Source organism: Dendropsophus ebraccatus, chromosome 4 (genome assembly GCF_027789765.1).
Source record: "Dendropsophus ebraccatus isolate aDenEbr1 chromosome 4, aDenEbr1.pat, whole genome shotgun sequence".
Lineage (NCBI taxonomy): Eukaryota > Metazoa > Chordata > Amphibia > Anura > Hylidae > Dendropsophus > Dendropsophus ebraccatus.
The window spans coordinates 131,935,071-132,431,679 of NC_091457.1; the positions used below are offsets into that span (position 1 = coordinate 131,935,071).

The window sequence follows — 496,609 nt, forward strand, 5'->3', positions numbered from 1 at the left end:
CAAACAGTCTTCTCTACCAGAGAATATACAGGATAGTGTACAGAACCGGAGCGCGTGTGGTCAGCCGGGGAAAGGTCACCAGGATTACAGTACTATATGATACTAGCCACACAAAGACAAATTGGTTTGCAATGAATAAATAGTCATTTTGCAATTGTAATTTTTTTTCTCCAAAGAACAGAATGATGGCTCTCCTGGAGATTATGTCTGCTACTGGGACCCCCAGCCATCTTTGGTGTCAATGGGAGCAGTGCATTGTCCCTGTGGTGGTTAATACTGGGTCATGTGCTATCACATATTGCTTAGTCACATATGGACCGACCGGGTCTTATAGGTTGGAAGATCATTTTAAGCATTTATTCCCTTCTATGAGATCCAAATGCTAAACCTTACTTTGACACCCAGGGGGACATGCCTGCCGTATCCCCTGCTTGTCTGATGTGTGGGCAAGTAAGTTGCGGCAAGGTGGGAAGGAGGCATGGTCTCCTCCTGCGACTGATGTAACATGAATTACGCCCGCTTTCAGGCAGAAATAATGGCAGAAATCTACACCTGCTTGCGCTTGGGGGGGGGGGGGTAATTTGAGACCAGTGTATGAGAACACCGGTCTTCATAATTGTGTCCCCCCCCGATATACACATATGAGTCTATGGGGGAGATTTATCAAACATGGTGTAAAGTAAAACTGGCTCAGTTACCCCTAGCAACCAATCAGATTCCACTTTTTATTTTCCAAAGAGTCTGTGAGGAATGAGAGGTGGAATCTGATTGGTTGCTAGGGGCAACTGAGCCAGTTTTACTTTACACCATGTTTGATAAATCTCCCCCTATATTTTTAGACCGATTGATAAAGGGTCCTATAGAAAAAAAATTCTGGAATATTTATGGAACTGTGGCCGCATCACATATTTCCATTGTTCAGCTCTTCTTCTGTCTTCTGTCTTAGGAGCAGAACAATTGGGGATAACAGCAATGCTGGATTCACTGACACAGAGGGCACCTGATGAACCCTATTGACTATAATGGAATACATTGGGTTTCCAGTATTATGCCTGGCTTTTTGCATGCCACGCAGTCCAGGATGGATGGAATCTGTGGCAGAGGTTCCCAGGGAAATGTCCAATGCAGATGAGAGTGCAGCCTAAGGCTATGTTCACACTACGTAAAAGTACGGCCGTTGTTGCCGATGGCAACAACGGCTGTACTTTTACCGCGGGGGAAAAATGCCTGTTGTTCTATGGGATCCCGGCCGGAGCGTACACACATCGTGTGCGCTCCGGCCGGGATTCCATACGCCGCTGCAAACAACTGACATGTCAGTTTTCTGCGGCCGGGGTCACGGAACGGCCTGTCTAATACGTAGTGTGAACATAGCCTAAAGCTGTGACGACTGCCACGCGATAGACACCAGTGACACTCGTTTTACCCCATTGATCTATAATGAGGATTTTTGTGTGTCGTATTATTACAACTTGACTCCATTCACTTTAATGGACCTGAGTTGCAATTCTACTCTGGAAGTGTGAACAACTGCGGTGATGTTTCTGAAGGAAAATAGCCTTGTTTTCTAATTCTGGACAACCCTTTTATTCTACGACAAAGGTTAAAAATAAAAACACAGCCTTAAATTAACAGCTATCACATGGATGATTATACATGAGCTTACATAACACTTCATTCTATTGAACCATTACTTATACAACTTATAGTCTAATGTATATCGGTGGGTGCAGGGGACAGATGCTTTCCCAAAGACGCATTATTACATTTTTTTAAAATTCTTTTTTATAACTTTTTTTTTTTTCATTTTGCAGTGTGTGAACCTGGCCTTAAGGTAAAATCATACTATCAGGTTGCCTTGCTTTTTCCAATACTGCTATTAAATTCTTCCATTACTATTACTATTGGAAACTGACTTGATGCAATTTTAGACCGCAACTAAACTCAATCATGTATTTACACCCATACCGTGTCTGCATATACCATCGCAAGCTACACTATGTAAATATTAAGTAATATAACATAACGCTGCATATAGTGCATGAATACTGCTACTATACAGTATAGAAATAATACTATGGCTGAAGCGATAAAGAGGAGTTTAGAGTGGGGCAGGGTGGGTAGTATAGCCCCTTTGGACAAATATAGCAGCATAGGGTAAAAATAGAAGTACAGTGGTACTTTGGTTTAAGAGTAACTTGGTTTAAGAGCGTTTTGGTTTAAGAGCTCACAGTTTTTCAAAATTGTGACTTGGTTTAAGAGCCCCCTGTACTGGGTGGGAGCCCAAGTGGGGGAGGGGCATGGTCTGTATACCGGGTCTACAGCCCTGTACTCTGACCCAGGAAATCTCCCTCACCTTACAAATCATGGCAGATCCACTTCAGGCTGGGGCTCACATCAGGGGACAGGACTGTGGAGGTAATCTCTCCATAGCTGTAACCCCTCTCACCCCAGACAGAGAGCGCTGTTATACTGTGCCCACATCTGCCTTGCTCATTCCTTCCTGCTCCCTGCAGTCTCTGTCAGCCCTTGTGTTTCCCATCCTCTCCATTACTGTACAGTAACTTATAATATCACATATTCTGCTGCCTCTGAATGTTTGTTTCATTTGTTTTACATTTTTGGGGTGTGGAACCAATTGTCTGCATTTCTATGATTTCTTATGGGAAAATTTGCTTTGGTTAAAGAGTGGATTTGGATTACAAGCACAGCCCCGGAACGAATTATGCTCGTAATCCAAGGCACCACTGTATATACTATTATCCTGCAGTATTACTTGGACCAGCGTCCCCAACCTGCGCCCCCAGCCATTGCAAGATGGAAACTGTAGTTTGGCAAAAGTTGTAGAGTCTCAGGTTAGGGAATATTCAATAAGGATTTTCAGACATTTCTCGATAACTGACCCATCGCCTCCTTCGTCCACTCCATGATGCTACAATAAGAAGCGTACTATGGGTATATCTCCCTGGCATCCATCCAGCAGGGCTCAGTTGCAAAATGCCTTATTTTTCATAAGTGCATGAAACTCAGAGCAGCTTGTCTCTCCTGCCTATCATCATTTAACCTGTAAGGGCAGACTGGCTGGTGATAAACTGAATGCTTATTACCAACCAAGCAAAAACTGAAGCTGCACCTGACAGCTCAACCTTTTATTGCTCAGGCTGCCTGCTGCCTATAGAGTTTGATAAATGATGCCCTTTCCTCATGTGTAATGAGAGAGGAAGAAGTGGCATCTCCATCTGTAAACTCACAATCTTCTTCCTCAGATGAGGAATGTTTGATTTCCACTCTGAGTCCCTGAGGAGAGGTGCAGTTGGCCGGAGCGGCCTGCAGAGGGCGCCCGCGAGCACCATCCTCCTACAGCACATATAATACAGTGCACACTCAGTGCTGGCTTATACAGACGCACAGACTTAAGCAAATATTTCACTCCTCAACTGTTTCTGTCCATTTCAGATTAGAGATTAATGAGATAGCAAGACGTGATCTGGGCCAGCCTGTCCCTGCAGTCATTATGTGTGCAGCAAGATTGATGCCACACTAAACCTCTTAAAGGGATTCTCCAGGATTCTTACCTGCTACAGAGGTTTCCATCCTATCTGCTCCAGCTATTGAATGAGGAGAGAGCAGAAAGCATGCAGTCAGCCACAGCCTCAGTACTGGATCTCTCAAGGACTGTCCTGATCACAGAGGAGAGGAATAACTTGTATAACAGCACAGGTAAGGACCTGCTAAGGCTCATGTGTCTCTCTACTCCATATATACTCTACACATGCATATGTTATAGGGTATATAGTGGAATCATATACAGTTGGCAGTGATGAATCAACTTGAAGTAACATTTTTCAAGCAATGACAAGCCCTAGTATCATTTATTGTATCTGGATTCCTTGCAGTTGTTCTGAATGTATCTAAATGAATCATCAATGTATCTAAATGTAGCAACAATGTATCTAAATGTAGCAACAGTGTTTTCAAAATATTGATGTTTTTTATTCAAAGGTTAACTCATTCCTGTATGAACCCATTATGTCCCCATTGTTGTTCCTTTTTTTTAATTGAGAATTCATTAAAAAATAAAAAAAAATGTATAATATAAATAATTTATAATTTATTGTATTATTGATCAGACCTCTCTAAGTTACTTTGAAATGAGCCACATGCAATGTAGAATTCATCTAGGTCCTACTGTGATCTGCTTGACACCCCCTTTAAACGTATTCATGGTCTATCATGATGTATATAGTGATGCTAATAGTTCATGTCCACTGATGGATCTGAATAGACGTCCTAGAATAATAAGCTTTTTTTATATTATGTGATCTGCTTGAGTGGTGATTTGTAAGTTGAGTTGGGGTGATCCAGAATGGACACCCCCTTTAAGTGTATTCATGATTTAGCATGATGTATTTGAAGATCTAATAATTCCTGCTTAGGGTCCTTGAACCAAATTAGGGGCAGGAAATTAAATTCCATTCCTGGGAAATGTCATACATGTCCATCAAGAACATCCGTTACCTCTCATCCATGTCCATCACATTGACTTTACATGTATACCCTTACATAATAAAATAGATTCAGTAATGGAAAGAAATGATGGTTGCCTCCATATTCTCTGCTATTGTCCAGGAATCCACTTTGCATTTTGACTCTGTTTCTACTAGATCTCCATTGGTTCGGAGCTTGCATTAGATCAGTGTTCCCCGGCGTGTGGCTTTTCAGCTGTCGCCAAACTACAACTCCCAGCATGTTGGGAAATGCAGTTATGTGACAGCAAGAGAGAAAAAAATTGGGGAACACCAGTCTAATAATTGAGTTATTGTGTCAGTAGTTTCCGGTGAACTTTTGCTTTGTGTCGTGTTTTTGACACTTTGTACAGCAGGGATAGGGAACTTTGGCATTCCAGCTGTTGCAAAACTACAACTCCCATCATGCCTGGACAGCCAAAGCTGAAGCTTTGGCTGTCCAGGCATGATGGGAGTTGTAGTTTTGCAACAGCTGGAGAGCCAAGGTTCCCTACCCCTGTTGTACAGTATCTGTATAGGTGGCTTCACATTGTAGTGTAATCCCTTATTAGCAGCATACAGTTGTTAATAATGTAATTAGCCCATAAGCTGTTAATGCCACGCCAGTCTCACCAAGAACGCATTTACTCGGTGGGTTAAAGTCTAAAACAGTTCAGGAATTCCAATTCTTCTGAGTAATTAAATCCTTTTTTTCTGTAGAAAATAGCAGAGCGGTCCCAGAAGTCTGCACTCCAGAAGCCTTGTTAGAGAAGAGTTTGACTCTGAAATGGGGAAAGTGATCTATTTCCCCTGAGGGCTCGATATGATCTATTTCATGGGCCGTTCTGACAGCTCACTTGCAGTCTTTTAAATATCAATACAATGAGGACAAGTAACAGATACACTCCTGTAGTGATGGAACCGTGCTTCTCAGAGCCCAGGTTCGTCTGCTGCTGTTGGATTTGTAATGAACTATTTGGGCAGGTCACCTAATCCAGATGAAATGTCTCTGACATGAAGCGAGGTGTTGCTAAATGGCCAAAAGAGTTGTTTTTAACCGGTTCATTCATAATCATGCCAATATAAGAGATATAAAGTTCAAGTCACTGTACCTCGATAAGCATGGTTCAGAAATATACAAGGAGCTTAAAGTGACTCTGTACTCACAATCTACCCCCCCCCCAAACCACTTGTATGGCAGGTGATGCAGTTATTGTCCTAAAATAAATAATTTTAAACTTGCAGTCTTGTGTCAAACTGGCGTGGCCTAGAATGTCTGTGCCCTAGACCAGCAATGCCTCTCTGTCCCTCCTCCCCGCCATCTTCATCATTAGGAACGCCCCTGGGCAGGATTTCTCCTAATCACCACGTGTCTAAACACTATAAAGATGCCTTTACAATCCAGCTCATGTGCAGTGTTCAGACAAGTGATGATTAGGAGAAATCCTGGGCAGGGGCATTCATAATGATGAAGAGGGCAGGGAGGAGGGACGGAGGGGCATGGCAGGCCTAGGGCACAAACACTCTAGGCCATGCCAAGTTGACACAGGGCTGCAAGTTTTAAAGTAGTTTTTTAGCACAATAACTTCATTCCCTGCTGAACGGACTCCAGGACAGATCTGGGATTAAAAGCAGCTATCTGACTGTACAAGTGGTTTGGGGGGCAGATTGTGCGTACAGAGTTGCTCTACCCATAAACAGTAAAACCATAAAGGTAAAAAACGACGAAGCTGAACATACTCAAAGTTCGCTCATCTCTAGTGATCAGTCTAATGCTGCATTTACACGAAGCGATAATTTGATCGTTTAACAATTTTGAAGCAACGATTTGGTTTTTATAACGATCAGCATTTAGACGAATAAATCGTTAGAAAAATTGTTAGAAAATTCGTAAGAAAAATCGTTATTGCGATCGTTTTTAAGATAGCTTAAGCCCATTTTTTACATAGGGTGAATCTTTGAAAGACTGTTTACACTAAGCGATCTGCGAATTTTTAGCGAACGACGATCAACGATTTGAGAACATGTTGAAAGATCAAAATGAACGATTTTTCGCTCGCCGCTTGATCGTTCGCTGTGCTTACACGAAACAATTATCGCTCAAATGCGATCGTTATTGCGAAAATTCGAACGATAATCGTTCAGTGTAAACGCAGCATAAATCTGGCTGATGTGAAGCCCCAGGATGTATAGTATGGCTGGAGGAAGGTACAGGTGATTGCACATTACATGGCTACCATTCCAAAACTGGGTTCATACCTAATATTTTAGGCCTTTTTCTTTTTTTAGCGAAAAACAGAAGTAGGTCTAATACACAGGAAAAGGGTTTTCTCTATGTCCGTTCTGCTCTTAGTTGTGGCTACAAATACTGATCAAAATCCTGTGTGTGAACCCAGCCAAACACTTACATGGTTACACTAAGGCTACCAATATGGTGGCTTCTCAGCTGATGTATGGGATCCTAAGCAGGTGGCTAAATAAGTTGGATACAGCCCTAGGGAATCTAAGAAAACATGAATACAGCCTATGGTCTATGGTTGTATCCATGTTTCCAGAAGGCCTTAGGGCTGCATCCAACTTCTTTAGCCTCTGGTAATCAAATACTAAACGATCGAACTCAAGCATGCTTGAGTTGCCCATTACCTCTAGCTGTTACAGATCTACTATGGGAGGTTCATGGACCAGCACTTGAATCTTTAAGCTAGTGTGTGAATTGTTGACCTTTGGGTTGTGTAATTATGAAAGGCTTTATGTTTCTAATTGTGCGTTACTGGAGTTAACCCATCCGTATCATCCCTTCTAGCTTATTGTAACTCATTGTCATAGCTACCTTTGTACATTTACTTTACTACTGTGGTGAAATTACCATAGGGCAGTATTTAGCTGTGTAATACACCTAGAGATCACCCTGCCAAAGAGTAGCAGGGAGAGCAGGACGCGTGAAACAGGTATTGGGGTTCTCCAAGTCCACTGCAGAAAGAATATGGGTATGTCATAAATAACTTTATTGTCCCATGCTTTATATTCCTCTCTGTACAATAGTATCTTGACTATGTAGCAGTGTATCTATGAGAGTATATATACTTAGCATCTGGGTTATGAGCAATATGATATAACTATTTGGAACTTTGAGCGTTGTACTATACATGTAAAATATATTGTTTGACGGAAATATCTCATACACTGGGTACAGTTTATACGACTTTGTGGCAATTCCAATTAATTTGTGGATGTTTTACATGGCATTTTACATATACAGTGTTAGGGTTTACAGAACTTCAGGGCATGTATTAATCCTATTTCATTGGCTGTACTAAGGAGTGCTGTTATATATGTTGTCTGACAGAATCAGGGTACGGCCCGATACACTGGGTAAGCAAGCATCAATCTGCTGGATCAGCGATTGCTTACTGAGCCTATTATATGTCTCAATTATCATGCTTTATGGCTATGTTCACACTGCGTATGTTTCGGGCCGTAGTGCGAACCGCGAATATACGCACGTAGTTTTGAGGTTGATGCGTTCGCTTAAAAGTATAAGATATATGCCCGCACAATGAACACTACGTATGAGCTTATGGCCGGATCGTATACCGCGATTTTCGATCCAAAAGGTTCTGTGTGGTTTACGGGGCTGGGCGAAGATTTTGACCTGCCTCAGATCGCTTTGAAACAAGCTAGGGAAGCATAACTCTACTACGGGCGTATGTTCGCGGTTCGTACGCATCCGGCCGCATGTCGATAGTTTCAGCCGCACATGTACTGCGGCGTATGAAATGCGGCCGGACTCATACGCAGTGTGAACATAGCCTATAGGTGTAAAATAATTAAGATGTACTTACCTGTCCATGGTGTCCTCCAGTCTTTTCTATGGGACTCCTCGGTCACCACAGATGCAGCTCATACTTCTGGTTCTGTCTCTGAAGTGACAGCCCATCACTGGCCTGTCACTTTAGAAATAGGTTCGGAAGTGAGGCGGCTGTGGGGAGTAGGAAATCACATAAACAGAGAAGTGGGGGAGTCTGGACAGGTAAGTATAATCCTTATTATTTTCTTTACCCTTGCATCAGTCGCCAGCTGTATATCACTACTACATTTAGCGCTGCACCACCAGCAACCAAGGATTTGTTAAAATGTTCAAAGACAACAATCAGTTCCTCGGCTAATTGTCATTATTACACAGAGCAATATCTGAAATTGATGGAAATTGTAGTTCTGCACCAGCTGGAGGGCTGTGAGTTTGCCACCTATGCTCTATATGTTGCATGGTGTTTACCTAGCTTGGAAGTGTACTTTAAAACTATTTTTATCAATATGAAATCAAATTGCAGCTATATGACATAGAATACATATTATTTAAGGAAAAAAGTTATTGTTTTATAGCCAGTGTTTATTGCCCAATTGCTTAAAAAATAGAATAAAAAAGTGAGGCCATTTTGCAACTTGTTAAGAATACTTAGGGTACTATTACATGGGCCGATGGGGGCCCGATAATACCTGTAAAGATCGGCGCTCGTTTACTGGGCCTATTACACGGCCCGATAATCGTTTAACAAGGGCTGCAAGGAAATTGTTACCGATGTCCTTGCAGCCCTTGCTTTAACTATATACTTTACCTATCCACGCTCTAGGGCTGCTGCTGCGCTCTGCTTCTTCCCAGGTCCCGCGTGCTCTAGCTTTAGAGCAGCCTGTCAGCTAACAGGCCGCTCAGCCAATCACATTCCACGGCGGTCCCGGCCTGTGATTGGCTAACAGCTGACAGGCCGCTCTGAAGCTAGAGCGCGCCGCACCTGGGGAGAAGCGAACCGCAGGAGCAGCCCCGGAGCGTGGATAGGTAATGTATATTGTCAGTCGCCAGCTGCGCACCGCTATTAAACGTAGCGATGCGCAGTCGGCGCCCGACAATTATAGGTTCTAACCTATATCAACGATCATCGGCTGATCGTTGTCTTTATTACACGGAGCAATAATCGTCCGAATCGGGCTGACTCGGCCAATTATCGTTCCGTGTAATAGTACCCTTAGTCCACAGTCCAGTCTAGACTTTAGGCTTTGTTCCCACAACGTCTTTTTTTGGCCATTTTATGGCCGTCATTTTAGACAGCCGTCATTTTAATGCGAAAATACTGCCATATTATGCACATTATAATTCTAATTTGCATAACATTCATCAGAATTACAAAAGACGTCATGGGAGCATAGCCTCATGGTGCGTTTACACAGGCAGATTTATCTGACCAATTTTGGAAGCCAAAGTCAGGAATGGACTTGAAAAGACTCAAAAAATCTCAGCCTTTCCTTTATGACCTGAACCCTGTTTATAGTCTGTTCATGGCTTTGGCTTCAGAAATCTGTCAGATAAATCTCTCTATGTAAACGCACCATCAGATGTCACAGTGCAGGCCATGCAGTCTGATTCTACAGTAACACTCCTTTCCATCTGTTCTCCGCTTATTGCTAACATTTATTCAGTCCTGTAAACTTACACAACTGCTTTTCATGGCTTATAAAGCTAGGCAGAGGTAAATGAGGGAGGTGGAGCAGCTAATAGGAGAGGATTATCTGGAGAATCGCCTGCATCCCTTCAGTGGTGTCCATTGATTTTATTGAGGACTATGTTATGAGTGAGTGAGCTCTATAATCTTGCTTGAGTACGTGTACAGCTCCTTCAGCTATATATCAGCTGATCCCTGGGATTCCAGCAGTGTCGCTCACCACGATCAGCATGTGGTAGTCCAACCTAAACAACCCATTCAAGTGTGTATGTGACCTGCATTTATTTCAGTAGTAAGAATTCTACTGTGCCATGTCCTGTGATGCTGATTCATGTCATTGCATTCATCATAAAACAGTGTCATTTCCCTTCCCGTATAGGAAAACTGCAACAACAGTTTACCCCCAGCTGTTTTCTAGGTTTTGTGGGATTACTTACAATAAATTAAGAAGGCACATAGGTCCAACCTGTACTAGAGTTCTGTGTGTGTCGGCTGATCATTGTCTTCTATAACACGAAGCTTAGCAACGGCCATTGTTATACTGGCCAAACACAGGGCGGTGTTTGAATCTTCCTGCAGCCCATTCGGAGTGGGTCTGGAAATCAATTAAGCATTGATTTCAATACATACCACGGATGAAAAGACTGCTTCTGTGTGTGCATGGAAGATTAATAACAGCCGCTGTTCGTGGAATAGCGGCTGTTATTAGTTGGCACGTTCATTTTTTTGCGGCGTGTGCATGGATTGGGCGGCATTGCATTAATTTCAATGCAATGCCGCCCAGGCTGAAACAAAGGGTGGTGTTTTTATTGAAAACAGCGTCCGTTCTTTTAAAAAACAATAGTACAGTGCGTGAACATAGCCTAAAGCTACATCACAGTGGTGCACTATGCATTTAGACAATTTTAAGTGCATGATGCTCAGTTTATTAACTTTAAATTAGTTTGTGTACTCAGGGTTGCAAAAATTAAAAATAAATACAATAAGTAAACCTTTAAATTGTATGAATCCCAAATCAGTGTATTATGGCGGCTATAGTGGTTAGTAAAGGAAGACACAGCCTGCAGGGGGCCGCTGTGTAAAGAATGTGCCAGGGTCTCCCATACCCTAACCACATCTCCACTCTTCTCCCCATAAAAGTGACTGCAATGGATTTACACCCAATGATTCACTGGGGTTATCTTCTCTGAGCAAATCCCAGGTAACGCTTTCTCTAGTTTTATTCACTTTTATCCTTCTCTATCCGGCCCAGGTCATCATGGAGAATTCCCCAAGCCATAAATTTTCTTCACAAAATCTGCTAGCAAAACATTTTAGTCTCTCACTCCAGCACTCTCCTCGCTTCTAGACAAACTTACTGTCTGCATTGTTCCACAGAGCAATAGTGACCTTCCCCCCTCCATGCCTTCATATACTGTTATGCAAAAGAACACTGCAGAGACACCATCACATGTCTCGACCTCAGAGAACTAGCCAGACCTTTCCTCCGGGAAGGAACAACCAAGCCAAAGGCGTTCTCCAGTCAAGGAAAACACCTCAGCAAGGTATCCATCCACAGACAGCTGTTTCGGGGTTTTTGCCCCTCATCAGTGTGGAGTAGGTTTCTGGCTAGTGGGAGCAATGACTAGTAAGTGCATGCAAAAGGACGCTGGTTGACCTCAGGGAGATCAACCAAAACACCGCAGAGACACCATCACGTGTCTCAACGTCAGTGTATTCTAGAACATTGCCCACTGGGAAATCAAATATGCAAAAGAACACTGCAGAGACACCATCACATGTCTCGACCTCAGAGAACTAGCCAGACCTTTCCTCCGGGAAGGAACAACCAAGCCAAAGGCGTTCTCCAGTCAAGGAAAACACCTCAGCAAGGTATCCATCCACAGACAGCTGTTTCGGGGTTTTTGCCCCTCATCAGTGTGGAGTAGGTTTCTGGCTAGTGGGAGCAATGACTAGTAAGTGCATGCAAAAGGACGCTGGTTGACCTCAGGGAGATCAACCAAAACACCGCAGAGACACCATCACGTGTCTCAACGTCAGTGTATTCTAGAACATTGCCCCCTGGGAAATCAAATATGCAAAAGAACACTGCAGAGACACCATCACCTGTCTCGACGTCAGTGAACTAGCCAGACCTTCCCTCCAAGCCTTTGGCTTGGTTGTTCCTTCCCGGAGGTCAACCAGCGTCCTTTTTCATATACTGTTAGGCCCCTTCTGTGCCCCCATATTGTGTTAGATAAGTTTTGTTTTCTCTCCATATGATCCTATCACATCTTTCCCCCTAGCTCCCCTCTTGCTGCTCTTTTCTGCCCACCTCTAAGCTTTGGGTGCAGGCAATGACAGAGACGCTGTCTGCTCCAAAAGTCCCTCGCAGCCTGTCAGCATTGCTCTTTTAACTTTTGAACTGTGTATTCATCTTTAAGGCACACACACAGTTGAAAGCTACACCCAGGACATGTTTTCAGTATTCCTGAGAGGACCCTGTAGCACAACATAGACGTCAGGGCCCTCTGGTGGATCCTCTAGTAGGCCCAATGTCTATGTTGTGCTGACCTTCTTTCGAATCAGTTGTACCAGCGGTATGTCCGCCACTGGGAACCCAAGACCCTTCAGTCCAGACGTGCCTAGGAATATTTTTTTAAATGCCTATAAAATAAAAAAAAGCAAAGCTGGTTTTATGATTTTTTCACAAATAGGGGGTACAGAGATAGCAGTTGCACCCAAGCCTTGATGTCTGAGGGGCTGAATAGCTTTTCTGCCACATAAAAATACACCAATATAGCGAGTCCTGTTAGAATTTGGTTTGGGGCCCAGGACATTCAGCTTACAACTAAAGTTATGTTATTGACATGTTTTGTGTTGAGTACATGCAGTAAAGCTACAAGGTGGATTCAGGATTTTACCTTTGGCAAAACCCGCCTCGGCCATCACTTATTTCTCGTTTCTGTGTTGTCATTTTCCTGCCAATTTCTACTTTAGTTTTGTGTAGATCGATCGTTGCTGGCACCAGACCAGAGGAAATAGTGTGAAACGAGTTAAGCCTGACAATAAACTGAGCGCATAAAATAGCTGCGGCGCCGGGTGGCCTTATGATGCCTGTTAAATTTTTCACCAGCAGAAGATGCTTTTGTCACTCTCTTGCTTGAGGTTTTAATCTAATATTCATTAAGCGCTGCTGTCTTATCATATCAGGCTATTTATGACGATATTATGTTATCTCAGAAATATTCATTGTCAGAGTTAGGTCAGCGAGGGAATGAGCTGGTGAGACATTACTTTGATAATTTTATTATGCTAAAATTGACCTTTTTAGGTGGCGTGCAGGAACGGTTTTATTCCAATTTATTGCATCAGTTATGGCTTGTTCTTGGGATCAAACTAAGGGATGCAAGAATAAAATCCGCTGTAAAGTCCTCCGTCAGCATTTAAAGGGTTAGCCGAGTCACTTGGCGTTGAATTGCCGTTAATCGGTCGTGAAATTGTTTTGTGATTCCTGTCTCCTCTTCGACTACCTATCTGCTTGTAGCTTTTCCTCTGGTTATTTCCTTTTCACATGTTCCTCATGCCCCAGTGCTATTATTCTAGAAATGGAGAAGGAACCCTCATATAGTTTTTAACTAAACTTTGACTCTATGGTTGACCCAAGATTTTTAAGAATGTATACTCATCCTCTGTTGTAAAAGTTAAAGAAGTTATCCAGCGCTACAAAAACATGGCCACTTTCCACCCTCTCTTGTCTCCAGATTGGGTGTAGGTTTTGAAACTCGGCTTCACTGAAGTAAATGGAGCTTAATTGCAAACTGCACCTGAACTGGAGACAACAGTAGGGGGAAAAGTGGCCATGTTTTTGTAGGGCTGGATAACCCCTTTAAACCTACTTCTCCTTTATCTTATACTGTAATAAATAGTGATAAAATAGTGAAAAGCAACTGGTGGTGGGGTATGACAATAACAAAAAAACTCATCATACCCTGGAGGAAGGGGTACCGCGGTCACAAAAGACCCTGGGAACACATAGGGATATGAGTTTGAATACCAGTAGCTGAGTTAAACCTCTATTTCATGGGGCGATCAGCGGGAGCAAGTGAGCGCCGACCTCCTTCTTTCCTGCTAACTTACATACACCGACAGCAAGCGGGTAAGTGTGTGGGGGGTTGCGTGAGCTGTGGGGCCCCTGGACAATTTTTAGATCGTCTGGGGTGCCCATAGGGGATAGCGGAGGTTTTCTGCCCCCGCTCCATTGACACTGAGCATCAGCAGCAGATCTTTGTTATCCTTGTTGTTAGTCTTTCAACACGTTTAAAGACGTTGACACCTACATTGTGCATGTTGGCTGATCGTTGGCTTTTATTATGGTGCGTTTACACATAACGATTATCGTGCGAATTTGCGCGATAGCTATCGAATTTGAACGATAATCGTACGTGTAAACGCAGCGAACGATCAAACGATGAACAAGACATCGTTCATTTTGATCTTTCAACAAGTTCTCAAATCGTCGTTCGTCGTTCACAAAAAATTCGCAGATCGTTCCGTGTAAACAGTCGTTCGCCGATTTAGCCAATGTGTGAGATAGGCTTAAGCGATCGCAAAACGATTGCAAAATGATTTTCCGTACGATATAATGTACCGTCTAAACGCTGATCGTTATGAAAAAAAATCGTTACTCCGACATCGTTAATCGTACGATCGGGCCAATTATGGTTTCGTGTAAACGCACCTTAACACGAAGCGATTATCGGCTTTAATGGCCAATAATCGACCAAATACGGCTGATAATTGCTTCGTCTAATGGGCCTTAAGTTGGCTGCAGCCCTAGGGAGTCCTGGAAAACATGGTTGGTCCCTGTTTTCCAGGTCTTCCTAGGACTGCATCCAACATTGTCAGCCACCAGTATTCCAACTCAGAGTAATCCAACTTGAGTATGCTCGAGACACGCCCATCTCTAAAAGTAGTGTCCACACTTTGGCAGTGGCATCCTACAGTTTACTTCACATAATACGTAGACCCTGCATAATGGCATGGTCAGACGGCCAATAACTATATGGTTTCTGATGTGGAACCCATATAGATTTCTCCAAAAACCACTTCCCATTGATGTGGAGATAGTGAACTGTGCAAAAAAAAGAAGTGACATGTTTGATTCCGCTCTGAAGCTCCCCCTGAAATCAAAATGAGCTTCAGGACAGACCTCCCCAAAGAACACTCCGTCCTATCAAATATGCCTTCCCAACTGGGCCTTATAAATAAATGGGGGGCTCTCATCATTGAGGCCCACCTCCTGTTGGGAAACAGGATACTACCATGTTGTTCTGAAATGGGTCACAAAAGACCCTGACTATACATAGAGAAATGAGTTTTCGGCTATGTTCAAACAATGTAAAAATAAGTGTAAATAACGTTCGTTAGTGCAAAACAAAGGCCGTTATTAATGTTCAATATTACATTACATTGTGTGAACATAGCCTCAGATGTACAAAATTGGTGCAACCAATACAAAAGTTTGTGTGCGCAACCATTGTCAATAATGTAGGGTTTACACTTTGTGGCAGTGGGAAGCTGTCCGTTGTAGTTTACCGCACACAGCCATAAATTAGCCGTTTTTGACAAGGTACCGGCAAAGATTTCCATTGAAAAAACCACACAGTTTTTACTTTGAAAAACCAATGGGAGATGGTGAACGAAACAAAGAAGTGACATGTCATTTCTCGTCATGCCGTTCCGCTCTGAAGTTTTCCATTGAAATTGCTGTTCTGTTCCTTCTATCAAAAATGATGGGCCCTGCAAAGGATAATATCAACAGAGCCTGCAATGCAGATGTAACCACAATCTAATTTAACGCCAAGATTTTTAGACTTAAAGGGGTTATCCAGCTAAAATCTTTTAATTTCAAATCAACTGGTTTCAAAAAGTTGTATAGATTTGTAATTCACTTCAATTTAAAAATCTCAAGTCTTCCCATACTTATCAGCTGCTGTATGTCCTGCAGAAAGTGTTGTTTTCTTTCCAGTCTGACACACTGCTCTCTGCTGCCTCCTCTGTCTGAGACAGGAACTGCCCAGAGCAGCGGCAAATCCCCATAGGAAACCTTTCCTGCTCTGAACAGTTCCTGTCTCGGATTTTCAAATTAAAGGAAATTACAAATCTATATAACTTTCTGAAACCAGTTGATTTGAGATAAAACTATTTTAGCTGGACAACCCCTTTAAGAGCCAAATGTGGCCAAGTGATTTTTTAATATATTTTTTTCTGTAGCCAGGAGCACAGGAGATAATTATACACATTGGGGATTGTCCCGTGTCTCTTTTGGATCTAATTGCTGGCTGTTGCTCATTACATTAGGTGGACGTTCTCAGAGGAAATCCAAAGAACACCAAGGGGCAATAATCCTTTTAATCATGGACAACCTTTTCTTTTAAGCAGGGATGGGGAACCTTCCCCCCCCCCCCCAGCTGTTGCAAAACTACAATTCCCATCATACCTTGAGAGCATGATGGGAATTGTAGTTTTGCAACAGTTGGAGGGCAATAGGTTCCTTCTCCCTGCTTTAAAGGAAAACTCTTAACTATAAAACTGATATTCTCTGTCAGTGTTTCCAACCTGTTGGTACATCAACGTTTTTAGTATATTGTTTTCGGCGGATCAGTTTTGCCGTTTTTGCCCTTTAGATATGGAGGAGTAATGGTGTAAATAGTAGTGTGTTATTTATGAGAAGATAATGTAGTTAGTGATTAACGGGAAACTGAAAGGCCGGCAGAGAGAAGATGAAAAAGAGTCCGAGAGGTAACCTCAGCTCCGCTCATTGAAAAAAATCATCCAGAAAACGTGTTTATGCAGCGGGAGAAGACACCATAGTATCTATGATTAGTTAAAAGCCTTAAATAATTTATATTTGTCAGGCCCTGGTAGAACAAAATCACAAGTCTGCTCAGAGAACACTTCTGTAGGACGGATAATTGTTACATTTATCAGTTCCCAACAGTGCTTTCATTTGCTTAGTCATGTCTTGTTTTGGATGTTGGTGATGTATCTTGTATGACAGGCACTCTTGCTTTTAACTCCTACATCAACAGGAAGAGTGAGAATAGATCATACTACATAGTAGGGAGGAGAACAAAATGTATCCACCCTGCCTCCCAAAACTAGGCTAGTCATCCACCATCCAAGATGTGCTTGAGTCCGATCGTTTGGCATTTGAATACCAGTGGCTGAAGAAGTTGAATGCCGCCCTAGGTATCCAGTCAAAGGCCATATTCACACATTGTTCTGTGACCCAGCCAGATGATCTTCATTTGTGCTGATTTGGGATGTTGGCGCATCCGTGCACGCCGGCATCCCAATTTACCATTGCACACAATGGAAAGTGCGGCAGGGGCTGCACTCTCCATTGTGTGACCTGTCAGGCTTGTGTGGCCGCTATCTAGTGAATAGCGGCCACACAAAACTGATATGTCTGTTTTTAGTACGCTGCCTGCGATCGCGGCCGGAGTAAATACTATGGGGGAGATTTATCAAAGGGTGTAAAATTTAGACTGGTGCAAACTACCCACAGCAACTAATCACAGCTCAGCTTTAGGCAGTGCTGAAAGGAAAGCTGAGCTGTGATTGGTTGCTGTGGGCAGTTTGCACCAGTCTAAATTTTACACCCCTTGATAAATCTCCCCCTATGTGTATACGCTCCGGCCGGGATTCCCTCTAACTGCAGTGCACGTAAGTTGTGTATTAATCACGGCTGTTGCACATCGGCAACAACGGCCATGATTAATACACAACTTACATTGTGTGAACATAGCCATACATACATAGTCTGTATTCATGTTTTCCCAAACTCCCATGGGCAGCATCCAATTTCATTAAACACCAGTAGTCAAATGCTGCCAGACCCACAGATCGTGCAATGGAATTGACCACATAGATAGCCAATTCAGAAAATTGCATCTATTTCAACCCTGTGACCAAAGCAGTTATAGATGGACATCCAGGTGACTATTTGCTGTCTATTATTCTGATCATAGGGACCACAGTTTACTATGATTCCATATTTCAACCTGAGGAGTTAGGGCGAGTATATTGTTCTGATTCTGGTAGCAATACAGAAGAATATATTATGTCTCCCCAGACAGATCATGTAAGGGTTGGTTCAGACTACGGAATCTGTGCGGATAAATTATGGCGGATTCCGTCGCTAGTACACGCACACACATAGACACCATTCTATGCACGGGCAGATTCGGCATTTCGCCGAAAGAATTGACATAAGACAATGTCAGGTTGCATTGCTGTTTGTGCCTATGTCCACACACTTAAAAATAACGGCTTCCATTTGATTTAGAAATAACAGCTGTTGTTTTGATTCTTCAATGATTAACATTGAAGTCTATGGAAACAGCGGCCGTTGGCAGAACAGTCTTTCGCATTGGGTAGGGAAGGCGGCTGCCTGGGGGCCCATGACTCATGGAGAGCCCATCTGCGCTCTGCACTGACTTTAAAACGTTGACTCTGACAGACAAAGGAGTGATGAGCAATTCGCTCCTCTGTCTGTCAGTGTCATTATCCTTTGTAAGAACGGGGCTGCAGACCAAACCGCAGGGAGCTGTACCCCCCCCCCCCCTTCCTTGCCCGCTGCACTTACTAGAGGCTGCACCTCACAAATCCCTGCAACAAGAGGCTGACAGACCCACACATCATCATAATCTTTGTTTTTGCGTGGCTAGGGGTGGTCCAGGCTAAGGAGTAGGGTGGCTTCAGTTGGTAGTTTTGATCACCTGGGGGGCCCCAGTTTACAGCCCTGCCCAGGGGCCCATGATGCTGTTATGGCAGCCCCCGCCGTTGTTTCACACCATGAATGCAGAGGCCGTAAAATGAATGTTTGTGTCATTAATTTGTGGCCTTTATTGCACGAACAGCGGCCGTTAAGTTGTTCACACATAGTACTTTATTTTCCCCGCCTTTCTCCATCTTTTGATTAAAATCAATGGACCTTGTAATTAAAGACACCCCCAAAAGGGCCATCCTTGACTTCCAACGGAACATGCAAGACAACGGCCGTTGTTTTGAGTATCAAATAATAGCTTTAACAAATTGTTGCATGAACATAGCCCATAACTGCATCACATTGGCTCCCAGTGAAAGAATTTCATTGCATTATTAAAAATCTTCAACCCATTCTGATGGTTAGCTTCCACCCTAAATGATTATTATTGCAGTTTTTTATAGTCATCTGTATGGGGCCAGCATTGGATGTTTCCATGGGTATGACCCAATGAAGAGTTAACGACATATGCTGAATACATAATGTAGACTCATGGCCATAGAGTATTGTTACCAGGGAAGCAGCATGGATAATTATTAGATAAGACAGAGGAAACATATGTGGGAAGGATAGTGTACACCATATGTACTGGTGCATTCTGGACACAGTTTTTCCGCATTCTCTACATTTTTGTTGTGCGGTTCCTATTTAGACAAGTCACTTTCTTGCCATCTTGTGTGTGGCCTCTAATTGTCCTGTAACCAGTTGCAACAAAACAGGGAGCAGATGTCACCTCGGTAAGTGTGTACATCTATGGATCGTCAGCTGCCGCAGACTTGTTGGGTTTCATTATTGACACAGTCAGCTCCAGCAGACAGAGGAATCGCTCTGGGCAATAAAGTCATTAGTCAAATCCCTTTCCGATTTCACAGAGTTTGTGGGTTTCCAAGGAGTAATTGCAAGAATTAGTAGGAATCATTTCAATTCTACCAAACTTGCCAAGCATGGCTACAAAAGCTCTGATGAGATGCAATTACTCGCGGCTGGAAGGGACATTATGTCATTGTATCACTAACTTACTAGAACCTAAAAGCAGTCCTGTGCTGTACTCTAATAGGAAAGCTGAACATGAGATTACATTCAATGGGAGAGAGATTCGAAAAGCCTTCCTACGGTTTATATTGCTACATAGGAAGCAGTGACTATAATTATAGATATTGTAAGATATAGATACTGTATATACAAATGTAAGAGATTTAAGCTTGTAAAGGCAGAAATGGGGACAACTACATAATACCACTATGTTATAGTAAGCTGTAAAGTAGAGATGAGTGAATTTACATTAGAGACTAAGCAGAGCGCTTTGTTTGCAGTCAACTTGAATGCCAGCTGCCTTTCATCTCCGTCTCCATGCCATTCCATCCTGGGTGCCTGGAAAAGCTGAACCTAGTCCTAGGAAACATCTGGCAGTTTCCCAGGACTGGATCAAGCTTTTCCAGGCACCCAGAAAGGGTGGATTCATACTGAGGAATTCTCGCGGATAATGTCCGCGGAATTCCACTGTCTGTCCGCCTTTCCGCCGGCTCCATAAACACCATTCTATGTGCCGGCGTATTCCGCTATCCGACGAAAGAAGTGACATGTCGAGCAAACAAAGCAATTCGAATCAATTAAATTTTAAAAATAAATAAATAATAAATAAACTTCCCCAACACCATGCTCACCATGAAACTGGAATTTAAAAAATGTACAAAAAGTCATTAATAGGTGGCCCTGTGGCATCAGTTTATTTGCATAGTTTAAAGGGGTTATCCAGTGAAAAAAAATTTTTTCCAAATCAGCTGGTGTCAGAAAGTTATATAGATTTAAAAATCTCAAGTCTGTATGTCCTGCAGAAAGTGTTGTTTTCTTTCCAGTCTGTCACAGTGCTCTCTGCTGCCACCTTTGTTCGAGACAGGAACTCTCTAGAGCTGCAGCAAATCCCAACAGAAAACCTTTCCTCCTCTGGACAGTTCCTGTCTGGGACAGAGATGGCAGCAGAGAGCGCCGTGTCAGACTGGAAAGAAAACAACACTTCCTACATACAGCAGCTGATAAGTATGTCAAGACATGAGATTTTTAAATAGAAGTAAACTACAAATGTAAATAACTTTCTGACACCAGTTGATTTAAAAGAAAAAGATTTTCGCTGGAGTACCCCTTTAAGGCTTTAACCATGCCCAGGTGATCAGCTGTTATTTACCCACAGCTCAGCCTCCTCTTTCACCCTGTGTGACTTCTTGTTACGGGGTTCCTTTAAGGACCAGGTCTACCATGACAGAGCTGCATTAGTGTCAGATCTGAAGGATTTATCAGCATGTTATAGCTACTCGCTTTGTTGAAAACCAAGGAGGGCCTGTTAAACATGTGTAGTGTGATTTGCATAGCTACAGCGCCACCTATCTGCATCTTTTCGTAGTAAACCTTTTTACTTTAATAAATGATGAGCTCATCACCTGAACAACCGTTATCTCATTTGGAGCAGCAAAACGCCCTCCAGTGCCCTATGAGTACCCCTGTATACCCATAAATGAATGACGTGTGTCATGTTGTGAAGTGAAGAAGCCAACTAATACTATGTAGCATCTGTTATGGGACCCTTTAGGAGTGGCAGGGTGTTTATTTTATGGAGTGCCCCCCCTTGGGGATCTGACGGGTCTTTTAGGTGGTAACTCAGTTTACCTTGAAATGGAATGCAAGTGAATGAGCACATCAGCTGTTTCCTGTGCTCCATAGCCAGCGTGAGAAGGAGCCATTTGTCACACATTACTGCGGCTCAGTTTATTTTCAGAGCTTATGTTTTCTGACTGCTCCATACAGAAAACCATAAAGTAAAGCTAACCTTCTTTTAAACTCATTGACTATCTATTATTTATATGGTGCTGCCATATTCTCAGTGGTGTACAAAGACTTCAGTCCAACTGTAATGCCAGAAGGTTCTGCTGCAGTATTAGAGCATAGAGGTTGGATGTTATCACCTCCGTCCAGCAGAGGGAGTCAGTTCCCAGCTAGGAGTAACAGAGGTAACTGGGGAAGGAAAAGCCAGAGACTCAGGAAGTGTGACCCACCCAGTTCCTGTAGAGAGAGAAGATTCCAGTGCTGGAGGTCAAGGGCAGTGACCTGTACCAGAGCTAAAGAGAGGTGTGACAAGGTGATCCACAGAAAGCAGGACAGCTCAGCCAGGTCCATAAGAGCTACAGCAGACAGAGCAGTGTGCAGCAGTGAAGGAAGAGAGCAACACAGCCCAGTGCTAGCAAGTGGAGTGCAGAGCACCTGGGACAAAGGGACACTGACACAGGAGTGTCCAGCCAGCCTCATCACTGCAGCAAGGAGGAAGGTACTGCTCAGGGGAGACAGAGCTGGTGCTGCAGGGGAGCCCATTGTTACCAGCAGAATCAGGAAGTGGGGCCCCCTGAGAGACTGTATATAGTTGTGCTACACCACATAGACTGAAGTGATATCCTCCCTGCTACTTATCTAGCTTCATAAAGAGACAGTGTCCCTGCTATATAGGAATCTACCTGTTATACAAGTTAAAGAGTTGTGGTTGTACTGCTGAATTATCTACAGTAAAGTTATCCCAACATTACTCAGCTGTCAGAGTGAGTTTGTCGCCATCCACCTGCACCCCTTACACGTGGCATAGTCGGCAGGATGGAAATGGATATGGCGACAGAAGGCGCAACATCATCTGTTAGCGGCATGCAGCCCATGATTCCAGTGGGGGCGCTACTGAGTCATCTGCCTAAGTTTAATGGATCCAGTGTGTTACTAGAGGACTGGAGAGAGAGGCTGGAGGGAGGCGCACGCCTGTGTAATATTGCCCCACATCTGAGAGCAGAGCTAGCCTTGAACACATTAGAAGGGGAAGCCAGAAAAACAGTATTGCTACAGCCAGCAAGGCTGAGACAGACGTTTGAACAGATCTCAAGCATCCTTGAAGATGTGTATGGGGATACAACATCTGAAGCTATGCTGAGGAAGAAATTCTTCACCAGATATCAGGGGGAAGATGAGTCATTGCCCCAGTATGCAAATGGCTTGCAAGAGCTTATGGCCACATTACAAAGAAAAGAAGGACGGGGAGCCACCTCCTTTACTAATGCGGAAGTAGTGTTGCGTGATCAGTTTCTTCTCGGCCTGAGGAGCCAGCCTTTAAGGAGAACCCTACGTGAGAGATTCAAGCTAGAGCCACACTCAACCTTACATGAGGTGCTTAAGGAAGCTATTACTCTGGAAAAGGAGGAACAAGGTACTATTGTCACAATAGCCCAGCAAGCAGAGGTGCTGCCAGTCAAAGAGAAAAGTATGGAGGCACGTGTCTCATCATTGGAAGAAGTGATTAGAGAACTCAAGGAGGCACTGACTATAACAGTGGAGAGGGCTGCACCTCAGACTCATTACCGAGGGGAGTCCTGTCCTGCATCCAGACAGTCCTACAGAGAAGCTCAACCTGCAAGAAGATGCTGGACATGTAATCAGGAGGGGCACCTAGCCAGAAACTGCCCCAACCGTGGCTTTGTCAGCAACAGGAGAGATTTAAACTAGTTCCACCTGCGATTGAGGGGCGAATCGCAGGAGGAAGTACAGATTTGTGCCCCCTTCTGGAAGCTATGGACTTAGTAGGAGAAAGTCCAGTCGTTAGAGCCAAGTTTAATGGAATAGAACTGTCCTGTCTACTAGACACGGGGTCACAAGTGACGACAATGGCCAGGAAAGTCTTTGAGACTTACTTTCCCTCCTCCTTGCACCAGGGAAGTACAGAATGGGTAAATCTTAAAGCTGCCAATAGTCTGCCTATTCCAATAGTTGGAGTCATGCAAGTTGACATTGAGCTTTGGGGCCGATTTATGAAGAAGAAAGGAGTGGTGGTGGTACAGAGTGCAATGGACCCAGAAGTCCCTGTGATATTGGGAATGAATGTGTTAAAAGAATTAGATGGTCTGATGGCTCAAGAGCTGGGTCCCAAGTATTGGAAGAATGTCCCAAACCTGAAACCTCCACAAGTGGCCCTCCAGAGATCGCTGAAACAGTGCCGGATGCAGGCAACCCTGTACTGCCTTGTAGGAAAAGTGGGATGTGTGAGAGTACCCTGTTCAACTTCTTTGGAAGTGCCAGCAGGCCATGAAGTAGTAGTACCCCTACCAGTGGGCACCAGCCACCAATTGCTAGGAGCTACAGTGATGGTAGAGCCTGTGCTACAGAAAGAAGGGGTAGCAGTGGGACGAACCTTGTGCACAGTCCAGAGTGGCCAAGTCCTGATGAGAATAATGAACATTAACAGCCACAGTGTGGTACTGGCACCTAGAGAACTGGTGGCAGATGTGTTTCCTATTGAGGAGGTTGAAGCCATACAGGAGCCTAGCTGGCACATCAAGTCAACTGATATGGCCACCACCACCCTGACATTGTGCCAAGTAAGAACTGAAGCTGCCAGGACTACAGGAGGGCAGCTCTTGAACGAAGTACATTTGGAAGGTGCAGAGATGACTCCCGAGGAGAGGGAGCAGTTAGTCAGGGTCCTGGGATCTCACCCAAATGCTTTTTCCCGGCACGAAGCAGACTTTGGGAAGACACAGACACTTGAACATGAAATTCCAACTGGAGATGCTCGACCAGTACGGGAACGGTACCGACAAATACCCCCAGCACTGTATCAGGAGGTCAAGGCCCTGCTGAAACATATGCAGGAAAGTCACATCATTCAGCCTAGCAGGAGCCCCTGGGCCTCACCAATTGTGCTGGTAAAGAAAAAGGATGGGACCCTGCGATTCTGTGTTGACTACAGGCGCCTCAATGCATGTACAGTCCGGGATGCCTACCCATTACCTCGAATTGAGGAATCTTTGGCAGCGCTAGGCCGTGCCAAATTCTTCTCTACCCTTGACCTGGCAAGTGGGTACTGGCAAGTGCCAATGGCAGAAAAGGACAGAGAGAAGACTGCCTTTGTTACACCTATGGGACTGTATGAGTTCCTCCGCATGCCTTTTGGACTGAACAATGCACCAGCTACATTCCAGAGGCTAATGGAACTGTGCTTGGGTGATCTGAATTTTGAATGCCTGCTGATCTACCTAGATGACATAATCATCTTTTCATCAAGTTTTGCAGAACATTTGGAGCGGTTAGACGTGGTCCTCGGCCGCCTAGAGGAGCATGGGCTGAAGTTAAAACCCACTAAGTGCCACTTGTTCCAGAAGAGCATTGAGTATCTAGGTCATGTGGTAACAAGGCAAGGAGTCCAGCCCATAGACTCAAAGATTCAGGCCGTTAAACAGTGGCCCACACCCAGCAACAGCAGTGAGCTTCGGGCCTTCCTGGGGCTGGTTGGATATTACCGGCGATTCATCAAGGAGTTTGCCCAGGTAGCAGCGCCTCTGTATGCACTCCTCCAGGGGTGCTTGCCTGGAGATACAAAAGGAAAGCCATTCGTCTGGGCTGAGGAGGCCGAACTGGCCTTTAGGGAGCTGAAGAAATTGTTGACCAGTGCCCCTATCCTGGCCTATGCTGATTTCACAAAGCCATTTGTGCTGCAAACTAATGGAAGCCTGAGGGGACTTGGAGCTGTACTGACCCAAGAGCAAGATGGTCAAGAACGAGTAATAGCATATGCCAGCAGAACTCTGCGGGAGAGTGAGAAGAACCCCGACAACTACAGCTCCTTCAAACTTGAGCTCCTGGCAGTGGTGTGGGCGGTGACAGAAAAGTTTGCGGACATCTTGACAGGAGTCGAGTTTGTGTTGATGACTGACAATAACCCACTGGTTCACCTGAATAATGCTAAGCTGGGTGCCTTGGAGCAGCGGTGGGCAGCTCGACTTAGTAAATTTAACTTCAAGACACAATACAGGCCGGGGCGGAGTAATGCTAATGCAGATGCCTTGTCTCGTAACCCATTGGAGAATCCCAGTGGCCCCACAGACGAAGAGCGGGAAGAGGTCGAGACCCCCAATTTCATGAAAGTGCCTAAACCACTGAAGAGTGCTCCGGTTCAGGGGGTGGAGCAGGCTGTCGAGATCACTGCGGGAAGGTCCATGGAGGAGTGGCAGGACTGCCAACAGCAAGACCCACAAATTGCCAGAGTAAGAGAATGGCTCCTTACTGATCACCAGCCAGCGTACAGGGAGTGTGAGACCTTGACATCATTTGGAAAGAAGTTGTGGCTGCAGAGGGGCCGTCTGACCTTCCGCGAGGGAGTCCTATGCAGAAGAGTACAACTCCCCACAGAGATTGGTCCCACCTGGCAAGTAGTAATACCAGATAGTGAGGTAAGGAACGTAGCTGAGTGGATGCATGAAAGGAAAGGGCATTTTGGACCTGCCAAGACTTGGGCATGGCTACAGAGATTCTTCTATCATCCTAACTCACAAAAGGTGGCCCAGGACATTTGCAGAAGCTGCCGAAACTGCAACCTAGCAAGAGCTGGGGATCAGCAGGCCCCAATTGGTGTTATACAGACAAGCTACCCACTACAACTTGTGATGATGGACTATCTTACAGTAGGAGAGTCCCCGAGAGGATACAAGTATTTGCTGGTCATGGTGGACCACTTTACGAAGTTTGCTGTAGCGGTCCCCACCCGGGACCAAACTGCTGAATCAGCAGCACAGTGCCTGTGGAAAAATTTCATTCTGCCTTATGGCTGTCCTACACAACTGCACTCTGACCAAGGGGCTTGCTTTGAAGGAAGAGTGATAGAGGAGCTCTGTCGGTTGTACCAGATTCGGAAGACACGCACAACACCTTACCATCCACAGGGAAATGGCGCATGTGAGCGCCTGAACAGAACCCTTCTACAGCTCTTGAGGACACTGGAGGAACAGAAAAAGGAGAGATGGCCAGACTACATTGCAGAGTTAGTGTGGGTGTACAACAACACTTTACACTCAGCCACGGGTTATTCACCCTTCTTGTTGATGTTTGGGAGAAATGGGAGATGCCCTCTGACCATGATGATGCCTGACAGTGGAGAAGGTGAAGGGTGGACCCCTGAGACTTGGATGGGAGACCATCGGAAGAAGGTACAAGAAATGTACGACCTGGTCGCCCAGCGCCTTGGCCCCCGCACATTACCAGCAAACAAGAAATTGAAGGAGTTGCCGTTACAGGTGGGAGATCGGGTAATGGTACGCAATCGCACAGCCAGAAGGGCTGGAAAGCTGCAGTGGCGGTGGGAAGTCACGCCATATGAGGTGATCCAGCAAACCAACCCAACCATACCAGTGTATGAGGTAAGACCGGAGGGTGCAACTGGACCGATGCGCATAGTGCATCGAAATATGCTTAGACCATGCACTTTTCTGAGAAGAGTTCCTGAACCCCAGCCAGAGAGTATCAACATGCCCACGGTACCCTCTGGGGAAGAGGAATGGTGGGTACCACCCCAACCAGATCCAACCCCCTTGGAAAGAAGGGAAGATATGCAGCAAGAGGAGAACAACGCTCTCTCTGTGGAGCCTTCAGTTGAGCTAAGACATTCTGGACGTGCTAACTTTGGAAGGATGCCTGCACGTTATGAAGACTATGTCTTGGGTATGCAGGTTGCCGGGACGGCTACCCTCAAACGAGGGGGGGAAGGTGTAATGCCAGAAGGTTCTGCTGCAGTATTAGAGCATAGAGGTTGGATGTTATCACCTCCGTCCAGCAGAGGGAGTCAGTTCCCAGCTAGGAGTAACAGAGGTAACTGGGGAAGGAAAAGCCAGAGACTCAGGAAGTGTGACCCACCCAGTTCCTGTAGAGAGAGAAGATTCCAGTGCTGGAGGTCAAGGGCAGTGACCTGTACCAGAGCTAAAGAGAGGTGTGACAAGGTGATCCACAGAAAGCAGGACAGCTCAGCCAGGTCCATAAGAGCTACAGCAGACAGAGCAGTGTGCAGCAGTGAAGGAAGAGAGCAACACAGCCCAGTGCTAGCAAGTGGAGTGCAGAGCACCTGGGACAAAGGGACACTGACACAGGAGTGTCCAGCCAGCCTCATCACTGCAGCAAGGAGGAAGGTACTGCTCAGGGGAGACAGAGCTGGTGCTGCAGGGGAGCCCATTGTTACCAGCAGAATCAGGAAGTGGGGCCCCCTGAGAGACTGTATATAGTTGTGCTACACCACATAGACTGAAGTGATATCCTCCCTGCTACTTATCTAGCTTCATAAAGAGACAGTGTCCCTGCTATATAGGAATCTACCTGTTATACAAGTTAAAGAGTTGTGGTTGTACTGCTGAATTATCTACAGTAAAGTTATCCCAACATTACTCAGCTGTCAGAGTGAGTTTGTCGCCATCCACCTGCACCCCTTACACAACCCAGCAGGGGACTAACAGCCCATCCATATAGGAAGATGATTAGGCAATATTAAACACTAGGGCACAGAAAAACATACAGCGCAGTGCACACTAGACTATCACTATGAACATGAGATTGTTGGTGGAGCCCACCCATAAGGCTGTATTCACATACATTGCAGTTTTACTGCAGTGTTGTGGTGGCACAACAACATTTTCACAGAAATTATGCAGTATTGCAAGGAAACTGTAATGTGTGAACAAAGCCTAAGAGTCTTATGTCTATGGCCAATATTAAAGTGAAAATCTTTTTTTTTTTTAAATCAACTGGTTTCAGAAAGTTATAAAGATTTGTAATTTACTTCTATTTAAAAATCTCCAGTCTTCCCATACTTATCCGCTGCTGTATGTCCTGCAGGAAATATTGTTTTCTTTCCAGTCTGACACACTGCTCTCTGCTGACATCTGTCTGTGACAGGAACTGAAAAAAGGCACAAGCAATGGGTGACGTGTTTCAGGCGATGCCACTGCCTTCATCAGATCCAGTAATGAAACCTGGTTCTGATGAAAGCGGCTACATCTCTCGAAATGCGTCATCCTTTTTATTACTTTATCAAATACTTAACAAATGCTAAACAAATGATTCTTCTGAATACATGGAGATTACTGGCAGGGTCACTACCCAGGGTCGCATGTATTTATGTGTAGTTAGTGTATTGACTGGTATTGTGTGCAGAGGTGTAGCAACACTTTTCTTTGTTCGGCTGCTCGAACCCAATATCTAGATACTACAGTCATAGCACATAGATATGTATAACTTAAAGGGAAACTGTAAGGCCGGACCACCCCTTCTAATGAATAATTAGCCGGCACTCTGCAGTGATGACTGCTGGGGTGACATCACTGTAAAGCACCGAATAAATGGGTCCAGCCAGGGTGGACTGGTGCACCATCAGTAGCCCCGCACCCAGTGCACCAAACCGCCTCATTTACATACTTATTAAACAACAAAGTTCCTGAAAATGGTGCTAAGGATCAAGGTAAAAAAAATTCTTCATCCTCAGCACCCTGTGTGCCATAGGGACATAACTACAGGTTAGATGCTTCTAACCTGCTGATAGTTTACCTTTAAAACCTTATGGTTTGTTTAGACAGAGAGATTTTTGAAGCCAAAGCCAAGAACAAACTATAAACAGAGAACAGGTCATAAAGGAAAGACTGAGATTTCTCCTCTTCTCAAATCCACTCCTGGCTCTTGCTTCAAAAATCTGTCAAATAAATCTCTGTCTAAACACACCATTAGTCCCCAGTACAAAATCTATAATAGGGGCCCACCTACAAATCCTTTAAAGGGGTACGCCAAGAAAAGAATTCTATTCAACTGGTGTCCGAAATTTGTAATTTACCTCTAAAAAAATCTCAAGTCTTCCAGTACTTATCAGCTGCTGTATGTCCAGCAGGAAGTGGTGTATTCTTTTCAGTCTGGAGAAGAGGAGAGGGTTTTCTATGGAGATTTGCTACTACTCTGGACAGTTCTTGTCATGGACAAAGGTGGCAGCAGAGAGAACTGTGTCAGACTGGAAAGAATACACCACTTTCTGCAGGACATACAGAAGCTGATAAGTAGTGGAAAACTGAAGTAAATTGAAATTCTGTGGCACTTTTTCCGCTGTAGTACCCCTTTAAGAATCATGGCACCATCCTATGTGGTACAGAGGCCTTTTGGGCCTGCATGGGCTCCAGGGCTCAGATGCAACTGGTATCTCTGCAACCCCCATAGCTTCCCCTCCGCCTGCCTCAATGTTATTCCAGCACACACAGTATCTCCTCAATTTCATTCTACAAAAAAAAAAGACGAGGGTATTGTAGTTATTTTTCTCCCTGAAACCATCCAGCTTCAGCTCTCTCAATTGAAAGCTGTCATCGTCACAAATCATCTGTTTTTTTTCCCTGTATCTTATTTTTATTTCATTTATGCTTCACTTGTCGCGTTGAGTGCTTCTGATTAGTTTGCGGAGCATTCTATTTACTTAAAAATGCTGTTCTTTCATATTCAGCGCCGCCGGTATATTCGCTGTGATTATTTTCAGAAAAGCATAACATATTTCATCCTGCTTTACATTTCATCCACACAGAGCAGAAGGTGCCATAGCTCAGGGAGTTGGGGGAGAGAAAATACTATTGTTCTTGATGCTCTTTACGCCTTTTTTCATAGTATTATGAAGGACGCTATGTTCTCTTGGTCAGTGTTTCTGCTATTGTTTTAGACGTGTAATGAATCAACTGACAATAATATGTCACCTCATTCTACCTGCGAGAGTTCACTGATTGTTACCATAGGAACCACAGACGGGCTTCATATAGCCTAAAGTGACTTTACTGTAGTTAGCACTGACAGAAGCGTACTTAACTTCTTGGAATATCTCATACAACTATTCTAGAGATCTACAGCCATTAAGAGCCATGGCATCATCTCACTTTTTAGCCACTTTAAAAAGCACTCCGTTGTTGTTGTTTTTTTTTGCTTATATAGTGCACAACATAGACTATTATTAAATAATAATGTATTCTTTGTGTTTACCTGTTTTATCTGATGTGGCAGCCATGTTGATGTCTGTTTCCCCACTGAAATGATTTTCCATGAATCTTCCGGTACTGTAGAGAGGGGGTGGGAATCTCAGTGCTGCAGATCCCCTAATAAAATCAGCTGGTGATCTATACACCTGACTAGAATCCAGCAGTCTATACCGCTAAAGGCCCTATTACACTAAGTGAATATCGTCCGTATTCGACCGATTATTATTAGCCATTACGGCCAATAATCGTTTGGTGCAATAGCTAGTGTTAAAAGGCAATAATTAGCTGACTGTGATCCTTGTCTTTCAACACGTTGAAAAAACTTAAAAAGATAACGACGGTCTGCTGGCCGTCGCTTCGTAAAATAGGACCGGCGGCAGCAGACCGCCGCTATCTCCTATGGATCTAACAGAGAGCACCCCCCCCCCTTGCTCTTACCCACAGCGCGTGTAATAGCACTACCGTGTTTCCCCGAAAGTAGGACCCCCCCGAAAGTAAGGCAGGGTGAGGGTTTCGGGGGGGTCCGCCAATGTAGGGCACCCCCCGATTGTAGAGCAGGGTAGCTGGGAGGGGGGAATGTAAGGCCGCATATGGGTGGGGTCCCTGGGGAAAGTACAGGAACTGCTACGGTACCTCGCTCCATCCAGGAGCCGCCCGTATTCCGCCTTCAGTAAATGGCCTGCGGCGCATCCTGCTGCTCGAGCTGCGATTGGCCAGTCAGCTCGAGCTGCGATTGGCCAGTCAGCCGGCTCGCAGCTGATTGGCCGAACGTCACCTCGTCAGCCCGGTACCGCAGAGGAATCGCGTTGAGACAGAAGAAAGGTAAGGTGTGTATGTGTGTCTGTGGAATGAGAAGGAACAGGGGAAATGGAGGGGAATGAATAAGAAGAAGGATAGGAAAGGAATAAGGAGGAGTGGGAGGAAGCATGAGAAATCCAAAGGATCAAAGAGGAATAAGGGGGAAATGAATGGGGATGTATACAGGAGAGGAATATGGAGGAGCGAGAGGAAGCATGAGAAGTACAGGGGGAATGAGGAGGAATGACAGAAAAAAGGAAGGGGAATGACTAGGAGGAAAAACAGTAGAGGAATTTCCCAATGTAAGGCCTCCCCCGAAAGTAAGGCAGGGTGGGACTTTTGGGAGTAAAATTAATGTAAGACAGGGTCTTACTTTCGGGGAAACACGGTAGCAGCAAGCGAGGAACAAGGAGCAAGCGAGGGCTTATCTGACAGGTTGGCGCTCGCTTGCTCCTCCAGATCGACCCGTGTAATACAGTAATGGGTTGGGGCCAATTCCCATTATGTGCAGTTTTGATGCATTTTCTTATTCCTTAGCATGTTAATTCCCACTCATCCAGTCAGCAGCCAAGGAAGGACCCCACGCCCCAGGTCCCCATTCAGACCCGTTAATAGTAATACACCTATCTGTTCAGCATTTCTGTCACTAGTTTATGCCGCCCCCATTTAAGGCAGCATAAACCTAGTGACAGATTCCCTTTAAAGGGAACCAATCACGCCGAAATTGCCCCCATTGATAAGGAAGCGTGCTGGTACATCAGCCAGCACGCTTCCCAAACATCCCCCTGTCCCCTCTGTCCCCTCTTTTGTTAGCCCGTAATCTTACTTTTGCGATGTCCCGCGCCGTATGCTAATCAGCCCTAAGTAGTCCGGGTGGGCTGAACTAGTCAAGGTGGGCTGTACTAGTCACGGGCCTGGGCGCTGTAATCACGCCCAGAGGGGCGTGATTCAAAGACCTTCGCTCCACCGACGTCATCTCTGGCCCGCGTTCACGTCGGCGGCGCGCCGCGTCTTTCGCATGCCGCGCATGCGCAGTACGGCGGGAGAAGACGCTGACGTACTGCGCGTGCGCGGCGTGCGGAAGACGTTAGCGGCGCTTGCGTTCCAACGCCGACGTCTTCCGCACGCCGCGCACGCACAGTACGTCAGCGTCTTCTCCCGCCGTACTGCGCATGCGCGGCATGCGAAAGACGCGGCGCGCCGCCGACGTGAACGCGGGCCAGAGATGACGTCGGTGGAGCGAAGGTCTTTGAATCACGCCCCTCTGGGCGTGATTACAGCGCCCAGGCCCGTGACTAGTACAGCCCACCTTGACTAGTTCAGCCCACCCGGACTACTTAGGGCTGATTAGCATACGGCGCGGGACATCGCAAAAGTAAGATTACGGGCTAACAAAAGAGGGGACAGAGGGGACAGGGGGATGTTTGGGAAGCGTGCTGGCTGATGTACCAGCACGCTTCCTTATCAATGGGGGCAATTTCGGCGTGATTGGTTCCCTTTAAGTTGATATATTAATGTCGGTTGAACCCACTGAAAGTAAGCTACTACCAGAGGTATATGTCAGTGGCTTAGAGCCCCATTACAGGGAGTGATTATGGGCCAAATAGGTGGATAATTGCTCTGTTTAACAGACCAGTGATCAGCCAATGAACGAGCAGTCATTTGTCAGGTTTGACATTTTTAAATATCCTTGTTCATTGGCCGCACATCTCCCCGTGTAATAAGAGACAGGCGGCTGATGAATGATAGAGGTTTCAGGCTGCATGAACGATCCAGTGAGTGAGATAATATAGTATTCTCCTGAGCTTACAACCACGGCCGGTTTCATTACTGAACTTATATTATATGTATATAAAATCTGAGAAAAAGTTCAGTAATGAGAATTCTCCATAACATAATGGAAAGACATATATCAAACTGGTGGCGAGTAGAATTGTCTTAGTTGCCCCTAACAACCAATCAGATTCCACCTTTCATTTTTTAAAGAATCTGTGAGGAATGAAAAGTGGAATCTGATTGGTTGCTTGGGGCAACTAAGACAATTCTACTTTACACCAGTTTGATAAATCTCCCCCATTGTTCCTATATAGAATTATGTGACCACTCCAGAGAACCATGACGTGTGGCACTTTATCTATACACCCTACTGCACTAGTAGAAAGTATGAAGGCCCCATTGAGATAAATTGTAGTAGTTTCTTTGGGTGACTTCCTTCTTGCCAGTAGTAGTCGATCTCTCATACTATAATGTATTATACCGTAACAGCTGATTGCAGCTCCGGGTATACTCAGCGCTCTACAAGCACAAATCATTCAGTGATTAATCTTTCAACAGGTTGCTAGGAGCAACAAATGTTATTATTTCGACAATGCCGGTTACCATAGCAACCTGCCATTTTATTGCAGTCAAATAATTGAAACGCAGGTCGGGGTAGAATAAAATCTGCCACACATGTAAAGTAAAATCAAGGAAATTCAGACCGTGATGAATCAACACATTGAGGATCAGCAGAGAGTGGGTAATAGTGACTCACCTGTGGTTATTCATCAGAGTTGTGAATGCGCCTTTTTCCCCGCAGGTTCATGAATTATACATAGACATTCAGCCAGGTTGTACTGTATGCCCTGGTACTCGCCTGACTACAAGGCTGTTGTACAAAATTATAAAGTCCGGTTATCATTTAAGTGGATTACTAGGGGGAAATGATTAGAATTCTTTACGCTCAAGCAAACATCTGCTGCATGAAGACATTTTAGGGAGTGTGGGAGGCAGGTGAGAGAAGAGCACCAGGTGTTCATCTGCTTCTCAAAGAGACTCTGAAACAAGACGACAGATTTATAAAGGCCAATAGACTTCATATACCATATCGGAGGTGAGGTGGAGATTGTAGTCACACTGCTTGGACCACTTCTGTGTGTATGAAGTCAGGTTCAGAAGGATCTGGACAGTAAGAATTTCCATAATTTCTCCTCTGTACACCGCCACAATGGATCTGAACAAAGACATCAATGCAGGATTGAAGTCTTGACTTTCTGATGGTGAGTTGCAATGCATCCAAGGTACTTAGGAGATGGGGAACAGCTTGTTGAACAGCTTGGGGAACAGCTTATCAGGCTTTAGAGCTTATCAGCCTTTTAAAGTCTGGGCCACTTCACCCCGATTGCCTGGAAAAGCTGGATCCAGTCCTGGAAAACTTTTTTCCCAGTTTTCCAGTACTGTATCCAGCTTTTTCCGGCACCCAGGGAGGAGCGGCACAGACTTCAAAGCCAGCAGCCTGACAAGCCTGACATGAATGGAACAGCGTCAGTGTGGGGAAGCTGGTGCGGCGGTCCTTTTTTTGAACCACGGCCTGGTTCCCGCGTACGACGCCGGTCTGTTACTGAGCACCGACCTGGGCTGAAGTACTGAAGGCAAGCCGCCCCTCCCATTGTGGTGAACCCAACACCCCCCCCAGTGATGTGGGCTCTATTAGAATCAATGGAGCCATGTCCCCACTGGGGACAGGAGTTCGGTAATAGACTGGCTTCAGCCCGGGCCAGTGCTTGGTAATAGACCGGCGCTGTGCATGGGAACTGGGCCGCCGTTCTATTCATGTGCATACTGATGGTACATTCGCTTTAAAGTGTCCTTAATTCCAGAGCGCTATACAAGCAATGTGGGGTGAGGGGGCACAAGACATTACATGAACAAGGTAAATGGCAGCCTAGTACATAGGGATAGAGGAGCCTGTCTGCAAGGGCTTACAATCTATAAGATGTGAATTTCGGTGATAGACAGGAGTCCCTGTTGCCATACATACATTCTATGGTGCACTAGGATGATGGCGTGCTGCTAGTCATGTCGATGGCAGCCACATCTGTACTGTCTGTATGAATACTGCTCATTATGGAGAAATAAGTGGCACCAAATTCCTGCAGGAGTCTGTCACATATATTCATGAAAATTCTTTCTTTTGAATCAACCCGTGATTGATTAATATGTGCCCATTCAACTATTTATTCCAGTTTTACCCCGACTGTTTAACACAATTTCCTACATTTTTGCACTCAGTAAATTATAAATGTGTGCACACCTAACTTATCATTATTGTGGCTTTCCGCCAAACTAACATAAATTTCAAGTACTGCCATGCTTACCTATGAATTTAATACATCAAATATGCCCTTTATTTGCAGCATAACTAATGTGGTAATATGGACACTCCAACTGATCAGCTGTTGGAGTCTAATAATTGGGAGTAAATTGACACTACAAATAAAAACACCCAACAGAGATCCATGACATGTTTCGCCTGGATGTGGCAATAGCTGGGGTAACAGCGTACCCCTGAAGATGCCAAGTACTGGCAAAACATGTATTCAAATCACATGCCACTATGTAAGATCTTGTGTTGCTCTTGTAAACTGCATGTTAAACTCCAAGGGAGACATTTATGAATGTTGCTTTCCCAGCATCCACCAAGTAGAAGGCTCTTCCCTTTCCATGGCCTACACCCCTACTTCCCTGATGGGTATGTGGCAGGAGGCAGGGCAAGCGGGGAGGCAACGTGGCCTCCTCCTGCGTCTGATTTATGATAGTTTACGCCTTTAAATTACAACAGTCATAAACCTTTCAAAATCTACACCTGCGACAGGACAGCTTTACTTAGAGGCATGCTCCAGTTATTAAAACTTTTGTCACGGCCGCGGCGGCTTCCCGCGTTCCGGGTCGCCGCCGCGACCGCCTCCTGTCCCATGCAGCCGCCGGGATCCTTGTGTAGGGACCCGGCGCTGCTGCTAGTTCGGCCCCTGGGGCGCCTCACCTCTCCTCCGTTCCTGTCTCAGTCTGTGCCGGCCGACGCGCGCGTCCCCGCCTCCTAGGGCGCGCGCGCGCCGGCTGTCTCAGATTTAAAGGGCCAGTCCGCCCTTAATTGGTTAGTTGCACCAATCACTCCCTATAAATCCCAGCATGCCCTGTCCCTTGTGTTGGAGCCTCTACATGCTTCCCATAGCGTTTGGCCCAGCCCCCTGTTGTTCCTGATTCCTATCCGCTACCTGGTCCCAAGTCCTTGTTCCTGATACCTATCCGCTACCTGGTCCCTACTCCTTGTTCCTGGTTCCTGCTTCCCCGTTACACTTTAGTTCCTGTGTTCAGCCTGTCACCTGCGGTCACGCCTACAGACCTCTGCCAGTACCATCTCCTGCCTACTGCTCCTGCCACGCCTCGTCTGCCGTCACCAGCAACCAAGCCAGGGGTAGCGACCTGGGGGTCGCCTGCTGCAGCAAGTCCATCCCGCCTTGCGGCGGGCTCTGGTGAAAACCAGCGGCCCCTTAGACTCCGCTCCCTGGTGAGGTTAGTGCCATCGCTGGTGACGGTCCAGTGGATCCACTACTTCAGGCGTTACAGTAGGCTCCAACCATGGATCCCGGCGAGGTGCCGGATCTCCGTGACGTCGCCAGAGTGGTCGCTCAACAGGCTCAACAGATCCAGCAACAGTCGCAGCAAATCCAGCAATTGACTGCCGCCCTACAGCAGCATACTACAGCCCAGCGCCTATCACCACCTGCAGCTACCTCGAGACTTCTACTGGCTCTCCCAAGCAAATACTCTGGTGACTCCAAGTTGTGCAGAGGATTCCTGACTCAATGCACTATGTATATCGAACTTCTAAGCAATCAGTTTCCCACTGAGCGCTCTAAAGTGGCTTTCATCATCAGCCTATTAGAGGGTAGAGCTCTGGCCTGGGCCACGCCGCTGTGGGACCGAGATGACCCTGCTGCTGCCAATCTCCGAACCTTCTTATTCGAGTTTCGCTCCGTCTTTGAGGAACCTGCCCGTGCTTCTTCAGCTGAAACTGCTCTCCTCAACCTCTCTCAAGGGAGCTCCTCTGTTGGCGATTACGCCATCCAGTTCCGTACCCTGGCGGCTGAATTGGACTGGAATGAAGCCGCTCTAATAGCCACCTTCAAGAAGGGCCTGTCTAGTCGGGTGAGAGACGTGCTTTCCGCCCGAGACCTACCCACCTCCCTGAACGAACTCATCCTACTGGCCACCAGAGTTGATACTCGTTTTTCGGAGAGGGAGGAGGAGGTTCGGTATGAACATCTACTAGGCTTGCCCCGTTGCCAGCACCAGCTGGCGCCGGTTTTCCAGAATCCTGACTTTCCGGTGCCCCAGCCCTCTCCTGAGATTCCCATGCAGGTGGAGCGGGCTCACCTGACGCCTGATGAAAGAATTCGTCGTCTGGAGCTGAATCTCTGCCTCTACTGCGGTGGTTCGGATCACTTTCGGCTGAGATGTCCCCTACGTCCCCAAACGTCCGGGAGATGCTCGCACCTAGGTCCGGTGGGACAGGTGTCCCTAGGTGTGAACGCTACCTTTCCAAGTTTGTCTATGCCGGTTTCCATCCAGACACCCTCAGGACAAAATCACCAGACTACTGCCTTTCTCGATTCTGGGTCAGCAGGCAGTTTTATTGCGGCAACATTGGTCCAAAGATGGCGGCTACCCGTGATCCAACTAGCCAGGCCCTTGACTATCTCCTCGGTCACGGGTGAGATTCTTACCGACCAGATATATTTCCAGACCGCACCTCTAGTCCTCCAGGTGGGTCCTTTACATCAGGAAAAGATATCCTTCTACGTCCTGCCCCATTCATCCCCAGCCATCCTCCTGGGACTCCCTTGGCTGCAATTACATGCTCCTGGACTGGAGAACCGGGGAGATTATCAGTTGGGGTCAGGACTGTTCCAACCAGTGTCTCAAGTCACCTCAGACCAAGTACTCGGTGTCGTCACCTGACCCCGCCAAGCCTCTATCCGGCCTACCGGCAGAAGACCAAGACTTGGCGGATGCCTTCTCTGCCGAGAAGGATCTCATCCACAAACCCACATCCCCTCGCCACAGTAGACCTCCTGATCGCCTAGTACCAGTCGTCACCTCTACTCTTCAGAGAATACCCCCCGGAAAGACCCATATTCACCCTGCGCTTCGAAGAGGGATTTTGAAGTGGGGACATTCCTCATTGGAGGCCGGGCACCCTGGAGTCCGAAAGACCGGGCAACGGATCTCCCGCCACTACTGGTGGCCCAGTTTGTTCCAAGATGTCAAAGACTTTGTGGCCAAAGGGGGGGGGTACTGTCACGGCCGCGGCGGCTTCCCGCGTTCCGGGTCGCCGCCGCGACCGCCTCCTGTCCCATGCAGCCGCCGGGATCCTTGTGTAGGGACCCGGCGCTGCTGCTAGTTCGGCCCCTGGGGCGCCTCACCTCTCCTCCGTTCCTTTCTCGGTCTGTGCCGGCCGGCGCGCGCATCCCCGCCTCCTAGGGCGCGCGCGCGCCGGCTGTCTCAGATTTAAAGGGCCAGTCCGCCCTTAATTGGTTAGTTGCACCAATCACTCCCTATAAATCCCAGCATGCCCTGTCCCTTGTGTTGGAGCCTCTACATGCTTCCCATAGCGTTTGGCCCAGCCCCCTGTTGTTCCTGATTCCTATCCGCTACCTGGTCCCAAGTCCTTGTTCCTGATACCTATCCGCTACCTGGTCCCTACTCCTTGTTCCTGGTTTCTGCTTCCCCGTTACACTTTAGTTCCTGTGTTCAGCCTGTCACCTGCGGTCACGCCTACAGACCTCTGCCAGTACCATCTCCTGCCTACTGCTCCTGCCACGCCTCGTCTGCCGTCACCAGCAACCAAGCCAGGGGTAGCGACCTGGGGGTCGCCTGCCGCAGCAAGTCCATCCCGCCTTGCGGCGGGCTCTGGTGAAAACCAGCGGCCCCTTAGACTCCGCTCCCTGGTGAGGTTAGTGCCATCGCTGGTGACGGTCCAGTGGATCCACTACTCCAGGCGTTACAACTTTCTGGGGAAATGGGGGAGGGGGGTTTATTTAAGACTGGCATATGAGTACACCAGTCTTGATAAATTGTCCTCCTCAGGCTGCATTTACATGTTCTGTGAAGTTGTCCATGCGCACGGACAAATTTATAGCCCATTGGTTTGCATTGGGCTATTTACATGTTCAGTGTTTTCACGGATCTCCAATCTGTTCTGTTTATGAACAGGACATTTCATAACTCAGAAGGGAAGCACAGAACGGATTGTCCATAGAAATCAATGAGATCTGTATTTTTAACTGATGTGATGTAATCAATGTAATTTAAAATGCTATAAACGGATCCGTGAAAAACACAGACACAGATGCAAAACAAAAGCAAAACGGATGACAATATGGACCGTTTTGCATGGATGACAGAGGTACCTAGCAGACCACAATGACGGGCCAGGAAAAACACTGAACATGGTAATGCAGCCTTAGGCTATGTTCACACAACATAAGTTCCGTGGGAATCATGGCCGTTGTAACAACAGCTGTGATTCCCACGGCACTTACATAGTGCTGCATTCTGAGGGAATCCTGGCCGGAGTGTATACACCTAGTATACACTCAGGCTGGGAACCCTAGAGGCGCCGTAGAAAACTGACATGTCAGTTTTCTGCGGCCGCTATTCATTGAATAGCGGCCGCAGAAAACCCTTTCAGTGCACACTGTGGACTCCGGCTCCGGCCGCTTGCTTCATAGTGTGCAGTGGGGAGTTCTGATGCGGGCGCGTAAGGATGCACCCGCATCAGAACTTAGCGGCGCTAAAGATCATCCGACCGGTACTACAGAACTTGATCTTTTCAGAGACCGGCCGTTCCGGCCTTAGTGATATATGTATAACATTTACAAAGTGCAGAAAATATAGGTGATTTTTTTTTTTTTACCTCTAGGGGAGATTGGAATAATACTTTGCCCTTCTATGCTGCAGATAAATATTATCACGCTGTATACCCCCAAAATACGTTCTATATCATCTAATAGACGGTGGCCAAGAAGCAATGCCACATACCTCATACGGAGGTTCATGCTGCAGTTTAGGGGAGTATTGTCGGAAATAATCCAGCCCCTATTATAGGGAATACTTTGCATCACCTAGGAGTCGTATAATCTCTATAACTGTACTTGACTTGGAGCCTCATTACATTTAGTAATTGCATATTTCTCATGCTCACATTTCCTAAGACACTTAAGTACCTCTTATAGGATGTATACACCGATCAGCCATCACATTAAACCACCTGCCTGATATTGCATTGGGCCTCCGCATACTGCCAGAACAGCTTTACTGTATAAAGGCATCAACTCCACAAGACCTCTGAAGGGATCCTGCGGTATCTGGCACCAAGACTGTACTGCTGATATATTTAAATGGAGGTGTAATATTTCCCACTGAGTAAATCCATCCAGAGATGGAGCATAAGGTGAGACGTTATCTCAGAGACATCTGTGCTTTGAGCTCTCCTCTCCCATCACATTCTTGAAATATCTAAAAGAAAGTTTATTTAACTTTTACAAGAAATGTTTACTAGAAAAATGTAAAGGATATAAGTGGTGGATATATTACCGTTATATGGTTATTTATGTATAAGTGTTGCTATAATATGGTGATTTATTTATAAGTGGTGCTGTAATATGGTGATTTATGTATATTATAAGTGGTACTGTAATATGGTGATATCTATATAAGTAGGACTTATATGGTGATTTATGTATAAGTGGTGCTGTTATATGGTGATATATGTATATTATAAGCTGTTATATGGTAATATCATAAGCAGGGCCGTATAATAAGCAGGGACGTATTACCAGCTGCTGCTGCCCTAGGCATTAAACCTGAAGACGCCCCATCCTCACTCACCAATTAGCATCATGATTTTGTAATTTCTAAATAGCTCCAGGCGTCACATTTAACTCCGCCACACTAGACCTAAACAATACCACCATACTGTGACTGGATAACACCACCACACCAGACCTGACCAATACCACCATACTGTGACTGAATAACACCGCCACACCAGACCTGACCAATACCACCATACTGTGACTGGATAACACCACCACACCAGACCTGACGAATACCGACACACTGTAACTGGACAAGACCACCACAGCAGAACTAACCAATACCATCATACTGTGACTGGACAACACCACCACAGCAGAACTAACGAATACCGCCATACTGTGACTGGATAACACCACCACACCAGAACTAACCAATACCGCCATACTGTGACTGGATAACACCACCACAGTAGAACTAACCAATACCGCCATACTGTGACTGGATAACACCACCACAGCAGAACTAACCAATACCATCATACTGTGACTGGACAACACCACCACACCAGAACTATCCAATACCGCCATACTGTGACTGGATAACACCACCACACCAGAACTAACCAATACCGCCATACTGTGACTGGATAACACCACCACACCAGACCTGACCAATACCACCATACTGTGACTGGATAACACCACTATACCAGACCTGACCAATACCGCCATACTGTGACTGGATAACACCACCACACCAGAACTAACCAATACCGCTATAATGTGACTAGATAACACCACCATACCCCCCCCCCCCTTCAAAAAGATTTGCTGGCAAGTCTAAACAGGAGGCGGGAGACTAAAAAAAAAGTGGTCTCCTTCCCCCTGCTCCCTGGTGCTGCCTAGTAGTAAATATGGCCCTGATTATAAATGGTACTGTTATATGGGGATATCTATATACAGTTGTCCCTCAAGTCACATTACTAATTGGTTCCAGGACGACCATTGTATCTTGAGACCAAAACTCTATGGAAAACTGGTAATTGGTTCTGAAGCTCCCAAAATATCCTCAAAAATGAGAAAAAAATGAAGATTTAAAAAAAAGCATATAGCTAATATAGATAAAGCAATTTCTTACATACAACAGTAAGAAGGAGCGCCTGGAGACTGTAAATTACTTTCTATGTAGAGTACCGGGGCTGGAGCATTTTCAGGGTCCTGTGCAGATCACACAGGATCTCAGAACAGTACATGTAGTATAAGGCTATGTTCACACAGCGTAAAAGTACGTCCGTTGTTGCATACGGCAACAATGGCCGTACATTGTACGAAAAGACACGCTGCATGTTCTTCTATGGGATCCCGGCCGGAGCGTATACACATAGTATGCGCTCCAGCCGGGATCCCAAGCAGCGCCGCAAACAACTGACATGTCAGTTTTCTGCGGCCGCTATTCATTGAATAGCGGCCGTAGAAAATCGTGTCATTGCACACTTTGAAGCGAGCTGCTCCGCCCACTTGCTTCATAATGTGCTATGGGGAGTTCTGATGCGGGCGCGTGCTGATGCGCCCGCATCAGAGCTCTATGGCCATTAAGATCATCCGGCCAGTACTGCAGTACTAGCCAGGATGATCTTTGCAGAGACCGGCCGCTCTGTGACCCGACCGGGTCACGGAATGGCCGATGCAATACGCCGTGTGAACATGGCCTAACAATGTACTGTCTAGAGGAGATGCTGATCACTGTATGCAGTTTACTAATACTGGGGTTTACCAGTACAATGGCCTCTTTTATTGGTGGATCATATAGCTATTCACATGTGCCGCAGATCCTGACTGTCTGTAGCGTTGTATGTTGAGTCTGGAATCAAGTTACAATGTTTCAGCTCCGTTTAAAATGACATCAGTTATTTTGAGTCTAAAATAACAGACGTTATTTAGCAGTCTGGCCTCCCCTTAGAGCAATGACTGGTGTTTGCACATTATTTAAGTTTGGGGTTACTAATGGCCGTTTGAGTGTTGCTTAATTAAAAAGTCCATTGAATTTAATAGAATGGAGAAAGAACAGTGGAAAAAGAAAAACTGTGTGTGAACAACTAATAAAAAACATCCACTATTTGCAAAAGACGTCCGAAAATAATGATCATGTTCATTATTTTGACGCCCGTGGGGAAAACGTCCGTTATTCAATTCATTGTGTGCATTGGACGTCCGTCTTCCCATTAACTTCAATGCATTAGACAATTTAGACAAAAACTTTTTTTAAATAATGAAAATCGTCCGCCTTTCCTCTATTTTTGACGTTGTGTGAATATAGCCTATATTATAAGTGGTGCTGTTATATGGGGATATCTATATAAGTGGTACTGTTATAAGTTGATATCTATATAAGTGGTACTGTTATATGTTGATATCTATATAAGTGGTACTGTTATATGGTGATATCTATATAAGTGGTACTGTTATATGGTGATATATATATATATATATATATATATATATAAATATATATAAGTGGTACTGTTATATGGTGATATCTATATAAGTGGTACTGTTATATGTTGATATCTATATAAGTGGTACTGTTATATGGTGATATCTATATAAGTGGTACTGTTATATGGTGATATCTATATAAGTGGTACTGTTATATGTTGATATCTATATAAGTGGTACTGTTATATGGTGATATCTATATAAGTGGTACTGTTATATGGTGATATATATATAAGTGGTACTGTTATATGGTGATATCTATATAAGTGGTACTGTTATATGGTGATATCTATATAAGTGGTACTGTTATATGGTGATATCTATATAAGTGGTACTGTTATATGGTGATAGATATATATATATATATATATATATATATATATATATATATATATAAATATATATAAGTGGTACTGTTATATGGTGATATCTATATAAGTGGTACTGTTATATGTTGATATCTATATAAGTGGTACTGTTATATGGTGATATCTATATAAGTGGTACTGTTATATGGTGATATCTATATAAGTGGTACTGTTATATGGTGATTTATGTATATTATGGAGACATAGGTTTCTTATACTGACCCACCTGGTGCATATTTTAAAAACTTACAAGAAAATGAAATTATTTGAAATACTGATAAATCTGTCAAGGTTGTAAATTCCTACATTATTAATATTTCAATACTTTCAAACATTTATGATTTTCCTGAATATGTATGTGTTGGATAGGGTTAGTTGAATATGATTAGGTGTATACATTGAGCCTCATAGCTAAATGTACTATCTCCACCAAGCCTCTGTTCACACTGAATGTGTGGAGTACTTTGGTGTCCTGATGTATACTTCTCTTACCTACTGTATATATGCCACTGTATAGGCATATCACGGCATACATCAGCAATACACTATACAGTAAGCTTTTTTCTGGCTCTCTCTGTAAAGAATAGCAATTAGCTACTATATTCTACACACATTAAACAGTCCATCATGGATATCAACAGCATACTGGTTTGTCATCTGTCAGGTGAGTCTATGGATGTGGTTGGTGTATATGCCAGGAGCTTTCCCAGAGCGTATCCCTGGTGCTTACAGCAAGCGCAGCATAAATAGCCCCATAGGGCAGCATATTCAGCTGACAAATCTGCTTTAAGTGCAAATGATTGTTGCGGTTGGGCTTCTGTTTGTGTATTCTTTTCATGTATTATAGCTGGATCAGTGTCATCTTTCATCCGTAGCCTAGTTTTCCTTTCCCCCCCTCATTCTTATAAAAGGAAGAGGACATCACACAATGTTTTTCCCATGAGCCTCCACACACCTTGATCGTCCCCGGACAAATCTATCTCCGTCTATTAGTGTTTCTCCTTTTTCCCCTGCCAATTACAACCACATACAGTGCAATGGCTGGTGCCCACTAAAGGAGAAGCAATGCTGCCCCTCGGCCAGCTGATCAGCCATAGTACCTGGACTAGTTGGACTGATCTCATATTGATGGATAAGACATCAGCATCAAAGCCCTTTAATTGCTCTAAATGGAAGCGATCGGTCCTGATGACGGATCCTCTTCAAGGAGAAGCAGCGAAAGCTAGCAACATTGTTTAGCTTCCATCCAAATCATCTCCTAAACCTCCTTGTGGGGTGACACGTTGACTTAATGATTGATGGTGTTATATTCAGCTCTCAGTTTATCCCACTTGACATAAGTAGACTTCATTGATTCTTCGGCTTGACTCAATTAATGAAGCAAAAAGTAATCTTATAGGTAATTACCTCCAGCATATGTGATGCAGAAGAGGATCCTTGAGTCATTTTATGATGTCAAGCACATGAGATTTTCTCCGGAAAGGACTTCAGTATATCTGCACTGAATGTATTATAATATACATGAGTCTATTGTGTATTCTAACAATGCATTAGTGTAGAATATCCAAAGGCAAATGATGCACAGGTTTTTCTTAGCCCTCATATCTAGCACTGCCTTCAGTTGTTAAATGTTATTTATAGTATACCCTATGGAATAATACTTTTAGAGGCTCTTATACTTTACATTGTGCCTGTTCTCTGTTATTCCTACTTAAAAAGTATGACTACTTGTACCTTCGGATAGCTGCTTTTAATCCATGATCTGTCCTGGGGTCCGTTCGGCAGGTGATGCAGCTATTGTCCTAAAAAACAACTTTTAAACTGGGAGCCCTGTGCCCAACGGCCGGGGCTTAGACTATCTGTGCCCTAACTTTGCCACTGGAACATTTTCTGCTGTCTGAACATTGCACAGGTGCCTTAACGATCCAGCCCATGTTCAGTATTCACACAGGTGATGAATAGAGACAATCTGCCTGGAGCATTCCTAATGATGAGGAGGGCGGGGAGGAGGGACAGAGAGGTTGTGCCAGCCTAATGCATAGATATTCTAAGCCCCAGCCGTTGGGCACAGGGCTGCCAGTTTAAAGTTGTTTTTTTAAGACAATAACTGCATCACCTGCCTAACGGACCCCAGGAAAGATTTTGGATTAAAAGCAGCTATCTGAAGGTACAAGCGGTTTGGGGGGATCGGATTGTGGGTACAGAGTCCCTTTAAAGGTTAGGCTAGGTTCACACTGCGTTTTCAGCATACGTTTAACGTATCCGTTTTTTGCAAAAAACGCATGAAAAACGGATTGCAAAAAACGGATTCATTTGTGTGCATCCGTTTTTCCATTGACTTCCATTATAAAAAAAAACGGATCCGTTTTTTTTGGCGGACCAAAACGGACCAAAAAACGTTGCTGACCCTATTTTTCTGGACGTTAAAAAAAACGGATCCGTTAAACGGATGCTGAAAACGCAGTGTGAACCTAGCCTAATCTGTCAGCTACTATTCAGGTTTCAAACTGCTGACACTGTTAGATAGCTGTTAGGGCAAGAAGTCTCATTTCATATATCGGTCTGTGCTTCCATACCATAAAATGCTTGGTTTTTTTTGGCGGGGGAGCAAGGGGTGTTATATAGAGATGAGTGAACCTCAAGCATTTTTCAGACACTGGTATTTGAATAATGATGGATGAAGAAGTTAGAGATGCAGTCCTAGAGAGTATTGAAAAACATGGATACAACCCATGGCCTATGGCTGTATCTGTGTTTTTCGGGAAGCCTTGGGGCTGTATCCAACTTTTTCAGCCACCAGTAATAAATTGCTGCATGTTCGGGTTCAGACAAACTCGAGCATGCTGGAGGTTCGCTCATCTCTAGTGTTATATTCGTTACTAAAAAGAGCCATGTGTTTTCAATTGTGCTTTTTTCTGTTGAACTTAAAGGGAACCTGTTACCAAGACAATGCTATATAAGCTATATACATCATGATGATACTGTATGTCATCCTGAGCAGGAAGAGCGGAGCAGATTGATATATATCTTTGTGGAAAAAATATTCTGTATAACTTGTTGATTGAAATACCGGATAATTCTGTGATAAGGAGTCCAGTGGGCGGTGTCACTCAATGGACCGGACTCTTTAGTATTAAAAAATCAATAAAAAACAAGTTATATTGAATGTTTCCCATAAAGATATATATCAATCCACTCAGCTCCTTCTGCTCTATAACATGATGCCGATAGCTTAGGTAGCATTTCCTTGGTAATGGGTTCCCTTTAATGGCAAAACAGCTGATAATTCACATTCTATAAAATTACAGTCCTAAAATAAAGTAAAAGCCTTTATTATTGCCCAAAAAGCATCCGTTTTTTATTTCATGTTTCATTCCAAAAATGGCTGGTTTGCAAGTTTCATAATAGCAATTGTTGTAGGGGGGGTGACAATATATAATTTAAAAATGCATTTAAAAAACTGAACAAAAGGCACTAACAAAAAACAAACAAAAATCCTTGTTTATTGCATGAAGGTGATGATTTTTTTGAGGCTGAACGTATGGATCAAGAAATTGTGTGTGTATAGGAGAGATTGTCGAACCTCGGGATTTTGCAGGTAATATGCTGTATACTGGAATTCCAGGCGGTACCCGGGCTGTCTTCTCCTTCCCCAAGGAACTGGAAGGCATCGTGAATCAAATGCTGCAGGTTCAAGAGTGTTCGAGTTCGATCGAACCTGCAAAATCCCGAGGTTTGATCATCTCTGGTGTATAGCTTGATGCTGACTCAATGACAAAAGAAAAATTGTGGGAGTGCTACTTTAACATCCCTACTAGTATTGTATCATACCAGCAGGGGTCATACCCCCCAAGATTTATCAGCCATCCCATATGTCTGAAATACCTCTTAAATGCATTCAAAGGAACCAAATCGAGGGCATAAAACGTAGCCCCGGTATTTAGCCAAAACTAATTTGCTCAAGATTCCTCTCCCGAGTCCTATAAACCTTGTATTTTTTAAAACCTTCCGTTTGCAGCTAGGAGAAAGCACAGTAACAGTGTGATAAAGATACAAACATGCAGGTCACAATGTGCAGCGTTTTTCTCCATCAAGAGAGAGAGAGAGACAGGAACATTTCAGATGGCTTTATAGAAACTTTCCGCTTAGTGTAGCATGAAACTACAGTACTTAGAGTTGACCTCGTATTTATGGGCTACATGCTCAGCCTCCTGTTTATTGATTATCTGGAATCCTAGCAATCATTGCAGCTTTTCTCTCTGCTTGTTTGTAGGTCAGTGTAAAAAGATTGTGCCGCCGGAGTCTGGCTCCTTCCACATTGTGCATGGAAATGGCTCTTCGGTCGGGACAGTTATTATGTTCCAGTGCTCCTCTTCATATCAGTTGGTTGGAGAAGGATTAACAACCTGTATCTGGAAAGGAAACAGCACCTTGTGGACAGCTGGGGCTCCATCATGTAAACGTAAGGGATTGTTTTTTTTTGTTTTTTTATACAGTCAAAGTCATTTTATGGTTAATTCTACCGTAACAAACCTGACGCTGCTGTTTTTTTCACAGGGTGACTCTGACCTTTATATTTTCAATACAAGACTATGCACACCTGTTCAAGCAACTTTCTTGGCTCAGATGCATCTACATTTTTCCAAAAGCGGAGCGGTACCCTACTGTTCTATGTAAACAGCTTCCCCAGTAGACTAGCATACTTCAGGCTGCAAAAGCACTGTATGTTTGTAGTCTGGTCAGGTTAGCGCTCCCGCACTCATGGCTAGATATCTCAGCTGATTTTTCTCCTACAGATTACAGCTTGCCCAGCCATGTCAAAGTGAGAGAGGAGAGGACAGATTTACAGGCCTAGTATTGAGAAAAGGAGGGATAACATCCATCGCAGGGAAGGCCCAGTGAGTTCTGAACATGCAGCTTCACAAAAACACACAGGGAACACCCACTGAGCTCTGAACCTGCAGCTCCACAAAAAGACTTAAGGAATACCCACTGAGCTCTGAACCTGCCGCTCCACAAAAAGACACAGGGAACACCCACTGAGCTCTGAACCTGCCGCTCCACAAAAAGACACAGGGAACACCCACTGAGCTCTGGACCTGCCACTCTACAAGAAGACACAGAGAACACCCACTGAGCTCTAACCTGCAGCTCCACAAAAACAAACAGGGAACACCAACTGAGCTCTGAACCTGCAGCTTCTCAAAAACACACAGGGAACACCCACTGAGCTCTGAACCTGCAGCTCCACAAAAACACACAAAACAGTATACAGCATAATATAAAGAAGGGGGGCAGATCACAATATGATATGTAACGCACAGCTTAGGGGGGTAAAAACAGCTTTGTCCAGAGGCCACATGGTTGACTGCTGACAGTGATGGGCCAACCACATGCCCTCTTATAAAAGCCAAACACAATCATAAGTAAACCAAGTTCCTCCATGGTTGAACTTGATGGACATGTTTCTATCTTTCTTTCTTAACATCGCTGCTATTTTATTCTATAAATTGGCAGGGAGGAGACACCACTGTCAGACCCCATCTGTTTGGATTTAAATAGTATAATCGAGCAATATGTAACTAATTCCCCAAAACAAACTGGCATGCATACACTGTATATATACAGCAGCATATATCGCACTATACCGTACATGGATACCAAGCATAATTATCGGCATAGAAAGATAAAGGCAACAGATGCCATACGCCACCAACAGCCAGGATAGGCACAAATGCCAGCCTGTCAGTTCCAAAAGTAAATAGTCAGGGAGGCGGTGCTTAGCTACAGCAGCATGACTCCTCCCTCCCACCCCACCCTGCAAGACAGATATACAAGGCTCGCCTTCCAGCAAGAAACCCTATATGTCATTCAGTAAAAGCAGGATAGGGATGGGGAGGGAGGAGACATGCTGCTGCAGCTCAGTATCCCATCTCTGATTGTTGACCTGTAGGGAGCTGGCAGATTGCCTTTAATATTGATTGTCAATTTATAAGCCATCCAAGGTCAGAACAACTGAAGTTTCTTTATTAATTAAGATGAACGGAGTGAAAAAAAATTGTACTTTGGCATTTTGCCATAATAAACAAAAATATATATGTATGATTTACCTGTCAGTAAAGGGAGGGGAAAGCCACAGCCAAACTGCTCTGGTGGTGACTTATCTCTCAGAGAACAAAGGGGTCAGGCAGTGCCCCACCCCTTTCTCCACTGACATCATCTGTTGGTGGAGTCCAAGGAGAGCCCCATACACTTCATATTGACGGGAGTAGCGGGTTCAGACAATAAAAGTATAAAGTGTATGGGGGACCTTTATTCAATCCCACTGAAATCAGCAGGTTTAGACAACATAAGTGTGTATTGCTGCAGTCTTGAAAGGGTTACAGTCAGCCCTGAGAAATCCTCTTTAAATAAACATGTTGTTGATTGTGAAGCATTTTATTAAAACATAAGGTTGATACGGGGAAGATGTTTATTCTGTATCGCTGACTCATCGGTTCTTTCCCCATCTGTCACTGCTGACTGTAGTACACGACGCAGGAAGGGTAAATGCAGATCGGTGAAAAATGTAAAAATACATAGTAATAACATGACCATTCAATCATATACTGAGAAAATCTGAAAAAAAAAATCTATAAGAAGCTCGACACATTGGTGCATATAAATTCTGCATATAAATCCTCGGCAGATAGTCAGACGGACAATGTAACATTGACACCAATTATATATGTAGTTATAGGCTGTGGGGTTCTAGGTATAGGCAAAGTGTCAAGGTATTGAATAACTCAATTCCATAAAAGTTCAATCTCAATCCAATAATAATATGTTGAATACTGGATTAGCAGGCAATCTGTGATTGACAACCATGGTCGGGCCCAAAGGAGGAGGCGAGAAGAACCTTGGTCACAACAACCTTTAATCATACAGAGAAGCATAAGCAAGGCAATGAACCAACTCCAATAGGATGGCCATATCTTGTGTTTTCACCCAATTTTCTATGTGTATTCTAAATGGACTATAGCGATTCTTCTCTTTTTCTTAAAATCTCAGGCAGCACGGTCTTAGTGCGAATGTGATCTTTGCCCCCCCCATATACATATCCTTGCAAATAATCCTAGTGAACCTTTAAATCAATACATTGTTGTCATACTACCTATATGCAATGTACAGTAATTCCCCCCCCCCCCCCCCGAGCCACGTACATACATAAATATGGTATTTATCACAAGGGTCTACTTAGTGTAGTGTTACCAGTCAATATAAATCGGTGTTACCAATCAATATCTGTCACCAGATAATATCAAACATTAGTCATAAAAAATAAGATCACGCTTCAGATCTACCCTTAAAGGACATTATGTAGATTGAACGACATCCAGAATTTACCATGCAAAGACCGATCAACAACATAGCCATAGAGAGGTCTTAGCCATAAAGAGGTCTTTGGAACAATGGCTTACGTATAAATGGCTCTTACATTTGCTGTAATGATCCGTCATTTATCTCACTTTACAGCCTTATCGAAATATGAGACGTTTGGATTTAAAGTGGCCGTCATTGCCTCCATTGTGAGCTGCGCCATCATCCTCCTTATGTCAATGGCTTTTTTGGTGTGCTGCCTCGTTAACTGTGTGAAGAAAAGTGAGAGGAGGCGATCGGAAAGGTGAGAGGGAAGGATGTTATCTATTTTTATCATTGCGTGCTCAATTTTTTACATACCAAAGGAATAAGACCTATCAAGTACATGCCTCAATAACATGCACAATTTTCCATAAGGCTATGTTCACACAGGTTTTTTTGCTCAGTATTTTGGTCTGTTTTGCTGGCTTCACACAAGGCCTTTTTTGGAAAACTTCCGATGCAGTTTTTGTGCCAAAACCAGAAGTGGATCCAACAGGAAAGAGAAGTACAAGTCAACCCTATATATTTTCCATCCCATTTTATTCTTCTTTTGGTTTTGGTACAAAAGCTGCAGTGGAGGTTTTAAAAAAAAAAAAAAAAACTGCTATGTGTGAAACCACCCTACCTGTCTTTTACCCCCTTGTTAGCTCTTCTTCCATGACCACATTGAGAAGGGAAGTTGGATGCAGCCCTAGGGAGTCCAGAAAAACATGAATACATGAACTCGAGTTGTGCTCATCTCTAATAAAAGTCCCTTTCCTGGCACCATTACCAATGTTATAATTTGGGTGGGCCCTGTGCATTTTACTGCTCCAGTTTTCTGTGATTGTATAATAAATAGAGATGAGCGAACCTGGAGCATGCTCGAGTCGATCCGAACCCGAACTTTCGGCATTTGATTAGCGGTGGCTGCTGAAGTTGGATGAAGCCCTAAGGCTATGTGGAAATCATGGATATAGTCATTGGCTGTATCCATGTTTTCCAGACAACCTTAGAGCTTTATCCAAGTTCAGCAGCCACCGCTAATCAAATGCCGAACGTTCGGGTTCGGATCGACTCGAACCCGAACCCGGTTCGCTCATCTCTAATAATAAAATAACCGCAAGGATAAGTTCACACTATGTATGTCCAACGACCATTTTCATAACATTTTCATTGTGCAAATAACATCTGTTATTTCAAAAATAACTGCCGTTATTTGCGCAGTGATGGCAGAACTTGTATCAATTTTACATAGCATGAACCTAGCCCTTGACTGTGATGTGTGAACACTACCCTAACATGGAAAATAACCTGAGCACCTGGTGCGGTTTGGAGGTTATATTTGGCAGCTTAAGAGCAGTGACCACTTCCTCTTGCTCCTCTTCCTCCTCTTCACTAGTTTTGATGGATCTCTCCCATTATGTTTTATTTCAGGCTCATTTCTGAGATTTCTGGCCATCTGTTTGTATCATTAAGCAAATGTTTGGTTGCCTGATGTAACACTGCTCTCCTGTATATATATATCCACACAGCAGCTTTGTGCTATATCCCAGGAGAGTAGAAACAATCATGGGTAATAAAGCAAGAATGAATCTATAAAGAGAAATTAATGTCTTTAATAAAATGTAGCAGGGGGCACATAGAGACGGAATATCACCGGATTGGAGGAGGCCATGCCTTCTCTGCTGGATATAAGTTGTAGTGAACGTGCGGTAGTATTTATGTGAATTCCCGTCATGTAATAAAGAAATGTAACTGATTATTTGGAGCTTATACAGTTTATATAGGGGGCGTCTGCTTTGGATTCATTTTTGTGCTGACTCAGTAGTTTCCATTATTTCCCTGGTTACCGCTGGAATCGGTTCTCTCATTATAAAACCTGACACCATAAATTAACTATTGCTGTCGGTACTTGGGAGCGTCATTGACTATTGTGCTGTGAATCCTTATGCATTTTACATTTCCTGGATGTCAGCATAATTGATAGCATGTTGTAGATCAGTGTTTCTGAGTGGTCCAAAGCCAAGCCCTCCGTACTCAAAGAAATTACATCAAAGCACCCTCAAGGCTATCGTCATACACTTTGCTGTGCATAGGAAACACGGTATATAGACTAGAGGCAGACGTAGTGGGAGCTTGGGGGATTTAGAGAAATAATTCAGCCATATATGATCCCTATATTACCATTATCACTATACACAGACCAATATCACTGCATACAGTGGTAGGACCTAGCTCTACCCAGTCTCTGAAGACAATATATGTGATTACAGGGCATCCAGTGGTGGTCATTTTACCTTTTTCGCATGCTCCTCCAGTGCAGACCCCTAGGATGATTTATACCAGCCGATTTCTTTCATCTCTGCAGAAGAGGTTACACAAACATCTTAGGGCCCTATTCCACCGGACAATTATCTTTCAGATTATCGTTAAAACGTTCGAATCTAAACGATAATCGTTCGGTTGAAATGCAGTTAACGATTAACGACAGAACGAGAAATTGTTGATCGCTTTATAAGACCTGGACCTATTTTTATCGTTGCTCGTTCGCAAAACGTTCGCAAATCGTTCGCATTGAATAAGACAAGAAGACTGTTGAACAAGAAGACTTCAACAGGGTGAGTGCCATGTCTTTACTTCTTTCGTGAAATATTGCACCCTTGGACTGTGTCACATAGAGCACCACTCTAGAAGTCTATATACATATTTTTTGCCTATAAATATCTAGTGCATTCAGTCCTCTATTGGATTCAGCGGTAGTGCCGTCCTCACATTCATCTCACGTTGTGCTGACCAACAAGAAATGGTTGATCGTTTGATAGAATCTGGACATATTTTCATCGTTGATCGTTCACAGATCGTTAGAACATTGTCGCTCGGTCGTCGTTTGGTCGTTCCCTGGTCTATCAGCCAGGAAGGGACGAGCGCAAGTACGACTGTAAGTAACAATCATGGTCCTGTATAATAAGGTGAACGATTGTCATAGCGGTTATTTGAGATTGTTTATCGTTAATCGCTGGAAAATTGTCCCATATAATACCATGTGAGTGGGCTTGGGGAGGGGGGGTTAATTCTCTTTAACTTGTAGGAAGACAGGTCACTCCCCCCCCCACTTCCCATAATGCAGTTTACCCAGTATATACAGTAGTTGACCCAGTAGGTAGTTTCCATTTGTAGATATGCCCCAGTGGTCCATTTTCTCTTGTAGATAACACACAGTTTGTAGTATTCCCAGTACATAGCACCCCAGTAGGCAGCTTACCCTGTGCAGTAGCCAGTGTCCCTCCTTGTAGATAGGCCCAGAAGGAAGTGTCCCCCCTGTAGATAGGCCCAATATGCAGTGTCCCCCCTGTAGACAGGCTCAGTAGGCATTGTTTTCTGTAAACAGACCCCTAGTAGGCATTATCCCCCTGTAGATGCCCCCCGTAGATAATGGTCCCCAGCAGTCCCCCCCCCTTCCCCCCGTAGATAGCCCCAAGTAGGTGGTGTCTCCGGTAGTTTTCCAGGAAGGGGTCTCTTTTAAGATAGGCCTAGGGAGGGATGCATGAGAGTAAGAAATTACACTTACCTCCCTGGCTCCCATATCATGACCAGTACCATTCCGTTTTCTGGGGCAGTTGCAGGTCAGCCCACCCAGAATATCAGAGACTAAGTTGGGACACTGCTGCGGCCTGACTGGCTGGACTCATGGCCCCAGAACTCAAAAGTGGCCTCACAGCAGCAACAAAGCGGTAAGATATTGGCAGCAGCGTGGGAGCCAGGAAGGTAAGTTTACTATTATTTTTAAGCATGTCTGAAAAAAGACCCCTGCCCGGACAACAGACAGTAAAACCCCATCCTTCCCTCCTCTGACATAAACTGTAGGGGAGTTTGAAGGCCTCCATAAACATTAGACAGTTAGCTGAAGCTTTGGCTGCCAACACATGATGGCGATTGTAGTCTTGCGACATCCGGAGGGCCAAAGGTTCCCCCTCCCTGGATTAGTAGAATGTAAAATGTATTAAACAAATATATGAATAATAATATCGACAAGACCCCCTCCCCCGCCCCCAGCCAATTAATTTCCTTCTGACACCTGGAAAAAAAGACGTAGATTAGGCTTCACTTTCATCGGTCCGGGGAACGTTCTGTTTTTGCTAAGCTTAAATTTAAATTGTGTTAAAGTTAATTAAGTGGAAAGTAAAACTAAAAATAAATGAAGAGGAGGAAAGCAGAAGAGAAAAACCGACACAGGGAATTATCATCAAAATACTCCTCTTATGTGTTGGTTAAATTAATTTTCCTTATCATTTGTGTTATAAGAAAAACCTTTCACGTCTTTAATGGACGTTTTGTTCGTAAGATATAGCCTATAAATGACGTTCAGATAGTCTCTTGTTTTATGAGACAAATTCAGTGCGTATGTAGAATTGAAACAGAGAAGCTGTGCTTAGTCAGCGACTGTAGATTTACCAGCCGCAGAAAATCATCCTGTGATGAGTAGTCTCACAGTGACTCTGCTGGGGAGTAGAAGCAGATACCATTTGTGAAGATTCTAAAAGGGGTTCTCCTCACCAGACAACTCATTTTTGTAGGACCTATTATGATGAGCTCATTTGCCCCTTTCTTCTCCCAGTTAACCTCACTTTATTGTGTACATTATTATGGGGGCAGTTATACTGCCAGAGCGGAGAGATGATGGCCTTTATTTCCTAACATGTTTCCATCATCAAATTGATGGTTTTTTAACTAGTTTTTCCTATGCTATATTCCAACAATGGTGGTTACATGTATGTGACATTATGCAGGGCCGACTACTGATGGGCTGATATTGTTTTGTGATATGCAGGGCCGTAATGGCGCAGATCCCGGCTCGGCACTCGATTGCTTCAGCCAAAAGCAATACAGTGCCAAACTCATTGATCTATGCAGTATAACTATACTGCATAGATCTCAATAAGAGACCAGCGTGCATATACTAGAATCCCCCCAGGGGGAATAACCTTAACCTTAGGGGGACTTCTAGTATAAATGTAAAAAAAAAAAAAGTGTTATAATTAATAAAAAGCCCCCTCCCCTAATAAAAGTTTGAATCACCCCCCTTTTCCCATGTTATAAATAAATAAATAAAACATGTTTGTAATCGCCCGAACTATTAATTAATCACATTCCTGATCTCGCACGGTAAACGGCGTAAGCATAAAAAGAATCCTAAAGCATTTTTGGTCGCATCAAATCCAGAAAAATTTGTAATAAAAAATGATCAAAAAGTCGCCAATCAAGGTGCCGATAGATAGAACATATCATGACGCAATAAATGATACCTGACACAGCCCCATAGACCAAAGGATAAAAGCGCTATAAGCATGGGAATAGAGCGATTTTAAGGAACGTATATTTGTTAACAATGGTTTGAATTTTTTACAAGTCATCAGATACAATAAAAATGATACATATTATATATCGTTGTAATCGTAACGACTTGAGGAACATATATAACAAGTCAGTTTTACCCCAGGGTGAACGGCTCAAAAACAAAAACACTCCAAATAAAAAAAATTCGTTTTTTTTTTTAAATTTCACTAAACCTATCATTTTTTTTCTGGTTTCGCAGTGTAATTTATGCATAATTTCAGCCTGTCCTTGCAAAGTACAATTAGTGGCGCAAAAAATAAGGGCTCATGTGGGTTTCTAGTTGAAAAAATGCAACTGCTATGGCCTTTTAAGCACAAGGAGGAAAAAACGAAAACGCAAAAGTTGAAATTGGCCCAGTCCTCTAAGGGTTAAAGCAAATGTATCTGATGGTACATTTGCTTTAGGCAGACAACCTTTTTAAAATTAACTTGTTTAGGGTCAAGAGAGGTAAATCTTGCTTAGGGTTTAATTTTCATATAAAGTAAGTTCCTAAACTTGATTAACACTCCTCCTCCTTTATATACGTATTCTCCATAAATAAAGACATGACCGAGTCAGTGCTATACGGCATATTGGCCTCATCCCATTACCATCCAAATATTGAGTCTGCCCTACAAAAATTGTCATTGCCTATCTACATCAGTATATGATTTACTCTAAAAAAAAATCAGCTAAAATATCATTCCTTTTCTGCCATTCGGGAGGTTGGTTTGATTTTAATGTCGTGAACATACTACAGTCATCAACCCCGGGGTATAGACCGGGCACTGCCACTCTATATTCTCCTTGGCAAGTGTCTGCCTGCATCAGTGTCAGTAAACAAACCTCTCAACGTTTGTACGCGCATCGAGCCAAGCCTTGATGAATTCGCTCCGAACCGTGTGAACTCACAGAAGGTGGCAGATTAAACTAATTACATGGTAAAAATAAACTCCGAGTCAAGGTCCTTGTCACCAACCTGCCAGTGCCCAATCATTAACACATGATGGAGATCCCATTGAAGTGGATGTTTGGAAACAAATATTGTTAACAAATTGGAGGCTCTGCAGAGTATAGTATCTGACTGAAGGAAAAATAAGCTGTTTGTAGAAACTCTACGGCCTTTTCAGAAAGACAGAAAATCCTTGGAGAAGAAGGAATTATGAGAAGTAAAGTGCACGGTTTGCTGTTTACATGGCATATGACACAGTAAAAGGTTCTTGCTAAAGCTCGATAAGCAAGGGTTTCATAGCACTCGGTAGAACTATGTGAGAAGAAGCTACCCCCGCAGTCTGGTTATCACTATGGATCTGGCTCTATAACCCTTTGTGCTTAGCCAATATCTCTTGGGGAAGCTGCATCCTGAAACACATATATCCATTGCAACTAACTGCAGGGGTATGATATGACATGATGCCAAGGCAGGGGCCATTCATTGTTAGTGATTCTCTGCACTAAGTAATAATCAGAGTCTTAATTGGGTGACACCATCTTTCTTACCCCATATTATGCTCTTGTCAGGCACATGGGCAGGGACTGTCTCCTCTACACAACCCACTGCATATATGAAACATTTTTAGAATATTTAAAGTTAAAGGGGTAGTTCAGCCCCAAAAAAAAAAATCTTTCAAATCAACTGGTGCCAGAAAGTGCCAGATATTTGTAATTTACTTCTATTAAAAATCTCAAGCCTTCCAGTACTGAATGTCCTACAGGAAGTAGTGTATTCTTTCCAGTCTGACACAGTGCTCTCTGCTGCCACCTCTGTCCATGTCAGGAACTGTCCAGAGCAGTAGTAAATCCCTACAGAAATCCTCTCCTCTCCAGGCTGGAAAGAATACACCACTTCCTGCAGGTCATACAGCAGCTCATAAGTACTGAAAGACTTAAGATTTTTTTTAAGAAGTAAATTACAAATCTCTGGCACTTTCTGGCACCAGTTGATTTGCTGAACTTCCCCTTTAACGTCATTAGTGATGGAAATGTTGAAACATTTCAGAATAAAAAAAAATTATATTTTTTCAGTAGGCAGAGGCAGAGAGGAACATAACAAACAAGCCCATGCACATAAATAGAAGATAGCACAGCTTGGCTCTCCACGTTTTGGATACCGGACACGAAGCACATGCCAGTCACTAAGTGGTGCTCAGTCTTTAGAAGCCACAAGAATATACAGTAAAGAGAAAATGCAGGCGGCACTCACCAGGTGTGAACAGACAATCCAGATTTATTCAGACAATAGAAGTAGCAAGGGAGAGGAGATGGGTGACCGCAGATTCATGACTAGTGCCGCTTTGACAAACTCTCCTCCACAAACTTGTTGACGGAGGGTTCGTCAAAGTAGCACTAGCCACGAAACTGCGCTCTCCTCTCCCCCGCTACCTTTATCGTTTGCCAGATTCACATCTGTTCACATCTGGTGAGTGCCGTCTGCATTTTCTCTTTACATAACATAATGAACAAGCTCTACTTACCTTTTCCTGCTGTGCCACAGAAAATAAAAAAATAAATATCTAGTGTAGTCAGTCAAATATCTCGGCACTATGAATGGCTGTATTGCACAACTTACATATACTGTAGGTGATGCTCATGCAACAAATAAGAAGCCCAATTATTACTATAGCCATTTCCACAAAGCTGTCAGACCTTCACCAGCTGCAAGTACAATGGTGTCATTGCGCTAATATTGTTGCCCCGTCTGAAGGGAGCTGACTGCTTTGTGCTCACCGCTGTATGCAATGCTAATAGTGTCCTGAGGTTACCCTTGTATGAGAGTAAGATGACACTGTGTAGGGTGGAAGTGCTTGTGGTATGTATGGATCCCAATAGACTGTAAAGGAGTATCCCGGCACTCACTGAATTCTTAAATCAGCTGATGAAGACCATAGGTCGAAATGCGTCCTCCTTCTGTGCCTGCTTTATGTGAAACTTAATAAACAAGTATTTAAGAATTTGGTGAGTGCCGGGATACTCCTTTATAGTCTGAGGTTACCATTGGCATTGAAAATGACTTCTTACAATTTATTGTAGGCAATTTTAATTCTCAAAACTGAAACAGAAGCCAACTTACTACACCATTTTCAGTGTGGTACATAAGAGGCACCACTTTGTTGCACTACAATTTGGCTGGCCTGTCTTGGGATTGTGTTGAATAGTTAGAATCTGACAGGTAGACTTAAGTGAACTTTGAACATACTTGGGTTCGTCTATGGCCTATGGCTGTATCCATATTTTCCAGGACTCCCTAAGGCTAAATCCTACTTAAGCAGCCACCGCTAGCGTTCTCAAAGTGCACTCAACTCTACTGAGAGACTGCTGGGCTCACTGAAGAATATTCTACTTTCTGGCTTATTGGGATTGCAAATCTAACACGGTGTAAATCTCAACACATTTCTAGCAAACAGGTTTTGTTTATCCCCCCCCCCCCCCAAGTAATTCTTCTTATGATTTTCTACTGCAGACAATCAACATTATATTCGCCGCATGTGAACATACCCATATATTCCAAAACTGCACTCACAAATCTGTTTGGCACAGGAAACCGTCAACAAGCTTGTGGACAAACAATCACTAACAGCTTAGGCCCCTTCACAACATGGAAAAACACAAAAGATGCAACAGCTCAACGGCAAGATACCGACCCAATACGGATATGAAGTTTGCTAAAAGTAGCCCCCAAACTGCTAAAAAATCAGCATAAAAATATTGAGGCTCTTGCACTCCACCCATCCCACCCAGGTGGTTATTATATTTGCCAGTATTTGATGGATCCAGCATGCCCAGAGCATAGGCTTATTACACGCCATGGAGAGGCTAAAGTACAGGGCCTACGCGGCATGAGGCCACCTTATCGTGGTGGGATGGTTTACCCTACTTGCAAATGGTAAACAAAAGCCTTATTATTTTAATGGAGCTTTTCTTAGCAGTTGGGGGCTGGTTTTAGCTATTTTCATATATGTATTGGGTCTGTGTCTTGCCATTGCGGTGAGCTGTGGCACTTTTTGTGTTTGTGTCTAGTGTGAATGGTGTTTTAGGAGAGCTGATCAAATTTGTCTTTTTTGCCATTGTATTTCATTCACAACATGGTTCTTGCCCAAGTCGTAGGCATACATCAGCAAGCTGTGATTTACAGATGTACACTGTGATATGTTGCCAGTAGGCCCATTCACCAGATGTTCGATCCATTTCACAAACATAGTCAATGTGGCGGGAAAGTCAGTGCACTATAAAACAGTAAACAACAAGCCAAATGTAAGGCGCTGACATTTTATAAATCTGGGCCACCGTTTCTGTGCAAAACTTTTTAAAAAAACTAAAAAAACAAAAAACAAAAAAGTGACGTGATTGCAGCCCAATATACAGTGATGGGAGAGTGGGAAATAAAAAGTTTTCCCAGTCAGAGCTGTGATTGAGCCATCAGTCTTTTTCTCATTTGTAGAGAAGGGGCCGACTATTCTCACTTATAGTAGACGCACACAATCTGCCTCTGCTGTTTTTCCATAAAATGCATAGCAGGATAAGCAGCTTCCCAAACAATGAATCCGAGAAGCTGAAAGCAGAAAAAGGTTGTGCGTGATCAAAATGGATTTGTGTTAATATTCTCAACTGTGAATTGAAGACAAACAGAATGTAACATTCAGCGAAAAGTATCAAATTGTGACATGAGACTGGAATCTCTGCTGTTAGATGTGGCTCTGAACACCGACAGTATGTATATGGCGATGATTTGTCTCCTGCATTCATCTAATCTTTTGTCATCTCTCATTGCGCAGAGACAAGGTCATGTGGCATCAATTAGAATGCGAGGATCTGGAGAACATGCAAGCTGCCTACTTCGCAATGAAAGGAGGAAATAACAATAACAACAAGCCAGGGAGCCGGCCGAGAATCGACGACTGGATAAATATAGCCTATGAGAACCAGGGATTTTGCAGGCAAGTTGTAAATCTGCATTAATTTAGTATTTACTCAACTGATTAGAATTATTACCACTATTGTGATCAGTCCATGTCCGCAGATAGGGCTGAACTGTGACCCATACACTTAGGCAAGTTTGAAAGGGAGCCACTTAAAGGGATGACCATGGATAATATAGCACTATAAAAATAAAAAATAAGCAATACTCACCTGCCTCAATCCCTCACAGCTGCTGTTTTGACAGTCCTTGCAAATCACCACTTTTCTGTTGTTCCAGTTACGTGCAGTGTTGGCTGGGTTCACACTACGTATATTTCAGTCAGTATTTTGGTCCTCATATTGCAACCAAAACCAGGAGTGGATTGAAAACACAGAAAGGCTCTGTTCACACAATGTTGAAATTGAGTGGATGGCCGCCATTTAATGGCAAATATTTGCAGTTATTTTAAAACAACGGCTGTTATATTGAAATAATGGCAGTTATTTACTGTTATATGGCGGCCATCCACTCAATTTCAACATTGTGTGAACAGAGCCTTTCTGTGTTTTTAATCCACTCCTGGTTTTGGTTGCAATATGAGGACCACAATACTGACTGAAATATACGTAGTGTGAACCCAGCTCAAGCTGATCTGTCAAAATGTTCGGGTTTGGCAAATGGAACGCCTGGCATTTGATTACTGGTGGCTGCAGAAATCGGATGCTGCCCTAGGGCTGCCAGAAAACATGCATACAACCTAGGGTCATGTCAATATTTTTCTGGCAGCCCTAGGGCGGCATCCAATTTCTGCAGCCACCAGTAATCAACATTTTGACAGATCAGCTCAACACTAGTTACATATCCTCCCTACAAGAACTGCCCTTCTCAGCCAGTCACTGACTTATACCAGACACAACTATGGTACTAAATTTCTTAAAGGGGTTATTCAGGCTTAGAAAAACATGGCTGCTTTCTTCCAGAAACAGCACCACTCTTATCCTCAGTTTGCATGTAATTTAATTCAGTTAAAGTGAATGGAGCTCCATGTAATAGAGACAACAATCAGCCGATAACAGCGATCATCGGCTGATCGTTGGTTTAGGTTTGGACCTAAAATCGTTGGGTGCTATCACATGTAGTGATTTGCGACCAACGGCTCTGACGATTTCCCTTAGTGTGTCTTACCTCAATACAGAAATACCGGGATATACTCTGTGGGGGACATCTATTAAGTCTGGCATTTTCTGCGCCAGGCTTAAAAATGTCCCCGCACTGCCTCTGCATAAATCCCGTGCACACCAGTGTGTGCGGCGAGGAAACCTACACCAGCTTAGAGCTATAGATTAAAATAGATTAAGCAGACCCAGAGTCCGTGCCCCCGTTCCGCCCCTTTCACACCCCACGCCCCCCTGGCGAAGCTGGCGTAAAATGGCCAGATGCAAATAAATGTCCCCTATATGTCTAGCAACAATGGTAAAGAATTTTTACCCCTAATGTTGTGTTCAGAGTGACTGGCATCGCTATTGTCTCAGTGTGTTGCCACTTCCTTCTCAGGTTATCACTTTTATTGAACTATGGAAAGCAGGAACGCTGATCATTTATCATTTTTCACAGGGCCGGATTAAGGTTGGTGGAGGCCCTGGGCAACAATTTTGTTGGGGCCCCCCCATTTCCTTCCCCCACAAATAAACCATACAGCAATCTATACAGGTGGCTGATTATTGTAGGGGACTTACAGTAAGACAGGATGGGGGAGGGGTGAGCATCGTGGAGTTCTCTCACTTAATTCAATGCGAGAACACATCACTTTAGCACTTTCTGTGCTCTCTTGCCCACTGTGTTAGCCACCACAGCTAGCATATGGAGTTGTGAATCGCAGGCAGAACCTGGATTTGCAAGTCTAGGTCCAATCTTCAGTTCCCCACCATATACACTACCTGAAGCAGTAAAGAGCACCCAGAAAAAACTTAAAGGCTGTGTATAACCTATAGCGGCATATATAGCTGCACACAGGCTACATGTCATATGCTACACACAGGCTATATATACACATATGCTGAAAACAGGCTACATGTCATATGCTGCACACTGGCTATATATCATAGGCTGCACACAGACTGTATATTATAGGCTGCACACAGGCTATATACCATACACTGCACATAGGCTATATACCATACACTGCACACAGGCAGTGGCTTTGGCTTCAAAAATCTGTAAGAAAACTCTGTGTAAAGGCACCCTTAGGGTATATTCACACGGGCGGGCTCGCAGCGAGATTCTCGCTGCGAGCCCGGCAGGTCCTGGCAGTTCCCATACACTACATACTTGCTGCGGTCTAAACGACCGCAGCGAGTATGTAATTATACCGCCCTTAACCCCTTCTGCTCCCGCCCGGCTCCCCCGCTGTAAGCAGCATACATTACCTGTCCTTGCTGCACGGGTCCGGCGTCCTGCTCTCCTGTCCGGCCAATTAGTGTGTTGCCTAGCCGCAGCCACTGATTGGCCGTACGGGAGAGCAGGACGCCGGACCCGTGCAGCGAGGACAGGTAAAGTATGCTTACAGCGGGGGAGCCGGGCGGGAGCAGAAGGGGTTAAGGGCGGCATAATTACATACTCGCTGCGGTCGTTTAGACCGCAGCAAGTATGTAGTGTATGGGAACTGCCAGGACCTGCCGGGCTCGCAGTGAGAATCTCGCTGCGAGCCCGTTTGTGTGAATATACCCTTAAGCACAGTGATGTAGCAGAGACGAAATTCAACACACAAATACAGTAGCAGAGCTGAATTTCAGTACAGAAGTAGCAGAAGTGAATATGATGTTTTTCACTGTAATATCCCTGCAATGTCCCCTAACATCAAGTCCCTTCTGTAAAGTAGCTTTTACTTGTGCAGTCCCATGCAAAATATAGGGGGGGTAGGCCTGTCCACTCTTTTGGTTCATCCTGCCTGAAGGAGTTGGACCGGAGCCAGAGCACACTGGAGAACTAAACATGTCTTGTCTCCTTGTCTGGCGTCCTGTGACTGGCGGCTGGAGTGTCCGTGTGGTGCAGCTGACCTGAGGAACCTGGTGGGAGAGGAATGGGATTGGTGAATGTGGTGGTGAGAATGGAAACGGCGCAATTCATGGTTGATAGGAGCAGGGGTTGGGAGCGGGGCCACAGTGTTACACTGGGGTACCTTGGGCCCACCAGGGAAAGTGACTCTAGGGTTCCACCCTACATAAACAGATTACACCAGCAGCACCAAACCATTCACATTAGCACAGCGACTTTGCATATAGCCATGTATGTGACCAGTGATGCCAGCACACGGCCAGTCACTTGTACACTTGTTTCTGTAGCACCATATGTACACAGCACATGCCTGCCACATACATTTTTGGTTCCTGGTCCAGTTAGGAAAACATTAAGGGTGCCTTCACACCTACAGTATCGCAGTAGAAAATCCGCTGCGGATCCGCAGCGGAGTTAACTAAATGAATAAACACAGCATTAAATCCGCACTTACAAATCTGCTGCGGATCTGCTGCGGATCCGCAGCGGATTTTCTACTGCGATACGGTAGGTGTGAAGGCACCCTAAAGGGGTATTCTCACCTGCTAAGTGAAGGGGGGACTCCTATCAACCTGACAGGAATTCCTTTTTCTTGTAGTAAACTACTGGGTGTAGAGAATTCTCCTAGTACTTATGCTGTATTCACAAATAGAATTATTTTCTCATGCAGTTTTGCCACAATTTCCGCTGATACAGTAAAGCTCTGCAATGAAAAAGCAGCGTGTGTATTATAGCAAAGAGCAACGTTTCCCTTTTCACTTCAGGGCACCCTACCAAATAGTTTTCTACAAAAAAAATTTTTAATTCAGAGATTCACAGGTCACTTTCCTTTTTCTCTCCATCTGGCCCGGACCATAATGATGATTTCTTGCAGCTACAATTCTTCATTCTTCAGAACCTACAAGACAGACATCTCAGGCTCCGCAGCAACTTCCTTCCCTTTCTCCCTCCTATAGGCTCCCAAACTGTAGTAATTCTGCTGCTTGGTTTCATGTGCAGTAAAGTGAGTAGGAATGTGGGTTACCCCCTGTATGTAGGATCCTCTGCTATGTCCTCCATATAGTAATATAGTATATACCCCTGCTCTGATATATGCCCCAATAGTATATACCCCTGCTCTGATATATGCCCCTATAGTATATACCCCTGCTCTTATATATGCCCCTATAGTATATACCCCTGCTCTGATATATGCCCCCATAGTATATACCCCTGCTCTGATATATGCCCCTATAGTATATACCCCTGCTCTGATATATGCCCATATAGTATATACCCCTGCTCAGATATATGCCCCTATAGTACATACCCCTGCTCTGATGTGCCAATACAAAACAAAACCCTCATACTCCCCTGATCTGGGCAGATAACAGCTCTTCTCTCTTCTGGCTCTTCTCTGTTCCTTCATCCTGTCAGCCGCTGTGACAGATCCTTCAGCAGGCTCCATGATGTCACATCCCTGCTGGAGAAGTCAGGTTTCCTTGCCGAGGTCCCGCACTGTCCTCTCCTCAGTGAGGGGGAGGGGCGAGTGAGGACCTCAGCAGTAGACAGGCACCCAGAAGCTTGACAGGAAGAATCCATTCAAAGACCCACCAGGGGGAATCTGAGCCTGCCGGGAGGGAGATGCTTACACAGGATTAACCCTACACCTCCCTCCATGAACAGCATGCAGTGTGGTCAGTGCTGTGTCCAGGCAGGGTTTCCACATGCTTTTTGCACGTGGGACTGGCTCCCAGACACCACTTCCGTGTTTGGGCTGTGGAGGCCCCCTAGTGGTGGAGGCCGCTAGGCAAGTGCCCCTGGTGCCCTCCCTTTAATCCGGCCCTGATTTTTCACAACCCACAGAGGATGCAAAATGTTAGCAGAGCAGTGTGTAGGAGACAGAAAGGGGTCATGTGGCCATGAAAAATCCTCTCACTCCATTTTATATAGTACACCGGGGCCTGTTTCTACTTCTTCTATTGACCAAGTTCTCAGCAATATCCTGGTCAAAAGTTCTAGTGTTTCTTTGTAAAGAGAATATGTACACACGATCAGATCTAACATTACCGCCACTGACGGGTGACGTAAATAGCATATATTATCACCTGACAATGGTCATAATATATGAGGTGGCAAGTTAAGTGTCAGCTTTTGACGTTGTTGTGTCATAGGATGTGAACCGCTTAGACAAGGGTAAAATTGTGATGACTATGTGACTGGAGTCCTAGGAGGGAGAGCTAGTCTATCGGTAGAAGTGTTGTTGTTCCCCAAGTCTCAATGATGTGTATGTGGAGTGAAGACTAACCCATCTGAAGAGCTATGGAAACAAAAATTGCTAACAAACTTAAAAGAGAAGTCCGGCAAAAAATTTTGTTAAAGTATTGTATTGCCCCCCAAAAGTTATACAAATTACCAATATACACTTATTACAGGAAATGCATATAAAGTGCCTTTTTCCCTGCACTTACTACTGCATCAAGGCTTCACTTCGTGGATAAAAATGGTGATGTCACTTCCTGTATAAAATGGTGATGTCACGACCCGACTCCCAGAGCTGTGCGGCTATGGTTGCTGGAGAGGATGATGACAGGGGGACACTGAGGGACACAGGGCACTGGAGGGACACTGAGCATCCCCCTGCCATCATCCTCTCCAGCAGCCACAGCCCGCACAGCTCTGGGAGTTGGGTCTTGACATCACCATGTTATCCAGGAAGTGAAGCCTTGATGCAGTAATTAGTGCAGGGAAAAAAAATCACTTTATAAGCATTTCCCATAATAAGTGTATAATGGTGATTTGTATAACTTTTGGCGAGCAATACAATACTTTAATAAAAATTTTTCTCCTTTATTAAAAAAAATTCTCCTTTAATGGTGGGTACAAAGAAAGGTGTCAGGACAGATTCTAGCCACAGTCAGAGCACCCATGATGTCCTTGTCCATCACCTACAAGGTGATGGTGTAATGGAAGAAGGTGGCCTTATATAATGAATCATGTTTTCTTGTGGATGGCACCAGGATTTGCTATAGGGGGCCGAGGCCATGGTTATCGATGTATACCGTCATATCAGACTGCTTCACATTTTACAAATATCTGATGTATACAAAGGAAATTTCTACTGAGAAACACAAGAGAGTAGCATTACAATTTATTACGAATGTTGTATGTTTACCCAGTAATGTTGTGTAATGTAGTCCAGAGCTGCATTCATAATTCTGCCAAGGTGCAAATCATGACTATCCTTTTTCCTTGCAGATGCCAAGATCTTTGCAGTCACGATCGCAGGGCACATAAATGTAGAGGAAGCCATTGTCGGTATTGTCACAGTAAGGAACGATCGATCAGACCGCATATCCCCGGCTCCAGTGTTACAATACAAACTATTAGCGGAATGCACGTTGTTGAAATTTATGGACATGAAAAAGACATTCAGAGGAGACTTGAACCTCATGTTCCTGAGTAGGAAGGTGGACCGAGATTACTAACGTCTTAGGACTACAATGTGTTCTATCTATGTGCCTTAGAAATGAATCGACTTTTGACATTAAAACATTAGTGCAAATTTCCTGGAGGACTTGCCTGATTTCACATTCACCAAGATGTAGAGGATTCCGTCACTTCAGACATGAGAAGATCCCTAGGATATTGTCCTCAACTACCATACCAGGTGCATTATACAGTGATCTACTGTACATACGTGTAATGATACATGGAATAATGTAATATACAACCTTTTCAATACAGCAATTTTTTTTCTAGATTTATACAGTGTCATTGGACTTTAATCAATGCTGCATCAATGCTGTGCATTACTCGGATATCACTCACTTCTATTTTATATCATGTGACATTCATGGAAGTACAACTGATGTTCTGACTCATTGTTCTTGGGGCATGTTCACATTTGCCAACATATACCACGGATTATCCATACAACGGATCTATTGCTTTTAGGAGTGACTACAGTCAGTGTATACTGAGACTCACAAGAGTGGTGTCCTGCAAAAGCCCATATACGCTAACAAGTGGACTAACTTGTATGATTTACATTGTTCTGTGCAGCTGATTCAGAGATATCCTGCTGATTAACATAGACAATAAGTAGTCCTCTCCATAATGTGCATGAGCCCAGTAGTCCTCAATATTCATAAGAAGCAGAAAACTCCGCCCACCAGCTGCTGATTGGCAGTTATCTATTCATGCTGTGTATAGGCAGTCAACTGTCAAACAGCAGCTGGTGGGAGGAGTGTGGCAACAATCCTATTTTCCTGCACATTAGGAGAACAGCTGAATAGAATAATACACCAATATGTTCAGCATTTCTGTCACTAGTTTAGACTGCCTTAATTTAAGACAGCATAAACCTAGTGACAGATACCCTTTAAACTGTGTGTGATCCATTGAAAGGAATGTATCTGGCAGGAGTATACTATGGTTGGAATATCATTCTTGTGTGAGCACAGCCTTAGTCCAAACCTTCTCGTCCAACCCTGAGAATCCAAGCTGTATACCCCTTTCTTGTACATACTCTGCTGCTTCCATGTTGTTTTATATTCACACAAATCTACATAAAAAATTTTGAAGAAAAATTATGTAATTAAACATTTTTAAAACAAAAATACGGTAAAAAAAGAATGATATGGTGACCCCCCAACTTACAGCATCAGTTTACTCCAAGACAACCATTGCAACCTGAAAACATTGAGACCATAGCTGCTCTATAGAAAAAAACAACAACAAAAACAACATGGCGAAAATCACAGACTCAATTTTTATATTTCACAGGAAATAGACACATAGTGGGGCACTAAACAGTGTTGTGAATATTCTGTCTTTATGAAAAATCACTAAAATTATTGATTTCAGTTGAAATCATAAAGTTTTTCCAGCTCAAGAGAAAAAAAAAATGATGGAATCATTCAATGTTGGAGGGAGAAAAATGGAATCAGAAAAATCATTATGAACAATATTCTACATAAGGTGGTTTCATTTAAAAGCGCATTCCGACTCCAGTGATGTCTGTGTAGTCAGTAGCAGTGCCCACCCCAAACAGAGCACATAGAGGGCAGTAGGCTACATGTAGGAAAGGTAGAAGTTAGTACAGTACATGCAGTGCAGGCAGAGAGCAGTGCAAAATACATGCAGTACAGGTAAAGATCAGTACATGCAGTACAATACATTGTAGTACAGGTAAAGATCAGTACATGTCGTACAATACATTGTAGTACAGGTAAAGATCAGTACATGCTGTACAGGTAGGGATCAGTACAATACATTACAGTACAGGTAAAGATCTGTACATGCAGTGCAATACAGTACAGTACAGTACATGCAGTACAGGTACAGATCAGTACAGTACATGCAGTACAACTAGAGAGCGGTACATTTAGTACAAATAGACAGCAGTATATTACATGCAGTATAGGTAGAGGTCAGTACAGTGCATGTTGTACAGGTAGAGGTCAATATAATGCATTGTAGTACAGAAAAGGAACAGAACAGTGTATGTAGTAAAAAATAAACAGCAGTATATTACATGCAGTACAGGTAGAGGTCAGTACAATACATGATACATGTTGTACAGGTAGAGGTCAGTACAATACATGATGAAAAGGTAGAGGGCAGTACAATGCATGCAGTGCAGGTAGAGGTCAGTACAATACATGCAGTGCAGGTAGAGGTCAGTACAATACATGCAGTGCAGGTAGAGGTCAGTACAATACATGCAGTGCAGGTAGAGGGCAATACAATGCATGCAGTACAGGTAGAGGGCAGTACAATACTTGCAGTACAGGTAGAGGTCAGTATATTACATGCAGTACAGGTAGAGGTCAGTACAGTGCATGTAGTACAGTTAGAGGTCAGTACAGTGCATGTAGTACAGGTAGAGGTCAGTACAATGCATGCAGTACATGGAGAGGTCAGTACAAAACATGCTGTACAGGTAGAGGGCAATACAATGCATGCAGTACATGTAGTACAGGTAGAGGGCCGTATACTACATGCAGTACAGGTAGAGGTCAGTACTATACATGTAGAACATGGAGAGGTCAGTACAATACATGCAGTACAGGTAGAGGGCCGTATATTACATGCAGTACAGGTAGAGGTCAGTACAGTGCATGTAGTACAGGTAGAGGTCAGTACAATGCATGCAGTACATGAAGAGGTCAGTACAATACATGCTGTCCCACCATAGACATGAAAATAATTAAAAGCAGCTCCCCCCAACTGCCCAAAAAATTCCCACAAAAATAATGAGTCTCTTGGTTACTATTTGCAAACAGCGTAAACTGCCTCACCACTATAAGGTGGACTAATATCGAGGCAGACCCTACACTGTATGTACACTATGGCCTCTCCATGGCGTATAATACGCCTATGCTCTGGGCATGCAAGATCCGTCTAATACCTGCAATTTGCAATTTCAGCCATGGCAACGTGCTCCTGCCTAGTGTGAACAGTGTTCTAGGAGAGCTGACCAATTTTTTCCTTTTTTTCTGTGTTCCAGTTGGGGGAACCCAGGCGATGCAATTATTTTTGCAGGTATTAGACGGATCTTGCATGCCCAGAGCATAGGCGTATTATACGCCATGGAGAGGCCATAGTGTACATACAGTGTAGGGTCTGCCTCGATATGAGTCCACCTTATCGTGGTGAGGCAGTTTACGCTGTTTGCAAATAGTAACCAAGAGACTCATTATTTTTGTGGGAATTTTTTGGGCATTTGGGGGGGCTGCTTTTAATTATTTTCATGTCTATGGTGGATCTGTATCTTGCTGTTGCGGTGAGCTGTTGCATTTTTCTGTGTTTTTGTGTGTTTGCAATTTCAGCCATGGCAACGTGCTCCTGCCTAATGTGAACAGTGTTCTAGGAGAGCTGACCAATTTTTTCCTTTTTTTTCTGTGTTACAATACATGCTGTACAGGTAGAGGTCAGTACAATACATGCAGTACATGGAGAGGTCAGTACAATGCATGCAGTACATGGAGAGGTCAGTACAATACATGCAGTACAGGTAGAGGTCAGTACAATGCATGCAGTACATGGAGAGGTCAGTACAATATATGCAGTACAGGTAGAGGTTAGTACAATACATGCAGTGCAGGTAGAGGTCAGTACAATACTTGCAGTACAGGTAGAGGTCAGTACAGTGCATGTAGTACAGGTAGAGGTCAGTACAATACATGCTGTACAGGTAGAGGTCAGTACAATGCATGCAGTACATGGAGAGGGCCGTATATTAGATGCAGTACAGGTAGAGGTCAGTACAATGCATGCAGTACATGGAGAGGTCAGTACAATACCTGTAGTACAGGTAGAGGTCAGTACAATACATGCAGTACAGGTAGAGGTCATTACAATGCATGCAGTACATGGAGAGGTCAGTACAATACATGCAGTACAGGTAGAGGGCCGTATATTACATGCAGTACAGGTAGAGGTCAGTACAGTGCATGTAGTACAGGTAGAGGTCATTACAATTCATGTAGTACATGGTGAGGTCAGTACAATACATGCAGTACAGGTAGAGGTCAGTACAGTGCATGTAGTACAGGTAGAGGTCAGTACAATGCATGCAGTACAGGTAGAGGTCAGTACAATACATGCTGTACAGGTAGAGGTCAGTACAATGCATGCAGTACATGGAGAGGTCAGTACAATACATGTAGTACAGGTAGAGGTCAGTACAATACATGCAGTACAGGTAGAGGGCCGTATATTACATGCAGTACAGGTAGAGGTCAGTACAGTGCATGTAGTACAGGTAGAGGTCAGTACAATTCATGTAGTACATGGAGAGGTCAGTACAATACATGCAGTACAGGTAGAGGGCCGTATATTACATGCAGTACAGGTAGAGGTCAGTACAGTGCATGTAGTACAGGTAGAGGTCAGTACAATGCATGCTGTACAGGTAGAGGTCAGTACAATGCATGCAGTACATGGAGAGGTCAGTACAATACATGCAGTACAGGTAGAGGGCCGTATATTACATGCAGTACAGGTAGAGGTCAGTACAGTGCATGTAGTACAGGTAGAGGTCAGTACAATGCATGCAGTACAGGTAGAGGTCAGTACAATGCATGCTTTACAGGTAGAGGTCAGTACAATGCATGCAGTACATGGAGAGGTCAGTACAATACATGCAGTACAGGTAGAGGTCAGTACAATACATGCAGTACAGGTAGAGGGCCGTATATTACATGCAGTACAGGTAGAGGTCAGTACAGTGCATGTAGTACAGGTAGAGGTCAGTACAATACATGCAGTACAGGTAGAGGTCAGTACAATGCATGCAGTACATGGAGAGGTCAGTACAATACATGCAGTACAGGTAGAGGGCCGTATATTACATGCAGTACAGGTAGAGGTCAGTACAGTGCATGTAGTACAGGTAGAGGTCAGTACAATTCATGTAGTACATGGAGAGGTCAGTACAATACATGCAGTACAGGTAGAGGTCAGTACAATACATGTAGTACAGGTAGAGGTCAGTACAATACATGCAGTACAGGTAGAGGTCAGTACAGTGCATGTAGTACAGGTAGAGGTCAGTACAATTCATGTAGTACATGGAGAGGTCAGTACAATACATGCAGTACAGGTAGAGGTCAGTACAATACATGTAGTACAGGTAGAGGTCAGTACAATACATGCAGTACAGGTAGAGGTCATTACAATGCATGCAGTACATGGAGAGGTCAGTACAATACATGCAGTACAGGTAGAGGGCCGTATATTACATGCAGTACAGGTAGAGGTCAGTACAGTGCATGTAGTACAGGTAGAGGTCAGTACAATTCATGTAGTACATGGAGAGGTCAGTACAATACATGCAGTCAGGTAGAGGGCCGTATATTACATGCAGTACAGGTAGAGGTCAGTACAGTGCATGTAGTACAGGTAGAGGTCAGTACAATGCATGCAGTACATGGAGAGGTCAGTACAATACATGCAGTACAGGTAGAGGGCCGTATATTACATGCAGTACAGGTAGAGGTCAGTACAGTGCATGTAGTACAGGTAGAGGTCAGTACAATGCATGCAGTACAGGTAGAGGTCAGTACAATGCATGCAGTACATGGAGAGGTCAGTACAATACATGCAGTAGAGGTAGAGGTCAGTACAATACATGCAGTACAGGTAGAGGGTCGTATATTACATGCAGTACAGGTAGAGGTCAGTACAGTGCATGTAGTACAGGTAGAGGTCAGTACAATTCATGTAGTACATGGAGAGGTCAGTACAATACATGCAGTACAGGTAGAGGGCTGTATATTACATGCAGTACAGGTAGAGGTCAGTACAGTGCATGTAGTACAGGTAGAGGTCAGTACAATGCATGCAGTACAGGTAGAGGTCAGTACAATACATGCTGTACAGGTAGAGGTCAGTACAATGCATGCAGTACATGGAGAGGTCAGTACAATACATGCAGTACAGGTAGAGGGCCGTATATTACATGCAGTACAGGTAGAGGTCAGTACAGTGCATGTAATACAGGTAGAGGTCAGTACAATTCATTGTATTACTGAAAAGGAACAGAACAGTATATGTTGTAAAAATAGAGAGCAGTATAATCCATGCAGTATGAGTAGGGAATAGTATAGTAAGAACAGTATAGTACTCTATGTACAGATAGAAAGCAGCACAGTACACACAGTTTCGGAATAGCGTAATACAGTATAAGTATATACTGAGAGTAGTGCAGTACATGTAATACTGGCAGAGTACATGTTATACATGTAGCTGACAGTGCAGCATGTTTAGTACAGGTAGAGAATATACGGTACTTTCAGCACTAAACACTACTAGATCCAAAATCCACGTACGTGTCAATATAGTGCCTGTTCAATGGTTCTACATGCCCTGGTCCATGGATCTGTTGTTCATCATGGCTAACCACAGGTACTTTTCTAAGCATATCTCCAACCAGACACATGCACCACTGATCGGCATTACTCGTGTAACTGTGAGCTGAACGTGACTTCACTTTGTAGGTCCCATTGGGATCTGAGGGGGCCATCTATTAGTGATAGTGAACATTTAGCAAAAGTCCAGTTTATGGAAAGTGTATAAATGTTATGGGCAACCCTAATATGCTTACAGTTCACTGCACCTTAGTAAGTCAAATGCACCAAGAGGGATGACGTGGCACCCTGCCAGATACTACAATAACTTTCTGGTTCCATTGAGTCTGGAAGGAGGAGAACTGCTAACATGTCCATTACTATTCCCTGACCCGGAGGCTCACTAAGCACTCAGATGCTTGGTAGGTGGGGGCAGATCGGTGGGAGCGGACCCATTTCTTCAGTGTTATAAGTGCTTTCGCAGGAATCCTCTCATTTAAAGAGCCCTCTCCTGATAACTGGTCACCTTCAACCAAATGTAATTGTCATATTATTCATTTCTGCTGCATTTCAAGGCGTCACACTTGATCTAATGCACTTTTAGCGCCATTGACAGGTAACATTTGTCACCACTATCCATTAGCACTTTTTTTTCTTCAATCAGATTTGCATTTCCTTCAATTACATTATGTGACAATGTTCTCCCGAGGAGTACGATAAATCCTCTAGTGATTATAGTCTCCAAAAGTTTACAATGTGGTGGGCACAGAGAATAAACTGCTGGCAAAAGCAGGGAGGTAGCAGATGTATAACTGTGTAGTCGGAATTAAGGCGGTATTACACTGCACCATTTTCTAAAGCAAGTGCAGACCAATCACGCTTTCCTCTTGTTTCACGCTTGCTGCCTATCCTATTACAAGCACAGACAGAGAGCAGGGGCAGGGGGAGGAGCCACCTAAACAATCCATAGATCGTTTGGGCTGCCCTTTAAAGTCAGCACGGCCATCGCTGACATAGTTGTGATTTTTTTTTAGCATGTTGAAAGACCAAGATCAGACATTGGCTGATGTCGGCTCATCATTGCCTGTCAACATGTGCTATTTCAGTAAAAGATTGTTGGCCTGAAAGGTCGGTGATCGGCCAAGTAAGGACGATAATTGAAAAAGTGCCTTTACTCAAAAACTTATGGTGATCTCTGAGTGAGTCTGATTATTATTACAGCAGGTCATCAGCTTATGAGCTGCTAGTTCTAAAGTGACAAACAATATGGCAGCACTTCCTATTGTCACCTTTACAAAAATGGCAGCTATAAGTGAATAGAGAATATGCTTTGTCCATATTTATTGCTAGTACTTATGCTATTGTTTCAGTTTCTTGTCATTAGGTGATAAGGTTCCATGCCATTGTGCTAAGAATTCTAGCTACACCCCATGTCCTACGTTAGGTTGTGGAGTTTTGCAGTCCCCCACCACCACCAATGGTTTTTCATCACCGAGGACCAGTTCAGCGTCTTGTTTGTTTCTGCAGAGACAGCAGAGCTGTACAAGTTCTTTCCTCCTAGTAGCAGAGGAAAATAGCATAGGCTTCCCCTATAGAGCACATCTCATGGACATATCCTTGCAATATGCTGCCACTTACTACAACTGGGATAGCTCTCTATGCTTTTTTTTATCTTTTCTTTTCATTCTTTAAATGTACCCTGCCTTTGTTATATCCCATTTGATGTAGACAGGGCCACACAATGGTCTTTAGCTAATCAGATAAGTGAAACACACACAACGGCAAACGCTGATCCTGTAAGGGGAACAGTGCTCTCACCATTACTATAATTATTTAGGCTTCATAGGACTGGGACAATGTCAATATCTCCTCAGAAGGAACATATAGAGAAGTAGGAAAAAATACATGCAATTCCATTTGTGTAGCACAGCATTGACAGTACCTTGACCTTTGGTTATTATTTACCTTCAAAGGTATCTAAGTGTTAAACAAAAAACTTTTGACATGTCTTGGTCAGTCAGGGTGTATGTTCAGCCCCCAACAGACCACTAGTGGTGAGAAGCACCTGGCTGAGCGCTGCTTTGCAGCACTCTCTGATCACGTGACCCAAGAACATCCCCTAGACTTGCATTATAAGACTGGGAGAGCTTAGCGCTAACATCTCCCATCTTGGTTAAGTCTGAGCACCAAGAACCTGATCAATACAAACCTTTGACAAGTCACTAGGACTCCATTCACATTGTGCAGGAGCACATTGCTATGGCTGAAATTGCAGACACAAAAAAAAACCCCTCAAAAACTGCAACAACTCATCGCAATGGCAAGATACAGACCCAGTACAGATATTAAGATCGCTAAAAGCAGCCCCCCAACTGCTAAAAAAAAATAAGGGTTTTGGCATAGCATTTGCAAACAGTGTAAACCATTCCACCATGATAAGGTGGCCTCATGCTGGGATGGACCCTACACTGTACTATGGCATATAATAAGCCTATGATCGGGCATGCAGGATCCAACTAATACTGGTAAAAATAATACCCACCTGGGTGGGATAGGTGGAGTGCACGACCAAGTAGGGGCAGCCACTCCCCCATCTGGAACACAGAAAAAAAGACATATTTGGTCAGCTCTCCTAGAACACCCTTCACACAAGGCAGGAGCACATTGCTATAGCTAAAATCGCAGTCACCAGGACATGTCAAAGTTTTTGATATCTCCTTTTGAACTATGAGAAAGTTTTGGGTTGTATAGGCGGGACATCATCATTAACATATACATATAATAAAAATAAATAAATTAATAAATAAAAAAACAAAAACAAGAAATACCTTTAACCCCTTAGTGACCACCATGCTGCCTTTTCACGGCGGCCACTAATGGGCTTTATTCCGATGCGTCCGCCGAATAAATTACCGCCCGGCGGCGGCTGCAGGACGGGTGATCAGCGGTCAGTGTGACCGCTGACACCCTCCTGTAACTGCCCGGAGCGGAGGATTCTCCACTCCGGTCAGTTTAACCCGTTAAATGCCGCTGTCAAACCATGACAGCGGCATCTAACGGGTCCCGGTGGATCCCGGACGGCGCCGTGGGTCACTTACGCGATCGCGATGTCCCGCTGCGCCGTCCGGGGTCCCGATGTCTCCATGGTGATCCCGGGGTCCTAATGAAGGCCCCCGGGGTCACCATGGAGATGCCTCATGCTGACAGGGGTGGCCGCGGCTATTGCCTGTCAGCATGAGGCATGATACAATACATTGCAGTACATCAGGTACTGCAATGTATTGTATCAGTGATCAAAGTATTTTACACTAGTGTACAGTAATGTACACTAGTGTAAAAGTAAAAAAAGTGGAAAAAAGTGTGCACCAAACACCACACAGCCCCCCCAGGCCCCCCCCCCAATAATAAAGATGCATTACATTCCCTATACCCAATAAAACATGACATAAAAGTGATCAAAAACACAAATCCTACACATATTTAGTATCGACACGTCCGTAACGACCCAATCTATAAAACTATATCAATAATTATATCGCACGACACACGATTAATTAAAAAAACACACAAATTAAAAAAACAGTACCAGAATAGCTGTATTTTATCAATCCACTTTAGAAAATACGTCATAAAAGAGATCAAAAAGTCATATACATATAAAACTTGGTATCAATAGAAACTACAGATCTTCCCGCAAAAAAATTAAGCCCCAAACCAGGTATGTTGCGCAAAAGATGAGAACGCTATGGATCTTGCAATGCGGCGACAGTTTTTGTGGGTTTTTGCTAGGAAGATAGTTTCTATTGCGCCAAATAGCTATAAAAACCTATACAAATGTGGTATCACTGTAACCGTAGTGACCCAGAGAATACATGCATTATGTTATTAGTGACCGCCGATACGGATTTTTACGGCGATCACTTATGGGCTCTATTCTGCTGCCATCAGCGCTTTATGGCGATGGTGCAGAATAGTGCAGCGGCGCCGGTAATGCCCGCAACCCCCTCCTCTCAGCTACCGGAGGTCGCTGAGGGGTTGGGGCAGGGTGTGGGGTCAGTCCCGGCAAGTCCCCTCACCGCTGATCTGGTAATAACGGCGGCCACCGGTAACAGACATTGCCAGCGCAGCTGAACGCTTTCATCTCTTCTCACCGTGAATCCACAGTGAGAGGAGATGAGAACATGTCCCCCCCCCCCCCTGTCCCAAGAATTAACCCTAGTGACCTGGTCACTGACCCTCCCCTCCCAGGCTCTGTTCACAGTGATGGATTCCTAAAAATGATCAAAGCTTCATTCTCTCCACCACCGGAGGTGGCAGAGAGCATGGAGCAATGATCGGTGACCACCCGGTGTGGTCCCAGTGCAAGTGATCAGCGGTATATACTATATACCACTGATAGCTTGTTTTTACTTTTTTACGCCTGTCACCAAAGTAAAGTGCCCTGGATTACCCGTAACCACCCTGGATTACTTGTAACCATCCCAGATTACCTGTAACCACCCCAGATTACCTGTAACCACCCCAGATTGCCCGTCACCACCTCAGATTGCCCGTAACCACCCCAGATTGCCTGTAACCACCCTAGATTGCCTGTAATCTCCCCAGATTGTCCGTAATCTCCCCAGATTGCCCGTATCCACCCCAGATAGCCCATAACCATCCCAGACAGCCCATAACCATCCCAGACAGCCCATAACCACCCCAGATTGCCTGTCACCACCCCAGATTGCCCGTCACACCCCAGATTGCCCGACACTACCCCAGATTGCCCAACACTACCCCAGATTGCCCGTAATCTCCCAAGATTGCCCGTAATCTCCCCAGATTGCCCGTAATCTCCCCAGATTGCCCGTATCCCCCCCAGATAGCCCATAACCATTCCAGACAGCCCGTAACCACCACAGATTGCCCGTAACCACCCCAGATTGCCACAGACTGCCTGTAACTACCCCAAATTGCCTGTAACCACCCCAGATTGCTCGCAACCACCCCAGATTGCTCGCAACCAGCCCAGATTGCCCGTCACCACCCCAGATTTCCGGTCACCACCCCAGATTGCCCGTTGCAACCCCAGATAGTCAGTGAACACCACCAGATTGCCCGTCACCACCCCAGATTGCCCGACACCACCCCAGATTGTCTGTCACTACCTCAGATTGCCTGTCACTACCCCAGATTGCCCGTAATCTCCCCAGATTGCCCGTAATCTCCCCAGATTGCCCGTAATCTCCCCCCAGATAGCCCATAACCATTCCAGACAGCCCGTAACCACCACAGATTGCCTGTAACCACCCCAGATTGCTCGCAACCAGCCCAGATTGCCCGTCACCACCCCAGATTTCCCGTCACCACCCCAGATTGCCCATTGCAACCCCAGATAGTCAGTGAACACCACCAGATTGCCCGTCACCACCCCAGATACCCAGTGAACACCCCCAGATTGCCCATCACCACCCCAGATAGCCAGTAACCACCCCTAGATAGCCAGTAAACACCCCAAGATTGCCCATAACCACCCCATATAGCCAGTAAACACCCCATAACCACCCCATACAGCCAGTAAACACCCCCAGATTGCTCGTAACCACCTCAGATTGCCCGAGACCACCCCAGATTGACCGTAACCACCCCGGATTGCCCATAACCCCACCAGATTGCCTGTTGCCACCTCAGATAGCCAGTAAACACCCCGAGATTATCCATTACCACCCCAGATAACCAGTAAACACCCACATATTGCCTGTAACTAAAATGACACTCCTTCTCTTCTGAGCCCTGCTGTGTGCCCATACAGTGGTTTATGCCCACATATGGGGTACCATTGTACTCAGGAGAACCGTTACAAATTTTGGGGTGCTTTTTCTCCCCTGTTCCTAGTGAAATTGAGAAATTTCAAACCAAACAAACATGTTATTGGAAAAATTCTATTTTTTTTTTTATTTTTACGGTCTAGTTTTGAATACTTTCCTCCAATACCTGTGGGGTCAAAATGCTCACCACACCCCAAGATGAATTCCTTGAGGGGTGTACTTTCCAAAATGGGGTGACTTTTGGGGGGGTTCTATTCTGTAGACATTACAGGGGTACTGCAAACGCATCTGGCTCTCAGAAACTTCTTCAGAAAAATCATGCACTGAAAATGCTAATTGGTGCTCCCTTCCTTCTGAGGCCCGCTGTGTGCCCATGCAGTGGTTTATACCCATGTATGGGGTACCGTTCTACTCAGGAGGACCTGCGTTACATATATTGGGGTAAATTTTCTCCCCTGTTCCTCGTGAAATTGAGAAATTTCAAACTAAACAAACATGTTATTGGAAAAATTAAATTTTTTCATTTTTACTGTATTTTTTTGAATACTTTCCTCTAATACCTGTGGGGTCAAAATGGTCACCAAACCCCAAGATGAATTCTTTGAGGGGTGCACTTTCCAAAATGGGGTGACTTTTGGGGGGGTTCTATTCTGCTGACACTACAGGGGCTCTGCAAACGCACCTGGCGCTCAGAAACTTCAGCAAAATCTGAACTGGAAATGCTAATAGGCGCTCCTTCCCTTCTGAGCCCCGCTGTGTGCCCATACAGTGGTTTACGCCCACATATGGGGTACCATTGTACTCAGGAGAACCTGCGTTACAAAATTTGGGGTGCATTTTCTCTCATGTTTATTATGAAAATGAGATACTTTAATCTTAACAAATATATTATTGGAAAATTTCTATTTTCCATTTTTTTCGGCCTAATTGTGAATACTTTCCTCCAGCCCCTGTAGGGTTAAAATTCTCATTATACCCCTAAATTTATTTTTTAAGGTGTCTAGTTTCCAAAATGGGGTCACATATGGGGGTTTCCAGTATACAAGCCTCCTAAATAAACTTAAAAAAAGAACTGGTCCCTAAAAAAATCAGTTTTGGAAATTTCATGAAAATTTGATAATTTGCTGATACATTTCTAAGCCCCGTAACACCCTAAAAAAGTGAAATATGTTTACGAAATGAAGCCAGAATAAAGAGGACATATTGATAATGTGACTTACTAATTTTTGTCATGTGCCTTTTTTTTTTTAGAAGCAAAGAATTTCAAAGTTCGTAAAGTGCAAAATTTTCAAATTTTTCATTATATTTTGATGTTTCTCACAAAAAACACACAAGACAGTGACCAAATTTTGCCACTAACATAAAGTACCATATGTTACGAAAAAACAATCTCAGAATCGCTAGCATACGTTAAAGCATCACTGAGCTATAAGCGCATAAAGTGAGACAGGTCAGATTTTGAAAAATGAGCCTGGTCATTAAGGCCCAAACAGGCTTGGTCCCTAAGGGGTTAAATCCGCCTAAAGCTGTGTTATGTTTACTTATAAACCCCATGAGTTATGAGGAAACTAGGCAGCTTTATGATGAGAGATAATACAAGAGACATGCAACCCATATAAACAACCCAAAGTTAGGAATTGGTGCTAGGAGTGACCAATGCACCAGCTGTCTTCAAGCAATATATGATGTTATTGCGTGTATGCAGCAAACGTTCCATACAAGCCAGGGTTTAGAAGGGCTATGTGATGTGAAAAGTTCCTTCATTGTCTGTAGAGGGAAGAGCCCTGCATAGGTTCCTATCAGTCAGGACAAAGAAGGATAGAGAGCATCAGATGGAACCTCCTTTCTAATGTAGCCTCTGTAATATTACATAATCCACTGAATACTAGCAGTAATACAACTTTAAAGGGGGTTTTACTGATGGTAAAGGGACAGAGGTGCTGGATCAGTTCTGCAGCTCATTCATTGTATCCCTACACATTGATTCTCCTGATCTTTTTGTTCTCGAGATCTTCGGGGAACCCAGAGAACTGGCGGAATACATTAACATGCTGGGTTGGAAATAACCCACAGTACAATAAAATCCTGCAGGTCAGGGATTTTCACATTACTTGCTCCAGTAGTGCATAGTACCTAACCTATATTCTGCTCTTCAATCGGAGGCATCCCTGCAGTTTGCAGCTACATCAACAGAGAGAGATGTGCAAAATTATACCTAGGGCAGGGCCTGAGAAGAACGTGTCATGTACCACCCCTCATGTTACACAAATTACTAATAGGTAACAAAGAATACTCTATATTCCCATTCACCCAAGGTGTATTAGAATAATTTACCTTTATTAGCAAATTTTCCTTGATAATGGCAACCCCTTCCAAGTGGCTTGGAAATATATATTCATTGTTGTCTATGTCACTGTGCCATCCAGCATTGAAAGGGATATAGGTAAGTCGATTTTGCGACTGTTCTGGGCCCCTCAGAATTAAGAGACACAAAAAAGTCCCCAAACGTGTTTCACTACAGAAACAATGGCATCCTCAGGGAACATGGCCATTGCCATAACTTTTAACACTGCTGTGAGAAAGGGATTTTTGATAAGTTATTTTAAGGAATTACTATTAATGCCAGTTCTATATGTATTCTTTAACTTGGTTTCCTGGATGGAGTTTTATGTAAGAACATAACAGATTTCTAGCATTGGATTCCTGGCCTCCTACATACTGCAGAGCCCAGCAAAACCTCTCGATAAGTCCCCAATGTCTTAATTAGACTAGTAAATTCAAGACATGGGCACCAATATTTGACTAATATTATATTATTATATCTAGATATAAGGTATCTATAACCCATGAGAACTTGTATATATCATTTCATATTGTTGGGGTTTATGGGAATCCTAATGTATATATAAGGATTTACATCTCATGTGTTCATCGCTTGTGCATTAGCCTTATTTAATACATATATGTACAGTATGAGACTATTACCCTTCTACTCCACACTTTTTCTACATTGATAAAAGCATATTTTTTCAGACATTGAATGGGAAATCACAATAAAACTTTTTTTTACAATATCTGGTGTCTTCACTGGTTGAATTGTGTGTACCATTCATTAACAACAGAGAAAAGAAAAAGAATGGAAGGCGCCTTCTGGTGCAATATCACTACAGCAGGGTAGGAATTCTAATGTAAAAACTATAGGCATTTAGGTGCAAATGCACTCACCTTATTGTGTTGTGCTAGTTATAGACACAACACTATTGAGCACTTAATATGTACATCGCAGCCGGTATCCGCGGGAGTCTCCCAGCCAACTTATAGTCCAGCAGGTTGGTCCAAGTAGAAAATGTGGAGTTTGTCGTAGGACCGACAAAAACTCTAATGTACTCCCTTGTATGGAAATGGCGCAGGTGTACAGCAAGTCATCCGATATACAGTACGACATCCACTGATGTATTGGTAAACAGCAACGGTTTAGTCAGGCAACGCGTTTCGGACTGTATAACAACGGACAAGACTTTCTCAAGCCAACTTGAGCCTTGAGAAAGCCAACTTGGCTTGAGAAAGGCTTGTCCGTTGTTATACAGTCCGAAACGCGTTGCCTGAATAAACCGTTGCTGTTTACCAATACATCAGTGGATGTCGTATATCGGATAACTAGCTGTACACCTGCGCCATTTGCATACAAGGGAGTACATTAGAGTTTTTGTCGGTCCTACGACAAACTCCACATATTCATTAACAACGTATTAGATCAGAGTTCCCCAACCTGCAGCTTTCTAGCTGTGACAAAACTACAAGTCCCATAATGCCCTGACAGCCAAAGGTGCTGGAGAGCCAGGGGTTGGGGAACGCTGTATTATATACAATATCGGATAACAATAGTTCAAACACATTCATATTTTTTTCCTGCTTTGTCACACTGAATGCAGCTCAGATGCCTCCATCCTATAAAGGTTACTGTGAATAAATTACCTGCCTGGATATAGGTTAGGTGCCATTCACCCTATGGATATCTGGGAGGATGTCAGTGCAGGATCTGTGCTTTTTTATATCAAATTTTCTCTGTATCTTTAAATGGATTTTTCCAAAGCAGATTTGACAATCTCTCTAAAAAAAAAGAAATGAGAAGATACAAGAAATAAGTGGCATATTACAACGTATTGCTGCATTTCTGTGCTGAAACTGCATGGAGTAGCCAAGGCATGGATTAGTCTCATTGCATGGGAATGCCAATTTACTCCCGTAACCACAATATGCACGGTCAAAATTTGTTATCTGTAAATCAGTTATCCAAGAGTATGCACTCGGATTTCTGACGTGGGTAAGAAACAGATTCATTTTTATGTAAAATCCATTGTCTAAATTTTCTATGATGAGTATCTTCTTTATGTGATGCTGTTTTTGCTTCACAACTAGGTATACACCCCAGCTGCAAGCACATAAGATTGTCACTTAACATGTAAAAAAGTTGATGTAAAAATTAGGAGTCACTACTGGATCTTCACCACTAGGTGTCAGTGTGCTGCTTGGTGAAGCATCTGCAGTATAGACCAGAACACCCACTGCACCTAATGAACACTGCTCCCTCTGCTGGATTGTCTGGTAAATGATGGGATTATTTTATATAAAGTATTTTATGTTGATTTTATTTATTTATTTTACAACTAACAAATGACATCTATGCTAAAAGTCACCCCTCCACCACACCTCCGGTGCCAGCCATTCTTGCCCTAGTCAGTACAATACCTTTCTTTCAGCTTGGCAAGCATTGTAATAGCTCATGATAGTAATAATATGTCATTGATGTCTAGAAAAGCTTAATTCCTTTCAGTGAAATCTCTTTTCTATTCTAATTTACATGATAAATATAATCATGAAGATGGGGGTTTCTGTGGGTGATGGAAAATTCTGTTTTTCTAACCTACAGTGTGGGCAGTTTCCATGTTGAATCATACCTGCATCACGTCCTAAGTGCGAGACAAAACAGGACTTTAATTTGAGTATTTTCCTCTTATTACTGCACCTATCTACACCTATACATAGGAACACAGAGGCTCACAGATAGATTTTACCAGCTTAAAGGAGAAATCTGGGCAAAAAATATTTTTAATTATATAATTGCCCAACAAAAATTAAACACATTTTCAATATACACTTATTATGGCAAATGCACACATGGTGGACATTTACAAAGGGTCCGGTCGGGGCGTACGCCAGGGAGAAGGCGCAGATATCCGGGGGGTGCTCGAGGGGGCGCGGCAAGGTGGGGAGGGGGCGCGGCCTCCTCCCGTGCCTCATTTTTCATGTTTTACGCCTGCTAGTATTAGAAGACTTCATGCAATAGTAAAAGAAGGAATAAAGCTTTATGCGTGCACTTGCCATATTAAGTGTATATTAAAAATGTGTTTAATTTTTGTCGGGCTATAACATATTTAAAAATATGTTTTGCCCGGAATTCTCCTTTAATTCTGAAATATGTAATGTACTGTAGGTTTGTGGCCAGAGATAGGGCCCCCCTGGTCTCCTCTGTTCTCTTTTGGGGGCTGAATATAACATACTAGAGCACAGGTGTCAAACTCGCGGCCCCCCAGCTGTTGCAAAACTACAATTCCCATCTGCTTCATCCATTGCATTATCCCTTTTTTTAAGATCTCCAATCACTGTATATCAGGAAGTCCAATTTGTTTCTAATTATGGGTAAAAGTCATTTTCGGAAAGACCAGAACTGACAGACGATCCAAATGCTAGGAGCGTCCAGCCCTTCATCTTTGGCAGGGAACGTATATCACTGACTCACATTCTCTTCCTTCTATCTCCATCATTTCTGGAAAATGATCAAATTTTGCTGAACATAAACAGATTAGTGTTAATCCTACTGTATCCTTTGAGTACAAACCAACTCTAGTTATAGCGGCTTGTATTAAAAAAAATAAAAGCACTGGCACAAGGTTAAACCTTAATGCAAAAAGCAGCCAGTCTCACCCACTATATCCACAATGCCCACAACCGCCCGCTCTGTCAGGATTCAATATCATCTTATTTTAATAACGTACCGGCATAATGAATGGACAAGGCCCCATGGCCCAATGCAGCTAACCGAAATAGGAAGTCCAGATGCCCCCATCATTTTAATCCACAAATACTGTACATCTATTTCCCACTTTTTACGACTGCAGCACCCAAGGAAACCAGGTCCCTGTGTAGGTCCTCACCACACACTAACAAGATAAACGGCCCCAGGGGTGCGATGGCTCAGGCTAACTCAACTCTTGTGACTTTGCTTTGGTATTGCTGTATCTAAGGTGTCTCTACTATTATGAAAAAGTTTTGATCAGTCACGGTTCAGACAGTCACCAATCTGTAGATGTAGCCAGGAGAAGCGCACAGATGAACGCTTCTCTCCCCTGCTTCCTGCTATCTCTGTCTTGTTGCACAAGACAAGCTTCAAGTGTATTTTTTTTTTTTTGCCGAAATCAGTAGTACAAGCGATTTTAAGAAACTCTGTAATAGGTTTTATTAAGCAAAGTGACATTTAAATGACAGTTACAATTTCATTATAAATTTATGGAGCTGGTCTCGTATTACACGTAGCGATTATCATTTAAAGATTTGCTATAAGGATAGATCACAAGTGAAAACTGGCGATTTTGTAGTGAACGATTCTGAGGTTATTACATTCACCGATTCCTGTTATGAACGATCATTTTTACGACGTTATATGGTCGCAAATCGTTCCTTAGGACGACCCACACAACATGTTTTATCTGCAAATGACTTATTACACAAACAGATATACAAACGATCAACAAACTACCAACAATATTTTTTTAACATGTTGAAAGACAAAAATGAATGATTTTTTGTTCGTCATTTGATCATTGGAAGTTATAACACAGACAGATAATCGCTCATTTTTTATCCTTAAGTGATAATCGCTTTAGACCCTGATCTATCAAACCTTTTGACATGTCAAAATTTTTTCAAAATGACAGAGACACTTAGGGGGACATTTATGAAGTCCGGCATTTTTTACGCCGGGCTTACAAATGTCCCCGTAGCTCCGGAGCTCAGGGGATTTATGTAGAGTCGCACTGCCTCTACATAAATCCCTATTGCACGGAGCCCGTCCGTGCGAAAATTTTAAAACCTACGCCAGCTCAGGGCAGATGCGAAAAAAATATTCACAAAAATTCGCCCCGTCTGTGCCTAAAAAAGGGATTTACGCCTTTTCATACATGTCCCCCTTAAAGTGCCTCCCTACTACCTAGGACCCACAACTGCTGCCCTACTGCCTGGGTCCAACAACTACTGCCCTACTACCTTGGACCCACAACTGCCGCCCTACTACCTAGGACCCACAACTGCCGCCCTACTACCTAGGACCCACAACTGCTGCCCTACTGCCTGGGTCCAACAACTACTGCCCTACTACCTTGGACCCACAACTGCCGCCCTACTACCTTGGACCCACAACTGCCGCCCTACTACCTAGGACCCACAACTGCTGCCTTACTACCTAGGACCCACAACTGCTGCCCTACTGCCTGGGTCCAACAACTACTGCCCTACTACCTATGACCCACAACTGCCGCCCTACTACCTTGGACCCACAACTGCCGCCTACTACCTAGGACCCACAACTGCTGCCCTACTGCCTAGGACCAACAACTGCCGCCCTACTACCTAGGACCCACAACTTCTGTCATACTACCTAGGACCCACAACTGCTGCTACACTACCTATGACCCACAACTGCCGTCCTACTACCTTGGACCCACAACTGCTGCCCTACTACCTAGGACCCACAACTGCCGTCCTACTACCTAGGACCCACAACTGCCGTCCTACTACCTAGGACCCACAACTGCTGCTACACTACCTAGGACCCACAACTGCTGCTACACTACCTTGGACCCACAACTGCCGTCCTACTACCTAGGACCCACAACTGCTGCCCTACTACCTAGGACCCACAACTGCTGCCCTACTACCTAGGACCCACAACTGCTGCTACACTACCTAGGACCCACAACTGCCGTCCTACTACCTTGGACCCACAACTGCTGCCCTACTACCTAGGACCCACAACTGCCGTCCTACTACCTAGGACCCACAACTGCCGCTACACTACCTAGGACCCACAACTGCTGCTACACTACCTTGGACCCACAACTGCCGTCCTACTACCTAGGACCCACAACTGCTGCCCTACTACCTAGGACCCACAACTGCTGCCCTACTACCTAGGACCCACAACTGCTGCTACACTACCTAGGACCCACAACTGCCGTCCTACTACCTTGGACCCACAACTGCTGCCCTACTACCTAGGACCCACAACTGCCGTCCTACTACCTAGGACCCACAACTGCCGTTACACTACCTAGGACCCACAACTGCTGCTACACTACCTTGGACCCACAACTGCCGTCCTACTACCTAGGACCCACAACTGCTGCCCTACTACCTAGGACCCACAACTGCTGCTACACTACCTAGGACCCACAACTGCTGCTACACTACCTAGGACCCACAACTGCTGCCCTACTACCTAGGACCCACAACTGCTGCTACACTACCTAGGACCCACCACTGCTGCTACACTACCTAGGACCCACAACTGCTGCTACACTACCTAGGACCCACAACTGCCGTCCTACTACCTAGGACCAAAAACTGCTCCCTACTACCTAGACACTACCAAGGACCCACAACTGCACAATTGTTGTATTTTTGGGAAGTAGCCAGGAATTATTAGACAACAGCTGTGTACTGTAATATATGAAGTAATAATTACAGACATGAAAATCTGTTTATTTTGAACCAATTTGGCTCTGAATTTCCTTAAAAAAAAATCAGACTTTTCCATATCTGATTTTTTTAAACACATTTTGAGCAAATTGCAATGGACAAGAGCAGGGGCTCCTAGGAAAGGTGAAAAAGTGATCAATGCACAGACGCTTACACTAACAAAATTTGCTCTGCCCCATGCCCATTGAATGCAATTGTCAGGGGTCCCTGATCCAAATCAAATGGCTGAATTAAAGTTGGTGCCGCAGTCCTTTTTTTTTTTTTTTTTTTTTTTTACTGCTGCCGCACCCGCCTATAGTGCTTCATGCCCGGCTGTGCTCAGGAATAGACCGGCACCATGCGCGGGAACCAGACAGCTGTTCAAAAAAGGACCCCAGCACTGGCATCTCCACATTGGTGCCAGTCTGTTCATGTAAAAAAAAAAAAAAAAAAAAGATGTACCGGTGGTATATTCGCTTTAAGTGACTCCTCTGCAGATTTCAAGATGTTTACTCATCGCCTTAAAACCCCCCAAAGAATAGGAGGATTAAAAAGTTTAATATTTCTAAGATGTCTACATGTTTCAATATATTTCTAAATGTGACTAGTATTATTGAAACCGCTCCAATAAATTTCACATCAATTTCTCTATATATGATATACATAGAATAAAAGCATAAAAAAGGGATAATACAATAATAAATCACAATAATCAACAGAATTGTTATGCAAGAGTCACTTTTCTGTCACCTAATAGGAAACTTACTTTAATTTTCGGACTATTAATAGGCTTCAGCGCGGTTTTATTTAATATTTGATGTGACATGTGCGACACACCAAGCCCCATATTTTCATGTAAATAACCTTTCCGATGTTGATAAATGTTCTTATTAATGTGAGATAAGGACAGAATAGATCTTTACTGTAGAAGCCAAGAGACCTTTATAGAGACAGATGGGGACATAACAATTTATTTGTCTTATGGTAAAGCTTTATTAAACACTAGAGAACAGAGTAAAGGCAAATAGAAACTTATAATGAGTTTCCAGTCTGTTGGTCACAATGCTAATCTCAAGCAAGTCCTTAGTTCTAGGAAAATTCAACATACCTTACACCAGTACTCTGTTTCCAGGGCTATAAACCACATTAGGCTTCATATAGCAGATCAAGGAAAAGAGGGTTGGGGGGGGGGGGGTAGGTGGCCTCCTAGGGCATTACTGAGAGGGGGTGCAATTTATTAAGTGACTGTAAAAAAAAGTCACAATAACAATAATATATCTTAGCAGAAAAAAAATGCTTATTTCGCCACTTATTCCTACTATTAAGTCAGTAAAATTCACTGAAGTCAGTCCTAAGACCCATTAGTTAGTTGAAGTATCAAGTTAATTAAGTCCATATAAATCGATGAAGGGGGAAGGAGGGAAGCAGAGAAGAGAAGGACTGTCTGGAGTGAGACAGAGGCAGACAGAGACAAACAGAGGCAGGTATATAGCTTTCAATGAGTAGAACTGTTTAGTGCTGGGTTCTCAGCTTAAACTGCTCCATACTGCTCTATGATGTCCTCTATACTGCTGCTTCTGGTGGTGTGTTATTGAAATTTATGAGAACAGGGTCTCCTTTATGTTTGTTTTTCAATCTCCATCCACTAGCAGAATCCCCCCATTTCTGTGTGTATGTAGTGTGTGAAAGCCATCACAGAAGATAGTCATCAATCACTCTAAGTCTTCAACTCTAAGAGTTCAGGAAAAGCTGACACTTCAAAGCTTCTTTGATGATAAAATGGTGCTTGTCTTTAAAAAGAGTACACTTTTAGGCAACTTTCACACTTTGCAAGACAGCGGTTGTTCTATGACACGGCCGTGTAGCACGGCCACTGTCCGTGTAGTTCACCCCAGCCGGTAGTGCAGTACCAGCGGGATGAGCATCACTTCTTTTGAATTGGAATAGGGGCACATTCGAGTGTGCCTGTCTTCTAAATAGCCATTGCAGACAATGTAAGTCCATCCGGAGCCGCACTTTACATTGTCTGCTCTGTCAGTCTTGTGCGGCCGCTATTCAATGAATAGCGGCCGCACAAAATTGACATGTCAGTTTTTTGTGCGGCCAAACGGAGTGTGTATACACTTCGTCCGGAATTCCTTAGTAATTAAAGCAGTCGGCCGCTGTCATTAGTTTGCTGAAGAAAGAGATCATGTCAGATGACATGGAGAGACCGGAGAGAATTCTGATTATAGAATACCATTAAGGGAGTCTGTTCCTGCAGGTACATTGACTCACATCACATGACCCAACTGTTCTGCACTCGCTTCTACTGCACTCGCTTCTACTCTCTTCTCTTTCATTATATCAGTGATGTGTGAAAGGAGATGATGAAGAAGAGTAGTAAAGCACAGAGATGGGAGTTCTTAGCCCGCCATTCAGAAAAAAACAGCAGCAGTTTGTACATACAGGATTGAGCGGCAGATCCCCACAATGCAGTACAACATAGTACAACAGGCTAGAATAGAGAAGCAGGGCTGCTGTCAGAGGTCTGTGTGGTCACATGACAGCAATGGGGAAGGGGGTGTTCAGCATGGACCAATCAGGAAGTGGGAATCACAGAGCTATGCAGGACGACAGTGACAGAGCAGTGGGTATAGCTGAGTATAGCTAAGTGCAGGCACATTATAGCAACAGTATGCATAGCTGAGTGTAAGTACAGGCACATTATAGCAGGAATGGAGAGGATGGGAAACACAAGTGCTGACAGAGACTGCAGGGAGCATGAAGGAATGAGCAGGGCAGATGTGGGCACATACATGCAGCACTCTCTGTCTGGGGAGAGAGGGGTTACAGCTATAAAGAGATGACCTCCACAGTACTGTCCCCTGATGCAAGCCCCAGCCTGAATTGGATCTGCCATGATTTGGAAGGAGAGGGAGACTTCCTGGATCAGACTACAGTGCTGTAGACCCTGCTATGCAGACCATGCCCCTCCACCACCCCCTCCCACCAAGTACAGGGAGCTCTTAAACCAAAGCAATGCTCTTAATCAAAGTTACAATTTAGAAAAACTGTGAGCTCTTCTTAAGGCCAAGTTACTCTTAAACCAAGGTACCACTGTATATATAGTTACTGCTGGAGAAGTGAAAATAATATCCAAGCCTGATGGCTATTAACATCTATCCTATTGTCAGTTTTTCCACATATCCCCTGCTACCTTCACCTCTGTATCACTGTGCAGATTAGAAATGACCACAGAACAAAATTGTTCCCATACATATTGTGATGAATATGGACAGCCCTATCCCTATTCATGAGTGTGTAGTTATATTATATGTGGTTATGAAAGTGAAACACTATAGACTGTTATGTGCATTCCACTCACTATACTTTAGCTTGTCCAAACATCATAAACTCTGAGCAGTTTATTGAGGGTCTCTGGTCAGGAAACACCAGGCCTGGTTTATTGAGGGTCTCAGGAAACCTGGAGTTCTTATCTACTTCAAAGAATGGATAGACCCACTGAAGCACAACACCCCCCAACCATAGGACAATGGTTCAATTAAAGGACATATGCAATGAGGTGTCCCTGGTCCTTCCCCATTATCACCTAATCAGCCAATTAGGGACAACTCATTATCCTAATCACCTGTTGGGTGGCTCGGAAATCTGAGCTGAGTTTTGACTGTATAAAATATGGTGCCAACAGCAAAACTTGGTGGCAGTGGAGGGGGTCAGTCTGACTGAGCTGCGATCCATGATTTCCCCTACCCCCTGGGAAGGCAACAATTATTGTAAGTGTTAGATAGTTTCTGCTTATTTCTCCCTTTTATTTTATACTGTTATTGCATGTATGTGTGTCATCTTATTTACCTTATTTTTGTAAGCACTGTACCTTTTTGTCTATTAACCCCTTAAGGTCAAAGCCAATTTTCGTTTTTGCGCTTTTGCTTATTCCATTTTAAGTTTAAAAGTCCATAGCGCTTGCATTTTTTCACCTAGAGACGTATATGATCGCTTATTTTTTGCGAAACCAATAGTACTTTGCAATGACAGGCATTATTTTTCCATAACATATGCTGCGAAACCGGAAAAAAATCATTTGCGCTGTCAAATTGAAAAAAAAACTAATTTGTTTTGATTTCGGGGAGTTTTGCATTTACGCCGTTCGTCCCATGGTAAAACTGACTTGTTATGCATGTTCCTCAAGTCGTTACGATTATAATATATAACATGTATAACTTTTATTGTATCTGATGGCCTGTAAAAAATTCAAACCGTTGTTAACAAATATACGTTCCTTAAAATCGCTCCATTCCCAGGCTTATAGCGCTTTTATCCTTTGGTCTATGGGGCTGTGTGAGGTGTCAGTTTTTGCGCCATGATGTGTTCTTTCTATCGGTACCTTGATTGCGCATATACGACTTTTTGATCACTTTTTATTACATTTTTTCTGGATTTGATGCGACCAAAAATGCGCAATTTTGCACTTTGGAATTTTTTTGCGCTGACGCCGTTTACCGTGCGAGATCAGGAATGTGATTAATTAATAGTTCGGGCGATTACGTGTGCGGCGATACTAAATATGTTTATTTATTTGTTTATTTATTAATTTATATTTATAAAATGGGAAAAGGGGGGTGATTTGGACTTTTATTAGGGGAGGGGATTTTTTATTAATAAAAACACTTTTTTTACTTTTTTTTTTACATGGACTAGAAGCCCCCCTGGGGGGCTTGTATATACATAGCACTGATCTCCCATAGAGATCAATGCTGTGTATATACACAGCAAAGATCCATGAGATCGGTCATAGATTACTATGGCCTGCTGCAGGCCATAGCAATCTATTGCCGAGCCGGGATCAGCGTCATTCCGACGCTGAGGCCCGGGCCGGCCAGAAGAACGGATCTCCTCCCCGCGATCACATCACGGGAGGGAGATCCGACCCACTAGACACCAGGGATAGTGTGCATAAAGCACTTCAATGCAGCTGTCAGGTTTGACAGCTGCATTGAAGTGCTTAATTAGCCGGCGCGGCAACGGGACCAGCGCCGGCTAACAGAGGCACTGCCCGGCTTCACGTGTCAGCCGGGATCAGCGCCGTTCAGAGCGGGGTCCCGGCGGGACCCCGCTCTGAACACCCCCCGCGGCACCATGACGTATCAGATACGTCATGGGTCGCTAAGGGGTTAAAGCTTAAAACTTTAATAAGTTTGGTCCTTGTATGCTCTAAGAATCCATAGCCTTTGGATGTTGTGTTTTAACCCTGTGAGAGTCAGTGAGTGGTGTTGTGGGTTGACAGTGTCCTTTCACACTTAATTTGAAAGGTGGTGGCAGCGTGTGTGTTGGGGTGCTGGGACTGTGTTGGGGTGTGATTTATGCTCAATTTGCCACCTGAGTGGAAGGTGAGTGCAAGATTGAGTGAGAAATAGATTAACCCCTTGCAGTGGCATCCCCGTCACGTGCTATTAAGTGTGTACGTGACACATATATATATATATACTAGAGGATACTGCTGTCTTCTCTCTGCTGTGCTCCTCATCTACATATCACAAGTGATAGAGGGTCAGCTCTTCCTCGCCCAGTCAAACTTTTCCTGTTCACATAAGACGAGACTTCTGACATTACGGACCTTTGTGAGCTATCATCTCTTTTAGAATATTCTTCCAGGTCCTAATCTATTTCTAAGGTCATGGCTTAAAATAAAAGTAAAGTTTTAATGCTGCTTTTATTTCGGCACTTTCCAGCACAGGTCACGTATATATGATCACCAGGCCTTACCCTCTGTATCTCTTCCCCTCTGGGTTTGTTAATGATCCCAGAAAGGGTCAGTTCATTCCTGACAGTACCAAACTTTTTCTTGAACTCAATGCTATCAAAGTAATGGTAACAGAATGAGGTGGAGCCCAAGGCGCTAAAAAAATAAAAAATAAATCACCAGTTTAAATGTCAGTTTACGGCTATATTGGCTTCTTAACTGAACAGAATCTGAAATGATAAAATATTCACAACTTCAAAGCTTTTGAATGTGTCAGCATGGGGCCTGGACCTTAAACAGATCAGTCAAGAGATTGAAGGTCAGAAAACCCACCGCGCCTCTGTAACGCTCAGTAACACGCTCTATTCAGCCGACGTGTTTGTAATTGTCTCAGCAGAGAGATTCTAAGGCTGAAACTTTCAGGAACGATAATGCCATCTATCATTGTTTGTGTCCCCATGGCCACTGCGAATGCATCGCCAATTCTATTATAATAATGACACGGTAATAAACCCGCTACTGTAGAGGTATCTGGAATGTACAGCATTGAAGGATCCCATTGAGAATGAATTACAGAAGAACGCATGTTATATAGAAGGCAATTCAATTTGTGTCCTGCGCAACGGAAATGTTATTTTTGACACATCAAATAATATTACTGTAGACACACAGGTATATTAATGCAGCTTGGTTTGGAATCTTTACTTCATGTCCTTAAATGGTCATACAAATAAAAAAAATAAAAAAACACCGACGTGTTTTGAGATAACAGTCTCTTAGTGATGACTAAGAGACTGTTGTCTCAAAACACGTCGGCATTTTTTCTTTTTTTTTGTATGATCCTTTTGAGGATATTAAAAAAAAGATTTCAAACCTTTTTATTGTATGAAGCCGTGGACATCCTCCTTTTTTCTACTCATATTTATTGGGAATGCCCAGATATATCCACCTGCTCTATGATTACTGGGGGCCACCTATTACAACTAAAGAGCACACAGTGAGTTGGACTTTTTGTATATATTTCTATATTAATGCAGATATCCGACAATTTACTATTACATCACTCAAAACTTGACTTTTTTAATTAAAAGGTCCATGTATTATATGTTCACCTTATGTGTCCATTTCAGGTGGTCACACATGCTCAGTAGCACCTGAATCATTTTATTCTGGCATTGTGCAGGCAGCAAACAAAAATGGGCCCTGAAGAAGATATTTCTCACCTACATTAGGCACGTTAGATAGACATTCTGAGAGGGAAACCAAAAAACTCTAGAAACTGCTAAGTATATATCAGCAATATCTATACATACTGAAATACTGATTTACGGTTTAGGAATCGTAGTGTAATCTAATGGAATTCTGAAACGACCCCTGTCGTGTTACTTTAGAGGAATTTGGTGGTACAGTAGGTACAGCAGCACCAATGGACCCAAGAGTGCCTGGTAGGTACAGTAGTATGCACGCTGGTGAACTTACAATCCCTCAGTGAGTATATGCAATATTGTTTGGAAATTGTTTGGTGTTCTTCAATGCTTTATTGAACAAGTCAGCTTACATAAATACAATGTTTTGACCTCATCTAGGGTCTTTGTCATGTATCCTCTCGTGTCACTGTCTCCAAACAATGCCACTTTGAAGCTCCTAATGAATCAATGGAAGATTTGTATAATGGTTTAAGAGTGGTGGGTTTTTATACATATTTATTATCTGTTAAAACCACCAAAGCAAGTACCATGTCATAAAAAAGGTGCACATCCCATATGTACCAATGAAGACTACCTTCATTAGATATACAGAGAAAAAAAAACGGACCACCATACTATAAGAATCCATATAAAGACCACAACAAGTATGTGTTCAACATAAGAAAAACATACCATCCACGCTCTGCGCACGTGGACATCATTCACCGGTCAGGACTCATAAAGCAGTCAGGGTAATGAGATGTAAAAGACATGTGAATAATGCGCATAATAAATATATCATTTCCACCCTGAGGGCCAAAAGGTCCAGTGAGGTGCAGGGGCTCCGCATGTCCTGCTGTCTATCACAGCTTCCTCAGGAGTGACCCGAAAACAATACAAAACCTGTTTTATAGACATATAAATCATACCAATTACCTGATGACGTTGAGGATTGAAGCCCGGCAGAGGCAGCCTTCCACTCTCAGCCATGACCCTACCTGCTATTGTTTCATAATTATCATGTGGTGTTTAACATTTAAAGGAGAAGTCCGTTGTGGAACTAAAAAATCATTAAGGATAGGGGGAAATTAAAAAAAAAATCAGTTATATTCACCCATTCTGGCCCCCACGCTAAACCGCAACCCGCCCCTGGACCACGCCGGCTGTCTTCTAAGCTCCCAGTTGGCTACATCACGACCCGGTTAATAGATGCCCCGCTCAGCCAGTTAGAGATTAGGGCGGGATACCGCTACAGTCACTGATTGGCTGAGCGGGCTCAATCCCACCAGTTTGTGATGTGGATCCCAGTTCGTGGCATACCCGAAACTGCAGAGAAAATGACAGCCAGCCGGGTCTAGGAGCTCCATTGGGCAGCGTGGCGTGGGCCCGGGGAGCGGTAAGATTTTTTTTTTCAATTTCCCCTTATCTCCTGCCCGTAGTGATTTTTTAACCCCCACTGGAGTTCCTCTATTAGATCAGTTTGCAAAAATAAAAAAAATATATTTATCGCCCCAAGTCTATGGGGGAGTTTTATGAAAGGGTGTAAATATACATATATATATATATATATATATATATATATATATATATATATTTACACCCTTTCATAAATCTCCCCCTATGTGTTGATCTTAGTTCTAAAATACATTTTGCACCTATAACATTACTTTGGATACAGTCGACATTAAGCCACGGGGAGCGGACCTGAAGACAGGTGGAACCCAGGTTTATGATATGTAAATCTGGTGTACTTCATTACCTGGGTGACAGCTGGTTTGAATGTGGAGAAGCATAACATGCAATTAGAGCAGGATTTTACAATCAGAATGCAGAAATGACAAGCGTCGTAAATTCAGAGGAGATAACCGGCTTTTGTTTTGCGCCTCTTTACAAATTAATCATTTGCATTTCAATAACATCGCTCTCCGTTAATCACAGATCGCCCTGTGGAAAACGCACGCATTCTATCTGATTGAATCAAAACAGTCTGCGCTTCCAATTATAATGTGACTGGTAGGAATGACACACTATCAAACCCATTTCAAAGAACTATAGCAAGGCCGATTTAATTGTTTCCTAAATTGCCGAAAAATGTAATTATTCGCCAAAGTATTTTCCTGCTGTGAAAAAAAAATGCTAAAATAAATGTCGATCCAAAGCCCCCTAAATCAATGGGAAGATTGGCTCATTGCACAGCATTACCTGATGCCTTCACTGGAGCTCATGATGTATTGTCTTCTAGCTGGGATCATAGTTGTTAAATAACATTGTAATGTGGATATTATAACAATGTAACAATGATCAAAGTATCTCTACTGTAATAAAAAAGGAGTAAAAACCATTGCCTTAAAATTCATATAAAACCAATTCTTTCTCTAAGGCAGCTGCCGGAGACAGCAGGGTACAGTAATCGGCTGTCTCCATGGTTCCCATAGAACACGAACGGAGGGAGCAGTGGTGGGCATGCCCAACTCCCTATACTAGAGACTGTGGGGGCTCCTACACTCAGATAATTACTTTTCAAGACGGGAAAACCCCTTTAAATAGGAATTCTAACTGTAACAATGTATCAAACACAAACATATGGTCCATGCACTGCCTATTGGACATGGGTGCCAAAATATAAGTAACCGCCCCCCCCCCCCTCCCCCACAAGTAATAATCAGTGCAAATACTTTATTGGGTACAGCTCATAAATAATGTAAAATTATTTAAAGAGAAACTCTGAGGGTAATAGCCCCACCCCCAGTGCTCCCAACAACTTTATCGGAGACCCAATTACATTAAAGTGTCACTGTCGTTTAAATTTTTTTTTTTCAGAAATAAGTAGTACAGACAATTTTAAGAAACTTTGTAACTGAGTTTATTAGCTGAAAAATGCATTTTTATCACGAAAAAGCAGTTTGAAGCTCTCCCCCCTGTCTTCATGGATTTCTAAGGAGAGGGGAGGGGTGGAGGGAGATGAAGCACCCAAACAGGACAACAAAGAGTTAATTTACAGCTACATCACCAAGCTATCTCCCCTGAAGTCAGCACTGACCTCTCTGACCTCTGAATATCGGCTTTCACACAGCTCTCACTGTGTAATCCTTTGTTCTCTGCTGGCGACTAATCTCCCTCCTCCCTCCTCCCCTCTCCATAGGTTACACAGGGCTCGACTGATGTAAAAGAGTCGAGATTTCTTGATAATGAGCAGTGAATGAGAGAGAGAGGGGTGGGGGGACCTGAGGAAAGTGTATTTCAATGCAGATCATGGCATATTTGCCTAATAAACCCAATTACAAAGTTTCTTAAAATTGCCTGTACTATTGATTCCTGCATGACAGTGAAATGACAGTGACACTTTAACAACTGCATAGGAACTGCAGAGGATAAAGGTAAGAGGCATACCATCTGATGATGACTATTTAGAAAGTTACTTACTTTTCTATTCAGGAAACAAATGAATAATAAAAGTGCAAAAACATCCGTAGCCTTTAAAAAGTACCATGCACTGCTCAACATCCACTTGTAGCCGGAGGGTGCACCACAAATACTGCCGTCTGCACTGGGTTTACCTGCTTATTCTTTATTCTCCAGCCATACATCACACTGTGAAGAGTTCTCTGAATACGGCAGACTGTGGGTGAATTATTACTCTTAGTAAGTCCATAAAGAAGATAATAAGACATGAATATCTATATTAATTATATGAGGCTTGTGAAAAGGTCTAATTAGCAAGAACTTATTACTGAGACATCACACTAATAAAATATGAGTTATAAAGACTGGGGATTAATAACCAAATGTGATAATAGGTTAGACCGAGAATAGTAAATTGGGCATTGTTTTACAGAATCTTACAAAATATACATAATATTATGGATAAACCCGAAAAGCTGAGGACAAGTAGTGAAATACTTCTAAGGAAATAGAATAAAGCAATTTATAAAGTCATTAAGATGATCAAGTGGTAAATGAACGGAATTAACTGTATCCAATTACCATATTACTGTGTTATTAGACTGCAGATACAATTCTCAGAAGCCTTTAAGTTTTTGTATATTAACTTGCAACTCATGCACTATTACTATGTCTACTATCTCACCTTGGTCACATGATCAAGATCTAACCAAAAAGGTACAACCCATACTTTAAGGTGTACTTGTACTTCAAAATCTAAATCAGCAGTATATGTGATATAAAGAAAGTTTGCAATTTACATTCATCATTTTTTTTAGGAATGATGCTGTAAAACAAAGCTATACTTACTTGTATTCAGGTCCAGTCTCCTGCAGGCAGATTTTTTGATTTTTGCTGAATAAAAAAAAGAGACTAAATACAGGAATTCTGGCCAGCACAGAAAGTCACGGCTCAATGTGTCCATCAATCACATGACTGCCTTCTCTGTGAGAGTGCAGATGACCTGGGAAACACGGGACTTCCTGTATTTAGACTCTTTGGGGAAAAAAAGTCTAAACACAGGAAGTCCAGTGTTCCCCAGGTAATCTGCACTGTCACAGAGAAGGCAGTCATGTGTCAAATCCTTGGAGCTTACCAAAGAAGGAAAGGAACCAGTAATGGCGAAGTACGGCATAAATCAGTAGTGTGGATGTAACATTAACAGCAATTTATTTGTCTCAGAAACAACACGTTTAAGGGTATATGCCCATTTCTCAAGTTAAAAGAGACACTCTCTTTTAACTTGAGAAAGGGGTGTATACCCTGAAACGCGTAATTTCTGAGACAAATTGCTGTTTTGTTACATCCATGCCGATTTATGCTATACTTCGCCATTACTGGTTCCTTTTCTTCTTCGGTAAGCTCAGATGATTTGACACACACTTGCTATAATATTTGAAAAGTTACTGTCCTTGCATAAAATTTGCATAAATCAATAGTATAAGTGAATAGAAGAAACTTTGCAATATATGTTATTAAATAAAATGCCTTGTTCCTCATTTATCAGTTTCCTTTCCTCCTCCTCTCTTTTCCTCTCTCCTAAACTCATTTACTCTGAAAACTGAAAAAAGTTGCTCTTGAAAGAGAGAATGAACGATAGGTTTACTGGGTGATCGGCTTGCATGCTGCCTATAGAGGTCTATGGACAGGGAGGTGGATGTAGCAGTAGAGTGAGACAGAGGAAGAGAAAGACATACTGCTACTGCTTTATAATATCCTCCATGCTGCTGCCAACATCTGTTGGTAGTGTAATAGAGCCCTCAGCTCTCTGCAATGTCCCTTACCCAGGAGACAGGCCTCGTTAGCAGAGGACAAAGCGATATACTGGCAATACAGCAGGAGGAGAAGGACAAGTGAGCAGTAACAGAAGGTAATACAGTGTATCTGTAAAATGTTGGGGGCACAGCAGTATGTTCATAAAATGTTGGGGGTACAACAGTATATCTATAAAATTTGGCGGCACAGTGTATATGTTTGGACGGAGCACAGTATCCATGTAAAATATGTAAAATTGGGGCACAGTATCTATCTACAATGTGGAGGCACAGTGCATTGGCAAATTAATTTGGGTCATGGTGCTTCTTATAATTAATACAGTATAAGGGTATACCGTGTGGATTGCAATTAATTTCAGGGGACAATGTGTATATTATAATTACATAAAGTATGCCAGTATCATAAATACTGCGTGTGGCAGTATTATATTCAGAGGTGCAGTGTGTGTCAGTATTATGTTTAGAGGTGCAGCGTGTGGCAGTATTATATTCAAAGGTGCAATGTGTGTCAGTATTATATTTAGAGGTGCAGCATGTGGCAGTACTAAGTTTAGGGCTATGTTCACACTACGTAAAACTACGGCCGTAGTTCTCGCCGCAGAACTACCCCCGTAGTTTTGAGGGGTGGAACATAGCCTTATTTTCAATGGGATCCCGTCCGGAGCGTACACACATCGTATGCGCTCCGGCCGGGATCCCATGCGGCGCCGGAAAAAACTGACATGTCAGTTTTCTGCAGCCGGAATTCTGTGAATTCCGGCCGCAGAAAGACCTATCAGTTCACACAGTGAAGCAAGTGGCTCCGGCCGCTTGCTTCACTGTGTGCTATGGGAAGCTCTAATGAGGGCGCACACTGATGCGCCCGCATCAGAGCTCCGCAGCTGGAAGGATCATTCTTAAGTACCGGCCGGGATGATCCGGGCTGAGACCGGCCGTTCCGTGAACCGGCCGGGGTCACGGAACGGCCAGGTGTTCACGTTGTGTGAACATAGCCTAGAGGTGCAGTGTGTGTCAGTATTATAGTTAGAGGTGCAGCGTTTGGCAGTATTATACTTAGAGGTGCAGTATGTGGCAGTATAATATGTGTCAGTATTATGTTTAGAGGTGCAGCGTGTGGCAGTATTTTTTTAGAGGTGCAGTGTGTGTCAGTATTATATTTAGAGGTGCAGCTTTTGGCAGTATTATATTTAAAGGGGCAGTATGTGGCAGTATAATCTGTGTCAGTATTATGTTTAGAGGTGCAGTGTGTGGCAGTATAATATGTGTCAATATTATGTTTAGAGGTGCAGTGTGTGGCAGTATTATATTTAGAGGTGCGGCGTGTGGCAGTATTATATTTAGAGGTGCGGCGTGTGGCAGTATTATATTTAGAGGTGCAGTGTGTGGCAATATTATATTCAGAGGTGTATTATGTGGCAGTGTGAGACAGATTTGTTAGCACAGAGGATGAGAAGCTGCTGTAAAACTGAGGAGCCAAAGGTGTCTGGGCAGCAAACCCTGCAGAGGGGAGACATAGCTGAAAGAAGTCACAGCAGTTGAGATCATCTGGAGTTGTAAAGGACTAAGGGTACTATTACATGGAACGATAATCGGCTGAATTGGCCCGATTTGGCCGATTATCGCTCCGTGTAATAAATGCAACGATCAGCCGATGACAACGATCATCGGCTGATCGTTGATATAGGTTAGACCCTATTTTTGTCGGGTGCCGACCACGCGGTGCGTGGCCGGCGACTAACGATATACATTACCCATCCACGTTCCAGGGCTGCTCCTGCCGTCCGCTTCTCCTGGGGTCCCGCGCGCGCTCTAGCTTCACAGCGGCCTGTCAGCTGATAGGCCGCTCAGCCAATCACAGGCCGCGGCGGTCCCGGCCTGTGATTGGCTGAGCGGCCTACCAGCTGACAGGCCGCTGTGAAGCTAGAGCGCGTACGGGACCCCGGGAGAAGCGGACAGCAGGAGCAGCCCTGGAACGTGGATGGGTAATGTATGCCAGTTTAGCAAGGGCTGCAAGGACATCGGTAACGATGTCCTTGCAGCTCTTGTCAAACGATTATCGGGCTATGTAATAGGCCCAGTAAATGAGCAACGATCTAGCAGATCGGCGCTCGTTTACAGGTATTATCGGGCCCTGCTCGGCCCGTGTAATACCACCCTAACTATAGGGGAGATGTCACCTGAGTCAATGATGTGATTGGGTATTCTGCCTTTGTCTCATCAGTACTATGTTTACCAATAAGGTCTGCAGTGATGATGGGTGAAACCACAATTACCAGCATACCCTTAAGGCCCTATTCCATGGAACGATTATCGTTGATAAGCTCGCTCCAACGACCGCTCGTTAATCGTTAATGATAATCGCTTAGTGGAATTGGTGTAAACGAGCATACGACAAAGGCGAAATCGTTATATTGATGTTTAAAATTGTTTTTCAGTATATCGAAAAAAAACTTTGGTCTTTGAAAGATAATTTGCTAATCGGTTCCTAAAATTGGAAATCTTTCAGTCGTTCGTAAAAATGTTTAAAAAAAAGTAGGTGTTTCTTATGGTCATGATAACCCCAGCGAACGTTTTAAACAAGACCGCAAAATAATTGTTACACTACAGTTATCGTTCACGTTATGTGTTATCGTTCGCTAAAAAAAAACCTTTAGTGATTTAACGAGCGGTCGTTGGAGCGAATTTATGAACGATAATCGTTCCGTGACATAGGGCCTTTACCTTTGCTTAAATAACACTGTAGGGCTGTAGGGGACATGTCACTAATGTACACTTTCCAGTCCCACTACCCTGCCACTGTTGGTTCCCGGACCACCCTCTGCGCCACTGTCAGCATGTGTGATAGGGCCAGTGGTCAGTCGAAGAACCAGCAAACATTTGCTTTGCCTTGCACACAAATCATTGTCCATCGGCCACACATTTCCCTGTGTAATAGGGGACGTGTGGCCAACAATTTATGGCAAAACAGGGCTGTGCAAACAATGCAACGATTGTTCATGCAGCCCTTACGGCATGGTGTTTGAGCCTTACATTTGTTTACCAATGCATCAGAGCTGTATGCTAACACTGCATGCCGAGTTGTTGCTGTGTTACCCTGTCCGACCTGCAGATAGATAAATCACCTGTCACTAACACCTGGCCTTTCCAAGTGATGACATTCTGCTAGCCTAATGCCTCCAACTCCCATAGTAAAAGCTATTCTAATGTAATGCCTGCGAGGAGACATGTCATCATAGATCATGATGCCACGCTTTCTAATATTAATCTGTATATAATGAGCTATGTCTGGTGTGATTACACAATTATTCAGTTAGCAGGCTGTGTCACTGCTCCTCTGTATGGCCCTGTAATAGGGACGCTGTGCTCTGTGCTGCGGGGGAGGGTGGACTCCTCAGCCATAGGGGTCCAGATGTGATTGCAACCTCTGCACCTCCCTTCTGCTACAGGGATAACAACGCTAACACATTATAATAGGAAATGTTTATACAGCTAGACACGTTCGCCCATATAATAGGCAAGTGCATAGTGATACCTCAGCGCTACCCTGCAGATTTATTTATTACTGGATTATGAGACTTGTGCTGCCTCAGCGCTCCACTGGATATTTATTTAACACTCGGTTATTATAAGACGTGGCTGTCTCTGTGCTCCACTGCATGTTTATTTATTGCTAGGCTATGATGAGACTTGTAGTTACTCAGGGCTCTAATGCAAATGTATAACAAGGTCATGCAGAGATTGCTAATGACTCAGTACTCCATTGCATATTGAGTACTTGGTTATGCTTAGACTTGTAATTACTCAGTCTTCCACTGTGTTTTCACTTATTGGAATATTCTAGGACTTTTAGTGGCACAGAGCTCCATTGTGTATCTACAGTATTACTAGGTTATGTCGGAACTTATAGTGCTTAAATCTAAAACTCAAAGGGGGGATTTATCAAGACCGGCACATACCTCTCAGTGAATCCGGCCAGCTGGGTGCCTGAACCTGCACTCGGAGTACCAAATCTACACCTGCTGCCACCTGCGTGTCAGAGAGGTTTGATGTGTGCGGGACCGCTGCAGTGAGAGCGGCCCCGCACACATCAGTGTCCGGAGATCCCAGCATAATGACGGGCAGCTGCCATTAACCCCTTAAACGCTGCAATCTATAGCGATTGCAGCGTTGAAGGTAGTCAGTGACAGGACAAGCCCCTGTCACTGAGTGATCAGGACCCCCGCAGCCATTCTGCGGGGGCCCGATCGCTTGTACCGACGGGTGGGGGTAATCCACTTACCTCCGTCTTGTTGGATCGGCCATCTATGGCTAGAGTCTGCTCTCAGGCAGGCTCTATGCAGAGATCGCTGATAACACTGATTTATGCTATGCTATGGCATAGCACAGATCAATATATGCAATCTAAAGATTGCATGTTTTACTGTGAAATATGTGTTTTAAAAAAAACCTTATAAACCCCCCCACCCCCCTCAATAAAAGTTTAATATACCTTTACGGTGTAAAAGGAAAAAAAAAACACCAAGATTGCTGATTATTTAAAATCAGAAAAAAAAATAATAAAAAGCGATCAAAATTTTTCGGTTACACCAATATGATATTAACCCCTTAAGGTCAAAGCCAATTTTCGTTTTTGCTTTTTCCACTTTATGTTTAAAAGGCCATAGCACTTGCATTTTTTCACCTAGAGACCCAAATGAGCCCTTATTTTTTGCAACACCAATTGTACTTTGCAATGACAGACTTTATTTTCTCATAAAATATGCTGTGAAACCGGAAAAAAATCATTTGCGCTGTCAAATTGAAAAAAGAAAAAAAAGGAATTTGTTTTAATTTCAGGGAGTTTCGTGTTTACACCGTTCGCCCTATGGTAAAACTGACTTGTTGTGCATGTTCCTCAAGTCGTTACGATTACAACGATATGTAACATGTATAACTTTTATTTTATCTGATGGCTTTTAAAAAATTCAAACCATTGTTAACAAATATATGTTCCTTAAAATCGCTCCATTCCCAGGCTTATAGCGCTTTTATCCTTTGGTCTATGGGGCTGTGTGAGGTGTCATTTTTTGCGCCATGATGTGTTCTTTCTATTGGTACCTTGATTGCGCATATGCAACTTTTTAAACGCTTTTATTACATTTTTTCTGGATTTGCACTTTGGGATTTTTGTTTGCTACTATTCTGGACAGTTCCTGACATGGACAGAAGTGGCAGCAGAGAGCACTGTGTCAGTCTGGTAAGAATGAACCACTTTCTGCAGGACATACAGCAGTTGATAAGTTGATTTTTGTTTAATAGAAGTAAATTACAAATCTCTGGCACTTTTTGACAAAATATTTTTAAGTACTACTACGCATTACCCGAGGACTCCATCTTTTGGGAGAAAGCATTCATGTTTTTTAAATCCTCTATAATAAAGTTTACAGGTTATATTGGGAATTGTAGTGCCTCAGTGCCCCACTGTATACTTTTATGTTTTAGCTTGTATGCTGGGACTTTTATGGCTCCACTAGATTATGCTGGGACCTGTAGTTCCTCTGTTCTCCACCACACATTTAGTTACTATGAAGTCATGCCGGCACTTGTGCTGCCTCAGTGTTCCAGTTTGTGATTATTCTTTTCGGGAATCGTGGTAAAAAACTGAACATATGATGGTGAAAGACCTGACCAGCTGTGCTAGATTAATCAAACATGGTGTAAAGTGAAACTGGCTCAGTTGCCCCTAGCAACCAATCAGATTCCACTTTTCATTCCTTTTTTCCTCTTTGGAAAATAAAAGGTGGAATCTGATTGGTTGCTAGGGGCAACTGAGCCAGTTTCACTTTACACCATGTTTGATAAATCTCCCTCACTGTGCTGATGTTACCCCAGTGCAAAGTGGTTCTCTCAAGACTACCACTACCAGCATGCATGATGCCACTGTGGGGAAGCAGTGGTCTGAGACCTACGACAGCATTAGTTGCTATGTCTACCATTAGAATATACTGTATAGAGTCCTGAATATCGCTATTTATCAGTGACATGGTATGGGATTCATTTGTCTGTAGAAAAGACAGAAGCTCAGTGCTTTATTGTACAGCAATCCTCACCCAGTGTCTATGAGAAAGATGTGCAGTATACTGCTAACCTAGGCAGCTTGTGTTTAGCGCAGACACGACTTACGGTGAAGACAAATACAATAAATCAGCCGCAGCCCTTCAGACCAAAAGGTGAGGGAATATACTGTAGCATCCAAAGGCAGAACAATTGGAAGAATGGAGCTGCTGAACTCCAAGATCAATAGATTCAGAAGACTTTATTAGTAGGTCTTATTCAAGGGCAACGCATGTCAACAGGCCAGTAACATGGTACATGGTATATAACATTAATGGTGCGTTCACACCTACAGGATCTGCAGCTGATTTTCTGCAGCAGATTTCATTTAAATAACTGAACACAGCATCAAATCTGCTGCAGATCTGCTGCAGATCCTGTAGGTGTGAACGCACCCTAAAGGGGTATTCCACTCAAACATAACTTTTCATATGGCTGCACGATGGTACATGGGGCAGTGTGGCCTGATCAATTCATACACAAAATTCTGATGTGTTTTTTATTTAGCCTAGGGGCACTAGTATCAGCCATAGGTGTGAGGTGCAGCACTCTTTTTCTTCCCTGAACCGCATTTTGTTTATTTCTTTTCTCCGTGTTTTGCACTCCTCCTGGTGAGACCCACATGACCGCAATTAGCAGGAGACACCTGAGTGCATATGGTTTTAATCCCTCCTGTCTTTTCCCATTCTGTCTGCAGCAGCTATGGTGAGCGCAATACCTCATCCAGACTTGTGCTGTTTGGGGACGACCTTCTCCGGTGGTGCTGGCCGGGTGCTGGTGTGGTGTTTTTGGGTCTGGTCCTGTGGCATGGGGGTCGCAGGGCCGCCCCATGGCCCCCGTTCCCTGACTGTGCACGCCTGCGGGGTTGGTGGCCACTGACTGGCACGGTGTGGACTTAGTGTAGGGACCCATGTGTATCAGATACCTGCACAATGGTACATGGGGCAGTATGGCTTGATCAATTCATACACAAAATTCTGATGTGTTTTTTATTTAGCCTAGGGGCACTAGTATCAGCCATAGGTGTGAGGTGCAGCGCTCTTTTTCTTCCCTGAACCGCATAACTTTTCATATGTTGCTGCCCATGGTAAGACTAACAATTCCTTCCATACTTGTTATTATCTATTCGGTCTCCTTCTTCCAGTTCTGAGCTGCTGCTTTCTGCTCAAGACACAAAAAACTGTGTGAGCTTTTGTCTCTGTCTCCCCCTCCTTCCCCCTCCCTTCCAAGACTGCTGATGTAAACAATCCTTGGCAGGCTTTATCTGCAACTTTGTAGCTTATTTGTAATGTTGGAAGGGGTTAGAGGTCAAGTTGCTGATGAACTCATTCTGGTAAACGTCCCCGGCATTACAAAGTTGCAGGTAGGGATTGGTTTACATCAGCTATCTTAGAAGGGAGGAGGCAGGAGGAGAGAAAAGCTCACACCGTTTTTTGTATCTTCAGCAGAAAGCAGCAGCTGAAAACTGGGAGAAGGAAACTGGATAGATAATGACAAGTACGGTGGGAATTGATAGTCTCAACATGAGCAGCATATGAAAAGTTATGTTTGAGCGGAATACCCCTTTAAATACATTCAGAAGTGAAGTGTGACATAATGAAAGGCTGCTATATGTGACTATTGATTATATTACATCATTTTTAGATTGAGGTTGACATTATGTTAGTGGTTTCTTTACATCAAGCAATCGCTGCTGTTTAGAAGTTACCCAGGTCTTGTTCCCACATATTATTTGCTGATTTTGGACCCTAATCTTTGTATATTTGCCCACTGTTCCATCACTGATGCTGCTTTGCAGATTGTTGGGATGTTCTGCCAGTTTATGGTCACCTAAAGCAACCCGTCATTCCATTATGATTCCCTTATTTTTTATGTATTTATTGCTGTTATAAATTATATTATTGTCCTGATGAAAATGCCAATTGCCACTGAAATGCATTCCTCTTGTAATAAAATCTGCATTTGCTGATCCCCTGGATGTCACTGGAGCCATTCTTCTCATTTTCCTCCCCTGCATTACTGATTATATACGACTAAATGCTCGTCTTTGCAAACAATCAATAATTTCCAGAAATAAGCAATAACTTATAGTCCATGTGAAGCCCCCTCCTAAACCACCTTTTTTTTTTTTTAACCCTGGTACATATATTTTGATGGGGAACGTTTGCAGTGGTTCCCAAATTTAACCCCTTTTTTTTCGTTTACGCTGTTTAACATGCGGGAACAATAATGTTATATTTTAATAGATCGGACAATTCCGCACGCTACGATATGTAATATGTTTGTTTATTTAGGGGTTTTATAAGTTCTTTTTTTTTTACACTTTTTTATTACTGTAAAACATGCAATCAATAGATTTCATGTACTGATCTATGCTATGCCATAGCATAGCATAGATCCGTGTTATCGGCGATCTATGTAAAGCGCCTGCCTGAGACAGGAAGGCGGTAAGGGAGTTACCCCCGCCTGTCGGCACAAGCGATCGGGACCCCCGCAGCATGGCTGCAGGGGTCCCGATCACTCAGTGACAGATACTTGTTCTGCCACTGAGTTCCTTAAACTCCACAATCGCTATAGATCGCAGCGTTTAAGGGGTTAATGAGACGCAGGTGCGGGATCGCAGCTGCTTCTCATTACCTCCGGCCCCGGACACACTGATGTGTGCGGGGCCGCTCTCACTGCAGTGGTCCTGCACACATCAGAAGCCCCATCAGTGCAGGAACATACACTCACTGGCCACTTTATTAGGTACACCTGTCCAAATGCACATTACCACTTAATTTCTAATCAGCCAATCACATGGCGGCAACTCAGTGCATTTAGGCACTGCATGTAGACATGGTCAAGACAATCTCCTGCAGTTCAAACCGAGCATCAGTATGGGGAAGAAAGGTGATTTGAGTGCCTTTGAACGTGGCATGGTTGTTGGTGCCAGAAGGGCTGGTCTGAGTATTTCAGAAACTGCTGATCTACTGGGATTTTCACGCACAACCATCTCTTTCCATTCTGACGCAGTGCTCTCTGCTGCCACCTCTGTTCGACACAGGAACTGTCCAGAGCAGGGGAGGGTTTTCTATAGGGATTTTCTACTGCTCTGGACAGTTCCTGTATCCGGCAGAGATGTCAGCAGGGTGCACTGTGTCAGGGTGGTTTCACACTACGGAATCCAGGCAGATAACCTGCTGCGGATTCCGTTGCTCGCCCCCATCTTGACATATCAATTCTTTAGGTGGACAGCGGAATTCACCCGACAAAAGATTTGAGAATTTTAAATAGAAGTAAATTACAATTGTAAATAACTTTCTGAAATCAGTTGGTTTGAAAGAAAAAGATTTTGGTTGGAGTATCCCTTTTAAAAAAAAGACAGCGTGTGAACATGGCCTAAGGGTTTAGTTATGTATTTTCTAGTTATAAAAATGTCATTAAATTCCCTTTATTTCCGCTTAATGGAAAACCTGTAGTTTGAACAGCTGCATCCATCCCTCATAAATGGACCTGATTTGGTTTTATGGGGAGATTATTACTCTTCGCTTCTGAAAGTCCTCCACGTTAGCTGTTATTATAGTCAATGGCTTTATTTTATTCCTCTTACTATCACATGTAACAATGACACTATTGTCCCCGTGGTGTTGTGAGCTATTCCGGAATATATATACCACCACCCAAACATCTCATTTGGTTTCCAGGCAGCGGCTCCTGAGTTTTATGTACATAATACCAAGTTCTCTGCCGAACCGAATGGTGACAAATACCCAATTATTTCTTTTCACTTGGGGTGTTCACAGACTATCCTGTTTATAATAAGACTCATTAACATAATTATTAAGGTAATTATCTATGTTAATACAGGACAGCACCTGTTATTCTTCCATATGATAGAATGAGCAGAATTTGGCAGATGTGTGACCAGCTTGTAAATGGAATTTTACAGTATATGTGTATAAATAGCCTCATCATTCCATAATTAAATCTACGTGGTCATACCTTTTCAGTTTAGCAATTTACAGGACTTGGGCGCCATCTGGTGCTTAAAAATCTTACAGGTTTAAACAAAAAAATTACTAAAAAATAAAAATACATAACAAAAGGACCCCAGTACTATGCGGGTATGTTGACATATAGCGTATACACTGTGGTTGTTGCTTTCATCCACTCCCTCCCCGGCTATAGTGAAAAAAGGCCTGCCGTCAGGAGTATCCCTTTAAGATTTTGCCTTATTCTGACAATATACATTGGAAGTTTGTAAAAAAAAAGTTGTGATCATATACTAGTGAGTTTAATAGAGTGACACATCTGACTAGTCAGTGGTCTTTACTAGGCCTCCGTAGCTGCCATAGTAGATCTGCTAATAAAGCCAACAAAGTCTATGGAGAGAGATTAAAATGTGCATGAATCTATATTTGCATCTAAATTTCATCATTGGAAAATGAAAGGTGGAATCTGATGGAAGACTTCTACTTCTTCTCCCCCATAGTGTACTTAATGACATTTTTTGAAATTACTGTTCATGACAATTATTCGCAGACATTATTTTTAGGTATTCACATACATTTGTTTTTCACTGCCATTACTACTAAATTCAATGGACCTTCAAAAAAAAACCCACACCCAAGAGGACCTGATCTAGAATAATGGACCAACAGTTGTCATTGTAATGATGGGTGCCCAAAACACGAAATGACGGACGGATGTCACTTTTTTGAAAAAATAAAAACGGACAGAAAACAATGTCATTTGAACATAGCCCTAGGCTGTATATCTGGGGGGAGTGAGCAGCAGTGTGCTCCCCTGCCAACAGAACATCAGACTTATTCGCACCATAGACTACAATGAAGCTAATAAGTCACAGAGATGCGTGCTGGCGTGTTTTATCACAGTCTTATGCTGCGTTTACACAGAACGATTCTATATATTTTTTTCTTAAAGGAGAAGTCCGGTGGATTATAAAAGCCGACAGAAGCGGGAGAAAATTGATTACAAGTACTAACTTACCACTCCCCATGCCCACAGTGAGCAACGGGAGCGCCCTCGGGACCCTCGCCAGAAGGAATATTCCCCCGAGTTGTGACGACGTCACAAAAGGCCTGTCCCAGCTGATGGACCAGCCAATCAGTGACTGGAGCGGGGTCCCACCTGAGTCACTGACTGGAGTGGCGTCCCACCTGAGTCACTGCCTGGAGCGGGGTCCCACCTGAGTCACTGCCTGGAGCGGGGTCCCACCCGAGTCGCTGCCTGGAGTGGCGTCCCACCTGAGTCACTGACTGGAGTGGCGTCCCACCTGAGTCACTGCCTGGAGTGGCGTCCCACCCGAGTCACTGCCTGGAGCGGGGTCCCACCTGAGTCACTGACTGGAGTGGCGTCCCACCTGAGTCACTGACTGGAGTGGCGTCCCACCCGAGTCACTGACTGGCTGAGTGGTTAGTCCATCAGCCAGGAAAGGCCTTTTGTGACATCGTCACAACTCTAGGGAATGTTCCTTCTGACGAGGGTCCCGACGCTCACAACAGGCCCAGGGAGAGGTAAGTTAGCACTTGTTATCAATTTCAATTGGTTATCAATTTTATAATCTGCAGGACTTCTCCTTTAATCTAGTGTGTATTAGTATTGGCTTTTTTTGCCGTTTTATCCCCTGTGCTCTTTACATGGCAAGTCCTGTGACTCTTTCATCATGTGACTCCAGGATTTCTATTGAAATGAGGAGGAAAATGACAAAATATTGTGTTTTCCTGGTGTTGTTTTCCCCCCTAAAAAAGTCTAGGGAAGGTAGACCACCATTTCTTAATGAAACCGCCATAATAGCCAGGCCGAGCATGCCGCCAGTATGATAAATCACCACTAAGCCGAAATACGCCACATGTGGGCAGAGCGGTCCATATCCCACCACTGACTGTAACCTATCATCTGACCGCTGCGGGTTATAACCATGTGAGGATTAAAGCATATTCTATAGTGTGAATTTAGCCTAAATTTAGCCTAAATGTTGTATTTTGCACAGTTTTGTAAGAGCTGGCGGTGATATCCTGTGCCCTCTCCCATAGGGTACTGCCATACACACATAGCACATACAAAAATCACTGTGTAAACTATTACCATAGCTTGGCTCAAAAAATAAAATACAAAAAATAGGTTAATGGCTCTCCAGCTGTTGAAAAACTACAACTCCCATCATGCCCGGACTACCTTTGTATATGAGGGCATGCTGGGAGTTGTAGTTTTACCACAGCTGGAGGCTGAGCGATCGTTGCAGACTGGTAGACAATTCTCCATGAAGCTAACACAGCTGGAGAGCCACAGGCTGGCAAACACCGGCTGTCTGGGCATGATGGGAGTTGTAGTCCTAGTAGTACAGCACAGCGTACACGGCCGGCGGCATTCCTCACGTGCCAGGAGCGCTCCCTCCTAAGCGACCCCTGGTGGACGCCGCGTGTATTACAGCGCTGCTGACGTGATGACCCGGGAGGACACAGTTTCACTTTGTTCGGCAGGAAAGGACTTTGACCCCTAAAATTCGGGCGATGAGCGGAAACCCCGGGACTGACGATGATTCCCCGGTACCGATGTGAGTAGAGAAACGGCAGACGTGTTCGGGGAGAGACACGGTGTCACACGATCAGATGCCATGTCACATGACAGCGCCCGGGGGCCCGGCTGGCATCAGTGATAGAGAACAGGGCTGATGGAAACATAAGGCAGGTAGTAGAGGGAACCAGTTGTTGCCCATGGCAACCAATCAAATGAAGCCGTTTGAAACTGAAAGCTGTCAGCTGATTGGTTGCTAGGGGTTACAACGCAACACGTGATATGTTTCCTCAGCACTGGGGGGTGAGGTCACCAATGCTCTGAACCACAAGTTAACCCCTTCCTGTGCAGAAGCTTTTCTATGGTTTCTCTTACCACAAGTGTCCAACTCAAGCCCTCCAGCTGTCACAAAACTACAATTCCCATCATTCCTGGCAGTCAGATATAAAGCTATAGCTGTCCAGGCATGATGGGAAATGTAGTTTTACGACAGCTGGATCATCTATGCCAGGCATGGGAACCTTCTATTGCAGAACTACAATTCCCATCATCCCTCCTGCACATTTGCTGGTCAGGAGGCTGGAAAGCTGCATGGCGGTGTGGTGTATATTAGTTATCACCCAGAAGCAGCTATAACATATGATGGACTTGTTACTACAGATGCACCAAATTGAAAGCAATTGACATATTTGTCGCAGATTTGCCACTGCGGCTGTAGGGGCGGAATATTGCTGTAAATCTGTTGGTTTTGCAGCAAAATTTAGAGCAGAAAGAAATGGGCTGAAGATCCAGGATTAGAAAAACCACAGCTGCTTTCTTCCAGAAACAGCACCACCCCTGTCGTCAGGTTGTGTCTGCTATTACAGTTCAGCTTCATTCACTTCAGTGGAACGGAGCTGCAAACCTCACCCAAACAGGGGTGGTGCTGTTTCTAGAAGAAGGTCTGGATAACCCCTTTAGGGGTGGTTCACGCCTAAACAATTATTTTAAATCAACTGGTGCCAGGAAGTGCCAGAGATTTGTAATTTACTTCTGTTAAGAAAAACTCAAGTCTTTCAGTACTTATTAGCTGCTGTATGTCCTGCAGGGAGTTGTGGTTTTTTTTCCAGTCTGGAGAGCAGGAGAGGTTTCCTATGGGGATTTGTTACTGCTCTGGACAGTGGACAGAGGTGGCAGCAGAGAGCACTGTGTCAGTCTGGAAAGAATACACCACTTCCTGCAGAAAATACAGCAGCTGATAAGTACTGGAAGACTTGAGATTTTTTTAATAGAGTAAATTACAAATCTCTGGCACTTTCTGGGACCAGCTGATCTGAAAGCATTGCTTTTTTTTTTTTTGTGTGTGAACTACCCCTTTAGGGGACGTTTACACTTACCGGATCCACAGCGTATTTTCTGCTGTGGATCCGCAGCAGATTTCATTTAAATAACTGAACACAGCATCAAATCTGCACCATCAAATATGCTGCGGATCTGCTGCAGATCCTGTAGGTGTGAACTCACCCTTAAGGTGTGCACCCTGGTCGTCTGCAGATTTATTGCAGCGTGAGGGTATGTGCACACTGAGTAATTCTGACGGAAACTCAGTTGCGGAAATCTCAGCTGGAGCCCGCTCGCGGACTGTGGCGGGCGCGCCTGTCTCCGCCCGTGTCATAGACTCCATTCTATGCACGGGCGGGTTCAGCCTACAGGATTCTCGCGGATAAATTCTGCGGAATTCCATCGCCTGTACGCGCTCACAGACGCGCGCTTTTCCGCCGGCTCCATAGACACCATTCTATGGGCCGGCTGATTCCGCATTGTGCCGAAAGAATTGACGTGACAATTGTTTCAGCAGAATGCGGAATCAGCCGGCCCATAGAATGGTATCTATGGAGCTGGCAGCAAGGTGCGTGGCTTTGAGCGCGTACAGGCAACGGAATTCCGCATAATTTATCGTATTTTCCGTTTCATAATTTCCGTAATCTGAACCCGCCCAAAGAAGATCATTCTTTGGACGGATGGAAGAATTCCGTGACAGAGTTTCTGTCAGAATTACTCAGTGTGCACATACCCTTAGAAGAGATTTCTTACAATCTCATTTACTTTGCCGGTGTAGCATATATTCCGCAGATTCTTGACCCATTCCGGAAAACCTGCAGTGGATCTGCCCCGTGTGAATGTCGCCTTACTAGAGAAGCTGGTTGGGTTAAGAGCGTTCAAGGTGAGAATAAGCAGTGGCTGCCGGCTGATCTCTCCAGTCAGTCCTCAGATAAGTGGTGACGTGGGCGGCTAGACACACCAAGTGCAGTCACGTGGATATAACTTCTGCTGTATACTTCATTGTGAAGCCACAGCTCTGCACACAAGGGGTTAACACTTCCCAAACATTGCCTCTTGGCAGAGACAGGACTGTAGCAAGGAGCCCAGAAGGGAAACCACAGCTGAAATCCAGTTCCACTTTAACCGGAGGGGAGGAGGGTTCTCTGGGTGTAACCCAAGCCAGAAGTCTGCTGCTGTCACTGACAGGCATCCCAGGCATGGAGGGGAGGGACAGACTGACAGCCAAACAAGGAAGTTCTCTCCCTCAGCATTGTATTACCAGCCAGAGGAGGCTGCAGCATTGTATTACCAGCCAGAGGAGGCTGCAGCATTGTATTACCAGCCAGAGGAGGCTGCAGCATTGTATTACCAGCCAGAGGAGGCTGCAGCACTTCCTAATCTCACCATGGCAGGTCAGTGATCCCAGACCACCTATAGCCGAGCTGTGTGACACCCACTTATCCTGTGCCGAGCTGTGAGACCACCACTTATCCTCTGCCGGCAGGAGGGGACAGGCACATTCTACAACTCTGTAACCAGTGATTTATGTCTGATAACATTGTGTCCATACTGTTATTATAGGTGAATAGGTGTGAAAAATGAAAGTGGCTCAGTCATCGGTCAGGGGTGATGTGAGGACGAGCTGCTGACACAACAGACTGGACTGCGCAGTGCTATATACACATAGATATATAATCTATAATATTAATATATAATATGGGCTGCGATCACATACAGACCCCATGCCAGGCCCTTAGGTCACATACAATAACTTCTCAGCTGCCAGCAGTCCCTGATGGATATAGATTATAGCTACCTATACTATACTATGTATCTATTCTGTACTATAATGGATCTCAGAACTCTCAGTACTTACATGTTTGTATCTAGAAATGAGCGAACCGGGTTCGGGTTCTAGTCCATTCGAACCTGAACGTTCGGTATTTGATTAGTGGTGGCTGCTGAACTTGGATAAAGCTCTAAGGTTGTCTGGAAAACATGGATACAGCTAATGACTATATCCATGATTTCCACATAGCCTTAGGGCTTTATCCAAGTTCAGCAGCCACCGCTAATCAAATGCCGAAAATTCGGGTTTGGATGGACTCGAGCATGCTCCAGGTTCGCTCATCTCTATTTGTATCCCTCACTATTAGACGTGACTGCAGTAGTGATCTCTGAGCTGTGGCTTCCAAGTGCTGCCAAACTACAACCACCATCTGCCAGAACTCGCTGGGTGTTGTAGTCTTGCAGCAGCAGGAGAGCTACAGGCTGGTGACCTCTAAGCCAGGCGATGACTTTGGATACTGTTTCTGGATTTGCTATAGATTTCTATGGAGTGCATCTAACTCATCTGCAGCCTTGGTTACTTACCACTCCTTCCAGTCTGATTATAAAGAAAGGGGGACACGGGCACCCCATCCTTGTGATTACTGGGCGGTCAGAAGAATCTTTACAGACACCTCATAGACTTTATTTGCTAAAGCCACTAGTGGCACTTAGCATAGGGTTAAAGCGTCACCATTTATACATGGACGACTAATCATTTGTATGGCCATATTTTTCTTTGCATTGAATGTATTTAGACTCGTGCAAGAAAAGAAGCGCAGACACAGGTAGATGAGTTCCCCGCAGCAGCCAGTCACAATACTCCTATTATTATGTAGCCTGTGCTAGAAAAATGACGACTAAAAGCAGATGGGTTGCATTGGGTGACACTATTACTGTTCTCACTAACATTAGGTCTCTGTACTGTTCGGGGGCGCGGGGGGGGGGGGCTGCCCGGGTGATCGCTAGATCGTCCGGGCAGCCCATAGAGGATAGTGGCGGTCTGCTGCCGCCGCTTCCTATTCGATGGCTATCACAGTCGTTTGATTTTCAACGTGCATGAAAGACAAACGACTGCAACAATCAGCCGACATGAACGATGTCGGCTGATCGAGGCCTTCTATTCCACAGGATGAATATCGGCCGAATACGGACGATAATCGTTCTGTGGAATAGGGCCTTTAGAGGTAGAACCTGCATCTATTATGAGGATATGCCATAATGTCAGGATAGGAGGACCTCTAGCTATATGTTTCCTGCTGTTACCAGTGAGAAGAATGCCGTCCCTCCGCTTACTGCTAGTATAGAGGCTTTTGGTATGAGGAGCCACAAACTCCCCTCAGTCTTTTGCAGTCACACTTCTTCCTATGAACTGTTTCTAGGGACTACAGGTGTGTCACGTTTCTGTTCTGCTGAAGGTTGTTTCGTTGTCTTCTAACGTTTTCTGTGGTATTTGTAGGTAACCGTACACATTGGATTAATGTCGGACAAACCTGCCGACCAGCTAATGTCTATGAGGGCCTCTTGATTCTCAATGACACATAGTGAAGGAAGAGAAGGATCATGCAGTTGCATTTATTTACTTAATGGAGATATGCCACTGCCAGACTCCTATTTCGCATTCAGTACATATACATGATAGGTTGAGACAAGCATACGTATGTATGGAGGGGTAAGGAGAGACAGCATATAGTTAAAGGGCCAGCGTCAGCACCACTTGTCCGGGTTCTGGTGCCAGCCTATGTCGCCATGTAATGCACCTGAAAGGCTGGACAGATTCTAAATCTGAAGCTTTCCAGAATTCTGGATGCCCCCATAGGGTTCCATGGGGCATCCGTGCCTGGATTCTTTACAAATATAGTACATATTTTCCAGAGCTATTTTCCAGCATGGACACCTTTCAGGTAAAACCCTGAAGGGTACCAGTGCTCAATAGAGCCCTATGAGTCTAGAAATTTAACCAAATTTCCTGAAAATAAATTTCAAGGATGCATAAGGCTATGTTCACACTACGTAACAGTACGGCCGACCGTACTTTTGGCGCGGTGGAACAATGCCTTACTTTCAATGCGATCCCGGCCGGAGCGTATACACATCGTATACGCTCCGGCCGGAATCCCATGTGGGGCTGCAAATAACTGACATGTCAGTTTTCTGTGGCCGGAATTCAGTGAATTCAGAGCTCTGCGGCTGGAAAGATCATCCGGCCAGTACTTAAGTACCGGCCGAGATGATCCGGCCAGAGACCGGCCATTCCGTGACCCGGCCGGGGTCACGGAACAGCCAGTCTCATACGACGTGTGAACATAGCCTAAGGGTACAAACCCACTTGACGTATTTGCTGCGTGAATCAGTCTTAAAAATAAGCAGGCAAAACGCAGGTTGGCTTTATACAATTGTTCCGTGTTAAAATATGCAATTGCGTATTTTTGAAGCGTGAAGCTTGTTGTTAGCAAAGCATCAGTTGTTGACAACCTGTGCGAAAAACGCATGTAGCTTCACGCTTCAAAAATACGCAATTGCGTATTTTAACGCAGAACAATTGTATAAAGCCAACCTGCGTTTTGCCTGCTTATTTTTAAGACTGATTCACGCAGCAAATACGTCAAGTGGGTTTGTACCCTAAAGGGGGCCTTAGGTAGCAAAGGCTGACCATATAAAGTATATGCGGACCTCATGAGAACAGGTGTTGCGGTTGGGCGGGCGACGGTCTGGGCAGGTGATGGGGCCAAGTGAGGGTGCCTTGCTGTTGGCGTCCCAAGCTGTTGCCAGGCCCTAAAAACGGCCCTGGCTAGCTGTAGACTTTAGCCTTGCTTGTCTAATGTAGCTCCTATATATTCCCCGCAGGATTTGTCTATTCACACAGGGTTTGTTCTATTCACACATTGTCATCCTTATCTGTTATTTGCAGGCAGAACCAGACGCTTTGGAAGGTCCTGCATTTTTAAAGGGTCTTTTTGAGCTTGTCAGCAGTGTTGTGCCCGAGGTTTACAAGACGCTGTGACTTTGATTTTATTGGAGCAGCATGTCCAGAATATGAAGTGTACATAAGACGGCAGAAAGAGGACAAATCCGACTCCAGATCTCATTAACCTTGGCTCTGTAGTTGGCACAATAAAAACCTCACAACTTTGTCATATAAATTATCTGTTATATATATATATATATATATATATATAACAGAATATAGGAAAAGGCGGCACTCCAATTACAGTGAATAAAAGTGGTTTAGTTTATTCACCCAGTATGCAATGTTTCAATCTTCCCAATGAGATCTTTGTCAAGCAATTGCTTGACAAAGATCTCATTGGGAAGATTGAAACATTGCATACTGGGTGAATAAACTAAACCACTTTTATTCACTGTAATTGGAGTGCCGCCTTTTCCTATATTCTGTTAGATTACCTTCGGGACCTGGGTCTGGGACCGTGAGGCTGTGCACCCTACCTGAGCCTTGAGCCGCACAGTGCCGTTCTGCAAACAGTTATTTGATATATATAAATCTCCAGTCTTCCAGTACTTATCAGCTGCTGTATGTCCTTCAGGAAGTGGTGTTTTCTTTCAAGTCTGACATAGTACTCCCTGCTGCCACCTCTGTCAGTGTTATAAGTTATACTTTGTCATTACAGATCCGCGGAGATTCAAACATTTTCCCCGCTGCCAGCATGTTGATACAGCATGCCGGGCAGGGAAACAATCCAGGGCAGGCATTCACCATCTGTAGGTCCCAAAATTTATAGACGTGTGAATGTAGCATAAGATGTAATCTAAAGAAAAAAACGTGTTCATGTGTAAAAAAACAGTGTGAAGTTAAGGTAATGAACATGTAATAGAAAGCTGCTACATTCTATTCTTACTATCACAGTAACCTGTAACATGCACATAATGTCCTGAGGCTGTCCTGAGTGCCCAGTGTACTACCCCCGGGATGAAATAATGGATTATGAAAAGATAAATGATATCAGCCAGGGTCACAGGATGAAGGCTGGGTGCAAGACCATAAGATCTGAGACTGGTGGTGACTGAGGGGAGGACTGGGGCAGCTAGGGGCAACTGGTGGTGAATGAGGGGGGACTGGGGCAGCTGGGGGAGACTGGAGCAACTGGTGGTGAATGAGGGGGGACTGGGGCAACTGGTGGTGACTGAGGGGGACTGGGGCAGCTGGGGGCGACTGAGGGACGACTGGGGCAGCTGGGCACACACCCCTCCTCCTCTGCCTCCTCTCACCCCCGGCACATGCACTTTCCTCCCTCCTCCTCTGGAGGAGGCAGCAAGGACTGCAGAATAGGGTGATTGCGTTGCTGCGCGTCCTGGAGCTGTACAGCAGGATCTGCAGTGCACCCTCGATCCTCCTGAACAGCTCCAGGACCAGCAGTAATGCGATCACCCTATTCTGCAGTCCTTGCGGCCTCCTCCAGAGACCGGGGACCTCTGTGTGCGGCAGGAACGCTACGTGTAAGGGGCGGTCAGTGGCAGTTCAGCTAGGATAAGCAGCTGGAGCACCGCATCGCCGCTCACCTCACCGCCCCTCTCCGGACTGCCCGCTGCTGCCGCTCACCTCACCGCCCCTCTCCATACTGCCCGCTGCTGCCGCTCACCTCACCGCCCCTCTCCATACTGCCCGCTGCTGCCGCTCACCTCACCCACCCTCTCCGGACTGCCCGCTGCTGCCGCTCACCTCACCGCCCCTCTCCATACTACCCGCTGCTGCCGCTCACCTCACCCACCCTCTCCGGACCGCCCGCCCGCAGCCCTACTGTCAGCTGTAATTCACCTTATAAACTTCTGGCAGTGTAAGTCAGCTGTTAGGTCAAGGAGACGCGTGTTACCTTTCATATAGCCGTCTGTGCTTCTAGAATGTAGATTTTTTTTTCTTCTATGCAAAGTGTAAAGAGGCCTTCCCAAGCCCCTCAATTGCTGCCTGGTGGAATGCCTCCACGCTCCCTCTCCCATTCCTGACCCTAATTAAACGGGTAGTTCAGCAAAAAAAAAAAAAAAATTCTCATCAACTGATGACAGAGATTTGTATTCCTTCCAGTCTGGGGAGTAAAAGTTCTCTATGGGGATTTGCGCCTGCTCTGGACAGTTCTTGTCACAAGCAGAGGTGGCAGCAGAGAGCACTGTGTCAAACTGGAAAGAAAACACCACTTCCTGCAGGACATGCAGCAGCTGATAAGTACTGGACGACAAGATTTTTTAATAGAAGTAAATTACAAATCTCTGGCACTTTCTGGCTGCAATTCAGGAGCTTGGGAAAGTCTCTTTACACTTTGCAAGTAGGTGTTAGCACTTTTAAGAAATGGGTCAAGCATAGAGGTCTGTTAGGCTTTATTCACACGTTCAGTCATTTTTCAGGATCCTATATCAGGTGCGCAATCCGCAAATAAATTGCGTTGGTACTTTTTGTGGATCCGCAAAAAATAGGAAGGTGATAGTTACACTAAGGTGATCCATATTATTTACAGATGTTACATCCGTAATGTCTGCAAAAAATGTGGATCCCATAGACTTTTGTGGCTAATCTGTATCGCACTTACGGTCCGAACTAGGACATGTCCTGTTTCTTTCTGTAACAGATTATTGATCCATGCAGCTACGGATAGTATAACTAGCCCAATAGAAATCAGTGGCTCCTAGATATGTCCATAACTGTGGATCCGCAATTACAGACAAATTAACAGGACGTGTGAATAAGGCCTTAGGCCGGGCTTGTATTGGAGTTTTGACTGCAACAGGAGTATCACTGTATCACAATGCAGGAATCAGACTGTGACGCAGGGTAATGTAACTAGATAGGGTCACATTACAACCCACAAGCGGCTGCGACCGTGACCCAGCAGTTCCAAGAAATGTATCCAAGATATCAAAGTCAGTGGAGCCACCATGGGTACCTGTGGTATATGTTAGCATGGCCATCTTGGAGTTTTGGTATCCCAAGGTATCCCAGCAATGTACAGTTGGTGTGAAGAACTATTAGCACAATCCTGTCCAGGGCAAACTGTACTATAGCCTTAATACATCAATAAATGTATATCTGTAGGAGTCGCCCTGGTTCATACAGCAAGTGCTGAGTCTCATTGTTAATAAAATGATAGGATTTGACAGTAAGGGCCCTATTCCACCGGACGATTATCGTTAGCATAATTGTTAACGATTAACGATCTCAAACGACCGCTATTGCGAAAGACCTGAAAACGTTCACTCATTTCCATGGAACGATAATCGTTACTTATGATCGTAATTGCGATCGTTTCTTCTTCCGTATTTATTCGCTATTGCGTTCGTATCTATTGCGAACGACCGAACGATGTCTTATTTAATGCGAACGATTTGCGAACAAGCAACGATAAAAATAGGTCCAGGTCTTATAAAGCGATCAACGATTTCTCGTTCGGTCGTTAATCGTCAACTGCATTTCAACCGAACGATTATCGTTTAGATTCGAACGATTTAACGATAATCTGAACGATAATCGTCCGGTGGAATAGGGCCCTAAAACATTCCCTCATAGTTTATTGGTCTGTCTTCAGAAGGTGAAGCACATAAAATGTATGTTATATAGGTTATAAACAATACCATAAAGTACTATAAGGTCATTAACATTTATTACATACAAATATAATAAAAGACCTAAAACAGATGCCAGAAATTCCATGTATGATTTTAACTATAGATGAGCAAAGCAGAGTTATTTTGCTTTGTATGTAGCAAAACTGACCGGCATTTGTATCCCACAGGCTGGCAGCTCTCTGAGGGGGTGGGTACAGCCCAAAGACCGCCTGGAAAATGGCTGGAAAATAAGGATACAGTCAGCCCTGCAGCTGTTGCAGAACTACAATTGCCATCATGCCTGGACAGCCAAAGCTTTAGCTTCCCCATCTATGTTGTATAACAGGGATGGGGAACCTTCGGCCCTCCAGCTGTTGCAAAACTACAATTGTCGTCATGCCTGGACAGCTAAAGCTTTAGCTTCCCCATCTATGCTATATAGGATAAACCACTGGCCATTCCTATCTCCACCTAGAGAACACATGCACATGTGTATAAAGTGGGAAGAAATAGCTGTCAGATGAACGGCCAATGGTTAGAAACAAAGAATTTCCAACCTTGATCTTTTGCTGATCTCCAAGTTCTAAGAAGGGGTAGGGGGCTTGACAATTTTTTACTCCTAGATCTAGGACAGCAAGGAGCAGAGGGCCTGATCTCCAGGGACACAAGAAGATTAGTATTTTATATTTTTTAAATAAGATGTACAGGAAAGGAGGAGATTACGAGCACAATTAAACCCACCGTTTCACTCACATTGTGAGTTTCGCAGTGAAATCTGCTACAATACAGATTTTTATTAACCCCTTCCCGTCAGCAATACGTAGATATAAGTTCCTGATGCACATACCAAGTGCAGAAGGAACATAGATGCATGTTCCTGACACTGAAGGGGTTTGATGTGTGCGGGACCGCTGCAGTGAGAGCCGCCCCACACACATCAGTGTCCCGGGAGCTGAGGATAGTAAGAGGGAGCTGCATCTCATTAACCCCTTAAAAGACACAATCTATAGTGATAGCGGCGTTTAACCCTTATGCGACCCTGGACGCCTTCATGTGTTCAGAGCGGGGCCGCGCAGTGGCCGCTCTCTGAACTGCCACGGTCCCGGGTGCCGCTCGTAGCCCGAGACCGCGGCTATTAGCGTGCCCGCTAATAAAGTAATCGGATGCAGCTGTCAAAGTTGACAGCTGCATCCGATTACGTGATGCAGCCGTTCTCTGGTGTCTATAGCGTGGATCGACAACTTCCCAAGGAAGGGATCCACACATCTTACTCCTTCCGGCTCCGCACTTGATTGCTTCCGGCTGCAGCTTTCTATCTCATCGATCTATGCTGCCTATCTATGCAGCATAGATCTCAATGAGAGATCATAGTGCTTATGGCCCTATTCCACGAGTCGTTTGGAGGAGCAAGCGAGCGCTATTAGCGCTCGTTTGCTCCTCGTTCCCCGCTCGCTGCCGCCGCTATTCAACGCGGCGGCAGCGAGCGGGGGAGGGCGGGAGGGGCGGCGGGGAGCTGCTGGGGGGGCTGCCCGGGTGATCGCCGATCGTCCGGGCAGCCCATAGGATATAGCAGCATCTGCTGCCGATGCTCCTATTCAACGGAGCGACGGCAGCAGATCGCTGCTATATCAGTTGCTTGTTTTTCAACATGTTGAAAAACAAGCGACTGCAACGATCAGCCGACATAAACGATGTCGGCTGATCGTTGCACTCTATTCCACGGGACGAATATCGAACGATATTGCTCCTCTAAACGACCCGTGGAATAGGGCCATTATACTAGAAGTCCCCCAGGGGGACTTCTAGTATAAGTGTAAAAGAAAAAAATAAAAGTGTTATCAATAAAAAGCCCCCTCCCCTAATAAAAGTCCGAATCACCCCCCTTTTCCCATGTTATAAATAAAAATAAATAAATAAACTATATATATATATATATATACACTAAATAAATAAACTATTAATTAATCACATTCCTGATCTTGCACGGAAAATGGCGTAAGCGCAAAAAAATCCCAAAGTGCAAAATTGCGCATTTTTGGTCATATCAAACCCAGAAAAATTGCAATAAAAAGTGATCAAAAAGTCGCATATGCGCAATCAAGGTACCAATAGAAAGAACACATCATGGTGCAAAAAATGACACCTCACACAACCCCATAGACCAAAGGATAAAAGCGCTATAAGACTGGGAATGGAGCGGTTTTAAAGAACATATATTTGTTAACATTGGTTTTAATTTTTTACAGGCCATCAGATACAATGAAAGTTATGCATGTTACATATCGTTGTAATCATAATGACTTGAGAAACATATATAACAAGTCAGTTTTACCCCAGGGCGAACGGCGTAAAAATGAAAAAAAAAACAAATAAAAGAAATGCCTTTTTTTTTTCAATTTCACCACACATTGAATTTTTTTCTGGTTTTGCAGTGTACTTTATGAAAAAAATCAGCCTGTCATTGCAAAGTTAAATTAGTGGCGCAAAAAATAAGGGCTCATATGGGTTTCTAGGTGAAAAAATACAAGTGCTATGGCCTTTTAAGCACAAGGAGGAAAAAACGAAAATGCAAAAATTGAAATTGGCCCCGTCCTTAAAGGGTTAAGGTACTTAGTGACAGAACAAGCATCTGTCGCTGAGTGATCGGGCCATGCTGCCGGGGTCCCAATCGCACGTACCGACGGGCGGGGGAAGCCTCTTACCTCTGTCCTGTCGGTTTGGCGTTCTATGCATATAGTCTGCTCTCAGGCAGGCTCTATGCGTAGATCGCCGATAACACTGATCTATGCTATGCTACGGCATAGCATAGATCAGTACATGCAATCTAATGATTGCATATTTTACTGTGAAAAGAAGTGTAAAAAAAAGTTTTAAAAGTATTAAAAAAAAACATTATACCCCCAATAAAAGTTTAATATACCCCCTTGCCCAATATCCAGTGACGGCCCGCTCAGCTAGTCACTGGCTGCGGCAGGACAGTGATTTTAGCGCGGTCCTATCCATATTATTCACATTTCCTATTGTGACAGATGTTTATTATATATGCAAGGAGAATATTCTGCACGGGATACTGGTTATTATACTGTAAATATTATGAGTCAGCCAAGTGATCAGTAGAAGGATTAGTATGCACTGTGTCAGTACTGCCGGGGAAAAAGAAATAAAAACTTTTCTCCAGTTCTTCTCTACTGATGTAATTCATATTATTATTGATATTAAAATACTCAGAAACTGGCTGTAAAAAGTCTGATTCTGCTAAGGTGCTTAAAGCTTCAGGTCTCCTTTGATGAAACTGCCCCTGTAAAGTTGGAAATTTCCTACATTGCAATGCGAGGGTCGGGAGTGTAGAAATAATCATGGAGCCCAAACTCTACAGCAGCCTCTATAGCAGAGAATCCCAATCCACAATGTTACCTATATAGCATCAGCATAGTCCATATATCAGATATTGTCATCTCTCCTCAGAAGCTCATTTCTCTATCTTTTATATACACACCAGGGACAAAAAGGCCATATTACATGGAGTGGTTATCTGCCAAATGTCGGCTGATCACCAAAATGATCGGCCGGCGGCTGCACATCTCCGTGTGATAGGTAATACACGACTGACAGCTGAGAGCTGCATGATTCACAAGGTCAGCAGCACAGAAGTAACAAGTAACAACAAAGGGCTAACTAGAAATGGCTGCCCCCCGACCACTAAGCCGTCAAGTGTAGTCGTAACTGCAAGCGCTTGAACTTTAATGGCAAGCCCTCTGAGCTAAGGTTCGCAGCAGAGAACGGCTAGGCTCTGTATTGTTTAGTCCATCTTCAAATCCCATATTCTATGTAATCTATTAATGAGAGTGCCTCGCCTATTCATCGCAGTTATCGCAGTCTCCATTAGCGCAGTGTCAGACACTAGCTGATAAGGTGCTGTGCATATACACATAAGACCATATCGTGTCTCCTCCGCACATGGTAACTGCTCATACTGCCTATGTACACTAAAGGTGTGAATACACATAGACTGAAGCTGATGAAAATGTATGATATTTCTACATTTACCCAGCTGCTGGCAGACGTTATCTTCTGGAAACTAAGTGGTCATGCGTGACAAAAAGAACAACTGAATCAGGCATCTTGACGTCTATGCAGGCTGCAATATGGAAGGGATACGAACAAATCAAATGGACATCTATCACTCTAACGCAGAGATGGGGAACCTCCAGCCCTCCAGATGTTGCAAAACTACAATTACCATCATGCCTGGACAGCCAAAACATTAGCATTAACATTAGCATTGGTTGTCCAGGCATGATGGGAATTGTAGTTTTGGAACAGCTGGAGGGCTGATAGTGCCCCATCCCTACTGTAAAGGTATCAATATAAATACAATAGCTGTCAGACAGAGTGTATAGTATCTACTGTCCTTCGGTATTTCAGCAGTGCCTGCAGCCATTGGGTCTCATAAGGAATCGGTAATTGCCTTATTTAAGTCAGCTTTGTAGCACAATGGCTGTCAGATGTCATGTTCCTGCCTGAGTGCATTTAGCATCGGATAATTGATTCCGGAGAGTCTCCTGGGTGATGTAAAAGGGTTTTGATTGTTTGTGAAAATATAGGAAAATGTGGCTTTTCTTTTGGGAATATTGATAGCTGAAAGAATGATTAAGAATGAATGAAACCAACTAAAAAAGCCATAGCCATGAGCCTTACACCCTGGCACCCAGTCAGTATGGCTGCACACTATGGGTAGTACATTCTGGCCATGCTCGGGATAATTGTATTCATAGCACTTCATAGGTAATTCATAGCACTTATTATTCTGCTTTTTACCTATTCTTTTCAGACCACTCTTATTGTGACCGGCTTCTCCAGGACACGCCGTTCCTGAAGAGTAATAGGAACTTAACCGAAAGGATTGTGGACAAAATCATTTTGCAGCTGAACCGTGTCTATCCTCAGGTTCTTTCCAACAGGGAAGCTGAAAAGGTAACAAGCTGAATTGCAGCTGTAAAGATAACAAGGTTAATGTTATCAATATGTTAACCCTTTAGAGGGGTTATCCAGCGCTACAAAAACATGGCCCCTTTTCCCCCTACTGTTGTCTCCAGTTCAGGTGTGGTTTGCAATTAAGCTCCATTTACTTCAATGGAACTGAGTTTAGAAACCCCACCCAAACTGGAGACAAGAGAGGGGGAAAAGCGGCCATGTTTTTGTAGCACTGCATAACCCCTTTAATTGTCTGTTGTGGTGGCAGGTAGAATTATTTTAGTCCTGACTAGTGTTTAGCAAACCGATCAAAATCGGCAGGGTCGGCAGCATTAACCGAACCCAAACTTTCTGGGTTTCTTTCCCCGTGACGGCAGATAATGGATGCCGCCATAGGGCTGCCAGGAAAACATGGAATACAGTGTGTGGCTGTTTCCATGTTTTCCAGGACTCCAATACAATACTGAATTATGTAAATAAACCTTTGTTGATTATAAAATGGATGCTGCAAGACTCCACCATAGTGTATGTCTAACGCTCACACCTGGGATTATGGGCCTTCCAGCATGCATCTCCTTTCTACATCGGCCGTCTTGGATCAAGTCCCTGGTGCTGTTGGGCTCTTCTCTGTTAGGTTCCTGTGACATGTCAAAGGTTTTCATTCATGAGAGTGGCCATTTAAGCCCCCATACACATTAGGAAAAAGTCGGCCAAACCTGCTATTTCAGCAGGAATGGCCAATCTTCTCCCAACAGATGGAGAGAGGGATCTGACATGTTAAATTATTTGAGGAGGCAATTTAGAGCCAGAAGAATCTGGCAACATCTCACCTGGACTTTTCCCATTCAGAACACATGAACACTCAGCCGAGCTAGGTGTTCTCATGTGCAGGATGGATGATCAGGAGAGATAGCTGCCCGGCTGATGGATACAGGAGGTTTATGCTTTGGTCACATATGTGGCATCTTATTAACATAAGATTTCTAAAGTCATAGTTTATAAATACATTTTTGCTTTTTTTCCTTGTAAAATTTACCTTGTAAAGGATACAGTTCTCTATGCTTCTTAAAAATAATCATTTACAGTTTAGGAGTCTGCAAATATCTCTCCGCACTCGGCTGGCCGATCTGCTGAAGCATATACAGGGAACGGGGGAACGAGAATGTCAGGAGTTCTACAGGGCCCTACAGAACAATGCAGACCGGGTGTACGCCACCCTGCCCAGCCGGAGCAACCTGAGTAAGTGATGGAGGGCAGCAGTGCAGCATCAAAACCGGGACCATTCATCCTCCAGCCCAGTCAGCCATTGGGGGATGAAGTCATTGATGTGATGTTTTTTTTAATCAGATAATTTTTTATTGATTTTTTTTTTTTTTTTTTTTTTTTTTGTGACAAAGACAAAAGGAAAGAACATTTCCCATAATAATTGAACTCCACACACAGAGCAGATTGTGAACATTGTAAAAGGTTACAAAAAGACATTTCGTGCGAAGTCGTAATTAGCAAAACAAAAATAACATTCACCATAAAACCATAGAACAAATCTCTTGTGGTGACATTTGTCACAAAACCACTTCAAGTTTCCAGTTGGGCAACAAACTTGCTAGACCACTGCCCAATGCCACCCCAAGTAGGGTCCGATGAAATAGCTGTTTTTACAGGCTCAGTAAGGATGCATGGACCTTTCCCTACGATTACAACATGTCTGAGATCGCATTACAACCTTACATCAAACTGTTCAAAAACATTTGTGTAGGGTTCCTCCAGATCTGTAGTAGAATGGCAGACGGTAAGCCTGGTGAGGCAAACCACGGCCCCCATATTTGATTTGATGTTTTAATAAAACCGGACTTCTCCTTTAGGGTGCATTTACACCTACAGGATCTGCAGCGGATTTGAGGCTGTGTTCAGTTATTTAAATGAAATCTGCTGCGGATCCTGTAGGTGTGAACGCACCATCAAGGGGTATTTTGATATTTAAAGTTTCTCACCTACCTACTGGATAAGAGTCCGATACTAGATTGGTGGCCACTGGGAATCCCAGCAGAAGTAGACAGAAGTAGAATCCCTTGTGCTTGGTTTGCATGGAGCAATCCTCTGTATACTCCACCATCTCCATCAGTCCCATTGCCTCTGAATGGATCAGCAGCTCCCATGCCCTCTGAACTCCATTCCAGGAAGGGATAAATGAACCCTATGATACTAGCATTGCCTGTAAGACTGAGGCTTCACATAGACTCGGCAGCTCCATAGTCACACATTGTCTCTGTATAATCCAGAACCTTTTCATCATGTTTAGATGTTTCTTTATCACAGATACGTCAGATCCCTTAGAAATCAGTCCAGACCAGGAGAGAATCATCCTCAATGACCATGGTGAGTAGGTCCTTTTACAGGTACAAATAAATCACGTATGCGCTTGTTTAGAGTGTGACAGGCAATGATTTTTTTCTTTTAAACGATTTAGACAGAGATAAATCGCTAGGAAAAGTTGTTAATATGATCATAATTGTGTTGGTATATATACTGAGATTGATTACAATTGTGTTCTTATACGATAAGTGTTTATTTGAAAGACATAAGAACAATTGACAATGACTTTGAAGTCCACTCAGAAGATGCGATTAACATGCAAACAAATTTTCGTTTGCCATTTTATCATTGCTGCATTTACACTAGAAGATTATCACTTAAATTCGAATGTTTTAGCAATATTTTGCACACTTTGTGTAAAAGGCCCTTAACTTGGTGACTACAGGGTAAGCATACAAGTATGAATGTAGTTCAGGAGAGCTACCAGGATTAGAAAAACATAGCTACTTTCTTCTATGAACAGTTTGGGTGTGGGATTGCAGCTCAGTTACATTGACGTGAACGGAGCCGAGTTGTAATAGCACACACAACCTGATAACAAGAATGGCGCTGTTTTTAGAAGAAAGACATTGGGGGACATTTACAATGGAGTCTAATGTGTGCAACTATTCTAATAAGGATTGGTGTGTATTTAGTTCCAATAGCTTGTGACTGATTATCTGCCAAAGATTTGAAGCCAAAGCCCGGGGCTATAAACAGAGATCAGGTCATAAAGTAAAGCCTGACATTTCTCCTCTTTTCAAATCCATTTCTGGCTTTGACTTCAAATCTTTGGCAGATAATCTGTTAGATAATTTTTCTGTGTAAATGGACCCTAAGTAAAAAGTTGCGAAAATTACGCAATAATATTCACTTTGTATTGACCAGACGTAGGCCTGCACCTGTTTGTGCGATTTTTTAAAAAAGTCGGAAATGATAAATTGGGCGCTAATCCCGGATTATGGGAATTTTTGGGTGAATACTCAACACAGGCAGATTAAAAAAAAGTTTCATCTTAAAAATATTCGACAGTCGAATACTGGTTCATAAATAGAACCATGGGTGAAATAGAAAAATGGGTGAAAAATGTAATTATTCACCAAAAAATAGGCGCAAAGCCCCCATTATGTTTTTCTAATCCTGAACAACCTCTTTAAATTGTCCATACACATTAGATTAAAGCCAGGTTGAACCTGAATTAGATAGATAGATAGATAGACTTGTGGGAGATAAGTGTTATAAATGTTGAATTACAACATGCTTGATCCTTTTTTTTTTTTTTGGCCAGGAGATGGCTGAACTGGGTGTTCATGTGTATGTGGAGATTGGCAGAGGTAGCTCTCAGCCGACCACTCCTTCGGATGACAAACATCTGAAATGTTATGGCCAGCTCTAGATTGTCACCCTGTGGTGCTTGTACTTATACTGCCCCTATGCTGTCCAGCAGTGTATGATCATAGCTTTATACTCATCTATTTGAGTAGCGATACATGGCTTAGGCCACTTTTACACAAGTCAGTTATCGTCAAGGATCGTTACTTGAAACGCACATTCGGCTGATCATTGGGCCTTGTTAAATGGTCAGCGATCAGCCGTGGAACAGGAAAATGCTCACTCTTAAGCTGATCACATCTTTTGACCAGGCCTACATATAAATAATTGTTTATTGGCCGCACATCTCTCTGTGTAAACAGGGAATGTGTGGCGATTAGCAATGTATTTTAATGGCTGCACAAACGATACAGGGATTGTGTGTGTGGCCTAGCCACTCGATTAGTTTTGCAGTGCAAACAAGCGCTTGTTGGTGGCTGTGAAGGGCCAAAGATTGCTTGATGTAAAAAGACCCTTAGAAATAATTACAATTGCTTATCTAGATGCATTGTGAACAACGGTGGCGCCATATTTTTTTATTACTAGTTTGATGTTTCAGATGATGGACCCAAAGCTATTATGTGCCTATGATCTGTCTCACTTTCTATATTCTGATGTATGTTTTCCATTTATAGGGCCTGTCTTCTTCCTGGCATGCTTTAGTGTTGCAGCAGGACTGGCATTTTTAATGTATTACAATAACCCAGGTAAGTGTTACCTGGGGAGCACGGTAATATCTGATATGTAGTGATCCTGACAATTTGTTCCGAGTTTGTTCCATGCCCCCTCAGCATTATCTTTCCGACAGTGATCTTTATACACAGACACAAGCCCATTCTGCTGAGGGAATCCTTGTGATGTCATCAATGACATCACCGGGGTTTCCCTCCAACCACCCAGAGGTGTTCTTTCTCCCACCATAAACTGTTCATATTTGAGTATTTCTTTTCCTTTGTAGAGGTGAAGTCCCCCAGCTCAGCCAGGAAAGTATTTGGATTTACTGCCATTGGATTTGGACGACACATCAGAAACATATTAATATCATTTCTGGAGGACGCAGCATTGAGTCTTTGAGAACCTCAACTTCCTAGTGACAATGTACTTGAAGCAATCTGCTATGCACTACTCTCATATATATACCTTTACCAAAGATTAAATATGTTATTTATCCATAGTGTTCCAAAGATGTAAAGGGAAGGAAGTTGTATTTTATGTGGGATTTTCCAAAAATATTTCCGTCCAAAGTTTTCTCAGCATTTAATGTGGACCAAAGGCCAATGCTGACTATTACATGAACTGTGGTAAATGTGTTATACCGTCTGTCTATACATGAAACGTTACAGAACAAAACGCAGAAGTGCTTAAATGGGTCAAGATCAGGTATTTTAATAGTTTTTTTGTTGTTGTTTTTTTACTATTTGGAAGCTTGAAAGTCTTTTCAATTTTTTCCTAGGTGTAGAAAATTGTTTTACTGTTAGTTTTTAAGAAACCACTCGACTTCCAGAATATTCAGAATTATTGGTGTCTGATGCTTTATATCGGAGACTGGGTTTTATGTTATAAATATTTTAAACTATATTTTCTTTTTTTCTTATTTGGGATTAAAGTTTATTTTGTTATTTTTAAACAGCCCCCATACACCTTCAACAACTGACGACCCATCCTCCCCTACACAGGAACGTTTGAGACAGCCAAGTGTTCCTGTGTTCTCTATAGGGAGGGGTGCGCTGAAGCTAGACAGTTCTCATAGCCACTTATCTCTCCCAGAGCAAATTGGTTGGGCGGTGATTTTCTATCGTGCCCGATCCCTATCTCCACCGACATCCGGAGAGCGTCATTCACAGTATATTAATGGCAAAAGTATAAGGTGTATGGGGAACTTCAGGGCAATATCAGATGAGCAGTTTATCTGCTTGTTGTCCAACATGGATACAATGGGACATTGCACTTAGTGCCGGCTCTTGGAAAGCTGGTAGATCAAATGGACAAACAGGCAGCATGATGTAACCATCAGATAAAGGCTGGGGTACAATAAGAATAATAAGGGTCATATTTGGCAGGTTTCCTGCAAAAATGTTCCTTCTTTATAGGTTTTCTATTTGTATGGAGATAACTTTGCATGCATTATGGGTGGCTTTTACCTTTAGACAGGGACTTACCCTACCAGTGCTCGGAACCACTTTTTGAGAGAACTATCCAGCAGTGCCTTTATAGAGTAAAGTAAGGAAGAAGAACTCTCCCCAATTTAGTTTTGTACCCCATCAGTAGATCACTCCATGCATCTGTAAGCTTGTAACTCTTCAGGAACTATACAGCATCACTCCATGAATGTAAATCTGATACAGCATTCCTAGTACACCCTCATTGATCCAAATAGCTAGTTGATCAGGAGAATTTCATAGTTTTCCAGTTAATGATAAGGGAATATCCAGGTTTAGAAAAACATGGCCACTTTCTTCCAGAAACAGCATCACTCTTGTCCTCAGTTTAAAGTGTACCTGTTGTTATACAAAACTTTTGACTTGTCATAGAGACATGTCCGGGTCTGAGCACTCCCCATCGGGAGATAAAGCGGGGAGGGGACCACAGCTACAGCCAGCCCTCTCCCCGCTCTAAGTTAAAAAAAAAAAAAAGTATTTTTTTTTTTTTTTTTTCAAATTGAGAGCGGAGATTGGATCTGCTGCAGCGCATCTTCTCCCCGCTCTATCTTCCAATTGGTACTTAGACCCACACCGATCAAAACTTTTGACATGTCTCTATGACAAGTCAAAAGTTATGTATAACGACAGGTACACTTTTAAGTGGTTTTAAAGTGGTAGACAGCATTGTAATAAACTTCAATGTCTAGAAGAGAATCGTAAACTTGACAGAGTTTTAAAAAGGTATCCTGCAGTGAGAGCAGAAAGCTAAAACCTATTAGGGCTCACAGCCTGGATTATAAATACACCTTGCAGTATGTTTTGGAGCATGGGAGGAAACCTACACAGGACAGGAAGAACATATAAGCACCATGCAGATTTGAACCCAGGATCCATTTATCAAATATCTATGGCATATACTGTCTGAGATGGTAATACTCCTGTAATACAGTCACTGGCATCGCCTCTATCCAGTTGTACAGGACTGTTTAATAACATGATATCCCAGACCCTTCTGTCTGATGTCTCAGGTGACCCTCGTGTGCTTAGTTGATGAACGGTTCAGGACGGTTATTTTGACAGTATTCATCTCCCATCTGACAAGCTTTATACTCAGGAGAATTGTATGATATAATTTGTATGATGATCGCAGCTACAGATCAAGCTCTATAGGAAAGTACTTTGAGGCTTTATGATTCTGTTTTTTTTTTTGTTTTTTTTACAGTATCCAGTCCTATTTTTGACTGTGTGAATTATATATATTATATACACATACAATGTTATTTCATTTTTTTTTTCTTCATTAACATAGGAGCTTATGGGTGACGGAAGCCATTCTATGCTTTCTCAATGGCATCCATTGGAGGTTTGTATAGAAGAGCTCTGCAATATATGTTATTATAATAGCTACTAGCAAACATATACAGAAAATGTAATCAATTGTACAGGATTAAAAAAAAAAAAAAATCCCAGAAACAGTGCCACACCTGACCAAAGGCTGTTTTTGATATTGCAGCTCAGTCTCATTGAAGCATGTGCGTAGCCGAGACAGTGTATTTTGTTCTTATAGTGTGATAGTGTGGGACTCATTAAAAAGTGACTTTCCAGGATGTATCAATTAGGTTTTTTTCTGTGCCTAAAGGGGTATTAAACTGTAAAATACATACTGAACCATCCCACCTCCTGGAAACTAACAATATCTTGCTTACATGTCATAAGCTTATTAGTCTCCTTTCCCCAGTTCTGCTTGCTGCTTTGTGCTGAAGACACAGAAAACTCCAGCTGTTCTCTAAAACGGCTCATGTAAACAGTGGTCCTGGCTGGGTTGTTATGCAATTTGTAATGCACAGGAGAGTTAGTCTAAGGTGAAGCTACTTTATTTATTCCATAGGATTCCTCTAGCAGAATCCACCCAAAGAATTGACATGTGAATTCTCCAGGCGGAAATTCTCCTGTGTGAACAACAGTGAGGAAATCCTACGAAAAATCAATGGGACAATGCTAAGTTCATATTTTACAGCCGGAATTTGAAGCGGAATTTGCTATGGATTCCATGCATATTCCTCAGTGTGAACATACCTTATACAGGTTTCTGTGTCTTTAGCACAAAGCCGCAGGCTCAGAACTGGGTGAAGGAGACAGAAAAGGTCATACCTATTAAAGGAATTGTAAGTCTTGGGGGGGGGGGGTGATTCAGCCTGTGGAATACCTCTTTAACACATCAATACCACAGTTCTTGTTGGTTAAAAGTAAAACTGCATGAAAATCAGATTTTTATTTAAAGGGGTTATCTAGCTAAAATCTTTTTCTTTAAAAATCAACTGGATTTAGAAAGTTACATAGAATTGTAATTTACTTCTATTTAAAAATCTCAGGTCTTCCCATACTTATCAGTTGCTGTATGTCCTGCAGGAAGTGGTGTTTTCTTTTCTATCTGACACAGTGCTCTCTGCTGCCACCTCTGTCCATGTCAGGAACTGTCCAGAGCAGTAGTAAATCCCTATGGAAAACCTCTCCTGCTCTGGACAGTTCCTGTCTCGTACAGAGATGTCAGCAGAGAGCACTGAAAAGAAAACTAGTTCCTGCAGGACATACAGCAGCTGATAAGTATGTGAAGACTTGACATTTTTAAATAGAAGCGAAAATTATTATGTTAATTTGTTTTCCCTGAGTACCATTGGCATCACAACGATAGGTGTATTTTCGCCCCTGCGAGCCCCTGGGACGAAGGAATTTTAATGAAAACAATAGCAAAGCTTTTATTAATCCCTCCTACTGGAAGTATAAATAGGCCCCTCCCCATAGATACATCAGTAATTTACAAGAAAACATAAACAGGGAGGGAGACTTGTGATGCCAATGGTACTCAGGGAAAACAAATTAACATAATAATTTTCGCTTCCCTTACGTCCCATTGACTTCACAACGATAGGGGAACTAGCAAGTAATATCCCCAAAGGGTGGGTTTTCTGACACCGCTGCATTAAGAACTGACCTAGCAAAGGCCAATCTAGCAGAAAGGTTAGAATCTATTCTGTAGTGTTTAACAAATGTAGATAAGGATGACCAAGACGCAGCTTGACATATATTCTCCAGGGACACCGAGGACCGTTCCGCCCAACTAGAAGCAACCGCTCTAGTGGAATGTGCCCTGGTAAATAAAGGAGGTGATTTTCCAGCCGAAGAATAACATAATTCAATGGCTTTACATATCCACCTTGATATGGAAGGCTTAGAAGCTTTTTTGCCTTTGTTCTTCCCTGAAAATAGGATCAACAAATTTTCTTCCTTCCTCAGAGAACTTGTTCTATTTAGGTAAATAAGTTCTAGGTACATCTAGAAGGGAAAGATCAACATCCTGATGGGATGGATTTGAAGGAGAAAACACTGGAAGAACAATGGGTTCATTAATGTTCACGAATGAAGCAACCTTGGGTATAAATCCCGGCAAAAATCTTAGAATCACTTTATCCTCAAAAAAGGTGATGTACGGGGCAGTCGATCCCAGAGCCTGAAGCTCCCCGACTCGCTTGGCAGAAGTAAGAGCCAAGAGTGTACATTTTAAAGTTAGAAATTTTAATTCTACCTCCTCTAAAGGTTCTAATGGTTGTAGACATAAACACCAGAGTACAAAGGAAAGGTCCCAGGAGTCGACATGCCTGTCTACCCTGGGTCTCAATCTCGTAATAGCTTTTACGAAATTTTTTACCTCAATAATCTGAAAAAGTCTATAGTTCAGATGTGCTGAAAGGGCTGCTATTTGAACCTTAATGGATCCAGGAGTAAGACCTTTGTCAAACCCCTCTTGCAAAAACTCCAAAAGTTGAGGAGTAGAGGGCTTAGTAGGGCTCAACCGTTTATCGGTACACCAGGCTTGAAATATTCTCCAAACACGAGCATATGAAGCATTCGTGGAGTCACTACGTGCATGAGACAAAGTTCGGAGGACATTTTCAGAGAAGGTCTCAGGACCTAATAAGGTCCTCTCAGCCTCCAGGCTGTGAGATTGAGGCTGGTTAGATCCTGGCACAGATGTTGTCCTTGAGATATCAGATCGGGCTGTAACAGCAGTTTCCAGAACTCGCCCCTGCTCATGTTCATGAGCAGGGTGAACCAAGACCTCTTCGGCCAAAATGGCATAATTATGATCACTGATGCCTGATCCAATCTGATCTTCACCAGAACTCTGGGGATCATCGAGATGGGCGGAAATATGTAAGCCATCTGAAAATTCCATGGAATTGACATAGCATCCACAGTCGTTGTATTGTCGGCTGAATACAGGGAACAAAACCTCCTCAGTTTGGCATTGCTTGCTGATGCCATAAGATCTATCTGAGGATTTCCCCATCTTTTGGTTAACTGTAGGAACACTTTCCTTGAAAGCGACCATTCCCCGGCTCAAACGATCCGCCAGAGTGTTGTGAATACCTCTGATATGAAGAGCAGATAGTCTGGCTATCCGGGGTTCCGCCCACTTGAAGATGTGTTCTACTTCCCTGAGAAGTAGAGGCGACCTGGTACCTCCCTGCTTGTTGATATAGGCGACACAAGCAGTGTTGTCTGTCCTGATTCTTACAGCCTTCTGTAACAACCTCGGAGCGAAGTGTTGAAGGGCTAGGTAGATAGCCCTGAGTTCCCGTACATTTGATGGAAGGGATGATTCTTGACTGTTCCATGTCTCTGACGCAATACTCTCTTCTAGATGCGCACCCCATCCCGAACCTGAAGCATCTGTGGTGATCGTAATCCACTGGGGTTTGGTTATGGAGGCTCCATGCTTCACTTGTCTCCACCAGGTTAGGGTCTGTCGGGTTTCTGTCGACAAGACATGTAATACTTCCAAATCTTCCAGACTCCGGTTCCAAGTCGTCAGGACTTCTCTCTGGAGGTACCTCATATGCCATAGTGCCAATGGAACTGCCTCTGCGGCTGATGAAAGGAGTCCCAGGAAACTCATTAGGGTCCGAAGAGACACTTGACGAGGAGGAATGAGAAACTGGGCTCCCCTCTGTATACGTAACAGCCTGGGTGTTGAGAGGAACAGTTTTATCTGTGTGGAATCTATGATGAAACCCAAGAAATTCTTTATTCTGGATGGCACCAATTCCGACTTCTCGTGGTTGATCAGCCACCCTAACTGCTGAAGAATGTCCAAGACATAATTCAGCTGAGTGCTCAGAAGAGTCTGAGCCATAATCAACCAGTCGTCTAGATAGGGAATGATCTTTATTCCCTGAAGTCTGAAGATAACCATCATGGCCGACACCACCTTTGTGAACACAAAGGGGGCTGATGTTATGCCGAAGGGAAGAACCTTGAACTGAAGATGTCTTACCTTCCCGTGCAGCTGAATGGCGATCCGCAGATACTTTGTGCGCTGGCAGAATGGGAACGTGCAGGTATGCGTCCTGGAGGTCTATTGATACCATAAAGTCACCCTCCTGGAGGACTGTTTTTAGGGATCTGATATTTTCCATGCGAAATTTCTTTTTTACCATGAATCTGTTCAAGTAACGCAGATCGATAATAAGCCTCCACTTTCCAGACGGCTTCGGTACGAGAAAAATCGGAGAGTATACTCCCAGACCGACGTCTGACAGAGGAACCTCTTCTAGAGCTTCTATGTCCAACAGGTGAAAGATTTCTTTTTCTATAATAGGATGTTTTACAGGACCTAGATAATGCGACACCAGAAACCTTGGGGGGGGGGGGGGGGGGGGGGAGGAGAAACAAAGGAAGCACATAACCACTTTGAATAATGCTTATCACCCATACATCTTTTATTAGTTTTTCCCAAGCAGGAAGAAACAGAGTAAGACAACCCCCCACAGGTATGCCTCTGGCGTCAGAAATCCGGCTTCTTGGTAGAATCTTTTTGCTGCTTGCCGGTACCTCTTCTGTTGTAATATTTTCCTCTACCTCGGGACTGGTAACAGCTCTTTCCACGTTGAGGAGATCTGCCTCTACGAAAGGATCCGCGAGGTTTTTTGTATGAACCACTAATATAAGAAAGGGGTAAGGACTTACCCTTTTTGTCCGACATCTCCTCCATGATTTTATCTAACTCCGAGCCGAACAGTCGTCCCGGTTGATACTCCAAATTGCATAGCTGAAACTTAGAGTTAGAATCACCAGCCCATGGTCTTAACCATAGGGCACGGCGACCAGCAGTTGAGAGGGCCATTGTCTTAGCTGCTAAGCGAGTCTCTTGTGAAGCTGCATCACACAAAAAGTCAACTCCCATATTGACTTTTTTGAAGGAACGGAGGACCTTGTCCCGGTTCACTCCAGACTCGAGATCCTCCTAAACTTTAGCCAGCCATCTTCTAAGACTTCTGGATACCTCAAATGCAGATATAGCAACTGCCCCTTGGGCAGCTGCTGCCGTGTATGATCATTTAAAAGCTACTTCAATTCTCCTATTCATTGGGTCTTTGAGATTAGAACCATCCTCAGCGGGCAAGACAGTATTCTTGGATAGTTTGGCTATAGCAGTATCTACTTTGGGAGGATCAGCCCAATCCTTGCATTGCTCCTCCTTGAGGACATACAAGGTTTTGAATTTCTTACTTAAAACCAGAGCTTTTTCTGGTTTCTTCCACTCAGTATACAGCATCGACATGGATGTTTCTCCAATTGAAAAAGCCCTAGGCTTTTTCGAAGCGGAGGCTCCATCCTCGATTTCTTCAGGGTGAATTTCAGCCTGAACAGCTCTGCGAAGTTTATAGATGCTGTCCATAGGGAAATAACCCTTGAAAATCTCTTTTTCATCCTCAGATGGTGAAGATGAATCAGACGAGGAGGAAGAACCGACCTCATCTATCACCTTAAATTCTGACCCCTAGGGTAGAAAAAAAACATAACCTTAGCTAGGGTAATCATATCCCTGCTATGTACCCAAATAATCCATACTCACAGGATGGGAGGCAGAAGGAGAAATACTACGCTTAGATTTCTTCTTATAGCGACAGTCTCTATTGGCAAGGGATTTCTCAACATTTCCTTCACCCATATGACAACATCCTGAGTATCTGGCTCTCCGGAATTTTTTGGGCGGCATGAAGTACAACGTACTGTAATATACATATATAATAATCAGACATCATGAATATCAGAAATTGGAACCTTATAGTTGATAGGTGGTGCGTACGATATTCATATCCATCCGGCAAAGGATTCTCGCAATCCACACAAGCTAGATGTTTACGCTTGGAAGTTCTTTTCCCCGATGGGCTAGTTTCCATGGCAGACATCTAATAATAAAGTTTTTTATATCACAAAACAAGTTTCTAATATATGTACAGGCCTAGCCTGAACTCTATATACCATGTCATACTGCAGTAAGACCACTAGATGGCAGCAAAGTTCTACTTACATTGACACAATCTGCAGAGGCTGAAAGAGATAATATCGGCGATAGCGGCACAGGAAAAACTCTCTATAAGCCTTAGGTAGGACTCAGGAAGTCAGACCTAGTCCTACCTGGAGAAAGGAGCTCCTTTAAATGAACAGGAGCCTGTCAGCGAAGCCGACGCCGCCGGCGAACAAGCCGCGCACACTTCCGGCCTCCCGTGATGACGTCAGGAACCTGCGCTTGAAAATGGCGGCTGTGGAACGCATGCGCCTGCGCAGAAGCCCGTCGCCGCAGAAGGATGACTCGACCAAGATGGTGTCCGTATTGCCGAAAAAGAGGTCCGGTTTACCTGTACCACAACAGGGCCAAACATCGGATCATGGATAACACATGCAGGGACAAGGAATCCCGGTCCTGCACCTAAGGTAGAATAATATAGTAACACAGATAGTAATACCCACAATGAAATAAGGAGGGAGCAAGGTCCCTTGGGGCTAGTCACTAGGACGAAGAAAAAAGACTGATGTATCTATGGGGAGGGGCCTATTTATACTTCCTGTAGGAGGGATTAATAAAAGCTTTGCTATTGTTTTCATTAAAATACCTTCGTCCCTGGGGCGAAAATACCCCTATCGTTGTGATGCCAATGGGACGTAAGGGAAACTACAAATCTATATAACTATCTGAAACCAGTTTATTTGAAAGAAAGATTTTCGCTGGATCACCCCTTTAATTAGCAGCAATCTATACAGATCTTAGCACAGTATCACCACCGCAATTGTACCTGCCGTTATAACTTTCAAAATCTAAATTAACAGTAGATGTGATATAAAGCAAGTTTGCAATTTACATTATTTTTTAGTTACCATGGAAAACGAGGCACTTCCTTTTGTGTATCCCAGGCCATCTGAGCGCTCACAGAGAAGGCAGTCATGTGACTGATGGACACATTGAGCCGCGACTCTCTGTACTGGCCGAGACCTCATGTGTTTACTGTCTTTTGCAACCAGCATGAAACAAAGAATCTTCAGGAGACCTGGATTTCTGGTAAGTATAGCTTTGTTTTACAACATGATAACAGGTGTACCTGTCCTATGGTTAGAATGTAAAACCTGCAGGTTATCTGCAGGTGAGAAGAAATCAAATTTCAGGAAGCATCCGCGGTGGTGGGGTGATTTCTTCTGATGTTTTATGCAAATCACAATTTGAAATTGAAAATGAAGCCAAAAACAGAACCATGCACTTATTACTAGTGGAATAGTTATGGCTGTAAAGTAGTGTGGTTACCTACTGAATTCAATAGTCGATGCAATCCAGTGTAGGGTGGATTTTATCTTGAGGTGTATAATGTCGATGTGTAAACAAAGCATAGAATAGACAGTAAGACATCCTCTGTGGGGCTCTAATGATGCCTATGTTAGTTAGGTATAGGGAATTAGAAAAAAAACAACTTTCCAATATTCATTATTTTCCATTGCTTCTAAAAATAAAATAAAAAACACCTATGTTTTCTTCTATGTTGCCTATGTCTAAATTGCCAAATGTTCTATGTTCCCAGAAAACCTGTGAAAACAATGCAGCCAAAACAGTGCTGTCCCTCTACCACTAGATGGCGCATAAAGATTACACATTTGTATTTAAACATGACTAGGCTGCAGGCAATGTCGGCCATTTTACTGGTTAGAAAATGACAGCGAGACATCAAGAAAAACACTACAAGGGTCTTAAAAATAACTTTAATAAAACAAAGCATATAAAAATGCACATAAGGTACAAGTGGTTTTATATAAATTTGATCTTCGGAAGAACAACATCTTGCATATGTGTACATTATATCCAATCTATGTTTCAGTGTACATGTGGAAGTTAACATTTTAAAAGGGTGACAGATAAACACACATACCATGTATAATATATACAGTGTATACAGTAAAATTCCTCTAGTCCAGTAGGTGTCAGCTTACAAGCATTCTGCACCATGAAACTAAGAAACATGCAGCGACATGAGATAATCCAGACCCAAGCACAAGGATATTGCAGAGAATATGGAGAATATGTTGTTTTATCAGGCAGTGCGGGAATACTGGATGCTGAATTGAAGGAATTTTACTTTATATTCTTCAGTGTAGGGCTGTGTTCCCACTGCAGGAATACAGCGAGGAAAGGCGGCCGTAATATTGACGGCCGCTAATAAAGATCATGAGCTATATATCATGAGATATTAACAGTCGCCAATAATATGGGACGGCCGCCTTTCCCCCGAAGTGAGAACACAGCCTAATAATGATTTAGACAGCTCTGGTTTCTATACAGTTAATGTTTTATGTAACAATAAGGCCACGACCACACAACATCCTCAATTCACAAATTGAGACCACATCTAAAGGCTAGGTTCACACACCATCTTTTTTTGGCCTCAAAATGACGAAGTCAAACGGCCAAAAAAAAAAAAAAGACGGTGTGCAAACCTAGCCAAACAGCAATTATCACGAGCAAAACTTTATAATCCTAATCTCAGGGATCCGATCTAGTTCTAAAAAAAATGTTAAAGGGGTTATCAGGTGCTACAAAAACACGGCCACTTTCTTTCAGAGACAACACGACTCTTGTCTCCAGTTCAGGTGCAGTTTGCAATTAAGCTCCATTCACTTCAATAGAACTGTGCAGCAAACCCCGCCCAAGCTGGAGACAAGAGTGGGGCTGACTCTGGAAGAAAGTGGCCATGTTTTTGTAGCGCTGGAGAACCCCTTTTAGGGGCTATATGAGACACAATGGTCGTGTGCTACCGGATAGAGACTGATAATAGCTTATTGAGTAAGAAACAATCACATCACAGTAATCCAGCAAATGAACAAGGTGTGATACAGAAGAGTTAAAGGGCTTTTCCATGATTTTACATTGAGGATTCATACCAGGAGGAGGACTATTGGGAAAGGAAATGGTAGCACCAGTGTGTGATATGTCAGGCCATGGCCATATTGCATTTCAGTGTTTTATGGATTCTAAACAGCACTTTAAGGCCATTTCACACAAGTACAATAGGAGCGTACATATTACATATATATCACAGCCACAAGTGCCAGCCTGGCCGCTGGTCACAGGGTCCAAGCTGGTGTCACCAATAATAATTGCATTGCAATAAAACATGCAGTAACAGATCATGCAACATATTACTGGTGTGTGGGAACCCAACATCTGGGTGAATTTACAGAAAAGCTGTGGAATTTCCTGCAGGATTACAGTAGCCGAAGAGAAACAATGCTATATATTTTATTAATGGCACAGATGTGCCAAGGATTTTCAGATCCACAGCTCAACAATGGTGCAGATTTGCTCTATTTTTAACAAAAAAAATAAAAAATCTGCAGGCTACAAATTTTTCAACCAATGTGAATTCAGCCTTGTGGGTTCATACTATACACGTGGCTCAGATATTACATAGTCCTCCAGTCATTAAAGGGGTTATCCAGCGCTACAGAAACATGGCCACTTTTCCCCCTCTTGTCTCCAGTTTGGGTGGGGTTTTGCTGCTCAGTTCCATTGAAGTGAATGAAGCTTAATTGCAAACCACACCTGAACTGGAGACAAGAGAGGGGGGAAAGAGGCCATGTTTTTGTAGCGCTGGATAACCCCTTTAATCAAAGACTCCTTTACTAGCTCTCTAGCATTAGCAAAATAAAAAAGGGTCTTTCCATCTGGGACATCTATGGAACATACAAAGGACATAAGAGATGTAGGTCCAACCTCTCGAATGATCATTTGTATAATCTAGGCACCAGGCATGATGGGAATTGTAGTCTTTGCAACAGCTGGAGGCTCCTCATCCCTGCTCTAGTATATAGAGTATAGGAACGATCATAACAACGAGCGAATAATGTGTACATACCCTGAAAGATTTGTGAACGATTAACAATGATTTTATGGTCAGATCAACAACAAACAAATTTTTCATTAGTCGTTTGATCGTTACCTGCATACACATGACAAAATTATCCCTTAAATTCTAACATTAAGCCCTTAAAGGGTTTCCCCTTAAAGATAGAATAGGTCTAAACAGATACATACTGTAAATATTTCAAATGTATACATGTATGGTTTGATAACCTGTTGCCCCTGGTTACAACCACCTTATGGCATCAACTAAGATGGTCACACATGCTCAGTTCAAATAAAGTCTCAGTCCTGTAAGTACTGGCAGTTAGTCTCCACTGTGCATACAAACTAGAAGCTATGGAGCCCTAATTCCCAAATAGGAATACTTCTTTAATCAATAAGGAGAACAGGGTGCTACTATGCTATATCAAGCACTTTGATAATAGAGATGTCATTTCTCATGGGGGTCAGTGAGTATTTATTTCATTGGCTTCTAATCTTCACAGACCAATTCTACAGTATGTCCTTGCCTCTATAAGAACAGTCTGTAATTTTATTTCAGAGACCCAGTGGACTGAAATGTCCTATAAAAGGAGAGTCCAAGCTTCAACCTGTGTCAGTCCTTAAAGGGGTTATCCAGCAAAAATCTCTTTCAAATCAACTGGTTTCAGCAAGTTATATAGATCTGTAATCAAAGGGGAACTCCGGATAAGAAAAACGTATTAAATTCTATTAAAAGTACATTAGAAGTTATATAGAAGTGTTTATATAATGAATTACCGTATCTGTGCGGTTCTGCTACACTGGTAGCCGATAGAAATCCAGGAAGTGAAGAAAAAAAAGGCCCCTGTGCCAATTCACATTGTCTCCTGCTCCCTCTGCTCTCCCACCTTAGGAGACAAATATTCTATGCCTCTGTCTCACATTGTGTGTGTTTGCTGAGCACAGGCTGATGATGCAGACAGGGGACAGGGCGTGATGTCACAGGAGGCTAGGCTGGATCCCCCAATCCCCTGAGTGATTCACCATCTCTGACCGGCCAGAAGCAGCTGCTGCACTAATTTTACTGATTGTGATGGGTGGGGGACTGTGATGATCAGCGGAGGGAAAGCATTGCATTCTGGGAACTGCTTAACGAGGAAAGACAAACATAATACAGAACATTCCCCTCCCCCCCCCCCCCCCATATGCTTCTGCAGAAGTTTCATTTTTTTTTAACCTCTGCCTGGAGTTCCCCTTTAAGTCCTATTTAAAAATCTGAAGTCTTCCCATACTTATCAGCTGCTGGATGTCCTGCAGGAAATGTTGTTTTCTTTTCGGTCTGACACAGTGCTCTCTGCTGCCACCTCTGTATGAGACAGGAACTGCTCTGGACAGTTCCTATCTCGGACAGAGATGTCAGCAGAGAGCACTGTGTCAGACTGGAAAGAATATACCACTTCCTGCAGGACATACAGCAGCTGATAAGTATGGGAAGGCTCGAGATTTTTAAATAGAAGTAAATTACAATCTATATAACTTTCTAAAACCAGTTAAAAGAAAAACTTTTTTCGCTGGATAACCCCTTTAAGTAATGAATCAAGACATTTTTCTTTCTATGCTGGGACACCAGAGACTATGAAGTCTTGGCATAGACACATACACAGCTGCAGCAAGGACCATGCTAGCAAGCCAGGGAGAGCATCCAAGAGGATGCTGGGGATTTGGTCTTCTATAGACTGTTCTACACAAGTTCACAGGGCAGAGACAGACATTGTGGCAGTGCTTAACTTCCCTTTTATTTGTAATCAAGAAAAAGTAAAGAAAAGAGCCTCAATAGACAAATACATGATGGCTACTCTATTATATAATGATTGGGCAAAATGATTCATATGATTTATGGTTATGTGATGAGGAGTGATGAGGACTTCTGACAAGATGCCGTTACACACAGACACACTAGGGTGAAGGCACTTTTCCCTGGGTAACAATGATCTGATCTACTTGTCAAGTAAAAGATACCATTTACAGTATAGCATAGCCATAGGTCAGCTACAAATATTGAACTGGTGCTTTGTAACGCCACACCCTGTAACACCCCTTATAAAAAAAAATAAATAAATAACAGATCATTGGAAGAACATACATAACCAATGCACAGGTTATTGCTACCCAATAATAGAGGGCACAGCCTATCTAATTTGGCATTACGGTGCCCAAAGTGAGCGGATTTCTGTAACGAGAGGGTAATCGGGGTCTGTTATACCTTAATAGCCTAAGGCCCACATTAGCCTAGAACAAGCCCCGCCAATAGCCCGTTCATCTACTCTAGACTAGTCAAGCCGTAAACCAATCTAAATTCCGTCAGAATTATAAGATATGCACCAACCATCAAACATGAGAATTCCTGTCTACACCATGTAACCAAATAGCTGTATACGTTTTGCATACATTTCCCTACATTATTACCTAAACACAGCTACTCCATGTTGTCCAGATTTGCTCAATGTAACAAAATTCTTTTGTTCCTTAAAATAAAAAAAAAATATCTTGTTAAAAAAAAAAAACTAAAACTGATGTATTTACATCATGCTAGTAAATGGCTACAGAACAGTGGACAAGACCACCAGGGAATCATGTGACGTTGTAGTATTCCAGCTTAGACGGCCCATCCATCATCGCCCCCATTGAGTTAGATATAAAGTCATGCAGCGTGATTCATAACCCTTCTCCAGATGATATAACCTTCTGAATGACCATTATTGTGGTGGAGAAGAGTTGTTGGACTAGGCACACATGTTCAGGTCTGGTCCAAGGTGACGTCATCTGAATCTCTCTGTTTTTCTGCCAGCTGTATCCTCCGAGGGACGCACAACGTCAGAAGTGATAGTACAATCTGAATAACTTCCATGTGTTTTGTCTAAAGATTTATCCGGAATGAGGATAGAAAAATCCCAGCACTTAATCCACATGTTGACTACAGGGGAAGTAGGCAAGTGGGAAAGCTTGAAATGTCTCGGTCACCAGTATCTTCATTACAAATACATCGACAGTATAGGATATCTGTGCCATAAATAAATCTTCTCTATTCAGTTCTTTAATATCTGTGAAAAGACAGATAAAGAACTCAACGTGTATATATGAGACTATATGAGAATTTATATATGAGAAGTTGTTCTATTACATATACAGCATATAAACAAAGAGCCAATCATCATCCAGAACCTGGTATATGGTATAGATACAGCAATTCATTATCCAGAACCTGGTGCATAGTATAGATACAGCCATTTATTATCCAGAGCCTGGTGCATAGTATAGATACAGCAATTCATTATCCAGAGCCTGGTACATAGTATAGATACAGCCATTCATTATCCAGAACCTGGTGCATAGTATAGATACAGCAATTCATTATCCAGAACCTGGTGCATAGTATAGATACAGCCATTTATTATCCAGAGCCTGGTGCATAGTATAGATACAGCAATTTATTATCCAGAGCCTGGTTCATAGTATAGATACAGCCATTCATTATCCAGAGCCTGGTGCATAGTATAGATACAGCCATTCCATATCCAGAACCTGGTGCATAGTATAGATACAGCCATTCTTATCCAGAGCCTGGTGCATAGTATAGATACAGCCATTCATTATCCAGAACCTGGTGCATAGTATAGATACAGCCATTTATTATCCAGAACCTGGTGCATAGTATAGATACAGCCATTTATTATCCAGAACCTGGTGCATAGTATAGATACAGCCATTCATTATCCAGAACCTGGTGCACAGTATAGATACAGCCATTTATTATCCAGAACCTGGTGCATAGTATAGATACAGCCATTCTTATCCAGAGCCTGGTGCATAGTATAGATACAGCCATTCATTATCCAGAGCCTGGTGCACAGTATAGATACAGCATATAAATATGTATGGTGCACATACAGCCTGTACTGTACTAAGCTGTTCATTCCAACATTAATCCATCGTGTTAGGTTACGTATGGAAACCCTGGCTTCTGTGGTCTTGGGCTTGTGGAATAGATCATTTGAGGTAAATATGTGAGGTTAGGGCGAATAGGATATAAAAACCATATAAAGTGGACCTGTGGCCTCCCATGACCTGTCCAATTTAGTAAATACTTGTATTCCCCATGAAATAACTATTCAGGAACATATTTTCCAAGAATTCATTGAAATCTATAAATAAACTGAAAAAGTGAGCATTCAGCCCTTTTTGCAGGGGCAGATTATGGGTATGGTAGTATTCCTAGAAACTCTCATTTACCCGACATTTGGCGTTAAGAGGCCAGTGATAAGCTAAGGATTTGGCTGACTGAATCTTTTGTGTGGCCATATAAATAGTTACCTGCCGCACATCTCCTTGTCTAGGCAGGGGATGAGCGGCCGATAACAATGCATATAAACTGACTGCACAGACAATCCTGCAATCATTCAATCCATGTAAAGGCTCTGCAGACGATCGCTGATCTGAATGATTGGTGCTCAGTTGCTGCCTTGATTTGGGCCTTGTGTACCTCCTTGCTGCCAGCAGCTCCTCTTTAAACAATTACCAGGTTCTTTATATCTAAGGGCTCTATTACACTGATACATTACATGGAATAAAGACAGCAATCAGCCGAAAAGCTGATTCAGTGTGTGTAAAAATCATCGGCCGCCGGCTACACATCTCTACATGCAATTGTGATGCGTGGTCGATGGCTGAAGACAGTGTAAAAAAAATAATAAAGTTTATACTTGCCTCTCCAGGCTCCCTGGTGTCCTGCTGCCTTTTCCCAGCTTACTGCAGACACTGCTAACATTTCTCTTAAAATTTCTCCCTTTTTGCCTTCTGACATCTCTACACAGGTGTGAAGGGTAAATTTAGCGGTTTTCATACCTTATTTTATATCATACGTCATAGTGCTGGTTCAAGTAAAAAGTCATCTTTTATCAACTGCAGATTCTGTTAAGTGGATGGGGCCTTGCGGCATTAGCGCCACTTAGCCCCGCCCACAACAACCCGTTGGCCCCGCCCCCTCGCCGGCCATTGGAACAGGCTGGCCTAAGGGTCTAGGCCCCACCCCCTCTAGGTCGGCCCACCAATGGGCATCAAGGGGGCGGGGCCAACTGTGGCGTTGTGGGCAGGGCTAAGTGGCGCTAATACCACGAGGCCCCACCCATTCAACACAATCTGCAGTTGATAAAAGATTACTATTTACTTGAACAAGCACCATGACGTATGATATAAAATAAGGTAGGAAAACCGCTAAATTTACCCTTTACACCTGTGTATAGATGTCAGAATGCACAAAGAGGGTGACAGTGTCACCTTTACTGACAGGCTTCTCAGCCAATCACTGGCCGCGGGACTGTCCTGTCACAGCCAGTGGTTGACTGAGCAGTCTGTCACCAAAGACACGGTGCCAGAGGTGTCAGCTGCAGCGAGCAGAGAACACAAGGAAAGGTTGCAGTGCACCAGGGGACCATGGGCAAGTATAAACTAAATTATTTTCCATGTAAAAAGCAAGGGCTGCACAGACATCATTAATGATTTCTGTGCAGCCCTCATGCACAATCATTGAGGCTCGGTAGCTGCTCTAGTAGATCTGTGCTTGCTTACAGTGTAACGTCAGGCCATGTAATACATCCCTTAGAAATGTAACAAAGCAGTGTTTGTCAATGGGTGTTGTGCTCCATGTTGTGCTGTGTTGTGCACATGATGATAACTTATCTGTGGTGTCACATAGGCCTGTAGGTAAGCCTTCTAAGCTTTGCAGAAGTATTCACTCCCTTGTTTCATTGTATTATAATCTGGAAATAAAATGGACTTTTGGATTTTGTACCATTTGATCTCCACAACATGGCAAACACTATGCAACATAAAACACCAGGACTTCAAATCATAACAGGGGTTGCTGTCCTGCCGGAAGGTGAATTTCACCCCAATCTTAAATTTCTGAAACAGTACAGTATGTTTGTGCTAGCTCAGGCCCGCCAGCTGTCGCAAAACTACAATTCCCATTATGGCTGGACAGCCAGAGATTTAGCTTTGGCTGTCCAGGCATGATGGGAATTGTAGCTTTGTAACAGCTGGAGAGCCTGAGTTTGACACCTGTGGTCTAGAACTAGATGATTGTCCCTGTAATACGCTGATATAAGCCCTGGATTTGTCATCATACTGACTTACTGTGTATTGTGCATTAACCTATACTTGAGTTTACCTGTAGTTTTATACTCTTGTAGATCCATCCGCTGGTTTCTGCACCCCAAATGCTGTAATAAACACGTTGACCACAACGATGATGAACACGAGACCAGTGGCAGCGTTCTCTAGGTTGTCCAGTTTGGTGTGCTTGGCCGGATTATTGAGGTCATATTTTACTGGAAGAGAGACCACATTGTTAGCGCCTAGAAGGATCAGCAGTCATAAACTAGCGACTACTCCTCTTACACCGTAACAAACACTGACAGATTATACACATCTGCAGCCTAATAGGAAACAAAACCAAATGGCTACATAACAAAGGAGCATGCATGAAAGAATGTCTGCCACTAAACCCAGACATGATTCGGCGGGAGCTGTAAATCCATGGTTAATACTGACATCACATGATGAGGTCTAATCTAGTCCCTGGCTCTAAATAAATGGCTCATCTAGTCATAGTAGAAATGTGTGAAGCCAGGCCTAAAAGGGGTTACCCAGGGTTAAAAAAAAAAAAAAAAGAAGATCGTCACCCCAGGTTGTGTGTGGTATTACAGTTCACTTCCATTCACTTCAATGGAATGGAGCTGCAGAACCCACACCCAAAAAGTGGAAGAAAGTGGACATGTTTTTCTAAGCCTGGATAATCCCTTTAAACTTAAAGTTAATATAACTTGTGTATTCTTTAGGTTGCATGTTCTGCATTGGAGGTCTATACTATGCATCTGCATGGACAGAACTATTAGCTACCATACAAGTATACAGCTTTCTATTGACTGACCAATATCAAAACCTGAAGGAATCCAAGGGTAAGCCATGAAAGAATGTGAAACATAAAAATGCCATAAATCATAAGATTATACAAACCAATGAAGATGAGGAGCACCCCGACCACAACCTGGAAGATGAGGGATATTGTGATCAGAGTGATGAGTGGGACATAGAATGAGAAGCTGGGTCCTTGCTCAATGACGGCTTTCAGCTGGGAAGCATTGGCCATCAGCAGGGCGATATCCAGCATGCTCTCTGCTGCGCTCTTCTTATTAGCATAATGATTCATATTCAGGTTCCTCCTGGTTGGTCTAGCAACAATCTGTAATAAGAGAGCGATTCTGCATAAGGATGGTTGAAATGTATATCATAATCCAATGGTTTTGCATTGCCTTGAAGGCGTACAATTATTTGCTTATATAACTTCTGCTCCATGTTTTCAGAATGTAACAGCATTGTGTGGCTTACTTAGTGTCACTGTCGTGTGTTGTTTTTTCTTTGCAGAAATCAATAGTACAGGCGATTTTAAGAAACTTTGCCATTATCTGCATTCAAAAAGACTTTCCCCAGGTCCCCCCTCCCTCCTCTCTCTCATTCACTGCTCATTATCAGGAAATCTCGACTCTTTTACATCAGTCGAGCCCTGTGTAACCTATGGAGGGGGAGGAGGGAGATTAGCCGCCCTTATTTAGAGGTCAGAGAGGTCAGTGCTGACTTCAGAGGAGATAGCCCGGTGATGTAGCTGTAAATTAACTCTTTGTTGTCCTGTTTGGGTCCCTCATCTCCCTCCACTCCTCCCCTCTCCATAGAAAACCATAGAAGACAGGGGGGAGAGCTTCAAACTGCTTTTTCATGATAAAAATGCATTTTTCGGCTAATAAACCCAATTACAATTTTTTTTTTTAAATCGCCTGTCTGCAAAAAAAATGTAAACAACAGTGACACTTTAATGAAATTTAGGCCATGAATAGAGTATTTATTGGAGAGAGACATACACAGTGATAAATATTCACAGTATCTTTGTATCATGCTAATGTAACTTCATGGTATACCAACCAATCGCAGGAAAGACAATGTCGCCTGCCTAAATATCAAGTAACATATTAGATTCCCTTTGTTTATTCCTTATGACTTTTTAGTTTATTTGTAAACATTCCACTCCTTTGCAACTTGAAATCCAATAGTCATGTGACCTGACAACGTCGACAGGTGTAACTGTAACCTGATCTCCCACAATGCTCTATGCTCATCTGAAATAGGAAATAAATAAACCTTTTGAGCCTAGATTTGATGGTGAGTAGAAAAACATATTTACAATTACATTTAGATACAATTGCTTTAGATACTCTGAACTGATGTAAACTGTAGCGTCAAGTGTGAAGTTTACCCTTCACAAAGAGAAAAGCACAATGTCACGTCTGGCTGGCCCTGAGAAGAGAGGCTGGAAAGCAGAAACCGGACCAATTGTAGTTGTTCAGTAAAGCTTGAAATAGATGAGGTCAGTCCACACCACAGACTACACACAGAAACTTCACTATGTAATAGAAGTATCTATACCAGACCTAAGACATCACCTTTTTGAATGTACATTTTACATATATGTGAAATGTATACCTAAAAAGTGTCAAACACCTGCACGTTATGCACTTGTTTCTATAGAGGTTAAACATTAAGGTATATGTTTCTATAGGTGCTTCTCCCAAGAAGAGTCTATAGGTATGTTGAACAACATGTTTCAGATTTCCTGAAATGCATACGCCTATAAGAACAAAGATGAGGCCTAAAGATTAGTATTAATGTATCCACAATGTATACATATAATGGCTAATAAATAATTAGCCATATATGCTGATCACTGTACCAAACCTTTTTTTTTTTTTTTTATGAATATAAAATAATTGACTGGGCGGTATTTTTCAGGTTTGGACTGGTTCCCTTTTCTCTGGAAGACGCCTTTCAGTTCTTCTCTCCTTCACAGTTAATTCCTAATTGTGCAAATGCCTCTGTTATTACGTAACAGCCTGGGGAACACAGAACGACATTGAAACTGCCCATTTATTAACCAAAGTTCAAGGGGCCATATTGCATGAACATTCACAGCTAATACTAAGGCAGGGTTAGCAGCTGGAATTCTGGTAATACAGTGCATTGTCAACATATGCTCCTGTTTTTTTTTTTGCATTGCAACACATTCAACTCATAGAACGAATGTAGTGCAGTCTAGTTGTGTATAATGAAGTGTCACATGATGGCAGTAAAATATACCTGTTCCGAAAAGGCCTTGGAGTCTGTAACACCACTAGGCAAATAACATGAAGGCTAGAGATGAGCAAACAACGAGCATGCTCGAGTCCATCCGTACCCGAACTTTCGGCATTTGATTAGCGGTTGCTGCTGAAGTTGGATAAAGCCCTAAGGCTATGTGGAAAACATGGATATAGTCACTGGCTGTATCCATGTTTTCCAGACAACCTTAGAGCTTTATCCAAGTTCAGCAGCCCCCGCTAATCAAATGCCGAATGTTCGGGTTCCGATGGACTCGAACCCGAACCCGGTTCACTCATCTCTAATGAAGACCAAAGAGCTCTGTAGAAAGGTCAACACTATAAAGATGAAAAAAGTCCAAGCTATGACTATTCCATGAAGCACCCATTAAATCTAATATATAATGGGGGGGCTTGTGCAAAAAACGCACTGAAGGACGAAAGAAGAAATGGTGCACCAGTCTTTGAATGGTTTAATAAAAAATGTTCTTTTTGGTTCTAGTGGCTGAAGACAGTATGTCAGATGACCCACGAGCATGGAATTCAAGTGACCGTACAATGTAAGGACATTAAAGCACAGTGGGACAAAGATCCCAATATGAGGGGGTTTCCCATACCATGGTGACTGGCCTACTTACTGTATATGAGGTTCATCATTTGAGGATATCATGTTATCATGGTGCCCTGTGCGGGAGAAGACGTGCCCTCAAAATGGATGTTTCAACACAAGAATGAGCAAACACACATCTATAAACACATACGGATGGGTGTACAAATTTGTCAGCATTGTCAGTATTTGTCAGCATTTTTAGCGGATGTGCAAAAGTTAGTTCAGTAATTCAAAGTAAAGGGAAACCTGAAGCATTTTTTTTTCAGATTATATATATTTTTTAATAACTTTAAAGGAAAAAATGCTGGCATTGCTCTTTTTTCAACAGCCGTATGTTCCTTCCGTTTACTTTCTGTAAAGGATTATCACAGACTGAGTGTTCCAGTTTTGATTTTGTGCTTTATTTGCTATTTCACACTCCCTGCTATACAGGAATGCAGAGTGGCTCTCAGCATCGTGGAGGGTTATAACGAACGTCTAGATGATTCTACTTCTATATATTCTCTGCAATATTTTGCAGAATAATTTATCTAAGATTATAATAAAAGGTTATTAACAACTTCATGTCAATCTACAAGTCCAAACACAAAAACGTGTAAAACTAACTTAACACTACTGTATATGTAAAATAGTTGGCTAGGTAATGAATCGGAGGTACATGTACCACAAGCAGCCAAGACTAAATTTTATTGTTAGCAGCCATTTAGGCGGCAACGTGGATGATCACAGCCTTGGACATTCTCTGATGTAATGTGTTTGAGCAGGGAGCACTTAGGAACATTGGGAAACAATGGCAAAGATGCCGTCCCTGGAAAGGGAAATTCCTTACAGAAGTGAAAGTCCTGTTTTGTGGGGAATTTTCATCTTTAAGTAATGGGATCCTCATGGTGTTGCAAACAATGGAAATTTTCCGATCAGCTTGTCTATGCTGACCACAGGTCCTGTAAACCACCCCACATCCCCTTATCACATGCCCTCGGTCTTTGCGTCACTCCTGTCTATTTTTGCATCTCTGTATTCCCTGTCTCACACACTTTTCAATAAGTATTCTCTAATTTCATTGTTAGGCAGCTGTTTTCCCTCCTCTCCTGCTCTTCTCCTCCCTTTCTTATTTTTCTCTTCTTTCCCTATTGTTCCCCCTCTGGTTTCTATAGTTTTTTTTTTTTTTCCCTTCTCTCGCTCCCTCCCTCCCATTATTTCTACACATTACCTCCCAAATTAAACTGCCTTCTCGCTACAATCAACTATTCAATTTCCAACAGGAAAGCTAAAAAAGTATTCTACTTCTACAACTCTGTACATGCTAATGATGATGAAGTGTCCCAGTACCCGGGCCCCAGCTGTTGTAGTGTACAGTTGTGGTGTGGCTGAGGAATCTCTCAAAAGGTCTGAATCTCGTAAGGCTAACGTGTAGAATATGTCGTATTGTGTTACACTGTAGGATGTACCTAAATATTTCTCTTTGGTGCAACCTATGGTGAATCACATGAAAAGGATGCATGGAACTTGTCACACAACTTTCCCTCAGACCAGCTTCTACTAGAAGCTACCAGAATGTTCTGAGGAAGGAGTCTCGAAAGTCCAACCCCCTATCTCCAGAGAGCTGGTAAGAGCGGGACCTGTTCAATGGGTGTGTGACCTAGTCTATTTTAAGGCCCTACTACACAAAGCGATTATTGGCCATTACGGCTGATAATTGCTTTGTGTAATAGAAGGCAACGAACAGCCAACATCAACAATGTAGGCTCATCATTGTCTTTCAACATGTTGAAAGACAAACAACTAAGATAGGAACGATCTGTTACCGTTGGTCCGTGTAATAGGAGTGGCGGCAGAAGACCACCGATATCTCCTATGGGCTGCCTGGACGATTATGGATCTTTAAATCCTAGAGTCTCCCCGCGCACTTACCCACTCACTGTCGGAGCATGTAATACTGCTAGCAGCAAGCCGGGAATGAGAAGCAAGCAAGAGCTGACCTGCAGGATGGCGCTCACTTGATCCTGGAGATCACCTTGTGTAATAAGGGCTTTAGGCTATTGATGAGACAGGTTTGTCGGTCTTCTGGCTAGGCCATGTGAGGAGAAGGTTTAGGGCTAGACCATTGTGTATCTCCATCAACAAAGCCAGCTGTTTACCTGTTGCATATATTCTTACTCCTCTCCATCAACTGGTCAGGTCACTGGCCCACTATGGCATCATGTAAAGCTACTCTCTACCCCCCCCCCCCCATTACCCCTATTTAATTGACAAGGTCTAATCTACTCAAGAAAGTGATTTCCAAAGTTAGGGATGTCAAAAGACACACATTTCAAAACTTACTTTAGATCCTGTACCTTCCCCTATAATTCTGTGGGAGCTCTATGAATTGAATCTAATCATCAACCACTAAGAAGTTGTTGAGTATGAACCACATTTGTTTGCTTGAACAGTTTTATGACATTCAGCCAATGTATCTCAGGATCCGGGACCCAAATTAGTCTGATAACAACCTCTCATTTAAATATGTGGTTAAACCCAACTTCTTTACTTACAAACAATATAGACCACGCTTTCTTGTATCTCCCCCCTCCTTCTTATTCTTTCTTTTATTGCTTAATCATGACTTAATCTTTGTGCAATGTGAAATTGATCCCATTGTTCTACCAGACGTATTATGTTTACCTAGGGTTGTGCACCTTTCTATCTGTATGCTGAGGATAATGGTTTAAGCTGGGTACTTGCTTTTTAAGCCTCGTGTTTACTTTCAAAAATGTAAAAATGTACGATCAATAGCAATACTAGAAAGTGACTGATAATACGGCTACATTTATGTTTACACTATGGTTCCGTGTGGCCCCATTTAATTTTATAGGAAAGTACCTGTCAGTATTCCCACCATATGTGAGAGCACCTCTCAGTTTTCCAGTCCTTTAAAATTGATATGCAAAGCCCATGGAGCCTCATTTAAAAGTCTTGAAACACAGGACAAGCCAGGCATCCCTCCGGGAAGGATCCAGCCAAGGGGTGGCTCCAGGTGGGAAACCATCAAAACCACCAATATTAAGTGTCCCTAGAAGTCAATAGAGTAACAAGGGAAAAACCAAGGCCAGGTATCCATCCACATACAACTGTTTAGGGGTGTTGCCCCTCATCAGTGTGGAGCAGGATTCTGGCTAGGTGGGATCAATGCCTAATAGAGCCATAACAGAAACAGATTGCTGATCTCAGGGAGACCAGCCAAACGATAACAGTGCTGGCTGCCAGTTGAAGAGCGGTGAAATCCTAGGTGCATTGAACCATGGGAAACATGAACATGCAAAAAAAGAGCCCATGGAGCCTCATTTAAGAGTCTCAAAACACAGGACTTGCCAGATATCCCTCCGGGAAGGACCCAGCCAAGGGGTGGCTCCTGAAGGTAAACCACCATATTAAGTGGCCCTATAAGTCAATGTAATGACAAGGGAAATGCAGAGGCAACCAGCGACACTCAGTTCTTACAGTCTATCCACTATATCTACTATGTGGTGCTAGACACTACAAGATGGAGACAAGTTGGGGATCATCCTAGCCCCGCTGAGAACCACTCTACAAAGTGCAGGCCAGTATCCTACTACACAAGAGGAACTAGCATGGATACAACAAAGCTACCAGAAGGTCTATCTCGCAGTGCAAGTAACCACAGGAAGTCTCGGACACTTAGCTTCACCAAAAGGTAACCACGGCTGGGGCTTGCATCACCCTATTAGGACGAGTACGATGACACTTTAGGGCAGAAGGTGGTCAGACATTAGTCTAAACACAAGTACAAGTATCTCTCAGTACAAAGTATTGTCAGAGCACAAGTACTACATTGGGTTAGGACTCCTTTGACAAACTCCTTTCTTCTACGTTGCTCTACTCTACACTCTCCAAGCACTGCTGCAACTACTACTACTATATACTATTTCTGAAAGTATCTCCACAGCACAAACCATGTTAAGCACTTAAGTCTGCATAAGGATTATCTATTTACTGCCAAAGTGTTTATTACTATACAGAGACTTCACAGTAAAGCTATTCTGTTTTTGTCACTGGGACTCAGTCATACTTTCCTGCGCACCAGCACCTATATGCATTAACCATACACCTTGGGTTAACCTTCCCCTTTCTGTGGGTGGCGGTACTTATAGTCCAGGTGGGTCAATTGCCACTCTGGACTACCGTGAAAAGAGCCCAAGGGACCCATCACAGCTCAGCAGGTCACACAACCATTTTAGGGGGTACAGCCAGCTACAACACAAAGCAGGTACAAACATCACACCTGTGTTCTGGACTAGCACTGGCGTCACAACACTTACACCTCTGGCTGAGCTGTACAACAGAACCGACCAACCGCTACAGAAGTGGCGTCACCAGTAACATCACAGCGCGTCACCGGTCGAGTACCACAGTACCACAGTAGTATTACATTACATTAGATGTGTTACACCTTTATCCTATGCAAGTAAATGCATAAAAACTAGCGCTGTACCACTTCTCTATTCAAAAGGGCCTTATGATTGGAGGGGGTCCCAGCAGTCAGACCTCCCACCAGACATCCATTACCTATTCTGCAAATATTGCTCAGGGTATATGGGGAAAATCCATTAAAATTTTCACCAGATGCCACAGACTGGGAGTCTATATAGTGAACAATAGAAATCAGACAGGAAAAATACAAGTCAGAAGTCTAAACGGAAGAGCTGCTTAGAGAGGGAAAATAAACATTTATTCACCGGATGTATAAAACAGTGTGAAAATAACTGGAATCAGAATTTTTAAACATCCTGTGGACAAAAAGACTAAAGATTACCCATATAAACCAATATATATTAATTATATACACACACACACAGTATATGTGCACATCATGTAACTGTACACATCAGTGAAATATTAGAATGGTGACTGGATCTCGTGTGCACATGCGAGTATTTATAGAAGTTCCAGCCCCCGGTCTTTGCTCTCATATTATCAGCCGTCACACTCGCACATTGTTCAGACACACAAGGCCACTTGCTGCTGACTGCCTGAAAAGACAAGGCAAATGCAACAGTAAGGCGGGGGCTCTACTTTCATACATTTTCTATAGCCCTCCTATTAGTGTAATCGCTCCATACTAGATGTAGATGCAACCTATAATTCAAATGTCTGACATTACTAAGGAACGAGTTAAACAATGACTTCCATTCTGAACAATAGACTGGCATTAAGTGAGTAGAAGAGGAAATATGAAGTCACTTATCTGCTTAACATATGAATAGCAGGAATAGCAATTGAACCCATGGGCACCCTCTAGTTTGTTATTACCACCTGCAGAAACTATGAACAGGTGCACCTGGGAGCATTTACAGAGACTGACACAGTCCGGGGGTAAGGGTACTAGTACACGAAGCGATTTTTTTGACGATCAACAATTAACGATAAACAAACTCGAACGGCCGCTATGGAGAACGACCTGAAATTGTTTACCCAATTATACTGAACGATGATAGTTACTTATGATCGTTATTACGTTCGTCCTGTCATCGCTACTGAGTTCGCCGCTACTGCAAACGACCGAACGACGTCTTATTACATGCGACTGATCAACGATAAAAGGCTGGGTTCACACTGCGTTATTACAATCTGTTTTTGCAAAAAACGGATGCATTTGTGTGCATCCATTTTGATCCGTTTTTCCATTGACTTCCATTATAAAAAGGATCAAGATGCATCAGTTATTTTTAACGTACACAGAAACGTAGTGTATGTTAAAAAACGGTTGCATTTTGATCTATTTTTTTTTCTATTGTAATGGAAGTCAATGGAAAAAAATAACAGATGCACACAAATGCATCTGTTTTTCCATCCATTTTTCCAAAAACGGATGAAAAAAACAGATTGAAAAAAAGCAGTGTGAACCCAGCCTTACATGCTGCCATGTTTTAGTAAGTCTGTAAAGATCCTTCTAGTCTTCTGACAGGGTCAAGTCTTCGTTTTCGATAACCAGATTTTGCCATCTATATTATAGTCGCTTATAGCATCATAGGGATTTATGGGGTTCTACGTTTATTTTAGTCGAATGACAGGGAGTCTGGATTTGATACATGATAGTAATACTACTCTTTACAAAAGTAATACTATATCTCCACTAGAGATGAGCGAACCTCGAGCATGCTTGAGTCCATCCAAACCCGAACGTTCGGCATTTGATTAGCGGTGGCTGCTGAACTTGGATAAAGCTCTAAGGTTGTCTGGAAAACATAGATACAGCCAATGACTATATCAATGTTTTCCAGATAATTCCTACAAAACTGATAGCTCACACCAAAGTATAATGCACAATGCACACTTTATTTGAAAATTCATATAACATTCATAAAAACACATATTTTAAAATTCCAAGATATTGACAGATTTGCACAGATGACATAGGTGGGCCACATAGATCACTAGGACATGATTGAGCAGTGAGGGGAAGCGTAATACGATTATTCAGGCGCCCAAACAAAGGAAAAAAGTCAGTAAAGTGCACAGTGCTGCAGGATCTAGTGTCCAACAAAAATATAGCAGCAAAGGTAGTATATGCTAAAGTGCACAGTGCTGTAAAAAGGCTATGAACAAAATCTCTGATATATGGATATATGGGCGGCTGAGGTAATTACAAATATACACAGTAATGGCGACAGTGCCTAACCAGCTTCCAAATTAGTAACATGCAAAGGTGCAGGGTATACCTCAAGTCCGGTGACTGCGTGGTCCTCCTCCTCCCCAACGCACGTTTCGCATTAGCTTGATGACGGGGCGTGGCCAAACACTCCACCCTCCCAATTTATATACCTATGGGCTCGTCCCTTCCATCTATGGGCGCTTCCGTCATGCGTCCCGCGTCATCACGTCACTGACGCGGCGCCGCTCCGTCCGTCCGCCCACCCCCAGTGACGTGGTCTCCGGGGCGGGACAGACCGACATCAAAGCAACGCGTTGCCATGGTGCGACGCACGCTGGGCGCATTGCAAAGGTACAGAGATCCAGTGTGGTCCAGGTAGTCACAAGCTACATCTCCGCAGACAACCTTAGGGTGGTATTACACGAGCCGATGGGGGCCAGATAATACCTGTAAACGAGCAGCGATCTGCTAGATCGTCGCTCGTTTACTGGACCTATTACACGGCCCGATAATCGTTGAACAAGGGCTGCAGGGACATAGTTACCGATGTCCTTGCAGCCCTTGTTAACTATATACATTACCTATCCACGTTTCCAGGGCTGCTGCTGCGGTCTTCTTCTCCACGGGTCCCGCGCGCTCTAACTTCAAAGTGGCCTGTCAGCTGACAGGCCGCTCAGCCAATCACAGGCCGGGACCGCCGCGGCCTGTGATTGCCCGGGCGGCCTTTTAGCTGACAGGCCACTCTGAAGCTAGAGCGTGCAGGACTCGGGGAGAAGACCACCACAGCAGCAGCCCTGGAACGTGGACAGGTAATGTATATAGTCAGTCGCCGGCCGCGCACCGCTATTACATGTAGCGGTGCGCGGTCGGCGCCCGACGAAAATAGGTCCAAACCTATATCAATGATCAGCCGATGATCGTTGTCATCGACTGATCATTGTATTTATTACATGGAGCGATAATCGGTCGAATCGAGCCGATTCGTCCAATTATCGTTCCGTGTAATAGTACCCTTACACATTACATGATGCCTTAGTATAGTCTCTCTTAAAATTATCTTCTCCAATTCTTTGTGTATCTATCGGCGGGCACCTGCACAGCAGAGATGAAGTCTCCTCACATGAGGACTAGAGTAAATAGATGACTTAAAGCCCTGCCTGGGAAATGTGAACGTCCCGTGTCAGCCCACTATCCGGGGATTAGAGGCGTCTGGCAGCGTAAGCCGGGGGATGGGTGTGACGACTTACTTCACCTGGCATCTCTGTTCAGGAGTCTCCTACATCCAGACAGCTGAGGAAACCACAGCTCTTATACCCACCCAAATGTACATGAAGTATAACTTCATATAAGTATAGCTGTGTTCTTCCATCCCGCCATGCAGCACATCACTAGTACAGGCTTCCAGGGATTGTATATGGAGCCGGGCATACGTTCCTTGTACATGGGCACTCTCTTTTTATCATTCTTGCATATATATGTATTTGCCCCATATGAGCTACCACAATATGTGATGCATTACAGTGATGGATTCAGTAAGCAACACCTATAATAACCTGTGTAAAGCAAACATGGAGCCATTATCTATAACAGTTAAAGGGGTATTCCCAAAAAAAATTTACTTTTCCCCTATTCACAGGAAAAGTAGGAGGAGCTCTTGACCCCTCAACCCCCCCGGCGATCTTCCTATTGGACCCCGCCGGCTCTATTACGAATAGAGCCCCGGGTCGGCACGTGACCCGCGGCTCTATTCATTCCTATGGAGCGACAGAGAGCAGAGCACGCTGGAAGATCTGCTTTACTGGGCCTAATACACAGCTTGATTATAGTTTAGCAAGGGCTGCACGGACATCATTAGTGATGTCTGTGCAGCCCTTGCCCTAAATTGTTCATACATTATACATTACTTATCCACATTCCCAGTCTTCTGCTTCCTTCTGCTCTCTTCCCTGCACCAAGCGCTGCAGCTTCTCTAAGTTGACAGGCCGCTTAGCCAATCAGTGATTGGCTGAGCGGCCTGTCAGCTCAGAGAGGTGGTGCCAGGAAGAGAGCAGAAGGCAGGAGAAGATCGTGAGTCTGGACATGTAACGTATGAATGTTTATTTAATCGTTTGCTACGTGTAATAGTGAAACGCGTCCAACAGCTATGTGTGGTTGGCAGCCGATAATTTTAGGTCTGGACCAACAGAACGATCAGCCGATGATCATTGTCTCTGTTACATGGAACGATAATTGGCCTGATGCGGGAGATTCTTGCTCGGTGTAATAGGGCATCTGTCAGAGATGTGTTGGGCATTTTGCTCTCACTATTCACTGCAATAAATGGGCAGCAATGCTCAGTAATCACAACTCTAATCTGCAGATATCCCCTCTGTAACACTGCTATAGAGCCACATGCTCATTTCTGATAGGAAGCAGAGTTTCCCATGACTCTGCAGTACAGCTTTTAGAACTGGTGGCAGATTTCCTAAAAATTCCCTATCTGAACTTTTAACCTTTTTACAGAATCATAAAAACAGCAGAAATCTAGGGAGTACATGTTACTGTATGAATCATGAAGGCAGCATGTGAATATTACAGGATACATTTATAAAACATGACTAAGGGCAAGTCTACTACACGGGGCAATTATCGGCCAAATTAGTCAGTGTGATCACACGCATCATTTCGTTGCAGTAATTGATCATTTTATTGCTCATCCGCGGACTACCAGGACAGTTCAGGACTACAAGTGATTCATCAGCAGGACCAACTATTTGTTTTGTACAGTATATGACTTTAATGATTAGTTCAGCAAATTGAATCTGGCAGAATATCTCCAGAATCATTCATCAATCCCTGTCTATCTAATGTACCTTAAGGCTATGTTCACACTACGTAAAACTACGGCCGTAGTTCAGGCCGCAGAACTACGGCCGTAGTTTTGAGGGGTGGAACATAGGCTTATTTTCAATGGGATCGCGGCCGGAGCGTACACACATCGTATACGCTTCGGCCGGGATCCCATGCGGCGCCGGAAAAAACTGACAGTTTTCTGCGGGCGGAATTCAGTGAATTGCAACCGCAGAAAGACCTGTCAGTTCACACAGTGAAGCAAGCGGCTCCGGCCGCTTGCTTCACTGTGGCCTATGGGAAGCTCTGAGGTGGGCGCGCGCTGATGCGCCCGCATCAGAGCTCCGCGCCCGGAAAGATCACCCGGCCGGTACTTAAGTACCGTAGAAGAAAGTCCCGGCACTTCACCAATTCAATTGTTGCTTATTTTATTATGTGCAAAACATCACACAGTACAGGCCGAGATGATCCGGCTAGAGACCGGCCGTTCCGTGACCTGGCCGGGGTCACGGAACGGCCAGTCTCTTACGTTGTGTGAACATAGCCTTAGGGTGGGTTCACATTACGGAATCTATGCGGATAATTTCCCGGCCAGATTCCATCGCTCGTACATGTTCACAGCGGCGCGCCTCTCCGCCGGCTCCATAGACACCATTCTATGCACGGCCAATTCCGCTGTCCACCAGAAGGAATGACACATCCGCCCGTGCATAGAATGGTGTCTATGGCACAGGCAGAAATGTTCGGTACGAGCGACGGGATCCACTGGAACTTATCCGCCCAGATTCCGTAGTGTGAACCCACCCTATGGTTTCAAACCCAACACCCCACACACACACACTCATACTTTAAAAGAAAGAAAAAAAGGGTTCCAGTCTATGAGAGCGATGGGAGAGAAACTTAGGGGGAGATTTATCAAACTGGTGTAAAAGTAGAATTGTCTTAGTTGCCCCTAGCAACCAGTCAGATTCCACCTTTCATTTTCCAAAAGGACCTGTAAAGAATGAAAAGTGGAATCTGATTGGTTGCTAGGGGCAACTAAGACAATTTTACTTTACACCAGTTTGATAAATATCCCCCATAGTGTATAGACATGGGAGCAGTGCAATAATTTGTTTGTGCACTAATTGTAATTCATGTGCAATATGCAAACCACTGTGTCCATATCTGGCTATAGCATGGCATAAAGTTTTGCATACATACTACCAATGGTGGATGAATACGTACATATTGTGATATAGATCAGATTTGGCAGTTTTAGCTCTAGGATGAACTGCTTATATCCCTAATGGTATTTTTGGGTTCTTTCAAGTTCGGCGTTTGCCTCTTGTTTTTATTTAAAGAAGTCCGAGCTCTGACTATTTTTTTTTATTTTTTAAGAGAGCCAGGGAGGAGTTGGCTGAAGATAACATGCACCTACCTTCCTTGCTCCAGTGCTGGGGTCCCCCTCAGCCACTGACTGACTTCCGGGGGACCAGGAACCGGAAAGGAGGAGGGGGGGGGGGGGGGGAAGCCATCAGTTCTCCTTTAATTGTAATTGAAGTGCCAAATAAAAATTACTTCCTTTATACGGCTATATATCCCATTTGTTTTGTGGTTATGCCCATCTAGACTTAATGCTGAGAAATTACACCATTGTATCTATCATTGTACGCTATCCCGCATTTGTCATGCCCAATCACTATAAAGCATTTTACAGATATCCAGTGGGGTGTCTTGGTTTAACAAGTTTACAAATTATGGTCAGTTTACTATTTCTTTACATGATTTTGTGCAAACGACATAACAATGGTGGCAGCAGAGGTCGGTGCTGTCCCTTACTGCTGACACATAGCAAATAATATTATTATTATTATTATTATTATTATTATTAATATACAATTAACAAACTATACATTTATTTTAATATATTACAAAATGAATAACTTTCCTCTCCTGCATACCCCTTTAAAATCACAAAAGCCAGTCATTGTACCCAAATGGAATCCTACAGGAATGACTCCATCTTGGAACAGTTGACCAAGTGTTACAGGACGATAACTAAAAATAAATACATCTTATGGGTGTAGCTGGATGAGTAATACTTAGAATTTACTCGCTTCCAACGCCCCTTCTGTTAGCCTAGGATTTCTTTAAAAGTATTCATCTGAGGAAAGAGACTACTGACGGATCAGCAGTTTAAATAACACAAACTTATAACCATAGAGAGATACCAGACGTAACAAGTATGGAAACTCATATTATTGGACACTACATTTATTCTTTCTTCTGATACATAATGTGGCAGGAAGTTATATTCTATATTTCAATCTTTTCTTATTCTGAGCCTGGGAATCCAGTGGGCGGTTCTAATCAGTGACTGACAGGTACCTCTATTTGCATGCTCACATAGTGAAAGCTGTCCATTACTGAGCAAGACCGCCCACTGGAGCCCAATACTGTCAAGAACTCTGATACTGCTGGAAAGTTCATACTGGTGTGCGGACACAACCGCGCGGCTGTGTCAGTACACAAGTTCCAACTTTCAAACAGTATCAGAGTTCCCAATATCATAATACTAGGAACTCCAAAAGGTCCAGTCCAGAGAACATCGCCCGTGTACAGACAGAATCATACGGCCGTGTGCATTAGCCCTTAGGCAATCCCTTCTCCTTCACAGCTGACCATACAGCTGTCACCTTCTAGTCCAATAGTCACTTCCTGTGTGTAGAGAATCCATTTGACCGGCACCACTTCTCATTACATTGGGCGTCTTTTTTCCTGCTCTGTTCCTCATAAAGTTATCCATCTATGGCAAATCCTCCATAGAGTCCTCACACAACTTCAATTGAGTATGTGGGCAGCCATAGTTATTAGTTTGTATATGTCATCACCAGTAACTGGTGATGAGCAAATTTGCTGATAGTTCAGGTTCTGCAACGTTCGTCGGGTTCCGCCACCTGAATGCTCAGCATTTGACTCCTGACGTCTGGAGATTAAATAGTGTAGAAACATGACGAAGTATATTTGCCAAACCAGAAATCCCCCATTCTGTAGACAGCTTTTTTTGGGTACTTTTTACTTGTCAGCACAAAGCAGGGTACTCCACAAATTTCTATTATAAACGGCCTCAGTGCCGTCTATGGTCTCCAAAACTTTAATATCTCAAATAATTGCAACAACAAGTTTGCTGAATATTCCACTTTAGAAATGCAGCTAGAGTCGTGTGCCCATGACTCAGCTTATATCTTTGGTGGGGGGCTTCCTAAAAAATTTCTGTTCATTGTTTTGCCAGTTCTAGAAACAATAGGCTATTAGTTCTGATATCTAATGAGGTCACTCCATTTATACATACTGAGGAGTCCACTGTAAGTAGATTCTTTGTGCAGCGCCTCCAGTTTTTGTATGCTTCAGTCTTATTACTGAGATCTCATATGTCCAAGATGACAATATATCATTTAATGACAAGTTACAAACTCAGGATTGGTTTAGAATATAACATATATAGTAAAATTAGAAAAAAAAATGTTAAAAAAAAAAAAAAAAAAACACAGGAAAAAATGGTTTGCAACAATAGGTCTGCAGATTTTCCGATGACACATTGCCTTTAAAGTGTTCACTTCCTGCATACAGTCAAACTGCATTTTCTGTCTCACTTTTGTGTAAATCCTGGCAAAAAAAAAAAAAAAGTCATTTGATTGCCATAGGTGATCCCACCTAAAGGCGGATGGGAAGAGAATAGTAACTATCTAAAACTTGTTGTTACTTCAGTAAAAAAAAAAAAAAAAAAAAAAAAAAATATTACAAAAAAAAAAAAGTGTCCCCATACTTTGAGATTTAAAAAGGCCATAAAACAGATGTTTACAGCTAGCAGGAGAAAGCAGTACCCCCCCCCCCATACGCCAAGAATGGCCACACAATGTCAAAACCCACATTAAAGACACCTACCCAGCCGACCAGCACCCTACTGTATACGGATGAGAAAAAATCCCACAGCCCCAGTCTACAGATGGGTGACTCTTCCGGAGACTAAGGGAGGTTTAAAATCTATAGTTATGTTTCAAGGGTCTTTCATAGGCCAGAAAACGTCTGACTGACTCAGGAAGATACTCCAATAGGTGGCACTAGAGACAGTTTTTTTTTTTTTTTAACATCAAATAGTCTCCTATAGAGAGTTACCCGACCCACAATGTCTACAGTAATCCGTCCATCTGCCATAAACCTCTTGTCTCCTGGGCTTTGTCACACCTTTTCAATAGACAAGAAGCAACCTCCCCGCCACCAAATCAGAAGAAGATTACACTAACAGACTATATGAGGAAATAAGATCAGGTCTATTACCTTGTTATGTAGATAAAAAATACTGCCGTCTGAACTATTTTTAACCTCAGCTTTAATCCACATATTGATGTCTAAGAAATCTGAAGGAAATCATATCATACATTACAGAACTACTTATACACAGCAGAAACGGCGCTTAGACCGATGGTGTGGAGTGATGCAGTGGATCCTCTGTTTACACTGTTATGTTTCCACTCGTGCACACCACGTTCTGCAATTTGTACAGAGGGATTAAATTAATCCAATATAAATGTGATTTTCTTAAGCGTGGAAGACGGCAACCAGGCAGAAGTGGTAACAGGTTTTCATTTATGGAGCAACAGGAAAAAGTTGAATTTTTTTGTTTCTAAATTTAAGTGCTATCACAATAGGAAGTCAATATTGTGACAATAAAAGCTGTGAGAGTGCCACAAACAGGAACTATTCTAATATCATCCCTTATTCTTATACCATCCCTTATTCTAATACCACTCTGTATTCTAATACCATCACGTATTCTAATACCACTATGTAGTCGAATACCATCCCATATTCTAATACCATCCCGTATTCTAATTTCACTTCATCTTGGCAGGGCTGTAGAGTTGGAGTCATGGAGTCGGGGGAAAAAAATTACCGACTCCAGCTTTAAAAAAAAAAAAAATCTTTAAAAAAAAATAAATAAATGTAGAATTGAATTTTGATATGAATTTTACAAATTTTGCTCATGAATATATATTATGAGCAACATTCTGATAGGACACTGGCCCTATTACATAAGGGGGGTCATGGCAAAGTTGTTGGTGGCAGTTTGTTTCTGAGCTGGAAGAGTCCATTGTGTGGGGGAAGATCTGTGCAGTGTAATATGAAGATATCCTGTGTAATATAGAGAAGGAGGAGGAGGAGAAGACATAAGTAGTGTAGCAGTAACCTCTCTCCTCAATGTGGTGTTATCACTATGTGTGACCCCCTCTCTATATCACCATGTATGACCCCCTCTCTATATCACCATGTGTGACCCCTCTCTATATCACTATGTGTGACCCCCTCTCTATATCACCATGTGTGACCCCCTCTCTATATCACCATGTGTGGACCCCTCTCTATATCACCATGTGTGACCCCTCTCTATACCACTATGGCTGACCTCTATATCACAGGTAGCTGACCTCTATATTACAGGTATCTGGCATTGTCAGCAGTGTTTCTGTGTGAATGGTGAATATTTAGTTAGAAACATAGAAGACTTTCAGCAGGAAAAGACCACCTGCTCCATCTAGTCTAGTTGTGAGTTGTTCAGGACATGGAGGCTGGAGACTGGCTGCATCCACTGCACACACAGGAGAAGCTGCTTTATATCTTTCCTTATTCCCTCAGAAGTCGCCCCAGGGTCATGTAGGACATTAGGGAGAAGCTGCTGTGCCAGTGTGATAAATAACTACCCTGGTATATGACTGGCCATTTATGAAGGAGCAGGAGTCGGAGTCGGGGTCAGTCCTGATAAAATTCAGGAGTCGGAGCTGCGGCTTATCGACTTCACAGCCCTGCATCTTGGCCTACAGCTCTACCTGCTTTCTAGAACAGTGCTTCTCAAACTGTGAGGCGCCCCCTAGTTGCTGGTGAGGCACAGATTGGAAGGCAGTTCTCAAAAGAGTGACTAGGCTGCACAGTCCTTTTCCTAGCTGCTCAGTCCTTTTTCTGGTTTAGCAACATTGACTCATTTTAAGGTTACACGGAGAGAAGGAGACAAATGAAGGGTAGGCTGAGCAATAGTTTATTTTTTTGCATGGACTTCCACTACAGATGGTCCGGCCCTGGCATCTTCTTGGTCAGTCTTTTGAGGTCGGCATCACTTTGTTTTGTTGGGTGAGGCTCCATTGGGCATATCTGGGTTCACTAATTTTACACCGCTATGGAGAAACCCGCAGCTGCCAGAATTGTTTCGGCTAGAGGGTTTCTCCCCATGGAAAAATGCGGGAATTTACTTTGTACCACAAGTATGGAGGGACGGCTCCATTATCTCCTTTGATCTTCTCAAAGAAACCTTTCTATTTACCAATGTAATGTTCCATAAATACTTACAGATCCGTCATGCCCTACAGGCCCAACATGCCCTAACACCTCTAACATTCTCATCTCATCACCTTTTAGATGCGGTAGGGGAAAAGGGGACATTGCGAGGGGCTATATCCTCTGCGTATACCTCACTGTTTCAGTCCAAACTTAATGCAGCTCCTCTAACAATCAGGGACAAATGGGTTCAGGATATAGGGCCTATCGATGATTCTCAATGGAGGGAGGTGTTGGAAACGGTTCCATTACTGTCCCTTTGTGAGGCTCAGCGGATGCCACAGCTCTTTTTGTTGCATAGAGTTTACAAAACCCCGTATATCATGCACAAGATAGGGTATCGACCAACGTCTAAATGTCCCAGGTGTGATGCAGAGGACGCACACATAATCCACATGTTTTGGGACTGCCGGGTATTGGACTCTTATTGGAGGGGGGTGAAAGATATTATCCACCAGGTCTTTGGTATTTCTATAACATTGGCGCCGCAATATTTTATTCTGGGAATGCTGAGTACCATGCAGTTGGATGATTACACGGTGTTGGGGATTCAGAGGATACTATTTCAGGCGCGCAAGTGTGTGGCTTCTAAATGGATCCAAAAAGAACCGCCTACCATACCTGAGCTCTTATCTAGAATGAATACCATCGTCCGACTGGAGAGAGGGGTATATGTTAAGAGAAAATGTCTACGTAAGTTTGAACAAATATGGGGGAGGTGGCTGGACGCACCAGGTGTCCCGACCAGGATATTACTGCAAACATGTAGAAATCCATTTCAACAGTTTATTGCTGCGATGGCTAGGTAACGGAGTGGTATAGGTGAACAGTAGGCATGATTGTACATCTCCCTTAAATACCCGGTACGCTATGGGATGGAACGGGGATGTCTATCATTCATCTGTATACGTGTGTGTAGTGCCTGTGGGGGGAGAAACTGGATGTTCATAGTGAGGGCGGCAGAAGTCCTGTGGCAGGTTCCTCAACTAAATTTTCCAAGGGGGGGGGGGGTTCCTAATGGTCTATGGTTAAACTGACACAGGGTGTTGTGTGACACGACAGAAATAATGAGGTGTGCACATGTGCAAGTTACTTTGTTTGTTTTTGTTAGTTGGGAGGAAAATGTAGAAAATGGTGGATTCATTGCAGCCACTGCTAACATCTCCTTGTGGGTATAGGGCATACCTTGTATTGGATATCAACTGTACCTCTACTGTTTGTATTTGTTAATGTACCATGCATTGAAGTATATGTTCAATGTGTCTTTCATGCCTGTCTATACTGCAATGAAAATGTCAATAAAAAATTATCTGATTTAAAAAAAAAAAGAAAAGACTTGAGAAGCGCTGTTCTAGTTTATTTCACATCCCTGAGGAGGTTGTTGGACGGCAGAACGCGTGGGATGTTCTCTGCTCCCACCTGACCTCTCCTATATTCCAGTCCACGCATGGTGATATATTTTTTTCTGATTATGTATCTGCTTATAATTTTTTCTATTCTTTTTTGCCTGTACACTGTACTATTATTACTTTGGATTGGTTATACAGCTAATTGACACCTTTTGTCCACATTTTGTGGCCCAGAGTCAGGTTGGGTATGGGTCTCAGCCAGGACGCTTTTGAGACCTATGTTGACACTTTAATGTTTTTAATGTAGAGTGATATCAATGGCGTGTCTCCCTATTTTTATTGCTCCTTTTTTTGTGTGATATTTTTGTATATTTTGTTACTTATAAAGTGAACTCTTTTTTGATGTGCCACCTTTTGTGCATATGCTTTCTTCTTCTTTTAGAGATAGTCATGACTCCAGTCCCGGCAGTGGCCCCTCGCTATGTAAAACTTCTGCGTTTAGCTGATACATGTTGTTTGTGTCACAGCTTATGGCGTAACTTGTGAAACTACAATCTCATCCCGCCTATAAATACGCTGAGTCAACAACTGTCTCCAAAAACACTCATTGTCATTCTAATGTTTTCAGCTTTATTTTATTTTAAGTCTGCAAGGAAGGATAACGCAGTTGTAGACAAGGAATCGTGCTTCATGTCAGGACGTCTTCCCATTATGGTTGGTTACAAGAATCCTCTCTGCACATGTCCATAACCAGAGCATATCAAGATGTGAGCTGTGTGACCCATTTATTATCAACCATACAATTCTGCGTCTACATCCTCTTACGAATGCCAGAACGCCGCCATCAATGACACTTGGATGCCCGTATGAGTCAAGCAGAACAAAGCCAGCATTGTCATCTCAGGTCATAGCTGAAGCGTTTGCAGTCACTTACAGTGAAGAGACTCATCACAGAATGAGGTCAGGTTCCTTCTGCAGCCTGCTATTAGTGAACAGCACACGGCTAAAGCAGCTATTTCCATAAGGATGTATTTATGGAATGGTTACTTTAAGGGATTGTATGAGACTAGAATAACATGGCTGCTTTTTACTAGAAATACCACCACATAGGTTCATGGTCTGTGCACGATTTTGCATTGAAGACCCATCCAAAACAGGCTGTGGGGGCAGTGTTGTTTTTCTAGCGTTATACAACACGTATAAAAAGCCTCTTCTTGGTACATCTCCTATTGTTTCTAAGGACAGCTCATTGCATAGTGATGTTATACTGTGTGATACAATGTTTGCCATCTATTCCTCTACATTCCACCTATCCGCATTACAGTGAGGACATACATGCAGACACATTCTAGCTAATACTTAAAACTACAACTTAGGCCTCATACCCATATGCCAGTGGGAAACGGATACCGGCACAGATTCCATTGTAATCGGGTTGTTCCCGACATCCGGCTTTTCAGCTGCAATGCTGGGCCGGTCTGGGAGCTGGGTAGGAGAACATGTATAAAAAAAAATAATAATCCTGATGAATTGCCTATGTGAACCCAGCCTATGCGACTGGATCAAGCAAACCCTTTTTAGATCAGTGTGCACTTTCCAGCTATAGAAAATGCCGACATATTGCTAGAAGGTTCTGCCACCATGAATTACCAAAACAAAGGGGTCCAGGCACTTAAAGGGGTACGGGAATTTTATTTTATTTTTTTGTTATACATGGCTTCAATGACATTTTATTACTTTGTTATATAGCTTCATTCAAATGAATGTATATATTTGTATTTACATATATACTTCCGTTAACTGGCAGCAGTAGGAGTGACAGTCCTCTCTGCTGCCACCAACGTTTGTGTCAGGAACTGAAGGACCATCTAAGCCCTGGAGTTCCTTATCCCCTGCTCTGATCTCACCCCGCACTATATAGAATAGGGTCTTGTTCCCATGGGGAGGCTGCTCATCACTAGAGATGATCGAACAGGGCCGAAGTTCAGGTTCGTACGAACCTGATCCATCGGCATTGGACTCCCGCTGCCTTCCCGTTCCGTGGGGAAGGTGGAGACAGCCTGAGTACCGCCAGGAAAACAGGGACACAGCCTTGGTAATAGGCTGTATCCCTGTTTTCCTGGTGGTATTCGGGCTGTGTCCACCTTCCCCACAGAACGGGAAGGCAGCGGGAGTCCAATGCCGATGGATCAGGTTCGTACGAACCTGAACTTCGGCCCTGTTCAATCACCTCTACTCATCACTATAGCACGACTACTATAATCCACTTTGGCAGAATACAACAAGGAAAACATCTGGTATAGTGTGTCTGCTGCACAGGTGATTCACTATTGTCATGTTATTATTGGAGTCTCTCCTGCCATCTAAAATACTGCAGAGTCTCAGGGAATTTTCTAATTTCCCTACAATTTCCTCAGATTTGGCATACACATTGTTCTACTACAATATCTCATTTCAGGAATGGAAACAGGTGTAAAAATAAGACGAGTCTACAGTTTGCTAACAGATGCCTCAAGGAACACTCCAAGAAAAATGTACAAACTTAATTATGTCTAGTGCAGGGCCTGAAAGTCATGCAAGTACGTAAGCCATGGTCTGTCTCCTAAATGGACATGAAAGGACAGGGGTGCTGTTTTTTTTTTGCAAGAAACAGCAGTTTTTTTTTCTAACCCTAGATAACGCCTTTAGCTTTTAGCTAACCCCAATCTTCCCACTTCTTTCTTGGATTACCCCCCATGTTACCATGATAGCGCCCAGAGCCCAGGTATATGTACTCTTACAGTGTCACTATAGAGATTACTTTTCTTGCCCCAGAAGCAAAGACTTCTCGAAATTCTCTTTATACATTGGCAACTATGTGCAAATCCACAGAAAAATGAACAATCCAAGCCAATGGGTTAGGTCAGGTCGAGTGGAAGGAAACGTCAGCAGCAATAACTTCAAGTCCTTGCCCAGAGATTTCTTAAATACAAGACGCCATTATTTATTTACAAAGGAAAAAGAAAGAAAAATTACTCTTTACAGATGAAATTTGTTTAAAAACCCCGTAAGCCCTAGCAGCCGCCCAGAGATTTACATAAGTATTTATCACAGGCGGCTCGGCATATGCCAGGACACAGCGGCTGAAAGGGTTTCTTTGTACAGTCACATCACAGTGTTAGTAACCCGGCCAAGTTCAAAGGTAGGAAGAGGCTATCAAGCTAGGCTCACAGCTATATACTCACAGCTATATACCCGTGGTTAGACGCTCAGTATAAACATAAAGGCCTGTGAAGTGGTTTTACAATGGTTTATTTAAGGGGAGTTGTATTGAGATTAGGGTAGATACTTTTTTGCCCAGTAGTACCTATGTCTCTAAATGACACTATATATGTGAATTGGGCTGTGCTGTAACTCCAGACATGAAGTGGCACTATTACCACTATGCTTATGGCTACACTACCATATAGCAATGAGATAAGTTATTTGTAAAGTTTCTGCCTCAAAGTCACTTCAAAAAACTAGGACTTTTATTTTTTTTTTTTTTTTTTATATATGGTTGAACTCTGGATACAGCCTGGAGAAGTGTCTGGCTAAGTGCTTCACTCACTGCCTTGCTGCAGAACACAGTCTTCATAGATCTGCTAGATCGGCGCTCGTTTACTGGGCCTATTCCTCGGCCCGATGATCATCTAGTGAGGGCTGCAGGGACATAGTTACCCATGTCCTTGCAGCATTTGTTATGGTCCTTTTAGACGGAGCAATTATTCGCACGATTAACGATTTTGAATGAAAAATGTGTTTTTTATAACGATCAGCGTTTGGACGGAACGCTACATGGTACGGAAAAATCTTTCTGCGATCGTTTTGCGATCACTTAAGCCTATCTCACACATAGGTGAAATCGTTGAAAGACTGTTTACACTGAACGATCTGCAAATTTTTTGCGAACGATCAATGACGTTGAAAGATCAAAATGAACGATTTCTCGCTCGTCGCCCCTTAGAGTCCTATTACATGGCCCAAAGACAGCCCGATCAATAATGGAAGCGAGCGCTGATCTGCTAGATCGACACTCATTTACTGGGCCTATTACACAGCTCAATAATCGTTTCATTGTTAGCAATGTGCAGTCCTTGCCCTAATCTGTTATACATTACCTGTCCACGCTCCCGGTCTCCTCCTGCCCTCTGCTTGCTTCCCAGCACCATGCGCTCCTGCTTGAGAGCGGCCTGTCTGAGCTGACAGATCACTGAACCAATCACTAGTCGGGATCGCTGCGGCAAGTCATTGGCTGAGCGGCCTCTCAGCTCAGACAGACTGCTCTAAAGCTGCAACTCAGAGAAGCAAGCAGAGAGCAGAAAGAGACCAGGAGCAGCGTGGAAAGGTAATGTATAACAGTTTATTCAATCATTAGCCTGCGGCCGCTCACCCAGGGCTTGGCAAAAGTTTTTTTTTTTTTTTAAAGTGCCAGTGTCTAATATATGGGGTCTTCCTATTGAGGGATCCTATGTATTAGACAAAGGAGGCTACTGTAAAAAGTGACAATGGCTTTGGAGGTTGTAGCACAACTTTACATTAGAGGGATAGCCCAATCATTCAATAGGACAAAGGTTAAATGTCTAACTGGTGAAGCTGCTGAGAAACTGAACAATCGTCGGCCAGCTTTCCCACAAATTCCAGCAGATCTCAGTGTGTCCCAGCAGTGGGGAATACTGCTAATAATGAGCTTATAGTCCGGGAAGCAGTCTAATAAAACAGAATGTAATAGGTGGACAGTCCCTTCTGACCCTCTGTGGTAAAGTTACTTAAAGTTCACATTTCTTTTAAATATGTCTGCATTTGTTACACGGATCAGTCACTGTATATCCTCACTGTGTAGGTTACGCTAAATCTATTCACATGTTCTTAAAGCGCTGGAATCTACACTATGGAATTCAGGGAATCTTATCAATATACAAAAACTAAAAGGATAACATTTTCACATAGAGAACAGCTTCAAGGATTCATCAGAACTGAAGCAAGAAGAAAGAAATATAATGAAAATATTACAGCCAGCAGGTCTGTGCAAGATATGTCTAATAGGAAAACAAAAGGGCGGCACTTTAATTCACGAGTAAAGGGGGTCAATGGGCCAGACACCACTGAATACTAGAGACATTGCCTATTGCTGTTTGTTCTATGGTTGGGATGGACAGATGACTGCATCATGTAACTTACTACACAACCAAGAAAATGACTTCAGTTAGCAAAGTATTGCTGCCGAAAATGTTCATCACTTTATTGCAAACCGCTTCCACCACCTTGGATACCGTCAGTAGGACACTGCAGCACATCACATGCATTGGGCTAGGTTCAGTTTGGGTTCAGAAATCGGAGCCAGATGGTTTGTTGCACAACGGATACCAATGTGTTCTGAGAGATCCCACTCTAATAGGGCCTTAAGTGTGTGCAGAATCTATTAACAATGTGGGGAAAGTCCAGTAACTGCTCATCTCTTATGACCGGAAACCCCCACGTGCTCATACTACAGTCAAAACCCACCAAGAATCACTATTGGCTTTTACAAACCAATATAAATAATATAAACATAACTATGTCCCTAGAAAGTCTGAATCAACACCTGAACTCGGTCAGTTTCTCTCAACCACGTTTTAGTTCCTGTATTACAAGACATTGCAATAGTCCCCATCCTTACCACAGTTCTACTGAATTGAACCTTGGTCAACATAGAGGTCTATAGTGAAGTGAGCCAAGTTCATTTGAAAAAAAGGAGAGGTCCCCATGTCTTATTCAGACAGCAGCATTACAACATCAGGGGGACTTAGTCGACCAATGACTCTCTTCTCAAAGACATGTCAATTCTTCGAGCAGAGAGCCACAGAGGCGCACAAGCCCTCCCATAGGGTCCTATTCCACGGGCCGACCAGGGCCCGATCAATAATGTAAACGAGCGCCGATCTGCTAGATCGTCACTCGTTTACTGGGCCTATTCCACGGCCCGATAATCGTTTAGCGAGGGCTGCAGCCCTTGTTTAAACATCATGCATTACCTAACCATGTTGCAGGGCTTCTCCCTGCAGCAGCAGCTTCGGTGCGGCCTGTCTAAGCTGACGGACTGCTCAGCCAATCACTGGCCGCGGCGGTCCTGGCCAGTGATTGGCTGAGCGGTCTGTCAGCTTAGACAGGCCGCACCGAAGCTACTGCTACACGCGGGACCAAGTGGAAGAGTAGCGCAGGAGAAGACCTGCAGCATGGTTAGGTAATGTATGGTGCTTATGGAATCGTCGGTCGCCCACTGCGCACCGCTATTCCACGCAGCAATACGCGGGTGGCAACCAATGATTTTAGGTTTGAACCTAAATGAACGATCAGCCGATGACACGATTATCGGCTGATCGTTCTCTCTATTCCCCAGAGCGATAATCGGCCGAATAGGCCCCATAGACAAATTGTGTCACACTGAAGTAGGCGGGATTCCACAGCAGAGAGTTCCGCTGCTTTTGCTCTGTGTTAACTGAACCTAATAGGGCCCCGATTTTCACCTTCTTTCTCACAATCAGTGGTGTTCTAGTGGTCATTAGGTATCACCATATTCTATCAATTTGCTATCACATCAAACTCTGTATTACAGGGAACCATATTGGGGAAGAAGCGAACATTGATCTGTCAGGTCAGTGCTCGCTTCACACTCATTCCCTGCTTGCTGCCTGTGCAGTAGGAGGAGCTGCCCAGAGAATCCTTAGATTAGGGATGGGGAACCTTCGGCCCTCCAGCTGTTGCAAAACTACAATTCCCATCATGCCTCAACAGCCGAAGCTAGCAACAGCTGGAAGGCCGAAGGTTCCCCATCCCTGCCTTAGATTGTCTGGGCTGCCCATTGAAGTCAATGGCAGTCTGAAGCTGCCGCTCCTATTACCCAGAGTGACAAGCAGCGGACCGTCGCTGCACTTATTGGGTCGTTTCAACACATTGAAAGACCAAGATCAGCTGACAATCGCGGTCTTTCAACATGTGTTGTTACACGATTATCGGTCAAAACGGCCGATAATCAGCCAAGTACAAACAATAATTGTTTTGGTGTAATAGGAGGAATAACTCTTAAAAAAAACATAATCCCCAGAAGGCAGGAGGTTAATGACAATGACTAATCTATTGTATTGTACTGATGAGAGTGTGAAGGAATTTTTTTTTTGCAGATATCGGGGGACTTTGCTCCAATGTTCTGAAAATCAGTGACTCCATTAGAACGGTGTCAGAGAAGTAAATGCAAAAGCATTCAACATGTATCAAATAAAAGTACTAAAAAATACCAAAATAGTTGTTTCTCTAATGCTGCGTTTACACGGAACGATAATTCGCCCGATTGTACGATTTAACAATTTCGATTTTTTTTTTTTATAACGATCAGCGTTTAGACGGAACGATATATGGTACGGAAAATTCGTTTTGCGATCGCTTAAGCCTATCTCGCACATAGGGGGAAAAAAAACAAAAACGGTGAATGCCTGTTTATTCGGAACGATCTGCAAATTTTTTGCGAACGACTTTAGAACATGTTCGTCGTTCGCTGCGTTTACACGTACGTTTATCTTTCAAATTCGATCGTTATTGTGCAAATTTGCACGATAATCGTTCCATCTAAACGCAGCATAACAGAGAACACCAAAAGCACAGGTAATTTCCATCACCCAGCCCCCTCCAGCTGTAACCAGCACAGAAAACTAAGTAAGTGCAAAATCTATTAACAATGTGGGGAAAGTTTACACAGTATAAACATTACACAGAGTCCAGTAACCGGACGTTACTGCCCCGACCGGAAACCCCCACATGCTCATCCTACACAGCAAACCCTCCAAGAATCACTAATATTTGGCTTCTACAAACAAATACACATAATAAACAATAATAATAATAACTCTGCCCCTAGAACTTATATTCATAATAAAAGATAAAATATTATACATTGTATCAGGTTACAAAGACCAACAAGTCTGAATCAACAACAGAACTCGGTCAGTTTCCCTTAACCAAAAGTTAGTTCCTCTGTTACAAGACGTTACAATAGACCTCATCCTTACCACAGTTCTAGGTCAATATAGACGTCCATAGGGGGGCAAAGTTCAGTAGAACAAGGGGGGGGGGGGGACATGTCTTACAGCTGTAATAGGGTTACTAAAGACAACAGTGTTACAGTATCAGGGGACACAGACAACCAATGACTTCTATGGGAAGAGAACTGCAAAACTTACTCCATGCCAAAGTCTGATTAAAAAAATAAAAAAAACACACTTAAAGGGGATTTCCAGGTATCAGATACTAATATGTAATTGAATCTCCCAATGGCTGCTGCATCACATTATGTCACAGTGACTAAATCATCACTACAGTTATCATGTCAGTCATGAAAATAAGGGTCACAAGAAGAGTAGTTATGGTATGAGCCCTTGTACCACTTGTTTTGCAAACCGGTCGCAAAACTACAACTCCCATCATGCACTGACAGCCGGCTGTCAGTGCATGATGGGAGTTGTAGTTTTGCAACAGCTGGAAACCATAACCTGCCCCTTTATATTTACAGCCTGTTGGTGGCGCTGCAGAGCAGAAGCACTGATTTATCACTGTGATACAGTTATCACTTCTGATACAAAGTTACACTCCAGCACCTTGTATCACCATGACCACATATTGTGCAACTCAATGAGTCCCTATAGGCAGGAGGATGATGAGGAGGAGGAGGATGAAGATTATATGCAGCATCTATAGTCAGAGAATCAGTCACCCCAGAGGTATAGCAGATAATATAGTAATAGCACATAACAGAGTAATAGCAGTCACTATGGGGGTGCAGACAAGTTGGGGAGATATAATACAGTGGCAGCACTGGTTATTAGGCATTACTTATACCCCTGTGTGTGGAAGACTTAGAAAAGGGTCAGATAGAAGAGAAGATGAGAGACTGACCCCCACTATCAGGGTTACCAGCCCCCTCTGTTACTCACAGCGCCCCGATCCTCCGCCCCTCCTCCTACCTCGTCTTCCTGCTCTCCTTCCTCCCTCAGTCGGCCGTTCAGCTCTATGGCCTCTGAGCGGGTCCCCATGGTCCTGCACCGGCTGTGTACGGGCTGAGGAGCCGCTGGCCGGGTGCTCGGCGCTGGATCTGCCTCCTGGAAGTGAGAGCGGGGGAAGAGCGGCCGCGGCTGCCAATAAGGAGAAGAAGACCCCGCCCCCTGGAGGCCGAAACTGGAAGTGAGAGAGGATGCCGGGGGCCTGCACTGACTGCGCGGCATCTCCTGTCAGCACTGCTGCCACCCCCAACCTGCTGCACAACTACAACTCCCAGCATGCACTGCTGCCACCACAACCTGCTGCACAACTACAACTCCCAGCATGCACTGCTGCCACCCCCAACCTACTGCACAACTACAACTCCCAGCATGCACTGCTGCCACCCCCAACCTGCTGCACAACTACAACTCCCAGCATGCACTGCTGCCACCCCCAACCTGCTGCACAACTACAACTCCCAGCATGCACTGCTGCCACCCCCAACCTACTGCACAACTACAACTCCCAGCATGCACTGCTGCCACCCCCAACCTGCTGCACAACTACAACTCCCAGCATGCACTGCTGCCACCCCCAACCTGCTGCACAACTACAACTCCCAGCATGCACTGCTGCCACCCCCAACCTGCTGCACAACTACAACTCCCAGCATGCACTGCTGCCACCCCCAACCTGCTGCACAACTACAACTCCCAGCATGCACTGCTGCCACCCCCAACCTGCTGCACAACTACAACTCCCAGCATGCACTGCTGCCACCCCCAACCTGCTGCACAACTACAACTCCCAGCATGCACTGCTGCCACCCCCAACCTGCTGCACAACTACAACTCCCAGCAAGCACTGCTACCATCCCCAACCTGCTGCACAACTACAACTCCCAGCATGCACTGCTGCCACCCCCAACCTGCTGCACAACTACAACTCCCAGCAAGCACTGCTACCATCCCCAACCTGCTGCACAACTACAACTCCCAGCATGCACTGCTGCCACCCCCAACCTGCTGCACAACTACAACTCAGCAAGCACTGCTGTCAGGACATGCTGGGAGTTGTAGTTCTGCAATAGCTGGAGAGCCACAGGTTATAGAGTACCTTGTAATGAAATCTCTCTATATATTATGGCCACATAGTAAGGGGACCAGATCTCTGAATGACATTTCAAAAAGTTGTTTGCTTTTTTAAACACTGACACAAATAATTAATCTGGATGGTAAAGTCTAATTTTCCTCATACTGCCAATCAAAAGGTGCCCACCTGTACCCCTAGACTCCTCCAGCAGTTCAGTCTCTTCCGTGCCCCCTCTCCAGGCAATGGACTCCTCTGAAAGTTATTGATCGCTTCATTTGCCTCTAGCTTCTAACCAAGGGTGCCCATTGCCCAACTCCTCTCTGTTAAAGTATTACTGTCAGTTTATATAGTGTATGGAAGGGCTGTGGAGTTGGAGTCGGAGCTAGCTTTGGCTGGAGTGGGAGTTGAAAAAAAAAAATTAACTGACTCAGACTCCAGCTTTAAAAAAAAATCTTAAAAAAAAAAAATGTAGAATTGAATTTTGATATGAATTTGAAATTTGATATGAAAAAGTTTTGCTCATGAATATATATTATGAGCAACATGGAAAAGTTGTCGGTCACTATTTGGCAGTTTATTTCTGAGCTGGAAGAGTCCATTGTGTGGGGGGAGATCTGTGCTGTTCTCTTCCTGGATGCTGGATGACTGTATATGAGCATCAGTGCAATATGGAGATATCCTGTGTAATATAGAGGAGGAGGAGGAGAAGACATAAGTAGTGTAGCAGTAACCTCTCTGGGAGAAGATTGTGTGTTTTTCTTCAGTGTTCTATGGCTGCAGGTGTGTGTGTGTGTGTGTGTGTGTGTGTGTGTGTGTGTGCGAGCTATGGCTGCAGTAGGCTGTGTGTGTGCTATGACTACAGCAGGCTGTGTGTGTGTGTGTGTGTGTTCTATGGCTGCAGAAAGATGTGTGTGTGTGTGTGTGTGTGTGTGCACACTATGGCTGCAGCTGTGTGTATGTGTGCTATGGCCGCAGCAGGCTGTGTGTGTGTGTGTGTGTGGTGTGCGCTATGGCTGCAGCAAGCTGTGTGTATGTGTGCTATGGCTGCAGCAGGCTGTGTGTGTGTGCTATAGCTGCAGCAGGCTGTGTGTGTGTGTGTGTGTGTGTATGCTATGGTTGCAGCAGCTGTGTGTGTATGCTATGGCTGCAGCAAGCTGTGTGTATGTGTGCTATGGCTGCAGAAAGATGTGTGTGTGTGTGCGTGCTATTGCGTTCCCCCACAGTGACCTTCTATATCACTGTGTGGCTTCTTTATCACTATGTGTGACCCCTCTCTATATTACTATGTGTGACCCCTCTCTATATCACTATGTGTGACCCCCTGTATATCACTATGGCTGACATCTATATTACAGGTATCTGGCATTGTCAGCAGTGTTTGTGTGAATGGTGAATATTTAGTTAGAAACATAGAAGACTGTCAGCAGGAAAAGACCACCTGCTCCATCTAGTCTAGTTGTGAGTTGTTCAGGACATGGAGGCTGGAGACTGGCTGCATCCACTGCACACACAGGAGAAGCTGCTTTATATCTTTCCTTATTCCCTCAGAAGTCGCCCCAGGATCATGTAGGACATTAGGGAGAAGCTGCTGTGCCAGTGTGATAAATAACTCCCCTGGTATATGACCGGCCATTTATGAAGGAGCAGGAGTCGGAGTCGGTCCTGATAAAATTCAGGAGTCGGAGTCGGAGCTGTGGCTTACCGACTCCACAGCCCTGGTGTATGGGGACCTTTGTTGAATATGGCCACCTTAAAGGGAACCAATCAGCCCAATTGGTTCCCAGGAGCGTTGTATAAAGCTCCTGCAGCGGCTGCGGCATGTACTGGCCGCGGCTGCTGCAGATGCTTTATACCGGAGAAAACGAGTTTCATTCCCTGGGCGCGTGACAGGCAAAGGTGGGGAGGTAGTCATCCAGGCAGCTCAATTCGTCACTAGTCACCACTCTTTGCCTGTCAGCGCACTCGGAGGGATGATTGAAAGGCATAGGGGGAGATTTATCAAAGGGTGTAAAATTTAGACTGGTGCAAACTACCCACAGCAACCAATCACAGCTCAGCTTTAGGCAGTGCTGAAAGGAAAGCTGAGCTGTGATTGGTTGCTGTGGGCAGTTTGCACCAGTCTAAATTTTACACCCTTTGATAAATCTTCCCATAGACTTCAGTAACTGACCTCTCTGCCTGTCGATTACCCCCTCCGAGCGTGCTGACAGGCAGAGAGTGGTGACTAGACACAGGTGGTGAGCTGCCCAGAAGACTACCTCCCCGACTCTGCCTGCCACATGCCCGAGGGAATAAAACTTGTTTTTCTCTGGTATAAAGCTTCTCCAGTAGCCACGGCTGGTACGGCCATGGTGAGACTAACAATTAATTCCATACTTGTTATTATCTATTCAGTCTCCTTCCCCCAGTTTTGAGCTGCTGCTTTCTGCTGAAAACACAAAAACTGTGTGTGAGCTGTTCCCTCTATTTCCCCCTCCCTTTTGAGACACTGATGTAAACACAAAGCAGCAGATCAGAACTGGGGGAAGGAGACTGAATAGAGAATAAGTATAGAATGGTTAGTCTCACCAGGGGCAGCAACATATGAAATGTTATGTTTGAGCAGAATACCCCTTTAACTCTTGACACCGAAACTAATCAGCTTTTTCAAGGAGCCACAGTGCATTAGTGAGCACCTAGTCCCCGTGATTGTTTACCAGGCTGAGTTTGTTGCGGCTGTACTACAATTACAGCTCAGTCTTATTCGAGAAAATGGGGGCCACTGTCTGTACCCCCATACAAAGCAAGTGACTCAGCTGAAGCAACTGGGTATCAGTGACTGTTTGGCGCTACTGTGCTTCAATGGACCACAAAGCAGGCTTGTCGCTGACATCCGCGTCTGTCAAAGCTTTGTTCACACTATGTCCGTATTGATGTCCGTCTTTTGGCAATAAAAAAAGATTAAAGGCTACAGCGGTGAGTGCGGAATCTTTCATCTTTCTCTTGCACTGCTTAGAATAAATTTTAGGCTTGTTTTTCCAACACTGAAGACACTGCTTAAATATCCTAGGGTGCAGACTCCATTTATGAAGGTGTCACTGTCATTATAACTTTCACAACCTAAATCAACAGTAGATTTAGATTTTGTTATAACAGTGACCGTTCATATTACAGCTCAACACAGACTCCCATGGGTGTACTCCATCTCCAGAGAACCCTATGATGCTGCTGCTACCGATAATGATGATGATGACCCTGGCGGTCTTTGGCACCAAGCACCCCAAGCAATCGTTTGGGGCCCCCAACATCCAGGGGGGCCCCCACACCCCGCTCTTGTGCTCAAGACCGCTGGACAGGGCCGCTGCCCCGCTCGCTGCTGCCATCTGAACTGTAACTATTAGCACTCGTAATGAGCGCTCATAGTTACATGCAGCAGCACTGACAGGGCGGGAGACATCGGCTCCCTTCCTGTCAGTCACTCTTGTGGCCTCAGGAAAGGGTTTTCCCTGCGGTCACAAGTGGCAGCTTTGTCCTTGTGGTGCCGGCGCTCCAGTGACATCACTGGAGCATCGGCGCCAGGACAAGGGGAGCGCTGCCTCTTGTGATCGCAGGGAAAACCCTTCCTGCGGCCACAAGAGTGAAGAGAAGAGGAGACGCCCGGACCCAGGTGAGTATAAGTGTTTGTTTTGTTGTGTTATATACTATATGGGAGGGGGAGGACACAGGGGTCTGTTTAACTGGGGGAGCGCACATTGGGGGTCTATATCAATGGGGGGAGCACACAGGGGGGGCTATATAACAGGGGGAGCACACAGGGGGGCTATAGACTACTGGGGCTTCACAGAGGGGTCTATATACTACTGGGGGCAGCACACAGGGGGTCTATATACTACTTGGGGCAGCAGAATGGGGTCTATATACAACTTGGAGAGCACACAGGAGGTCTATATCCAAGTGGGGGAGCACACAGGGGGGCTATATACTACTGGGGGAGCACACAGGGGTCTATATACTACTGGTGGGGCACACAGGGGGTCTATATACTACTGGGGGAACATACAGGGGGTCTATATACTACTTGTGAGGCACACAGGTGGTCTATATATAACTGGAGGAGCGAACAGGAGTCTGTATACTACTGGGGCAGCACACAAGGGGTCTATATAATACTGGTGGGGCACACAGGGGTCTATATACTACTGGGGGAATCACACAGGAGGTTTATATACTACTGGAGGAGCACACAGGGGTCTATATCCAAGTGGGGGAGCACACAGGAGGTCTATATCCAAGTAAGGGAACACACAGGGGGGCTAAATACCCCTGAGGGAGCACACAGGGGGCCTATATTCTAGTGGGGGAGCACACAGGGGGAATATACAACTGGGGGCAGCACACAGGAGGTCTATATACAACTGGGGCAGCACACAGGAGGTCTATATACTTCTGGGGGAGCACACGGGGGGATATATATAACTGGGGGAACACACAGGGGTCTATATACTACTGGGGGAAGCAAACAAGGGGTATATACTATTGGGGGCAGCACACAAAGAGTATATATTACTGGCGGAAGCGCACAAGGGGTATATACTACTGGGGGCAACACACAGCGGTCTATTGTTTTGGAACGCGTGTCGAGGGGGGGCCCCAGACATAACTCCGCTTGGGGCCCCAGAAATGCCAAGACCGCCCCTGGATGATGATGATGATAAGCATCATACAGTGATCCCTCAACTTACAATGTTCCTTTTTGGACCATTGTAACTTAAAGGGGTTATCCAGCATGGGGGCACTTTCTGGGGGGGAGGTGGCTGAAATATAAGACGTCCACTCACCCCCCGGTTCCAGCGGCGGGTCACTCATCGCGGCGCTCAGGTCTCCGGTTCCCGGCCGCTTCCCGGTGTCTGACGCCGCCCAAGACGCTGCGTCTCAGGGCCGCTCAGCCACTCAGTGAAGGAGGCGGGATCCGTTTGAAGTCCGCTCGGATCCAGCCTCCTTCACTGAGTGGCTGAGCGGCCCTGAGACGTAGCGTCTCGGGCGGCGTCAGACACCAGGAGGCGGCCGGGAACCGGGGACCGGAGCGCCGCGATGAGTGACCCGACGCTGGAACCGTGGAGGTGAGTGGACGTTTTTTATTTCAGCCACCTCCTCCCCGGTCCCCCCCAGAAAGTGCCCCCATGCTGGAGCACCCCTTTAAGACTAGACTCAACATACAATGCTATGGACGGTCAGGATCTGCGGAACATGTAAATCACTAAATGATAAACCAATGAAACTAAGCTTTTTACTGATAAAACCCCAGTATTAGTGAAATACATACACCGGCTGGGTAGCTTCACACGTACTGTATTGCTGCGTATTTAACGCTGCGTTTTTATCGCTGCGTTTTTTACATTCACATGAAAATCAAAACTCGCATGTAAAAATCGCACCAAACACACAGCGATAAAAACGCAGCGATACGGTACGTGTGAAGGCACCCATTGGCTGTCTAGTAGTGATTCTCTGGGTATATTGTGATACTACATGTCCTGTGCTGCTCTTTACCTGGGCCAGTTTTCCAAAGAATTTTGGTCTCAACATACAATGGTGGTCAGTGAAACTGGTCTGAATCAGACAGAAGTAACTACAAGTGAAGGCAATGCATCAAGAAGGTATCCACATGCTAGACACCAACATGGAACAAACATCTCCCTAGACCTAGCTGTATAGGAGGGCTGCAGCCTGCACTCTGTGACTGGCAGGAGAGCTCAGGAAGCAGCTGTCAGATGAAAAGGACTTCTTCCTCATCAGGAAACAGACATTACCAGAGGACATCTCCTCCTTGTAGGGAGTAAAGGAAGCTTTATGTGATATCAATGCCAAACATATCCCATCCAAATTATCATAATCCTTAGTAATAGATTTAAGAAAAATGACAGCTAAAATGTACAGGAGTGAAAAACAATGCACCGTCTTCAGGAAAGAACCAAGAACCACATGAACAATGTGGAGTTTAGTATCAGATTCGATCATCTGTCAGTGGTACATTCCCTATTACACAGGGAGATGGGCAGCTGACAGCCAATCATTTTTAAGCAAGACAAAATGAACCAATCAGCTGTCAAATGTGCACAGGCTAATACAAAATGCACAGGCTAAGAAAATTCTAATGCGAAAAAGAAAAACTTTTGTCTCCAGCTCTTCAGTAAAAATCCAAAGTTTTATTTTAAGGCATCATAAAAGGTACAAGCAATTTTAAAAACACGCCGACGCGTTGCGAGGAGTACACCTCTTAATCATGGCATGATTAAGAGGTGTACTCCTCGCAACGCGTCGGCGTGTTTTTAAAATTGCTTGTACCTTTTATGATGCCTTAAAATAAAACTTTGGATTTTTACTGAAGAGCTGGAGACAAAAGTTTTTCTTTTTCGCATTGGACTGAACGGGATACGGCCCGCAATAAAAGTCTCTCGTGCTCGGAAAACAGGAGAGCCATATACACCATCAAAACAAGGTCTGGTGAGCTGATTTACATTATTTGATTAAGAAAATTCTACTTTATCAACCTGGACGACGACTCCTGCGCCAGTGGACTTTGTGACTCACAACGTACAACACACTGTATCATTGTGCTAACAACTCTACTGAGTGCGTTTACATAGAGAGATTTATCTGACAGATTTTTTAAGCCAAAGCCAGGAACAGACTATAAACAGGGTGCAGGTCATAAAGGAAAGACTCAGATATTACGAAGAGCCCGGCACTCACCAAGTAAATTATGCTTCTTTATTGTAGTGTAGCAAACATATGTTTGCTACACTACAATAAAGAAGCATAATTTACTTGGTGAGTGCTGGGCTCTTCCTAATATCTGAACATTTTTCTCACCTCGAGCACCACCGCCACGGAAGTGCCGTCTTCTACATATTTCTACATAAAGGAAAGACTGAGATTCCCTGTCTTTTCAAGTCCATTCCTGACTTTGGCTTCCAAAATTGGTCAGATAAATCTGCCTGTGTAAACGCACCATTAGAATATAAAGGAAATCATATTTAGGGTGCGTTCACACCTACAGGATCCGCAGCAGATCTGCAGCAGATTTTATGGTGTAGATTAGAGGCTGTGTTCAGTTATTTAAATGAAATTTGCTGCGGTTTTGCTGCGGATCCGCAGCAGAAAATCAGCTGCGGATCTGGTAAGTGTGAACGTACCCTTAGTGAGACTTTCCTGCAGGCCAGCAGGCTAAGAGCTGGTTTACAAGTATTGTAATACCACAGACAACCTGGGGACAGGGGTGGTGCTGTTTTTTACTTTGGCTGCCCAGGAATGATGGAACTCTAGTTTCGCAATAGCTGGAGGGCCACAGATTTGACTCTACTGGTCTAGACTGGGTAGAATCACATCTATCTACAATCACTTGCAGACTGTAATCAATCCAGCACTACAAAAACATGGCCACTTTCCCCCTACTGATGTCTTCAGTTCGGGTGTGGTTTTGAAACTCAGTTCCATTGAAGTAAATGGAGCTTAATTGCAAACCACACTTGAACTGGAGACAACAGTAGGGGGAAAAGTGACCATGTTTGTGTAGTGCTGGATAACCCCTTTAAGTAGTCCCTTCTAGTTAGAGAGGTGAAGGAAATTCTCTGATCATTGAGGGTCACCTAGCCTCAATAAAATTGCATCAAACATTTTATTGTTTTTTTGCAGAAATCAATAGTCCAGGCGATTTTAAGAAACTTTGTAATTGGGTTTATTAGCCAAATCTGCCATTATCTGCATGTAAAAAGCCTTTTCCCGGGTCCCCCCCTCCTTCCTCTTTTTCATCCACTCTGAAAAATCTGAAAATTGTGACTTGTTGCAGGAGACGTACCCTGTCTGCTCTAGGGAGAGGGGAGGGGGGAGGAGGAAGGAGGGAGTTAGCCGGCAGCAGAAAGCAGATAACAGAGGATTACAGGCAAGGAGCTGGGTGACAGCTGTAATGATGACTGTAATGATGACACTGGTGACTGTCACAGGAGATATCCCGTGAGGGATTTGTAGATTAACTCTTTGTTGTCCTGTTTTGGTCTTTTCTTTAGCTCTCTCCATAGGAGAACAATGAAGACAGGGGGGAGAGCTTCAAACTGCTTTTTCATGATAAAAATGCATTTTTCGGATAATAAACCCAATTACAAAGTTTCTTAAAATCGCCTGGACTACTGATTTCTGCAAAAAAAAATTTCACGACAGTGACACTTTAAGTGTATGGACACCAACAGGAATTATTCCATTCACTGACTGCAAACAAACAAATGTATTCATGGAAGTTGTACAATAGAAATAATGATGTAATGCCAAAATAAATTATACATGGTTTATGATAGGTCATTTTATAGTGTTGGTACATAAACTATATTTCAGGAAGGAAGAAGGCAATCCCTATATTTAACCCTGTGGTTTTCCAGATGCTTGTGGGTTACGGCTCACTGTCCGTCCACTGTAAACAACGCTGTAAACTCCACATACTAAACTCCTGCTTCCATGTTTTCAACTAAGTGAAATGGGTAAAAAGCACTTAAAGTAGGTTTAGCCCAAATTAGTTCTGTTTTTTAAAGGGGAACTGTTAGCAGGTTAGATGAATCTAACCGGCTGATAGCCCCCTAGTGGGCATGGGGCCCTGAGGAGAAAGGAATGTCGGTGCCGCTCCTGTGTGGTTAGCTGCAGAATCTTCCGCTGGGTAAAGCTGGGTTCACACTACCGTTTTTACAAGCCTTTTTTTTTTATACGTTTTTGCAAAAAAAACGTATGGAAAATGGATGGGAAAACAGATGCATTTGTGTGTATCTGTTTTGATCTGTCTTTCCACGGAATACCCCCCAAAAAAAAAAAAGGATCAAAATGCATCTTTAACGGACACAAAAATGTGGTCAAATATGTTTTCGTGTATGTTGAAAAAAGAAAAAAAAAAACCATGCATTTTGATCCTTTTTTTTAATAATGGAAGTCAATAGAAAAACATAAAAACAGATGCACACAAATGCATCAGTTTTTGCAAAAACGTATGAAAAAAATGGGTTGCAAAAATGTAATGTGAACCTAGCCGGGTTCACATCACGATTTTGCAATCTGTCTTAATGTATCTGTTTTGGAAAATGTACAGAAAAATGTGGCCAACCACGTTTTTGTGTATGTTACAAAATGTAAAAAAAAAAAAAAAAGTTTTTTTTTTATAACAGAAAACAGATCAAATCCTATGGTATACAAATACTTACGTTTTTACGTCTTTTTTTCATAGAACAGCTACATTAAACGTTTAGCAACTTTTAATCCATTAGGAGCACTGGGGCTATCATCCCTGAGCACCAATGGAGGGGGCAGGGAGGATTAGTGCTCCTAGCAGCTTACCAGGCTGAAGATTTCACAGCCAACAGCACAGGAAGGGCACCAAGGATGAAGGTAACAGACATGCATTCATCCTCAGCGCCCGATGCCCACTAAGGAGCTATCATCGGCTTAGAGCCGTCTAACCTGCTGATAGAACCCCTTTACCAAGCACAAATAAAAAAATTAAAAAAACCTCACTATTACACATTTTGATAATCATGCGGCCAGGGTTGCGCAATTGCCAGTGAGGTCTGTGCAGCCCTTTGCATTAGGAGAGATGTGTAGCAGACATCGGATACATTTTCTGACAGGGTGAAAGACAGCGATCAGTTGATGAGCGAGCGTTTGCTTGCTCGTCTGCTGATCACTGGTTCTATTACATGGAAATATATCTGTCTGATCTGGCAGATAATATCTCCATGTAGTAGGACCTTTATGCTATATAAAAAATCCAGAGCTCTGGCTCCTGCGCCGGATTTAGTTGCAGTACAAGATACTGCAGGGCAGGGGCGTAACTACCACTATAGCAGCCGTAGCGGCTGCTATGCGGCCCACCACATCAGGGGGCCCCATGGCCTGCTCCTGCAATACACTGGGCCCCCTGAGCCGTCATCATTTGCAGCACCGGGTTGCCCTGCTGGTCTCCTGGGTTTTGCAAATGTCCCTTTAACTGCAAGCACTCCTGACCAGAGCTAGCAGTTATGTAGTTATGTCTTCACTTGACCGTTTAGTGGTCAGTCGGGGGGGGGGGGGGGGGGGGGGGACAATCAAAAGTTTGCTATGGGGCCCAGCCATTTCTAGTTACGACCCTGCTGCAGGGGTATCCCATTTACTTGAATAGACCATTGCACTACTGATATTCACAGGCTGGTGACTGCAGGATGCACAGCAGTAAACACTGAAGAGGCTGCAGCACTTGCACAGGTGCAACGTCTGTTTCTCACAGAGCACATTGGTATTGGTGCGCAGTGTCAAACCCCTACCGATCTGATATTCATGTCCTGTCTGGAGGGTATGTTATTGATTTTAAAAGTTCGTAAAACCCATGTAATATATCATGATAAATTGAGAACATTTCCATTTAATATGAGCTGGGAGTGTAGTTGGTAAGCATCTAAGATAACTGCATTGCAGCAGTGTCTGAATTATTCTTGTAGCTGCAGATCTAGTTTCCACCAGCAGATGGCGCTCAGTGACCTCAGCTCAGTAACACTGCAGCCTAGGCTTACTTGTTCTTGCAGTGATGAGTCATGAGTACATCTAACTCTGTACTATACACTGTTAGGGAATAAAGTTTTCAGGTGAGTATTACTCCAGTGGTATAATACCCTGATGTCACAAGACGATACAGATGCATCGCATAGTCATCAGGAAAAGCGTAGTGCACACAGTGATGTGCAGGATGACGCACACAAATATCACAGTATATGGATCATAACACTGCAGGTATAGCAAAGCTTACATAACACATTGATGCCACAGAATGGGAATATTGTGCACATTGATGTCATACACAAGGAATACTAAATACAGTGACAGATGCATGCAGTGATGTATTATGTAGTAAACACTATACTCTCCTATGCGGCATATATCCCCCCCACTCCCCAGGACCAGGTGTGACTACAGCTTCTGTGCCCCCTATAGTTATGCCCTGGGCACTGGTCCATAATACATTTGGCAGCATTCTTCTTAGCGGTTATGCTGGGTCTATTTGATGCATCTCTTTTCCAGTCTGTCATACATGGTTTGAGAAATGAATCCTACTATATGTTATGGTGATACTGAGGGAGGACTATGTGGAAGCACAATATGGTGTCACACCAGGCAGCGGTCACATCCTCTTCTTTTTTTCAGTCGATTATCTGCTGGTGTAATTTATCACGTGTTGGGATCGCTCTCTGGTATGACCCTGTTTGGCAGCCTGCTTACACCCAACAGAAATGGGGGTCCCATACTATGGGGTCCTGAGGTGGCTCTACTGTCCCCGATGTGATATTAGGGCAGGTGGTGTACCTCTACAGCTCTTGTCACAGGGCCTGGTGGGGTGTGCTCTCCCTGGGTCCCAGACACACACCCATTAAAAGGGGTGTTCCACTCAAACAAATCTTTTTAAATGTTGCTGCCCATGGTGAGACTAAGGGTGGTATTACACGGAACGATTATCGTTTGTAAAATCGTTAAATCGTTCGGATTTGAACGATAATCATTTTGTGTAATAGCAGGCAACAATGAAACGAACAGCAAGAAATCGTTGATCGTTTAATAGGATCTGGACCTATTTTTATCGTTTGATCGTTCGCACATCGTTCGGTGGAATAAGAATTCACAGCTGAAACGTACGCAATAGCGAAGACTAAACGACCGCAAGAACGATCATAAATAACGGTCATCGTTTCGTGTACTTGGGTGAACGATTTCGGGTCGTTTAAGATCGTTTATCGTCGGAAAATTGCTTGGTGTAATAGTACCCTAAGGGTGCAGTTACACAGAGAGATTTATCTGACAGATTTGAAAAGAGGAGGAATCTCAGTCTTTCCTTTATGACCTGTTCTCTGTTTATAGTCTGTTCCTGGCTTTGGCTTCAAAAATCTGTCAGAGTAAAAAGCACCCTTAAAATTCATTTCATACTTATTCATTATCTATTCAGTCTTCTTCCCCCAGGTTCTGAGCTACTGCAGACACAAAAATCTGTGTGTGAGCTGTTCTCTCCCATCTCCCTTCTCAGATGGCTTATGTGAACAAGTCCCTATCTGCAACTTTGTAGCTTCTTTGTAATGCTGGGAGGGTTAATCACAGTGATTAATTAGCAAATTCACCTCAGAATACCCCTTCCAGGATTAGAAAGTTGAAGATAAAGCCTGCCAGGGATTTGTTTACATCAGCTCACACACAGATTTTTGTGTCTTCAGCAGAAAGTAGCAGCTCAGAACTGGGAGAAGGAGACTGAATAGATAATAACAAGTTTGAAACAGTTTGAATCTCCGCGGCACTGTAATGACACAGCCAAGGACAGGAGTTCACCGTCTGTGTCGACTCTGTTTTACTGACATTTGAACGACTGGTTTCAGAAAGTTATATGAATTTGTAATTTACTTCTATTTAAAGATCTCAAGTCTTCCCATATGTATCAGCTGCTGTATGTCCTGCAGGAAATGTTTTCTTTTCAGTCTGACATCAGCTCTCTGCTGCCACCTCTGTCCGAGACAGAAACTGTCTAGAGCAGCAAAGGTTTTCTATAGGAATTTGCTGCTGCTCTGGACAGTTCCTGACACAGACAGAAGTGGCAGCAGAGGGCACTGTGTCGGACTGGAAAGAATACACCACTTCCTGCAGGACATACAGCAGCTGATAAATATGGAAAGGCTTGAGATTTTTTAATAGAAGTAAATTACAAATTTATATAACTTTCTGAAACCACATGATTAAAAAGAAAAAGATTTTCGCTGGCGTACCCCTTTGATAAAATGTCAAAATCAATTTTTTTCATGTGTTTTATTGAAATGTTCAATGCGTTGGTATAACCGCGCTGGGGGACATAAGTCGTACCGGCTATAGGCTTGGACAATCAAAAAATGCTTCATCAACTATTTGCCGAACACCATGCACAAAGAGACTAAAGAGAACCTAGCGCGTGGAATAGCACCGCTCCCGCTGCGGGGATTATTTAACCAAATACGTATCGGGGGAAAAGAAGAAGGAAAGTGCCTATAGGTGACAGGTTCCCGCTTTGTTCCTTTCCCTATAATGGATTTTGTCTTTAGGGTGTTTATTAGTTGTAAAGTATTGCTGAATGCCAGCCTATTGTAATCTATTCAATGGAAAGCAAACTGCAGAGCGTACATTGGAAAGGTTTAGAAGTCTTGAGCGTGACACGTCTGCCTGACATCAGGTATAAATGGCCGTGATTGACACCTAACAGCTTAAAACCTACATCACTTCTATTTAATATGGATGAGGCAATTCTCTCTGCGGAGCTGTCATCAGGCGAAACCTTCTGCATTCAAACATGTAACAATGAGGAGAAGTCTAGTGCGTCACAGGGCCGCGCTCCGACCTTACTGTACAATACAGCATATACAGGCCTGAGAGCGCCCCCTAAGGGATCAGCTGTGCTGTTTGAAGGATGTCTCTGACCAAGGCCGATCACAAGGGCTTATACCTAATTGTAGAGATGAGCGCAACTCAAGCGTGCCGCAGTCTGATTGTTCAGCATTTTAATACCGGAGTCTGAAGAAGTTGGATGCAGCCCAGGGGAGTCCTGGAAAACATGGATATAGCTATAGTCTGCACAGGCGCTGATCTCTACCTAATTGGAATCTTAAAGGAGAAGTCCAGCCAAAAGTATTTTTTGATATGTTATTACTTATGGAAAGTTAGACAAATTTCTAATGTACATTAATATGGGAAATGCACATTTACTGCTATTTCCCTTAATTTAGTAGATCATGGAGACTTCAAATTCTCAAAGATTCGATGAGGTCCCGAATCAGGGTGTAATTACAATGGAGTGTCCAGCAGGGGACGCACTACATATAGAAGTCAATGAGATATATATATATATATATATATATATATATATATATATATATAATTTATATATATATAGAGTGCGCCCCCTGCTGGACACTCCATTGGAATTACATGGATGTGTATGTATGTAAAAATGTAATGTACAGTATGTTTTTGATTGAATACATTTATGGAATACTTTGGGGAGCAAGTGTCCTTGCTTTCCAGAGTAATCCATAAATGTATTCAAACAGCACTTTTGGAGGGCACCGAGCAGGGAGGGAGAGAAGTGCCTGTGCATCTACCTCCCCCCTCCCTCCCTGCTCGGTGCTGGACACCTATACACAGTACTACTCCTCTCATCCCCTGCTCACCTATCCCCAGTACCCCCTGCCGCCGCTCCTCACACAAGGGCTTTAACATGCCCCCTCCTCCACTCCCCATCCTAGCTTGAAACTAACTATTCCGCCGCTCCCCACCGCCGCCGGCCGCCGCCGCTCACGAGAGGGCTTCAGAATGCCTCCTCCTCCTCCTCCCGGCTTTAAACTCACTATCCCGCCGCTCACTCCCCTCCGGGGACACCGGGGAGCATCGGGAGCTCCGTGTTCCCTGCAGGGTGGGGAAGGGCTGACGCACCCGATGCTTCCCGGTGTCTCCGGCCGGCATGCATGTAAGCAGAGAGCAGCAGCCAGCGGAGGGGAGTGATCAGCAGGATAGTAAGTTTGAAGCCGGGAGGAGGAGGGGGAGCGGAGGAGGGGGCACGCTGAAGCCCTTGTGTGAGCAGCGGCGGGGAGCGGTGGAATAGTTAGTTTCAATCTGGGGGTATGTGCACACTGAGGAAAAGGCGAGGAATTGAAGAGGAATTTCAGCTTGAATATGTACAGAGTAAAGTCCCATTGTGTTCAATGGGTTTTCTGCTCTGTTGTTCACACTGCAGATTTTCCGAGCAGAATTTTCTGCTGTAAATCTGCTAGAGGAATCCTATAGAAGTCAATGGCGGGGCTTAAATTCTGCTTGAATTCTGCCTGAAAACTTTCTGCTTCAATTCCCCGAGAATTGCTCAGTGTGCACATACCCTAAGGCTATGTGCACACTGAGGAAAAGGCGAGGAATTCAGCTTGAAATTCAGCTCGAAATTCAGCTTGAAATTCCTCCCGTAAAAAATGTGCAGAGCAAAGTCCCATTGTGTTCAATGGGTTTTCTGCTCTGTTGTTCACACTGCAGAATTTCCGAGCAGAATTTTCTGCTGTAGATCTGCTAGAGGAATCCTATAGTAGTCAATGGGGGGCTTAAATTTTGCTTGAATTCTGCCTGAAAACTTTCAGCTACAATTCCTCGAGAATTGCTCAGTGTGCACATAGCCTAAGAGGGGAAGTGGAGGAGGGGGCATGCTGAAGCCCTTGTGTGAGGAGCGGCAGAAGGGGGTACTGGGGATAGCACAGGTACTACTCCCCCGTCCTCCGCTTAAAGGTGAGCAGGGGATGAGAGGAGTAGTACTGTGTATAGGTGTCCAGCACCGAGCAGGGAGGGAGGGGGGAGGTAGATGGACAGGCACTTCTCTCCCTCCCTGCTCGGTGCCCTCCAAAAGTACTGTTTAAATACATTTATGGATTACTCTGGAAAGCAAGGACACTTGCTCCCCAAAGTATTCCATAAATGTATTCAATCAAAAACATACTGTACATTACATTACATTATTACATACATACACATCCATGTAATTCCAATGGAGTGCCCAGCAGGGGCGCACTATATATCTATATATATAGAAGTCAACGGTACTCATTGACTTCTATATGTAGTGCGCCCCCTGCTGGACACGCCATTGTAATTACACCCTGATTCGGGACCTCATCGAATCTTTGAGAATTTGAAGCCTCCCTGATCTACTAAATAAAGGGAAATAGCAGTAAATGTGCATTTCCCATAATTAATGTACATTAGAAATTTGTCTAACTTTCCATTAGTAATAATATATCAAAAAATACTTTTGGCCGGACTTCTCCTTTAAGTCCTTAAGTTTATACAGCTTTTAGGCACCACATTGGGCACATATGTTCGTATATACTGTATTCATTGGACAAATGATAACTAGAGATGAGCGAACTTGCAGCATTTCTGGTTCGTATGAACCAGAAATCTCGGCGTCTGATTCCCGCTGTCTGCTCGCTCCGGCAGCAGGTGGATACAGCATAAGGAACGCCTGGAAAACTGGGATACAGCCATTGGCATTGGCTGTATCCCAGTTTTCTAGGCGTTCCTTACGCTGTATCCACCCACTGCACGGAGCGAGCAAACAGCGGGAATCAGACGCCGAGATTTCTGGTTCATACGAACCAGAAATACGGCAAGTTCGCTCATCTCTAATGATAACTTAAAGGGTTACTCCGGTCCGGGGGTATTTTTTACCAATGGCCGGGGAGGGGGTGGTTATAAACGGCGCAGGTGACTTACCTCCCTGGTTCCAGCGTCGGGTCCCGGCGCCCTGTACCCCCGTCCGCTTCCTGGTGTGAGCTGCCGCATGAGACGTGACGTCTCAAGGCAGCTCAGCCATTCTGCGGCCATAGCAGAGTCCCGTCTCGGACCCTGAATGGCAGAGCTGCCTTAAGATGTCATGTCTCATGCGGCAGCTCACACCAGGAAGCGGACGGGGGTATGGGGCGCCACGATCCGGGACCCGGCGCTGGAACCAGGGAGGTAAGTCACCAGTGCCGTTTATAGCCACCCCCTGCCCGGCCATTGATAAAAAATACCCCTTTAATATATGGCAACTGTTAACTGCCCTTTTCAATAAAAATGTTACACCATGTGGCAGTATTTTTTATGATTATAGTAACCTGTACAGATATAGGCACACAGTAATATTTTTATTTATTTATTTTTGCAGTGGCCAAATACTAAGAGTGGTGTTTTTCTCAATTATGTTTTTTTATCCCTTTTTTTCACAGTTTTTTAAAATCACAGCCGGTAATGGAAAAAGTGGCATTTTTCTTCTAATAAACTTCTATGATATTCAAAGGAAGTGATTTTTATTCAAAGAAGTGTTAATATCAGATAAAAATAAGAGTTAAAGATTGCATAGGGTCTCACTTCCAAGACCGGCCACAATTCTGAGATATAGTCGAGTGAAGCTCACAGCAGCACGCTTCTGTCCCTAGATATCAATTAAATCTAAGTTATGGTGCAATTACACATAAAGATTATTTGATTATTTGTGTGTGTAATAGGGCCCTTAGGGTCCATTTACACAGAAAGATTATCTGACAGATTATCTGCTAAAGATTTGAAGCCAAAGCCAGAAACAGACTTTAAACACAAATCCATTCCTGGCTTTGGCTACAAATCTTTGGCAGATAATCTGTCAGATAATCTTTCTGTGTAAATGGACCCTTATTCATTCTATTATAGCCTGTAATGCTGGGTTTACACGGAACGATTATCGTGTGAATTTGCACGATAACGATCGAATTCGAACGATAATCGTAGTTGTAAACACAGCGAACGATCGAACGACGAGCGATAAATCGTTCATTTTGATCTTTTAACTTGTTCTTAAATCATTGTTCGTCGTTCGCAAAACATTTGCTGATCGTTCCGTGTAAACAGATAAACTTTCTGTGTAAATGGACCCTTAGTTGGATCTTTGACCCGGCTGGATAGCTGAGCATGCCGCCATGTACTTCACCCGTGACCCGGCTATAGTACAGGAGGTCCCAATACAAACTTTAGTTTTTGACGTGTCTGATGACATGTTTAAAGTTCATTTAACCAACACTAACACTTTAATCCTTTTGTATCCACTTCTGGATTAAGATAAAAAAAAAAAGCTGAACTTTACACAAAACCACATATGTGATTCCGGCCTCATCCCAGCAAACAGAAAGCTGGACTGTCGGGAAATTGTGGCCATGTTGTTTGGGGCACTCCGCCGGCATTACAGAGACATGTTAGTCATAGTGGATTGCGGTTTATGTCGGCACATAGATACCAGTTATGTTTGCAGTCAGATAAGTGGTAATCCACATATTTACTAATAAGCTGAGAGGGTCTTATTTACTTGCCCACTTGCTCCATTCTTATCAGCCACAACTACATTAGTACTTAAAGGGACAAGAAGGTTCTTAGTGTGAAGGTCGCCCAACTCTTATCCATCCAAACAATTAAAAATTACAATCCAGCTTCATACAGAGCAGACATGTTGCAGAGATTGCTATCCATGGTGCAGTATAAATGATAATCACAAAGTTTTTTTTAAAGTCTCTTTCAGTTCAGTAGCATAAATCTGCATCATGTGAATTAGCATTTAAAGGGGTACTTCAGAGAAAATATTTTACTTTCAAATCAACTAGTTTCAGAAAGTCAGGGTATAAACACACACACCGTATACGCAGCGTATTTACTGCTGCGATACGCAGCAAATACGCAGCAAATACTCAACAAATACGCAGCAGATTAGATCTAAATAACTGAACACAGCCTCAAATCTGCTGCAGATCTGCTGCGTATTTGCTGCGTATCTGCTGCGTATACGGTGTGTGTGTTTGTACCCTTATAGAGATTTAAAATTTACTTCTGCTTAAAAATCTCAAGTCTCCCAGTACTTATCAACTGCTGTTTGTCCTGCAGGAAGTGGCGTTTTCTTTTCAGTCTGACACAGTGCTCTCTGCTGCCACCTCTGTGAATGTCAGGAACTGTACAGAGCAAATTCCCATAGAAAATCTTTCCTGCTCTGGAGAGTTCCTGTCTCGGACAGGGGTGGCAGCAGAGAGCACTGTGTCAGACTGGAAAGAATACGCCACTTACTGCAGGACATACAGCAGCTGATAAGTACTGGAAGACTTGGGATTTTTAAATAGAAGTAAATTACAAATCTATATAATTTTCTGAAACCAGTTGATTTGAAAGAAATATTTTTTCTAGACAGCCTCTTTAATGAATGAGGCTTGGATTGCTGGAGCGCACTGAACTATGTAATTCACCTCTTCACAGAGCCCCCTTTACCTGATGAAGTCCAAAAGTGAATCATGGGAGATTTATCAAACATGGTGTAAAGTGAAACTGGCTCAGTTGCCCCTAGCAACCAATCAGATTACCCCTTTCTTTTTCCAAAGCGTCTGTGAGGAATGAAAGTTGGAATCTGATTGGTTGCTAGGGGCAACTGAGCCAGTTTCACTTTACACCATGTTTGATAAATCTCCCCCAGTGTGTATAAAGCTCCCTACCCTGGCATAAATAAGAGGACATACAGAAAGGTGCTGTCAGTATAAGGCTGGGGCTACCTGGTGACTGGCCAGAGATTACTATTAGTGTTAAAGGGGTTATCCAGCACTACAAAAACATGGCAACTTTCCTCCTACTGTTGTCTCCAGTTTGGGTGGGGTTTTGCCACTCTGTTCCATTGAAGTAAATGGAGCTTAATTGCCAACCACACCTGAACTGGAGACAACAGTAGGGGGAAAAGTGGCCATGTTTTTGTAGCGCTGGATAACCCCTTTAAGCAGATCTGTCAATATGTCCATGAACATTCTCCGAACCTGAGCGCTTCTGGAAAACATGGCTACAACCATAGGCTGTATCCATGTTTTCCTGGCAGACCTAGGGCGGCATCCAACATCTGTAACCCCAGGGAATCAAATGCTGAGCGTTCAGGTTCTGAGAACGTTCCGGAACATATTGACAGATCCATGTATTTCTTTCTAATGTAAGCACATAGGATTAGCTTGCAACCAGTTAGTGGCCACTTCCAGAAATCAATCTACAAAGATGGATTCTCACCCAATGTCACATCGTGGACACTTGAAGGCCGCAACAAAACTCCATTCACTTATGTTACCTGCAATGCAGCACAATGTAGGAGATGCAACATGGTGACATTTAGCTGCATTATCCATAGAATGGGTCACCATGTAGCTCTATGATTACTATGTAGCCTGTAATTACTATGCCTTGGTCCCCATTCCCTCGAAGGTAATTCGGCTAACTATATGTTCTGGCAACAACCTACCTTTCCCTGTCAGTCAGGATTGTGGTGGTCACAAATCCTAATGAGTAACTTCAGAGCAGAGGTTCTTATTTTTTTCTTGGAGTTTCCCTTTAAAGGGGTTATCCAGCGCTACAAAAACATTGCCACTTTCCCCCTACTGTTGTGTCCAGTTTGGGTGGGGTTTTGAAACTCAGTTCCATTGAAGTAAATGGAGCTTAATTGCAAACCGCACATGAACTGGAGACAACAGTAAGTGGCCATGTTTTAGTAGTGCTGGATAACTCCTTTAAAGCAGCTCTGTCATGTGACTTATCTGCCTGACCACCTGACCAGCACAGGCGTTATCAGGAGCCCAGCTCACCTGTGTATAATAAGGAGGGTGCACAATGTATAGCCTGCTGGGAAGTGGTGTGATTCATTCATGATATTACTGCCCCAGGAGCTGTAATCTGTACATCCTGGAGTTATAGAAGTAAGTTCAATACATTGATATACAATATCCTATATTCCTAGTATAACACCTGGGATGATGCAGAAACTATAGGAGAGCAGAGCTGTCATTATATGTGGATAGTGGGACTAACAGGTGTGCATGGTGGGGGTAGTAGTATTACTTTAAAGGGATTATCCAGTATTCAGTAAACATAGCTACTTTCTTTCAGAAACTGTGTAACACTAGTCCTCAGTTTGGGTGCGTGCACACTACGGAAAACCCGAGTATGAGCCGCGGCGGACTTTGTTGCTCGTACTCGCACGCGGCAGCACGCATCTCCGCCCGTGCCATAGACACTATTCTATGCATGGGAGGATCCCGCATTCTGCCGAAAGAATTGACATGTCACTTTTTTTAGCGGAATTTTGGAATCTGACCGTGCATAGAAAAGTTTCTATGACACGGGTGGAGATGCGCGCTGCCGTGTGTGGGTACGAGCAACAGAATCCGCCGTGGTCCATACGCAGGAATTCCGTAGTGTGCACGCACCCTTTGTGTGTGGCACTGCAGCTCATGATGTGTAATACCACACACAACCTGAGGACAGGGGTGGAGCTGTGTTTGGAAGAAAGCAGCAATGTTTTTTTCAGTCCTGGATACTAAAGGGGTTTATTAGCTCTCAGGACATGCTCACATGGTTCCCTATGTATGGCTTCTGTGCATGCAAACACTGGCACCCTGGTAATGAATGTATTGCTGGAATGCTCCTTTAAGCAAACGTCATTGCAGAGTTTTACATGTTTAAAGTGACTGTACCACCAGGCCCAGGCTGAAGCACTGGAGGTGGGCCGACCCACCCTTAGTGGGAGGAAACCCCAGCCCCTCTATGATAGGGTTCCATTGATTCTAATGGAGTCATGTCACAAAGGGGCTTGAGTGTCTTCCCACTAAGGGTGGGTCGGCCCGCCTCCAGTGCTTCAGCCGGGGCCTGGTGGTACAGTCAATTTAAGAATTCCTCCCCATCCCATACTACAGACTGTGCATTACCTGTCACACTGGTATTGGCCATATAATATGATATGGAACCTATAGAAGTCCATAGGCGCATACTGTACCACTGATCTGAAAATTGTCTTGTTTGTCTCATTACGGCTGTATCCTCTTCTAGAACCATTGCATATAGGACATAATGTCTCAGCATCATGTTATAGAGCAGGAGGAGCTGGGCAAATTTATATACAGCTATTGATGTAAATCTCTGCTCATTCTAGGCTAAATTGGCAAGTGGGTGGTCCTACTGACCGCTTTCACATAAGACCGCTCACTTGACGTGAGTTACATGACTACATGACATGCTATGCTGGATTTTTTTCCATAAAGCTTTATATCAACCTGTTCAGCCCCTCCTGTTTTATAACCAAGCATTGCCTGTCCAGGCATGATGGGAACTGTACTATTACAACAGCTGGAGGGCCACAGTTTGACACCCCTGCTGTAGGCAAAGAAGCCTGGACACATCCATTGCATAGTACACAGTGCCCAGGTCTGGATTTAAAGGGGAACTCTGGCACAAAATGTTTTTTTTTTCTCCTTCAAATCAACTGTTAATAGAAAGGTATATAGGTTTGTAAGTTACTTCTACTTGAAAATCTCCAGTCTTTCAGTACTTATCAGCTGCTATATGTCCTGTGGGAAGTGGGGTATTCTTTCCAGTCTGACACAGTGCTCTCTTCTGCCACTTATGTCCATGACAGGAACTGTCCAAGTGCAAAAAAGGTTTTCTACAGGGATTTGCTACCTGCTCTGGACAGTTCCTGTCGCAGACAGAGGTGGCGGCAGAGAGCACTGTGTCAGACTGGAAAGAATACACCACTTAACGCAGGACATACAGCAGCTGATAAGTACTGGAAGGCTTGCGATTTTTAAAAGTAAGTAATTTACGAATCTGTACAACTTTCTGATACCAGTGTATTTGAAAAAATGAGACGGGTGTCCTCATGGTTACATACTGTAACAGGTCAGACTCTCTTCCCATGCCCTGGTAGTATGCAGCTGATTTTGGCATGTGGGGCCACAGCTGACCAGACATTTGGGTTATGTTCACATAATAGGGGAAATTACTAATATTATCTACTTTTTAGAGAGCACAAATGTAGATGGACAATCTAAAATCGCAGAATGATCTTTAAATCTGGATACTATGTTAAGGCCAGGGGTGGTGAACCTCCCGCCCTCCAGCTGTTACAAAACTACAATTCCCATCATGCCTGGACAGCGTTGACCCAAATTGTGATGCATTTGCACCAGTAAATCTAGTCCATTGTATATATCTTGCTTTGGAGTACACATGCTAACCACACGAAGCACACCAAGGGTAAGCCTCAGATTTCTGCTACATATTGCTCTGTAGCGTTGGGGTCCTTTTACACGTACAGCTAAATCGTGATCGCAGTTGCGTTTATATCTATATACTGTGAATGATGAGTGTTTACACTGAAAGGGCTGTATTACACGGCACAAGAGGAAGTGGGCGCCAACCTGTCAGGTCAGCGCACGCTTCCACCTCGTTCCCCGTTCGCTGTCTGTGCTGTTACACACATAGGAGGCAAGCAGGGAGCTGCAGGACGGGCTGCCCAGATGATTCCTAGGGTCCTATTACACAGAGAGATTTTTACCGATTAACGATTGCTAACAAGATTACGGTTATGGTTAACCTGAAATCGTTCACCACATTACACAGAACGATGGTCGTTAGTTACGATCGTTACTAGGATTGTTATTGCGACTGTTACTATGATCGTTTACTCCATTTGATCCCAGAAAAACTATGAACAATGTGCAATTACACTGAACAATTAGTGAAAAAATGCAGAACTTGAGCGAACGAATGTGGAATTACAGGGAACGATTAACGATAATTTTAGGTTCAGATCTAAAGGCCGTATTCCATGGCCCGACTCTGAAGAGCAAAGGAGCGGTGTCTGCCCGGGGTGATCACTGATCGTCCGGGCAGCCCATAGGATATAGCGGCGGTCTGCTGCTGCCGTTCCTGTTACACGTAGTGGCAGCAGCAAATCGCTGCTATAAAAGTCGTTTGTCTTTCAACATGTTAAAAGACAAACGACTTAAACGATCAGCCGACATGAACAATGTCAGCTAATCGTTGCCTCCTATTTCGTGGGACGATTACCGGCCAATATTGGTCCATAATTGTTCCGTGGAATAGGGTAATAAAACGATCAACGACATACGAACGATTTTTCGATTACACAGAACGATTATTGTTTAAATTCGAACGATATAACGATTTTTTGCACGATAATCGTCCTGTGTAGTAGAACCCTTAGATCGTCCGGGCTGCCCATTAAAGAAAGTGGCGTTCTGCAGCCACCACTCCTATTACTTGGAGCGACAGGCAGGAGACGATTGCGATTGTTTTGAGCCATCATGTTGGAAGACCACAATCAGCTGACACTGCGAATGTCGGCTATCTGTGACTTTTTAACATGACCTATTACACCAACTATTATCAGCTGGAACGGCCGGTGATCGTACGTAGTAAGTACGGCCAATAATTGTTTGGTGTAATAGGGCCCAAAGACTTGAACGATTCAAAAGCTGCGATCAATGTCATATGAGCAAAGATTATCGATTTAAATTTGAACGATTTTTTTTTGCACGTGCATCTGCATGTGTAAAAGGTCCTTCACCTGGCAGCTATTCAGACGGTTGTAATTCATAGATGTTTCTACACCTCTCTCCTATGGCTCCTATGGCTCCAGGTTAAGTTTAACCCCTCTTTTCCATCATTTCTACATGCCCCCCATTTTTTTTAAAGATTATATTTCACAATCATTCCCATCAATGTAAATGTCTACCAGTGCAGACCCTTTAAAAATGTATCTATAAAATATATTAGGTGGATCAGCCAGGTGGTCTATGGTCCCCCACTTCTGTTGTTCTGAGCATGCACCCCCGGCTATTGGTCGCATCGGGCAGCAGATCGCACGTTCCATTCGGTCGGTCACAGATCTGCCGATCAGTGAGGTCCGTGCACACAGCGGATTCTCCCACTGGCCGGGAGTGTGATGCTGCCCTAGACCGTAGCGCAGTCCCCGGTGAGCTCCCGGCTGTCACCATCCATCAGGGAGGGGCGAGCTCCCAGCTGCCGGCTCCTTCTTGGTCCAGGGCCGGCGGATCCTCCTCCTCCTCCTCCCCAGCCTCTTCTCCTCCTCCTCCTGCTCTTCCTCCTCCCTGCATTGCCCACCTAGGCATCCCCTTGTCCAGCAGCTGAATGGAGATGTCACTACAAAGCGGAGGCCGAGCACAGGGGGACGTGGGGGGCGCAGCCGGCGCCCACTGAGCTGCCATGTATTGGGGGCGCTGTCCTGTCACCAGGGTGGGTATGCAGGGGGAGCAGGGCATGCTGGGGTGGGGTCAGCAGCAGGAGACATGTGGGCTCATTGTGTAGAGGTGAGAAGTTCTATCTGTATACTCTCTCTATATACATGTTATGCACAGGTACCCCTGGGATCTATGGGAGCACTGTCTGCCCCTGCCCATCCCCAGCCTGCATGTGCTCCCTCTTAGTGCTCTTTTGTATCTTCCTTTCTGGAGTCAGCCAGCAGTGCAGGGGTTAAGCAGGCATGCATGTTGCTGCAGGGCCACACAGGATTCCCCCCCCCCCCCCAGGCTGCACTTTGTCGCATTCAGAATATCATGACTGTTTTAATGCTGTAGGTTGGCAGTGGAGAGGATGGCAGGCCTGGCACCTATTCTGTATAGTAAACATGCCAGGCCTGATACCAGTGTCTATCGGTGGGTGTTCTTTATAAATGTCTGCCAGGCCTGGGACCTATATCGTCACCTAGTCTTCGTTTAATTCTGGGTGCCAGGGCCTTGTTGTACCCCTCTTTGATTTCTGATCAGGATCCCACTTTATAGGGGTATGTCAGTGCACAGAGAACCATGTATGAGGGTTTTATTATCTCCCCCCCCCCCCCCCCCCCCCCCCCCCTTCATCTGACCCTGTGTCCGCAGCTCCATCTGACCTGTGCTCACTACATCACGCCCCGCACGTCATCATCTCCTTGGGATGTGGAGAGCTCTAGCCCACTTTCCCCACGTGTCTTTGCTGACCCCAGTGGATGGGAGGTGGTGCTGGACAGCTCCTGGGTGCAGATGGGGAGTGGGTCCATGCTGCTTGTGTCTATCTAATGATTTGTCTCCTTCTTGCAGGTTCCTGTGGTTTTCTGACAGGATCCGGGCTCGCAGCACTGACAGCGGATCTGCAGTGATCTGGGGGGGCAGACTTTTCTAACCTTTACATGGGAGCTTTAGGAAGGGCTGCTGCAACTGCATCTGTCTGCGTCACAGCCTCCTGCAGGGAAATCTGAGTTTTTTTTTTTTTTTCTTCTTCTTAAACTGCTATGTACCATGATTCCACCAGACTGGGGAGACACAGCTCTCAGCCTACAGCCACTAATCTAATGGAAAGTGGGGTTCATCGCAGAAAGGATTTGGGGGGTCCAGCAGAATCCAATGACTCTAGGGGGAGACTTATAAATTTTCATGGGATGAACACTAGTGTGGATATCCTAGACACTGCAATGCTCAACTCGGGGAAAGATACCCAGCTTGTGCCAGCTGCTAAAGACTTAAAAACGGTCAAGCTGAGGTTCTTAAGAAGAACTGTAATAGAGTCGGATCAAGAAGAACCTCCGGTTCTAGATTTAAGTGAATCTCAACATCGCAACAAGGTCATCCCTATCTCTAGAGCCAGGAGAGCCATTGCCAAGAGAGTTCATGGGGCCAGTGACCAGGCTTTGACCAAAGAGGTCCCTGAACCCAAATCTGAGACCCCTAAGGAAAACAAAGTAGAAGGACCACCGGACCAAGTGGAACAAGAGAAAAAAGATGAACCTGAAACTTCTAAAGAGGCACCAAAGTCCAAAAAAGAAGAGGAGGAAGATGATGAGGAGGACTCGGACATTAAAGCTGTTTCTACCTCCCCCGATGGCAGGTTTTTAAAGTTTGACATTGAAATTGGAAGAGGCTCCTTTAAGACTGTTTATAAGGGTCTGGATACAGAGACATGGGTGGAGGTAGCATGGTGTGAACTTCAGGTAAGATCATGGTGTGTTTCTATCAGTGTATGTGATTGTATGTGTTAGAGGTCATGGAGAATCCCCAGAGACCTATAGGCTTTGCTTGTATGGTGGTCCAGTGTTTGTGCAATGCGTATGATTATAGATTTGGAGATCCCACGCATTGTGTGGGATGGATCACCTATAGGCTATCTAATTGCTAATTCTGCAGAAGTGTGTTTGCACCATTCTGGCCTGGTAAATGATGGCTTCTGTATTGATCAGTTTCCAGCTTGTGCTGACGAATATTTTGCTTTGGTCATCTGATAAATTTCATCATCTTTATGCAATAGGCAGGAAATGAACTTATCTAGTTGTATAATCACAGGCATGACATAAGGTCCTAGAGGTCTTCATGGTTATGTAATAATTATCTGCACTGCTAGTCCTGTGACTGTGCAGCTCGCTCCTCACATACGTCACCTACTCCCCAAACCACACTGTCCAGGATCTGCAAAAACTGCAAGTTCAGTCTGTGTATAACTCTGTGCAGGCTGTGCAATCTGCAGGATGGGGGCAGCAAGTAGGTAAAATGTTTTCAAAATACAGGGGACAAATATTCTAAAAAATGTAAATATTACTCATCCTGTAAATATTATCAGATGTGTTTGTGTATACATATGGTAAGGATCTGTTCACATTGCTGATCTGGTCAGATTTTTGCTGCGTTTCATCAGTCAGAACAACGCAGGCTCAGAAAAAAAAAAAAAGTCAGGGCTCACATGATAGCAGAAGCCATGATTCTATAGTGATCCGATATGTTAGATAGGGAATTATCCTGTGGAGGGAACAGTCTATGCAGCCATGTTTCCAGTGAGTGGTTTGTAATTCATAGGATGAGATGTACAAACGTTTCATCATGCTGAGGTTTCCAGAGAATAACTATATATGAAGGCAAATCGGGATGGGTTAACTTTTGAGCACGTCTATAGATGAAACCATGTTGGAAGCTTAAGACTTTCCTGTGAAATTTGAAATATATTGGATGTTTACTACCTTTTGCGGTCAGTATTGATCAGATCACAATTGTACCCTATGTACAATTACAATAACGGTTGTCCCTACAGTATTAGCTATGTGGGATCTGATGACGCCCTACTTGACTTCTATCCTAGAGGTCAGGAAAATCTAAGGACCCGTATAAGTGAATACTTTAATTTTCTGGAATGATGTTCCAGAGGCATTCCCAAGCCCCTGAAGAGCAGCAAGCTGAAGTGTCTGCTCACTCCCCCTCCCATCCCTGTCTCTGGGTTGCAGCTGAGCACCAAGCAGGGCAGATATACAGGGGGACGGGAGTGAGGTGGTGCTACAACCTTCAGCACTTTAGATGTTGGGATTGGCCCCTTGCAGAAAAATAAAGGCCGTTTTCTGAAGTATGGAAACACATACTGATGTATGAAAGGTACCATGTGTTTTGTTTCTCTGAATAAGGGTGGGTTAACATTGTGGAATTCTCGCGGATAAACTCCGTGGAATTCCGCTGGCTGTATGCGCTCACGGACGCGGGCCTTTCCGCCGGCTCCATAGACACCATTCTATAGGCTGGCTGATTTTCGCATTCCGCCAAAAGAATTGACATGTCAGTTCTTTCGCCAGAATGCGGAATCAGCCGGCCCATAGAATGGTTTTTATGGAGCCGGCAGAAAGGCGCACGTACAGCTGGCGGAATTTCGCAGAGTTTATCCGCGAGAATTCCGTAGTGTGAACCCACCCTTATGTGGTGGGGACAGCAGTTTTTTCCTTGAGAACAAAGAGATTAGGGTAGGTTCACACTACAGAACCCGAGCAGAGAATTTCTGACTGATTCCGTAGCTTGTACCCGTTCACGGCTGCGCGCCTTTTTGCTGGCTCCGTAGACACCATTCTATGAGCGTCCCGATTCTGCTATCCACCAAAATAATTGACAATTGTCAATTCTTTCGGCGGAATGTGGAATCCGCCCATTCATAGAATGATGTCTATGGCACAGGCAGTGAGGCGCGTGGCTGTGAACGGGTACTAGCTACGGAATCCGTCAGAAATTCTCTGCTCGGGTTCTGTAGTGTGAACCTACCCTTAGTCTGGTGAAATCCAACATGCCTGATCTTCTCTTTGACATTAACGTGTCTGGAAGCCTTAAAGGGGAACTATCAGCTAATATGTCCTTTTTGCGCACAGGATGCTGAGGATGAAGGTATGTCTCTAACCTTCATCCTCGGAACAGTTTCTGTGCAGTTGTTAATGTAACTGTGTCTCCGATAAAGCAGTTTGCGGCACTGCCCCACAGCCGGCCTGCCTTTTCTAAGAATTATCAACTCCTAACAGCCTTACTGGAGTCATGATTACATTTAACAACTGCACAGGAATGTCACAGAGGATGAAGGTAAGAGATACGCCTTCATCCTCAGCACCTCATGTGCAATAAGGAGATATCAGCAGGATAAATTGGTCTAACCTGCTGAAAAATCCTCTTTAAGAATTTCATGGGCCTGTGCTCATATATCTAGGCTACAGGTGTGAGATACAGACACAGACCACTAGGAACCCTGTGCAGCCATAAAGGTGTGTCCACATGGCTGTATTGCCTCAGGGTGCGTTCACACGTACAGGATTTGCTGCAGATTTGCAGTACGTGCGAACGCACCCTTAGGCTATGTTCACACTACGTAAAAGTACGGCCGTTGTTGCCATCAGCACATGTATGCACATTGCCTCTCTTTCTATGGGATCCCGGCTGGAGCGTATACACTCCGGCCAGGATCCCATGCGGCGCTGTGAAGAACTGACATGTCAGTTTTCTGTGGCCGCAATTCGGTGAAAGACCTGTTAGTTCACACAATGAAGCGAGCGGCTCCAGCCGCTTGCTTCATTTTGTGCTGTTAGAGTTCTGATGCGGGCGCTCGCTGATGCGCCCGCATCAGAACACTGCGACCAGAAAAATCATCCGGCTAGTACTGCAGTACCGGCCAGGATGATATTTGCAGAGACCGGTCGTTCCATGACCTGGCCAGGTCACAGAACAGCTGGTCTCTTACAGCGTGTGAACATAGCCTAAAAGTAAATCTTTCATCAGGCCATACTGCCGTCCCAGTAAGCATTGTGCATATGCTGGAGAAATTCGGGATGCTACAAGTTGGCCGCTACACAATTAAAATCATCTCCTTGGGGCCCTTTTTAACGTAAATGTTAGGATGTGGATAAAGCTGAACAGTGGAGCTGGGTTCCCTGCCTTACCGTTCAGTCTAATAGTCTAAGAGCACTTTAAGCCCGGGACCTATGAGACACAACACAATCCAGGACGTTGCAGTGATGGTATAACACAGTGCTGCTAAAAAAAAAAAAGGCTGTAGATGTGCTGCTTTATTTACAGTGCGAATGGGGTGAAGGAGAATTCTTTGTTTAGGGCTCCCTTTTTTTTTTTTTTTTTTTGTGTGGGGTCACTGAGAGGGCACTATCACTATAAAGGGGAGCACTACTTCTGTGAAGGTGGTACTGTAACTGTATGTGGCGAGGCCATCATGTTTGCAATCCTACCAATTAAATATTGAGCATATGGTATTCCATAATGCCTGTGTTATTTATAAACTCTGGAAGAAAAGCAGCAACATCCACTGTTTAGTTGATTCTCTACTGTACAAACCCCAAAGCCAGATTCTGGGTTCAGCCACATCTGTCACATTGTCCACAGCCTGACTATTGCCCTGCCTGACCTAAAGCTGCAGGATTATATTTGCTGACTACGACTACAGTTAGAAAGTGCTCTCTCCTAGCACACTGTACAGTACAGTAGACTTAGCTGGGCTGAAAAAGTTGCTGTCGATGTTCAGGGGGGTGTAGGAGGCTAGGAACTTTTTATACCCCTAATAATGGTCGCGGCTTCATACTAAAGAGTTGTATGACCTTGCTACGTGGACTCTGTAAAAATGTTGTTATATACTTGATTGTACAGCTGAAGAACAGAGGTCAGAGGTTGTCAGTGCAGTGAAGCAGAGATCTGTCTTCTGCTTGTTAACCCTTTTTTGTGTTGCAGCATGTAAGTAAGCATTGGGTCACTTACACACTGCAGTACATAAGGGGTTATCCAGCGCTACAAAAACATGGCCACTTTCTTCTAGAGACAGCCTGACTCTTGTCTCCAGCTTGGGCGGGGTTTTGCTGCTCATTTCCATTAAAGTGAATAGAGCTTAATTGCAAACCTGAACTGGAGACAAGAGTTGTGTTGTCTCTGCAAGAAAGTGGCCATGTTTTTGTAGCACTGGATAACCACACACTCTTACCTTCTCCCCCTGGCCCCCCCTCCTGCACGGGCCCCATAGCAACTACCTACCCTGCCTCTATGGTAGCTACACCACTGGTTTACAGACTATGGATGGCATCCACTACTTTAGTGGCTGTGTCATAATATTGTTCTGCTACATATATAATACTGCATCACACAATTTTATGTAGCGTTACAGGTTATTTTTCTTCTATAGTAAACTGCATATTTAGGTCTCGGCTAGTGTGATCAATGCTGATAATAGTGATGTCCGTATCCAGCGTTAAGGAGAAGAAAGTGCTGAGTGTACAGTATGCCGCTAACTGGAAAATTATTTGCTGTGTCCTGCTACAAATCTGAGCCTATCACTGTGGTTATACAACATGGCACAAAACTGGCCTAGTTTGGAAGCGCTTGGATATCTATATCTAATGTACAACTGTGTAGCATCTCTAGTAGATCAGGGGTGTGTTATTACATTTACATACATACATTACATTGTATTTACAGTCACCAATGCTTCCTTATGCATGAGAGCACAGGTTAGGCCACTCACTGTCATTGAACAGATGCCATCTTCTTATAGTCTATGTAAGTGCACAATCACCACTCTTCAGCAGGGTATCAACCGAGCAAAGTCTCTGGAGCAAGGGAGAAGACCTATATGACTGATTCAACAACAGGATAAAAATGCATCAAGCTTTATTTTCATTCATTATTCATGGATCTATACGTTTGTGTATTTTAGCTGCATAGAATTTAATGCTGATTGCCTGCAAGCCATAGAGCAGGCCTGGATACCAAGATGGCAGCTGCATTACATTGCTGAATGCGTTGGGTGCGCTGTACTATATATAGATTTTCATTATATAATTTATTTCCTCCCTAGCTGTAGCTTTGTACACTGCCTTTAAAATGAGACGCTGACATAGAGAAACTAGGATCGTATAGGACGAAGAACGTTTGATGAACTAGAGGTGGTTGGAACATGTTCTGATTTTAAGGGGCTAACCAGGACTAGAAAAGCACCTCTACTTTCTTGTAAAAACTGCACCACCCCTGTCTTGGCTGTGTTTTTGTGTTACAATTCAGCTTCATTCACTTCAATGAAATAGAACAGCAAAACTGCACCCAAACTGAGGACAAGGTGCTGTTTTTCTAAGTAAAGGGGGTAACTTTAGCAGCTTTTACCATAGGGAACAGATAAAGGAGATGGGGAGAACAAAGAAAAGCTCTAAGGCCCCTTGCACAGCTGGAATGCAGACCCATTCTAGTCTATGGGCCAGAGCATATGTCCAGCACCCAAACCACAAAACCATGACCAGTCATTATACGGAATGCACTTGTTGTCACGGCTGAGTCTATTTGCCTCATGTCTGTGATTGCAATGGGGTCAATGTTGGCAATTCATCCCCATTCATTGCTGTACTCTGCAATACTCGCACACAATTTTAGCCCAATGAAATACTCGCACACAATTTTAGCCCAAATCAGAACTGAGTCTGAAAAACTGAAAGAGGTGCAAATCTTTTTTTTTTTTTTTTTTTTTTTATAAATTCTTTATTTATCAGATTTTAACATAAAGAAATAGACGGGTGGTTACATACTGTCAGAATGCAAAAAATTTGGTGACTGGCAGTTCACATGGGTACAGTAACCACCAACAATAAATGAACGACAACATTTGAATAGTAAAAGCCACTAAACAGAAGGAGGTGCAAATCTTATGTGGATCCCACTTCTGGTTTTGGCTACAAATGGTGAACATAGTCTAGTGGTCTAGTAAACTAACATAGTCTCTGGACTCTTGATCTATGAGGATTCACTCTGTTTGGCTGATCTTAGCAAAATATATATGACTCCTCGCTATACCCTTTCATTAGTGAAGTATATAGGGTCTTGGTCTTTGGATTGGCACAGGCAATTTGCAGAGTCATCATGGACAGTGTATGAGTAACCACAGTTTACAGTGGCGTCATTGATATTATCTTAAATGTACTCGCATATACCCGTGAGTGACATCAGCTTCATCCAACATCCTGTCTAGAAGACATCAGTCATAGGTGGTGGGTCGCCACTGATAAGGATACCTGCAGTGTCTCTAGAGGGTCCCCCAGCCGCAACAACCGCAACATGGTGTATGAGCAGAGCTGTCAGGGATCTTTGACTGTCAATATTAGAATAGAAACTACTTGGCTCAGAAATTTGGCGCAAAATCCAGTGTTCTGTGCTGAGTGATTTAAAGATGAATGTTCTAGAAAGTAGAAGTGACTATAAATATGTGACGTAAAAAACGATTAACTGGCGGAATGTTGAGTTCTTCTCTTAAACAATTAAGAATCTGTTGGTTCCTCTGTTCCATGTAATAAAAATGCGTCTGAGGATGTCAGTTTATGATGGTCCTCCTCCCCCCTCATCCGTTTCCGGGTGTATTTGCTGATGAATATAGGAGTTGTTTGTAGACTTTTTGCCCAGTGAAGTGTTTTCTGGTTTATATTATGTATGCACGCTTCATGAATTCTTAGCTCAGGCGCCACTACTATTCATTGAATCATTTTATTGCTTTAGGCATCTGCTCAGTGCGCTATATAATTGGCCTTCCTGTATTTTGTTGTCGGAGGCGCACAATATATTTATACACACGTTGCATAATTAATCCATAACCTTAGCTAAATACGTGGATCCTTGTGTGTTCTGGTGATTGGGATTTCTGTGTGGGCATGCCTGTGGATGGAGATTAAATATTGTACGAGTCCACTGCTAGCTATGAATACTCAATAGCTCCGTGTCAGGATATACCAGCCTGAGATGGTGATTGCCCAGGGCAGGGGATAAGGATTTTGTTGCACTGCATTGCCCAGCTGACTGATTCACTAGCAGTGTTAAACACCCAGAGCGGCACTTGGCGTAGCTGTTTAGTCGGCACAATTGGTTCACGCAGCTTTGACTACGTTTTTAATAAGCCATTAGAGGTTGTTTCATCAAGACAAAACCATTGAAGATCAAGGCAGGAGTGCAGATCAGCCTTTTCTGCACAAAACTGGTGTCCACAGGATAGTCACCAATTTGGCCCAACTTTTGAGACAATCCTCTTGTCTGAGCTGCTTAAGGGCCCCGTTACACTACACTATTATCAGCCTTACTTGCATTCAGGCTAATAGTTTAGTGTAATAGCGCATGATGAAAGGCAACAATCTGTTGACAAGCACTATGTCAGCTGATCGTGGTCTTTCAACCTGCTCGCTTTTCTTGGAAATTCGTAATACGCCTTAACAGCATTGAGAGAGGCTTTACAGTAGGCCATGGATATGGGGCAGCTGTACACTAGAGGGGATGTGTTGAATTCTGGTCAGTTTTTTAGGCATGCTCTGTGACCATTGTAGAGGTCTAACAATTACTTATTATGAATGGTCCTTCATAATCTGGTGTTGTCTTTCACTGTAATCCTGTGTGTCATAAGGAATGGCCTGCTGAAAGGTGATCTGTACAGAACAGGAAGTGTCAGTATAGTATTAGGCTCAGTGCCCAGAATAGAAAACTGCAGAACTGCAAGACTTCAGGGTTATTTGATGATTTTGCTAGTAAAATGGAAAATTTGAAAAAACATAACCGAATAGTCTTTAAAAAGTATGTTTAAAGAGGTTATCCTCTATGGAGTTGTCCAGAGGTCTGTGCTGTTCCAGCAAACAAAAAAACATCTGAATGGAGGCCAGAATGAGACTTTGGGTGATTGGGGTCTGTGGGTATGTTTGCTATGTGCTTTATACTGCTCTTAAAGGGAATGTGTAATCAGAAAATGTTTATATGTTAGAATACATTCACACGTACTAAGTTCACAGCGAAATCCGCTGCACCCCTCTACTGACTTCATTTCACTGGGAGCCACGGCCTCCTTAACAGGTAAAGTATTATCTTGTTTAAGGTCCAGCAGCCAATGTTAAGTAGGCCGTGGCTAAATTCTCGCAGCAAAATGAAAATCCACTGTGTGAATGTTGAGCCATAAGCCATAACAATACATAGAATGGCAGCGGATTTTGCGCAGTGTGATATCTGCAATGATACAGTATGTGTGAATGTACCCTTAAACATATCATTTTTTTATTTTTCGTGATCCATTTTAAAATCCTGACATTTTGTAGTTTTCATTCTTGTCACTATATCTAAAACTTAACAGACGTCCTGTTTCTTCTGTAATAAGTAGGGGGCTGGTATAAAGTAATCTACATTACAATGAAAGGGGACCCCCAGTAAAAAGCCCTATTACACGGAGCAATTATCTGCCGAATCGGGCAGATAGCTCTTCGGGTAATAGACAAAACGGCTGACCATTAAAGCGACTCTGTACCCACAATCTGACCCCTCCAAACCACTTGTACCTTCAGATAGCTGCTTTTAATCCAAGATCTGTCCTGGGGTCCGTTTGGCAGGTGATACAGTTATTTGTCCTAAAAAAACAACTTTTAAACTGGCAGCCCCGTGCCCTACGGGAGTGGCCTAGATTGTGTATGCATAAGGCTGGCACAACCTCTCTGTCCCCCCTCCCCGCCCTCCTCATCATTAGGAATGCTTCAGGCAGATTGTCTCCTATTCCTCAGCTGTGAGAGGACGGCACATGGGCTGGACCGTTAATACGTCTGTGCAAATGTTCAGCATGGAGAAAATGTTCCAGTGGCATTCCTAATGATGAAGAGGGTGGGGAGGAGGGACGGAGGGGTAGTGCAAAGTTAGGGCACAGATATTCTAAGCCACGCCCGTAGGGCACGGGGCTGTAAGTTTAAAAGTTGTTTTTTAGGACAATAACTGCATCACCTGCCGAACGGACCCCAGGACAGATCTTGGATTAAAAGCAGCTATCCAAAGGTACAAGTGGTTTTCAGGGGGGGGAGAGATTGTGGGTACAGAGTTGCTTTAAAGGGGTAGTGCGGCGCTAAGAAATTATTCACAAAATAACACACATTACAAAGTTATACAACTTTGTAATGTATGTTATGTATGTGAATGGCCCTCTTCCCTGTGTGCCGCGTTTGTACAACTTTGTAATGTGTGTTATTTTGTGAATAATTTCTTAACGCCGCACTACCCCTTTAAGCAAATACTCTCTCATCAGCTGATCGTTGTCATTCAATATGTCAAAAAAATTAATTGCCCACACATCTCCCTGTGTAATTGGTGATGCAAGGGCTGCACGGACATTTGCAAAATATACCCGTGGGATTATCAAGGCGTGTTAAAGGGGTTATCCACTGCTACAAATACATGGCCACTTTTGCACCACTCTTGTCTCCAGATTGGGTGGGGTTTGAAACTCGGTTCCAATAAAGTAAATGGAGCTTAATTGCAAACCACACCTGACCTGGAGACAAGAGTTGGGCAAAAGTGGCCATGTTTTTGTAGCGCTGGATAACCCCTTTAAAGTCTCAGTAAGCAAGCACCAATCTAGCAGGTCAGTGCTCACTTAGGGTCCTAGTAGACAAATCGATTTTAATAATAAACAATCACAAACCAGATCATTTATCGTTAACTTGAAATTGTTCACCATGCTGCACAGAACGATAGTTGTTAGTTACCAACTCGTACTCTTCTGATCCCGGCAAATGAAGAAACAATGTGGAATTACACTGAATAAGTAGTGAACAAATGTGGAATTACAGTGAATGAATGGGGGATTACAGCAAATTATTAACAATGATTTTGGTGTCTAATGAACGATTTCTTGTTGGTCATTTGGTTGTTGCCTGCATTTACACAAACGATTATCGGTTAAATTCTAACACTATAACAGTGTTTTGCACATTAAGCCTTAAAACAATAGCATCCCCCTGTGTAGAAAACCCCTTCAAAGTTCAGATTATGCTCAACATTGTTTCAAAATCAATAGACAGGTCCTTTCTGTTGTATATGCTGTAAAGCATATCACTAAATGCTGTTCAAAACCATTCAGGCAAGATGGCAGCCCCCATACCAATATATGAAAAAACATAATAAAATTAAGAAAATGGAAACTGATTAGAGCCAGATACTTAAGAGTACGTTCACACTTACCGGATCCGCAGCTGATTTTCTGCTGCGTATCCGCAGCAGATTTCATTTAAATAACCGAACACCGCATCAAATCTGCTGCGGATCCTGTAGGTGTGAACGCACCCTAAATGTGTTTTTTTTTCGAATCAGAAATATGTAGGCAATACATGACCTTATAATTCTCGGCAGTGGAGGGGATTGTCTGTTTTTTGCCTATAACAACCAATCGTCTTTCCATATAAATGAGAAATTCAGTGAATAATTATGCCAGTATTGCTTGTTTTTGGTCACACCACATGGGATCAATAAGATTATGTTGATGTTGTATAGACAATGTTTTGTTAGGCAGGGCTCTGTAGGGATAGAAGTAGATGGTTCAGTGGCCGCCACAGACCTTGTTCTACCTTTGTCTAGATTAATAGATTCCTTTTACTGCCATTGTGCTCAGGTTGTTTCCAGCAGGGTGCTACTGTGGATGAGGCTTGTAGTCGGTGAAAATAAATTGGGAAAATAAATCAATTGAGATGGGTTTTAAATTGGAACATCGCATTTCACACTTTAGACGTATATCTTTTTATTACAATGAATTTGTCATAGGTCATAGTCGGAGCTGGATGTCGCACATCAGACATTGCACAGATCACTTTGGTTTATAGAGATGTCTCTGTTTTAAGGGACCAGGGGATTTTGCAAACAAATAAACCTGAGATTGACCTATATGTATTCTCCGCTGTATCATTTCCTTCTGCAGCACATCCTAGTATGGCTGACATGGACCGAGGTGTCTTGGATACAAATGTCACCATATAACAAAGTTACACTGTCAGTTGTCTGAAAAACCAACATGTAGACTATATAATTTGTTTTGTTTTTGTGCATTATGGAGTAAAAGTGCATTATGGAGTAAAAGTAAGGCAGCTCACTGTACCTCCGCTGGGAAACCTGTGCATTATGTTGTGTATATGGGTAGAATACCTCTAACGATAAACAATTGTCAAAAGTAAAGCAGTCTATATGTTAAAAAAAGGGCAGTGGCGTAGCAACCATGGAGGCAGACCACGCAGCTGCTATGGGGCCTGTGCAGCAGGGGAGCCTAGGCCCCCTGGCAGACCGTGGCTTGCCTTCATGGTACGGCCAACCCTCGTGCCCATGGATGGTGCAGCTCTGCTCTTTAGAGCGGCTCTCATGGACCCCCCATGGGGGCAGTATGCTGTGATCACCGCTCTGAAGAGGTATGCCATCCCGGGGGAGGGGGGGTTGATGCTGCTGTGAGAGCCACGTAGTTGGGGGAGGGGGCATACACCTCCCCCTTGACACTAGGATTTATGGGGCCCGTACTTTATTTAGCTATGCCTAAATATTTAAGAACGCAACAGAAGAAAAAACATAGTAGTTTTCCAATTTTTTTTTTCCCCCTTCTCTTCTGTGCTGTGTTCTTTTATAACATCTTTACTCCTGGCCAGCTAACTTACAAGCTAGTCATTCTGCCTCTGTTTTTTTACTGCATGATGGAAACTAAACTTCTTACAAGCCCCTTTGCCGTTGGCACTGGTGTATTCTGCTGCACTTGCTTGACCGTGGCTGTCACATAGGTGTGCGGCTGATTTTACAGGTAAAGCAAGCAGGGCTATTCCTGCCCTATGCCGTGGGGATGGCAAAACACAGCGTGTGTCATCTACTGCCGGAGTAAGCAGAGGACCCGCTGTAGAATGAAGACTGGATCTAAACTGCACAAATAAAAGCTGGATGTCTTTTTTTTTTTTTTTTTTTTTTTTTTTTAATTACAAGCTGTGAAGCCATCCTTATGGTTTCTTTGTGTTCTACACAAATGTTTGTGTATGAGAGTGCAGGAATGGCAAAAAAAAGTTGTTGTTTTTTTGTTAAGACTTTTCCCCTCCATTTTGCACATTGGGAACATTGGAAATCCTCAGACAGCTTTTCACTTAAATGCTAATTTACCTATACGTTTCCATAACCCTGTCTGATCCCAGGACCTGCTGGCTTTGTGGTGTGGGTCCTCTCTGGAATAAAGGGACCTTTTTAAAAGGCAAATGCGAAATTCTTGTGTATTCAAATGAAATCAAGGCTTATGTAACCGTTGTGCATGTGATGGATCCCACTTACGTCTTAGGTACTAATCTTATTCTGTGTCTGAGAGGGTGCGGCTGATCTGTTACATGCGGAGTAGGACTGCATCAGCTTAGATTTCCCATATCTCCTTTCTTTGTGGGTCTACTCCCCCCCCCCCCCCCCATTGACATTAGAAAACAGGTAGGTGACTCCATCCATCTATAGAGGACAAAAATTATGGCAAAGTAAAAAACAAAACTGTCTAATATAATCCATTTTGTCTTTGATTCTTACACCTATCTTCTGTGTGATAGCAAATGTTTCCTAAGCTACAGTATTTTACAGTATCTGGTCTTCCTATTTCCTATTTACCACCATTTTGCGTTCATCATTGCCGACAGCTGTCAACAAGACGTCCGATATTTGCTAATGACGGCCATCTATAATGATCACGATCAGTACAGACAGCTGTTCCCAACAAATATCGGACATCTTTTTGATGGCCGTCTGCAATGACAGACGCAAAATCCCGTAGTGTGCACTTAGCTACTATAGTAAATTTACTTATAAGACTATGTAAAGTCTCTATCGGTAGATTCAGTACAGTGCTGACAAACTATCCTTGCATGTAAAATGTTAAAATTATTGTAAATTATTTCCTTCACAACCCCCCCCCCCCCAAATTAGACAAATTGCTTCTGACAAACACATTTGGTTGTGAACTATCTGCCCCCTCTTCCTCCCGCTGTCACTTAAATTAATTTTCTCTTGTGCTCCGCAAAGTGTAACCATATAGAGGTTGAGAAGTCACCGTCACCCGCTGCATCATTGTTCATGTTTCGGTCATTTCCATTGTAATAGAAATATTTTGTGCAGCTAATGGGCAACCGCTCTAAGTTCACATGCTGTGGATTTGCAGCATATGCACGTACCCTAAAGCCATAAATTCTACTGGGGGGGTCCCACTTTCAACCACACACAAAAATTACCTGCAGCTGATTTGCCGCCAGCTCACAACCAACAACCAGTAAATGGCTGTGTGCTTTACTAACCCTCGCCTCCCTGCTAGGGGTTAGTTATTCTCCTCCGCCAGTCCCCAAAATTCCGCTAACACTAATTCACCATAACCACTTATGCAGTAGTCCAGAACTACTACGTTCCCTTCCTGCCACTCCAAAACCAATGAACAGCAACTGACTCCGAGAATCACAGCTGCCTCGACAGTGACCACTCCCATCCCCAGATTTCCCGTTACGACGAAGAAAGGGAGCAACAATAGGGAGAGAGGGTGGTAGATCTCGCCAGTAAGCACAAGCTCAAAAGGTACCCCCCCCCCACCCTCTGCACGCTCCCTATATACCTGGCCCCCACCACTCCTGTCACACCCTCCATCTCACCAATCATTTCACCCCCAAATTCAAAACACTGGTCCCCTTTTCCCCACCTCTTAAATTATTAACCCCTGCATCCCTAGTAACCCTTGTATCACCCCTAGCAGCCAAGACCCAGTCATGCCGGCCTCCCCTCATGTGGTTTTCAACCCCCCCAGTACGGCCTAACTTTATTCCTAAATGTCGTGCCTACCTATACTAATGTATTTAGAGACCTGAGCCCAGGCCTGGAAAACATGGATACAGCCTAAGGCCCAAATGCTGAACGATCGTCCACAGGGAATCCTATACTTGTTCTTCACTCTTCAATGTGTGGTGTCCATAGCATGTCAGGGCTGCTACCCGGCTAGTTACATCCATAATAAAGTGCCTGGCTATGTGCCCCTTAATCTGCTGCGTCAGTATCTCTGCATAACCTGGCTGATTTACTGCGCAGGGCACATAATAGGCTCATTTTTCTTAATATATTAATATATTCTGCAGAAGCTCTGGTAGTATCCGTACCTCATCCTGGATGCATGGGATGATGGTAAATCCATCAGTCCTCTACAATCTGCTCTGGGGGAATATTATTGGTACCAAAGTTATATTAGTTAGTTACTGTATATATTGTAAAATAGGGGCCCATTATGTGTTCGGGTCACATAACTTTATTATCTTAAGAACTCTATAAGCAGTTCAGTGGTTTCATATAAAGTGGATGCAGCTGAGTACACCATGTACTCCATGTGCTTTTAGGTGTCTTATGTATTCTGCTCTAAAATTACATGTGGTCTCTAAGTGCTTGGTTGTCTAAAGAGGCATAGAAGGTAGGGGGTTTGTATAGTAATGGTGTACAATGTAAGCTGTTAGAAAACTACCGTTCCCATTATTACCAAATTATAGTTTTGCAAAAGTTGGAGGGCCAAGGTAGCCCATCCCTGACATAGATGAACACTATTTAGCCCGCTGCTATTATTAATCTGTCTTCTTGCAGAACCAAAAATCTTTAAAGGGGCTGTCCAGCATTTTTTTTTTTTCAAATCAACTGGGGTCAGAAAGTTTATATAGATTTGTAATTTACTTCTATTAAAAAAATCTCAAGTCTTCCCATACTTATCAGCTGCTGTATGTCATGCAAGAAATGTTTTATTTTCAGTCTGACACACTGCTCTCTGTTCTCTGCTGACATCTTTGGCCGAGACAGGAACTGTCCAGAGCAGGAGAGGTTTTCTATGGGGATTCAAAGAAAACCGAGACAAAGTTCCTGTTTCGGCCAGAGATGTCAGCAGAGAGCACTGTGTCAGACTGAAAATAAAACATATCCTGCCTGACATACAGCAGCTAATAAGTATAGGAAGACTTAAGATTTTTTTAATAGAAGTAAATTTCATATCTATATAACTTTCTGACACCAGTTGATTTGAAAGAAAAAGATTGTCGCTGGATAACCCTTTTAAGGGGTACTCCGGCAATTTATTTTTTTTTCTTAAATAAACTGGTGTCATACAAATTTGCTAATTAATTCTAATTTTCTATTTCAAAATTTCAGTCTTTCAGTACTTATCAGCTGCTGTATGTCCTGCAAGAACTGGTGTATTCTTTCCAGTCTGACACAGTGCTCTCTGTTGCCACCTTTGGCCATGACAGAAAACTTCTACTGCTCTAGAAAGCTCCTATGGGGATTTGCTCCTGCTCTGGGCAGTTCCTGACATGGACAGAGGTGGCAGCAGAGAGCACCATGTCAGACTGGAAAGAATACACCATTCCTGAAGGACATACAGAAGCTGATAAGTACTGGAAGACTGGAGATTTTGAAATGGTAATTTCTGCTCTAGAGCTGCCAGGAAAACATGGAAAAAGTCTTTGGCTGTATCCATGGTTTTCAGGACTGCTTCGGGCGGTGGCCACAAGGATCAAACGCAGTGTGTTCAGGTTCGGCTGTGCTAAACACAAAACATTGACAGGTTTGCCTAATGCTGCGTTTACATGGAACGATTATCGTTCGAATTTACACGATAACGATCGAATTCGAACGATAATCGTACGTGTAAACGCAGCGAACGATCGAACGACGAGCGAGAAATCGTTCATTTTGATCTTACAACATGTCCTTAAATCGACGCTTGCTAAAAAATCGCAGATCGTTACGTGTAAAGTCGTTCACTGATACACGTCGTTCACTGATTTATACTATGTGCGAGATAGGCTTAAGCGATCGCACAACGATTTTTCCGTACGATATATCGTTCCGTTCAAATGCTGATAATTATAAAAAAAAAAAGTTACTTCAAAATCGTTAATCGTACGATCGGGCACATTATCGCTCAGTGTAAACGCAAATTCGTTTCATATTTGCATTGGAGGCTTTCTCCAATTCCATCATATGATTTGATAGAACCCTCACAGACCACTTTGGAATAGGCTGTGAATAGAGATGAGCGAACCTAGAGCATGCTGGAGTCCATCCGAACCCGACTTTCGGCATTTGATTAGCGGTGGCTGCTGAAGTTGGATAAAGCCCTCAGGCTATGTGGAAATCATGGATGTAGTCATTGGCTGTATCCATGTTTTCCAGACAACCTTATGAGCCTATTCCACGGGCCGTCTAGAGGAGCAAACGAGCGCTCTCAGCTCACTCTCGTTCCCCGCTCGCTGCCACCGCTATTCAACGCGGGTGAGTCCGGTGAGGGGCGGCGGGGGGCCGCCCATAGGATACAGCAGCATCTGCTGCCGATGCTCCTATTCAACGGAGCGATGGCAGCAGATCGCTGCTATATCAGTCGCTTGTAGTTCAACATGTTGAAAAACAAGCGACTGCAACGATCAGCCGACATGAACGATGTCTGCTGATCGTTGCACTCAATTCCACGGGACGATTATCGTCCGTAGCGGCCGCATACGGACGATAATCGTTCCGTGGAATAGGGCCTTTAGGGCTGCAACTTCAGCAGACAACGCTAATCAAATGCCGATTTGGGTTCGGATGGACTCTAACCCAAACCTGGTTCGCTCATCTCTAGCTGTGAGACCTGATCCAACACATAATCGATGGTGCAAATGGAATATGCCTTGGTTCACTTACCTAAGAAGGTGTTATAACTGACGGGATGAAATACGGTTTGTTTAGTTGCTATGGTAAATTTGAAAAATAAACAAAAACATAAAATATTAGGAAATTTGATTGTTCTATTAGTGTCCTGTAAGGGTCGAGTTACCTTTTATCTTATAAAAACAGGCATGTGCACATTTTTGCCTTGGACTTTTTATCACCTGTTTATCGCACTTCTTTTTACTTGCAGCGCACTGTAAGAAGGTGTTTACTTCTAAACCAGAAAATTACAGCTGATTTTTGCAATTAGGCTGTACAGACAGACCTGTGCACCTGCAAAGCCTGCATGATGTCACCTCTGTTAGCTGGCCTTGCTGTGTGGAGGGTTAATCTGCTACAGTAATATAAACCCTGCTTATTAGAAATGTCAGTAAAGGAATTAACCAGATCATTGATGTCGAAGCACAATGGTCATTATGGAATTACTGAAAATATGAATTTACCATATAATTTCTTTAGCTAAAATGACCTTGTATTACTTCCCCCTTGCTGTCAGAAAAACCTTTTCCAGTATGTCTCTGTAATGTACTGCCTACTGAAAATAATAGGGGCTATTAGAAGGCATTGTGCTTTTAATATGAAAGGAAACTCCAAGGAGATAGTAAGAAATCTATTCTTCCTTGTAGTACACAGCTGATAGAGGCTGGAGAGCTAGGCCTGATGTATAGTATGCAGATGCCAGGGGCGTAGCTAGGATTCATGGGGCCCCATAGCAAAAACTGGGGCCCCATAAATCCTGTTCGCACATATACACACATTGACGCACATATATACACACACAGAGGCACCATTAACGTATATACAGATACGCCACTGACATACACACATATATACGCTGTAATGTGATTACACTAGTGCTGATGTATACTCCATGAATAGACTGTTCACAGGGAAATCATCTGATTGTAATAAGAAAATGCTGCAGATATTAATGGTGGGTTCTTCTATTAGAGCCCAGCATTAATAGAAGCTGCTGCAGACCAGTGCTACAGACATTGCTGACACACACACACACACACACACACACACACACACACACACACACACACACACACACACACACACACACACACAGCCACAGATACATACACATACTGACATATAAATATATATACACAGATACATATATACACACACTGACATATACATATATACACTCACTGACACAAATACACAGCACTTACAGCTCCCAGGCTTCCCCCCCCCCCTCCTCCTCCTGTAGTCCGTGCTGATCTTCACATAGGTATTGAGGACCTTTGGGTCATGTGACCCAAAGGTCCTTCATCCCTCTCCTGTGCCGTCTGGCAGGTCCTGCTCCTCTGTTCAGCCTGCTCACCTCGCACTACAGTGAGGGGGCTGAACAGTGCAGTGGGGGTCCCTCTTCCTCTCTGGACCCCTGGGGGAGCGGGGTACCTACCATGAAGGCAGGGCAGGCTTCCTCGGGCCCCCTTCATGCAGGTGCCCCATAGCAGTCGCCTTCCCTGCCTTCACAGTAGCTACGCCAGTGGCAGATGCCATGTGTCGCAGAGGTGCAGGTAACATCTCTCTCCTACTCTACTATACCCACTGTATGGCTTCTGGGTAACCAGGGCATATTGGCCACCATGCAGTTATTGGCAAACAACTGTGTCTAGTGATGCATACACTGATAGACACTTACTACTCTTTTAGGCCCTACTATAGTGTTTGTTTTTTGTTTTGTAGGTTAGTATCTCATGAATCAGCAGCTTTGTTCTCCTGGTCCGAATCTGTATGATTCCTAGGCATTCATGCCAATGTTGTCTGTGCATACAGTCATAAGAGAGAGAGTACAGTTTCTGTGAGTTCAATGATTTTGTGTATCATAAAAATTGGCCCTTAGACTTGTCCTTCCAAGAGTAGATTGTGAAACGGTATGTACACCTTTTATGGTCTTTTTTTTTTATAAAGGATGATTATCAGCTGGAGCGCCTATAGACAACAATCGCATGGGTAAAAGTGACAGCTATCAGCTGAAGACCAGGCATAATTTGTATTAATGACCGCATCTTTTTAGGCTTCTCAAAAATGTATCTTTATTGTCCGCACACCTTCCTGTGTAAACCGGGGTTTGTGTGGCTGCAAAATATAAAGCGAAACTGATACTGACACTGTGTGTGTGTGTGTGTGTGTGTGTGTGTGTGTGTGTATATATAATATAATATAATAATTATCCGTGCTCTCCATCTCCAGATCACAAGTAGTGCATACTTACCAGCCTCGCTGCTTGTGATGCAGCAACTGGTTCTCCCGTCGTCCTGCCGTTGTTGTGACTTCAGGCCCAGCCACCTCCTGAATGAGTGACAGCTGGAGGAGGCTGAGCCTGAAGATACAGATGGCGCATGGACCAGAGAGCCAGATACAAAATCACAATCGCCGTGGCTGGTAAGTATGCACTGCTTGTGATCTGGAAACTGAGAGCATGGTTATAAAAATATCTGTGCTGTCCATTTTCAGTTCTGCTTGAGCGATACAAGGATTGTCCATGCAGCCCATCTGTTCGACTTCTTGTGACATGTAAAGGCACCACAAACGAGTCGGCAATCTCGCTGATTGGTGCTAGTTTGCATCCCCCACAACCGAAAAATCTTTGTGTAAGGAGTCATTCACACGTCTGTACACAGATGGTGTTCTGCTTACTGGACCTGGGTGCTCCCAGCACTATGATTAATTATGATGTTGGGAGCTCCTAAACAGTTTAAAAGTTTGCGCAGTGCATACTTACCAACCAAGCTGCTTATGATCCAGGCAGTGATCATGAAGAAGCCATTTTTACTGCCGATCAATCTGGGTGGGGGTTATATGGCTTTTTTCAAACAACTTTAGGCGTATCATTCTACAGTGAGGGAGAGAGTATTCATAAGTGGAAAGCATCCAAGATGGATGATGCCTACATGGAGTGGACATCCCAGCAAATTCATCTCAAGATCAGACTGTGCAATGCTTAGAGAAAATACAAAAAACTAAAAGTTCAGATCTTTCCCCACTTGAAATACTTAGGTAAAACCTAAAAGGGCATTTCTAGATTTTTTTTTTTCTTCTTCCTGATTAGAGAGAGAGATTGAAACACATTAATTTTTTCCCCCTAATCTCCTATTTTCTGATTCTAAACTTGATTTTATTTTTTTGAACCTTTATGATGGGGTAGGCTATATTGCCTGCGCTGTTTTAAAGTGACTCTGTACCCAAAATCTGTCCCACCCAAACCACTTGTACCTTTGGATAGCTGCTTTTAATCCAAGCTGTGTCCTGGGGTCCGTTTGACAGGTGATGCAGTTATTGTCCTAAAAACAACTTTAAAACTTGCAGCCCTGAGTCAAACTGGCGTGGCCTAAAGTACCCATGCCTTTGTATTGTGACACTCCTCCGTCCCTCCTCCCCACCCTCTTCATCATTAGGAATGCCCCTAGAACATTTTCTCCTGTCTGAACATTACACTTGTGCCTTAACGATCCAGCCCATGTGCTGTGCTGACACAGGTGATGAATAGGAGACAATCTGCCTGGAGCATTCCTAATGATGAGGAGGGCGGGGAGGAGGGACAGAGAGGGTGTGCCAGTCTAATGCATACACAATCTAGGCCACGGCAGTTTGACACAGGGCTGCAAGTTTAAAAGTTGTTTTTTAGGACAATAACTGCATCACCTGGCGAACGGACCCCAGGGCAGATCTTGGATTAAAAGCAGCATCCGAAGGTACAAGTGGTTTGGGGGGGTCAGATTGTAGGTACAGAGTCGCTTTAATAGCACTTAGAGATCTCCATTACAGCGAGCCCCATAGACGTAGATTCGAATAAACAGGACCTAGCTTATTCAGATGAATATGAAGTATTACCAAGCATAGTCTGACCTTTTCAAAAGGTCATTACACAGGGAGGGGGAGGCTGAGCTGTGAGTTTCGGCTATTGAAAACTCATTATACTAGTTCAGCGTTCACTGTAATGCTAAACAGATCACTTTACAGCAGCCTACTGCTAATCACTACGGACAGAACAGGAAGACTTTTAGGATTGGTGGTGAGAATGAAAACTACAAGACATTCGAATTTTATAGTATAGATAGATAAAAAATTTAAGTCACTAAATCGTCATTAAAAATCTGTTTAAATTAAAATGTATTCTAAACAATTCCCTAGAAAAGTGCTGCTCCCATAAACTTATTTATTAGTTACGCTCATCTCTAGTAAATAAGAGTGGGCAGAAATTCCAGGATGATGGGAGAGCCTGATGCTTAGGCTTGGTTCACACTGCATTTTTGCGTGATTGACCCTATTTTTGTGTATGTTAAAAAAGATGTGTTTTCCATCCATAAAAAAAAAAAATTGAAGTCGGTAGAAAAATGGATCAAAGTGGATGCACGCAAATGCATCTGCCTTTTCATCTTTTTTTTTTTTTTTTTTTTTCATAAAACAGATTGGGGGAAAAACAGATTGGAAAAACGCAGTGTGATCCCAGCCTTAGTCACACAGAAAACAGTAAAAATAAAGGGTGACTGACCTCACTAATATATGCCACTATCTGGGCCATCACTGCTAGTCTTGTCTTCCAAATCCCATCTTGATCTTAATTCTACAAATCTTCAAATTGACTTTAATCCTAATGCAAATTGATCACATTTTCCCACCATGCACTATAATTACTACAAGACATGCTGTACATCCCCAGGCTTCTGTATATCCTATATGTAGTATTATATGTAAAGACTCATTCACCTGTTGTGCGGCAACACCTGTTCTTTTTGGAAGACTGCCTGCAGCATTACGTTGTGGACATTGGAGATCGCACACAGGTGTCTTATTTCTTTTTTCACTGTAAGCCATTTCATAAGCATATTAAAAGGATAATCCTATAGTCTCCTATCTGTGACTATGCAGTTGGATTTAAAGGGGTTATCCTTAGAGTTTTATGGAAAAGAGGCCTTTGTTTTGGACTTCCCTACATCTTATGCTAAAGTCACCTGAACCTACCGACTCAGAATTTTTGTCAGACAGTTACTTTAAATACATGAATATGCAAAAGAAAAGCCCGTGACGCCTCATTGAAGAGTCTCAAAACACAGGACTAGCCAGATATCCCTCCGGGAAGGACCCAGCCAAGGGGTGGCTCCTGTAAGGAAACCACCATATTAAGTTGCCCTATAAGTCAATGTAATGACAAAGGAAAAACCAAAGCTAGGTATCCATCCACAGACGGTTGTTTCAGGGTGTTGTCCCTCATCAGTGTGGAGCAGGATTCTGGCTAGGCGGGAGCAATGCCTAGTAGAGCCATAAGAAAAACAGATCACTGATCTCAGGGAGACCAGCCAAATGATAACACTGCCGGCTGCTAGTGAAAGTGCTCAATGCAGTGAAATCCTAGGTGCATTGCCCCCTGGGAAACTTGAATATGTAAAAGAAGAGCCCGTGGAGCCTCATCGAAGAGTCTCGAAACACAGGATTAGCCAGATATCCCTCCAGGAAGGCCCCAGCCAAGGGGTGGCTCCTATAAGGAAAGGAGGAAAATAAAATGAACAACCACTAAACAAACTTTTCATAGACCTGCACATATTAGACCATATTAGCTACTAAAGTTGTTTTAAAGCAACTGTACCATCATTTACATCACTTTGGGATTTTTACGATGCCGGCACGCAGGTGGTGTGGTCATTTTTTATCTTTATTTTTTGTGAACCGCCATCTGCCGGTGTATTTCCGGGCACCAGCCTGGCACAGAGCACTGGAGGCTATCCCCCAATGTGATGAAACCCCTCCCCTCTTTGACGCGGCTCCATTGATTCTAATAGAGGGGAGGGGAGATCGGCACACTGCTGGTCTGCAGGCCTGTCCCCAGTGCTCTGTGCCAGGCCGGTGCTTGGAAAAGGACCAGCGCCCTTTATTTTGCGTTAATGATTCATTTTTGCCACAATTGTAACACTGTTTTGCTTTGGATTGCACAATTCGCAGAAAAATGGCATCAAAATTGCAGCAAAACGCATAATTAAGGGCAAAATAAATGCCTAAAATGGTAAATCCAGTGCAGGAAACACATGGCATTTACATCCTTCCCCCTGTATCCTTGGCTTTCTATGCACCTTTGGATTTAAATCTACAATCGCTAAGATCTGCAGTAGATTTTCAGTATAATATATAAAAACCATAGTACAGTATAGTAAATCCACTATGCGCTTGAGCCTGTCACCCTCTGCGAACCCCCTCCAAAAACTGAGTAGCAAGAAAGTCAGACTTTTTCCCTCCTAGCATACGAGCCTCAATAAGTTTGTTGATCAGTGAATTTCATGCAAGGGATGCTCTGAATATAGGACAACTGGCAGGACGTCCAGGAAAATGTCCGCCCACATAATCCTTACTCCTTATAATGTACTTTTGGTTTCGCGTAGTTCCTGTGACATGTACATGCGTATCTAGTGTTATACCAACAGCTCCTTTTGTGAATCATTATTCTTTCAGAAACCTCTTTAGTGCCCCTTTAAATGGCTGCAAGATTTAGCAGTGGGAATGTTCTAGAACTTCCTCATACACAGAACTACTATAGTGCCCATCTACTGAGGATTGGAAATGAGTTACTTTGGTTTTGTTATATTGGGAATTGTATTTCTTTGGCATCTGAACATGTTTGCAGAGCACTGGAGTTATCTGGGGTTATTGTGTGGAGGGATTGTGCAGAGCATCATGTGCGGAGCTGATAAATGAGACTTCTTTGTCAGGCGGAAATGACTCACACTCCTGAAGGTTTCACAGCACCTCTGGGTATTGAAGATTTTATTGTATCAGGCATCTACTATCTTACAGGCAGGATGGTCGCCTAGTCCTGTTGTGTGCTGCTGCCAGTGTAGCACCCATCATGTCCTGCATGGGCAGATGATCCAAGTAAGGCAGTCTTTGGTGGGTACGTGGAAGATGACTATAGGCCCCTGTTACCCCAGTAGAGGCAAAGGGTGTCAGGGTGGTATATGCAGATATATATATAATTTTATTTTATTCTTTTTTTTTGGATGGGCAAGCCTTTCAATATACCTCTATATAGTATTAAAGGGGTTATCCAGCGCTTAAAAAAACATGGCCACTTTCTTTCAGAGACAGCATCACTCTTGTCTCCAGTTCAGGTGCGGTTTGCAGTTAAGCTCCATTCACTTCAGTTTCGGTGGGGTTTTGCAACTTAGTTCTATTGGAGACAAGAGTGGTGCTGTCTCTGGAAGACAGTGGCCATGTTTTTGTAGCACTGGATAACTCATTTTACACAATGTGAACGTAATAACCTTGCTTAAGTATCCAATAGGAGCATAACTAGGATTCATAGGGCCCCGTTACCAGGTATAAGGCATATATAACAGTTCCTTAAAGGAGTAGTGCGGCGTTTAACATTTATTCACTAAATAACACACATTACAAAGTTATACAATTTTGTAATGTGTGTTGTTTAAGTGAATGGCCCCTTTCCCCGTGTTTCCCTCCACCCCGGAAGTGTAGTGCATTATACTTGGGTATTCGCTGTCGACGCGAGCCGCCATCTTGGGTCAACGACATCATCTTCTGAGGATGTACAGTACACTGGAATTCTGAGTTTGGCTCCATGTTTTCAGCATAGCAATAGAAGAACCTACAATATGTGGATGAGCATGCTGTATTTTCATATTTCTAGCATTGACTGTAAGCTGACCTTCGTGGTGATTGACCTACGCAGTCTCGTGGGAGAAATCGGTCACTTCTGCTGAAAGTGTAAGGGAGTCAATACCTGTCAATATTAAAGTGGTTATCTCAAGGTTAATGTGGTGTCCTAGTAAAAGTCCTGGTTCCATTAAAGGGTTAAACTGTTGGATGGTTGCAGTGATGTTGTAAAAATATCTGTTCTGTGAATTGTTCCTATTCACACATTCCGTAAATCTGTCTGCAACTGCGGACAAATTTAGGGCCAGTTGATTTTCTATTTGGTCTATTTACGCTATCCGTAGTTTTACATATCGGCAATAAAATAGGACATGTCTTAGTACGGGCCGTAATGGCGGAACAGATTAGCTAATACAAGTCTATGCCTCTTTTTGCGGACATTACGTACCGTATGTAACTTCCGCAAAGAATACGGATCACTTTAATTTTAAAACTATCACCTTTTTCCATTTTTGTGGATTTGCAAAAAATACTGATTGCAAATACATTACGGATACATTTTCTCTGCAGTGCACACATAATAAACGGTCTTGAAAAATTACTGAATGTGTGAATAAGGCCTAATGCTTCATAATTAGAGATTAGCAAACCGGGTTTGGGTTCGAGTTGGCATTTGATTAGCGGTGGCTGCTGAACTTGGATAAAGCTCTAAGGTTGTCTGGAAAACATGGATACAGCCAATGACTATATCCATGTTTTCCACATAGCCTTAGGGCTTTATCCAAGTTCAGCAGCCACCGCTAATCAAATGCCGAACGTTCAGGTTCGGATGGACTTGAGCATGCTCCAGGTTCGCTCATCTCTATTCATAATCCATTTCACTGTCAGTACATTGCTATGTGTTCATCTTCTCTGCTGCCACCTAGTGTTAAATCTGTGCAATGCTAGTGAATGCACAGCAATGGCAGAAGTTGCTAGAACCTGTGGGTATAGTCTCCCTCTCCCAGCCATCCTCCTAGCTTGATTTTTTTTGTTAGTCTTCTAAGCCATGTGCTGCCACAGTGAGGCACCTACCTCCAAGCTGTTCCCATGGGGGGAGATTTATAAAACATTGTGTAAAGTGAAACTGGCTCAGTTGCCCCTAGCAACCAATCAGATTCCACCTTTTATTTTCCAAAGAGTCTGTGAGGAATGAGAGGTGGAATCTGATTGGTAGCTAGGGGCAACTGAGCCAGTTTAACTTTACACCATGTTTGATAAATCTCACCCACAGTACCAATATTCTTTGCGCAAAGAATACACATATTACCGTTTATTGAGCTGTCTGTGACTGCAATGTGCTATATAAGGTTTTATGTTGTATTGAAATGCCAAAGAGGCATAGTCCAGGCACTTAACCACTAGATGACCCTAGACTTACCCGTATGTGTTGGGTCGCCTAAGGGACCCGCTCTGAACCACCGCGGTCCTGGGTGCCGCTTGTAGCTTGAGACCGCATGGTCCGATCTCCGTGCCTGCTAATTAGGTATTCAGAAGCAGCTGTCAAAGTTGACAGCTGCATCTGAATACTTCTTGCAGCCATTCCCTAGTGGTATAGTGGGGGATCGCTGATCCTGGCTTAGCACTCGATTGCTTTCGGCTGCAGCAGCCAAAAGCAATCGAGTGCCGATCTCAATGACCTATGCAGTATAACTATACTGCATAGATCTCAATGAGAGATCACTGCACTTATATTAGAAGTCCCTTAGGGAGAATAACCCTAACCCCAGGGGGGCTTTTAGTATAAGTGTAAAAAAAGGTGTTGTTGTTAAAAAAAAAAAAAAAAAAACTCCCCTAATAAAAGTTTTAATCACCTCCCTTTCCCATGGTATAAATAAATAAATAAACAAACATGTTTTGTATTGCCACATGTGTAATTTATTTATCATATTCCTAATCTCGCACGGTAAACGGCGTAAGCGCAAAATATCCCAAAGTGCATAATTGACCATTTTTCTTCGCATCAAATTCAGAAAAATTTTAATAAAAAGCGATCAAAAAGTCGCATATGCGCAATCAAGATACCGATTAAAAGAACACATCATGGCGCAAAAAAGACTCCTTACACTGCTCCATAGACCAAAGAATAAAAGCGCTATAAGTCTGGGAATGGAGCGATTTTTAGGAACATATATTTGTTAACAATGGTTTGAATTTTTTACAGGCCATCAGATACAATAAAAGTTATAAATGTTACATATCGTTGTAATCGTAACAACTTGAGGAACATGTATAACAAGTAAAAACAAAAACCCTCCAAATTAAAGTTGTTGTTTTTTGTTTTTTTTTCCATTTCACCACACATTGATTTTTTTTTTTCAGTTTTTACAATGTACTTTATGAAAAAATTCAGCCAGTCATTGCAAAGTACAATTAGTGGCGTAAAAAATAAGGGCTCATGTGGGTTTCTAGGTAAACAAATGCAAGTGCTATGGCCTTTTAAGCACGGAGCAAGGAGGAAAAAACAAAAACGCAAAAATTGAAATTGGCCCAGTCCTCTAATGGTTAAGAGAGCTATAAATAGACCACGCCTCTTTGGCACTTCACTACAACATTTGTTTTTAGCATATTGCAGGCACAGAAAGCAAAATGTGAGGTAATATTTTATGTATATTCTTTTCCCCAGAACTATATAACACTATCAGATATCTGGTACACCTGTTCAGGTGACAGATTCAATTTTTGCTAAGGACCTGTGAAGTATCCTACTACCCTCAGGAAGGTGTGACCTATGTTTCCCGCCTCTGAGGAGGAGTGATTTAGGCAGCGGAAAACCTGTCAAACTGTGAAACTGCTTATTGTCATCACATTTGCTGCAGTAAAAAAATGTTCCTGTTTTCATGATAGAAGTGGTGTCTGGCTGCCTATCACATTGGGCGTTCTATAGTGCTCTATAAGCCATAGTGCTCTGGGGGTTGGAGATCTATACCTTGCATGTAATTCACTCAATTAACAAAAATGTGTGGGCACCAGGAACATGCTCCAAGGCCAAAAAGCTACTCCATCTGCCATGACATAAGGCTGCCATTGTGGGTATTTGTAGCTGCCCACCACATTGAGTTATACTACTATGTCCACAGCATACAACATAATTAGCTGATTAGTGGGAGCCCCAGCAGTCAGATTTCCAACAATCCCTGTAATGGAGGCCAGATGGCCCCATGTGAATAGAGGTCACCTTTCCATTCATTGCCACTGGGACTTCGAACATTGGTGACTAAAGTGCTCAGTGATGTTTGGATGTCCCATAGAGAGTGAATAACGCAGTGGCCAAATAGGTATTCCACCCAAACATAACTTTTCATATATTGCTGCCCATGGTGAGACTAACAATTCCTTTCATACTTGTTATGATCTATTCAGTCTCGTTCCCCCAGTTCTCAGCTGCTGCTTTATTCTGAAAACGCAAAGCGCCGGAAAAAAAACAAACATCAGGAGGATTTAATCTGAGGTCAAGTTGCTGATGAACTCAGAAGCTACAAAGTTTCATGTAAACAAGTCCCTGGCAAGCTTTATATCAGTCATCTTTGCAACATCAGTACCCAGCCAACCCAGGCAAGTGCTAGGGCCCACAGCGCCTGTAATCAGTCCACTCAAGGTAGTGCAGAGTGAGTGGGCTGAACATCAGAAGACAAAGGAGAAGGAGCAAGATCTGTCAGTGTCCTGCACAGAGAAAGGGATTAGTGAAGGACCTGATCACATGACCTGCAGGTCCTCAACCTTAGTGTTGAGATCAGCCCAACAGAGAGGAAGAGGGAGTAGACTGAGCTTTAAGTGCTGTGTATCTGTGTCAGTAAGTCAGTCAGTAGTTTGTGTATGTTAGTGGTGTCTCAAGTGACTGTGCATAGTGTGTGGATGATGGATGGATAGTGGAAGGATGAGCGGCCCGCTTAGGCTCGGTCGTTCAAGGGCCTGCAAAAACCTGAAGTCGGCCCTGAAAGCGGCAGCTCAGATTTGGGGAAGGAGACTGAATAGATAATAAGAGTATGGAAGGAATTGATAGTCTCACCATGAGCAGCAACATATGAAAAGTTATGTTCAAGTGAAATATCCCTTTAAGCTTGTGTGCTGACACTCACTTGGGGGACATGTGATCACAGGTCTCATGATCAGTGGGGGTCCAAGTCATCTGACCCACCACTTGCCAATCAGCTGTCTATCCCTTTCCACCTTAAAGGAGAAGTCCGGTAAAATTTTAAGTATTGTATTGCCCCTAAAAAGTTTTATACGTATCGGCAATATACACTTATTACAGTTATACACTTATTTCCCTGCAATTACTACTGCATCAAGGCTTCACTTCCTGGATAACATGGTGATGTCACTTCCTGGATAAAATGGTGATGTCACGATCCGACTTCCAGAGCTGTGCGGGCTGTGGCTGCTGGAGAGGATGATGGCAGAGGGATGCTCAGTGTCCCTCCAGTGCCCTGTGTCCCTCAGTGTCCCCCTGCCATCATCCTCTCCAGCAGCCACAGCCCGCACAGCTCTGGGAGTCGGGTCGTGACATCACCATGTTATCCAGGAAGTGACATCACCATTTTTATCCCGGAAGTGACATCACCATGTTATCCAGGAAGTGAAGCCTTGATGCAGTAGTAAGTGCAGGGAAAAAGCACTTTATGTGCATTTTCCGTAATAAGTTTTTATTGGTGATTTGTATAACTTTTTAGGGGCAATACAATACTTTAATGAAAATTTTTGCCGGACTTTTCCCTTAAATCAGGTGTCAGCTGATCTCTGGTGTGCCACCATAGATCAGCTAATGGCTATAGCAGTATTGTTGAGATATTATGCATTGTAATCATGCAACTGTTATGTGGTCCCTATGTGTTGCTGTTACAGTGTATGTGCATTGTGTACTGAGATTTACTTTGTGTGGCACTATATAGTTTATAATATTTTCTAAATTTAGTGGCAGGCACCCTCCATAGCATTATTTATGACAGTATTTTTATGCTCATAGTTGTACTGTGGTAATTTGTAGGCTCTCCATGAAATGGCAGCGTAAATGTATTCTATAGCCCGGCGTTCTATGGGGGTGTATAATTGCTAGGATGCACTAAGCTAATTTGTCATCTGTGATGTTCGTAGGTTTTATTATTTGAGTCATCAGTTTATTATGCAAATAATACGCTTACGTTTTTTTATTCTTTGGTTAAAGTTTCATGTAGTCGTGGACAGGAAGTTAGAACCATAGTTGGGCCCCTTCCTTCTCTCCATACTTCCCCCTTTCCTGTTATTTTGTATGCATGCTCTGTGTAGTTTTAGGCTTTTTTCACATATGAATCACAAATTCTGGACATAACATTGCATGCTGCACCATTTTGTCCAATGAGGTGCAAGGAAACTAGGCAGACCCATGACTGACCTCCATTAACGTTAACGGGTTCCATTCTGCATCTAGCATGTTTTATGGAGCAGAACAGTGGTATGAACCCATTCCCATAGTCAAAACTTTTTATAATAAAAATGTCCCTTGTCCACAACAACAAGGATTTTTTTTCTTTCTAGAGATGTGTGAAACCTCGATGGCGAATAGCTGAACTATTATGACTGACATATTACTGGCCATTGTATGCAGATGGCGTTGTCTCCATAGTTGGACATTACTGCTATGTGATATAGTATTTAAAGGGGAATTCAATGTTAATCAGTGACTGCAGTGGCATCCAGCCCCAATCACTGGTTGAGAATCAGCCAGGTCATGACGTCGCTGGACCAGGAGATCCCGGAGCTTGGCTGTGAGTCTGGGAGCAGTAAGACAAGGGCTGTGCGGGCATGGGGACAGGTAAGTAGAGGTATTATATTATGTCATTCTCTCCCCCCAGCCCCTTACAAGTCCACAATTGGATGCATCTAGGAGGCCAGGAGTTTTATTGTTATGGCTCCTCAGTGTAGGTAGAGAGGGAGAAATAAAGGTGATTGCCTAGGATATCCAGGTGGCACTGTTGAAAGATCGTTTTGTCAAATCTGTATGCCGTATTTCTTTGGAAGGAAACACAGGTCATTGCAGTCCACGTCCTTAATCCGCCTCCAAAGAGACGGGAGTTGCCAGAATTTTAGATTATCATCTAGGGACATTTTGTTGCTGAGCTGGTGCAGCGGACTGGCATATGGACAACTCTGTCATTCGTCCGGAATTTCAATAGGGTTTCTGACTCCATATTGATTATAAAAATGACATTTACCTTGCAGATTAATGGGAATATCATGGGGTTGTGTGGAGATGTACAGTCACTCTCCTCAGGGGAAGATCTAAGGGTGGTATTACACGGAACGATAATCGGACGAATTGGCCCGATTCGGCCGATTATCGCTCCGTGTAATAAATGCAACGATCAGCCGATGACAACGATCATCGGCTGATGGTTTATATAGGTTAGAACCTATTTTCGTCGGGCGCCGACCGCGCACCGCTGCGTGTAATAGCGGTGCGTGGCCGGCGACTAACGATATATATTACCCATCCACGTTCCAGGGCTGCTCCTGCCGTCCGCTTCTCCCTGCGTCCCGCGCGCGCTCTAGCGTCACAGAGGCCTGTCAGCTGATAGGCCGCTCAGCCAATCACAGGCCGTGGCGGTCCCGGCCTGTGATTGGCTGAGCGGCCTACCAGCTGACAGGCTGCTGTGACGCTAGAGAGCGCGCGGGACCCCCGGGAGAAGCTGACGCAGGAGCAGCCCTGGAACGTGGATGGGTAATGTATGTCAGTTTAGCAAGGGCTGCAAGGACATCGGTAACGATGTCCTTGCAGCTCTTGTCAAACGATTATCTGGCCGTGTAATAGGTCCAGTAAACGAGCAACGATCTAGCAGATCGCTGCTCGTTTACAGGTATTATCGGGCCCTGCTCGGCCCGTGTAATACCACCCTCAGTCTCAGCTCTGTCCCTGAAAACTGGGATTAGCTGGAGAAATGGGACTATGCTGACACCACCCCCGTGAGGTACTACTATTAGATCTCCAGTTAGGCAGTGCCTGTGTTACTTAAGGTGTTGAGCTAAGAATAACTGGAAAGCCATCTGCTTTCTGCATCCTGGGAGTCTGTACAGGCAGCATACATTTTCATGTGCCTAAACCAGACTCCGAGACGTCAAGGTGGATTTGTTACCAAGTCTAACAGCTATGACTATCGTATTGGGAAGATAACATTGTCCTGAAGTGGAAGAATTGAGTCACTGATATCATAGTGTTCCCAACCTGCTTTTTTTTTTTTTTTTTTTTTTTTTTTTTTTTTTTAGCCATTTGCCTGAATTTATATACAGATAGATGCATATATGCTATGCATCCCCACTTAACTCTGTGGGAGACAGGCTATAACTCCAAGTTCAGATACCTAAACTGGACAAAAAAGTTTGGCCGAACCCATTAAACCGAAACTTTCATTGGTCCACTTATCCCTAGACATCACCTTTTTTTAATGCGTCTGTTCATTAGACATGGTAGGGTGAACCAGGGGCTGCTCACAGGTGTGTATACTACAATAAAGACTATATAATTTGTGTGTATATAGCCTATATATTGCTCAGTTTATAAGGACATGGCTTAAAGTGGCTCTGTACCCACAATCTGAACCCCCCCCCCCCTCCAAAACACCATCGGATAGCTGCTTTTATTTCAAGATCTGCCCCTGGGTCCATCCGGCAGTTATTGCCCTAAAAAGAAAACATTTAAACTTTTAGCCCTGTGTCAAATTAGCATGGCTTAGAGTGCCTGTGCCCTAGACCTGCGACGCCTCTCCGTCTCTCCTTCCCTCCATCTTCACCATTAGGAATGTCCCTAGGCAGGATTTCTCCTAATCACCACTTGTCTGAACACTGAACATGGGCCTTAACGATCCAGCTCATGTGCAGTGTTCAGACAAGTGATGACTAGGCAAATTCCTGCCTGGGGGTGTTCCTAATAATGAAGCGGGCAGAGAGGAGGAACAGAGAGGCGTCGCAGGTCTAGGGCACAGAAACTCAAGGCCATGCCAATTTGACACAGGGCTGCAAGTTTAAAAGTTCTTTTTAGGACAATAACTGCATCAACTGCCAAATGGACCCCAGGACAGATCTTGGATTAAAAGCAGCTATCTGATGGTACAAGGGGTTTGGAGGGGTCAGACTATGTGTACAGAGTCACTTTAAGCTGGCCATGCATGCCAACATTGATCTCTCCTGATCCCCACATACACATTAACATTTGGGTCAGCCTGAAAGCATGTATTCTGAATAGGGAGAATGCTGCTGACTGGCACACTAGTGGTAGCTTATTTCCTTGATAAGAACATATTTACATGTATTCTATCCAGCCTTCCCCCACCCCCCCAATACACATCTGTGATCAGGAGAGTATGGCCGCCTGTAGTCTGCATCCTACTAATTTTAAACTTGTGTCTAAGGACCTATTCCTGTGTTCCGTATTTTACAGATGCTATGGATGGGGAAGTCCTATGTCACTACGGTGCCACGGAGATTCAAACAGTTTCCCTGTTTCCGGCACAATATTAATACATCATGCCGGGAGGGGTGAGGATTCTCCACTACAAGGCTTCCCCGTCTGTAGCATCGGTAAAATACGGGATGTGGGAATACGCATTTAGGTTGTCTTCCCACGTTTTGCAATTTTCTGTTTTTGTTTTGTTTTTTTCTTTAGACAAACACCTGTGATGAAGCCTGGTAATTCTAAACACATGGTAAAGCCTAAAGGCTCTAATTATGTAAACAAACACAACCAAACTTCAAATGCGGGAACCCAACCTAAGCTCTTTATCCAAATCACATTTTATTTTCCAACATTTTAAGAAAAGTCACTAGGAAAATTTCCGTTTTCCAAGTGAGGGTGCTCTTACACAGTGCAGTTCTGAATCCAAAATGAGGTGTAGATGATAATGAATTCGATAAAATACAGAACAGATGTGACCAGATGCTCTCCTGCAGGATAAGAAGGAGCCGCATCACCTGTTCTTTATCCTAATTAATTTATCATGATCCTCACCTTTGTTTTGGCTTCAATACTTCACGATGAAAACCCTTTCTTCTAATTGGCAAGTATTTAATGTTGTTTTTCCCTACATTAGTTAATACGACCTTTCAATGACTGCGTGGGAAGACTTTCATACAAATTGAATGCTAATGTGTTATACATAACCAAGATTAGAGTGATCATGGATATCTACACACAGACAAGTCACATTATTATGACCACTTCAACATTTGGCATTGGCAGCACACAGTTCATGAAGGAAGTCCCAAGTGGTGAGCCGGCTTGGTGGGTATAGAAGATGTGCAGAAGGTTGACTGCCCACATTTTTTGGTTGATGTCATGGGTAAACGGGTCATTTTTATCAAAGATGCAAAGGATGATTATTGGTTTTCAGGCCAAGGATGGCAGGATTTCTAAACTTGAGCAGATTTTGAATTCTCCATGGGCAACTGTGTTGAAAGTGCATTGTGAGTATCACATGGCACCATTGGATATAAAGAACATGGAGACTGCAGAACAACACATGCCGCTGATGTAAGAGATAAACGTTGGCGAACAAGGGTGAATCTACATGCTGAAATGAAGTAGTTCATCACCAAAAGGAACCCAGGGCTACCAGATGTTTCTAAAATAGTTCACCAAACTCTACTGTATATGGAGCTCTGAAGCGGATGGATGGTCACTGTACCTCTAGCAGAATAGGCTTCAAGGACAACTCCAGTGAAAAGCTTTTTTCCCAGTAATTGGAACACATTACAAAGTTTTATATAACTTTGTAAAATGCTTTAATCACCTATCTGCCCCCCTTCCCTATCTTTCCCCCCTCACCAGGAAGTAAAGTAAACTCATTCTTACCTAATGACTGTTGACCCCAGGGTTTTCTGTGGCAGCCATTTTGTGACAATGACATAATTGAGAAAGGTGGGTCTAAACCCTGTTAGGCCAGCCTCCCTTTGTCAGATGACTCGGGTTGCTCAGCTCTGATTGGCTGAGCAAGCTGTAAGCCATCTAATAGTTCTACAGAGTCAGTTAGACATCACAGGAGACACAGTGCATCATGGGAAAGCCCAAACAGGAAGTGAAGAAAAAATGAAGACACCAACTGGAGCTTCAGTTCAGTGTTTGTTGTTTTTTTTTATCAGTGCCGGAGTTGTCCTTTCTGTATTCATGGCAGTATCGTAACTGGACCTCTTCTGATTGGCAAAGGATTACCTTCTCCGATAAGTCACAGGCATGTCAGATGAGAAATATCAGAGAACCACTAGGCTGCATTCACACGTTCAGTGATTTTCAAGGTCCGTGGATGAAATCTTCTATCTACCTCTGTGATCCAAAAAAAACATCCCTTATTGCAGGGGTCTCAAACTCGCGGCCCTCCAGCTGTTGCAAAACTACAATTCCCATCATGCCTGGGACAGCCAAAGCAAGCTTTGGCTGTCCCAGGCATGATGGGAATTGTAGTTTTGCAACAGCTGGAGGGCCGCGAGTTTGAGACCCATGCCTTATTGCATCCGTTTTGCCTCTGTGTTTTTTCCAGGCTCTGTTTAAAGCTTTTTAAATTACACTGATTACATCACATCCGTGTTTTTTACTGACTGCACGAATGTCAGATCTCATAGACTTCTATGGGGGAATCTGTGCCATGATCTCATCCGAGTTATGACATGTCCTATTTATCACGGAATGGATTGCGGATCCGTGAAAAAACAAACAAAAATGTAATGTGTGAATAGCTCAAAAGAAAGCAATGTGCTATTGTATTGTCAACTTAACGGAACATGTGAATGTAGCCTTACCCTGCAACCATTGCTGGAATAACACAAGCTTGGGGTGGCAGTGTTACGGTCTGGGAAATGTCTTCATGGCCTTCTGTGTCTACTCATCCCCCATCTGATTTACATATGAATGTGACATGTCTGTATCTGACACTAGTTGGAAAAGCACGACCAAGACTTCCAAATACTACCCTTGACCCCAATCCCCTAGAATTGAACCAGTCTGTGGAATCGCCATAATAGATGTGCTTGAATCCTCCGCCACGCACCCTCAAGAAGCTGTGGTTGGCATGGCTCAGAATACCTGCGACAACCTGCTAGGACCTTATTTATTTATTCACTCTTAGCCAGTCTAGCCACTGCACACACTGCCTACCCAGGATATTGCCTGGCTGTCATAATAAAGTGAATTGACTATTTGATCAGCACATGAAACAAATTAGTAATTGAAGTTTTCATACGAACTGATAGAATATGGAAATTGTGCAAACCATATGTGAGACATAAGACATGACAAAGCCTATACAAGTCTCTATGGCTTTGTAATATGGAACCGCGGGTACCCTGCTGTATTATGGTTATTCTCCATACTGTTGTAGTTGATGGCACAATGGCTTTATGGAAAGTTGAGAGGTTTCCTCATTGTGGTTGCACATCTTCCCCATCCTCCCCAAAACCTCATATATTTCAGCTTAATATTTATTTGTATAGCGCCAACAGATTCCACCGCTTATAAATCTGACTTCTCCCACACTTTGGGCCCTATTCCACGGGACGCTTATTGTTCGCATAATCGTTAACAATAAACCATCTCAAACGACCGCTATTGCGAAAGACCTGAAATTGTTCACCCATTTACATGGAACGATAATCGTTACTTATGATCGTTCTTGCGGTCAACTTGTCGTCGCTATTGCATTAGTCAGGACTGAACGATGTCTTATTCAATGCGAATGAGCAACGATAAAAATGGGTCCAGGTCTAATCAAGCGATCAACGATTTCTCGTTCAGTTGTTAATCGTTAACTGAATGATTATCGCTTAGATAACGATTTAACGATAACCTAAACAATAATCGTCCCGTGGAATAGGGCCCTTTTGTTTAATTTTATAATGGTCATTCTTTGCCTTTGGTAGAACAAGTTGTGCAAGTTCTTCCAAATGTAATATACTAAATTATAAATGCCTAATTTAGTAATATTGGGTCTTTTAGCAAAAGCCGCCCGGAGGAGGAAATATATTTTTTAGTTACAAATAAGTTTCTTTGATCAGTGAAGTGTTCCAGTATGCGATGTTCCAGTATGCGATATGGCCACAGAAGAGATGGATAGGTTTTTATTACTTCTGCCGAGCGCTTTCTATTTGCTAAGGCGAGGAAGATCTAGCCTGTTTAATTGGGCGATCTGCTGGGAGACATTGTAGAACCATTGATCATGATTAGGTTACTGACCCCCCCCCCCCCCCCCCCCCCCCCCACACACACACACACACACTCTGCTCTAAAAGCAGTGGTATAGCTATATTGGCCCAAGGGGTAATATCAGAAAAAGAGGCAAGTTTGCTAAATGAAATTTTTTTTTTTACCTGACTTGACAAGCCCTATAAGTTAAATTATGGTAACTGAGATGGGAATATCCCTTTTTGTACTAGCCCTGCATCTAAATCTGATTGAGGCAGAGAGGCTTGTTGCATCATGGAGTACATGCTCACCTATCCTCCACAGTCTCTAGCTTCAGCCCCATCTGCGTAGATTTCCATGGATTTCATTCACTACCACACTTTCTACCCATGTTGGTGCTATGGGTCGCCAAAGGGTCAACCAAGGAGCCACCTGTGCTAGCATAGAAACCTCTCTACTGTAACATCTTGGCCGTGGCTGGCAGGAGCTGTGACTGGTGTATTGGAGTTTCTGCAGGGTTTCATTTGCCTTACAGCAAGACAGAAGCAGAAAATCAAGAAAAGTATACGGCATTAGAAGTGCACTGTGCACTCCCGCCATGGATAGCTGCTAGCTGAGCAGTCTGTTCATTGATTTGTTAGTCATCTTAACTTTTACAAGAACTTTCTGTTTTAGAGGATTATCTGGCCCTTTAGAAAAGGCCATCAATATTAGTGCAGTAGGGGTCCGACTCTAATGCACCTCCACCATGTAGCTTTTTGAATGGTTGGCAGTGTGCTGGCAAGTGCTGCGTCTTCATTAGTTTACACTGTAAATTTTAGGTTTGTTCTGTTAATGTTTGTGCTTTTATTTCTCCCCATTTTAAAGAGTCTTTTTATTAGGTTTATGCTGACATATATAAGGGTGGCATAAACTAGGGACAGAGAAGCTAAACAGAATGATGTATCACCTACATTGACCAATGCTGCTCATTCTGAGATTCCTCCTGAATAACATAAATAATAATTTTTTTTTCCTCTCCATTATGTGCATGAGCTCGGTAGTCCTGGATAATCATGAGCTCCAGCAAACTCCTCCCACCAGCTATTATTTAGCAGTTATTTATCCATGCTGTGTATAGGCAGTCAGCTGTTAATCAGCAGCTGGAAGGTGTGGTGCATCTATTTCCTGCATATTAGGAGAACTGAATACAACAATCTGTTCAGAATTTCTGTTAATAGTTTATCCTGCCCTCATTTAAGGCAGCATAAACCTAGTGACAGATTCCCTTTAAGATCTCCACTTGTGAAAAGAGAAACAATTTATTATATTTGCCCAGGTTTAGGCCTTGTCCACTCATCCATTTTTTTTTCTATCAGTGAATCAGGATGCTGATTCACAGACAAAGGACCCATTGATTTCAATGTGGTCATCCATACATCTGTTTTTGACCACTAATCTTTTCTGCAAAAAAGTAGGATCTGCACTTATACGGTCCATTTTTGTGGAATGGAAGCTCCAATAGAAGTCAATGGGTCTATTATATTTATTTTGCACCATCAGTTTTTCACTTAAGCATGGAGCCTTGCAAACTCTAGGCTCCATCCTGTGGCCTTTTATTAGCCCCCTATCCTTTTATTGGGGATCCGCAAAAACTGAAGCATAAATGATGACACACTGATGGTTTCTCCAAGACATCACTGAACTGATGGGTACATGAGGCCTTACTATTGCAGTCTACTCTCTTTGCTTGAACCTGCCTTCCGTTTGGTGGTGAATTCACTGTAGTGTCATATAAGATATGTAACTTTAGTGCAACTGTGCATGTATAATCTTGGTGTTTCCTCAGATCTTGTTCTTTAACACTTTTAGGCTATGTTCACACAATGTTTTGACGTGTTTTCATAATTATGGCCACAAATAACGATTATGATTATTATTTGCGTCCATAATTATCAAAAAACACTTATGACGTATAGTAAATATTCCAGCCACATGGCTTGCCCTCATCACGCATTTAGAAAGAAATCGGACCGTGTCAGCATTTTCTTTCCCTTAGTTGTCTGGCCAATCACAGCACCTACTTCTTACTACTATGCCGTGACATAATGCTGGTGAAAGTGCACTGGTAAGAAATTGCTTGCACTGTGCCGAGAATTGATGTACAGTACTGTAGATGGCATTTTGAGAAAGACAGGGTTACTGATGCCTGACTTTTCGTGAGGTTAAGTTAAGTAACAGCTGCCCAAAACATTAGGGTGTTCAAAGATGAAAGAGAAGCCTTGATTTACCTTTCAGTGACAGGGTGGCTCCTCTGGAGGAGGGAGACTGGCCACTGTAATTTCAAAGTTGTTTGAAATTATAGTGACCACTGAAGAAGTAAAGGAGTGAAAGCCACACCAAAGTAGTATTAAAGATTATTTGCTTGCGTATTAAATGTGTTGACATGGATTTGGTTGGATACGCGCACTATTGTGTATTTCCTGTGCCAGGTGAGTATACATCACATCCAACCCTCAAAGTACAGTAGTAGCTTTTTTATGAATGTAAAACATAATCGGTAGTCTAGTCCTAATCAAATGACTCTAGCAAAGCTTTTCCTGAATGCAGTGCCCGTCACCACCTCACAGGCTCTGAAGTTGCGCCTTTCAGAAGAAGACGTTGCTACTACATTAGTTTAGCTGCTGAGGATTGGCACCTCCGCCTCTGTCACCAGCAGCAGAATGCTTCATCTGGAGATGACTCAGAAAACTTGCTTTATGAATCATCTGTGTGTGACTCAGGTCCCCGTGTTACCTGCTCATCAGCAGATCATAAACTGTCTTACAAATATGTGTTCAGTGCGGATGGGGGAGAGCAATATGTTCAGATTGTCTTTTTAGTTTACTTTTCCCATATGTTGAGGGAAGCTGTACAACAATTAGCAGGAACATTAACCCCCGAAGGACTGGCTTTTTTTTTTTTTTTTTTCAATTGCATTCCAAGAGCCATAAGTTTATTTTTATATTCGTGTAGCTGTAGAAGGTGTGTGTGTGTGTGTTTAACAGTTTTTTTTTTTTTTTTTTTTGTTTTTTTTTTAAAGGGAACAGTTTTGCGTCCATCATGTAATATCAACAAGAATTGCCCAAAACTTTAATATTGTCAATGATAGAACAGTGAGAAAAGAGAGTACATCACTGCTTTCTGTACATTGGACTTCAGACTGGCCTATGCTGAGTCCTGGGCATGTGGGCATCAGAACTGGAGTAGAGCAATGGAAGCAGGTGGCCTGGTTTGAGATCTGTTCTTCTTTTATATCTTATCGGTTACCAGGGTACGTGCACATTGATTACATAAGGTAGAGATTGCACTGGGAAAAGAAGGCAAGCTAATGGAGGCATTATGATGCTTTGCTTTGGAAACAAATGGGGGAGATTTATCAAACATGGTGTACAGTGAAACTGGCTCAGTTGCGCCTAGCAACCAATCAGCTTCTACCTTTCATTCCTCACAGACTCTTTGGAAAATAAAAAGTGGAATCTGATTGGTTGCTAGGGGCAACTGAGCCAGTTTCACTTTACACCATGTTTGATAAATCTCCCCCATTGAGTTCTGCCATTTATGTTGACCTTCTTACTTAAACTTTTGTTTTCAACAAAGTCATTTTGTCTTCGGTCAGTGGCCTCTTTTAGCAGGATATTGCACTCTTTTTTTACGTTGCAGACTATTGTTCAGTAAACAACTTGAATGTTTTATCACTTGTTGACTACAGGAAGGAATTTCTGGATGCCAGTTAGGAATGCCTGACTATTAAGGCTGTCCGCAATAGGGGGTCTCGGCAGTACATTTCTTGTACAACATAAAGTTGCGACTATGTGACTTCTCTTTGGGTTTTCTAGAGGCCTGGGACCTTGCGTGGTTGCTTTTTCTCAGCCTCATTTGTTTTTTTTTTTGTTTTTTTTTTAAATAGTCAGAGCATCTAGATGGAGTAGTCATGCGAGACCGGATTTCGATACGGGTTCCACGTTGTGCTTTATGAAATGCTTTTTGCCATGATTTTTCACTGGTTGTATCAACATAAAATGGCCATGATGTGTTAATAAACCTTAACAAGTACAAAAAAGGTACTGTGGTAGTATGGAAGTCTGTATTCTAAATTGGACTGCTGGTCTTCTAACATAGGGCCCTATTCCACCGGACGATTATCGTTCGGATTATTGTTAAATCATTTGAGTCTAAATGATAATCGTTTGGTTGAAATGCAGTATTAATGACCGAAAGAGAAATCGTTGATCGCTTCATAAGACCTGGACCTAGTTTTATCGTTGCTCGTTCGCATTGAATAAGACATCGTTCGGTCGTTCGCAATAGATACGAACGCAATAGCAAAGAAATAGTGAAGAAAAAACTATCGCAATTACGATCATAAGTAACGATTATCGTTCCATGGAAATGAGTAAACGTTTTCAGGTCTTTCGCAATAGCGGTCCTTTGAGATCGTTAACGATTATGCAAACTATAATCGTACGGTGGAATAGGGCCCATAGACTATAAAACAAACACTGAAGTATTTTCCAGAACAGTCTGTCTGTAATGTGCGTCAGTTTTCTCTCCGTCCTTTTGTAAAGGACAGTGGTAGAAAACGTACAAGGACCAGCCGCAGCTAACTTCCTGGAGTTTAATGTAGGAGACTGACGTAGATGTCTGTGTCTCTCATGATTCACGTTCCTGAGGTTTTTGGCTCCAATTGTCCTTTATGGAGGACACAAGACCTAATGATGCACATTAGATTTAGTTATGTCGATCAATAGCTCTAAATTGACTGTTTAGTGTTTCAACACTAATGTGAACAGAGTTCAAATGGCTTACCACTGTGGCCTTCAGTCTGAATTATTGTGTAGCCATCTTATGGGGAAAAATACTGGACCCATGTGCCAGGTTATAGGAAATTTTGATCTGTGTGTGTGTGTGTGTGTGTGTGTGTGTGTGTGTAAAAAAAAATTAAATTTTATAGATATATCACACATAATTCGTGTTACATTTTTATTATATTTAAATAATAAATATAAACTATTTATTTATATATACAGTGGTGCCTTGGATTACGAGCATAATTTGTTCCAGGACCGTGCTTGTAATCCAAAGCAAATTTTCCCATAAAAATCATAGAAATGCAGACAATTAGTTCCACACCCCAAAAATAATGGTTTAATATTCTGAATAACATGTAAAACAAATGAAACAAACATTCAGAAACAGCTGAATATGTGATATTATAAGTTACTGTACAGTAATGGAGAGGATGGGAAACACAAGGACTGACAGATACAGCAGGGAGCATGAAGGAATGAGCAGGGCAGATGTGGGCACATACATGCAGCACTCTGTCTGCGGAGAGAGGGGTTACAGCTATGGAGAGATTACCTCCACAGTCCTGTCCCCTGAGGCAAGCCCCAACCTGAAGTTGGTGTGCTATGATTTGGAAGGTGAGGGAGACTTCCTGGTCAGAGAACAGGGCTATAGACCCCGCTGTGCAGGCCATGCCCCTCCCCCACTCCCCCTCCCACCCAGTACAGGGAGCTCCTAAACCAAAGCAATGCTCTTAAACCAAGTCATAATTTTGAAAAACTGTGAGCTCTTAAACCAAAGCGCTCTTAAACCAAAGCGCTCTTAAACCAAGTTACTCTTAAACCAAGGTACCACTGTGTGTGTATGTATGTGTGTATATATATCCAAAGAGAAGATGGAGACCGCACTTCCAAAAAAGAGTTCACACTTTATTCACACCAGATGCAACGTTTCGGCTCAATGTGTAGCCTTTCTCAAGCCTTTCTCAAAGGCTACACATTGAGCCGAAACGTTGCATCTGGTGTGAATAAAGTGTGAACTCTTTTTTGGAAGTGCGGTCTCCATCTTCTCTTTGGATATTCTATACGAACCTGGGTCCGGTTTGGTGAGACGTGCACCCGCACATATATGTTTTTCTAGTGCTGCTGAACATTTTCTCAATTTATTGTGTGTGTGTATATATATGTGTATATGTGTATATGTATTATAAAATTATTTTTTTTTTTTTGTTTTTTGGCTGGTTCTAAACCAAGCCTGTTCATGTTTCAGCGGAGGGGGTTGGTTGTACGCTATATTAATGGGAAAATCTGAGCTGTATCCCTGCAATATGTTAACCGCCTATCGTCTGAAATAATCTAACAATGATATCAGTAGCTCTTTTCAGGCAACGGCTGGGGCATAAATCAAATATGGATAGAACATATGGGAGTGGTGGTGGTGTGAATGATTGCGCAGATATAGCGGCGCTAATGGTTTGCCACATGCCATGTAAAGCATCTCTTATGTATACTGATGCAGCTGGTTCATTGACAAACTTAGCTATGCTGCATCTGTCTAGTGGAAAGAATGAAATGTAATGCTTATACCTATTTTATACCGTTCTTTTATATGTCTTGTAGCCCACCTTCTTTGTTGTTATACATGCATTTAGCAGGATCTATTTACCCATTGAACGCTGCATGTTAGTTCTATAGATCGGCTCATTTGCTGCGGCCTGGCTTCTCTTAACCCTTGTTGCCTTTGCAGTCTAGTGTGACGGACCCCTGCTGTTTTAAGCTGGTGTAGAACATGGTTCATAAATAGAGAATATGTCATCCTCACCTCTGGTGGAGTGGGAGTTGAAAATAGCCTTTTCTATCAGAATTTCCAAACTGCACCTTGTATTTTAAGTGCTGGATTTATGTTTGGCTATCCTTGCGGATAAGAGGAGAAATATCTGCAGTCTCACATCTTGCAGCTGCTGGCACCGTTCCCAGCCTGAGAGGTTCCATGAGCTTCTAAATATTTGATGAGTTTATCTAGATAGCAGCCAAACATTTTATTACTTGGAGGGAGTGGGGGGGAGAGCATTGTGTGTATGGATGCAGGGTGACCTGTATGGCGGTCCAGATCATTCTAATCCACCAAGCCTACTCTCTATGCTGTGCTGCTCCCATTTGGGTACATACGGTAATGAGGACCTTTGTGTAAAATAAGAATATTGTAAACTCTATTATGTGGCTACTTTTATAGTTCTGAAGGCTATGACATAAAACCTACAAGCCAAGTGACTGTAATTGGAAAATGCAGGGATTTTGCAAAGGCCGTGACTTGTTTTTCTGCTCAAATCCACTGGTGGGAGGAGTATGATTGAGACGTTACCTGGCCCACAGACCCTGTTTTAAGAAACCCTTTCCTCCAAAAATAAAAGAAAAAATTGCCATAAATATTTTAACTTTGAATATTCTTGATGTAACACCTGGACCACCTACGGTTCTATATCTTATAGCATCTTAGGCCAGGTCCACACGTCCGCAATTGCGTACAGACTACATACCCATTCATTTGTATAGCCCCATTCACATACCCGTAGCGGTTATGGGTCCATGTTTTGGCCATGATCCGTGTGGCAAAAAATGTGGGCTGCCCTAATCCGGATATGAATTGTAGCTCTGATCACTATTCACCTATGAATGGGTCATTGCAATTGCAGGTCCATGGTTATGGATGTGTTAATGAAGCCTTAAGGCTGTATTACACAGCACAATATTGAGGAAGAAGCGAGCGCCGACCTGTAAGGTTAACTCATGCTGCCTGTGCTATTACACGCACATACAGCGAGCAGGGAGTGCGGCGGGAAGGGCTCCCGGGACGAGTCCTAGATTGGCCAGGCTGCCCATAGAAGTCAGTCTGCTCCCGTCGCTCCTATAGCACAGAGTGATACGTAGCAGACCGTTGCTATTGTGATATTTCAACACGTTGAAAGACTGTGATGCACATTATGCATATCAGCTGATTGTGGCCTTTTAACATGCGCTATTGCACCAAATGATTTTCGGCCAGAACACCTGGTAATCGGCCAAGGGCGCCTGATAATCATTTAGTGTAATAGGGCCTGTTATGTTCACTCAACTGTCCACTGGAAGTTCCATCAGATTTGTCTGTTTGATTAGCATGGTAAACAGCACTATTCTCCAAGCTAAAACAACATATTTCACAATGGAACCTGACCCCCAAAGTTATAAGTTTGGTGTTTTTTTTAATTCGTTTTTTTCCTGGTAAAATTGTAAACACCTTGGCAAAACCTAGCAAAGACCCTTAGGCTGCATTCATACGTCCGTAGATTATATGGACCTACGGATGCATTCACCACCGTAAGGTCTGCAAAATCTACAGACGTGTGAATGCAGTCAATAGCCACAGAACACAGTAGTGAACCAGTTCCACTGAATGTGGTGTCCTGCATCTATGGTAGGCAGGGGTGATATCAGCATTGTTTTCCCCCCCATTGTGTTCTAACAGAAAACAGTCACTGCAAGCTACTGCCAGGTGTCAGCGGTGCATGTCTATGATGGAGTCAGGATGAATACCTGTAGGCCAATGGTTGTCCGAAGTGTGCAGCCAACATAAAGTTTTTTTTTGTGAGTGGATATAAATGTCAGCCTTCCAAAAAACAGTGGTACTCCTGTCCCAGATTATGTACATTTATTGTAGGCAGGTATACAGTAAAAAAAACATGAGGCAGCACTCACCCAAATTAACTGCTGGCTGTTTTTTGCAAAAATCACCGGAAACAAATGCAAAGGATACACAGGAGCAACGAGCGGGGGCGATCCACTAGGCTACAGCCGTTTCACACTGGCCTATTGAACTCGTTGCTCCTGTGTATCCATTGCATTTGTTACCGGTGATTCTTTGCAATAAACAGCCAGCAGCTGAATTCGGTGAGTGCCACCTCATGTTATTTTGCTGCATACCTGCACCCGATATTCTTAGAAGGGACTGAGCACCACTATTATTACCGATAACCGGCCATGTCCCTCCGCTACATACCATGCTCCGATATTTTGATGTACTACTGATGTCGGTGAGAGAGCAGTGCCAGGATTCCCTCCCTGGATTTCAGATATACATTTATTGTAGCTCCGCTCCATTAACATAAATGGCACTGAAATGCAATACCATACACTGCCTGTGGATACAAGTGGAGATATTTTCAGAAGGCGGCTGACATTTTTATCCAGTCTTTTGCACCCTTGCTGTGGACACCTGGTTTTGGAATCCTACAAGTTTTAAAACCGTAAATTCACAAACCCATATTAATTTCTTTAGCTTAAGAATAAATGAATGCTAACAGGGCTATCAATCCCCCATGTGCCGCAGGCACAGTCACATAGCGGCATGTTATATGGCTGGGCCTAAAATGTATTATTGTCCATTTTGTTTATAGTATACTCTTTACAGGAAGGACACATTACAAAGCTGGCATTTAGATGGCTCTTTCTTACAAAGTTATAAAATTGATTTGCGGCTTACTCCAGGCGATGTGACCTTTTTATGTCTGGCCCAAGCTTTGCTCCCATTTCCAATTTTAAATGCATCTTCTAGATTTGCCTTTCATAAAGAGCGAAAATTTACCCTTGGAAAAGTATTTATTGCTCTTTTTGGCCGATGCTGGATTTAGTTCTAGCTTTGACTTTTTTTCTGCTTCATTTCCTTGTGTAATTGGTTTATTGTTTATGGTATAGATTTCATAGCAGAATGTCGGCTTCTCTCTAGAACACTGCATAGTCTAAGTATAACTCTGAATAGAGCTATACAGCCTATAAAATTGGGGACCAAGTCTGCAGAAGGAATAATGGTTTACTGCATAGGCTAGGAGAGTGGCCCATTGCCTCAAGTGCCCACTGGGCGAGGTTTATTCCCTAGTGTACCTGGCATTTTAATCCCCTAGCTCAGATTGTCTCCCTTCTCCCTCATTTGGTTTACAACCGGTTTGCTGTAGGAGATAGAAATGCTGGGCACTTGACACAATAAGCCCTGCCCTGCTGGCCCTTTCTTCTCATTTGCATATATGGATAAAGATATAGGGGGACATGTATCAAGCGGCGTATCTTATTTTTTTCGGAGGAAAGTGCCGATGGGTTCCACTGGGTATGCCAGGGGGCGGGGAGGAGGTGGAACGGGGGGGCGCGATTCGTCTTTAGTTTCGCCAAAAAATACGCAGGAAACCTACTCTAGCTCTCAGCTGGCGTAGGTTTCCTGCCGTGCGCACCGGCGCGCACAGGATTTATGTAAAGACAGCCCGCCTCTACATAAATCTCTGTAGTGCCGGAGCTGCGGGAACATTTTTAAGTCCGGCGCAGAAAACGTCGGACTTAATAAATGTCCCCCATAGAGTATATGTATTATACCTTTGCGACTGACTAGATCCCTTTTAGTGCTCAAATAGCAGCACATTACAGTGACTGAATAGTACTGCTCTACATTGACAACATAATTGCAACCTATAATGACCAGCTAAATTAAATACAGTACTTCCCTTAACAAAGACATACACATAGAAGGGATCCTGTTCGCTTATATCTCTGTGGTACCTTGAGAAGCAGCAGCATGGATGACATCATATAACAGTATTAATAGTGTAAGCTGTGGACCAAGCACTAGGGTAAGATTTTTAGTAATAGACAGTTTGTAAATTACTTCTCTCTTCAGTCACTCCTCCCTTTCCATAGACTTGTATAGACAGCATGTAACTGGATCCTTCAGTGAGATGCTAGTATATCCTATAATATACTTTTTTTTCAGATTGAAATGAGTAGCTTAGAATTGGCAGCAGGAAGGGAATATGATAGGAGTCATTTAGTGTTGTGTTTTTTTTTTTCTTTTCATTACAGAGTTTCTTACATTCGCTTAAACAATTGATTTTATAAAGTTTGTTGTAACCACAGTGACCATTTAAGTCTTATTTGATGGACCTAAACCATGTTCTGACTAGTGAACTCCTACTCCCTACTCCTGTCGGGATTCTCTTCATCAAAGAAGCACAGCAGAGGAAATACTGCTTTTCTTTTTGTCTACCAGGTTATGTATAAGTTTTATTGGGTTTTTATTGACAACTTTAAGCATTTTACTTGTCTTTATAAAGAAATGAAAAGATCAATTTAAACAAATGGCAGTAAAGATCCTTTTCTAAATAGAAGACGTCTCTGCCTTGTAACCAATTATACCTAGAGCAGTTACACTAATAAAATACTGGAAGTTTTCAGGGATTATTATTCTTACATCCTAACTTTTTTTTTTTTTGGGGGGGGGGAGGCCACAGCAACAGTAGGCTCCCGGCTAATCCCATTTATTATGTGTCCATGTGGGTAAATTGGAGCTCAAACAGTTAAGCTATGAAATCAGTACAACTCTAAAATGTGGCAATTTTTATTTAAGTGGTGTAAGTATTAGAAGAAATAAAGTGAATATCCATCTTTTATCATATCGTTTTTAGGTCCAAATTTCACTTAATAAAATACATCTTTAGAGCGGTCGGAGCTTTTGTTTTTCTGGTACAGAGCTACGAATCCCTTACATAGAGTTCAAAGGAACGTCTCATGTATTTAATTCTAGTTTCATTAATTACATTTCTGTCTTGAGGAAAGAAATAATTGGGCCGATGACTAAAAACTAATTCATAGTGTAAACGTAGACTGTGTAAAGATGAACCAGGTTTTTGAACAGGATATACTGCACTTTGATAGACCACACATGCTTTAGATTTAAAGGGAAACTATCAGCAGGTTAGACGAATCTAACCTGCTGACGGCTCCCTATAGTGCCTGGGGCACTGAGGAGGAAGATATGTCTCTTACCTTCATCCTTGGCACTGTTCCCGTGCGGTTTGTTGTGAAATCCACGGTCCGGTAGGAGCACTGGGGCCCGGAGCACTGAAATGGGCGCCGATTTGGGCCACCCGGCTCCAATGATAATAATAAGGGGCATATCCACACGCTCCCAGTGCTCCTGAAAGACTTTATCGGGCAGCGGATTTCACAACAAATGGCACAGGAACAGTGCCAAAGATAAAGGTAAGAGACATAGCTACCGCCGAGGAGGAAAGTATGTCTCTTACCTTTATCTTTGGCACTGTTCCTGTGCCATTTGTTGTGAAATCCGCTGCCCGATAAAGTCTTTCAGGAGCACTGGGAGCGTGTGGATATGCCCCTTATTATTATCATTGGAGCCGGGTGGCCCAAATCGGCGCCCATTTCAGTGCTCCGGGCCCCAGTGCTCCTACCGGACCGTGGATTTCACAACAAACCGCACGGGAACAGTGCCAAGGATGAAGGTAAGAGACATATCTTCCTCCTCGGCGGTAGCTATCAGCAGGTTATATTTGTCTAACCTGCTGATAGTTCCTCTTTAAGTTCCCTGTTACACAGGGCAATTTGTCAGCTGGATAGGCCAGCCCTGTGTAATAATATACATGTTTTTCTGGGATCCAACTTCAGCCACCGGTATGTGTTGCACTCATCTCTACCAAAGATCTCTGCAGCTGATAAAAATGAAAGGGGTTGCATGACCCAATATTTGCCAGAAATCCACCTTCTCTTGATGTCAGTCACTTTGAGGAGTTGTGACACTGCCCTGTACTTCCACCCCATGATCTTTGTTACTGTTTAAGGGTTCATGCACACTTAGCAATAGACAAGAAATTGAAGGGGAAAGATTTCTGCTTGAAAACTCCTCTTCTATTCTCCTCTGGCAGAAGAGGAGCTAAATTCAAGCAAAATGCTAGCGAAATTTAAGCAGAATTTTAAGCTGAATTCAAGTCCCATTGACTTCCATAGGATTTCTATGCAGGAATTAAAAGCAGATTCCTCTTCAATTCCTGGTCTATTGCTCAGTGTGCATGAGCCCTAAAGTTGTGTTGCCGTAGCCCCAAAATCAGTGTCTGCACATCAGCATAAGTAAGCTGGAACAGCCAAATCCAGGTTCAGTCCAGTGGGCCATGTTCAGTATGTTGGTGTATCCATACTGACTTTGGCTCTCGTGCGTTGACACATTTAACATCTGTGCTTCAAGGAGAAATTTTTCTCTTAATGGGGGCTTAGAAAATATGGCCACTTTCTTCCAGGAAGAGAACCTCTCCTGTCCTTAGTTTGGTTGTGGGGTTTTGCAGCTCAGTTGATATTCCCATTAAAGGGAATCTGTCAGCAACTTTTCCGATTCTGAGGTGCTGACATTGTGAGGAAGGTCTGTGTTACCTTTATTTTTCCGGTAGCTGCTGTATTTTGTCCACAACATGATCCGTAACTTGCGGCACATGTGCCAAAGAGGAGTCATGGTGCCGCGTTCGTGCCGCACTTTGTCCCGCCTCCCAACTACTTCCTCCTCCCAGCTTCACCTGAATATTCATTGCGGGCTGGCTCTGGCCTTCCTGGTGACGTCATCTGTCACTGCGCATGCTCCGTTGACTGCAAAGGCCGTGGCTCTGTGCGGCGCGCTCGCTCCCGATGAACAATTCCAGCTGGAGCCTATGCCCCCAGCTGATGCGCACAGTGCGCCTGCATCGCTCTGTGACACTCTACGGCGCGTTTGTCAGGAGCGTGCGCGCCGCACAGAGCCAGGGCGCATGCACGAACTAACAAGTGCGCGTGGGGCCTTATCTGTCGCTGCGCATGCGCAGTTGACGGCAGACGTCGCCAGGAAGGCCGGAGCCATCCTGCAATGAATGGGGAAAAGTCCGGCACGAACGCGGCACCGTGACTCCTCTTTGGCACTTGTGCCGCAAATTACACACACCTTCCTCTTAATGTTAGCACCTCAGAAGCAGAAAAGGTGCTGACAGATTCTCTTTAACTACTTATCAGCCCACAAATTAAAGGGGTGTGAATAAGAAGTCTATATGCCAGTTTTCTGCAATACAAAAGTTGCAGATTTTTGCATAAACCTTTTTGCTTTTCTGTGGCCCCGTGATGCTTTTAGGAAAGGTAGGGTGCTTCTGGGGAAACAGCAGGGCCTGCCATAGTCCAGCAGATTTACACACTGCACCAAATTTATTATTTTAAGGGGTCATCCACACTTGGGAAAACATGTCTGCTTTCTTCCAGAAACAGCACCCCTACTGTCCTCAGTTCGGATTTGGGGTTTTGCAGTGCACTTCCATTTAAGTGAATAGAGCTGAATTGCAGTACCGCAGAAGCCCCCAAATCCGCCCTCTAATTGCATTTAAAGTGCGTATTTGACTATTAAAAAAAAAAAAAAGGACTTGTACCATATAAATGTATGTAGCCAGTTTCTCCTTACAGCAGGGTGTGTTTTTTGGCATCTACAATGAATGAGTTAGTTGACAGAGAAATGAGAATACAATACAGTCCCCAGGAAGAGATGGTGTTCCACCCCCCGACTAGGGAGTCACCGGGGAGCTGCATACGGAACGTTTTCTGTGTGTATAATTGTGCTCCTCAGTCTTATTTAGGCTTCCAGCAGTAATAGAGAGGTGTCATTAATTCGCCCACCCTCTATTGAGCGTGAGCTCATCCTGTCCCAGTTTGCAGAAAGAAACTCTCGAGTGAGCTCCAGGAAATATCAGCTTATTGTGTATGCTGTAGTGCTCGGTGAGAAAGCTGGAACCTATTCAGCACTGCAGCTTCTTCAGTCTCCCCTCACAGCAGTACCCCTACCACCCGCTGTGTCGGGGACCTGCTGCACCGCTCCATTCCCGTAAATGGTGCTTGTTCACTTACCTGCATAGCAGGTGGCCAGGAGCACTGCTGAGCCCGGTGTATTATTGATGGGGAGCAGCGTAAAATCAGTTCTATGGCTCCTCAGTGGGGGTCCCAAAGGTCCCTCCACCACCAATCATAAAGCGGTGGCATAAACTAGCTATAGGCCTTCCATTTATAAGATGGGAATACTTATTTTATTTTTTTTTTCCTTTTTAACCTCATTTGTAGGTATCCTGCCGCTCTACTACTTCTACTTTTTTTATTTTTTTATTTTACAGGTTCAGGTTGTTATGCCTTTGGTTTTAAATAGTCTTATAAAAAATTTACCTCCAATAGCTTTAGCTGGCGGTATTACATGCTGAATGCAATTAGAAGCCTTAAGAAATGCCCCAGTTCTATAATCTTGAACATCTGTTCGGCACATCTGGACTTCTCTCTGACATCACTTCACTTCTTTATCGACAACGCGCCATTTTCTACAGAATAAAATCAGAGCAATCTGCTTGTATCAGGACTGTCCGCTTTTATCATACACCGCCAGGGTATATCAATGCAATAACATGTGCCAAGCGATCACCATTAAAGATGACTTATGAGGAATCGCATGGTCAATCATGGGCAAGCTTAAAACAATAGTGCAGTTAAAGTACTATGGAAAATACCTTTTGAGTATTTGTTGGTTCTTAGGGCACTTCGGTTTTGAAATAACATTTCCAAGAGGTGTTCCACCACTTTTTATTATATTATATAACTTTGTAATATATCCTTTATTAAAGAATCAGGCTACTTCACCAAGTCTGATGTCTATTCTCATGGTTAAATGCATTAGAATAGACTTTAGGGGACCGGGGCTTGAGCAGCCCTGTAGTTCCTGTCACAGCAGATGGGCTGTGTCATTCCTTACTGCTGCCACTCAATTCAATGTAAAAAATGCAGTTGCCCACTGATCCTTCATAATAAACATTTATTGAAAAAGGAGTCCTTCACTTGGATGAGTTTCAGGATGTGTAAACCTAATTTGATGGGTTATATAATGATCAGTAGATTAGTACACGGTGACTGGAGACAATCAGGTCCGTCCGCAGAGACTTTTGCCAGCTGTTGACCATCTGGAAGTCCTGGGAATTTTTGTGTGGTCTCTATAATATGGCAAATGAACCTTTTTGAGGCCACCCGCAGCACCAGGCTATTTCCCGTTTTTGTTGTACACCATGTCCTCACCCACAGCATAGTGCATATCTTTAGGAATCAATCTTCAGATAAATTAAAATATTGGTATAATGTAGTGTTCTTTATCCTAAGGGAAGGAGTTCACCTCTTGCCAGATTTAAAAAGCTGATCAATACTACCGATGTTTGTGGAGGCTTTTTGTACATCTCCTTGTCAGCACCGGAGATCTCATTACGGAGCAGATCCTTATTTAGGTGATCAGCACGTCTGCTGCTTTTTGGACGAAGATCAAGATTTGTATTAATGTTCAGAAATTGATAACGTTTCAAAGGCAAAGTGACTGCTTTGGGCCATCAATGCCCTGAACGCATCATGCCCACAAGTGCCATGTTGGCAAGTGTTAAATATGATTCAATCCATTTCTAGAATATGACTGCCAGCCTCCAAATTATCCTTTTATCCTGGTGACTTCAAATAACAGATTTTAAGACTCAATCGGTACATTAAACAGTCCAATGTTATTGAGGGGACTTTCCCTTGTGCCAAGTTCTAAGAGTTTCTCTATTAATGAGGGTGCCATTTTTTTGCTTGGTGGAGGATATCTTGTTCAAGAGAACCCTTATTTCAGAAAATTGGTAGTGATCTACGGCTCTGTAGTACAGGGTTGTCACAGGGTCTTAGAGGCATTAGAAATATGGTTTAATGGCTTTAAATTTATTCCCACCTTTTTTTTTTTTTCTTTTTTTTCATGGCTAGGAATACTGTAAAAACAAAAAGGTGATTCTTACTTCCCCAGATTCAACAATGTCCCACCTCAGTCAGTGATTGGCTGAGCAGGGCATTTTCTGTGTGGTTGATTGGCCACAAAACCAGGAAGAGGCAGAGACTAAGATCCATGCAAACGCCAGCTGTGGGATATCTGGGTAGGTGAGTATCATTACTTTTTTTTGTTTTGTTTGTTTTTTTATGCTTTATAGCTTTCTTAACCATATATAATTTTTTTTTTTTCTTTTTTTGTGGACAACCCTTCCAAGGTATGTATCCTCCGGTGTAGGCCACAAAGATTTGTAAGTCCACTATATGGTATTAGGGGGTCACCAGCCCTTTATTAGCACAGTTGTTGACGCAGTAGATTTCTGTACAGACAGCAACAGGCACCACAGGCGAAGTCATGGCTTGAGCATTCGGGATGTTGCTTAGGAAACCTAGGCAAGAAGTCTGAAGGAGTTTTCAATTAATGACACATTACTGTGATTAAAAAGTTGCCTCCCTGATCCTGGTACAAAAGTATTCTTCTTACATTGACTATATAGAGATTAAAGGTTGCCCTATACTCATCTTTTTGCAATTTATACAGAGTGAAGGATTAGGTGCCAGATGTCTTGAGTCAACTCCTCTTTGATTTTGATCATAGGTTGCACTCTTATTTATTTATTTATATATATATATATATATATATATATATATATATATATATATATATATATATATGGATATACTGTAGATTGGACATGGGATCACCCAGTAAATTAAATTGTTTATGACCAGTTGTACAGTGGACTCTTCTAACGGTCTAAATTAGCTATAAATCTTTCCAGCAATATTTTGGACTGATTTACTGGATTGTAGAAGTAATAAACCTGCTACAGGATAATGAAGATTGTTTTCTAGAGAGTCATAAACTCCCTGGTGAGAGAGAGAGATTTTTTTTTTCCGGCTGAAAACGTCCTCTGAGATTTGATTTGAGTTGACGTGCTGGATGTAATATTCTTCTTTTGTAAGAGCAATTAAACTAGCGGTTTATGTTTGTACACGGGCACTGTATGTAGGGTAGCGAGGAAAATTGAAGATTAATCCCCTGGTCTAAGATTGTGTCTTTCAGAAGAGTTTTAGTTTATAAAGCTACCGAGATCTCAATTTACAAGACTGACAAGTCTTAGGTGAGAATTGATTGTGGGTGGCTTCCTGTAATGCAGCCCTGGGCATGGTGTAATAATAGTGGGTACAGATGAGCCAATTTACAGTAAAAACTAAGTGAATCGCTTTGTTAGCTCGGTAATCGGTTTATCGGGCAACTGCCTTTGAAGTCCTTGCCGCTCTGCTCTGGGTGCCAGGAAAAGCTGGGTCAAATCTGGGAGACTTCAAAGGCAAATGGCTGCTTCGTGCTGGCGCCGTTCTTTCCATGGGCAAAACTTAAAGCGAATATACCATCAAGTACATACGCTTTAAGGGTAGCTTCACACTTACAGAATTTGAAAATCCGCTGTGAATCCTGGTAGTGTGAAGTTTTATGGGGTATGTAAACTGGCCCCTTTAACTGCCCGCAGCCCCCGGCCTGGAGCATACATCACCTGCTCAGCACTGCGGCTGTGTGTGTGGCTGATGGGGACTGATGGGAGCCCCACACATAGCTGCAGTGCCGAGCAGGTAATGCATGCTCCGGGATAGGGGCTGCGGGTGGGGGGGTTAAAGGGGCTGGGTTACATATCCGCAGAAGAGTGAAAATTAAAAAGCTACCCTAAAGGGGTTACCCAGGATTACAAAAACATTGCTGCTTTCTTTCAAAAACCGCACCATGCCCATCCTCAGGTTTGTGTGGTATTGCAGTTTTATTTACTTAAGTGAATAAGAGCTGCAATGCCACACCAACTTGGATGGGATGGTGCTGTTTTTGGAAGAAAGCAGCAATGTTTTTTTTTTTTTTTTTTTTTTTTTTTTGCAGGATCCAAGAAATACAGTGGGCGGACTTGCAGAATGATAGACCGTTACTTCTGTTTGCATGTTCTATCGAATGAAGGCTGTTTCATGGATTAGGACCACTCACTGGACTCCTATACCCAGAATAAGCAGAGTGAATTTGTCAGATTCAATTTATGTTCCAGACTGCTGACACTGTTCTAGTCCCCATACACTTTATACTTTTGTGGGCTACCCTTTAGACAGTCATTAGGTCAAGGAGACACACGGTACCTATCGTATATAGTCATTTGCGCTCCCAGTACATAGTAAAATGCTTTTATTCTCCAGTGAGGAGGGTCAGAGAGGCTTTCCTAAGCTCCTGATCTTCTGAGGACTGTAACACCTCCACCCCTCCCTGTCACTCAAACAGGTTCAGGTATAAGAGGGGGCAGAGGATGTGTTTCAGCATACAGCATATCAGGAGCTTGGAAAAGCATCTGCCAGTTTTCACTGGAGAATTAATCATTTTTCTATGTTTTGGAAGCACAGGCAGATACATGAATGTGCCTCCTTGTCCGAACAGCTATCTAACAGTGTCAGCAGTTTGGAACGTGAATTACATCTGACAGCAGGTTCTATCAGCAGGTTCACTTGCGTAGTAACTGCAATCCAGCGCTGTACATGGGCTGTTATGGCGCTTGTGCGAGATCTGGTGAGAGCAGAGAAACGGGACTACTTATGCATATATTACAGGAAAAGATGTATCTAACCTGCTGATCTGTCCCTATAGCACGAAGGTACAGTTCTTACCTTAATCCTTGGCCCCGTTTTTACAATTTCTGTAGTTGAATTCATATGCTAATGAGGTGATTTGGTGTGCTGGCCTCGGCCAGAGTGGCATTGCTGCAGAGCACCACCCCAATATTCACTAGAAGAAGCGGGCCTGCCGGGGGCACTGAGGAAGATAGTCCTGCCCCCAGTGCACCAAACCAGCTCATTAGCATTCAAATTAAACTGCAAAATTCCCCAAAACAGGATCAAGGTAAGAAACTTTCTTTCATACTCAGCACCTTGTGCGCTATAGGGACATAACGGCAGGTTAAATACTTCTTCCATCCTGCTGATAGGTTCCCTTTAATGTACATAAGTAGGAGACGTTGTACGATGTGGCATGTGGGGGTGGTGCACTAAAAGGCTGAGGAATGCCCCCCAAAAAAGCAAGTCATCCTGGCCCAGGTAAAGAGCAGTACAGGACATTGGTATCGACTCCCTACAGTATAGTGTGATACCACGACAGCCAGTCACTGCATCCACTTCAGTAATACTGGGATTTTACCAGTAAAATGGCCACTTTTATTGGTCATCTAGGGTTTTTTTTTTTGTTTTTTTTACATGTGCCGCAGATCCTGAATTTCTGTAGCATTGTATGTTTAGTCTGGTCTCAAGTTACAATGGTCCAAAAAGGAACATTGTATGTTGAAAATATTGAATCTTGAGGCCATTGTAAGTTGAGGGATCAGTGTACTGGAAATCTGCACCAAGGAGGAAAATAAGAAGCATCAGCATCTCTGCAGCTACTGCTACTTGAAAGCACTCTGCTCCGCTCATCCTGCACTATAGTATGCTTCTGCAGATAAGTCTGCCTTCTCCGCATGCCGGGTTCCTTTTTAAATTGGCTGAACAGGATTAGCAAAACATGGCCGCTTTCTTCTTCTAAAAACAGAACTATACCTGTACGCAGGTTGTGCCACAGTGGAGCCTTATTTACTTCATCTATGAACAGGTGGTGTGGTCCTGTTTATAGAAGAAAGCAAACCTATGTTGCTAATACTGTGTGATCCCTTTAAAAGTCAAGTAGTCTTAATGTACCGGCCACGTATCTGAGGTTTTCACATTACGTGTAATGGACTCTGTTACATCAGCCTTTAATATGCCCGACTTGTTTGTTTGATTTTTTTATTTTTAATTACGCCGCTCTGCAATCTGAGGCCTTTGTAGATGGGATATGTTTGTAGATGGGATATATAGTATGTCCATAGAGAGCTGTTCAGGCTTTTAGATAGACTTTAATGACGCAATGTAGCCACCAAAATGGATGAGAGGCATGTAAAGTGAGCTCTCTGGGACTAGATTTTAGGTCATCGTTACATTTTGTTGAATTGACGTTAAGCCCAAGAGACCTTCTTAAATTTACAAGGATGATGGCAAAGAAGGACCAAATGTATGATTGAAAGCTTCTTATACAAGACCATACATGGGATCGACACCATATTCCTGCAAGTAACCTCACAGCAGCTTTCCCTGTTTTCTTATACCAGTTAATACTAGCACTGTGTGTGTGTTCATTCATCATCCTCTTATCTGTTATAGATATTGTACAGCCTACTTCTCCAGCGTTCTAATTCCAGATCCAGCCTTGTAACTGCATAGTACTTGTATGTGATTTGTTCAATGAGCCAGCTTCTATAAATATGTCGCAGGTATTGTGTAACCAACTAGCCCTGACATCACACATTGTGTGTATTTTGTAGGTCATTGCTATGTGCTAAAGGCAATTGTTACACTGATGGTTGGCTCATGTAGCTGCATCCGCTTAGGTCAACTACATAGTGCGGGGGCAGATTCCTATAAAGCATTGTATTAACGTCAATTGATATTTTTGTCAATAGCGATGGTGCATAGAAGTGTTTATATGTATTGATATGGATTGTACAGGTCTATTTTTCTCAGGGCCATCTAGCGGAAGGAATAACAAAGAGGCAGAGACTAGATTGGCACAAAGAGCATTTCTTGGTGGTTTTGGATGGGGCATAAAACCCAAATATTAGAAGGTTGATGGAAGTATAGGACATACAGTATAGTATTACTATAACTGAAAGCAGTAACATGCAAAGCTATCCATTCATGTACCAGCAAATTTGACAAATTTGGTTAAAGTTGATTTAAAAAAAATCTGAAGTACAATATGGTGCACTTTATAGCACTGTCCACTCTATGTTTGGGGCTGCGTATCAGTGTAGAGCTACTACCTGCAGGTAGCTGGTAATGGTAACAATATAAAACAAGGTATCTGATCGCGCTCCTCTTAATTGCTAAGTCCTCAGGGCGTTGGCTTGAAGTAGTGCCTATTTATTCTCAGGCTGTGTGCACACTATGGTTAAACCCTCTCACTACAATGGAGTGTGGAAGATACAGCAACAAAAGGATAGTAGAAACATGGCACTCACAGCTCATAGTCTTCTCAATTTCTTTATTTATTTATTTATATAAAGAAAGTGCATAGACAGGTATACGGGAGGACGCCCTAGCGTTAGCAGCGACAGCTGTTTCTTGCCTTCCGGCACTTCGTCACGGCTGCGTAATGACGTCTTGCATGTATCTACGTATTTAAATAGTATTCCTACTCGTAAACATAGATAAACAATATAGTGCAGTTAAAAAACGTTTTTAAAAACAACTATATGAAGGCATTGAATTAATTTCTATCATTTAACCCCGCGGGTCCAGTTGCATCAAAATGTGCTATCAGGTAAGCTTCTCGTCTTAGTAGAAGGACATGCCTATCCCCCCCTCCTTCTGGTGTGTGAATATGTTCCAGTCCCGCAAATTTAAGCACTTTTTTTCTCACCATTATGTGCTGAACATACATGTTCTATAAATCTTGTAGATCCTTTTTTTGTAGTGAGGGAATAAAAATGTTCTTTTATTCTAGAATATAATTTTCTCTTTGTTTTCCCTATACAATACCGTTGGCATGGGCAAACGATATAACATATACTACATAAGTAGTATGACATGTAGTATGCCCTGATTTTGTTGTGTTGAGCTTTCTTGCAAAACTACCAGAACATGAGCAAACCTCGAGCACACTTGGGAACTCAAGCATGCAGCATTTGATTACTGGGGGCTGAAGAAGTTGAATGCAGCCCTAACGCTGCCTGGAAAACATGGATATAGCCATAGGCTGTAGGTTCTGACAACCCACGCGTGCTCGATGTTCGCTCATCTCTAGTCACAACTAACACATTTTTACAAAGAGGTTATCATCTTTGGCCAACTCCTCACTAGTGTATTCTACGTTCACAATGAGGAATAGGTGAGGAATTGAAGAGGGAAGTTTTCTGCTTGAAATTTACTCGTCTTCAGCTCTGGCAGAATTCAAGTGGGAAGCAGAAATTCAAAGCCGCATTGACTTCTATGGGATTTCTCTTTTGGCAGGAAGTAGATCTCTGGTGGAACATTCCGTTCGTAAATTCCGCTGTGTGAACAACAAAGTGGAAATCCCATTTAACGCAATAGGACACTGCTCTGTAAATATTTTCCAGGCAGAATTTCAAGCGGAATACACGTAAAATTAAGTTCACTTGAAATTCCTCATCTATTCCTATTCCTAAGTGTGAACATACCCTTAGAATTGTCCAACATTGTCCACTATTTCTCTGCAGCAACCACATGCAAAATGGCTTCAGGTGCGCAAGTTACACCTCACCCCAAACCGATGTCCCCAAGAACATGTGACATATGGTAACCTGGCTCTCTGGATATGCAGTACATTTAGGCTCCATGTTCTACTCCATTATACCAAAGGGGCAATGCTTCTCATTGAGGAGGTTGCCAAAAAGACACGTGAAGGCTTATAGACCAGTGGCCCAGCTGTTTAAAAACTACAATTCCCATCATGCCTGGGAAGCCAAAGTGAAATGAACGCACCTCCCATACAGTATGTCCCTTTTAGATATAGTTGTAATTCTATCTTTTTGGTGCCTTGTTTTGATGTCCTAGAATTTTCCAACACCAAGCAAGTCTTTCACGGTCCTTTAAGTTTTTTTTTCTTTGTGATTCCGATCAGTCATCAATGTAGACGTGATTTTGTTAGAGCTTTTAAGAGCACTGCTGGCTACAGACCACTTTGTAGCTTTCGGAGAGACCTTTCACCTGTTTTCCACTTGGATGTTCCCAGGAGGAAACTGTGTCTCTTTAATTTGCTGGAGAAATCTACACACATCTGTCCATTGGGGCCTCTGAGCTTGAACAGCCTGAATTAAATGAATAAATCACTTTGTAACCTCTGATTTAGCAGATACCGTGGTCCTAGGAAAGTGTACATCTTCTAACACCACCGTTATTCTGCACACTACAGGCAGGACGCAGCTTCTTGTTTTATTACAGCGTGTTATTAGAGGCCGGCTATATGACTGTGTTTAACCCTAGTTGTCTGCATTTGGGATAAATGCAAGTGCATTGAGTGGAACCAGCTTGATCGCCAGAGTCCTGAAACCATAATGTGTTTGCTAAATGAAAATGAATGGTATTGTCCTATACTGGAGCTAATAATATATAATGTAAGGAATAATGCATTGCAATAAAGTGAACAAAGAGGTCATGCACTGTATGAGCTAAGGCTGTCCTTCCAGTCTATACTGTATCTTTAGGGTATTTGCCATCTTTTCAATACTAAATTTAATCTTTTATATGTTACACAAATATCCATAATATAATCACAACTAGAGATGAGTGAATCTACAGTATTGGCAAAGCACTTTGCTGCGCTCGGCCTTCGGCTTGTCAGCCAGCTGTCTTTGCTCCTAATGCCGAGAAAATCTGGATGCAGTCCTGGGAGAAGTTTCCCAGGACTGCATCAGTTTTTCCAGGTACCCAAAGCAAAGTTCAGAGTTCAAAGACAGCTGATTGACAAGCCAACGGTGTAGCGAAGCATTTCTTTAATACATGTCAATTCTTTGGGCAATGGCGGATTGAGCCTGGGAATAGCAATTGGACAGACGGATTTTCAAGCGGAGTCCGCCGCAAATTTCCATGCATATTCCATAGTGGGAACATACCCATACTGTGGATTCGCTCATCTCTAATCCTGTTGATGGACAATTTTTGACGGAGGTCCGCGTTCCCATGGCCGCTTCCTGGTCTAAACGGGGACCCAGGTTGTGGCATGTCGGCCCGACCAAGGCCGGACCCCCTTACAGCCGCTGACTTGGTGAACGGGGCTGACACGTCATCACCTGAGTCCGCTCTCAGACCAGTAAGCGGCCTGGGACAGCGGAACACTGTGCTGGAACCGGGGAGGTAGTTGCATGTTCAGCCAGGGCTCTCAACAGCGGTAAATAAAGACTGCAAACTGCAATAGCGGCCGTTGTTTGTTGTAAAAATACATAGTGTGAATGTAGCCTTATACTCCTAATGACGCATTCAGCAGACTCTAGTGCTTCATGCGCTGTCTAAAATTTACACTGTGGGCCAGAGTTTGACACCCCTGGTTTATGACAATGGAAGACTGGTGCGAAATGTGTGATTTGCAGTCTTCTGTACATAAAGCACAATCTAAGGCTGTGTTCACACGCTGTAAAACAGCAGCAGCCATTGTTTGCATTGACAGCTGTGTTCATTGCTAAATGAAAACTACAGCTGTAGTTGTAGTGTTTTTTGTTTTTTTTTCTTTTTTTTTTTTTCTTCCCACGCTATGTTAATGTAGCCTTAAAAAGTGCAAACTGTTTTCTTGTCTTGTGTTTTTTTTTTTTGGTTTTTTTTTTGTACATTGCCCTTTTCATGTTCTCAAACACAAATGTGAAAACGCAGTCAGGAGAACAAAGGGGACAGCTGCATGCATGGACTAAGTGCTGCGCCTGGTTCAGCAAAGAAGATACTGCAATGATTCATAGCCATAGTATCACATAAAAACTCCTGAATGACAGTATGTAGCTATACCTGGCAGATAAAGAAACAAATGGTAATAATGGAAGAATTCACTAGAATCAGTGGGTTTTTTTTGTGTTTTTTTTAAATTTCTCAAATTCTGTTGAAATAACCTGTAAATGATCATGAGCATATGGCCTACCTTTCCCAGTGCATGGTGCCCGCAGGACTGGATAAGCATCTGTGGACAGCCCTAGGCAGAATTCTGTGTGCCCCCTCCCTCCCTCAATGCATTCTCTTGTTTCACCATAGCACAATTACAGCAATAGGTCCTCCCAAAAACTATATACCATGTCAAAAAAAAAAAAAAATAATGCAGTGTAGTACACAATGTTAGGGCTTATTCTGCCGTTCTGTGAAACATGGAACCAACCGACAGGGAAGCCCTGTAGTGGACTTTCTGTAGTAGGACCACCCAGTTGACTATTTTAGCCTAGAATCAGCCAATACCAGGATAGATCATCGGTATCAAACCCCGCCCCGTGGCCAATCAGCAGTTTTCTCAGAGCTGTGGAGACTACATACACAGTTCAGCAAAGCAGGAAGCAGAAGGCTCCATGCATCCTGTAGTGGCCAAACAGAGTTACTGCAGATTAGCTTCTATTGACGTAAACGAGAGCTGATCTGCAGTAACTACACTGGCTACTATGCAATGTATGGAGCTTTCTGCTTGCATTTCTATGTATGGTGGTGTCAGAGCACAGCTGATTGGCGATCTAACGGTCTAATCTTGATTACCCGTCACAAAGATAGATTATTGATACTTTGTCCAAAAAAAAACCCTTTAAGGCATTGGGACTTTTGCCTATTTAGTAGTTGTTTCACAAGCCTTCCACATGTAGTTGATATTTCAGGGGAAAACCGCAGCCAACCAGATACTTACCCTGGTTGTTGGTGGTGGTGGTGGGGGGTCTAATTACAGGGAGAATATGGTATTACGTGGTGGTCATACAGATGTATTATGTGGATGGGAATTAAAGGACTGCTAGATCCATTCTTACTATGTAGATGGGCTCCCAACAATGACATATGGGTCCTAATAGGGCAGATGCTGTCTTCATAAAAAGAAATCCCTTTAAAGGGAACTAATCACTTGAAAAAAAAAAAAAACACTCCTGCAGCTATAAATACACTTTTATATGGCCCCAGGCATGGTTTCCAGTCATAAGTTTTCATACGTTTCCGTGCCATATAAATAAGTCATACCTATGTAGGCATGGGGTCCTCTGCTGCTAACTAGTCACCACTGGCAGGAAACCTCTGGCGCTCAGGGACAACTCCTCCGCAGCCACCGCTAATCAAATGCCGAACGATCTGGTTCGGATGGACTGGAGCATGCTCGAGGTTCACTCATCTCTAGTAATGTTTATAGCAATGTTTTATATGGCTGGAAACAGAGCTCAGAGCCATGTACTGTAGCAATGTATTTCTAGCTGCAGGGGCGATTTTTCTAGCCATTGATTCCCTTTGAGCCTCCCTGTCTCCTTTACTGGTTTGCATTGGGCAGCACAATAGCTAGAAGTTTACTTATCCAGTTCAAAAATTTCCGTGCACTTTGCAGATGACGGAGGTGTGAGTGTTTGTGCACACAGTACAGAAGGGATTGATGTGTGCTAATAAGTATTCTGTTTAATTCCCTGACCAGTAATTACTTCAGGAGTAGTGAGCATTAGCCGGGCTGCCTCGTAAATGCTTACTTTATTATACCGCACAGAAGGCAGAGGTCATATCGGTGAGGTCACTGCTACTGTAGAAGCTTTCATAGCTCTTGTACTTGTCACTGTGGCTATTAAACCAGTTCTACAATGTAGTCCGTTCCTGTAGTGAAGACTGTCTACAACTAGATTATGGCGTATCTCTGTCAGGCTGCTTGCGGTAATGGTTCATATGTAAAAATATCGATCCAGAACTTAATTTTACAAATTGCAGTTTGTTCTGATTTACAATAGTATGTCCCCATTTCTTCTGTGTGTGTTGTATTTCTTAGTGCCAAGCATGGTTGTACTTGGAGGACTTTGAACCAGGTCAGGACAGTCAGGAGCTTCAGGAATTTGAGGGATTAGCACATGAGGTTTTTTTCTTATATTCAGGGTCTTGTTCCTTTTGATGTTTTTGATCCTTTTTAATGTCTAGTTTTGTCAAGGTATTGTTGTCTAAGCATTACACATTCTAACTAAAGCTTTGGCTGTTCAGGCATCACGAGAATTGAAGTTTTGTAACAGCTCAAGGGCCAAAGGTTCCCCATTACTGGTTTAGGGCCTCTGTCGAAGATTCAGTTTTCAGGCTGGATGGTCCGTAAAACACAAGACACAAAAAGAATCCCATTGAGTGAAAGATGGAGCTCCTTGAGTGAATGTAGTATTAAGAATAATCAGTATGTGGGGGCAAGACAAATCCCAGAAAAGCATACATACCATAGACCATGGGTCTCCAAGCTGTGGCCCTCCAGCTGTTGCAATACTACATTTCCCATCATGCCTGGACAGCCAAATCCAAAGCTTTAGCTGTCCAGGCATGATGGGAATTGTGGTTTTGCAACAACTGGAGAGCCGCAGTTTGGAGACCCATGCCATAGACCATAAAGTTGGCATGGGTCCCTGGGAGACAGGTGGTCCAGCCCAGGTCGGTACCACATTGGTAGCAAACAAGACTTTTCTGCCCAGGGAACGGTACTGTTGGCAAATAAAGGGATGGGGGTATTGACATAATGTTTATGGAAACAAATGGAAAATAAACAACACACCTGTCTGATGCTTTAATAGGAAAACTGTCAGTTTTTAAAGAGGCCAAACTTCCTTTGAATTTTTAGAGTTATAAAACTACTTCCAAAAATCTACAACTTTTTTTTTTTACTTTTTGTAAAAACGAAAACAAAACTTAATGTATACATGGATTTAAAATCATAAGGTCAGTGTGACTTGATGGCTCCTTGAGAGGAGTATTAAGCGGGATGTAAAGGGGTTTTTAGCTTTGCAGTACCACCAATGAAAGATAACTTTTGTTAAGGTTGCCTTCACATGTAGTGAAATCCGCTGCAACTCTAAGTGCACTTTTTTCTTACAGCAGAGTGAAAATCTGCTAAGAGAATGTAGTGACATAGCTTTGTTAAACCAAAGATGCTGTGTTGCTAGGTAAACATATCTGTGCTCCTCCGATGCCCATCGATGATGGCTCCAGATCAATGATTTTCCCACTGAGAGGGACCTGGAGCCGGCATTGGTGGAACGCGGCCAGGTAGGCATGTCTGCTTCATTGTTTTTTACTATAGCAACAGCACTACATTTTGGGTTTTACAAGGCTTTATCACTACATTCTTGCAGCAGAATGAAAATCTTCCGCCAGAATAAAGTGCCATAGACTTTAATGGTACTCCGTATCACAGTTAATTTTACTGCGAAATTTGCTGCATGAAATCCCACTGAGCTACACTATTTGTGAAGGCACCCTAAATGATTAGAGCTGAGTCAGAATAATATAGAATGGGTTAGACAAGTAGGCCTGTGTTTGCACATCGCAGTTTTTCATCATGGTGCTGTCTTGGTACCTTAGTGTTTTTACCGCAGTATCGTGACATTTCCGCAGTGCAACTTCATCATTTGAAAAAAAGATAACGAAGCGGAAGGAAAGTAAAGGTAACTATACACAGTGGTTGAGGATTTGCTAAACTTGCATACTTTCGTGGGATCAGCCAACGTTCTAATATGTCTGCTTTTTAGGACAGGCCCCACCCCCGACATCAGGGCTAGGGATCGGGCTTGTTGAAATCTGTTCATAATCAATTCATCTTTGCTTACTGTAAGAGACGATATGCAAAGAGTCTGACGGCATCTTTTTTCCTCTTTCCCCAATGAGAACACATGCATGCTTAGCCAAGGAAATGAATAAAAAAAACTGAGGAAATTGGGGCAGAGGCATAGCTTTAAGCTCTGCAAATTCTCAACATCCCACAGCAACTCCACTGGTGCTAGAAACAATATCTTTCCCCATTGAATATCTGAAATGTTTCACTATCTCCTTCAGGTTTTGTGAGGCTATTTGTATCTTGGCAACTTACATATGTGTTATGAAGACGAGATTAGCTCTATGAATATTCATGGTAGAGCAGCTCTAAGACAAACATTTGTGTAATTCCGATGTACATGGCTTCCTTTCAATGTACAATATATGACATTTATATCTGTTTTGCCTTCAGGATCGTAAACTAACAAAGCTTGAGAGACAGCGGTTTAAAGAAGAGGCCGAGATGCTGAAAGGTTTACAACACCCGAACATTGTCAGGTTTTACGACTTCTGGGAGTCCTGTCTGAAGGGGAAGAAGTGTATAGTTCTGGTTACCGAACTTATGACATCAGGGACACTGAAGACGTGAGTAAACTTACTGACTCAAGATGCTGAAGTATAACAATGCCTTTATGGGCCAAAATGAATGGACATTGTTACACATGTGCAATGGCAACGTTCCAACCACAATTCATGGTAGAGCATACCAGCCCTTGCTCTATATGCATTTTACATTATGGTCTACCAATGCTACTTGGCCCAACATAGTTGGCCGCCACCTGCTGTGCATGGTTCCTCTGAATGTCCTTTTGATGGCAACAAAGATGGACAACACTTCTTTAAACATCCTTTGTGAATATATCATGACTAGAAATAAGCGCAACAAATAAATTTGCCCTTTTTACTTTGAAATTTCCTCAATTTTATTATTTATTGAATTCATATTATGGATCTGTTTTGGTTATTTACAGGGTTCAGGGTCAGGCACCAATGTTTTTCTTACCAAAATGGCAAAGTTAAAGCCAGCACCGGATATTATAACATTAACATATTGGTAGGGCTGGTCTTTGCCAAATAAGAACAAGATTGTTATCCCAAAGTTTAATATGATATATGGATTTGACAATTCTGTTAGACGTACTAACTAACTTACTCTTGTATAACTTTCTTTTCTTACTACAGATACTTGAAGAGATTCAAGGTGATGAAACCAAAGGTTTTACGCAGCTGGTGTCGGCAGATCCTGAAAGGCTTGCACTTTCTTCACACGCGGGCGCCACCCATCATTCATCGGGACTTAAAATGTGACAACATCTTCATTACAGGGCCAACTGGCTCTGTGAAAATTGGCGATCTCGGGCTGGCTACTCTCAAACGAGCTTCTTTCGCTAAAAGTGTAATAGGTAATGCTTGTTATGTCCTGAAAACGTTCCTTGAGATTGGGAGATGTGAGGAAAAGAGTTTTCAATTGAATAAAATTGCTCTCGAAATGTAACTGTAAACCTCAGTTCTCACTATGGTCAGAGGCTTTCATCAAATATTATTGTAAGTCGGGCACTGTTGGTACTATTTTATTTTTATTTATTTTTTTTTTTTTAATTTTGCTTTAGATTTAGTTAAATTAAATTTAATGTTTGCTTTTTAATCTTGTGCATTGACCTCAGTTAAAGTCAAAAGTTTTGATCAAAGCAACAGGTAAACAGCAAACTGCGGTAGAGTTAACTTATAAATCTTAAGAGTCTGCAACGAGCCATAATAAATAATAGAGGGGGGCAGATAATGATAGATCTAAATCCATCCATTATGATAGGTCATAATTACAGATGAGCAAACCTTGTGCACACCTGGGCTCAACCAAACCCAAAACCTTCAGCTGGTGGCTGAAGAAGTTGCATGCAGGCCTACAGAGTCATTGAAAACATAGATACAGCCTATGGCCTATGGCTGTATCCATGCTTTCCAGGCAGCCTTAGGGCTGCATCCACCTTCAGCCACCAGTAATCAAATTCTTAAAGGCTCAGAGGTAAGCAAATGCTGAAAAATAAACTTAAGAATCAGTGAGGTATTTGGCCTGCCTAGAAAAAGCTTTAGGTGCATTCATATGTACAGGATCTGTAGCAGATTTAATGGCCCAGATTTTATTTGCTTTGAATCTGCAACTTCAAATCTGCGCCATCAAATCTGCTGCAGATCCTGTACGTGTGAACGCACCCTTAAAGTTCTCGAATTCTCTGGAAAAGTCATACCAGACTTTTCCAGGGAATAAGAGGACTAGATCGATCTAATTCTATACAGAACTAATTCACCACTAATACTTTAGTTTGGCATTTCATATTGTAGCTCATCTCTGCAAAGGATGCATCATGAGGCAGTTTTCAAGTAATGTGACCAACTGGGTAAATCTAAAAAAAAACATTGACATGATGGTGGTGGTGATAACGGTCAGACTTGTTGAATGTTTACTGCCAAACCCTTTCCTCAGAGGGATAAGCAATTGTCGGAGCAGTCTGGCGGCTGCTTAGGGTGCGTTTACACAAAGATTTATCTGACAGATTTTGGAAGCCAAAGTCTTTCCTTTATGACCTGATCTGTTTTTATTCTGTTCTTGGTTTTGGCTTCAAAGATCTGTCAGATAAATCTGTCTGTGTAAACGCACCATTACCCGTCTTAATTGGGAACACATGAATGTTTAGCTGTGCTAAACATGTGTGGAGGAAGGCCGAGAGACCGTTATTGAAGGGGTATAGGCACTTTAAAGAGTATCATTAAATAAGACTGATATGTCAAAATGTATTGATTGCAGAGGGTCTCACTGCTGAGACACGACATGATCAGGAGATATAGCAGAGAAGAGAGTGCGGCAGCAGTGCAATTCACTCCCCAGCCGACCGCTAATTCCTACAATGTATTCTCATTGACTTACTGTACATTGTAGAAATTAACCGATCAAGACATACAGCCAGTAAGTGGATTACGCTGCTGCTGTTGTGCTCTCTCCACGGCCATATGTACTGATCACAGTGGATCTCAGCAGTGAGACCCACTGTGATCAATAACTTTTGAAATGCCTGACATCAAAAGTTTATTTTATGGGAGGTGAGAAGTAACTCACTGTAGAATGAAAGCATTGTGCTGCATTCTGGAATCACAGACAGATGTGAGAGTTGTCTCCCTGATCTAACAGCTATGTAACAGTATCAGGGGGCTGGAACGTGAATTTCAGCTCATGGATTTCCTTTAATGACAGTGACTCTTTAAGAGATGGCTTCACCATGAAGTGAACTCTGATAAAATAAAATAAAACAACCATCTTAATTGTATGCTTTAATAACATAACATTTAAAGTGTCACTGTCGTATTTTATTTTATTTTTTGCAGAAATCAATAGTCCAGGCGATTTTAAGAAACATTGTAATTGGATTTATTAGGCAAATATGCCATTATCTGCATTCAAAAAGACTTTCCCCAGGTCCCCCCTCCATACTCTTTTCCATTCACTGCTCATTATCAGGAAATCCATGTCTTGTTGCATCAGATATTCCCCTGTCTGTTCTATGGAGAGGGGAGGGGGGGGGAGGAGGGAGATTAGTCAGCAACAGAGCAGAGAAGAAAGGATTATACAGCGGGAGGTCAGAGAGGTCAGTGCTGACTTCAGAGGAGATAGCCCAGTGATGTACCTGTAAATTAACTCTTTGTTGTCCTGTTTTGTTGCCTCATCTCCCTACAACCCTCCCCTCTCCATAGAGAACAATTTAGAAAGGGGGGAAAGCTTCAAATTGCTTTTTCATGATAAAAATGCATTTTTTCGGCTAATAAACCCAAGTACAACGTTCCTTAAAATTGGCTGGACTTGATTTCTGCCAAAAAAATTAAATGACAGGTACACTTTAAATATTATGTGAATGTATGAAAAAATGAACTGGTAGTCTTTTAATGGAGAAATATAAAGAAAACTTCTTTTTTTTTTTCTTCTTTTTTTGCCTGCAGGGACTCCTGAATTCATGGCGCCTGAAATGTATGAAGAACACTATGATGAGTCTGTGGATGTTTACGCCTTTGGAATGTGCATGTTAGAAATGGCTACCTCAGAATATCCATACTCCGAATGCCAGAACGCTGCTCAGATCTACCGCAAAGTGACCAGTGTAAGTAACTCTCCTTCACTGTATACAGTCATAATTGACCTTTTTTCAAGTCTAAACTTATGGTTTCTCTTAGGGCTGGGTTTACACTGTCTTATTTTTTGAGTATTTGATGTTCATTTGGGTGAATATGTGTTTAGGCTGATGTTAAAATGAATAAAAAACACACATACTCTCCTGCCCTGATCCAAATCTGCATCCATCCCATGGTGCTTGAACAGCACTCTCTGCTTTTACTTGGAACTTTTACGTAGTGTCCGCTTAGCCAGGACTCCACTTTGTGTTTTCCTAGGCAACCCCTTTAAGTATTATCTACTTTTTGTTTGTTCCCGTTGAGTAGCTGATGGCACTGCACTGTTCTGTCAAGCTTTATAGTTAGTTTTTGAGTAACAAATGTTATTGTAGTATAGACCATCTCAGGCGCTCTCGTTGGGTCGCAGATGTTTCAGAAATCTTTCTCTTTGCATGAGGGATTGGGATGGATTCTGTTTCCCTTTTGATGATCTCTAGGGTCACTGGTAATGGATTTGGCCATATGCCGCCTGCCTTTATTCCCATTTTGATAGATGGTAATGGTTCCCTTGATATTTATCCCCAGGGAAGTAAATGGGTTCCAGCAGTTACGTATTCCTTTTTTTTTTATCCCCTCCTTTTGTACCATGTGGCTCCTCCTCTTTTTCTTGCTTTGCTGCTGCATGGTCCTGTGACATGATGATATCATGTAGATGGAGATATTCCAGTCATTTTGATAACTCCTCACATTAATCACTGGATACGTGTGGCATGTGTTCCATCTGACTCCAGCTAATGATTACATTCGACTGTTGAACAAATAGAGATCAATCTGCAAATGATCAGTCGCACTGGTGTCTCCGAGCCGCGGTGCTGATCAAGGTCAATTTGCAGGTTGTTGAAGCATGAAGAGTTTCCGTTGCTGATGTACGAGACTTTCCATTGAGTCACTGACAATTGCCGCTAGAGTCAATAGGGAATTCTGGATAGAGCTGAAATAATATGATTTATTTATTGCACTTTGTTTTAATCGGCCACTTTGGCATTTCTCTTGTGATTGGACTTTTACTGTATCTTTTAAGAGATATTTGGTATAAAAGCCAAAAAAGTTGTGCAAGATTGTCTGTCTGCTAAGGCCAGGGCTATATTGTGATATTCTGTAGTGCCGCAAGACAATTTTTGTTTTCTTTGTGCCTCTTGCACAGCTGCTGGCTCTGCATTTTTCTATCAAGCTTCACAGCTTTTGAATGAAAAATACTATTATAGTATAGAACTTCTCAGGCACTCTTGGAGAGTTTTTCTATTAAGTGACACCTGGAGTCCAAGTTTACATACAACTCATGTCTTCAGACATGTCAAAAGTTACTGATCACTCCAGGTCTTACTCCTGAGATCACTACCCCTTGGAGACTACATGCAGGGTGTAGTGTGTGGCTGTGCACTCCATTCCTCTGCCAACGGAACATCTGACTTGTTCGCTCCCTAGACTATAATAAAAAAAAACAAGTTAAAATTGATTGACAGCTGGGGGAGCTACCATGCACTCCCCCTAGCTATATCTCCTAATCTCAGCTGGACTAAGGTAAGAGACCCAGTGTGATCAGTAACTTCTGACATACAGTATCAAAAGTTAATGCAACACTTTAAAGGGTTTTTCGGGGCAAAACTGACGTATGGGTTTACCTTTTTCTTACCTTTGCCTATTTGAGAGGGTCTGCATAAAGGTTCTCAATTTAAAAAAAAAACAAACCCCTATTAAAGGGGTAGTGCGGTGTTATACATTTTTTCCACCAAATAACACACATTACAAAGTTATACAACATTGTAATGGGTGTTATTTAGTGAAAAAATTGCTAACACCGCACTACCCCTTTAAAAATTACAAATGACATTACTTATTTATTTTTTTAACTTTTATACCCGTGCAACTGTTAACTTAAGTGGTTTGCCCAAGATCAGAAGTTAGCTTCTATTCTGTAAACCTTTTTCCAGACGTCCATCTAGTAATGGATGATGTCTTGTATGTACAATTTATCTGCAATTTATCGAAGCTTAACTGGAATCCTGTAATGAATGAGCAGAAAGTAATCTGGAAAATTGTATTGAGCATATGTCATACATGTCTTTAGACACTTAGCTGAACATAACGTAGAGGATGCCCTCCTGTGCAGAAGGTTATTGTATTGCTCCACTAAAGAGGTTTTTTTACAGCTCCCAAATGCCTTACAATAATGTCTACCTACAGGCAGTATTTCACATATAGAATATATATACTGTTAAAGTTGTGTATATATACATGTATATACATACATCCCTCTATACACATTAAAGTTCTTCTTGGCCAAGTGTTCATATGTTCTGTGCAAAGAGTGGAGGGGCAAGCCACCACCAGACAGCTCTGGCAACAGCTTAGCTCTTCTCCTACTCCTAAAACCAGCAGGTTTGGATGATTTTTTTTTTTTTTTTTTAAGTATATGAGGGCCTTTTAGTCTCTAAGAGAACATCTGCTGCCCTTTTTGAAGTGAGCAATGATGGCCTGGGACTAGAGACTATTGGGTAGCGGCATAGAAGATATAGGTATTGACAGAGAAGATTTATTTGGCCAGTGTATGGCATTGTATGGCACTTATTATTGGCTTCTGTGGTTCGGTTATTCGTAAAGTGTAACATGTAACACATATGGGGAGGAGAGCGAGACAAATACAGGTATGCACAATGCATCATGCATCATAAGGCTGGCATTGCCATACTTACTATAGCATTGCATGGAGAAAAGAAGAAAACAAAGGAAAGGCCACCTGGAACATCTTGAGCAAGAATGGGGAACCTTTGGCCCTCCAGCTGTTGCAAAACTACAATTCCCATCATGCCTGGACAGCTAAAGCTTACGCTTTGGCTGTCCAGGCATGATGGGAACTGTAGTTTTTCAACAGCTGGAGGGCCAAAGGTTCCCCATCCCTGATCGTGAGGATACTTGTTCTTTTCTATTTCACCCTGTGGACTGCAGGATCCATTATAGAAGACGGTGAGATCATTGTGGTTTTCATGCGGTTTTGATTCTAGCATACCTATCAATGATTCTTTCAAGTGTGATAACTTCATTCACATTCTGGTGAACGTACATCAATAAAACATTTCTCCCATTGGGCAAATATGTGTAATCTTGTAACAGCCTTCTGGAAAGTATAATGTATATGGGGATCTGTAGGGAAACCAATGTGCCGGGCTTCATTTATTCCAATAACCTAACTCTGTTTGACGCCAATGTCAAAATGTTAGTTTCTTTGCAGTAATGTTTCTGAGATCTATGAAATGTATCCAATAAATGCAGATGGCAGGTTCTGCTTATCTTCCTTATTTTCATAGGAATTTGATTAGGGTTTTTTTTTTAATTTTAATAGCACAGAGTTTAAAGGGGTACTCTGACCAAAATGTTTGTTCTTTCAAATCAACTGGTGTCAACAAGTTTATATAGATTTGTTAATTTCTTCCATTTAAAGATCTCAAGTCTTCCAGTACTTATCAGTTGTTGCATGTCCTGCAGGAAGTGATGTTTTGTTTCCAGTCTGACACATTGCTCTCTGCTGCCACCTCTGTCCATGTCAGGAACTGTCCAGAGCAGGAAAGGTTTTCTATGGGGATTTTCAACCGCTCTGGGCAGTTCCTGACATGGGCAGAGGTGGCAGCAGAGAGCAGCACTGCCAGACTGGAAAGAATACACCTGTTCCTGCAGGACATACAGTAGCTAATAAGTAATAGAAGAGTTGAGATTTTAAGTAAATTACAAATCTATATAAATTTCTGACACCAGTCGATTTAAAAGATATATATTTTTTTCTTTTTTTGTTGGAATACCCCATTAAATTCCAAATAATGAAATTCTGCAACCTCTAGGGGGGTCGTAAACACTTCTGTTTATACCAGGGATGGGGAATCTTTGTCCCTCCAGCTGTTGTGACACTACAACTCCCATCATGCCTGGACAGCCTTTGGTTGTCCTGGCATAATGGGAATAGTAGTTTCGCAACAACTGGTGGGACGAAGGTTCCCCGTCCCTATTTTATAACACAGTACACAGGAAAACCCTGTAGACATCACATTTGTCCTCTTTGTTTAACATTATATGTTTGGCCACATTGAGTCTGATTGAGGCCAGGACCCCAGTGGTGGGGAATCGGGCAAGCCATTTTTCTTTTTTTTCATGCTGTTGTTAGACAACCCCTTTTAATCTTAAAAGCAACATGGTGTTAAATGGTGGAGATTTACTTTCAATTTTGAGTTTGAAGTAGAGTTTCATGGTGACAGCAGCTTAAAACACAAATGCATTGAATACATTGAAATTTTAGCTCCTGTCTTCTTCCAGGGTGTAAAACCAGCAAGCTTTGAGAAAGTGTCAGACCCTGAAATCAAAGAGATAATCGGGGAGTGCATCTGCAAGAACAAGGAGGAGAGGTGAGGGGATTATATTTGCAGTATGTGTGCAATGTAAATGTCATTCTGATCATTACAATTCACGTTTGCTGTCAGAATATTTGCCCATGAAGAGTGGGCAGAGCAATAGCCCCCAGGATCTCGATAGAGAGATTCTCCTATCGACCAGTCACCGCATTACCATGGCTCAGGTCCTGACCATTTGTTTTCTGAGAGTCAGCTAAACCGTGGACAGCCCTGGTAAATAGAGTACTGTTGGTTAAGGTGCTTCTTTATATCTAAAACAAATAACCTTTCAAGAAAAGAAAATGCTGAACCTTGGAAATGTTTTCTATTTTAGAAGCCTCACTAAAGCTGTTCCCGTACAGACACTATGCTATTAAGACTGATGTAGCAAAAGAGGGGAATACAAAAATAGCCGGACTCCAAGAGAATACACGTGCATCTCAATACGTTAGAATAGCAGCAAAAGTAAATTATTCTTTTATTAAATTCAAGTGAAACACCTATATTATATTGAGACATTATAAAAAGAGTCAACTTTTTCTAGTGTTTTTCTGTTTAAAGGGGTTATCCGGTTAACAAAAACAATATTCTAAATGATCCCCCTTCCCTATACCACCCCTTTCCCAATGTACAACCTATCTTGCACCCTTTGCCTGTTTTTTTTTTTTTTTTCTCATCCACTCTGGATGTCTAAAATTCTCTACTCTGGGTCCACTCAGACCACAATCTCCTCCCTCTTCCCCCCTCCCTTTGTAGTCACAGGACATGTGATTTCTTCTCTGGAGGCTAGGTTACCTGTCTATTGACTTCATAACCCGACCCCCAGGAGACATTATCTGTATCATCACCTGTCCTGCTTCTATAGACTTACATGTGTCCCTGAACCTAGGTTTCTATAATATGAACAGTTATAGTTCTAACTGTGCTTGCTGTCAGTGAATGCATATGTACCTGCCTTTGTGACTTAGCTCTGCATATTGTAAGTCTTATAGATGTTTTTAGAGTCTGGATGGAACTAGAATGTTTTCATTTACAGTCAGCGAGCAGAGATCTAAACCTACACTACACCCCCCCCCACACACACGCCTGTTATGCAGCACTTAGCTACTTCATGCGCGTGTCAGCTCTGCTACATGATCAGCTAGTATGGAATACATACTGATAAAATGAGTAAAAAAAAAAAACAGTCCTGTGTTAACTGTACAATAGTAACAGTACAATAGTAATAGTGACAGCAGTGGCAGGAAAGAAAGCTAAGGGGCGAGTACACAAATGGACCATTTAGGGATATGCATGATGGAAAATGTAGTTTCCCATCTTGGATATAGATCTTCTTTTACAAAAACTTGTAAGTCAGGAATGGTAGCAACTAGAAAGACAAGAGACTGCTCAAAATACTTGCTGAGTAAGACCAGCTAGCATAATTTTTTTCGCTCTTGTGGATAACCCCTTTAATGTTGAGGATTATAGCTTACAGCTAAAGAAAACCCATCATCTCAGAAAATTATATTCTATAAAACCAACTGTAAAAAAAATAAAAAAAAATAAAAATAAAACAGAAATGTTGGCAAAATGAAAAGTATTGTTGGGTCTGGTGTCTCTCATCTTCCTCTATAGATTCTCTATGGGGTTAAAGTCAGGTGAGTTTGTTGACCAATCAAGCACAGTGATACTGTGGTTAGTAAACAGGTAATGGTACTTTTGGCTGTGTGGGCGGGTGTCAAGTCCTGCTGGAAAATAAAAATTCCATCTCCAAAAAGCTTGTTACCTCCAACAAGCCACTTATGACCAATATACAATGCCAGAAGCGTCTTACCTGGGCCAAGTAGAAAATGAACTGGGCTGCTGCTCAGTGGCAAAGTTGCTTTCAGATGAAAGTACATTTTGCATTTAATTTGGAAATCTCGGTCCCAGAGTCTGGAGGAAGAGTGGAGAGGCTGTACACAACCCAAGCTGCTTGAGGTCTAGTGTGAAGTTTCCACAATCAGTGATGGTTGGGGGAGCCATGTCATCTGCTGGGGTTGGTCCACTGTGTTTTATCAAAGTCTACGAGGAAATATTAGAGCACTTCATGCTTTCCTTTGCCGACAAGCTTTCCAGCAGGACTTGTCACCTGTCCACACAACCAAAAGTACCAATACCTGGTTTAATAACCACAGTATCACTGTGCTTTATTAGACAGCAAATTCTCCTCAAGTGTTATTGTCAAGAGGAAGATGAGAAGAGACACCGAACCAAACAAGGCAGACAAGCTGGAGGCTTCTATCAAAGCAGCCTGGGCTTCCATAACACCTCTGCTGTGCCACAGGCTGATCACTTTCATGCCATGCCACATTGATGAAGTCATTCATGGGCCCTGATCAAGTATTGAGTGCATTTAATGTACTTACTTTTGATTGGGTTGATTTGATTCAGTGTTATTTTTTATTTATTTTTTTTACAGTTCTAATAATCTAATTTTCTGAGATAATGAATTTTAGGTTGTAAGCCACAATTATCAACATTAACAGAAGTAAACACAAGAAAAAGTTCACACTCTAATGACTAATATAGGTGTTTCACTTTTCTGAATTGAATTACTAAAAGAGAAAAAAAACTTTTTTGATGATCTAATCTGAGATGCACTTGTATAAACTAGGTAGACCGTGCAGATGCTATGGAGCCCTCAAAGATGGGAAGAGAGGGGCCCCAGCCATAAATGGTCTAGTCTCTTGTGCATCTGATCAGCTTGCTGCTTGGCCTGAGTTTCCCGAGGTGTTTCAGAAGCTCGAGCAGTAGCATGGTGCATTTGATCAGCTTGCTGTCTGGCCTGAGTTTCCCGAGGTGTTTCAGAAGCTCGAGCAGTAGCATGGTGCATTTGATCAGCCTGCTGTCTGGCTGAGTTTGCTGAGGAGTCTCTGCAGCTGGTGATAAAGTTTTCCTCATGGCCATGTGAGATTTCCTGCCTTATAAGCGACTTTTCTTTAGAGGCATTTTGCCAAATTGAAGTTAATGTTAGACCCTGAAGATGTAGCAGTGTCGTAAAAGCCAAGTAAAATACACTTTATGGCTGTGTTTCCACGTTTTACTCAGTATTTTGGTCAGTATTTTTCAACCAAAACCAGGAGTGGATTGAAAACACCAAAAAGCTATGTTCACACACTGTTGAAATTGAGTGGATGGTCGCCATTGGCAAATAATTGCCGTTTTTTAAAAACTGTTTTGAAAGAATGGTTGCTATTTGCCGTTAAGTGACTGGTTGGTATTAAGACCACTAGAGATGAGGAAAAAGAGTGCGTTCATCCCCCGCTCTGTTACATTACCTAGACTGACTGGTAATGCAAGTCTATGGGGCCATGTAGATCTTTGACAGAGCGGGAGAGGAGGGTTTGGCGGCTTGGTCGTCTGCTTGCTCATTCTACTGATCTGTCAGGGTCAGAACATTCAGACATATATCAAAGGTTTTTATCAGTCAGGGTTTGACATATCATCATAATTTTTGTTATTGACAGGCACTATTTTAATACTAACGTTACTCATTTTATCTGCTCGCACGTGGTGACGTACAAAATAAAAGTTCATCCAATACAGACGTTTTCAATGTAATGCATTTAAGGGACTGCTTATCTAACCTTGTGCAAAGGAACGGTGGTGCAGTTGCCCATAGCAACCAATTAAATTGCTTTTTTCAGTTTAAAAAAAGGGCTTGTAAAATGGTAGGCTGGAGTCTGGTCGCTAAGAGCAACTGCTCAACAGTTCCTTTGTGCTTGATTTAACTCTCCTATACTGTATATACATAAAAAACACAGACACATTATATACTGTAGGTGTATATACACTATACACACCCTGTACAAGCTTACATATACTGTGATGGTTAGATGTCACCATCACAGCAGAGAGTTTAGCACTGGAGGACAAATTTCCCACAAGCTTTTCTGAGTAGCTTTCATCTGGATTTTTTTTTATTAATCCATAGAAAAATGCCTGAAAATGCCACCATAAAGCATGCTGAAAAAGAAAACCTGGACCCCAAAAATACGCCAAAAGTTTAAAAACGAGCCACCAAATAAAGCTCCTTTTTTGCTATAGGCCTATATGGCGCAATGTAAAGTTTTTCTGAAAACCCTGTAAGGAGAAAAAAACAAACAAAACATGCCTTGGGTTATTTTTATTTCTCCTGACATAAACACTAAGGCTGGGTTCACACTATGTATATTTGAGGCTGTATTTGGTCCTCATGTCAGGTCCTCATAGCAACCAAAACCAGGAGTGGATTGAAAACACAGAAAGGATCTGTCCACACAATTTTGAAATTGAGTGGATGGCCGCCATATAACGGTAAATAACTTCCATTATTTCAATACAACAGCCGTTGTTTTAAAATAACAGCACAAATTTGCCATTAAATGACGGCCATCCACTCAATTACAACATTATGTGAACAGAGCCTTTCTGTGTTTTTCAATCCACTCCTTGTTTTGGTTGCTATACAGCCTCAAACATACAGCCTCAAATATACGTAGTGTGAACATAGCCTAAACATGTATCTCTGATTTGGTACCTGTACGCCATACAGTTGCATATGGTCCTCACTGACCCCTAATAATAATCTACTCCAAATATGAATTTGGGTGGGATTCTCCTCTATCAAAAGACCATGTAAGCTACCAGGGGTGTAGCTAGGATTCATGGGGCCCCATAGCAAAAAAGCTGTATGGGCCCCCCTCCTATATATATCCTATATCCTATCCAATATAATATAATATAATATATATATATTACACATTACACACTGATGTGGCCAAAAAAAAATTCTCTTGCGGCCAGAGGCAGAATCCTATGGTTATATACATAGGTGCAGGAGCAGACTACCTTTTCCTTAACCCTTTATTTACTGCAGTGTGTAAGTGACCCAGTGTTCTCTTACATGCTGCAACACAAAAAAGGGTTAATACAGAAGACAATTAGCTCTCTCCTTCTCATGCACTGATAAGCCCTGACCTCTGCAGGAACACAGAGGTCAGAGGTTAATTGTCTTCTGTATTAACCCTTTTTTTGTTTTGCAGCATGTTGGAGAACACTGGGTCACTTATGCACTGCAGTAAATAAGGGGTTAAGCAAAAGGACACAGGAGGCTCTTATCTTCCCTGGGCCCCCTCCCTCCATTGGCCCCATAGCAACTGCCTTCCCTGCCTCTATGGTAGCTACGCCACTGTAAGCTACACTCTTGTAACCAGTGCATATCACCTAAATAATAGGTGCTTAGAGGGCACTTTTGTGTGTTTTTTTTTTTTTGGGGGGGGGGGGGGGGGGGTTTGCATACATCAGACCGCTCCTGTAGACTTGTTTTGGTGTCACCAGTGGCCTGTACCTGGTCTTCAGTTACATTGGAATTTCACAGCATTGCTACTCAAGATTTTGTTTTATGCAATTTGTATCCCTGCAGAATTCAATGACTATGTCCTCTGTGCCTTTGTGTGTTTAGTAGTCACCTTTTCTTGACCACTTACTGGATGGATGTTACCATGGAAATTTATCAAATTTGCAGTAACCTAATCCTTGGCATTAGATTAGCTGTAAACATAGTGCTGAACTCATCGGAATCCGAACAAGGAGAGTTCATGGCTTTGTCATTGTCTGTTGACGTGCTGCTATGACCGACTGCATTTATTACACATCTATGGCTTTGCGTGGTAGCATTTGTTTAGGTTCACTGCCTGAAACCTTGTGGAACATATCGGTCTTTTACAACTTGTAAATTCTATGTTTTAGGTATGAAATTAAAGACTTATTAAGCCATGCTTTTTTTGCTGAAGACACTGGGGTGAGGGTGGAACTTGCAGAAGAAGACCACGGCAGGAAGTCCACAATTGCCTTAAGACTGTGGGTAGAGGACCCTAAGAAGTTGAAAGGAAAACCCAAAGATAATGGAGCCATTGAGTTTACTTTTGACTTGGAGAAGGAAACGCCTGAAGATGTTGCACAAGAAATGGTAAAAGCTCTGATTTATTTAGGTTCCTTGATATAGCAACAACATATTCTTTACACAGTTAATCCACTCAAGTCAATTCCTGTCCCCATTGGGACTTACAATCTAAACTCCCCGATCAGTATGTTCAGGAGTTTTAAAGGGAATCTGCCAGATTAGAAATGTGATCTTTATTCTTTTTAACCTTGCCATATTCTGGTTTTAGGAGTCCAGTGGGCAGTCCTACACTGTGACTAATGGCTACCTTTTTATGCATCATACATGAATAGCTGTCAATCATTTAATCACTTGAATCTTAAGTGGGTAATCTGGGTAACAAAAATAATCATCTAAATAATCCCCCTTCCCAATACCACCCTATGTCTAATACATGTATAACCTATCTTGCACCCTTTTCCTGTCCCCCCCCCCCCCCCCCATTCTTATCGGCTCTTGTTGTCTAAAATCCTCTAGTTTGGGTCCACTCTGACCACGCTCAGTTCCCTCTTTCCACCTGTTATTAATGTTCAAGTTAATTAAGAACTGGCATTTTTTTTCAACTGCGTTTTGCACTCCTTTTTACATTGTGAATATAGTCTAACACTGTATATATGAAAGTGTGTGTATGTATGTGTGTGTGTGTATATATGCACTCTCACATACTGTATGGCACATAGAGCATTCATTCAGCCATGTTGCGGGACACCTAATGGGGTTTCCCACGAGATTTATAACCTATTGAATTGTGCTTCCCTTCCCCCTCCATCAGCTACTTTTTATACATTTATTTTTGTGGTTTAACATCTTACATTTGAATAGTTCATATACATGCATAGGGAATGTTTATGCTGGATTTATGGCTTTTTTCACGTTATGAAACCATTGTTTACAGTATTTACAAGATCAAGTATTAGATGCCTAGGAAATAGTTTAACAACAAGGAAAGAAAATAGCTTTTTCTAATTGGATCAATACGATGTTTGTATTCTAAGAAGGAGACATCAATACTTAGATCTATCATCCTTCTGATCACAGAGAGGATGACGTTCTTCTGAGAGAGAATGCAGGCGCAGCACAATTGGGCAGCAATGCTTGAATAGTCCTCCTCTTAGTCATGAGGCTCACGTTGTCCCTGCATCAGGGAATCGATGATCATGCAGAATGAGCAGGGGGTGAGCCATGTGTTGGAGCAGATTTGCTGATATAAGAATTACAGTGCAGTATAAAGTACTCTGCAATTTTTTTAATTTTTTTGCTGTAAACAAACACGCTCCATAGCCTTTCCTCTTTCACTAGCCTGATTTAGCAGTAATGCGTTTTTTTTGGCTGCAGTACCATACACAGCCTATGAACAAGAGCGGCGCTGTCGAGGGAACAAAATCTGACCATATATAAAACAAAGCCCTACCTAAGTCCAGGCATCCTCTCTAACTCCTCCATACCATCTTAAATTTACAGAACAGAGTATGTATATGTAAGCCTCTTGCACCATCCATAAGTTTTTGATAGAATTATTCTAAGCTCAAAGTTCAAATAAAAATATAGCAAAAAAAAAACAAAAAAACTAAACCTCAAACCGCAATCTCAGTGGAACTATAAAATATATGGTTCTTGGAATGTAAGTAAAAAATAGACCCTGTCCTTAAAGGGAGCCTGTCACCTTGAGAATGCAATCTAATCTGATGGCACCATCATATGGAACAGCTAAGCAGATGGATATATTGTTTCCCAGAAAACATCTAGTATATGTTTTATTCCTTTAGGCATCTGACATAACTTCAACAGGGTGATCCCTAGTAGCGTCTCTATGAACCACCAACCTTGTCTGATAGAGAGCTCCCTGTTTGGGTATAAGGAGAGAGCTATCTATCATACTTGACGGAATGGGTAGAAGCCATCGAGATTCTACCTGGATGTCTCCTGGTTCAGGACGCATCAAAGTGATGACCTGTTCCCTTTTAAATTTTTGCTTATTCAGTCTTTAGGAGTCCAGTCCTTATCAGTGATTGACAGCTGTGATAGAATGCATGGTCATATAAGGAATGCTGTCTCCATTAGGTGAGACCGCCCACTGGACTACTAAACCCAGAATGAGTAGGGATTTTAATTGAGCACAGTCCATATCTCCTATGATAAGTCGCTGGTCAGAATTGAGCAAACCTCGAGCTCGCTCTGTTTCATAAGAATCCAAGCGTACGGCATTTGATTAGCAGTGGCTATTGAAGTTTGATGCAGTCCTCGGGAGTCCTGGAAAACATGGATGCAGCCTGTATTGGATGAGCCCGAGTGGGCTTGAAGTTTGCGCAACTCTAAGAAAATTGACACTTTCCCTATACAAAGGACAGAGGAAAAGTAGGAAATTGTGGGGTTTCCGACCTCTGTACCCTCCACCAAACTCCGTATTGTGCCACCGGCCTTTGTATTATGAATAGAGCTGCACCCCCGCGATCTCCTACTTTTCCCCTATCCACAGGATAGGTTGATTTTCTTGCAATGCCCCTCTTTTAAGTCCCAAATTACTGTAGAACAAATTTTCCTATAGAGGGTTAGGGAAAGTTGGGCAATAAGAGCCTGTAATGGCATTAACCTCATCATATTGGGTATAATGTATGTTATAAAGGAAAATCTGTAGACCAGAAGCAGAATTTGGATATATATAGTTGCACCAGTTAGGTGAATAGAATGTATTGATTTGTCTTGTGCGTCAATAGTATAAATCGAAGTCTGTTTGTTGAATTGCTACTTAGTCATTGTCTCTTTTAAGGTTGAATCAGGATTTTTCCATGATAGCGACGTCAAAATTGTGGGAAAGTCAATACGAGATCGAGTGGCGTTAATCCAATGGAGACGGGCTAGGATTCGGGAAGAGAATGGTGATCCTGAGGGTCTGGAACACATGAATGTGCCGCAGACTCCGCTTGCTCCATTGGCCCATTCTTCCCATATAGGTCAACAGATATTAAATGATGCAGATGAACTTGAGACCGACCAGCATTCGTTTTTGCCCAAACTACGCGCCAGCATAACGTCCGTAGCATGTAAGTATTTGTACCTGATATGTAAAAGATCATCTTCAAGTCTCTTTAAAAACACAGAGGATATCTACACTTTTGTCTTCTATAGTTCTAGATCGGTACCTACTACTTCCATGTATTACACTGCAGCCCAAGTAAAGCGACTAGACTTCAGCTGCCTTTACCACTGCTCTGTATCCCCTGTGCTAAGTTGATTATGTATGTATAGTATGTGTACATTATCGCTGACATGTCTTATATTAATAAGGCAGAACATGTCTATTACTTGAGCAGTAAACGGAAGATGTTCTGGAGGGAGAGAATACTCACTATACTCATTAACCTTGGATGTATTTCAAGGATGCTTACCCTGATAGGAAGACAAGCATGTCTCTTTAACAACCTCATCAAAGCAAGAATGAAGAATTGGCTTTAGAATTTACTTAAGAATTAACGTGACAGGTGTCCCTATGATGGTAAATGTAATTTAACCATTTCAGGGAACAATAATCAGGCCTTTGAGAAATAAAAACTTAATTTAAATTAGAATAATAAAATATATATTACATATGGCCATATTCATACATTTTCTGAAAGGAGACACCTGGTACATAGTGAAGTTGCCACACAGCAGTTTACACTAGGCACCAACATGCAATTTTGTGGCTAAAGGATGCTACGTGTATATACCTTTACAAAGCCATCAAAATGACTGCTGCTCTCTGAATGTTGCATCTAGGGATATTATCATATTTGTGGCAATTATTATTTTAATGATGTATTATATTAGGTAATTGACAGTGAGAGAGCTAAAGGGTTTGTCTGGGATTGGGAAGAGAAGCAGTGCTTCTCCTGTCCATAGACAATATTATAATGTAATTTGTTGACGCCGTACATTGCCAGCACTGTTCATTATTGCAGCTGGGTCATGTGACCCTCATGCTGACCACAAGTAAAAACACGCTATTCTGTGTACAGAAGAGATCAGTTTACCCTGCGAGGTTGACTTACTGGAAACCACTGGATAATACCAACCCCTATCCAATGCCTCATGACTGCTCTCAGACCCCTCCCTCCACCATGACCTATGCTCTGCCCTCGATCTGTATGTCCCTCCATGCAAAGAACGCTGCTTAAAGCATACCCATCATTTAGAGTTTTAACATTCCCTAGGGACATCTGAATGTTCAGACCTCAACCGACCGGTGGAATAAGAAGGGGCAGAATCGCACTACGATGCAATCCTCTGTTTCTATAAGACCTGGACAGCCCTATAAATATGCATTGGAAGTCCATCAAGGTCACATGACAGAGTCGGGAAAGTGTGCTAAGCATGCGCGTCTCTCAGCTCGTTATCCTGACCGATTAAAAAAAAAAATAATAAAAATTATATATATAATATATATATATATATATATATTTATTTATTTATTTTTTTTTTTTAAATTACTTATACACATTAACATACAATTTTTGCTTTATCCAAGAGAACAGAGAGCAGTGACTTAGTAGGTAAATCCATACAATGATTAGGTCACATTGCCCATGTTTTCATCATGGGACCTGTAGGCTGCTTTGAGAGAGCCATATCGGAGGGAATGAAGTCAAGATGGCAGACAATCCATAACTGGCATATTAGGCCTACATATTATTCTAGAATAGCCCATGCTATGTCTCTAAATTCTGCACAACTTTAACACAAGTCCTCCTTTTGGCTTAAGACCCAATATCTATGTGGAGATAACTAAGAGGATTATTACTAGACAACATGGTTGCTAGATGACCACCACCATTCCCTTTATGACTGTGTAATCTCCTTTTCCAACTGTGTGCAGGGGACCTTGAAGTGATCCAGCCGCCTGGCACAAGATCATTTTACAGGATTATTCTTTTGTTTCTCATGCTTCTTGGTTTTATAGGGTAGACAATGGCGAGCATTAGGTGTTTTGTTTAGAGGATCTACAGTATGTGTGTCCTTCACTGGACATGATGTGTGTTTAGTCTTGTATCCTCAGATTTATTTAGTGTATCCTTATGTTATCCATATTAGTCATATACTGACATCTCGGATTGCTTTTGATCTCATTACAGCGCCAAGAATTGTCTTGATTTTTGTATCTTGATATTTTATCTTCAAGCTGGAGGAAATATCTGCCAGCAGGGAAGCCATTAACCTCTTAGATTCCTCAAGACATTGTAATCTATTAGTCTTGAAATAGAATCACTTAAGAAAAATAAAAGTTACTGGAGTAGGCCATATACGAGGATTTACACAATTCGCATTTTTTTTTCATCAGTGGTCTCTGTCTTTTAAATATTTAGCCAATGGTCCCTGCCTAAGGCTCACCTACCCAACACCCCCCCCCCCCCCCCCCCCCCCCCCGTGCCCCCGGCTTACATTTTTACCACAAGTGGCCTAGACTACAGTGCCGCCTTCTTCCGGCAGCGTAGTCCAGGCCATTTCCAGTAAGCTGTGTTAGCCGGTTAGAATTGAGTGCATGGCCCTCATTTAATGGCAAATAACGGCCATTATTTCAAAAGAACGGCTGTTTTAAAATAACTGCAATCATTTGACATTAAATGGCGGCCATCCACTCAATTACAACAGGGTGTGAACAGAGCCTTTCTGTGTTTTTTCAATCCACTCCTGGTTTTGGTTGCAAAATACTGGCCCTAAAACTGAGCAAAAATACTGTGTGGGAACAGTAAAGAAAATAGCATTGAGGTCTAGGTGTATCTGTTTCTTGTGTTACAGGATTATTCACATGATACATGCCTCGGTCTTTTAATCATTTTCTTCATTGCAATGTTCGGCCTAAAACTCACTCTGTAAATATCAGCCTGTCATCTAAGTGAAAGGATTTGTTTGTGCCTTGTGCCCTGTCCGTTGTGACGCTAAAGATTGATCACCCTGGGTGGCCAGAAACTGTGCTGTGTTGAAAAATCATTGCATTTGGCATAGCCTGAAATTGAGAGAACATTTTATTTTCAATTTCATTCTTTCCTTATTTTATTTTTTTTTGCCTCGGACAAGGTTGGAAGCTGTTATTATACAAGATCAAAGCTTGATTCTAGTTGAAACCCAAAGTAATTGGTGGATAAGTAGTGGCTTCCATGTATCTATTTTATAATATGGCATATAGAGCATTTTTTTATTGGTTTCCACATGTAGCTTATACTGCTATATGTGCAGCAGAAGTATTATGTGTAAGCCCACAATGGGTAGTAAATATTGCCTGATTATGGTCGATAGCTTTGATTTAAGATTTGATAGACCTTTTTTGTTTGGTAGTTTTATGTCCAATAATGGTAGTACCTACTGCACTATTAATACAGTTGTTGTGTGTGAAAACTACAACTCTTACAGGAGTGAGTGTCATGAGTAAAGGAAGGAAAATGACTATTAATAGGCTACCAAAAAATTCCATGCAAGCACCTATTCACACATCTGTTGTCCTGTCTATGTGCGGGCCCACAACTACTGACAAGATTTGAATGTGTATCTGTCCATGTCCACATTTGTTTGAACCCATTGATTGGAATGAGTGGATCTGTGCCATAAATATAGCCTGTATTAGGTCTTGCCAAATATGTTTTGTGGCACAGATCACAGCCATTTTTATGGATCTGTAGCAACTACGGATGTGTAAAAGGGTCCATAGAAATCAGTGGGTGCTATACTGTCTGCAGTTATAGGTCCAAGGTAAAACCAAATAGATGCAGTTAAAATATTGCAGCTAAGGACTTTTACTCCACTACCCAAACTCCCTGGTAATAGGCTAACAGCTTTCATGTATAGAAGACCTAAATTTATTCTTACATGCAAGTGTCTTACATATATTTAAGTGGTTTAAAAAAAATTTTTGTATTGTGATGGTATTTATGCACATGTAGCCCCCCACTCTGGATTTTGAAGTTTTAATGTCGATGATGCCCATCACCAGGGCAGTTGAAGTGAAACGTTTTATTAATTGCTCTGATTTTTATTAATTTGAATTTTTTTTATTTTTTTTTGTTTTTTGTTTTGCTTTTTTATAGCATGTAATTTCTTTTGCTTTTTATCTGGCTTTGATTTGACAGCTGACAGCACATTTGACAGTGGTCAGGGATCTACAGTGTATTCGGATTCACAAAGCAGTCAGCAAAGTGTAATTTACTCCTCTCTGCCAGACACTCTACCCCCTGCGGTCCAGCGAGTTTACAGCCCACCCATCATCGAGGGCCAGGCTCTGTCGCAGAGTCCCCAGCATCAGCTGGGGCAATACCAGCAAGCTGCAGCAGTAAGTGTGACTTTTATATTACTTTTGATAAATTGGTGAGGATCTTAATAACTGGATCCCTACCAATACCTAAAAAGAGGGTACTGCAGTTCTCCTAAGGCCACACAACCACATAGCTGCTATTGTGCAGCCCGGGGTTAACGTGACTTCCCATTCTAGTATATGTGGTAAATGCTTTTATCTGAAATGTCTATTTAAAATTTCTATTTTTGATGTTTTGATTTTATTTAATTTTGTGTTTTATTTTTGAAATTTAGCAAAATATTGTCCCATTCTTTTGTTAAGGAACTTTTTGGTTCACAAGTTTCTTTGTGGTGCCCCCAAGACATCTTATTAAAAGAGTGGTTTAGTAAGTCCGACATGGGTGACCATGACCGTCAAAGAAGATGTAGTAGTTCAGTTGTCGAAAGCTCAGACACTTTCAGCTGCTATATGCCGTGCCTTAAATGCCCTAATGTTGGATGTCCAAAGCAACTTATAGATAGTGTTCTCTGTGGCACTAGCAGTCCACTTCCTTGTAAGCTCTACAGCTTCTCGAACATTGACATTTCTTCAGGTTTCCTTTGCTCTGGCGAATGTCATGTCGTTGACCAAAACCTTCTTCATGTGACTCCTCATTCATGTTCCCCACATCGTAGACACAGTGATTCTACTGTAATCTCTAGAACAACAACAGATTTGATGGATTTAATCGCTGCTGAATATCCAGCAAACACAAATGTCCAACGATCAAGCTATACAAAGACTACAATGGAGAACTGTGACTTGACCGCAGCATCTTTTTCCGATGCTAGGCCTCCACAAAAGTCCTCGTTCTTTCTCTCTTTACAGTCCTCAGGTACAAATTTCTGTGATCTTAAAAAGCGCCCTATATCCGTGCCCCGTCACAGAGGACGTGGGCAGAGTTTAGATATCTCTTGTCTCCATGAGTTACTAAAGGTTATTATGAACCAGAAGACTAGGGCAACCTCTTTGAAAGTGCCGTTGTCCCCAGTATTAAGTGAACACGAATTGTACAATCTTGGAAAACCTAACAATTATTGTACACCACTTACTGGACGCGTCAAAGAAAAGCACAGCTCAAGCTGGAAATGTAACTCTCCCACAGAATACTGTGGAAGTAATGGCTGTGATGTGGTAGGTCAAATGACTTTTTTTTTTTTTTTCTTTCATTGTCTTACTAAGGAATAATCCCTCACTTCACCATATACGTTTTTCCTAATCTGTAATGACCCCTTGTTGTGAATGCAGAGACTGATGCCACCCCTTCTAGTTTTCCATCCCTTGTTGTCATGCTTACAACTCGAATTAACTTGTGTGTCTTAAAAATCCTGCTATGCATAGGAGTGGAAAACTGTATAGGCACAAAATGATCATTCCTTACTATAGCCGTATCTGATTACACATGCAATGCTGCAAAACCATCCTGTCTCTCTCATTTCCGCTCTGCGTGAAGCAATAACCTAGGCGGTTTGATTGAGAGCAGTAATTAAAAAACTTGCACGTTCAGCAAAAACAGGCAACCCATAAATTAGGCGTCAAAATGTGGTCTATCAGACAGAAACCACTCTCCTGGACCTCTTTATCAGCCAATAATTTCTTCCCGTGATTGCAGCCTGCTAGGCATTTCCTGCCTAGAGAGTGGAAGGAACACATATCATACGCATTACACTGCCGAAGGTTGCTCACTGCTCGTTTTGAGTTGTTTAATTGGCTCATTTACTGAGCAGATCTTTTAATCACATTTGGCCATGTGCAGTCATCTCCTGTCTCCAGATGTCTGTCCAAAAAGATATTCAATTATTCAAATCATATGCCACTGAATATTCAGTAGCCATCAGATAGGATTGCCCTGTCTGCTCATGCATGTGTCTGTCCCGCAATCTATTTTTAAGCTGTTGATACAGAACATTCTCCAAGAGGCGGAAATTAACCTCAGCTCCTGCCGTTTCTCCAGCTGAAGGCTGCCGTGCCAAGACATCAAGCCTCCACGATCTGCCAGTTCGATTTGAAAATGTTTAAAGAGACAAAGACAGAAGAAAGCTCATGTACAGTTATCTAGTCACAAGGAATTGGACAGCGAAGTTGTGTTGTGGCTTCTGTTGTGTCAGAATAGGCGTTAGTTATGTTGGAGAAATGTAGAGTCTTAGGTATGACATTTTATTATTATTTATTTTAACAAAAAAAATCTGTGTTTTTTTACGTTTGGCCAAAGAACATGAACCTTATCTTGCTTAAAGAACCTCAAAAAGGAACTACTCAATTTCTCTATCAATAACATTTTTATTAATTTGAATACCAGAAGAATCTCTGGTGGGTCCAGGTTCTCGCACAATAGTACACTGTAAAGGTCCAGATGAAGACAACCCCATTTGACACAGGATTTTGAACCGATCACTTGCTGCAAAGGACAATTTTTTAAAAGTATTCTAGGTTATCAACCAATCAGGATTTATACGTTATATCACTGTAGAATTTAGCGTAGAAGTAGGTGTGGACACGTCACGTATACATTCAGGATTGGCCCTTAGAATTGTTCCTTTCCCAAGGCATGCAAGTCTGACACTAAAATGTGTAGGTTTGTTCAGTGGGGTCCTAGAGTGACTGGAAAGTTCTTTGTTAAAAAAAAAAAAAAAAAAAGTTCAGTGTGTTCTGCCCTACATTATAGAAAGTTATCACATTCTTTACCTTTTTTGTTTTCCCTTTCTGCAATGTTGGTTAGTACCAGTTTTGTTTGCACCTGTCTGGAGTCCTTAAAGGAAAGATAAGAATTGATTCAAAATAATTTCTAATTATTCTGTTTGTTTTCTAGCATGGGGTTTCTAGCGCCCCTACATTGCATTCTGGGCTACCACAGCATCATTACCAAGATCCAAGCACATCTTACCAGGTTGTACAGCCAACTACTGTTGGGTCTCTCCAGTTTGGGCTTGCAACACCTGTATTATCCAGCCAGGTCAGAAAGTTATCTTTGTTGTTGTTGGTTCTGTGTAAGCTTAATTGAATAAAATTTCAACTATATGGTTATGTGGTAAGAGAATGTCTGTCCGCCTTAGACAATCTACTTTTAAAGGGACTCTGTCACCTCCAAAACACCCGCTAAACTTAAATTATCAGTTGATTATAAATCAGAGTATACAACGCTGATTCTATATCTGCAATTTTTATCTTTCTATGTTCTTTGCTATAAGCCACAAATGAAGAAGTCTAAGTAGTCCGCTCTATTATATTCTTGAGCTAAGTAGTCCTCTCTGTGCATTCAAATTTATAAAGAGGGGTACTTGTTTCTGGACTTTCACTTGTAGTACTAGCCGCAGAGCATAGGGCAAAAATGTTTTTAAATCAACTGGTGCCAGGTGTTCATACTATCTAAGTTTCATATTAATCACGGCCATTGTTGCCGATTTGCTCTATTGTGTGCAGTATTCAGCAGAAGTGAAGATCATCCGGCCGATACTGCAGTACCGGCCGAAATGATCTTTAGTAACACCCGTCGTTCTGTGACCCGGCCGGATAACAGAACGACGAGTGTTATACATGGTGTGAACCTGGCCAAATATTGTATAATATTTGTATAATATAATTCTTTTGTTATAACCTGCATCACAATTAGAAATGTGGCACAAGAGCTGTATGTTTCTTTTCCTTTCTTCTCTTTTTACCTTCTGTTTTAAGGGTCCTTTTTTTGGCCATGCGTTTGAGTTTGTATATGCCATACTCTGAATATTTATCATTTAAAAAAAAAATCTTTGGATAACCCCTTTAAGCAGATCCCTAGCCACCAACTGTAAATGTCTTACGCAAAACAGTTTTTTTCATTCATTTATTTATTTTCTCTATGGATTTAAGCAAGTCCTAAATTACTTATGTTTGTTTTTTGTCCAACAAAACAGCAGCCAGTTCAACACCAAGCTGTTATACAGCAAATTCCAGCCGGGCAGAATGTCTGTCCAGTGCAGCCTACCTCCCATACATACCCACAGTACCAGCCACCGCTCACTCCAGCACCACTAAAACCTCTACAGATCCCCACTATACCGTTGCAGCAGCACCAGGTACCTGCATCACAGGTAAAGCCATCGGAGCGTATTTTCATTTTATTTCATTTTGTAGTAATGTATTGTCTGCTACCTATAAACTTCGCTCATTAAAGGGAACCACTTGGCACAATTGTGTGGATATGGTTCCCAGCAGCACAGTATAGAGCTACTGTGCAGCTAGCAGAGCATACAGCCGTGGCTGCAGCAATAGGTTTATAAAGGTGAAAAAAAAGCTTTATTACGCTGGAAGATGGGCGGCAACTAGTCATCTGGGCTGGGAGATCTATACTGTGCTGCTGGGAACCATATGGGCACAATCGTGCTGATAAGTTCCTTTTAATGCACAAACACTGTGCTCTTCATAAGTGCCTCCATTGAAGAAATTATCCATGCACAAAAATGTAATTTGAGCGGCCTTTTTTTCCCATGACTTTAGAATATCCAGTGAGTGTGCGTGCCCCCCATATTTGTTACTGATGAGATTACTCTGTACTTGGATATCAGTAATGTGATCAGTAAAAAGAAAAGCCGATGGGCGCACAACTAACTTGGCACTGTAACTACTGCATGCTAGCCTCACAGTAGGAGATGGGTTCCATTTAGAGCCCAAACTAGGCAACATGTCTAAGGGGTTTAAAGATAGTACAGTAGCTCCTAAGTCAAGCTACTGATGTCTATGCACCTGAATTCCATAATAAGACATTAAGCAACTCCTACGCTGCCTCTAGTCAGAGCGGCAGGCAAGCCAGAAGAGCCTTGCTGGTAGCCATTTGTGTACTGTAAGTAAACCTCCTGTCTCTGGAATCCCACATATTTATGAAGCTGATTCACAAGCAATATTCCTGCAGTGTGATCTGCTTCATCTCAGCTCAGCTGCATCCGTGCATTTTATTATTTCAGTTGGGTCATGTGGCCAAAACATTGACCCAGGTTTATGAAAGGGTGTAATGCAGATGCTGATTTAAAATGCCCATAGCAACCAATCACAGCTTGGCTTTAAGCTCTGGTAAAATGAAAGTTGAGATGTGATTGGCTGCTGTGGGCAGTTTACGCTAGCTTCTATTTTACACCATCTGATAAATCTGGGCCATTAACTTGCTGTCAAATCTCTACTGGTAGTTATCAAGCCAGTCCCAACTAAGCTCTGACCTCTTTGTTGGTCTGTATGTCCCTTCATGTATATAGTGCTGCCGAACACATCATTTCTAGCATATATAAAGAGACCAGGAGAGCAATGATATAGTAGGTGGGTTGCTATATATGCAGATTCGCTAGTGTGTCCTATGAGCTTGACACAAAACTAATCTCACAATGACTCGCAGGAATCTGAAGACTTCACCCTCTGTCTCTGCAAACTAAAAGGCAACATGGGAAATGTAGGCTGCATTGGGAGAACAATATCGGAGGGGAAATGGGGAACCAAGATGGTATGGACAACCCATAAATGACACCTCAGCTGAAATGGGTTTGCATGTACAAGAACCTCATAGGTATACATATATAACAGCCTCCACATTCTTTAACAATGGCCTTTTATTTAATATATAGACAACCAAAAAAATCCAAAGTACTCCTTAAGGGAACCTTGAAGGTTTTGTTCAAACATGGGAGCCTAAATAACTGTTAGTTTCTTTGCTCATTAACTTCAGCAGGAAAAACGTTTTAACTGCTGTTTTTATATGCTGCTCCATAATGCAATTTCCATTAAATGTATAAATGTATGTTTTTATCTAAAATCCAACTTTCATTGATTGGCAACAGGATCGGCGGGGCTGCCCAACGCAATTGCTGTGTGCAGCAGCCTCTGCAAAGGAACGGGGGGTGCTATCCTCGTTCATTGGGCTAGAACCCCTAAGCAGCAGTTAAAGAGTTAATGGCAGCAGAGGGGCCCCTTGTCACTTCTTTCTGCTGTTACTCGAAGTTGAGTTGGAGATTAAAAAAAAAACTATACATTTATTTTAATGAAGTCATGTAATGTACTGTAACTTTATTAAAGCAATGAATAAGCAATATATAATATATATGATGTGTGGACCCCTTGAATGGGTACAATGGGTAAATTTCAATGAAACTACTTTCATTTTAGTTACTAGTACATTATATTTCTGTTTTTATGCTTTTGTTGTTTTGAAAATTTTGTCTGAATTGAGTCAATTTTACATTTCCAAATGCCATATATCAGCTGCCCCTGCCTTGGCTCTTATTGAAGCGCACAGTTATCATTACAATTGTGTTCTGATGGAATATGTGCAGTAATTGTTTTTTTGTTTTGTGCATTGTTTTTCAGCTTCCTCCGTATCCTCTCATTCCAGCAGTTACTCCTCTAACAGGACTCGAGAGCCTCCCTGCCAATCTCTCTGACTTACCTGCTGTCTGTATCACTCCCCTGCCTGCTCCCTGTCAGTATTTCCCTCCAGGTGTGGTTATGACCAACCTTCCTGTGACTCCTGCAGGGCCCCCACCAGGGCAGATAGTCAACCCGCAGTTGGTGCCACCCTATGAGACAAATCTTATGCCAAACATACAAGTGGCTCCTGTACCTTTATTAACTGTGGCTCCCCCTGGTGGGCCCGGATTACCAACCCCACAGCCGCTGCCACTGCATTCCCAAACACAGGCGTACCAGGCCTCCTTTCAACAGATCATTCAGAGTGATGTCCCTTCAGTTCATCACTCACCAGGGGTTCCGCCAGTGTCACAGCAACCCCATCCACTTCCTCCTCAGTCACATCATCCGAGCATAACCCATCCTCCCGATCAGACTACATCTGGGGCTGGGAACCAGGTAATACATTGTAAAATCCCTATAATTACTGTTTAGTGTCTACTAAAAGAGCAATATGAGGCCCAACTCTTTTCGAATACAGGGGCATGGGCAAGGACACAATCGGTAGGTCCGAGAGATCACAGTATAACAGAGGAAAATGTCATACACATAAGATGTCCTTTTTTCCACAAAGGGCATGCTGGCATGTTCTGTCTGGTAAAACATGTCGGTTATGTGTTTTACATGCTTACATTACATGGGGATGTGGATGCAAACAGCAATGTAAAGTAGTGGAAATTTTGTCTCCAATTTCTATAATGTGTTTTTTGTTTTCCCTTTAAGATTTTAATTCTTTTGTACTTTTGTAGCAATTGGGCTCTTTTTCACACAACGTTTTTGCGATATCTGGCTGAGGTAGCTATCCGGGTACTCTACAGTGTACAAAAGTAGGTGTGTAGAAAAGCTTAGTTGCTGAAGCACAGTAAAGTTTAGTCAGCTGGAATATTTCAGTGACTGGCTTGTCTTATACGAGCATTGGAAAACTTATTAGTTTATGGAATTGTTTAAAGTAGTTCATCAGGTCAGAGCAGCGTATAGGTAGCTTACCCCTCCCATAGGGAACACATGAACATTCAGCTGTGCCGAACATTCATGTCTATTGAGAGGCTTAGGGTATGTTCACACTGAGTAAATCAGGCGGAATTCGAATCCCGCCTGTCTCAATGTTCCATAGCCTGTCTATGGGGAGAGCGCACACTCCTCTGCTGCCTCGGCTGTCCGCTCAGGGAAGTGACATGTTACTACTTTAAATACTATGGTTCTTATTACTTTGCACACTGCTTTTCTATAGAAGAACAATGAAGTGGATGCCAAAGTCTTTAATCCCTCATATACAATTATAAAAAAATTGTTCAAACCCCAGCAGAGGAGAAGAGGGAAAAGGGGCATGTTGTTTTCCAACTTCATTATCATTTTTGTTCTTGACGATCAGGTACATTGAAATTCAACTTTACCTGATTCTTTTCACCTCTGACATATCTCAAACAAATGTCAAGCGGTCCTCTCGTACATATTAGGTGGTCAACCTAATTTACCAGGTGTGACTAGCCAAAGTTGTGTAGAAGTCACTCTTCATCTGAATACACATAAATCCCAAGATAGTTTTTCCTGATTTCCCACAACTTGGCAAAACATCCGGTTATTTCTGTGAAGAGAGAGACACATACCATGGACTAGGGGTGGATAACAGATGCCTATTTTAACCCTTTCTGCTGACGCGAAATGACCTATTTAACAGTGAACCTATCAGTGAGGCAAAATTTACCACTACTTTACATATATGGCAGACACTTTACCAAAAGGTGCATGTCAAAAATATGGCTCAAGGTTGAACATCCCCTTTTTACTATAAAAAAGATACCTATGCTATGATGACTAGCATGTGTGATCTTTTTGTCCTATTTATTTTCGGATCCTTCTTATCTCCATTATACATCGTCATTTTAAGATCTGTTAACTTACCAAACTGCTGCATCTAGTTTTGGGATTGGTATAATGGTCAGTAAGGTATGGAAGTAATGTCATTCCTTAGAAAAAAAAAAAATTGTATTTTAATGCTACTTTTCTTTTTTTCTTATACCTGCTAATTATAATGGTTTAGCAGGCCATGTTTTTTGGCTTTAACGTGAGTACGTACATTTGCCTTTTATATTTATACAGGTCATTGGTCTTCCTCAATATTCAGTGGAACTGGGCACTCCTATAGCAATGGTGCCTGTTGCATCGGTGATGTCGCCACCTGTGCATCTCTCATCTGATACTCCTCCCCCACTCTATCAAGGGCAAGATCCACTTGCACAAGTATCGTACCCACATGCCACAACGGAGGCGGTTTATTCCGAAAATATGCATATAGGGTCAGGCCTACCGCAGCTTACTGATCCTCATAACTTGGCCCAGTGCTCAAGTATCCGGCCATACACCGAATCCAGTCAAGAGGTGCCGTCATTTCTGTAATCCGAACTTAGATTGACTTGTCTGACTATACATTGACTCATAAAGTGATGTTTTCCTTTTTGTTCTTGTAGGAAACCTTGTTACAAGAGAATCTGCCGACCTCAAGTCAAAGCTATGACAAGTGAGTGCTATATGTATCAGGCGCCTGTAAATTCTGTTTCTTTACAGTATTAGCTATGATAGGACAGGGGTTGTCAGATTCCCAATTGACCATGCACCTAGAGCTTTGCTACTAGTTCTTACCATTTCGGGTTGATAAGGGTGTTTAGCACTTTTTAGAAAAAAAAAACAAACATTGTGCCGTTTGATAAACCAAAGCCATAAGCGGATCCAGCTGGAAGAAATAGAAGTTCTTTTTGTAGCTACTGCAAATAAAAAAAAAAAAAAAAACAGCAAGGTTTTTGTAAAGCACCTACTCCTCTCTGCTATGCCATGACATAGTGTTGGAAAATGTGCCCTGGACTAAACAGGTTGGCACTTTGCTGATGAAATACACTATAGTACTATAGATGACACCTGGAGGGAGAAAGGGTTACTGCACTGGCTTTGCAAGTTGCAATGTGAGCAGAAAGGAAAATGGCAAAAACATCACAGCCAAAACCAGTCCTGGCCTAAGTGGTGAATTGTGGTTGCTTTTGATTAATGCGGTTTTATGATTAGCTACCCAAAGGACAGCTGCTCAGAACTTTATGGTTGGTCAGGGAGAAGTAAAAAAAAAAAACTTATTTGCCTTTCAGGCAAAGCATGGACCATCTGGAGGAGGCAGATGGAATTCACACAATCCAGGCTCTCCCCAGCAAATAGCACAAGCTAATCCCTCCGCCCACTTCCTGTTTTCTGTCTTTGTTTCTCTGCTAGACTGAACTTTTCTAACAGGCAGTGGAAAGCAGCTTCCAGGAAAGTGAGAGCCCTGGTGGCCGGTGCTTCATCAGTCATCGGCATTTGTGATTAGCCCATAGGCTATTGCATCGAGTAGTCATATCCCAGCTTAGATTTAAGATTATAAAAAACACCTTGTTGGTAGTCCAAAGAGAATTCAATATACATGTAACGTTTATATTAGGGTTGATAAGTGAGAACCCTCCATTATGTCTCCTCTCTACAGTTATGTAGGTTCTGATGCAGCATCTGGTAAAGAAATGAGTGACTATGAGGGAGTACATGGTGGCGGTAAACAAGATGGAAAACCAGCAAGGAAACATCACCGGCGGTCGTCTCGTACTCGATCTCGACAGGAAAAGTCCAATAAACCTAAACTGACTATTCTCAATGTAAGACCATGCTCAGTACAATGAACTGTAAGATGGTCATATAATGTAAATGGGAGTTTTACATGGGAGACCTCTTATTCTTATATTAAGAATGATAAACGTATAAAATTTCTTGCTGGTTTTATACACAGTTGCCCAGTAGTGGGACCTAACAATTTATAGGTTGATGTGTCTTCTGACATTTTGGCTTTTTGTATTTTCCGGGATATTTCACATAGGTGAGTAACACTGGAGACAAAATGGTGGAGTGCCAACTGGAAACGCACAACCATAAAATGGTGACCTTTAAATTTGACTTGGATGGAGACGCACCAGAGGAGATCGCCACATACATGGTAATTCATCTGATATGTGATTTTATTAAGACCAAGAGTAAACCTAGAAAGGCTATTATATAATCGTGTTACCATTTGTGATGTGCCTGTAGTGTGGTCATCCATCCTAATACATTTCTGAAGGAAACCTGTTAGCTTTATGTCATGATGAAAGCTGCAGACATGAGCGGATAGCTGATGGGGGGGATCAAAACAAATCTTAGAGATTGTAAGCCCTCGCGGGCAGGGTCCTCTTCCCCATGTATCAGTCTGCCATCTGCCTTCATGTAATGTGTTTTGATCTTGTAATGTTCTTGTTTGTTACCCCTGTCGCCTGTATAGCGCTCTGAAATTAAGTGTGCTTTATAAATAATAATACCATTTGTTAGAAGTTTTTCCTTCTGAGCTCAAGTGTCATAGAAGCCATGCTAAGCTGCAGCATGCCGTCCTTCTCCCTCTTCCTTACCTGCTCTGCATGATTGATGGACAGGGCTCAGAAACCCAATCCCTATACATTAATTCGGCAGTGAGGGAAGAGGAGTGCATGCTGCTGCTTGACACTGTCCCCCAACATCAGTTGTTGAGAGAAAGAAGGATTGGACATGTTTTATGTCAGAGGTGCCGGACTTCCCCTCTCCCTTTTTCAGAATTAAAAATAAATGTTGTTTTTTTTTTTAATAAAAAAAAAAGTGGGGGGAGAACATAATAATCAAGGCATACTTATCTGTCCTGGTGTCCCTGCAGCTCTGTTCCTGTGACATCACAGCCCCACAGGAACTGCTGTGTCAGCGGTGACTGCAGATGCGGGGGCACCAGGATGGGTTAGTATAGCTTGTTTTTTTTTTTATGTCTCCTGCCCGCACTGTGTGTTTTTTTTTTTTTTTTTTGCCTGGACTACCTCTTTAAAGGGGTTATCCACTGCTACAAAAACATGGCCCCTTTTGCCCCACTCTTGTCTCCAGATTGGGTGGGTTTGAAACTCTATTCCATTGAAGTAAATTGAGCTTAATTGCAAACCAAACTTTAACTGGAGACAAGAGTGGGGCAAAAGTGGCCATGTTTTTGTAGCACTGGATAACCCCTTTAAGCAGAGGGGAATAAGCTGCTGCTGGACGTCTCTGATAGTGGCTTATGTCCCTTGAGAACAAAGGATTGGGCATGTTGAACTACAGCTTGCCCGATCCTTATCTCCCCCCACCCCCCTCCCCCTTTAGGATTTACTTTTTTTTTTATCTACCAGGAGACCAGGCACAGGCAGATGTCAAGCACAAAGGGCAAAAGCATTATATTTTTAGTTTGCTTCCTTTAGATATCACTGTGTGTGTCTGTGTGTACGTGTGTGTGTGTGTGTATGTATGTATATGTGTGTGTATGTATATATAATATATGCACTTCTCTACAGCCGTTCCTTTTTCATGACTGACATTGCTTTCTCCAAGGGTAAAGAATAATGTTGTGGTGTTTTCCGATGATACCATGCCGGGGTAGGACATACACATCTCCTACTAAGGCTGTGTATGCTAATGGAAAAAAAGTCTGGCCTTTTTCTTTCCCTTTATGACAGCGAGCGTTCCTGCTGGGGCTTATAGATCATAGATATTGTAGCACATAATACCACTATAAAATTTTGTAAGATTGTAGCATTTGGTGTTATCTCTTTTCTTCAGGATTCTAAGCCTTGTAATTGCGGCAGTCTATTGTAACAGCGCTGCCTTCTGCATTAACATATTCGTCTGCTTCCAGGTGGAAAATGAATTCATACTGCAGGCTGAGAAAGAGATTTTCATTGAGCAGATGAAGGATGTTATCGACAAGGCAGAGGACATGCTGAGTGAGGATACAGAAGGGGAGAGAAGCTCCGATCAAGGGGCAAGTCCTCAGCAAACCGACTCCTTCAGGGTGGAAATGAGGGAGGTACAGTGCATATCTTCTTATGGGGGATCCTGGGTGCTGTCAGCCATGGATTATTTGTGACATGTCATTGACTTGACAGCCATCCCTATGAAGAAAGTGACTGTTGTCCACCCCCCACTGTCAGTACCTGCCTATCTTAGCCGCATAAATTACAGATTTATTGCAAAGTAATTTATTGGAAGCCTGACCACAAAGAAGCAGGGATGTGCTCTGAATAATGCTGATGGGCTTCCTTGTCCACTGCAGATTTTATTTTTTTTTATTATTAGACATTTAGTCTCTTTACTAAAATGCATGCAGCATCGCTGACATTTGTTGTGTTGTAAACCTGCCAAGCCTAAAGTGTCTATAAAATCAGAGTGAAAGTTTAACCCATTGATGATTGTCAACCCATAGTCATCGTGAATAGTGATTTAAAAAATAAGTAAGTTTTAAGTATTTGGCTAAGTTTTCACATTGAAGCAGTTTTTTATATTATTTTTTTTTTACTCCTCAGAGTTGACCCTTTAATCTAGTCATGAATCAGATCAGAAGCTAGTTCAGGAAGAGAGATAGAAGTGCTCGAGACTGAGTAGTAAGGCAACTTAACTGTGAAAGGGACTCAACAGCCTGCCCTATAGATAACTTGTGAGCTGCAAAAGAAACTGAGCAAAATATTTAATGAAGACCTATGCAGATATTTTTTACACCATAATAAGTGCAGTGCAATAGTTGTATAAAATACCCCTTTAAAGTTGACCATACTGTTGGAGTTGGCCATGCCTGTGCGAGATTTCCACTCAAACATAATTTTTCATAAACTGCTGCCCATGATGAGACTAACAATTCCTTCCATATTATTTATTCAGTCTCCTTCTCCCAGTTCTGAGCTGCTGCTTTCTGTTGAAGACACACAAATCTGTGCATGAGCTTTTCTCTGTCTCCCTCTCCCCCTCCCTTCTGAGACGGGTGATGTAAACAAGTTCTTATTTGCAACTTTGTAGCAACTCTGTAATGCCGGAGGATAAATCACAGTGATCTCATCTGCAACTTAACTTTAGAATAATCCTCCCAGGGGTACAAAAGTTGCAGATAAAGCTTGCCTGGGACTTTACATCATCCATCCCAGAAGGGAGGGGGAGACAGAGAGAAGCTCACACACAGTTTTTTGTGTCTTCAGCAGAAAGCAGCAGCTCAGAGCGGTGCGAATTTCCACTGAATAGATCATAGCTAGTATGATATGGGTCTTACCATGGGCAGCAACATATGAAAAGTTGTTTGAGTGAATTACCACTTTAAGATGCCCAACATTTGTTTTTGCTAGAGATAAGCTGCTGCCAGGGGTATCTGGTAGAAGCTTATTTACTTGTCCCCCATCCTCTCTACTGAATGTAAAGAGTCTTTGCTCTTTTTGACCATGATGGATGTTTTTACATTCAGCCATCGGCCTTCTTATGTTTAGGACCAGCTTAAAGTTTTACAATCATCTGATTGTTGGGGCCTGGTTGCTGAGACCCCCACCGATCACTGGCAGCGGGAAACCCTTGGCTAAGCGCTTCTCTTTCCCTGTCTCCTTCCTTGCTGCAGGAGACTAAATTTATAGAAAATCTGTGGAACCCATCTCCTGCAGTGGTGGGAAGGAAACTTTTCAGCTGACCGCTCCTCCCTGCTTGTTTTAGTGATCCTTTGTTGTCTCTGCAACCAGATCAAGACCGATGAATAACTTTGATAGGTCTCTGAACAACTTAGAAATTTTGCTGCAACCAAGAAGATGCCACATGTATAGGGCAGTTTATTTGGTTGAGAAATCTAGTGCACAATTTGTTTTAATTTATTTTTCTTTCTTTTTTTTCTGAAGGAAAATCCACTAAACCCTGTAAAAACCCCAGTGTATCAGCAGAATGGTATGACATTACACCAGTTTGGTTTTTCTTATACATTTCAGAAATTGTAGTTGTGCCTTGAAACAACGTTTGTCTCTTGTGTAGTTTTGCATACAGGAAAGAGATGGTTTATTATCTGTCCGGTGAGGGAATGCCCAAGTTCTCTAGAAGTTTCATCCCATAATGGTAACCAAGACCTTCAGAGCAATCGCACAGGTAATCATTTATTTACTGCTGTTGGTTATGTAAAGCTGCCACCACAGTGGGAAAAAAAGGCAAAAATTTCAAAAATTCCAAGAACATGTTTAGTGGATCAGTTCCTGATGGCTTAATTTGTGTGTCTTACCTAAAAGGGGTTAGCCATGTATACATTGCCAGTTTTCTAACCAATGCATGTGGAAAGTTTCCCTGCAGTACAGTTGCTGATGCGGAGGCATCCCCCACCTGTTGCCCAGCAGATATCATGCATAGGACTGGTATAGTACACCGTTGGGCATCAGACAGGTGCCTTGGCAGTTATTCACCCAGTGTGCAGCTGCCTATCTCTGTGCCCATTGTCAGACCTGACAGGATCACATCCCTAAACCACTCTCTTTCGGTTAAGGAATGAACAGTTGGCTTTCACATACTGGTCCATGTCGAATTGTGAGTAACAGTGGGATGACCTTTTTAAAGATTGCATTGACACAACGGAGATGCCCTTGAAATGGCTTTTTCGGGACATTAATATTGACTGTTTATCTGTCTATCTATACTATGTCAAACTGAAATACACAGTGGGCCAAAATTAAAAAAATTGGACAAAGTCGCGGGCCAACCTTGATAATTATTAAAGAGCGCATGCGGTGTTCCTGGGACTGTCAGTGGTGTGTGTCTCCCAGCATTGTGCACTATGATAAATGAGATGATAAATTGCCCCAACTAAAATTGCCCCACATAGTAGCCAGCCCTCTCAAAAGTGCCCAAATAGTAGCTAACCCTCCCCAATAGTCTCATATAGTAGCTAGCCCTCCCCAATAGTCTCATATAGTAGCCAGCCCTCCCCCATAGTCTCTTACAGAGTACCCAGCCCCTAGAACAGTTTTTAAAGGGAACCTATCACCCTTGGACAGCCCCCCATACTCGCCCCATCCTGACGGTCACGCTCCTGATGCCGGTCCTGCTCCTGATGCCGGTCCTGCCGCAGAGATACAGCCGCCCACTTGTCTTCTCATGTAAGTATGGGGGGCCGTATCCAGGGGTAGGGTGGGTTCAGGGGGACGTATCCAGGGAGACAGGTTGTCCCATTAGCTTGGACTCTCCCTTTTTCTGCAGCTTTACATAACTGGTAAAGATAATCATTATTCTATCATCTCACCTCCCCTCAAGCTGTGGCTGCTGGAGCTCTGGGAGTCGGGTCGTGACATCACCATGTTATCCAGGAAGTGAAGCCTTGATGCAGTAGGAAGTGCAGGGAAAAAGCACTTTATAAGCATTTCCGGTAATAAGTGTATATTGTTGATTTGTATATCTTTTGGGGGGCAAAATAATACTTAGATTAAAATTTTTGCCAGACATCTCCTTTGAGCCCCCTTCCATCCTCTGCTACCCCTCCATCTTTATACTCCTCGCTCATCTATTGCGTCTCTTGGTTACATAATTGTTTATTTGCTCTTATAGACCTCACTTAAATCATTGTCTGACCTGTTATTTAATTAATCACAAATTTCCCCATGTTGGAGGTTGCATTCTAATAATCCTTTAATATGAAAACTTAAATATGAAGAATCTATAAAAATGAATAAAATATCACGTATTTACCTGAACATGAGCCCTTTAAAAATGTACAAGGCCTCAAATAGCTATGTAACCTTAACCCCCCCCCTCATTTTATGCCCCTTCTGAGAAATTGCCTTGAAAAGGGTGACCCCACATTAAAACCTGTACCCACAGCTCTGTATTGCACCCTACCTGCCAACATGTGTGCATCAGCTACATTGCTGAGTTCCCAAGGGGACACATGGTACAGATAAATTGTTGTAGACAAATAAGAATAGTGAGCCATGTAAAACTTTATCAGAACACAAGTAAATCACTTAAAAGAATAGAACAACGGTAGTAAGAGGGGGAATCCACGATAGGGAAAACATATCTGCTTTCTCCCAAAAAACAAACAAAAAGAAAACAGTGCCACACCTTTCCTCAGGTTGTATATGGTATTACAACTCTGCTCCTTTTACTGATGTGGTGCTGTTTCTAGAAGAAAGTTTATCGTAATCCTAGGAATTTTTGGCCCTTGATTTTTCTTTCCTTTTGGCAGAGATGGTTACTGCCTCTTACGCAGGGGCGTAGCTAATGTCTCCTGGGCCCTGGTGCAAGAAGTCAACTTGGGGCCCCCCTCTTCCTCGACCAAGCGATGCTATTGCTGTGTATATATATTTACTAAGACTGATATTACCAATAATACCAGTACATAGGAAGGAAATATTATCACCATACATAATACCGCCATACTGTTACAGACCAAATCCAGTATACGAACACCATCGCTGCTACTGAAAAACCCACTGTGCACAGATCACTAGCATGCCCCCCGTGTAATCCACCTTATAGATGCCCCCTTTGTAGTCCCCCCTTATAGATGCTCCCTGTGTAGTCCAGTCTCCCCTTATAGAAGCCCCCTGTGTAGTCGCCCCTTATAGAAGCCCCCAGTGCAAAGCAGACTAGAAAAAAAAACCAAAAAACCTACTCACCTAACACACTCCCCCGTCGCCTGTCTTCTCCTCTTCTTCCCCGGCTGGTGAGCGGCTTCCCGGGCAGTGCACACACCGGGGAGCTCTGTGTGCGCTGGGGCTAGTACTTCCGGCACAGGCAGCGTCTCCTGACCCGGAAGTGCTCCCACCCCCCGGCACACACACAGAGCTCCCTGGTATGTGCACTGCCCGGGAATCCCGGGGACACCCCCAGGGAGCCGCTCACCAGCCAGGGGCAGTTGAAAACTGCATCTTGTGACCACAAGCAAAACACTGCTTGCGGTCGCAAGATTGGGCGATATGACTGGATGGGGGGCGGTGGCGTAGCCAGAGGGGGGGCCCCCGCGGGTCCCCCCAGCTGGCGGGCCGGGTCGCTACGCCACTGCTCTTACGTCTTTTTCTGCCCAGAGTAGATTTTTTTTCTTTTTACTCTCTTCCTCTTTGTTAATGGTCACTGCCATCACTGTCATCTTTTGATGCTTCTTTCGTGGTCACTGCCTTTTCTTTGGGGCTGTTTATCTCTCCACTCTGGGGTTTGTCCTTCACTTTTGCAATGGCTTATAGGATATCTGCAATGTAAAAGGGAAACCATATGTTATTGTATTGTATGTATTGTATGTTTTGGTTTTTAAAGGGGTATACCCATCAGGAACATTGATGGCAAATCCATAGGGTATGCCATAAATGTCTCTTAGATGCAGGTCCCACCTCTGGGATTCACACCTATTTTAGATCAAAGGCTTCCCAATGGGACTCAATAGGAGTTACAGAACTTGCTGGGATCTGTTTCCCTACCAACTCAGACAGCCACAAATAAGTCAGAGGGTGCCAGGGAGTCCCTAATCTAAATACAGATGGCAGTCCCAGGGGTGGGACCTACATCTAGGAGACACTTATGGCATATCGAGTACTCTTACTAACAGATTTTAAGGGTAAACTCGTGAAGTGCATTGTCCTCTATGAGAAGAACAATTCTAATAAGAACAGTATATGAGGAAATGGTGTATACATGTTATAATCTGTATAATACAAGTGTATGGTCACCATTTAGAACTCATATGTGAAGACAAATCCTATTCATTTAAGATATGCAGTAGTAATTATTACCTGGCTTATGGACGACAACTTCTTCTAAATCAACCACATTAGGTAGGCGACTTATGTGACTGTACCAATATAAAGCGCCGTGAAACAAAGTAAGGTCTTGTAGACAAACTGATGTAGATGTCAAAATACAAGAGTAGGAACTTACCATAATATGATGACTATTCCAACCAATGGTATGACCAAGCGTTCTGTCAGGCCTACAGATTTTTATATAAAACATCGGGGGTAATCTTTAGACCCTCCTGATGCCACAATTAATAAAGTATATATGCCATTTTCATCTCGGGCTGGAGGTAGTAGAACCAGTTTGGGAACTATGGCGACTGATGTTTGTATATCAACATCATTGTAGCTTTTTAGGACTGATCTCCCATCGACACCCTGCATTGGTGTCTGTACTCCATAGAGAAGAGCTTTTGGGCAGAATTAAGAGAGGATGAAAATAACTACTTACCGGTATGGCTGCCTTCTTCCTGTCGGAAGGGATTCTCAACTACCAAATCTAAGAAGGAAAATACAGATATTAAATTTTCCTAGCTGCATAAACCCCCACCCAAATATCTGGGTTCCCTATAATCCTGGGTGAATATACAATAATAATTTATCTAGTCAATACAATTAAGCCATTCCCTGATGTTGACTCTTGAGACCTTCTCTCCTCCATAGCACAAGCAAAAATCATATATACCCTATCCTCGCATGTAACAAAAACAGCCTAGGCTATTTTACACCCCCAGGTATAGCGTTTTTTCCCCGGGGTATATTCTGACCTGGAGGGGTATAGTTTGGCCTAGGTTATTTTACACCCCCGGTGTATAGTTTGGCCTAGAACAGTTAAGCCCCTGGGCTATACTCAGGCCTGGTCTAAACTATACTCAGGTTCAATTTGGGAGGGGGTTAATTTGAACTACTACTTTCTGCTGTTTTGTAACTATAGTTCAGGTACTGTTCAAGCTGAGCTGCCTTTAAAATGGACAGAGACAAACTCTGTAGCCATGTTTTCCTGGCAGCCCTAGGGTGGCATCCAATTTCTCCAGACACCAGGGGTTGAATGCCGAGTGTTTTGTGTTCAGCCATGCAGCCACACACAGACGTTCTTTTGATGTTTTCTCATCACTAGTGCAGGGCTAAGCAGCTGGTCGGTGCAGCGGCCAGGTGTCGGCACCCCGCCCATCAATGACTAGTGAGTAGAGATGAGCGAATCGGGTTTGAGTCTATCCGAACCCGAACATTCAGCATTAGATTAGCTGGGGCTGCTGAATTTTGATAAAGCTCTAAGGTTGTCTGGAAAACATGGATACAGCCAATGACTATATCCATGATTTCCACATAGCCTTAGGGCTTTATCCAAGTTCAGCAACCACCGCTAATCAAATGCGAAAGTTCGGGTTCGGATCGACTCGAGCATGCTCGAGGTTCGCTCATCTCTACTAGTGAGGTATCCTATTGATGGCTCCGCAGTTTTTTTTTTTTTTGTTTTTTTTTTCCCAGCAAAACGCACTATAACCTAGGCTTTAACGGCTATTTTTTAGCAGTAAGTTTTTCCTACGTGATAACATTTCAGAGGTGCATAAATGAATATATTTTAATACACATTGCAAAAATCTCCATATTCTCCTTCAGAGATGAATGAGAAGGAAATGAAGTCTCAGAACCTGCAGGGCAGCTAGCCGATGTTCCAGAATAGTTTCCTGGGCAATACGTTTTACTTTCTGAAAACTAATCTGAAGAAAGATGCAAAACAAGAGTCCGTGGAGCCTCAGTTACGAGTCTCAGAACACGGGATAGCCAGATATCTCTAGCCTGTTGCCAACGGGGTGCCTCCATGATGGGGAGAGCACCACACCACCCTGATAAATAACCCCTTAAGTCCCACTCGGTTGCGAGTATTGGAACATAGACAGGGAAACAACAGGGTGGCCCCTTTTGTCAATGTCTAACTCAAGGTGCGAGTATTGCGATCATGACAAGGGCTTGCAAAGGCAGGCTTCCACCCACAGACAGCCGTTTCGGGGTTTTTGCCCCTCGTCAGTGTGGGGTAGGATTCTGGCTAGTTGGGGCAATGAAAAATCAACCAACAAAACACAGTAATCACTGAACTCCAACATTGCCCCAACTAGCCAGAATCCTACCCCACACTGACGAGGGGCAAAAACCCCGAAACGGCTGTCTGTGGGTGGAAGCCTGCCTTTGCAAGCCCTTGTCATGATTGCAATACTCGCACCTTGAGTTAGACATTGACAAAAGGGGCCACCCTGTTGTTTCCCTGTCTATGTTCCAATACTCGCAACCGAGTGGGACTTAAGGGGTTATTTATCAGGGTGGTGTGGTGCTCTCCCCATCATGGAGGCACCCCGTTGGCAACAGGCTAGAGATATCTGGCTATCCCGTGTTCTGAGACTCGTAACTGAGGCTCCACGGACTCTTGTTTTGCATATTTAAATTTTTGGGGGCATCAGTGGAGACTCTTGATTGAGTACTTCATTGGAATTTTTTCGCTGTTCTCCTTGAGTTCAGTGATTACTGTGTTTTGTTGGTTAATCTGAAGAAAGATAAACATTTTTACCATGGACGCCTTTTCTATAAAGTTCTCATTCCTATTATGTAGATTTAGAGAATGACCAGTAATTTGGTGAAAAACAAAACAAAAACAAAACTGTCCTAACACAGGATGCTTCCATTTATCTAACCCCTTTAATGTGTGCTGATTTAATTCTGTTTTACATGTTCAGGCTATGTTCACACACAGTATTTTTGGTCAGTATTTTGCAACCAAAATTGGGAGTGTATTGAAAATATAGAAAGGCTATGTTCACCCTGTTGAAATTGAGTGTACAGCCGCCATTTAACGGTAAGTAATGTCTGGTTCTTCAAAACAGACGTTGTCTTAAAATAACGTCAACCTTTCTGTGTTTTCAATCCATTCCTGGTTTCGGTTGCAAAATACTGAGCATAAATACTGTGTGTGAACATAGCCTTACGATTGGTTTCACATGTGCATAATATAGATTAATAGCCCAAACACTAAGTATGAAAGCATCTTCGATTTCTATGATGCTATCCCTTTGGTTCAGTAGACTTGCATCATGGTTGCAAGTCCTGATCCAACAGTGCAAAAATGTGTCCGTATTGGGACCCTGTTCCACGGAGCAATGATCAGCCAAATCAGGCCGATCCGGCAGACCATTGTCCCGTGTAATAAAGACAACGATCATTGGTAGAGATGAGCGAACCGGGTTCGAGTCCATCTGAACCCCTAACGATCGGCATTTGATTAGCTGGGGCTGCTGAACTTGGATAAAGCTCTAAGGTTGTCTGGAAAACATGGATACAGCCAATGACTTTATCCATGTTTTCCACATAGCCTTAGGGCTTTATCCAACTTCAGCAGCCACCGCTAATCAAATGCCGAAAGTTCGGGTTCGGATAGACTCGAGCATGCTCAAGGTTCGCTCATCTCTAATCATTGGCTGATCATGTCTTTAGGTCCTGACCTAAAATCGTCGGCTGCCGGGCGTGCATCGCTACATGTAATAGTAGTGCGTGGAGAGGTAATGTACATACTTTATTATTTTTATAGAATTTTCGTAAAGAACAGAAAAAGTAAAACTGGGTGTCTCACTAGACACAGAAACAGTGAAACATGTAATACAAAGAATACATACATCAGATAAGGGGGATGTTGCTAACTGATACACAGTTGCACATGAAACTAAAATGCTGTAAACCAGAATAGAATTTGAAGGAACAAATATACCATTGAAATGCTACTATGAAGCATCCAAAATGTAATCTAAAGCAGTCATGGTAACTGTAAAACTCCCAAGGTCCCTTTAAGTGATTCCGTACAATACCATTTTGTGAATCGAAATGGTTTAACAATGTTGTGAATTGCCGGTAAATCATAGTGTTTTAAAATAAAGGACCTCCATTTCTTAAAAAAAATTTTTGTACCGGAGTCTTTATGCCTCTCCGTGTCTGCTCTATCCACTCCCATAAACAATTTTAACTGTGCTATCACCATACTAATGTCATTATTACATTTTTAAAGCAAGGGCCGCACGGACATTGCTAACAATCTCTGTGCAGCCCTTGCTGCACGATAATCAAGCTGTGTAATAGGCTCAGTAAATGAATGCTGATCTAGCAGATTGGTGCTCATTTACTATATTGATTGGGCTGTCCAATAAGGCCCTTACACTCATGTAAACCGTAGTGGGGGGATGCAGGGTAATGGATGTTATAGTCATCTAAAATCAGCCAAGAGGGCAATCGTTGACTACCTCAGCATGATTTCTGTTTGCCACCTTCCGGAAAAATACTGCGTAGAGAGTACAATGGTAAATGGACAGCCATTTTTCTACCATGGGCTTCCTTCTTCTGGTCGAGCTGTGTCTTAATTCTGTACAGCAGGGGTGCCAAACAGCAGCCCTCCAGCTATTGCAAAACTACAGTTCTCATCATTCGAAGTTATAGCTTTTGCTGTCCAGGCTTGGTGGGAAGTGTAGTTTTGCAACAGCTGGAGAGCTGAAGGTTCCCCTTATCTGCTCTACAGGAACACATGTTCTCCCTATAGTTGGTAGCTGTAGGCTCTACATGTGTTTCCATACAATGCCCTCATGCTGCACCATGTTATATCATGCTACTGGAATCCTTACCTCCATATGTGTTTCATATCTAAGACCTACAAAGGTACAGTATGACCCCATACACTTCTGTTGGTGTGGTATTATGCATTGTTACTCTGTTCTTGCTGCATTTACAATCCAGCCGTGTGAATGAGGACTTTTTTTTTTACACAGTACTTTGTCTGGAATAAGTGGATTTTTATTTATAAATTGTAGAAATTCCTAATTCACGGGCAGATTAGAGACCTAGTGGTCTGCTCATTTACAGTGCCAGGATCTGTGGGGGCTCAGTTTGCATAATGTTAGTTAAAACAGTCCCTTATATTAATTATATAGGCTAAATGTCTGACAACATCCAGCTAGCAAAGGGACATGTAGTTCTGATGTGTGGGTGGCATGTTAGCTCAGTGGTATCACTGCGGCGTTGCAGTTCACATCCAGCTGGGTATCCTCCCACACTCCTAATTCTACTGAGGCTTTCTAATATAATTGACCTTTGTGCATGTATATGTGAAGACAGACTGAGGGGCTTCTTGTATACAGGTCTTCCCATCTTCTTGTAAGCTCTTGTGTCATTAGGAACCTTACAACTTGAGTACCTTTTTAGTCGGGTAAGCTCTCTTGTTCCCCGAGTAATACAGGAGTTTGCCAATATAAAACAGTATATGTTGCCTTTTTTATGTAGTCTGCTCCATTACACTGAAATCTATTGCCTTCATTTGTCAGATGAAGAATGCCTTTGGAGGTGTTTGCCATCATAGTCTATACTTGGCACAAGTTACCTTTAGTTACTGCTTAATTACACTGATAGTCCAAGTATCAAATATAGGGGGAAAAGCTCAATTACAGGCATTTCAGAGGTAATTTGATTTACAGAGTTATGCTGCGTTTACACGGAACGATAATTTGTCCGATCGTACGATTAACGATTTTAATTTTTTTTTATGACGATCAGCATATAGACTGAACGATATATCGTACAGAAAAATCTTTTTGCGATTGCTTAAGCCTATCTCACACATAGGTAAAATCGGTGAAAGCCTGTTTACACGGAACGATCTGTGAATTGTTTGAGAACGATGAACGACTATTTAAGAACATGTTCAAAGATCAAAATGAACGATTTGTCGCTCGTCGTCTGATCGTTTGCTGCGTTTACACGTACGATTATTGTTTGAACTTGATCATTATCATGCAAATTCGAACGATAATCGTTCCGTGTAAACGCAGCACTAGGGTATGCTCACACTGAGGGATAGCCAAGAAATTTTAAGCTGAATCAGTGCTTAAAGGGGAAGTCTTAGTAGCTATAGTATAGTAGCTATAATATAGTTATAGATGCACTGCCCACACCCATAGCACTGATCTGGCCTTGGCCCGCCCTCCCCTTTGTAATGATAATGAATGGAGCGTGCAGGCTGGATTAGCGCTGTGGGGACGGCAGGGCTCTGAATGGTCTCACTGGACCGTGGAACACAGGACTAAGGGCCCTATTCCACCGGACGATTATCGTTCAGATTATCATTAAATCGTTCGCATCTAAACCATAATCGTTCGGTTGAAATGCGATTAACGACTGATCGAGAAATCGTTGATCGCTTTATAAGACCTGGACCTATTTTTATCGTTGCTCGTTCGCAAAACGCTTGCAAATCGTTCGCATTGAATAAGACATCGTTCGGTCGTTCACAGTAGATACAAACGCAATAGCGAATAAATAGCGAAGAAAAAACAATTGCAAATACTATCATAAGTAACGATTATGGTTCCATGGAAATGAGTGAACGTTTTCAGGTCTTTCGCAATCGTTTGAGATCGTTAATCGTTAACGATTATGCAAACGATAATCGTCCGGTGGAATAGGGCCCTAACTGCAATGAAAGACATTCCTTCCTCCTTGGAATCTCCTGTGCAGTAGGGACATGTTCCCCTTTAAGGGTTTGTATCATGAAAGAACCCCTGTACATGCGCCCTAGTAGAAGGGGTACTCCCCTTTGCTCCCCACTATGACATCCGTTGGCCAGAACTAAGATTGAGGAGGGGCTGCCATGCTGGCAGACCCAAGACTTCCATGCTTTACATGATCCGTTATTCCTGAATAACAATCCTTATTATAGCACTGGATGCAGCAGTAATAACCGCTAAACCTGAATCTTCAACAAAACAAGGTTGGCTGTGGTTAATCAGTTGAAGTACTATAGATAGAACTAGATCCCAACCGATGACGCACTGGTGGCCTTTTTCATGAGTTCTTATTTCTGTAATCTTTACATTTCTTACAGATGAAAGGATTTCTGGAGACAACCAACTAGAGTGTCCTACATGTGAGGAGAAGACCAATTCAACTTTGGTTCAGTCAATTTTACCTGATGCATGTGACCAGTCTACGGCAATTCCTGCTTCCATGACGCAATCCTCCTCAACAATCTCGTCCTCTGAGCTGCAGACTCTTCCAGAATCTCTTTCCTTCCTTCAAGGAGATAATGTAACTCTTGGTGCATCCAGTATTTTACAGCCAGTGACTGAAGCACAGCCTGACTCTGTAGGCTTGGATGGAGTTCTGCTAAAAGAGGCGCAGGTGGCCCCTCATCCAGAGCACAAGTCGACTGTATTACCACCTGATCAGATCAGATCGATGACCACACATGAAACCGTTCAGTCAGAACATGTAAAAGGTGACAATGGTCATTTGCAGAAAGTTCCTCAGGAAAAAGTCCTCGATCTGAAGCCAGAACGGCCGGTATTATACGATTCAGATAGTGGTTCTCCTGTTGTAGTCCAGGTAAAGTCGGAAACTGGTTTGACTATTCAGGGTATACCAAGAACTGACCAATTACATGTCATTCCTGAACTTTCTCCAGCATTGCAACCAGTCTTACAGGCCCAGGGCCAAGGCTTAGCTGTGCCAGTGATGAACTCAAATCTCCAGCAGTCGGGCATAGAATCTGATGGAGAAGGTCCGCCAAGAGTGGAGTTCACTGATGACACAATCAAAACTTTGGATGAGAAACTCCGTACATTACTTTACCAGGAATATGCTCCAGCTATGTCTGCTGGAACACCAGAGAATTGTGTCACTTTAGAGAACGCACCAGAAGTCATCAACTCCCAGCCACTAAACCAGGACATCAACGGAGAGCCTGTACATCTATATGAGACTTGCTCCACTCTACAGGTAGAAAATGGTGGTGATATTGTTCGTGACCTACCAAGTCAGAGGGTAAGTTTGAGATGGAATCTTGTATTTAAAATTTTTAGAATTCTATAAGCTGTGCCTGGTATTGCAGTTCAGCTCCATTTACGTAAAGGGGTACTCTGAAGGGGGGAAAAAAAACTTTTTCAAACTAACTGGATTTGGAAATGACTTTTGTTTAAAAAATGTAGTCTTTCAGTACTTATTAGCTGCTGTATGTCCTGCAGTAATTGGTGTATTCTTTCCAATCTGACACAGTGCTCTCTACTGCCACCTCTGTCCATGTCAGGAACTGTCCAGAGTAGTAGCAAATCCGCATAGCAGTCCTCTTGCTCTGGACAGTTCCTGTCACAGACAGAGGTGGCAGCACTGAAAAGAATAAGTACTAGAAGACTGAAGATTATTGAATAGAAGTAATTTACAAATCTGTCTGACTTTGTCATGACAGTTGATTTTAAAAATAATTTCCCTGTTGAGTTCCCCTTAATAGGGGTTTTTCAACTGTGGCCTATCATCAAAATAGGCCATTAATATTGGACAGGCAGAATATTAGATCTTGCAAGTGCTGCAGCGTGTTCAGTGTTTACTCCTGCGCGTCTTTGCATCACTGTATTATAATCAGGAGAACAAGGTACAGCAGAGTTGCCCTGGTCATTTAAATGTGACAATACTACAGTATTTTGAGCTGCTTCCACTAATAGTATTGTAATTGCAAGCATGACCAATTTTTTTTTTCTTTTTGAAGCAGATACTGAAGAAGAGGTGTACACATCTTTTCCAGTATGAAAAAAAATAATTTTTTGTTACTTTTATCACAAAGTAGAAAAGATGTAGCGCAATTAAACACCATATGGTGAAAGAAAGCAATGGCACTAATAGTACATATGTGAATGCTTAAATGACATAGAACTGTATCCACTTGTCTTGTATGTGATGAGAAGAAGTGCAGAGGAGTCTGTATGGGTGAGGATGAAGTATGGTACATATGGCATGTTTCAAGAGAAGCAGGAACCATAAAAGAGGGAAAAGAAGAACATAAGTGGGTGGGACGAAAACACTATCCAAACAAGCTTGAAAAGGTGCGTCATCTTTTTGGGCATTTTCTGTAGCGTGTTCTCTAATAATTGGGGACCTATTACTCGGAGCGATAGTTGTCTAATGGTGCGTTTACACAGACTAAAACAGACTATAAACAGAGATCAGGTCATAAAGGAAAGCCTGAGATTTCTCCTCTTTTCAACTCCATTCCTGGCTTTGGCTTCAAATCTTTGGTAGATAATCTGTCAGATAATCTTTCTGTGTAAATGGACCCTAAGGGCCAAAAAATCGTTTGAATTTAAACGATAATCGTTCTGTGTAATTGCAGGCAACGATCGAAAAACCATTCGTATATCGTTGGTTTAGATCTGGACCTAAAATTATCGCTAATCGTTTGCTGTAATTCCACGTTCGTTCGCTCAAGTCCGTTCAGTGTAATAGATAAGAAGGAATAAACGATCAAAGTAACGATCGCAATAACTATCGTATCTAACAACTATTGTTCTGTGTAATATGGTGAATGATTTCAGGTTAATGTTTGATAAACAATCTCATTTGCGATCGTTTATCGTTAGTCGTTGAAAATCGCTCCGTGTAATAGGACCCTAAATCTGCCCAATTCAGCCAATTGTCGCGCTGTGTAATAGAGACAACGATCAGCCAATAAAACAATCAGCTGATCTCTTTTTTTATTTTTTTTTTAGGACCAGGCCTAAAATTATTGGCGATGAATACAAAAAACAACCATGGGCATAGATTCTGAATCACTACAAAGTTTATTTATCACAATTATAATGATGACATGATAAAAAATAATATAAAAATATCACTAAAAAGTATTTAAAAACAACCAGGTACAATACATATAAAATAGACAACAACATAGGTTAAATGGGTGGTCAATGTAAAAAATATGTCCCAATGGTATGTTCTCCCTCAAAGTAAACCTGCTATCCCAGCAATTTTATGGCTCAAGACACACCGGAGGTAAACATAAACCGTATCAACACTCACCCATTACTCCTATGAGGGTCACAGCTGTTTACTTTGAGGGAGGACATACCATTGGGACATATTTTTTACATTGACCACCCATTTAACCTATGTTGTTGTCTATTTTATATGTATTGTACCTGGTTGTTTTTAAATACTTTTTAGTGATATTTTTATATTATTTTTTATCATGTCATCATTATAATTGTGATAAATAAACTTTGTAGTGATTCAGAATCTATGCCCATGGTTGTTTTTTGTATTCATCTTTATGGTGGGTTTTTCTGATAATTGAGTTGAGTGACACCCATAGCTATAACTAACTAGTAAGCTGTACTGTGATTAAGGGTGATTAAGTCCCTCTACCGTGAACCTTTCTGTATATAACTAAAATTATTGGCCCCTGACCGCACATCGTTATGTGTCTCGGCACCACGCGCTGCAGTTTCAGAGCGGCCTTGGCTCACAGGCCGCCCAGCCAGTCACTGACTGGGAACATCATGGCCGCTCTGAAGCTGCACTGTGTGGTGCTGAGACACATACAGAGCGCAGGAAAAATCCGGGAGCGTGGACAGGTAAAGTATTATTTGGGCAAGGGCTGCACGACATCGCTAACTATGTCCGTGCAGCCCTTGCTAAACAATTTAGGCTATGGGCCCTATTCCACAGGAACGATAATTGGCCAAATCAGCCGATTATCGCTCGGTGGAATAGAGAGAACGATCAGCCCATGACCGTGTCACCGTGCATCGCTACAGTGGAATAGCAGGGCGCGGCGGGCGACCGATGATTTGAGAAGCACAGCATACATTACCTGCAGGGCTTCTCCTCCGCTCTGTCTTCCTCCCCTAGTCCCGTGCGCTCTAGCTTCAGAATGGCCTGTCAGCTGACGGAGCGCTCAGCCAATCACAGGCCAGGACCGCCGTGGCCTGTGATTGGCTGAGTGACCTGTCAGCCGACAGAAGCCCTGCGGGTAATGTATGCTGCAAGGACATCGGTAACAATGTCCCTGCAGCGCTCGCTCAACGATTTACATCGTTGATCGGGCCCTGCTCGGCCCATGGAATAGGACCCTAAGTAATAACTCCAGTAAACAAGCACTGATCTAGTAGATTGTGTATTGATCAGGCCTTCAACTGCCTGTGTAATAAGACCCTAAAACTCATTCATGGTCTCTAGCATTGCTCTAGGTCGTCTTGTTCCCAGCGTGGCTCACTTCTCAATTTGGTTGAATAAGGGGATGATCTGCTTATAGAGTCATAACTTCCATATATTATAATGGGAAATAATTGGTCACAGAAAAAGTCTAGCTAAGTCTAGGGATGGCCTTCTCAGGAGGTTTCACGGTATGTCTTATCCCGGGCACGTTTACATCCACTTGCTGTGGTTTTACTATCTATATCTTTGCTGGTTAGTTTGCTCTAGACATCTTTTACTCTCTTACAAACCATCATGTGAAAAACCTCTTATTTCCGTGCTTTGGCAGTGCCCCTTACGTATGATGGCTCCTGCTTTTTTATGGCCGTGTATTAGATGTTTTCATCTTATTGGCTTTTGCAGATAGAATTGCACACTGCAGCCCTAAGCTAACAGCCGTAGTTTCAGGAGATATTTTCATTATTGTGCAGAATTCCTTAGAGATCTGCTTGTATAGAAAGCGCGGTGCTGAAGGACATAGTGCCGCCATAAATTGTTTCACCTCTTCAATGCGTTTCTAGTCCATCTCCTAATGACAACCGGATTGCAAAGCAATTTTGCTTCCCTGCATGGATCCAGGCGGATAATATCGCGGCTCATCATAATGTAGGCCACATTTCTAATCAAACAGATAAGAGGCTTTCATTATAAATGTGTCCTCTCCAAATGCATCCTATGCAAATAATGCTCTACAATGGCATCAGCGCTCGGTATTAGATTAATTATCATCCAATTTCGGGGTTTTACCTTGGAGACATGTCAGTCCCTGGAAATAAACTTTGGATCCACTTAGCTGCAGCTATACAGACATCCCTTGTGTGATGGCTAAGCATTGCAATGGTGATGATGGGGGCATCTGTGTTACATATGTCAGCACCGAGCTGATGGTTCAGGAAGCCGCCTGACCTTTGCTGACTATAATGTTATGACAGGCTGTCAGATGTGATTTAGTCAGTAGGGGGCACTTATTGCACAAGCATTTACATTAATGATATCAAGGAAATTGAGGCTGAGGAGAAATTAGAACTTGCACAATGTTTTGACCCTGCCATTACGGGATGACTGACTTTATTTTACTTTTTCTGAACAGGTTTTTAAACAATTTTGGTGGGGATTTTAGTCTTCCATATTGTTTACATAGCCTCAGAATAGGCTGATACTTCCTGTTCTGTGGAGAAAACGTACAACCCTTAAAGGGGTACTCCAGCGGGGGGGCACTTTTTTGCTGGGACCACTCACCTCCCCGGTTCCAGCGGCGGGTCACTCATCACGGCGCTCCGGTCCCAGGCTGCTTCTTGGTGTCTGACGCGGGCCCGAGACTATACGTCTCGGGTCCGCTCAGCCAGTCAGTGACAGAGGCGGGATCTGAACGGACTTGAAACGGATCCCGCCTCCTTCACTGACTGGCTGCGCGGACCTGAGCCGTCACGTCTCAAGCCCACGTCAGACACGAGGAAGCGGCCAGGAATCTGGCACCGGAGCACCCCAATGCTGGAACAGTGGAGGTGAGTGGACGTCTTTTCCTTCAACAACCTCCTCCCCGGTCCCAGCAAAAAAGTGCCCCCCCCTGCTGGAGTACCCCTTTAAATTGGTTATCCAGCGCTACCAAAACATGGCCACTTTCTTCCAGAGACTGCACCACTCTCCAGTTAAGGAGTGGTTTGCAATTTAAAGTGTCACTGTCGTTAAAATTTTTATTGCAGAAATTAATAGTACATGCGATTTTAAGAAACTTTGTAATTGGGTTTATTAGCCAAAAAAATGAATTTTTATCATGAAAAAGCAGTTTTGAAGCTCTCTCTCTGTCTTTATGGTTTTCCTATGGAGAGAGAAAGTAAAGGTAGCAAAACAGGACAACAAAGAGTTAATTTACATTCACATCAGGCTCTCTCCTCTGACAGTCACCACTGACCTCTCTGACCTCTGAATAGCACTGTGACTAGCTTCCCCGCTGAGCAATCCTTTGTTCTCAGCTCTCTGCTGCCTTCTAATCTCGCTCCTTCCCTCTCCCCCCTCCCCTCTTCATAGACCAGACAGATCCGAATGATGAAAAAAGTTGATTTCCTGATTCTGAGCAGTGGATGGCAGAAAGGAGAGAAGGGGGGACCTGGGAAAAGGCTTTTTACATGCAGATAATGGCATATTTGGCTAATAAACCCAATTACAACTTTTCTTAAAATCGCCTGGACTATTGATTTCTGAAAAAAAAAAAAATTTACGACATTTCAATGGAACCGAGCTGCAGAACCTGCAGACAAGAGTGGCGCTGTCTGTGGAAGAAAGTTGAATTTGCAAAAAAAGAGCCCGTGGAGTCTCCTTTAAGAGTCTTGAAGAGGCCAGATATCCCTCCAGGAAGGAAGTGGCCATGTTTTTGTTGTGCTGGATAACCCCCTTTAATTGTCACAGAACATGCCCACTACACTCTCCCTTAAAAAGAGTTGAGAATAGAGCAGATTTACTGTTGCAAATCCATTGGGATTCTGCCACAGTTTTCACAAAAAGCTGTAACACTTATTCTGTACCATGTTTATTATGTGTTTTTATGCACTCTTTCTGCTTTATTAGATAAAAAGGGCTTGTCTCGGCTAGTAAGAAAGGATTGCCTAAAGGAGTTTTCTGGACTGAGGAGCCACCCACAGATCGGTGGGTGCGGACACTTGGGATCCACCCCAATCAACTGTTCAGCACACGCACTACATCGTGAACGGTGATTGTCTCAGTTCAGTGTATAGCGGTGGTGATTTGTAGCTGCAGCTCAGGTCCCATTCAAGTGAACAGGAGCTGAGCTGTGGTTACAGGTTGCCACAGCTATATAGTTGACTGACTCCCTGTGTAGTGCGGATGCTGAACAGCATGGATGCCGGTGAGTCTCTTTTGCCCAGAAACCCCCTTTCAAGGGGTTATCCTAAGAGACTTTTAGGGGGAGATTTATCAAACAATGGTGTAAAGTGAAACTGGAAAATGAAAGGTGGAATCTGATTGGTTGCTAGGGGCAACTGAGCTAGTGTCACTTTACACCATGTTTGATAAATCTTCCCCCATTGTGCGTACCTTCACAGTAGGTATGAAGAAAATATATATATATATATATATATATATATATATATATATATATATATATATATATATATATATTATAATTTATTTTACCAATTGCTATAAAAAAATGATTAATTTTCTGTTAGATAATAGAAATAAGTGAACTCGAACCTGCTCAAGGTTCAGTCATCCCTGTTAGATAACTTAAATTGATGTCAGTGGTAGTGCCCCCTGTCAGTCCTTACATTGATGTCAGTGGTAGTGCCCCCTGTTAGTCCTTACATTGATGTCAGTGGTAGTGCCCCCTGTCAGTCCTTACATTGATATCAGTGGTAGTGCCCCCTGTTAGTCCTTGTTTTGCTGATTTCTGATTCCACCTGATTTCTCTAGTGGTGCTGTTACTTCCCAACAGATGCAACAATACCGTTGCACATTTGTGTATTCTATACCACCTTTATACTGGCAGCTTTTCAGCTGTTGCAAAACTACTATTCCCATCATGCCTGGACAGCCAATGGAGGTCCGGCAGTTTGACACCCATGCACGTCCATTAACCTGCATATCTCTAAATGCTGTCATCATGACGGACAGCAGCTCTTGCAAGGTGCCCCATATTCATGCATATAAAACAGAATAAAAACTACACAATGAAACCTATATAATAAACAAATATATAGTTATGTATTACAATGTCTTCTCTTGTTTTGCTTGCCAGGGTCAAGCACAAAGACGTGGCTCTGGAGATCACAAAGAGGAAAGTGCCATAGATAGATCTCCCAAAAGAAGACAACATCATGTCGACAAGTCGAAAACTATTGGGAGGTTTTCTGTGATGAGTACCGAAGACGAGGTGACCATAACCTCCCCAAGTTACCTGAGGTTTTCTGCACCACCAGATGTGTATCTGGATCAACTTCCATCACAACCAGTCAGGACCTCCGTACCCCGGGCTCACACCTCTTCCCCTATAAACTCTCTCTTCTGTGGACACGTGTCTAGTGATTCAGGGGATGAAATCCCTCCACCCAAACCCAAAGATGGCCCTTCCACCCCAATCAAAGGGGCCACTAATGACTTCATAAAGAAAGCTGCTGCTTTTTTGCATCGAAAGGCCAGTATGCAAAGTCCAGATTCTCCTAATGGCCAAGCCATGAAAATCCCCTCAATAAATGTAACGTCTTTTCATTCGCAGTCTTCCTATATGAGCAGCGATAATGATTCTGAGTTTGAAGATGCGGACATGAAGAAGGAGCTACAGAATCTCAGAGAAAAGTATGTATGGCCGGTGGACGGCTTTGTTGTGCTTCTTTTTTGACAACCATGGTGACTTGCAAGTAAGCTTAATAGCATTGCCAATGGATACTGGCTAGGTGGTGCCATTCTGATGGCTAAGAAGTCTTCATTAGAGATGAGCGAACCTCGAGTTTATCCAAACCCGATCGTTGATAAGCTGGGGCTGCTGAAATCTGATAAAGCTCTAAGGTTGTCTGGAAAACATGGATACAGCCAATGACTTTATCCATGTTTTCCATATAGCCTTAGGGCTTTATCCAAGTTCAGCAGCCACCGCTAATCAAAGCCAAACGATCGGGTTTGGATGGACTCAAGCATGCTCGAGGTTCGCTCATCTCTAGTCTTAATCTTTTTACCACTGCCTCTTTAGTGCTTGCAGAATACTGTGTGTGGAAAATCAGAAGTAAAGCCTAAAATTCCGCTGCCCAGTTGTGCAGAACCCTATCTTAAAGGGGTTACTGAGGATTAGAAAAATAGCTTTTTTTCCTCCAGAAATAGCGCCACTGTAGTCCTCAGTTTGTGTTGTATTGTTCTATTGAAGTGAATGGAGGGGAGTTGTACTACTACACATAATCTGAGGACAGATGTGGCACTGTTTTTGGACAAAGGAGATATATACTTTTCAAATACTGGATAACCCCTTGTGTCCTGCCCTACCTGTCCCAAAGGAAGGAAAAAAATAGTGTTTCAAGTTTCTCTTCCCACTCTTTTTAATTGAGAGTTCCCCGTACATAACATGGATCAGTGTAAGTCACATGACACATTGCCATGAGAGAACATGCTAAGTGTGGGCTTCACCCGTCTCGTTCTCATGATCGGTTGGGTTCTGAACACTAAGATCCTGACTAAGAAGTCTTTCATATGTTAACATAACAAAAGCTTTTTGTAATAGTGACAATTAAAAGCAATAAGCTGGTCATACAGACTGGTGGTTGCCTAATCCAGACCAAATATTCCAGCTTTCTCTATAAACCTGTACACTTCAGCTGGCCATACACTTTAGATTAAAGGATTGTCTAGTTTTTTGTTTTGTTTTGTTTTAGGCTGGGTTCACACACAGTATATTTCAGGCAGTATTTGGTCCTCATGTCAGGTCCTCATTTCAACCAAAACCAGGAGTGGATTGAAAACACAGAAAGGATCTGTTCACACAATGTTGAAATTGAGTGGATGGCCGCCATATAACAGTAAATAACTGCCATTATTTCAATACAACAACCGTTGTTTTAAGATAACAGCAAATATTTGCCATTAAATTGCGGCCATCCACTCAATTTCAACTTGATGTGATCATAGCCTTTCTGTGTTTTCAATCCACTCCTGGTTTTGGTTGCAATAAGGACCTGACATGAGGACCAAATACTGCCTGAAATATACTGTGTGTGAACCCAGCCTAAAACAAAACAAAAAACTAGACAATCCTTTAATCTAATGTGTAACGTGCTCAGGAGCCCCAATTTCCAATGCACAGCATTTACGGGATTAGCGTCAGCAGCTGAAGCGGGACACCACTACAGCTGATGATTTGTCTTCGACTCCAATGTCTTGTGCTGTGTATCCAAATTGTGGCTTTATGATGGTAACTGGGCTGCGAGGAGGGTAAGTATAATTTTTATGTTGACCAGCTTTTTGAGCCCATTTTTACAAATATGTTTACTAGACAACCCCTTAAATGTTTGCCAAACCCACAGATTTAACAGAATTGGCTGGCCAAATAATTGTATGAGGGCATCACAATGGCCAATTGTCTGTACATTTGGCAGATTTTGAAGATAAGCATATATTTCTGTTTATTTCAATAACTGGCAGATGACATGCCAACAGCGCCTTTTGGTTATGAGAACAGTATCTTCAGGCATGTTGAAGTCCAATACACCTAATCCTTGCATTTGTTGACACCAGACAGTGGGTGATAGACCGGCGTCCACCATACAATTTAGAGTAAGGGCGAATGTATATGCTGTGCATTGCAGTAAGGCCATGTTCACATATACTGGTACCATGGCGGACAGTCAATTACTGCATGCTGAAGCCTCATACAGTTTGTTGTTGTTTTTGCTTGGATGTTCATCTGTAGAAAATAGTGCAGCATGCAAGGATATGTAATCTGGTAAAATGGCAGAACCTGAAGGACCGTGTTGTTGGGTGTATGATATTCTTTTGGTTTACGTTACTTTTTCTTTTTGGTCTTTGCATTGCCTCGCCATCGCCTGCACACACGTTCCCCCTCATGTCGAGCTGCCATGCTAGATCATTTTTTATCAGTCACGATTAATTAATATCCCACATTTTCTTTACCTAAGTGGCAATTTGCTGTACTCAGCAGTCCTTTCTATTCAGCAGTTACTGATCTTGACATGTGTCTTGTAAATGCTTTTATATAGGCAGAATATGTAACGCGATGAATTCTTTTCCCCGTAACAGGTTTTCACAAAAGTTTTGAAGTCCTTGGCAATGAAGGATAATGGCATATGACTCAGAGCGTCGCTTCTGCCTGCGTTAGTCATTATCTAACAATTTTCAGAATAATGCCTAAATGACGGTGTAGAGTAGTTTTGTTTTCTTTGTGGAATTTGGAGGTTTAGTTTTTGCTTTGACGTCTTCCATAGTTGTATATCTTTCCTACAATCCAGTTTTTTTTTTGTTTTTGTTTTTTTTTACTTAGTTTTGCTTCAAATCCATGATTGTCTGTTTGCTACAGTGTTTAACTGCACATTCTTGCTTTATAGAACATTGCTAAAACAAATGAAAGGAATGAACTTAATGAGAATGTACCACCGGTACATCAATTTTGAGATTTTTACATTGATAGACCGGTGCTGGGATGCTGCTGCCGTGGTCCTTTTTTTGAACCGTGGCCTGGTTGCCTATTACAGAGCACCGGCCAGGGGTGAAGCACTGGAGGCAGGCTTACCCTCCCCCAGTGTGACGATCATCCATCTGTGACCCGTGTCACAGAGCGGAGGGGGTTTCCTCCCACTGGGGGCGGGAGGGCCTGCCACCAGTGCTTCATCCCTGGCCGGTGCTCTGTATTAGACCAGCTTCGTATGCATGAACCGGGCTTCGGTTCAAAAAAAGGACCATGGCACTGGCATCCCCGCCCTTGGTGATCTCTGCAATCTGCTCATCAGCTGGCTGCCTTCTGACTGCTGCTCCTTCCTGGGTGCTGGGAAAAGCTGGAAGTTCCCCAGGACTGGATCCATCTTTTCCCAGCACCCGGGGAGGAGCGGCATTAAGTTAAATGGAAGCAGCTGATGAGCAGATTGCTGAGATAACAAAGCACTTCACTTCATTATTACTGTAAATTCACTCATCTCAATCAATAACATTTTTTAACATGAAATTAATCCACCACATTTGCTGTATTCAGTCTGGAAAACCATATACTATTAAAAATAATTACTTACTGAAGCCACCAGCAATCACCTGTAAGTTGTAGGGGGGCATTGGTGTTTCCCAGTAATCACAGTCTGATTTAGGTCACTAACCTGATTTATAAATTTGAGGCCTCATCCAGATTTTTTGCCATGTCCCTTATGTATTTCTTTTATAACCCCCTCCTCACTGCTTTTGGTTGCATCTCAAAACACCATTGATCTAGGTCATAAATTCTGCACAAAATACTCCCCCAGATCTCCTCAGTTTAGCTTAATGAAGTGAAAGCCAGTTAGCGAGTCCTAATATAGTCCTCCTGTTTTTTATTTATGGCTATCACAGTTCATTTTAACTAGTGACAAACGCTGGCAGCCATCATTTAACAGCTTCTCACATGTGCCTTTCCTGTATCTGGTTATACAAGCTGAAAGCAAGCGGTATCGCTGCACGCCACCATTATAACAGGACCAACCTTGGCTAAATCTTTTAATATCTGCTGTTATAAATGTCAAGGGCGCACTTAGGTGAGGGGTTTCCTAGTGCAGGGGCTGATCTCGGATGACAACAGAAGGCTTTTATGCAACTTATACACAATAGTTCCAGTGGACACTGAACAATATATTACGGTTTCCGTCTAACAGAATTCATAACCCTTAGTATTTTTGTCCATACTATAATAGCACTGATAGCCCATAAATACTACCATTTATACACAACAAGGCTATGGTTTAAAAATATTTCAACACTTTTATTAGCATAATTTAAAATCTACAAAAAGTATACATATAGTGCAAGAATAATCCAGTAGAAAAAAGGAACTCATTGCCACAGTACTTAATAAGTTATATTAGTATGTATCCATAGTAGTAAGCATGAAGATCACTATTATCACACATGTAGTATACCCACATGGCATCCTAGGCATAAATATACCTGACCTATATTGGTTCTAAGCCTTAATCAGAAACATGCTTACCCATGGCAATGATGTCGCTAATCCCGACGTACGTTTCGCGTACTTCCGCTTTCTCAAGGGGCGTAGTGTATGTATAATTTTTATTATTTTACTTATTTTAAAGCACCATACTCCCCTTTTCCATAAGAAAAACATGCACACTGGGCCACACCAGGTATATAGAGCACAACCTGTGGCCATTGAGCTGTTGCTAAACTACAATTCCTTCTTTTTTTTGCATGTTAAACTGTAGATGTTTGAAGGGAAATTCCCACCAGAAATGCTGAACTAGCAAACACAATGTACATACATCAATACATCAATAAAGCGTCACACTGGGGCGCAGGTGGGAATAGACCAGCACCACCTCCAGTTCTTCAGGCCGGGACAGTTAACAGTAATAGACCGGTGTCGTGTGCAGATAAAAAAAAGGACTCTGGCACAGACATCCCCGCACCAGCGCTAGTCGATTGATGTAAAGATCTTAAAGCGATGTACCTGCTGGTACATTCGCTTTAAATAATATCTATACCATGGACAGACAGAAATCTAAGGTATCCACTGCCAAACCATGCTAGAGTATGATGGTAGTACTGTCTGTAATCACTAAGCAATTGTCAGGTGGAGACCTACCAAAAAAGAGCATAGCGGTGAGCCCAAGCCCTAAAGAAGCCTAAAGGGGTAATGCTTACTATCTGAGAAATGAGTTCAGATCCTGATAGGAGAGGGAGAAACAGTATAATGATGGAATACAACAAGGAAACATTTCTCTTGGCAACATAACCATTATGTGCGGGCTCCAAATCCAACATGCACATCCATGAAAAGGCTCAGTAGGTGCCTATTAGTTATTGCTCATTAACCTTTATTCATCTATTGCTTTGAGATCCTGGCACTCTGTTGTCCATTTCAGTGGATCAATGGCTTGACCTTGAAAACACTTCAATTTCCACATTTAGGTGCATTAAGGTTATTTAAAGGGAATCTGTCAGCTCTATATCATGCTAAAAGCTCAAGTATTGAGGAGGCAGAGCCAAGCCGCAGCATGCATGTCTCCTCCCTCCCCCATCCCTCCCTGCACTGCGTGATTGATTTACAGGGCCTGGCCTTTTAGCACTGAGGGAGGGGGTAGCATGCTTGCTGCAGCTGGTCACTGCCTCCCACCTGAGCTCTGGGCATCATATAGAGCTGTTAAAGGGGTCTGTCAATCTATTTTGAAGGAATGAGCTGCAGACAACCCAAGGCCTCCTTTACTCATCTGTGTCCACTCCTGTGAAAGTTTGCCGATAAGTGACATACCAGTGCCTCAGATGAAATGGTGACTTTCAACATTGCCATCTCCATACGGTGCAAGTGTCCAGGAGGTGAGGTTAAGATGCTCAAGTGCCCCTTATCTCCTCGTCCTATTTGATTAATGTACAGGGCTTACTTTCCACCACAAACCCTGAATGTTACTTGAATAGGGGAAAGGGGAGTGAGGAAGCAAGTGATATGCGGCACTTCAGCATCTTGGCCCCTCCTCCTGGACACCTGTGCTGTTCCTAAAAGGGCAGTTCTATAAGTCACTATTTCTTCTGATACTGCAGCGCTAGTATGTGCTTTTTTAGGTGTATTTTTACTTGGCTGGAGCTCATTTTGTCAAAATTTGCTGACAGACCCCTTTTTAAGTTAGGGCAATGGACTTCCCTGACTCTTTCTTGCATTGTATTTGATAAAAACCTTTTGGTCAGTTATCAGCAAGAGGTATTTCTTACAATGGTACACAAATTACTAGATACATTCAGTGCTCATCCTGTTGGACCAGCTCCCTGTCAGGTTACAGCAGCCCCTCTGCTCTCCTAAAAGTAAAGGGGCTTCTGGGCTTTTTAAAGTCCCCTCCAGAAGTGCTGTATTGAGGTGACTGTACACTGAGCACAGGATGCTGCAGCCTAAGGCTATATTCACACACCCATCATACTGCAAACGTGTGAATATAGCCTAACATTAAAGCTTAACCTAGAATGCAGTGGGACTGTTTTGTTTTTTTCCCCAAACTTTGCCCCTTTTTGTCATCTCATAAAAAGCCAACAATAATTATAAATTTTATTTGTATAGCGCCATCAGATTCCGAAGAGACCTGCTCACAAGAGTTTACAGACTAGGAGGACTGTGGGTGACATGAGAGGCATGAGTGCTTCTGATGTTTTTGGGTAAAGCATTCCAGAGAACTGGTGCAGCACGAGAGAAGTCTTGGAAGTGGGAGTGAGAGGTTCTGATTATGGAAGATGTTAGTGTGAGATCATTAGCAGAATGTAGAGCACGCGAAGGATGATAGGTGGAGATGAGGGAGGAGATGTATAGAGGGGCAGAATTGTGGAGAGCTTCATGGGTGAGGGTTAGGAGTTTGAACTGAATCCAGGATTTAATAGCTAACTAGTGCAGTGACTGGCACAGGGAGGAGACATGAGTGCAGTGGCGTAGCTACCATAAAGGCAGGGTAGGCAGCTGCTATAGGCCCATGCAGCAGGGGGGGCTGGGGGAGACGGTAAGAGACGCTCTGTGTCCTCCTGCTTAACCCCTTATGTACTGCAGTGTGTTAGTGAACCAATGTTTACTTACATGCTGCGACACAAAAAAGGGTTAACAAGCAGAAGACAAAGAGATCTCTGCTTCACTGCACTGATAGCCCCTGACCCCTTTTCTGGCTGCCTGCTGCAATCAAGTAGGAAAATGTGCAGATGTCAGTGGTTATCAGTGCACCAACAGTAAAGCAGATATATTTGTCTTCTGAACACTTACACACTGCAGTACATAAGGGGTCAAGCAAAAGGTAGTCTGTTCCTGAACCTATGTATTTAATCATAATTGCTCCTAATGGGCCCTTATAGTTAAAAACAGTGGACCGACAGAGCAAGCAGCAATTGGCTTTATGTTGTGCGTAGGGGAAGGGGGCCCCTTACAGTTTTTTGCTATAGGGCTCCGTGAATCCTAGTTACGCCCCTGTGTGAGTGTAATGGCTGAAAGGAAGATGAGCCTGGCTGCTGTGTTAAAGATAAATTGGAGAGGGGAGAGCTTAGAGAAAGAAAGACTGATTCGTAGGGAGTTGCAGTAGTCAAGACTGGAATGGATTAGAGCGAGTCTGTGTCACTGGTAAGAAAAAAACATTCTTCAGTTAATATAAGACACAAAGTTTCAATATGAAATACACACAATGCAATACAAAAATGTCTACAAATGTGTCCACAGCCACAGGTTTTAGTATAAAACAAATAGTATGAACAAAGAAATCTGTGCTTCGGGTCAATGACTCTAAGGCTATGTTCACACTACGTAAAAACATGGCCGTATTTTTTAACAACGGGGCGTAATAGTGCAAACAACGGCCATTATTTGTGAAATAACGGCCGTTGTTTCCTAATCACGAACAACAAACCACAGAACTTATTGATCAGATTATTTGATGCATAATTTGTATTTACACACTGCAGATTTTTTTTTTATTTGATCGTATAACCTGATTTACATAAAACTGTTTGTTTTGTATTGAAATCACTACAGTACAATAGTAAAACCTCAGACTATACTTCCTCTCTGTATTCGCTGTATTCAGTATAATTACCGGCATGTTACTTTGATTATAATGTTTTCCACATATTTTTTTTTTTTCCCTTAAGGCACATGAAAGAAATCTCTGAGTTACAAGTGCAGCAAAGGAAAGAGATAGAAGCCCTTTACATCAGACTGGGTAAACCTCTCCCACCTAATGTGGGATTCCTTCATGCAGCGCCACCAAGTGGCCGCCGACGGAGAATCAGCAAAAACAAACTGAAAAGTGGGAAGCTGCTCAATCCTCTTGTTCAGCAACTGAAAAATGGTACAAGTATGTTGTATGGTTTTCTAACCTATATAGTGTGTAACTGCATGCGGTTGTTGCTTTTTAGGCTGTGTCCACACCACCACTGCCAACTATCAACAAATTTACTGACAATTAAAAAAAAAATTTTTTTTAAAAAATGATTTTTCATAATATTAGCCAAACCAATCATATGTGAATTTGTTTAATTCTCTAGGGTTCTAATTTTTATGTATTTTGAAAATATAAAAATACTTTGTCAGTAAATTTCTGTAAACGCTAGTTTTCTGGGTTGGCAACCCTGGTGTTTTCTTTCTATTTTTTTTATTTCTGTTGCAGGTGATATAACCACAGAGTGTAATGGATCTCCTTCCAAGGATCCATTGAAGTCTCATCTGGACCCAAAGACCCGTCTTGCAGGTTCCTCCCTAACAGCATCTCCGGGTCGGGCTGTTCAGACCCAGCAGCCTTGTTCAGTGAAAGTTACGGTGTCCTCAGATAATATCTGTTCTGGGGTTGTCCGGGACGGTGTTGATATGCATGGCAGCGGCGGACAAGGTGATCTATCATTGCGGATTGTTCCTTCTGTGCTAGTTTCATTGTCAGTGCAGTATCTCAGGCTGAAGTGTAGGAGGCGACAAGGGACTGAGTTGCTTTGAGACTGCACGTGGCTTTGCTGCTGCTGTAATGCAGGGTTTATATCTTGGCTTAAGATAGATACTGTGAAAATGATCACTCATCTTCATCCTCTGTACGTGAAATCTATTCGGGTTTACTTTATGAATCCATAGGAGAGGACCACAAGCTTGCTTTACTTTGCTAATACTAGATATGTGTTATGTAACGGGTAAAGATGGAACATTCTTATTTCTGAACCCCTTAAATTGTACTGACCATGTCTACTTTATGAGCCTGTCCTTTTAAAAATGCATATACCCTCACCAGATTGGATTACTGGGATTTAGGCCCATCCTTTTACTGCTCTCCTCATCTCTGTTGTATAGTGCATATCCTATACTGGTTCTCCCTGTGTTATAGGGAGGAGGACTTGCTTTTCCCTTAAGTAGGGATGGTCTGAACCTGCCGAGGTTCGGGTTCGTATGAACCCGAACGCTCGGCAGTAGATTCCCGCTGTCTGCCCGCTCCATGGAGCGGGCTGATCCAGCGGGAGTAACGCCTGGAAAACTGGGATACAGCCTATGGCTATGGCTGTATCCCAGTTTTCCAGGCTGTCCTCCCGCTGGATCCGCCCACTCCACGGAGCGGGCAGACATCGGGAATCATTACCGAGGGTTCGGGTTCGTACGAACCCGAACTCTGTTCGGACCATCCCTACTTTTAAGGGCCCGTTCAAGCCACTTGAAATTTATCCTGTCACCTTGATTCAATGCGATGCCTTGCGTGCCTCCGCAGTTTTTACGGCCCTTATAAAGCCTGTACTAAAGCTCATGCCAGGATCTTTATTGACCACTTTGCTGAGTGGTATGAAATATTATTTAAATGAAAAACCAAAACCTTAGTTCACTAATCACCCAGCATTTCCTTCCAATGATGGGGGACATTGGCATTGTTGGAAAGCCAACAATGTTTGATCAGTGAATACTGTGTGTGTGTGTGGGGGGGGGGGTGTTACATTTATCCGGTGATCCAACAGCATTTCCCTCTGGCCCAGTAGCAAAGTTCCAGGGGGAAGGGATCTTTGAACTGATCCCGTTCATTTGAATGGGACAGTTTAAAGCATTTAGCGCTTCAAGTGAGACGCCGGATTGTTGGACAGGCCAGACAGAGGAACGCATCTTGCAGCGTTTTGTCATCTGGCCTTGATAATTAATGGAAAAAGGCTAGTACAGCTGATGCATTTTTGCCATCGGTTGTCATCAAAAGGATTCCGGACCACCTGATATATGTATACCTGCCTTTACCCCAAGGGGGAATTGATTACGAACTTGCCTCTCCCCTTGCCCGCGGTAAGTTGCGGGACTAGCTGTAGGACCCCTACCAGAAGGCATTCCTCCATGGACTGGCATTGACACACTGCAGTTTCTTTCACATAAGTAACTTGGGGGGGGGGGGGGGGGGGGCAGCTGCAATCATACATGATGACTGTTAGTTAAAAAATTCTTTTTAACTTGGTGGAAGCAAGAGGCATTATGTTACTATGTGTTACCTTCTACTGCTCCATCCTCTAAAGCCCCCTTCACACACATCAGGTGGTCTGGAGCTTGAACCTGGACACTGGATTGGCAAACACGTAGGACGGAAGAACGCATCTTGCTGCTTTCCTCCGTCTATCGTGTCCTACAACTGATGGTTAATAAAAAATAATAAAAATAGGATTTGTGATGTCGGATGACAATAGACTATATATACCTAAATGTTTTATTAATCCACTGGTAATTCATTTCGGGGCTTGATGCTCCTTCAAACCACAAGTATATGCTATGCTTGCGGTTTGAAGGGGGCATCAAGCCCTGAAACGCGTTAACAGTGGATTAATAAAACATTTGGGTATATATAGTCTGTGCAAAGAATCCATTTTCACCTCCATTTGAATTTCTTCTGCTATTCCACACACTTAGGTCTCATTCTAACGCTCCGTAATTCATGCAGGTTACGGAGTGGTTTGTTTGCAGCTCTCCCGGCATCATGTATCAATACGATGCCAGGAGAGCTGCAAGTGTTTGAATGTTTGCGGCACTTTACTGATACAGCCACACTCTATATTAAAATTAGTATCAGTAAAGTCCCACAAACATGTAAACACTTGCTGCTCTCCCGGATACATATTGGCACATGATGCTGGGAGAGCTGTGAGTCCCTTGCACAGCTGGGTGTGAGAATCAGGTCTTGTGGTGGTACGGTCTGGATCACTCCTTGCTGCGGCCACTGGAAGCAATAATACTTATGCTATCAGTCTGCGCTATATAGTGGTTGTGACTTAGCACAACCCATTTAGGTGAGCCTGAGCCGTACTATTGATATGTTTTCATCTTATCCATATGGTGTTCCTCTATGAGGCGCTCTGCCAATTTTTTGTTCTATATGATGACAACTGATGCATTCTTACCATCAGTTGTGGCACCTTTAGTTTTTGGTAAAAGGAGGGAGCCGGACCGCCTGATGTATGTGAGCCCAGCCTATGGTCAGTATGAAACAACCTTCCTCCGGTACACTAATTCCAGTGCTGTTACTACACCAACCCATTCCAGAGATTTAGGGATTTTACTATTTGGTTGATTATCCCTAAATAGTCAGATGGGCTGGAACTTTATTTAAAAAACTCGGGGAATGGATTAGGCTGGGAGCGTGTGATTGACTGATGGTGCGTTTTCAGGTTTAGTAGGAATATGAGGCTGAAGAGAAGTGAATCGGGCTTCTACCCCCTGAGCCGAGCATTCATACTTCAATTTTAACTTCCTACCCATCTGCCAGATTACCCTAATAACCATCATACTATATGTACTGGGAAGTGTTCATTGCAAGTTTAAAAGGACAGCTCTTTAATGTAGAAATGACGCCACAAAATGATTGTCCCCAGATATTGTAGCACTTGTATGTGTTATTCCTTGATGCAACAACCAACCTCCTTGTTTGGTAGTAAAAAACAAAACAAAAAGTTCTCTTGTATGACAAAGCTGCTTTGATTTCTGGCCGCACGTCCATAGCTAATCATAGTTTACCAGTCTCTCTGTTTTCTTCCCTCTATATTCATTTGCAGGCTGGACGGTTTACCACCAAACGTCTGAGAGAGTGACCTATAAGTCTAGTAGCAAACCTCGTACCCGATTCCTCAGTGGACCTGTGTCTTTATCCATCTGTTTGTATTTGTTCTTTTCTATTTAATGCGCCTCATCTCTTCCCGTCCTCTTTTTTCTTTTACTGATTTCCCCCCCTTGGCCACCTTTTCCTCTGACAGCTCATCCATTCTTCCGGCTGTGGTACCCAACCTTTGTCTAAAGTAGGTCTTATGAAAATCTAGAAAAAGCTGACAGTCTTTCTTATAACTAAAACCCAAGTAGCAGATCTTCTAAAGAAACCCTATAAAATTTTAAAAAAATCACATAATTAGGGGGAAGATTTGGCCACGGTTCCTTTGCCATAGGTTGAGTATCATTGTCCAAAACTGGCAGCATCTCTTCCTTTGTGACCTGTAGATGCTGCCATTTTTGTTTCCCCATTTATTATTTGAATGCTTTTGTGTGCGCAGCTTTTACCTAATGTCTGGGCAGCAAAAGCATGTGGGCAGGAGTGCGCAGTCTGCGCAGCCAGGCAACAGTGTGTATATCCCTGTGTTTGATATGTTCTTTATTTTTAGATGTGATGTTTTTGGATTTCCTTTGTAAATGGTTATGGCTTCCTGTGGCCTCAAGACCAAGGAAGGGAGAGAGGACTTGTCCCAGATTAATTGACAAGTCTTTGTAAGGCTGGCTGTACACATTAGATGAGCTGATTTTAGTGGTACCATTGATGTGTATGGGGCTCATGAATGACCCTAACATTGGATGTCGGGGAAGAGAAGAATTGGGCATGGTGAGGAGATGTGCCGCCACTAGAGTAAGGTGGCATGCACACGTCTATGATATAGGGTCCTCTTATGGAACTCTCAGCATCATAATTTATTATGATACCGGGAGCTCCAAAACGGCTGTGTCAATACAGGAGCAAAGAGCTTTAACTGTTTGGAGAGTTCCATAAGAGTTCAAGAGTGCAGTCCGTCGTGGTATACGGTCAACTTGCAGACCGTATATGATGGACGTGTTCATGCTGCCTAAATCTGGCAGTAGCTCCCCCCCTATCTCCCCCAACACTTGCACACCAAGCTATTGGGCCACCCCTAGTGATCACCGCAGCTTACTTGTGTGTATGTGTATGGCTAGGTAAAGTGTTACTGTCATTTAAAAAAAAAAAAAATTAATTTCATGTCAAACACACCTTTGCGGTTTCTAGATGTAACCAGGAGAAGCATATATCAGTCCCTGTGCTTCAGTCCCTGTTTGGCATTCAATACATCTCATTGCCGGAGACTGGCTTCGTAGACCTGTATATATATTTTTTTGTGTGTGTGTGTTTTTTTTTTTTTTTTTTAATGACAATAACGCTTTAAGGCATAGTGATTAGCAGCTGTAGCAAGCCATGAAAATACAGATGATTGAGTTTATATAACTGCTAGCACTTCGTGGTTATCATATGCTTCACATGTCAATTAATATTTTTTATTAAATTTCATTACTAATATTCATTTTTGTTTAGTCATTTTTTTGGAAAACAAAGATTCCCAAGTGTTTATAATAATAATAAAAATAATAATAATAATAATAAAACATTCATTGCATTGAGGCTGGGCTCACACTTTTTTTTGCAGTTTTTGCATTGCAGTTTTTGTGCCAAGGCCAGAAGTGGATTCGAATGGGATGGACAATATAAAGGGAGGACTTGTACTTCTCTTTCCTGCTGGATCCACTTCTAGTTTTGGCAAAGAAAACTACCAAAATACTGCCATGTGTAAGTTCAGGTTCCTTATCTTATTTTCCAAAGAGTCTCTAGAAAATTAGGGATTGAGGGACTGATTGCCTTTTCCCTTTTTTGTAGCAGTTTTGACAGAATACCCACTCTACTATCCTTGAATATTTTATCTATAACTTCTGGTTGCTTTATTTTCTTCCTTGTATTTAGTACTTATACTTAGTGATTCATTTAGTTTAAATGATACTACACTCAGCTTTGTGCCCCCAGCTTACACAGGGTGGTGTGTGGCTGATAGTGGTAATTTTATTTGAAGTTGCAGTCAGCCAACGAACAAGCATTTGCTTGTTTTTCAGGCTGACTGCTGGCAAATATATTTTACTACCTTTCTTTAGTTTTTCATGCTTTCTGGTTTGCTCTATTTTCAGCCCAATGTCCTGTTTGATATACATTCTGTAACAGACATCCTGTTTCCTTGTACGGGACATTCTAGCTAGGAATTCACTAAACTCTATCTGCCTCCCACTAAGCATAGTAGGAGAGAGATAGTGTTGGCTGAATTCCTGGCTAGAGTGTCCTGTACAGAGAAATATGAAGCCCATTAGAGGATGTACACTATCCAGAGAACCGAGAAACCATATGCTATAAACGGAAACTATCAGCAGGTTTGTGCTGATCAGCGCTGGAGTTGGCTTCTCTGCAGCTTCAAGTACTTGTCTTCTTATTTTTCTCTGTTGCGCTGTTTTTTGTTAAGTATTTTAATCAAAGCAAATGTACAAATTTGCCTGTTTGGTGCACTGAGGGTATTCCTGGCCCCTCAGTACACTGTCTCACCTGCCCGATGGCTTGTATATTGCCTCGTACTTATACATATCGATATATGCATATGTAGTTACATCTCTCTGCTTTTACCAGATCTTGCCTGATCAGCCCCATGTATAGCGCCGGGCTGCTGTTACTGTGCATGTGTGAGATCTGGTGAGAGCAGAGAGATGTGACTACTTATTGATATGTATAAGTACAAGGCCACATACAAGCCATTGGGCGGGTGAGACTGTGTACTGAGGAGCCGGGAATCCCCCAGTGCACCAAACAAAATACTGAAATACGGAGGAAAATAAGATGACCTGCGCCGGAATCGGCAACTCTGCAGCTACATGTACGTATCAACAGGTTCGTATGGACAAACCTGCTGATAGTCTCCCTTTAAAATTTGGAGGGATGAAAACCCCTTTAAGGTAGCATAGTGTGATGGGTAACATCAGTCCATACATTTAACTAAGCTTGGATTTAGATGGATTAAGCAAGATAACAGTAAAGGGGGGGTTTCAAAAGTAGACCCTTCCAATGTGATCACTGGGGGCTTTCAAGGGGTGTTCCATCCGGGACCCCTTTTTTTTTTTTTTTTTAGCATTGCCGGGGATGGGATGGATAAAAACAATTGCATACACTTACCTTCCTGGCTCCACCGCTGCTGTCTGCATTCCACTGCTTCAGTTCCCAGGTGTGCGGCCACTTTCTGGTCTTGTAACGTGATGTGGCAGAGGTGGGACACCTCTACAGCCACTGAATAACTGAGCGGTCATGCAATGTCACATCTCAAGGACAGGAATTGGCCTGCACATCGAGGGACTGGAGCAGCGCAATGTCGGCAGCAGAGCTGGAGCCAGGAAGGTAGGTTGATGTCATTTTTTTCACCCACCTCTTCCCCGGCATTGCCAAAAAAGAGGTCCCACCCCTTTAACTGTTGTATCAAAAACAGTGATATTTCTATGCATGTAACAGTGTCCGGTACTTCATTCAAATAACCTAGGCACAACTATATGTTCTGTTGGGGGGATTCAAAATCACTGAATTACTGTCTATTACTGAAAGACACTTTTAGTAGATGCTAAACATCAGAGATCCACGAACCTTTCTACATTTTGTAAGCCACATTCATCTGTAAGTGATGGTCAGGAGCCCCACATTAAACTCAGGAACCATAAATCACGAATTTGCATATATTTGCTGTTTAAAGTTTGACACTAACATTATACTATACATACTGGATTTGCTTAGTGGATGAGCGATGTCCGCAGTCATGTAAATTCCCAGTGCATTTAGTCATAACTGAGGATCTCTGTGGTGGACTGCCAAATATAAAGCCAAATGGGACTCATGAGCCACTGGTTGGGGACCAATGCCCTGCAAATTGGAGATTGATTCTCCAGCTTTTTATAGGACTTCACATTCTCCTGGCTGTTTAATTTTTGGGTGAGTTTATTGGGTGACTATAGATACAGTGTATTACAGTGAGTCCATTGCTGCTCATTTGGGATACTTTTGACACTTTTAGAAGTCATAAAGCATCTTTTCCCACCACTTGCAGTGAATTTGTTGTGTAGACTTTTTTCTATCATCTTTAGTGCAGCCATCTTGCCTGAGTTGTTTTTAACTGCATTTAGAGAAATCCTTTCCAGAAAGCCCTATAAACAAATAAAGTAGACAGGCCCAGACCCTACTGACTAGAAGAGGAGCATTTTTTGGCATGCTCTGTGACCTGTGCAGAGGGGGGAGGCTTGAGCAGTGAGCTTTAGCTATTCTATTATCTATTGATGTCACCTATCACTGTACTTTTGTATGTGATGACACTGTTTAAAATTGATCTGTACAGAACAGAAAGTCTCGGCTTAATATTAGGCCTAGTGGCTAGACTAAAAACTGCAAGGTTTTCAGATTATTTTATTATGTAACCAGTTCCATAGACTCTTAGTAGAGTGGCTGAGCTCTTCTGTGACCACCACTCTATTGATGCTCAGGACCACTATTCTAGGGATCATGGGGACCCAAGAATCAGACATCTATCACCTGTTTAGTGTATATGGGGATAAAGTCCTTTGTGGAAAACCCTTTTAAATCATTTTGATCATGGCCTACAACGTTTCACCACTTGCATTACAAATGCTGTCACTCGGAGGAGACTGTATACGTGAAACAGTTTTTTCTTATGTTACCTGAATGGAATTCCTTGTCTGCTGTTGATGATTTTGTATGCTCTTCTCTACTTTGGCTGCACAGGGGCTGGCTGCACAGATGTGTTTGTTTTGTATTGTCTTTCGTGACTTGCCGTTGTGTTTTTGCCTGCCTCTCCTTGCCCAACAAAAAAATGTAAAAACTGCATACAACCTGTCTGTCTTTCCAACCTGTTGCCTATTTAGTTGTTCCTAACCGTCTGTCTTGTACTGTTTTGCCTCGTAGGGTCCACTCTGAAACGGCTATGTCTAGGCAAAGAGCACAGCAGTAGTAACTATCCTGTTTTTCTTTTTCTTGTTTCTTGGCTTCATCCTCCCCTCATAGCATGGACATATAATACTCATGTTGCTAGCTTGCTTACTTACTGCAGGAGAATAGTTGTTCTGAGCATTGTGCCTTAGACATATGATCAGGTATTTCTCGGATAATCCACACATTCGGGCTGTGAACTCTGTTGTGATTATCTGCATGCATGTACCCATTGTGTTTGCGCTCTTCTTATGTAATGTGATCAGTTTCTTGACTGTTGTGTGGTCTCTGTATTCTCCTTCTGGTTGAACTGAGCATTTCCATATTTGCTAAAAAGTATTGGGCACTATGAAAGGATGGTGTGTCCAACAAGAACCAGTATTACCCCTTTTGGATTCTTAATGGGGTTGGCCACCCTCCTGGAGCTACAGTGCTACATTACCATTGCACCATTATGCAGCCTTCTGAAGCTCCACCACTTTGATCGCTGCCTGTCCGTGCCGCCCCTGCAGCGATCTTGTCCATAATTCTATAAAGAAGGCTGTGTGATGTGAAGTTCACATGCAGAGCTTCAGAACGCTGCATAATGGGGCCATGGTAATCTAATAAGGCGACTGCCCCATTCTATTAAGTGGCTGTCCCATGCTTTACCCGTACTCATACAGATGATACTAGATAGAGGGTGGCAATCCTGTTTAAGAAGCCCATACACATTATTGTAAGTTGATAAAAATGGACAGTTTCAACCTTTAAAAAAAAAAAAAAAAAAAGTTTGCCGTGGCACATTGGCCATTACAGTTATGTCTGCATCTTTTGAAACTGGACCCTCATACACTCCCCATTGGGTGCTGGGGCTGAATAACCGTACATATGGCATCCAGTGGCACATGCCACAGATTTTGCTCCAGTGCACCTCTATGAGATCTCTTAGAGCCATAGTACAGCCATATGTGTGAGTGTTCAGTGCTGACCCTCCACCCCTACCACAGCCTGTATGTAAATGATTTTTGCATTTTATTTTTTCACAGTGCCTAATTTTCTTTTCCTTGTATGATCCCATTTGTTTTTAGAAGAATGACGGAGGGGCTGTTGGGCCTTGCTTTAGGAGTGCCAATCTTAATACCAAAGTAGTATGTTACGCTTCTAGATATGGATTCTTGCCAGAATGAGAATACATAAGACAAAATGGAAGTGTTTGATAATAAGGTGTAAGACTGTAGTGATTTGAGCTGTACTCTTTGTGCAGGATCCTCAACCAGCAGTCTTGCTGTAGGCCCCGAGCAGTCGTCTGTCCCTCCTGTGGCTGCTCCACAAATCCAGGCTCAGTCTAACAATAGTAACAACAAAAAGGGAACATTCACGGAAGACCTTCACAAGCTTGTGGATGAATGGGCAAGCAAAACTGTTGGGGCAGCACAATTCAAGCCAACCTTAAATCAACTGAAGCAGTACCAACAACGGCTGGACCTGGAGCACAAGCCTACACCTGTCAATGATGACTCAAGTTCAGTAAGTCCTTGTTCTGGTTTTCATACCTTTTTTTTCTGGACATTTTTATTAATTTAAAATGGTATATATATATAATATATATTTATTTTTTTTATTATTTTTTTTTTTATTTAAAGAGGAAGTCTAACAAACAAAACTGGCAAGCAATGGGGGGTGAGACAACAACATAATGAACAAATGAACTATTGTCGGGCCTCCATTTTGCCGCTCCTGGGTCCTGTTTACAGCATCCAGCTGTCATCTTGTCATGGCTCGGCTGGGCGATTGCCCACTTAGCCAGTCAGTGATTGGGGCGGCGTCCTGCCCCAGTTACTGATTGGCTTGAGTGGTAAATCACTGAGCCGGAGACATGACTTTGCAACTAGCAGAGCTGCAGGACCCTGGCTATAGTTAATGGGACCCTGCTTATTTTAGTGTTCATGGGACTTCTCCTTTAAAGCCACCCCCCAAGCCAAGCCCAGTGTGTTAGCCCAGCCAGATTTGTCTTAGAAGGTTCTAGAAGACTGCGGTTTTAATTTTAGAATTTTACTAATTTCTGGAAAATTAAGGTAGAATTATGTAACCTCCTAATAAGTATCTGTTACCTCTCCTGATATTTCATGGGCAACAAAAGATTTTACCAACATAACCTAAATTGTGGAGTTCTTGTCTTAGAACTGTACACTATGATCTTTTTCAGTTATTCCCAATGAGAGGAATCCACACTTTAACCTGTGTTAAAGAAATTATCCTGTGTGGCACTTGGCTTGCTTGTTCCTACAGTTACACGGGCCAATTATCGGCCAGGATAGTTGCTAGAAACGCTTTTTTTAGCCAATATACAGCCGATGTAAAATTGACAGTGATCAGCTAAAGACGAGGCAAAGGCCCAATCCTCGGAATATCATGTCTTTAGAGCAGACTTCAAAATGTATCATTATTGTTTGCACACCTTACTTTGTAAACAGGGGATGTGCGGTTGATAAAGGGAAACTGACAGCAGTGATATGCATATATCTGTGCTGTCAGTTTCCAGATCACAAGCATTGCATACTTACCATCAGCGTTGCTTGTGATCCGGCATCTGGCTCTCCCGTTCTCTGGACCCTGCTGTATTTTCAGGCCGTCTCCTCTAGAATAATTGATTGCCAGAGGAGGTGGAGCAGAACGGAAGAGCAAGATGCAGGAGGTAAGAAGGGAGAAGGTAAGTATGCACTGCACGGATCGATACCCATCTCTGCTGTCAGGTTACATGGCTGTACAAGCAATACAACAATAAATTATGCAACCTGGCACTGCACTGCAAATGAGTGGCGTTCTCTCCCATGGCTGACCAATCTTTTAATGTAAAAGGAACCTTACACAATTGCCATTACTGACTTGGACTGCATCAGAGTGTAAAGGGATACTCCATTGACCAATAGAATGGTAACAACCGGTCAACTTATTCATACATTTCCAGGAGGATTAATAGAGCAATGGTGCAAGGCATAGTTCCTGATTTTAATTGAGAAATAACTTTACCCTAAAAAGTCCAGCAATGTTTGTACAATGATTTTGCTCATCGTGTCCAATGAAAGTGAAAAAGACAGTATTATTTTATTTTATTTTTTTATTCTTTTACATGTCTGTACAACTTGTCAAACATGTCTACTAATGACAGTAACATTAAGCACCAGTTAATGCCATATACAAATCTTTTAGAGTTAATGGTCCATGGATAAAGAGGGATGTCTTCCCCTTATCTGAACTTTCTTTTATATTGTTACACAATAAAATATAGAATGGAAGTGGTACTCCAGCGGGGGGGCTATTTTGGGATCTGGCCGGGGAGGAGGTGGCTGAGAGAAAAGACGTCCACTCACCTCCCCAGATCCAGTGGCGGGTACCGTATCGCAGCGCTCCGATTCCCGGCCGCTTCTTGGTGTCTGACGTGGGCTTGAGATGTGACGTCTCAAGTCCGCTCAGCCAGTCAGTGACAGAGGCGGGATCCGTCACGTCTCGAGCCCGCGTCAGACACCAGGAAGCGGCCGGGGACTGGAGCGCCGCGATACAGGACCTGCCGCTGGATACGGGGAGGGAGCCACGTCCTCCCCTGACAGATCCCAAAATAGCCCCCCTACTGGAGTACCCCTTTAAGTTCTAAGGTATAACCTGGGCCCTTAAAAAACCCCACAAAGAACCTAAATATCTGTATTGTCCTTGAAATATAATTCTCCAGCTATGACATGTTTATTCTCTCCTCAGGCAAGTCAAGATTTATCAGAAACGGCAAAGTACAAAACTCCGCTGACTTGTCCGGCCCCCATGGGACTGATGTCATCCTCCATTCCAGCAGCCCTTTCTGGAGCATCACAGTCTGGTATATTACCACCTTACATGATGCCCTTTTGCCAGTATGCAGGGGTTTTCCCAACACCAATGTATGGCGTACAATGGGCTGGAGCCACAATGCCCACAATGGCAGGAAGTCAGCTGATCACTCAGTCTGCCAGCATGCAGATATTCCCAATGTCCTTGCCACAGCCCACCATGAAGCAGTCTCATTCCAACATGAGGATCACGTAGCTTTGAGGCCTTCCTTTGTATGAAAGTCCATATTTTAATTGTCTGAGCCTGCCCACGCCTTGTGTGTTCTCATGTCCCACCCCAGCGGTGCTGGGTAAAGTTGAGTGGTTAGTAGCAGCCCTTGTCAGCACTGTAAAATGGATGAGGAGTATGGTATGACTGCAAATCCTGGCCAAACCCACATCTACCTACCTGCACACAACCATACTCTGCATTCCCCAATCACTGTGAAAGTCATGCGCGTAGTGTCTCATAGCCCTTACTGCTTGGTCTACATTCTGTTTTTTTATAATTTTACACATTCTGAAATGTATAGTACTTGAACTAAAAAAAAAATTAAGGGAGGTTTAGTGCCTTGAGTAATTTCCAGTTTACCTGGGAAACCTGTGTGTAAAAATTTGAGAGAACAATGCTAGATTTTTTTTTTTTTTTTTTTGGTCATCCACCATTTACAGTTTTTTTTTTGTTTTTTTTTCCTTTTACAGCACATACCAACCATACATACGGCACTTCCCCCCCCACCCCCTTTTTGCCTTACCTGTGGAAGATGGATGTTGTTTTTATATATCAGTACCCTCTCTCCAAACCTCATAAATTATAATAAATATATATATTTTTAGTTTTAATTTAAACCTATAAAAAGCGTAAGCGCCGGCTTTTTATTTTAATCTACGAAAATCAATATATTACTTTACATTTGCATAATAAAATCTGTTTTCAGATACAAACTGAGCTACTGTCATTGGAAGACTGCATCTCCCACTATTGTTTATTATTTTAATAGTTTACTTGAATTTTAATTTTTTTTTTGTTTTTTTTAGGCAGATTCTCAAGGTTACTAGAATCTATCAAAATGAAACCTTTTTAGTGGTTAAGGCGATAATTCATAGATATTTTTCTATGGTATTTGGTCACCATATTGTGAATAGACTTGCAATTTCCATAAATAAGTTCTATTAACTTACCCAGAAACCAAAAAATTTAATTTTTGTTGCTCATGCTTCATTAACGCTGGTATACATTTCAGACATCGGTCTATTCATTGCAGTGCCTGGTTACTGATGCATCTTTGTGTGGTATATGTCAAGCTTCAATGATCTTAAGCTTGGCTAAAAACCTTGGGAATATGCCTATTTTTATTTTTATTACTTTTAGTTTACTATGATTTACTTTGCACTTTAGTCATTGCACACACTCACATCTTATCAGTATTAGCACACACAGAGCTGATGAAAATTATTGCTTTATGTCCTTTCCATATGAACAAATAGAGGAATTTTTTTTTGTCGTAGAGAAGTCAAATAAAATTGTTGCCCTTGTTGTCAATGGAGTTCACGGTTTTGCTCACTTTTCACCATACTCCCTTTTTTCTTATAAGATTGAGGCTTTCACCAACAATTTATTATAGCTTGATTTTCAGAACTATTCCAAATGAGAACAATCAATCTCTGGGATTCATTAGCCTGGAGTAAATGATCTTTTTGGGTGTTTTTTTTTTTTTTTTTTTTTTTTTTTTTTTTTTTTAAGGTTTCTTTTTCAGATTCATAATATGTGGCATCAGCAATACTTCACTGACCAGATACTTTGCATAGACTCTGCAGTTGATATAGTGAATAATCTATATATTGGGCAGCTTATATTGATTGGCTGCTAGATCTAGGTAGGTCCAGCTGTGAAGATGAATCCTTTGTTCTGTTTAGGTCAGGGATGGTCACTGCCACCAGTACTACTAGTAATGCACCATACTAAACCCTGTGTGACTACGAATGTACTTGGTGGCTTTCATACTGGTTGTTGGTATCGCTGCAACTTGCTCACTAATACAGTGAGTGGTTAACCCCTGAATCCCTAAAACAGGTAGTCAGACAGGATAACCGGATACATTTCTCCTTCATGATATTTTGGGTTCTCCGTTGGAGGCCTTGGTGCCTCATTCTGTCAAGCTGTGAAATGTATCTCCCCAAGTCTTCAACCATTGTAAATGTCTCCATTTTTTTTTTGTTGGTAATCCCTGACTGTAAACTCATCAATTCTGTTGGAATTGAATTTTATATTGACCATTCTGCAGGGCGAGATCCTTTTAAGATAGGAAGAGATTTCTGTTCTCTTCACCATCTTGAATTTGTTTTTAGATTCATGTCTGTGCTTCATGAGCAAACATGGGAAGTATGTACTGCACTCTTTTCCCTATGCTTGCACTGAATCTTACCTTCCAAGTCGCTCTTGCCTGATTGTATAAACTGCCCTCCTCTCCTGTATGCTGACACAGTCAGTGGCACCAATGCCTCAATATTGTACAATAATACAAAATAAACATTTTGTGCTTGAAAACTTCCTGAATGTGTCCTCGTGTTTTCTCCTGTCCACCTCGGTCCTTCTCCCCAAACACTAACCCATGAGTACAAATTCCAAGTGTGAATCTATTGCAGAGTTATGACGGGTATGTATCTGGTTATGACGGGTATGTATCTGGTTATCTTCAAACTGGTGTAAAGTAGAATTGTCTTAGTTGCCCCTAGCAACCAATCAGATTCCACTTTTCATTCCTCACAGATTCTTTGAAAAATGAAAGGTGGAATCTTATTGGTTGCTAGGGGCAACCAGTTTGATAAATCTCCCCCTTGTATATACAAGTCCCAAGTTTGCATTACAGTTGAAGTTATAGTTATACATGCGCCTTGTCCACATTCGGCTTCCTATAATATTTGGCATTTTAAGAAAAATTCTGTCCAAATGTTTAAAAAAAAAAACACAAAAAAATGGAGGGCAGGGGTATGTGGGAACATAATAATGAAGTTATGCTTTCCCATGCCCCTGCAGCCAGGCAAAGCACCACTGCTTACAGTCTCCTGTATCTCCCGATCCTGTGGCATCACAACCTGGCTCAGAAATGCCTGCTCAGCCAATCGGTGACTGAGGCAGGTTATCTCTGCAGTTACTGATTGGCTGAGTTAATAGTTCCTGCCTAGTCGTGATGAAACTGGATACCAGGGTGACAGTGAGCGGTGGTGCTCCAGGGGCTCAGGGATGGGCAAGTAGAATGTCATTATTATATTATTATGTTCCCACCTCCCTGTTTTTTTACATTTGGCCGAGTTCTCCTTTTTAAAGGTCCTAAATGTTTATCTCCACTTTCCCCATGTTTTAAAAGTATTTCTTCCAAGATATGAGGGGATGGGCGAATCCACTCCTGCATGTGATCTTCTCCAATAGCTGTACAATGTCGCTGCAGCATTGCACATTATGATTAGGACTTACAATCACCCCCTTATGTCTCAGAAGTCAGGAGTGAATCTATATCTCAGTATGTCTACACCATATCTCCTACATCTACTGTATATACTAGTTGGAGAATATCAAAAGAAGGTGTGTATCAAACCTAGGATGTCACTTGTATGTATTTGTAATCTTTTTAGGCTTTTTAGCTGTCCAATACTGCACATTCAGGGGCATAGAAGCAAATATGGGGGCTCATTACTGGAGTGGAGCCCCAAGTAGCTATGAGCTTTTCCTATAACCCAAGCTTGCTCACTACTGAAGGTGACCAGGGTAGAGAGTAGCCATTCTGTTATTGGGCCCCATGGTTTCTAGTTACAACACCAATACTTTGGAAACCCATATTAAATGTTTCCAGTGCTTAGTAGAAACACTTGGAATTGGATGATTTCAAGACAACACCCTCTATATGTGTCCACTTCATTCTCCATCACTGACCTAATGTTACACTCAGCGTCTTCTGATAATTATGAGTGTCTATATATACACATCTATGATATGCATAAATCACAGCAGTATATTAGATGGTATATAAGGCTTCTACATTCCATTAGTGACAGCTATTCACTTGTGCCCCCACCCCAGAGGGGAAAAAGTGATAAGTGCATGACTAAAAATGGCAGTGTATTGGTGTGCACCTACTGTATAATATGTTGTATTCTTGAGATCTACGCAGGGCAGAGGGAAATAATATTTGGACACACGTAGCAGAGGTGCTCAAGTGTTTCTTATGGACTGTCTATATAATGCACAGACCTGCGGAGTCCTACAGTACACACAGAGGTCAAAACCAGAGAAACCCTTGAATTCATACAGGCCAATACAAATAGCATTAATCTAATTGAATTTAACAGATTACAATATATCTGTAAAATCTATTGCAGTCTCCAATGCCATTATCCGTAGAAATCTAATCCAGTATTTTATCTGGCCTGAGTGCTCCCTCACTACACCTGTCAATACTTTGTATCAGTCTAAGGGCCCTATTCCACAGTAACGATAATCGGCCGGATCGGCCCCATTTGGCCCGATTCGGTCGATTATCGTTTGGTGAAAAAGAGAGAATGATCAGCCGATTATCGTGTCATCGGCTGATCGTTCATTTAGGGCTAGACCTAAAATCATCGTTCCCCCACCGTGCATCGCTACGGTTGAATAGCGGTGAACGGCGGGCGACCGACGATTTGACAGACTGCAGCATCATACATTACCTGTCAGGTCTTCTCCGCGCTGTCTTCATCCCCGGGTCCTGCGCGCTCTAACTTCAGAATGGCCGGTCAGCTGACGGAGCGCTCAGCCAATCACAGGCCGGGACCGCCGCGGCCTGTGATTGGCTGAGTTTGGCCGGTCAGCTGACCGGCCATTCTGAAGATAGAGCGCGCGGGACCTGGGGATGAAGACAGCGCGGAGAAGACCTGACAGGTAATGTATGATGCTGCAAGGACATCGGTAACAATGTCCTTGCAGTTCTCGCTCAACGATCATCGGGCCGTGGAATAGGCCCAGTAAACGAGCTGCGATCTAGCAGATCGCCGCTCGTTTACATCGTTGATCGGGCCCTCCTCGGCCCGTGGAATAGGACCCTAAGGCATAAATCAGGGAAAGACCATAACCCTGGAGGTCAGAGGCGGACCCTCCAGAGGGGCCCAGACTCCATCTAGAGGTCTCTCATTTTATTGACAAATCCATTTGGAAAAAATGGAATATGTTACCTAAGTGTATAAATTATCTAGTAGCTTCATTAAATAAATGACATTGTAGGTTATTAATGTTATACAGGAATTCTTCCTTTTTTTTTTTTTTTTTTCTTCTTTTTCATTTCATTTTTTTTCGACGGAATAATGTTGCTTAATGGTTGTTATACTGACAGTGACTATGGGGGGTTAAAGGAGGTTTTCCCATAACACACATCACCTATCTACAGGGTGTGTCTCTGAAGGCTCCCTCTCTCCATGAGAATGAGGGTCTTGTGCTCCCCATTTGTATACAGCTGGACCCCTGTTCTCATGATTGGGGAGACCTCCAGCAGTTGGCCACTTATTGTCTATCCCAGGGATGGGGAACCTTAATTCCCATCATGCCTGGACAGCAAAGCTTTAGTTTTGACTGTCCAGTCATGATGGGAATTGTAGTTTTTCAACAGCTGGATGGCTGAGGTTCCCCATCCCTGGTCTATCCCATTGGTCTCCAAACTGCAGCCCTCCAGCTCTTGCAATACTACATTTTCCATCAAGCCTGGACAGCTAAATCTTTTTAGCTGTCCGGGCATGATTGGAATTATGGTTTTGCAACAGCTGGAGGGCTGTAGTTTCGACACCCATGGTCTATCCTTTAGAGAGATCAAATACAATATTCATGTGAACCCCATGAAAGTGAAACTATGAGTAGGTTTGAAGCATTTACCCTGCATATATGTCCCTATAGCGAATGCTGATCGGATCATAAACCAACTGGAATTAAACTGATGGAAGAAGCTACAGTACCTCCTCCAAGCAGATGTATAGTTTTTACTATCTAATAATGAACCTAGTGTTGACCCACTACTAGGTAATGTTTTCTAATTTAGCATCTTATTACCTGTAAGTACCTGGAGTAGTCTTCAGTATTGAACCTCTGGCAACGAACGATCCCTTATCATCAACCCACAAAAAATAAATGGATTCAGCATCTTTTTAATGATCAGTTTAATAAATTGCTATACTTTTATTTTTTAGCATCTTCAGATGAGACGGACGAGAATCAAGATTAAATCTTAAGAATGGCAAAGGTTTCTAATATGCACTTTTCAAGATATTAATTCCCTGGATATAAGGGAAGATATAGGATTCCCTGAAGCCTCATGAAAGAAATCTGTTAATAATGACATATTACATAGAAGGTGACTCACAAGATGTGACTGATTGTAGGAAACACACCGACACACTAATGTCTAGTTTGATGCAAATCTTCCACTGTTACAAATGTATTCTTCTGATAATAAAGGTATTGAAAAGATCGTTCTCAAGAGACTGTTATTGTGATGTAACGGAGGGCAATAATATTACACCTGACACATTGACAATCTCATCATTTCATGCGACTAGATAATGTGGAACTAGAGAACTGGTTAAAGAACAATTCACACTACCTTTCTCTTATTTTCAAAAAGAGTCCATAGAGTCTCCTAAACACAGGACTAGCCAGATATCCCTCCAGGGAAGGACCTAGCCAAGGGGTGGCTCCTGTACCACAAAAAACACCAGATAAAGTAGTCCTTTCAGTGAATATCCAACTCAATTTTTAGGTCTATGGATATGACAAGGGAAATGCCAAAGCCAGGCATCCATCCACAGACAGCTGTTTCGGGGTGTTGCCCCTCACCAATGTGGATCTCAGGGAGACCAGCTAAAGAAGACACGGTTGGCTCCTAGTAAAAATACTCAACACAGTGAAACTTTTCTTGTAATATACATGTTGTATACTATATTTTCATAAGGGATCATCTTATTCACTAGGGATATCCGCTGGGACAATAAGGGTGTTCTCTTACCCATATGTAAGGATGTACTTGATGTAAGGAGATGATATCATGTGTCTATTTCTCATATAATATTATGTATGAAAGGCTGAGATTTTACCTCTTTTCAAATCCATTCCTGGTTTTGACTTCAAATCTTTGGCAGATAATCTGTCAGATAATCATTCTGTGTAAATGGACCCTTAGGGAATATGGGCAGGGCCGTATGCTGCTCTAGGCACTAAACCTTAGGCAGCGATGTTATGTATATTTTCGTAATAATCACTGCCGTTGTTGCAATCAGCAACAACGGACGTAGTTTTACAAAAATATAGATAGTGTGAACATGGCCGCGTTCCCACATTTACTGTGCGTCACCACATGCAGCAGAAACCAGACCCCCATTCCGGTATCCATAATCTTGGTAACAGCATGTGACTATTGGGGAAGAAATGGGAGCTAGGTTTCAGCCACACGCTTTTCTTTACATGTAGAAACATTGTCTGAATTGCGTTTTTCATAGTTTTTAACTGCTTAAAACATAAACAAATTTCCACATTGAAGCAATGATTAGAGCCATCTGCATATTGTCTGAAGGAATTCTCACAACAAGGCTCCACGGACCCCTTTTTTGCATATTAAAATTTTGTATGGGACGATCAATGGAGACTCGTAAATGAGTACTCCATTGGAATTTTTCACTGTTCTCCCTGAGTTCAGTGATTGTTGTGTTTTGTTTCACAACAGGATTGGTAGGTAATGGCTCCAGGCGTCACATTTAACACAGCTAAACCAGACCTGAAAAATACCACCATACTGTGACTGGATAACACCGCCAGACCTGACCAATACTGCCATACTGTGACTGCATAACCCCGCCATACCAGACCTGACCAATACCACCATACCCACACACACACCCTCAAAAAGACACCAGATTTACTGGCAAGTCAGACCAGGAGGTGGGAAACTAAGAATATAAAAAACAAAAAAAAGAAAAAAAGCTGTTTCCTTCCTTCTGCTTCCTGGTGCTGCCCCACTGCAAGGTGCTGCCCTAGGCACCGGACTACAGGTGCCGAATGGTAAATCTGGCCCTGAATAAAGGCATTATAGATGGGCTGATAACAAATGCCAGTCTTAAAGGGGTTGTCCGGAGATAAAAAATTATTCACAGAATAACACACATTACAAAGTTATACAACTTTGTAATGTATGTTATGTCTGTGAATGGCCCCCTTCCCCGTGTCCCACCACCCCCACCCGTGTACCCGGAAGTGTGGTGCGCTATACATTACCTGTCACGTGCCGACCATGGTCTCCGATCCTCAGCAGTGACGTCTTCTTCGGGAGGCCAGCGGATCTTCCCGAGTGCCGGCCGCCCTCTGCAGCGTCATACGAAGCTCAGCCGCGATTGGCTGAGCATAACTGTGCTCAGCCAATCGCGGCTGAGCAGCTGATGACGTGGCCGCGTCATCAGCCGCTCAGCCGCGATTGGCTGAGCACAGTTATGCTCAGCCAATCGCGGCTGAGCTTCGGATGACGCTGCAGAGGGCGGCTGGCACTCGGGAAGATCCGCCGGCCTCCCGAAGAAGACGTCACTGCTGACGATCGGAGACCGTGGACGACACGAGATGCGGTGAGTATAATGCACCACACTTCCGGGTCTAGCGTGGGTGGGGGGAAACACGAGGAAGGGGGCCATTCACAGACATAACATACATTACAAAGTTGTATAACTTTGTAATGTGTGTTATTCTGTGAATAATTTTTTATTGCCGGACAACCCCTTTAAAGATTAGTGCTGGCTTATTGAGCCCTCACATGGCTCAGTTATCGTGTAGACAGGACATCACATCATCATTGTCAGCTTCACATCCTGTGTTTATATAAGATGATGGGTGGCCGACAAATAATTATTTTGTGGCTGCATATAGGGTTCAAGCTGATGAACAAGCGTTTTCTTGTTTTCGGTTGATAACAAGCCAATTATTGGAACCAAGCATTGCTATGGCCATGAGTAAGGCTGAATTCACACGTTCCATGTTCCGCATGGAACACGCATGTGGAATGCCTGTAACAGACTTCTCCCACCGCCCGGGCAGAATCTGTGATAAGGGAACTGTACAGATTGCGCCGCGATGTAATGAATCAGCCTTGCGGCTCTGTCATTACAGCGCGGCACATATTTGTACAGTTCCCCCGCTCCCAGCATCTTATCACAGATGCTGCCCGGGCGGGGGGAGAAGGATCTCCATGACTTCAGGCAACAAGCTAACCACCTCCACCCAAAATGTCAGAGCTTTCTCAGGTTACACACTAAAGGTCAGCATAACTCTTATGACACCTACGACAGTGATTATCCAGCAAACTATGCGTTAAATAGCTTCAAATGTTCAAAGGAAGTGAATCCTTCCTTTATAAATAGCTGACCTAAAGTACTTACATTGTGTCGCTACCAAAGACCCAAATCCGGCTAAAAGCCTAAATGCAGATACTCTAGTTTTTCCCCGATGACATCTTGGTATACTGCCAGAGCTATACTTACCTGCCATATCTGGCATCCAGTGAGTCTAAAGGTCCTCATATACCTCGGACTTATTTCAGTGAAATCCATCGCTCACAGCAGATTCAGGCGCCGGTATAAGGTGTATGGGGCTATCTAGAACAACCACCAGCAGATGATGTCCTTGGTGGTAGCCATGGCAGAATATCACAGCTGACCATTTTGTTCAGAGAGATAAGCTTCAGCTTGCAATACATTGAAACAAAATGAAACTATTGGCCAGATGCAAAGAAGAACTGCGAATGTGCACACATCATTACTCTAGCGATCTGTGCCGCAAAAAACGGTCTGCATTACAACATGTCAATTTATTATTTTTTTTGCTGCACATGTCGGGGCCCCGTATACACGTACGGACGTGTGAAAGGGGCCATTGAATAATATTGGTTTAATGTCCACAATTGCGGACAGAACAACGGACGTGTGAATATAGCCTTAGCCAACTCCTTCTACCTAAGAAATAACTTGTATCCATCTCATATTGTTTAAGGTCCTCTTCCAAGGCATATATCCAGATGATCACTATGTGCAATCCTTAAAGGACAACTCCGGCGAAAAAATTTTTGGGCTTATTTAACACACATTACAAAGTTATATAACTTTGTAATTTGATTAAATACCCGGTCTGGCCCCCTTCCCCCACTTTCCGACCCCCCACCCCGGAAGTTAAAGAATGTATGCATTACCTATTACGATCGTCACGGTCCTCTTCTCCCGGGCGGCATCTGGTGACGGCGACGTCAGAGCTGGGGGGCGGTCCGGGTCTTCTTCCTCTTCGGCGTCTTCATTGAGAGTGAATGGGAGAGAAAAGGCTGCTGGTGCACATGCGCACCAGCAGCCTTTTCATTGGCTGGAGCGCATCACATGGCTTCCAGCAGGGCCGGCCTTATGGGTGTGCGACCTGTGCGCTTGCACAGGGCGCATCACTCCTAGCCCGCTGGGGGGCGCTCTGGCAGACAGTTGCACACCTAACTGTCTGGCAGACAGACGTTCTGTCTGTCTGCCAAAGCGCCCCCCTAGCTGGTCGCCTGCCCTCCCTTCATAGTGCTTGGTTTGGGGCACTCCTGAAGCCAGACTAGGGACTGGCAAATTAATGTTCCGGGTACGTCCCGGTAAGCTCCGCCCCTCGCCGACAAGCCCCCGCCCCCGGCGCCCACCGCGGGTGGCTTACTCACTCACTCATTGGCACAATGCAGCCTGCTCAACTGTGTGCCGGACTGTGTGTGTAAGCTGACCATTTTAGCACAGGCCGTGCTTCCCCATCAGTGTGATGACCTGTAACCTCTGCCAAGCCCTGTGCCTCCTCCATGCTCCTCAGCAATTCCTGCAGCGTCTAGCATCCTGTGCCCCTGCTGTAAGCCTGATGCTTCTTCTATCTATCTATCTATCTATCTATCTATCTATCTATCTATCTCTCTCTCTCTCTCTCTATCTATCTATCTATCTATCTATCTATCTATCTCCTATCTATCTATCTATCTATCTATCTATCTATCTATCTATCTATCTCCTATCTATCTATCTATCTATCTATCTATCTATCTATCTATCTATCTATCTCTTATCTATCTATCTCCTATCTATCTATCTATCTATCTATCTATCTATCTATCTATCTATCTCCTATCTATCTATCTATCTATCTATCTATCTATCTATCTATCTATCTCCTATCTATCTATCTCCTATCTATCTCCTATCTATCTATCTCCTATCTATCTCCTATCTATCTATCTATCTATCTATCTATCTATCTATCTATCTATCTATCTATCTATCTATCTCCTATCTATCTATCTCCTATCTATCTATCTCCTATCTATCTATCTATCTATCTATCTATCTATCTATCTATCTATTGAAGTAGATTCAACGGCACTCCATCTATCTATCTATCTGTGTATATTCTATCTTCTTTCTCTCTCTCTCTCTGCAGAGTCTGTATACACTGTGGCAATATACTTCATGTACACTGTTCTGACCCTGCTGCTGTGTATACATGCACTGTCACAGTATATATACAGACACTGGCATCTCTTCTCTCCTTGCCTAACAGTATAACAGCTAAACAGTGCATAACTACTATCCCCAGCATACCCCAACAGCTAAAACAGTGCATAACTACTACCCCCAACATACCCCAAAAGCTAAACAGTGCATAACTACTATCCCCAGCATACCCCAAAAGCTAAACAGTGCATAACTACTATCCCCAGCATACCCCAACAGCTAAAACAGTGCATAACTACTACCCCCAAACATACCCAAAACGCTAAACAGTGCATAACTACTATCCCCAGCATACCCTAACAGCTAAACAGTGCATAACTACTACCCCCAAACATACCCTAACAGCTAAACAGTGCATAACTACAGCCCCAGCATACCCCAACAGCTAAACAGTGCATAACTACTACCCCCAACATACCCCAAAAGCTAAACAGTGCATAACTACAGCCCCAGCATACCCCAAAAGCTAAACAGTGCATAACTACTATCCCCAGCATACCCCAACAGCTAAACAGTGCATAACTACTGCCCCAGCATACCCCAACAGCTAAACAGTGCATAACTACTATCCCCAGCATACCCCAACAGCTAAACAGTGCATAACTACTATCCCCAGCATACCCTCATAGCTTAAACCGTGCGTAACTACTACCCCATGCATACCCAAACAGCTGAAACAGTGCATAACTACTACTCCCAACATACCCCAACAGCCAAAACAGTGCATAACTATTACCGCTAGCATACCCTGATATCCTGAAGTCCAAATGTACAGATTTTTAGTGAAATCACATCCCAGAAAAAAAATTCTAAAAGTGATAAAAAGGTCACATATATAACAGTCAGCGGGGGGCAGTGGGGGTTGTCTGGGGGGGGGGGGTGGGAGGCTGTAATATTTAGTTTATGTCACTATTAGGGGGTATCAGCAGAGGTGGGGGGGGGGGGGCGCCATCTACCCTAAGGCCGGCCCTGGCTTCCAGCTTGCTCAGCCCTGATTGGCTGAGCTTGCTGGAAGCCATGTAATTCGCTCCAGCCAATGAAAAGGCTGCCGGTGCGCAAGCGCACTGGCAGCCTTTTCTCTCTCATGGACCCGGAAGCAAGAGACATCGCTGGACGGCGGACGCAGGTGAGGCGGACGGCGGGCGAATGGAGTGGCGATCGTCACAGGAGGGATGGTGAGTATGGTGTCTGTGTGTGTCTGTGTTGTTTTTTTTTGGGGGGGTCCCGCCGGAGTTGTCCTTTAAAGCGACTCTGTACCCCATAGTGCAGCATTTCTTTCTCCATATCCCACCTGGCAGCTCACACACACACGCTCACATGATTCTACTCTTAACCTCCTCTTCCTGTGGTAGCTCCCTTTTCCCTCCTTACTCCATTTCTGTACATTTGGCATTCCTGTCACTGTCAGAGTGATGTGCAGTGTTCCTGACACTGTCAAAGTAGTAGGTATTCCCATAATAGCTCCCGTATAGTAGTTAATACCTTCAACAGTGCCTTACAAATAGTAAATTCCCCCACTAGAGCCCCACAAACAGATAATAACCCCACTAGTGACCTACAAATAGTTCATTCCCCTAATAGTGACACATCCGTGTCCCACAAAAAGTTAATTCCCCTGTAGTGCCCCGCAAACAGTTAAATCCCCCAGATTAGGTATGTGGGTTGCCCCCTGTGCTTAAGATCCTCTGCTTTTCCCCATATAGTAATAATGCCCCGACTGTGACCCTCGTACAATAATAATGCCCGCTGGCTTGGAGACGGAGTTGCCTGCTTGCAGCTGCAGGCGCCCCTTCGGCTCCTATCCTTCTGTCACTTAGAACCCAGGGGGAGAGCACAGCGCTGGCAGTGATGGACAGGTGGGCGGGCTAATCACGAGCAGCGGTGCGCTGAGGCCGTAAGGAGCGTCAGTGCACCAGACTTTTAAAAAATGGCCACGAGGGGGGCTGAGTGGGTGGCTGGAGGAAGTGCGCCGTGCAGCTAAAGGGAGCGCTGGTCACAAATCCTGGAGTCCCTGCTGTGTGCCGATGTCGGGCACAGACAGGGACCCTGCGCCTCATCAGACTGCAAGCTGTGCCTCACCATTGAGGCGCGTCTCACAGTTTGAGAAGCACTGCTCTAGATCATGCTCTAGATCAAGTTTAAAAGTTCTTTTTTAACTGCATCATCTGCTGAATGGACCCCAGGACAGATGTTGGATTAAAAGCAGAGCTATCCGAAGGTACAAGCAGTTTATTTATTTATTTATTTTTTGGGGGGGGGGGGGTCACTTTAAAGGGAACCTAAACAGGCTCCCGACCCCCCGCTACAGCCCCCTATACTCACCTGATCCCGCCGGGTCCCACTTCTGGATCCGGTCGGGTCACGGAGATATCAGCCGCTGCAGCCCGGCACGCGCCAAAAGAGTCCAACGCTCATAGAGAATGACGGAGAGTCCAGCGCTGCGTCATTCTCTATGAGCGTTGGACTCATCTCTCAGCGCAGGCGCCGGGCTGCAGTGGCTGATATCTCCGTGACCCGACCGGATCCAGAAGCGGGACCCGGCGGGATCAGGTGAGTATAGGGGGCTGTAGCGGGGGGTCGGGAGCCTGTCACCCCGGCACAGGGGGTGACAGGTTCCCTTTAAAATGTCCCTCCTCACTCAATGGAAACATTAAAAAGTACATTTTTACACTGGAATACTTAGATATAGTTGGTGGGTCCTGATTGTGGTTAAGGGGTAGTTCACAATCCCCCCCCCCCCTTTTTTTTTTTTTTTTTTTTTTTTTATCAACTGGTGCCAGAAAGTGCCAGAGATTTGTAATTTACTTCTATTAATTGACGCATACACAATGTTCTTCTCTGAGCCTTCACTTACTTCTATATGCTATGTGGCACACATAAGCATGGTAGATTACACTTTTGTGCCCCACAATTATATACAAGTATAAAGTATACATACATACAAATCAGATTTATTTTTTTTTAAGGTGAATTATATGATTCGATTTGAAAATGTGTTATATTTTAGGTCTTTTTATTTGTCCAATATGGTCAAGCAAGATTTGGTCATGATGAGTAGTAGTACGCGCTAATTCTTCCTGCAATATGTCTATTGTGCACTAGAGGGCAACCTTGTCTTATTTTAGAATGTTTTCACAAAGTTCATCTTTATGGTTCCCCTTAAATTTTGAATAAAATTGTGTAAAATAAACAGCAATTTATACATTGATTATAAAAAGTTATACATTAATGTAATACAATCCACTTGAGGTTTCAGACTTTCTGAGCTTTTAACATTTACAGTAACTGTTGTAAGAGCTTATTCAGGAAGGTATGACATACCGGCGACTTCAGCTCACTAAAGTAGTTGCGTCCACAATGTCTCAAAAAAATCTACACAATAAAACTCCAAGTAAATCAAACTTCTGTGAAATCAAACTGTCCACTTAGGCTAGGTTCACACTGCGTTTTCAGCATCCGTTTAACGCATCCGTTTTTTGCAAAAAAACGCATGAAAAACGGATTGCAAAAAACGGATTCATTTGTGTGCATCCGTTTTTCCATTGACTTCCATTATAAAAAAAAACGGATCCGTTTTTTTTGACGGACCGAAACGGACAAAAAAAAAAACGTTGCTGACCCAATTTTTCTGGACGTTAAAAAAAACGGATCCGTTAAACGGATGCTGAAAACGCAGTGTGAACCTAGCCTTAGGAAGCAACACTGATTGACAAGTTCACATGCTGTTGTGCAAATTGAATAGACAACAGGTGGAAATTATTGGCAATTAGCAAGACAAACTCAATAAATGAGTGGATCTGCAGGCGGGGACCGCAGACCAGTTCTCAGTACCTATGCTTTTCTTTGCACCACAGACTGTCCAGGAGTTGGCGAATGCTTTGTTCCAGGTCTGGGAGGAGATCCCTCATGAGACCATCCGCCACCTCATCAGGAGCATGGCCAGGCATTGTAGGGAGGTCATACAGGAACGTTGAGGCCACACACAATACTCAGCCTCATTTTGACTTGTCTTCAGGACATTATATCAAAGTTGGATCAGCCTGGAGTGTGTTTTTCCACTTTCATTTTGTGTGTGACTCCAAATCCAGGCCTCCATTGGTTAATAAATTTGATTTCCATCGACAATTTTTGCATGATTTTGTTGTCAGCACATTCAACTTTGTACAGAACAGAAGTTTTCAATGAGAATATTTCATTCATCCAGATCTAGGATGTTATTTGAGTGTTCCCTTTATTTTTTTGAGCACTGTAGTTCAGATTAAAACTAAATTCTGAAGACCATTCAGAACAATTATAACCCCCCCCCCCCCCCCCCAAAAAAAAATAAAATAAAATAAATAAAAACAGACAACATAGTGAGAAATATGTTGAGAAATAGCTCAAGTAATGAGTCTGAGGTGGGGACCAATGGACTAGGGAACATTGCCGCTATAGGTATACAATCCCAGTGCATATGTGGATTTTACAATGTACTCTATATAACCGTATTCAGCGTATTGTAGCATGATAGTCTATAAACCTGCACTTTATACATGCATTTATGCTGATTCAAGATGTAGTACTTTTTACACCTGATGCACTGGCACTTTATTTCTCATTGCAATCTGTCCCAGCAGTGTGGCCTCCCTCCTCCTTGGTCTTGATTTTAATGTTTGTTTAATGGTTATTTTATTCATTATTCATCTTGTATAAAGTGTCTTGTTGTAGGTGTACATATTCTAGTCTGAGATATTAGGTAAACTATTGCAATTTACTGAGAGTGTAGGTTTATTAGAAGTCTGGTGAAAATGTGAAAGTATTGTATTGCCCCCTAAAAGTTATACCAATCACCAATTTACACTTATTAAGGGAAATGCACAAAAAGTGCTTTTTTCCCTGCACTTACTACTGCATCAAGGCTTTACTTCCTGGATAACATGGTGATGTCACTTCCTGGATAACATGGTGATGTCACTTCCTGGATAACATGGTGATGTCACTTCCTGGATAACATGGTGATGTCACGACCCGACCCCCAGAGCTGTGAGGGCTGTGGCTGCTGGAGAGGATGATGACAGGGGGACACTGAGAACCACAGGGCACTGGAGCTGCATAGCAGCATCCCTCTGCTATGCAGCTTCCCTCTGCTATCATCCTCTCCAGCAGCCACAGCCCGCACAGCTCTGGGAGTCGGGTCGTGACATCACCATGTTATCCAGGAAGTGAAGCCTTGATGTAGTAGTAAGTGCAGGGAAAAAAGCACTTTATGTGCATTTCCCGTAATAAGTGTATATTGGTGAGTTGTATAACTTTTGGGGGACAATACAATACTTTAATAAAAATTTTTGCTGGACTTTTCCTTTATGGCATAGAATGTTGACATAGAGTGTAGCCTTAGAATGTTGACATAGAATGAAGGCTTAAGGCCCTATTACATGAGATGAATATCTTTTGAACCGGGCAGACATTGCCAGCGATCAGCCAAGGAGATAGCAATTGTTCGCTGGCTGATTGTTGTCTTCCAACATGTTAAAAAATCATCAGCCGCCCATTTCGCATCGCTTCGTGTAATAGGTGATGACAGCTGACACGGTATATAGAAAATAATAAAGAAATTATACTTACCTCTAGTAAAAAGAAAGGATTTCAAAGCAGAACATAGAGATATGCTGCCTTCCAGCTGACCAAGATAGAACAGTGCTGCGGTCAGTGATTGGCTAAGTGGGTGGGTACAAAAAGGTCCACGCAGATGTGGTCAGTGGGGGTTGCAGAGACAAGGCAGCAGTAGCCTTTTAAAGCAAGGGCTGCACAGACATCGCCAATTATGTCTGTGCAGCCCTTGCTGCAGGATCATCAAGCCATCTAATAGGCTCTGTAAACCAGTGCTGATCTAGCAGATCGGCACTCGCTTACCCCACTCACTGGGCTATCTAATATGGCTATTAGACTGTTGACATAAAATGTAGGCTTGGAATGTTGACAGATAATTCTGATATAGAATGTTGGCATAGAAAGTAGGCTTAGAATGCTTGCATAGACTGTTGGCATATAACGTAGGTTTAGAATGTTGCCATAAAATATTGGCATTAAACTTCTTAGATGTCTTCAATGTTGCCATTGAATGTTAAAATATAATGTAAAAAGAATGTAGGCTTAGAATGGTGGTATAGAAATGTAGGCTTGGTATGTGGGCCTAAAATGCTGCTATTGAATGTAGGTTTAGAATGGTGGCATAGAATGTAGACATGGAGTGTAGGATTAGAATGTTGACACATAATGTAGACTTAGAATGGTGGCATAGAATGTAAGCATAGAATGTTGACATAAAATGTAGGCATGAAGTGTAAGCTTAGAATGTATTCTTAGATTGATGGCATGGAATGTAGGCGTAGAATGCTTATATAGAATATTGGCATAGAAAATATGCTTAGAATGTTGACTTAGAATGTAGCCTTAGAATGCTGGCATAGAAGGTATGCATAGAATGTTTACATATAATGTAGCCTTAAAGAGGATGTACCACCAGGTACATCCTCTTTAGCCTGAACCCACTGATCGAAGGGCGCCGGCACGGGAAAGCGGGTGCCGCGGTCCATTTTTCGGACCGAGGCCCGGTTTCCATGCACGGCGCCGTTCTATGCACCGGAACCGGCCGGTGCTCAAGCACTGGAGATAGGCCGGGCCGCTCTCAGTGGGAGGGAATTCCCTCCCCTGTATGACGCGGCTCCATTCATTCTAAGGGAGCCGCGTCATACAGGGGAGGGAATTCTCTCCCACTGGGGACGGCCCGGCCTACCTCCAGTGCTTAAGCATCGGCCGGTTCCGGTGCATAGAATGCTGCCGTGCACAGGAACCGGGCCTCGGCCCGAAAAACGGACCGCGGCACCGGCTTCCCCGTGCCGGCGCCCTTCGATCAGTGGGTTCAGGTTAAAGAGGATGTACCTGGTGGTACATCCTCTTTAAAATGTTAGCATATAATGTAGGCTTAGATTGTTTGCATAGTATGTTGACATAGAATGAAGCCTTAGAATGTTGGCATAGAATTTAGGCTTAGACGTAGAATTTATATGCAGAATGTAGAAATATAGAACATAGAAATGTAGAATATTGAAATTGAATATTATCACAGAATGTATCCTTAGAATGTTTACATAGAATGTTTGCATATAACATATGTTTAGAATGTTGACTTTGAATGTTGACATAGAATGTAGGCTTAGAATGTTGGCATGCAATGTAGATTTAGAACGGTGGCATAGAAATGTAAGTTTGGTATGTTGGCATAGAATGCTGGAAAATAATTTAGGGTATTTACAATGTTAGAACGTTGGCATTAAATGTAGGCTTAAAATATTGACATAGGATGTAGTCTTGTCATCACTGTCGATATAACTTTCAAAATCAACGGAGCATGTGAAAAAAAAGCATGTTTGCAATTTACATTGTTATTACTATTGCCTAGAACCAAAGCTATACTTAATTGAAATCCAGGTCCAGTTTTCTGAAGGCAGCTTTTTAGTTTTCTGCTTGTTAAAAAAAAAAGAGACTAAACACAGGAAGTCTCAGTCATCTGTTTGCTCACAGAAAAGGCAAGCATTTGAGCCATGACACCAGTGGCGTAACTACCAGGGTCGCAGCAGTCGCCGCTGCGACCCGGCCCGCCACAAGGGGGGGCCCGCGGGGCCCCTATGGCCCCCCTCATCAATCACTCTTGTGACCGCAAGCATTGTGTTGCTTGCGGTCACAAGAGGCCGCCTCCGTCTGCCCCGGATCATGCGCTGCTGCTGGGGGTGTTGCGTCCTATCCCCGGCAGCGCGTGCATCATAGAGTTCACTGCTCCGGCACAGGGAGCGCACATTAGAGACGCTCCCTGTGCTGGAGGTCCCAGCACAGGGAACTCTATGATGCGCGCGCTGCCGGGGATAGGACGCAACACCCCCGGCAGCAGCGCATGATCCGGGGCAGACTGAGGCTGAAGAAGAAGAGGATCGCCGGGGGAGCGCGTTGTTAGGTGAGTTGTGTGTGGGTTTTTTTATTTATTTTTATTTGTTTTAATAAAGGAAACAGGGGGCTATGTATAAAGGAGGGGGGAGAGGTGGCCATCTATAAAGGGGGGCAAGAGAGGGGGACCTTCTAGAGGGGAGGTATCTATAAGGGGGGGAGGGGGACCATCTATAAGGGGGGGGAGAGGGGGACCATCTATAAGGGGGGGGGAGAGGGGGACCATCTATAGGGAGGGGGGGGGAGGAGACCATCTATAAGGGGGGGAAGAGTGGGACCATCTATGGGGGGGAGGGGACCATCTATAAGGGGGGGAAGAGGGGGACTATCTATAAGGGGGGGGGAGAGGGAACCATCTATAAGGGGGGGAGAGGGGGATCATCTATAAGGGGGGAAAGAGGGGGATCATCTATAGCAGAGGGGGGCATCTATAAGGGGGGGAGAGGGGGACCATCTATAAGGGAGGGGGACCATCTATAAGGGGGGGGGAGAGAGGACCATCTATAAGGGGGGGGGAGAGGGGACCATCTATATAAGGAGAGGGGAGAGTGGGCCATCTATAAGGGGGGGAAGGGGCCATCTATAGCAGAGGGGGCCATCTATAAGGGGGGGAAGGGGCCATCTATAGGAGAGGGGGCCATCTATAGGAGGGTGGGAGAGGGGGCTATCTATAAGGGAGCAATTTATAAGGGGGGGAAGGGGCCATCTATAAGGGGGGGCATCTATAAGGGGGGCAACATAGGGGGAGAGGGGGCTTTCTATAAGAGGGGATATACAGAGGGGGCATCTATAAGGAGGCTACATAGTAGGAGGCATATACTATAAGGGGGGATACACAGAGGGGGCATCTATAAGGAGGCTACATAGTAGGAGGCATATACTATAAGGGGGGATACACAGAGTGGGGACCATCTATAAGGAGGCTACATATAGGACATACACTATAAGGAGGTCACATAGTGTCAGGGTTACCCACTAAATGAGGCCAATACAAATGTGCAGTTTGCAGAGAGATTACGATGGTGTCAGAGTGAGGAGTCTAATATGTCTGTCTGGCAGATTCTGTGGATTCATGGCTCGGAGAAGTTCTCATAATGGCAGAGAGCAGATGGAGAAGAAGATGAAGAGGGAAGAACTCCGATCAGAGAAGACGTCCCCTGTGAGTCACCTGATGTAACTGCACTGTAATGTATATGGTGTCTAGAGCCTGTGTGGAGCTGCGTCCACCTCTATATGACTGGATGCGGTGATACGTGTACAGTGGATGTTATTCAGTAGCAGTGGTGGTGTTAGTGGGTGGTGGTGTTAGTAGCAGTGTTGGTGTTAGTCAGTATGTGGTGGTGTTAGTCAGTATGTGGTGGTGTTAGTCAGTAGCAGCGGAGGTGTTAGTCAGTATGTGGTGGTGTTAGTCAGTATGTGGTGGTGTTAGTCAGTAGCAGTGGTAGTGTGAGTCAGTATGTGGTGAAATTATTTGTTACTTGCTATCTGGTACTATGTTTTATTGGTCTTAGTATACAGGATTTGGTCAGTAACAATATGGCGGTAATATGTGTGGTGATAATATTTTCTCTTCCTATCTTAAGATCGTTATTCGTAATATCTGTCTTGGTGTATATATATATATATATATATATATATATATATATATAATATACACATATACCAATAGCATCACTTGGTCGAGGAAGGGGGGGGGCCCAAGTTGACCTCTCGCACCAGGGCCCAGGAGTCATTAGCTACGCCCCTGCATGACACTGCTGGCCTTATTTTTCGTGCGTGTAGTTTTTATTGGTAACTCACTTGCATATATGCAACCTTTTAATCACGTTTTATTCAATTATTTCTGAATGTGATGTGACCAAAAATCTGTAATTTTGCACTCTGGCGGTTTCTGCATTTACGCAAATTACTGTGCAAAACATAATATTTTAATAGTTCAAGCGATACCACATGTGACCATAACAAATTTTTATTTCTTTGTTTATATTTTTTTACTTAAAAATGGGAAAATGGGGGTGATTTAAACTTTTAATATGGGATTTTGGATTTTTTTTTATAAATTATAAAAACCTTTTTCTTTTTTTACATTTATTTGTAGTCCCCCTAGTGGGCTTCTATGAACAATACCATGATTGCTCGTAGGGATCAATGCAATACCTATGTATTGCATTAATTGATGTTATCAACCCTTGATTGCTTTAGGCTACTGATCAGGAAGAGGACCCGGGCTGTAAGTATAACAGATAGGCCTGGTGTGATTGTCCCCCTCTGGGCCACAACTGAAGGCTTTTAAAAGCCATTAAAATTAGAATGTTGGCATACAATGTAGGCTTAGAATGCTGACATAGAATGTAGCCATAGAATGTAAGCTTAGAATTTGGTATAGAATGGTGGCATAAAATGTTGTGATAGAATCAGGGCTGTATTTGCAGTTAGACACTAAGGGGGAGATTTATCAAGCATGGTGTAAAGTGAAACTGGCTCAGTTGCCCCTAGCAACCAATCAGATTCCACCTTTCATTTTCCAAAGAGTCTGTGAGGAATGAGAGGTGGAATCTGATTGGTTGCTAGGGGCAACTGAGCCAGTTTCACTTTACACCATGTTTGATAAATCTCCCCTGTAGTCCTGTGCCTAGAGCAGCGGTGTTGGGGGGTGGGGGCAGTACTTTTGTGGGTTAAAAAAATACACCATTTTTTATTTTTTATTTTAAGTAAATGCTGCTGCCATAAGGTGGTCTGGAGGGGAAAAAATCCCCTTTGGGATCAGGACTGATATGAAATTTCCCGGCAGATTTGCAGCTGCAGTCGCTCCTTTTGTTGTGGATTAATAATTGATGTCACTACTTTTTGTGTACAGGGGTTAGATCCACAATCAATGTAACACATGAGGTTTTGCTACATATTTGTGACAGATCTGTATAAAAAAAATTCTAATTCTAATGGGGTGTATTCAGTCTGTGTGCCTAGGGGCGCATAAGCAGTAAATACGTAGAAGTATTGTTCTAACTCATGTGTCAGGCAGCATTTCAGTACAACCTCTGAAAGCATCTGTCTCCAGTGAATCAGAAGTACAGTATAAAGTGGAACTTTATTATCGGCTTTGCTGGTGTCCAAGTAGGCGACATCTACAGCATCAACTTCAAATACACCACAAGATCACCAGGGACTAGCTAGCATATATATTATTTTGTTAGTAGGTAGTAATTGCCATTAGTCATCATGGATGGAAGATGGAGCCAAGTTCTACCATGACGGCAATAAGTCTACTTGGCAGTATTATATAACTGAACATTGCACTCACTTGTCTGCTCAGGGAGGGCACATAGGAGTGCAGAGGTTCATTGTAGCTGCATTATCACTGACTGAGACTCTACATCCAGAAAAAGAAATGAAAGGAGGGAATTAGATTGCCAGCTCCATTTTCCATTTTCACAATATTGGTGCAGGTAAAATAAACTGCACTCAGAACCTGAAATAATGACACTTTATACCATCACTTCTTGCCAGATTCCATTTGAGCTGACCTTAGCGGTTCATTTTTTGCATTGTCATGACTGAGGCATTAGTAGATCAATGTAAATCAATGGCAATTCACACAATGTGCATTGCCGGTATTTCCTAGTAAATGTCCTTGCAGGATTTGCTGTAATGAAGTAATGAGGGAAACGTGTCTAATTCCTTCAGGAGACGTAATGTATGCAGCAGCTGGATCCCAGCGTTTCACTTGTGTTGGTCATGAAGAATGAATAAATGATGAATTCTCAATTGTGCGAGTGCAGTTTTCTGAACAGTAATAAAACAAAAAACCTAGCTGAGATTGTTTTTTGTTTTCTCCAGCCATACAGAATCACACAAAACATAAAGACACAATAGCCGATCATTGTAATGGTAAAAGATAATAAATAACTTTAGGGTCAATTAAAGGTCAGGTGCCAAAATCTAAATATAATATTACTTGTATATGGCATTTTTCTTTTTTGTAATTTTGTAAATCGGTCAGTGGAGCCTAACTATGTCTATAATGTCTCCCCACACACACCACTTCTATGTCTCCATACACACCCTAAGAAGCTGCTGCAGCATGGAAGACATTTTAGAGCATTGGTAAACAGTCTAAACTGTGAATCAAGCCCTGGGATTAGATCTACTACAGTACCTCCTACAAAGTCTCTTTGCTGTCTGAGTGCCATCTTTTTGCAGCTTCTAGTCCCTCCAGCCACTGATCCACCCATCTCCCTTATCAGCCCTCCCCTCTCCATAGACTTGTATGGGCAGCTGTAATATGACTTCACAAAGAGTGGCAGGTCTGTCTTGTAAACATCAGGCAGAACTGAGCTTTTTTTTCCCTTAGAGTTTAGCGTTGGGGTTTGAAGATTTGGTGAATTGGGATGTGGGCGCGCACGGGTGTGCCCGCATGCCAATTCATCAGAAGTGAAGATCATCCTGGCCAGTACTGCAGTACCGGCCAGGATGATCTTCTCTGACACCGGCAGATTTTTAACTCCAATCATTTTAAAAGCCATAAGGCCAGATTCAGACGTCTGTGTTCAGTCCGTGGTCTGTAAGCTGACTGTATGTCATGGAATGACAGTAGGAAAAGGACACCGCTGTACTATGCATGTCCGCATGAATATAGAGTTCAGTGGCGGTATGAGCACTCAGGCCCACACCTCTGTGACAAACTGAGCTGTGACCCCCGCCCAGAGAGGCTTGATTACAGTGGAATACAGCACCATGACTGTGACTAGTTGGGACCCCAGGACCGCCCAGGTGACTATTTGGAACTGATTAGCATCAAGCGCGGGAAAGAATAAAAGTACGTTTTCGATGCTTTGCGGGCTGGGACTTGGGAAACACACATATGCTTGGGCACTGTGTTAGGAGCTTTACTAACAATATTTATTAGGTTTATAGTGAGTTTGGTGAGGATTGGTTCCCTTTAACGGTTTTAATGAATTTGATGCAGGGTACCCCCCAAAATGTTCAGTCTGTGATATACAGTCAGTTTTCGGACCATACATAATGGACTGAACACGGACATGTGAATCTGGCCTCTTTCATTTTCCTACATTCAGGGCCACATGAAAGTTTTTTTTTCTGAGGGACCAATGGTACTTTTTAAACACTCCCTTAATTTTACATTAAAATATACTAGGAAACACTGCTTTAAAAACTTTTCTCTAAATATTTCTTTTACACTGAGAAGAGAACCAATCACGGGGGCGGTTGCTTTTTTCTTTTTCTTTAATTTGATTACTATTTACAATATATTTAATGTATATTTATGTTTTTCTGTATGAGCTCACACCGACTCTTTTTAATAGAAACGCTGCAAGCGCAGAACTTCCCGGCATGCAGAGTGGTGGGAAGGGCTCTCATGAGCCCAATACACAGTCATTGCTGTGTATTATCTAGTGACCCTGTGCCTGGCCCTAAGTTTATTTATAAAGATACAGACTGCCTTTGCAGTCTGTATCTAGTACTTTACCTAATCCTGTGTCCCACTGCTGTTCCATGGCGCCGCCATCTTGGTGACGTCACTTGCGTTACAGCTGTGTGTTCCAGGATAAGGTAAAGTATTAGTTACAGATTGCCAGTCTGTATCTTTATAAAATAGACCAAAGGACTGGTAAACTTTTAAAATAGGGGCAAATTAATATTACATGATAGAACCTCTTTAAGTCCTCCCAAAGGACATTTATAAGCACTCATTAGATTGTCTGTACTGATTAATGCGATGCTATTGCATTGCCTTGATCAATGTTATCGGCGCTCTGTTTGTACAACCTGCCTTAGAGCAGATTTACCATGGCAGGCAATAAGGCCTTTTTAAGATCAACAAACTGGGGGAAATTTACTTAGATGTATGCAATGGAAAAGCAGCTACAATGTATATTTGTTTTTAATCCTCGACAACCTCCTTAACACATGGTGGTTTCCTTGTTCAGCTTGTACAGCAAGTTACCTCTGTATAACATCTTAAGAATCTGCTGATGGCTACATACTAAAGGAATATTCTAGTGCAAATCTATCTAGGAATTATGTACTTAGTAAAAAAGAAAGTGAAGTATTCTTTATTATTAGTTCCATTATGAGTTTTGTTCTGTGATTATAGAAAACTCAGTTTCACTTCTTTGAGCTCCATAAAGGTTTTTGTTGTGTGAGCTTCTATTCTGACCAGAACACCACAATTAAATATTACAATACAAATGGCACATGGGGTTGGCCTGCTCTTGCAGTGACTTGTATGGAGTATTCAGTTTAGATCTACACTCTGTAATGTAAGGATTAGACAGGGAGTGGAATATACAAGCAATTCATGAACATACATGAAAAATAGCTCAAAGACGCTTGAATGGGACAAGTCAGCATCCTCGACAATATTCTAGCAAATTCTCAATAACAATTCTGGAGAACATTTTGCACTGTGTCCTTGCTCTGTCATTCCTGCAACAATTGTATGGAAAATGGACAACTTGGTGTTACCATTCCCCTTGTTCACACAAGGTAAATTTTCTATTAATCACGTCCCTTGTTGCCGATTTGTAACAACGGCCGTGATTAAGAGAAAATTTATGCTGTACTGCAGTTGATGGAATCCCGACCACAGTGCTTCACCCCCGGCCCAGTGCCCATGAATAGAACGGCACCGTAAAAGGGAACCGGGCCGCGTCTCAAAAATAGGACAGCGGCACCAGTTCCCCTGCGTAGGCGCCGTTCTATACATGCAATACTTGATGGTACATTCGTTTTAAGAAGGTGGCCATGTTCCGAACATAGACTAAAAAATAGGTCCCAAAAAACTTGTCCTTAAAGGGAACCTGTCGCCCCCCCGTGTCGGGGTGACAGGCTTCCGACCCCCGCTACAGCTCCCTATTCTCACCTGATCCCGCCGGGTCCCGCTTCTGGATCCGGTTGGGTCACGGAGATCTCTGTCATTCTGGACTCTCTGTCATTCTCTATGACCGTTGGACTCATCTCTCAGCGCGCGCGCCAGGCTGCAGTGGCTGAGATCTCCGTGACCCGACCGGATCCAGAAGCGGGACCCGGCGGGATCAGGTGAGTATAGGGGGCTGTAGCGGGGGGTCGGGAGCCTGTCATCCCGGCACGGGGGGTGACAGGTTCCCTTTAATCTAATATGGCAGATTTCAAAATGGTAGCCATGTTCTGTACACAGCCTAAAAGATAGATAGGCCCTCTCACCCATTACTTGATGGGTATTCAGATATGTCATTTTCTGTTTCATCTCTGAAATAAAAGGGTGTCCTATATGTATATCTCAGTACATACAGCCCAAAATAGAGCACTTTTCGTGTCTCCATTGGGTGTACAATGACATATAGCACTTGTGGACATATAGCACTTGTCTTACCCTTATCAAGAATGGAAGGTCCTGCTTGAACAAACCAATTTATTGGTGATCTAGATTGTGTTTGAGTACCTAGGGGAAAAGTTATCAAACTAAAAAAATTTATTTTTTGGGGTAAAATGGCCAGATGCAAATTAATTTATTCGCAAATGGCTGTTTTGTGAATAAAATATTTGCATCTGTCCAATTACGCCACCTTTGCCAGTGGGGCGGGGAGGGGGTGTGGAGAGGAAGGAACGGGGCGCGGACTCAGGGTCCACTTTATTTATCATTTTTCACAACTAAAAATGATAAGGAAACCTACGCCAGCTCTGAGCTGGCGTAGATTTCCTTGCGCACACACTGGTGCGCACGGGAATGAGTGTGGGCCTCTACATAAATCTCCGTACTGTCGGAGCTGCAGGGGCATTTCTACGCCCGACGCAAAAACCGCCGGACTTAATAAATGTCCCCCCTAGTGTTATATTGTGCACTTTTCCTGACAGCACACCTTTCTTATCATTTACAATGGGGTCGGGGGGGGGGAAGGGTTAGCTCTATGTCAAATTTCACGTCAGGCATCACAATTGCTGGCCAGCACCAACAAGCACTGGTACAGCCGCAGTTCCTGTATTCACACCATCAGTATTCAGTACATTTACATTACTTCATGGGAACCACTGGCTTACTAGGATATAAACATACACCATGCGGCAGAAAGAGTTAAACATAAAGATTTATAGCTATAACATCCAATAAAGTGAAGCACAAAACATTCCCTACATTTTCACAATTTCAGTGGAGCCTATGAATATTTTATAACACATTGACCAAGGAGTTCCATTTCCTGGAAGTGCATGCACAGTCTGTACCATGTGATGAAGATTTCTGGACAAAATCAGGTCATACTTTCGCCTCGTTTGACTATTCCTGTTATTTATATGGCACCGACATATAAGATAGCACTGCACAATGAGATCGCGATACTGATCTGCCCCCATAGAGCTTACAATCTAATCTCATTCCATCAGGTTGCACGACAATCGCGTGCCATCCTTCAGTGTGCTGCTTTCTACGGGGAATAGCTTTCTGATTTCTTGTGTCACGAGCCCATTCTGCGGAGATGATTTTAACATTCGACACTGTGTTGACATTAATTAAACATGTTTCCAAACTGCTCTCCCTTAAGCTGATTCCATATCAAACCCTGCAAGCCAGGCTTGTTAAAGTTAATGCAAATGCTCGCTACCCATTGCCCTTGCGCTCGTAAATTCTATTTTCATGCTTCTATTATTCCAATTATTCCCAAGAGTCGAAGGATTGGAGTCTCCTTGGAAACCGTCACCCCGCTGGTTACAGAAGGTGTCTTTTTGCAAAATGTTCACATGTAGAAATGCACAGTCTTATACTGAAATATTTTAGTCTACACTTAACCAAGCTGTTTGTTTGGGGAATTACAGCTCTGGAAAAAAAAGATTTCCTTAAAATAGTGTGATTAGTGTTGAACCTGCAGTAAATGGGCCGGTGCTTTGTTATGGCTGATCATCAAGAGACGTTGTAATGGAATTATGTGCATATGTTATATGATCTTGTCTTGGGGATGCAGTTAATATGATTTCAGTCCTCGTCCCCAGTGCGAAGCTCACATTCTAATTTCCCTAATCTCGAACCAGTTACAAACATGCTATAGGGACATTTCATGAGAAAGTCAGTCCAACCAAATATGTTTTGGAGCGTGGGAGGAAAATGAACAAACTTCATATAGAAGCAATATTGGAATTGAACCTAAGACCTCTTTGCGGAATCTAAGCAGTGCTAACTGCTGTGCCTGCAGCCATTATTTAGTAAAATCATGCACACAGAAACATAGATATTAAAAAAAAAAAAAAAAAAAAATTAAAGGCCAAAAGTACATTTTATTTTAATGGTGCCAGTCACAGCAATTTCTCACAAGGACAAAGCAGGTACAAACTTTTCGACAAAGAAATTGCCGCAGTCCATTATACTAAATGAACTGATAAAGGGAATAGCGTAAAAGTAGTTAACAGCTCCCAGTGGGGGGTCATGGATTAGTATGACAGGTACTGAATTATTTAGAACCTGACATTATAAGCTTTTGCTCCATACTGTTTGGTTAATTATTTCGATAAAAAAAACTCTGCATCCATTTAGCAAGTATAATACAAGCCCAGAGGCTTCAGGTCTTATACAAAGCTGGACTGACTAGATGGGTCTCAAGTAGAGATGAGCGAACCGGGTTCGATTCGACCAGAACCCGAACGTTCGGTATTTGATTAGCTGGGGCTGCTGAACTTGGATAAAGCTCTAAGGTTGTCTGGAAAACATGGATACAGCCAATGACTATATCCATGATTTCCACATAGCCTTAGGGCTTTATCCAAGTTCAGCAGCCACCGCTAATCAAATACCAAACGTTCGGGTTCGGATCGACTCGAGCATGCTCCAGGTACGCTCATCTCTAGTCTCAAGACCAGGATACGGTTCCAGTCAGTAGTAGTCCAGGTTCCTTGTTCATGACACAACTGTAAACAAAACGGACAGTGGCTGGCCGTCAATGGCAGGTGTTAGCAATGGCATGTGTTAGCAAATTTCCATCTGCTACATGTCTGGAAATGGTCTGGGTAGAGGCAGGGTGTGTAATGAAAGTGCTGCCTGTGTCTGGTTGGTGGACAAAGAAACTGTGGGAACTGCTTGTGCATATTAGTGGAACAAACAATTCTCTCTACTGGTGATCAGGGCTCTATTTGCCACAAAGGCCACGGTTGGGGGGTAGGGGGCGTAAGTATCGTCTGTAAATGGAAGGTACCTTTTCCTGCTGTGCTAGCAGATGGGGCTACCCCATGGGATGTAAGCTGCAGGTGGGATCTTGTATTGCAAGTACAAATACCACGTAAAGTTTGCAAGCACACACGCTAGCCACTGCAGCTAGCACAACAGTAAAGAGTGTTCACAAAGTGCTAAAAGGTTGTATTCTCACATTGCAATTTTAACATAATCGCAATGTGAGAACACAGCCTAACATGGCATCTTCTGCTGTAATGCAGCCTCTAGTGATCATGTGATCATGTCACTAGAGGCTGCAGTGCAGGTGAAGAAACTGCCAGGAACAGAGAGGGGTAAGTTTGATGGATCAAAACCAACAAGGATTTACTGAGGGCAGATCATGTCAGACTAATCTTATTTCTTCGACTATGTCAAATAAGTGATGGATGAAGGTGGTGTCCTGGATATCGCCTATCTGGACTTCAGCAAAACCTGTCACAGTTCTACATAAAGAGCTGTTAGAGAAGTTAGTGAAAATTTGACTTAAAGGGGACCTCCAGATAAGAAAGATTTAACACCTTTATTCTCTGGATAGTTCAGTGGATTTCTTGTTGGCTGAAGCATGGATATCAGATCGTTGTCGTTAATGGTGTATATTCTGAGCAGAGACTGGTTACAAGTGGTGGCCACAAGGGTCTGTTCTGAGTCCTGTTCTTTTCACAATGTTTCTAAGAGACATAAGAGAAGGTTTGGTAGGCATGGACTGTCTGTTGTCTGATGACACAAAAGTGTGGCGAAAACCTTTAACTATGATAAAGGACTAAAAAAGGTTTAGGAGAGGATTGATTTAAATAAAATAAAATAAAACAAACAAACTGAAATTTAAAAAATGGGGGCAAAATCTAAAATTAGCAGGGGGAAAGACCAGAAGCAACATGAGAAAATATAACTTTACTAAAAGAGTTGTAGATACGTGAAATAAAATTCCAGCAGATGTGGAAGTTAAATCTACAGATGGATCAAGTGGTCATTTTCTGCCAAGAATTTTCTATGTTTCTATGTCTTTGAGAGACATGTCTAGAGTCAATGATCTTTAGTACACTTCAGAACAAAGATCCAGGATCCTCACTCTCTATTAGCTCCCGCTTTCAGGAAGCCGGATACAAAATTTTCTCTAGATGGTACCAGGTTCCCTCCCGGCTGCATGCCCTCATCCCTGAGGTTGAATCCACATGCTGGAGGTGTGGCACCGAGGAAGGTACGTTCCTCCACATTTTCTGGGACTGTAACCGCCTTCAAACTTTCTGGACCGAGGTCACGCGAGTGATACGGCAGGTCACCCATCTGATGTTTCCTATGGGCCCCTCCCTATTTCTCCTTCATCATTGCGACCTATCTGTCAGTATACAAACGTTCCTTGCTTCGTTTCTTGGTTATGGCCGCCAGAGCATGTGTTCCCCTTTACTGGAAGAAACAAAATCCCCCTCCGATCTCTCTCCCTGGATCTTAAAGGACAATGACCTCATGCATATGGAGGACCTGACAGCTAGCATCCCAGATTCTAATGCTCGTTTTACCCGTACTTGGTTTGCATGGATGCAATTCCAAGAAACTAATATGTATAAGGAACTGCTGCGAACCCCCTCCACAACCTGATTCCCTTGTCTGCTAGGGGACATACGATACATTTTCTGGTTACTTCACCTCGGACACCCCTTTCCTCATTTCCCCCCCCCCCCCCCAGTCTCTTCTTTCCCCTCCCTTCCTAAATTTCTTTCTTGTGTTCCCACTTTGTGTCTCTGCCTTGTCAGCTTATGCCTTAATCGGTATGTGTGTGTTTTGTTTGTTCATTTCCATGTGCCCCGAGCCCTCGCTCGGCTCCTTGTTTTTTAAATCTTAGAAACCCAGTGTAGTGGTGACACCTCTTTGACACCCTGGTTTGCTGTTCGTTCTTGTACTGGCATTCATGGTTACATCTCTTGCCATTGTTCTACTGATATACACTAAGGGGGACATGTATTATCCTGCGAAATGTGGTTTATCGGCGAAAAGTGCCGATTTGCAAATGATTTTAATAGCAAATGGGCAATTTGCAAATAAAATATTCGCAAATCGGCACTTTCCAACGGGTACGCTGAGGGGGCGGCTCATAGTCCGCGCGATTCATCATTTTTGTATCTTAAAGATACGCCGAAAACCTACTCCAGTCCTCAGCTGGCGTAGGTTTTCAGCCGTGCGCATCGGAGCGCAGGGGATTTATGTAGAGGTTGTCCGCCTCTACATAAATCCCCGTAGCGCCGGAGATGCGGGGACATTTTTAAGTCCAGCGTAAAAAACTTCTGACTTAATAAATGTCCCCCTAAGACTTCTGAGTAACCACACTCTTTGTTGTACTTATACTTTTATTGTACTTATATATATCGATTGTACATGGTGCTGGCATTGTTGCCATTTCCTGGTGTATCCATTTGAAAATATAAATAAAGAATTAAGATAAAAAAAATTATCGTTAGTACACTTGACAAAAGTATACTAATACAGCATTTTTATAGGGCAGCGGAGGTAAATGAGTGTGTAACCAGACCACATCTACCATTATTTACATATCTGCATGAGTTTGTTGCAATCCAACATTTTTATCTGGGTGCATTACTTTTTTTCTGTTTTACACCATTTAACACTCACTAACACAGACATAAACAAACTACGTTAGGTCTAATAAAGCCAATGGCAATATCAGAGTGCCTTTTTTTGACAGAATTCCAACATTTACCTGCAGCAGGGTCCAGAATCATGATGTAAATGCCCCATAATCTGTATACTTCGGTTTTATATCAGCCCCATGTTCCCATCTACATTGAGAAATTATATAGTAAAGGTGTCTAATTAGAATTACAAGATTTTATGATGTACAATAGGATTATTTAAATAGGATTTAAAACAGGTGGCAGGACATCTGGTCAGGTGCCTGGTACATGGGCGGATGGCCAATACAGATGACTTATGCGGTGGGGCTCGGGGCAGTGGAGGGGCCTGCTAAGCTGAGGCTCAGAGTCCGAGCCTGAAGGGCCCTCTGTTGGCCTGGGCCCCTGTGCAGCTGAACGGGCTGCACAAGTGATATGTCCACCACTGGTCATAATGCTCAGGGGCTCTATGAAGTGAGCTTAGAAGTTGAGCTCGCTGCATAGAGAGTGAGGACCAGTTGGCCCATTAGAGGAGTCGGGTATTGCCCCCTTCCCCCCAACTTTCTATTTTACGAAGCAAGATGTGCATTCATTTATATGGGGGATAGAGATATTATATGGCTACCTTACAATTCTGTTTCTGTTGCTACCTTTAGGATAGAGTCCACAGGGAGTGTTTCACCCCATCATTTTGTTTAGTTTAGCTGCAGAGAAAACCCAGTCCCAAACTATTACAGAAGTTTAGCTAGGCTGCTAGAGATGTGGCTAACAAATAGCTTGACTTTTTTAAATGGTGACCAGCAGAATGTGAATACAGCTCTGGAGTAAAATGCAAGCCGTAAACAATTATGTAAATGAAATACATGGATATATGTAAATGTCTCTTAATGTTTTCTCATTTTCAGTATGGTGTTGTGAAATTTTCCATATAAACATTCAAATGGTCAATATTACTAAGCACAAGTCCATGTAAAATATCTGATCCATTCGAACCAGTAAAACATAGTACATAATGCATTTTTTCTCACCAATTATGTCCCGCAATAAGAATCTAATGTTGAGGTCTTTGCTATTGAAAAAATAAATTTTTTGCCAAACCCAGTTGTCACTGTACACATCCCAGCCTTATCATACATAATCCTGGCAACAATCTTGGCATTCGACAATGGAGCAGATGGAAGCGAGAGGACCCATCTTGTTCTCCGCAGACATCACTGTATAGGCTCATGTCATATAATTAGCACTGAGTTTCGGAAATCCATAGGATGGGCTTAGATCTACAGAAATGTAGGTAAGCTTGGTTTTCTGGCATGTCATTATTTAACAGATATAGAAATAGTTTAATATACAGAGGCAAAACCTGAAAAAGCAACCCCCCCCAAATGCCTATGCCGCCCATCAACCCCCCCCCCCCCCCCAATGCCTATGCTGCCCATTACCCCCCTTTAACTGATCGAAAATCATAAGGCATGTGTGCAGAAAACCTGCAGCTTATAATAAGTGCATACACAATCCAGCTCCACCGTAAATTGCTTTGTTCAACCACTACCTTCCATCCTTGGTGAGGACAAGACAGAAAAAGTTTCCAATTCCGTGAGTGTTTAAATAATTCTTCAATTTTTATTGCTTTTCCAAGAATAAAAGCACCTGACATAAACAAGAGTCAATGCATTGTGACCACTTATAATGATCTTATTCATGGTCATACTACCATTACACCTTGCGCTCCATCTAAAGGAGTAGTGATGTCTGAAGCATATAACAATACCTGCAAAGTGTCTCCAGTGCTGACTTCCTTGCATTTTACATCTGTGTCCACCTATAATTTGCAAGTCATAGGGTCAGTGAAGTCAGTGATGTGTAGCAGACAGTATCATTTATAGCTACTCCATAAAATTCTGCCACAGCAATAAATTCATTTGGCCTCATGGCCAGAAACGGTCCTAAAAATCACCTACCTTATTTCTCTACCGCATACCAGGTCCCTTCTTATCTCCTCATCCTGGTCCTGTCCCAACTCACAACCAATAATTGGCCACAACAGTGACCAAACTAAGCCATTGACTGAGGAGGCCTTTCTAAATTTTCCTTGTGTGCCAAGATGAGAGCAGAAAGTGCTGATCAGCATCGCACTGGTGTTGGAACTGCAGCAGCAATGGGTAGGAATACCCCATTAAGTTATCACATACACAATTGAATAAGACCATGTTCACATGCTGTATGGACATCGACCGTTGTTTGACATGGTCGCTGTTTGCAGTGTCAAACAATGGTCGATGTCCCAGATGTTCAACCGTCCGCATCGCTTAATTTTAATTAAAATGCGGGCACATTTGGGTGTGCCCAAACTTCAATTATCCATAGAGAACAATGTAAAGTACAGCCGGGAGCCGTACTTTACATTGTGTGCACGGGCTATCTTGTATGGCCGCTGTTCACTGAGTTTTTCTGTGGGCAGCAGAGAACAGCTGTTGCAGTATATACACTGCGGCCATATCCGATGGGGATCAGACCTTTATAACCCCTGCCAATCACAAGAAGAATGGGAAACTGATATTCCCTGGGTGGGTGACCCTGTGTAGGTACGTACTGATGGAAAAGGTCCCTTTAAACAAGGGCTATAAAAATGAACATAATACTGTTACTATTATTTGTTCTATATGATTACATTAAGAAGAAAGCGAGTGAAGATGGAAATCTCTATCGCTACATATAAGATGCTGTTGTCGATATAACAATCAGAATTCTGCTTTACACCGGTCTCCAAGCAACAATGTCATGATGAAGCGAGCTTGCAGGATTCCAGTTTGTCCAGTCTGAATGTGAGCTGTGGGGTGTATAATAAGAGAATGCGTGGAGGCAGAGCAGAACCTGCAGGGCATGCTAATCCAACCGCACAACACAATGCAACCAACTACATCACACAAAGTATGCCTGCCATAATACTGAAAAGTGCTTTTACTGTTTATGTGTTTTTGAGTGTTCTGTCAACTCATCAATGACTGACAGCTATTGGGGTGTACAATGTTCAACGGCGGTGGGTGCATTAGACTCCCATCTCTTGGGCACCTGGAGAGCATACCCTGAATCCAACCGTCCCATAAGTACATTAGCTAGAGCTAAGAGAGCAAAAGCTAGAGAACATCCACTTGCTGGTAATTTTTTTTTTTTTTTTGCAGGACAGACTCCATTTTATGTTTCCATCAAGGGTTGCATGAAGCTATTCATTCTGGAAAAAGAATATGTGTCTAAAAGACATGATGTCATGTGAAGCTGTCATCTATTATGGCAGATCTACCAATTACTATACATGCTGAGCATTGCTGAGTGTACATTTAAGGGGATTTTACAATTTGCAGTGTTTATGCCATTCTTATATCCTAAAGTGCCTGTTTTAGGCTTGATTATGTTCAACAAATTTATTGCATGTTATTTAATGAATTTGTCATCTATCTATCCTAGAATACATACCTACTCTACTTACAATCATGGACTGTGCACTTATCAAAGAGAAAAAAAATCCCAGACTGCAAAACAGACCACATAAGTGCCAGTCCTACTTTTTTTGTGGAACACATCGGCGGCCACACACACATCCTTTTTGACAAAAAAAATTCATGTGTGGACAACCCGATAAAAACCAATGGGATCCTGATTTACAAACAGAAAAAATAATGCATGGATAAGGATTTAGGTGCCCAATCACTTATGTGAGAATCAACAATTTGATGGATTCAAACCAGCATGGCTTTACCGCGGGCAAATCATGTCAGACTAATCTCATTGATTTCTTTGATTATGTCACTGGATATCTGGATGAAGGTGGTGCTGTGGATATCGCCTATCTTGACTTCAGCAAAGCCTTTGATACAGTTCCCCATAAAGAGCTGATAGAGAAGTTAGAGAAAATTGGACTTAATCCCTGGATAGTTCAGTGGATTTGTGATTGGCTGAAGGATAGATAGCAGAGGGTTGTTGATAATGGTGTATATTCCGAGCAGAGACTGGTTACAAGTGGTGGCCACAAAGGTCTGTTCTGGGTCCTATTCTATTTAATATGTTTGTAAGAGACATAGGAGAATGTTTGGTAGGTAAAGTTTGTCTGTTTTCTGACAACACAAAAGTGTGCATTAGGGTTGATATTCCTGGAGGTGTCAGTAATATGGAAAATGATTTAGCTTTACTACATAAATTGTCCAAACAATGGAACCTGAATTTCAACGTTTCCAAATGTAAAATAATGCACTTGGGGAGGAGGAATCCTCTATCCGAGTATCACATCGGCAGTACTGTGTTGGAAAAGACTTCAGAAAAGAAGGATTTAGGGGTAGTGATTTCTGACAGTCTTAAAATAAATCACCAGTGCAACCAGGCAGTGGGGAAAGCAAATCGTATGCTGGGGTGTATAGCTAGAGGTATAACCAGTAGGAAGAGGGAGATTGTGATCCCGCTGTATAGAGCTCTAGTGAGACCACATCTGGAATACTGTGTCTAGTTTTGGAGACCTCACCTAAAAAGGGATATTGATAAAATAGAACTGGTATAAAGACGGGCTACAAAAATGGTGGAGGGTGTTGTTAGGACTAGGAATAAACGCTCAGGCCGGTTGCTGGGGGCGCGACGACGGCGTCCATAGCAGCCGGACTGCTGTGCATGTTTTTCACTAACTCTGCTCTGCTACTCCTTGTTGAAGCAGTGGCCAGGGTGCTCTCCCCTGGCTGATCAGCATAGCTGTAGTAGGTTTCACTGATTGTTGATTGACAGCTGACACACCAGTCAGCTGTCAGTACCTGGGCAGGACCTGGAGCCTCAGCCCCTATCACTCCTGGGGGCTGAGACTACAGGTTGCATAAGTATCCTCCTCTGTCTTCCACCCCCTGCCTGTGAAAGTACCTAGTTCGCTAGTGTATCTGGATCAAGTGTTTTCCCTGCTTTGTATTTCTGGTTACTTGACTTCTGGCTTCTGACTTATCGACTACCCCTTGGACACGTTTTGTACTGCACTGCTCGACTGTTACTGACCCGGATTCCTGACCTTGCTCTCATTGTGTTTTGTCTGTCTTGTTTCGTTTAGTGTTGCACTTTAGTAGATCAGGGACTGCCGTCCAGTTGTCCGTTTGCCACCTAGGGCATCTGAGGCAAGCAGGTAGGGGCAGCGGGGCGGGTGCCAGCTTTAGGGCTCACCTGTCCTTGTGTCTCCCTGTCCCTATCCTAACAAGTGTGAGGCATAAACCATATCAGGAAAGACTTAAGGATCAAAATCTGTATAGTCTGAAAGAAAAAAGACAAAGGAGGGACATGATCAAAACCTTTAAATATGTTAAAGGTCTAAATAAGGTTCAGGAGGGGCAGCATGGTGGCCTTGCAGCGCTGGGGTCCTAGGTTAAAATCCCACCAAGGGCAACATCTGCACAGAGTTTGTATGTTCTCTCTGTATTTGCGTCGGTTTCCTCCGGGTACTCCGATTTCCTCCCACGTTCAAAACATACAGATGTAACTATGTAATGTGCTGCATAATCAATTGGCGCTAGAACAAGATGACACAGTGAGGGGTTAGTTGGGGGAAAGATCAGAAGCAATGTGAGAAAATATTATCATTTTCCCCACAGTCATGACATCATCACAACTCAGGGGAGAATGACTTTGGGCGGGAATCCTGAGGCTGGTTCCGACGCTCACCGCGGGCGCAGGGAGAGGTAAGTTTGTACTCGTTATCAAATCCGGCCCCAACTTCTCTGCCAGATTTTAAAAATGGCCAGACTTTAAAGTGTCACTGTCCTGAAATTTCTTTTTGCAGAAATCAATAGTCCAGGCCAGTGCTTCCCAACCTTTTCCAAGTTCGCTGTTGGCGAACTCCCTCCTCCCCTCTCCCTAGAACAGACAGATTATGTCTAATACAACAAGTCACAATTTCCGGATTTTTTTGCAGTGGATGGAAAAGAGGAGGAGGGGGGGACCTGGGAAAAGGCTTTTTAAATGCAGAAAATGGCATATTTGGCTAATAACCCCAATTACAAAGTTTCTTAAAATCGCCTGGACTATTACGACAGTGACTCTTTAACTTAAAAAGGATGTGGTCTCTGTAAAGAGAGGCCTGGCTTGAATACGATGCACCTCATTGAGGCACAAAATCCTGGCATATTTTAAGACAACCATTAGAGAGTCTAAGCTGACAATGAACAGTATAAGCATTCAACACAACTATCAAACAGCATAAGCCACTGTGAGAAATATAGACCATTCTTAAAGGGGTTGTCCAGGCTGTGAAAAATTGCCACATTTTTCCAGAAACAGCCCCTCTCCTGTGCTCAGTTTGGGTGTGGGTTTTGCAGCTCTGTTCCATTGATGTGGAGTTGAATTGTAATACCACATACAGTATAACCTGAGCACAAAGGTGGTGCTGTTTTTTCAAGAAAGTAAATTCATTTTTTTCTAATCTTAGATAACAGATTTAAATATCAGATATTTGACACAGTCTAGAATTACATGATTTTTGTAAATTTTGGCCACTGTATGAGTTCTCTCTTTGTCTGCTTGTGTTCCTATACGTGAGATTGGCTAATGATTTTACGTATATGGTCTGGGGTCTTCTTGACTGTTCCCCTATGACTGTTATTTAGAAAAGAATTGTTAGGGCATGTTAGATTTCAATATGCCGGAATCTTTGTTACTTTGGAAAATTGGTGATGCCAGAACTGTCTGCCCATTGTAGCCTTGGGGTCTCTAAAGAGATGGTTTCATCCCTTCTTTAAATAGGTAGAGACTAGTGATGAGCGAACCGGGTTCAGGTTCCCGAACTTTCGGTATTTGATTAGCGGTGGCTGCTAAACTTGGATAAAGCTCTAAGGTTGTCTGGAAAACATGGATACAGCCAATGACTATATCCATGTTTTCCACATAGCCTTAGGGCTTTATCCAACTTCAGCAGCCACCGCTAATCAAATGCCGAAAGTTCGGGTTCAAGTCGACTCAAGCATGCTCGAGGTTCGCTCATCTCTAGTAGAGACTAGTGATAAGCATTCTTGAGTCTAATCGTTTGGCACCTGAGCACCGTTGGCTGAAGAACTAAGGATGCATGTGGTATATTTTTAAATTCTTATATCCATGTGGATATTTCCCGCTAGCTGTGGGTGGAATTTTCAATTCTGCCATGTCTGAACATGGCCCTATCGTAAGATATCTTGAATTTTTTTGTACAAGTAAAACCTATTGGTTGATGACACTGCGTTCTATAGGAACATATGAAAGTTATTTTGCTAAGAGCCTGAATGACAAAACAGAAAGTAAATTCTAAGTCACTCTGACTTCTACTTAAAAATAAATTTACTAATTTTCCACTGCACGGTGCTGACCTTCTTGCTTTCTTAAGTTAATGGGATTTTTTTTTCCCCTAACAAAATCACATTTTCTTGGATCTCGGATTAAGTGTGAATTAATTCCCTCTCTAACAAGGAGCAAACTGTTCTGAGGTCAGCTGAGGTAATTACTCGAAAGAAAACCTTACTTCATAGCAGGAAGCATACCAACGTGAAACTGGTCCAAACCGAGGAAAACAGATAATACTGGACAGGCTGAGGCACTCTGTGGATTAACAGCTCTGCACATCCCATTGCCACATTGTAAGAAGTGTGAAAAGTTGGCTCATTACAGTATAATTTACAGGGTTAAGTGAAGCTTTAGTTTGGAGACGTTTTAAGAATAGTAAGGAACTTTAGTGTGAGCTAATGTCTCATCCAAACTTCCTTTAAAGGCTATGTTCTAAAATGAGAAATTAACAACTTATTTACCATATTGTGTCTCATCCAGACCTATACATCGCCATAGTGACAGACTACAAACCCTGTGTAGTCTGGCCCCGAAGCATAATTTTCTCCACCTGCACATTACTTCTTGCTAACCTGCCAAAGTTTTTTTTTTCTTGTTTGTGTGCCCACATCAGAAGACATGACCACCTGTAAGGGTTCACACAGAAGCCAGGACTACTTGATAAGACTGACAGCAATTTGGGGACATCCATTAAACTTAATGTAACTTATGGCCACATTGTCTACCTGTAAGCATATAGCAAAGGGTCCACAATGGGGCATGGTGGAACATTTTTGAGAACATCTTACAAATTTTTTTACAAATGGGCACATTTTTGGTCAACAAGAATCAATAAATGGCTCTTTTACATGTGCCTTTCCAATGCTTGTCTTATCCTGTTACCAGTTTGTCCTAGTTTACGGGTCACACTGACATCCGGGACCCACTAGCATTAATACAAGTGTGTTGTCCGATTCCTTCTCTACAGGTAATACTCAAGACATCGGAACTGGCCATTCCCCTGTGATGATTGTTGATTGTGATGTATTGTCACAGATTGGCACTGGGGCAGGGAATACTGGGGACAACAATCAGAATAAAGGTACAAAATTACATACCTGAAATTTGACTTTTTGAAAAGTTTTTTTTATCTGTTCAGCAGGTTGGCATAAAATGTAATCCACAAAACTAAACCATAAGCACCATACTCAAACATAAAATGCAACAAATTACTTCCTACATTTACTGACAATACTTTGTTTTTTAAATTTTGTACCTTTTTATAAACTTACAAAACACAGCCCCATTCCCAAGAGCCTAGAAGGTTTCAGGGGTGTTGCATGCAGAGTGTGTGCATAGTGTAAGACAGAAGTACAACAGTGCATTCCCTGTAGGTAAAGTATTACACCTGTCAGCAATCCCCCAGCGCCCCCCCCCCCCATACCCCTAGTATTGTTGTTAACCACCCATAATGCCCCTAGTATTGCAGTTAACCCCCCCTCCTGGGTAACCCTTGTTAACCCTTTAAGGACGGGGCCAATTTCCGTTTTAGCGTTTTCGGTTTTTCCTCCTTGTGTTTAAAAGGCCATAGCACTTGAATTTTTCAACCTAGAAACCCACATGAGCCCTAATTTTTTGCGTCACTAATTGTACTTTGCAATGACAGGCTGAATTTTTGCATAAAGGACACCAGAAAAAAATTCAAAGTGTGCTGAAATAAAAAAAAAAAAAAAAAAGCATTTCTTTTATTTGGGGGGAATGTGTTTTTACACCATTCGCCCTGGGGTAAAACTGACTTGTTATGCATATTCTTCATGTGTTCCATGTTCCTCAACATGCGTGCGAGATCAGTAATGTGATTAATTAAAAGTTTGGGTGATTACGCACGCGGCGATAGCAAACATGTTTATTTATTTATTTACTTTTATTTAAAACCTAGGAAAAGGGGGGTAATTCTGACTTTTATTAGGGGAGGGGGATTTTTACTAATAACAATACTTTTTTTTTTTTTTTTTTTTTACACATATACTAGAAGCCCCCCTGGGTGACTTCTAGTATATACACTTTGATCTCTCATTGAGATCTTTGCTGTATAGTTATACAGCAAAGATCAATGAGATCGGCACTCCTTTGCTTTCGGCTTTGCAGCCGAAAACAAACGAGTGCCGAGTCGGGGACGGCGCCATCTTGGAGTGGTCCCCGACAAGCAGCAGTAATGGAGATCGCTCCTCCGGGACACCGTCCCAGAGGAGCGATCTCCCCCACTAGACACCAGGGAAGTGCTGCATCCAGTAATCGGATGCAGCTGTCATGTTTGACAGCTGCATCTGATTACCGTATTAGCGGGCACGGCGATTGGACCGTGCCAGCTAATACCCGCGTTCCCGGGCTACAAGCGGCACCCGGGGCCGCGGCGGTTAAGAGCGGGGTCGCCGCGCGGCCCCGCTCTGAACACCTCTTACGGGCGCATTACGTACCGGTTAACCCATTCCCACCCCTAAAAAAAATAACATCCCACTCACCTTTCCTCCACTCCAGTACTGGTTGGCGGAATCCTTTTAATACTCCAGCAGTCTGTGTCAGAGCAGCGCAGGTCTTCTCCTACAGGCAGCATGCAATGAAATGACATCATCACGTGCAACCCACAGGAGAAGACATGCGCTGCCCTGGCATACATACCTCCGGACTCTCTGCTCCTGTACAGTAGTGTGTGGTGATGTGGTGATGTTTACTTGTCCTCTATCCACATCCTCTGGAGATAGCCGAGTGCTGTACTTGGATATCCCCAGCAGCTCCAGAGAATGAATGGAGCTCTGGGTCATGCGCTGACCCGCGGTTCTGTTCAAAACAAAGGAGTCAGATGTCATTCTATAGAACCCCGGGGGGCCCAGAGATCGGACCTCCTGTGATCTCATACCTGTCTCCTATCCTGCGAATAGATGACAAGCAAAAATAGCTCTGCAAACCCCTTTAAAATAGAACATTATTAATCCCACAGATTCAACGTGTAAACTAAAAAATACCTAATGTCAGACTTGCTGATTTTTGGTCACCTCACATACCAGAAAAAAAATTACAAATAAAAAACCAATCAAAAAGTCCTATCTACCAATATACAAGACAACAAATCCTTACATAGCTTTGTAGATAGAAGTAGTAAAGCGTGACAAATAACTATATATATTAGGTATTGCTGTAATCGTACTGAGCTGCAGAATAAAAATAACATGAAAGTTTTACTACCTGGTAAATGGTGTATAAACAAAACCCCTCAGTTACTTTGTTCTTGTTTCACAGTGCCTTAAAGCGAATGTACCATTAGGTACATTCGCTTTAAGTGTTGCCTATGTACAGAACGGTACAGGGAAGCCAGTGGCCCTGCCTTTTTTTTTAACCGCGGCCCGGTTCAATTCTATTCACGAGCACTGGGCCGGGGGTGAAGCACTGGAGGCAGGCCAGACTACCCCCCAGTGGGAGGAAACCCAGCCATTCTATGTTGCAGCTCCACTGCTTCAACCCCCGGCCGATGCCCGTGAATAGAACGGCGACGTAAACGGGAACCGGGCCACGATTAAAAAAAACAAAGGACAGCTGCACCGGCTTCCCCGCATTCCATACATGGGAAATACTGAAAGCGAATGTGCCTGATGGTACATTCCCTTTAAAAGGTTCACACACTTTCCTCCATATTTCTATGTTGCTGTTCCAAATACGTGACAATCCTACAAAGTATTTCCCCCAGCTCTTCATTTTGTATGTAGCTTGTATGAAAGCGTCCTCCAGTAGCTGAGGAAGATAACACTATGGTATAATCCACACTCTCTTCCTGTTCTTCATCTTGAAGCATCTGCTTTATCTCATTGTTGGAGAGGATCCAGAACAGGTTTCTCAAATGACCTGATTAATGTTCTTGATCTAAAACATTAATGAAGAAATGTAAAAGAAGTTGTGGTGCTTGGTCTGACATCATTAAGTAAAGATTGAACAGCAATTAGGAAACTCCTCGCTACTTTAATATGTTAAGTAGCTAATTGTTTTGGCATTTAAACAGTGTTCACTGCTGGAGGCATCAGTACCGTATTGATCTTCACGTCAAGAGTTAATATAGATTCTCTACATTCACTAATTATGGGATAAAAGGACCACAGAAGGCCCAGAACTAGGATGTGTGCTTTTAGGAGTAATCATTAGGCTGTGTTGACATATTTCAAGGCAAAGTAACATTTCACTAATGCAGTATTAGGCCATGTTCACATAGCGTAAGACACCGGCCGTTCAATGAATAGCGGCCGCAGAAAACTGACATACTCCTGCTAGTGATCCCAGCAGGAGTATTTACTATGTGTATACACTGCGGCCAGGATTCCCTCAGCTGCAGCACAATGTAAGTAAACAACGGCCTTGATTAATATTTCACTTACGTTGTGTGAACATGGCCTAAGGCTATGTTCCCACAGAGTATTTTTGCTCAGCATTTTGGTCATTATTTTGCAACCAAAACCAGGAGTGGCAAATAATTGCCGTTATTATAAAACAATGGCGGATGTTTTGAAATACTGGCCGTTATTTGCCGGTAAATGACAACCATCCACTCAATTTCAACAGTGTGTGAACATAGCCTTTCTGTGTTTTCAATCCACTCCTGGTAATGGTTGTAAAATACTGACCAAAATACTGAGCAAAAATACTGTGTGGGAACATAGCCTAAGCATGAAAAGAAAAAACTCCATATGCCTCTAAAATAAAATCAGTATAATAAAATCTGTATGATCCATGAGGCTGTGTTCATAAATTGTAATGTAACTGCAGTACTGCATCGTTTTGTATCGCAACAGTACTACAATGCAATTCCAACGTGTATGAACAAAGCCTTATTATATCTGTATTAGGAATCTATACAACATGTACTTGTCATGACCCCTAAAACAAAATTTTTTTTAAACAGGTCGGGAAAAATCCAGGAAAGGGCTGTGTGTCCGCTTCCAGGTTGTGAGGCCGTGACGTTACAGAGTCTTCCCCAGCCATTCATTGAGGCGGCACACTGTAGAGTCTAAAGCTTAATACCTACATGGAAGACGAGACGTGTAGTCAGACAGGTCATGGTTAAAGCGAATGTACCACTAGGTACATCGCTTTTTTTTTTACATGAACAGATCGGTACCGGTGCTATGTTGCCGATGCCGCGGTCCTCTTGATTCTAATGGAGGCGTGTCACAGTGGCTGTGTAAAATAATAAAGTTCATACTTACCTATTCTTTATTGTTGTCCTGCAGCCTTCTGCCCGTGTTCACTGCTCCCCCTGCACGATTGAGCTGTGTATTGGCTCAGTAAGTGAGCGCTGATCTCGCTTAGCCAAAAATGTTGGGCCGTCCATTACGGCCCTAAAAGTCCTAGCCAGGAGGCAGCAGTAGTGGGCAGGCGGCCATGCAGGATGCCTGGAGTAGGCATGGGGATTGACAGCAGGAAGACATGGGCACGAGCAGGGCTACCAAATACTTTCACAGTATCCATTGATCACACAACTTCTTCTTAAGCCCCTTTTACACTGAGAGATAATCTGCAAAATCCGGACGTTTTGGCAGATTATCGCTCTGTGTAATAAAGACAACAATTATCTGATGACAACAGTGATGATGATCATTGGCCTGTCCTGACCTAAAATAATTGACCGTGCATCACTACGTGTAATAGCAATGCGTGGCCAACAACTGATGAATCTGTAAAGAAAATAATAAACTTTGTATGTTACCTCTCCACCCACCCCAGTATCTTTCTGGGTTCTTCGCACTCCCTGCAGCCACCAGTACAATGTCAGAGCCGTTCTCTGAAGTGAGAGGCCAGTGATTGGCTGAGCAGCCTGTCACTTCAGAGAGCGTCTCTGACGTTGTACTGGTGGCTGTGAGAAGAAGCCAGGAAGATAATGGGGAGTGAAGAGAGATAAAATACACAGTTTATTATTTACTATATACAGCAAGGGCTGCACAGACACTGACGATGTCCATGCAGCTCTTGCTGCACAAGAATTAAGCAGTGTAATAGGCTCAGTAAATGAGCACCTGTCTAGCAGATTAGAGCCCGTTTGCTAATGCAATTGGGATGGGTAATACTGCCCTTAGGCCCGTAGAAGATGATGGAAAGAAAAATCTGTTTCAGGACTATGTACAGACCTTCTTGTAACCAGAAGTCTTTAGGTGGATATGTTTGGAGGACAGCAATATCTAGTCTCTGGACAAAATTTCTAATTTGAAGGAGGTCCATACCTGTGGTGATGGTAACAGGAATGCCCGAAAATAGTAAACCTGACCTCTTCTGTGATTACGGTAGGAGGATTCAGCCCACAGGAGTAAACTAGCTCAGTTGTCCTGTTGAGAGAAAACAAAAAGAGATGCCCAGAGGTAGTTTATGAAGATGTGGTTGACACGTTCCACATAACTCTTGGACTGCAATTGATAGCCTGAAGGGATGTCTAGCCTGACCTCTCCTAGAGTGCAGGTACATACCAGAATCCTGACTTTCCACGTCATAGACACAGGTAATCCATGTAGACGTAACATATACTTCAAGAAAATAGTCAAGCGGACTATACAGGGGAGTGCATAAAAAGGAATAAAGTGTGCTATCTTGGACAACTGGTCCTTCATCACTCAGATACAATGATACGAAATGGTCATACAGCCCATGAAGACATAGGTCCATTGAGAGCCAGGAAGTGTTTGGTAGCCGCCCTTGATTTCTGCACAGGTTTAGCAAGTATCAATGATGCCTTACACACCATGACACTGAGAGGGACATCAGTAAAGCTAGCTGTGAGGAATGGCCCTGGTAGAGAATCCATTTCCTACAATTCTACAGAACAAATATGTTACCCGGAGGGAGATCATAGACTCAAGTTATTGGCAGAATGCAACTGAGATCAATATTAAACTCAAGTTAAACTGCAAAATCTGTAGATCAAAGGAATGGTAAAATGTATCTGTCTAGTTGAGAAAGGTTTTGCTCAGACATGTTGTTTGCTGTATTGCCGTATTGCTGTGCTATTGATGGAGGTAATTGGATCAAGTTGCATGAATAAGTGAGTAGAGGGAGCACAACTCGAGCATACTTGAGGCCAAGCATACACAAGTCTGATTGTTCGGCATTTCATTACCGGTGAATGAAAAAGTTGTATGCAGCCCCAAGGCTGCCTGAAAAACATGGATAGTCAAAGGCTATGTTCACACAACGTATATTTTCGTAAAATCGCGGCCATTGTACAACTGCTGTGATTATTACGAGAATGTACACTGCATTGCTGTTGCTGTCTATGGGATCCCGGCCGGAGCGTATACACGTATAATACGCTCCAGCCTGGATCCCTAGTGGCGCCGCAAACAACTGACATGTCAGTTTTCTGCGGCCGCTATTCATTGAATAACGGCCGCAGAAAACCATCCGGCCGCACGCTTCATAGCGTGCAGTGGAAAGTTCTGATGCAGGCACGCATGGATGCGCCCACATCCAAACACTGCGGCCTGAAAGATCATCCGGCCGGTACTGGAAAATTTTAGGCTCTATAGAACTCGAACCTTCTGCATTTGATTCCTGATGTCTTCCCGGTCCGTGGGGAAGGAGGAGACAGCCCGAGTACCGCCTGGAATTCCGGGATACAGACTAGGTAATATGCTGTATACTGGAATTCCAGGCGGTACCCTGGCTATCTCCCCTTCCCCAAGGACCGGGAAGGCATCGGGAATCAAACGCGGAAGGTTCGAGTTCTATAGAACCTAAGATTTTCCGATGTTCAATCATCTCTAGTAAAACACAGGTGTCCCACCATAGGTAAAACAATGGAGTGATGTGTTTACAGTTAGAGTATTTGTACAAACAGGGCTGGAAGAAAAACTGTAATACACAACTAAGTAGGTGAAGACTTCACCTACTTAGTTGTGTATTACAGTTTTTCTTCCAGCCCTGTTCGATCATCTCTAGTCAGTACCCGGAGAGTATCAGTTAAATCAACAGTCAGAGGGTAAACGGGGCATAGTCCAAAGTCCAAGCCAGGAAGTCAGGTAGCAAGGAATCAGCAGATAGAGGGATAAAGTCAAACAGAGGATCAAACATCAGGGGGTCAGAACTCAGATCCAAAACACTATTGAAGTCCATGGAAGAAACAATCACAGGCACCTACCATAGGCAGCAGCCTGGTTTAAATAGCCCCACTTAAAAAATATAGGACGCTGAAGGCTTGGTATCCTGATGTGTGATTGGCTAACCCGCCCTGCTACTAGTAAGGCCGGTAGTCATGGATCAGTAAGGAGTGGCAGATGGGATCAGCAGGTGACTTGACTTGTGCAACATAGCCTTGTTAGATGAAGCTAATACCTTACTAGACCAATACCACAAGTGTTGTCTCCATGGTACACATATTTCTTGTTAGGTCATTGCCATCAAAATTCTGGTAAGCTCTCTAAATAGATTATAATTTAGTCTTATTATAAAAGGGGTATGCCCATCTGATGAAATTATCTGTGAGGATCCAACCACTGGGACCCCTACTGATCACAAGAAGTGAATAATGCGCACCACACATGTGCAGCCACCACACTGTCGAGCCCTGGCGACTTATGTGCACCGTTTATTCTGGGGACAACTTTTACCTATTCTTGTGCTTGGCGGGGGACTCCCAGCAGTCTGACCCCCCACCAATTAGTTTGTTGTCCTTTATCCTGTGGAAAGGCGATAAGTTCCTGAAATGGGAATACCCCTTTAAAGGTATATATTAATCAATGTGTATTTCGAGTTTAAAGCCAATTTATGGAATTACAAGCAACGCCTCTGTATTAGATTTTTTTGCTATGAAAATATTCAATATGCTAATAACATGTTGCCTCGGGCCTCTTTTCAACAAAAGCAGCACATGACCTACTTCAAGCAACACATCTCCCTTGCCAGCTGTTAATTTCTCTCGGATATTTTCCTATTTACATTCAAGAAAAACTAACCAGTGAGCTCTAACAGTAACAGTCTGCATCTGCTGCTTGAAGTGGGACATCACTTGGCATGCCGACGCACCCACAGAAGCATTTGTGATGTCAAATTAACTATCTGTGACAAACGGGCTCCGACCTGCAGAATTGTAAAAAGTCAATAAAACAATTATCTCTCCACAGAAGGGTTGTGTATCTGAAAAAAAGCAATTTTAAAGGCGTATTACACAGCCCGAGCTACCGTGTAAACAAGCAGATCTAGCAGACTGGCACTCGCTTACAGAGGCTATTACATGGCTCGATGATCGTGCGGTCAGGGCTGCTGTTTGTGTAGCCCTTTCCTTTAATCAGCTGTCAGCCACACATCTCCTATTACAGAGAAATGTGCGGTTAAGGGGAAAAAAATTTGACAGGTGTAAAGTAAGCGATCACCCAACAAACGAGGAGTTGCTCTTATTTCAATCCGCAGCTCCATCGCTGAGATATAAGCTTTACAAATGTTATGCAAATAAGGAGATAAAGCCTAAGGGGTGCTTCCCTGAGCTGCAAAAGCCCAGCAATGTTCAGCCTCTTCATTCCTATTGTGCTTATATCTGCATGTAAATGGTAACACTTTAGACATTGCTGAGCTTTTGCAGCCTAGGGGAATGCCCCATCGCCTTTATCACTCAAATTGCATAAAAGCTTACATCTCTGTGCTGCAGTGACAGATTGTAATAAAAGTTATTTTTTCTGATTCAATGTAAGAAGAACTATTGTATACTGCCTTTACTTTAGTCAGCAAAAATCTGCTGCCAGATCCGCCTTAAAGAGGATGTACCATCAGGTACACTCACTTTAAAATCACACATGAATCGAACGGTGCCGTCACGGGGAAGTCGATGCCACGGTTCTTTTTTTGAACTGTGGCCCGGTTCCCCCGAACAGCGCCGCTCTATTCATGGTTACCGGGAGGGGGGTAAAGCACTGCAGGCAGGCCGGCCCACCCCCAGTGGGAGGAAAACCCCGCCCCTTCATGACGCGGCTCCATTAGAATCAATGGAGCTGCGTCATGGAGGGGCGGGGGTTTTATCCCACTGGGGGCACGCCAACCCGCCTCCAGTGCTTCACTCTGGCCCGGTAACCATGAATAGAGCGGTGCAGTTTGCGGCAACTGGGCCGGGGTTCAAAAATAGGACCGCGGCACTGGCTTCCCAGTGTCTGTGCCATTTTAATGATAACTCCTGGCTGCTATCAGCAGCCAGGGACTGTGGCGCTCAGTCTGCATGGTCCCATAGGCTAAGCTGGCTAATCTGGCCACTTAGATGGTGCTATCAAAACTGAAATGGCTTGTAAATGCCTTCAATGGTGGTCTAGTGGGGGGGATTGGCTTCCTGCAATGTGATTGCAGGCAGCCACTCTGTTATACTCACAGCCCGGGGCCTCTTTTGTGTCCCGACGCTGGGATTGCTATAGGCTGCTTTCTGCAGACTCTTGAAATAGAGTGTAGATAAGATTGATTAACGCAGTACCTATGTACCGAAATTGATCTCTATCAGCAATCATGGTATTGCTCATAGAAGTCTCCTTAGGGAACTACAAATAAAAGTTAAAGAAACATTATATATTAAATCCCATCTTAAAAGTTCAAATCACCCCACTTTTCCCATTTTTTAAATAAAAAATAAATTCGGTATTTCCGCGTGGGGATTCGCACAAGCAATTAAATTATCATATTCCTGATCTTGCATGGTAAATGGCATAAGTGCAGCAACCCACCAAGGCTAAAAATTGCTGATTTTTGGGCACATCCCATCCAAAAAAAAGTTAATAAAAAGTGACCAAAAAGTCACTTATAAGTGCAGAATAAAAAGTACAGATTATGGTACAAAAATTACCCCTCACACAACCCTATAGAACAGTCATGTCAAACTCTGGCCTGCGGGCCAAATCTGGCCCTTGGGGCCATTATTTTTGGCCCGCCAGGCAATTTAGAGTTTGAATTACATCTGACCCGCCATGGATACAATATAATAGATTATGGAAGGGCTGGCTACTATATGAGACTACTAAGGGGGGGGGGGGGGGGGTTGGTTACTATATAAGAGACTATGTGGAAAGGCTGGCTACTATATGAGACTATGGGGGAGGGCTGGCTACTATATAAGAGACTATGGGGGAGGGCTGGCTACTATATAAGAGACTATGGGGGAGGGCTGGCTGCTATATGAGACTACTAGGGAGGGCTGGTTACTATATAAGAGACTATAGGGGAGGGCTGGCTACTATATGAGACTATTGGGGAGGGCTGTCTACTATATAAGAGACTATGGGGAAGGGCTGGCTACTATATAAGAGACTATGGGGAGGGCTGCCTACTATATGAGACTATTGGGGAGGGCTGGCTACTAGATAAGAGACTATGGCAAGGGCTGGATACTATATGAGACTATTGGGGAGTGCTGGCTACTATAAAAGAGACTATGGGGAGGACTGGCTACTATATGGTACACTTGAAGGGCTGGCTACTATTTGGGCACTATTGGGAGGGCTGGGTAATATGTGGGGCAATTTTGATTGCGTTGGCTTCTACATGGGGCAATAATAGGGGGTTGGCTATTACATGGGTTGGGGTTTAATCATGGCATAGCAATTTATCATGTAATTTATTATAGTGCACTGACAGTGCCAGGACCGCCGCATGCTGATCTGACAGTGCCAGGCCCCAGTCAAGCGCGCCTAAATAATTATCAAGGCTGGCCCGCGACTTTCTCCAATATTTTAATTTTGGCCCACTGTGTACTTGAGTTTGACACCCCTGCTATAGACCAAAGAATAAATACATTATAAGGATCAGCAATCAGCAACACAATTATTGATTTTAAAAAGTTTAAATCTTTTTTTTTTTAAATATTAAAATAAAATATAAGTTTTACCACAGATCAAACGGCGTAAAGACACTGGATCACCTCCCCCCGCCCCACACACACAGAATCTGAAGAATTCCAATTATTATTATTTTTTTTAATTTAACCATGCAACGGACCACCTCTCCCCGACCACCCTTGTCTAGTAGGGCCAGTGCTTTATTATTGATATATGGAGGAAACTAAATGTATGTGAGAAAGGGTTTTTCTGGTTTTAATAAATAAGGGGCTTAGATTCATAGAACATAAAATATATTAAAGAGAAACATTTATAAAATTCTTACGAAAACTCAATTATAAAATTTTGAAAGATTTTTTTTTTTAAAGCTGGATTTGGAGCAGGTACATTTTCTCTGACTCCGACTCCAGCCAAAACTAGCTCCTACTCCACGACTCCCCAACTTCGATTCCACAGCCCTGTGCCAAACAATTATTCATCAGACAATTGCTGCGCTTACATGTAACGATTATCGTTCAAATTTTAGCTATAAACGATCGCCTTTGAGCGATAATCGTTCCGTGTAAACATAGTAAACGATCGACGAGCAAAAAATCGTTCATTTTGATCTTTCAACATGTTCACAAATCGTCGTTCATCATTCGCAAAAAATTTGCAGATTGTTTCGTGTAAACAGTCTTTCAAAGATTCACCCTATGTAAAAGATGGGCTTAAGCGATCTTAAAAACTATCGCAATAACGATTTTTCTTACAAATGTATCCGTCTAAACGCTGATCGTTATAAAAACCAAATTGTTGCTTTAAAATCGTTAAACGTTTGATTGGGCGAATTATCGCTCCGTGTAAACGCAGCAAATGGTTTGTTCATCTGCTGTTTAAATTGACTCTTGGCTTTCATTAACATTTCCAACTGCTGATAATGTTATAGCTGTTAGGTCAAGGAGACATATGGTATATTTGGTATGCTACAATTATATAATGTAGAAAATGTATTTTAATCTCCAGTGCAAAGAGGCTTTTCATCCTTGTCACTGCTTAGAGTTCAGCTCACAGCTGGCCTACCATCAAACAGTGACAGGGATGGGAGCTCACAGTACAATAGGCTCTTAGGAACACTTCTCTGACACTTTGCACTTGAGAATCAAAGCATTTTTATACTTTGTGAAAGCGCAGACGGATATATAAAAGGTACCATGTGTCTCCTTGACGTAACAGCATATAACAGTGTCAGCAGTTTGGATTGCCTTTACCAGATTACCTTTGAGTAAAAACCTAAATCAATATGATGTGTATAGCCAGCTTTAACCCATGGTGACCCAGCATTGTGGTGTTGTCTCAACTAATCCAATCAGGGTTGGATTGACTCACTAAGGTAACCTTTGATGGGCCCAGGATCCGATACAATGATAGTCATGAAAATATTTGGAGGTGATTGTGTAGCAAATGACTTACCACTAACTTACATTTCTTGTGTGTTTTTTCCCAAATAACCTGATAGACCTTAAAGGGAAACTATTAACAGGTTAGACGTATGTAACCTGCTGATATATGCCTATAGCACATGGGCGCTGAGGATAGGGGTAGGTTTCCTACCTTCATCCTTGGTGGTATTTTTGAGCAGTTTGTAGTTCAATCTTTATTCTAATAAGGCGGTTTAGTGCACTGGTTGCGGGACTACCCCCTTCAGTGCTCCAATCTGCCTCTTCTATTGAATGTCAGCAGAGCAAGCAGGCCTGGGGCCAGCCGACGGATTGGTGCACCCAAAAGGGACGCTGGTGACCCAAAAGTATGGGCAACTTAATTTCTCACTTTGCATCACACCCTTCTGATATTAGATCTGCAGGTTCATACTTGGGGCCAAGGAGAGAAAGAAGCACATCTATATATATATATATATATATATATATATATATAATTTTTATTTATTTTTTGTTACATTCATTGGTGGAAGCAAAGGAAATGCAGGAGACGTTGTGCTTTGCTGACAGCTTTTATGCCTAATTGATGGTCATCCTCTTGCTCATCGCTTTTATTTGAGGACGTGTCCATCTTCACAGTGATGCAAAATATAACGGCAATCAAACAGAAGCAGGAATCTCAGGTTGCATCATGAAAATGACAAAGGATTGAAGCAAAAATAATCTTATTAAGAGAGGTTTCCACAGCAACTAATGATCCCAGGCCTGGAGCTGGAAGATGCCCATCAATCAGCAATACGTATACAATGATGCAGCTTCACAGAGGCAAAATTACCCCATGTCATTGTGTATTAGCTCCACTGTATCCTTATGTATTACAGAACTGGGGTGTATTGTGGGTCTGTCAGAGGATACGGAATCCACCCTTGCTGATCTGTCCTTTTCTATTCGAATGTGGAATACTGAACAAAGACGTCACATGCAGTATTATAAAGCCATCTAGGTACTGATATGTTATCTACGATAAAGTACGCCAAACCGGTATGTGCAAATCTAGGGGCACTCTGCAGCGTTTAGGAGTCACTGAAGGTTATGAGCAATATGTTTAGGTATGGATGATATGGTTAAAAGGCCATATTACGTGGTACGAGGAAAGCTATTACACACACAGACAGCGGGCAGGGAGCAGCAGGAGGGGTCGCCTGAACGATCCTTGCATTGTTTGGGCTGCCCAGTGAAGTCAAGGGCGATCGCCTATTGCCTGAGGCAACGCCCAGCTGACCATCGCTGCACAAATCGTGCTCTTTCAGCACAGCCATGATCAGTCAACGTTGTGCATGTCAGCTGATCGTTGCATTTCAACATGCGCTAACGATTATCCGCCGAAACCGCCAGTAATCGGCCACGTAAGGCCGGTACTTGTTTAATGTAACAGGGCCTTTATAATGATACCTCCATACTCAAATTTAAGGCTATGTTCCCTCTAAGGCATGGATGGGGAACCTTCGGCCCTCCAGCTTTTGCAAAACTACAACTCCCACCATGCCTGGACAGCCAACGGCTGTCCAGGCATGATGGGAATTGTAGTTTTGCAACAGCTGGAGGGCCGAAGGTTCCCCATTCCTGCTCTAAGGGGACTTGCCATCATTTAGAGGAGAAAGGCGGACGTCTATTTATAATGACGGACACATAAAAAATATAAATAATGATCATGTTTATTTGCGTCCGTTATAATCAATAGACGGACCTCTTTCCCTGCTTAATGCCAGCATGTTCGCATAGTGGGAACATAGCCTAAGGACAATTTTAATTGTTTCTCAGTTTTGATGTTTGCTAGGGTTCTAGTTTTCCTGGATTCCTTTATTTCACCCAGCTTTATAGGCTCACAATACACAGTCATAAATGTACAACCTCTGTTCTTTTATACACTTAAATTCCACTGGACATGCACCACCCTTTCTCAGCATAACACTAGCCTAATGTCCATTTAACCAAACTTTTAGTCCATAATAATACCTTATATACAAAAAAAGGGACCAAATATAATGACAAAAAATCTTTATTAATCAATAACACTGCTCATGATAAAAAATATAAAAAAAACTGCATTACATGGTGTTTTATGGCAATCCAGATAAACTGACACAGTGAGATGGGTAGCATAGGCTCAAACAGGCAACTGCTCCGAAAGTGCTCAGTGCAGTGTAAACATAGGTTATACACAGGGGAATGGGATAAGACCAAGTACAAGCTTCCCACAATGGGGACTATCTCCTAACTTCCACCCAAGAGAACCATAAACCCTGTGAGCCCGTAATCAAATCACCACTCACCCATGTCAGCGTCTCCCCAACGTACGTTTCACGTTTGGCGCTTCCTCAGGGGGCGTGTCTACAAGCTGTCATGTGCCATTTAAATATGCTGTGAGATAGAGCGTCATTTCCGGGGGTAGCGGCGCTTGTCCGAGAGAGAGGCAGGATATTGCATCATCTTCCGCTTCCGGCAGACAGCGTGGAACGCATATCCGCCTCTGTTCTTTGTATGGTTTTATGTAAAAGGATATAATAAAAATTAGTCCTTAAAGGGGTTTTCCAGGTTTAGAAAAAAAACACAGCTACTTTCTTGCAAAAAAGCACCACCTCTGTCCTCAGGATACGTGTGGTATTACAATTCCGTTCCGTTCACTTTAAAGAGGTACTCCTGCAAAAAAGTTTTTTCTCTCAAATCAGCTGGTGTCAGAGTTTTACAAATTTGTAAATTACTTCTGTTTAAAAAATGTCAAGTCTTCCAGTACTTATCAGCTGCTGTATATCCTGCAGGAAGTGGTGTATTCTTTCCAGTCTGACACAGTGCTCTCTGCTGCCACCTCTGTCAATGTCAGGAACTGTCCAGAGCAGGAAAGGTTTTCTATAGGGATTTGCTACTGCCCTGGACAGCCCCCGTCACAGACAGAGGTGGCAGCAGAGAGCACCATATCAGACTAGAAAGAATACACCACTTCCTGCAAGACATACGGCAGCTGATAAGTACGGGAAGATTTGAGATTTTTAAATCAAAGTAATTTACAAATTTCTGATACCAGTTGATTTGAAAGAAAATAGTTTTCACTGGAGTACCGTTTTAATAGAACTGAGTTGCAAAACCACACCAAAACTGAGAACATGGGAGGTGTCTAGAGATGAGTGAATCTCAGGCATGTTTTGGCTCATCTGAACCCGAACCTTCTGCTTTTGATTACCGTGGCTGAACAAGTTGGATGCAACCCAAAGGCTTGTTGGAAAACATGGATACAGCCATTTTTCCATGACTCCCTAGGGCTGCATCCAACTTCTCCAGTCATCGGTAATCAAAAGCAGAAGGTTCGGGTTCAGATGAGCCAAAACATGCCTGAGATTCGCTTATCTCTAGAGAAGTCGTTTCTGGAAGAAAGTGGCCATTGTTTTTTTAAGCCTGGACAACCTTCTCACACGATTTTCATTGGGATTAATGATGGAAAAGGCTACCAAAAAGCTACCAGTATATTTTGGTGTCTTTTTGTAGCTATAGGGACAGTATGTTTTATTTTTAGTCCCCGGAAACATATGACTGCGTTTACAATCATTGCAATGCTTACTGCATTTCCCTAGTAAGCCCTAAGGCCGCATTCACATGAATCACGGAGGGCACAGACGAGGAATCCCTGTCCTCATGGCTGCTTCATTACAGCGGCTCAAACATTCAGTTTCCCCACTTCCAGCATGATATTAATATATCATGTCCTGTGGGGAAACAATCCAGGACAGGGATTCCATGTCCGTGCTCTCCGTGATTCACAGAGCGACCACGGACTGTGTGAATGCGGCCTAAGTACTAATGTAGTGTGAATGAAGGTCTTTATTAGGCTTCTTGCTGCCTTGGCAACTAAACAACAGCCCACATAGTCAATAGTCACATGGTGTATCACATGATCCTGCCTAAAGAGGTTGGCCACTTTATAGTAAAATAGTTCAGAGTACAGTATAAGGTCATGTTCAGACCTTGTAAGAGACCGGCCGGGTCACAGAAAAGACAATTCCGACTGACAGCAGCTCCATGTGTACCTCATAGAGCTAAAATCACACTCCCCCCTCCAGGCTGTACTGCCCTGCTCTGTAGTGTTCCTGTACATAAAATGGCTGACATGGAGGAGCATGTGACCATGCCCCGTCCCCCAGTCCAGTAATTTCCCCCCGTAGTGTCCTGCTGCTTAACTTTTTCTGTGCTGTATAACATGTGAATGACACAAAGTTCACTTACATACAAAGCAGAAAGGGTTGAAGAGCAGGACATTTATGCTTCATCACTCCTACACTGATGACCCATTAACCCATCTATCAGCCGCTGCTAGTAGCTTTAGGGTACAAACCCACACACCGTATACACAGCAGATACGCAACAAATACGCAGCAAATACGCAGCAGATTTGTTGGTACAGATTTGATGCTGTGTTCAGTTATTTAGATATAATCTGCTGCGTTTTTGCTGCGTGTTTGCTGCGTATTTGCTGCGTATCGCAGCAGTAAATACGCTGCTTATACGGTGTGTGGGTTTATACCCTTAGAAGCCAATTCCTAGGGATTGGTTCGCTTTAGTGTCACTGTCTGGCAGAGCTTATCTTATCGCGGGTGTATTATAATATACCGTATTATGGGCTGACAGTGCTGGGGTTACCTCCAGGTGTTTTATATATTACAGGCTGGCAGTGCTGGGGTTACCTCCAGGTGTATTATATATTACAGGCTGGCACTGCTGGAGTTACCTCCAGGTGTATTATATATTACAGGCTGGCACTGCTGGAGTTACCTCCAGGTGTATTATATATTACAGGCTGGCAGTGCTGGGGTTACCTCCAGGTGTATTATATATTACAGGCTGGCAATGCTAGGGTTTCCTCCAGGTGTTTTATATATTACAGGCTGACAGTGCTGGGGTTACCTCCAGGTGTGTTATATAATATTACAGGCTGACAGTGCTGGGGTTACCTCCAGGTGTGTTATATAATATTACAGGCTGACAGTGCTGGGGTTACCTCCAGGTGTGTTATATAATATTACAGGCTGGCAGTGCTGGGGTTACCTCCAGGTGTGTTATATAATATTAGAGGCTGGCAGTGCTGGGGTTACCTCCAGGTGTGTTATATAATATTACAGGCTGGCAGTGCTGGGGTTACCTCCAGGTGTATTATATAATATTAGAGGCTGGCAGTGCTGGGGTTACCTCCAGGTGTGTTATATAATATTACAGGCTGGCAGTGCTGGGGTTACCTCCAGGTTTATTATATAATATTACAGGCTGGCAGTGATGGGGTTACCTCCAGGTTTATTATATAATATTACAGGCTGGCAGTGCTGGGGTTACCTCCAGGTGTATAATATAATATTACAGGCTGGCAGTGCTGGGGTTACCTCCAGGTGTATTATATAATATTACAGGCTGGCAGTGCTGGGGTTATCTCCAGGTGTATTATATAATATTACAGGCTGGCAGTGCTGGGGTTACCTCCAGGTTTATTATATATTACAGGCTGGCAGTGCTGGGGTTACCTCCAGGTGTATTATATAATATTACAGGCTGGCACTGCTGGGGTTACCTCCAGGTGTATTATATAATATTACAGGCTGGCAGTGCTGGGGTTACCTCCAGGTGTATTATATAATATAACTGGCTGGCAGTGCTGGGGTTACCTCCAGGTGTATTATATAATATTACAGGCTGGCAGTGCTGAGGTTACCTCCTGGAATATTATATAATATTACAGGCTGGCAGTGCTGGGGTTACCTCCAGGTGTATTATATAATATAACTGGCTGGCAGTGCTGGGGTTACCTCCAGGTGTATTATATAATATTACAGGCTGGCAGTGCTGGGGTTACCTCCTGGAATATTATATAATATTACAGGCTGGCAGTGCTGGGGTTACCTCCAGGTGTATTATATAATATTACAGGCTGGCAGTGCTGGGGTTATCTCCAGGTGTATTATATAATATTACAGGCTGGCAGTGCTGGGGTTACCTCCTGGTATATTATATAATATTACAGGGTGGCAGCGCTGGGATTACCTCCAGGTTTATTATATAATATTACAGGCTGGCACTGATGGGGTTACCTCCAGGTGTCTTATATATTACAGGCTGGCGTTTCTTCCAGGTGTATTATATAATATTACAGGCTGGCAGTGCTGGGGTTTCCTCCAAGTGTGTTATATAATATTACTAGCAGTGCTGGGGGTTATTATACAGTATTACCGTCTAGCAGTGCTGGGGTTACCTCCAGGTGTATTATATAATATTACAGGCTGGCAGTGCTGGGGTTACCTCCAGGTGTATTATATAATATTACAGGCTGGCAGTGCTGGGGTTACCTCCAGGTGTATTATATAATATTACAGGCTGGCAGCGCTGGGGTTACCTCCAGGTGTATTATATAATATTACAGGCTGGCAGTGCTGGGGTTACCTCCAGGTGTATTATATAATATTACAGGCTGGCAGTGCTGGGGTTTCCTCCAAGTGTGTTATATAATATTACTAGCAGTGCTGGGGGTTATTATACAGTATTACCGTCTAGCAGTGCTGGGGTTACCTCCAGGTGTATTATATAATATTACAGGCTGGCAGTGCTGGGGTTACCTCCAGGTGTATTATATAATATTACAGGCTGGCAGTGCTGGGGTTACCTCCAGGTGTATTATATAATATTACAGGCTGGCAGCGCTGGGGTTACCTCCAGGTGTATTATATAATATTACAGGCTGGCAGTGCTGGGGTTTCTTCCAGGTGTCTTATATATTACAAACTGGCACTGCTGCGGTTACCTCCAGGTGTATTATATAATATTACAGGCTGGCAGCGCTGGGGTTACCTCCAGGTGTATTATATAATATTACAGGCTGGCAGTGCTGGGGTTACCTCCAGGTGTATTATATAATATTACAGGCTGGCAGTGCTGGGGTTTCCTCCAAGTGTGTTATATAATATTACTAGCAGTGCTGGGGGTTATTATACAGTATTACCGTCTAGCAGTGCTGGGGTTACCTCCAGGTGTATTATATAATATTACAGGCTGGCAGTGCTGGGGTTACCTCCAGGTGTATTATATAATATTACAGGCTGGCAGCGCTGGGGTTACCTCCAGGTGTATTATATAATATTACAGGCTGGCAGCGCTGGGGTTACCTCCAGGTGTATTATATAATATTACAGGCTGGCAGCGCTGGGGTTACCTCCAGGTGTATTATATAATATTACAGGCTGGCAGCGCTGGGGTTACCTCCAGATGTATTATATAATATTACAGGCTGGCAGTGCTGGGGGGTTTTCCAGGTGTATTATATAATATTACAGGCTGGCAGTGCTGGGGTTACCTCCAGGTGTATTATATAATATTACAGGCTGGCAGTGCTGGGGTTACCTCCAGGTGTATTATATAATATTACAGGCTGGCAGCGCTGGGGTTTCCTCCTGGTATATTATATATTACAGTCGGGTGTTCTCTAGATGGTAGTCCCAGAGCTATCAGTCGGGTGTTCTCTAGATGGTAGTCCCAGAGCTATCAGTCAGGTGTCTTCCTGGTGGTAGTGACAGTATCGGGTGACATGGTGTCAGGCGTTCTCCGGGTGGCAGTGGCAGGTGTTCTCCGTAGAGAAAGTGTCAGGTAACATGGTATTGGATGTCCACTGGGCAACAGTGACAGTATTGGGCATCTTTCGGGTGGGTAGTGTCAGTCGGATGACATGGAGTCGGGAATCCTCCAGGCGGCAGTGACAGTGCTATCGGTCGGGTGTCATGTGTCCTCCGGGCAGCAGTGCCGGTCCCTGGTGACATGTCGGGGAGCGGTGCCAGTCTCAGGTGACCTGTGTCGGGCGTCCTCCGGGCGGCAGTTTCGGGTGACATGTGTCGGGCGTCCTCCAGGCGTCAGTCTTGGGTGAAATGTGTCGGGCGTCTTCCGGGCGGCATGTCTTGGGTTAAATGTGTCGGGCGTCCTCTGGGTGGCAGTGACGGTCTCGGGTGACCTGTGTCGGGCGTCCTCCGGGAGGCAGTCTCGGGTGACATGTGTCGGGCGTCCTCCGGGAGGCAGTCTCGGGTGACATGTGTCGGGCGTCCTCCGGGAGGCAGTCTCGGGTGACATGTGTCGGGCGTCCTCCGGGAGGCAGTCTCGGGTGACATGTGTCGGGCGTCCTCCGGGTGACATGTGTCGGGCGTCCTCCGGGTGACATGTGTCGGGCGTCCTCCGGGCGGCAGTCTCGGGTGACATGTGTCGGGCGTCCTCCGGGCGGCAGTCTCGGGTGACCTGTGTCGGGCGTCCTCCGGGCGGCAGTCTCTGGTGACCTGTGTCGGGCGTCCTCCGGGCGGCAGTCTCTGGTGACATGTGTCGGGCGTCCTCCGGGAGGCAGTCTCGGGTGACCTGTGTCGGGCGTCCTCCGGGCGGCAGTCTCTGGTGACCTGTGTCGGGCGTCCTCCGGGAGGCAGTCTCGGGTGACCTGTGTCGGGCGTCCTCCGGGCGGCAGTCTCTGGTGACCTGTGTCGGGCGTCCTCCGGGAGGCAGTCTCGGGTGACCTGTGTCGGGCGTCCTCCGGGAGGCAGTCTTGGGTGAAATGTGTCGGGCGTCTTCCGGGCGGCATGTCTTGGGTTAAATGTGTCGGGCGTCCTCTGGGTGGCAGTGACGGTCTCGGGTGACCTGTGTCGGGCGTCCTCCGGGAGGCAGTCTTGGGTGACATGTGTCGGGCGTCCTCCGGGAGGCAGTCTCGGGTGACATGTGTCGGGCGTCCTCCGGGAGGCAGTCTCGGGTGACATGTGTCGGGCGTCCTCCGGGTGACATGTGTCGGGCGTCCTCCGGGCGGCAGTCTCGGGTGACCTGTGTCGGGCGTCCTCCGGGTGACCTGTGTCGGGCGTCCTCCGGGCGGCAGTCTCGGGTGACCTGTGTGGGGCGTCCTCCGGGCGGCAGTCTCGGGTGACCTGTGTCGGGCGTCCTCCGGGCGGCAGTCTCGGGTGACCTGTGTCGGGCGTCCTCCGGGCGGCAGTCTCGGGTGACCTGTGTCGGGCGTCCCTCTCGGGTGACAGCCCTGTGAGCGGGTCCCGGCTCCTCCCGTTCCGGTTTCCTGTGCCCCCTCCTCTCCCGCACACATCCCCGGACATGGCTCTGTGAGACAGCACATGGCGGCCGCGGCCATGCAGAGCCCCCCCAAACCATCCAACACCCCCCCGCTCTTCCTCCTCCGCCACTAGACACCCGACACTACGCCCGACACACCCGCCCATCCCACCACCACGACAAGCAGCAGCGGCGGCCGGCGGCGGCGGCATCATGGGGGTGCACGGCTTCCAGGACTACATCGAGAAGCGCTGCCCGGGCGCGGTAGTCCCGGTGGAGCTGCAGAAGCTGGCCCGGGGTAGCTTAGTGGGGGGCGGCCGACAGAGACCCCCCCAGACCCCGCTCCGCCTGCTCATCGACGCCGAGAACTGCCTGCACCGGCTGTACGGAGGCTTCTACACCGACTGGGTGAGCGGAGGCCAATGGAACCACATGCTGGGCTACCTGGCGGCCCTGGCCAAGGCCTGCTACGCCGGCAACATCGAGCTCTTCGTCTTCTTCAACGGCGCCCTGGACAAGGCCCGGCTCCACGAGTGGGTGAAGCGGCAGAGCAACGAGCGGCAGACCGGGCAGCAGATCATCAGCCACGTCCAGAACAAGGGCACCCCGCCCCCCAAAGTCTGGTTCCTGCCCCCCGTCTGCATGGCCCATTGCATCCGCCTGGCGCTTGTCCGCTTCCACATCAAGGTGAGGCAGGTGCCCGGCTCCCCCCCCCCCGTGCCAGCACAACATGGCGGCTGCGAGGGGGCCCGGGCAGCAGCAACTGGCAGTGCCGCCTCTATAGCCTGGGCCTAGATGTGTAATGGGATACCCCAGCAGAGGGTTGGGATCATGTAGCTGCAGGGGGCATGTGCCAGGGCTGTACACTGTGCCAGTCAGTGCCCACACTAGGAGGATGGCACAGGCTATGTACACGGAGTAATAGCAGGTGACAGCACAGGGTGAAGCTTATGGTGCCAGGCTGGTGCCACACACTGACTTATCCTGATGCCAACATTGCAGAAAACAGGAATTCCTGGAGAGTTGGCTTTGGTGTATTTCAGTGTGGCAGAAGAGATGAGATGCTGGCACAGGTGTCTGGCATCGCCCTGTGGCTCTCTGCATGTCTGTCAGCCATGGTATAGTAGTATTAGGGGCAGATCACTATGTATGTCAGCCATGGTATAGTAGTATTAGGGGCAGATCACTATGTCAGCCATGGTATAGTAGTATTAGGGGCAGATCACTATGTCAGCCATGGTATAGTAGTATTAGGGGCAGATCACTATGTCAGCCATGGTATAGTAGTATTAGGGGCAGATCACTATGTCAGCCATGGTATAGTAGTATTAGGGGCAGATCACTATGTCAGCCATGGTATAGTAGTATTAGGGGCAGATCACTGTGTCAGCCATGGTATAGTAGTATTAGGGGCAGATCACTATGTCAGCCATGGTATAGTAGTATTAGGAGATCACTATGTATGTCAGCCATGGTATAGTAGTATTAGGGGCAGATCACTATGTCAGCCATGGTATAGTAGTATTAGGGGCAGATCACTGTGTCAGCCATGGTATAGTAGTATTAGGGGCAGATCACTATGTCAGCCATGGTATAGTAGTATTAGGGGCAGATCACTAGGTCAGCCATGGTATAGTAGTATTAGGGGCAGATCACTATGTATGTCAGCCATGGTATAGTAGTATTAGGGGCAGATCACTATGTCAGCCATGGTATAGTAGTATTAGGGGCAGATCACTATGTCAGCCATGGTATAGTAGTATTAGGAGATCACTATGTATGTCAGCCATGGTATAGTAGTATTAGGGGCAGATCACTGTGTATGTCAGCCATGGTATAGTAGTATTAGGGGCAGATCACTATGTCAGCCATGGTATAGTAGTATTAGGGGCAGATCACTGTGTCAGCCATGGTATAGTAGTATTAGGGGCAAATCACTATGTCAGCCATGGTATAGTAGTATTAGGGGCAGATCACTATGTCAGCCATGGTATAGTAGTATTAGGGGCAGATCACTATGTATGTCAGCCATGGTATAGTAGTATTAGGGGCAGATCACTATGTATGTCAGCCATGGTATAGTAGTATTAGGGGCAGATCACTATGTATGTCAGCCATGGTATAGTAGTATTAGGGGCAGATCACTATGTATGTCAGCCATGGTATAGTAGTATTAGGGGCAAATCACTATGTCAGCCATGGTATAGTAGTATTAGGGGCAGATCACTATGTATGTAAGCCATGGTATAGTAGTATTAGGAGATCACTATGTATGTCAGCCATGGTATAGTAGTATTAGGGGCAGATCACTATGTCAGCCATGGTATAGTAGTATTAGGGGCAGATCACTATGTCAGCCATGGTATAGTAGTATTAGGGGCAGATCACTATGTCAGCCATGGTATAGTAGTATTAGGGGCAGATCACTGTGTCAGCCATGGTATAGTAGTATTAGGGGCAAATCACTATGTCAGCCATGGTATAGTAGTATTAGGGGCAGATCACTATGTCAGCCATGGTATAGTAGTATTAGGAGATCACTATGTCAGCCATCTGGTATAGTAGTATTAGGGGCAGATCACTGTGTATGTCAGCCATGGTATAGTAGTATTAGGAGATCACTATGTCAGCCATGGTATAGTAGTATTAGGGGCAGATCACTGTGTATGTCAGCCATGGTATAGTAGTATTAGGAGATCACTATGTATGTCAGCCATGGTATAGTAGTATTAGGGGCAGATCACTATGTCAGCCATGGTATAGTAGTATTAGGGGCAGATCACTATGTCAGCCATGGTATAGTAGTATTAGGGGCAGATCACTATGTCAGCCATGGTATAGTAGTATTAGGGGCAGATCACTATGTCAGCCATGGTATAGTAGTATTAGGGGCAGATCACTGTGTCAGCCATGGTATAGTAGTATTAGGAGATCACTATGTCAGCCATGGTATAGTAGTATTAGGAGATCACTATGTCAGCCATGGTATAGTAGAATTAGGGGCAGATCACTATGTATGTCAGCCATGGTATAGTAGAATTAGGGGCAGATCACTATGTCAGCCATGGTATAGTAGTATTAGGGGCAGATCACTATGTCAGCCATGGTATAGTAGTATTAGGGGCAGATCACTATGTCAGCCATGGTATAGTAGTATTAGGGGCAGATCACTATGTCAGCCATGGTATAGTAGTATTAGGGGCAGATCACTATGTATGTCAGCCATGGTATAGTAGTATTAGGGGCAGATCACTTTGTCAGCCAGGGTATAGTAGTATTAGGGGCAGATCACTGTCAATTATGGTATAGTAGTATTAGGGGCAGATCACTGTGTCAGCCATGGTATAGTAGTATTAGGGGCAGATCACTGTGTCAGCCAGGGTATAGTAGTATTAGGGGCAGATCACTATGTCAGCCATGGTATAGTAGTATTAGGATATCACTATGTCAGCCATGGTATAGTAGTATTAGGGGCAGATCACTGTGTCAGCCATGGTATAGTAGTATTAGGGGCAGATCACTGTGTCAGCCATGATATAGTAGTATTAGGGGCAGATCACTATGTCAGCCATGGTATAGTAGTATTAGGAGATCACTATGTATGTCAGCCATGATATAGTAGTATTAGGGGCAGATCACTATGTCAGCCATGGTATAGTAGTATTAGGGGCAGATCACTGTAACCAGTTGTCGTGAAAGGCATTGTCTGTATGAATAACACTGCCCACATATATCACATAGTGCTATGCATTATACATCATAGAGCGACCAATCACAGTGCTGCTTTTATAGAACGCGGCTGTGGGTGGTTGCTAGTAGAAACAATGGCAGAATTTGATTAGTTACTAAAAACCTTGTGTTTATGTGACTGATCCTGTAGAATGTAGTTGGCGGCTGTGGATGTGAATGACACCTGTTATATACTGCACCCCGGCTATATATCTGTAGCATTGACCAGAGCAGCCGAGCAGATCCCGCTATTGTCTTCATGGTGCAGAAAAATAAAAGCTGTTGTTCGGCTGCCATGGCAACCCCTCTTATCTGTGCTAGTTTCCCGAAATAAGGTCAGCGCTGCCACCTCCATATGTCAGACCCCCTCATGGTAACACTTCCATGTGACGCTCCACCAAGAATAGCAATTTTCTAGTGTAATATCGCCATCCGCACCGATACACCGGGGGCAGCTGAGTGCTGAGCAGTGCATGCTGGGACTTGTATGCTGCATTAGGACTACACGTACCAGTCTTATACACAGGCTAGCTCCATGTTAAACCCCGGCCAGAAAGCAGATTCTTTATAAGTTTCTCCACCTGGATGTATTTTTAGAAGAATCTGATTAATAATGCAGGCCGTGAATGGGGAATGACACCGATCGACTGTTACCGGGCTGCATTTCCATTTTTCTGCTGTCAGCACAGTGACAGGCCGGCTATGAACAGCTGAGTCACTGGTTGCTATGGAGACGCTACCCAACAGCTGCAGATGGGGTTGTCAGGCAGTGCTTCCATAGCAACCATTCAATCTCTGCTTACTCTTGTACTCTGTTCATGGGCAAGTCGGTAGTGAAATCAGGGCAGAGATCCACAATGGTGATTTACACGGGTAAAATCCTCTGTAGAATGGATTCACCAGATTTTCACAGATTGGTTTTCTGTCATGGTTTTTCGGCATGTTGGGGAGACCTCAGATCATACAATAGAGAAGTCCATCAGGTGTGCACCTATCCCTCCGCCTTCTATACATGAGTCCATTGGTATATTGGTAGTTCTGTATGGTACATTTCTAGGCAGGAAACTAAACAGATGCAATAGAGATGAAATACTGATGTAATACCAGTGCACCTTCATTTTATTCTCTCACCATAGACATAAAATAAAGGGACTCTGTCACCTGTAAATCACTTGTAGATAGCAGGGCAAGGAGATACATGATACCATATATATATTTCCATGATGTAGAGAGAGGTTTTTATTCCTCCGTGCAAAGTGTCAGAGAGGCGTTTCCAAGCTCCTGAGGTGCTGAAACCTGGAGAGCCTCCTCGCTCCTCCTCCTATCCCTGCTCTTTGGACAGCTAGAAGCTGAAGCCTAAGCTATGAGGGGGGTGGAGGGGGAGCAAGGAGGCGTTACAGCCCAGGGAGTGAATAAAAACAAAAAACATACACCTACCTGCAAATGTAGAAAAAAAAGAAGGCAGAAAATACTTTGATTTCACCCTTTAAAAAAAAAAAAAAAAAAAAAAAGCATTTTGGGCTATGAACTTATCTCTCACAAGCTGATGTGACCTTTATGCTATGATTTTGTGAAAAAAATCTGTGAAATGAGCACAGCTTGTGTATACACCCAGCAGGAAAGACTTCTATATTCTGTATGGCATTATGCATGGTTGGACCTGACAGGTTTAGTTTTGCCTTGATGCCCTCACTATTAGCGGTGGGCAGAACCAGAGCATGCTCAAGTCCGATCATTCACCATTAGCGGTGGCCACAACCAGAGCATGCTCGAGTCCGATCATTCACCATTAGCGGTGGGCACAACCAGAGCATGCTCGAGTCCGATCATTCACCATTAGCGGTGGGCACAACCAGAGCATGCTTGAGTCCGATCATTCACTATTAGCAGTGGGCACAACCAGAGCATGCTTGAGTCCGATCATTCACCATTAGCGGTGGGCACAACCAGAGCATGCTCGAGTCCGATCATTCACCATTAGCGGTGGGCACAACCAGAGCATGCTCGAGTCCGATCATTCACTATTAGCGGTGGGCACAACCAGAGCATGCTCGATCCAGATCATTCACCATTAGCGGTGGGCACAACCAGAGCATGCTCGAGTCCGATCATTCACCATTAGCGGTGGGCACAACCAGAGCATGCTCGATCCAGATCATTCACCATTAGCGATGGCCACAACTAGAGCATGCTCAAGTCAGATCATTCACCATTAGCGGTGGGCACAACCAGAGCATGCTCGAGGCAGATCATTCACCATTAGCGGTGGGCACAACCAGAGCATGCTCGAGCCCGTTGTACGCCATTAGCGGTGGGCACAACCAGAGCATGCTCGATCCAGATCATTCACCATTAGCGGTGGGCACAATCAGAGCATGCTCGAGTCCGATCATTCACCATTAGCGGTGGGCACAACCAGAGCATGCTTGAGTCCGATCATTCACCATTAGCGGTGGGCACAACCAGAGCATGCTCGATCCAGATCATTCACCATTAGCGGTGGGCACAACCAGAGCATGCTCGAGCCCGTTGTACGCCATTAGCGGTGGGCACAACCAGAGCATGCTCGATCCAGATCATTCACCATTAGCGGTGGGCACAACCAGAGCATGCTCGATCCAGATCATTCACCATTAGCGATGGCCACAACCAGAGCATGCTCAAGTCAGATCATTCACCATTAGCGGTGGGCACAACCAGAGCATGCTCGAGCCCGTCGTACGCCATTAGCGGTGGGCACAACCAGAGCATGCTCGAGGCAGATCATTCACCATTAGCGGTGGGCACAACCAGAGCATGCTCGAGTCAGATCATTCACCATTAGCGATGGCCTCAACCAGAGCATGCTCGAGTCAGATCATTCACCATTAGCGATGGCCACAACCAGAGCATGCTCGAGTCAGATCATTCACCATTAGCGGTGGGCACAACCAGAGCATGCTCGAGCCCGTCGTACGCCATTAGCGGTGGGCACAACCAGAGCATGCTCGAGGCAGATCATTCACCATTAGCGGTGGGCACAACCAGAGCATGCTCGAGTCAGATCATTCACCATTAGCGATGGCCTCAACCAGAGCATGCTCGAGTCAGATCATTCACCATTAGCGATGGCCACAACCAGAGCATGCTCGAGTCAGATCATTCACCATTAGCGATGGCCACAACCAGAGCATGCTCGAGTCCGATAGTTTACCATTAGCGGTGGGCACAACCAGAGCATGCTCGAGTGAGATCATTCACCATTAGAGAAGAGCACAACCAGAACACGCTCCAGTCCGATCATTCGTCATTAGAGAAGAGCACAACAGAGCATGCTCGAGTCCGATTGTTTAGCATTTGAATACTAGTGGCTGAAGAAGTTTGATGCCTTAGGATGCATCCATGTTTTCCCAGACTTCCTAGGGTTGCATCCAGCTTCTTCAGCCACCGGTAATCAAACAGTCTTACTTGAGCATGCTCTGCTTGTGCTCATCTCTGCTAGTATCGAGCATGCTCTGCTTGTGCTCATCTCTGCTAGTATCATATCTTGCGGTCTATACCTGTTGCCTCTCTAGAATAGATCACCAGCATTGCTCCTCTCCAGCCTGCTGCTGTATCGTGCTATTTCTCCCCATTATAAGCCCTGGGAAGGCGTTTGTGACCTTTGAGTCTCTCTATCTGTGTAACAGGAAGCTGCTGCGCTTTGAAATCAAGATTTTCGTTTAGTGGGTTAATGGCAGGCAGCACAGGTGTAAAGGAGAGCGGCCACGTCTTCTCACCCTGGGTTGTACAAGGGGCTTGATCCCTATTGTCTGAATCCAATGCACTGAACATCCCTCTGCGCCACGTACTGCCAGTAGCGAGGCCTCTTCTAGTATTGTGCGTTCCCTTTCCCACTTTGGTATTGACACCGTGTTTTCCCTCATCGCGCTGCTCAGAGATTTCTTACTGGAAGTCGGACACAATACGATATGCTGAGCACACCACCATTGATTTTAATGGTTCTCTGCTTGGAGTCTTGTGTCTGATTATCAGCTTCATTACCAAATGTTATTGAATTCTGCCATCTTTAGAAGCCCTGTAGAGAATAAATGGAGGGGCGGCTAAGAATGCTTAAAGTCCTAAGAGTTTATTTCTGGCATCTAAGTTGTTTGCCATTGATGCCCATGAAACAGAAATAGTCCTTTAAGAGTTGTCCATCCACTGGATATGGCATCATGGCAATTGTAGTTTGGCATCAAATGGAGAGCCGAACGTTCCCCCATCCCTACTTTAAACATTGATCAGTTAGGGCTGGGATCCCATCTGCCCCCAGCTGATCCCGACAAAGGACGGCGCACGTCCCCATTCCCTGTGTTGGCCACGTATGTGTCATCACTCCCCATAAGGCCTCATTCTGTAATGAAATATAAGACTTCTTTCATACACACATTGTTTTGGGTTTTTTTTTCTGTAGAATTTAAACCCTGGGAAAACCCATGTCCAAAATATCATAAAAAGCCACCAAATATTCATGTAAATGGCATAAAAATGATTGAAATGCGTTGTCTTATATTACAGAAATGAAATTCTATATGAAGAGGCCTATTGTATATAGTGGTTATCCCCAACCTGTGGTTCTGCAGCTGTTGCGGCTGTCCGGGAATGATGGGAATTGAAGCTTTGCAACAGCTGGACAGCCACTGGGTTGGGAACGCGGGTATGGAGACATGCCAGACATTCTGATAGCTGGGGATCTGGGTGCCAAGAATCCCAATGTCTAAAATGAATGGGCAGAGATGTGCTTTGCTTAGTATCAACTCTCCTGGGTTAAAGGGACACTGGTCAGTTTAGTGATTCTGCCCCTTCAGTTTAGTGGGGGCCTCTGCGCTCAAACCCCGGTACTAGAATATAGGTAAGCATGTGGACACCTTTTAATGTATGTATATTAAAGGTAACTGCATGATTTCCATAGGCTGCCATTGATTCTTCTCATGTCTCGCGTACGTTGGTCAAGATGTGATTTGAGTCTCCCCTAATGGATTTCTGTCTTGCATGTATTAGTACGTGTCTGCTTCTTTGTTACACTGAGTAGTCTATAGGATTTGACCTTCGAAGCAGAGAGATTAGTAACCAGAGCTTAGTATTATCAGGATGGCGCTGCTCCCCGCCCTATCTTCAAGATTATACCATAGTGGTGGCTGGGAGAGATGCAGGGTGGATAATAATCCATTAACCCCTCTCTGATGCTTTTCTGTCTCTGGGTGTGAACGCGGCTGCAGGTTTCCCAGTGTTGCAGGGACAGGTTTTGGCGCCGTATGTATAGCGTGTTATTATTGAGAGCCTTTACTTGTCTCAGGTTATGTGATAAACGTCTCCAATAAACATTGTTGTATAAAAGAACAGGTACGGACTCTGCTCCTGGTCTGACCTGTTATACATTGTGTGTATTGTCGGGGGGGGGGGGGGAAGCTTTACCAATGGGCACTGAGGTGCAACAGTAGGGCCCCATGCACAAAGCTGGTCATGGATTCTGGATTGCTTAGCCCTCTTCAGGGTGTACATGGATTGGTATCCCAGGTATGGTGTAATAGGGGCAGGGAACGTCTAATCTGCTGCCCTGAATGGAAGACTATATTATTCCTTATTGCAAATCTATAGCACCTTGCCAGGTGTGGTAACAGCAGCTGTAATATTAATAACCTTTAAATAGCACCAACATTTTAAAGATAATCAGACATTAGTAACCTGCTACATAGATCATTTGAGAGAAGAGAAGCCTCTAGTCATAAGAGCTTACGATCCATGACTAGTGTTGAGCGGACTTGCCCAACTGGTCAGCAATGTTCTCTGAACCCAAACGCTTGGCCATTGACTCCTGGCTGCTGGAGAAGATGGACGCTGCTCTAGGGCTGCCAGGAAAACATGGGTTCGGAGAACGTTGCTGAACAGCTCAGCAAGGCCTCTCAACACTATCCATGAGGAGTAAGGGGAGGAGGGGGGCACAGGGTAGAGTGCATGTTCTGTGCAATGGTCCGGCCATCTTTTATTACAACAAAGTAATCAGGCTAAATCTGTATAAAAGTCACCAGGCAGTGTCTATGTATGGATGTAAAGTGCGGTGAAGAATCTGGTTCTGAGGAATAATGTAGGATGTGGCATATGTAAATATATGTAAAAAACTGGTTAGGGGAGGGTAAGGGTTGGGGAGGGTTTTTGTAGGGCATGCTTAATGGGGTATCCTCTATCTGAGAGCTGCGACCCCCCCCCCCCCCCAATGATAATTAGAACTGAGGGAAGTTGTAGTTCTGGATAGATGGAGCGTAGCGCCTGGTGCTTGACAGTGTTCAGTGTTCCAGATTTCATTTTTCATTTTTAGAAATAAAAGAAGTGATCTGATTGGTTGCCATAGACAATCACTCTGCTCTACAAGGTTTGATGAACTAGTGTTTTCTAGTAGATGAATGGATGGTACACCCTTTCCCAGGTTGTGTGTGGTATTACAATGTTGCTTCATTCACTTAGGGTAGCTTCACACGTACTGGATCCACAGCAGATTTCATGCTGCGAGTTTGCAGCAAAATCCGCTGCAGATCCATGTAGTGTGAAGGGAAAGGGTCACATACCCGCAGTGGAATTTTCATCCTGCAGCCCCCGGCCTGGAGCATACATTACCTGCTGGGTGCCTCGGCTGTGTGGGAGGCTCTCGACTCTCGTCGATCCCCATCAGTCGATCAGTGCTGATGTGCACTGACTGGCTGATGGAGACCAACAGGAGTCGGGAGCCTCACACAGCCGTGGTGCCGAGCAGGTAATGTATGTTCGGGGGGGGGGGGGGTTAAAGGGGCTGGCTTACATTATTCGCAAACTTGCTGTGTGAAATCTGCTGTGGATCCGGTACGTGTGAAGGCACCCTTAGATGGAACTGAGCTACAATACCACTCACAAACTGAGGACAAGGGTGGTGCCGTTTCTAGGAGAAAGCAACCATGTTTTTCTAAACCTGGGTCACGCTTTTAAAGCTGCCGTCACACAAAGCAGTTTTTTGTTTTGTTTTGTTATTTTTTTTTTTTTTAAATGCCACTGGGGTTTTTGGGCCAAAACGAAGAGTGGATCTGAACAGTATTGAAAATATAAAGGAAGGATATATATTTGATTCCTGTCCGGGATGCTGTGTAGGAAATGATAAACTAGAGGGTTAGATGTTGCAGACAGATCCAGAAGAGTAAAGGCCCTATTACACAAAGCGATTATTGCCCGTTACAGCCGATAATCGCTTAGTGTAATGGAAGACAACGATCAGCCGACATGCACAATGTCGGCTGAACGTTGTCTTTCAACATGTTGGAATGTCAACGATGAGGATAGCAGCGATCTGCTGCTGTCGCTCCGTGTAATCGATTCGGCAGCAGCAGACCGCTACTATCTTCTATGGGCTGCCTGGACGATCCAGCGATCACCCGTGCAGCTCCCCCCCCCCCCCCCTCTGGGTTCACATCTGCAGTGTTTTATTTATTCTGCTCATGTCCAGCTTTTTACAAGACAAAATAGTGCAACATACTATTACTATTTTTTATTGAATCTGCAAGGGAGGCAGGCTCATAATAGAACCACTAGCCCAGATGTGGACAGGGCCTTTAGATGAAGGGAAGTTAAGACTGGTCAATAGATGTTTTTGCAGAAATATGGTTATTCCATTTTGTATCATTGTATTGTACTGTTGTGACATGTGGACACCCCCCTCATTTCTTAGGATTAATAGTGGTCATTTATTTGGTTACATTTAATCTGTCACCCCCTAAGCGAATTGTCCCAAGCTCATGTTGTCCTGTTTTCTTGTATTTCCAGTTTTACACAGGTTTATGTCCAGATTTAAGAGTTTCCTCAAGTCCAGCAGGGGGGAATTTGATAACAAGTACGAACTTAACTCTCCTTGTGCCTGCGGTGAGTAGCAGAACTGGCCTGTGGATCCCTGCCGGACGCCATTTTTCTTCGAGTTGTGATGACACCATGACTCGAGGGGGAAGTGCCTGTCCTGGGTGATGGACTGGCCACTCAGCCAATCAATGAATGGAGCCGCATCCCGTCCCGGTCACTGACTGGCTGAGCGGCCAGTCCATCAGCCGGGTCATGACATGTGCAGCGCTGGAGATCCCGGAGGCTGGCAGGGGTTCCAAGGCTGGTCCTGCTGCTCAACGCAGGCATGGACAGAGGTAAGTTCGTACTTAGGGGTTTCCAGAGGATAAAAAAAATTCAGACATTGTTGGTGCCATAGGAAAAAAGAAAACTATACTTGCTTTTGATTACTGGTGGCTGAAGAAGTTGCAGCCCTAGAGAGTCATTGAAAACATGGATACAGCCATGTCTTTGAAGGTGTTTGCCCATAGAATAAATGATACCTCCCATCTCGGCATCAATCATAGAGACCCTACTACAGTGCAGGGTTTGCATGATGTGGTAAGATCCCACCACTCCCCAATCAATGGACATGTAGTATATCTGCCTGGTTCTTATATGCAGATTCAGATGTGGTTTAGCAGCTTATACCAAAAAGAGAAGTATTAGTCTTTCCTTTTATACTTCTGCTTACAGTCCACTGCGGCTTTGGTTGAGAACATGTACAAAAGTCATGTGCAGAAGTATGGAGACAGCATTCAATTCTTCTATTAAAAGTTGTCTCTGCCGGGACAGTAAGCAGCTGTGATCACAGCCTATTGCACATGGTTGGGCATTGGCACTGTGCACCCTTGTGCATATTTGCATAGCTGCATTGAGTCGGATATGTGCCATATTGGTTATCTGTGTTCACAAAGATTTCTGCACTTCCTTCAGCTGGACGCTTGGCCTGGGTGAAGCAGGAAGTGTGGGCGTTGTACTGTGCGGATTATTCACCCTTTGCGTTTGTGTGGTTAAAGGGGGCCTGCCATCACTTTCATGTTGCCTGAACTACGATCGGTCTTTGGTGCGATCCCAGTGGCTTATCTCCACCAGCCATGATTGATAGACCTTTTTCTGTACCCAAATAGACGGTATACCCAATCTAGGCTGGCGAGGTGGAAAGAAGCTGCCAAAATCTACCCCAATGACTATTATTTTGGGTATTGTAAAATGCTGAATATATCCATAGGCCACTATCTACCCAACACAAGCCAAAAGAATCATTGTTGGTTTGTTATATGTTAGTATAGTAATTGCCTCAGAGATCTTGCCCCCTAGGGACTAAACTACAGAGCGATGGATGCATGCTTTGTGATAAGTAAGGCTAGGTTCACACTGCGTTTTCAGCATCCGTTTAATGGATCCGTTTTTTGCAAAAAACGGATGCATTTGTGTGCATCAGTTTTTGATCCGTTTTTCCATTGACTTCCAATATAAAAAAAAAAAAAGGATCAAAACCTATGCTGTTTTTTTTTACGCACAATAAAGTACTGTTGACACTACGTTTTTGACCGTTAAAAAAAAAAACCGGATCAGTCAAACGGATTGCAAAAACGCAGTGTGAACCCACCCTAAGCGGCTGCGTTTTTAAGACCCTTTTGATTTTATACAGATCTTTCTGGGATGATCAAACATCACAAAAAAATCCTCCATTGGCAGAGACAGTGGGAATAGTTTGTTTTGGATGAGTTACGGCCAAGGCAGATTTCGTCAGATGCCTTATTAAAGTGCGATGACTCTTGCTTGGAGTTCACATGGGTAACTCGTCTTGTACTGGACGTTTCCTTTTATTCTTTCAGCAGTTTTAGAATCCAAGAGTGAAATTCCAAGCATCGCTAAGTGGGAATAGGTCACGGCACTGAGTATTCGGGACGTTTGCATTTATCAGACAATTGGAGAAGTAATGCTATATTCTCAGTGCCGAAAGAAGACCCAGGAGAAGGAAACACATTCTTTATGACCACAGAACAGTCCAGTCCACTGACATCATCAAAATTCCTTGAAGGGAGTTTTCCAACAAATGCATTTTGTGGCATATCAGCAGTCTGATCCGCACCAATGGAGAGAATAAGGGCTGCAAAATTCTCATCGATTAAGAGATGGACTGCTTTATCCATAAAAGTGAATGGGAAAAGAATAACTGATCTTAGTGCCTGGCTCTCCTGTTAAAGGGATATTCCCAGTATCATAAGTTTCCCTTTTTTACAGTATAGGGGGATACGGAGCCGACCATCCTAAGAATTGAGCAAAATTGGCTCAGAATTCATGAAAGCAGCGTGTGTGTACATGAATTAACAGCGGACAGGCCCGGGGCCACTTATGGACACTTGGCTGTGCAGGGATTTGCAGCCAGCCACATTCACTTGAATTGGACCATGCTGCAAATCTTTGCCAAACAGAGTAGTCAGGCTGCTGTTTAGGGTGAGATGGTACAGAGAACACAGTAATGTCCCCTTCATTGTCACAATCTCTGTGTGTGTGTGTGGGGGGGGGGGCTAGAGCTCCACTAGTAATTAAGTAATCAATAGGAAATACTATCACTAGATGGGAATACTTCTTGAATTTCATCTCCACTCTTGCTTCATAATTTTTATCCATTAAATGTGATGGAGCTTCTGACTGAGGCTGTAAACACAACTTTTACTAGTGTTGAACAACATAAATACCTTGTATGTGTGAAGTTTAGGCTGACAGGAACATACACTGCTGATAATTGATGCATGTAAAAGGGCCAGTGATTAGTCGCTGAATGAGAAAACACTTGTCGGCTGATCATGTTGTTTGTGCAGCCCATACAAATCATTGCTAGCTGTCTGCTTACTTTCCAGTTTGAATGGGATTGGGCCATGTAAAAGAGTCCTAATAGGAGGAGGTCCCTTTTTCCTAAAAAAGATAGTAGTGATGGTCTGATTCTGTCTCTGTCATCTTGGCTACCAGAAACTAAGCAGATTTATGTGTCTCCATGGGAACAGACTACAAACGGGTAGTCTGAGCCTTCAGTTATCTTTACAATCTGTCCTCTACTTTTTGCCAACATATAGTCAGAGGTTTAGCATGAAGTATGGGGACAAAATGAAGAGTGTTAATGCAGGACCTGTTTGTTACCACAAAGATACACCAGTCTGCATCAGGTATGATGGAAGTTGTAGTTTTGTACTACCCTCATAGTGTATGTCTGATACAAGGCTTTCACATGTGAGCGCTCATCTGCATAGTGGGGTGACACGTTATGCAGGAAATTACAGCTTGCCGCGTTTTGGGAGATAAGGGTTCTTAGGAATATCATTTCAGCCATGATATATTTTAATTGGTTGCATGCCATGTGCACTTATTGTCTATGGAGCAGCCTGTAGGCCCCACTACAGGTCGGCTAACATTTAGGACTTGATCAACATTGTTAGAACGTCTGGATATAGTAAAGCGGTTGTCCCCATTGTTGAACCCCTCTTGTTGTTGAACTGACCAGCCAGCGCCCAGCTGATTCCTATAATCAACTCTTTACAGTGCAGACTTGCCCTTTACTGTGGCGTTTCATTACCCACTATAATCCATTCCCAATATCTAGTAAAATCCTCGAAGGGAATTACCTTTCTCTGCCAGTCCGTCAGTAGGAGTTTATGGCAGTATGGGGTCTTTATAGTCTTCTCTGCTATATAAAGCGGAGTCGTATGACCGTTCTGACGTTGTCATTACCAGTTAATAATACAGAAAAGGTTGTGTATAATAAGTGTAAGGCTTTTTTTCAGTGGCATACATTGATCCCTCTTTCTCCTCCACAGTAACTACTTCCCTATTATTTTCCGTCTTGCTGTAACGTCTTTCTTTCTTTTTCTTTACAGGTCGCACAGAGCATCGAAGACCATCACCAAGAAGTTATTAGTTTCTGCCGAGAAAATGGTTTCCATGGCCTTGTCGCCTACGATTCAGACTACGCTCTGTGCAACATCCCTTACTACTTCAGTGCCCATGCGCTAAAGCTCAGTCGCAATGGGAAAAGTATCACAACCAGCCAGTATCTGATGCACGAGGTGGCCAAACAACTGGACCTCAATCCCAACCGCTTTCCCATATTTGCTGCTCTTCTAGGTAATGTCTGTGTTCTGCATTTGTCTTTTTTACAAATATTCACATTAAGCAAATCACTTTTGACATGTCAAGTTATAGATTGCAGCTGGTCTCCGCAGAGATCAGGAGAAATAGTTGAGCAGAAAGCACAAAGGCTTTGCCATCCACTTCCTGACTGCTTGCTAATTCCAACAGTGTAACCTCATAGACAGAGTCGGAACTAGCCGACCAGAAGATACGAATGGGGAGTGGATTGCACAGCCACTGCACTCTCTCCCCAGCTATATCTGCTGATCACAACAGGTCTGAGCAGTGAGACCCACTGCGATCAATTGTTGTCCTGGAGTAGCGATCCACACATCCAGCTCGGGACGGGGTCCGCGCCGTAATAGCGCTGATCCCAGCTCGAAAGCAATCCAGTGCCTATCTCATTGATCTATGCTGTATAACTATACAGCATAGATCTCAATGAGAGATCAGTGTGCATTATTGTGGTCGCATCAAATCCAGAAAAATTGTAATAAAAAGCCATCAAAAAGTCGCATATGCGCAATCAAGGTACCGATAGAAAGTAAAGATCATGGCCCAAAAAATGACACCTCACACAGCCCCATAGACCAAAGGATAAAAGCGCTATAAGCCTGGGAATAGAGCGATTTTAAGGAACATATATTTGTTAACAATGGTTTGAATTTTTTACAGGCCATCAGATACAATATAAGTTATACATGTTATATATCGTTGTATTCGTAACAACTTGAGGAAGTTATATAACAAGCCAGTTTTACCCCAGGGCGAGCAGCGTAAAAACAAAAAGTGTTTTGATTTTTTTTTTTTTTTTTTTCAATTTCACCACACATTAAATTTTTTTTTCTGGTTTTGCAGTGTACTTTATGAAAAAATTTAGCCAGTCATTGCAAAGTACAATTAGTGGCGCAAAAAATAAGGGCTCATGTGGGTCTCTAGGTGAAAAAATGCAAGTGCTATGGCCTTTTAAGCACAAGGAGGAAAAAAGAAAACGCAAAAATTGAAATTGGCCCTGTCCTCTAAGGGTTAAAAGGAATCTGTCAGCTGTGTCTGCAGAGCTCCAGATGCTGTTGCATAGCTGTTAGGTAAAAATTGATAGTGGTTGCCTAATCTTTTTTTTCTTTTCAGGTGAGTGCCAAGAAGGTGGGGCTGAGCTCATAAAGTGCCACATCCTAGAACACCTCCTTGCTCACCTTCACTTTCTGACACCTCTTTGTCTGATGCACAGAGCTCTGTATGCTAGTCAAGGAGGGGCTGGGGAGTAAGGAGGCATGCCAGTTTTTGTTATTCAAGAAGCTCCGCTCTGCCCTTTGACACTGTTTATGTCCTAATAGATAAGCTGCAAATGGAGACAGATGCTCTTAAAGTGAGACTTAGCTGTTCTTTCTGCTTCACAGTGCATTCCTGGTTGCCGTGTGCCAGAGTTCAGGCACATTTGGAACCATAGTAAATCTGGGCCACTGTGTATGAAACAATCAGGAGGAGTTCCTGCTAGAGGGAGTGTTGAGCAGTTGTACATTTAGCACTGGCTTTACACACAGAAGTTTGGTTGATATTTTTGGCCAATACAGGAGTTGAGGAAACAAAAAAACAAAAATAAAACTATAATGGAAAGATTTGCACCTTCTTCTGTGTCTTAGGGTGTGGGGATGCAAACGAGATCAGCATGATCAGCGCTAATTTGCAGTTTTCCCGCTCGTCAGCTGATCACCGGCACTTTTACACAAGCAGATTATCGGCAAATTGGGCATTCCTATGGACACTCATTGCCAGTAATCAGTCGTGTAAAAGTCTTTACACTATGTAGGGAGGCATCTTATTCTCAAGGAGAAAGGTAGCAACCATGTCAATAGCTCTGCCCACTAGGTGTCTCACTTCCTTGCTGTCTGTTGTTAGGGGAAGTCTGTCTCCAGTAACATTTAGATCAGGACAGAATACATGAAATAGTGATGGGGCTTTCCATGTACTCTGTTCAGTAGAGAGAGAGAGAGAGGCTAGACTATGGGGGACATGTATCAAGTGGCGTATCTTTGTTTTTCGGAGGAAAGTGCCGATTTGCGAATATTTTATTTGCAAATGGCCGTTTTGCGAATAAAATATTCGCAAATCTGCACTTTCTGCCTTATACGCCAGGGGGGCGGGGAGGAGGTGGGGAGGGGCGGAACGATTTATCATTGCTTTCTGTTAAAGATATGCAGGAAACCTTCTCCAGCTCTCAGCTAGCGTAGGTTTCCTGCCGTGCGCACCGGCGTGCACAGGATTTCTGTAGAGGCAGTCCGCCTATACATAAATCTCCGTAGCACCGGAAATGCTGGGACATTTTTAAGTCCGGCGTAAAAAACTTCGGACTTAATAAATGTCCCCCTATGTTTTTTCAAGCTGAGTCATTATGCCTGATAAAGTTTATCCCCACTGTTCCTGAAAGGTAAATCAAGGCTTCCCTCTCGGAGTCTCTCCTTTGTGTAAATACCAGCGTACCTTTTTAAAGGGGTACTCCGGCTTTTTTTCAATCTGGCCGGGGAGGAGGTGGCTGAGTGGACTTGAAACGTTACGTCTCAGGTCCGCGTCAGAGACCAGGAAGCGGCCGGGCAGTGGGGACCAGAGCGCAGCGATACGGGACTTGCCGCTGGAACCGGGGAGGTGATTGGATGTCGCTGCCCTCGCCCACCTCCTCCCCGGCCAGATCGAAATAAAAGCCCCCCCTATATGCATAAAGTGGTAGTCACAGGTTCAGATATCTCCAGCAGCTCCCATTGACAATGAATGGGGGTAGTAGTGCTTTAGTGTGTCTGTTGCTCCATGCAAATAGAAGACTCGGACCCCTTTCCTGAGACAGCAGGGTTCCCTTCTTGTGATCATACTCTTATCCAGTTCCCATACTGGTAAATGGCTGTGTCTGAAATAGTATCCATTGCATATATATGCACTAGGCCATTGATATAGCTTACTGCTTTTTTTTTTTTTTTCTTGGACTGAACGTGATGTGAACAGAGCCTAATAAAGAGCCTGCCGCTCTGTCATGTTCTGCGCTGTCTCTACTGATCATTATGTTCTAATAGACATTAGCATTGTACAAATAATCCAGTCTCGCCGCTTCTTTCACTGTTCTCTTGGCGTATGTTGTCACCATGGTGAAGCGCTTGGATCGGATCCATGACCCTAAACCTTCGTTAATTTGACAGAAAAATAGTGTGAACAATATGCTAATCCCGGCGTTGGGATTGACGGTGTCAGCGGTAACAGTGGCGGCTGAATACAGTGTCATTTAGCATCGTCTTTGGTACGAGCGTGTCTGTGTGTGAAATGATCATTGCAGCTTTGCATGGAGAGGCCTGTACTGTTGTCAAGGTTACCAAATCCTTCAGTGGGGCGTCAGGTGCTAATCTCCGATGGAGGCGGCCAAGCTCATTCTCTGGGCTTAGCCAGAAGTGTCTCATTGTTCCTAATGCTCAGTAATTTGCCTGTGATAGAGCAGCCGTGGCTGAGGCGCTGCCACCAAGAGATGAATGCACATCGGGTCGCTGTATGGAAACATGTTGTGTATTGCATCGAAATTGTAGAAAATATATCCAGGAGGTGCGATCTTGATGGTTGGCTTGCAGCATACATAATACATTGCGCTCTTGTCTTATTTCCACAGCGGCGTCTAGTCTATAGTTTTATATCTGCTAGCAGTCGCTTCTTTCAGGATCCTGGAAGTATAGCTAAATCTTCTCAAAATAAGTGTACACTGATGAATGGATCCCAGATACCTTCATAAGAGGAGCAGACAATGAGGGAGACTTATAATAACTGGTTCAAAGTTAGTAGAGTACCCCCTGGCAACCTATCATGGTGTTGCTTTCATATAAATAATAATTTTATGTTTAGAATTGCTCAAGGTGCAGCTTGAGATTCCCCACCAATGCTGCTCCTGCTGTTGAGATATTCCTGTTCTCTGTCCTGACACATAGGCTATGCTGCTCAGCCAATCAGTGAGTGGGGCGGGTCACCACTACTGCCAGTGATTGGCTGAGCTGCGTTTCCTGTGCGTGAATAGGAAGCTTAGAGCAGTGTTGTGCGCATAGGCCAGGGATCAGGGGCAGGTGAGTACAGGTTTATTCTGTCTACATGTTTTGCTGCCACATTGAGTACTTCTAAATGTAAAAATAAATTCTCTGCACTACTCAGTTAATGGAGCTGTCCCACCATTTGAGGTTATTCCTTATCCTAAGGAACCAATCTTTAGAATGGGGAGTGAATGTCCCATAAAAATGGAGCAGCGGTGTGCAACCATGACTGTCATTCTGTTTATTCTCTATGGGAGCCTCTGGGGGTTGGTGAGCTTTTTTCTCAGCTATTTCTGGCAGCTCCCATAGACAGTGAATGAGGAGGACATAATCCTGGAAATCTGTATCCAGGTTTTGCAGCAGGTGAACCACAGTGCTCTTTCCTGCTCATAGGATGCTACTACAGGAAGCCCACATGTGGTTTTTTTGCAGCCATAAGTGAAGTAACTATACCTGTCAGAGTTAGGGTTGCTTATTTTTTCATTTTTTTGTTTCTCAGGTAACCACATTTTACCAGATGAAGATTTAGCTGCTTTCCATTGGAGCTTACTTGGGCCAGATCATCCATTGGCTTCACTAAAAGTAGGTGAATAATTGTTTGTATTTTGTATACATGCTTCCTTCTGGTCCTCAGATTATCTGATATACAAAAAGTAAAAAAAAAAAAAAAAAAAAAGTCTGCTTAAAAAGATCCTTACATGAATCCGCTTTATTTAAGGGGCACCTACCAGGTTAACAATATACAGTGGCCCTGATTTACTTAGACGGTCATATCCTAGACACTGTAAGCTTAGACTTCATAGTCTGACAATGCAGGATTTTCAGTGGCCCAGGCTGCCTAGTCAAAGTTTAGACTAAATATTTTTGAAGATGGGGCGCAAAGTCTGTATTGCAGGCTGAAGTAATTTATGATAGGTTTGTCTCACAGGCTGCAGTCACTCATCACAGATGACGGGCCTGTCTCTCAGGCTGCAGTCACTCATCACAGGTGCAGGGTCTGTCTCTCAGATTGCAGTCACTTAGCACAGGTGCAGGGTCTGTCTCACAGGCTGCAGTCACTTATCACAGGTGACGCGTCTGTCTCACAGGCTGCAGTTACCTATCACAGGTGGTCTGTTAACAGATTGCACTTATCACAGATGCTGGGTCTGTCTCACAGGCTGCAGTCACTTATCCCCGTTGCAGGGTCTGTCACAGATTGCAGTCACCTATCCTAGGTGCATGGTCTGTCTCACAGGTTGCAGTTTACCTCGCAGATGAATGTGACCTAAGGTTGTGTTTACATGTAGCATTTGTTTGCTATACAGGCAGTCACCGCTATACTTTTTTTACTGTAACTTTCTGAGGTTGTGAGATGCATTTTTTGGCCATGCAGTTTCACGTAAAATATTGCGCCACCAAAACATGCATCGCAAGCAAAGGCAGTTATAGTAAAAGATATTCACCTGTACCCTCCTCTTGTAGCTAGGTGGCTAAGTTTTTTGATTGTTTGCCATCTATGGCCCATAGTATCTTATGGGGGTAGCTAAACCTTTCTTCCTGGTCCCTCACACGTACGGATCCTAGGAGACCGACAGGGGGCTGAACGCACACACATTGATGACCTGGACAGATGCTATTTGTTCAGGGTTTCTGCATGGAGGAGAAGACAATTGGAGCTGCACATCACTGATTATCTCTGCTGTAATTGTTTGTTAGCTGAATGATCATGACAAACGTAATTCTTGTTTACAGGCACTTAAAATGTTTGTACAGGATGCAATTGAATTGGAATACAAAAGGCCGTGGGTCAATAAACAGTGATTGCCGCTATTCATTCTTCAGGACGACTTGTCTTTTGTGACAATGCAACTCAAAAATGTGGGGGCAGGGGGGTAATGGTTGCTTTGTGTTGCTTGTGAATTGCCAGTGTGTACGGATAAGTTTACAAGCATCACATCTTGTGCTGGTTAGGGTTTAGTTTAGTTATTTTTGTCGAATAGATACATTGCATTCAGAAAGTTTTCTGATCCTTTTACTCGTTCACATTTTTTGTTGCAGCCTTGTGCTTCATAAATAAAAATAAAAAATATATAAGTATAAAATCTTCCCTGATCATCCTGCACTCAGTAACCCATAATGACATAAGTGTTCGAAATCTTTGCTAACACATTGAAAAGACAACAAAATTAAAATATGACATTGACATAAGTGTTCGGACTCTCTACGCAGCACTTAGATGAGGCACCTTTGGCAGTGATTCTAGTCTTCTTGGGTATGAGGCCACAAGTTTTACACACCTGGATATGAGATTTTTATTTTCTACCAATCTTTTTGCAGATCTTCATGGGTTGGGTGGGGACCACAGTCGTCCTGCATTGTCTTGGCTGTGTGCTTAGGATCATTGTCTTGTTGTAAGGTGAACCTTTGGCCTAGTGTGAGGTCCAGAGCACCCTGGATCAGGTTTTTATTAAAGAGGAACTATCATCAGGCTAGACGAATCTAACCTGCTGATGGCTCCCTATTGTGCACAGGGCCCTAAGGATGAAGGTATGTCTCTTACCTTCATCCTCAGAACTAATTCAATCCTCGGTTCGATAAGGACAATTTGAGCACTGTCCCTTACGGGGACGAGGATTAAAGTACTAAGTGCACGGTAACTGCGCCGAGGATGAAGGTAAGAGACATACCTTCATCTTCAGGGCCGGTGCACAAAAAGGAGCCATCAGCAGGTTAGATTCTTCTCTTTAAAAATAACTCTTTGCTTTATTCAGCTTTCCCTCAACCCTGGCCAGTCCTCCCTGTCCTAGTTGCTGATAATACGCCCCACTTTCTGAGAGTCCTTTAGGTTCTTTTGTGTAATACAGAAAAAAAATACAAGTTTGGTCAGCTCTCCTAGAACACCATTCACACTAGGCAGGAGCACGTTGCTATGGCTGAAACTGCAAACACACAAAAACACAGAAAAATGCAGCAGCTCACCGCAATGGCAAGATACAGACCCACTACAGATATGAAAATAGTTAAAAGCAGCCCCCCCAACTGATAAAAAAAATTCCCCAAAAAATAATGAGGCACTTGGTTATCATTTGCAACAATAAGGTGGCCTCCTGCTTGGGGCAGACCCTACACTGTACTATGGCCTCTCCTTGGCGTATAATACGCCTATGCTCTGGGCATGTAAGATCGTCTTATTCCTGCAAAAGTAATTACACCACCTGGATGGGATGGGTGGAGTGCACGACCAAGTAGAGGCAGCCACTCCCCCCAATCTGGAACACCACCATTTCCCCATTGTGGGAATTTTTTTTAGCAGTTGAGGGGGCTGCTTTTAACTATTTTCATGTCTGTGGTCGGTCTGTATCTTTTTTTTTTTTGTATTTTTTTGTGTTTTTGTGTGTGCTCCTGCTTAGTGTGAATGGTGTTCTAGGAGAGCTGATCAAATTTGTCTTTTTTTTCTGTGTTCCAGATGGGGGGAGTGGCTGCCTCTGCTTGGTCGTTCACTCCACCCATCCCACCCAGGTGGTGTAATTACTTTTGCTGGTATAATATGGATCTTGCATGTCCAGAGCATAGGCGTATTACATGCCATAGAGAGGCCATAGTACAGTGTAGGGTCTGCCCCGAGCATGAGGCCACCTTATCATTGGTGGGGTGGTTTACACTGGCTTATGTGTAAGGCTGCATTCACACGTTCTGGGTTCCTCACAGAACACGGACATGGAATGCCTGTAATGGACTCTCCCCCGCCCGGGCAGCATCTGTAATTAGATGCTGGGAGTGGGGGAACTGTACAGATATGTGCCGCGCAGTAATGAAGCAGCCGTACAACGCTGTCATTACAGCGCGGCACATATCTGTACAGTTCCCCCACTCCCAGCATCTTATCACAGATGCTGCCCGGGCGGGGGAGAGTCCATTACAGGCATTCCATGTCCGTGTTCCGTACGGAACGTGAGAATGCAGCCTAATACTGAGTAATGGCTTCTTTCTGGCCAATCTGCCATAAAGTCCTAATTGGTGGAGCGCTGCAGTGATGGTTGACCTTCTGGAAGTTTCGCCCATCTCCTCACAGGATCTTTGGAGGTCAGCCAGACTGACCATTAATTTGGTGGGGTGGTCAGTTCTAGGGTGAGTCCTGCTTGTTCCAGACTCATTCCATTAAAGAATATTGAAGGCCGATGTGATCACTGGAACATTCAGGGCAGCAAACCTATTTATGCACCCTTCTCTAAATCTATGCAATCCTGGCTCTGAGCTCTACAGGCAGTTCTTTCCTCCTCATGGTTTGGTTTTGCTCTGATATACATTGTCAGCTGTGAGACCTTATAAAGACAGGGGGCGTGTCTTTCCGATTCCTGCCCAGTCTGCTGCATTTACCACACCTGACTCCAATGGAGGTGCAGTAACATCTCAGCGATGATCATGGGAGCTAAATTCAGTGTGTCATGACAGAGGCTGAATACTTATGTCCATGCAAAATTTTAGTTTTATTTTTTTAATAAATATTCATAAACCTCTGTTTTTACATTCTCATTATGAGATATGAGTGCAGAATGATCAGGGATAAGACAATGCCGTGTATATATTTCTGCATGGTTTTAAACTGAAAAACATCCTTAGCCACGTGCAGACCACCAGACCTGGTCTACGAGTGACTCTCAAAGGACCTTCCTATACGTCCACAATTTCTATTTAGATACAGGCCAGTAGAGCCAGATATGTCCAGAGCCAAGGCAATGTCTATCATCCTGTTATAATGTTAAGTGGGTTGTGTGACACCAAAAAATTGAGCTGGGATAAAAATGCAGAAAAAAATTATGAAACAAAACTATGCACCAATAGTGTTAAAAATAACACAAATGAAGCAGCAGCATTCCTCTGAGATTACAGGGGTACAGTTGGGTTTCTGAGGGATTCTGTGGAATAAACTACAGTCTAATAATTTCCCTTTTTGCTTTTAGGTCCGTGCTCACCAGCTTGTGTTACCCCCATGTGACGTTGTTATCAAAGCGGTTGCCGACTATGTCCGTAATATTAAGGATACAAATGATTTGGACTCAATCTCTAATGATGTTTTCCAGCATTCACAGGTAATGACTGCCTGACATGCTACAACAAGCTTCTATATAGTCCTATGGCTGTGTTCACATATGTCCTGCAATTTGGCATTGTTGCTATCATGCATGCCAGATCAAAAAATGCTGCATCCAAGCATGCGTCCTATGGCCTAAAACAATAGCGCCAGCTTGTACAAAGGGATTTTAGGCTTGTTAGCCCCCATCAGTTCAGGATATGGAAACCATGGCTCTCTCGACTAGGACTTGGATGATTCCAGAGTTGTAACTTATGCCCCATCAACAAGATAGGTGATGAATATCTTATTGATCTGGGTCTGACCCCCGATCACAAGAACCAGGGATGTGTTTTGCTCCAAGTAAATGGAGCAGAAAGTCGCATCTTCTATTCACATGCTATGTGGTTACTGAGGATAGCCAAGTACGGTTGGACCTTTATTGTTGGACCCTATTAATTTAAAGGGGTTATCCAGGATTTAAAAAAAGCACAGCTACTTTTGCAAAAACAGCACTGCCGCTATCCTCAGGTTGTGTGTGTATTATTAGAATTTAGCTTCATTTACCTAAATGGAGGTAAACTGCAAGACCCACACCCAAACTAAGGACGAAGTGTGCTTTCTGGGGGGAAAAAGCAGCCATGTTTTTTTTTTTTTTAAACCTGGACAACTCCTAAAAGGTGGTCTGCTTCCAATTACAAAAAGAGTGCCACATCTGTCCACAAGTTTTCTATGGTATTGCAGCCCATTTGAATGAACTTTAATGGGTATGAGCTGCAATACTACACTCAACCTGTGAACAAGTCTGGTGATGTTTTTTGGAAGAAAGCAGCCATGTTTTCTATTACTGGACAACCCTTTTAACTTCTTTACCCAGATATTGGCTCTGGTCATCCATTATTGTCATCAGATCTGTGACTTTGAAAGGGGTGAGACGTTGACATTGGAGACAGGACTATATGGCCACAGCCATAGGGTGTAATGGTTGGTGGGGTGGACTTGTTACTTAAGAGAATATTTCGTTGTTTTGTGTCCTTACCTTTGATATTAATGGTTAATTCTGTTTTTCAGTCAAGAACAGATGACAAAGTTTCCCGGTTTAAGAGAGCCGTCGCTTACTACAGAGCCACCAACAAGCCCCTGCCATACCCTGCAGGTCCTTATCCTGGTCAGTCTGAGAATTATTTATTTATTTATTTTTATTTATTTATTTTTTTGCAGAAATCAGTAGTTCAAGCGATTTTAAGAATCTCTATAATAGGTTTTATTAGGCAAAAAAGCCTCTTTTTGTACAAAAAGCCATTTCCCAGCCCCCACCACACACACACACACACACACACACACACACACACACACACACACACACTCACACACACTTCTTATCTGTTCATTATCAGACAAATCCGTCTTAATTACAGAGAAGCAAGTGAAGACTGGCTCTGCTGTGTCCATTATATCCTATAGAGGGGGGAGGGGCCGAGGGCGATGAGTGAGCAGGGAGACATGAAGGTCAGCTGTTTGTAGGCTGTCTGGGCACCTGAAACGCTGGATTCAGAGGTCAGAAAGGTCAGTGGTTATCTAGGAACTTTATGAGAGAAAATTGCAGGGTGTTGTGCTGTGCAGGACTCCTCCGTGCTCACTCACTCCTCTTAGCCCCTCCCCTCTCCATAGACCATAATGGACACAGAAATCCTGCTTCTTCTGAAGTCAGGGGGGAGCTAGGAAAACAGCTTTTTGAGCACAGAAGGAAACTCTTTTGGTAAATAAAACCTATTACAGAGTTTCTTAAAATCGCTTGTACTATTGATATTTATTGTTTTCAGAAAAATGATTCTGAAATGACAAGCTGCATTCACACATTCAGTGTTCCTCAAAAAACACGGATGTGGAATGCCTGTCACGGAATCTCCCCCACCTGGGCAGCATCTGTTATAAGATGCTGGGAGCGGGGGAACTGTACAGATATGCATAGCCCTGTCATTACTGCGCGGTGCATATCTGTACTGTTCCTCCGCTCTCAGCATCTAATTACAGATGCTGCCCGGGTGGGGGAGAGTCCGTTACAGGCATTCCACTTTTCTGCCGAGCCATGAGACCATAATCAGGTCCTGTGGTCTTCTCAGTTTACAGCAAAAGTGATTCCCATTATGCACCCCAGATCTCTTAGAATACACGTGGCAGCATTATCATACATCTGTGAATAGAAGTTACCTTACTGTTTATTTATAGGGTGTTTTTTTTTACTTTTCAAACAGGAAGACCAAATAGAGGCCCTGGTATGATGCAGGTATGTCTGACTTTAATAACGTCTTCATCTTTTGTACCATTAGGGTCTGTTCACACTGAGTAAAAGTGGTGGGATTCAAGTGGATTCTGCATTCTTTGGGTCAGGCGTGCGAAAAATCCCCTAGAAACAATGGGTCAGGTTGAATTTCAAGTGGCGCTCTGTTTGTAATTCTGTCACTTTTACTCAGAGTGAATGAGCCCTTAAAGTGACTCTGCCCAGGCTTACCCAGCTCATAGTTCCTTTCCACCCTCCTTTCCTTATACTCATACGTACTATTTCCATGCATTCTCACTTATCTATCAAGAAAACAAAACATAGTGTATATTAACCCCTTCAAGACCAAGCCTATTTGCACCTAAAAGACCAGGCTCATTTTTCAAAATCTGACCTGTCTCACTTTATGCGCTTATAGCTCAGTGATGCTTTAACGTATGCTAGCGATTCTGAGATTGTTTTTTCGTCACATATGGCACTTTATATTAGTGGCAAAATTTGGTCACTACTTTGTGTGTTTTTTGTGAAAAACATCAAAATATCATGAAAAATTGAAAAAATTAGCATTTTATGAACTTTGAAATTCTCTGCTTCTAAAAAAAGAAAGTTGTATTACATAAATTAGTTACTAAGTCACATTACCGATATGTCCTCTTTATTCTGGCTTCATTTCATAAACCTATTTTACTTTTTTAGGGTGTTACGGGGGTTAGAAATGTATCAGCAAATTACCACATTTTCGTGAAAGTTTCCAAAACTGATTTTTTTAGGGACCAGTTCTTATTTTAAGTTGATTTAGGAGGTTTGTATACTGGAAACCCCCATAAGTGACCCCATTTTGGAAACTAGACACCTTAAAGAATTAATCTAGGGGTATAATGAGCATTTTAACCCTACAGGGGCTGGAGGAAAGTATTCACCATTAGGCTGTAAAAAAAATGAAAAATTTAAATTTTCCAATAATATATACATTTAGATTAAAGTTTCTCATTTTCAAAAGGAACATGAGAGAAAAAGCACCCCAAAATTTGTAACACATGTTCTCTTGAGTACTACGGTACCCCATATGTGGGCGTAAACCACTGCATGGGCACACAGCAGGGCTCAGAAGGGAAGGAGCGCCAATTAGCTTTTCCATTGCAGATTTTGCTGAAGAAGTTTCCGAGCGCCAGGTGCATTTGCAGTGCCCCTGTAGTGTCAGCAGAGAGAAAAAACCCCATAAGTCACCCCATTTTGGAAAGTACACCCCTCAAAGAATTCATCTTGGGGTAGGATGAGCAATTTGACCCCACAGGTGTTAGAGGAAAGTATTCAAAATTAGACAGTAAAAATGAAAAACTCAAATTTTTTCCAATAATATGTTCCTTTAGTTTGAAATTTTTCAATTTCACGAGGAAAAAGAGAAAAAAAGTACCCCAAAATTTGTAACGCAGGTTCTCCTGAGTAAAAAGGTACCTCATTTGTCGGTATAAACCACTGTATGGGCACACATCAGGGCTCAGAAGGGAAGAAGCGCCAATTAGCTTTTTCAATGCAGATTTTGCTGAAGAAGTTTCTGAGCGCCAGGTGGGTTTGCAGTGCCCTTGTAGTGTCAGCAGAGTAAAATCTCGCCATAAGTCACCCCATTTTGGAAAGTGCACCCCTCAAAGAATTCATCTTGGTGTGTGGTGAGCATTTTGACCCCACAGGTATTAGAGGAAAGTATTCAAAAGTAGACAGTAAAAATGAAAAACTCGAATTTTTCCAATAATATGTTCCTTTAGTTGGAAATTTCTCAATTTCACGAGGAACAGGAGAGAAAATTCACCCCAAAATCTGTAACGCAGGTTCTCCTGAGTAGAACGGTACCCCATATGTGGGCATAAACCACTGTATGGGCACACAGCCGGGCTCAGAAGGGAAGGAGCGCCAATTAGCATTTTCTCTGCAGATTTTTCTGAAGAAGTTTCTGAGCACCAGGTGCATTTGTAGTGCCCCTGTAGTGTCTACAGAATAGAATCCCCCCAAAAGTCACCCCATTTCGGAAAGTACACCCCTAAAAGAATTCATCTTGGGGTAGGATGAGCATTTTGGCCCCACAGGTATTAGAGGAAAGTATTCAAAATTGGCCAGTAAAAATGAAAAACATGAATTTTTCCAAAAATATGTTGGTTTAGTTTGAAATTTCTAAATTTCACAAGGAACAGGATAAAAAATGTACCCCAAAATCTGTAACTCAGGTTCTCCTGAGTACAACGGTACCCCATATGTGGGCATAAACCACTGTATGGGCACACAGCAGGGCTCAGAAGGGAAGGAGCGCCAATTTGCTGGAGCAAAACCGCAGCTAGTAACAGTTATTAGAATAGCGCAGTTACTAAAATACAATAAAAAAATTAGATTACAGCTAATGTGGGGTGGTTACGGACAGTCTGGGGTGGTTCCGGGTAATCTAGAGGTGGTTACGGGCAGTCTGGGGTGGTTACGGGCAGTCTGGGGTGGTTACGGGCAGTCTGGGGTGGTTACGGGCAGTCTGGGGTGGTTACGGGCAGTCTGGGGTGGTTACGGGCAGTCTGGGGTGGTTACGGGCAGTCTGGGGTGGTTACGGGCAGTCTGGGGTGGTTACGGGCAGTCTGGGGTGGTTACGGGCAGTCTGGGGTGGTTACGGGCAGTCTGGGGTGGTTACGGGCAGTCTGGGGTGGTTACGGGCAGTCTGGGGTGGTTACGGGCAGTCTGGGGTGGTTACGGGCAGTCTGGGGTGGTTACGGGCAGTCTGGGGTGGTTACGGGCAGTCTGGGGTGGTTACGGGCAGTCTGGGGTGGTTACGGGCAGTCTGGGGTGGTTACGGGCAGTCTGGGGTGGTTACGGGCAGTCTGGGGTGGTTACGGGCAGTCTGGGGTGGTTACGGGCAGTCTGGGGTGGTTACGGGCAGTCTGGGGTGGTTACGGGCAGTCTGGGGTGGTTACGGGCAGTCTGGGGTGGTTACGGGCAGTCTGGGGTGGTTACAGGCAACCTGCTGTGGTTACGGATAAACTGAAGTGCTAATAGGTAATCTGAGGTGGGTACCTGTAATCTGGCGTGGTTACGGGCAATCTGGAGGGGGTCACTGGCAATTTGGGGTGGTTAGAGGCAAGGTGCAGTGTTCAGAGGCAAGGTGCGGTGGTCAGATGCAAGGTGCGGTGGTCATAAGCGATGTGCGGTGGTCATAGGCGACGTGCGGTAGTCATAGGCGACGTGCGGTAGTCAGAGGCGACGTGCGGTGGTCAGAGGCGACGTGCGGTGGTCAGAGGCGACGTGCGGTGGTCAGAGGCGACGTACGGTGGTCAGAGGCGACGTGCAGTGGTCAGAGGCAGCCTGCGGTGGTTGCGTGCAATCTGGGGGGTTACATGTAATCTGGCATGATTACGGGCAACCTGGGGTGGTTACGGGCAACGTGCGGTGGTTACGGGCAACCTGCGGTGGTTACGGGTAATCTGGGGGGGGGGTTAGGGGTAATTTGGGAGTAAACTGTAATTATTACTATAATAAAAAGTGTGTGTTTTATTTTTTTGTATGTTTGTCACTTTTTGTACTTTATACATTCATTTTCACTGTATTACTATGATTACTGTGATATTTTCTATCACAGTAATCATAGTTCAGTGACAGAGACCAAATTGGTCTCTGTCACTTTAAATTTTCAGAGCTTGGCTGGTTGTGGAGCGCATTCGCACTTCATAACCAGCCAGGACACCGAAGAGGAAGGAGCTCCGTGGATCCGGTGAGTATATGGGGAAGGGAGGGTGACTGGGGGACGGGGGTGACAGGGGGGGTGGGGGGCGACTTGGGGGGTGGGGGGACATCACTTTTTATCCCCTGTCACCAATCATTCATGGTGACAGGGGATAAAAAGTGCCTGGAGCACATGGCACAAGCGATCAGCGGTATATAGTATATACCGCTGATCGCTTGTACCGGGACCCCACAGGGGGGGTCCCGATGACTGCCCCATGCTCTCCGCTACCTCCGGTGGCGGAGAGCATGGGGCTTTCATTCATTTTTCTTTTTTGATCACTGTGAACAGACATTAGTCTGTTCACAGTGATCGCGGCGGCCATCTTGGATCCGATGGCCGCCGCGGGAGGGGGGGTTAGTGACTGGGGCACTAGGGGGCTGATCTGGGGTCTGATTTTTACTTATTTCATCTCCCCCCCACCGTGGATTCACGGTGGGGGGAGATGAAATACAGCGGCGGCACCGGCCCATTAGTGACCGCCGTTTCGGCGGTCACTAAGGGGTTAATGGGGGTCAGCTGCGGAATCGCCGCTGATCCTCATTATCTCCGGTGCTGTACACAGATGAGAGCGGGATCGCTGTCCCTGCAGCGATCCCGTTCTCATCACAAAGCCCCTGTCAGTCAGGAACGTATATGTACATTCCTACTGCACGGGGCATGTGCAATAGGAACGTATATATACAGATGGCTGACGTGAAGGGGTTAAAATATAACATTGGCCAATCCCCTCCCCCCCCCCCCCTCACAATCTTCTAAAAATCAGAAGGGTTTAGACAATGTTTAATGTATGGCCCCCTTAAAGGAGTACTTTGGAGGGAAAAAGATTTTTAAATCACCGGGTGTCATCTAGATTAACAGATTTGTAAATTACTTTAATTTACAAATGTGTCTTCCAGTACTTAGAAGCTGCTATATGTCATGCAGGAAGTGGTGTATTTCCAGTCTGATGCAGTGATCTCTCCTGCCATCTCTGTCCATGTCAGGAACTGTCCAGAGCAGTAGCATATCCCCATAGAAAACCTCTCCTGCTATGGACAGTTTCTGACACGGACAGAGGTGGCAGCAGAGAGCACTGTGTCAGACTAAAAGATACTGAAATACAGCACTTCCTGCAGGACATACAGCAGCTGATAAGTGCTGGAAGACTTGAGATTTCTAAATAGAATTCAATTACAAATCTATATAACTTCCTGACCCATTTTTTTTCCTCTGGAGTACCCCATGAAATGTGTCCCTAAATGCATCATAAGCACAATATTTCTGGACTTTACTTTAAAATGTAAAGGTAATGTAAGGGGCTGGTTGTCTTGTATTTTCCCATACCAGTAGTCAGATTATAATGACATACCTAGATTGTCATGGTACAGATCTGTAGATTTAGCTGCTATATTCAATGTATCATTCTGATCAATCATCATTGTATCATTTTTTTAGCAATGTTATCCAAGTAAATTGAGGAAATTGACTAACTCTTTTGTATTTTTTTTATATGGTTTCTCATTTTCTTCTAGCTCTTTCTCACATCTTTGACTTCTGATCTATTTACAGGGACCTCACATGTCCGTCCCGTGTGGGGCTCCCAATAAAGGTCCATATCCGTACCCTGAATCCACTGCCGCCATCAGTCCAAATAAGAGTGTGTCTGAACAGAACAGTTACAGTAACATTCCTCATGAAGGGAAACACACCCCCCTGTACGAGCGATCTTCTCCTATCAACCCAGCGCAGAGTGGGAGCCCAAACCATGTAGACTCTGCCTACTTCCCACCATCATCCGCTTCATCCTCATCCGATAATGATGATGGCAACGGAGGAGCCACCAAGTGAGTGTTGTCCTTCTGCTACCAAAAGAAGCTCATAGCTACCAGTCAGATTAGCTATCTGCTTGCAATGGGCAGCTGCCCCTTGTGTTCTTCACTTTTTGTATATATTTTATATTTATAATTAGTTTATTAAAAATACAAAAAAAAAATTCAGCTGAATAGTTAGATATGTACCTTATTCCTTTGTTTTCATCATTAGTTCACATTGTCTCCTTTTAGCCACATCAGCGGGACCAAACCTGATTGGGACAAAAAGAGTAAGTCACCTGGCAAAACAAAGAAGGATGCCACAGAACAAGCCAAGGTAAGGGGCAGTCCTCATGCCATGGTTTTGTCCACTTTAAGGGAACTCGTCACCATGAAAATGCTACCTAAGCTATCAGCATCATGTTATAGAGCAGAAGGAGCTGAGCGGATTGATATATATCTTTATGGGAAAAGATTCAATATAACTTGTAATTTATTGATTGAAATCTCTGATGTTTCCAGGCTAAGGGTCCATTTACACAGAAAGATTATCTGACAGATTATCTGCCAAAGATTTGAAGCCAAAGCCAGGAATGGATTTGAAAAGAGGATAAATCTTAGGCTTTCCTTTATAACCCGATCTCTGTTTATAGTCTGTTTCTGACTTTGGCTTCAAATCTTTGGCAGATAATCTGTCAGATAATCTTTCTGTGTAAATGGACCCTAAGGAGTCCAGTCCATTGAGTGACACCGCCCACTGGACTCCTTATCACAGAATGATCAGGGATTAAAATTAACATTTTACAAGTTATATAAAATCTTTTCCAACAAAGATATATATCAATCTGCTCAGCTCTCCCTGCTCTATAAATCTGGTCTGAATAAATACATGTTTCTTTCAGGTAGACTCTGAGATGTTTCACACACCCCATTTCATACAATTACGTCTATTATGTCCAAGAAAGATTTTGCCGTGCTATTATTTTTTTCTCTCATTTACACAGATTGAAAATCCTTCTCCATCCCCATCAGGATCCAAGGTCCAAGACAAGAAAGGCAACCAAGGGGGTCTGCAGATACCTTGTCTTCTCTCCATGCCCACCAGGAACCACATGGATATCACAACTCCTCCGTTGCCTCCTGTAGCACCTGAAGTATTGAGAGTAGCAGAACATCGTCACAAGAAAGGGTTAATGTACCCCTACATCTTTCACATCCTGACAAAGGTATATAATGAATTTTGCTGTGTCTTTTGCTTGTTATGAGACACAAGGGTGAGATTTATCAGACATGGTGTAAAGTGAAACTGGCTCAGTTGCCCCTAGCAACCAATCAGATTCCATCTTTCATTTTACAAAGAGTCTGTGCGGAATGAAAGGTGGAATCTGATTGGTTGCTAGGGGCAATGGATCCAGTTTCACTTTACACCATGTTTGATAAATCTCCCCCATAGAGTATAAAATAATAGGTCAGCTAAAATAAAATCCTTCTGAGGTTTTATATTGGATGTGTGATTTTGGACTTGTAGGATTAATAGGTGGAAAGCTATTCGTATGATTCCTTACAATGAGCTGTATGTTACGCTGTGTGGGTGGGTTCAGACTACAGAATTCCGCGGAATTTATCCGCGAGAATTCCGTAGTCTGAACCCACCCTTTGTCTGTATACATATCTGTTTTGGGGCCAGCTCACACTGAGCAAAATCGGCAGAACCCCACCTGCTTCAGTGTGACACGTGCCTCCGCTTCCATTGTCATGTCAATTCTTTGAGCAAAGAGGCGCGGAGAGCCCTCCTATAAAGAAAACGCGTCACACTGAAGTAGGTAGGATTCAGCCTCGGAGAGTTCTGCAGTGGAATTCCGGCACTTTTGCTCCGTGTGAACTGGCCCTTACTCTGTGCCATGCATTAAGACATATACAAAGTCAGCGTCTTCAGAATGGAGCATTAAAGGGGGGTTGTCCAACGAAAATCTTTTTCTTTCAAATCAACTGATATCAGAAAGTTATATAGATTTGTAATTTACTTCTATTACAAAATCTCAAGTCTTTCCATACTTATTAGCTCCTATATGTCATGCAGGAAATATTTTTTTTTTTATTTTCATTCAGACACCGTGCTCTCTGCTGACATCTCTGGCCGAGACAGGAACTCTGTTTCTGTTTTCTATGAATCCCCATAGAAAACCTCTCCTGCTCTGGACAGTTCCTGTCTCGGACAGAGATGTCAGCAGAGAGCACTGTATCAGACTGAAAATAAATAATTTCCTGCATGACACACAGCAGCTAATAAGTATGGGAAGACGAGATTTTTTTAATAGAAATAAATTATAAATCTATATAACTTTCTGACACCAGTTGATTTGAAAGAAAAAGATTTTCGCTGGACAACCCCTTTAAGCAATGGTAGATTTTACTTCTCAGGATATCCTAGTCAGCTTTAATCGAGCCTTACTAAGTAATGGGTATTAATGTTAACAAACAGAACACATTTTATTTTGTAAAAGGGAGAAATAAAAATTCCTGTTACAATTGAAGATGAAGTCAACAAGGACCTCCCCCCTGCCGCAATCCTTTACCGACCAGTGCGCCAGTACGTCTACGGAGTCCTCTTCAGTCTGGCGGAAAGCAGGAAGAAAACGGAGCGTCTAGCATTCAGAAAAAACAGGATGCCCCCAGAATGTAAGTGACCAAAGGTCATTAAAACTGGTGAATTCATCAGGGACCTGATGCACCAATGTGGCCACCCCTAGTGAATACTGAGGCCTCTATAGAAGTTACTATAGGAGCGAGCGTCGGTGCACCAAGCGCTAAATTACTACCCAGGTGCCGTAATATAGCGCACCGAGGCAGTCATAGCGCATATAGTTACCTATATCATTGGGAAAAAAAACCATGAGCCCTTGTACAGTCCCAGGCATCGAAACATAAATTTGTAGTGGTCAGAATATACCAATGCTGAGCTATTATTATAATTTTGTAAAACTATACAAAAACTGTATAAATTTGTTACCGCTGTAGCCATTCTGACCCACAGGAAAACACGTCATTTATACAACACTGTAAAATAATTCTTATGTTAAAATGCATGGTACCATGTCAGTGCTAGAACTTGTCCCACAAGTGGTACGCTCTCAAATATGAACCTGTTAATGGGAAAATGGGAAAGTGTTATGGTCCTTTAAAAGCAGGGTGAAAAATACAAAGAAAATCCCAGCTGGAAGAAGTAAATTAGGTTACTGTTAGTGGACCTTTCACATGTAACATAAGTCAAAGCTGAAACTCAGCAGCCCTTCTCTGGGTGCAGGCAGCAGTTTTATCCAGGGAAATAAATTTAGAGCTCTAGATGCATTAAGCTCCATTAGTATTGTAGCATGGACAGGAGTGGAGTGGCCCTGTTTGTGGAAGAACACAGTCTCATAGGGAGTGTGGGGGAGGGAGGAGGCATGCATGCTGTGGCTCTAAATAGCAGCAAAAGAAATATTGTACATTCTTGGCTAATGGAATATTGCTGCAATTTTGGATATGCAGTAATGTTATTTTGCAAGAAAAATATATATTGGTTAATTTTTGCAGTGAATGAAAAGTTTTTCTTCTGCTCTAAGGATGGGTTTAATCAGTTCAGTTTTGGATAAGAAGAATAGTAAAGGTCCTTTTTAATATTTTTTTTTAATATCAATAATAGCAAAACTTCACAGTATGCACCCAGCCTTGGGCCATACAGGATGCTGTGTATGGTCTGTGGGGCTCCATATTGTGTAGAAGTAGGATATCTGTATGTCATTCTCAGAGCTTAAAGGGGTTATCCAGCGCTACAGAAACATGGCCACTTTTCCCCCTCTCTTATCTCCAGGTCAGATGTGGTTTGCAATTAAGCTCCATTTATTTCACTGGAACTTAGTTTAAAAACCCCACCCAATCTGGAGACAAAAGAGGGGGAAAAGTGTCCATGCTTTTGTAGCGCTTGATAACCCCTTTAAGGAAGTGGTGTTGATTTTCAGCATGCATGCCTCCCCATCCCACCTTGCCTTCACTGATTGGTGTAAAAAGCTCAAGCCCTGTATATCAATCATGCAGGGTGGGGGACAGAGGAGGCATGCTGTGGCTCAGCAACACCTCTTTGACGCTTGAGCTCTGCACATAATATAGCTGACAATTATTCCTGGAAGAAAAACTTTTATAGTCTTCATATAAAATCAAAGGCATGCCAATAAACAGGCTCTATTCACCTCTGTAGGTGCCTTATTACAGCTCCATGTGTTTGTATCACTTTGTTCTCCATTATCATTATTAAGTTTGCTGCGTGTACCTTACAGATTACCCAGTCATTATTAAGGAGTGGGCTGCCTATAAGGGAAAGTCCCCACAGACCCCAGAGCTCGTGGAAGCCCTTGCCTTCAGGGAATGGACTTGCCCTAATCTGAAGAAACTTTGGTTGGGGAAAGCGGTAGAAGACAAGAACCGGAGGATGAGAGCTTTCCTGGCATGTATGAGATCTGACACACCAGCCATGCTAAATCCCGCCAATGTGCCCACTCACCTCATGGTGCTGTGCTGTGTTTTACGGTAAGCGGCTTATACTTGCTACTACTTCCTATATTATAATTTGCCAACTGTGCAATAAATGGTGTGCATACCTCCACATTATGTTGCATAGCAGTGTGCTGTACTATATTATGTGTGCATTATCTTATTATCACCCCTAATGGAGGTACATTTACATAAATGTTATAAGGGGAGTCTCTTATGCACAGTGGTTTACAAGGTAGAAAAGAGTGTGCTCTGTAGAGGAGTAGATGACTGATCTGTAATCTGTGGCTTTCCAGCTACAGTATGTTACATGCTGAGAGTTGTAGTGTCACTACAGCTGGAGAGCCACAGGTTCAAAACCACTGAGTAAGTTGCTTTTACAGTACATTTTACAGTATGTCCCATGGTTAGTCGGTGGCAGACTTCCTTTATTTTCTCAATGCAGTTTTCTTCCCAACAAAATAGAGCAGAATGGCTATGCTCTGTCTTCCCGCTGGTCTAGAAATGTTGAGTCCTGTGTGATGATACCTTTGAGGACACATAATATAGATCCCTAGGTTACCATTTAATACGAATATACCCACTTGTTCTTTCTACACTTCCTTTCTGTTCCCTTGTGCAGGTATATGGTGCAGTGGCCTGGCATTAGAATACTTCGCCGCCAGGAACTCGATGCCTTCCTCGCCCAAGCTCTGTCACCAAAGCTCTATGAGCCTGATCAGCTTCAAGAACTCAAGGTAAATGCTCTGATCTAAGAGTAAAGGGGTTTTTTCATTATTTACAAACTTAATGTATCAGAGTTCTTGATCATTGTGTGCTGAGAAAATGTCTTACATCCCCTCCAACTGATTTATTAGGTGTTAGGGTATGTACACACTGAGTAAAAAAGGCCGAATTCCACAGATACTGACTGCCACAGGGCTAATTTACACATCCGTTGTTCTGTCCGCAATTGCGGACAGAACATGAAACCAATGTTATCCTATGGCCCCGTTCACACATCCTTACGTGTATACGGGGCCGGGATCCGTGCCGCAAAAAACGGACATCTTGTAATGCGGACCGTTTTTTTTTGCGGCATGGATCGCTGGGGTAATGATGTGTGAACATATTGCTCCGTGAAGCACTACGGATACACATACGGTAGTGCGGTCCGCGGCCTCGGACTGCACTACGGGTGTGGAATGTGGAGAAGTGCGAGGCATCCCATTGACACACTGTGGCAGGCGGGATCCCGAGCAGAGTCCATGGCGGGGGCTTCGCATGGAATTCCGCCACTTTTACTCAGTGTGAACAGACCTTTATAGAGGATTTTTGCATTCGACTAAAAACTTTTGAAAAGGGGATGCGGCCTAAAATGCACTACGTTGGGGCAATATAGTGTTGCACCAAATTACATATTGTGCACTAATAAATTTAGCACATCTTCTGCCTGTCTGGTTTACTTTTTAACCATACCTGTCAAAAAAAAAACAATAAAAACACATTTTTGTCAAGTTTTATTAATTTGGGGTCAGTGTTGAGACCCAAGCTAGTCATGAAAAGGAGCGGGAGACAGTAATATTAGCTTTGCCTCCTGTCCAAAATCTGCCACTGTCCTTAACCCCATACAAAAACACAGCCTCATTTAGCCTTAGAGGACTTTTCTCATCTCAGCTAATATAGTTACACTTGTATGGTAAGTAGTTCAATATTTTGGCAAATATATTCATATAGCAAACGTGTCTCCTTCTCCTGATATGCTGCTCTTTCACTCCCATTGGTGACAGCTCATTCTCTAGGTTATCGACCACCACTCGGCTCTCAAAGCAGTGGTCTGGCTGGTGCATATATACCAATAATATAGATGTATAGTGAGTGTGTGTGTGTGGCCAGACCAATGTTCTTAGAGCAGAATGGTGGTCTGTACCTTGAGAACGAGCTGTTACCAATAGGAGAGAGAGCAGCACATCAGAAGGAGGCAAGTTTGCTATATAAATGTATTTTCAAAACATATTTAACTTGCCGAGTTTTATATCTATAACTCTGTTAGTTGAGATGGGAATATCCCTTTAATGTACACACGTACCGTATCCGCATCGGATTTTAAGCTGCGTGTTTGCAGTGAAATCTGCTGCGGATACCTGCCCATTCATTTCAATGGAATGACATACTCGCAGCGGGATCAAACTCGCAGTGTAAACTCCACTGCGGATATGTTCCGTGTGAATATACCCTTAAGCCGCTTTAAATGAAGTGTCTGCATACAGATGCAAACACGTGTCCCCGTTACATGAGTGAAAGACTCCTTACTGCCAGCTGGATGTCACATGACCTTATTAAGTCACCATGTCATCTAATTTTAAAAACATTAGGTTTTGTTCCTGGTTACTAATGATATATTATTGATGATCTTTACATTTCATAGTGTATTATGTTCTCTGTTTAGTGAAGTAATAATAACCTTCTAAAAAAACACTCTCCCTAGATAGTAGTGCCTCAGTTACATAGCGTTAGAATAACGGTTTATCCATGTTATAAAAATATAAACCATCCCTTATGTGTCCAAGCCAGATGTCAGAGAATGTATAGCTTCATGGCAGCCGTTCAGACTGGGGTCCTGTTGTTATTTTCCACTATATCAACATGGAGCCACTACTGATTGTTTTATAGCTGCCAAAATCCAGGAGACCAGAAAAACCTTTCCCAAAGAGGGAGTCATTTGATTGGCATTCCTGCTGTCCTGTGGTTGGATCAGACCTCATTTTTGGTACTGACACAGCGGTACATGGTACTGACACATAAACATGCAGTGTTGTGTCTTGTTGCTGGTCCAGGTCAAAACTGCAAACTACTATTGTATCACTATAAACCACAGTCAACAGTCAGGGCTTCCTAGAAACGCTTCTGTAGAAATCTTTATTGCAACATCAGTAAATCGAGGATGGAGATGTGGTGCAATCACTTTTATACCTTGTTTTATTGGCCTTTTTTTTTTTTTCTTTAATATTTGCAGCAATTTTATTTTTTGCTTCATGTATTTATTGCCTCCAGAGCGTTGTTTCGGTTTAGTGGAAGTCTTTACATGGACCATTAAGTTGTTCCCTAATTTATCTTTTTTTAATAATCATCTTATTCCAGATTGATAACCTGGACCCCAGAGGGATTCAGCTGTCTGCACTGTTCATGAGTGGAGTGGACATGGCTCTCCTGGCCAATGATGCCTGCGGACAGCCCATTCCCTGGGAGCACTGCTGTCCCTGGATGTATTTTGATGGGAAATTGTTTCAAAGCAAACTCATAAAAGCCACCAGGGAAAAGGCCTCACTTATTGACCTCTGTGATGGTCAGGTATGTAACCAGAACTCCAGGTAAGTGTTAATATAATCTGTACTCCTCTACATGCAGCACTCGTGGACTAGATGTCACATGGAAGTTAGTGAGGTTTAAAATTCTTAGGGCCTGTTCACACTACGGAATCGGTGCCAGAATTCTGTGTGGAATCCCACCGCATGGACTTTGAATGGGAGGGATCACAGTCCTCAGCTCTCCATGCCTCTGCTCTCCACGCCTCTCCGCTCAAAGAATTGACATGTCAATTCTTTGAGCGGAAACACGCAGAGAGCGGAGGCGCGCAAGCCCTCCTATTCAAACAGATAGAAGAAAGGATTCGGCGCCGAGTCCGTACAAGGATTCTGCACAGATTCTGCAAGAGATCAAGGAGTCTTTAGATACTACATTGGCTAATTGCATTGTACATTGGGGATGTGCAGGTGATGATTATGAGGTTAATGTGTAAATTCTCTGTAAATCAGCACCGATTATGGGAATCATGTTTCATCATCTGGAGGACATGGGTCGGTTTAAAAGGGCCTTTAGTCAAGATGTGACTCCCAACTATTGTTCATGCTAGAGTCTCCCCCAGTGATTTTATTAGACTTCTATTACTCACTAAGGATTCTGCAAATCTGCAAAATAAAAGTAAGTTACCAAAATCCACACACACACAGAAAATCTGCAGAAAGCAACTAGCACACTGGAACTCCTGCAGCGTGTTCATTACATTGCAGATTTTCAGTATGGAGTTGTACCCCTTCCCCCGACACACACACACACACACACACACACATATATAATAGCAATACAGGTTTCCGATACACAATGGCAATAACAGGTAACAACCATTAGATAAAGATCCAGAAACTGCGCAGTGTATCCTTCAAGGGAAAAGTTGTCAAACAGACTGGCAACAAAAACGCTTTGGTAAAGGGAGAACATATTTATTATGGCAATCTTCTGGGCACAGAATAGGAGAAAACAGATACAGAAACAATAATGTTGATTGTGAATCACATCATTAGTAATCCCCAGCAGGCTAACCGCAGGGGTACAGAGAAGCAATTTAAAGTGCTCTGCTGTATCTCCAGAAGGGCTGTACTCTAGGGTAATCCAAACCAATGGATTTCACCATCGGTTTGGATTTGGTGTAGGGCTAAGATCCACATGTGCACATGTGTTAGACTGAGTTCACATCAAATTTGGGCTTTGTGTGGTTTTGAATTGAATGTACTTTATTAGTGACTTTTTTTTTGGTCCATTTTCTAATAATATATTTAATCTACTGTGTTATTCAGACCCTCCGTATAGTACTGTATATGTTCAGGAAATAGACCAGACATAGTCACTGTTGGATTACAGTCAGTCTGATGAGAGTAAATGGTATACATTGTTATAATATGCTGCCAGTATCTTGACCAGTGCTGGAGGCAAACAGCCCAAAAATGGCGTGAACCCAGCCTTCTATGCGGAGTCTCTGGCAGCTGTGCTAGTATGGCCATCATCCCAAGTAATCTTTTATTCTCCTGCAGGCAGAACAAGCTGCCAAGGTGGATAAGATGAGACAAAGCATCCTGGAAGGTCTACACTTTACCAGGCAAAACCACCCACTGCCCTTCCCACCACCACCTGCCATGCCTTTCTACCCTGCTGCTATGTATCCACGACCTTTTGGACCAATGCCTCCACCTCCAGGCAGAGGAAGAGGATTCTCTGGTAAGTGTATGAGGAAATCACATGTTGACTTTGGCTTCCAACCTTGGTGGGTAAAGCCCCTTAAAGCCTTGAGTAATAGAGGAATCCTTGAGGGGAAGAGCTTTTACCTGACAAGGTACCACTGTTATGAGGATCACCTAAGCCCTCCATCCTCTCACTATTCTTCCTGCAGGAAACCTTAATATACCATAGTATGCCTAGTGCAGAGCCTTGAGAAGCAGTGCGATACTTCTATATTTGATGTCTGCTGAATTGTGCTTCTTCAGTCCTAGCACTTGGTGTAACACACTGTGTAAGTTAGAAAAACTAATTTAATGTGAACTTGGCCTATGGGAGACTGTGCAACCACTAACTAACTGGTTGATACTTTAGTTGATATCTTGGAGTCTATGCTGAACCGCATCACAAGCAGAATTTTATGTTTTTTGTTTTTACACTTCTATTTTATTTTTTTCTATGCAGCAGTCCAACCCATTCCTTCTCAGGGAGGGAAGCTTGAAATAGCTGGGACAGTGGTTGGCCAGTGGGCAGGAACAAGACGTGGCCGTGGCAGAGGACCATTTCCATTGCAGGTGGTGTCTGTTGGTGGACCAAATAGAGGGTATGTATTGTCCGGCTCAGTACTGAGGGTATGTATAGTCCTGCTCAGTACTGAGGGTATGTATAGTCCTGCTCAGTACTGACGGTATGTATAGTCCTGCTCAGTACTGAGGGTATGTATAGTCGGGCTCAGTACTGATGGTATGTATAGTCCTGCTCAGTACTGAGGGTATGTATAGTCCTGCTCAGTACTGAGGGTATGTATGGTGGGGCTCAGTACTGAGGGTATGTATAGTCCTGCTCAGTACTGAGGGTATGTATAGTCCTGCTCAGTACTGAGGGTATGTATAGTCCTGCTCAGTACTGAGGGTATGTATAGTGGGGCTCAGTACTGAGGGTATGTATAGTGGGGCTCAGTACTGAGGGTATGTATAGTGGGGCTCACTACTGAGGGTATGTATAGTCGGGCTCACTACTGAGGGTATGTATAGTCGGGCTCACTACTGAGGGTATGTATAGTCGGGCTCACTACTGAGGGTATGTATAGTCGGGCTCACTACTGAGGGTATGTATAGTCGGGCTCACTACTAACATGGTGGTTATTACCACTTTACTGTCATCTTCTGGGTTGGCGCCTTTCCTTCATGCTGTCAGGGCATACTGGGTGTTATAGTTTTACATCCATTTATGTAGATGATTGTAACTAGACACAGTTATGATTTATACCCAGGCCTGTATTTAGAGTTCATGCTGCCCTAGGCACTTTGCACGCAGAGGCGCCCCCCCCCCCCCCCCCCCGCCACGCCGTTACTGTACATGCATGGTATATACCCTGGCACTTGGGTGCCGCTCTGCTTGATGCCCACTGTTCTCATCAAACAGACGTGAGGAAGGAAGGAGGCCAGGGGACTGGTTCTGTCCAGTGTTGGACTGGGGTACCTGGAGCCACCAATATACAACCAGTGAGACACGACATGCTGACCCCGCTCCTTTCCTGAATTCATCTGTATCTGTGACAAATCTCAGAACACCCTCCATTTATACAGCTCTCAGGGTATGCTGGGAGTTGTAGTCTCTGAGAGGACAACCCTGTAATAAATCACTGTGTGCAGAGGCTCCTGGTGGCTGCAATCTGTGGGTGACAACCATCAGCCCTGAAGGTCCAGTAATACATCTGTCTACAGCGGCAGTTATCATAGGATTGTACTACTGTACTACAACTCCCAGCATATCCTGAGGGCTGCAGACTGTCAGTACATGCTGGGAGTTGTAGTGCCTGCAGCTGTTGTAGTTGGTTCCTATACACTGAATACTTTGTGGCATATAAGAATAAAGAGATCTGTGGGGGCTCAGTGCAGGGAAGTGACCCCAGAACATCACTAATAGGGGATAGAACAAAAACATCTCCCCCTATATCTTATTAGTGATGTTCTGGGGTCACTTCCCTACACTGAGCCTCCACAGATCTATGTATTCTTATATGCCACAAAGCATCCAGTGTATGATGCACCTAAGACCCAACTACAGCAGCTGCAGGCACTACAACTCCCAGCATATCCTGAGGGCTGCAGACTGTTCTGGGAGTTGTAGTGCATGCAGCTGTTGTAGTTGGGTCCTGGAGGCGTTGTGGGAGATCAGAATACATAGATCTGTGAGGGCTCAGTGCAGGGACATGACCCCAGAACAGCACTAATAGGGATAGGGGGAGATGTTTTTGTTCTATCCCCTATTAGTGATGTTCTGCGGTCACTTCCCTGCACTGAACCCCCACTGATCTATATATTCTTATATGCCACAAAGCATTCAGTGTATAGGACCCAACTACAACCGCTGCAGGCACTACAACTCCCAGCATGTACTGACAGTCTGCAGCCCTCAGGATATGCTGGGAGTTGTAGTGCCTGCAGCTGTTGTAGTTGGGTCCTAGTTAAAAAGTTTGCACTAGTATACTGTAGTGACCCTGGGGCTGTGTCAGTACACTACCGCAAACAATAAACTGACCCTTATAGACCCCAATGGTGCACAGGCTCTGCACACTATAGAAGTGATTACAGTGCAGTTACTAATGACCGTCGCTAACTTTTTGCTTTCTTCTCCATCTGGCGCAGCATCATGAAGACTTCTCCGACCACAACTTGTCTGCAGGGGCAGCTGGGGGTGACTGGGGAAGGGAGGCAGCTGGGGGGGGGCTGGGAAAGGGAGGCAGCTGGGGGTGACTGGGAAAGGGAGGCAGCTGGGGCGACAGGGGGACTGGGGAAGGGGGGCAGCTGGGGGTGACAGGGGAAGGGAGGCAGCTAGGGGTGACTGAGGAAGGGAGGCCACTGGGGGTGACTGGGGAAGGGAGGCAGCTGGGGGGGGACTGAGGGTTAGGTGGAGAGGCTAAGGGGTTAGGTGGAGAGGCTAAGGGGTTAGGTGGAGAGGCTAAGGGGTTAGGTGGAGAGGCTGGGGGGGCAGGGGAGAGGCTGAGGGTTAGGGAGAGAGGCTGGGGGGCAGTGGGAGAGGCTGAGGTTTGGGGGGAGAGGCTGGTGGTTAGGTGGAGAGGGGGGGGGGAGCGGGGGAGAGGCTGGGGGGCAGGGGAGAGGCTGAGGGGCAGGTGAGAGGCTGAGGGGCAGGTGAGAGGCTGGGGGGCAGGTGAGAGGCTGGGGGGCAGGTGACAGGCTGGGGGGCAGGTGAGAGGCTGGGGGGGCAGGGGAGAGGCTGGGGGGGCAGGGGAGAGGCTGGGGGGCAGGTGAGAGGCTGGGGGGGCAGGTGAGAGGCTGGGGGGCAGGTGAGAGGCTGGGGGGGCAGGTGAGAGGCTGGGGGGGCAGGGGAGAGGCTGGGGGGGCAGGTGAGAGGCTGGGGGGGCAGGTGAGAGGCTGGGGGGCAGGTGAGAGGCTGGGGGGGCAGGTGAGAGGCTGGGGGGCAGGTGAGAGGCTGGGGGGGCAGGTGAGAGGCTGGGGGGGCAGGTGAGAGGCTGGGGGGGCAGGGGAGAGGCTGGGGGGGCAGGGGAGAGGCTGGGGGGCAGGTGAGAGGCTGGGGGGGCAGGGGAGAGGCTGTGGGGCTGGGGGGAGACGGGGCGGCCGGGAGCAGGCTGGTGGGCAGGCTGGTTCCCTCCCCCCATGCAGCGCCGAGGTCCGGAGTGCGAGGCAGGGGGTGAGCTTCCGGCACACACAGTCTGACAGAGGCCGGAAGCTCACAGCTGCAGCCCCGCGTTCCTGGATCTTCTCTCCTGCTAGGCGATGACGTCACATCACGTGAGCGCCGCCGAGCAGGAGAGAAGATCCGGGACCGCGGGGCTGCAGCTGTGAGCTTCCGGCCTTTGTCAGACTGTGTGTGCCGGAAGCTCACCCCCTGCCTCGCACTCCGGACCTCGGCGCTGCATGGGGGGAGGGAACCAGCCTGCCCACCAGCCTGCTCCCGGCCGCTCCATCACACCTCCACCCCCCCACCCCCCCCCCCCCCCCCCCCCCACCCCGGCGGACTAGGCACCCGTGGGTCGGTGCCTACGGACGTTTTTTTTTTTTTTTTTTTTTTTTATAATAAAAAAAGTGTTCCCTGCGGGTGCCGCCCCCCCCAGGGCGCCGCCCTAGGCACCGGACCACGGGTGCCTAGTGACAAATACGGCCCTGTTTATACCCAGCGTATGCTGCCAATTCAGAAAATCTGATGGGAAAATTCATAATACGGTATGGGAGTTTAAAATCTAATGTTATGGGTCATGTTAAATTTAAGAAGTTTCACAGCCTTACTAACTGAGAAAGAAAGTTGATTTCATTTAGAACAAAACCAATGATTTCTTATAGAAATGTGATGGATTGTATTTGCATACAGGCGCCCCAGAGGAGTTATATCGACTCCAGTTATACGAACATTTGGAAGAGGGGGCAAATACTATGGAAGAGGAGGATACAAGAATCAAGGGCCATCTCAGGTACATAGTTAAGTTAACAAAGTCTGGGCTTGACATTGGGCAAACATTATGCTTTAATAGTTGTCGTGTTATTGTTATTTTCTGCAGGATAGCGTAAATGTGCACTTTCACTTTAAAAAAAAATAAATAAAATTCAGTTTTGCTGCGGTAGACTTTCCCCCTTGTAAGTCTGTAGAGAGTGAAGTGCTTAGCAGAGCTCTTTATCTAGTTCTCACAGTTGGTACAGATCTGAACACCCCAACCAATAAAAAACTTTTCAGATGTCTCTAGGATGTGTCAAAGATTTTTTTTCTTAAAGGGACAGGACAGTTTAAATTTACCAATAAATAATATAATTTTAAGGAGTCATGGTGTTATATGTATACACCTTTGTATACAATTCTGATTTACAGCCTGGTATTGCAGCTAAGCTGAATAGAGGGTCACAACCCATAGAGAAAGTAGCTATGTATAGTACTCTTACATGTAACGTACAATAAAAAGAAGCTACTATTCTTGTAGTGTTGGGGTGCAGTTTGGTATTACTTTTGCTCAGATTTCTTGGTTAACCAACAGCTATTAATTTTGTTCCACCATATTCCTGGTTAAACAGTAAGACGATCCAGTTAGTGCTTTACCCTCTACTTTCTTCTGCTGAAGTTAAACCACTGATCTTACTTTGATGGTCTGTCCTAAGAATAGACTATTTGCTGAAAGTCCTGAATGAGAAGTATGACTTATAGAGTTGAGCGAACTTCGAGCGTGGTCAAGTTTGTCCGAACTCGCTACAGCGTTTGATTAGCGGGGGCTGCTGAAGTTTGATAAAGCCTTATGGCTGCCTGGAAAGTATGGAAATGGCCTATGGCTGTATCCATGTTTTCCAGACAGCCTTAGGGCTATATCCAACTTCAGCAGCCCCCGCTAATCAAATGCCACATGCTTAGGTTCGGACAACCTGCTGGAAGTTCATTCAACTCTATTGACTTACCTTTATTTCTGTCTATAGATGAAGCCGGCATACGCCACTTCTGCAGCCGAAGTGGCCAAAGAGCTTAAGACACAATCCGAAGACTCCAAATCATCCGCCGTGTCTTCAGATGGATCTCTGACCGAGAACGGAGTGGGGAATGAGGAAACACAAGCTTCCCAGCTAAATGGGGGCTCAGGAGATGTCCGGCCTTCTAATCATTCTGAAAGTGCCTTAAGCAGTGACTCTAAACAGTGCAATACAAATCCTCACTTAAATGCACTAGCTCCAGACAGCGGACGCCACGAAGACGAGACTCTTGAGGCGGCTGTCTTAAAAAAAGAAGAGTAAACTTATTTTTCTAGAGGGTGAAGGATGTTAGACAGTTCAGGGTTAGGAATATCTGGAAAGATGGAGAGCCTACAGTTACGTACATTTTTTCCTTTCCGTAAGCGAAAAATAAGGATTTGGAAATTCGGATCCCTCTTCTGATGTCAGGCTAAAAAAAAATAAAAATAAAAAAAGAGAAAAGATTTTTATTTTACTTTTTAACCAGTTTGTAGTCAAATTGCTACGGGGATAAATCACAGCTGAGAATAAGAAGAGCATTTGACTCCCATACTTAAAGAAACATACACAGAGATAAAACTGGTTACAACAACAACAAGAAAGACAAAAATAAAACCGCTTGTTCTGTTTCTTGCGATACCAGAACACAAATTTTTGGCAGGTTTTTTTTTTCAGTATATATATATATAGCTTAAATATAATTTGTAGTCTCTGGCACCATATGTATGCCATTATATTTGATTTTACATTACTGTGTCACAAGTTTAAAAAAAATAGAAAATCAGAAACTTTGGTTTCCAGATTATGATACTGAAATATGGCACAAGCATTTTTTTCTTTTCATTCTTTATTATTTCATCGCTGTTGACGTGGGTTTTTTTTTTTTTGCTTTCTTTTCTACTAAAGACGTGCAACTTATTGGAACACAAAAAAAGTTTAGTGTAACCTTTGCAGATTTTTGCTGATATTTTAAATACTCATTACTCATACTATTCAAGCAAGTTAGAAATCATAGGGGAAAAAAAACTGACCTCTTTTCTTTCTTTTTTTTCCGAACCGAGAAAAACGGGCGTTCTCAAAGTTTCCGTGATACTGTTATACCATGCATCCGTGATCAATGAAGTTGTGTGGTTTTTGAATCAGACGTAGACCATTAGTGCTACTATTGACCTGCATGGTTCATCATTTTAAGGTGTGTAGTTAATATTATGCATGTTCTTGTCCTATTTCTACCATTCTTACAAGTTCTGTGCCCATCTGCAAAACAAGAAAAAAAAAACTAATAATCAGTAATAGTTCTATGAAAGATGTTACTTATGTTTAGTCATTGACTGATCTCTCTCTAACCTTTAAAAAAAAAAAATTTTGTGATTATTGACCTCTGTTGCATTTATCCTAAAAACAAAAAAAAAATAATTATCTAGCCGTTTAAATATCAACGTTTCCCTGGTGTATCCATTGCTGTATTGCATTATTGTTCTTTGTTGCTGTTTTCACATTAGAAACTATGAATTCTGTGATAAAAAAAATCATAAAGTGCTTTGATCTTTAATCCTCCCCACCCCCCCACTTCTTTAGCAGGACAGGTTTGCTGGTTCCTGGCATCTTCTCTTACAGGAATGTAGCTTTTTCCTCCCGCAAAGTACACCTGTATCATTTTGATGTTTCTGTTAGTGTTTCCAAAAACTTTTAAATGTACTTTTTGAAAAAAGAAATCCAAAATCATTTCTTTCTCTTCGTTTTCATATAATTCTCCTGATGCTCTTCATCACTCATTAGTGATCAGAAATGAGGTGTAACTCCCCCATTCCTTGCCCGCAAGAGCTGAGTAGGTATTTTTAATGTAAGTTGAAAGGAGTTTTGCCCCAACTCATGGACTGTGCAAGAATGAACTACTGTTGGCTTTGACTGGAAGTCGGTGGATTGTGGTGCGTTATGTTTGAAGGCTATTGAATGCAACTTACAATGCTTAATAAAAATCTTTATTCTTTTAGTATAAATCTGGACTTCTTGCCTTTTTATTGCTTTGTTGTTTTTTTGTCTTGTCCACCTTTCATAGACCTTCATTTGTTAGAAAATACTCTTTAGGATTCAATCACAGGGGATATTATTGCAATCTGTGATGCATTCTGGCAGCAAGTGCTAAAGGAAATCTGTCAGTTCCGTACCAGATATAGAGCTGCAGACTGGCGGATACCATTATCTTTGGTGATACCTTTTTATACAGTTATAAAATACCATTTTCCCTTAGCTAAAGTGCCAAAGAGGCAGTGCTGAGCCACAGCATGCATGCATCCCTTCCCGCCTTTACTAATTGACACGGCTCGGTGCTAGAAACCTAGGGTCTCGTGCTTACACCTTAAGGCTATGTTCACACTACGTATTGGAACGGCCGGGTCACGGAACAGCCGGTCTCTGCCAAGATCTACCACCACGTATAGTAGTACTTCTGCGCTGACCCAAGTTGTACGGGGTTCTTGTTTTGGTCCTGTAACAGTCTGGTTACAATATCTGCATGCTCTTCCCACCGAAGGTGATGCCCCGGAACAGCTGCGGAGTACAACCATTTATGCCATCAATAGAGTTGTGCCTAATCTTGCACAACTCCTCCAGGTGAGTGGCCCCTTGTAGTCCTCTACCATCACACACCTGGCCTGGTATTGTTATAGGTATTGTTCCACAACGTGCAAAGTACGGCCGTTGTTGCTGATGGCAACAACAGCCGTACTTTTGCGTAGTGTGAACATAGCCTAAAATGTTAAAGTGAGCTGCAGCTTAATAGTCAAATTTGGAAATTTCTGCTTCACAGTCATAGTGGAGCTCCAGCCGAAGTTCCTCAAATGCTACAGAGGTGTTGCCATGTGACAGCAGGCATGCCTCCTCCATCCCCTGCCTATCTTAACTGCCTAAAGCTGGCCATACATCTTCCATATCTGACAGCCAAAAGATCGGCCGGCGGTTATAGTTCCCATCTAGCCCATCCTCTGCATACACAGCAGCTTGATTCTGTGTTCTCCATTGGAAAGAGGCAAGCTTCTCTCCTAGAACAAAGGGATCGGGCAGTGATTTTCCATCACACCTGACCCCTATCTTTACTGATATCATCTGTCGGTTGGTTGGGAGAGTCCCATAAATGTTATAATGACAATAACCTGCTGCGAGCGTCAGGTGCGGCCGACTAAAGTATGGGGACCTTAAGGGTATTGTGGTCAGCGCAGTTAAGGGGCCTGCACTAATGCCCCCATTGATTTGGGGACAGCACTTCTTTTTCAAACATTTTACTGTCTTTAATGAAAGTTAGCGGTGTATGTTTTAGTATATTTTTTTTTAACCCCTTCACATCAGCCATACGGCTTTATACGTTCTTACTGCGATATCCCGTGCAGTAGGAACATATATAAACGTTTGACATAATGGAGTTTTAATGTGTGCAGGACTGTTTCAATGTGATCGGATGTACAGATCGCCGATATTACTGATCAGTGCCCAGGACGTTTGGGGCAAGTAAAACACTGTAAAGACAAGTCCTTAGATCAGGGGTAGGGAACCTTGGCTCTCTAGCTGTTGCAAAACTACAACTCCCATCATGCCTTGACAGCCAAAGCTAAAGGTTCCCTACCCCTGCTTTAGAACCAACCATCAATACATTTTACACAACAAACAATATCTAAACCATAGAATCTCAGACTCCCAATATACAGCTTAGAAATTGAGTACATGCAGATATAATATATGATCACTAGTCACCAGAGTGTGAGGGTCTATTGCACATTTAGGTGATGACCCTCTTGTGTTTTATACTCTTATAACAATGTATTCACATACCGAGACCTAGTTCCCTGCAGCTGCCTATAAACCTGTTACCGCCATAAAATGTGTATAATCTTAACAAATACTTTGCAGTCCACACGCTGGTGGTGGCGGCGGTGACCCCCCCCCCCCCCTTCTTGCTAGCAAATTATATGCTGTATTGGACAGAGATCAGGCACTTGTATATCGCCATGACCTCTACATCATGTCTACTACAATTACTTCTTGTTATGGACCAGAAGAGATCAATGCTGAGGTAAGAACAGATTGGTGGTTTCTATCAGCATCTGCAGTACAACCTCCCTCACTAGAGAGCATTTGATCATAGGCCGCAAGTGGTTTGTGTGATGTGGTGCCTGGATATACAAACCAGACACCTGTGTAAGGAAAGAGGCAATTCAACACTCTGTATATTCACAGAATACATTTCTGCTTTTGCTGTATCCTTTTTGGTTTTTTCCTTTTTAGAATGCATACATGATGTAGTGTCTTTTTTTTTTTTTTAAAGAATTTATTTAAACTTTTTCACACAAGTATACAGGTATACTAACAACCAGGAACAATCCACCTTGAAAACATAAACGTGGACAAACCATCAGGTATTGCAGCAATCAAGAGAGGTTGCACCAAATTTAATGTAACACAGGGGTAGGAACTTCTGGTGCTGTTCAAAAGGAAGAGTCTCCTGTCTCGCGGGCTGGGACCATAAAATGAAATGCAGTAGGGCGGGTCACACAGGCGACAAAAAACACGTACATCCACACATAGCGGTGCAGAGGCACCCCCCCCCCCCCCGCCCCCAGTACCTCCGAAGAAACTATATATCGACTGTGTCATCTAGCATGAGCCAATGAATCCAAATTTTCGTATAGGACTTTATACAGGGGAACATACTTATTAACAAGCTGTTTCCAGCGGGCCAAAGAAGGAACCTTTGTGCTTTTCCATTTCATCGCAATGATTTTCTTAGCGCAAAATAAAAGAAACCCAATGGTCTGTAGTATTTATTGTGCATGACCTCGTTAACAATGCCTAGAAGGCAAACAGAGGGGGTACAAAGGAATGGAAACTCAGTGGTCAGACAGAAATTGCAAAACAACGCCAAAAGGGCTGAACTTAAGGACAGTCCCACACAGCGTGAAGGAAGGTCCTGACGTCGGTCTGACACCTGAGACAAGTATCAGAGGACATCACCCCAGTTTTTCTGAGTCTCACCGGAGTATATGTTCTCTGGAAAAAACGGAACTGAGTTAATCGGTCCCTTGCACTGACTACCGTGGGATAGTAAGGGTGGGTTCACACTGAGGAATTCTCGCGGATAAATTCCGCGGAATTCCGTCGCCTATACGCGCGCATGGCCACACGCCTTTCCGCCGGCTCCATAGACACCATTCTATGGGGCGGCTGATTCCGCATTCCGCCAAAAGAATTGGCACGTCAGGAACTGTAAGACTGCCAAACTGGGTCTGGACAGCTTGCCTCAACTGCAGGTAGTGGAAAAAGCCTGTGCGAGGTCACACATAGCAGAGAAGGTGTGGAACACATTATCAGGGGGAAAAAAATGTGAGACAGGTAACGAACCCCGTGTTTACCCCACAGAGCCGCACCTGGGAGTCCCAAGAATTCCGGCATGTGTGGGTTCAGCCACAGAGGACTTCTTGGAGAAAGGGGAGGAGAAGAGAGTATCTTAGGCACCACCGGCCATACCCTCTGGACAGTGTCCAGTGGAATGGGCCAAGAAGAGGAGGGGGTATATCTGTATAGGGAGTTAGTCAAACCCTCATATGACCCCACCACAGCCCCCACCAATGTTTCTGCCGCATTAGAAAGATCCAAATCCAGCCACCAGTTAGCATACACCAGCTGAGAAGCCAAAAAGTAATGGTACATATGTGGGGCTGCCAAACCCCCAGATGTTTAGGTGCGCATAGAAGATCAGACCTGATTCGAGGAGACCTGTCCTACCAGTAAAAGGATCTCAGAATTCTATCCAGGTCTATGAAAAAAAGATTTCGGAGGGATCATAGGGTAGGCGTGAAACAGATAGATAAATTTAGGGAGGAAGATCATTTTAATAATATAGATCCTACCCAATAGATATGAAGGACGCTGTCCTCACTTCTGTAAGCATTGGTCTGTGGATGCCAGTAGGGGCACCAGGTTCAAGGGACATATAGCTGGTGAGTGAGGCAGTAACCTCTACTCCTAGGTAACAGAATTGGCAAGCCACCATTAGTTGTTCAGGCAAATTAACGGGTAGGGGAAGGGAGACATCCAATGGCATGAGGACGGACTTAGACCAGTTTACAAGCAAACCTGACAAGCTACCAAACTGATTAATAAGCAACATAAGGGCGCAAAGAGAGGGACCCACATCCGCTAGGTATACCAGGGTATCATCAGCATATAGTAATATCTTCTCAACTATAGAGCCCCTCCGGAGACCACAGATGGACAACGAGGTATGGGCTCAATGGCAAGTGCAAAGCGCAGGGGGACAGCGGAAATCCCTGCCTCGTCCCCCTACCCAAAAGAAACAAGGGAGAAATATCTACGTTGCTCCGAATTTTGGCTGAGGGGTCAACGTAAAGTAAATGGACCCACGCTAAGAAACCCGGGACCACAAAAAAGACCATTCTACAGAGTCAAAAGTCTTGTGGATGCCCAGGCTGAGGACATAACCAGGAGTTGCATCTGACAGGCTGGCTGCTATGTTCAGATGAGGTCAGGAAAGATTGATGTTAGTGGCCCTTCCCGGCATGAAACCGGTCTGATACAGGTGAATCACGGATTGAATGACTCCATTGAGCCGTACCGCAAGCATCTTAGCCAACATTTTAACATCAATTGTAAGGAGCGATATAGGTCTATAAGAGGAGGGAGATAAAGGGTCTTCCCAGTTTCAGTAGTAAAGAGATAGAGAGAGAGAGAAAAAAAAAAAAAATTGGCAGCACCTCTATGCCTCTGTTCGCACTGCAGGTTGCACGCTGCTTGTGGCTTAAGTACAGACAAAAAAAAAAAAAATGCAACAGCAACCCACAGGTGCAAGATCTTACCGTATATACTCCTCCTAGTGTACACATGATAAAAACCTGCTCTGTAGATATTGAAAAACGAGGATCTTAGCAAACTATTTAATCAAAGTGTACCATGTCAAGGTGTCCTATATATATATATATATATATATATATATATATATATATATAATCTAAAGCATTGAATCTTTGAGATGGCATGCGTGAATAAACATCACTATTATTTGCACTATTGGTAAGTAGAGATGAGTGAACTAACAGTAAGTTCAGTTTGTGAACTTACCGAACAACTGCCATTTGTATCCTGCGGCCTGGAAAAAAATGGATGCAGCCTAAGGCTATGTTCACACTACGTAAAAAACACAGCCGTATTTGCGCAAACAGCCGTTATATTGCAAATAACGGCCGTTGTTGGAAATACGGCCGTGTTTTTCACGTAGTGTGAACCCGACATTAGTGTTGCATCCATCTTCAGCCAGTGGGATTCAAATGCAGAGCATTCAATAAGTTTGCAAACAGCTTTCTGTCAATTCGCTTTTCTCTACTTGTAAGTGCTGATTTGGATTTGTACATATGTTTGCAAATTTTTTAAGAAGGAAAACTTACATTTTTGTGTTAACATAAGAGATCAGACCCCTGCAGTTTAGCTCTAGGGGCCTCTTATTTCTCTTATCTTTACCCCCATTAAACTAGATAATTGGGGAAGAAGGACCTTAGCAAGATCTCACCAAGAACCCACTAATCACTCTAAGCTTCAAAGATCCTGCGTGCAGAGGAGAGAACCTTCTAGAAGGTCAGCCATCACTGCCGCCTTCACCAATACAGACTTCACGGCAGAGTGTCCAGAAAGAAGTTTTTCAATAAAAGCTGCCTTAGGCTTGCAAAAAGGACTCCCAGACTGTGAGAAACAAGATTCTCAGGTCTGAAACCAAGATTGAACTTTTTGGCCTCAATTCTTAGCATCATGTCTGGAGGAAAGCAGGCGCTGTGGGGGTGTTTTCAGCGGGTGCATTGCTTTATGTAGGTTGAGGAGGGGTTGTTCACAGATTTCTTTGAAATTTATATAAAAGAGTTGCAGTGCTCATAGGAGCGCCCCTTCATTTAGCCAAACGCCAAGAATCTCAGAGGACTTCAAGGGGCTGACCACTTTTGTTCTGTATAGTGCTGTTTTGTAATGCATCTATGGGCTAAAAACTGAACAGGACTAAACACGGCGTCAGTCATTAGCTATATGACAGCCATGGCTGAATATACATAACGGGTGAATCCATTGCTCGTCCAGGTCTGCCCTATCGTTTTAGAGCTCCGGTGGGCCTCAGCATCTGGACCCCCTCTTATCAAAACTTCTGATGTGTGGCTATAACTTCTATTGATAAATTGTGGTATACTTAATGCTGCTCTGATGACTTGTGGATTTGGCAGCATATAAGCGGTGACAGGTTCCCTATAGGTTGACCGTACACTAGAAACTTTCTCTAACTTATGGCAACAAATTGCATAGTAGATTAATGCACCGTGATCTATGGTCGGGTTCTTTCCGCATCCAATAAATGAAAAAATACAAGATGCAATCACCTGGCCGAGACAGATAGTGTATGTATGTTGCGTCACTGTCATATTCCTTTGTGCTGCGGAAAGTCACTGACAGCATAAAATAGTCTAAATCTGTCTTTTTGGCCATTTTATATCTGAAATGTGTAGCCGGTTATAGACTGCCTTTAAGCAAAGCTATAAAGCTGCCAACGCTGAGAAAATAACTAGCAGGTAAGCATCAGCCGTAAAGCATTGGCTTAAATACAAGTTATCACACCCAACTGGAAAGCAGCTTGAGCTATTTTATTGGTCCTTTCTTATTGGCTTACTGTGTAATAGCATACATTATCATGGATGTGATGGGGTGTACTCCTAGGGTAGTGAACATGAAAGCCTGCATGTCACTAAGGCACGGTGTTGCAGATCTAATCCAGATCATCAAGCTGCTTACATGCTCTGTCTGGTTTAGAAAACCCACTTTGAATACTCCATTAGGGACCGCCATCAATTACCTGGAGTAGAGAGCAAGTAGAAAGCTTCTCTCTCTATCTGCAAGACTCTGTATGTCCATACATTGAGTTGACAGCCCAATCATTTTTACAGGCTTCATAACATTGCTTCTTTCTCCTATGGTGCTACAGGGGAAATAGATGCTTAGGCTATGTTCACACAACATAAAAAAAAAATAAAAAAACAGCCATAATTTTAAAGTGTCACTGTTGTTAATTTTTTTTGCAGAAATCAATAGTACAGATGATTTTAAGAAACTTTGACAGGGGGGAGCGCTTCAAACTGCTGTTTCATGAAAAAAAAATGCATTTTTTGGCTAATAAACCCAATTACAAAGTTTCTTATAATCGCCTGTACTATTGATTTCTGCAAAAAAAATGTAAATAACAGATACACTTTAGGGCTATGTTCACACTAAGTAAAAGTACGGCCATTGTTGCCATCGGCAACACCAGCTGTACTTTCTGCGGAGTGGATCACTGCCTCTGCTTCAATGGGATCCCAGCCGGAGCATATACACATCGTATACGCTCCGGCCGCGATCCCGTGCGGCGCCGTAAAGGACTGACATGTCAGTTTTCTGCGGGCGCAATTCAATGAATTGCGGCCGTAGGAAACCCAGTCAGTTCACACAGTGAAGCGAGCGGCTCCGGCAGCTTGCTTCACTGCGTGCTATGGGAAGCTCTGATGCGGGCGCGCGGTGATGCGCCTGCATCTGAGCTCTGAGCATCTGAGCTCTGCGGCCGGAAAAATCATCCAACCGGTACTTAAGTTGGGATGATCCGGGCAGAGAGCGGCCGTTCCGTGACCCGGCCGGGGTCACAGAACGGCCGGTCTCATACGTAGTGGGAACATAGCCTAGAAATAAAATATGCCTGTATTTTTAATATAATTATGTGATCCATTAAAGTCCACGGTAAGTTAGACAGCAGTGCACACACTGTATAGAATAACAGCTGTAGTTTTTTTATTCTTGGGGGAGGTTGTAGGGAGGGGGGGGGGGGGGCTTTTCATGGTAACACAGTGCTCTCTGCTTCCACCTCTGACCGTGACAGGAACTGTCCAAAGCAGGAGAAGATTTCTATAGGGATTTGCTACTGCTCTGGACAGTTCCTGACAGGAACAGAGGTGGCAGCAGAGAGCACTTATCAGACTGGAAAGAATACACCACTTCCTGCAGGACATACAGCAGATGATTAGTACTGGAAGGATTGATTGATTGATTTTTTTAGAAGCAGTTTACAAATCTATATAACTTTCTGACACCAGTTGATCAGAAAACTATTTATTCTTCTCTGGAGTACCACTTTAAAATAAACTAGTAATGCTATAAAAAAATTGCAGTGTAGTTCAGGTCTAATGGGCTATGCCCCCGTGATCAGCACAGGACAGATTTTCCCAGTGAAGGTTCCCATTCATTGAATGCAAGCAGGACATTGATAAATAGAACGGGTCCAAAGATGGGCTACAAAAATGGTGGAGGGTGTGAGGCATAAACCATATCAGGAAAGACTTAAGGATTTGAATCTGTATAGTCTGGAGGAAAGAAGGGAAAGGGGGGACATGATTGAAACCTTTAAGTATGGTAAAGGGCTAAATAAGGTTCAGGAGGGGAGTGTTTGTAGTAAAAAACTGAGCTCAAGAACAAGAGGACACAGTGAGAGGTAAGTTGGGGGAAAGATCAGAAGCAATGTGAGAAAATATTATTTTACTAAAAGAGTAGTAGATACCTGGAATAAACTTCCAGCAGAGATGGTTGGTAAATCTACAGTAACAGAATTTAAACACGCCTGGGATAGACATATATCTATCCTAAAATAATAAGAAAGAAAATACTAAAAGGGCAGACTAGATGGACCCAGTGGTCTTTTTCTGCCGACAATCTTCTATGTTTCTATCTTGAAAACTCTCAGGCAATAATACACAAGGCATAGTGAATAACTCTGTAACTTTTTATTGCTAAATGATTTAACCAGAAACCATGTGAATCCAGAATAGCCCTTTAAATCATGCTCCGAACATGTGTGCATCATTGCTAATGGTAGACATTCACAAAGGGAACAACTCACCTTGAAAGCTCAGTTTTCTAATCACATCAGACAACTATAATAGATGACATTTGCCACCAAGTGGGACATCCACGCAGTACATACAACGTGTCATGACAAATCAGCTTCATAGCCGCTGTTCTGTTTCATTGCCTTCTAGTGGAAGGAATACTGCTGCTTCATGTGTCAGATATTCCTATGGTTTATGTCCTTAAAATGGGATTATAATAAATACTAGACACATAAAATGCTCAGTTTGTAACAAAGAAAGGTAATCCGAGCCTTGAAGAATGAATCATCCCTCTGCCAATAGAGATTGCCGTCTAGCGCCTCCTAGTGTATGATTGGGTGTAGTTTCTGTTACTGTGTTTTATATTTAGAGGGATAGGAGGAAAAAAAAAAAATCAACATAAACGGCACACAAAGATAAAGTAATAAATAATATACAGTATACCTGTCTTTAGAAGTCATGATAACGTCGCTGCTGCGCCCTGGTGCGTATACTCACCAGTGATGACTGGTGTCCTGTGGCGCGGCACCGCTCAAATCCCACGTGCGTTCATGTTAACGCTTTCTGAACCCTCTCCTGTCTCCATGTCGATTGAGGGACGGAAGTCGCGCTCTCCCATAGAGAATGCATTGGAAAGACAGAAGTGCCGTGAACACGCGCAGGATTTAAACGCAGCCACTGGGACATCGATCATCGCTGGTGAGTATATGCGTCAGCACACAACAGGAGGGCAAATTTAAAAAAAATTCCAGAATGCTCCTTAAGGCTATGTTCACACTACGTAAAAGTACGGCCGTTGTTGCCGATGGCAACAGCGGCTGTACTTTTGGCGCGGTGGAACAATGCCATACTTTCAATGGGATCCCGTATGGGGCCGCAAAAAACTGGCAAGTCAGTTTTCTGCGGCCGCAATTCAATGAATTGCGGCCGTAGGAAACCCTGTCAGTTCACACTATTAAGCGAGCAGCTCCATAGTGGGCCGCACGCGCTGATGCGCCCGCATTAGAGCTCTGCCGCCGGACAGATCATCCGGCCGGTACTGGCCGCAATGATCCGGGCAGAGACCGGCCGTTCCGTGACCCGGCCGTGGTCACGGAACGGCCGGATGTTCACAGCGTGTGAACATAGCCTAAGGGTGCGTTCACACGTACAGGATCTGCAGCAGATTTGATGGAGCAGATTTAAATCCGCAGCAGATTTGATGGCCCAGAGTTACTTTGCATTGAATCTGCAGCAGATTTGATGGCCCAGAGTTAGGCTATGTTCACACGTTGTAACAGACCGGCCGTTCCGTGACCCCGGCCGGGTCATGGAACGGCCGGTCTGTGCCCGGATCATCGCGGCTGGTACTTAAGTACCGGCCGGATGATGCGTCCGGCCGCAGAGCTCTGATACAGGCGCATCAGCGCGTGCCCGCATCAGAGCTTACCATAGCACACAGTGAAGCAAGCGGCCGTAGCCGCTTGCTTCACTGTGTGAACTGACAGGTCTTTCTGTGGCCGGAATTCACTGAATTCCGGCCGCAGAAAACTGACCTGTCAGTTTTTTCCGGCGCCGCATACTGCGAGAACTGCGGCCGTAGTTTTACATAGTGCGAACATTGCCTTACTTTGCATTGAATCTGCAACTTCTAATCTGTGCCATCAAATCTGCTGCAGATCCTGTACGTGTAAACGCACCCTGAGGGTGCATTCACACGTACAGGATCTGAAGCTGCAGATTCAAAGCAAATCAATTCTAGGTCATCAAATCTGCTGCAGATCTGCTGCAGATTCAAATCTGCTCCATCAAATCTGCAGCAGATTCGATGGTGCAGATTTGAAGTTGCAGATTCAATGCAAAGTAACACTGGGCCATCAAATCTGCTGCAGATTCAAATCAAATCAAATCTGCTGCTTAGGTGCACACTACGTAAATTAACGGCCGTTGTTTTCACCCGGCCGGATGTGTGCGCCTGAAACTACGGCCGTAGAAATATGGCCATACGGACTAGTCGTGAAACTACGGCCGTAGTTTTGCGGCGAGGACTACGGCCGTAGTTTTACGTAGTGTGAACATAGCCTCAGGGTGCGTTCACACATACAGGATCTGCAGCAGATTTGCTTTGAATCTGCAACTTCACATCTGCGGCAATAAATCTGCTGAAGATCCTGTACGTGTGAACAAATTTGCAGCTTATTTCACGCTTTCATTCCACTGTGAGAATGGAGTCCACAGTGGTGTAATGGTGAGTATGTGCTGTGATGCTGTTATGATAAAAAAATAAATAAGAAATTAGGCTTAGCTGTTTATGCTCCCCTAGTGCCCTCCCTGGTTCCCTGCTCAATCCTGCCACAGCCAGGGATTGGATGAGTGGGCTATCACTGAGTCGGGGACCTGGAGATACATCAGGAGGGCGAACAGGTAAGTATGACTCCTCCAATACTACATAAGGTTAAAGGGGCACTTTTTTGCTGGTACCGGGGAAGAGGTGGCCAAGGGAAAAGACGTCCACTCACCTCCCCGGTTCCAGCGGCGGGTCCCGCATCGCGGCGCTCCGGTGCCCGGCCGCTTCCGGGTGTCTGATGCGAGCCCAAGACGTGACGTCTCAGGTCCGCTCAACCACTCAGTAAAGGAGACGGGACCCGTTTCAAGTCTGCTCAGTGCCCCCCCCCCCGCTGGAGTACCCCTTTAATATCTAATAAATAATATCACATATCTGCTATTAAAGCAGTGTCATAACCAAAATGTGTCATGTGATCTGTACGTTATACCACTACACCAAACAGGGGAATCATAATATACCATATTATGAAGGTATTTTTTCCCTAGATGCATTGTCTTTAGAGAAGGTTATCTCAGTAATATGACACTATATGAAGGCACCATGTGGTGATATGACTTTGGCTCCATAGTACATTACAGAGCTGCAGAGATTCATTGTACTTCTATACAGGCTTCACGCACAGGGTTCTGCTTGGAGACAACCTTTACTGAACATATTCCCCAGTCTTGAAGGTGGTCTGGATTTAAGCCAACAGTGTAATATAAGAAATAAGACTGAGCTCCATTGGTTGACATAATATAACTTAACTAAAATCAACACATGTTTTATTCCAGGGACTTAAGATGTTTGTTCAAGCCAAACCCCTCCCTTCCTTGGAATGAGAATGGGAATGTGCGCCTGGCTGTCCTGTTATTTCCCATAGTTGTATCCTTGCCTTGTGGGTGGTTCCTACTCATTATAATGCTGCGTCCTTGCTTTCAGATTAAGAATAATAATAATAGGAATTGAAGTATTGGATCACTATTTAGATACAAAATGTCCCCTGGGCTTGAAGTGTCCAGTTTTAGTAAGTATGATCATGTGGCCAAAAAGTCCACCTTACCTTATATCACACCATCTAAGCAGGCTATATAACTCACTGAGTTCTCCAGGACCCCCAAAACTTACTTAAAGGGTGACTATAACGATTCGTGGGTGGCAGTATACGCTGTGCAAAAATCTGCTGCACCGCTCCCAATGTAGGTGGCGGCAGGTATCGATTTCTTCCAGCAGTCCTTTTGATTGCAACCAATGCAATTTCCTTTAGCAAGATGTTATATTTTGTTTTTTTTGTGTTTTATTCTCATATCTTAAAGCGAAAGTACCAGCAGGTACTATCAACAGACTGGCACCGGCACGGTGATGCTGATGCCATGGTCCTTTTTCTGAACCGCCGTCCAGTTCCTAGCAGCAGTCTATTCCGGGTCACCAGCCCAACCTGAAGCATTGGAGGCAGCCCGCCCCCATTGTGAAGTTCTGATCAATGGAATCAATAGAGTTGCATCACAGAGGGGAGGGATTTCGTTACACTGGGGGCCGGCCCACCTCCAGTGCTTCAGGCCAGGCCAGTGACTGGGGGTAGACTGGCAACATGCGTGGGAACTGGGCCACAGTTAAAAAAAAAAGACTGTGGCACCGGCATGCCCGCGCCGGTCTATTGATGTATAGATCTTAAAGCGATGTACCTGCTGGCACATTCACTTTAAGATATGAGAATAAACTCAAAAAAATTAAAAATTTCTCCCAAAAATGTAAACATCTTAAGGCGATGTACCTGTTGGTTAATTCTCTTTAAATGACATGTTTTATTCTGATAATGTCAGAACTATTAGAGCGAAATTTATACTTTTCTATATTTTTTAATGTTTTTCTATTTTTGCATGTTGACAACACTTTGTGTCACCATAAGAGGGCCACACACATTTTTTTGTTGTTGACAGAGCTATGAGTGTTTTGTGGGATGACTTGATGTTTTAATTGGAACCATTTTAGGGTACAGATTACTTTTTAATTGCTTTTTTTTCTTCTTAACAATGAACAACATTCAAAAGAAAAAAAAAATCCCAGGCTGCACACTTCTGCAGCAACAGTGCTGGATCAGAGGCAAGTGGAAAAGTATGTTGTTTTGGGTTTTTTTCCCCTTTTTTTTCCCAATTTCTTGCCACTGCCTAATTTTTTAACAAACCCACGCAGCCCTATAAGAAGCCCTATAAGATATCAGACACAGGCCATAGACTAGACAAGCCCAGTTTTGGAAAAAAGAACAAATGCTGATCTCATACATCTCTTGTTTATCACTTTATGAACTATGAGTATTTAAAGGAGCACTGTGAAATAAAAAAAGAATCACACAGGCCAGAGGGAGGGGGGTACTGCTCCCAGATCCAGCTGACAGTCACTAGCCTCCTGCAGCTCCACCAGCTGCAATGGGTTTTTTACATTAACGGATCACCGGTGGCACAGCCCTCTTTTTTGAACCACCACCCAGTTCCTGCAACGATCTCCAGGGCGGCCAGTGCTCGGGAATAGACTGGCGCAGTGTGCAGGAACTTGGTGGCAGTTCAAAAAAAGGACTGCACCACCGCCATCCCCGCACAACACTGCTGGGCATATATGGTGTTACTGGTTGTCAAGGAAATGGCTTCCATGCTACTAGCTGAGAGGGGCAGATTGACCCCGGCATTTGTATGTGAACAGAGAGAGGACTGTGTTTGCAACTGATTGTAAGACCTTTTCTCCAGTAGAGACATCCACCATAGTGTGTGGACTAATTGAGCTTAGGAACAAAATCCCACTTAGCCTATCACTGACTGAGGGACAGCGCTGCAGGGTAACAACCCATTTAGCAAACTAGTGCCTGACAGAGAAGGGACAGCGCTGTGGCCAGTGATTGGCTGAGCAGGCTGTCACTCTCCAGACAAGAATGACTGCCTGCTCAGCCAATCACTGAGCACAGCACTGTCCCTTCTCTGTCAGTACGTAGTGTGTAACCCGTAGTGTGTAACCCGGCCTAAAACTAATCTTGCAAAAATTTGCTTAGTTAACGAAGCAAATTTTACGACTTTTGTTGCGATTCCAGTTGTGACGTGTTATTTTGTAACTAAAGTAAAACATCTGTGCAGTCCTTAAAGGGACAGTGCCTTTTGTTGTAAGGACTTTTCCTGAATTTTAATTGCCCCGGTAGGCCTGGACTGTCTTTTTATTGCAGCAGGTTTATGCAATATGGAAAACTGCCTGTTGTTAAAGTGTCACTGTTAATTTTTTTTTTTTTGCAGAAATCAATAGTCCAGGTGATTTTAAGAAACTTTGTAATTGGGTTTATTAGGCAAATATGCCATTATCTGCCTTATTCTGTCACCCACTGCTCAGAATCAGGAAATCTCGACTGTTTTTCATCAGTCGGATCCTGTATGAGCTATGGAAAGGGGAGGGGGGAGGAGGAAGGAGCGATATTGGGCAGCTGAGAGGGGAAACAAAGGATAATACAGTGGGGGAGCTATTCAGAGCCCTATTCAGAGGTCAGAGAGGTCAGTGGTGACTGCAGAGGAGAGAGCCGTGATGTGAATGTAAATTAACTCTTTGTTGTCCTGTTTTGGTGCCTCTACTTTCTCTTTCCATAGGAGAACAATAAAGACAGGGGGTAGAGCTTCAAACTGTTTTTTTCATGATGAAAATTCATTTTTCAGCTAAAAAACCCAATTACAAAGTTTCTTAAAATCGCCTGTACTATTGATTTCTGCAAAAAAAAAAATTGCAGGAATTTATTTCTATAGCAGCTAAGAAGACCTCCCTGGCTTCTCTGTGATCTAGACCTCAATGACAGGTATAATGCAGTGTGCCCACCCAGGGTCGGATTAACTTTACCAAAGGCCCCGGGCTGTTCACCAAGCCTGGGCTCCCCCACCCACTGTAATTATGGCGGCACTAGCATGGTGCTCATAGTACAGGATAGATATTGTAATGATGCCCTGATTTATGCAAAACTGCTGTGCCAAAGATGCTATTTTTTTTTTCAAATCATGGCAGAACTGTAGCCAGGAGACAATACATCACTGAAATTATGCATTTTTGGGTGGCCATGGGCCCCCCAGGAGCTCAGGGCCCCGGGCTACCTCCCAAAACGGACCTATTATAATCTGCTACTGTGCCCACCCCATAAGGTATAATGTCCTCTTAACACACTGAATAAGAAATATCTGTGCAACATTGAGGGGACTCTTGGGGCAGGGGTGCAATAATAACAGTGAAAGCCCAGAAATCATCTTGTTACCACTCCGAGAGTTTATTAGAGCACAGCCATTCAGATTTTCATATTCTTACAGAACATTTTAAGGTCCTATCACACCATCTCAGGTCAAAACTTTATTTTGTTCCTTTTTTAACCATTCAGGGGTGGACTTTTATAGTTACACACAGGGCCGCTTTAACCAGAGGGCACATGGTGCACATGCACCGGGCCCACTGGTTAAAGGGGCCCACCCTGAGCAGGGCCGGCCTTTGCTCTGTGCGACCAGTGCAGTCGCACAGGGCTCCGGCCACCAGCCTGCCAGGGGGCGCCATCGGGATGGGTAAGTTACCCATCCATGGCGCCCCCTGCAGGGCCCCCCCGCTCGCTGCTGCTGCACTCTGCACTGTAGCTATGAGCGCTCGTAACGAGCGCTCATAGGTAAAAGCAGCAGCGGCACTGACAGGTCGGTCATCCTTGTGGCCGCAGGCAGTGCTTTGCCTGCGGTCACAAGAGGCCGCTCTCCTGTAGTGGTATCGGCGCTGAGTGACGTCACTCAGCGCCGACACCGCGAGAGCGGCCTCTTGTGACCGCAGGCAAGGCACTGCCTGTGGCCACAAGAGTGAGGTGAAGAGAAGAGGAGACGCGCGGACGAAGGTGAGTATAAAGTGTTTGTTTTTTTTGTTATTGGCTGTATGGGAGGGGGGAGCACAAAGGGGGGCTATATAACAGGGGCAGCACACAACGGGGGTCCACAGGGGCGCCTATATACCTGGGGGGGAGCACACAGGGGGGTATATATAACTGGGGGGGCACAAAGCAAGGGTCTATACTACTAGGGGTGCCACAGGGGGGCCTTTATACTTCTGGGGGGGGGGTATGGGGTGCACAGGGGGGTATATATAACTGGGGGGGGCACATAGGGGGTATATATATATAACTGAGGGGGTGCACAGGGGGTTATATATAACTGGGGGGCGCACAGGGTGTATAAATATAACTGGGGGAGCGCAGAGGGCGGCTGTATACTACTGGGGGCGCACAGGGGATATATATACAAATGGGGGGTATATATAACTGGGGGGTGCACAGGGGGGTATATATAACTGGTATATATACCGGGGAGCGCACATGGGGGCTATATACTACTTGGGGGCGCACAGGGGATATATATATATATATAACTGGGGGGGGTGCACAGGGGATATATATATATATATGTATATAACTGGGGGGGGTGCACATGGGATTTATATATATATATATATATATATAACTTGGGGTGCACAGGGGATATATATATATAACTGGGGGGGTGCACAGGGGATTTATATATATATATATATATATATATATATATATAACTGGGGGGTGCACAGGGGATGAATATATATAACTGGGGGGGTGCACAGGGGATTTATATATATATATATATATATATAACTGTGGGGTGCACGGGGGGTATATATAACTGGGAAAGAGTACTGGGGTGCACAGGGGATATATATACTACTGGGGGTGCACAGGGGATATATATACTACTGGGGGGTGCACAGGGGGACTATATTCTACTGGGGGGAGCACAGGGGATATATATACTACTGGGGGTGCACAGGGGGGTATATATACTACTGGGGGATGCACGGGGGTATATATAACTGGGGGAACACAGAGGAGGCTATATGCTACTGGGGCAGCACCTAGTGGTCTATAGTACTAGGGGTAGCACACAGGTGTAGGTCTATATACTACTGGGGGCAGTGCACAGGGGGTCTATATACTACTGGGGGCAGCACAGTGGGGTCTATATACTACTGGGGGCAGCTCACAGCTGTCTATACTACTGGGACAGCACACAGCTGTCTATACTACAGGGGGCGGCACACAGCTTTCTATACTACTGGGGGCAGCACTCAGGGGGTCTATACTAACATTGGGGCTGCACAGAGGTGCCTATATTATATAGGGACCTTACTACTATGTTGGGGCACAGAGTATACCTAATTATTAAGTGGGGGCACAGAGGGGGTAACTACTATATAGGGGTACATAGGGGGGGTAATTACTATATAGGGGTACATAGGGGGTAACTACTATATAGGGGCACAGAGGGGTGTAACTACTATAAAGAAGCACAGAGGGGTGTAACTACTATATAGGGGCACAGAGGGGGGTGACTACTGTATAGGGGTACAGAGGACCTTACTACTGTTTGTGTTGGAGCCTAAAATGTTTCTCTGGCAGATTCTGGAGAGAAGATTCACAGCCGGGGGAAGACTTAAAGGTGGCCCAGGCTGGATGGAGTAAAAGAAAAGGTGAAAGACTTTGATCAGAGAAGACGCCCCCTGTGAGTAAATGGATGTAACTGTTATAGGGTCTGTAGTGATAGGGGTCATGGTGTGGCGGTATTATGTAATGGTATCATTGGTGATATCTTTACAAAGTTATAAGGTAACTACCGTATGTATTGGGGCTCTTAATACAGTGTGGGGGCATTTTCAGGGCATTATACTGTGGGTGGAGCTCCGATTCTGATAACGCTGGGTTGGGGGGGCCCACTCTTGAGGGCTGTGCACTGGGCCCACCAGTGTATTAAAACGGCCCTGGTTACATAGTATCGATAAGAAAAGACATATGTCCATGAAGTTCAGCTAAGGTACGGTATTGGAGAGTAGATGTGGGAAACCATTGTTAAAAATAACAATATGCATTACCATTAGTGTGTGCTAGAAATGTGTCTAGGCCTCATCTATTTATGCTGTGAGCAGAAACAAACAGGCGGACCTTCTCCTCCAGGATTTTCTGATAGAAAGCAGAATTTATGACAAGCCACCCAAGTCCTGCGGGAACAAAGCAGCCTCAGACCGTCTCACTGCCACCGCCATGTTTGACATTTGGTATGATGTTTCTATTGTGGAATGCAATATTGGCAGTGTCTTTCTTATTGTGGAATAGTGTACATTGAAGCCTGCAGTTCTTTAGATGTTGGCTTGGGCCCTTTTGTGGCCTAGAGGACTCTTTGATGTGCATGTCGACAAAAGTTTGACAGTATGGCCACTCCTCGGAACATTCACCACTATTCCAAGTATTCTCAGGGCCTTAGAGGGGATTTCTAGATAAAGAATTATAGCCTATCCATGGGATGAAGGCTGAAATTTCCCACTGTGGCAGCTATACAGGGACCAATGATACTTAAACCTACACTTATAGTTACACTTAAAGCCTATGGCTGTGTTACCACACAGTGTTTTTGCTCAGTATTTTGCAACAAAAACCAGGAGTGGATTGAAAACACCAAAAGGCTATATTCACACACTGTTGAAATTTCGTAGATAGTCGCCATTTAACTGCAAATAATTGCTATTATTTTAAAACAATGGCCGTGGTTTTGAACATAACCTTACTATGTACAGTATATAGTAACTTGTGGAACTCTGACAGTGATTATCAGATCACTACTGTACTACACTGTAATGTATTGAGCTTGTCAGCATAATGATGACTGTACCCGGCCTTTGCTGCAAGCATGGCAGGGTACTCAGGTATAAGGGCCTAAGGGTCTTCATAAGGCCTCGGCTGTCATGAAGACCCATTGGCACTGGAGATTGTGTCACCTGGATGGGGAAGTACAGAAAGTACAGAAAACTCTTTACATGTTATGGTCACAATCGAACCGCAGCATGTAAAGGGTTCATCTACCAGGAACAGAAGTTTCTCAGTTCCTAGTAGTTACAGCACGAGGACCTGCACTGCCTTATACTAAAGGTGGCAGGCTACAATGACTACTCTTAATGACTGTCGTAACAAGGAGTATCAGGGGTTATTAGGAGGTTAGTTTGGACAATTCTGCATGAGGCAATTCCAAAATATGTTGTGTTTATTCATTTTTACATTTTTTTTTATTTGAAAATTGAAAAAGGGAGTGATTTGAACTTGTATTAAAGGGAAATGATCAGCAGTTTAGAAGCATCTAATATAAGGTGTATGACAAAGAATCCAGCACTCTGATTCTGATATGTCCCTATAGTGCACGGAGAGCTAAGGATGAAGGTAAGTTTCTTCCCTTGACCCTCTGCACTGTTTTTGGGAACTTTGTAGTTTAATAGACACGTAAATTAGGGGTTTGGTGTAGGTGGTGAGACTACCACACTCAGTGCACCGATCCCCTCCAGCCAGCTCGACCCTTATAATGAAAATTTTTCTTCCCAATTTTTAAGACTAGGAGACTATTCTAAACAATTATTAGAATACTATGACACAGAGTATTAATGTATTATAACATAATTACTGAGCATTTTACACTGTACTTTACTTACAATGAACAAACTAATTAAAGAGTTCAATATATCACTTATTAATATTCCTATTGCTAATTAGCAAGGCAGGAGTCAATCCTGGAGTATTTTACCAGTTGGACCATAAATCCTCATACCTGCTTGGTATTCCCCTTCCTATATAAATGTTTTACCCCATGAAATAACAGCACATTCACCAACTTCATTGCAACATCTAAAATACATCCTGCTGCTGTTTTCATTTTGTCAGACACCCAAATACCCCAGAGGACATATAGAAGGATTAAAAGGGATAGACAATACACTGAGGGTCCTTTTACATGTGGCGGTTTCTCTCAAAGAAGCGGTGATAAGCGAGATTGGCGCTCAGTTGCAGTGCCTTTACATGGAATGAGAAATTGGATGGCTGGGCTGCACAAACAGTCGATGTATTGTTTGTGCAACCATTGAAACTGACAGCATGGATATACATATATCTGTGCTAACTGTTTGCTAAACACACAGCAGCTGCATACTTACCTAATGCATTGCCATGTGATTCGGCATCCTCTTCTCTGGCTCTCCTGTCCAGTCGCTATCTTCATGATTAACAGACGTAGAAGGCGAGGCCTGAAGACAGCCGTTGGATGGGAGAGCCAGATGCCGGATACAGGATGTGAAGAGGATGTGACCGATGATGAGAAATTTTGAAACCCGCTGTAAATGAACGATCCACTGAGGATCGGGCATTGTCCTGCTCCTCAGATGATTGTTGTCGCTTTTACACTGGCCGATTATTGGCTGCAGGAGCGTTTCTAGCAGCGCTCCTGTAAAAGAGCTTCAGACATTGCCACAACATATGTGTTAGAACCACATCGAAAACTACTATCTATACTTTTCACTGAATAGTCAGATGGGCAGTTAGTTTATTGCAGCATATAGAATGGGAATGCTAGGCTAAGGCTGCGTGGACAAGGCTGGCTTACTTCCATGGGCGGAGTGCACTTATAATGATCACACAAACATCATAGTTCTTCATTGTTTTTGGACAACTTCCTAAGATACCTCTTCTTTACTTTGCACTTTATGAGGCACCTGCAGACAATTCCTGTCAGGTTGATTTTGATGGAAATTTAACATAAACTTAAGGATTCGTTTTGCATTTATCTTATTTTAAGAAGAATGTAGCCATAAAAAGCTAGCCTCCTCCCCAATGTTAAAGTAGGTTCACACTACGTAATCCACGCTGAGAAGTTTCGGCAAATTCCGTAGCTCGTACCTGTTCCCGACGGCTCACTTATCCGCCCGTGCCATGGACACCATCCTATGGCCGGGCCGACTCCGTGTTCCACCGAAATAACTGACATGTCTATTCTTTCGCTGGACAGCGAAATCGGCTCGGCCATAGAATGGTGTCTCATTCGCTGGAAAAACTTCAGTCAGAGGATCATAGGAACCTGTGGAAAACATTAATGCTCCTTCCTTCTTCTGTGAGCACAATCACAAACCATTCCTCCACAAATCAGAGAAGGGCGGTAAGAGAAGGTATTGCCATGTTTCAGCAATTCAATAGAAGCTGATATATTTGTTATATAACACGGCACCACCTGGTGTTCAAAGTGTATAGCAAGGTGCACATCTACCTAATGGATGGACACACATGCTCAGTTACTCTCCCCACAGCCGTTTCTCTGAATAGCAATCCTCTGATCACTTCAGAGCAGCCAAGAGATATAACTTTGTTTGGGAAGGAGCAGAGCCTCTGCAGTACCATGATTTTAAATGTAAATTGGGTGGTAAGAATACTATACTGTCAGCAGCTAGAAGGGCACTCAAGGGCCACCGTTCCCTTGATCAGTGGGGGTCTCAGTGGTCCAACCCCCAACTGGTGTCAGAAAATTATACAGATTTGTAAATTACTTCTATTTAAAAAAACAAACAAAACTCAAGCCTTTCAGTACTTATCAGCTGCTGTATGTCCTGCAGGAAGTGATGTATTTATTCCAGTCTGATGCAGTGCTCTCTACTGCCACCTCTGTCTGTGTGAGGAACTGTCCAAAGAAGGAGAGGTTTTCTATGGGGATTTGCTCTGGACAGTTTTTGACATGGACAGAGGTGGCAGCAGAGAGCACTGTGTCAGACTGGAAAGAATACACCACTTCCTGTGGAACATATAGCAGCTGATAAGTACTGGAAGACATGAGTTATTTAAATAAAAGTAATTTACAAATCTGTATATCTTTCTGATACCAATTGATTTTTTGGGGGGAATCCCATTTTATCAGTTGACTTTTTTGGCATACCGTTTTAACGGGAATTGTTATAAGGCAGTCATGTGGTCAGATGAGTGCACACCACTGAGAAGGCTGGTACAGTGATTTAATGGCTACAATGTCTGACCACAAAAATTTCATGTATATAGTGACCATTATCAGGGGTCCCAGTGCTGCCAGGCAATAGTGCTCACCATTTCGGGGTACAGTAGTGTTATAATGTGTTACACAGTGGGGGAGCTTAAATTTGGGTATAAGAAAAAATGTCTTGTTGCCCATAGCAGTCAGTAAGAATTAGCTTGTCGCTGAGCACTGTGGGCAACAAGGCCAGATTTTGTTTTAGACATTCTTGCTGCATGTTGATCCAGTGGCCGTTGTGTGTAGCTTGGTGTTATACAGAGTGAGCTTTGTATACCATTTAGTATTAGATATGGTGAGCTTTCTATGATATAGTGTTATACAGATGCCAGTGTGGTGTATAGGCTACGGTATATTGTTAGTATAGTGTTATGCAGAAAGCAGTATGTATTATACACATAGCGCAGTGTTTGTTTTACAGTGTTTATACTGTATAAAGAAGGATGTGTAGTATATAGTGTTCTGCAGTGAGCTGTGTATTGTATTGCGTGTCCTATGTGTGGTTTACCGTTACAGAGAGTGTGTTGAGTGTAGTCAAGTGTGCCATTGTGTGACAGAGAGGACAATGAGTAATATGGAGTGTGCTGTGCGTATAATAGTATTATACAAAGGTCAGTGTGTTATGTACAGTGTATTATGTGATATATAGTATTATGCAAGGGATGAATGGTACATTCTCCTTTACCAGAACTGTATACATTGTAATTAAGCCCTCACGGACAGGGTCCTCTTCCCCCATGTGCCAGTCTGCCATTTGCCTTCATGTAACGTGTTTTTTAATTTGTATTGTTCCTGTTTGTTACCCCCTATCTTTTGAATAGTGCTCTGGAATTAAGGGCGCTTTATAAATAAATGATTATTTAACCCCTGTACTATATTAGGTTTATTAGCAAAATTTACAAACTTTCAGCTGTTGGAAAAAAAAAATCAAAACCGATGTAAATAGTGCAACATAACTAATGTATCGAGTGGTTTAGCATCTTTACTACTTGGTACAGAACCCTTTTGCTGCTATGATCTGCTGCAAATGTGATCTATAGGCAGATAACAGATTCTGGCAGTGTTCCTGAGGAATCTCATCCCACAATAGCCTCCAGGTCACAAATATTCTTGAGTTTGCACGCTGTTAACACCTTTGTCAAACCCCACCAAAAATGTTCCATGGTTCCTATAGTGTCCAAATCAGGCGACTGTGACGCCCAATCCAGACTCTTTCAGGAATTCTTCTAACCATGCCTTGGTGGACCCTGAGGTATGCTTGGGATCTAGAACTATTGGGATCATTGTCCCATTGGAATTTCTATTGACTACTAAGCTTTAACTTTCTCATAGAACACATTCAGTTTTCTTCTAGGATTTCCTGATACTTGATTGAATTAATCTTGTCCTCCATTTACTGCAGGTTTTTAGTGTCAGTGGAAACAAAGCGGCCCCAGATCATCACCAAGCCACCGCCATGCTTCACTGTAGATGTGGCACCCTCTACAGCACGGATGGGGAACCTCCAGCCCTCCAGCTGTTGCAAAACTAACTACAATTCCCATCATGCCTGCTGCCACCAGATTGTGCTGTGGGTCTTTTGCATTCACTTTGGGGCTTTTAACCACCTGCTTCCTCTGGTGGCAGGCAGCGAGAGCTTCCTTTTTCTGCCATGTCCAGGTGGTGTAGCCATTGTGCCTGTGAACTATGCTTCCAGCTTACCTCTAGAAGAACATTCAGTACCTTTTCATCCTTGTTTGTGCAAGACAAAAATGTCTTTTCCTAGAGGAGAAGTCCCACCAAATGCAAAAAAGGCAGGCGGGGGTGCGGGAAAAGAATAAACAAGTAAACTCACCTGTCCCCGTGCCTGTGTAGTGCCGCTCCTGGGTCCCGCTGACAGTCGCCGGATGTCATTTTTGTCTGTAAACTGGGTACATCACATACCAAGTTCTGCCAGCTGCAATGTCACGGCCTAGCAGAGCGATTGCCCGCTCAGCCAGTCAGTGACGCTGGCGGCTGTCAACGAGATCTGGGAGTGGTACTATGGGGCACGAGTACGCATAAGTTTACTTTGTTTATTATTTTCCTGCACCCCCCTGCCTTTTTTGAATTTGGTGGGACTTCTCCTTTAAAGAGGTTAAACAGGATTAGGAAAACGTGCTGCTTTCTTTCAGGTACAGCAACTCAACTGTCCTCAGTTTGTGTGTGGTATTGCAGCTCAATTGCATTAAAGTGAAAACAACAGCTATGTTTTGCTAATCTTGGATAACCCCTTTAATTTTTAGGAACACTCTCTTGATTTAGGCCGTGTTTTCATGTTGCAGTGTTTTTTTATGCTTTTTCAATCCCTTGCCAATGACCCAGATTTTTATTTTTCACTTATGTTTTTAACCTCCTCACCTTCTAAGAGGAGGTTAAAATGTTTTTATTTTTCCACTGGCAGAGAATTTGTACTTTTTACTGACGCCTTTGTTTTACCATATAGTATATTACAAAGGCAGAAAAAATATTTGTGGGACAAAATTGCATTTGCGGAATTATGTGGAGCAATATTTTTTTTCTGAGGTCATCTTATACTACGGATGCCAACTATACAATATATGTATACTTTTTCTTGTTTTTCTGTTAAAACAAATCAAAACAAAAAAAAATGGGCTATGTTTTGTCTTCTATCATTTTTTTTTTATTTTCCACCTACAGATATATAGTTTTTCCAGATTTAACATTCTAATCATTTTTTTCCCATCTACGCCATTGATTGTGTTGAGTAAGATACACTGTAATCTAATAGTTTGGACAACTACACATGTGGCAATACCAAATGTGTATGTGTTTAAATAAAAAAAAAATATATATATATATTTATATACATAACATTTGGTATTGCCACATGTGTAGTTGTCCAAACTATTAGATTACAGTGTAATAGCTCCAGACATCACATTTAACACCGCCACACCAGACCCGAACAATACCCGAATGTGTATGTGTATATATATATATATATATATATATATATATATATATATACACATATACACACACATACACATTCGGGTATTGTTTGGGTCTGGTGTGGCGGTGTTAAATGTGATGTCTGGAACTATTACCTACCAATCTTGTGGTGAGAATTCCTTCAGACAATTATGCAGTAGTCATGTGCTTGTACCAGGATTATTGGCCATACGCCTATTGGTTACAGCATGAGGGTCTGGTATCAGCTGCATGTGGTGACGTACAGTAAATGTGGGAACGCGGCCTAAGACGTTCAGAAACTAGAAAATCCTGATGCTAATCGGTAAAGATGTGGTGTCTTCAGGTTTAGTAGCTGTTAATACGGCCCTGTGTACACCCCCTGCAGTAAGGCCCCCCATACTTTATACCTTCTTTCCCCCTCTGTAGTTCTTTCCCCATACTGCATACATGCCCCTCTGCAGATAGTCCCCATAATTTATACCTCCCTCCCCCTCTATAGTTGGCCCATGTACCCTCCATCCCCCATATTCAGTGTCCCCTACTGTGCATCTTCTTACTCCTCCTGCCTACCCTGCAGTTTGTGTTGATCAGGTGGGGGCGGAGCATAACAAGTCTAAGCCCTGATTGGCTGATGCTCAGGCACCCTGTGTCAGGGATCTGGTCAGCTGACTGTTGGGCTTATTTTTGGAGTAGGGCTTATATTTCAAGCATATCCCCCAAAACACCTGCAAAACGAAGCCATGTCTTATTTTGGCTTATTATGTTGTGTAATTGCCTTAGTGTATACACAAATAACCCTAATAATGGATTTAGTGTGCAAGTCTGTTCATATTATAAGCAATTTAAAAAATGTGTAAAAAAATATGACTTAAATTCAGTGTAAAAACACAACCTTATCCATCAAATGTCAATCCTAGCTAAGTCCAGGATTGCTGAAGACCTTGATGCTTGAGACAATACCTGATTTACAACTGTGTGCCCTTATAGGAGTCTAATAGTAATAATAATAATTCCTTTATTTATATAGCACCAACCTATCCTGAATAGCTTTACATAACTTGTCATCACATGAATCAGTCACTGTCCCCATTAGATTTCACAATCTAGATTCCAATTTCACCTATCAGTATGGACCCTATTACATGGAGCGATAATCGGCCGAATCGTAATAAACACAACGATCAGCCGATGACAACGATCATCGGCTGATCGTTTATTTAGGTTTGGACTTATTATTGTCGGGCGCTGACCGAGCATCACGTGTAATAGCGATGCGTGGCCGGCGGCTGACAATTTGCAAAGTGTATACATTACCCATCCATGGTCCAGGGCTCCTCTTGTGGTCTGCTTCTTCCCGGGTCCCGCGCACTGCAGCTTCAGAGCGGCCTGTCAGCTCAGCCAATCACTGTCCGGGATCGCCGCTGCCACCGATTGGCTATGCGGCCTGTCAGCTAAGACAGGCCGCTCTGAAGCTGCAGCGCACGGGACCCAGGGGGGGAAGCAGAGGGCAAGGGGAGCGCGGGACCATGGACAGGTAATGTATGCAGTTTAAGCAAGGGCTGCAAGGACATCGGTAACGATGTCCATGGATCCCTTGTTAAACGTTTATTGGGCCGTGTAATAGCAGATCGGTGCTGGTTTACAGTTATTAGTGGGCCCCCATCGGGCCATGTAATAGTACCCTATGTTTCAGAGCATGCTCGGAAACCCTCGCAAACACATGGAGAACATACAAAGTTCTTGTGGCTGTGAATGCAGGACCCCTGAAAACAGTACATGGGGCTTTTGAAATGAGTGGATTGTTGAGTGCACAAGTCTTTAGAGTTCTAATAGAGGTGTTAACGAAAATGAGCTAACAATACTGCTAATAGGCAAAGGAAAATCTGGCTGTGGAAGAGGGTGGGTTACAGGGAAGAAGATCCTTATTATTGGAGCTGCACAGAGGGGGCTTTCTACTATATGGGATCTGCACATGGGGGCCTATTACTGTATGGGGGCTGCACAAAGAGGCCTAGTACTATATGAGGGAACGGAGTTGGGCAGAGTAGGGGGTAATACTGATAATACTGATATGGAGTACAGTATGTAAAGAGATGAGGGAATATTGTTGTGGCATTAGTCAGTATGTGGTGGTATTCGATAGATTCATTCGTAGATTCATTTGCTGGGATAAGAAAGAGTGAACGATCTTAGCGTCCATTTACACAGAAAGATTATCTGACAGATTGTCTGCCAAAGATTTGAAGCGAAAGCCAGAAACAGACTATAAACAGAGATCAGGTCATAAAGGAAGGCCTCTTTTCAAATCCATTCCAGGCTTTGGCTTCAAATCTTTGGCAGATAATCTGTCAGATAATCTTTCTGTGTAAATGGACCCTTATTAACAACAATCGTTCTGTGTGTTAGGGCTCGTTCCCACTGAGCAAAAGCAGCTGAATTTCTGCGCTGAATCAGCTTTGAAATTTCAGCCGTTAAAATAGGTGCAGAGCTAATTTCCATTGTGTTGAATGGAAATTCTGCTCTGCAGTTCACACAGTGGAATTTCCGCACTGAACTAATCCGCTTTCCGCCAGAAGAATGAACATGTTCATTCTTCCGCTAGCGGAAGCCTATACAAATCAATGGGGCTCTGATTTTCTGTTTCAGCGCGGATTCAGCGCGGAATACAAGCGTAATACAAGCGGAAATTACTCGCTGAATCAGCGCGGAAATGGGGAAAAGGGGGGGGAGGAGGATTCTAGTATATGTTCTGGTATAGTCTAGTTTACTCGCCAAATACTCGCTGAATTTCAGCGCTGAATGCATGCGGATTCAGCGCGGATTCCTCGAGTATTCCGCGCTGAATTTGTCAAGAGCTGATTACGAGCTGAACACTTTCCTAGCAGAATACGCAGGGATTCTGCTTGCATTCTGCTTATATTCTGCTCGGAATTCAGCGTCAGTTGATTTCAGGCGGAAATATTTCCTTGCGTAATCCGCTCCTTTTGCTCTGTGTGAACGTAGCCTTATGGTGAATGATTTCAGGTCATTCCCACTAGCTCTTGTTGGCGATTGTTTATCATTAAAGACCACTTTGTCTAACAGGACCCTTATACTGGCGTTATTTGGTAGTTGTATGACTTTTGTGATAAGTATACAGTGGTATTATGCAAATAAAATTGTCTTACCTATGAGCGATGGGATCCATGGCTACGAACACGCAGAGACTTTAATGCGTGCAACTTCAATTCTAATCCAATGGGGGTCGTAGCCATGGATACCCGAAATTTCATCAACAAAGAGAAATTCATGGCTGATCGGGTCCTTAAATGTGCAGACAGGTACACTGTAACTTTTCTTCTTTATGAAGCCTCTGCCAAACATCTTAAAAAACACAGTTCCCAATAACTACACAAAGTTGGTGGAAATCCTGGCAACAACTTGTAGTGAAGAATTGGGGGTGTGGTACAGTTTTCAATGGGGGAAAAAAAAGCCTTATGGTGCGTTTACACAGGCAGATTTATCTGACAGATCTTTGAAGCCCAAACCAGGAACAGACTATAAACAGGGATCAGGTCATAAAGGAAAGACTGGGATTTATCCTCTTTTCAAATCCATTCCTGGCTTTGGCTTCAAAAATCTGGCCGCTGCGGTGCGGCCACAAGAGGAAGAGAAGAGGAATGCGTGGACCCAGGTGAGTATAAATGTTTGTTTTTTTGTTATATTGGAGGGGGATGAACACATGGGGGGTGCTATATACTTGGGGGAGTACATGGGGGGTGTAAAGGTGGGGCTATATACTATTGGGGATCACAAGGGGTCTATATACTTATGGGGGAACACACAGGGGGGGCTATATACTATTGGGGGAGCACAGGGGGTCTATATACTATTGGGGGAGCGCATAGGGGGGCTACATACTATTGGGGAAGTGCACAGGGGGGCTATATACTACAGGGGAGTGCACAGGGTAGCTATATACTTCTGGGGGAGCGCACAGGGGGGCTATATATTATTGGGGAGTGCACAGGGTAGCTATATACTTCTGGTGGAGCGCACAGGGGGGGCTATATATTATTGGGGATTGCACAGGGTACCTATCAACTTCTGGGGAGCACACGGGGGGGGCTATATACTATTGGGGGAGCACAGGGGGGCTATATATTATTGGGAAGTGCACAGGGGGGCTATATATTATTGGGAAGTGCACAGGGGGGCTATATATTATTGGGGAGTGCACAGGGGGGCTATATACTTCTGGGGGAGCGCCCAGGGGGGCTATATATTATTGGGGAGCGCCCAGGGGGGCTATATACGACTGAGGACCACACAGGGGGGCTATATACTACTGAAAGAGTGCACAGGGGGGCAATATACTACTGGGGGAGCGTAGAGAAGGGCTATATACTACTAGGGGAGAGCACATTATATAATGTGTTGTATACAGTGTGTGGTGCTGTATATAGAGTGTATGGTGCAGTGTTACATATAGTGTATAGTGTTATACACAGTGTGTGGTGCTGTATACAGTGTTATACACAGTATACAGCATTATACACAGCGGTATAAACAGTGTGTGGTGCAGTGTAATATATAGTGTATAGTGTTATATACAGTGTGTGGTATACACAGCGTTATATAGCGTGTGTGGTGCTGTATATAGTGTTATACACAGTGCATGGCGTTAAATACAGTATGCGGTGCTGTATACTTATTTACAGTGTTGTATACAGTACATAGCGTTATATACAGTGTTGTATACAGTACATAGCATTGTGTAGAGTGTGTGGTGTAGTTATATCGTATGTTGCGTTATATACAGTGTTATAGAGTGTTATAGAGAGTGTGTGGGGGAGTGTTATATATAGTGTATAGCGTTATATACAGTGTTATATAGAGTGTGTGGTGCAGTGATATATATATATATTATATATAGTGCACAGCGTTATATACAGTGTTATACAGAGTGTGTGGTGCTGTATACAGCGTTATATACAGTGTGTAGTGTTGTATAGTGTGGTGCAGTGTTATATACAGTGTATGTTATACACAGTGCGTGGTGCTGTATACAGTGTTATACACAGTATATAGCGTTATATACAGTGTGTGGAGCAGTATACAGTGTTATATATGGTGTGTATACAGTGTATGGTGCAGTGTTTTAGACAGTATATAGTGTTATATACAGTGTGTGGAGCAGTATACAGTGTTATATGCAGTATATAGCGTTATATACAGTGTGTAGTGCAGTATATAGTGTTATATATCGTGTTATATACAGTGTGCAGTGCAGTATATAGTGTTATATACGGTGTGTTTACAGTGTGTAGTGCAGTATATAGTGTTATATACCATGTTATATACAGTGTGTGGAGCAGTATACAGTGATATATACCGTGCTGTATACAGTGTGTGGAGCAGTATACACTGATATATACTGTGCTGTATAACGTGTGTGGAGCAGTATACACTGATATATACCGTGTTGTATACAGTGTGTGGAGCAGTATACAGTGATATATACCGTGCTATATACAGTGTGTGTGGAGCAGTATATAGTGTTATATACCGTGTTGTATACAGTGTGTGGAGCAGTATATAGTGTTATATACCGTGTTGTATACAGTGTGTAGTGCAGTATATAGTGTTATATACCGTGTTGTATACAGTGTGTAGTGCAGTATATAGTGTTATATAGTGTGTGGATCCGTATATAGTGTTATATACGGTGTGTATACAGTGTGTGGAGCAGTATACAGTGTTAGGCTGGGTTCACACTACGTATATTTCAGTCAGTATTGTGGTCCTCATATTGCAACCAAAACCAGGAGTGGATTAAAAACACAGAAAGGATCTGTTCACACAATGATGAAATTGAGTGGATGGCCGCCATATAACAGTAAATAACTGCTATTATTTCAATACAACGGCCGTTGTTTTAAGATAATGGCAAATATTTGCCATTAAATGACGGCCATCCACTCAATTACAACATTGTGTGAACAGATCCTTTCTGCGTTTTTAATCCACTCCTGGTTTTGGTTGCAATATGAGGACCACAATACTGACTGAAATATACGTAGTGTAAGCCCAGCCCTATATACCGTGTTGTATACAGTGTGTGGAGCATTATATAGTGTTATATACCATGTTGCATACAGTGTGTGGAGCAGTATATAGTGTTGTATACCGTGTTATGTACAGTGTGTGGTGCAGTATATAGTGTTATATACCGTGCTGTATACAGTGTGTGGAGCAGTATATAGTGTTATATACCGTGTTGTATACGCTGTGTGGAACAGTATATAGTGTTATATACAGTGTGTGGAGCAGTATATAGTGTTATACACAGTGTGTGGAGCAGTATACAGTGATATATACCGTGCTGTATACAGTGTGTGGAGCAGTATACAGTGATATATACCTTCCCTTACGTCCTCAGCAGCAGCACAAATGGGGAAGATCCTATCTTCCTGCAATGGTAGGACAGATGGTACTAATAAAAGATTGATTAGGAGCCCTATAAGAAGGCCATACAGACCCCTCCTCCTTGTGTTTTTTTCTGTCCTCCTGTGGGACAGGTGGTAGGAGAGGGAAGCAGGCTCAGGCCTATGTTTGTGTCTGACTTTCCTTTCCAAAGATTCTTCCTTTCCACATGGTCGTGTGGAGAGGGGAAATTTATAGAAATGTTGTTTTTCCTGCTCTGCTGTATCAGAGAGGAGATTATTTACTTTTTAGTAGAGTTATCGCTCAGCTTCTCTGCTGTATGGAGCCGCTGTGTGAGGGAAGCCATGAAGCTGCTGCAGTAAGTATCATGGCCTGTGTCCTCACCTGGGCGGCTGCTAATGTTTCTTGATACTTCAGCAAGGTAAGATATGCTGTTTTTTCTTTTGAGCTGGAAGCCTGGCATGTGTATCAGGAGGATTATTGGATATATATATATATGTTGTATGAGGCTTTTATGCCTCAAATGTTTCGTTTCAATGTTTTTCACTTTTTTTAACATTTGTTGTGCAAGTCCTGTTAGACTGCTTCACTATATGAGTGACCTATGTAACTATAGTGAGTATACATGAACACAGCTTTAAAGCTGCTAGTTGGGTATTTAGTACACCTGCTGTCTCATAATTTTCTCCAGTACTGCTACAATGAAACTGTGTATGTGTGTGAACACAGCCCTAGAGCTGCCAATTGTGTACACCTGTTGCCTCATTACTTTCTATAGTACTGCCATCGGATGATGCAGTGAAGCTATAAAACTGTGTGTTTGTGTGTGCACACAACCCTAGAGCTGTTAGTTGTGCAGTGTGCACACCTACTGCCTGATTACTTTCTATAGCACTGCTACCAGATGATGCAGTGAAGCTCTGAAACTGTATGTGAACACAGCCCTAGAGCTGCTAATTGTGCACACCTACTGCCTCATTACTTTCTATAGCACTGCTACCAGATGATGCAATGAAGCTATAAAACTGTGTGCACACAACCCTAGAGCTGCTAGTTGTGCAGTGTGCACACCTGCTGCCTGATTACTTTCTATAGTACTGCCATCGGATGATGCAGTGAAGCTATAAAACTGTGTGTTTGTGTGTGCACACAACCCTAGAGCTGCTATTTGTGCATTGTGAACACCTGCTGACTAATTACTTTCTATAGTACTGCTACCAGATGATGCAGTGAAATTGTGTGTGTGAACACAGCCTTAGAATTGTAGTTGTGTAGTGTGTATACCTGCGGTCTGATTACTTTTCCAGTATTTCTATCAGATGATACAATGAAGCTATAAAACTGTGTATGAACACAGCCTTAGAGTTATCGTGTAGTGGTAGATACACCTCCTGTCTAATAACTTTCACTAATACTGCTAACAGATGACGCAGTCACCCTATGGAGCGTCTGTGTGCTACTCCAGTGCTGCCATTTAAGAATGCAGTGAAGCTACTGTGTATGAACACGGCCTTAGAATTGTTAGTTGTATACTATACACCTGCTGTCTATTTACTTTCACTATACTGCTATCAGATGATATAGTGATCATGTGGACCTTCTGTGTGCTAACATTTAAGAATGCAGTGAAGCTACTGTGTGTGAACACTGCCTTAGAATTTAGTCGTGTACTATGTACACCTGCTGTTTAATTACCTTGACTAATACTGCTATCAGATGATGGTTATCATGTGGACCTTCTGTGTGCTGCTATTTAAGAATGCAGTGAAGTTATGAAGCCACTGTGTGTGAACATTGCCTTAGAATTGTAGTGTACTGTGTAACACCTGCTGTCTGATTTCTTTCACTATACTGCTATCAGATGATGCAGTGCCCTGTGAAGCTACTGTGTGTGAACACAGCCTTAGAGTTGCTAGTTGTGTACTGGATACATCTATCTAATTACTTTCCCTAATACTGCTATCAGATTATATAGTGACCATATGGAGCTATGTGTGTGAGCACATGCTTAGAGCTGCTGGATGTGTACTGGATATACCTGCTATCTGATTACTTTCCCTAATACCGCCATCAGATGATGCAGTGATTCTATGGAGCTTTTTTGCGCTGCTCCAGTGCTGCTATTTAAGAATGCAGTAAAGCTACTGTGTGTGAACATGGGGAGTCCGAGGTCATGGCTCCTTCAGACGCACAAAGTCCTTGTTCAAAAAAAAAAAAAAAAAAAAAATTTTCTTAGTAATTAAAAAAAAAAAAAAATAATAAATAAATAAATAAAAATATAAATAAAATAAATGTCTATATTACTATAGCTGAGCAGTATACTTGGCTGCCCGATCCCCACAGTTTGGAGACTGGTCCTTCGTTGTAAGGAGGCAGATGTTCACTCCAATATAAAGATAGTTGGATCTGTATTGGACATTCTCATGAAAGTCTAATAAGAGAAGGAACTTCTACTTTGTTCCACATTCCGTAGGAATTCTAGTATGGAAGGTAAAGGAAAGAATCCTGCACAAGAAGGACCAGACGTCTCGGAGGCCTTGGGGATGGGGACAAGAACTTGTGACTACGTCTTTTCTGACAATTTATTTCCATAATGAGAGAGGTCTGTACCAGTGTTATATGATAGGAAAGGCTACCATATTGAATTTTGATCTGTGGGTCCCTCCTAGAGGGATGTTATCTGACCGTGTATACCTGTATACAGCCTCCTCTGAGGAAGGTGCTGTATGTGGGATCTATGATCTGTAGGTCCCTCCTAGAAGAAGGATGTTATCTGACCAGGTATACCTGCATGTACCTGTATACAGCCTCCTCT

At 43.4% G+C, this 496,609-nt stretch overlaps 5 protein-coding genes and 1 long non-coding RNA gene across 19 annotated transcripts; 4 read left to right on the plus strand and 2 right to left on the minus strand.

Annotated features, from left to right (window-relative positions):
* The first annotated feature begins 3,435 nt into the window (after positions 1–3,435).
* SUSD3 (sushi domain containing 3) lies at positions 3,436–69,169 on the plus strand. The gene is made up of 5 exons (XM_069967068.1): positions 3,436–3,720; positions 48,220–48,408; positions 51,462–51,609; positions 61,475–61,636; positions 67,891–69,169. Exons 1-5 carry the CDS (start codon positions 3,636–3,638, stop codon positions 68,096–68,098), a joined length of 792 nt encoding a protein of 263 aa, XP_069823169.1. The 5' UTR covers positions 3,436–3,635; the 3' UTR covers positions 68,099–69,169.
* A 44,533-nt stretch (positions 69,170–113,702) lies between these two features.
* CARD19 (caspase recruitment domain family member 19) lies at positions 113,703–136,625 on the plus strand. Of its 2 annotated transcripts, none has more exons than XM_069967069.1 (6): positions 113,703–113,890; positions 128,360–128,502; positions 129,588–129,741; positions 130,819–130,878; positions 132,861–132,932; positions 133,184–136,625. In XM_069967069.1, the coding sequence occupies exons 1-6, from the start codon at positions 113,872–113,874 to the stop codon at positions 133,297–133,299; spliced, it is 564 nt and encodes a 187-aa protein (XP_069823170.1). In that variant the 5' UTR covers positions 113,703–113,871; the 3' UTR covers positions 133,300–136,625. The 2 variants fall into 2 exon arrangements, with proteins under 2 accessions (XP_069823170.1, XP_069823171.1); XM_069967070.1 differs by lacking the exon at positions 113,703–113,890 and adding an exon at positions 115,888–116,564.
* Positions 136,626–146,769: 10,144 nt separating this feature from the next.
* On the minus strand, positions 146,770–181,738 carry NINJ1 (ninjurin 1). Its single transcript, XM_069967071.1, has 4 exons — positions 181,638–181,738; positions 152,650–152,875; positions 151,802–151,961; positions 146,770–148,676 (listed from the first exon to the last, which is right to left on the minus strand). The coding sequence occupies exons 1-3, from the start codon at positions 181,704–181,706 to the stop codon at positions 151,810–151,812; spliced, it is 447 nt and encodes a 148-aa protein (XP_069823172.1). The 5' UTR covers positions 181,707–181,738; the 3' UTR covers positions 146,770–148,676; positions 151,802–151,809.
* A 25,600-nt stretch (positions 181,739–207,338) lies between these two features.
* Positions 207,339–356,971, plus strand: WNK2 (WNK lysine deficient protein kinase 2). 13 transcript variants are annotated; one of them, XM_069967054.1, is made up of 28 exons: positions 207,339–207,402; positions 208,242–209,128; positions 275,011–275,183; positions 275,781–276,001; positions 278,586–278,743; positions 283,116–283,204; positions 288,944–289,163; positions 291,904–292,177; positions 296,234–296,433; positions 299,246–299,389; positions 300,327–300,503; positions 302,761–303,258; positions 304,960–305,238; positions 305,328–305,377; positions 306,362–306,527; positions 306,746–306,862; positions 308,585–308,755; positions 310,593–310,638; positions 310,723–310,833; positions 321,367–322,304; positions 329,260–329,816; positions 337,821–338,026; positions 338,339–338,557; positions 341,718–341,816; positions 346,703–346,747; positions 347,973–348,235; positions 350,462–350,576; positions 356,773–356,971. In XM_069967054.1, exons 2-28 carry the CDS (start codon positions 208,433–208,435, stop codon positions 356,805–356,807), a joined length of 6,267 nt encoding a protein of 2,088 aa, XP_069823155.1. In that variant the 5' UTR covers positions 207,339–207,402; positions 208,242–208,432; the 3' UTR covers positions 356,808–356,971. The 13 variants fall into 13 exon arrangements, with proteins under 13 accessions (XP_069823155.1, XP_069823156.1, XP_069823151.1 ...); XM_069967055.1 differs by having other exon boundaries at positions 347,973–348,230; XM_069967050.1 differs by lacking the exon at positions 356,773–356,971 and adding an exon at positions 351,604–353,064 and having other exon boundaries at positions 347,973–348,230.
* A 36,690-nt stretch (positions 356,972–393,661) lies between these two features.
* On the minus strand, positions 393,662–417,013 carry LOC138788790 (uncharacterized). The gene is made up of 3 exons (XR_011362653.1): positions 416,826–417,013; positions 396,489–396,590; positions 393,662–394,143 (listed from the first exon to the last, which is right to left on the minus strand). It is a non-coding gene; the product is annotated as an uncharacterized lncRNA (long non-coding RNA).
* Positions 412,640–462,252, plus strand: FAM120A (family with sequence similarity 120 member A). The gene is made up of 17 exons (XM_069967067.1): positions 412,640–413,272; positions 428,050–428,296; positions 432,851–432,933; positions 437,295–437,423; positions 438,476–438,572; positions 439,660–439,691; positions 444,988–445,262; positions 445,482–445,566; positions 446,234–446,455; positions 447,734–447,908; positions 449,543–449,792; positions 450,379–450,493; positions 452,877–453,086; positions 454,604–454,787; positions 455,250–455,388; positions 459,138–459,237; positions 460,223–462,252. Exons 1-17 carry the CDS (start codon positions 412,799–412,801, stop codon positions 460,532–460,534), a joined length of 3,129 nt encoding a protein of 1,042 aa, XP_069823168.1. The 5' UTR covers positions 412,640–412,798; the 3' UTR covers positions 460,535–462,252.
* The last annotated feature ends 34,357 nt before the right edge of the window (positions 462,253–496,609 follow it).

Bases quoted from the DNA above. Each gene is read 5' to 3' on its own strand.
- SUSD3 (XM_069967068.1), top strand. From the start codon at position 3,636: ATGCAGTCAGCCACAGCCTCAGTACTGGATCTCTCAAGGACTGTCCTG. The intron at 51,610-61,474 runs GTGAGAGGGAAG...CTCATTGCGCAG, and splicing joins GAGAGGAGGCGATCGGAAAG to AGACAAGGTCATGTGGCATC. The intron at 61,637-67,890 runs GCAAGTTGTAAA...TTTTCCTTGCAG, and splicing joins GAGAACCAGGGATTTTGCAG to ATGCCAAGATCTTTGCAGTC.
- CARD19 (XM_069967069.1), top strand. The intron at 129,742-130,818 runs GTAAGTGATGGA...TCTTTATCACAG, and splicing joins GCCCAGCCGGAGCAACCTGA to ATACGTCAGATCCCTTAGAA. The intron at 132,933-133,183 runs GTAAGTGTTACC...TTTCCTTTGTAG, and splicing joins AATGTATTACAATAACCCAG to AGGTGAAGTCCCCCAGCTCA.
- NINJ1 (XM_069967071.1), bottom strand. From the start codon at position 181,706: ATGGGGACCCGCTCAGAGGCCATAGAGCTGAACGGCCGACTGAGGGAG. The intron at 152,876-181,637 runs GTAGGAGGAGGG...CTCTTATTACAG, and splicing joins AAGGAGAGCAGGAAGACGAG to ATTGTTGCTAGACCAACCAG. The intron at 151,962-152,649 runs GTTTGTATAATC...TCTCTCTTCCAG, and splicing joins GGTGCTCCTCATCTTCATTG to TAAAATATGACCTCAATAAT.
- WNK2 (XM_069967045.1), top strand. From the start codon at position 208,433: ATGTACCATGATTCCACCAGACTGGGGAGACACAGCTCTCAGCCTACA. The intron at 292,178-296,233 runs GTAAGTATTTGT...TTGATTTGACAG, and splicing joins CAGCATAACGTCCGTAGCAT to CTGACAGCACATTTGACAGT. The intron at 305,378-306,361 runs GTGAGTGCTATA...TCCTCTCTACAG, and splicing joins TCAAGTCAAAGCTATGACAA to TTATGTAGGTTCTGATGCAG.
- FAM120A (XM_069967067.1), top strand. From the start codon at position 412,799: ATGGGGGTGCACGGCTTCCAGGACTACATCGAGAAGCGCTGCCCGGGC. The intron at 446,456-447,733 runs GTATATAATGAA...ATTTTGTAAAAG, and splicing joins TCTTTCACATCCTGACAAAG to GGAGAAATAAAAATTCCTGT. The intron at 453,087-454,603 runs GTATGTAACCAG...ATTCTCCTGCAG, and splicing joins TTGACCTCTGTGATGGTCAG to GCAGAACAAGCTGCCAAGGT.